We start from the raw sequence: 576,716 nt of genomic DNA, 5'->3' as shown, positions 1-576,716 counted from the left end.
TTGGTTCCGTCATAGAAACATGGCAAAATTTATGACACTGCTTGAACTTTGTCTTTGCGCATGGGACATGGAGCACATTATGGTTTGCTGGGACACTGTTCATCAATTTAACAAAGTTTCAGCCACAAAAACAAAGTTTCTGAAGTAGAACAATGACTTTCAAACAAGAAATAAGACTTTCAAACCAGGAACAGATTTCTGCAATTATTAAAAAATGGTTTATTATAAAAGCGATGAAAATTCGCCAAAAATCAGAGGATAAGGGAAATGTTCTGAATTTTGGTGATCTAGCAGTGTTAAATGGGTTCTACCACTGTACCAAGTTTGAAGAAGATAGCTCAAAAAATGAGGGCAGGAGAGTCCCGTAAAGCCCCCCCCCAGTGCTGTTTTTGGCCACTGCGCATGCGTGTCCACCATTAACGAATTAATTTTGAATATTCCGAATATTCTTAAGTTTCAAAACTTTTTTGGGCCAAATTTCAGAAGTAGTTACAGAAATGCAGCGCCAGCGCCCCCTACTTTAGAAGCGAGTTTAGAACCATTTTTTTCATGGATCGCTCATGCCTACTTTGTGGGTTATTTTTAGTAGGAGTGTACGTAAGAAATGTTTTATCCCACAGTACACCCTACAATGGGATTGACTAGAAAATCAGACAAAGTCTAACTTACTGTAGCAATAACTTAAACATTCTGTATTAATTTATCTAGGATAATTTACATTGTTTAATACAATTTTTGTAACAATACAAACTATTCTGCCAATAGTACCTTAAAATCCCATCAGTTTCATGAAGACATTATTCTTGCCTGATATTCAGGCTTCCTTTCTCCATCACAAGATTTCTGCTCATCATAGAATCAAAGCAGATGTGACAGGCAAAGCCACACTTGTTTATTCATGTGCCTGCTCCATTTATGCCTAAAAGCAAGGGATGACGGATCATTGGATTTTTACGGTAAAAGGTTTACATGGGTGTGGCAGTTGAACCTATCCTCTTCTTATCTTGCCACCCTTCAACACCAAAGAGATTTTTTCCTCATCTAAAGATATGAGGAAAATGCCCCAAGAGAGTTAATTGATACATTTAAGTAACAATATATATAGTACAACCTCCATATCTATGGAACCAATATAAGCTGTTTCACTTATCCGTCCATTCATTTATTCACTTAAGGACTCTTGCACAAGCTGCACCTTCTTGATACTTCTACCATTAACCACTGAAAATAATAGGGTTTGCTATAAACCATGGTTTTGCATGCCCATGTGAAGTCCAGAAACATATTCTCTGTAGATATGGGGGATTTCGCGTAATAACAATACATAATACAAATACAATGTATTTGAGGTATAGAGTTTGTACATTGGATAACTCCTTTGAAGTTTGGATTAAAATCCAGAACAGATTTGCCATCTCTGCTTCGCACCCAGAATTCATGGGAAACTTAAACTGACCAGAGAGCATTTTCCATCATTTATTCTGGGGAATGTTTTTTTTTTTAATTTGCTTCGTTCCAAGTACCTATTTGAAAATGAAGCTGTATACATTACAGAAAGAGGTTACCACAGAATCTGTAAACAATGACATCAGGAAAATGCTTACAATTTACTCATTCTTGCCCATCTCCAGGGAAATACTAGTACACCTACATTCTAAACAAAGGAATCATTTTCATAATAATTGGTGTAGGAGAGCTCTGGTATGAGAGTTTTTCTGTCACAGAACAAAATTCCAAAAGACGTCTCCTGTAGAAATCTGCCTGCCTTTTAGCAAGACATTTAAAGATTTGTATATCACTTCTACTGTTCTAAAAAAAAACCCAGGTTTTTTTTCCCTCCACATTTTGAAAATGTGATGTTGAGAAGATGCCTCTTTACAAACTAAGCTTTCCAAATGCTTGTTTTTTTTATATTGTTTTATGTGTCTTCAGATCAATTCTTATTGTGACCTACCCCAGGGCTTTCTTGGTAAGATATATTCAGAGGAGGTTTGCCCTTGCATTCCTCTCAGGCTGAGAGAGTGTGACTTGCACAGGGGCATCCAGTGGGTTTCTATGCCTGAGCAGAGATTCAAACCCTGGTCCCACAAAGTCCAACATTCAAACTGCTGTTCCATAACTGGCACAGCTCTTTTGCTATTGTTGTTTGTTTGTTCAGTCGCTTCTGACTCTTAATTACCTCATGGACCAGTCCACGCCAGAGCTCCCTGTTGGTGGTCGCCACCCTCAGCTCCTTCAAGGTCAAGCCAGTCACTTCAAGGATACCATCCATCCATCTTGCCCTTGGTCAATCCCTCTTCCTTTTTCCTTCAATTTTCCTCAGCATCATTATCTTCTCCAAATTTTCCTGTCTTCTCATGATGTGGCCAAAGTACTTCATCTTTGCCTCTAATATCCTTCCCTCTAGTGAGCAGTTGGGCTTTATTTCCTGGAGGATGGACTGGTTGGTCTTCTTGCGGTCCAAGTTTTCTCCAACACCACAGTTCAAAAGCATCTATCTTCCTTCGCTCAGCCTTCCTTATGGTCCAGCTCTCGCAGCCATAGGTTACTATGGGGAATACCATTGCTTTAACTTTGTGGAGCTTTGTTGCCTGTGTGATGTCTCTACTCTTCACTATTTTATCGAGATTGGTCATTGTTTTCCTTCCAAGAAGTAAACATCTTCTGATTTCCTGGCTTCAGTCTGTGTCTGCAGTAATCTTCATGCCTAGAAATATAAAGTCTGTCACTCCCTCCACGTTTTCTCCCTCTATTTGCCAGTTATCAATTAGTCTGGTTGCCATACTCCTGGTTTTTTATGTTTAACTGCAACCAGGGCTGTACTCGGGGGGGGGGGGGGGGCGGGGGGGCGGTTAGGGGTTCAACCCCCCCCCCCCCGAAATTTTTCAGGTTAAAAAAAAAAACCCTGGTTTACTCATGAAACTGGTTAACCAAATCCCCATACTAAAACGCAAGTGAAAGGCAAAAAAATTAAGAGTCCCCCCAGAACTACAAGCACTATCTCAAGCAAATATTGGCAGGCCTGTAGCGGGATTGGGGGGGCGGGGGCGGGCGTAGGGGTTCACCCCCCAAAAAAATTTTTCAACCCCCTCCCCCCATTTTTTCTGCTTACAGTCCTGACTGCAACCCAGCTTTTGCACTTTTTTCTTTCATCTTGGTTATAAGGCATTTTAGCTCCTCCTCTCTTTCAGCCATTGTGTACCAGAACTGTATAAAATGTCTTGCATTTTTCTGTATCTTTATGCTTGTAGCTTTTGAAGCAAATTGCTTGTACTTGCATCCTTTTTGGGCGAATCATAATTAACTGCTGTGGCTTGTCTTCAACCTGGTGAATTTTTTTTCCAGTTTTGCAGAGCAGATGCATACTTGCCAGATATCCCTCCTAGAACAGTTGATTACCAACATCTTTTATGTGTGTTGACAGACAGCATTTTCATCTATTTGACATGTTTCCAATATAATGTCTTGAACCAGCAAATGTGACATTGTGATGGAAAGTTGTGCAGGTACTAAATGCACATTTTGCTCACGTAGGCCTCTTTTCAGGGTTGATGCTTAATTTATACTGAAAAGGTGAAGTGTGAGTCTTCCAGGCATTCTCACTGGCTGTTTTTTTGTAGGAACCACAATAACTTGGGTCCTCTATGAAGGGTTTACGAGAAAGATGAACAGGAAGGAAGGACAGGTGATAGCAACAGAAAACACTTCTCCACTCCAAAATAGCATGTAATTTGAGGCTGGAGAAGTTATTCTTTGAACTACAGCTGCCAAAATCCCACCCAGTCAGAAGATCTGGGAACTATAATAAAAATGTAATTTTTCCAACCTTTGTAAATAACATGTCTGAACATACACAAGACTATATTAAGTATTATTTAAAACACACAATAGATAAATTGAACCAGTAAATAGGAAAGAAGGAGCCCACGAAAGCTAGACTCGGTTGTGGTGGCAAATTTGTCAGAATTATTATCCCCACTGCCGGGGAAATTGTTGATCCCGGCAGCGGTAAACTCTGCAGAAGTGCCAACCACAATGGCCATGAGCTTAAGTGGCAATTTGGGAGTTTCCTCCTTTGGGAAATCTGACATTGGGACATCTACTGGGGTCAAACAATGGGAAACCAAGTATTCACAGGATGGTATAGACCTCAGCGGAGTTTCATTATGATTGGTGAATCAGGCAGGATCTCCTCCAGCCAATCCAAGGGCTCTGTCCATAGAAAGAGATCTGGGTGACCTCTGGCTACAGAAGAGTCAGCATCCTGCAGTCAGACATTTGGGAGGTTATAATAGTAACAATAACAACAGTAATCAATCTTATTTAATTTATTTATTAAAATTATTGATTAAAATAGACGTACATTTTCAGTACGTCCATACATTTGCAGTATGTACAGTGCAATAATGAATAATGCAAGTGACAATCGGAATGGCCCCTAGAATATGCTTCTGGATTGTGTGTTTTTAAGTAATTGTTGTAAATTTGATATGTTTTTATTATGTGATTTTAAGTGTATGTTGTTTTTTTATTTATTCAAGGCATCAATTTGTGCCTTTGTTGTGAGCTGCTCTGAGTCCCCTTCGAGGTGAGAAGGGAGGGATATAAATGCAGTAAATAAATAATAATAAATAAAAGGATCATCTTCATTATAAGGGCCATTTTCTTTTAATCTAGGTTTCTTTTCCAATTCAGGAATAATGTGACATTTTTCATATATGGTTTCCTATACAATAATTCCTACATTTCTTTGAGAAAGAAAACTGGGGCAGCAGGACCTCCCAGGCCTGAGCTCCCTAGATTAATAAATGGGGTATTGCACAAACTAGAGAGCATGACACAACAAAAACAAACAAAACCAGATGGTCTCAAAATGACTTGCAGGAGATAGGCAAGATGACTGGTTTTCACCTGCTTAATTATGACAAGTAAATGTTTTTTTCTGGGTTCACCAGGAATGTGAAAAAGACTGTTCTGGTGTGTCAAGTCTCCTGGCAACCCCATTAATTCCACAATTTTCTTAAGGAATCCTCAGAGATAGTTCCTTCTTATGAAATACAGCTTACAGCACCTGGAATTCATCTCTCATCTAAACATTAACCAGGGCTGACCCTGCTGAGATTCTAGGATTCTATGGAATCTGGTGCCTTGGTAATGAAGACAAATTCCAGAACTAAGTGCTTATTCAAAGACCCCTTATCAGAGCCTGGAAAGCTGTTATTGGTGTTGTTTTTAACCTTTTAATGTGATCATGCCAGTTGGGGTATTCTTTGAGCTGTAGATCAAACAAATGACTTTACAACTTCCATTCCTTCTTGTTGTTGTTGTTGTTGCTGCTGCTACTGCTGCTACTGTGTCCCTTCAAGTCATTTTCTGGTTGGGATAACCCTATCATTGGATTTTCTTGGCAATGTTTCTTCTGAGGGGGGTTAATTTGACCTTCTTTTGAGGCTGATAAAATTTGATGTGTTCAAGGTCTTAGTGGGTTTCCATTACTGCATGGGGATTTTAATTCAAATCTCCAGAGTTGTGGTCCAACATTCAAACCATTACATCATGATAGTTACATTTCTTTATTTTGATATGCTCACCTGCAGCCTGCAGCCCACAGTCTCCTTGGAATCCTCCCATGTGTTTTTGCACCTCTTCAGCCTCATGCCAGATATCCCCACCCCCATGCCTCTGTACCACCCCTCAAAATAAAAGGAGTGAATCAACCTGAGTGAACTCATCCAAATTTGGCCAAAAGATCAAGAAACTTACAAAGTAAGCAAAAACCTGCCAAAACTACACACTGGAAGTACAGTAATTTCAGGGCTTGTTCTCTGATTATCATTGGCTAATTTATTGAAGTAAACTAGCCCTGTACACTTCCCTTTTGCAGATTCCTTTCTGTATGCAAACACTTGGCTTCATTTAAGGGATCATATCTGTGTGGGTTTTTTAAACAAAGCAGCTACATATGCTTGAAGACTGCCTACTCCTGACGTTTACAACTATGCAAGAGCATGGGTATAATCAGAAGAAAATCCTTTTGTAAAAGGTTGTGTTTCAGATTACAAGATTACTTTTCAGGGACTCATTAATCTGGTTATAGTGACATAACAGCAGGCAGAAAAGAAATTGCAGTCAAATGCAACAGTAAGGCTGTTGTTTTACTTTTTGCAGTTTGTGTGTGCACATGTGAATGCATACCAGACCTAACTGGGATTCTCTCCTGCCACATAATATGAAATACGGAAATGGCATTCTCCTCCATGGCAGTGCATTATTAGCAATGGATTAGAGTTAAGCAGTGGTCAGATTTACTTGCTGGTCTAATTTAAAAGCTGTTGGGAGGATGCCAGATCTGTTTTAGCTTTTTAGACTGGTGACCAATCAGCTGTCTACTTAGCATTTAGAAAAAGCTATTAAGTCCACACAGACATTCAGAATTGCTGCCACATGCAAAACCTTTTCAAAGGAATACTATCTCTTTGTCTCCTTGTTCATTTCCCTTTAAATAACTGGGGATTATGACCGATTCCGACAGGTCATGCTTTGGATTTTCACCCGATGTTGTCATCAAGGGTGTGTTTAATTATGGTTTAAACTGAAGAGAAGCATAAGGCAGCCTTAACTGCTGATTTTTTTTAGGGGGAGGGGGTTGCATTGGGTCAAATCCTGTTCTTTCCAGTGCTCCTTACCAGCACTCTATTCAAAAACTCAGTGTGGCTTTCCCCCTCAGTAGAACCTAATTTAATTTTAGAAGGATATATATACTCCATTTCCCTCTGGTTATTCATCACAAAACAAATTGCACCTTGGCTGTCATTACCTGATGTCAAGGAAGACAATGGATTTCATTGTTTATACACACCTTGGTCTAAACTATTTAGGTATAAACATGTGACTTACATAATCTATGAAGCATAGAGAAATAAATTATATCAAAAATGGGGACTATGTGACTCTCCAGATACTGGAATGTAGTTCATACCAGCCCTAGGCAGCAGAGTCACTGTTGTGACTGCACCTTCGGGGACTGTGGATGATGGTGGTGGGATCAGAAGAGGAAGGAAAAACCCTCGCGAGGACGGCTCGTTGGAGGATTTGTACAGGAAGAGAATTAGGGAACTCAATGGGGAGTCTTCTGAGGAAGATTCAGATGGGGAGTTTGTGGAAGAAATGGATGCTGGTGAACAGGTGGTGGTTGAGGAAGTGGGCACTGACTGGACATGGGCACCGGAGATGCCTGGGGAATTGGGGCCCATGGATACTGCTGAACCTTGGGTATCTTCAGAAGCAGATCCCACTTGGTCTGCTTGGAGGAGGGAGGATGGATCCTCAGGTGTGCATGGTGTTGGGTGTTGATTTACCTCAAGAATACTAGAAGTGTAAATATCGTGATGGCGCCTTATCCTGCCTAATTTTAGAAGACAAGCAGGTTCACTACTTGATGGAAGACTGCCAATTAATACCAGACTGTATTTCAGAGAAAAGCAACGGGAGACCACCTATTACATGTTTCTTACCTAAGGGCCCTTCCACACCGCCATAGAACCCAGAATATTAAGCCAGAAAATCCAACAATATCTGCTTTGAACTGGGTTATCTGAGTCCACACTGCCATATATTCCAGTTGAAAGCAGCTATTGTGGGATTTTGTGTGGAAGAAGACTCTATGAAATTCATGGGATTGTCATAAATCACCAGGTGACTTGAAGACATACACAAGTAGTTAGTAAACTTTAAACATTCACAACACACCAGACTAGCATACACATATTTTCTGGCTCAAGGGGCTATAAAATGTGGAGCAAATGAGATTACTTCGAAAGCTAGAAAGCAGCTGCATAGAAGTTAAAACACAGAGATGGTAGTTTATTCCCTATCTCCCATTCCATAGGTGTGTTAAGCTCCTTACTAGCCATCTGCTAGAATGCAAAGCATTCCACAATTATGGCACTTCAGTATTAACTCAACTGTCACAGCTTTTCATTATGATAATTTGTCATTTGTGATTTGATGGCGCAGTGTGTTAAAGCACTGAGCTGCTGAACTTACAGACCGAAAGGTCGCAGGTTTGAATCTGGGGAGCTGGATGAGCTCCCGCTGTTAACTCCAGCTTCTGCCGGCCTAGCAGTTCAAAAACATGCAAATGTGAGTAGATCAATAGGTACCGCTCCAGCGGGAAGGTAGCGGCGCTCCATTCAGTCATGCCAGCCACATGACCTTGGAGTTGTCTACGGACAAGACCGGCTCTTCAGCTTAGAAATGGAGTTGAGCACCAACTCCCAGTCAGACATGACTGGACTTAACGTCAGTGGAAACCTTTACCTTTACCTTACTAGAATTTTCTATCTGCCATCAAATGGAGCCCTCGGTGGCACAGCAGGTTAAAACTGCTTAGTTGCTGAACTTGCTGACTGACAGTGTTATGATTGAGCCTCATGGCTCTGTTACTGACAGACGTGGGCGTAAGACTCCTCGAGAGTCAGATACTCTCGAGGAGCGAGAGAGAAAAAGACTGCGAGACATATTTGCAGCACCATCTGACGAAGAGTCTTTCGAGGGGTTTACGGAGAGAATGGAGGAGGGGCTGGTTAGCTCAGAGGAGGATGAGATGGATTGGACTCGGGTACGGGAGGAATTGGGTGCCACTGGCCATGATGGGACAGAAGATGAATGGGGACCTTCAGGATTAGACCCATGGCTTAGCTGGAGGGATGGGACGGGATCCACAGCTGGAGATGCTGTTGGGCGTAGTCAGAGGTGTTCCAGCTCTGACGAGGAAAGTGATGAGGAAACGCCCGGGTTAAGGAGGACAGCTGACAGTGATGAGGATTTGTAACTGGCATAAAATGGGGCTTGGGAGCAATTGCAAATTGCGTTGGGCAAGGTAATCTGGACAAACGCTTGGGATCTGTGTGTGTGGGACGCTTTCCTGAAGACTGGTGTGTTTTCCTGTGCTGAGACGTAAGTGGTTTTGGAATTCAGGGTCAGACGGCGGGAGGAATTGTGTGGGCATTTGTTTGTGCAAACCTGTGCTTACTCTTATTAGCTTGACCTTCCGTCGTCTTCTTGACGGACGCCATCTCCTGCTTTGAGAACTCGGACTGAACTGACCACGGCTTGTCTTCCCCCCTTCTTGGACTTGGAAAAACTACAAACGTCTGCTTCTGGCTTTGATCTACGGAACGGAACTGGTCTACTCTACTGCTACAATCCTTGGCTGATCTGCTCGTGTTTGAAATCCTGTCTGCTGTGTGTGTGTGGGAGCGACGCAAGTTACTCTAAGCACAGTGTTGGCAGCAGAGAGGAATCTGCTGCCAATTAGTTGCATTCTTTGTATCTTTTGTTCCTTGGCTTTCGTTTTGTTTATACCCAGGCTGAAGCAAGCAGTTTGTTTTTACCCGGATTAAACTCCGGTTTAATCCGGTTTATCTTTTGAACATTTACTTTTGTCCCTTTTTGCTCCTAAAGGCAAATACTGCCTGGCCCTTGTGTTTTACGGGCATTTTTTGAGTTCTGTAATCTAATAAACTCTGTTACTTTGAATCTTGTGGCGTTCTGTCCTTGACAGATTGCCCAACGCCCATAAAAAGTTTATTGCAGCAATAAACCCGTCAGGAAGACGATGGATGAGTTAAGGGCCAGATTTGACCAATTGCAAACGGCTTTTACCGTTAGCCAAACAGCTCATGCTGTGAAAGGACATGTTTTGACTCCTGAACGCTTTGACGGAACCAGGTGCAAGTTGCCAACCTTTTTGGCACAAGTGGAGCTTTATTTTTCTCAGCTCAGTGCTCATGCTTTTCCTACAGACACTAGCAAGGTGGCCTTTATTTTGAGTTTGTTGACCGGTCCCGCAGGACAATGGGCCACTAATTTAATTTTGGGAAATGACCCAGTCAAGGACAATTTGAATAATTTCAAAAAGTTGTTAACTGATATTTTTGGGGATCCTCTCCGCACGGAGAACGCTGGGTGGGCTCTGTATCGGTTGAAACAGGGAAAGGGGACTGTTTTGGATTACTTAAATAAGTTTAACCTGTATCGCCACCAGCTGGATTGGGGGGAAAATGCATTCATGCTTTTATTTACTGCCGGGTTAAGTGATATGCTCCAGGATGAATTAGCACGCTTGGAGCCGGCTGAAAGTTGGGACGCCTTAGTAGCTAAGGTGCTGCGTTTAGACGCAAGGTTCGAGGCTCGTAAACACTCAAAAGCAATGTGTACGCCACCCATGCATGTAACCAGGGCACCTGTGGTGATGGGGGAAGAGCCTATGGAGCTTGGGGTTTTTAAAAAGCTGTCTACAGAGGAAAAGAGCCGTAGGAGGCAGCTGGGCTTGTGTTTGTACTGTGGGAATGCTGGGCATTTTGCCAAAGATTGTAATGTGAAACCTTCCCAGCTTTCGGGAAAAGGCCAGCCCTAGTGCGACGTGAGTCCAACGCACTAGGGCTCCTCAAGCAGTCAACTGAGGGGAGGAAGCATGTTTTCGTACCCATTACATTATCTGTTGGGGGAAGGGAACTTGTTTCTACTTTGGCACTGCTGGACTCAGGGGCTACGGTCTCTTATGTAGATATTGAGTTTGCTAAGAAGCATGGCATTCCTAGAGTGCGCAAGGCATGCGACGTGTGGGTGGAAGGAGCAGATGGGAGACTGCTGGAGACTGGGGTGGTTAACCATGAAACCTCAGCAGTAATGTGGGAGGTGCAGGGAGTAACGGGAACGTTTGTGTGGGATATTACGAGCTTGCCTAGATATGATGTGATCCTGGGGATGGATTGGCTAGCTGTAGTAAACCCACAAGTAGATTGGGCGACACGTAAAGTGATCTTAAAGAGGCAGGATTGTTGCACTCTAAATGTTACTCATTCTGATATGGAGGGAGTGCCTGCTGAGTATGGGGAGTTCTCTGATGTATTTTGTAAAAGAGAAGCGGACAAATTACCACCGCACAGGCCATATGATTGCGCCATCAAGTTGGCAGAAGGTGCGAAATTGCCAGCAGGGAGGCTGTATGCCTTGACTGTACCGGAAAGGCAAGCTTTGCGGGAGTTTCTAGATGAAAATTTAGCCAAGGGGTTTATTCGCCCATCTAGTTCTCCAACTGCGGCACCAGTATTCTTTGTAGCCAAAAAGACTGGGGAACTTAGGCTGGTCTGCGACTATCGGATCCTAAACAAATACACCATTCGGGATAGGTACCCGCTCCCTTTAATCTCGGAACTGTTATCAAGGGTGCAAGGGGCTAAGGTCTTTACCAAGCTTGACCTGCGGGGGGCCTATAACTTAATCCGTATACGGGAAGGGGATGAATGGAAGACGGCATTTAACACGTGTTTCGGATGCCACGAGTTCCGAGTCATGCCTTTTGGGCTTTGTAATGCTCCTGCGGTCTTCCAGAGGTTCATGAACGATGTGTTCAGGGACCTAATTGACCAATTTTTAGTGATTTATTTGGATGATATCTTGATTTTTTCTAAGGACGAGAAAGAACATCGTCAACATGTCAAGCAGGTTCTGCACCGACTGCGGGCTAATGGGCTTTTCGCCAAGGCTTCCAAGTGCGTCTTTCATGTGCCTGAAGTGGAGTTCCTAGGTCATGTAGTGTCAGGTAGGGAACTTAAAATGGACCCACATAAGGTTGACGCCGTCAACTCATGGCAGGAGCTGAAGACTAAGAAGGATGTACAAAGGTTCTTAGGTTTCGCTAATTACTACCGGGAGTTTATTCCGAATTTTGCAAAGCTCACGGTACCTTTGACGCAGCTCCTGCGCAAGAAACAGCCATTTGTGTGGGGGCGGGAAGCTCACGAGGCGTTTCTACAACTTAAGTCTAGTTTTCAATCGGATAACATACTAACCCATCCTGATGTTGACAAACCGTTCGTGGTAGAAGCGGACGCTTCTAGCTACGCGTTGGGGGCTGTATTGTCTCAGAAGGATTCCTCAGGGACCTTGCGTCCCTGTGGATTTTACTCGCGGCAACTAACACCCTTCGAGCAGAACTATACCATATGGGAGAAGGAGTTGTTGGCGATTAAGGTGGCGTTTGAGGTGTGGCGGCACTGGCTTGAAGGGGCACGGCACCAGATCGTGGTCAGATCTGATCACAAGAACTTAGAGCACTTGCAAACAGCAAAGAAGTTAAACCAGCGTCAAATCCGATGGGCTTTGTTTTTCTCCAGGTTTAACTTCAAGGTGCAGTTCGTGGAGGGGAAGGCAAACTTGCGGGCCGATGCTTTATCCCGCAAGCCGGAGTTTAAGACCAATGAGCAGGTAGTATGTCAGACCATCTTGCCTACTGCCTCTCTGTGTGTTGTAGATAATGAGCTTGGGTTACATGACCAGATCCTTGAGGCTCAGAGGGATGATGTGTGGACTCAGGAACAACTGATGCTGCTCTCAGCAGGTAACCGTACCATACTGCCGCATCTACAAGATCAAGACGGAGTATTGGTACGCAGGGGGCAGGTCTACGTACCAGTGGGGGCCCTCAGGTTGGAGGTGATTAGAGCCCACCATGACGAACCCATGGCTGGGCACTTTGGCAGGTTCAAGACCGTACAGCTTATCACCAGGAGCTACTGGTGGCCAAAGATGCGGCAAGACATTCTGCGCTTTTGTGACAGCTGCGCCGTTTGCCAGCAGAGTAAGACGCCTGTTGGGCGCCCTAGAGGGTTATTGTCGTCTCTACCTGTTCCGGAGAGGCCATGGCAAATCATTTCCATGGATTTTATTTCAGATTTGCCTAAGTCTGGGGGTTATACTTGTATTTGGGTGGTGGTGGATTTATTTAGTAAACTGGCTCATTTTATTCCTTGTTCAACCATTCCGGCGGCCCCTACGTTGGCCTTACTATTTACTAAGCACATCTATCGTTTGCACGGAGCACCCGAGGTGATTATTTCAGATAGGGCTCCGCAATTTGTGTCACGCTTTTGGAAACATTTCCATGAGTGCTTGGGGACTAAGTTAAACGTTTCTTCAGCCTTTCATCCGCAAACGGATGGACAGTCGGAACGGGTTAATGGGCTCTTAGAGCAGTATTTGCGTTGTTTTTGTTTAGATCAACCCACGGCTTGGGTGAAGTGGTTACCGGTGGCGGAATTTGCTTACAACAATGCGGTGCACACGTCTAGTCAGCATACGCCATTTGAGCTAACTTATGGTTTTCACCCACGGGGAGGTGTGGCGCCGTCGACCAATGTGGTCTCTTCGGACCCTGTGTACCGCTCTTCGGAAATGGCTGCATTGCATGATGTTGCCCGTCGCTTACTGTTGGAAGCTAAGGCAACGCAAAAGACTCAGGCTGACCGCCACAGGCAGGCAGGGGAGGAGTTGGAAGAAGGGGATTTGGTGTGGTTATCTTCCAAACATATTAAACAGGCTGGGGGAAAGTTTGCGCCTCGGTATTTGGGTCCCTTTCCTATCGTTAAAAAGATTTCTTCCGTTGCGTTTCGTTTGCGTTTACCGTCTAGTTTAAAGGTCCATCCAGTCTTTCATCGTTCGCTGTTGAAACTTGATACCTCTAGTCGTCGTGGTGCTATAGCGGAGGGTATCACTGCCACTTCTCCGCCATCGGGGGAGGAGGCCTTTGTGAGAGGGGATACTGTTATGATTGAGCCTCATGGCTCTGTTACTGACAGACGTGGGCGTAAGACTCCTCGAGAGTCAGATACTCTCGAGGAGCGAGAGAGAAAAAGACTGCGAGACATATTTGCAGCACCATCTGACGAAGAGTCTTTCGAGGGGTTTACGGAGAGAATGGAGGAGGGGCTGGTTAGCTCAGAGGAGGATGAGATGGATTGGACTCGGGTACGGGAGGAATTGGGTGCCACTGGCCATGATGGGACAGAAGATGAATGGGGACCTTCAGGATTAGACCCATGGCTTAGCTGGAGGGATGGGACGGGATCCACAGCTGGAGATGCTGTTGGGCGTAGTCAGAGGTGTTCCAGCTCTGACGAGGAAAGTGATGAGGAAACGCCCGGGTTAAGGAGGACAGCTGACAGTGATGAGGATTTGTAACTGGCATAAAATGGGGCTTGGGAGCAATTGCAAATTGCGTTGGGCAAGGTAATCTGGACAAACGCTTGGGATCTGTGTGTGTGGGACGCTTTCCTGAAGACTGGTGTGTTTTCCTGTGCTGAGACGTAAGTGGTTTTGGAATTCAGGGTCAGACGGCGGGAGGAATTGTGTGGGCATTTGTTTGTGCAAACCTGTGCTTACTCTTATTAGCTTGACCTTCCGTCGTCTTCTTGACGGACGCCATCTCCTGCTTTGAGAACTCGGACTGAACTGACCACGGCTTGTCTTCCCCCCTTCTTGGACTTGGAAAAACTACAAACGTCTGCTTCTGGCTTTGATCTACGGAACGGAACTGGTCTACTCTACTGCTACAATCCTTGGCTGATCTGCTCGTGTTTGAAATCCTGTCTGCTGTGTGTGTGTGGGAGCGACGCAAGTTACTCTAAGCACAGTGTTGGCAGCAGAGAGGAATCTGCTGCCAATTAGTTGCATTCTTTGTATCTTTTGTTCCTTGGCTTTCGTTTTGTTTATACCCAGGCTGAAGCAAGCAGTTTGTTTTTACCCGGATTAAACTCCGGTTTAATCCGGTTTATCTTTTGAACATTTACTTTTGTCCCTTTTTGCTCCTAAAGGCAAATACTGCCTGGCCCTTGTGTTTTACGGGCATTTTTTGAGTTCTGTAATCTAATAAACTCTGTTACTTTGAATCTTGTGGCGTTCTGTCCTTGACAGACAGAGATTCAAATCCAGGGAGTGGGATGAGCTCCCACTGTTAGCCTCAACTTCTGCCAACCTAGCGGTTCAAAAACATGCAAATGTGAGTAGATCAATAGCTACCAACTTGGCAGGAAGGTAATGGCACTCCTTGCAGTCATGCCAGCCACATGACCTTGGAGGCGTCTACGGACAATGCTGGCTTTTCTGTTTAGAAATGGAGATGAGCACCAACCTCCAGAGTCGAACATGACTAGACTTAATGTCACGGGAAAACCTCTACCTTTACCTAGAATTCTCTGCTACCATGCTCTGGTCTATCCCCATGAACTACAGCAGCAGACCTTTCATCTCGCAGAGCATCTTAAGACTCCCATCACACTGTTTATCTCAGGAATCCACTGGATGAACTCAAACTAGTTATATTGAAATGCTCTGTGTAATGAGATACAATCCTGAAAAGTCAAATGTCATGTATGGTCTATGAGCCACCCTGACGAACTACTACAACAAGAGAATCTAAAACAACCCCTATGCTATCAGGTTGGAAATGGATGGATGTCTTGAATCTGTGTCTGAAATCATGAATTGCTCCTTAAGGAAAGAATTTTGCCATTGGCAATATAGGAGGGGATACATTCCTGAAATGGTATCACTACTTCCCCTGGCCAAGGACTGTCTGGAATTAATCAATATGGTTGGAGAGTGTCTTTCTACATCTCAGGAGGAGCATGGTCCAGTGGAGGCCAGATCCCATTTCCAAACACTATAGGAACTGATGAGAGTCCTTATATACATCCTTCTTTTCACGGTGCTTACAACTAGGCTTTTGTTGATTCACAAACCTCACTGACTCAGTATTAGGAGAACAAGATTGAGACAACATTGCTTTGAGATCAAGTGATTGACCTGAAACTGATGACACTTTGAACTGCTGACTCTGAAATACCACAGTCCATGAGCACATGCTAACAAGAGTTCTCCCGAAAGGATCTTTTAAGAGCTACCCTTACAAAGGAGCTTGACACTTTGGGGACAGAGACCAAATGCTATCATGTGGAATGGTCATCCAATGCCATAGTGTCCATGATTGTGTAGAACGGCTGATTTTTCTCGGCCCAAGCTTTTATAGTCACTGACAAGGCATGCTCATAAAGAAGTTCCTTAAGGTGTAAGGCCTGAGGTGTAAAAGCCTAGCAGTTGAGGACTCGTCACCCTCATCTAAACAAAGCAGACACTTTGTCTTTTTCTGGATTTTTTCCCATTGAAGTCAGTGCACTTCTCAAACAAAAGTTGGGGAAGCCATAAACAAAACCTCTTAGAAAAGGAATGGCCAGGGGGAGGCTGAACCAAGAACTTCAGACAAAGCAATAGTCAAGAGAAGAACCAAGTCAAGAAGTAAACACAAAAACTAAAGATAAACTAAAATACAGTAGTAGGGGAATCCAAAACTAAATCAAACCATAAGGTTACTTATGGCAGAACAAAAGGGACTGAGGTTTAGGCGGAAGTGTACTGGGTAGTAGTTTGAAGGGTGGGCAGGACTACCACCAAAAAGCTGTTGTAAGGGTTTAGTAATGCCCTTCACTATGTAGGTGCAGATAATCCATTTAAATGAGCCACATGAAGAATAAACAAATAAAGGTATTTTCAGGTCTACCAGTGTTGACTGTTAAGCAAAATACAACAAAATCCAAAACCACTGGGCCAACTCCAAAGCGTAAATTATGTTATGCAAGTTTTTGAAGCTTTGCTGGTTTATTCAGCAGACAAGGATGTTTAAAACTATACAGGAGAAAATGGTGACTATGTTAAGAGTCACAGGCCTCCCTTCTATCTGAGACATGTCCAATGCTGTTATCTAAAGGCACTGAGAGCTGATACACCATGGTGTATCACAGTGGACTTTCTACATTTAAGGGGTCAGTGGATTTTACCATAGATATATTGTTTATATCGACATGTTCCATAGCAGAAGCTGCTATTTGAGTATAGAAAGGTCAGCAATAAAGATTAGGTGGCAAGAAGTAAAAACATGCACCATGTTCTGGGCTCTTTTGAAAGAAAGTCAACCTCTACAATGCTGAGTGTACAAAATTCCACTTCCTAAAGATTTTCAACAAACCAGTAGCAATGATCCACATTCCAGGAATTGGTTTATCTCTGTGTTCCAGCTCATTCTTGCAACACTTCAGCAAATGCTTTCAGTTTGTAATTTAACATGAACCCTGTCCTCCTGGTTTCAGTTCTTTTTTAAAAAACCAAACCATTCAGTTACTGGCATAAGAGATTACTCCCTTTCCAAAGCTTGAAATAAAGCTGATCACAAAATTGCACTGGAAGTTATTGCTAGGATGCTCTTCTATATATGCATTTCTACCCATAATCTTTACCTGTTTATCATCACCACAAAGAGCAAGGGTGGGCATCCATTCCAGTGGTCAGGGCAGGATTAAAAACAGGAACAGGTTTTTAGGTTAAGGCTCTGTGACAGTGATTGAGCACATTTAAAACTCTGGGAAAGGGGGAGGAATGCTGGAAAGCTGACAAAAATGATGTCATGAGGAAGTGACCATGTGCGAAATGCCAGAGGATTGGATTGGAACCACAAGAGAACTAGATTCAGCCACAGGACTTCAGGTTCATATTTGCTATAAATTATTATCTCCCCCCCCCTCCCTAGCACTGTAGTTGGGATGAGAGAGGGACCAAAAATGCTGAGGGAACTGCCATATTCAAGGCAAAGGTAAGATTAGAACTAGGGACTCATTGACATGCTGCTCAGTCTCTTCACCACTGTACCAGCATGTTATGGAGCTGAAGCCAGACAAGTGAAGGAAAGAAAACAATTTCATCTTCAAATACAGTAGAGTCTCACTTATCCAACACTCACTTATCCAACGTTCTGGATTATCCAACACATTTTTGTAGTCAATGTTTTCAATATATCGTGATATTTTGGTGCTAAATTCATAAATACAGTAATTACTATATAGCATTAATGTGTAATGAACTACTTTTTTCTGTCAAATTTTTTGTATAACATGATGTTTTGGTGCTTAATTTGTAAAATCATAACCTGTTTTGATGTTTAATAGGCTTTTTCTTTATCTCTCCTTATTATCCAACATATTCGCTTATCCAACGTTCTGCCGGCCCGTTTATGTTGGATAAGTGAGACTCTACTGTAGCTTGATAACTCTTTATGACAGACCCTTCAAGCCTTCTCCCTTTCTTTCTCATGTAGGCTGTATGAAAAAACATGTGGCACCTCCGAGAGAAAAACCATATGAAGCTGAAACAAAGTACCTAGTGGAACATGCACTCGGTATTTTATAACTGCTTGGGGAAATATTTGCATTTACTTTCACTCTCCAACATTGTCTCCCCCTTACATTTCGTGCCCCTTAATTGACCAACATCAAGCAAACACAAATATGTGTATCATGGGGAATAGAGCAAAATAAAAGGCTTTTAGAGTGAAAGGGGCAAGGAAAAAGCTGGAAAACATGATGCTCAAGTTTGATCGAAGATGCAGAAAGCAGGTTGACAGAGAAATTGTAGCAAGTACCTATATTTGGTATATAATACTACTTCCGCCATTAAGTAGGTCAGTAACCTAGACTACGGGAGTTATAGCATCTGACACAGAGAAATCTCTCAAGCATCTTTTTAGCAGTAAACATACAATAGTAATACAGAATAATTAGCTGCCTAAAGCACCTTTCTCATTCTTCCAAATAGTAGAGCTGGTCCTGCAAGAAATTGGTTCTTTCAAAGTTTTACTCTTTATTTACTACATTTCAGAGGAGCACACTGATTCATTTCACTTCTTGGACAGGATATAGTTTTACTAGGGAAAACATGAAATAAAATGGTGATTTTTTCCCCAGTAAAAGATTACATTATATTAAAATGAATTATAATTCCAAGAGCACTACTTCATGTTCTTTAGCACCTTTACATTCAACACACCAGGCAGTTTCACCTGTATTGTATGTGTGTGCGTTTTGATTTATGATCACCCCATGAATTTTATAAAGGTTTCTTAGGCAAGGAATACTCAGGTAGTTTAGCCAGTTCCTTCTTCTGAGATACAGTCTACAGCACCTGGTATTCACTGGCAGTCTTTCATTTAAATATTAACCATAGCTGACCCTGCATAGCTTTGAAGAGCAGATGGGATCTAGATACTTTAGGGTTTTTTTATCTATCTGGTGCCTTTGGGGTATTAGGGCCCCCTATTGCCTTATTCAACATCTATGTTTAAGGGTGAAAAATGTCTCACACATTCGGTTTAATAAAAAATTAATACCGAAAGATGCTTTAAAGATGTATACTTGAATCGTGTTAAACCAAATGCTTTTAAAAGTTAGTAGTGTTTATCTATAATGAAGGGTCAACAGTAACATAGGTTCTAAAAAGTCTGAAAAAAGAACTTATAAATATGAAATTAGTGCTCTTCTTACAAAACTATACAGAAAACAAGACTACCTAGGATTTCACTTTAAACAACACAACTCTTCTTGTTTGTAATATAGTATCTAGTACAAACTTGGCTTTGTTGAAAAGATCTGGTATAATGGCAGATACATTTTAAGCATGTAGTAACTGTAGACAGTCATGAGAAGACATGATAGTCATGTTTATTTGAAAGGATGTCATAAGGAAGAGGAAGCAGGCTTGTTTTCTGCTGTCTTGGAGACTAGGACTTTGAGCAATGAGTTCAAATTACAGGAAAGGAGATTCCACCTGAACATTAGGAAGAACTTCCTGATTGTGAGAGCTGTTCAACAGTGGAACTCTTTGCCTTGAAATGTGGTGGAAGCTCCTTTCTTGGAGGCTTTTAAACAGAGGCTGGGGTGGTCATCTGTCAGGGATACTTTAATTGTGCTTTACCTGCATGGCAGGGTGTTGGACTGGATGGCCCATTTGGTATTTTCTAAATCTATGATTATATGTATAAAACTATATATGCAAAAAAGGTTTGATATATTTCAATTGACAAAAGCACACAAAAATAGTTTTCCCAATACCCTAGCATTCATTATAATAAAGAACATTAATTATAAAACTCACTACACAAGTAGATTTGCCTGCTCCAACAACAAATAGCAAAAGGCTCCATAAACAAAACCTAACCTCAAAATAGAGATATTGTGTGTGTGTGTGGGGGGGGGGGGGGGGTATCTGATGTTTCATGACTTAAAGTGATTTACTCATCCTGTGATGCACTTGCATATAGCAGGATTGTATATCACATTTCTCCAGGCCGCTAAATGTCTAAATGTCAACAGGTAAACTGATGCAAAATTTTAAAAGCTTAATTTTTGGCTTCATACCAATTATCTGAGACAAATGTCTGTTTTATTATGTACATGAAAAATAGAATGGGCTGGAACCAAACTTGTTTGTGCCTTCAATGAATTCCCTATGAGTATTACACAATTTAAATTAGATTTAATCTCAACTCCAGTCTCTAAAAAGGAGTTTTGCAGGCCACTATTAGACCATAAGACACAAAGATACCAGACAGGCAGGCAAGCATAGATTTACAACATAAAAAACGGTGACACTTTATTTCTTAAAAGAGTGATGTTTCTACAGTGAATCTTCTTTTAAACATTCATTCAGGCACATATTGAAGTGTTTCTCAATACAGCTGTGGATAGGTATACCTCATTCTGTTATTTAAAAAATAACAAAAACTACAATTTAGTAGCATATGTATTTATTTAAGAAACATCCCTCCTAATTTCTGTGAGATCTGTTCTCAAGTTAGCAAACATATGATTTCAGCTTTAATTTTGTTTCATAATTCTTCAAAAACAGATAACAAAGTCTTTAGCTTTTACTATAAAATTTGTTGCACACAATCCAGTTTTGTACCATTGTACTAAGTCACATGTTTTCACATTGTGTTAACATACCAGTTAAGTTACAAGTACTAATGAATAATAGTTTCCTTCAGGCAAAATATTGGACATGATTACACAAAATGTAAAATTAACAGGTAAAACAAAAAATATTTCCCCATTATGAGGAAGTAAGTTATGTTATAGTTATCTGTAAATGCAGATTGTGGCTAAAGAAGACCATTGCTAGCCTTCACTGTTACCTGTGCAATTTAATTAATCTTTCTGACATACCTCTATGGAATGTATTATCACTAAGAATTGTTCATTTGCAGTAACAACCAAACAGTCCTTATATTTATGTAAATACACACACTTGAAGTTGTGGAAGAAGCTCCCTCACTTGCATTACATTCCACCCAAAATATAAATTTAGAATATGGGGCCAAAACTACTCATCTTTTGGAATTGTATATTGTGATGCGAACTCACTTAAGAACAACCATGTCTTGTGTCACTCGTCTACAACAGCACTCTTACCTAGTGAAAATAGTTGTTGGAATTGTTACAGCCTAACAAGGTTCAACTGTGCAAACAACCTAAATCCTTTCTGGAATTATTACCTAGAGTAACCCTTAAATCAAAATTTAAATAGAACCTATAAAAATACACTCTTGTGTTAACTATACCAGTAGTTTAAGTACGCCTGACAACCAATTTTTAAAACCGATGGTGTGAAAGATACTCTTCTTGGACACCACCTACTTGAAGTGAGTACTATTGAGATTTTATCAAAATAAAGATATTTTATATCAGAAAATTATCCTGCACTGCAGAAATGCTGGATTCTATTTTTGCTACAAGATTTAACTTCTAATACTATAGAGGAACATTTACTTTGCTACAAGTTCCATGTTGGCAGAAAGAGATGACAGACCACTGGCCTTACCCCACTGAAATGTGAACAGAAGTACTCAACACACTTCTTTCTTGGTAGTTTGTAATATTTGACTAAAGGCACATATAATTACAACTGATAAATTAAAATGAAGGATTGTGTAGTTTATTGTATGCACCTAGAAGCATAAGTGTAGTGTATTCCATTTTGTATCAAGCTGTGCTTTATTTCATTTCTTTCACTCAGGATTTTAGAAAATATCAGTTATATGTATACAATATGACTTAATAGCATTTGTCAGACTCTTAACAACATATTTTTGGCATAATGTTTTAAAAAAGGATTAACAATACAATGTTTTTCTGCCATTTATAAAGGAGTACCCGTGTGCTGCTTGGTGGTGATCTACAAGCATGAAATCATGCAATCATTTACTGTTTACATGGAAATATTTGGAGTATTACTTTTAGGTTAACAGACAATTCTCTTGCAGTGTGTCATAATTCCCTATAAGCAAATCATGAAGAAGTAAGGGGTTGATGGAGATAACCTACTTTTTCCTGTAACACAAGTTAAACTCTGAAAACTTTAACTGGCTCAAAGATCAGCGGCCAGATTACTAACTGGGGCTCCGTACAGGAAGAGAACTACTCCCACATTATGGCAGCTCTACTGGCTACCAGTTTGTTTCCAGGCGAAATACAAAGTGCTGGTTATTATCTTTAAAGTCCTAAACGGTTTGGGCCCAGACTACTTAGCCAACCACATCTCTGTATACAAGCCTGCTTGGTCGTTGCAATCAGTGGCCCTGCTTTCTGTCCCACCCGCATCTCAGGTACGGCTGGTGAGAACAAGAGAAAGAACCTTCTTCATGGTTGCCCCCACCTCTGAAAGGAAATTTTAAAAATTAAAATGGCCCATTCTGTTCTCTCATTAAAATAACAATTAAAAACTCTATGCTCACAAGTATATGACAACAGATGGAATATTCATCTCAGCTTGGAACATGGAAATGGCTGCTACCTTGATTTTATATCCTTTAAATTGTAATGTATTCTTTTACTAATTTAATGTTTTAAAGTTTTAATAATTGCGTTAAAATGTAATTTTAGTGTGCTGTCTAACTTGGTGGTAATGTCTCATTATTGTTTGATGTTGATATTTAATGTGTGTGTGTGTGCGTGTTTTAATTTATGGTATGTCTTGTTTATTAGTTGATTGTATTATACAGCATTGAATATTTGCTGTTATATGTTGTTGGCTGCCCTGAGTCCTGATTGGAGAGATAGGGTGGGATACAAATAGTGTATTATTATTATTATTATTATTATTAAGTAAGAGGGCACACAAAATCTATCTTGCAGTTTATGCAGCCTCATACAATAATGTCCAAAGTTACTTTCAGAAACAGTAACTATTTATATCCATGGCTCTTAATCAGCATAAAAATGTAGCCAATGAACTAACTGAGAAACACGTTGTTGCAATTCTTGCTTTTATTTGGCAACATTTGATTTTTAAAATCGTACCAGCAGCAGTGGAGGAACCAGCCCCCATTTCCTTATTCTATGAAAAAAGTGCTAATAACAAATCAATCATGTATGCTTTATAGAACTTGTTGACCATGAAATGAAGACTTTGATTTTAGTTACTTCTTCCCAAAAACCATTTTAATACGTTATTTTTAAAAAGTAAAATGGAAATATATTAACTGTCAAGCTACACAGTGTTTTTATCTGTAGTATTCTAATACATATATTTATTTTTTAAAAGAAATGTTGAGTACCTTGCTTGCCAAGTAAGACAAAAGTAAAGACAGTTTCTACAATGTAATGCAACAGATGGCAGCAAATTATCTGTGTGCTTTTAGATTTCCATGTGTTGCTTATTGTACTCTGCATGCATAAGCCAAGAAAAAAATTGAACACACAACACAATAGTGCATGTAAAACTCCTACATTTTACTCCACAGTGATTCTCATTCAAACTTCTATGTACTACATATTGTGTTTATGGGCATTAAGTGTTTTTCATAGTGCAGAATCATTTAATATTACTCAAAAGGGTTTTTGCAAATCTGTGACTATCCAATGCATGACCTTCTGAATGAAACATATCCACACTGAAAAATCAATGATTAACTCTAGCATTGGAAAAAAAATGGGGAAAACCCTTTCCTAGATAAAATACATATATTTAAACTCCAACTGCACACAAATTAGCACTGCTCTGTTGTAACAATTCACAAGAAAGTGATTCATAAACCCTGGTTTCCCAACGGTATGCTTGAAAATATGCCCCTTAGGACTACTCGATTTCTGTTGAATTGCTAACACGGGGAGAGAGGGCAGATGAGGAAAAGTGTAAAATGTTGGAATAAATGCTTGACTGTTTCCCTACCATCTAACTTTTCCATGCAAATGTTTGCCTTAGTTCCAGCTGCACTCAGCTTTGGCAGCCAGGTACTTGCAAAGGAGAGCTGATAGCAGTGTGTGTGTGTGTCAGCGCTACCTGCTCTCATAGCTACCTCTATAAATGACACTCACCTCTGCATTTCTCTCTTTAAATACGGGGCATACATTTCCTATGAATGTATAGTTTGCTCTGACTGGTCTGGTGCTCATTATGTGGAAAACCTATTCCACACATTTACACTGTAGTGACAAAAAGATAAACTAAAGAAAAGGATGTAAAACACGTACATGCAGAAGGCATGATTTTATGTGGAGTTAAAACTGCCCAATATGCTTGTTTTCTATGTGCAATATGTTTCACCATGTGTAAAGCCATTCCATCACATGAACTCCCACATCTAAGGCTACAGTTTTATCAATTATACACCTATGTTAATTGCTTCAGTGTGAAAAGAAACACTTTAGAAATAGCACTCCCTACGCCAGTGGTGCCCAATTTTTGGGCCTCCAGGTGTTTTGGACTTCAGCTCCAACAATTCCTAACAGCTGGTAAGCTGGCTGGGATTTCTGGGAGTTGAAATCCAAAACACCTGGAGGCCCAAAGGTTGGGAACCACTTCCCTAGCCTATGGGTAATCAGGGAGAAAACTTGACAAAGGTAATAATTTAGGACCCTGAACACCAACATTTTAAAAGCACGAATGGTCTTCTCTAGCACCATTGGATCATGTCCAATTTCTGGGACTTTCCTATTCAGAATATTTCTCCCTCATGTTTAATGTTTATGGTCACCTTCCCCAAAAGTCCCATCTGGACATTTCAAAGGGTATCAGGAATAGCACAGCTCAGGTATAACTCACAGTCTCCCTTCTTCAAAAACAAAACACAGGAACAGTTCAATGGTCTTCTTCAGCACCATTGAACTTCCCAGTCAGAATATCTCTCCCATGTCTTTAGCCATTCATCATGATCTTTCCCCAAAGTCCCATCCAGGAAGAAAACTTTAGGACCCTGAACGCTGACATTTCAAAACAATGTGCAGCTTAATGGCCTTCTGTAGCACCACTGGACCCTGTCCAATCTCTGGCACTTTCCTATTCAGAACTATTCTCCCTCCTGTTTGGGGATGCAAGGCAACCTTCCCCCAACGCTGTATTTGGGCAGTTTTGGGGGGGGGGGGGAATACCACCAGGAATAGGTAGTTCGCCTAGCCTACTTAGGTATAACGCACAGTCCCCTTTCTTCAAAAGCAAGGAACTTCAAAAGCCTTCTCTTGCACCACTGGACCTTCCTATGAAGAATACTTCTTCATATTTGGCGATCCTCTGCGGAGGCCCCATGGAGGCAGCAGATTCAGGGGTATCAGGACTGCTGGCCAGGGATAACGCACCATTCCTCCTCCTCCTACCCGAAGACGTTGGACTTGGGCCGGAGCTTGAAGGAGCCCTTGAGGGGCCTCTCCTCGGGCACGCCCTCCTCCTCCTCGTCGTAGGCCTCCGCGCGGAACGACGGCGTGGTGTGGACGATCTGGGTGCGGAAGCGGACCTTGTGGAGCCGGGCCTTGGCCCTGCCGCTGGAGCTCTTCCTGCTGAGCTTCCCGACGGGCAGGGCCCCTTCGGCGGGGGCGGGCTCGCCTTCCTCGTGGTGCGCGGGCCGGTGGGCGAGCAGGTGAGTGGGGAGCACCTTGGAGAGCCGCCACCGCCCCCCTCCTCCCCCACCCGCGCCTCCTCCGCCGTGGCCGCCCGCCCCGCTCCCGGCTTCCCCTCCTGCTCCTCCGATGAGGCTGCGGAGCCCCGCGGCGCCGGCGCTGAGGTACTGGGCCGCCTTCTTCCCGCTGTAGTCGCGCAGCTCCACGTCGGCGTCGTAGGCGCCCACCAGCAGCTTGACCACCTCGAGGCGCCCGTGCATGGCGGCCAGGTGCAGCGCCGTGTAGCCGCCGGCCGTGCGCGCGTTCACGTCCACCGCCAGCCCCCGCCGCCGCGCGAAGCCCACCAGCCGCGCCAGCAGCTCCGGCCGGCCGTGCTTGGCGGCCCAGTGCAGGCAGCTGAAGCCCGTCACGAAGTCCCGGCGGCCCAGCAGCGCCGGCTCGCCGCTCAGCACCGCCTCCAGGCTCTCCCAGCGGCCCTCCCAGGAGGCGCACAGCAGCATCCAGGCGTGCTCCAGCGGGTCCAGCGCCACGCAGCCGCCCGAGCCCGAGCTGCTCTCTTCCTCGGCCCCCGAGGCGCCCTCCCAGTCGCTGCCGCTGCGCTTCATCTGAGGAGAGCTGCCCAGGCGGCGGCTCTTCTTGAGCGCGAGTCCCGAGGACGAGGCGGGGGCCGAGGGCGGAGAGGGCGCTCCAGACTCCCCCTCCTCCGCAAGCTTCTCCTCGGGCTCCAGGCCTCCTCCTCCCGGCTTCTCCTCAGGCTCCCTCCCCATAGTCTCTTCAGGCTCCAGGCCTGCTGTTCTCGGCGTCCCCTCAGGCTCCCTTCGCATATTCTCCTCAGGCTTCAAGCCTATTCTTCCCGGCGTCTTCTCGGGCTCCCTTCCCGTATTCTCCTCAGGCTCCAGGCCTATTCTTCCCGGCGTCTCCTCGGGCTCCCTTCCCGTATTCTCCTCAGGCTCCTTTCCCGCCTCCTTCGCAGCATCTCGCTCCTCCGCGCTCCTCCTGTTGCTTCTCTCGCCCTCGCCTGCCTCCGAGGCGTCCTTGATGCTCTCGCTCCCTCCTCCGTTCTTTCTCCAATGCTTCTTCCTCAGCTGCACGTACTTGGTCCCGTCGCGAGGCTCCTGCTTGACGACGGCCACGGCGTTCACCATCTCTTTGAAGCGCTGCCGGGCCTGGGCGCGGCGCTCGGGCTCTGGGGAGTTGAGGCAGCTGTGGAAGTGCTCCAGCAGGTCCGCGTTGCGCGCCCGCCCGCCCCGCTCCGCCAGGAAGCGCAGCACCGCGCCCTGGCTCAGCTCCATCTCCTTCAGCGCGGCGGTGGCAGCGCCGTCGTCCTCCGCCGGCTCCATCTCCCGCCTCTCCTCTTTCCCTGCTCCTCATCCCCGCCTTAAAGCCCTCCTCTCCTCCTCCTCCCACAAAACAAATCACGGCTCCCTCTCCCCTCCCTCCCTCCTCCGTCATTACTCCCCTCCCCCACGTGACGCTCGCGAAGGCAAAGAGGGCGTGGCCTCTGATCCCAATTTGGGTGAGAGAGCGCGAGACTGACTGGAGGACCTCAGAGCATGGATCACTTTAAATCCAGCTTCTGGCTCCTGCAGAATTCTGGAGCTTGTAGTTTTGGGAGGGGCCTTTAAACTGCTCAACCAGACAGGACCTGGGCCTCACTCAGCTACAAACACGATAATTCTTTAGGAAGCAGAAACCAGATTTAAAGGGGATCCATGCTCTACTGCAGGCATGGGAAAACTTTGGCCCTCCAAGTGTCCAAAACACCTGGAGAGCTGAGGTTGGCCCATGCCTGCTCTAGTGTGATGAGGCTGTAGATTGCTGTGTGTTTTCCGGGCTGTATGGTCGGAAAAGCATTCGTCGCTGTCTCACTCGTTCAGTCGTTTTCGACTCTTGTGACCTCATGGACCAGTCTACGCCAGAGCTCCCTGTCGGCCGTTGCCGCCCCCAGTTCCTTCAAGGACGAGCCAGTCACTTCAAGGATCTCATCCAAACATCTCGCCCTTGGTTGGCCTCTCTTCCTTTTCCCTTCCATTTTCCCCAGCATCATGATCTTCTCCAAACTTTCCTGTCTTCTCATGATGTGGCCAAATACTTCAGCTTTGCCTCTAATATCCTTTCCTCCAGTGAGCAGCCGGGCATTATTTCTTGGAGGATGGACTGGTTGGATCTTCTTGCAGTCCAAGGCACTCTCAGGATTTTCCTCCAGCACCAGAGTTCAAAAGCGTCTATCTTCCTTCGCTCAGCCTTCCTTATGGTCCAGCTTTCGCATCCATAGGTTACTATGGGGAATACCATTGCTTTGACTATGCGGACCTTCACGGCCAGTGTGATGTCTCTGCTCTTCACTATTTTGTCAAGGTTGGCCATTGCTCTCCTCCCAAGAAGTAAGCATCTTCTGATTTCCTGGCTGCAGTGATCTTTGCACCTAGAAATATAAAGTCTGTCACTGCCTCCACGTTTTCTCCCTCTATTTGCCAGTTATCAGTCGGTCTGGTTGCCATGATCTTAGTTTTCTTGACCAGCTTTTGCACTTTCTTCTTTCACCTTGGTGATAAGGCTCCTCAGCTCTTCCTCACTTTCAGCCATCAGAGTGGTATCACCTGCATAACTAAGGTTGTTAATGTTTCTTCCAGAAATTTTAACTCCAGCCTTGGATTCGTCCAGCCCCGCATGTCGCATGATGTGTTCTGCGTACAACTTGAATAGGTAGGGCGATAGTATACAGCCCTGCCGTACCCCTTTCCCAATCTTGAACTAGTCTGTTGTTCCATGGTCTGTTCTTACTGTGGAAAAGCATTATATCCTAACATTTTGCCCGTATCTATGGCAGGCATCCTCAGAAGTTGTGAGGTATGTTGGAAACTAGTCACGTGGGGTTTATATATCTGTGAAAGGTCCAGGGTGGGAGAAAGAACTTTCGTCTGCCTGAGGCAAGTGTGAATTCTGCAATTAATCACCTTGATCAACATTGAAAAGCCTTGCAGCTTCAAAGCTTGGCTGATTCCTTCCTGGGGAAATCCTTTGTTGGGAGGTGTTAGCTGGTCTTGATTGTTTCCTGTCTGGAATTCCCCTCTCTTTTTAGTGTTCCCTTTTATTTACTGTCCTGATTTTAGAGTTTTTAAATACTGGTAGCCAGATTTTTTTTCTGCATCAGGAGCAATTTGAGAAACTACAAGTTGCTTCTGCTGTAGGAGAATTTGTCATCTGCAAAGACGCTGTCCAGGGGATGCCCAGACGTTTGATGTTTTACCACCCTGTGGGAGGCTTCTCTCATGTCCCCTCATGGGGAGCTAGAGCTGACAGACGGAAGCTTACCCCGCTCCCCAGATTTGAAGCGCTGATCTTTTGCTCAGCAGTTTGGCTTGTACAAGGTTTTAACCCATTGCACCACCAGGGGCTCCAACAGAATAGTAATAATAATTGATTCAAAATATTCTTAAATATCAGGCATGGGAGTGTCATGCCATACAGAAGAAAAGCATACCCCCCCAAACAAAGTTCCCTCAGAGGCCTGAAATCCAACCTATAGTGTGAAATACTTCATCATATTGCCACTGTCTTTTTGTTTTATTCTGCCGTTGAGCATTCAACACTCGTAATCTTGTTTTACATTTCCCTTTGATTTCTCATATCTTGTGGATGAAGCCTATAATTCTACCTTTTGGTTAGATTCTTCGATTTCTTTGAGTTAACAACAACAACAACAACTTTATTCTTATAACCTGCCTCCATCTCCCCAAAGAGACTTGGGGCAGTCTACATGGGGACCAGGCCCAGAATAAACAGAGAGTAATAACCTGCACTTTGAATTGGGACCGGAAACTTATTGGCAGCCAGTAAAGCTGCTTCAGTAGAGGCGTAGGAGCGTCCGATGGCCTAGGGGATAAAAGCCTTGTGACTTGAAGGTTGGGTTGCTGACCTGAAGGCTGCCAGGTTCGAATCCCACCCGGGGAGAGCGCGGATGAGCTCCCTCTATCAGCTCCAGCTCCATGCGGGGACATGAGAGAAGCCTCCCACAAGGATGGTAAAACATCAAAACATCCGGGCGTCCCCTGGGCAACGTCCTTGCAGAGGGCCAATTCTCTCACTCCAGAAGCAACTCCGGTTGCTAATGACACGAAAAAGAAAAAAAAAGTAGAGGCGTAGTCCGCTCCCAGTAACTAGCTCCAGTTAACCTGGCTGCCGACCTTTGCACCAGTTGCAATTTCCCGACCGTCTTCAAAGTTAATAATCGTTATCTTGTGGCTTCAGCATCTTGTGGTGTAAAAGCATTCAGGATTCCGACCCTGGATTGTTGGGCAGGACTGAAATATGGGTCCTACAGCATGCTCCCAGGCAAGACTCGAAGCTAGGATGAGCCCCAAAACAGAGACAAATTTTGTTCATTTTCATTGTTTCCTCCTTTCTGTTGAAAGTGTCCACATGCTTGTGGATTTCAGTGGCTTCTCTGTGTAGTCTGACATAGTAGTTGTTAGAGTGGCCCAGCATTTCTGTGTTCTCATATAATATGCTCTGTGAAGAAACCATGATAATGAAAAAAAATCTGGCTATCAGTAGTAAAAAAACTCAGGACAAGTAAATAAAGAACAACACTCAGAAGACAGGGTAATTCCAGACATGAATCAATCACGGCCAGCTAATCATCTCCTAACAAAGGATTCCCCCAGACAGGATGCAGCCAGATCTTGTAGCTGCAAGGCTATTCAGTGCTAATCAAGGTGATTAACTGCAGCATTCACACTTGCCTCTAACAGATAAAGAGTTCTTTCTCCCACCCTGGACTTTCCACGGATACATAAACCTAATTTGCTTATTTTCCAACAGACCTCACAACTTCTGTGGATGTCTGCCATAGATGTGGGAGAAACGTCAGGAGAGAATGCTTCTGGAATATGGCCATACAGCCCGGAAAACTCACAGCAACCCAGTGATTCCGGCCATGAAAGCTTTCGACAACACCGGGAGAAATACTAGACCAGGGGTCCCCAAACTTTTGAAGCAGAGGGCCGGTCCACAATTCTTCAGACTGTTGAGGGGCCGAATTATCATTTGAAAAAAACCAAAACAAATTCCTATGCATACTGCACATGTCTTATTTGTAGTGCAACAACAACAACAATGAAAAAACAATACAATATTTAAAAATGAAAACAATTTTAACCAACATAAACCTATCAGGATTTCAATGGAAAGTGTGGGCCTGCTACTGGCCAATGAGATAGTCAAGTTAATTAGTATTGTTGTTGTTGTGTGCCTTCAAGTCATTTCAGACTTTGACTGAGCCTAAGTCTAAAATTAATTACTTATTTACTGCATTTATTTACTGCATTTATATCCCGCCCTTCTCACCCCAAAGGGGACTCAGAGCAGCTGTATGTACATACAATATATTATATTATTAGCATAACACAATATTAGCATTATATATTACTATACTGAACTATACCACTATACTATTATATAATATGTAATATATAACATATAATTAATATTATTATATGGTATTACTATTAGTATTATATTGTATACCATAATATTATTATCAATATTATATGTATATACAATATATTACATTATTAAAACTGATATAAAAATATTATATTATAAAACTGAGGGCGGGGGCCAGGTAAATGACCTTGGAGGGCCGCATCCGGCCTCCGGGCCTTAGTTTGGGGACCCCTGTACTAGACTCTCCATCCCAGCTAATCCACTGGTCTGGCTCCGCCCTTCCCTGGAGGCCACGCCCCTTCCCCCGCGCGCCGCGCCCGTTTGAACGTCGCCCCCGCCCCCCTCCCACGCGCCCGTTGGATTCGGGTGCCCTGGCTGCCTGCGACAGCATCTCCGCCTGTTCGAAATGTGATTGGCTGAGCGTGCGTCCTCCCTGTCCGCGAGGCCTCTCTCTCTCTCTCTTTCCCTCCTCGGCGCTGTGGTGTGGCATTCCAGCCGCGGGGATTGGAGCTCTGCCTGCGCTCGCGCTCCCCCGCCCTCCCGCCCTCGGCCCGTCCGCTCCGGCGCGCGGCGGCCCCTCCCTCCCTGCCTGCTTCTTCTCTCCTGTCATGGCCTCCTCCGATGTGGCCCGGCCGCTGGTAAGTCCCGCGCGACCAGGGGCGGTTGGTGGGCCCTCAACGGTTCTGGCCCACGATTCCAGCCTCATTGGGAAGCGGACCTCACACTCTAACGCCTTCTCGTTTTGTATGCCTTTTCGTGTATTGTTCTTTTGAACTGTGAACTAACTCTTTGAGTCCTAATTTTGAGGGAAAGAGGGATATCAATATAGTACGGTCTGATAGTACCATCTGTATCATTTGTCGAGCTTCTTTTCAACAGAAGGACAGGGTGGGGCTTCAAAACAAAATCTACAATATTATCTGGCCTTGTTTTTAGGCCTCTTGGCCCCCTTGATGTTAGTTTTAGGGGGCATCTGCACTGTAGCATGACTGCAGTTGGACATCACTTTAGCTGCCATGGCTTAATGCTATGTATGGCATCCTGGGAATTGTGGCCTTGTCTGCCAAAGAGTGCTGGGGCCTCATCAAACTGTGATTCCATAACATTGTGCCATGACAGTTAAACTAATGCCAAACTGCATTCATTCTACAATGTAGATCAGGCATGGACAAACTTGGGCCTTCCAGGTGTTTTGGAGTTTAATTCCCACAATTCCTAACAGACTCTGGCACTTTTCTTTCCCCCCTCAGGAAGGGACCTGAGGCTGTTGGGAATTGTGGGAGTTTAAGTCCAAAACACCCAGAGGGCCTAAGTTTGTCCATGCTTGGTGTAGATGCACCCGAACTCAAGATGGGATCAGATTAATCTGCTTGGGAAGTGAGTTCATTGAGTGTTTTGTTTGTTTTGGACCTCTTTTATGTTAGCTGTCTTGCTAGTTTCCCAGGGCAAATGTGTAAGGTTTCTTCATCTAAGAAAATGGTTCTTTTGCTTAAAATGATAGCCTCAAACACTTTTCACACAGTCATATAAAGACCCTGTCACTGACAATCACAAACAGGTGGCACATTGGCAATGTTTATTCAAAAGTCCTATTGACTTTGGTAGACTGTTCCAAAATGCGTTGTGCATAGGTTTATTTTTAAATCATAGTCTTATTATGGTAGAAGTATTGGTCACATTAATAACTAACACCACAGGTATGTTGTGTTCATAGGTGCTCATTTTCTTAATATTGTACACGCAGCAGGCACAGCTTCCCCAACAAGTTTTTCCAAAATTAGGTATGTGGCAAGCAAAGGGCTACTAGATTTATTAAGGAGTTGGCATTCATTGGCTAGTGCCTGATATATGTCATCAGATGTGAATGTTTGATTCTCTTTGGTATTTGAGGAATAATTTATTATCTCTGAGATATTGTCAGGTTCTGCTTTTCTATCCCTGTTTTTGTAATTTTATTATGTTTTTTTCCTGGCAGTTCACCCAATTAAACAGATATATTGAACCTGGGTTGCTGTGAGTTTTCCAGGCTATATGGCCATGTTCCAGAAGCATTCTCTCCTGACATTTCACCCACATCTACAACAGGCATCTTCAGTATGGAGGATCTGAAGATGCCTGCCTAGATGAGGGTGAAACGTCAGGAAATAATGCTTCTGGAACATGGCCATACAGCCCGGAAAACTCACAGCAACCTAGTGATTCCGGCCATGAAAGCCTTCAATAATATATTGAACCTGTTGGGAGAACTAAAGCACACTAGTGTGTATGAAGCTTTTTGTATGAAGGATCATTCATTCTGATTTTGCAGTCTGAAGCAAACATTTTAAAAAGTAAATTTATCTCTTCATCACCTATTTGTGATCTGCTTTTATGTGTAGAACTTAACACTAAATCTACATCGTAGAAAAATTCATGTCTGAACCTTGCAATGATGCAGTAGAGGTGTGCTGTGTTAGTCATAGCTGAAAACAGCTACAGGGCTTCTACAGTGCATGCCAGACCCTTAATGAATGGCTTCAGATTGCATTTACAATTTATGATGGGGGATCATGTGCCCCTGCGGATATTTTTGGATTGCAACTTCCGTCAGTTCAACCTAGCATAGCTAATGGGGAGTAATGCTGGGAATTGCAGTGCAACCACATCTGGAGGGGTGTATGGCCTCTAATTTATGTGAAGTGGCCTTCAGGGGATGACATATAAATAATTTCCTGCGCTTTCTCTTTTGGCAGAACTTGTCTGAGCTTTTTGCTTTACACCACAGTTTTCCTTCTACCATTCCAGAAAACAAAAACGGAATGCTCTTAGCTAATAAAACGTTATACTTTACCTCTAACAAGGTTAGAGGTAAAGTGTGCCTTCCTTAAAACAAATAAACCAACACCCATATGTTCTTCACATAGTTTCTTGAATTTACCAGATCCCTTTTAAGATCATTATCTTATGAATTGAAAATTTTGTGGGCTTCTCTATAAATTATAAAGAAAGTATACATAATTAAATCAGAGGTTTGCTTATGCTGTCACAGAGTGATATTGAAAAGTCCAAGTAGTATTTGAATTAGTAAAGCCCTGGTGTTTTGGTTGTTTCAGAGGTCTTATTTATTTTTGAAACACTTGTTTTCCACTTGGTTTGAGGAGATACTCCAGGCAACAAATAAGTTCTAAGAATATATGAAGCCTTCTATTTCCCTGGTGAATAAATTAAACCAGAATATTAACATGATACACACACACCAAAAGATTAGAATAAACCAGAATATATTGCATCAAAACATTTTAAAATTATTTTTTGTCAGGAGCGCATAGCAGTAGGACCATCAGATTTTAATGTTTGCTTTTCTTTGGTATTTGAGGGATAATTTACCTGCAGAAGTTTGGTGTTTGAGCGCTCTTACAGATAAAGTAGAATCTCGCTTATCCAACGTAAACAGGCCGGCAGAACGTTGGATAATAAGGAGAGATTGAGGAAAAGCCTATTAAACATCAAATTAGGTTATGATTTTACAAATTAAGCACCAAAACATCATGTTATACAACAAATTTTACAGAAAAAGTAGTTCAATATGCAGTAATGTTATGTAGTAATTACTGTATTTATGAATTTAGCACCAAAATATCTTGATTGGGATAATCCAGAACATTGAATAAGCGAGTGTTGGATAAGTGAGACTCTACTGTACTTGGGATTTCCACCTGCTATTAGTTCTTCATGAAATACCTGCTACCTTTTTTCTACTCTATATTATTTCTGAGATAAGACATGTTCTGTTCTTCTATCTCCATTCTTGTGTCTTTATTGTGGTTTTTTTCAGGGCCAGTTCATCCAATTAAAACAATACTGTATATTGAAAGAGAGTTGAGAGAACTAAAGCACACTGTGTATATATGAATCCTTTTGTATGGAGGAACATTCAGTCTGATTTAGCCACAACCTGAAGCTTGCTTTAAGGTTAGATCACTTTTGTTGAGGTCAGAATGAAGAACTCAGCTATAAGATCAACAGTGAGGTGATATCCCAATTGACCCCATCACAATTGATTTCAAAGCTGGTCTTTTTGATGACATCTCAGAGCTGAGCACCTCTTTTTGACCTTAGAGCAAGTGAGATCACAAGCATGTCTTTGCCAGGGAGGTGTTTGGCAGAAAAGACAGTAGAAGTGTTTCTGCGACCCAGAGGAGAAAGATACAGTTTAGCTATATTCCTTAGATTTCAGTGCAAACAGGCTTCTTGCTTTTGCTGAAAGGAGAAAACCTGACTGCATAGCCCAGTTACAGGGTAGCATAGTTTTTCTCTCAAGTCTGTCCATGAGGCCCTTTTCAAAAGTAGCACTTTAATTGTTTCTCCCACCACCCCATATAAAATGCTCACAATTATCTTGTGGAAATAAAGAAAAAGAAAACATTGTATGTGATTTACATACTTAGAAGATGAAATACAGAGAATATACATGAACTTAAACCTCAATTTGGAAGTAACCACTGTTTTCAACAGTAAGGGCCCTCCTGTGCACATTAGAAAAATGGTGACGCTTGCCACTCACCAATCTGTCCCGTAACCTTAATGCCTCCCTAATCCGGATGGACATATTAGAAAATCAAGGGTTTCCCCTGCAAACTGCAGAGCAAGATTTTTTTTTTAAATGCACTTTAGTCTAAAAGAAAGTCTTTCACTTTTAAAATGCTCATACATTATGTGTTCCAACAGCACTGGAATAGAGGTGAGACCAGATTTTTTTTCTGGTGTAGGTAACCCTCAAATCTTGTGGTTAGTCTATACCAGGGGTCCCCAAACTAAGGCCCGGGGGCCGGATGCGGCCCTCCAAGGTCATTTACCTGGCCCCCGCCCTCAGTTTTATAATATAATATTTTTATATCAGTTTTAATAATATAATATACAGTAGAGTCTCACTTATCCAAGATAAACGGGCCGGCAGAACCTTAAATAAGCGAAAATCTTGGATAATAAGGAGGGATTAAGAAAAAAGCCTATTAAACATAAAATTACATTATGATTTTACAAATTAAGCACCAAAACATCATGTTTTACAACAAATTGACAGAAAAAGCAGTTCAATACACAGTAATGTTATGTAGTAATTACTGTATTTACGAATTTAGCACCAAAACATTGCAATATTTACTACAAAAACAATGACTACTAAAAGGCAGACTGCCTTGGATAATACAGAACCTTGGATAAGTGAAGCTTGGATAAGTGACACTCTACTGTATTGTATATACATATAATATTGATAAAAATATTGTAATGTTATACAATAGAATACTAATAATAATACAATATAATAATATTAATTATATGTTATATATTACACATAATATTACAATATAGTGGTATAGTTCACTATAGTATTGTATAATGCTAATATTGTGCTATGCTAATAATATAATATATTGTATGTACATACAGCTGCTCTGAGTCCCCTTCGGGGTGAGAAGGGTGGGATATAAATGTAGTAAATAAATGTAGTAAATAGATAATTACTTAATTTTAGACTCAGGCTCAGCCAAACTCTGAAATGACTTGAAGGCACACAACAGCAACAATCCCAGTTACCTTGACTATCTCATTGGCCAGAAGCAGACCCACACTTTCCATTGAAATCCTGATAGGTTTATGTTGGTTAAGATTGTTTTCATTTTTAAATATTGTATTGTTCTTTCATTGTTGTTGTTGTTGTTGTTTTGTACTACAAATAAGACAAATATGCAGTGTGTATAGGAATTTGTTTGTATTTTTTTTTCTTCAAATGATAATTCGGCCCCTCAACAGTCTGAAGGATTGTGGACCGGCCCTCTGCTTTAAAAGTTTGAGGACCCCTGGTCTACACCTTTGCCAGAAACACTTAGAAAAAACATGGGCTTCTTTTAAATGATACACTTAAAATGCAGCGTATTGTTATGAATTTCTACCTGCGCTGAACCAATGATTAGCATCAACTGGTTCTAGAGTTAAAGAAATATTATTCTGTATTTCATACCGGGATCATTTTAAGTCCCTAGCAGTGAAACTGTATTCGTGTTTATGCCCTCCAAATGTTGAAGTGAATACAACTTCTGTTTTAAAAGTAGTAAACTATATCATAATATTTTATATGACGAAATGTAATGCAAGGTAGAACCAAGGATTTTGGAATTCATATTTTTGTTAAAGTAAATTAAATTATGATGCCTGAACTAGCCGTTTTTTGTATTAAAAAAACAAGCAGGGATCATTTAGTAAATTGCAAGAAGATAAGAACAATGATGGCATTTTAGTTCTGGAATTCTGACAACATTAGAATGCTTATATTGAATAGATTTGGAGCTGATTCAGTTGTACTGGCTGTGTGTAGCCACTCCACCCATGAGATGACTAATTGGTGCCAGTTTGAAAAAGACACCCTTTAATAACAGGACAGTGCAAAATTTCAATCATCCAGTATGAGTAGCATTTTATGGTAACAGCAGCATATAATCAGAATGTAATTTCTATACTATAATTTTGAGACATTGCAATGGGCATTGTAGTATAAATGTACTTTTACCTATTAGTAGAAATAGCTGTCCAAAGGAATTATGATCTTGGTCACTGTTTTCCATGGGGATTTTTTTTCTTTGTGTGTGTGTGTGTGTGTGTGTGTGTGTTTATAAGTACTTACATGATGGTTGCAAAATGTACTGTGTAAAATATATATTCTGTAAGTGAATGTCAAATAAGATTATAATTTCAAATTAGTAAGAAAATAGAAAAATAAACTGCTAATATTTCCATTCATAATACTTAAAACATTAAAAATATAAATTATTTGTTGTAAGGATGTTTAGATGTTCAGACTTGTCCTTTTCACTATCTCTAGCAGACACTTGAGTCACTTCGTTTCCAGATTAAAACTTACATCTTCAAGTACAGTATCCTCTTTGGCAGAAGTTCAAGGACATAGTGAAACAAACTTCTTGGTACTTTTGCCAGGCATGTATTGTTACTGACTGAAGAAATCTTCCATCAAGATAATTAGTAATGTGATAGCATCCTGTTTACAGAAATGTTTATTTCAGTTACATACTAATTCTTGCAAAAATAATTAACCATATCAAACTTTGTTCTGGCAAAAGTTAATATTTTTAGATTTATTTTTAAAGTTGATATGAACTAAAATGAGTGTATTTTCTACATCATCTAACATCCAGCTGCCTATATGTGTGGAATTCAGGCTTAGTTCTATCATGAAATAGCCTCTTGAGAGCAAAATGGGCTTGTTGATGCAATAGTTGTTGACGGCTCTCATCCTTGGTGTTCAGCTGGGACTTGAGAGATCCAGGGTTAAGTCCCTACTGAGCCATGAAATTCATTATGGTGTGCGTCATCCTTTATCAGTATAATCTTACAAGCTATAATCCATTATCATATATACTCGTGTATAAGTCAACTCATGTATAAATCGAGGGCAGGTTTGGAGGCTAAGCTTATAGATTCATATATGAGTTGTAGGTAAGTTGAGGGTTCCAAAAAGAGGGGAAAGCATTGGTGCTTCCTTAAGGGCTCAGCCACCCTGGCCCCTGCCATTGTCATTTTTCCATTCATGCATTCAAAAAAGGTTGGCAATGATACCGTGGCAATGAGAGTAGAAAGGATCCATGCTTCTTTTATGTCATCCCATGACAAACAAAGTTTTTGCTTTTTTAACACTACTTTCCCTTTTTGATAACAGTTAAGGTAGAGTACAGGCAGTCCCCGAGTTACAAACATTTGACTTACAACTCATAGTTATAAACAGGAGTGAAACAATAGGAAGGGAAATTCACTCCTGCAAGAGTTATCATGGGAAAAGGTGTCTCCACTCATGTTTTATCATCAATCCTTGTGTGTGTGTGTATACACAGTATATATATATATGTCTATGGCTGGAGTTGCACTAAAAATGTACTTGGTGGTTGATTGATATTATTACTGCTGTATTAACTCTTGTTTTATTGTCTTAATGTGTTTTAATTTTTTTGTATATTGTTCAATGTAGTTATGCTGTTGTTTTTGTAAATTGTGATGGTCGGGCCTTGCCCCATGTGAGCCGCCCCAAGTCCCTGTGGGGAGATGGTGGCGGGGTATAAATAAAGTTTTATTATTATTACCTGTTCTGAGTTACATACAAATTCAACTTAAGAACAAACCTACAGAACCTATCTCATTTCTAGCTTGAGGACTGCCTGTACTTACAGTGACCCATGAATACATCAACCAAGGGTTTGGGGCTATTTTTAAACTAAAATTTCTAGACTTATGCATGAGTAAGTAGAGCACAAACCAACTTAATACAGTAGAGTCTCACTTATCCAAGCTAAACGGGCCGGCAGAAGCTTGGATAAGCGAATATCTTGGATAATAAGGAGGAATTAAGGAAAAGCCTATTAAACATCAAATTAGGTTATGATTTTACAAATTAAGCACCAAAACTTCATGTTATACAACAAATTTGACAGAAAAAGTAGTTCAATATGCAGTAATGTTATGTTGTAATTACTGTATTTACGAATTTAGCACCAAAATATCTCGATATATTGAAAACATTGACTACAAAAATGGCTTGGATTATCCAGAGGCTTGGATAAGCGAGGCTTGGATAAGTGAGACTGTACTGTAGCATAGTTTTATTATTCAGAAATAATTCTTCCAGTTTAAGGCAACTTGCTTCCCCTCCTCAATTACTGGATATAGAACTTCAGCTTTAATCTCTTCATAAATTGACAGCAAAATATTTACTTTTTCCTATTTACCAATGCTCCTCAATTTCCCCACACCTCTCCTTAAAATGATGGTTTTTGTTTTTTTGTTTTTTTCTAGCGCTTTCAAACTGATACTGGAATGAGGGCACCCTCTCATCCATCAGTAGATAACCAAGATGCAAAGAGGGTGAGTAAATGACTTTACAAGTAATTCCTTTCTTGTTGCCATTCTAGTCCTGTGAGATCACAATTTTTATTTTCCTTCCCCCCCCCCCTTTGCATCATTTGCTAAAACATATTTCAGAACAAATGTGAAAAGCTTTCAGGTGCTTCAGGTTTGTCAGATTTCCTGCAACAGACTAACATGGCTAACACTCTGGAAATTATTATGGTAACATAAGTACAGTAGAGTCTCCAACCTTCGCTCATCCAACATTCTGTATTATCCAACGCAGTCTGCCTTTTAGTAGTCAATGTTTTTGTAGTCAATGTTTTCAATACATTGGAATGTTTTGGTGCTAAATTTGTAAATACAGTATTACTACATAAGGTTATCTTGTATTGAACTGCTTTTTCTGTCGATTTGTTGTAAAACATGATGTTTTGGTGCTTAATTTGTAAAGTCATAACGTAATTTCATGTTTAATAAACTTTTCCTTGCTGCTGCTGCTCAGTCGTTTAGTCGTCTCTGACTCTTCGTGACCTCATGGACCAGTCCACGCCAGAGCTCCCTGTCGGCCGTCACCGCCCCCCGTTCCTTCAGGGTCAACCCAGTCAAGGATACCGTCCATCTTTCTTGCCCTTGGTTGACCTCTCTTCCTTTTTCCTTCCATTTTCCCCAGAATCATGATCTTCTCCAAGCTTTCCTGTCTCCTCATGATGTGGCCAAAATTCTTCAGCTTTGCCTCTAATATCCTTCCCTCCAGTGAGCAGCCAAGCATTATTTCCTGGAGGATGGACTGGTTGGATCTTCTTGCGGTCCAAGGCACTCTCAGGATTTTCCTCCAGCACCAGAGTTCAAAAGCGTCTATCTTCCTTCGCTCAGCCTTCCTTATGGTCCAGCTCTCGCATCCATAGGTTATTATGGGGAATACCATTGCTTTGACTATGCGGACCTGCGTTGCCACTGTGATGTCTCTGCTCTTCACTATTTTGTCAAGGTTGTCTCTGCTCTCCTCCCAAGAAGTAAACGTCTTCTGATTTCCTGGCTGCAGTCTGCATCTGCAGTGATCTTCGCACCTAGAAATATAAAGTCTGTCACTGCCTCCACGTTTTCTCCCTCTATTTGCCAGTTATCAATAGGTGTAGTTGCCATGATCTTGGTTTTCTTGACGTTTAACTGCATCCCAGCTTTTGCACTTTCTTCTTTCACCTTGGTGATAAGGCTCCTCAGCTCTTCCTCACTTTCGGCCATCAGAGTGGTATCATCTGCATACCTAAGGTTGTTAATGTTTCTTCCAGCAATTTTAACTCCGGCCTTTTATTCCTCAAGCCCTGCATGTCGCATGATGTGTTCTGCGTACAAGTTGAATAGGGAGCCCTGCCGCACTCCTTTCCCAATCTTGAACCAGTCTGCTGTTCCGTGGTCTGTTCTTACTGTGGCTACTTGGTCTTTATACAGATTTTTCAGGAGACAGACAAGGTGACTTGGTATCCCCATACCACCAAGAACATGCCATAGTTTATTATGATCCACACAGTCGAAGGCTTTAGAATAGTCAATAAAGCAGAAGTAGATGTTTTTCTGAAACTCCCTGGCTTCCTCCATTATCCAGCGGATATTGGCAATTTTGTCTCTTGTTCCTCTGCCTTTTCTGAACCCAGCTTGGACATCTGGCAACTCTTGCTCCATGTATTGCTGGAGTCTGCCTTGCAGGAGCTTTAGCATTACCTTACTGGCCTGGGAAATAAGTACCACTGTACGGAAGTTTGAGCTTTCTTTAGCGTTTCCCTTTTTTGGTATGGGGATATAAATTGATTTTTTCCAATCTGATGGCCAATCTTGTGTTTTCCATATTTGCTGGCATATGGCATGCATCACCTTGACAGCATCACCTTCCAAGATTTTAAACAGCTCAGCTGGGATCCCGTCGTCTCCTGCATGCCCATTTTTGCCTGAAGTTTGTGTCAGGACTCAGCCTCCTCTTAAAGGGCCACACACAATAAGTAGAGTTAACAAACGTTTATTAAACGATATTTTGAACTTAGAAACACTTAATCTCAGTGTTCCCAACAAAAGTAAATGTCCTTGTTGCAAAATAAAGGCAAATAATCCGGATTATCTGGCCTGATAATTCATCTTAACCTCAACCAAACGTTCACTGGAACTAGAGTCACGCCCTGCTAATGCACAAAGGGCCAAGGAAGAGTCAAAACGCTCACCAGTAGTGAGCGCAAGCGATGCCGTTGCCAAACAGCCAAGCCGAACCCAGAGACCCAAAAGAAAGCCAACTGGGAGTAACAATGCGCTCGTCAAAAGCCAAGCCGAATTCAGGAACCAATAGGGGAGCAAACCAGGAGTAACAATGCCATCGTCAGGAGCCGAGCCAAATTCAGGAACCAGCAGGAAGCCAACAAACGCCAAGACGGGAGCGAGCAACGCCATCGTCAAAAGCCAAGCCGAATCCAGAAACCCAAAAGGAAGCCAGTGAACGCCAAACTAAGAAAGAGCGTGGTCGTTGTCAGCAGCCAAAACCGAACTCGGGAGCCGAAGGGAAGCCAGGAACTAGCGTTATCGTCGTCAGGAGCCAACACCGAACTCAGGAGTCAAAGGGAAGCCAGGAACGAGCGTTGTCATCGTCAGGAGCCAAAACCGAATTCAGGAGCCAAAGGGAAGTCAGGAACGCCAAACCAGGAATGAACGTTGTCGTCGTCAGGAGCCAGACCGGATTCAGGAACACGAGGCTGTACAGCCAGGACCCAAGGAGTACAGGCAGCGACAAAGCAATGTCCCAAAATGACACCTTGCCTTCTGCAAGGGACCTTCACTTCCAACTCCACTTTTAACTTACACCTCGGAGTCCGATGATGATGAGGCCTCCGCCCTGTCATCATTAACCACAGTTGGTCTTGATCTCATATGTGAACCTCGCTCATCAGCCCTCCAATCACTCCATCTTTGTTCAAGACTTAGATCTCCCCATGTCCCTGGTGTACCAGTAGTTTGCCAGCCTCCTGATGCACCCTCAGAAACTGGTTCTGCACACACATTTACTTGAGTCCGATCTGCAGCATCTTCCATCCCACTCCCAGACCCATCATCCCCAGAAAAAATCTCAAACGTTTCATCTTCCGTGGGAGCAGTAAGTATTTCCCGGATCTTCTTCCTTTCCCTTTCCTCATCTGACTCTTGCTCCCGAGTTGACCTCTTAGTTCCTCTACTTTCTGTTAACCCATCATCCTCCAGCATTGACTCCTCTTCACTAGAGAACCCTTCAAACATTTCATCCTCTGAAGGAGCCATAAGTATTTCCCGAACCCACTTTACTTGCTGTTCCTTAACAAACACCTGCTTAGCATTATCCCTTTTCCTCCTATTAGCAGTTTTACCAGTAGTACCAGAACTGCCCCTTGGCCCAACTACAACAGTTTGCCTCCGATGTTTCTGATTTTCTGGAAGAGACCTCTTGTCCTTCCTATCCTATTGTCTTCTTCCACTTCCATGCATTGCCGAAACTTTTCCTTAATCCCTCCTTATTATCCAACATTTTTACTTATTCAACTTTCTGCCCGCCCATTTATGTTGGATAAGCGAGACTCTACTGTATTTCATCTGAGCAAGGATGAATGAGAGATTCATAAGATTTCTTTTCTTTTTTGAAGATTAGCATGAAATGTGACAAGAGTCCTTGTATTCATACTAAAATTAAAATTAATAAATGAAAGGCCTCTCGGTGTCAGAAACATACGACAATATATTGTCCATTGAATCTATGAAAACTTGGAAAGTCAACAGATATGCAAGTTCATTTGATTCAGTAAGTCTGTTGTAGTTGAAAATAAAAGTAGGATTTGAAACAAAGTCTAAGGATACAAAGATAATGAGAGATTTTTAAAAGGAATTGAAGGATGTAAATATGAAAGTGAGAGGAAAGAAGTGAGAGCTATTGTGCTATAAATGAAACATGCCAGTCTGTAAATTCCTAGTATTACTAGTATTACTCGGTCATGCGATGATATGCAAGGCTTTCAGTTGTCTGTCAGAACAGTGCTGAGGTTATCTGATGTAGGAAATTGTCGTTATAGTTGTGTCCAGTGAGTAAAATTTCCTTTTTTCCTTTTTAAAATTTGCAATGACTGACTCTGTTCCATGTACATAGAGTCTCGCTTATCCAACATAAACGGTCCGGCAGAACGTTGGATACGTGAAAATGTTGGATAATAATGAGGGGTTAAGGAAAATCCTATTAAAAATCAAATTATGTTATGATTTTACAAATTAAGCACCAAAACATCATGTTTAACAACAAATCGACAGAAAAAGCAGTTCAATACACGGTAACCTTATGTAGTAATTACTGTATTTACGAATTTAGCACCGAAACATCTCAATGTATTGAAAACATTGACTATAAAAACATTGACTACTAAAAGGCAGACTGCGTTTGATAATACAGAAAGTTGGATAAGCGAAGTTTGGATAAGCAAGACTCTACTGTACTGCTTTAGCACTGTACTAAAGGATTCAGTACATAGTCTTTACAACATCAAGTAATGTCTTGTGTTGCATTCTGGGAGATAGGCAGCATACAAATGCAACACATTAATTAAACAACCATATAAATGCATAACATATATAGCTTTTAGTTCTGTCAACAGAATTTTATTTGAATGAAAGCAAACAAACACACACATGGCCCATTCAGCAAGCTGTTACAATATTTTCTGTTATCATGTTTCGAAGTGGCAGTGTTTGACCACTTGTAAAATAGAAATGGGATTTCAAGTACTGTATTTATTTTAGTTTCTCTTTATGCAGCAGAGTTGCCGATCCTTACCTTTGGCTGGTCATGTTGGTTTTGATAGTTTACCAGATCAGTTGGTGAACAAATCTATCCATCAGGGATTTTGCTTCAATATTCTCTGTATTGGTGAGTAATATAGTGGTTAGCAATATGCATTACTTCTTTGAAATGAGTCTCTCCTTTTCACTGTCATTTGTTGATTGTTGTTAATGTTTTTCGTTGGATATTGTCTAAAAAATAAGGGACATAAATGGGATAAATGAGTAATGTAAATTATGGTTCTTAATTGTTTTTAACAACATATTTTGTGGTGGGGAATATGTAAGCCATGGACTGCATATGGTCCCATAGTCCCCAGTTCTTTGGTCTCCAGACCACCCTTTCTAAATCTTCAAGTGGAAAACACCAAAAAAATAAAACAAAAACTTCTTGTTCCAAAACACCAGTAAAAACTGAGTATTTGGGACCACGTAGTTTCCAGTACGATTTCTCAAAACCCTTAGAAAAACTTCAATTAAACCTTGGACCTTGATTGTGCTTTTTTTTCAATAGTTCCTGGATAAAAGAGAAACATCAACATTCTTTGGTGCAATATCGCTGCCTTGCAGCGTTTTAATTTTTGTATACTTTTTCTCATGTTTTTATCATGTTTTAATTGTTTTGTTTTATAGTATATTTGTTGCTGGCCCTCGTGGCAGAATGTAAGCCGCTCTGAGTCCCCTCGGGGAGAAGGGCGGGGTATAAATGCATGTAATAAATAAATAAATAAATAAACTTCTCTGCATATTAGTCAAATTTATTTAGCTTCAACAATTTTTACTGAAAAGAGATTCAAAATATTTTCATTAAAGAAATGCAATTACAATGTTTAGAAGAAGAAGAAAAATCATAGGCCGAAAGACTCATCAAAAGTACTTGCTATTTATCATTGTAGCCTGGATGCTCATTTTCCTACAATGAGAAGTTGTAAAGCTGAGGAATTGGGAGCAGGAAACAGAAGGAAATATAAATTATTTGCACGGAACCAGGAGTTGCAGTTTGAGAAATGAAGCTAATAAGTGGGAGTACCTGTATATGTGTTGTCGAAGGCTTTCATGGCCGGAATCACTGGGTTGTTGTGAGTTTTCCAGGCTGTATGGCCATGTTCCAGAAGCATTATTCTAATTTTGCCCAAATCTATGGCAGACATTTTGAATGTGAGAAGTGCTTATTCTCTTTATGTTACAGCGTCATTTATTGTGATATGTAAAATAAACATACATTTTTATCTCAATTTTAGGTGAGACTGGAATTGGAAAATCAACTTTGATGGATAGCTTGTTTAATACCAATTTTGATGACTGTATGTCAACACATTTTCAGCCTAATGTAAGACTTAAAGCTGAGACTTATGAACTACAGGAAAGCAATGTTCGGTTGAAGTTGACAGTTGTAAATACTGTTGGATTTGGTGACCAGATAAACAAAGATGATAGGTTAGTACTTTAACATTGGCCAGTGACATGTGATCTAATCTGACCTTTACATCATTGTAGTTGTTGTTAACTCATCAACTTTAGGCAACCCTATGACCTCCAATTCATCCTGTCATCAATAGGCCTCCAGATATTGCAAATTCAGAACTGTGGTTTCATTGATTGGGTCTTTCTGCTTGTATACATCATTATAGCAGTGTTGAAATGTTTAATGTTGTTATTACTATAACAACTTACCCATTTATGGATAATGTTTTCCCCAGACTGTTGATAGTTGTTGGAAAAATTGTTCATTCAGACTCAGGAAACTGATTTCTTATAGTTAGAAGACAGAGAAAAAAATCTGTCATTATATTGACAAAACATTTAACAGCCTAATACTGAATGCATTGGTTAGGAGCCCAAAAGCTACTTGATGTTTGTCCAAAAGCTTGCCTGTTGGTTCTCTTGGACATCTCAGCGGCTTTCGATACCATTGACCATGGTATCCTTCTGGAACGGCTCTCCGGAATGGGCCTTGGGGGTACTGCTCTGCAGTGGCTCCAGTCCTTCTTGGAGGGTCGTTCTCAGATGGTGAAGCTGGGAGACACCTGCTCGGACCCCTGGCCATTGACCTGTGGGGTTCTGCAAGTTCTATTTTGTCTCCCATCCTTTTTAACATCTACATGAAACCGCTGGGTGAGGTCATCCAGAGTTTTTGGAGTGCGGTGCCATCTTTACACGGATGACACCCAACTACTCTTTTCCACCTAAATCCAAGGAAGCCCCTCGGATACTGGACCAGTGTCTGGCCGCTGTGTTGGCCTGGATGAGGGCGAACAAGCTGAGACTTAATCTCGACAAGACAGAGGTCCTCCAGGTCAGTCGTACGTCTGATCGGGGTATTGGGTGGAAACCTGTGCTTGACAGGGTCGCACTCCCCCTGAAGGCGCAGGTCCGCAGCTTGGGGGTCCTCCTGGACTCGGGGCTGACACTTGAGGCCCAGGTGTCGGCCGTGGCCGGGAGGGCCTTTGCACAATTAAAACTTGTGTGCCAGCTGCGACCATACCTCGAGAAGTCAGATCTGACCATGGTGGTCCATGCCTTAGTTACCTCTAGACTGGATCATTGCAATGCGCTCTACGTGGGGCTGCCTTTGAAGATGGCCCGGAAATTACAATTAGTACAACGCTCAGCAGCCAGGTTTCTAACTCGAGCAAATTACAGGGCGCGTTCAATGCCACTGTTTAAGGAGCTCCATTGGCTGCCATTTATCTTCCAAGCCCAATTCAAGGTGCAGGTCATTACCTACAAAGCCCTAAACAGTTTGGGACCCACCTAACTTTGAGACCGCATATCCCCCTATGAACCCTCACGATCTCTTCGCTCGTCGGGGGAGGCCCTCCTCTCGCTTCCACCACCCTCACAGTCGCAGTTGGTGGGGACGAGGGAGAGGGCCTTCTCCGTTGTGGCCCCCCGGCTTTGGAATTCGCTCCCCAGGGAGATCATGCAGGCCCCTACCCTCCTCTCCTTTCGGAGGAGCCTGAAAACCTGGCTCTTCCAGAAGGCCTTTGATGACTGATCCCTGTGGGATTGACCTTTTTGCCTACTCAGTATTAGACCCTCAGGTATGCCTTCCCCAGTATTATAATTGCACTTTAATTGACTATGACAGCTGGGTAATCTCCTCTCCCTGTTGACATTGACATATTTGCACCTTGACCCAGATTACTGGGATTTTAAGATTTTATTTTGTATGTGACTTTTATGACTGTTTTTATCGTTGTTTGATGTTTTATTGTTGATTGATCTGTTTTTACTGTTTGTTTTTGTTTTTATATTGTTGTTCGGGCTTGGCCCCATGTAAGACGCCCCGAGTCCCTTCGGGGAGATGGGGCGGGGTATAAGAATAAAGTTGTTGTTATTATTATTATTATTATTATTATTATTATTATTATTATTATTGCATGTTCTTACGGCCATTTTTTATTTCTTTTTAATGAACAACAGGAAGCATACTGCTGTCTATCATGGGGAGCAGCTGTTTAAAGAAAGACAAAGGCCCCTTCTACACTGCCATATAATCCAGATTATCAAAGCAAATAATCCACATCTGCTTTGAACTGGATTATTTGAATCTACACTGCTAGTTCAAAGTAGATAATCTGGATTGTATACAGCTGCGTAGAAGGGATCAGATCCTGAGATATAAGGCAGTGTAGATCCAGCCCCAGTTGCTTTCAGTTGCCATTGCTTATCATTAGTCAGGATGTAGGCCATTGCTATACAACTCCATTGCATCTACATCTCTTCAGTTCTGATTGGAATGAAGTATATGTGTTATTAGTACTTATTCAGCAGCTTAGGGACCAGCACACTTAAAAACTATGAAAATGTGAAAGCCTAAAGCACATTATCATTTTAATTCTGATGTATTTTAAATAGCATCACTTTTAATTTGGCTTTGTTTTAATAAATGACAAAAGAGCAGACTATGCCTCAAATATACGGTTTCTGGATATAATTCAAAACAATTGAAAAGGGAGGCTGAAAAGTGGGCTGTTCAAAAACAATGGGTACCTGTACATGTTGACATTCAATTTTCAGAGCAAAGAAACTGGTGAGAAAGAAGTGGAAGCAGAAGCTCTTCATTGTAAGGAGCGAGGCAGAAAGAAATGATTGCATCAACCTCCTCAGCAAAGTAGATGATGGGGTAGTGAGCTCTTAGGCAGATCAGATGTGAAATAAAGATTTCCTTGATCTTCTCCAGAACTTGGAGAGTAAATTATTGCAAATGACTTTCAGTGAACTTTGAGGTAGTTTGCTGCTAAATCCTAGAGGTGTATCCAACCCTTTTTCATTCAGACAATAAACTCTTTAAGTAGGCTTTTAAAGTCTGACCCTTGTGGGTTGTGCCTGTTATTGGGTGGGCATGGAGGTAGTGATGATGATATTTTAACCACAAGGACAGCTGATGGACTTTTCTGAACAACTAATATTGTTATAAAAATAAAGTTGAGTTAATGCCAATGTTGCCTCTGTGGTCCTATGACTACTTGTGTAGAGGAGTATATTAGAAGGAAATATGCATGCTGATATTCTCTTTGTCCTCCTTTCCAGCTATCAACCAATAGTGGATTACATAGATGCACAATTTGAGGCCTATCTCCAAGAAGAGCTGAAGATTAAACGTGCTTTATATAATTACCATGACACTCGCATCCATGTGTGCCTGTACTTTATATCACCCACGGGGCATTCTCTTAAAACTCTTGATTTATTAACCATGAAAATATTGGATAGCAAGGTAAGGTGTGAAAATGATCTCTTTCAAAAATATCAGCATTCTTCTATTGTTCTATTACAGTACATCGAGGTCTTTACATGTAGTTTTAGCAAAGTAAATTCAAAATGAAATCTTAATGCAAATTCTTTTTGTTGTATTTGAATTAAAAGTTTAAAAGCATTCTTAATAGTTATTATATTGTATAGCTATCTCCCATCTTACATTTATTTGAACATATTCACATTTGCAGTTCTAAATAAATTTCTTGCTTTGAACAAAACTTGAAATGTTTTTTTGCCATGAAATAAGAAAGGAATAATAATATCTAATTTTGTGTCCCCTTGTACCATTTCCAGCTTTACGTGATATTCTTTTCATTATGACTTGTCCATTTCTAACTCTGTTTTTTCCATGTTCCTTTACCAGCCAACAGAGCTCTCAGGGTCTTTTCCTTCAATAATGACAACTTTCTTCCAATTCTGTCTTTCATTTTTATTTCTATTAGGAAGCTAGCGTTTTCTGTAGTAAGGGGTTTCAAAGCAGTAGGTCACTTTGTAAGCCTATGATTTGACAAATTCGAATAAGGCTTTAATATAGTAAAAAATAGTCTCACATGGTTTATCCTTAGCCTAAATTGCCAGGAGAATGTTTGTTGTTCGTGAGCAATGAAATAGTAGAACAGATCAGAAATAAGCAAAGGGCTGGGGCATGGATATGGTCAATTTCAGTGTTAGTGTGTCTTCTTCACGACATCGTCACTTTTAGTAATATCCTACAAACTTCACTTACCTTGTGTGCATTACTTAATTCTTTCACTTGCATTTTTCAAATGGTATGTGGTGGCGAGGACTGCTATTTAACTGGAAATCTGTGTTTTTCAAAATGGTGTAAAGGCAGATTTGTTTCTTGTGTTCAGAGCTGAGTGAAGCAAAAAATATTTAATAAGAGTTTGTAGATTATAAAGAAACATTGTACTCCAAGTAGCAGTATAAACAACCTCTTTAGACAGGATGGGAGGCAGGCAGAGAAGTTACCCTTCTGCATTATTCATTTCTGTATCAAAGATTTTGGCTTAGTTATGATTCGTAACATATTTTTCAATGCTCCAAATATTGTTGGCTTAGAGGGGAGGTATTCAGATCGGTTTGGCTTGTCAGTTAAGAAGGCAAGTAATAGACAATCACAGAAATAAACATTAGTAGCAGTAATGCAAATTTTAGTAGTACAAATAAGGAACAATCACTAATAAGATACATGATTGTACAGAAAATATATTTCCTTTTCCTTTTTGGGGAAAGTACATGAACTGCACAGAGATATACACATGCTGTTCAAGTTAAAATGTAATTTACCTTTTTGTGGAAGGAACTGTTGTATAAAAAGGTTAGCTTTATATGCTGATGTTTGACATACATGACTACTATCTCTTTGAATCATAGCCACATGCTGCAGGTTTCCAAAATATTACAATATTATTGATATTTCTTTCTTTAATAGGTGAATATTATTCCAATTATTGCCAAAGCAGATACAGTTTCTAAATCTGAACTACAGAGATTTAAGAGTAAAATTATGAGTGAACTGGTCAGTAACGGAGTCCAAATATACCAGTTTCCAACAGACGATGAGACTGTTGCTAAAGTTAATGCCACCATGAATGTAAGTACTTCATTGATTCAACATTCTGAATGGTCATTATTTGTCATTATTGTTTTCCCCAAAGTTGTATAAAAATAGAATTTATAACTGAGCATTCCTACTAACTGTTTTGGTCATTCCGTTTCAAAGATTCTTTGCTGTTACTGTTGAAGCTCAGAGGTATCAACATTTGTGAAGAAGACTGCTGCTTAAACTGTGGGTCCCAACCCTAAATGGGATTCCCCTGATTCAATGTTGGGGTCAATTTGGCAATAGTAAAGGGTTTCTGAATGCCATCTATTTACACAAATCTGTTAGCAACAATGTGCAGTGTTTATAGTGGACACTTCATAAACTGCTTCAGCTGTACCCCACCTATTTAGTACCTGTAAATGTTTGATTTTATGCCCATTTTATATACCTATGTACCTGGGGTCACATAAAAAATCCTGGGTCAAAAGAGGCTGCGAATGTGAAAAAGTTTAAGAAGCTCTGGTATAAAATAATTAGTGACAGAAGGAGTCCTAGGCTCCTTCCACACTGCCCCCATATCCCAGGATCTGATCCCAGATTATCTTCTTATCCCAGATTATTTAACAGTGGAGACTCAGTTTAAAAGAGATAATCTGGAATCAAGCTATAGGGAGAGGCGGGTAAGAAATAAAACTATTATTATTATTATTATTATTATTATTATTATTATTATTATTATTATTATTTAGGTCAGTGTAGAAGGGGCCCTAGAAATCATACCTGCACTTTTGTTTTACCTCTGTTTTTTTCTTAGGCCCCTTCCACACAGCTGAATAAAATCCCACATTATCTGCTTTGAACTGGAATATATGGCAGTGTGGACTCAGATAACCCAGTTCAAAGCAGATATTGTGGGATTTTCTGCCTTGTTATTCTGGGTTATATGGCTGTGTGGAAGGGACCTTAGATGAATGCATTCAAACCTTTTTGCTTCCTTCCTGCTTGCAGAGGACATCTGTGACAAGAAATGTCAGTTTTACTTGTTCAGCATTACAAAGCATTTTGGATATTTCTACCATGAACTCATATTGCATTGGTTACAATATGCTCTGCCTGATGTAGAAACCAAATATTCCTGCAGTTACTTGGTGCCTCTTTGGCATTCTACTTAATTTTAGAAAGATACATTTGATTGCTAATTCATTTTGGGGGGGGGGGGTGTCATTTTATGTGGTGTTTTTTTTTTCTTTCCCTGATATTCATAGAGGGCAATAAATCCTATGTGGAATGTGTATTATAGGAGTTTATGCTTACAGTAAATATACAGTACTCCTTTATAAAGCTGAGCAAGAGCTATTCCTAGACTCACAGATCTTTTTCTTTGAGTGCTTATCCTGAAGATAGACCGTCAGTATCTATCCCCATAGCATGTAGATGTCTGAATGTGGAACACTTGTTACGTAGTGCTTGAGGGGATTCGCAAGTGTTCATAATTGTTTCTGCTAGATTTCTGTCTTCTCAGTACATTCAGGAAAAAAGATGTGGGGAGGAATTGAATACATAAAGAACCATCTAATTCTAATTGATCTAACTTTAAGACATTAAGAATTCTTTGGTAGGGATTCTGAGACTTAGAGTGTGTGACTATAGCACCTTTCTCAGTGTGACTGAAAGTTAATAGAGGAAATTTACAGAGCAGTAGGGAAAGATCCAACTGGTTATCATAACATTAGCCACAACCTGTGGGACTCTCACTTGAAATTCTTCTACTTTCCCTAGAGTATTGCTACCACTTAGATTGCCTCTGTATTCTCTGCCTCCAAGTACATAAAGCTATTTTAGATTAATAATAATAATAAAACTTTATTTATACCCCACCACCATCTCCCCACGGGGACTCGGGGCGGCTCACATGGGGCAAGGCCCAACTAACACAATTTACAGAAACAACAGCATAAATACATTGAACAATATACAAAAAATAATAAAACACAGTAAGACAATAAAACAAGAGTTAATACAGCAGTAAATCAATCAACCACCAAGTACAATTCAGTCGACGTTGGTGGGGGGGACTGTAGCAGCAATATAAAATAACATCATCACTTAAAATACCAGAATAAAAGGGACCTAATAAAATTCAGGATAGATTCTTCTTCTGTTGTGTGCCTTGAAGTGGTTTTCAACTCATGACACCCCTAAGACAACTCTACCTCAGGATTTTCTGAGGTTGAAAATGTGTAGTTAGCCCATGAGCCTCCATGGCTAAGCAGGAAATTAAATCCTGGTCCCCAGAATCATCCTCCAACATTCGAATCACTACACTATCCTGGCTCTTACTGTAAACATTGCATAGTTTCAATTAAATTCAACCTTTTTTACTCTAGCTTCTAAATATCAATCTGCCGATGAGTATTAGAATAAAAGACACAAAAATATGAACCAGTTGCTAGTGAAGTTGTTTAATAAGCAAATTATATGTTCCCTGTAACCAGGCCTGTCTAGTTGCAGCATTTTTAACTTCCTGAATTTTCTGCATATGTATTAAATATGTATTGTGATTTATCGATCTAATAAAACACCTTTTATTTATTCTTATGTATCTGTTTTAGGGATACTTGCCTTTTGCTGTAGTGGGGAGTGTGGAAGAGATAAAGATTGGAAACAAAACTGTAAAAGCTCGGCAGTATCCTTGGGGCATTGTACAAGGTAAATGAAAGTTTGAATTCTTATCAAGAGTTAATTTCCCAAGGTTGTCAGCAGGTAAAAGTTCTTTCATCTGTTTAATCATTTGGTTGTCAACTGATTTAATTCATTTTTAACTGATTTTGCAAGAATCTAATACCCTCTCTCCCTCCCATTTTATAGAGGTTTCTGAATGAAGTCAATGTGTTTTGGATGCATACTATGCTAATAGTGTACTTGTAATTTCTCAATCCATTTCATTTCATTAGTGGAGAATGAGCACCACTGTGATTTTGTGAAGCTCCGGGAAATGCTGATTTGTACAAACATGGAAGATCTGAGAGAGCAGACTCACATGAGCCACTATGAACTGTACCGGCGCTGCAAATTGGAACAGATGGGTTTCCGAGACACTGGTCCAGAAAACAAACCTGTAAGGTAAAGGAGTGAAGCTCTTTCGTAAAAGCATTTTTGTCTGATATGTTACATGCAATAACAGGAGAAGAAGTCCAGTCCCTTGGCCCCCGATCACTGATCTTTCCCCTTTTCCCTTAGATATGGTACTTGAGCCTCTGCTGTCCAGTGAGGTCATTGTGATAAGCATGATTAGGCTTTCTGTCCAAACTTAACAGGAACAGCCACACAGAGTTGTAAAAAAGAATAAAGAAGTAAAAATTTATTAATGCAGAATTAGATCATACCTCTGAACTATTTAATCATTCACAGCTCCTCAGTACCAATTGAACTCTTTTCCCTTGCTGACTGTCCTCTTACAACTTTTCCTTATTCCTAGGAAATCTTTCCCTTCTCTGTCTTCTGTTAGAAAAAAGCCTTAGTTTTGTATACTTCCTCCCCCTAGCGCCTCTCCGCAGCATTCCCCAAGCTGTGATTAGTTGGCATCAATCTGGCTTGGCCAGATTCTCTCTTCACAAAAAGTGACTCACCTTCAAAATTCTCTGTCGAAACCTAAATACCCTAAAGTCATCAGATCTTGTATGATCTTGAACGCTATGCAGGGGCCCTGGTTAATGCTTGGATGGGAGACTGCCAATGAATACCAGGTGCTGTAGGCTATATTTCAGAAGAAAGAACTGGCAAAACCACCTTTAAGTATTCCTTGTCTAAGAGAACCCTATGAAATTTATGGTGCTACTGGAAGTCAACAGATGACTTGAAGATGCATACACATGCATATCAAAGTCTAACATTTGAAGTGGTGATTGAGAGATAAAGTGAGTCTATTTTATTTAAACTCCAAACCTAGTTATCATATGGAATAGGACATTTGATGAGGCTACCCTAATTCATTGATGGTTAAATTGTTTGAAAGAGGCTGTCATGGCAGAAGTTGAAGTTGAGCTAGTATTATTAAAAAGTTATCTGGGGATTATCTGTCAATTAAGACAGTGAGTTAATGGCAAAAGAAACTTGTCAACTGTGTTAATAGTTCTAATTACATGAATAGTCTATTGGATATGCAGTTGAGGTTCTGGAAGTTGTGTCATAGAGTACACTTTTGCCTTTTGTGATCATACATTAATATAGAGTCCACCTCCTATGAACTGTGGAAGTTATTGGCAGATATTGTAATGATATTTCTAGTGGAGAAAGGGCAGAGTTGTTCTTTGTTAAAGTGTTCAGCATTAATTGCATTCGGAGGCCAGAAAGATACACCTAAGATGTTTTTTGATTTCTTTCAGAACTCCTTTTTGGCAGTGCCAGTTCTTCCTTCATGTTCACTATCCTCTTTTCTTTTTCTTTTATCTTTGCAACTAATATAAGTAAGTACATTCTCTACTATATAACCTTTCTCCTTTATACTTCCTTCTTACTGTTCTTCTATTGTTAGTAATATCTGAAATAGAATCTATGCAGCCCATGGATTTTGGATGTGAAAAGGTTGGTGTAACTATGGAATAGAATAGAACTTGTGGCACCACTTTAATTGCTTCCTCGTGGGTTTTTTAATCTTGTGGATCATGATGGCTGGCTGTTATAAATCAAGTCGGACATTGAAAATGTTGCAGAATTTACTTAGATCATCTCAGAATATCATTTGAAAAATTTAATTAAATTAGAACAAGAAATCTGGGATTATTTAAATAACAGTGGTACTTTTAAAATTCAATTGTCTAATTAATTTATTTTAAAATTTAGCATATTGGCACCAGGCTGAAAGATTAGCTGAAAGAGTAGTGTATATAAAAGGATAGTAAAAAAGGATATAACTAATTGTCAGGTTAGTAAATTATGTAATTAGATATGGAAAAGAAAAAAAAATCAAAATTTTGCTTAAAATGTACATTTAGTATATGTAAGCAAAAGCATTGCAGCCTTCTGGTTTATTGGCTGTAAATATGGTTGCAAAGAATACTGAACTAAAAGGCTGCATCTGGAGAAAGTAAACGAGTAGATCTGCTCTTCATAAGTCTTATCTTCTCTTGATAAAACTGATGACAATTTAAATTTAAGACTGCATCTTTTTACATAACAGAACAGTCTTGAGAGATTCGTGGGGATGTATTAGTGGGAAGTAATGAGATTGAATGTACAGATAATATGAGCTGAAAGTTCTGATAACTGTTAAGTAAGTTCGTTTAGCAGGTTTAGTTTACATGTTTTATTTCACTGAGCTGCTGTCATTTGGATAGTTGTATATTCAATCTTCAAAGGGCACAACCTGAATGTAGTAAAACTGATGTGATTAAACTGTTCTTAAGATATGTTAGGAACAGACCAATACTGTAGGGAAAGGTTTGCTAATCTTTCAGTGCCAGTGGCAGTCCATAGATTGATGCTAGTCCCTGAAAGTTTCCATGAAGGAAAGAAACAGATGTGTATCCAATGAGCGCAGATTTACTGCTAGTCCCTTAACACGCTGAATCATGGGTAGGTGGGGGTGGGGGTGAAATTGCCAGTCCCTCACATTAGGTAGCCTGGTTTAGAGTGAAATGTATAGACTGTTTGTGTGCATAGATTAAAAAGGTTACATAAAACAGCTGTTCTTCTTTGAAAATGATTAATAAAAATTGTAATGAAACAGCAGTAACCAATGCAACAGGGAATTCATACCAATAATTGTACTACTACAGCAGCTTTACAGGTGTGACTGAAGAAAACCAATCGTTCTCTCTTTATACTGTAACAAATTGCCTGTATAGACATTTGGCACTTTGCAATTGCTGAGCAATTTCTTTGTTATGGTGGATACAGTTGGTGTGCTGGGTTATTCCACATGTGTACTAATGACTAGCTTAAAGCTTATGGGTTTAATAGGCCCTCAAATATATTGGTTTAACATATTAAATGCGGTACATGCAACATGCTTTCCCCTTTTTATTGGGTTAAAAATAAGGTAGGTCTACATTGGTAGGTTTTTAATTAATATTTGCTGTTAATTATGTATGGAAAAAGTTGTTATTATAATGCACATCATGTAGCATCTTGATTAAACATTTTAAATTTTCATAAGAAATGCCTTTCAGCTTTGGTGCTTAAAGGAAGGGGAGTAGCTACTTAGAACTACTTTTGGTATAGAATATAGTTTCCAAGGTAACTCTTATAACTATTTACCTGGAGCAGTCTTATGCATTGGGTGCATAATTAAAAATGAGGAGCAGATAATGATGACAGAGGTACAAGATACTATCTAGGGTCTCAGATTTGAAGCTCAACGTTTGCTCTGAACTGGTTTTTGTATGCATCTTAAATACCTGCGTCATATCCCATGTTTCTCCATTGGAAGTCTAACTTTATTTTCTTACTAGTCATGTGATATTTGTCATTCAACTTTGAGGAACTACACAACAGAAAAAGAAAGAAAAGAAAAAAATATTTTGGCTCATTGTTGGAAAAATCTGAGTCTAAACTCTGATTTGAAAAGTGCTACAGTAGGCTTTCCACTTTTACAGAGGTTAGGTACACATGACCCTTGCAAAAGGGGGAAACCATGCATAAAAAACAGACAAACTTTTTTTAACCTGAGAGAACATTTCTCTAAAAATCTATAAATTCTCCAAGGCAACTGAATGATCATGTTGGAGAACATAAAGATTCCTAGAGAGAGCATATAAATCAAATCTTTGAATAATCAGATCTGCAAAACTTAAAGCCACAAATATGGAGGGCCAACTCTACTTGGGAACGTTGGTCCATTAAAACATTGGTAAGAAGACAACAGTATTCCTTATACATGGAAACTTTACAGACGTATATGAATACGTTTTATTAGTAAGCATTAATTTAAAACTCAGAATAATAAATGTTATCAGTTCTGTATTTCTGAAATAAAATAAAATAAACTCATAGAAATTTGTAAATCTTATAATCTGAATGGCATACATAGTGGTATCCTTCTGCAAGAAAGAATCAAATAAAATGTTGACATGCAATACAAAATTTTCTTGATGCTCCATTGAACTCATTAATAGTTTGAGTAAACATAGATGAAGTTGTGATGTTAGGCTCTTTAGACAGAACTTGATCGATTTACACCTTTGTTTTTAGGATGCCAGATAGCAAAAAGACGTCTCGTAGAGAAAGGTATGTAGCTCTATAGTGTAGTGTGCTTGATTGCAGTTTTAGGGATATGGATAAATTATTACTTTTTGTCTTTTAGAAAGTGATGAGTAAATAAAGACATTATACCACTACTGGTTTAGACCAATACCTGATGATATTAAAAATATTCTCAAGTGTGTACTCACATGCCACCTTGCAGATATGAGGAGCACTCATAGCTCTAGTAGGAGAAAGAATGTTGCATATTCCAAGTTGTATCTCCAGTTAAAGGATCTGTAGCAGCTGATGAGACCGACCTTGGCCTGAAACCCCTAGAGACCCACATTCTGTCAGAGTAGACACTATTTGTCTGACCTAGTATAATGTAGCCTCCCGTGTTCATAAAAACCAGTTAATGTGGCATCTTTCTTAACTAGAGTCCAATAGAAATGTAGCAGCAGTTGTCTTATTAACATACACCTTCCATTACAGAATCTAGTATGTGAGAATAGAATATATAATAGTCTATAATAGTTGGCAGTTAGTTTTCTTGTCTCTGGAAAAGAATTTGTTCAGGTCATTGGAGAGGATCGAAATTATTGCCTCAGATGTAATATATCTGGAATAATATATTGGTTTGTTGCGGGTTTTTTTTTTTTTGCCTATTCAAGAATCTGATGGTGCCGGTATGAAGTTAATTTTCCACAGTGTGTACAGGGGTAGCTTTCTACCAGAGTCGATGCATCTTTCAAAAATGTTTAAATTTATTGTTTTTTCTAATATGGAATTTTAATTATAACGTGTATGTTATTGTCATTTTATACTTTTGATGTTAATGAATAAATTGTGGCATTGAATGTTCGCCGTTTATATGTATGTTAATTGCCCTGAGTCCTTCTGGGGAGAGAGGGCGGTCTAGAAATAAAATTTTATTATTATTATAAGTCAGCAGTTCGAATCTGAGGAGCGGGGTGAGCTCCCACTGTTAGCCCCAGCTTCTGCCAATCTAGCAGTTTGAAAACATGCAAATATGAGTAGATCAATAGGTACAGCTACAATGGGGAGGTAACCCCACTCCATGCAGTCATGCCGGCCACATGACCTTGGAGGTGTCTATGGACAATGCCAGCTCTTCGGTTTAGAAATGGAGATGAGCACCAACCCCAAGAGTTGGACACAACTAGACTTAATATCAGGGGACAACCTTTACCTTTATCAAACTTGGCAAAGCATGGAATCAATCTGGTTAAAGTTTATTTGGTGGGAGGTGTAGCATGGCTTCATAATTATCACAATAGTCAGCTAAATGGTACTCTGAACAGCCAGCTTCTGTTGAAAACAAGAAGAGCAAGTTGCTTCATGATCCTCTAAGGAAGGATGTCTGTCTGACCAAACTTAAGTGAAGACAGATTCACAATGGGCGCAGTAAATTTCTTGATGCAGCCTAAATAGGTACTGAAGACACGGTAGCTGACTTTGTAATCCCCACATAAAAGGAGGCTTGGAACATATATGGTATATGGTAAAGTGATGCTCCCTAGAGGTGATAGATAAAGAAAGCAGTAGCAACATCAAGGTTACTTTTGTTTTCTTCTTTTAATTGACAAAAATAAAATCTCAATAAAAGTCACCATCATTAATGGATCATGCATATCCAGGGTTTGGAAAACTTCCAACTTTTGCCATTGTATTTGTTATAAAGGGATGGAAATCAACTTTGGACTTATTTCTTCTTTTAAGATCTGCCTGCTTCAAAACAGTCTCTTTACTGGAAAGGGTTTGTTTAAGGAGCACAGCTCAGAGGATATCAACCTGTCAGTACATCAGAAATGAGAGACACTTCTAGCGGTCTGGAAGAAAGCTTTCAATTTTTGCTTTTTAAAGCAAAAGTGATTCTAGCTTGACAGATGAAGAAGAGAAAAGTACTGGAAAGCTCAGCAAACAAGGAGAAAATGTCAACCTCATAAAGCATTTTAGCATTGAAATGTCACAGTAATTCTGTTGGGTAGACATAACAATCAGGTGATCAAGCAAATTGGTTAGGTTATCCCCAAATACACCAGTTTTAAAGATAATTTTATTTTTTCTAATTTATGTTATATGCATTGCTAACATAATTTTCTTCTCAAAAGCCTTCTGCCTGGTGTTCCTTCACAAGTTCAGAACACTCATGTGCCTGTGACAATTTATCAGCTTTCGATTTATTTTCAGTCAATTGTATAGTAAAGAAAAAAGGCTACACATATTTTACTTGCTATACATTCTGTGTTCCATGTGATAGTATCTTTATCTGTGGATTGAAAAATCACCAAATTGAGGCCTTGGATAAACAACTATATTTGTAATATCTTTTACATATATTGATTATCACATACCTGTGTTCACTATGGGTTGATTGAAATGCTTTTCTGTTAGTTTTGTGCAACTGTATTTTCAGGAACCTGTTTTGAGGAGAATTGGTGGAGCTGTTTTAAAATTGAAGAGAGATACTCTAAATATCTCAATATCAGTTAGTTGCAGTTAATGCCCTGCATGGCAGAGTGCCTCTTCCTAGTAGTCTTTAGTCATAATTATATAGTCCCTGGTAACCATACCGAGATACCTTGTTATTTTATTTTTAAAAAGATCATCAACATGAATTAGTATATTGAAAAAAGAGGAATATCAGAAAACCATATATCCTCACTGATTGTTAAAGCATCTTTGTGCATTATGCTCTTGTGTTTTCAATTGTTCTACATTTTGTTTGGTAGGCTTTTATTAGATGATCTGTTTAATTCCCTTATTAACTTAGATATGTGCAGTGAAAGCTCTTAAGATAGCTTTTAAAAACTCCACTATTTGAAGTTGGGGGGAAAAAAAATCAAAATCTATCATGATTCCCATATTTTAGAAGAAAGTATTGTAACCATCAGGTGTGGTGTTTTGCACATGGCAGTTTGGCTTTGAATGTTTTCTTTTTACCAGAGACCATTAACTTGCTACAAATGGCTTATGTGGCATAACATCTCAAATGAAGATTTTCAGAGGCAGTGCATTTTTCATTGAAACCAGTTGTCAGTCTTGCAACAGCTTGAGTAATTTGTGCTACCATTTCCTTTAATCGTCCTCAGATCTGCAGAGTTGCATGACACAGAGCTGGACTGCGTCCTTGCTATTAAGATTAAGATCAAATGAAGTAATGCCTTTTCATTTTAAAAATATGCTTATGTTTTCTTGAAAAGATTAAAGTCTATCCAAATGTAGGATCAGATAAAATGTATTTAAAAAATTGTGCGTGAATGAACTAGAATAGAAGTTGCATATTTGTTGCCTCTTATAAATTATGATGACTGTTTTACATTTTTATGATCCTTAGTTTACAAGAGACATATGAAGCTAAGCGGCATGAATTCCTTGGTGAATTACAGCAGAAAGAAGAAGAGATGAGGCAAATGTTTGTTCAGAGAGTGAAGGAGAAAGAAGCACTGCTAAAAGAAGCTGAGCGAGAGGTAAGCATGTCTATATTCTTTTATTGCGAACTGGTACTTGTGGCTTGAATAGCTTTCACAAAGTATCCAGTATTTAATAAAAAGTCTATTTTAGAAAAAAATTAGGACCCAATTAAATAGCATGCTCAAAGGAATCTCCTTCACAGCTGGTACCTCTTGTTTCTGCTTTTTGAATTTCCATTGTTGAAGAGACCATTTTTAAACTGGGCAGTGGGCATTTTATTTTCCAACAAAAACTGTTGCAGAAAAAAGTCCTTTGGCTGCATTGGTTGATCCAAGGTTGGGATTAAGACAGCACAAAATATTGTGCTCTGCCTTCACCACTCTTAATTGTCCTGCTCCTAAAGGATTTAATATCATTGCATATATTATAATTGAATATCAGTGCCTTTCTCATCCTCTACCTGGTCAGGAGTGGCAGGCTTTCCTCCTTCTCTTTTCCCTTATTATTTTACATAATAGTGTGTGCAGGGCTATGCGCTTTTGCTCTCTTGAATTTCCCCCCAGACTTTATTGAAGAAAATGGAATGGCATGGGGAACAGGGGTGCTAGGAAGGGAGGGAACAGCAAATTCACTGACACTGGTTAGCCATCTTGTGCTAATTTGTGTTCACCCCATCCCCTCTACTTTTCCTCCATGCAACTGCATATACAGTATTACCTCACTTATCGCGGGGGTTACATTCCAGGACCACCCGCGATAAGTGAAAATCCGTGAAGTAGGGACACTAGGCTTCTCCTTAGGAAGGAAGTAGAAGGAGGGAGGGAGGGAGGGAGGGAAGAAAGAGGCAGGGGAACATGTCGCTGCCTCCTTCTCCTCCCACTGCCATTTGGGCTCCTTCTCCACTCTGCCACCCGCACCTGACTGAGATCACTGCCACTGTAAATCATAATTTTTTATGATTTATAATATTATTTTAGTTTTTATTAAAAACTGCAAAACAGCAAGTCTGCGAAAAGCAAAGCGTGAAGTAGTGAGGGAACACTGTATACACTTTCTTACATATGAAAACTTGCATTATAGATGCAGTCTTCTGGTTTCTGATTTATTTTTTCCTTCCTTTTTAAAAGTCCCAAACCTCATTTTGTTTCTGAATACTTCCATTATGCTTACGCCCCCAGATTCAGCATGAGAAGGAATAATGTTCAAAATATGATTTGGAATCAGTTATGATATGTTATGCCAAGGATGAGCTCTCCTCATGGGCAACAGTCTGTCTTTTCTGTAATATTGCTGTGAGTTTATCGGATTTATTTTCAGCCCCATTTGCTTCAGTAATGCTGCCTTTTGATAGTTGGAAACCTACACACTGATTGAGCGCACCTGTAAGCAAATGGAGGCAAAATAGCTGTCAATTTTTGAAGTCTGTTTCCGCTAGGTGTGAAAAGTGAAAATTAGGTAAGAACAGAGACCAAGTCTTACAGACAGTACACTTGTTTAATGCAAGGAGGGAAGCTTCACTGGATTTCATAGAACTAGCAATATACAAATAAGGCAATGTATGTGTAATTACCGTATTAAAGTCATTTAATACGGTTGCTGAGATCTTCCGGGGAGGCCCTCCTCTCACTTCCGCCCTCCTCACAACTGCGTTTGGTGGGGACGAGAGAGAGGGCCTTCTCGGCTGTGGCCCCCCGACTCTGGAACTCCCTCGCCAGGGAGATTAGGTTGGCTCCCTCTCTATCTTCCTTCAGGAAACAACTGAAGACTTGGATGTTTCAGCAGGCCTTCGGAGATACAGTCATTAATTAATCAGCCCCAGAAGGTTTTTAATAATCTATCCTGTATTTATTACGGCCTTACCTTTCATGTGTTTTAATGTAATTTTTTATCCTGTATTGTTGTTTTAATTGATATATTGCATTACTGTTTTATCTGTTTTATATTGTGATTGTATTATGTTGCTTTTATTTTTTCCTTATGTTGTTTGGGCCTTTGCCCCATGTAAGCCGCCCCGAGTCCCCACGGGGAGATGGTGGTGGGGTATAAATAAAGTTTTTTTTAATTATTATTATTATTATTATTATTATTATTATTATTTCTGACAAATGAAGGTGGGTTAGCTTTGAGACCATTTTCCCCTCCAAAGGCTCATGATACACAGTCTTTGTAGATGTGCCAATGTGAAGGAACTTTATCATTTATGTTAATTAGGCAGTGGGGAAATTGTAGAGAACTGTAAGATACATGAAAGAAATAAAACATTTGGAAAATTCCTTCTGGAGTTCAATAGAATAAGATTGCTGAACTCTGAGCTTGTTGATCCAAACCTGGCTTTTGGTACTGGACCACTTTTGGCACAAATGATCCTATGGCACAACCTATGTTGTAGATTCAGAGTTAGGCCAAAGAAAATGATTCAGCTGCCCTTGGATCTACAATGTTTCAGTGGGAATTGGTAAAATGATAATATACAATTATAGAGATAATTAAAACAGTAGATAAAACATAAAAACAGTAGATAAAACGTAAAAAACAGATTGGGGAGTTTCACTACACAGCCCTTGTCAGCACTATATAATGTAGCTCAAACCCCAGTGGGAGTTGTTAAAACATCGCAACTTAGATTGGCACTTTTTAGACATAATGGCAACACTATGCTAATAGAAATCTGGATTTGCAGAATAAGAACCATACAGTGCACTTTCACCAAATATTGGTATTTTATCCTTTCCTGTTATTTATAGCTATACATTTTTTCTTTCTTTCAAAAGACAAAGTCTTTTTAACATACAGTACCTAAATTACAATCAGAGGAAGTGTTTTTAGATCAGCTATGCATTTCAAATGGGGGAGAGTTCTTACAGTTTTATACCACCATTAGATTAGGACTTGCCAGAGAACAGTGGCATGTCAAATGGCGAGAGTCCTCTGAATCCCAGTACTGTAAACTAATAGGTCCTCAAGTGTAAAAAAAAATCTTTCTTTGCAAATAAAATGTCAAATTCCCACTCTATTTTATTCTGTAATGAGGGTTAAGATGACCCATTTTCACTCCTTCTTGTTTCAACTGTTTTGAGGGCATCTCTCTCTTCCCCCCCCCCCCCCCAATACACACACACACAGAGAGATACAAACTATTATTTTTTTCTGCATATTGTGACCCTCTTTGAGTCTCTTTCAGGAGAAATAAAGAGGGGTATAAATCATCATCACCATCATATCTGCCCTGTGTATGCAGAAATCACCATCCTTTCTTTAGTAGGCTTGATTTTGATTCTCAGCTAATAGGCAAAGAGAAAAATATGAAATCTAATACTAGCTTATGCTATGATAAGTTTGTCTTTATTCTAAAAAGGGATACAGAAAATAATATAAATCAGCATTTCATGGGTAATTATCAAAAGGTAACCTAGCAAGATATAAAACTCTGGTGTGAATTATTGACCGGAAGCCTCTCTCGTCACTCTTTCTTTCTCAGTATCCTTTGAAAGGTGGAATTTTAAAGGTAGAAATCATTGTTGTGTCCTTTGCAGTGCATTGTACTCAATTTAGTAAGAAACAAGAGGTTGTGTATGGAGGATTTCCTAAAGGATAATATTTCCTACTCAAAAGTTGCTTTAAAACCTTTTTATAACTGTTTAGGAGCAGGATTCGGTTATAAGATATTAGTCTTTGAATAATATTTTTGTTTGCTGGTATGTGAAAATCAAGAAATGCAAAAGTCTTGTAGTAGTTTAGAAAACTAGCTTCTATGTTGTTACCATGTGGTTATTGCTGAACATCATAGGCTAAATGCTAGGCTACCACCTTGTGGCCAAATTTCTTTTTCTTTTTTGTACTTGACTTTAGCTACAAGTGAAATTTGAACACTTGAAACGGCTTCATCAAGAAGAGCGGATAAGGGTGGAGGAGAAAAGAAAGCTCTTGGAAGATGAAATTATGGCATTCAATAAAAGAAAGGCTGCTTCAGACATACTCCAAGGGAGGCCTCTTCCTGCTACCCCCACTGTTGGCTTAAAAAAAGATAAAGATAGGAAAAAGTAAGTAGTTCATTTCAGAAGATTTTGGGATTTGGATAGCTAATACCTTTCACTTCTGACAATTTTGTTTTAACACTATAGATTATTAAGGATGACATATGTAAAGCAGGAGTTATGTTTTATACTGTTTGAAACCATTTTTTCCAATATAATGAGGCACTTTGTTAAGAACTCTTCTTTTTATCTTTTCTCCTGAAGGGATCCAGGTTTTCGTCTTGAGCTCCTCTGTTTTGATGTCAGAGATCAGGAAGTTATGAATATGCAGGAAGAGAGAGAGAAGTTAGAAAGGGACAGAATCCATCCCAGGGAATACCATCAATAGTATTTGGTAGCAGTTTGACAATATGGTTAGGGTATGTCAGTTTTCAAAATTGCAGAGAGAAAAATTGAGAGGTTTGCTGTTTCTTTAAATCTCATTTGCTGTCTCTGTTTCTTAAAAAGTAGTACCAAAACTCACAGCACCCTGTGAGTGATGATAGAAGATATTGTGGAATTATCAACAAAATATGTATTATGAAATACAGTATAATATGTCCATGTACTGTACTAAGAATGCAATTCTATATGCAGTATAGCATAGTTGCATATTAACCATTTGATTATTATCAAACTAGAAATCTGCCCACAAATTAGAATTCTGGGCAGAATGATCCTGAATGGGACTAGTGGTGACGAACAAGATTTTTTCCTTTCCTTTTTGTTCAAAATGAAATGACATTTTTCTTTGTCACCTGGAAAACCAGGCATAGATAATGGCCCTGAATTCAGCTCCTTTTTGGGAAGAGAGCAGTTCTGTGTTTAGCAACTACAGTAATTTGACAATTTCATTTTAAATTAAACATACAGAACCACACATTAGTATTATTATATGGACCACTCAAAGATCCAGCTGTGAGCTGTAAGCACACCATGGAAACAAAATATGTTTAAAATGCATTAATGACAAACACGTCCTTTGATTTTATAATATGGTGCCTAAAATATAAGGAACAAAACTCCCTCATGCAGTAGTAATTACAATTTATTGGAACTTGAAAGTATGTTTCATTATTTGGATTCTGAGGTTTGGCCAAATAGAATGGGAAATAGTAATTTTGAAAGCCATAGCTGTGAAATAGTTGTTTGAAAGCATATCTTAAGATACATAATTAAATGACAAATGATGTGGATTTAGCAAAAATGTACTTCCTGTAATTTAATTTTGGCCACAGTTCTTTGCCCATTGATTTGAAAGAGAGAAAAATAGATTTAAGGAAAAACTTGGTCTTTTCTGTGTAGTGCTGGAACAAGCAACATAATGATAATGTACACCTGTTTTCATTAGCCAGCATTGTGTAGTGGTTTGAGTGCAGGATTATGACTCTGGAAACCAGGGTGCTCAGCCATAGAAATCCACTGGATGACCTTGAGAAAGTCCTACTATCTCAGCCCTAGGGCCCTTCCAGACAGGCCAGAAATCTGGGAGGAACTGGGTTATTTTAACCCAGTTCCTCTTGGATTTCTGCCCTCACCCCAAATCGAAACCCCACGTCTTCCCTCAGAGGTAGGTGTGTGTGTGTGTGTGTGTGTCTTCCCTCGGGGGATGGATTGGGTCAACCAAATCCCTGTTTTCTCTGAATTAATTCAGTTTTGCCTCAGGTAAAACTGAGACAGGCCCCAGAATATGGGTCTGTCTGGAAGGGCCTTTAGAGAAAGGCAAAGGCAAACCTTTTGGGACAAATCTTGTGAAGAAAACCCTGTGTTCGGTTTGTCTTAGGGTCACCATAAGTCAAAAACGATTTGAAGGCACACAACAACAGCATCCATTTCCTGTTATATATAATTATTTTGATTTTTGTATTAAGGGGGTCCCACTTTTTAAAAAAGTATAAACCATCAGTGATACAACTACAATGCTGTTATCTGTTACATTATTGAGATTAATATAGTATGTGTATTTCACAAATATTAAAACTCATTCATTGGCATGGGGTGGTTTGATTTAGTTGTGCAGATAATGCAGATTGTACTGCTGTTTCTGAAATATACCACTCTATACTGGAATTTTTACTCCCTTCATCTGGAACGCTAGCAAGTAGAACAATCCTTTATATGGCATGCTTGTTTTCTGTATGAAAAACTAGGAAAAACACGTGTCACTTGCTATTTCTGTATGCATTCAGAATTTTATCCCTCTGGTTTTTATCAATGTAAGCATGGGTTTCTTAAGACAGAGACTTCAGTACTACAAATAACCTTTGCTTTCTGTAGAAAAATATGTAAATGGATTTTTTTTTTGTTTCAGCTCTGGCTTTATGTGAAACTGAAGAGACAAGAAGAAATTATTTGCATTTCTCTTTGAGGAAATTTGGTTGCCCTTCTCCCCTTCATATGCAAGCTAACTTGAAAACTTGACCACTACTTAACATTGGAAAAGTATATTAAAATGTATAATCAATCAGTATTGCATATGTGCTTTAGGTTGCTGTAACCGTAATATATTTAAATGGACATTTCTTTGAAGCAGCTGTTGACATGTACCTAAAATGGAAACTGCGTACTACTGGTCAAGTTGCCCGCACTTTCAGGTGATGCACCAAAGATGCTGCGCCATAAGACAGTTTTCATTCCAGTCACTTACTAATACTGTAGTACAGAAGTATTTGATGAATATCTATTGTAACTGATTTAAAGAATTGGTGCCTTTTTGATATGTCAGCTATATATACCATTCTATATCTCCTTTTGAAAGATTTATTGAACTGTATAAAAATGTAAACCTACTAAAGCAACTATTTCCTTTTCTAAAAATGTTTTTATACATGCACTTTCTTGTTTTATTATTATAATCAGCTTTTTGAATTAAAATGGATCATGGTCGCCTTTACCATTGCAGTATTCATGCAAGCATGAGTGCCACTGAAAAACAGACATTGAAAGATAATTTGGTTAAGAGATGTCTGTTACTTGAATACTCTTTCTTGAGTTCCAGCTTCCTTGCCTATCATCCTTTGTGTGAAAACTGGGGTATTAAAGGTAAATAAAATAAATTTGGGTTTGTTTAATGATACCATTGCCAAGTTCAAATTTACTTGTACCCCTGATGCACCACAATTCTTGTAGTGAGGAGTTCTTTCAGTTTTAATGCTTTGTAAACTTAAAACAGTATTGTATCAGTTTGCATGAACGCTACTGTAAATTATTTCCAAACTGTGTTCAAAAGTGCTCTCTCAAAGTACGTCTGTACACTATATGGTTTGCATATTCTGCAGACTAGAGTATATAGGGTTGCATCTTAACTGCTCACTCTTAAATACTTCACAGTAAAATGCATGATGTTTTGCTTTTAAATGTAACTACAGTATAACTAATTCTGAAGTTATCATACTTCTTAGAACAACAAATGATTGCCAATTTTATGGAGTTCTTATTTACTAATTCTTTTTATACGCCTCAAAATGTGTAATCCTCAAAGATGCCTGTTGCCTCTCTCTTTTTTACAGAAATGCTTAAAACATATAACATGAGAAATAAAATGAAATTGGTTAAATTGTAATCATTGATGTTGCTATAGTATTACTAAAATGTTTGATCTTACAAAGGGAACTGAGTGTACTTTTCTAACTCAGAGGTTTCAAACTTGTGTCCTTCCAGCTGTTTCAGACTCCAACTCCCAGAAGCCCTAGCCAGGTTGTCCAGTGGTCAGGAATTCTGGGAGTTGAAGTCCAAAATACCTGGAGGGGCACAAGTTTCACAGTACTGTTCTAACCCATTACATTGCTTTGTAAGGTTAAATGATATGACAGACTGCCACAAACTGATTCTCTTCCCTAGGAAGGGGAACCTGGAAAACCTTAGCTTACATCTTCATTAAGCACAGAATATCCTTAAAAAGGTAACAGTTGTTTTCTCTCTCTCTACTGCTCAACAGAAAACAGCTCTAATACAGTCAATAACTCCTTGGAGCTAGAGTTTAACAATTCCCTCTCTGCTTCTAAATGAATACTTTCAGGCAGTTTCACAACTTATGTTATCTTGGTTACTTTCTCTTGCTCACAGAGGTCTACTGGAATTAGGGTCACAGCAATTTATATATATTATTTTCCTTCTTTGCCAAGCTTCTTTTTCAACCATTTCTCCCATCTCCCGGCTCCATCCACACTGCTCTCGGCATCTTCTCTTATTAATAATAATTTTATTTTTATATCCCACTGTCATCTCCCCGAAGGGACTTGGGCTTACATGGGGACCAAGCCCAGCATAAACAAAGTGAACAAGCTAAGGCACAATTAAAAACATAACATAAAACACTCTAAGTAAGACAATAAAACCAACAATGTATAAAACATAAAAATGAATCAAACAGCCTCATTGACCAGTGATCAGGACTATGGTGGGCATGGACAGGTTAGATAAGATAGGGCAAGGCCTGTACAAAACACAGATTATAGGGCTGGGATTGGGGTAAAGTGCTGAATAAACCTAATCAATAAATTAGGGACGGGCAGACCTGAACATCCAGGTTTTTAAGTCTCTGCAGAAGGTGGACAGAATGGGCAGGCCTGTAGCCGGGGGGGGGGGGGGGGTTAGGGGTTCAAACCCTCCCCCCCTCCCGAAATTTTTCAGGTTAAAAAAAACCTAGTTTATTCATGAATTTTAACTGGTTAACCAAATCCCCATGCTAAGTCTATGAGATGCAAAAAATTAAGTTCCTCTAGGCACTATCTCAAGCAGATATTGACAGGTCTGAGCCCGGGAGGGTGGGGGGGTCCAGGGTTCACCCCCCCCTGAAATATTCAAAACCCCTCCCAATTTTTTTTCTGTCTATGGCCCTGAGAATGGGGGCTAATCTAATCTCCCTGGGGAGGGAGTTCCAGAGCCGGGAGGGGGGCACCACCCAGAAAGTCATCCCAACCAGTCGTGCTTGAAATGGTGGCGGGAGTAAGAGGAGGGCCTCCCCAGCAGATCTTAGAGCCCGCGCCAGTGTGTAGGGGAAGATGCAGTTGCGAAGGTAGGCAGAACCTGAACTGTTTAGGGCTTTGTAGGTCATAACTTTCACTTTGAATTGGGACCGGAAACTTATTGGCAGCCAGTGGAGCTGCTTTAACAGAGGTGTTGTCTGTTCTCTGTAACTAGCTCCCTGGCCCTTCACTCTATTCACCTCTGCCTTTGAATCGCCCAGCTGTTCTTTATCAAACCTTCCTGTCTCTCTGTGTTCCTTCACACTCCACCAGCTCTCCCCCACTTCAAACTCCTCAGGCTTTGTTTGTTCTTGGGTGGTTCCCTCCAAAAGTGCAACTCTGTCACACAAACTCATACAAATGCAAACGTGGTTAGATGTTCTAGAGAATAATTGTTAACAAACCTTAGTCTTCAGCCACTATCCTGATTGAAGGATAGGGGCAGGGAAAGGTTAATGTTTAGATTCTTGATATTGTGATTCTTTATGAGATTAATCATTATACTGGTGTTATATATATTGCTGAACTGCAGAATTAACACTACATTGGAAGCAGCACAAAAAATCTGTTTTGTTGCCTTGCCTTGTAGGTTTTTCCTATTTCATTTTCTACTGTAGACTTTCAAGCAAAGAGATGTAAATTAGAAATTGCCTTGAAGAACAGTTTCTGTTAGACAGAATGGGAGTGACTATTGTTCAATGTCTAGTTAGGCTTTTTAACACAACTGAATTGTTTCATTTAGTTTGGAAGTCTAACGTTTTGGGAGAAGCTGAGCCTCTGTTCCAGATATTTGGCTGCAGACAAGATAATGTGTGATAAATTAAGGCTGATGGAGGGGAGAGTTTTCATGCAGGCTGACATTGCAAAAGCACATAGCTGAGTCCTGCTTGAGGTCACTGAAAACTCCCTTAGAGAAATTTCAGCAACATCCTTTTACTTGATGGAAACACCTCAGTCCTGAGTGGGATTTGGGAAAAGAAGAAGCAGGAAGGAGTGAATATTAATTTTACCCTCATTACATGAACATTTCGGAATATCAGAGGAAACCATCAGTATACAGAAAGTGGTCATTCTATATAGTTCAGCTTTTTTTGTTTTCCTTTTTGACAGATAAGAGTGCAAACTAATAAAAGAAGACTTTACAGTTCTTGTTTCTAATCAAGGGCAATGTGTTTTTGAGTAGCTGAAAGAAACATGTATAGAATTTCATAGATGTATGGGCTGTGGCGCAGCTGTTGAGCAGCTGCCTTAAATCACTCTGACCATGAGGTCATGAGTTCGAGGCCAGCCCGTGGCGGGGTGAGCACCCGTCAATTAAAAATAAAAAATAGCCCCTGCTCGTTGCTGACCTAGCAACCCGAAAGATAGTTGCATCTATCAAGTAGGAGATAAGGTACCACTTATAAAGTGGGGAGGCAAGATTAACTAATTTACGACCTGGAATGAGGAAGTGCCATCAGTGTGGATGATGAAGCAGCTGCTCCCCCCTGTGGCCAGAATCGAACATCCCCTCAGAAGAAGGTTAACTTGCCTCTGCGTGTGTCTCTCAGTCTCTGTTTGATGTGTTTATGGGCATTGAATGTTTGCCCTATGTGTGTTATAATGTGATCCGCCCTGAGTCCCCTTCGGGGTGAGAAGGGCGGAATATAAATACTGTAAATAAATAAATATATATATATATATTAGTACAGTAGATGCAAACGCATCAGGAGGAAGAAAAGAGAATTACTCTTATGTTTTGTTGTGTATCCTGCACACTTTTGTTGCTGTTGTTTAATGATTGGTCAGAGCTCTATACCCTGACCCTGTTATGCCCCCAGCAATATTTCATTGGTTTATCTTTTATTCTTTATTTGTGCTTCTAAGTACTATTTTTGTTCAGAAGTTCATTTTACTAGAGCTGTTCAGGTTTCTCACTCTTTTCTGCAAATTTAGAAGCTTTGTACCAATGCTTTCAAATACCTTTGTGTGTTGCTTCTGTATTCTCATAAAAATATGCCTAAGAACAAATATATCGGTGCTATTACTGAAATTTTGCTTCAGCTGAGATCTGAACAAAACAATTGATATCAGTAATCCACATTACATGCATTCAAGAATCACTCAGTTAATATTTTCCACTGAGATGCTGGCTTGTTTTCAAAGAATATTCTCTTCAGTGATTCCATTAAAATTTCCGACTCTTCGGTTTTCAAAGTGGTGAGTGTTGGAATAACTATACATCGAATTCACCAGCAGATGCTGCTCAATATCCATAATCTGTCTGCAGCTCGGAGTTTGGACAGTTGGTAAAAACTCTTAATCAAATGCCCTACATAATCTTTCTTAATTTAACAGATTTATGTAATCATACTAAAATATGTACATTGCGGATATTTTTGACAAAATGTCAATCTGCTATATCCTATAGAGCTAGGGAAATATAGTAGATAAAAATAATTTTTTCAAGCTTCTCTTCAGGATCAATATGTAGAGAGAAGAAAGAGGTAGGATAGTAAGCACTCCCTCCAGAGAGGTCATTATATACACATGCCTGCCCATAACAGGGACAAGGTAGTCCCTGTTATGGGCAGGCATGTGTATATAGGACAAATACTAGTACGTATTTGTATGCAGGAGGTCCCTTGTTCAGTCTCTAACATGTATAGTTAACAGGAACTGGTAGGAGAACTTTGAAAGAGATTGCTGCCTGATGTTTTGCAGACAGAGTAGCATTAAAATCTTAGCTCTGTCTTTCCTCATATTCCATTCCCAAGGAAGCTGGCAAAACGGAAAATTAAAAATACAATACATAATGGCACAAAGAGGCTAAGACAATCAGAAATCCATGCTGCATTGGACTGAAGTCCATCTATCAGTCTAGATATCATGACCAAGCAGTTTTCCTGTGGGCAGCCTGCCAGCAAAATGAGCACAAAAGCACCTTCCTGCTGTTGTTCCTTAGCAACTGATATACAGAGATGCGCTGCCTCTGGTGAGGAAGGTGATGCTTAGCGATCCTGACTAGTAGTTGTTTACTTTAACCTAACTTGCAAGTAATTTTTAGAAAAACAATTAGTAGAAATGATGCAACAAAAAGGTCATATTATAGGAGTTGAAGAACAATCATGCTGAAAGGCCACTCACTATTCAAGAAATAAAGGATCACTAGTAAGGTATTCCAAAAGCCCAAGTGGGGTTACTTGGACAGTCTGTGTTCCAACCAAACATACCTCAGGGGTTGGTAGAATGTGAAGGAGAGCTTGACAAAGGCACTGTCATATGTAGTTCAGCATAGTGCTTCATGTATAGTAGAAGGAGTGGTGAGGGGGCGGGGAGGGCTATCCACTCTGATAAGAAGCCATCTCCATTATGCTTCTGGTTCCATTAGTCATCACCTGGCAGTTGGTACTACCTCATGATGCATCATGGCTGCTCTATTCATTTTGCTGACTTGTCTCCCTTGTCTTTGAACTGTTTTCCATTCCAGATACAGCACTCATTCCAAGAGCTTTGTAACTACAAATTAGTGCTTCCTCTGTTCCAGCTGCTTTCCTTTGCATTGTGGTTCTAGGCCTTCCTTTTTGTTGGTCTTTGTTCGCTTCTTTGGAAACTATTTGAGGATATGCACCTTTCAGAGGACAAATAATTTTGGGAAGTGTTCTTTTTCACCGCCTTTGGTAGAATCTGTTATTTTGGATGTGCTTTTTGATATATTTGGTAGTTAGGGTTACCAGACTGAAAAATGGAAAGAGTGTCTGTCCCTTGAGTTGTTGTGTAGATGAGAAAATTTCTGCAAGTGTTGCTTGTCATAAAAACAGGTAACAAACAACAGTTGCCAAACAGCTTCCTCTTCCTATACAACTATTACAGGTATAAGGTCCCTGTCCCATTGTCCATGTGGCAAGCCTGTAATGATGTTGTGCATTGAAAGAGTGTTAAAATAGCGTAGTGCAAATTGCCATCTGCATTTCAGCTAATGTTTGACTCCTGCTCTTGTTTGAACTAAGGTGATCTGCACACAACAGCCTGAATCTGCTTGCAGATTTTACTTGTTAGCACTGATTGCCCAGTTCAGGTATGGAACTGGCTCATAACCAGTACTGGACTTATGTAGAGAAACTGGTCCCCTAGAGCTTGGATCCGTGGCCTTGTGCAGCAGTTGCTGCAATTATCTGTATATCAGGTTGGAAGCAGGGAATATAATTCAGCTATCCCCCAACTTGGTATCTGTCAAGACACAGACTCCTCTTAAAGTGCCACACACACAAATAGTGTTAACAAATGTTTATTAAATGAGAAGTTGAACTCAAAAAATACTTAACTTCAGTGTTATAAACAAAAGGAAGTAGTTTCAGCAACAAAAAGGCACTAAAATAGGAGTAGAGAGATAATCCGGATTATCTAGCCAGATAATCCGGTTTAAACTCAGTCAAAACGTTCCAGAAAACAAACGCCACGCAACGCTGTGGCACAGAGAGTCAAAAAGAGCTAACTGCTCTTAAAACAAAGCCAGAAACCGCTGGGGATGTCCAAAGCTGTTGTCAAGAAGCAAACTGGAGTCAAGAGCCAAAAACGCCAAACGGAACGCCAAAGCAGGGAGCGCAGGAGCGAGCGATGTCGTCACTAGGAAACAAACCAGAGTCGAAGAGCCAGAAGAGCCAAACAGAACGCCAAACGGGGCGTCAAAGCAGAGAACACTAGCGGGAGCAAGTGAAGTCGTCACCAGGAAACAGACTGGAGTCAAAGAGCCAGGAACACCAAACAGATTGCCAGAGCAGGAAACGCTGAAGCGGGAGCAAGTGAAGTCGTCACCAGGAAACAGACCGGAGTCAAAGAGCCAGGAACACCAAACAGATTGCCAGACTTAGATCTCCCCATATCCCAGAAGTATGAGAGGCTTGCCAATCCCCTGATGCAGCTCCATGAGCTGGCTCATCATCCACACTTACTTGTGTCCAATCAGCATTCTCCATCTCACTTCCAGACCCATCATCCCCAGAAAACCCCTCAAACGTTACATCTTCCGTGGGAGCCATAAGTATTTCCCAGATCTTCTTTCTTTCCCTCTCCCCATCAAACTCTTGCTCCCGAGTTGACCTTTTAATCCCTCTACTCTCTGTCAACTCATCATCCTCTAGCATCTCCTCTTCTCCACTAGAGAATCCTTCAAACGTTTCATCCTCAGAGGGAGCCATAAGCATTTCATGAATCCTTTTCACTTGCTGTTCTTCATCAGACACCTGTTCCCTGTTATCCCTTTTTCTCCTACTAGCAGTAGTACCAGAGCTGCCCCTTGACCCAACAACAACAGTATCCTTCAGACTGATGTTTTGAATTCTATGTTTTACTATTCCTAACCACTGGTTATTCTTGTTGCAGCTGATGTGAGTTACATTTAGAGAATAAAGACCACTAGGTTGATGAAAATATACTTAAAAGTGGCAGTGTTCCATACAATGGCAGTGACAGAAAAGAGGTTTGTGAGATTGCTTATCTTGTTTCTCTAGCCCTGAAGGTACAGTGAGAATCTGTATTGAGCTGATGGGATGAGTGTGGCAAGGTACAAATGTTCCACTTGCACTGTGTGTTCAGACTACTTTCAGACTACTTGGGAGTCTGAAGGCATATTTCATTCATCTTTTTAGAATCCATGGAAGTAAATGTTCTGAAGCAGTAGTACAAAGGCAGCAAATGTGCACTATCTACCTGTCACTACCAGGTAGATAAGGGAGATATGGAAGTTGACTTAAAAAACCCCTAGGGAGCCCTGGCTTTTATAGCTCAGGGTTTCCCTGTGTGTGTTCAAACACACTGATCCAGTGAATGCATTCTGGCATTCAGCACAATCACAGGTTTGCTCATCAAAGAAATAAGATTGAAGGTAGGTATAAGGACAGATAAGAAAAACATTCTTTAGGATAGTACAAGATCAACTAGGCCAGAAAGATTTGCATTTTGCTCCCACTGGGTATACATTCCATGAATGGCTAGGAGGGCAGTTACCAACTATGTATTTACATCTATACTACTAAGCTTCCTTGGGTTAAGGTGCTTTGAAATATCTTTTATTCCATGACTAGCTTGGGGACCCGGTGGTGCCCGGGTCATTTGAGAATGGTATTATTTGTCTTTCAATGTTATGTATTCTGTTTGGAGTGGGTGAACTACAATTCCCAGAATCATGGCTTAATCCTCCCCAAACCCTGCCAGTATGAAAAGTTGGCCATTTTGGGGCCTGTGTAGCAAGTGTGGTCCAGATCTGTCATTGGCTGGTCATCGCAGTACTGTCTGGATGGGGGTGAATGACTACAACTCCCAGAGTCCCGGGACAATTGCAGAAAAAAAATCTGTCAGTATCAACAGCAGGCAATGTTCAGTCTGTGTGTCAAGTTTGGTCCAGATCCGTCATTGGCTGGGTTCAGTGGTCTTTGGATGCAGGTGAACGACAACTCCCAAAATAAAGGGCCATTTCCAAAAAAACCTGCAGTATGTTCAGTTGGTCATGAGGATTCTCTGTGCGAAGTGTGGTCCTGGTGCATTGTCGGTGGGGGTCACTGTTTCTCTGGATGCAGGTGAACTATAACTCCCTTTTCGCCAAACTTGTCGAATATGTTGTATTGTTTATGGGGGCTCTGTGTGGCAAGTTTGGTCCTGGTCTATCATCGGTGGGGTTTGGAGTGGTCATTCATTGCAGGTGAACTATAAATCCCAGTACCTACGACTTCCAAATGTCCAGGCCAATTTCCCTCCAAACCCCCCAGTATTGAAATCTGGGCATATCAGGTATGCATGGCAAGTTTAGTCCAGACCCATCATTGTTTGGGTTCATAGTGTTCTGGGTGTAGGTGAACTATAACTTCTCTACATTCCCCAGTAGTAGTCAAAGTGGTCTGACTTGGTGCAGGGTGAACTACAACTTCCACATTGTGGCGTGAATCCCCCAAACTCCTCCAGTAAATGTAGTTGCAGCTCAGTTCTGCTCTGTTTGTTATGCAGACAGATTTGAAAGGAAAGGGCAGTAGGCGGGGTCATGCAAACTCCACAGAAATGGAGAACTCTGGGATGCCTGCCTGTGGTGCAAAGGCAGTAGGCGGGGTCATGCAAATTTCACAGCAATGGAGAACCCTGGGGTGCCTGCCTGTGGTAGAAGAAAAAGCAACATGTAGGATGAAATGGTCCCCAAATGAAAGCATTCATTGGGTGGTGGGCTGTAGTGCTTGGGGAGGACATTGGCAGGGTTTGGGCTACATGTTCATGGTGCTCGCTGTAACCGTAATGTCAGTGCAAAGGAGTGACTTGCTGGTTTCTCCGGAGTGAGAAGTGTAGCCTGTTTGTGGAGGCCGGAGGCTGTCTGTGTGAGTGGACACCTGTGCCACATACACACATATGGGTTTTCACTTTTATTATGGATTTAGAATTAGAATTTAGATTAGATTTTTGAACATTATAATGCAGTGCTTCAGATGTTCTACTGTAGTTCCCATCAGCCTGCAGCATAGCCCACAATGAAGAATGCTAGGAACTGTGGATAGATAGCCACCTGTTGTTCATCCATGTTAAAGGACTACACATTGCAAGAAATATCCCATCACTATTAAGCAAGGCTTAGTAAGGATCCTGCAAAAAGCATTTCTATCAGGGACAGATTTGGCACACATTGCCAGAAATAATTATCATTGCGTCTCTAAAGTAAATCTAAACATCTGCAATAGATAAAAACCACACAGACAATAAAATGCAAAAGTTAATTATTAAAATAATATTCAAATAAGATAATATTCAAATTGTGCATTATTATTAAAATCAACATTTCCAAAAGTCTGAGTAAAAAGAGCTAGTGTGCTGTAGTAGTTTGAGCATTGGACTATGACTCCGGAGAACACTTGGCCTTGAAAATTCACTGAGTGGGCAAGTTACTCTCTCTAGCCTCAGAAAACTCTATGATAGGTTTGCCTTAGGGTCACTGTAAGTTGGAAATTACTTGAAAGCATGCAACAATTACAAAGGCTTAAGGTAGTGAAGACTGATTTGACCAAACTACCTTGCACAGAGAAAGGCTCTCTAAAGAAAAATTACGGAAGAAAAGTCAATTTCTCAAGTCATCACCTCACTTCCCACTGACTGATTGAAACCTGCAGACCCATAACTATGAATGATCTCAATATCTGGGTAGGTTTAGGAACTTATTTGTGAAGAAGCAGAGGTCCAAATGTAAAAAGGACTTTTGAAGTCAAAGTACCACTTTAAACTTTGCTACTGAGCAGACGAAAAGTCAGTGCAGCATAGATAGGAAGTTTCTTTGCTTACAAATTGAAAGATTCAAAACTCTGAATCTGTGCCTGACATGGTCAGCTTCTTTTCCTTCATATTTTCTCTTGCTGTTGAGGATTAAAAATTCCAGATTAAATGTGATCTTTGTGACCAGGGTGAGATTCCCTTGCCACCTCCATCAGCTTTGGAACGGTGTATGTGTGCCCACGTATTACACAAATGAACACTATTTATCCACCTTTCCTCTAAGTGGAAAATCCAAGGACACCGAGGTTGCATCTACACTGTAGGGTTAATGGATTTTGACACCAATTTAATTGCTGTGGCTCAGTGCAATAGAATCATGGGGGTTGTAGTTTTAAAAGCTCTGATCTGCCTAGAAAACACAGAGAGAGGGAACATATTTTTAATGAATATCATAGCTGTAGAAATACACTCTTTGAAGATAAGTAGCACAGGAGCTTTTAGATCTGATTTTAGGCTGATTTTGGATGACTGCTGACAAAAATGGACAGAAAACTGGATTTTGTATAAACTTTGTTCATTTGCATAGAAATGTTGACACATTATTTCATGTATATGTTAATCTCTTTATTACTCAGATTTTTCTTTACGCATGCTCTCTTTGAGCACTGTTCCAGCTACATCAGATCTTGAGCCTTCTCTGCCAAAGAATGCTGGTGTCTCACCAAACTACAAATCCCAGGGTTTCATAGCATTGAGCCACAACAATTAAAGTGGTGTCAAATAGCTTTATTTCTGCAGTGCAAGAAAGTGGAATTCAAATTACAATCACTTGCTCATGTTTTTTAAAAATGTGCACCGGGACATAGAACAGGAAAACTAGTCCCATTCCAGTGTGGACAGCTCTGTGTCTGGCAACCCAAGAAGGAAGACTCGCCTTTCATGTGGCCATCATGATGAGGTAATGGAGGCTACCACTAAGTCATTTTTTTCCTGCTCCATTTTGGAATAGATGTTGGGTTGCTAGGCAACATTTTCCATGCAGCTTGCTCCTCATCAAGAGCACTAGATAAAAGTAAGGGAGTAAAAAAAATAAAGAAAGAAATACATATACTCTAACCTGCTCCTGGGTCAAGTTATTTTGATGAGATGACAAGACAAACTAAGTTCTCTAAAGTTCTTCTCAAAAGGAGACTGATTTTATTTTAATCTATCATATTTGGCGAGGTCTCCTCCAATTTATAATCTGTCAATGAATTTTTTTGTGCCTGGTAGTCTTCCCTAAGAAATTTCGAGGGAAGGTGGAAATTACATTCCACAGAATACACGAATGGAAAAATTTTCTGAAGCAGAAAGCCTGATTGCCAACTCATTTGCTAAGAAAATAATGCCTTCCAACAATGCTGCTGTGGTCCTCGTATTAAACAAACCCTTTAGAAGCATTATCAGAGTAAGAAAATACAATTATTTGAAATAATGGTATTTGAAGATTTAGCTTCTGTTGTCACAGAGCTCTATGCTGTAAGATAACCTACAACAAACATACACAAACAAACAGCTCTCAGTATAAATATTTCATGCACAAAAGGCTTGTATTATACAACAGGATTAACTCCTTGCTCTTCTTAGGAACCCTTGAAAGCAGGATTGATTCATTGTTCATCTTTCAAAAGACCAGCACACAGGCGGTAATGGTAACATTAAACTCAAGGGCTTTGTATGCAGCTTTTGTTTAGCCACAAGGTAAGCATCAAGCCACAAGCCAATAACCTTACAACTTTCTGCTTGCTTTCTTCTCCTCCCACTCACTCTGTTTTGGTTGGATATTATAGGTTTTCTATTCAATTCAGCTTTTGCAACCTTGCCTTTAATTTGAGGAAAGATGGGCTGCTCAGTCTCTCCTCTTTTCGTTTTGAAGGATTACCTTGTGGCTTCCCTATCAAGTTTGTTGTTATTCATTGCTCTCAAGTTGACTTCTGCTTAAGGCAGTGAGAGACCTTATTCTTACTCAGGTCCAGCAAACCCAGGGTCATGACTTCCTTGATAGAGTCAATCTATCTATAATGAGGTTTTTCTCTTGTCCTACTGCCTTTCAATTTGCCAAGCATTAGTCTTATCTAATGAGTGATCAGAGTCTGCGTTTGGTCATTTGGGCTTCTAGTGAACGTTCAGGCTTGATTTGCTCTCAAACCCAATTATTAGTCTTTTTGGCAGTCCTGTGAATTTGCAGAACTCTCCTCCAGCATGACATTTCAAATGAGTTTATTCTTTTCCTTCTAGCTTTCTTCACTGTCAAGATTGCATAATACAGACATAGAAACTAGAAATGCAATGCCATGGGTGATTTTGATTTTGGTATTGGTAGTGATTTTGGCATTTGGTAGTGAGTTATATAACTCACTAGAAAATATATCTTTACACTTACCTAGTCCTTCATTGCTGCCTTTTTTATGGCAAATGTACACTGACTGCTAAATCCCTGACCAGTCCAGAGCAGAGCCTGACCTCAGAGGCAACCAGAAACAGCCAGCTGAGCCTGCTGAGGTGCCGTATTGTCAATCTGGGCCCAGACATCAACCCCGTTGGACTGTAAATTCACTCTCTGTTTCACTGCTATTGCTCCCAACCAGGAAGAACCAATAACAAGTTCTGGCTGTTGCTGTTGCCCCGTGCTGACCCATGTTGTTATGAAGGACCCCAGACCTCCCCTAATAAAAGATCCATGATCTGTAGTTCTCCAAAGGACGGTGGCCATAATGAATTGGAAATGGCCTCTGTCCCCCATGGTCCCGTTGAAACTTCCAAGACCAGCAGCAACCCACCCGCCCAGAGCCCCAGACCCCCATGCACCCACAGCACGGCAGCACAGCTCGGGCCAGTCCGTGCCTCTGCAGCTGTGGAGGAGATTCACAAGCTGATTATCTTCCCCTTCTCCGCCAGGAAGCCAGCCGATGGCCACACAGTAGCCAAAGCACCTCTATTTCCTGGCCCCAGCTACTTTGTATCTCCCCTAATCCTTCTCTAGCTACTATGTATCTCCCTTCACTTCTTTCCTTCTTATTATTTTTAAAAAAATTTCCTTCTGCAAACATTTGCATAATCGAATTAAGCTAAAAATATTATAAAATACTACTAATTACCTCCTCAGCTGCTGCTCAGCCTTGGCATGGCCCCCACTCTTTCCCCTTCTCTTGTATCTTCCCATCCTCTCCCTCTTCCTTACTAAACATCACCCAAAGACTGTCTTCTATTTTTATTTTATTTTCATTTTATTATTTTTATTATTATTTATTATCATTTTATTATTAAATTATATAAAAGGAAGGCAAATGTTGATGGACTTAAAATTTTGAACTCCGGTAACCTCTCCCCTTGGGAAATCTTTCCAACACCACATCCACACCCCAAATGCCAACCAGAGATGAGTCCTAATCCTTACACAAAGGACCGGTTTGGATCCCAATGAGAGGTTATCAGTTCATGGCCCCAAAATATCTTCTTGGAGATCTTGAACAGTCACAGGACAAAGATCCAGACCAAAACTGTGATTTCAATCCCATCTGCAAATCTATATCTCTGGATGCTCCCTTTGTCTCTGGACTTGAAAACCCATCTAGAACAACAACCCCCATTGTGCCATCTGGCAGGGCCATGCATTTACATAATCCTGTCAGATTGGGTCTGGGCCTTTTCTTTGTTCATTGCATTCCTAAACTACACACCCAGGGGGCTGGCATGGTCCCAAAAGCTCCCACCCAACGGACCCACCCACCCACAGACCACCCCCACCAGCTGGTTGGAGGCTTCTGGGCTTCCCTGCCCAGCTGGGAGGAGATCCCCGACTACTGTCAATCAGGGCGAAGTGCGCTGGCTTGGACCCACCTCCCAACCAATCAGAGGCCAGGAAAAATGCTGGTCGGCTCTGCTAGCTGGCAAATCAGGGAAGAGGGAGGGAAACTTTGAAGCAGGGCAATTTCAGTGAATGAGAACTTTGTGTATAAAGATGCCTGCTTGTGAATGTACTTTTACACTTGTACCCTTCAAGCACCTGTGCTGTGCAAGTGTCCCTTTTGCACAAATTGAAGAAAGCCTCTGTTGTTTGCCTTCATCCTGATGGAGTCTTCGGTTTCTGATTCCCGATTAGTTATCCATGGTAGCTAGCTCGCCAGGTATCCCTCAGGGCTTAGGAGAACTGCAAATTCCAGCATCAATGTGACCAGGAAGAAGGGAGCACCACTGTTGATGTTAGAACATGGAGTCTGTGATGGCTAAGAACTCACATGGCACTCTGTGTATGGCTAGGAGCAGTGGTAGCAACACAGGCCCAATCTATCCCTGTTCCCTGCACTGATGAACCTAGGGAAAGGGTAATGGTGCCATTGTCCTGTCTTCATATGGGACTAATCCAAACCAAATCCAGTCCAGTTGTCTAGACTGCTCCAAAGCTGTAAGACTCTCTGTTGTTTCCAGAAAACCCTAAAGCAGTGGTTCTCAACCTGTTGGTCCCCAGGTGTTTTGGCCTACAACTTCCAGAAATCCCAGCCAGTTTATCAGCTGTTACGATTTCTAGGAGTTGAAGACCAAAACATCTAGGAACCCACAGGTTGAGAACCACTGCCCTGAAGCATCCCCTGACTTTGCCTGAGGCAGGGTGCAAGCTACAAGGCCAGACACAGTTCAGTAGCTATTGGCTTGCATTGCTTCCAGCTGGTAGGGAAACGCCAGTTGCCACTCCAAGACTCCCTTGAGCAGGCAGGGTTTTTTATCGTGTCAGAGGCACATTGCTTTTGATGTGAGAGAATCGGCTGTCTTCAAAGATGTTGCCCAAAGGACACCTGGATGTATTACCATCCTGCAAGGGGCTTCTCTCATGTCTTCACATGGGAAGCTAGGGCTGACAGATGGGAGCTCACTCCATCTCACAGATTCAAACTGCCATTCTTCAAGTCAGCAGTTCAGCTGGCACAAGAGTTTAACCCATAGAGCTACCATGGCTCCTTGGTAGGCAGTGTGAAGTGGGGGCAATGCTTGCAGGACCTCAGGCAGGTTGCTGTCTCGTCTTGAGCCAGGATGAGGCAGCAGCCATATAATAATATGTAAATAATAAATTATGGCCACTTGGTTTTCCAACCTGTTGCCTGTTTATTTCTGCACGTCTCTGCCTGCGCCATTACAGTTAAACCTGCAAACTGATTTTAAGGCTATACTGACTGAGGTATTTGGGGACATGTAGCCCAAAAGTCAACTTTTCCAACAGCTGATTATTACTGATCTTGTGGAAGGTCTGGTAAATGCCCAAACAACCTAAAGGCTCTCTGGAGCACAATTTCCTTCATGTGTTTATGGTTCCATGCAAACCAGAGTATTAGCAGCTGCTCCATTTCTTGTAGGATTTGCCGTTTGTATTCTAAGTAGGCATTCAGGAGCAGTGGAGAATCCAAGGCAAATTACACTGGAGCTATAGTAAAAGTCCAACTTTCTGATACATATTTCACCCAAGATATTTCTATTTCCTAACCTACTGCATTTTCCTTGTTTCCCCTTCCTCCTTTGTAATGCTGAATTGATGCTAATAGATGGGCCACAGGCCAGCGGTGACAGCAAACCATGCTATTTCGTGAGCATCCCTGCTGTACACGTTGCCGTTTCAGACCATTACTCAAACAGTGTGTCCCAGTTCACCGGTTGATCTAATTGACTTTTTTTTTGCCTCCTAGCTGAGCAAGGCCACAATAAAACAACTCCAAAATATGGATGTTGTATCCCGTGATGCAAAGGGAGGATGAACACAGAATGCCAAGTGGGGACATTTTAAGGAATCTGATTCCACGGTCCATTCTGATGTGACCTAAGCTTATTCATATCAATTCCTGGATGTGAAAAAGAACAAATCTTTTCAAAGCACAGAAGGAACTGTACACAGAGTTTGTGATGTCTTTACTTAACTTTAGCTTAAATAATTTAGCTTAAATAAACACTCTTAAATTTCTTTTAAACCATTCACAGAATTGAAAGGAATTTAGAAGAGATCTAGATAGAGAATTTTGGTAATACATTGTTTTCTGGGGCAAATGTATACACTTATTTATAGCAAGGAATGCTTCATCTATAACTGAATCGTTCGTGGCTACCTTTGTTCAACAGGCATTCCCCAAGCTCTTGTTTCCCTCTGTGATATATGGAAATAGCCCTTCCAGTTTCCCAGATGTCTGAATGACCAAATATTTTGGATATCTTAAGCTGTTGGCTGAATGATGTTCAGAGCTGAAATTAATATCCGAATGATAGTTTGTTTCTGGAAGGAATGTTGTTGCCGTTTCAGGAAGAACCAAATGTTTTAATGAGCCCCTATTTTGAAAACAAAAGGCTTCTAGCCCAGAGAAAACTAATGTATCCATAAGAAATACACCACGCATATACTGTGAGAAACCATTGTTACATGAAGGAAAAGTTAAACATATTAAAAAAATTAGAAGTTAATATCCTTCCTTTTGATGGAGTAATCAAAAAGCAAAGCATTCCCTGCAAAGCAAAATCAACTGTCTTGTATTGTTGGCTTAGATCGGAGAAGAGTCCCCGTTATTATTAATCTGCCAATTGGAAAATAAAAATCAATTTTATGAATTGCAAATGTTTTATAAAGTTGCAAACACCACATCCCTCAAAACCAGAAGATGAAACATGAGATGTACTACAATTACATGGTAATAGGAGAAATGTGTTTTCTAAAATAACCCATGATAGCGAAGTTACTCAGTAGTTAGTGAATATATTTTTCCAGCAGTCACTGTGTGAAAAAGATGAGCAAAATGGGTTACGTTCTATTAATTAATTGCAACAAAATCCACAAAAGAGTGGTACTTTCAAAGCTTTCAAAGCACCTCTCCTCCAGGCAAAAAAATGGTCAAAAAAGGTGATGTTGGTAGAGTCACAGGTCTAATATATCTAATACAGTTTGTATTAGATGCTATTTTGTTGTAGTTCATTTGTTCTGGGATGAGCTGCGGTAGCGCAGTGGGTTAAACCCTTGTGTTGGCTGGACTGCTAAACTGAAGGTTGGGTTGCCGACCTGAAGGTTGTCAGTTTGAATCCGTGAGATGAGGTGAGCTTCCGTCTGTCAGCTCTAGCTTGTGGGAACATAAGAGAAGCCTCCCAGCAGGATGGTAACACATCCGGGCATCCCCTGGGTAATGTCTTTGTAGACGACCAATTCTTTCACACCAGAAGCAACTTGCAGTATGTTCTCAAGTCACTTCTGACCCGATTAAAAAAATTGTTCCAGGGAATTCTTTCTGTTCAGTAGTGGGAGGCACCAATAATAAAGGGACAAAGGGACTAAAGAAGGGTCTGAAAGCTGTCTGGAGGTACATCTACTCTGTAGAATTAGTACAGTTTGACACAACGTCAACTGCTATGGCTCAAAACTATAGCATATGGGAGTTGTAGTTTTACAAGATCTTTAACCTTCTCTACCAAAGGGTGCTGGTATCTCACCAAACCACAAATCACAGAGTCTCATAGAACTGAACCATGGCTATTAAAGTGGTATTGAACTCTATAGTGTAGATGCAATTTGGTCATTTTTTGAATCCCAGTCCTTCATCCCAATATTTTCTTTCAATGGTTCTGTTTTTATAAGAAATTGCCATTCATTTCTTAGCAGGATTGGGAGTTTCATTGTTATTGGATGGACTGGATGGCTCTGTGATCCTATGATTTTATTCTGGTCAAATTATTGTTATTGTTATTATTATTAATACACTATTAGGAATGAAGTTGGAGACTAATGAGTAATAATTTTAATGTAGGATGCAACTTATGTGGAGAAAAACTTCCCAGGGCCTTCCTGGAGTATGAATGTTGAGACACAGAGGCCTTAAAGAGCCACACACACTATTTAGTCCAACAAAGGTTTATTGCAAAAATAAATAGAAGCTCAGAGACACTTAGATGCTTCAGTGTCTCTGGCCAAAACTCAAAGAATTTACCCAAGCTGGGCTCCAAAAAGCAAACGGAAAATAATCCGGGTTAAACAGGAGGAAAAACTGGATTAAAAGCAGTCAAAGTAACCAGCAAACAAGCAGCGCTGTACACAAAGAGTTCAAACAAACAGTGCTGCACCCAAAGAGTTAACTGCAAGGAGGAGTTGCCAAAGCCAGCATAAGTCCAAGAGTCATTGCTGAAGAAGCCCAAATAAAGGTAGTTTCCAAGTCTGTCAAACAGAGTCGTCATCAAGTCAGCCCGCAATCCAGGAAGGGAGAAAGCCACACTCACGAGAAGTCAATCCAAGTTGAAGATCCACAGGTAACACGAACTCCAGGCTGCACAACCCGGACCCCAAAACCTAATATGAGAACAGGCAGTGACAAATACACACGATACAATAATGTAACCGACACTTTGCCTTCTGCAAAGGTTTCCCATTTCAGAGCCTACTTTTATCTTACACATCATCATCCGATGATGAGCTGGCCTCCATCCCATCATCATCTCTTACAGCTGCCCTTGTCTTCACACGTGAACCCCTGTTTCCATCCCTCCAGTTCCTCCATCTCTTGTCAAGACTTAGACTTCCCCATGATTCAGATGTATCTCCCGTTTGCCAATCCTCATGTCCCGAAAATCCCACAAACGTGTCACTAGAGGTTGGCTATGCACATACATCCCTTACCTCTTGTACCTTAGTCCAGTCCACTGTGTCCTCCCCATCCTCATCGCTCCCAGACCCATCATTCCCAGAGAAACCCATAAATGTATCATCTGTGGGAGCAGTAAGTATATCCCGGATCTTCTTCCTCTCCCGTTCTTCATCTGATTCCTGCTCCCGAGTAACCCTCTTTGTGCCTCTATTCCCATCCACCACATATCCTTCCTCGCTCATTGACTCCCCGTCACTTGAAAACCCTTCAAATGAGTCTTCATCAGTAGGTGTCATAAGTATATCCTGGATCCTTTTCCTTTGCTGTTCCTCATCTGACTCCTTTTCGTGAGTAGCCCTTTTCCCCCTTCTGGTACTCATACTACTGCTTGCAACATTACTTACAGGCTCTACTACAACACTGAAAATGTATTTTCTAGAATATATTCTAAAAATACTTGTGGAAACTGAATTAAGACATTTTTAAAAGTTCAGGATAACATTGGATTTGCCATATTTTTTTAATTGTAAGATAGACCTGGCAGCATGCCATCCTTTCATTTGCAAACTGGACTATATGATTATTTCTTTGCTGACAATTGACATGTAAAAAGGCATTTTTAATGCAGAACATGACCACAGATATGTTTAACTAGGCTGAGAAGAAATGTGCAGAATGGCTCAAAGCAGAAACAGACTGAGATTTGGAGCTTTCCTCTTAAGAAATATTTTCTGTTTACTTTATGCAATTGTGAATAGGCAGGATGTAAATTAGCCAACCGAGCTCAAAAGCCCTTTTCGTGAACATTACGGAGTGCTTTGAAAAATAAAACTGAGGATTTACACCCTGTCCAATTACAGTTGGATCTCAGCTGCAGTAAAGAGGCTTGGCTATAAAGCACGATCTTTTATGATGACAGAGGATGTCTTGATGCGAAAATGGAAAGGGAAAAGCTCATCTGGATGGGACCATAATGAAACTAAATGGCGTGCTTCAGTTGCCTTCATTGTGTGCCACAGCCTGTGTGCTTAATTGAAACTGATCACTCCCCGGATAGCTGGGAGGTGCAGGGGAGCTTTTTATTGAGACCTTCATCTCTTAGCTATTACTTTGGAAAAGACTATGGCTTTTATTGGTGAGGGGAACAGTCCTGCATCCTTGTAGTTGTAGTTGTATTTGTGTGACTTCACGTTATTTCCAATTTATGGTGACCCTAAGGTTCTCTTGGCATTTTATTTTGAAGATTGGCTCAATTTGCTTTCCTCCAAAGCTGAGAGAGTATACTTTGCTCAAGTGTTTCTCTTGGAATGTTTTTATTTGGGTGATGGCGGTGGGGGTAGGCAAACAAGGTGACGAGTCCAATGTTGGAAGCCAGAAGTACATGCAATTCTTCTAGTAAAGTTGTCAGCAAAGGGGGAGAATGCATTTCCACTAATGGTGAATTTGAAAGGGTGAAAAGTTCTTTGTGAAATAAGCCAAAATAGGCATAATTTTCTCGAAGCAGCTGTCTGAAGGGTTCATTTATCAAATGGAGAAGATTATAAAATATATGAGGTTTTGCATATTCATTATGGACTTTGCTTTAGAAAGCCAGATAAGACTAATGGTAAAATAAATCACTTGGTATTCATTTAGTGATGGCACTTTATGGCTAATGAACTGTAGGGAAGCGTGGGGGTGACCTTTGCTAAGCTATAGTTTTGCTGGAGCAGTGGTTGGCTAACACCACAGCATTGCTTGACTCTGTCATAATGGATGAAAACTCTCCATTAGCACTGATATAAACATCTGCACGTCTATACATTTTGTGAGTGTGAGCTGTATGAAGACAATGAGATCCTAGCTTCTTTCTAATCATGAGTATCTCTAGCAAAATAAGAAATGCATGCTGGATTTCAAAATACAATATTGGGCACACCTTCCTGTGGAAGGAGGGAAATGCCACATCCGGTTGTTATTATATACACTGGCCCTCTGATACGTATCTGCTGGGATTTTATTCCCAGACCCCATTGATACTAAAATCTGTGGGTGCTTGAGTTTCATTATATACAATGGTGTAATAAGAGGGCATCCCTTCTATAAAATGGCAAAATCACAGTTTGCTTTCTAGAATTTGTTTTGAATATTTTTCAGCCATGGATGGTGACATTTGAGTACGCAGAATCCATGCATATAAAGAACCAACTATAATTATAATCATAGGATGATTGGCTCTGACAACATTATAATTGTATGAATATTATTTATTTATTTATTTATTACATTATCATATTATATTCATATTATAACACAAACATGATATAAAGTCAATACATGCTTGATTCCTCTCCCTGAACTGACTGAACACATGAAGTCCTTTTTACAAAGAAAAAATTCCAACAGCTGGCTAAGGTAAACTTTTAGGCTGAGTGAAACATCAGATTTTGGGTTCAAATTGTTAGTTACTTATATTAGTGTCTAGTGATGGGGTCCCTGAACAGTAAAATACTGAAATGGGAGTGTGATCATCTCCTTTACCTATTGTATCTCCTCTATATGCCTCCACATAGCTATAATGGGCTGAGAAATGCTTCAAAGCAGGACTATGCATGGTAGAGAGAACATGGCCTTGATTTATTAGTGTTGTATTTTCATGGTCAGTAATGGGGAGAGGAGTTTGTGGAGTTTTCTGCTTCCTCATATGTCAGCATAATTTGGCTGGCATCGGACACCATGACCTTTTACTTGAGTGTATGGAAAGTGCTATTTGCCATTCAGCAAAATATCTTGTGTTGGTCTACCCCTCATTATCACAGGCACACCTCTTTTTCTCTCCATGGTGGCTGATTAATTGGATACTACCTTTTCAGAGACCTCGCTCTCAGTAAATCCATGCATTGTCTGTTGTCACTTTCACCAATTTTCCAGATATTTTGAGTGATAATTTTCTTCATTCTCACCCAACAGACTTGGGCTTGGAAATGATGGAATTGAAGCCCAACGTGTCTAGAAGGCACCGGGCTGACATGTCTAACTGGAGATTTGTTCAAAAAGAAACACAAAGCTTATAAAGCCATTATTTGCATAGGGTTCCCTGCACCCCTTGATGTGCTGTTTGTTTTCTTGGCATTCAGGAGTAAATTGTTGAGTTTGGACTTGTATTTTGCACATTTTGATGGCTGATGTAAATTGATAATTCAGAGAGCTTGCTTGAAAGTACAATTTTCAATAATTGTATGCAGCTCGCAGGGGTCTGTTGGGTTCAGACCATGCATCACAATCGCACGTGCCTTGAAGGGAATCATTACAGAAGATGTACGAATATTATGCTAAGGTAAGACACTAGATGTAACAGAAGATAACAGCTTGCTTACTCTAATAAGGCGAGATATTTTGATGTAATTGGTTTCCAACTTACCTCGTTTAGAAGTATTCTAAATCGTCACGAAGCATGTCTATAGCACAGTGATATTTTTGTATGTAATCTTATTTATAAAAATGTCAGTCACTGCCTGGGAATAAAATTTTCAATATTCTAGGTGGGAATCATGCATCTTGTCAAATGTTTTTTGAACTACAACTCCCAGCAACTATAGCCAATTGCAAATAATGCTTGGATCTTCATACTAGCAGTGTCTGGAAGGCTGCAGAATTTTTTTACTGCATATCAAGGTATTTATCAGACAAGCAAGCAAATTGGTATTACCACTAGACCTTCACTTTTGGCAACTGTTTCTATTGTATGATCCCACTGCTGGTCTGTCTCCTCCCTGTGATTGTTCCAGTCCTCACTATGGAGCAACAATAGTATGGGAAGGCAGGGTTATGAGGGCATGCAGAAGTAAATCCGGCACAGTCTGGCTTTAGGCCGGGGCATGGTACTGAGACAGCCTTGGTCGCCTTAGTCGATGATCTTCGCCGGGAACTGGACAGGGGGAGTGTGTCCCTGCTGGTTCTCCTGGACCTCTCAGCGGCCTTCGATACCGTCGATCACGGTATCCTTCTGGGACGCCTCGCGGGAATGGGACTTGGAGGTACTGTTTTGCAGTGGCTCCACTCATTCCTGGAGGGTCGGTCCCAGATGGTGTCATTGGGGGATGCCTGCTCGGCCCCACAACCGTTGACTTGTGGGGTCCCGCAGGGCTCTGTGTTATCTCCCATGTTGTTTAACATCTACATGAAGCTGCTGGGAGAGATCATCAGGAGTTTCGGGGTCCGGTGTCATCTGTACACAGATGATGTCCAGCTCTGTCACTCCTTCCCACCTGTCACAAAGGAGGCTGTCCAGGTCCTGAACCGGTGCTTGGCCGCTGTGTCGGACTGGATGAGGACCAACAAATTGAAATTGAATCCAGACAAGACAGAGGTCCTCCTGGTCAGTCGGAAGGCCAAACAGGGTACTGGGTTACAGCCTGTGCTGGATGGGGTCACACTCCCCCTGAAGGCGCAGGTGCGCAGTCTGGGGGTGATCCTAGACTCATCGTTGAGCCTGGAACCCCAGGTCTCAGCGGTGGCTAGGGGAGCCTTCGCACAATTAAAACTTGTGCGCCAGCTGCGACCGTACCTTGGGAAGCCAGACTTGGCCATGGTGGTACACGCCCTTGTTACATCCCGTTTAGACTACTGCAACGCACTCTACGTGGGGCTGCCTTTGAAGACTGTTCGGAAGCTTCAATTAGACCAACGGGAGGCTGCCAGGTTAATAACTGGAGCGGCGTTCAGGGAGCGTACTACTCCTCTGTTACGCCAGCTCCACTGGCTGCCAATTAGCTACCGAGCACAATTCAAGGTGCTGGATTTAGCCTATAAAGCTCTAAACGGTTCCGGCCCAGCTTATCTGTCCGAACGTGTCTCCTGCTACGACCCACCTCGAAGCTTAAGATCGTCAGATGAGGCCCTGCTCGTGGTCCCGTCAGCTTCACAGGTGCGGCTGGCGGGGACGAGAGACAGGGCCTTTTCAGTGGTGGCTCCCCGCCTATGGAACGCCCTCCCCATTGAAATCAGGCAGGCTCCCTCCCTCCTGTCTTTCCGAAAGAGGACAAAAACGTGGTTATGGGACCAGGCATTTGAGCATGAGTAGCAGCAAAAATGAGATAAGAATATATGACCTACTGACAGACCCCACATGAACATGGAAAGCACCTTAAATGTATATTTAAATATATAATTATGTATATTTTAATGGATATTCTTAATTTTATTATAATTTTTAATCTTGATGGAGTTTTAAATTTGACGACAACTGTTTTTAATGTGTATGTTTATATTGTAAGCCGCCCTGAGTCCCCTGATGGGTGAGAAGGGCGGGGTAGAAGTGATGTAATAAATAAATAATAAAATCCTAGGACCACGGATTGTTGAATTGGTGCTATTGCACAATTAAAGAGGCGAGATATTAGAGGTGAGATATTGAAGGTGCATCCCCTATCACTGATAGCGAGACTGGAATAGTAGGCCCATGCATTGAAGTGCCAAGTCTAAGGTTGTACAATTATGACACCATGATTCCATTGAAACTGCTAGTGTTGCATCCTATAAGATCATGGGGCTTGTAGTTTGATGGGAAACTAAAGAAGCTCTCTGGTTGAGAATTCTCAATGGCTCTCTTTAAACTGTAAATGTACATACCAGTTGTACATGAAAATAATGGTAGCAACAAGAAATTCTTGACAGAATTCACATTTTGTCTGGTTTGTTTATGCTGGTTTGTGATGACAACTACAGTATATAATAAATATTCATTTTTTGTTCAACAATAAATGTGAATTCTTCTTCTCAGAAAAATAAGACATCCCCTGAAAATAAGACCTAGCACATCTTTGGGAGCAAAAATTAATATAAGACACTGTCTTATTTTCAGGGAAACACAGAAGGGGGACTCAAAGCGGTTCACAACATAGTAAATGGCAAAGATTCAATGCCTCACAACCATATAAAATAAATATTGCAAGTCTAAAAGCAATACATATAACCATAAATTAGCTCGTTAAAACTATATCAATAAAGATATGTGTTTATTCATACCTGTACCATTTTCTTGATGATGTTTCTCATTGGGTTTTTTAAAACCATAGTGAGGATAATATTTCATGGCCACAGAGATGTCTTCCATTTGAAAATGCTAATGTTTGTTATTTATAATCTCTGCATCACTCAACAATGGAAGATGAGATGCAAAGAAGAATGGGATTGTTTAATGGCAGGTTATCTGGGGTTATTCTCTGGGCAGAGTAGGTGCCTGGGTGGATGGATTGAGTGGTCTACAAATTGCATTGTCTTTTCTGGTTCACTAACAAGGGCAGGCAACTCATTACAGACACCTGCTCCCCAGTTCAAGAGAGATGGGAGACCGTCCCTTTGTGCCCTTCATCAAAGTTATGGGAAAGAGGAGCAAGTTATAAAGTAATGTAGTTATGTTTTAGAAAATGAGAATTAATACTCTCTCATTAGAAATAATTTGTCATTACATCTGTGAGATAACAAACAAATCTGTTTGGTTCAAGATGTTTTTGATCTATGGAAACCTTAAGCAGGATACTATCATGCTTTTGTGTGTGAGCAAGATTTATTAAGAGCAGATTTACCTTTGTCTTCCTCTGAAGCTAAGAGCATGTACTCTTCCCAAAGTCACTCAGTGGGTTTTCATAGCCAAGCAGGAATTCAAACATTGTTCTTCAGAGTCCTAGTCCAATATTCAAAGTGCTATACTAGTCTGGATAGTGTTCAAAACATCTACTGTGTCTTAAAAGTGGAGAATGAACAATGGAGTTATTGTGGTGTGTTGATTCCAAAGCTTAAGCATCTGCTTTGGCTTGCTGTTTTAAAGAACTAAACCAGATGCTGATGGCCTCTTTTCATTTAGTATGCACTTTTAAAAATACAAATAGCAGTTGCAGTTCCTTACTGGAATTTCAGAAGGTGAGAGTTAATTAAGCATTTCCTCTCTTGCTAGAGACCTGATAAAAATTATTCTTCCAAAGCTTCTATTTGCTTCGGGGGAAGGCTGTAAAGAGTGACAAATGTCTTTGGTTTAGATTGTAGAAAGCATGGTGTTTTCTGTTTAGAAACTTACCACTTCTTCAACTTTAAGAAATTACGCTGATGGCATGAGTGTTTCTGGAGCTATTCACATTTCCTCCTCCACCAATCTGGTAGGATCACCACTTGACATTATGCATCAGACTAAAGCAGTGATTCTCAACCTGTGGGCCATGGCCCAGCAGTGGGCCGCGAGAACGAAAATCCAGTCTGCGAACTTCTTTCCTCTTTATTAATTTTATTTATTTCCACTCCCTTTTACAGAGCTATTACACTGGATAGACCACATCAGGTCTAAATTATTAAATATGGTTTTCTGTGGGCGAGCAGATGGCAACTACTGGATGGCATATGTTTTGTATCAGAAACTAGAGCTGATGTGGTCTATCCAATGTAATTTTTTTGAATCAGCACCCCAAATAAGCAAACCAAATCTAAAGTTGACCAAAAACTGATTTGTAGCATTTTTGGTACTAATGTTGGAGGGTGGTCCATGGCCAAAGTGGTCCTTGGTTAAAGTGGGCCCTGGTTCAAAAAAAGTTGGAAACAACTGGACTAAAGGGATCGAGTTCAGCTGTGGGCCTGTGTAGGGAACCCCGTTTCTTTCTCAACATCTCCTCAACGTGTAGAGGATAAGGGAAGGACCCCCTACGGATGTGTGGATATTGGGGGCAAAACCAACTAGGACAATCTATTCCTTGTTTACATGGAGTAGAACCTGTGGTGGTACTATGTCTATGGAACATTCTCAGGAAATCTGGCTTCATGGCTTTCATTCAGATTCCATGGGAAAGCCAACTTAAGTTATAACTAGACATACAAGAAATGTTTATTCTCTTTGGTTAACCCATTTCCTCTCCTAATTTCTTCAGCTATTAGATGTCCAAATTAAACCTGCCAGTAACCAAATCACAAAACGAAATGCATTATACGAAACTGAAGATATCAATTTGAGGAAAATCATGTTGTATTATAGACATCTTTTGCCATTTGAGGAAGCATCACATCTTAAATGTGTTAAGTGTATCATCTAGTTTAACCCTTAATATTTTGGGAATTTCAAGCCCCTTCTACACAGCTGAATAAAATCCCACATTTTCTTCTTTGAACTGGAATATATGGCAGTGTGGTCTCAGATAACCCAGTTCAAAACAGATGGGGGGTTTTCTGCCTTGATATTCTGGGTTATATGGCGGTGTGGAAGGGCTCTCAGTGATCTGCTGCTGTTCTTACTCTATATTGCTGAATGCTATATTGGCTAGTTGATTCAGTGTTATTTTTTCTGCACATCTTCAAAGGTCATGTAAACTACTTCAAACCAGCAGTAAATATTTTAATGAAGTGAAGCTGGCAATAGTTTTGATTCCCTTCCACATTTTTATATGGATAAAAAAATAACAAAAGGAGGAAATGAGTCTCTTCAAATGCAAGCTCCTTTCCTGCTGTGGCAATGTTTTTTTTTCTCCTGGTGTTTTATGAGCTGTAGTCATATCAACTGATCTCTGTGCCCTCAACTAATAGAAGGTACTGGAGGCTTGCAGGTTTGTTAACCATATTCTTAATTATAGGACATGTGCATTTAAGTATTGAAGGAGAAAACTTATTACCACAAAGGGAGGAGGTGTCTAAGACTGGTACACAATGACATGAAAACAGGGAAGAGACTTGTGAGGCTACAGAAAGACTATTGAATTTTGAGACTTGAGGCAGGAAATTATAATATTTCCCTTCCTTATGATAACTCACAATTTGTCATCTGAAGCTTTTTGCTGAGGGGCATTTTAATGCTAGAATGAGGCTCAACCTATTGGTGGGTCCCACAACGATGCTGCAAATATTCACAGTCTATGACCCTGTGTCAAAATGCATGCACCAATACCAGTTGCAATTGCTGGGCAAGGTCAGCTGTTCAGCTGCTACAAAAAGGTTTAACATTTTGAATGCTGTTAGCTTGAACCATGTTTTCAGTATGAAAATCTTCCTCCCTTTCTGTTTCTGTATTTACAAGCTTGGTATTCTGGAGACTGCTATGGAATGATCTGAAGAAAAATGAACAATGGTCGTATTCTAATTCTATAGTGAATGGATGCTGAAAGAATCTTTTTGACAATCTGACTGTGACTGTCTACAAATTTTACTTTACGAATAAATTATTTTTATTGCTTTCTTTCCACATCTCATCCCTTAACATAATCCAATATATAAAAAATCCCTGGAACATCCATTTATATTACATTCTGTTATACAACCAATATATACAGTTAAATACCAGACACTGTTACAAATTTATTACATATAGCACTATTACCTGTTCAGAATGTCTAAAGCAGGGTTGTCAAACTCATTTTCACCAAGGGCCACATTGGCCTTATGGTTGTTTTCAAAGGGCCATTTATTCTTGTAAGCCTTGCAGACAATATGAAATGATGTGGTGGATCAGATTTGGCCCATGGGCTTTGCGTTTGACATGTATGGTCTAAAGCAGTGGTTCCCAACCTTTTTTTGACCTGGGCTCACTTGACCAGGGTCTACTTTGTCCACAGCCACTTGAACAGGGACCACTTTGACCAGGGACCACTTGACTGGGGACCACTCCCCAACATTAGTACCAAAATGTTGCTCAACTTTAGATTCGGTTTGCTTATTTGGGGTGCTGATTCAGAAAATTGCATTGACTAGACCACATCACTTCTAGTTTCTGATACAATAATAATCTAGAGCTGATGTAATCTATCCAACACAGTGGTCAGCTCTGTGGAAAGGAGCAGAAATAAACTAAATAAACTAAATATATAAAGATGAAGGAGGTTTGCAGACCAGATTTTCATTCTTGTGGCCCACTACTGGGCCAAGGCCCACAGGTTGAAAACCACTGGTCTAAAGTAATCAATGCATCTCGGTTGGCTCCAACAATTGATAAAAAGACTTCAGGTTTTCTAGAACATTTGAGTGACAATTTATGGTAAGTAATTTTATTCACAAGCATAAATGTCTATATTTTTTTGGAAAAATTTAAAAAATATTTTAAAAATGTGGATGGTTGAATCCTTAATTGTGCCATTAAAGGTATATGTGGTAACTATGAAGGTTTTACCAACAAAATCTACATGGATGTCAATACATATAGAAGGTGAACATCAATACTCTGCAGTAAAGCTGGACACCTTTTAGTCTTCCAGATATTGTTGGATTGCATATTCCATTAGCCTTAATTGGTATAGATAATAGTAAAAGATTCTAGGATTTGCAGTTAAACAACATCTGGAGAGATGCATATTCCCCACTCATGCTCTACAGCACAAGTCCCCATATGAAAGCCCACAGGCTGGATGTGGCTCTCCAAGGTCATACCCTCACGCCCCCGCCCTAAACTTTAGACTTAAGGTTGTCCTAGGTCTGAAAAGACTTGAAGGTACACAACAACAACAATAACAACAATCCTAATTAATGTGATTATCTCGTCAGGAAAAGCAGGCCCACACTTTCCACTGAAATACTGTAATTTTATGTTGGTTTAAATTGCTCTTAAAATAAATTGTGTTCTTTCCTTTTTTTGCACAGCAAATAAGAAATGTGCAGTGTGCATAGGAATTTGTTCATGTTTTTTTCAACTATAGTCCATCCCCCTAACAGTCTGAGGGACCGTGAACTGGTCCTCGGCTTAAAAAGTTTGAGGACCCCTGCTCAGCAGCCTCTAGGCATCTAGTTTGCTGTGTGTCTTGCCTGACTGGGAAGGTTTGCAACTTACAGATGCAGAGAGATGTTTATCCCATTTAAATTGTTTCAGATATAGTGGCAATGGTTCATAGGAATGTGCTAATTGCATTGTGATTTGTATGATGAGGTCAGATCTTTAGCACAGAGAATCACAAGGATTACTCTGGCAACCCTGTGATGATTTTGGAAGCCGGCAAGTCAACATTTGTTTTCACCAGCTGCTAATTTGACAATGCCTCTTCAAATAAGCACCTGCTAATCTGAGATGTGGAACAGATATTGGGAGCGAGGGAGGGCGCCTTCCTCTCCTGGCTCCCACCTCCTTCCCTGCATACAATCAAAACAGATGACAGAACAGGCTTTAGAAATAACAGGATTAAATCGATGGCTGCCGTGTAGTTTCTCAAGCTTACCTTCTAAATATGTAAATTGTGAGGAGATGGCTGAAATTCTGCACTACAGGCCTCCTTTCGATATTTTTTGGTGCGGTGCAGGAGAAGATGTGTAATAGGAAAGGAAAACAGAATAGTTTAGTCTAGTGGCCTATTGAAAATGATGCAGAACTGCTGGCCTCCATAGTTGAACTGTTACACACATTGATGATTTTTATGAACTGGAAGCCAATTCCACCTCCCCACATTATCAAATAACCTCATCAGAACTTAAAACACCCTCCTCTCCGCCCCACCTAAATTTGCATTTAGATTGTTTGGTGCCAACAGTCTCAATAAGATACTTTTCAGCTCTGTCAAACAAAACCTGATTGTCATTTAGCACAGTGGCAGTCAATTTACATTTCCATTAACGTAGATCCCAGACAATTATCGAAGGAAATAAAAAAGAAAAAGAATCTAATAAAGCCAGCTTTCTGCTTGCAGTTCTTATGGAGCCCAAAAGTTGATAAAGGAACCATCTTATCGTGGCTAGCCGTGGGGGGAAATGGCACACGGTCCCTGTGAATGTAAGGATTTGAGCAAGATTGGAAAGTGAGAGGATACACATGAAGCCTCCTTTACAGGCAGACATCAGCCAGCGGGAGAAGTGGTCTGGAAGTCACAGGCCAGTGCCTTTAGTCTGGGCCAAGAACTGTGAGTGCAGCTTCAAAGTGAAAGACATCGTGAAAATGGCATGGGAATGATGATAGGAGCAAGATGTTTGAAGCAAGCAGGCAAGAGATTAATTCTCCATTATCCCACATTTTGGCTGTCCCACTCTCTCTCATCTCTTATCTCTTTCTCCCTGAACTGAGCGTATGGTTGGGTCTACACCAGGTGAAATATTCCAGAATAGTTTATCCCGGTACACCATGGGGAGTCCTCACTTGTCAGCATGGAAGTGTGTCAACGCTCTTTTGCAGTCCACACAGCTGGCTGGGGGAATAGCATATTGGTACAGATACTTTGTCTTCCTGGGGGCCTCCAATGTCTTCCGGTGAGGTTATAACAGGGCACCCAGCTATGGGATCACCAGAATTGACATTGTTACCAAGGGAGTTGCTTCTGTTCAGCCAAACAGCAGTGGGTTTTTGTGACATGTGGACATTGCAATGCCCCAGACCCAGCTAGATCTAGTTGTCTAGGCATCAAAAACACTGGGGACACTCTGGAAACTCCAGAGTAGTTTGATGTTCTTGTGCCAGATTAATGATCAGAAGCAGCATTTTAATTTTTTTTTAAAAAAATAACACAATAATTGTAAGCAGTTGCACATATTAGAGCAGTGGTTCTCAACCTGTGGGTCCCCAGGTGTTTTGGCCTTCAACTCCCAGAAATCCTAACAGCTGGTAAATTGGCTGGGATTTCTGGTAGTTGAAGGCCAAAAACACCACTGTATTCGAGTTAACCAAGGTTGGCCTATCTCACCTATAATAATGTTCTCCATCACCAGTACTCCCTAGTAGCTTCTACTTTTTGTAGAAAACACCTGAATCATCTACTTTAATATATGAATTTCCATTTCCTCCACAAAGGTTACTGGGACTGGGTTTGGGAAAATTGGTGAGATGTGGGGAGTGAGTCACGTGTTCAGTGCTAGAGGCACTTTCCACATGTTTGGAAGCACATCTGTTGAAGTTATTGTGTTTTCCAGCCTTAAACTATTCCACCAGGTCCTAGGACTGGTTGTAAAATCTCCTGATCTTTGCCCCATCTTTACTCATCATGTTTGAATAGCTAGCTGTCTTTATTCTTGCCTAGCACTTCACTATTTTCAGTGCTTCATAGTTAAAAATAAGTAGCTATCCATTCACTTCACACAGAAGCTGCAAATCCGTTTGTTAGTACTCTGAAAATAATTTTAGGCTAGACTAGAAACTACAACGTAAAGATGAGAGATTTATATATTTTCTGCCTGTGAGCTGGATTCCTTGCTGTTATAGATCATATATTTCTCTTGGCACCGTCTAACCTAGCATTAGGTCAGCCATGTTGTAAAGAGCTGCTGAGGTCAGGCTATGCTCTTGGAACTATGAAAATACCACAAATGCTGAATCTCTTTTCCAGGAGAGTTTAGAAATAGGCATAGCACATATTTCTGAAAACAAATAGGAATGTTGTTGCAAACAAAAGCCAAGGCCCTTCCTAGAAGAAAAACAATTCAGGCAGCACAGTATCCAGTTCTGGTGGTTAGATTGTTCCTTGTGAAGTTTTTTTTAAAACCTCTTGTATAATTCTGTGACCTTGTTTCCCAGTGTAGCACGTAATACACCCAGTCATGATGTTTCCAAGAATAATTCCCATGGATCCAAACATGTGAAATTACAGATGTCTAGTGGACGATTCCAGAGAGCTTATCCCTTCATGGGGACTGTTCCTGCAAACTAGTATTTTCAACTGGACAATTTATTCAAGCGAACACCTTCATGAGTGCTAAGGCCAGAATATTGGGTCCATCTACACTGCAGAAGTAGGGAAGTTTGACACCACTTTAACTGCCATGACCCAATTCTATGGAATCTTGGAATATTCCTGTATCTTGATTGTTGAATTTTGAAGATTGTATGTTTTTTATATATACCACAGTATAAATTTATATTAAAAATCCTATGGAATCCTGGGAGTTTTAGTTTGAGTTATCACTGCCAAAAACTGATGTCTCGCTAAACTACAGCTCTCAGGATTCCACAGCACTAAGCCACAGCAGTTAAGGTGGTGTCAAACTGTGTTAATTCTACAGTGTAGATGCACCTCCTATTGGTGGCCAACACATGCATTTGTTCCTCTACCAAATTGATTGGACATGTTTGTCTAATATACAATGCTTGTGCTCATTTCAAAGTTGTGGAAGTGGAATGGCATAGTTGCCTTCTTCACTTGTGCATATTTGTCTGCCCCTGATGAAACTGCTGGTAGTATGAACTAAAATGTTATTGCATAGGAAATCTAATATTGAGAATCTCTAGTTAAAATGGATCAGGTAATTGGTAATGCAGAAGTTCCTTGTCAGAGACTCTTAGAGCCAATGAAAGTCAGAGTAGATAACACTGGATTAAACAGACAAATAGTCACATCTTAGTAAAGGTAAAGGTTTTCCCCTGACATTAAGTTTAGTCATGTCCGACTCTGAGGGTTGGTGCTCATCTCCATTTCTAAGTTGAAGAGCTGGCATTGTCCATAGACATCTCCAAGGTCATGTGGCCAGCATGACTGCATGGAGCACTGTTACCTTCCAGTCAGAGTGATACCTATTGATCTACTCACATTTACATGTTTTTGAACTGCTAGGTTGGCAGAAGCTGGGGCTAACTGCGGGAGCTCATCCCAATCCTCGGATTCAAACCATCGACCTTTGTGTCAGCAAGTTCAGCAGCTCAGCAGTTTAACCTGCTGTGCCATCAGGAGCTCCCATAGCCTCATTTGATATAATGCAATTTCCTACTGGCCATCAAAATATTGACTACCTCTTCTGAATTGCGTTGATTCAAATCAACTGTTAGAGCATTGTTTTTCAAGTCTGCTCAACATTTCCAGACTGTTTCATGCCTCAGCCTACTATAGGACATGCCTTGTTGGGATGCATAGAAACTTCTAAAATCACAGTATCGCCAACTTTGTATCTTTATGGTTCTAACTGGAGGTCAGCTGTGACCAACAGTGCTGTGGAATTCAAAGAGACTCAAATGGTGAGCGAAAGAGAGAAATGTGTCAAGAGGAAGATGAGTCAAGCCAACCCTGCCACCCACCTGGAAATTGATGTCCTCACTGTGGAACGACATATGGATCAAGAATAGGTCTGTACAGCTACTTACAGACCCACAGCCAAGACATTACACTTGGAAAACAATCATACTCAGACATAAGTGATGAATGATTAATCTTTATGGTACTTCAAGTATATGGATGAAGCATTTATAACAGTTTCAATTATTGCAGAATACGGTGGCCCGAGAGAAAAGTGTTACTAGCTGTTTACAGAACATCTGAATACAGTATGTTGGTTCTTTTTGCAAATTAACCCAATTAGTTCCCATCTTTTGGCATTATATGGCTTGGTTTAGGCTTAACATGCATCACTTTATTAGTTGCTTATTGGTTTGCAGCTGAGCTGCTGAACTTGCGGACTGAAAGCTTGCAGGTTCGAATCCGGAGAGCAGAATGAGCACCCGCTGTTAGCCCCAGCTTCTGCCAACCTAGCAGTTCGAAAACATGCAAATGTGAGTAGATCAATAGGTACTGCTCCGGCGGGAAGGTAACAGTGCTCCATGCAATCATGCTGGCCACATGACCTTGGAGGTGTCTACGGACAACGCCAGCTCTTTGGTTTAGAAATTGAGATGAGCACCAACCCCAAGAGTCAGATATGACTGGACTTAATGTCAGGGAAAAACCTTTACCTTTACTTATAATATTCCAATCCATCAGAAATTTAACATTATGATTTAAGTTTGCCCTGTGAATAAGAATTGCAAACCAGATTTTATCCTGGTCTGCACTCTTGGCTTGGAAGAGAAGTGCCTACCACAGCCTGCCAATTTAGAACAAACACAACACAAATTATTTTCCTCAAACCAGCAAACTATATTTTATGACAAGGGAGAACAAAAGCTCCTTAACAGCAAATCATGGTTTGTTCTTAACCGACCCAAAGACATTTGATTTGCCTTTTTCTTTGACCAGTTTCCATCCAAATTAAATGAAATCTCTTTCCACACAGATTACATTGATGGTTATTTTATTGAAAGAATGAGAAAACACAGTCACTGAAGATCATTTGTATTCATAATAACCATTGACGTTTTTTAAACGATACGTTAACATTCATGTGTAACAAAACCTTTCTCTGAACTGTGCAAAGTACAAAGGGTTAGCAGAAACCTTTTCCAGTACAATAAATCTGGCATTTTACAAAACAAGGCTGCCAGGACAATTTTGTTGCAGTTTTCTGTCATAAGAAATGCACACATGCACACACGCTCCCCCCTCCGCCCCCTGCTTTCTGTCCTTTGAATGCACTTTACCAATGGATCCTTCCCGTGGCATCCTGTATAGCCAGAGGTCCCTCTCTGGAGTTGTTGCCTTGCCTTTGCTTTCTGGATTTGTGCTACTGATGTGGGGCCGATCAACCACAGGAAACTACTCCAAGCTGCCATGATGAATGAGAACAACAAATGTTTTCAGAACATCAAATAGAAACTCTTAATCAAGTGTGACTGATAGCACCTAATGTGGGAGGTGGGGGATCCTGATTGCCTTTGGAAACTGACTTCCTAACAGATATCTGTATCATTCTATGTGTTTCAAACTTTGTCCTTGTAGAGCTCATGAATTAACACTGTGATACAGAGATGCTCAGCAGTTTTCACCAAACAACACTAGCAATAATGTTTCTGGCAAATGATAACCTGTTGTGTGCAACTATGATGTGAGTGCTGCTTATACATCCAATTAAATGCATTGTACAAGAACAATGATTCCCTGCTGTTACATATTCTGAGAACAATGAAGAAACCATTTCAAGAAAAGAGCTGTCATTTAGCTCATCAAAGCGCTACAGGTATAACAGGTAGGATTTCTATCCTTTTGTTGAACCTTACCCTCTGCTGTCGTGTCATAAACTGGAGTTTCTTTTGATGCTCAACTCAGTTTCAAAAAGTATTTTGTCATATTTTGTATGGGGATGTAATCATCCAGAAAACACAAGACTGAAATTAACTGTAGTTAAGCTCTTGATCTCTGTCATCCACTGTAATATATGCTTATTATGTTGGACACCTTCTTACTGATTGGTGGTTATTGCAACTATGGCAAAATGGGCTCACTAGAGAGAACATCAATTATAAGGTGTAAAATTAAGTGGGATTCAATTAAACAAAATAATCAGATGAGTTGGTCAAATCAGTGTGCTGTTGTTCTCAGTGTTAACTTGGCAGAGGAATGTTTTCTAGCTCATGCTGCAGAAATGCCACCTTTGGTTTGGTCCAAACAATAAGAAGCAAGAATTCTCCTTCCTCTGCCTCCTCTCTTTGTTTCTTACCTAATATGAAGTCAGGAGGAGACTCTGTAATGTTAAGTTCCCTGCTAGTGAGATTGTTTGACATCCATTTCCCTTTTATCTCCCTGGGAGGGAAATAATGACACTTTTTAATGCTAATCATAGAGATTTCCATTCTGGAAGTAAAAAGTCCAGGGGATTTCCTCAAGACATGGTGCAGTTCAAATTATGTCACATGCAAAGATATGCAAAAAGTAATTCCATGCATTAAAATAAAAAGTAAAAAAATCCAGGAAGAGGACTTTAAAGTAAGGAAGTAGCAAGCCTTCAACCTTTATCCTTTCTCCAGTTTCTCTATTCTAAATCAGTCTCCTAAGCGGCTTTTTTTGCCCCTCCTCAAAGGGGCCCCAAGTTCATGTAAATGAGGAGCCGCAATGGTGCAGTGGGTTAAACCCTTGTGCCGGATGAACTGCTGACCTGAAGGTTGGTGGTTCAAATCCGTGACATGGGGTGTGATCCCATCTGTCAGCAATAGCTTCCCATGCAGGGACATGAAAGAAGCCCCCTGCAGGATGGTAACACCTTCAGGTGTCCCCTGGGCAATGTCTTTGAAGTTGGCCGATTCTCTCACACCAGAAGTGACTTGCAGTATGTTCTCAATTTGTTTCTGACATGATAAAAAAAGTTGAGTTTTGGAAGGGGAGCTAGACAACAAGCAAAGTGGGTAAATTCCACTTCTCCCCTTTAAAGCTGCCCTTCCTGGATTGCCTTTCCTTTCCTTTTTTAAGGTATGGCACTCTTGCATACAACAGTGTGTTGTGTGTGGTTCGCCTCAGGTACTTTAAACAACTGCACTGAAATCTATGTCGTTTAAAAAAATATGCTTTGGCAAGAACATGTCAGAATTTTGAAAAGGATGAGCACACAAAGAGAGAGAGACTGAATATAGGCATATTGACATTGCCTGATGTCCCATAGTCAGTGCTTCAGGTCAAGTTAAGGGAAAATTAGTTCCAATACTGCAGAGGACATCTAGCAGGATTGGTGTCAGATTCTCTCCTCTCCATCAGAGAATACCAGAAAGGTAAACGCTATTCTGAAATTCCTCAGAACAGTCATGTACAGGAGTGATCATCTGTCACTTCTATGATGCAGGACTTGAAGGAAATGAAAATAAGGGAATCCACTTCAAAAGAGCTGGGATTTCCTCTTTGGGGGGGAAGACTGGGATAAAAACCACCTCCTTGGCAAAAGCTCTAAAATGTTCTGGCTAGAGCTGGATCCTATACATGGGGTGGTATTATGATTATATAAACGAGATACAAGAATGACAGCTAATATACCATTGAACTCACTTTTACTTCTTGCACACATCACCGTATTAACCTTTGTACCACAAAAACTCCTGGGTCATTTAAATATGTAGTGCATTCTTGCATTCATTTCTTTTTGCAAAAATAATTAAACAAATTGTCTGTATAATCCCACTTCTGAGCATTTTGGCTACTAAATCATTGCCTCCCCGGGATGCAGCCAACAACACTGCAATAGATGTTCATGTACAAGTACCTACCTGCAGAGTCAGTGCCATCAGAAAAAGCTTGCTGAGACTGTTAATTTGGTGGCATTGACAAATGTAGAGCCCAAAATGATGACTCTGTGCCTTCTGAAGAAGCAATGGTGTGTGTATCAAGTAGCTGCCTTTTTCATGTGATTTGGAAAAAAACATACCTTGTGCAGAGTAATCATACATTTCTATATTTCTATATTTGGGGTGACATCTCTAGTGCACACTGCCTGAATGAGGCTGAGTGCACACATGGCTAAAACTACGTACCCTTCCACCTCCTATAAAAATGTTAATGGATGTCACCACTTGACTTATTATAGGGTTATTTTCTGACTTCCTATTTATTGCATTGTTGAGTTCCTGGTATCTGGAAGTTTCTATTGCCTGAAATATTTTTATATTATGTAGCTTGACCAAGGTTAGAAAACCATACAGCGTTCAGAAATATACATTTCTACAGTAACAAATTACAAGTTAATACAGGTAGTGGTAATTACAACCTTTTCTTTTTGAGATTAAGAAAACGAGAAATAAAAATTCCAATGTTCTGTGCTTGTAGGAACCTGCAGTGTTCTTTTTATTGCCATGTATAAGTCAATTAACATGAATCCTCCTGGAATAGTTCCCAAATCTCCAGCAATTATCACAGTCTAGACAAAGTCTTGTGCTTTGAAGAGGTTTTGTTCTGACACAATATTTTTGTGCATGAGGAACACACTATATTTAGTAGTATCCCACAAAACTTTTATCTCTATCTAGTTGCATGTAGCAAGCAGCAAAATCCAGGAGTCTGACATTTGCTAAAATAAATGATACAAAATAAATATAACAATACTGTTTACTCACTTGGTAAAGAAGTATGTAGGTATTTTGAGTCTACCAATAGAAGCTTGTTTAGCAAATGGTACAGGGTAAAGTCCAAAAAGGTCCCTCTCATTATAAAAGGTGTCTTCTTTTCATGTTAAAGCTATTTCACAGCCCACACTATGGCCTTACATGAGAGGAGGCAAACAAAAAAGGTGTCCAGATATTCTTCTGCTAAAATACTAAGGGATGTTGTAGCCTCTCTGAGACTTAAGTGAAAGATGTTTGCAGCATAAGCTTTCATAGACCATTTCATCAGGTATAGATTGAGAGTAAAAAAAGCTAATGCTATAAACTTCTTTAAAAGGAAAAGCAGTTCCATATGTCTGCAAAGTAAGATTTTTCTTATTTATATGGGATATATAATGAACTTCATTCCTTGCTTTAGAAAATTAGATTGCCAGGAAAGTGCCTTCCTAGCTGAAATACTGATATAGTAAAGCAATAAGCAAAATGCAACATGCTGCAAGAAGATGGACATAAAGAAAAAAAAGGTTCCCTCAGAAAATTGAAATTTATATAGTGCTGAAGGTCCATCTGGCATGAGTGTGCCCTCCAAGGGATGTCTTGGTAAGATGGAGGACTGATTAATACAAGCATTAGAGATATGGTGGCCAGAGAGAAAGCACAGCTGAATGTCCCCTGGTCAGTCTGAGTTAGTCATGGGATCCTTTGCTTAGCATCAGATTAGGCTTTCAGGAAGGGTTGGGAAAAGCAGAATCCCTCTCCTAATGTTAGCAAGCTGAATCCTATGTAAGACAATAGTTGACATGACTGAGTTCTTTAAGGTTGGGAGCTATCCTCTCCCAGCCTCTTCCCTGGTGGTCATAAGCAGAATATTGTTGAGGTATCTACAGAAAGGAATGCTAGAGATTATTTATGCTAGTTCTGTCTAGCTAGAAATTGTGTAGATTTAATTGGGGTTTGTGTCCTCTGCTTGTTTCCTTCCGCTCACCTAGGAAAACAAACTAGTTAATTCCTCAAGAGTCCCCTTGCTCCCCTCTTGAAACTCAAATCCCCTCTTGCATAGGCCAGTAATAAGAACACTGCAGCTCAGACAAATAAATTACAGCAATATAATGCGTTTTTGTAATTCTTTTTAAAACATATTTTCTCTATCATTTACACAAAGTATAGTGGCTGGATTTCAGTTTAGATAACAACCCGAATGTGTGTCCTCTTAGTCTTTGATTCCAAGTAGAAGGCACTGCTCCAACATACTGCTGTATGTACTGTATGTGGGTTTGAAAGCACAGCAAGAGATCTCGTCTCCAGGGCTGAATATCAAAGAGCCCAGAGAGTCTTTGGAAATAATAATTACAGTTCTTATTATGGCAGTGGAAAGTTTCCCTTTGCTGTTGGCTTTGTTTTGTGCTATGGAATTCCTTCTGAAAGGTCTCTCAAGGTCCCAAATGGAAGGCCCTCAGAAGCTCTCCACAAAGCTTCCAGGGAAGAGGCCTGACCTACCGTTCCGCTGCAATGTCCCTTTGTACCAACCATCTTCCCTCTTCTTGTGGACAAAAACAATGTCGCCTTCTTTCAGTTCAATCTCAGCTTCACTTTGCGGGGGATAGGGAACCACAACACGATACCTATAAAGAAATGAGAAGATCCCTTATTGCAATAGATGCATTAACGTAACAAATAATATGGTAGCTCGTATGTACCTCTGACTATCATCTGGTTGCATGGTTAGAGAGCTACATGGTACTGTAAGGCACTGAGCTCGCAACTGCAGAGGTTGATGTAGCTTGGAAAGTTCCCATTCCATAGTGACACAGACCTTTTCCTTTCTGTACATATGTAGGTAAAAGTAAAGGTTTTCTCCTGACATTAAGTTTAGTCGTGTTCGACTCTGGGGGTTGGTGCTCATCCCCATTTGTAAGCTGAAGAACCAGCAATGTTCATTGTCACTTCCAAGATCATGTGGCTGGCATGACTGCATGGAGCACCATTACCATCCCGTCGGAGCGGTACCTATTTATCCACTCACATTTGCATGTTTTCGAACTGCTACATTGGCAGAAGCTGGGGCTAACAGCGGGAGCTCACCCTGCTCCCCAGATCTGAACTGCCGACCTTTTGGTCAGTAAGTTCAACAGTTCAGTGGTTTAATCCTCTGCACCACCAGGGAGAGGGGTCCTGTACACATGTATACATGAAATTATTTGCAGGAGTACTTCAGTTAATAAAGTTGATGTTTCCATGGGCATTACTTTTTAAAGACCTTCGCAACCAGAGATAGAAAGAACATGAAAAGACTAAGGACAGCTTCTTGCATCAAAAGAGAGAGAGAGGAAGGGGGGGAAGAGTTCAGTATGTTCCAGCAAACCTTTTATTCAGAACGAACATTATGCTCATATGCAATGAACCAACGGTCAGGGAAACCTCATGTAAGTAAACAAAAACATTTTGAATTGTGTAAGGAAGGCATAATTTAAAATGCCCCCTACTCATTTCAACAGCTTTTGCATTCTTATGATTTTCATTTTGATGGCAAAACGTACAGATCTATGCTTTTTCAATATGTCAGGATAGCTGTTGAGGCAGGGTAACCTGACTTCCCATTCTTTCCATTTTGCTCTTCACACATGGACAATAGTTGATTTTGGAGGCAGCTGTTTACTTTGCTGGTAAAAACACACAGATATAGTAGGGTCACCTAGAGTACCATCCCATTCTTTCTCAGGTCAAGCATTATTGCATTATTTACTGCAGAAATGATGCTGGAAGCCAGCATGGGAAGTCTGTCTTCTCTAACCATTCTTCGCCATCATTCCAATATCAATATTGCAAAAAAAAAAAAATGTTCAAGCTAGACAAAATTGAGGGAGGCTGGAGAGCTCTCCCATAAAAACTTTGTAAAATGAGCTTCGTTGTCATAGACTTTGTTAACTGAGGTACAGCTGTATTTATTGAGTATACTTGTATTCTGTTTTTCAAACGAAAAGAACATTGTTTTTACAGAGGTTGCAACCCTATTGGGATGTTGTGTCTTTGTAATAAAACTTATGTCTGCAGGAATTAGAATTGTGTAGTTGTGTCCATATTTAGTATAGAGTTGTGGTGACAACGTGACTGCTGTGCTCTGATGTCTGATTTACAACATGGCAAATGGATATTTGATTGATGCACACTGGTATCTGATGCACAATGAACCAATGCAGAATGGTGCATTGCATCAGCCCCAATGAATATTGAACACCAATGTGCATCAGACACTCTAGCCTTTGTCCCATTTACATCTTAGAAGTTAAATAAAGGGTTTTCTTAGTACCTTTGTTATATAGTTAAGTACGCTCAGTCCTCCACATTTGCAGGTTTGACTTTTGCAGATTTGATTACTCACAGATTTGACTAAAATGTCTCCCTAGGTTCTCTTGTGCACTTCTGTGGTCCGCCTCTAGCAGGAGTTGACCATAGAGTCATGATGAGGCACCTAGCCATTCCTAGAGAGGTCTTCTCTCAGGTTAAAAACAGAATTTTATTATTCAGTTTTTCATTTTCATGGGGGCCTCATGCTCCTTACCTGAGAGAATGTGGTGGGATAAGTACAGTAAAACCTCGGTAAACCGAGCTCCGGTAAACCAATCCACTGGATTATCCAAGGGCCCGCCCTCTCCCTCTCCTCCCCCTCCCAAAGGAGCCCTCACCCCTTGGAAGGAGCCTAGCAGCGCTTGTGGGCTGTTTCCCAAGGGGCGAGGGCTCGGCCCAGGGAAGTAGGTCATGAGCTCTGCTGCAGCAGCGATCGCGGGCCGCTTTCTCCGGCCTCTCCTTCTCCTCTCACGAGAAGGAGCTCTTTCATGCAAGAGGAGGAAGACGCGGGGCACTTCCCGCTCCTTCTCGCGAGAGGAGAGGGGGAAGCAGGTGGAAGCGGCCTGCAATCGTGGCCTGGTTCCCTGGGTCCAAGCGGCGGGCGAAGGGAGAAAACTTCTCCCTTCGCCTGGCTCTTAGGCCTTTAGGGAAGCGTGAGGCATGTTGCTAAGCAGCAGCATGCCTCGCGCTTCCCTGGGTCCAAGCGCCTGCCGGAGGGAGAAGTTTCCTTCCTCCGCTAGGTGCCTGGGCCTACAATCAGGTTATCCGATTAATCCGGATAACCCGAGTTTGGGTCTGCCCATTTAAATCGGATAACCGGGGTTCTACTGTATATGCAAAGATGCATAATGTTACAAGTCATATAGGATTCAGGCATATACATACATATTTCACTGTCCCTTCCACAAGCTCAGAGTGGATCCCAAATTGATCACTCTTTTGTATGGACATGGATCAAACCCATTTGCCCACTCACTTGCCTTCTACAATGTCAGAGGATCGGTCCTCCCTAGGTGAAAAGATATATATATATATCAGTTCCTCATGAAACGTGAGCTGCCGGGTGGCAATGAAGCAGTGCTACTACTTGGACTTGAAGAAGCTCTGCCTTTTCCAGCAATTATGTAAATGAATATTCACATTATTTTAGATTACATTATTAGATTAGAGTAAGTTTAGCTAAAAGGATGCCACTTTCAAATTCTAAAAGCTGGTATGATTGTGCAGAAAGAAAGCAGGGCATGGTTTACTAGGACATAACATTAGAGAAAGAGCAAAATTTTGTCCCAATCAGAAGTCTTTGTATTTATGTGCAATGAACTATTCTCATAACCGCTTGTCCCAGAAGGAGCTGTTCTTAAGTTCAGTGCACAAATCGCAAATCTTGTAAGGGGATAAATGTCTCTTTGTGTACGTTCAATCTCAGTGCTCCTGCTTCATTGATCAGCCAGACAGGATAGATGCGGCATCAAGGGCTGGGAGCATTTTCTTAAAAAGCCTTTAAGCAAACTGACACTTCTTAGACAACTTCTAACAGCTCTTTTGGTGCTGAAATTGACTTATCTTAGGTGTTGTGATTGCAAAGGTTATCTATTCAAGCAGGAAGCACTGGAAAGAAGCCGGTTTTCGGATAATATCATGGAAACAAATGCTGTCTAGGAATTCACTTGAAGGAAGGAAACTTGAATCCCAATGGATGGTTAGTTTCATGTGATGCATCTTACATGAAATATTGAAAACACAGTAGACGTAGAACTACAATTTCAACCTGCAATCAATTCCTCAGTGTGGACAATGCATTAAAATTATATTGCAGGCTAAAACTTACCCCAATTAATCAATAGGGATGTCAATAAATAAAGATCACGCTCATAAAAGACTTTTGCAATAAACAGTAAGCAGGTCTTAGCTTCTCTAGAACCAGGCAGACTTGGCATCACTGTTCCCAAATTGAGTTCAAGCCTGCCAAGGATGTATGTTTATACACTCCTCACTGTCTCGGGTAAGAATGAATAATCCTCTCTCTCCCTCATTGCAAGAATATGAACATTTTAGGGTAGTGCTTGAGAGCTATTTCTGCAGAAGTTTGGTTTTTTTGCATAGAAAATATTTTCTGCACAAGGAACAGCATATTTCATGCGGATCAATACTTCAACAGGGACTTTGCGAATCATTAGAAACATTGCAGATGCTGTTATTCGACCTATTAGGGTTTCCTTAGTGCTTGATAAAAGAACATTTTAAAAAAATTCTTCCCATCAATTGCTTGAGTGCCAATTGTTTGTTGAGTGCAAATCATTAGGAAAGAAGTGCTATAGCAGCCCTGCTTCCCTCCAGCCTGAATAAAAGCTAGTGGGGATGCTTCGATCCATTATTTTATCTGAGGACATGAAAATACTTTGGAGGGGTGACATGGGTTGAAAGAGGAGGCCTAAATCAAAGTGAGAAAAGTTCTTCCTTAATGGAGGAAACCACTCAGTAGTTTGCACTGGGGTGGACAAACAGCTAGATTTTGGAGTTGAAAGTGAGAGGAGGAAAACATTGAGCCCTGCTGGTATCCTTCAGGAGTTTCAGGTGGATATTTCCATTCTTGCCCAGCCTAGAGTGCTTTCTCACACAATTATAAAGGGGTCTCTAGGATGTGTCTGCAGTCCATCCAGCTACTGGGAAATAGTTGGACATGTTCTGACCCAACTTCCTCCTGCTCAGTAACACAGAAATGGCTTGATTTGGGAAAGTGTCTGTGCTGCTTGGAGGGATTTGGGTTCTTGTGTGGTTGGAACAGAATTCTAGCTTCCACAACAACCAAAAACAAGACTTGTGGGGACATATATTTGAACCAGTGTGGTTTAGTGGATTGAGTATTAGACTAGGACTCTGGAGACTTGAGTTCAAATCCCCACTCAGCCATGAAAACCCAGTGGGTGACCTTGGGAAGTCACCCTCTCAGTCACAGAAGAAAAAAACCCTCTCTGAACAAATATTGCCACAAAACACCCACAATATGTTTGACTTAGGGTCATCATAAGTTGGAAATGACTTGAAGGTTGACTTGCATAATCATCGCATACTAACAAGATGCCTATCTGCATTGTGTGCAAAACCCAGCTTCCTTTTCCTCCAAATGCAAAATCAAAAAGACTTCATAAAATATCCCTCAATGCAAGAGATATCAGAAAAATGTGTAAAACTCTTGCAATCTCATCCAGAAGGAAGTAAGCTTTTGAAATTCTTTACTCTCATAAGCAAGACCAAAATAAGTGAACACTTCTATTACTAACTGGTGCATGATTGGTAGAAAACTGCCTGGAAGGATGGACAATAAGCTTAAGGAAAAATGAAACCAGAGCATGATGGTCCCTGACTTGCTTTTAAAGACACAAACATGCTACTGTCATGTGTAATTTGTGACTTCACTATTGCACCTATGAGTGAAATACAAAGGTTTTGAAAACGGACTATCTGAGTACAGATGGCGTAGACCAGACACATGCCAGAGGTTTAAAACTGGCAATGGTTCCCTATGCGTGCAAGTGGTGAGAGAAGTTTAAAGTAAAACTCCTTGTACTGCCAGATGTGAAATGCAGCTTCACATATGTAATTTTTTTACAATGGCACTTCTTTGCAATTTCGTGATTTAATGAGCAGAAATGGATGTGGAATGAACTTCTAGACAAGTGCTTAATGTAGCTGTTCAGCTGATTCCAAAGCTAGGCATTCGCCTCCATAGTGTGTAAAGGTAATTAATATACCTCATTTATGGGCATAAAGAACCATATGATCTGTTAGGGAATGGAGATAAACCAGTGATATGGAAGTTAATTCACAAATCAATTAGACAATCTTGCCTGCTGAGTATAATTAAGGTTATTTCAATTAGAGGTTATTCTTGGGTTTAAGACTGTGGAAAGCAAAATGCCTACAAATGAGAATCAAATTTTCTATTACTACATCTCAGAGCTGCCACACTCTGTACTCATTTAGGGATCTGTCTGTTTAAATCTAGTTACAGTTCATGGGAATAATCTTAAACCATGAACCACGCAGAAAGGTTTTCTGGTTGTGTTCATGTTTCATCTCATAAGTTGACAACCCTGCTTTGCTTAACTTCTCTTGTCAGGTAGGTAGTGTAGAGAACTAGTGCTATTCTCATGTTTGGGTAAAAGAAAAATGAACACTAGCAGCAATAAACATAAGCCTTCTGGATTTGCCTTATAAATACATCTGTCTCAGTTTAAATTGACTCAAAAGAAAGAGAGAGTTGGCAATGGTAGAAGCCAATCTATTTGCATACTCTCCAAGGGCCAAATCATAGTACGCCTGGATTTAATGTGAATATTCACTGAAATGCAATGCCAGCTACTGGGGTGTTAGTGCTAATTACTAAGATCATAGCAAATGTGAAGGTGATGTTTAAATCTTTCTTCCCTTTGTTGTTTTGTTGTTGTATGCCTTCAAGTTGTTCCCAACTTATGGCGACCCTAAGGCAAACACAACACAGTAGTTTCAGACTGACTTTGTCAGATTTCTTCAGAGTGGGTATGCTTTTGCTCCCCTTGGAGACTGACAGATTGTGACTTGCCAAAGGTCACCCAGTTTCCATGGCCAAATAGAAATTTGAAACTTGGTCTTCAGAGTCCTATGGCTAGGTTACACTATGTTCTCCCTAGTAGCTATCTTGATCCTGACAAACAATGTACAACCTATTTTGCTGTGAGAATAGAGAATGCATAAGCCCTTCAATCCTCACATAATGGGAAGCATCAGCTGTGATTGATGGGGGTCTGTTCTGTTGTTGATCAGGAAGCACTTGACTAAGGGTCCCACTCCCTGTGACAATAGGGGAACAGAACCCAGTCTTTCACATTGAGGATATAGATTTCCATATGGAAGGCAGTGACAGCAAGGATTTGATTGACATGCCTTCCTCTTACTGAATCCATATCTTTTAGAGCAAGATTTTGGAGCATGTGGTGGCTTCTCAACTCCAGGGATTTCTGGATGAAATTGATTATCTAGATCCATTTCAGTTTGGTTTCAGGCTTAGCTATGGAACAGAGATAGCTATGGTCACCTTCGTGAAGAGAGCTAGACAGGGGGAGTGTGTCCCTGCTGGTTCTTCTGGGTCTCTCAGTGGCATTCAGTACCATTGATCATGGTATACTTCTGGTCATCTCACTGGGATGGGACTGGGAGGCACTGTTTTACAGTGGCTCCGGTCTTTCCTGGGAGGCCATACCCAGAAGGTGGTGCTCCTGTTCGAACTTCTGACCGTTGACCTGTGGGGTTCCTCATGGTTCTGTTTTGTCGCCCATGCTGTTCAACATATACATGAAACCACTGGGAGAGGTCATCTGGAATTTTGGAGTATGGTGCCACCTATATGCAGATCACACCCAACTCTACTACCCCTTTCCACCTAAAGCCAAGGGAGCTGTCCTGACTCTAAACCAGTGCCTGTCATCAGTAATGGACTGGATGAGGAAAAAAAAGGAACTTAATCCAAATAAGACAGAGGTATTCCTGGTCAGTTGGAAGGTAGATCGGGAATAAGGATCCTATATGTGCTGGATGGGGTTACACTTCCCTTAAGACAAAAGTCCACAGTTTGAGGGTCCGCCTGGACATCATTGAACCTGGAGTTCCAGGTGTTGGCAGTGGCCAGGAGGGCCTTTGCACAATTAAAGCTTGTGTGCCAACTGGGCTCATTCCTTGAGAAACCAGATCTGGCCACAGTGGTACATGCTTTAGTGGTACATCCTGTCTGGATTACTACAATGTGCTCTCGTGGAGCTGCCTCTGAAGAGTGCTCGGAAACTTCAGATAGTCCAAAGAACTACAGCCAGGTTGCTAACTGCTGTCTATAGGGAGCGGACAACCCCCCTGTTCTAGCAGCTCCACTGGCTGTCAGTCTGTTTCCAGGCACAATTCAAAGTGCTGGGTATAACCCTTAAAGTCCTGGATGGTTCAGGTCCAGGCTATTTGGCTGACTGCATCCCCTTGTATGAACCTGCCCAGGTCCTGAGAACTTCAGGAGAGGCCCTTCTCTCAGTCCCACCTCCATCTCAAGCTCAGTTAGTGGGAACGAAAGTGGGCCTCCTCGGTGGCCGCCCTGTGACTCTGGAATTCTCTTCTTCCCAGGGAATCCAGAATGGCCCCCTCCCTGTTGTTCTTCTGGTGGCAGGCTAAAACCTTTTTATTCAGACAGGCTTTTAAAGAAGAAGGGTTTTAAGATAAATTCAGGGGGTGCTGTGGTATTTAACTTTGAATATATTTTAATGGATTTTAACTGAATTTTTAAACATTGTTTATATTTAATCCTGTTTTAATGTTTGCATATTGGTATAATTTAAATTGTATGCTAACACTTCTAATGTAAGCCGTTATGAATCTCCTTTGGGAGAGATAAAGCAGGGTATCAATCAATCAATCAATAATATCCACTTTCTATGGGCCGGTCATAGCTAGGGGTTTCCAGATTTCACAGTCCTGCCCTATTGCCATTCACTGATTGCAATTGGATTTTTCTTGGGTTTGGTTTGCTCGGAAGACATGTGTGTGTGATTTTATTTTATGCGTGGAGGTTGTGACTGACACCTGGTGAGTGTGGAGACTGGGCCACAACTCACTGCACAACATTGTAACTACAGTGTTTACACATATGTAAATCCCCAGCAGGATTCCAGCCAAGGTGTGTATATTTGTGTGCATGAGAAAATGACAAGAGTTATGCTCTAGCAGGGCAAATGACATAGGCTACAATCTTATTCACATTTAATTCCAACTAAGACTCACTGAATTCCATGGGGCTTCCAAGTAGAATCATAGAATCATAGAATAGTAGAGTTGGAAGAGACCACATGGGCCATCCAGTCCAACCCCCTGCTAAGAAGCAGGAAATCGCATTCAAAGCACCCCTGACAGATGGCCATCCAGCCTCTGCTTAAAAGCCTCCAAAGAAGGAGCCTCCACCACGGCCCCGGGGAGAGAGTTCCACTGTCGAACAGCGCTCACAGTGAGGAAGTTCTTCCTGATGTTCAGGTGGAATCTCCTTTCCTGTAGTTTGAAGCCATTGTTCCGTGTCCTAGTCTGCAGGGCAGCAGAAAACAATCTTGCTCCCTCCTCCCTATGACTTCCCTTCACGTATTTGTACATGGCTATCATGTCTCCTCTCAGCCTTCTCTTCTGCAAGCTAAACATGCCAAGCTCTTTAAGCCGCTCCTCATAGGGCTTGTTCTCCAGACCCTTAATCATTTTAGTCGCCCTCCTCTGGACGCTTTCCAGCTTGTCAACATCTCCCTTCAACTGCGGTGCCCAAAATTGGACACAGTATTCCAGGTGTGGTCTGACCAAGGCAGAATAGAGGGGGAGCATAACTTCCCTGGATCTAGACGCTATTCCCCTATTGATGCAGGCCAGAATCCCATTGGCTTTTTTAGCAGCCGCATCACATTGTTGGCTCATGTTTAACTTGTTGTCCACGAGGACGCCAAGGTCTTTTTCGCACACACTGCTGTCAAGCCAGGCGTCCCCCATTCTGTATCTTTGATTTCCATTTTTTCTGCCGAAGTGAAGTATCTTGCATTTGTCCCTGTTGAACTTCATTTTGTTAGTTTTGGCCCATCTCTCTAGTCTGTCAAGATCGTTTTGAATTCTGCTCCTGTCTTCTGGAGTGTTAGCTATCCCTCCCAGTTTTGTGTCGTGTATATTTAAATAAGATTATGTTGATGGTGAAACAATCTTTCCATATCTTGGCATATCTTTTTCACAGGAATGAAAAGCTCTCCAAAACAAACAAACAAACAACAACAACAACAACAACAACAACAACAACAAAGAACATAGGCACAACACTAGCATCAAGTACAAATATGAGTACATGCAAAAGCACATAAGCATCGAAGGACTATTGTTCTGAGGCATTTTTGTACATGAGCAACATACCTTTCCCGAAACAATGGCTTAGGTTCTGGACGGATGGCAGCCATGGAGGGTGGCAGCTGCCTTATGGGAGAAGGAATAGAAAAATTCAAATCCAAGGAGCCTGTCTTTCTGTGCAGAGGTTCCATCTCCATCGCTCCTTGCATTTCACTTTCGATTGGGCAGGAGCCGGCCCTTCCATGGCTAGAGAGAGAAGACAGTTCTGGTCCAATAGCACCCTGCAGCATGCCTTCCACCATTGCCAAAGGGTCATGTGTTGGCGACATCGATGGAGGGGAACGTGATTTCTTTTTTGTTGATGCTCCTGCTAGAAGTTTCAGCAGTCCGCTTTTCTTTTCTTTCTGGATGGAGGTCAAATAAAACATTCAATGTGAGCCATTGTGATCAAACAAGTATCAACTCATTTAGATTTACACCAATAAAAATCCAAGTCATCTCCAGTGCAAATAAAAGGTGGGCTCTTTTCAACCTACATTTTGCTAAAGCTGCAAAGGGAGGATTTACTTAAGTGGAAAAATAAACAAGAACATGAAGCATCATTTGCAAATCTTCTTAGCTAGGAGAGCTACATTGTTACGTGTTGTAAAGGTGATGCACAGTGGAGTTCAAATTGAATCTCCACTGTAATAAACATAAATGACTCATCCAGAAAGAGAAAATGCAACTTTAAACAGCTGGAATTTGAAAAGGCAATATTATTTGATTCTACCCATGGGAGAAACAGAACACTATTTTATTTTATAATTCCACAGTGACAAGTAAATGTTAAATGCATCTCTGCAACAATAAATTGGATGTGTTGTCAGGATTACTTCTTCTCTGCCTATTTTTCTTGCTTTCTTCTTTCTTGCTGAATAAATCCCAGTATTTGAGGGGAGGAGAGTTTCTACATCAGAACATAAAATCTTGCAAGATACTTTACTCTCTTACGAAATCATCTAAGTTCAAACTAGACTATGTTTCACTATAAATATTTCTTCCATGTGTTTACCTCATTCTCCCTTCAATTCTCCCTCCTTCATTTTTCCCTTACATCAACTCAGAAAAGCAGGCGTGGTTCAAGATTACTCTGTTTTGAGTCTGTGTATCCCTGGTTTATAGTGGAATGGAAATAGGATATCATTGGCAGACTGTTTGCACCCTATTTCTTGGGTTCCAGTTCCCTTCTGGTGTAATCCTAGTTTTTTGCCACTTTGGGTGTGCATAGTAGACATGGTTACCCAAAAGTTACCCTATCGCTCATTCTTGTTTTATTTATGGTAGAAGAAACATAAGGAACCACCAAGGAAGTGTTTATTTGAGAGACAGCCCAAGTAGATAGACAGAGAGGTAGGCAGGCAGGCAGATAGGCAGATAAATAAAAATAGATAAATTGAAAGATTAATAGCTGAGAAATTGAGCTTCAAACCTTCATTTTCTCCACATACATTATACCAAGTCTGATTATTCTGTGATGGAGTGCATGCATTTGCATACCACATAGATGGTCAACCAAAGAAAAAGCAAAGGTAAAGGTTTTCCCCTGACATTAAGCCTAGTTGTGTCTGACTCTGGGGGTTGATGCTTATCTCAATTTCTAAGCCGGAGAGCCGACATTGTCCGTAGACACCTCTAAGGTCATGACTGCATAGAGTGCTGTTAACTTCCCACCAGAGCAGTATCTATTGATTTGCTCACATTTGCATGATTTTGAACCGCTAGGTTGGCAGAAGCTGGGGCTAACAGTGGGAGCTTACCTGCTCACCGAATTCAAACTGCAACCTTTTGATCAGCAAGCTCATTGGCTTAACCAAGTATAGGCTGTACAAGTATAGGTGATGGTAATTTCTAAATTGTTATATTACAATAAATTTTGGTTCTATTATTTTCTATTCAAATTGAACACAGCTATATCCACATTTCACCAGCTACACTGTGCTTGGTGGTGTCCAAAACCCTTTCCAAGATTGTAAATTATCTATATTGAGACCACCCTTTCCTTGGCCTAATTTTCTGCCAGGCATTGGGGCTATATCCTTGGGCTACTGGAGGTTTAGGTTTTGCATACATTTGCTTCTTACTTACCCCACCCTTTTAGTTTTCCGGCCAGAAGATTTTAGCTGAGCTGTTCTGCCAGCAGATTACTTTGTTAGCAGTTTTCCGTGATCAAATGTCACTCATAGCAGAAAGGCATTTCTTTCAGTAGAAGAGCTTTTGTCTAGCCCCAATTCTCTATAGCTGGTGCATTTTAAAATTACGAATGCAGTGTTAATAAAGTTTTAATTTTTATTTAAAAACTGCTATCTTATTTTTTTCATCATCACTCTTCTAGGGGATGATTAAAGTAATAACTATTTTAATGTCACCAATTCTGCAAGAAGAAATTACTTCCAGTTTAGACCAACAACTGGAAACAATTTGGATTCAAGACAACATTGGTAGAATAGCTATCAGCATCAAGATAGAGGGAAATTAAGTACAAGACCTGGCTCAATGATCAGCCAAAACAGGGTATTTGGAAAGGAAGGCAGGATAGAAAAAAGGACAGTAATACACAATGCTGTGCTAAAATCTCTGGCATTCATTCATGATAGTGCTGCCCTGGCTTCCAAAGAAGCTTTCTTGTCCCTGCAATTCTTCATTTCTTCAGAACCCACACTGCTGCATATTTTCACGATGTGTATTTTTTTTTCTGTTGCGGTAACTAGCAGGGTGGCAGGCAGATGGCATCTTCAGCACTGACACCTGTTTCTTTGGTAGACAGCAGCTATGGGTTGTGCCCACTGTCCCAAGCCCTGCATTTAACATTGTCCCTTCAAGCAATGATAAGCCCACAGCAGTGACTTGCAACCCTTTGCCTTGCAGGTATTTCAGACTTCAGGTATATCTACATTGTAGAATGAATGCAGTTTGACATCACTTTATTGTTCAATGCTATGGAATCCTGGGAGTTGTAATTTGGTGAGCCATTGATGCTGTTTGGCAGAGAAGGCTAATGACCTTATAAAACTACAAGTCAAATGATTCCCAGAGCATTTATGGGTGTCAAACTGATTGGATGTTCATGCATGACAAGAGGTTGGAGTGGATGGCCATTATGGTCTTTTCCAATTCTATGATTCTTAATTCAATGGTAAGAACAGGATGATTTCAAAAAATTCTTTATCATGAAAGAACCAGCATCTGTGGCACTCTGGCCATAGAGGACGTTATGCATATTTTGTTCAATTGTTGTTTATATGCCAAGGCAAGATCTCAATATTTACAACCGCTTCTGGTTGGAACAACCAATTGGGATCCAAATGCCAAACTGTCCTATTACCTTTCTGGGGAGAATCTACACTCAATCCGCTACACAGCCATTATAAAAGCCACCAACCTAAGCGATCTCTTTATTTCACAAATACAAATACATTTTATTGATTAGCCTTTCAGCTGTATCTTTCTTTCATAAAACGAGGTCTCTTGTCATGGCAATGAATTTATTCAAAATCATTTTGTAATTTAATTTAATCCGATTTTACCAAACTTATTATTTAATCAAGTTTTAAGCGCTTAAATATATTTTGGCTAACAGTTGTAGGAGTGTTGAGATAGGGATTTGTGTTTGTTGTGCCTTTGTATACTTGTTATTTGCTGTTGATATGGTCAGAAGACTAATCAATAAACAAATCTTTCTTTCTTTCTTTCTTTCTTTCTTTCTTTCTTTCTTTCTTTCTTTCTTTCTTTCTTTCTTTCTATGATTCTATGAATTAATTCTATAATGTTGATGAATCCTTCATCCTCTGCCAATGGGTATACTGGCCGAGACTTCTGGAAATCCAACATACCTGGGGGATCCAAAACAGTGGCTTAGAGCTTGGAAGGCTGCTTCAATTGTTTCTGTACAAGCCTATCTGAATAGCTTAGTGCCATTAACTCCGCAATTTTTAGCCACAGCTTGTTTTATTATTGGTTGTGATGGTGCACTTTTTATTTTCAAACCCCCTTATTTGGGGGGGGGGGGTCTTAAACAGTAAGGGAATAGCTTAGGACTTGAAAAACAACTTTAAAAATGTCATTTCCAACCATTTTAACCCTTCCCCATGTGATGAGTAAAAGTTAATCATTACATGATAAAAGGAAACAACATAAGAAACCAATATTATGCCATTTGTTACTTTTATTGTGTTTCTTATGTGCTCTTGCAATGCCAGATCTGCCTTCAGTAAGGAATAATAAATTTCTAAGACCTTGACTTGTTTTTTGGGAATCTAGATGACTATCTGTACTTGTAAGGGTTTTATGTTTAATATTTCCCAGTTTAAACATTTTTTAGTTACAGAATATTTGGGGGCTGGGGTGGGATACTATCATGCCAGACACCATAAAGCAAATAGAAAAGAACATATGGCTGAATATTATCATTCCGTGACAATATTGTAAGACTGAACACGCAATGCACAGTGTTTCACAAATGTATCTAACTGGCCTCCTTCCTTAACCCTTTACAACGTTATCCGTTTTGTCTTTAACACTATTTGCCAGGCCTTTTCCAAATAGCCTTTAAGCTTAGGAAGCAGTCTCTTTCCAATTTTCTGCCAAATTAATCTAAAAGAACAATGTATAGTTAATTCAAGGACACAAAAACAGTTCCCAAAAACATAAGTCTAAAAAAATAATGGCAATTCAGGACAAGCCATAGCTAAAGCGGAATTACCGCTTTCTAGTATACTTGGATCATCAAAACATCACTAGCAAATGTGAATCATATTTACCAGAGTTATTATATCAGTCGCAGTTAACTGAGTACATATGTATATATGTACACATGCATGCATCCAGTTAAGAGGCTATATGCTACTGATAAAATGTCATATCAGCTTTCTTTCAAATTAAAGCATTAATTCTGAAAAAACATGAACCTCCATGCCCATACCTTTGTGAAATGTACATCTTCACATTCCCCATGATTTCATTAGTATTTATGAAATTACTATTACTATATTTATGATTTTCATTCAAATTCAGACTTCAAATTCAACAATGCTCTTGTTGGAATCCTAGTCTATGCACTACATTGCTACATAGGTATGTAGCTACATTGTGAATCCCGCCATCCCATCCTCACCAGTCAGCAGCTGTTGTGATTGACAGGAATCTTTCTCCTGTCACCCAGAAGTGGCTAACATTCCCACTCTCATGTGTGTGATCTCCATTGCAAATGGTAAAAACCAGGTATCTGTTTCAATCAGTCCTTGCACTAGAGATCACTGTGTGTATGTATTTGTGTGTTTGTCACAGTCAGCCACTTTTTGAGTGACAGGAGATCAGATCCCCAGATTCGTAAGGGGACTAGGAATTTTCATGCCATCTAAATCTCACCTAAAAATGAAGGGAAACAGTTGCAGATGTGTAACCATTGATTATGCATTTGTAACAACCCAGTAGGATTTCAGACTCTGTTACTTTGCTACAACAGACTAACATATTGGTCGTCGTATTTCTCCAATTTCAACACGCAATATCACAAATTCTCAGTTAAACAAACCCAAGAAAGAACAATAATGGAAAAAAGAGAATAAAAAGGCAAAAAAGGTGATTTAAATGTGTGAAAAATAAAGTTCTGCAACTCCATTATATTAAGTCAGACTATTGGTCTACTGAAGTCATTGCTCTCTCCACTGGTTAACTCTTTGGTGTTCTGAGTAGGCTTTTCCCCCAGCCCTGCCTAGAGGCCTTGGGACGTCCTGAAATTTTAGTCTGACTATTTGAGAAAGAGTCAGACAGCTACCATTTTGTTATGGTCAAGATACCTTGGGGGAGCAGGCAAGCTTTGTGTACACGTGGCTCTGTTCTCCAACACTACCACTAGCACCTGATGCATGAAGTAGTTGTCACACTGTGTTTGATGGCAGGGTTGGCACTGGTTTTGATCCCTTTCCCTGGCAATGTCAGCACTACCCATAAAGCTTGTCATACCCCCCAACTGTTCTGATTTTTCAGGGACAGTCCTGATTAATCCTAGGATATCTTGCTTTTTCTGCTCCTTTAAAAATATCCCAGTTTCTCCTGTTGTTGTTGTTTATTCATTCAGTCGCTTCTGACTCTTGGTTCCTCATGGACCAACCCACGCCATAGCTCCCTGTTGGCCGTTGCCACCCCCAGCTCCTTCAAGGTTAAGCCAGTTCAAAGATACCATCCATCCAACTCGCCCTTGATTGGCCCTTCTTCCTTTTTCCTTCCATTTTCCCCAGAATCATTATTTTCTCCAAGCTTTCCAAGTTTCTCTTACTTTCCCTTTTGTCCTCAGCTTTCTTCAATTGCTCCAAAATAAGTTCAAAGTGATTCACTCAGTAAGGGAGAGAGGAGAAGAGGAGTGTCTTCTCAGTAGGCTCTGGAAAAACCAAATAGCTGTAGCCTTTTCTAACTTGTATTTTTTCCCTCATTAATACCTACTGCCATCTTGACCACACTCTGCTGTTGCTCAGCCATATATTCTGGTTATCGTCTGTGAAATGTTGAAGGGTATGACAAGCAGAACCCGAAGGCCTGATCTCCACTGTATTGTTACATATCATTCTCATCCAATTCCCACATAATGGTCTAGGTTGCAGAAAATCTTTGACTCTACTGCAGTGTTTCTCAAGGTAGTACTACTACGTACAAATCGACAGAGCTCGTTCAACACTTCCAAACTACAGTCAAAACTGATCAAAACAGGACTCACTCAGGCCTTAATTTGTATTTTATCGCCATAGGTTGCTTTCAACAAGGCCAATGTCCTACAGAAGACATGATGTTTGAAAGGGGAGCAATACAATACTGTTTGTTTTATATACAGTAGATTCTCACTTACCCAATCTTTGCTCATCCAATGTACTGTATTATCCAATGCAATCTGCCTTTTTGTAGTCAGTGTTTTCAATACATTGTGATGTTTTGGTGTTAAATTCATACTACGTAATGTTACCATGTATTAAACTGCTTTTTCTGTCAATTTGCTGTAAAACATGATGTTTTGGTGCGTAATTTGTAAAATCATAACGTAATTTGATGTTTAATAGGTTTTTCCTTAATTCCTCCTTATTATTCAAAATTTTTGCTTATCCAACGTTCTGCTGGCCCGTTTATGTTGGATAAGCAAGACTCTAATGTACTTCAATTCCTGATTTTCATATGTTTTGATGAAATGTTACATCAAGATCCTCTACTGCCTTCCAGATTCAACGTGTCCTTACACATTTTCATGATTTTGACACTCTACCATGGTGGTTAAAATTACTGTTTGGACGACTCATAACAATACATTTTAGTGCAGTGTAGATGGGTCCCCAGTTTCTATTAAGCCCATGTTTTCCACTTATCATTTGATCACATGAAGATAAATTCCTGAGAAAGGTATACTGCAGAAAGACAGAGAAAATGGTAAGTTTAAGCTAGCAGCTCTTCTCTTTGATAAATTGTTGCGTGAAGGCATCTCAGGAGTGTGGTGTGACATGGGCATTCCCGTACTAAATGATCAGAACTCTTGTAGCAAAATGCCGTGACAAAAGTTCTGAAGATGTTCAAAGAAAATTTTCGCGGAAAGATGATAACGATAAATTTAGTGTGATAAAGCTTACAGTCTTTTAAAAGCACATCCCTGTGGAACAGTCTCATCCTACGCTTGGTTTTCAAGCAGTCACAGGGCATGATTTTAAAAGCATGAGCACAGCCATATAATCAATTTTTATATTAATTAGGAAGTCTCTGTGAAACGCTGCCATACTTCTGAATGTTTGGATGATGCATAAATACTGAAACAGATGAGCTGATTTTTAATTCAATGAAATAGCCAGAAAAGGGCTTATTAGGAACACTAAGGAAACCCCTACCGCAAATTTACTGCATCACTGCATTGATAAATAAGGGTTTCTAGGCAATAGTAATAAAATGAGCACTATACTAGTTAGATTATTGACTAGTATTCTCAGGTTCTCCCATTGTGCATATGGAGGAAAATAGGTTATTGGCCACTGGGATTTAAACACCCACACACAGAGAAAAGAAAAAGTTAGCTAATGTGCTGCATATTCTGGAAGGCTAATAAGATCTTGACGTGATGAAATTCAGCTTCAGGCTTGATAATACTTTAACATTATACTTACAAGATTAGTTCAATTTCTTGGCTTTCAGCAGAATTGCATTTTTATTTTGGAAGCAAAACAGATAAAACAACTTAGTCTTGCATTCTTTAATCTCATTAAATGTCAGAAACTTGGTATGTATATTTCTTTGTGGAGGAAGAGGGACACAAATTTGAGAACTAGCTAATAAAATTGTGGCAGCCATTCCTGTCCATGCTCCTCACATTATCAGTTCTCAAATATTTGCAAAACGTTGGCCGATGCTCTTAGAATGCTTATATCCTTATTAATGGTTACACAAGAAGAATATGCATTAAATATTATTTTACTTTAGATCACTGCATGTTCTTTTCAGAAAGAGCTCCAATCTCCCACCTAACTTATTCTGTTTGTGCTACTCCAACATCCAATATTTTGTGGAATGAAACTCTGTTTGGTAAATTTCTTATTCTAATGATGTGTCAAAAGATCATAAGAAGTGTGAGAGCATGCAGCCAGAGCTTGGAATGTTACTTTTAAAAGGGAACTAGTTCATTCATTCATTACTCTTATTGTCCAAAAATTGACTACTAGTTAGTGCCATTGAAAACAACGATGGTAACTCATTGAGTTACTTCTTTCTAACCAATTGCTACTGATATTACTATCCTGCTATAGGAAAAATGTGCCCATGCTCTTCCACATGACCAATACATATATCCCTCACCCAAAAATTCTGAGAAAAATGTGAAGTGCGTTACAAAGCAACCCTTTACAATTGCAGCACAAGGAGGCCACTCATGTAGCCCCTCCTCCTTCCCTTGCCAATTCTCAGACCAAATGAGACACACATCCACTAATGAATAACAGGAATACAACCCACTATTGCTCCACTGAAATGAAGTGAATTAGAGCCATGACCATTAGAGGCACAAACATAACTCAATTTCAGCTTATTACTACAAAAAGTAAGTAGATGTCAAGGTAGCTCGTTAAAAAACAAGTACTTCCTAGTTGTAGACACTGCAATTATTTGAAAATCTTGTAAAGAAAAATATTAGAATACGTAAAACCAAAACTAGTGTTCTCTTCACTAGAAGAGGAATCTGAGAGGGAGGAACCTACTAATATTCAGCATCTACGCCTGGATTTTGAAATGGGCCTATATATTCAGCAGTCTTGTGGCAATGTGTAAATACTCTAATTCAGATGACAAATCTGTAACTTATGCCAGCATTTAATTCTGCACCAAGGAGGAAATATTCCATTATTGTTGTCATTATTATTTCCTGCTTTTATTTCTTGATTGAGATGCAAAACAGCACACAACATTAAAAAACAAACTCAATTTATAATCCAACATATACAAACATTAAAAAAATTAAACATACAACTAAAATTAGTTAAAACACTGTCCGCACTGAAAAACTGTTAAAATAATCAGATATCCTACAGCAGCTCCTGCCTCATTCTTAAAAATGTTTTTTTTCCCCAAAACCTGCCTGAAAAGAAAGTTTTTAGTCTGCTGCTGAAGAGGCAGTCACCGAGAGGCAGTCCAGCAGGAAGAGGGCCATTCTGGCTATCAGAGCTGAGGGGCAGTCACCGAGAAGGCCCTCTCTTTCGTTCCCAACAACCGAGCTTGCAATGGAGGTAAGACCATGAGAAGGACCTTTCCTGAAGATCTAAGAGCCTGGGCAGGTTTGTACAGGCAGATATCATCTGCCCAATAGCCTGGACCAAGCCGTATAGGGCTTTATCAGAAACACTTTTAATTGCCTGCTCCCAAAAGTGGAGCTGTTGCAAAAGGGGAGTTTTGTGGTCCTGGTAGCCAGCCCCGTTAGCAATCTGGCCACAGCTCTTTGAACCAGCTGAGGTTTCTGAAGCAGTTCCACAAGGAGTGCATTATAGTAATCCAAATGGGATTCACCTAAAGCATGTATCACCATGGCCAGATTTGGCATTTCAAGGAGTAGGCATAGTTGGCACACAAGTTTTAATTGAGCAAACACCCTCCTGGCCATCTCAGATACCTGGGTCTCCAGGTTCAGCACTGAGTTGAGGAGGACCCCTAAACTGTGGACCTGTGTCTTCAGGGGGAGTGTAACCCCATCCCCATCAAGCCTTCTGACTGACCAGGAGCACCTCTGTCTTGTCTGGATTAAGTTTTAATTTGTTTGCTTTCATCCAGTCTGATGACAAACACTGGTGTAGGACCAAGACAGCTTCCTTGGCTTGGGGTGGAAGGGGGCAGTAGAGCTAGCCTTTATTATAAAAATGTAAGAACATATTGAAAATTTGGGAAAATCAAACATATGTTTGAGTACATGATGAGAGAAGAGTTGATGGACAACGACTGAGCAGACTGTAAAGTAAAACTACCTGCACTAGAGGAAAAGATCCATAGTTACACATCAGTGCATTTTGATGTGAGAGATAGCCAGAAACAATGGACCACAGCTTCCAGTTTATGTATCCACAGTCCAGCAAAATGTTGGTCCATGTGTACAACAAAACCATTGGGCTTGTGCATATATATGACAGATTGTGTAATTCTATGTACCTGTCAGACATTCAGGCAACATGTTAACTTCTGTGGAGAAGTGTCTATGTAGTAATCCCAAGTTAACTCATAAGTTTGGTCCCCAAATATTCTTGATATGTACTTTTTGAATGCTTAAGAGCATGGTACAACCCCATTTTGAATGATGATGGGGAAATTCAAGTGTGGTGATTTGAAAGGAAATATCTGATAGTACTGAGGAAAATTTACTTTCTGAAGAAACCAGGATTCCTATGCAACTAAATCCCATTTAACCCAACTGACAATACAGTGACATATGGATTGTCAATGTCCAAAATTCAAAAACATCCAAAACACTTAAAGAAAGTCATTTTTGAGCAATGTCATACTGCATATGTAAAAGAACTATAGCCAAAAAAGAATGGGTGGGGAATGATTTGCTTTATTATAATATTTGAGCTATACTATGTTTTGACAGCTGGGATTCATACGTTTGGCTGGGCTAATAGCCAGCTTGAGAAATATTCATCATCTGATTGCAAGAATCTTATCCTTATGTTCTAACATTGAAAAAAATGATGGGAAGGATGCTAAGCATGAGATCCACTTCTGCATAATGTATTCTACATATTGTTAGAAACCTCCATGATCACAAAAAATCAGGCAAAGAAACCTTACAGCCCCACTCACAGCCCAATACTCAATCCAAGTGAGAACAACACCTGCACTGAAGTTTTTGGACAATGGATTGGGAAAGAAGACAGTGGGTTACAGAGAGTAACAGGGAAAGGTTTTATTGCTCTTTTCTCAATGGCAGCTTCCCAAAGAGGCTGACATAATCGAGCTCAATCTTTCTCTGTAAGGAATAGCTCTCTTCAAACCTTTTCATATATTAACTGAGTCAATGTATTTTATTATTCAAGGTTGGTTTGCAATTTTGTGCACAAAATAGCTAAAGATATCTGTGGAAATAAACTATAGAGTGGAAAATGTAGATACAAGACACATCCTCTACTGTTTTATATATAATCCAGCTTTATGCTTAGATAGTGCTGTCCCAGTCATGTTTATCCCAAAGCCCCATTGAGTTCAATGAGATTTGACTCATCAGAAAGTTCAACTAAAATTTCAGCCTTGATTCTGACAAGATAATATTTAATAGTACCATACCTGAGTGGAAAAGCTTTTGAAAAGGTGATAGTTGATTCCTGAAAGAACATCTCACTGTCCTTAAAATTTTCCCCAGTAATAGTATTTATTTATAAAATCAATTATATGTTAAAAAGCAAGATGGGAATGACCCCTTTAAGACACAATACAACAGGGAAGAACAGACCCACTCTCAGAGCCTTGAGGAATTACTTTGTGGACTATAAACCCTAGAATCCTCCAATTTTTAAGCAGATGTAGTCCCCACTGTTACATAATTGCAATAATGATCAGATAAAATTATTGCCAACCAATATCTAGATGACCATGGGATCTAGTGGACTTCCCCCCATGCTAGTGGCCTCCAGATCTTTTGACCTATAATTTCTGACTGGGTTGATAGAAATCGAGATGAAAAACATCAGATGGGGATGCCTGACCCAGAGAAAGAACCAGTACAGGGGATATGTAGCATAAAGTAAGTAATGTCAATGGTCTGCTATGTTACAGATTGTGAAACTTGCATCATCCCAACATGTGCCCCAATTGTGCAGTTGTTTGAGTGCACGCTAAGTGCACTATGGGATGCATTTATAGAATAACTTAAAATGCAGGGTTATGTTTACTATTCTGCTGGCAAAGTCTACATCCATAACCAGAATCAGAAGACACAACATATTGAAAAAATACAACCAGAAACATACGAACACTTATGTTGGTGTTACATCACCAATGGAGTCTTGACAATAACGGTTTAATGATGTTGTATCCTACCTCGAGCCACAGGGGTGGGTGGGTATTATTCTTAGGAGCCGTGGTGGTGCAATAAGTTAAATCCTTGTGCTGGCTGAACTGCTGACTTGAAGGTTGGTAGTTTGAATCTGCGAGACGGTGTGAGCTTCCATCTGTCAGCTCTTGCTTTCCATACATGGACATGAGAGAAGCCCCCACAGGATGGTAACACATCCGGGAGTCCCCTGGGCAACGTCTTTGAAGACGATGAATTCTCTCACATCAGAAGTGACTTGCCTCAATTCACTTCTGATATGATTTAAAAAAATTATTATTATTATTATTATCATCATTATTATTATTCTAAATCTCCTTTTAATTTTATTTTATTTTTATTAACCTTTTTAGGGACTCAAGGTAGAGCTGTTTATTCCTTTTCTATTATTCCTGAAGAAGTGCTTTCAGGAATTCACTGTCACCTTTTCAAAAGCCTATCCAGGAAAATAATTTCACACAAATATTCTGTGTCTTCTATTCCATGAGAACACAAACAAAATCAACAATGTGGGGAGGAGAGAAAAAAAATCTACAAACACAGCAGATTTTTTTTTACCAATCTCATAACTATTTCAAAGCCAAGATACTATCCTCTGGAGCAGGGAAATCTGTGGGCCATGTGCACTGGATACAGCCCCAAATGTGCACTGAAAGGAAATTGAACTTTAGCAGTACATAAGTTTGCTTGAGCTTTTATCACTACAATGCAAAACTTGGCAGTGCTATATCTCTATAGTTAAAACAAATTAGAAATGAGGAGAGCCATTATATACAGCTGTATCATATTTTGTTTGATGTATTTTACCATCTTCTGGATTTAAATTTTGTGTTATGACTTCTTACACGCACTAGTGCCAAAAAGGTCAAATATTTAATCGTGTTCTAAACTGAAATAAAGTTCCATCTTGAAATAATTTAAGGCTAAGCATAATAAACCCTCAATTATGTCTTAACTACCATAAGAATTTATTGACAGCCTCAATATGAAATTCAACTTGGTAGAATTCTTGAAAACAAACTGTATGTCCTATGTCTGTTTTTATTGTTGTGTTTATTGTTTTATTGTTATTTTAAAGCTAAGTGTATTGTTTTAATCTATTTCTGTAAACCGCTCTGAGACAAACTGGGAGTAGCGGTATACAAGTCTAATAAATAAATAAATAAATGTATGATCAGGGTTCACAATTATTTTTTTTCATGTTTAGCTTATATTGGAACATACTCACCAACTCTCAAAGAGTTGGCCAATTTCAAAGTATTTCAAGAACAAGAAATCTCTCTTCTTCTGAGCAGCTATACAGAGTTAAATGCACTTTCCCTTTTGAACAAAACATAGTTGAAATACAGAAGTTAATACTTAGTCAATCCTGTCTTCAGGATGAGCTTTTAAAAAGTGTACCACAGGTTAAGACTTCCTTCTGCCAACAGGCTTTTGGGGAAGGGTAAGGAGCAGGTTCTGCAGACATTGGGTGGGATTGCAGGGGGGACAAGAGTTTTAAAGGCCATTTTAGTGTATTTACTGTATTTTAATTCTGGTTTTACCACACTGTTATTATTTAATTGTTTTTGAACCTTTGTATTTTTAAAAACTGTCCCCAAGGGGAGAAAAGCAGGATAATAATAATAATAATAATAATAATAATAATAATAATAATAATAATAATTGTATCTTGTCAGAAGCAAATTGAGAATACAGTTATAATGTATAGAAAAACCACAAAATTAAAAACTTAGCATTATATTAAATTTCCTTTGACCAGAAGCTAGTCACTTTGAGTGCCTCTGGTGTTGCTGCAAGAAGGTCCTCCGTTATGCATGTGGCAGGGCTCAGACTGCATTGTAGTAGGTGGTCTTTGGTTTGCTCTTCTCCACACTCGCATGTGGTGGACTCCACTTTGTAGCCCCCTTTCTTAAGCTTAGCTCTGCATCTCGTGGTGCCAGAATGCAGTCTGTTCAGCGCCTTCCAAGTGGCTCAGTCTTCTGTATGCTCAAGGGGGAGTTTCTCATCTGGTACCACTGATTGAGGCTCTGGGTTTTAACCTGCCACTTTTGGACTCTCACTTGCTGAGGTGCTCCTGCGAGTATCTCTGCAGATCTTAGGAAGCTATTTCTTGATTTAAGGTGTTTGTTTGCTGGTTGATATCTGAACAGAGGATGGGCCAGAGATGTCAATGCCTTGGTCCTTTCATTATTGGCTGCTACTTCCCAATGGATGTCAGGTGGTGCAATACTGGCTAAAAAGCATAATTTCTCCAGTGTAGACATCCTGTGATAATGCGGCATGTCTCATTAAGAGCAACATAATAATAATAATAATATGGTTATACAGTGATCCTAGTTTTTTTTCATGTCAGGAGTGACCTGAGAAACTGCAAGTTGCTTCTGGTGTGAAAGAATTGGCTGTCTGCAAGGGCGTTGTCCAGGGGACACCCAGATGTTTTGATGTTTTTACCATTCTTATGGGAGGCTTCTTTCATGTCCCCACATGGAGCTGGAGCTGATAGAGGGAGCTCATCCACGCTCTCCCCAGGTTGGATTTGAACAGGCAACCTTTAGGTCAGCAACCCAACCTTCAAGTCATCAGTCCAGCCGGCACAAGGGTTTAACCCACTGCGCCACTGGGGGCTCCTAATGATCCTAGTGGTATTTTGATTCTGAGTGAACAGTTTGGACAAATATTCTCAAAGACTTCTTCTATGATTAAATAAAAGGACAATAATTCAATGTTTTTCTTGAACAAAGATGTTCAAAGCAAATAGCTTTCCTTATTACATATTTTTACAGACAGTAATAATCAATGCCAGCAAAGAGTGCTGGAAAATGCATATTACAACAATATTCTTCAGACATCTGGACTTGTAGTAAAGAAATGTCCTGATATTTGCCAACTTTTGATTTCACATTGGAATAAATATACAGCAACCAGTACCATCCACGGTTTTAAAGCTCAAGGTTGTGGTTCTTTTCTGTAAGAGTTTTGTATACAGTACTTTTTAAAAATGATTTTGTTGATATATGAGAAGCAAGCAAAGTTTTCACTTCCTTCCTCTAGTTATAGCCTACGTTATCCTTGGTTATTGTTCATAACAATAAAAGTGCCTTCCTTTCTTTTATAGCTCTACAGTTAATAAAGAATCCATTTTAAAGGGATTTTTAAGAGAGTAGAGTTGATCCTCTCCCATTTTAGAATCCTTTCTTGTATATACCATGATGAAAATAAAATGCATTCTTTCATTTTAAAAAACAAAAGTTCTCATCAATGAATAAATGCTAACCTTTATGGATAAAAATGTATCGTGTTTTCACAAAGTGGGAAGAGAACAGGTCAATATGCATGGCTAGTTGAACTAATACTTATGATTAAGATTGTCTATCACTGTCTATGTTATATATATATTTGTTTACTTAGGATGCCTTTACACTGTAGAATTCATGTAGTTTGATACCATCTTAACAATCATAGCTCAATGCTATTGAATCATGGAACTTGTAATTTTACAAGGTCTCCAGCTTTCTATACCAAAGAGTTCTGATGTCTCATCAAACTACAAATCCCAGGATTCCATTGAATTCAACCATGGCAGTTAAAATGGTGCCAAACTGCATTGATTCTACAGTGTAGATGCATCCCTACCTACCGTGTTTCCCCGAAAATAAGACCTCCCCAAAGAATAAGACCTAGCAGGGTTTTGGGGGGATTGCCAAATATAAGGCCTCCCCTGAAAGTAAGACCTAGCAGCTAAGGCTGCAGCAGAGTTCCATTGGGAAGCATGGCTGCAGGGCAGAAGCAGCACACATACATACACCGGAGGGAGGGAGGGAGGGAAAGTGCTTGCTTTCTGGGCCTCCCTCCCTCCCTCCCTCGCCTTGCCTGTCCCCCAGCCGAGGCTTGAAAAACCTTCCGTGGCTGCTGCCTGCGCTGCCGTTTCTTCCTTCTCCGTCCTGGCCATGCTGGCCATGCTCTCTTCTTCCCAGAGGCTTCTGATTGGCTCCTGGAGCCAGGGCAAGGGAGGGTGGGAGGGAGGGAAGGAAGAGGGCTTTGCACTCGTCCCCAAGGCTTCTGTGCTCCTTAAAGGTACAGGACGCATTGGGATTCTCCTCTCATCCTTATTCCTATCCTATGCCATGAAACTGATTATTTTATACTATTATTCTATTGCCATATTATTATCATCATATTCTGTTACTATTATTATATCCCATTATTATATTATCCTATTAATATATTTTAAATCATTATATTATATTTTTCTATTATCATTATATTATTATTCTATTATATTTTCATATTATTATATTATTATTCTGTTATTATTAAATTCCATTTTATATTACCCTATTAATATATTTTATATCATTATATTCTATACTATTATTCTATTATATTATCATATTATTATTTTATTATTATTAGCATATTCTGTTATTATTATATTCCATTTTATATTATCCTATTAATATATTTTATATCATTCTATTCCATTCTATTATTCTATTATATTATCCTATTATTATTATATTATTATGCTATTCTGTTATTATATCCCATTATTATATTATCCTATTAATACCATATTATTATCATTTTCTGTTATTATTATATCCTATATTATATTATCTCATTAATATATTGTATATCATTATATTATTATTATATTATCATATTATTATTATAGTATATTATATTATTCATCATTCATGACTACATTGAAACTAGAATAGAGAGAAATCAGCGTGGAAACCTTGTGAAACCTAAATTGCAAGAGGTACCATAGATTGTTGTGCATGTCAATAATGGTAGTAACAAGAAATTCTTGATAGGATTCATAGTTTGTCTGGTTATGCTGGTTTGTGATGACAACTACTTTACAGTATATAATAAATGTTCATTTTGTTGTTATAAATGTGAGCTCTTCTTCATGGAAAAATAAGACATCCCCTGAAAATAAGACCTAGTGCATGTTTGGGAGCAAAAATTAATATAAGACCCTGTCTTATTTTCGGGGAAACAGGGTACGTAGCAGAAGTGTTAGTGAATTGTGAATATATGTACACTGGGGAAGGTTTTGTGATGTCCTTCAATACTGCATTGGCGCTCCCTATGTTCTGATAAACAACAGGAATGAAGTGCCTGGGTTCACCATACATCTGACATTTTGCTGGCTCCCTCATGTAGAAATGTAACATCATTGATTACAAAACTGCTCAGTTCTAATTCCTGTGGACATAACTCCACTTATGAAGTTGCAAGTCCTCAACATTTATTCTGGCCTGTTTTTTCTCCAATTGCTCTATGAGGTAAAGGTAAAAGTTTTCCCCTGACATTAAGTCTAGTTGTGTCCTACTCTGGCGGTTGGTGTTAATCTCTATTTCTAAGCCAAAGAACTGACGTTGTCTGTAGACGCCTCCAAGGTCATGTGGCTGACATGACTGCATGGAACGCCATGACCTTCCCACCAAAGCGGTGCCTATTGATCTGCTCATATTTGCATGTTTTTGAACTGCTATGTTGGCAGAAGTTGGGACTAACAATGGGAGCTCACCCCACTCCCCACATTCAAACCACCAACCTTTCAGTCAGCAAGTTCAGCAGCTCAGCAATTTAATCCGCTGCATCACCGGTGGCTCTAAGAGACTAAATATTTATTTCCTGAAGTCTTCTCTTTGGGCATTTAGAATATTGTTAATTTAGCAAAGGAACTGTATCATGTGCTTTAAGATTATGTTGTGGATCATGTAGTATGGCTTTGGCAATAGTGCTGCTCCTACTATCAGATAACAAGGATTACTATTGAGGTTACAAGCCAAGTTAAGGGAGGGAAGTGAGCTTGTACCATAACAAAGTATGGACAGCTAATGAGTGACAGTCATAGCCTGATGAAAAACACATGGGCAAATATATTATCTATTTCCATTTGGTAATTCTGTCTTGCTAAACATTTTGAACACATAGAAAATGATCTTGAATGGATCACTCTTGTATCCACAATCCTATACTTGCCTACTGAGGAGTCTGTTCCCATGAGTTCAATACGGCTTGAAGGATGTGTTAAATTGTACTGGAGATGGGGAGAGTTTCCCTTTTCTGTTGGATCATAACATTACATTAAAAAAATACAGAGGTTTAAAAATACTAATATTTTTGGCCAGAGTCAGAACCAAAATTGCCCCAGTTAAGATTTCGCATGATAGTTATTATGATTCTTTATTATATGTATGTTGAATTCTTGCCATTAATATGTTGTAAACTGCCCCCGGGGTGAGAAAGGAAGTATATAAATATACTAAATAAATAAATGAATAAATAATTGCGAAAGTTGGATCAAAAACTGCCTCAAAACATATTATCTCTGATAATGTTGAGGAAAATTTACTTTCTGAGGAAACTAAGGGTGGATCCTGACTCCTCTCAAATGATCTGACAAATTTGGAAAATAAATTTAATGTATTTAAAAACATGTTTGTCAATGTTGAGCCCTCCCATTAAAAAGTTTTAAGATGCTTGCTTCTTCTAGTATTCTAGAAGAATACTTGATGGCTCAATACAGAAAATGTTTTCTTGATGTAAGACTGAATCCTATGAGAGTCCAAGTTTCTCATTCTACATCTAGAGCAACACCAACATGAACAAGACATGTACATGCATACACTAATAGCTTATGATTTCTAGCAGCAAGTACACTGCAAGACATTTTGCTTTGGAACGTGAGATGATTGATAAGGATAAACAGGTTTGGTATATAGTACAGAAGTTGAAAAGAAGGGATAAGGGAAAGGTTAATCACACTCTTCCAGCACGCCAGTTCTTTGATCAGATTTCATCTTTTCAATCCTACTTCACAACAGAAAATACATGTGGGCTAATATTTATAAACTCACTTATCTAACTTGATAGCTTATGTTCAATCTCTGTGAACATATTTTTGGAATGAAAGAGGCATTACCCTAAACGTTCATTCAAAATAGGTGGCTGAAATTCACTAAGGCATTTACAAATGTCTAGCATATTAGTTACTGTACTTAGCTACATAGTGTCCAGTCCCATCAATTTTCACTTACTAGGCAGCAGCTGCTGCAAGTGACAAGGCCTGCACCACTATTGATCAGGAGGAACTGAGTGATGGATCTAAGCCTCCAGTGTCATATCTAGTACTACAACCAGAAGAAGGGTCCCTGCCATAATTCTCCCTTGCATTGCAGATTATTTGTGAGAAGGTGTATCCACAATCCTAGCTGTTCCATCCACTCCATGCCAGTTTAATTGGGATGGAAGTAGAGCACTGGCTTCTGATAACAGTCATCTGGACTGAGGGGGAAATCTGGGGAGTTGTAGCATGTTCTGTGGGAATGGAAGTTAGCCGTTAGAAGTAGATAGTAGATGATATACTACTAGATGATATACTACCAATTTGGCGGGAAATAACTAGCTTTCGATTCTCCTTGGCAAGAAGGAAAGATAAAGCAGTTTCGAGATCTTCCAGGGCCTGACAGAAGAGGACTAAAATATCAGCCAGCTGCTTCCCAATACCCAAAGAAAAGACCCTCATTGATCATAGTGGCTGCTGCTTGGAAAGTGAGGATTGAGGGACTTTCATAGTCCCTACATATTCTCTATACTAGTGAAAGGGATGGCAAACATAAACCAGTTACAAATATGAAACTCTAGGTTAATTATTCATAACTATCTTAGTAAATTTTAGTCAATAGTATTAAGCAAAGCCTATTCATTTTCAAAATCAAAATATTCCTCAACCTTATCCTACCAAGGTAGTCCACACACTCCATAGAATTTCCTACGACAGCTTCACAGGCCCCCAAAAATGTTTCTGGCATCTTGGCTCCGGAGGTGGAGTTTAAGCTCTCTCCATTTACCAGTGTGCAATCCGACCTTATGATAGGAATGTAGGAATATAGAAAGCTGGGAAACTTTCTGGCTTTGTGAATGCTGGAATGGGAGGACCCATAGATCAAAGATTCTCAGGACATATAGTTTCAAAGACACACATCCTCAATTTTTGGTGCCTGGGACAGTGTCATTGCAGTATTCCAGATGTTGGTGGAAGAGAAACTTTGGAATGGGTTCAGTAATATTATGGAGGAAATAAAATTTTGCATTAGCTGAGCTGATTCTAGATTGCAAGGTATCTCCCCACATCACAATATTAATGTGAAGAAACCTGGAAACTATTACAGTAACTATCTCTGAATATTTAGTACTGAATGTAGATTATAAAATCTGCTCACTAATTGTCCTATACGTGCATTATTAATTACAAAATAGTTAACTTGAATGTTTAAAAACATCACAGATAGAAGGGAAACTAGGTGGTCCATGTAGGTGTCCAGCAGTGAGTAATGTGTTGTCTTCCAGATGTTGCTGGGCTATGACTACCATCATGTTCAACAAACAAAGCCAAGCATTAGGGATTGCTGGTGTTGCAATACAGCAACACCCAGAGAGATGCATTTTCCCCATTTATTTATTTATTTATTTACAGTATTTATATTCCGCCCTTCTCACCCCGAAGGGGACTCAGGGCGGATCACATTATAACACGCATAGGGCAAACATTCAATGCCCATAAACACATCAAACAGAGACTGAGAGACACACGCAGAGGCAAGTTAACCTTCTTCTGAGGGGATGTTTGATTCTGGCCACAGGGGGGAGCAGCTGCTTCATCATCCACACTGACGGCACTTCCTCATTCCAGGTCGTAAATTAGTTAATCTTGCCTCCCCACTTTATAAGTGGTACCTTATCTCCTACTTGATAGATGCAACTATCTTTCGGGTTGCTAGGTCAGCAACGAGCAGGGGCTATTTTTAATTTTTAATTGACGGGTGCTCACCCCACCACGGGCTGGCCTCAAACTCATGACCTCATGGTCAGAGTGATTTAAGGCAGCTGCTCAACAGCTGCGCCACTGCCCAGGCCCATCCCTGATATAAAAATTCAGTTACTAGTTGTGAAGTTGATGATTGTTTAGGAGGTGCCCTTCACTCAGGAAATCAACAACTCCAGCATAAGAATTAAATCAACAAATCAAATGAAAAGAGGCTGCTTTGATATCTATAGATACTGTGCAATCAGTAAGCGCTATACTTGCTTTCCAGGGGACTTACTATCTCCCTGATGTATGGGGATTACTAGCAATGTGTAAAATGCCACGTTTGTTGAAGGCCTAACAGGAAGAACATGTTTAAAAGAGTTTGGCATTAGCTTTCATTAACACCATATTTAAATGCATTGACACTGAAAGATTACTCCCAAGGCTGAATCTTGGAAACCAGCACCTACAACGTGTCAAACATGCATTGCAACAAGTCATATTTAATTCTGCCTTCACTCTGCTTTAGTGAAGCATGACAATGAAATTTTCTGAAAGAAATGGAGATGTTTACAGCATTGTTAAAACAGCCATGGCCATTTACAAGTCAGACTTTTATTACATCTCTGACTCCATGCCCCCTAAGGCCAAACATCATATAGCATCTTCTGTGTAACTAGGCAGGCTGGTTTCAACAAACATGGCCATATGGTGGTTGGGCTTGTGATGTTTCTCTGATGTGTTTCTGCTCTGAATAAAATTTGTAGGATTTCGACAAAGAGCAAGTTAACGGGCCAGACCAGAGAAACAACAGATGGAGACCTGGACTGAGTTGCAGGTGGGCACTCAACCAGCCAGCAGGTCCAGAGCTAAATCAATAAAAGAAGTGTTTAAATTGCTGTAGGGTATAGGTGCTCAGCATTACAAACTCTTTTTACTAATGCACACATGACCCTGTAAATCAAAAGGGTCTCTATTTTCCCTTTTCAACAATTAAATATGCAGAGAAAGTAAATGGATGCTTCTGCAGGGGCTCCTAGTCCTCCACACACAGCTGGCAAGAGCTAATGCATGCCCAGGAAGCAAATGAGTCTTGCAATAGTCCTGAAAAGTGATAGGAAAAATAACAGTTGTAAGCCTGAAGGGCTCAGCATAGCATAGCTGTTTGCACATAGAACAGCACTATGTTGAACCACTTACCACCCGTAGAACTATCACAGGGTGCATCTACACTGTGGAATTAATGAAGCTTGACACTACTTTAACTACTATGGCTCAATACTGTGGAATTCTGGGATTTATAGTTTGGTGAGGCATCTGCACTTTTGGCAGAGAAGGAAAAGGCCCTATAAAACTACAAATACCATGTATTTATTGTTTCAAAAGCAAACTGAGGGTGAAGTTATAAAGTATTTAAAAAACACACAAAGTCAAAAACTTGACATTATACTAGAATTCCCTTGACCAGAAGCAGGCAACTTGGGAGTGCTTCCGAAGTCGTGGCAACACCATGATTCCATGGCATTGGGCTTATGGCAGTTAAAGTGGTGTCAAAATGAATGCCACATTGCAGGTGTACCCACAGAGTCACTAAAGCCTCTCATCAGACCCATTCAAGTCTAAGAGGCAGCGGCGGGGGGGGGGGGGGGGGAGAGAAAGGAATGCCAAAGAGTCTATCTCCCTGTCACCAGATGCAAGGTGATTATCATTAGCTCCTGAGGTCTTCAAGGACCTTTGAGGTCTTACTAATACCTGATTCTGTGGCTTTTGCAGAGGCAGATGCTTCTGCAGCTTTCAGATAGCCACGTATGTCTGCAATTTTGGCCCAATCTCCATTATCCTCCAGGCACAAATAACAGAATAGGACCAGAGAGGGCTCACAGACTTGAAGGTAGGTTGAGAAAGGACAATTTTTTTCACTGAGCAGCTAGCAAAAACACATATGCTGGTCTAAGGAGTAAATATGCCAAGGTCTGCAATTCCAGCCAATGTGTATTAACAATCAGACTGGTCAATTTGATTACAATACTATTTTGATGAGAATGACATGGATAAGATGATGAATAAGATGATCATTTAAAAAACTGTTTATTTACTGAGTGCATACACTGCTCTTGGATTTGATTCCTGTATTCTTCTCTGAGGCTTGAAGCTACTTTGTTTCTGAAATGCTGCAGCATCAGCTGTTCTTTGACCACTCTCCTGCTCCTGTATCAGCATAAATCCTGTTAAGGCTACCTACCACTTTTGTTCAGGTTAGCCTTCTTAGAATTCCTGACATGAGCACTCCCTACCTGGAAACCATTCACAGAAAAAAGAAAAGCTGCTTCAAGTTGGCAGCTTTTTTTCCTGAAGATTTTACCCATCCACCATCTTTATGAATAGTGTTAGAAGTAGAGTTCATCAGCAGCATTCCAGCTCCAGGATCAGTCAAGTTATTTTGGTTCATGAAGCAGACAAACCTCCAAATGCAATAAATTCACTATTGCTTCCTTTAATGACTACCCCATTCTGCCTAATAGCAAGGCAAGCCCTGAATTTTGATCATTTTCCACTGAAGAGAAAAAAACCCCCAGAAAATGATTTCAGGTAGGAGCCCCCGGTGGCGTAGTGAGTTAAACCTTTGTGCCGGCAGGACTGATAAGGTTGGGTTGCTGACCAGAAGGTTGCTGGTTCGAATCCAACCTGGGGCGAGCACGGATGAGCGCCCTCTATCAGCTCCAGCTCCATGCGAGGACATGAGAGAAGCCTCCCACAAGGATGGTAAAAACATCAAAACAGCCGGGTGTCCCCTGGGCAACGTCCTTACAGACGGCCAATTCTCTCACACCAGAAGTGACTTGAACTTTCTCAAGTTGCTCCTGACATGAAAAAATTCAGTTTAAACCAAACATATAGAAAACATTCTAAGCCATGTCCCAAAAACCTGAAAGGTTCTGATGATAAGAAAACTAGACCACTGGAATAAGATGCTAAGAACAAATGTGACACACATAAGCTTGGAAATAGTGCTTGTTCCCTATTAGTGAGCATATATGTCATTAGTCTTTGTTGCTCAATTTTTGCCCTTATATTTTGTAATAATTTTATTAAAAAGTCATTTAAATTACTTCCATGTCAGAGTCCAAGAAACCACAGAGCACAATCTAATGCCAGACTCCATTTATGAGCCATAAATCATTACTCCCTCTGCCCCCAATTCACTTCCTATAAGAGGGGAGTTAATTACCTTTTCGTTTTTTCTCTCATCTGCTTTGCAGGCTGTGTTGGTTGGACTGCAAGTGACCAGGCTACTGATGGGCCCATTTCCTACTTCTCCATTCAGATTGACTGCAGTGACATTGGGAGGAGTGATGGCTGCTGCTGCTGATGTGAGAGGAATTATGGGCCTGGCTCCAGAGATGACATGTACAGGGGAGTGGTGGACGTGCTGAGGAGATACTACAGAGTGTGGCCTGACCACAGTTGTTGGGAGACGAGATGGGGAATTCTGGGTTCTCAATGGTGAGACAGTAGCTGTAGGCCGGTCCTGTGCTTGCACTGAAGGGTGCACTACTAAAAACAAAATGGGGGGGGGGGGGAGGGGAGAGAGAGAGAGAGAGAGAGAGAGAGAGAGAAAATCACTAATCACAAATACTGTCAAAATAGCAAAAGATTATATAGCATCCCTTAGCCAGAATTCAGAAATCTGAAATACTTTGAAATTATCCACATGGGTTGCTGAGAGGGTGACACCTTTGCTGCCTGATGGTTCAACATATACAAACTTTGCTACATGCATAAAAGGATTGTGGGATGCTGGGATGTGGGGTGCTGAGAATACAAGGCTCACACACTATTGTGCACTTGTAGCTTGTGGATTCAAAATAGTTGCATACCAGTGGTTTATAGCATGCACCTTTGAATTTGTATTGAAATGTGTGGCACGTTCAACTCAAAACAAATTTCATTCTAGCTAAACATGTATAGGACAAGAGTGAGAGAAGTTACAAGTGGCTTTTAAAAAAAGAAAAGAAACAAAAGCAATACAGGGTTGCTCTTTATTTAAAACCATGTTCTAAAAAGGTAAAGGTTTTTCCCTGACATTAAGATTAGTCGTGTCTAACTCTGGGGGTTGGTGCTCATCTCCATTTCTAAGCCAAAAAGCCGGCGTTGTCCGTAGACATCTCCAAGGTCATGTGGCCAGCATTACTGCATGGAAAACCATGTTGTACTCACTTATATAAACACTAGCTGTGCCCGGCCACGCGTTGCTGTGGCGAAGTATGGTGGTATGGGAGATAAAGTATTGAGGAATTGGTGGTAGTTAAGGTAAAGGGTAAAGGTTTTCCCCTGACATTAAGCCCAGTCATGTCTGACTCTGGGGGTTGGTGCTCATCTCCATTTATAAGCCGAAGAGCCGGCGTTGTCCATAGACTCCTCCAAGGTCATGTGGGATGACTGCATGGAGGGGCGTTACCCTCCCGCCGGAGCAGTACCTATTGATGCACTCACATTTGCATGTTTTTGAACTTCTGGGTTGGCAGAAGCTGGGGCTAACAGTGGGGGCTCTCTCCGCTCCCCCAATTCAAACCTGCGGCCTTTCGGTCCAGAAGTTCAGCAGCTCAGCACTTTAACACGCTGCGCCATCAGGGGATATTGTTTCCTAAAGGTTGTGAATATACAATATTTCTGATTGTTTTTTTTTTTTGTCTGTTGGAGGCAAGTATGAATGCTGCAATTAGGCAAAATGATTAGGATGTAATGGCCTTGCAGCTTTAAAGCCTGGCTGTTTCCTCCCTGAGTGAATTTTTTGTTGGTAGGTGTTAGCTGGCCCTGATTGTTTCCTGTCTGGAATTCCCTTGTTTTCAGAGTGGCGTTGTTTGCGATATTTTATGTGCTTCTACTGTCTGTGACCCTGAGAAAACAGAGGATTTGCCAGACTTTGATGATGGGAATACTTTGTTGGGAGGTGTTAGCTGGCCCTGATTGTTTCCTGTGTGGAATTCCCCTATTTATTTACTGTCCTGGTTTTAGAGATTATATTGTTCTGCATTATTCTATCCCAGTAATTATTTCATATTAAAGTAGAATCTCACTTATCCAAGATTCGCTTATACAATGTTCTGGATTATCCAACGTAGTCTGCCTTTTCATAATCAATGTTTTTGTAGTCAGTGTTTTAAATTCATTGTGATATTTTAGTGGTAAATTTGTAAATACAGTACAGTAGAATCTCACTTATCCAACATAAATGGGCCGGCAGAACATTGGATAAGCGAATATGTTGGATAATAAGGAGGGATTATGGATAACCCTATTAAACATCAAATTAAGTTATGATTTTACAAATTAAGCACAAAACATCATGTTAGACAACAAATTTGGCAGAAAAAGTAGTTCAATACACAGTAATGCTATGTAGTAATTACTGTATTTATGAATTTAGCACCAAAATATCAATGAAAGCATTGACTACAAAAATGTGTTGGATAATCCAGATCGTTGGATAAGCGAGTGTTGGATAAGTGAGACTCTACTGTAATTACTACATAGCATTACTGCGCATGGAACTACTTTTTCTGTCAAATTTGTTGTATAATATGATGTTTTGGTGCTTAATTTGTTTAATCGGCTTTTCCTGAATCCCTTCTTTTTATCCAACATATTCACTTATCCTGCCGGCCTGTTTATGTTGGATAAGTGAGACTCTACTGTATATTGATAATCTTATATTATCTGCTTAGAAGTGGATTATATGAGGCTCCTTCTTCACAGCTGTATAAAATGCACACTGAAGTGGATTACATGGCAGTGTGGAGTCAGGATAATCCAGTGCAAAGCAGATAATATAAGATTCTAAATGGGTTATATAGCTGTGTGGAAGGGCCTTGAGTCTACACTGCCATATAATCCAGTGCAAATTAGATAATCTGTGGAAGAAGCCTAAGTGAGGCCTAAATCTGCCTGTCCCCTAACTGAACCCTGGCTGTCCCTTTGCTGACAGGCTGGTTGCTAGGCGACCAAGTGGGCAGAGATTTGCCCTCTAAACTGGCAGCAATTGGATAAAAAACAATTATTGCTCTCCCTCTAATTAGGACTTTATTTTTCTTTTCTTTTCGTTGTATCAACCTTGAGGCATGGATGATGGGTTGTGTTGTCAAATTTTGAGGTTGGGGGGCCTGTACTTTTGTTGTTTTGTGAATTGCCGTGATGCCATCACTCTTTTATATATATAGATAGATAGAAAACTTATTCCAATCCAGGCCTGAGATTTTGGATCAGTTACTTAGTCAAATAGGAGCCCCCGGTGGCGCGATGGGTTAAACCCTTGTGCCAGCAGGACTGCTCCGACAGGTCGGCAGTTTGAATCGGGGAGAGCGGGTGAGCTCCCTCTGTCAGCTCGAGCTCCCCATGCAGGGATATGAGAGAAGCCTCCCACAATGATGGTAAAATATAAAATATTCGGGCATTTCCTGGATAACATCCTTGCAGATGGCCAATTCTCTCACACCAGAAGCGACTTGCTGTTTCTCAAGTCACTCCTTACATGAAAAAAAAAACTTAGTCAAATATACTTACCTAAGTAGATGGGACCTTAAAGCCCTTCCACACACCATAACCCAGAATAGCAAGGCAGATAATCCACAATATCTGCTTTGAACTAGATTATCTGAGTCCACACTGCCATATAATCCAATTTAATGTGAATTTTATACAGCTGTGTGGAAAGAGCTTTAGGGCCCATCCAGACAAGGCCCAAAATGTGAGAGGTCTTGCAATTTTTCCAGAGACATCCAAACGACACTTCCTGTAAAAGCGAATTAATTTGGGATAAAGCAGGTAAGCTCTTCTTTGTCCTGAATTAATTAGATTCCCCATTTCTGAAAGGCCTGGTTCGAATGTGAGGACAAACTGATGGAACTGCTGACACAATCTTAGTAGTCTTGTCTCCACATCCCAATTCATTTCTTTGGGCCCCACGAGCCTGGGTGAAGAGGGCAACCCCCTCCCCAACCCCCCCCCAACCTTAAAAAAAATACCTTACCATGTCACCATTAGGCCTCTCTGGAACTTTCCAGACTGTACCAATGATGTGCCAGGATGTTGGGGGGGGGGGATCGCTTCTGGGCCTCCCCGCCTCCTGGTGCATCATTGGTATGGTCCAGGAAGCTCCAGAGAGGCCTAATGGCAGCCGGTAAGGTTTTAAAGATTTTTGGGGGGTGGTTGGTTGTTCCTCCATTCCAGCACGGTAGTTACCACACTGGAATGAGGACAGCCTGGGAAAGCGCGAGTTTTGGGGAAGGTATGGGGACTTAAATCTGCTTTGGCACATGTTTAAATGATGTCTGGAAGCACCCTTAGTTGATTCCTCCCAATCCTGATTCACTAGGCAGCAATGCAAATGCTGGGATCTGCTCTCCTGGTGTTTGAGGCACAATGAACTGATGTTTTCACATCCCTGCCATCAGCAATTTTTAGTGGAATAATGGCAGGGATCCTGCTTGTGACAGTTATGAGAGATTGCTCTTGGGAAGAAATGTTAGTCTATGATGACCCAACTGACAAAAGAACAGGACCCCATTGCTTGAAGCAAGCTGTTGACCTTTAAAAGCTGTACTAAAGATTATTCGCCCAGTGACAGCTATTTTACAAACAAAATCATCAACAGCAATATGCTGTTTGTTACATGGAAGTAACAGTTCAAAACAAAATTGCCAGCTCAACTAAATATCAGTCAAGGTTATCTGGTCCAGTAGTCAGCACTACATTCATATTCAACCACATGCCACATAATAGCTCTTATTAGAACAAATATACGTGTGTTAAATTTTTTTTTGCTGTGGCTCCCTATGGAAACTTGTTTTTTATTTTTTATTTCCAACATAACCTTCACAATTTATCTACTTTTTTTTTTAAAAAAAGGACATTCTCACCAAAGCTTTAAAATGAAAGATATTGCAGATAACTTAATTTCCTTGAATATCTGAAGGAAGAACAAGCTGATCTCCTTAAGACTGAAGCATTCAGAAACACTTCACATTATTGAACCTCTGTCAGATTTTTGTTGTTTGTTAAATTGCTCAGGGCAAATGAGATAACACCACAGGACCAGAAAGCAATACTGCGACCACCGGAAAGCAGACTGTAATTGAAACATCTCTGAATCGCCGTACAGTTATGCAATTAACTTTTACTACACGTTATAGCCAATGGTGTAAAGCAAAATAAATTTGTATGTAGGAAACATCTTCTCTGAATCAAGAAGACTATTTTTCAAAATGGTGTTTGGCTTATAGCCCCCCCCCCCTTTTTCACAGCATAAGTTTCAAGGTGGCTTACAATGATGTAAATGAAAATTCAGCTAAAATCCTAATTTACAAAACTCAATTAAGCACATGGTTAATAACAGTTTAAACACATGATTAAAACAGGTTAAACCAAGCATAGCATATCACTTTCAAAAAACCTTACTGCCATGTGACTTAAGAATGCCTAAATGAAAAGGCTTTGGCTGTCAGAGGAAAGACAGCAGAAAGTCACTCTGCTGGACCTCCTGTGGAAGGCAGTTCCACAGTTTGGGAGCAGATATTGTGGGTCTTTACATACCACAATGCATGCATCCTGCTCATATTGAAATGGGAGAGCTGTATTACAGACAGATTGCTTGTGTTTGATCTGCACAGTAAACACTTTTCATCCTTCAAAGCCTAATAAAGTGCTTTAGAATGTTAAGCCATGCACTGTTTGTTAAGTGGACTTAGATGTGTTGCCCTTCTTAGCATGCAAGGTATTTTATGCTCGCAAAAGGAATATGTGTAAATATTGGTAAGCGCGGTAATTGATTTCATCTGTGCCAACAGGACAACCTGATAAACAGAATGTACTTCTCAGCAATCAATAAATACTACCCTAAATATTACAGGCAAATAGAAACCTGTCCTTATGCCATGCTGGGTTTCAAATAGAGCAAAAAAAAATTCTGAGGAAGCCTGCCGAGACAAAAGGCTTCCAGGGCCTTGCACATCAGAGATATAATATCTGATCTGGAGAACAGAAATACCAGATGGATGAAGGATTCTACGTACCCATTTGAGCAGAATTGCGGGATTGGATGCCTGCTTGCTGTGGGGAATACCGAGCGCAGTTATTCATCTGAGGCGAGGCTACTGATCCTTGGGGCTGTGTGGGAGGTGAAGTGATCGGAACGGCAGGCCTGACAACGGTCACACAGTTTGTAAGAGCTGGGCTTCCTGGGTGAACAGCTCCTGAAGAACCTTTGGCTGTTGGAGAGCCTCCTGGTAAATTCCTGGACTGACCAGCGCCTGCAGGAACCCTGGATAGTGGTTTGGATAGGTGAAGAGTAAGTTATTTTTTTTCCAAAAATATATTAATTGTTATTTTTTTATTTGGCATATAATGAAAAATACCAACATAAGGAAGATACTGAAGAAAACATATTGCTACATGAAGCTGAATGTTAATATGTGGTACAGGTATGCAAGAAATCATAGAACACACTCTTTTAATCAGTTTCCATCCACATTTGCTGGGTTTCTCCAAAGCTTGGAGGTTTCTACCCAGATACCCTTTTGGGACCAGAATTCTTGAGAATTACAAGTTATGTTGTCTCCCTGCCATGGTAATCCCACAGCTGTTATGTAAATATTTATGAGAGAGATGAGAGATAAATATCTGGTTTTCTACTCAGCCATGTTTCCTGCCCCACTCAGCTAATGTTGTATGAACGCAGTCATCATTCACAAGCCACTAGGTAGAAAAAACTTGGACAACATACTTCTTGGCTTGGGTGCAAATATCACCAAAGATATCATACAAAAGAGCATGGTTGCTGGGATCTACACTGCAAAGTTAGTTTTTGTATATGTGGCACTTTAATGTTGTCAGGTAGCTTGATGCTAGTGTGGATCTGGTTGTGGAAGTGTTCCTTGGGTGTGGCATTCTTGAACATGGAAGATGCCATGAGTTTTCTAATGCTAGCACTATGTACCAGGTTCTGGCTGTGGCAAAGAGGTTACTAGGATCCCTGGTGTTTTCTCCTACCAAACTTTATCGAATATTCTTGCTAGTAAGGCAGTCATTTAAAAAGTCAGAGGTAAACAGCACAGCAGTATTTTCTAGGTTCTGGATAGAAATCTTTTCATCTTCTTTGATTTGTGACCTCTATTATGACTTGCAATCACCTCTTGGAAAGACTGCTTAAGGGACTAGCTTGCAAGACACAGACTGTGCTGTAGGCCATGTAGCTTTAGAATGCTTTGGCTGTCTAAAATGCGCTCTTGTAGATTTTACATCAAATCAGAATACAATGTAGTGCAGAATAAAATAGTATGTAGGTTGACACAATGGCTGGCACTGTCGGTAATATATGCAACTGTATTTATCACGACTGGACTTAACGTCAGGGGAAACCTTTACCTTCTGGAACATGGAATGCTTCTGGAACATGGCCACACAGCCCGAAAGACATACAACAAAACCTTTACCTTTTCTTATTTTATTTTATGCTTGAATATTTTATTCACTATTTAATTTATTGGGATATAATTGCTAGTATTCTAGATGCACTACTCTGCATGTAACTACCTTAGTTACGTAGCTAAATAGTGTCTTTCCAGTTCTGAGTAACTAGTCAGCAGCCACTGTGGGCAACAAGAGTCTGTTGATCAGGATGCAATAGATTGAGGTTTCCACTTGCATCCCTCCAGTGGTCATCTGTGTAGTAGTCAGAAACAGTATCCCTATCACAATTCCCACTCACACTGGAAATCATTTGAGAGAGTGTGTGGGAACATCCTTTTGCTACATCCCAATCAGTAAGACAACAGAACCTCATTGCTTGCAGCAACTCCTACCCAGTAAGTCAGGAATTGAGAATTTTTATTATCTCCATGTATTCCTTACTCCACTGAATATGTAGTGGTCATGAATATGAATGAGCTATAAACATATAACTCTAGCTTACACAATCAGAACAATGATTGTGAATTCCAGCCATAATTCGTCTGGAGGCCAGTTGAAAATGAGAGGCTTAAAAACACTGTGAATAAATATATAAATACAAGTTTGTGTGCATTTATGGTGTGGGGATAAATACACAGAAAGAGAAATGCACTAACAACATAGGTCCCTTCCATATAGTCCCTATGTCCCAGGATCTGATCCCAGGTTTTCTGTTTATCTCAGATTGTCTGGCAGTGGGGACTCATATAATCTAGTTTAATGCAGAAAGCCTGGGATCAGATCCTGGGATATAGGGCCTGTATGGAAGGGCCCATAGATGTGAAATAGCAGCATCTGACAACAAAATACTTGTATGTAGGTGCAGCTAACACCGTACCGGTCTGAAATCTTAGGGCCCATACAGACAGGGCCCAAAGTGTGTGAGTTTGGCTGTTTTTACTGGAGGCGTCCAAATGTAAAATCGAATTAATTCAGTATAATCGAATTAATTTGAGACAAATCTGGAAAACCCTGCTTTGTCCCAAATTAATTTGATATCTGGTAAGACTGAGATCTTTGATAACATCCTGGCCTTTCCAGGCATGATCCCAGTGTGGATTGGCCTAGGGACCATGTCACGCGATCCCAGGGCCCAATTCACATAGCCTTCTTGGGCTTTTCAGGTTCTATGAGCCTGGAAAAGCTAGAGGGCACCAACCCCTTCCCCAAAACTCCCAAAAGAAGCCTGTAAAATTAAACCAGCTGCCATTGAAGTACTTCTGGAGTCCTCCTGGTGCGTAGAAATGATATGCCAGGAGATCGGGAGGAGGGGTGAGAAGGAAAATTGCTCCTCACCCCCCCCCCCCCCCCGGCACATCATTTCTACAAATACATTACAAATACATTTTGAAGATTAAGTATGTATCACATAAAATAAAGTTATTTCTACATTAAAAACAAACATATGGAAATATCTAAAGTGTAAATAACAGAAGACATGTTTTGACTTTTAAATATTTATTTTTAATGGAACACTATATCATTTAAAAGCAGGCATACCCATTGTCATGCCTTCTACATAGGTGAGTTCTGATCCCTTAAAGCTAAAATTCTTAGGCTCTCTCACCTGGAAACAGGAGTAACGTAATTGCCTGGAAAGACACCAGAAGTACCATTTCTCAACGATGTCCCTTTGAACCAGCCATCCTGACACTTCTCAATAACACGATACATTTCACCCTTACGCAGTTCCAATTCATCAGTCTTCTGGGGTTTGTATGCATACAATGCCAAGTAGCTGGAGGAAAGAAACATTACACACAGTGAACACATGTTGCTGAAACACACATAAGGCTATTGGGTTGTACTTTGGTTTAACAAAAGAAGCTCTCTTCATCAGAAACAATGGCCAAGAACCTGCATTATGAGATGGAACTATGAAGATGGAGCTCTCTACTTCTATCAATGCCATCCCACAAAAAACTACTTGTTTTGTTAAGCTACACAGCAATCCAGCCAAAGGGCCTTCAAGGTGTTGTAGATTTGGGTGCTGGGAAATGACTACAGCAGCATCTCCCTTGGGGTCCTGCTGCAAATGCTTCTTTCAGTGATCCCCACAACCAAAGACTCATTACCCAGCACCATGATCTGCAGTGTTGGAAATCCTTTGGTTAAAGTGCTGATAGCTTATATTCTCAAAAGTATTGAACAGAATACCACTCAGTTTTTATCCCCAGGTAAGAGATAAGACACTAAAACGACTAAAGAAAGACAAAGAGTGCTGATGAAAAATAAGAAAAATACAATGACTCATTAAGCAGGACTTCCAAGTCCCATGATCAACAATTAGAATTTAAAGTAGGAAGCTGTGACAGATCTGGGGGGGGGGGGGGGTCACTTTTCCGATCTTTTGTGGTCCTCTAAAGGTAAAAAAATAAAATAAAAAATGGCCAAATATACACTTCCAGGTTTGAAAAATTGGAACAATTTGATATTAAATAACATGAGACTCCTGCAAACAATTTTAAACTGATAAGAACAGATACTACACTTGATCTTAGCCAATTTTAAAGCAGAATCTACTGTTTTCTTCTTTGGCCAGAAAAATGGCTTTCATGGAAGCTGCAGGATGGGGACTGATGTATACCAAAAATTGCTTTAACATAATTTTCTTTATAATTTACTGTATTATCAATAAATGCTTGATCTGTATATCTATTTTATATACCTATATACCTGGGGTTACATAAAATTTTATTGGGTGAAAAAGTGTTACCAGTGGAAAAAGTTCAAGCAGTTCTGGTCTAAGATGTATGGTAAATCATTTCACCATGTACTTTAAGAAACAATGAGCTGATTGAATCATGTGTATCTCTATTACACAATAAATCTGAAAAACACTGCAGAAGTCGATGGTAGATATGTATGTACAATAGGCCACCTTCTCGGATAATCCTGAGCAGAAACCTAACATGAATATAGCCTGACACCTTTCAATTACTTAGGGATACTAAACTCAGCGTCTGAATAAGCAATCCTAGCTTAAATAAATGGAAATGGTTATCCAACTATCCTATGTTGCTGGGGTTTTGCGTTGAACTTTCCACCAAAGGAACAGGATTTGAAGCAACAATACAATGGAGAATTATATGTTTAGGAAACAGAAAAATCATGTAAAGAGCTTCTTTGCAAAGGAAGAAAAGCTGTGAAGGGGTGGAAACAGGTCTACCTTATATATTAGGCACTAAGGAAATGTTAGAGCCTATGGAAATGGGATTAACACAAAATTACAGGAATTGGGAATAAAAACAAAAATTCAAATAAAGATATTTTCAACTTCCAATTTTTAACAGATATGCACATGTTGAGGTCTATAGAGCTCAATAGGCCAGTTTTTGGAGTAATGTCTGCCGATCTCTAGTGGTGCATATGGGGGAGATGGGGAATTGAATACTTTGAATTGAACCTTGCCTAAGCATATGAAAACCTAAATGTGGCCCCAGGTGGAGAAGGAGTGCCAAGTCATCAGTGGTTCTCATTCACTATACAGTTATAGCACTATAATTTTACTTTAACTGCTGTGGCTGCATCCTATGGGATCCTGGGATTTGGAGTCTGGTGAAACACTGGAACACTTTGGCTGAGCATTTTAATGCTCCTTGTCTGAATCACAGGGGTCCATAGGATGTTGTCATGGCAGTTAAAGTGGTATCACAGTGCCATAACTGTGGAAGGGTGCTAGACATGCCTTGTAACAAATTCAGTGTTGCATGTAGATTCTTTATACTAATATCAGTACTGTGCTGGAATTGGCATCAATATTTCCAGCTGTATTAAGAAACGAATGGCTTTTGGACTCTCAAAATCACGTTTGCTTGTTTTGGTCCAAATTTGCAATACAGTATCTAACCTTGATTAAGATTAGGATAACCGTGTTGCAGTTTGATTTGTTCATCACTTTAGATTTTGTATGCTTAACCATAATTGCTTATGGGATGGTATTTGCATTCATTCCTGTCTCTCAGTTGATCATCAGTATAATGAGCACTTCAGGCAAAGAACTATTAATTTCTAACGTAACATATTTTCATTTTTAAAAGAATGTGTTTGTAAATAGCGTCTCAGAATTTTGTGCATACATGTTTGCTTGAGGGAAATAGGAGACCGCTATGCGCGCACCTGTTGTCAAAAAAATATAAATGTTATTATTGTGTAAAAATAACCCAGATAAGTTAAATAGCTTTCCTCAGAGTGTTATGTTGACAAAGAACTGAGATTAACAGCATTAGCCAGTGATGAAGTCTTTGTACATGATCACATCTTGTCACCCACTCATGCCAATGTACAATGATGAACGAATACTATTAAAAAGAACATCGCTCTCACAATTTCAAAGCCACAAGATGACATTTCACAGTATTATGGGTGGGAACTAGTTAACTGACACAGTTTTAATCTATGATATTCAGCACTAAAAGTTGCCTGCCAGAATTTCCAGCTTTAACTTGGGCCTGAGGGATTCAACTGTGACTGAATTTATAATGCTGAATTCATGGTGCTGTGGTTAATGTCATCTCTGTAGGTCTATTATAAGTCTGAGATACAATTGCTTTGAAGTGAAGCTTGGCTTCCAGGCACTAAGAGCATGAAGGTGCTTATTTCTTCTTTCTCCCATATACATGAAAAGTATTCTATAAGTTGGTCAGGTGAAATATTGCTGGCAACTGACAGCTAAAAGGAAGGCATCACTTGCCTTAAATTTTAACAAAACGCCGAATCAAATGTCCACTATCAAGTGTGCATGTAAACTGATGTTTGTATTATGTCTACAAAAAGGCACTCCTGTTATCCTATATGATAAGATGTTTTCTCCTCCACCATTCTGTTTTTAATATAAATTTTATTAAAGCTTTTGATATTTAAAAAAAAGATACATGGTGATGGATGGCAGAGGCAAAAGGTATGGAAGTAGGCCCTGGGGTTGGTAGGAGGGAGGGGAGGAAAGGGAATGGGGAAAAGGGGGTGGGAGAGAAAAAAGAGGATGTGCTTAGTTTACCATTACATGTAATCTGCTATAGTCTGCTATTTTGGCTGCAACAGTGATTCACAACATGTAAACAACTATTGTTTCCTCCCCCTTGGTTCCTATAATTAAAAGGAGTAAATGTTTTCCTAGATATTGTTTCATAGGCACAAGAGACTTCTAGTGATGTCTATTAAATGAAATCTGCCAGACCAATGTTAGTATAAAGAAAGCACAGGTCACTGAATGCCTGGTAGTGAAAGTAGTGATAATGCCAAACACTGACTCTGAAGCTGAGTCCTCAGACAACCATCCCAAGGCCACGACTTGTACATTCCTGACAATGAAGACAGACGTTGATAGGATCGATATATAAATCTGACCTTCAGATAACAGACTCAGAACACATTCACACTTGCTCTACATTGTGAAGCCTAAAGAAATCATTACACTTAAAGTAGGGGTGGTTGCCTGTTGGTAGAGCACATTGACAAATATGCAAGATCACTGCCTGTTAGAAATTGCTAATATAAAACAGCTCTGGGACTCCAAAATGTGCAAAATGGTCCCATGTGTCCTTAGGGCAAATATTCAAAGTTGTGATTCGATTGTTTTAATTTTTACAGAGAGAGTGACTGTTAGGTTCATAGTTTTCCCAGCTGATCTTAAAGGAACTGCAATATTAATAAAATAATCAACTATATGAATCTACAACTATACATATCACCTCAAAGATTCAACTATGGTATATTCTTTTATTGTGTGCCTTCCATTTGTTTCCATTTACTAGCATCCCTGAGGCAATCCTATGATTGGGTTTTCTTGGCAGGATTTACTCAAAGGGGCTTTGCCTTTTCCTTCCTCTGGGGCTGAGAGAGTGTGACATTTTGATTACCATTTTGTAAAGTGAAATGCATCAGGAAGCAAGCAATATGGTTTTGAAAACAGTTCTTCATTTTGGAAGGCAAATGAAATTAATTCTGCCACACATTGAGTACTTACAGTTCTTCGAATTATTTTCTTTTTGTTAAAGGAACTCACTAAACCCAGGCACACATTGGCAAATCTTTTAGGTTGGGTCCTGATTATACCATCTAAAAACAGTAAAGATCTTTCAGTCTGTGAAAGGTTTTTGATGCAGTAGAGCACTGCTGTTCGTGGACGGGGAAAGACGTGCTATTTGCTAATTTCCCCTTGTTCTGCAGCTTCCTTTTCCTTTCAAACAACTGCTCCAGAGGGTTTGGAAGTCTCCCCAAAATAGAACAAGAGATTGTGCTGGAGGCTGGGGATGGGTAGGGTGGAATTAGCAAAGACGGCTTTCCTCTGCCAATGCCTGGAGCATCCTGAATCCTTTTGCTGGCAGAGAAAGCTGGATCTGAACTAGGCTCACATTTCAAGTTTGGAGACTGTTTGCTTGGTCTGTTTCAGCAATAAGTCTTGTTTGGAATAAAAGCAAATGTACAATATAGCATCTGAGTGTTGATATTTTCCAAGTAGCATTTAATTATCTTATATTATCTTTTACTTAAGCTAAAACGCTTATCACATAGTATATATCCTAATTTATTTATACTGTGAAACAAAACTGAGTGCCACAGACCAAGCCTGTTAACAAAGCTAGTCCCAGGTGTTCAGTTGTATCAGGGACATTATTTCACAAATGGTTTAATTTACAAAAATAGATTTTCTCTAGCCGATAGGCACCTAGCCTGCCATACAATGATTCATACAACTGTAATAAATGGACAAGGTAAAAAAGGTGACCTGGCCTTTCATAGCTCATTTATCAGTTCTGGCAGAAGGCTGGGCCATGTCCAGGGTTCTGGCAATTACATGTAAAGTGTTCTTTGCAGTGAATGCCTGTTCTTTATGACTGCAAAGAAAAAAGGCCAGATGACCCATGGACTGTTTTCAAGGCAAATGGATACTTACATGTTGAGAGGTAGCTGGACCTTTGGTGGTGTTCCCTGATCCCCAGTAATTGCACTCATTCTGGGTCCAGCCATGGTTGCAGATCCAGCTGAAGCAGAATCCTAAAAACAATACAAAAATGGAGCTCAATGAATCGTACAATGAAAACCTATATAGGGCTGGCAAAAGTTAAAAATGTATGCCATGATGAAGGAATGTTTGGCTCTCCAGATGTTTGGGGACTTATCTGCATGACACCATCACCTAAATCTAGGGCTAGTCCAGAGCATTGTGGCTTTGGACCATCCCCAGTTTCAATGGAGCTGTTTACATGCTCTGCTTCTGAACCGTGGTAGTGGCAGGAATGTAGCTGGGTGAAACTCAGTTCATAGCCTCATTGGATAGTCACTCTTACCTGAGTGCTCCTAGCTGTCATTGGGTGGCTTTGCTGACATCACCCAAACTTGCTAGGGAAAGGAGATTACCCTTGCCTTTCTACAGGTTTCATGAACACCTTTGCTGATTCCCCCCCCCCCCCCCCCACACACACACTTTTCTAGGTCATAAGGGCACTTTTGCTGGTATCAGCAAAAGTGCCCAGTGATGGTCACGAGCTCGCCAGAGCTCCATGGCCAGCTGCTACAGTAACAAAGGACAGCTCAGGTAAGTACCATGCCTTTTTCCTGCGTTGTAGAACAGAGAGAAAAAGGACGGAGGTTCATGTGGTTCATGTGAACAGACTAGTTTGAATTAGCATTCCCAACTTCTGCTAAAATGGGATAAAATCAGATTAACTGGTTTTTACCTGCATTATGGGCTGGAAGTCCATGAACATTTCTGTTCAGTTTAGATAAGCCCTTGGACTTCTCATTCTAGGAACCCTAGCTATCATGACAGTTTTAATCACAAATATCTGCAGAATCAAAAATATCTCTATATCTTTTCCCTTAATCCCAAGATCTGCCATGGCATAATTGCTCTAAAGACAAATGCAGCATTTTTGCAATATTAGGTTAATGTCCCAGCCCAGGTCACACAAATGGTCTGCATGTAACAGAAGGGAACAATTCCCTCTTTCTCTATCTTTTAAAAAAGAGAACCATTTTACTGAAGAATTTCCTATTATACTTCCGGGGCACCCTGCCATTACAATCCCTTGTGACTTTCGGAAGTGATGTTAGAAACATACAAATAAATGAACCAAACATTCCTTATTTTCATTTTTTGGAGTTTCACATCTTAATGCTGCTGAAAGTTTTCTGGGCACAACAGCAAGCTATATTCAGTAGGGAAGGTCTTGGAAGCCCTATAGTACTCAGACGACCCCCTCCTTTTGGGGGGTTCCAATGGAGTACAGCAATTAATTGAGTGGAATATAAGGAGCCAATATGCTTCCTAAGCATTTATGTGCTTATACATCATGTGTGCAATTAAACTATAAGACATCAAACAATACATATTTATTCCCTTTACAATTTAGCAGTATTTTTTATTATCCTAAAGTATGTTTTTTCGTCTTTATACATTCTAAGATAATTATTTTGACACAAGAGAAAACTTGATTATTAATAGTTATGGTTTAGGCTCAGGTATAATATATGAATCTTGGAGAGCAAATCTTAGTTCAAAAGGTCTACACAATTTCTCTAAACCCTTTGAAACAGAGTTTAATTTGATAAATGGCTTCATCTCCCTTCTAGATCATTTTATTACCTTTTTTGTGTGATAATAATATTTTACATGTTTGTTAAAAAACACAGACTGTAATTTGTTCCAGCATTGGTTTTGCTTGAATATTACTTTTTATGACCAGCTATGTTGATCTCTTTAGTGAAAAGGAATGAATCACAGGGCAATGAAATAATAATTATCATCAAGGATTTTTATTGAAACACATATTGTTTTCCATTCTGAGCTCACATGGCATGTTCATAACTGCAATAAGATAGGACTTGTACCTATAACCAGATAACTACGAACATATTTTGGAGGGATATGTACATTTTGTTGTAATAGCAGCTTCAGGAAAGAAAGTAAAAAGTTTGCCTAAGTATAATAATGACAATTACAAGGATGAGTATACATTTCAATCATACAGATTTAGAAATACTTACAACTATTGAATAAACCCCATTTTCCATCAATTCATCCAAATTTAATCTGTTACCACTGGATAGAATATGGCTCTATGATTTTAAAAGTTTTTGAGTTTACAGCATTCTGTATCCATTTGAAAGTGGTGAATTCACTGATTCAGCTATTAAGGGACCTGGTATTAAATATATTTATAAATCCTTCCTTTGCTTTACAAAGTCTTGTGGGATTTCTCAAATCCATGAGTAGAGGCACATTTCATAAGCTGTGAAGTGTGACAAAGTTTTAATGCTTATTTCTAGCTCACCATTTCCTAATCTTAAAATTTCTGTCAGTCATTTACTTAGCTGATGGCAGCACCAAGAACTGGCAGAAGGGCAGTGGGACAGAAGCTGCCTTTGATGCTGAGCTTTGGATGTCTAACTTGGACGCAATGTACTTCTGAAGACAATAGAGAGAGAAAACACAGAACTCTTCAGAGAATATATAGGAAAGAGACAATGGACCTAAAGTAATCTGAAGCCCAAGAAAAGAAAAGAATAAACACACATCTTCCTCCAAAACAAGGCAGCAAAATAAAATCCCAAGCACCACAGTTAGGTTGAAATGAGTTGTTCAATTCTCTGCAATGGACCAATTCAGACATTTTGTTGGATAGGATTAGTCTTCATGTGCTGGAGATAAGTGAGTCCCTTTTTCTATCGCAAACATAATAGCTTAAAATCTATTGTTATCCACAACAAGAGTAGAGTCAGTGTGTGACAAAGCTAGAAGCACAGAGGCTCTATCCACATGGGTGAAAAATTATATACTTACAGAATATACCCATTCCTCCATTTTTAAAGTGAAAGCTCTACTATAATGCAATTTCAAGCTTTAAGACCATTTTTAAAAACTCATTTTTTACTCTGCAGATTAAGAAAAATGCCCCTGTGCCCCTATCAGAATTGGGGTAGAAATGTGTGTTTGTGTGGGTGTGGGGGGTGACAGGTTGGTTGGTGGTTACCCTAAGGTCCAGAAAGCCTGGTATTTCCATTTTGTTTTACTTTCATTTCAAAGGAGTATGATTCTGTGCTCACTGGAGGATGTGTGCTAATATTTTTGAATTTTATTACATGAGTCTTTTACTGGAGTGTGGACAGGATCAAACACTGAGCCTCAATGGGGTAAATGGGGTGTAAAGAGAGCAGGTTCGGACAAGCAGGCTGAAAGTGGAGAAGTAGGAAGGATGAAACGGATCTATCCCTTCTTAATAATAAAATAAAATTAAACAAATCCTTCCAGCAGTTGATGAGTGAGGGGGACAGAGAGAAGAGGGAGAAAATGTTTAGGCAAGAACATTTACCTTTCCTTGGGGGAAGGGAGATTTGATGGGTTAGTCATCCAATTGGAGTGTAAGGTTGGTGGTAAGATTGGCAGAAAACCAATCTTTGATAGGTTTATGTATGCTGAGAAGAAGAAAAAGGACAGCCACTGTGGCCATGTGGCCTAAAATAATATATATACATGTCAAAAATGCCACTTTGTACAAAAATGATTTCGGGGGGGGGGGGGGGGGGCTATGTGACATTCAAGACCAATTTTGTTGAGATTTAAATAGCTAAGTGTGGCCTAAGCTGGGTCTACTTGGGGCAGAATCATGCTCACTAGTGCTTGAATATATCCCTAATGTGAATCCAGCCAGAGTTGGAAAGGATCATTTAGTTCACCTCTTGCATTCTAGAAACATAGCTAAAGTGCTCTTGAAAAATGATCTCTTTTTGAAGATGTCCAGTGAAGGAGACTCTACCATCCTCCCAGGCAGTCAATTCCACTGTTAAATGGCTCTTACTGTCAGGTATAGTTCCTAATGTTTGAATACAATCTTTTTCTTTTTTGCAATTCATATTTACACTCTATCATAGATCTGTTTGCATACAGTTTCTCTGTTTGTACAAACCTTTCAGGCTCACGACCACTTTATTGAGATCATATTTTCCACTCATCAAATCCAATTTCCTCAAAATAATATCTCTTCCTGCACACTTGGCTTCTTTCACTTTAACTGGGAAAGATTAAATATATGACCAGTTTTCAAAGGGAGCTGCAGATTCCGTGGGAAGCTATCGAGAAGGTCCTATCTCTACCTGGGGAGGCAGTGAAGGATAGAAAGACACTTCCTGAAAATCTCAAGGTCTGGATATTCTCATATGGAGAGAGGTATCTGCAAAATTTACAGGAAATCCAACATGTGTGTGTGTGAGGGAGGGGTGGAGTGGAGTGGAGAGGAGGGGAATAATATGAAGTTTGGTTTCACTTCTCAGCCCGTGGTTGCCAGGTCAGTTTCCCATTCCCTGAGATCTGAGGGACAGTTCACTGGGAGCTTTTAACCCCAGTCCCGAGCTGCTGTTGTCCGGTCTCATGAAACAAGAAGGCTTATATGTGTGTATGCCTATTCAAGTCGCCTGCTGAATTTTATTGGGTTTTCTCAGGCAAGGAACACTCAGAAGTGGTTTGCCATTTCCTTCCACAGACATTTAGTCTGAAATACCTGGTATTTATTGGTAGACTTCTATGTTTTCACTGCCATGTTGCATATACTCACCAGTTCTCTTCTCAGCTCCTGGTGTACAGACATGACCAACACTGTGAAAGTGCAATACACATAATGCTGATCCAGTAAACCATGGCACAGCTGAGGAAGAGATAGGTGCCAATGTTTTAAAGCCACCTTGTATATACAGTTAGTGTTCTTTCTCTGCAGTATCACTTGCCTTGAGATTGCTCATACCATTTGGAGACCATAGAAGCATAGCAAACTCCTGAAATTTCAGCTGGCACTCCGAGGCCTGGCAGCTACATGCAGAAATGCTGCCTTGTTCAGTACTGTTATGGTCAATGGATTCTTTGTGTTGGCTGAACCAAAAGTGGACTGTGTTTCCTTTCAGCTCAGCCAATACAGTATAATCCCTCTACTCTTGTCAAGCCCTGGAATGACACCTTTACACTGCCTTCCTTAACACAGATGTTAATGTTTTCTCTGAGCATGAGAAAATAGACTGTCTACAAATAAGGACAGGTTTTGATAGTTGTTGAGACGAGGTAGGGTATGTATGTTTCATTTGGCACTTCTCTGTTGTTTTTTAATCAGAATGACAAGCTCCTCTGCCCTACTGCTATTCCGTTTAGGTGTCCACAGTGTATACATAGATAGCCCTCTTTGCAAATATAAGGATTTGGTGGTTCTGCCCCACTGTGAATTTAACAGCAACAAATGTGTATTTATAAATAAGTAAATAGTAGAAGTTAAAGCATAGCAGCAGCTCCCATTTCCTGCCTAAATTTTGTTTTTCACGTTATGTGGAAGGAAGCTAAAAGCAATCCCAAATGCTTTTTACTTTTCATGGTGATCTTTTTGCTGGAATTACTAAAGCCAAAGGACAGTGATAGAAGTACCAATATTTTTAACTGGAGTTGGGGGGATACTATTGTTGCCATTAGACAGGAATTGTTTTTGGTGAATTCCCCCCTTCTTATTCCAACTGTAAAACAAATTTAACAGCCTCTTACCACAAACTACTCACCATGTTCATTAGCAAAAAAGGATATGCCTTTTAATGCACTGATTGCATATTTGTAACTTATTTTAAAGAGAAAGGCATACTCAAGATATTCACATGTGCAGGTTAAAATATATATCATCCTTGGGGAATATTGGAGCTAGAAAACAGACATAATGGTCCTTGAGATTCATGATACCCATTTCTGTCAAATCCACTGGCTCTATAAAACAATGGGTCATGCAATCGCTCCGGCTCTTAATGTTCTTAGGAATAATGTGAAAGCACTTAATTCATAGCTGTACTATTACATATTGGCAAGAAAGAGCTACAGCCAAGATCATGCATTCTCATCAAATGTTAATTACCAACCAAAGTGGGAGGCAAAACACCCAGTAGCTCTAGAACACAGCTTTTCCTTTAATGGAGCAATATATTAAAAACATCCCTACATGCACAGCAAAATGTAATTACAGCTGCAGATGGGCCCACTCCAACTGCATATCTACTGCAGAAGGTGTTGAGCAGCCAACTCTCCTATAGATTTATCTGGCCTGTAAATTATTAAGTCAGCTGTGGCACTTACATTCCTCCCCCATCAAGACAGCTTGAAACATTGGAGAATAGAATATACTGGGGTTGTTTCTATTGTAGTTGGATAGGGACGTCATAATGGCTAAGCAATAAAAATATTTGTTCCATGGGGCAGAATAGTGGGGATCACCTTGGCTGCCGAACTCACAAGAACAAACTGTTCATGCCCCCTCTGTGTAAAAACTGGATTATCTGCACCAGGAAAAGAGCATTTAGATTTTCTTCCATAGAGCTCTCTGCCACCTATTGGCTCTAATGGGAGATGAGCAAGAGATTTATAGCCTGCCTTCATGAATATTTACTTGGTGGTCAGGCTGGATATCATTCAACAGAACTTCATACCAAAATCTGTGGGTTTTATAGCATTTTTAGGCTGTGTACCCTTATTAGAGTATAAGGGTACACAGCCTAAAATGCTATAAAACCTATAGATTTTGGTATGATGTGTCTACCTACTTGGAAAAGATGACTCAGGCTTCTTGAGAGGAAACTTTTTTTTAACAAAAAGCACAACTCTGTAGTCTAGAGTGATAAACATACTGTGTTCCTGTTGGGCCACTAGGACTAAAGTAGGTGTTATAGTCACCATAAGCACCCAAGACATTATATATTCATGTCTTTCATTTGAACACTTCCTAGTTTTACAGTTATATGTTGCAATTCCAAACCAGGACTGGTGTAAGATGTCATTTAGCCAAAATCAATGGTACTCCTATGATCCTGTGAGCTGTGCTCATGGCCTCTACAGTCTGTCTAGAGCAGTGATTCTCAACCTGTGGGTCCCCAAGTGTTTTGGCCTACAATTTCCAGAAATCCCAGCCAGTTTACCAGCTGTTAGGATGTCTGGGAGTTGAAGGCCAAAACATCTGGGGACTCACAGGTTGAGAACCACTGGTCTAGAGCACTGCCCCTTAGACTGATATCCAGGACAAGCAATTATTGTTCAAGACATGCAATTATTTTCTTCCAGTGTGGAAGAAAACCAGCAGGGACTAGCACTAATTTCCAGTATAACAGTTCTTTTCTTTCCAGGAAGCTTCCAGGGACTAATAGCCAAGGGCTCATGTCTGGCACTGGACTAGGGACCAATGCTTTGAGTAGATTTGGTTCAGAGAATTTGTTTTTGTTGTATGCTTTCGAGTCATTTCCAAAATGTGGCGACCCTAGGGTAATCATATCACATGGTTTTCTTGGAAAGATTTTTTTCAGAAGAGGTTTCCTCTGAGACTGAGAAAGAGTGATTTGCTCAAAGTCTCCCAATCAGTTTTATGACTGAATAGGGATTTAAACCCTGGCCTCTAGAGTTGTAGCCCAATTCTCAAAGCACTACAGCACACTGGCTTCCTGAGTCTAGATAATATTATTGCTCTAATTTAACTTGGTTGATAAGAACTGTATGAGTAATTTGTTTCTCTCATTAAGTTTTGATGTTTGCTATCAGAAAGAGTCTTAGGCTCAGATATCAGAAAGAGTCTTAGGCTCAGATATCCACCATCTTATCTTTGTCAGCACACCCAATTATCTAAGGAAATAAAATTCATGAGGATGAAATTTTTGTTATCTGCCTAATTCATGAATATAGTAACAACTTTCTCTGAAAGCATAGGAAGTCATTCTTAGAGGAATTGAAGATGGAGAATATTTTCCTGATGTAGCTGTATCTACAGGTTGACTGGACAATACTAACACTGTAACTTGGCAGAAGAGTCTAGATGCACTGTGTAGAGAAGCTTTATAATCTGCATCAAGGGCAGTCAAACTGCTAACAAATATTATCATCCAAATATTACATAACTGCAATTTTAGTCATCGCTCATCATCAGTTATGCTGGCTTCACTCCAGCAACATCCAGAATGCCACAAGTAGCCCTCCTCAAAGTATGTATTCCTTTCTTATGTCTCCAGAATGGTGTTTCTATATTAAACTCATATTACTTTAGTACTCTTGGAGTTCTGCATTTGTCAGACAGATTTGGATGAGGTCATAATTTAACAACCAAATTGCTTTTGTACATATTGAACAGCTCTGTGTCCAAATCCAGATATGTATGTTAATATTTTACACCTTGATGAACGCAGAAGACTCTGACATGAGGGTTAAACATTCAGTGTACAAGAAATTCAGATTAAATGCCTAATTCAAAGTTGAGGTAAAACCAAACAGCTGAATGTAAGATGGATGAAAAATATTTATTTGATAGTCAATATAATTTTAATGGACCTAAGTCCTGATTTAGCTGCCATCCTATATATATCAAACATGCCCAGGGGCATAGCTATGGGGAAAGTGAAAGGGGATGTGGACACAGTTTCTCCAAATAAGAATACTGCCCTCAAATGAAATGTTTCTTCAGCTCTCAAGTTTCTAACACTACAGTAACTTAAAACTTCTGGGATGCATTTAGAAATACAAGTTAGATGTTTAAAAAGCAGGGGGAGGGGTGGACTACAAAGTTACTTACGATAATGTGAATACAGCCAGCATGATGATTCTGGGTGTGAATTAGGCAGCACAATTAGGCAGCAATATTTTCAGTTTTTCTTAAACAATGGAAATCCCATTAGCCTAATGCTCAGGGATCATGAGAAGTGCAGTCCAATACCATCTGGAGAGTCATACATTCTCCAACCTGCCCTACATACTTATACTGTACCTACCTCACGCCTCCAGTGATATGATATTTCTGTGCAATGGTTCGAAATTAGTATTTATATCTGTATATATTGTGTGGAGGAGTATAACATGCCTGGGGAAGGGAATCCATAAAGGCCTCTAGCATATTACAAGCATGGGAAAGTCTACCCTTACTTTCCAAACATACTTATGGTGCTTTCTCTCGAAGCAGGCTAAATCAGTTCAAATTAACATGCTGGGCTAAGGAGTAGGCTGCATGTCATCCAAAACTAATTTTAAATTCATGAGCTCATGTGATATGTTTTGAGTACCACTATCACTATGCATAAAAACAGTATTCCTCTGGAGCCAAAGACAGAATGGATTGTGCAGATAAAGTCTCTGTCCAAATCCCAACCCAGAAGGAGTTTGAACTGTTTGGCTCTCATGCACAGGCAGAAAGCAAAATCTTTGCCTTTGGGTCATGTTTATATTAAGACACCATCGTCTGAATATTTTAAAGGTCTTTTCTCATTTTCTCTTGAACAGAGAGTAAGAACTTCTATGAACCACGTCTTATTTTGGAAAACCGTTTAAATCGGCTTGGTTTACTTTGTGTTTCTTGCAATTTAGAGAAGGTGAACCTGCATGGCAGTTCCTTGCTGCTCTCTTCCAATTGTGTGCCCTACAGTTGGGCAGCATATGTTAGTTCTTATTATGAACTACGTGAATTGACTCCCGGTTTAAGATCAGAATTTGTTTGGAACACATAAAGGCTATGCTCTTGCTTTCTCTTCTCAGTTCAGGCTGTGGGGTGCAGTCAGCCTCGCTCTATTATTTATGAGATGCATCTTTGGTCAGAAAAACCAAGGGATTTGGAGCAGCTGACCTGTGACCTTTCCAAATAGCAAGAAGGAATAATTCATAAGGGGTGCAAATGGAGAGAAGATGAGCCATCTGAGGGCTGGGCAAGATTAGTGAGTCAAGAGGGACTTCCTCAGCTGTCCTGGGCGGTTCACTTGCGGACAGCTCTACTGCGAACTTCACTCAGCCTCTGTTTTATCTTTGGCCTGCAGCTGTACTACATTCTCAATACAAATCAATTTCACTAGCCTGTAAGAACACTCTGCATGAGAGACAGACACAATTTAGAAGGCATTTTTTTTTATGTTTTATGGGCTACACTTGGTGTGCAGGCATCAAATGCTCTAGATGCAAATTCTCTTCATATAATGATCAAGACGGTGCTTGTTTCCAAGGCTTTCCCCATAAAAAACAACACACATCATTCCTGAAAGCCTCTCCTCCCCAGCTGCTGCATTATTCTAAGAGAAGCTATCCTTGTCACCATTGTGGCCAGAACCGTATTTTTAAAATTATTGTCAAGTTTTCTTGACAATGAAAGATTGAAGGTCACCATGCATTTTGAAATGTACTCCTAGATGCACAAGCTAGCCATATGCCTGTTCTCAACTAGCACAAAGCAGCAAAGATAATAAAACTTATAAGAAAAAAGAAGCAGGCAAGTCTAGCTGTCTTGGGCAATCAGAACAGCAGTATCTCTAAATGCTGATTCTTCATCTGATTTTACATCATACTGTGATAATGTGTTTTAGCACATCCATATTTTATGAGCTTAGTATCTTATGAAAGTATATGGAAGGGTGAATATGGGGGAAATAAGCTTACATATGTTGTGCTGAACCTACTTGATCTCTGCAAAATCAACACATCTCATTTCTGGGTGAATAGACTGGTGATAGTAAAAGTTTGGATTAACTTTAATTAATTCTCAATAGCTTTTTTACTAATTGATAAAATGAAAACAAAAGTATGGAGAAATTGTTAAACTGTACAGGAAAAGAAATCAAACAGGGCTACTTTTTAATCACAAAAGAGTCATTGTGTGATAATAAGAAATAATAATAATAATAATAATAATAATAATAATAATAATAATAATAAAAAACTTTATTTATACCCCGCCACCATCTCCCCGTGGGGACTCGGGGCGGCTCACAATGTTACAAAAGTAACAGCGTAAATAAGTCATGGAAGAATACTTCAATATAAGATAACATATGCTCAGAATGGAAGAGTGATTTCTTGCTTATCAAGATTGGTTATTAAAGCTAAACAGTCTAACAAAAAATGATAAATTGTCTATTTTTATTAAAATATATAATTGGCAATGGTTTTGAAAGATTGGAAACCCCTGTTTGATGTTTTTGGGAAAATTATGGTGACTGGATGATGGCTAGTTTTGTTGTATGAGTTATATGAATACAAAAAGTGCAATTTCTAGATAAAGCAGGGAGAGCTGTGATAGCAAGATTCAAAACACAATTGCAGAAAAAATAGTTGGAAGTCATCTCTGTATTAGTCTTAGGCTTTGTTCTGTATTTAATTAGTTTACATTTACCTATAGGGTAGGTGTTGAGTTTTATACCTCTTTTTCTTTATTCTGTATGTATTTGGTAGCTGTGTGTATGTGGTTTATTTTTGTCATATGTTTTATTCAATTTTTGTTCCATTTTATTCTATAAAATGTTCAGAGATAAAAGAAGAAATATGCTGATGTGACATCAGCTTTATTATATGCTATACATTGGCAGCTATGTATATTGTTGCTGTGTGCCTTTCAAAATGTTTCCAATGTATCGTAAACCCATCACAAGGCTTTCTTGGCAGAATCTGTACAGGGGGAGTTCATTTTGGTTCTCTCCAAGTTTGAGTCTGACTTGCCCAAGGTCTTCCAGTGGATTCCATTGGCTAAGTGAGTTTTGTAATGTGGTCCAACACTCAGAGCAATTACACCAAATTAGCACTTATGCATATTAATTAAACTATTATTTCTTTTCTTTACAGATTCAGAAAATGTTTCATTTCTGTGAAGAGGATAATTTTGATGGAAGCTTTAAGAGACTTATAAATACTATAGCTTTATCTGTTGGAGAAGTGGGGAAGAAAACATCTCAAAGCAATTTTTTATACCTTTCTATACTATTTTATGAATGAATACTGAGACTTGTGATCAACTGAACATTAACCAAATTGATTTTTCAATGGTTTGATAGTTTCACAGGTACTGGTTTCACATTAGCTTATTGCTATTCTGCAGTTAGTCAACCACCACCTACCTCCACCCAGAATACACTCAGGTTCTTCTGCCCTCCAGTTGTAACATTATGCTCTATTCTATATACTTATGCTTGTAACTAAGAATGCCCCATTCACATTCATCTCTAGGGTATTTGGAACCTCTTTCCCATAATGAGACTATATGAATGAATGGAGGTACAACCGCTTGATTCCATTATTCACAGTAGCAGAGGTTCTTTTTAGAGGACAATCACTTTATATTATTAGAGGATTTTTTTGTTGAATATTTTTTTTTATTTTATAGTGAAGCATAATACATTGAAAGTGGTGGAACAATATATCGATAGAAAAGTGGGAAAATATCAAGAGAAGGAATAATCATAGAAATAGAGACAAAAAACAGAGAAGAAGGGGAAAAAAGGAAAAAAGAAAAAATCGGTTAGACTTCCCATCTTGGCTTTGGAGTTGTCTCTTTCATTAATTGTGTCTTTATGTGTTCCCATTAATTTTTTCCATTTAGTCCGCTTTATATATTAGACAGGTCTATCATGAAATCCATTCTTCTTTTTGTTATTATTATTAGAGGATTTTTTAAAGAACAGAGCTGTGATTCTAGTTCTGCAAGAGTACCATGAAGAGAACTGTAGATTTCAGTCTCTCTGAGATACACAGAACCTCTGAGATGAAGCACTAGTAGATGTAATATGTGTGATTGTGTATTATGAAACACAACAACTTCATGGAATGTCCTGAGCATGAATCCACAGTGATACTGGCAGTTATCCCTTCCACACTATCACAATTACAATATCTATAAATAAATCCAACATGCAAGATTTACAGAAAGAATGAAATAGAGAATTGAACTGCCCAAATCTGACTAATGGCTATTGATTGTGGCCATTGCTAAATTGGTTTTAACATCCATAACTAGTATTGCTATAGAGCTACAACTATGATCTTTTGGGTGTAATGCATGTCACAGCAACGATTCTAGAAAGGCCTTTCTAAGGGCTTGTCTACACTAGTAAAACCCCAAACAAATGGAAGGCTGGTTGTCTTCATCACAAACAGCTACTTATGATTATCCTGGAGATTTTTTGTTTCATTTTTGTTTAAATTGACTTTGTCCTGCTTTGGGCAAAGTTGAGAGATTTTCCAGAGTTTTCTTCATATCCCAAAGTACTGCATAGCTTCAGGGCAGATGGGCAGCTAGATCAAGACCTATTTGGTCCAATCAGTTAGACAGAAGAGCCACCATCCTTTCTCTGTGCTTATCTGTGCAGAGGAAGGGATGGATCATGGCTGTATTAGTGCCACTGTTCCTAGCTGGCCACAGAACTCCATGTGAGCTTCTGACTATCATGGGTATCTCTGCTGAAATTAGAACAGGGCGCATGCATAACCACCATGAAGGAGGAGGTGCAGTTCCTTTTCCCAGATTGCACAAATGTCCCATTCTCGCATTGGCAGAGGCATCCATGTGACCAGGAAATTTCCCCTCCTTCTTCTTGGTCATGTCACCTCTGATGATGTCAGGAAAGAGCAACCATGTGATCAGGAAGAAGGAGGGGGAATTGTAGAGGTGTCTGAAACAGTCAGGAGCCTTCATGAAACTCCATGGCCAGCTAGGGGTGGTTGCAACACCCTAGGAGGTAAGATGTGTGCCAACTCCATCAACCTACTGTGTTCCTTGGTTGTGTAAACAATGGTCCCAGATCTGACATGAACATGCTGGATTTGGGGCTGTTGCAAGGAATATTTACACTGAGCTAAACTGACCAATGTAGATGAGCCCATAATCAGTAAATAGTTGGAGATGTAGAATTGCTAATGCTTTCTTAATGCATATGTTTTCAAGTTATCCCACAGTAGCCCCATTTAGGGAGGAAGTAATTACATGAGTAAATTGATTATCAAAGGTTCCTTGATATTTGGGGAAATGCATTTTATTGAATTATTCAGCTGTTTCTTGGAAATTAACAATTGGCCAAGTGAAATGGATTTTTTTGCACTCTTTTGATTGCTAACATATGAATTCTGGAATGATTTTCTTCTAGCTGTAATCCAATGGACAGACCTAACAATGTTTGCAACATTTGAAAGAATGATGTATAGACAACATTTATAGAAATGTATAGCTGTTTTTCTTCTTTCATGTTTTTCTTTTCCTGCTTTTGTTATACTTAAACATTATTGTATGTAAGTAAAATCCCATTTGAATGTAAATATTTCTTTAACAGAATAATAAAAAGTAGGGTTCCATTCCAGCCTCCAGAGTTTTAAAGTCTAGGAGCAGCTGATGAGAAAGCACTAACTCATATCTCAGCTAACTGTGACTGAAGATGATGGGACTTGGAACAAAGACCTTTTCTGAGGGTCTCAGAGAGAAGGCTAATATGAGGGCACAAGTTCTGTCAGTGAGTCTGGATCTACTCCGAACTCAAGAACGAGAAACGTAATGTTAGTGGGCAGGAAAAGAGATTTAAAGATGGGCTTAAAGCCAACCTTAAAAACTGTGGCATAGTCACTGAGAACTGGGAAGCCCTGGCCCTTGAGCACTCTAATTGGAGTTCAGCTGTGACCAGCAGTGCTGCGGAGTCCGAAGAGGCACAAATGGAGGGCTTCAGGGAGAAACGTGCCAAAAGGAAGGCCCGTCAAGCCAACCCTGACCGGGACCGCCTTCCACCTGGAAACCGATGTCCTCACTGCGGGAGAACATGCAGATCAAGAATAGGTCTCTTCAGCCACCTAAGAACCCACCCCACCAAGACACCAAAGATGGAAGACAATCCTCCTCGAACTACGAGGGATCGCCTAAGAGAAGAGAGTAAGAGAAGAAGCCGTAAAGGCTTCGTAGGTCATAACCAACACTTTAAATTGTGTCTGGAAATGGATTAGTAATCAATGAACGTATTGTAACAAGGGAAATGTATGGTCCCAATTGAAGTTAACAGTTTGGCTGGAGCTCTCTGTACCAACTCAAGTCTGAATACTTTTCTGGCAGTCCCATACAGAACACGTTGAGACAAGCATCTTAAGGAATGGGCACAGTTGGTATGCTCAGCTTTAAATCTGTACAAGCAGTTATGTCCATTGCAGAAACTTGGTCCTTCAGACTTAAGGATGAATCCACAGCTACATCTAACTCATTTTCATGGGTGAATGCAATCTCATTTATGAGAGGCTGAGTGTGTGTATATGTGTAGGCTTCAAGATAATTTGAGGTCTACAGAAGCCCACTTGAATGCTTAGAATTTCTCTGTCAATTTTAGTTTATGTCCAATTACAAAATTCCAAATGGAACGTGCAAATTCATGGTAATAAAATTGTGGACTTGCATGTCTCATCTGTGTTTTCCATCTGCTTTTTAGAAACAGCAATATGTGAAGGGCAAAGCATGGAAAGAATTCTTGTCTTCCTGATAGATTTCTGCTTTGGTAAATAGTGTAGCTGATCTTTTAAATACACAAACTAGAAGAAATATTACCTTTCACTGAACACATCTATGATTTTTTTAAAAAGTTTTTGAGAGCATAGTTACAACAAAGTAATGAATGGCTGTGAAACAAACAGGCCATGCCAGTGAGTAAGTGGTCAATGCCCAAATGCCAAGTTACAGAGGATTGCTGTTTACCATAGTGTTCCAAAAGCAAAATGCCATGCATGTTTGCTCAGATGTAAGCCACACTGGATTCAATATGATTTCCTAACAGGGAAATATATATGACTGCAGTTCCAAATCTCACTAGAATAATAGAATCTTAAAGTTGTAAGGGACTGCTATTCAATTCCACGCTTCAAGACAGTCCATTTCACAGTAGAACAGCAATTATTGTAAAGAAGTTATTTCAAATGTTTGGGTAGAATCTCTTTTCTTGAAATCTGAATCCACTAGTTTGCTGAGACACCAGAACTTTTTGGCAGAGAAGGCCAAAGTCCCCTGACATTGAGCCATGGCAGTTAAAATTGCATCAAAGTTCATTAATTCTACAGTGTAGATGCACTCTTAGTGGAGTGGCATGGTTGCTGTACAGCAGCCATATAGCATCATACAAAGTCTTGAGAAGCACTGACTGAGTTTGTGACAGAAATCTTTTAGCAAAGCTGATAATAAATCAAATATCTTTTAAGGTAGTTGATAGAATAGGAACACAGTACAGAAAAGTGACATGTTGCACCTACAATATGTCATAATTCAGAACAAAAGATCTCCTAAACCCTTCCTTTAAGATCCAAGGTCAATTGGCAGTCATGCTTTCTCCTTAGGATTTTTTGCATTTATTTGGCTACATTTGATGATGGATGCTGGAATCTGTGTTTGTTTGGAATTTTTGTCACACAGCAGCTTTGTGATTTTAATCTCATCACCAAAGCACACTAACAATGCTGGGCAAGGACATTTATGTCTGAGGTAGAACAAAATATGGTGCCTTCCACTAATCCAATTCAAAATTCTCAAAGTCAACCACTTAATTTTGACAACTGAGGGGGAAAACTCATAGGCATATCTCTCCCCTTTGCTGGGAGTAAAACACAGCAGCAAAAATTAAACAACTAACCATTTATTGCCCTTCGACACTTCAAACTGCTGCCTGAGACGCCTCATATTGCCTAATGGTAGAGCTATTTTTTTTACCTGTGCCATTCCTTCCATAGTTCAGCATTGCAGTTACTTAATCAATAGTTTTACCTGGACTGGAGCACTAGATGAGAGATGAGTCACATCTCCAATTCTGGCAGCTGCACGGGGGTCACTTGAGCTGATCAGGACAGGGGCACTAATCTCCATGGAATGCCTGTTATTCATGGCCTGAGAAGATTTGTGTGTCATGCTCAGAGCCGTGAAGGAGTGGCGCTTCTTGGTGTTCTTCTTGCCGTCAATGTGCCGCTGAATGGCACTGACTGCTCCAGCACTGTTCAGGGTACAGCACTGGACTGTGTTTATTGCCAGGTTAGTGTCTGCTGGCAAGGGGACATCGCTGCCAGCAGCTAGATTGGTCTTGTCCGTCTCAATAAGTTGCTTAGCTGATTCGTTGAGCTAAATGAAGAAACAAAAAGAAGAAGGGGAGAGGTGGGCATTACAGAGCTGTTAAGTCTGTATAGTCCTAGAGTTCAAATTCTCTACTCAAATTACAGCTGTTACAACTTCACATTTATAAACTCTAGAATTGAATTAATAGAGGCTCATCTTTCTAATACTGAACATGTAACCATTATTGTACAATGAGAAGGCTATCTTTTGTCACAATACTAAGGCATACTGTTGGCAATGGTGGAATACTTAGTCAAGTATCCTGGAGCGTGTCCTCTCTGCCCAGTTATAGCACTATTGCTCCATCATTAACTGGCATGAGAATACAATGTTGATATAGCACTGTGGTTCCTACAGTTCTTAACAGCTGGTAAGCTGGTTGGGATTTTTGGGAGCTGAAGTCCAAAACACCTGGATGCCCAAGGGTTGGGAACCACTGATATAGCAGGATCATAAGACTATAGTTGTGTAATATGAAAGGATCCCTGTAGGTGGTATAACTATGTGTTGCCATAAAGGAAAGAAAGCATTTGACAAATAAGATATCATAGCCAGCAGATTACTGCTGTTCAACCCTGAAAAAGGTGCAAAAGCTAGCATTGTGCATCAAGAAGATTTGGGACTTGGTGTTACCTTTGCAGCCATGGAAATACTCTAGTAACTGTATGGAAGTAATATACTCCTCCTATAAGCAACTGCATGAAAGTAATCCATGCAACTGTCTTATGGATGAGCCAGTCAACCCATGGTACAGAGTCTTGGAATTGCAATAAGAGTATATGAAACAAATGCTATAATGATGTCCAGTGCAGAATGTGGAAAACTTTCCAGTTTTCCCATTATGCCTGTAGACATGTTCACTGGGGAATTCTGGGAGATGTAGTTCAGAAAAAGTAATGTTTCCAAGCTCTGACATTGGCAATTCAACATTCTACTGAGGCTCAAATCCCATTCATTCAAAATGGGATTATGCATATAAACACAAGGCTGACACTGTGGGTCACTGCAGATCATGGATAATCCTTTGTTCAGAAGCTTCACAGGAACTAAATTTACACTCATGCAAACCCTTAAAAATAATGATGGAGGATCTCCCTGACTCTGATACTGAACAGAAACATTTTATAAGAAGACTCTTGTAATTATATGTAGATAGAAGCACTGAATACTAACTCTCCAAGCAAATCACAGTCAGCTTTTATTAGAGCCCATTGAACATTTTGTTTTTGCAAAAAAGTGAGAAAATGAAACTATGGATTTTTCCACCAGAGGTTTATTGTGGTCCCTATGTGTTCCTTTGTTAAGTTTGGGAGCTGTTTTTGGCTTGAGTGTTTGTATCATGCCTTTTCTTGCTTTAAAAATTGTGGTTGTCATAATTTGAAACAAAAGTGAACACTGATTTTACCAAAAGTCTCCATTTTCCTAGAAGATGTGTTATGACTACTTCTACATTACCAATGTCTGAGGCAGAGGATAAAGAAACTGTATGTAATTTACAATTTCCTTTTTCACAAGTGAAGCCTTCTAAAAAATAGGCAGTGAAAAACCTCATATTTACAAATACAGAAATTCAAATCCTTCAGCTTTGTTTTAGCAGAACGGAGAGGAAAAATCATATAATTGGCATCAGTATAAACATAAATATAAAAAAAACCTGAACATAAGAAAGAAAACAAAGCATTCTTTCAAGATCCAACTCAATTAGGAAATGAAAAATTTGAGACTTGGCACATCCAAAAACGGATTCAGTGATGCCATATTGAGAAATTTTGTCTTCCAAAAAAGTGGATTATATGTAAGAACTTCATATAAGTTTGTTCAAACTCTGCTTTAAAAATGTACCCAGGAATGAAATGTGAATGGGAGTAAGTCAATTTATTAAGTAAAACAGTTTTGATTAGCCACTCAGTACACAAGAAAAGTGCTTAAAAATGAAAAACATTATATGGTTGCCTAGTGGGAGACAAAGTTAATCCAGAAAGGAGCAAATGACATTGATTTTCATATGTTCACGGTATCCTCATTTTAGCACGTAAGTGCTTCTTTATGCTGCATTATTCCATTTGAATCACTCCAGTCAGTCTTGTGAACTTATCATTGATGTTCTCTATCACAACCTTGTCGCATTTACACTTTAAGAGTGTAATTTGCACTGTATTTTTGTCTACCTTGATGGCATCATTGCTAATTCCTGTTCCTCCTGGTTTGTGATTGGCTAGTCTATTGGTTTAATGTAGCTGTTATAGTGCTACTGTAGAACAAAAGTACAAATGTAGTGTGGCTATAATGTTATGATGATATACCACAGGGCCGGTTCGTAATTGAAGCCCTTGAAGCTGCCACTTTGGGCGCAGCCCTTGCTGGGCGCTCTCGCGGCGGCGGTGGCGACCATTGGGTCGCTCGCCGCAGAACAAGGAAGTCCTTGCTATTCTCGCAAGATTCCGTGAGATTTTGCAAGATTTCTGCGAGATCTCGCGAAATCTCGTGAAAATAGCAAGGACTTCCTGGAGTTCCGCGGCTGGAGAGCGCGCCGCTGCCGGTAAGTTAGGGGGGGGCATAATTTTTTTGGGGGGGGAGGCCCTAGGTTTGCGTACATAGTGAAAAAACCTAGGGCTGCTGCTGATATACCAGCAAGCTAACAAACCAGAAACTGGAAGAAGTGCTTACAAGGAATTTAGATATACTAAGAAAGTCCTTGCTTGAGTACTAGAAGTGGTATGGGGCTCCTCTGCCAGAGATATCCTTGGGGATCCTTGAGGGAGGGATAACATTGCCCACAAATGGATTTTATTTATTTATTTATTTGCTTACAACATTTATACCCCGCCCTTCTCACCCGATGGGACTCAGGGTGGCTTACAGAAATTGGCAAAATTTAATGCCCAAAGAATACAATCATAAAAGCAAAACAATACATATAGATCCATTAATAACATTGTTAAAATACATTACAAAAACCTTAAAAACATATATATATATATAATTAATTCCATTCGTCCAAGAACCTCATGCTTCATCCTTTGTCACTCATGGAAGAAAGCATTTTGAGACATCTGCGCCCAAACTGAATTGTTGTCAGTCAAGGTCATTATTTCCAGTGTGAATTTTTTCTTCTTCTTCAAAGCAACAAAGTCTGAAGAGCAATGACATTAAGTAAGGCTAAAGCGAAAGTGGAACTAATGCATTGTTATGGTGATGTGATAATATGATGTGATAACAGTTGCCAATGTTTTCAAGAGTTTCAGAAGTGATCCCCTCTTGCTACTTTCCTTTACTTGGCCTCTGCTGCTTTCTTCTTATAGAGTACTCTTCTTGAAATACTCTGACTAACCTAATAGCCTACACTCCCAGGTAAGGCATGTCACTAAACCAAAGAAGCCCTTGAAAACAGAATGGAAGAGGCCCAGGAAGAGCCATCTTGTCTGATGGTCCTAAACTATTTCTCTAATTCGTATGGCTGTCTTTCACTACTAAGGCATGAGATGAGAAAGTCTCAAGCACCTGGCAGAAAGAAAGAAGCAGAAGCCACAGACGGGAATGCTGTTCTTTAGTTGGGTGTAAATTGCATCCTTTATTAGCAAATACTTGCACTGTTTTATAAAAGCTTTATAGCAGACTTCCACTTTGGACATTGTAATACCTGGTTTTATTTTTTTTAAAAAAAGAGACGAATACGTACACAACAATAAAGTTGTTGAAATAAGCATCTTCATGTGATACCTCACTCATGAGATCAGGGAATGAACTTGAGCAATGCAACAAAAGAAAGGAGAATGACTTCTTGAGAATTTTAAAAATAAACATGTATTATTCAAGATGCCTTAAGCAAGAATTCCCTGATCTGATGCCCTGTTTTGGATTTCCACACCCATGATAATATTTTATACCAATAGGGCAAATGAGAACATGATCAAATATATGTGGGGCACCAGGTTGAGGATGGCAGATCTATGGCAATGTAATCTTTACTGTAGGGTTGGGGAAGATTTGCTTCCCCAAATGTTTGACTTTTAAATCTCACATCCCCTTACTATTAGTTATGCTGTGTAAGAATTTTAGGGATTTTAAATTAAAATATTAGAAGGACCAAAATCTCCATAAGGGAGATCCCAACCATTTGGCCTGTCCAATAGCTGACAACCTTATACATTTTATTTTAAAATAAATATTACCAAGCATTGGGAGGGGGAGAAAAGTTCTGTGGGCACTGCAGATTTCTAAAAAAATTGATAAATAGGTCCCAGAGCAAGTCAAGCCTGAACCTTCCCTAGAAACCACAATAACTAAACGGGGACTGTTGTATGCTGGACATATTTTGAGAAGACAATATTAACTGGAAATACAATAATGCTTGGTAAAGTAGAAGGCAATAAGAAGAGAGAACTATTGTACTCCAAGTTGATAGACTCAGGGTGCAAAATTTAATTATATGGCTCAATGCTATGGAATCATGGGAGCTGTAGTTTTACAGGTTTTTAGCTTTCATACAAATTTCTCAGCATTGAGCCATGGCAGTTAAAGTGGTGTCAAACTGCATTAATTCTACAGTGTATATGCACTGCCTTTCAAAAGAGCCTTGTCCCTGAGTCTGGAAGACCTCAGCAGTGCTGGTTTTTTTTTGTAAATACTTTTTATTAAACATTTTCTAAATATATATACAACGAAAGAGTGGGAACATTATTTATAGAAAGGTTTAAGACAGAAGGAAAAAGAAAGAGAAAAAGAGAAAAGAAAAAAAATTATGAGCTTCCGTTGATCTCTTATTCCTGTCCTTTATTGTTCAAGACTGTTTATTTTTGGTTCTCTCCCTTTTGTTTAAAAAGTCTTTGGATTTATTTTTTCTCTTAAGGATTGTACGTCGTCTTCAAATGATGACCAGTCAGTCTTTTTTACTCCCTTGCCAGTGTTCTTTTTCAATAGGAAGGTAAATTGATCCATATTTTTAATTTCCCATACTTTGTTTAACCAGTCCTCTCTCTCAGGACTATTTTCCAACTTCCACATCTTTGCATACGCCATTCTTGCTGCTGTTGATAGGAAGATTATTATCTTTTCTTTATTAATGTCATTAAAAATGTCCTTATCCAAAATACCCAAAAGATAGATCTCCGGCTTAATTGGGTAGTACATTCTTAATATTTTTTGGCTTTCCTTATGTACCATATTCCAGAATTCTCTTGCTTTTACACACGACCACCAGTGCCATTGATAACGTGGTTTGGAGGTGTCTCATTTTGAGAGTCAACATAAGTCGAAGTCAATGAAACTTTACATTAACTGCCCTTTGAAATTAACAACACCTTTGAAGTAAAAACAAAAAAACTGCTCATGTTAGATAACTATGCATTTTATCTACTCCAGCATTTTGTTCACTGGATGGCCAACTATGAACATCCCTTTTTCACATGTCTCATTGGGTTACCTTATTCAGTGAAGCCAATTGGACACTGCTCCATAGCAGAAGGGTTACAACTAATACATGAATTACAAGAGGAGAATGGAGCTTTGGCAATATCACATGTTCTATGTATGATGTTAAAAGAAAACATAGTATTTTTGAATGTGAAGTGTTTTTCCTAAATATTTTATCTTACCTTCCATATTGAATTTCCAATTTAGTAAAGAAAATGCGCTAGCATAGTGATTTGAATGTTGAACCAGACTCTGGGGTTCAGATCTCAGCTCAGCCCCAGAAACCCACTAGTTGACCTTAGGCAATTTACAGTCTTTCAGTCTAAGAAGAAGGCAATGACAAATCTCCACTGAATAAATCTTGCCAAGAAAACCTTGTGATGGGGTCACCATAAGTCAAGTTCAGTTGAAGAAATAACAACAATAAATGACAACAACATCAACAAAGAACTTGTTTGTTTTAAGATTGTTTCCGGATCTGAACTTCTGGACTTCTGAACTTCCATATATTTAATACCAACCATTATGAGGTTATACAATATCATCAAAAATGCTCTTTACTCTTTTGTGTTATTTCTTGCTGTCTCTGGAGCAACAGCACCATATGATGAAAATATGAGGTTGTGATTAATTGAAAATGAATATAAAACTTTAGCAGAAATATCATGTTTTAAATGTCCCCAAAGGGCAAGGAAAATAATAATAAATGAAACTGACATTTCAGTGAGAGAAGCTGCACTGTCTCTTAATACTTAGCTGTTCATTTTTCCAGGAATGTAAACCAATATTTTAACTACTAATACTTCTTGATAGTGTCCTCATAAGAAAAGCAACAATTACCATGCCTGGGACTAATAATCTGGAAACTTGGTAAATCTCTCTACAACTTTCTGTCTTCATTCTCCTTTTCACAGACAGAATAAGGTTCCAGAAAGCGGGCTCCTTCATTTGTTGGTTTGTTTGCAGCTAGGCATAGCAAGAATATAGAAATCAAAAAAGCATTTCTGATAGATTTCTTATCCAGGTTACCTCACAGTTCTAGCTGTTGGCTCTTATCACTTATTTTGCATTTCTACCCTCTAGAAATGATCCTGCCCCGGATCTCGTACTCAGGCCTCAAGATGAAAAACACGATGAGTTTGCTCAATTTCCAACTTCACAACATCCATAGGAAAAGACACCTTAAGTTGCTAATAGAAACATCCTTTAGAAACGTACTTCTGTACACAAGACAAGTGTCCGATAGAGACACCCACAGTAGTGATGGGCAGGAGAGGCGTTAATGCCTACTGGACAGATCCCCAGTGTTGGTTCATACATTGGGCCTGTTCCATTTTAGTCATCGGTTCCGAAGAGACTCTCAATAGGGATGAGAATCTATTTGCAATAATCTACAGCAGATTGGGAGTATTAGTTCTGTTAATGGCTAGGATTCAAACCCACTCTGAATCCTTTAACAGTCCATACCCTGGAGCAAGGCTAGAACAAGGTTGTGGTGTGTTTCATTTGTTTGTTGAAGCAATAGCATCATTCTTTTTCAATTTGTTAAATTACAGGAAGTCCCCAAGTTACAAACAATGTAAATTCTGTAGGTTTGTTCTTAAATTGAATTTGTAAGTCAGAACAGGTACACACACACACACACACAAACACACATATCCCTTCCCTATATTATTCAAAACACACACACACACACGTTTTGAATAGCGTGTGGAGTTTGTATTGCTGTCGGTGCCCCTGTTCAGAAGACGTCACCTCACTTTCTGTCCCTGTGATAACTGATTTTTGAAAAAGTTGGCTGGTTGTGAAAACAAGGGTTGGTCATAAAGCTTTAGTGGAGACACATTTTTTCCCAGGATTACTTTCAGGAGTGAATTTCTCCAAGGGATAGATTTCCTGTTGTCTCACCCCCATTCTTAACTATGATTCATTTTAAAGTCAGATGCTTGTAACTTAAGGACTGCCTGTAATTGACTTGCAACTTGTAACTGCCTTTGCAACTGATGTTTTAGCTTTTCCTCAGTATTGGTAGGAATATTGCTTTTGTCATGTTTTGTTTACTGTTGTAAAAAGACCATATAAGTAGAAATGGCTTACAATATAAAGTGACTATTATTTTCATAGTTAAAAAGTTATTTGTGCCTAAGATCAACATTCTGTCCAGTGCAGTTTTAAATATCGGAAACTTCTCCATTTCTGAAAAAAAAATCCCCTTAGATAATATAGATTTTACTCACTGGAGGATCGTCCACTCATTAAGGTAAAGGAAAAGCTTTTCCTCTGACATTAAGTCTAGTTGTATCCGACTCTGAGGGTTGGTGCTCATCTCCATTTCTAAGCTGAAGATCTGGTGTTGTCCGTAGACACCTCCAAGGTCATGTGGCCAGCAAGACTACATGGAGGGCCATTATCTTCCTGCTGGAGTGATACCAATTAATCTACTCAAATTTGAATCTACTCATTACAAACCAATATTTGTACACCACAGTAGGGTTCCAAAACAACACAGTAGTGTTAATGTATTATGAATTTGTTAGGTTGATGTTTTGCTAACATCATATACTGACTGACAAATAGTGAATCAGAAGGAATGAAAAATAACCAGAAAAAGTCTTGTGAGAGGTAGGAACCTTCATGCTTTGGAAAAGAAAATGTGACAATCTCCAACTAATGAACAGAATTAGAAAAATAGACTGTAATTTGAATTTGTGAAGACAGAGACATAACAAGTGTTGTGTGTTAGCTGAAAGGGAACTATCATTCAGGTATGATGATTCAGTTTATATATCTGAGGCAGAGCTGATAGATTTATTGGCTGCTAGAGCAGTGTCTGTTTACTCCAATATGCTCTGCAAAACAAATATTGCAAAGGTATTGTAAGCCTGGAGTCCTCTCTCATTTGAAGGAAACCATACCCAGTAATATTATTCACTTATAAGCGTGACAAAATACACAGTGGTGAGATAGAATCCTAAATAAAAATAATAAATTGCATTTTTGCTCAAAGACTACATAGCAAAAGGAGTGTAAAATTGTGTTTCCACATGTAAGCACTTAAATGTGGATGAGCAATACTTTGTGCAGTTAGACGGAAATGGAGTTAAAACAAGAATTCCACTTGGCAGTTATGAAAAATGTCATTCTGCAATGCCCTATCCTAGAGCCAAGATGTTTTAAGTGTCTAGTTTATAGTGTTTGTTTATGTAGCCTCTGTCTGTGTGTGTGTAGTGCCTCCAAGTATGCGCATGTCTACGTATAGTGATTCCAATAAATTTTATAGGGCTTTTGCAGGCAAGGAATAACCAGGGGTGGTTTTGCCAATTCCTTTCTCTGAAATATAGCCTACAGCACCTGATGACTGCCAGCTAAGTTAGACTAGTGAATTAATGGGAACTTCCAAAATAAACACAGTAAGGTAAGTTGGATGGTTCAATGGATTTAACCTAAGTCTGTACATGTACATTTTATTGTCTCGTTGTTGGGGGGAAATTGGTAATAATTATTAATATATTAAGTACTTTCCTTTCCTTATGAGGGAGGAGTAAAGCTTCAATTACTGATTTCATTTGGTAATTGTTCATGTTCTTGCCTTCATACCAAAATAATGATGTAGTTAGCAAAACATCATGTGGACAGATATGTTAACTAAAGAGCATAGTTATTCATAGAAATCTCAATAGTGGTTTACTTGCTAATACTAGACAGGCTAGCATTGATGTTATATTTGAGGGAAAATAACTATTAGCAAGATAAGAAAAAGGGTGGCATAACCTGGAATGCAGTAAACTATCAATTGAATTGTTTGGATTCTCCATAAATTGTGAGTGGGATAAAAGAGAGGCAATTCTAGAGGAAACGGATAACTCTGAAGCAATCTAATCCGGTAAGCGCAATGAGCATTAGACCTCTTGACCTTTACAAAAAAAATGCCACATTCTAGGCCACATAATAACCTGCTTTGAGACTGAATCATGGTGTGGAGTTCAAAAACATGGTGCTCATCTGTTCACATAAAAATTCCACCAGAAAGTAGAAACTACTTCCATGGGCCCTAAAATTATTTGATCCCTACATTTGTTTTGTTCAGTGCTCTGACTCCAAGGATAAACCTACAGTAAAGTCAATTAAGTGAGAGGAAGAATAGTGGTGTGCTGACGACTATTGTACTACATACTGGCTGAATATATATTAGCAGAAACCATACAAAAGATTCCAAGGAAACCAGCTATTTGAAAGAGCATCAGATATTGCCTGTGTGAATTAACATCCAACCTTGTAAAGAGTCTGTAGTGCATAAAACTAATCCAATTTCATTTGAGCAATTGTGAAGATACGCAACTCATGCATGTGCAAGGTTTAAGGGAAATGACTTGGCAAATGTATATGTGGCTTAAGAATTATGCTTGTTTTTCTTTTGGAAACTGTTTTGCAGGCCAAGAATGTTTCTGTGTATAAGAAACTGCACAACTCATGTCCAAATGCATCTTAAAAATTAAATCTATATATCATTCCAGTTATCCGGTCATTTTTTAAAATAATGTCCACTGGAACATAGATACATGCACAGATCTTTCCCACTACCAGCAAACTCCCCAATCACTCCCATAAAGAAAACAAATCCATATGCACATTCCTTCATGAAAATAGTTCTGTTCCTTAAATGAAAAAGGTGGGAGAGGGGGGACAAAGAGTGGAGGAGGACAGAAAGCAGCAGGTCTCAACATTGGGAAGAGTATCTAAAACCTACCTCCACTGCCAGAAAGGAGATTAACCAAATCTCCTGATATCTATCTGTCATATGGCTCCACTCCATGGTATATACCCTATGGGGATACAGCATCTGTTTTATTCTTACATGTCATTCTGAACTTTTAAATATTGGCTTCCAAGCTATTTGGACAAATGAGGCTCCAGTGGATGTTCTACTAATGATGAAGACTGTTATGAAAAATGAAGCATTACACAATGGTGCTCTGATCTTGGCATTGTTATGCAGTTGCTAATTTAAGGCTGGTTGGGGATCAACAGACACAGAGCACATTTTTCTAGAAATGGTCCATCCACCCTGGAAAAGAGCCTCCCGCATTCCTAGCTTCAATTCAGAAACGATTTACTTTGTGGAGACTTCAAGCACCAGGTGGCTGCTTACACCAGCTTACAGACTACATTTCAGTAAAGAGTTGAGCGTAGGCAATGACTTTAAGTGTGCTTAACATCCTGTCAGATTATGGCAATGGATCAACATGAAAAGAGCCTTTGCTAGCCAGTATGTAACATTTGAATGCAGCATTTCTACAATCGAAGTGTACCACCCTCCCTTCCTCTGCTTTAAAAAGTGTATAAAATGTACATATGCTCCCAAAAATAAAGATACAATCATTTTTCCACATTCACTGGGGTTAAGGGCACATGACCTCCATGGAAATGAAAAACTGAAATTAAAGAAATGACTAGTTTTTTAAAAAACCAGAAAGAACACCTCTTTAGGAATTTCTAGGTTTTCTGGCATAGCATCACATTGGAGATTGCTGGAAAGATGTTCTTTCTATGATGCCAGGAGGAAATTGACCGCAGGAGCCACACTGGAGGACCTTAATATTCCTAGAAAAAGCATTTGAAATCAATCTGTGAATAATCAAACCTGCAAAAGTCAAAACTGCAAATGTGGAGGGATCGCTATTCAGTGTTCCCTCACTACTTCGCGGTTCACCTTTTGCAGATTTGCTGTTTTGCGGTTTTTCAATAAACTCTAAAAGACTATTATAAATCATAAAAAATTACAATTTACAGCCTAAGGAAGGAAGGAAGGAGAAGCCAAATGGAGAGAAAAGGAGCCCAAGTGGCAACGGGAGGAAAAGCAAGTGATTTATCAACAAAAGATTGGTTGATAAAGACTTAAAATAGTGTATAACTACTAAAATAATGTATAAATATTAAAATAAATATAGTGTCCTTACTTCACTGATTTTCACTTATTGCGGATGGTCCTGGAACCTAACCCCAGCAATAAGTGAGGGAACACTGTATATCATTCCAGTGCTGTTAGTCCAGTTCTCCAATTTTTATGTTTCTGTATCCCAACACTGTCAAAATTCTGACTGAAACATTATTTTTCCCCTTCAGTTATTTTTGGCAACAGATAAGCAACACACATTTACATATTACATTTTATTTTTAAATGAAATAAATGTTTTTATTTACTAGCAATGCTGTTTCCAAGGCACACGACAGCCAAAAAGGAATGAAGTGCCTTAGAGTAATATGTGCTTAGGATAGCATGCCATCATGAGTTTGCAAAATGAAAATAAATGATGCATGCAGCACAAGTATGCATTAATCCCAGGGCAGTGAACTAGCAAATTCTTCTTTCCTGAGCAACTACAGTATTTGTGTAGGAAATTGTACCGTTATATTGTATCTGAGCCAAGAATCTTTGGGTCAAAGAATTCCTCCATGTTTATCAGAAACCGTATGTGCTCTGAATGCAAAATATTTGAAAGATACCTTTAATTCCAAATTTGACAGCTTGAAAACATTTGGTAGGTGGGTGGGGAGGTGGAGTGGAATCTTTGAGCAGATTGCTCAATCCCTTCACCTCAGAACTCAACATCAAAACACATCCTGGCTCTTCCTCAACCGTGATTTGCTGACAGGCATCACAATCTAGCGGTGTTAAAGGCTCTATGACAGAGCTCGGTGATATATGTCTTGGATTTTGATTTGTTGGGTTATTCTGCCAGAATGTCTGTTTTGAATGGCAAGTCCTAGCAGCCGCCAGAATATACAATTTGGCAGTTTTTAGCTCAGAGCTTCTTGATGGTTGGGAACACAGTGGAGCAGAAAAGGCTATGGTAACTTCCCTCTCACATAATTTATGAAATAGTAGTGTTCAACTTTTATGAGTTGTACTTTTTTGTTGGGTGCCTTAAATTTTTTCCAGTCCTATGGTGAACCAATAATTGGATTTTCTGGTGCTAAGAGTGTGAAAACTACACTTGTAATTTTCAAGTGTAAGCGAACAGAATTTTGGCGCCCCTCCCCCCCAAAAAAACCAATCACTGAAAAATAAAAGCGTTGGATAAGTGAAAATGTTGGATAATAAGGAGGGATTAAGGAAAAGCCTATTAAACAGCAAATTACATTATGATTTTACAACTTAAGAACCAAAACATCATGTTTTACAAGAAATCAACAGAAAAAGCAGTTCAATACATGGTAATGTTATGTAGGAATTACTATATTTGCGAATTTAGCACCAAAGATTGAACTGGGATATGGGGCAGTGTGGACTCAGATAACCCAGTTCAAAGCAGATATTGTGGGTTATTCTGCTTTGATATTCTGAGTTATATGGCTGTGTGGAAGAGCCCTGAGGGTCCTTCCACACAGCCATATAACCCAAATATCAAGGCAGATAATCCAAAAGTATGTTTCAGTCTACTTGGAATACACGAGGTGTGTTTAAGAACCGGTCCAAGAGTCTAGAAGAGCCTTGACTCTCCATATGACCATCATCCCACTTTCTTTGCTAGTTAACTTGAACCTAGTATGCTTTATTATGCCAATTGTTTGCCGTAGATCAGGCATGAGGCAAACTTCGCCCCTCCGGGTGTTTTGGATTCCAACTCTCATAATTCCTAACAGCCTACCGGCTGTTAGGAATTGTGGAAGTTGCAGTCCAAACACCCAGAGGGGCGAAGTTTGCCCCATGCTGCCATAGATAGTTGAGCAAATAGTTTTCATGGTTGCCCCTTGCTGTTAGGAATTGTGGAAGTTGAAGTCTAAAACAACCAGAGGGCAGAAGTTTGCCTATGCCTGCTGTAAAATGAACAAATGCAACTTGGTAGCACTTTTAACTGCCATGACTTAATGCTATAAAATCCTGGGAGTTTCAGAAAGTCTTCAGGCCCGTGACTCCCTCCCTCAAGCCCAAGTATCTGAAGAAACCAATCAAGAGGCCGTACCTCAGCCCTCCCCGGGAGTGCTCGGAGAGTTCCTTCAACCCCCTCCCGAACCCCCCGCCCATCCTGAGTGCCGGCTTACGGCACTGAGGAGTCAGGCGAGGACTTGGGGCTGCTGCCACAGGTCGAAGGGGCTGCCCGTCTTGGCCGCTCCATAGGTGCCCCCATCGCCCTGGCCACCGCTTTCCATGCCGCCACCCTCCATTCCTCACAAGCTCTGGGACCAAGCTGCGGCCACCACGCCCGAAGATCTGGGTCACCAATGAAGCTTGGGAAGCACTTGAAGGAAGTGACTCTGCACCTCTGCTTTAAAGTGAAGGCACCTTGGTGCCACTTTTAACTGCCATGGTGGCCCGGCCACCATGGAGGTCAGGCCAGGCCAGGCTGTAGCCACAGAGGCATGGCGCCCCCTAGAGGATGGTGCCTTCAGAAACCGCATACCTTGCCTAATGGTTGAACTGCCCCTAGTGACTTGGCCAAGATCATCTAATGGATTTCCATGAGTGAGTGGGGAAGCAAACCCTGGTTTCTAAGGTGGTCCAGTGCTCAAACTACTACATCACAATATATTCTTAAACCTGACACTGAACAATGCAGCATCTCATGTTCCCACTCTATGGATGTTTGGTGTTGGTTTTTTCCTTCTGCCTACTTAAGACATTTTTTAAAACAACATTTATAAGATTTCTTGAAGGAACTGTAGCAGTTGCCTTTCTGCTATTTGAGCAAGATTGAGGTTTTAGTGTTAGTATATAAAGCCCTCAAACAGTGGTTCCCAACCTTTGGGGCTCCAGTTGTTTTAGACTTCAATTCCCAGAAATCTCAGCCAGTTTACCAGCTGTTAGGAATTGTGGGAACTGAAGTCCAAAACACTGGACTACAAGAACAAGAAACATAGATTAATCTTGAATCCACTGCTGCCTGCAACCATGTTTGCTAATTTCTGATTTGTATCATAGTTTTTTTTAGGGTTGAATCAGCTTTGCCCCATTCTCAAACCTCAGGAGCAGGGGTCCCCAAACTAAGGCCCGGGGGCCGGATGCGGCCCTCCAAGGTCATTTACCTGGCCCCCGCCCTCAGTTTTATAATATAATATTTTATATCAGTTTTAATAATATAATATATTGTATATACATATAATATTGATAATAATATTATGTTATACAATATAATACTAATAGTAATACCATATAATAATATTAATTATATGTTATATATTACATATTATATAATAGTATAGTGGTATAGTTCAATATAGTAATATATAATGCTAATATTGTGTTATGCTAATAATATAATATATTATATGTACATACAGCTGCTCTGAGTCCCCTTCGGAGTGAGAAGGGTGGGATATAAATGCAGTAAATAAATGCAGTAAATAAATAATTAATTTTAGACTTAGGCTCGGCCAAAGTCTGAAATGACTTGAAGGCACACAACAACAACAATCCTAATTAACTTGACTATCTCATTGGCCAGTAGCAGGCCCACACTTTCCATTGAAATCCTGATAGGTTTATGTTGGTTAAAATTGTTTTCATTTTTAAATATTGTATTGTTTTTTTATTGTTGTTGTTGTTGCACTACAAATAAGACATGTGCAGTATGCATAGGAATTTGTTTTGTTTTTTTCAAATGATAATTCGGCCCCTCAATAGTCTGAAGGATTGTGGACCGGCCCTCTGCTTCAAAAGTTTGGGGACCCCTGCTCAGGAGTATCATTAAGCTTCAGAGGATAGTGGACAGTGGGATCAGGTCAATTCAGATGTTCCACTGTCTAAACAGGACATTGGTGCCATTACCTTTCCCTGTATATATTAGGGAGGAGGAAGAGGACAGGGGAGGTGGAGGAGGAGAAAAAGAACAGTTACTTTTGAGCGCTGAATGGTTGGTGATATTTTATTCCAACTAGTACTGGGCAGGAATGGGAGAGCAGGCACTAACACAACTGAAGCAGAAGGCTAGCTTGTGTAGCATACACAACTCTGACTTTATAAAAGGGGAAGAGACAGAGGAGTAACAACTGGGAGGCTGCCATCTCTGTCTCCTAATACTAGGAGCCCAAGGGAGTAATCTCACCATGTCTGATGGCAGGGTTGACTGCAGTGAACATTTGCTTCATTTGTTGTGTGCCTTCAAGTTATTTCTGACTTATGGGAACCCTAAGGTAAACCTATCACAGTTTTATTGGCAAGATTTGTTCAGAAGTGCCTTTCTCTGAAGCTGAGATGATATGACATGCCCAATGTTACACAGTTGGCTTTCATGGCTGATTTGGGATTCAGACATATCCCAGAGTCCTAGTCCAGCACTCAAATCACTATGCCACATTGGATCTTTGTGATGAACAAACACATTCAAAACCTTGAGTCCCACCAAAGATGTAGACCTTACAATTATGAAGACATTTAGTAGAAAGTGACAAAATTAGTTGGGATGGGTAGAAGTCTGAGTGGTTCTCTTCAAAGAATGCCTTTGACTGCCTATTCCTCTCAAAATTCCTTTATAGTAATTAGCTCAGTCCTTGTGTATTGACTGAATATGAATATAACAGTTAGGAGAATTCCCACTGTGCATCATTTAATCAGATAAACTGCCTACATCTAACATTACAAGAAAAAACATCACCAGCCATTAAGCTTCCATAAGCAATCAATATTTCAACAACAGTTACTAAATCCTCATTTTAAAATTACAGCCCTTGTCAGTAGAGAAATTTATATTCAGAGTGCTTAAGATAATATTGGGACTGCTTTGGTTAAGATCAAAAAACTGGGATGCTATTTTGTTGTTAGCTCCTTTGAGTTTCTTAATGGGGGTTTTGACACTGGAAAGAACTTACTTTGAGGGGGATCAGGTGACCATGAGACCTCATTTTATTATAACAACCATAAAATAGGAGCAGTTGAAGTTTACTCACTGAAGCCCTGCAAGTGTTGAGGTCAGAAACAGGGCTATAATTAAAAGGTCTTCGAACCATCATGTGTTTTTAAGCCAGTGCAAGATGAGGTTTCAAAAATGAGTTTCCATAAGCATTCATGCTTTGTCAGGGAGACACACACACACAAAGAAAAGTATTGAAAATTCCATGCTGAAACTAAACAACTATTTTTTTATTGTTAAAAGCCTCCATAAGGACGGATAATTGCAAGGAACCTCAGGGTCATGAAGTTATCTATTTTACAACGAGGGCAAATCAAACTCCGTATCCAAGTTTTGGTGTCATGTGTGTCTCCCATTTCCCACTAACATGAAATGAAAAGCTTAGATATTTTTAGCAGAACTCAGTATCCCTTATCTAGAGAAAATCTAGAGAAAGACCCCATCTTCATTGATCTTTTGGGTTAGTATAGATGAAAATTAGTCCCACGGCAGACAAATGGCAAAGGAGCTGATCCGTGGTAATGTGAGGCAAGACCACCTTAATGGAGCCTTATCCAAAATCAGGGGAATGTCTGAATTCTGCCTCAGAACCTGGGCTTTCCCCTGACCTTGGGACAGTTGGCCCGGGGATATTGGATGACAGTCTGCTTCCCCCCCCCCCCCCCGCCCCATTCTACTACATGGGAATCAACTGTTCCCCCATCACTTGCCCTGTCATCAGCTGGGGTGACAGGGAACACTGGGATGAATGGGATCTTATGGTTATGAAAACATGTAGTAGAAAGTAACAAAATGAGGGGGAGAGGAGATAAATATTCAGCACTGCTTGACTATGGGGTCTCCCTCCCATCTCAATAGCCCTGAAATAAGTGTCATGTAGATGTATCCAAAGTCAAAAGTATGCTGGCCATGCTACTTTAGGTTATGGTGCATTTACACTGTGGAACTGATGAACTTTGACATCACTTCAACTGCCACGTTCCCACACCTCCCAGGCAGGGTTTACTAGGGCCAACCCACAGCAAATTTGATGTAAATACTGAGACCCTATGATACCATTAAAATATCAGATACAATTGCTACTGTCCCTCCAGCAGACTTGATATTTTCTAAAATTTGAAAGAAGGAAATAGAAATAAATAGTGCCATTTTTATAAGAGAGGAAGTGGGGGGAAAAAAGGAAATTGAGGGTCTTCTTGGTATCCGTTTCCCTGCTATCAAACTCTCTTCCAAGGGAGGCCAGGGTAACTTCCTCTCTGTTGCCATTCTATCAGTTGACAAACACCTTTTTAGGCAGGATGGCTTTTGGCAACCAACTGGCTGCTAAGGAAAGGGATTCTACTTGCTTTACTTTTAAAAATTTAACTCTGTTGGGATCCACCTTGAGTTCTAGTTCTCAGAGGTATACGAGATGGAAATAGGATAACTAAATACAATAAAGGGATAAAAGGTGAGTGAACAAGCATGAAAATGGAGATGGCAAAGGGCTTTAAAAATACTTATAGAAGGCATATGTAGCAATGACCTTTGGACACTTCCAGGTGACAGAGCTCCAAACTTTCATCTTCTGGTCCGGGCTTAGTAGTACCCTATGTATACTTTACAATTTAGCCCACAGCAAAGACATTACAGTTGAGGCAGGCCTGTAGCGAGGGTTTTTTTTTAGGGGTTCAACCCCCCCCCCCGAAGTTTTTTCAGGTTATAAAAAAAAACCTGGTTTACTCATGAATTTTAACTGGTTAACCAAATCCCCATGCTAAATCTATGAGACGCAAAACATTAAGAGTCCCTCCAGGCACTATCTCAAGCAGATATTGACAGGTTTGTAGCAGGGGGTGGGGGGTGCTAGGGGTTCAACCCCCCCCCCCAATTTTCAACCCCCCTCCCCGAATTTTTTTTCTCTGGCTATGGCCCTGTGCTGCATTGAGAGGTGTATTTGCAACAGCTTTATCTCCATAGCTACATCTCCCTATAGCTAAATATTAAGTGATGTAATTCCCATCAGAGGAATTTTCAAGGCAGTGGGAAATGAGCAGTGGCACATCCAGTCTTCTCCCAGTAATAGGATGCACTGTGTTAGAGAGTGATGACAAGATCCTACAGGATCCTCAATACTGTTTGTTTCAGCTTGCCCCATTAGATCACTGCCTACAATATTGTTTCCAAGCACCCAGGAAATCACTCTGTTAGGGCGGGGGTGGGGGACTGCATGGTGTAAAATGTTGGCTTTTGCTGACACATCTGGTCATTGCTAGGGCGGACTGAACATAAAGGTGAATTAGTGTAAATAGGATGTCATAAGTCAGGCAGATGGTATTGTAATTCCTCAACAGGATGCCAAGGTTCATTTCATCCTTTTCAATTCAGAGACGCCAAAAGAGCATTACACGTCATTGCCCCGAAACAAGGGGTTGGACCGAATGGCCCTCATGGCCTCTTCCGGCTCTATAATTCTATGAATCCAACATAAGGCAGCACGGGCTTACCTCCACATAGAGAATAGGAAATATTCCAATTTTATCTCCCAGCATTCCTTCTGCCCAATTATCATCTACTCTCCTGATGACAGTCAAAATTTCATCCTAAAAAGAAGTGGACAAATGAAGAAATTACAACACACTATATGCAAGAAGTAAAAATAAGCATACCTTACTCATTCCGGTTTGTATGGGGAATAAAACTATAGACTTCTTAGAAAGGCACTCCATAACCACCCACACAGCAAAACAAAAGAAATCACTCTCAGTAGCACTCTGGTATTTTTGCCAGGATGAGAAGATGGTGGCTATATTTTTGAACCTACTTTCCAATTACTAAAGTAATAATGGGAAGACTACAGATGTATTATATAACTCTGTTCAACCACAGCAAAACAGGAATCTGAATTCTTATTGCCTGATCACCAGACTTCTCTGATCCAGGAGAGTTGGACTATAGCTCCCATTATCCTTAGCCAGCATGGCCATTGAATGAGCTTAGCTGCAGTGCAGACATTGGAGGATTTTGCTCCGAAATAGCTATGTGTTGTCATGTTGAGGAAAGCTACTGCATGCTATCTTGAGGAGCCTGTAGAGTCTCTACAGAATGTAAACTATATCAAATCCTTCCTCCGTAAAGAAGGAACGAACAACCTCGGGGTTAATGTATTCTCTTGATTGTGGATTGCTAAAAGAATTTTAGTCCTTGAGAGGTGGACTAAAACTACAGGAAAGGAGATTCCACCTGAATATTAGGAAGAACTTCCTCACTGTGAGAGCTATTCAGCACTGGAAGTCTCTGCCCTGGAGTGTGGTGGAGGCTCCTTCTTTGGAGGTTTTTAAGCAGAGACTGGATGGCCATCTGTTGGTGGTGCTTTGAATGTGATTTTCCTGCTTCTTGGCATGGGGTTGGACTGGATGACCCACGAGGTTTCTTCCAACTCTATGATTCTATGAAAGACTATTTTATTAAAGGTGAATTGAAAGGAAGCTCATCATTCCTCTTATAGATAAAGCGAGGCCACACTGTATTCCACTAATTCTGGTGAATACAAAGGATTTCTGAAATCATGCCTGGGAGGCGGGGCTGCGTGGGGCGGGAGGCGGGCCGCGTGGAGCAGGAAGGCAGACATTCCTGGGCGCTTTGCTGAGGAGAAAAGTGGCACCCGCTTCTCTCTTCAGCAAAGCGCCCAGGAATGTTTTCCTTCTCACCAGGAAGATGTTCCTGGGCACTTTGCTGAGGAGAAAAGCGGTGCCCACTTCTCTCTTCAGCAAAGCACCCAGGAACATTTGACTTCTCTGAGGCGTGGCCAGGCCACGCGGGCCGCATGGCAGGGCCAGGCCACAAAGGCTGAATGACGGCAAGGCCCGTCCTGAAGGTGAAGGAGATGGGGGGTGGCGCCACCCTCCCGGGGGCCTCGACAGTGCCCCTGGGATGATGGCGTCACAGGCAAATGCCTAGATTGCCTGGCGGTTGGACCGCCTCTGGAAGTGGGCACCAAACTATCATCACAACTGGCTAACTAGAAATGGTGGTAACCAGGGGAATGTGTTTTACCATCTGTTGGAAAGCAGTGAGCCTCATTTTCATGCTTAGGGTACACATATAGGAATCCTCACCAGGAGATGCTTTGTGTCTTAGCCCATCAAGCTTATTACTCCCCTTCCTTAATTACTAGGACAAGAGAATAACTTCAATTTATGGACCTGCCTTTCCCCAGTGTTATTGACTCAGCTGCCTGGTTGTGATAAATGTACTCATAAAACATGCAACAAAAAACTAAATAGCAGGAAGATTTTTTTCATTATTTTAAAAATGCTCTAAGTCCAATGAATAACCTGCCCAAGTTTCCACTCTTATTGCAGCTGGGTGATTTGCATATATATGCAGAAGGAGAAGTCAGTGGGATGACATTCAGTAGCACACAGAAAGTGAAATTTGTAGGAGAAAAGCACAGCTGTTGCTAATGTTGTGGTATGCCTTTGAGCATCAGATTGGGAAATTCTATGGATCACTCCATGGCCTTTTCTGACTGAGAGCAGATCTGGATGTCACATTATATGTGAGACAACAGATGTGAGTACACTTGTCACTCTGCTTTCATGCTAATAACATAATACACAAACCACTAACATACATTTCTCAGAGTATATGACTATTTCACAGTGACATGAATTAAAATTATGCATATGACAATCAATATTCTCTACTACAGAATGCTCTTTTGGACATGGAAGTTTTCTTTTCTTTTTTAAAATCAGTCTCATCCCACCCTCCCAGCCTGACTGTGTTTATTCGAAAGTCATCTCACTGAGATCAGTGTAAAAGTCTCAATGAACTCTAGGTAGATATGTAGCTAGGACTTCAGTCTTATTTTTACTGTTCTGCAATAGCAGAATGTTCATATTTTGCAGAATTTTAGTCCTGCTATTCAGCTATTCTGGACTTGAATCTATACAGAGCACAGAAGAATGACAGTCGTCTCCTAGTTATCTGATCCTGCCTCCCTCTGAGACTACAATAGACAATGCCCACAGAATTCCAAGTATTTGGAAGCTGGAGACCCTTCCAGAGGGTGAAAAACTTCTTTAAAAACAGTTCCAGAGGCTGAAACATTTCTTTAAAAAACAGAAAGAAAAGGAAAAAAGGAAAATAAGAAGCTTGATCCAATGCTACATTTTTTATTTGTTGGGGAACTATGACATACACTCAACCCTTACCATGATCTGCTCTACAGGCTCCTGGGGAACATGTAGAGAATATGTTTCCTGAAGGATTCTCTAAATCAGGCATAGGCAAACTTTGGCCCTCCAGGTGTTTTGGACTTCAACTCCCAGAAGTTCCAGCCAGATTACCAGCTGTTAGGAATTGTGGGAGTTTAAGTCCAAAATGCCTAGAGGGCCGAAGTTTGCCTCTGCCTGCTCTAAACTGTACAACCAGCTGTTCCTAGCCACAGATTCAGCAACCACAGATTGCACCATACATTTATTTATTTATTTACCAGATTTATACCCCGCCTTCCTCACCCCGTAGGGGACTCAAGGCAGCTTACATATATAGGGAAGGATTCGATGCCTTAAAATCATACATAGTAAAATAAACATATACATTAAAACAATCATTAAAAACATTAAAACCATTTATTTAAAATCACATTATCCAAAATCATAGTCCATGGTTGTTCCAAATTGTCATTACAGTATTCCATATTCTCTTATTGCACTGGTGGGTTACTAACAGAACGCTTGATCCCACATCCATGTCTGTAGCCTTTTCCTAAAAGTCAGGAGGGAAGGGGCTGATCTAATTTCGCTAGGGAGGGAGTTCCATAGTCGAGGGGCCACTACTGAGAAGGCCCTGTCTCTCGTCCCCACCAGTCATGCCTGCAAAGGAGGCGGGACCGAGAGCAGGGCCTCCCCAGAAGATCTTAACTTCCTAGCAGGCCCATAGAAGGAGATACGTTCGGACAGGTAAACTGGGCTTGACATTTTAAACAAATCTAAAAAACAAACCTCGATTTTACAACTTTGGATAAGATACACCACTGTATATAGCAGAACCTGAGCATCCATCCACATATTTTGGTATCCATAGGGATCCTGGGACCAAACCCCAGCTGATATCAAAGGTCCACTGTACTCCAAAAAATTAGCTTTCCAACACTCTGAATCTGATGGGTGAATTGACTCCATTCCAACTTGTTTCTTATTTTCTCACTAACATTAAAAGAGATTAACTCAGATCTCTAGGTTAAATCCAATATCCTGCTAATACCCAATTGGAGGAATGGCAGATTTTTGTTCCCCTACTGACCTCTCGTCAAGATTTTCAGCCTGCTGAGCAGCTTTTCAAAGCAAATGGCTATGGGGAGAGGGAATATTGCCCTCATCTAATTCTGGTGACAGATAAACTCCACCCGCAAAAATCCCGACTGAATCATGGCTATAATAGTCAATCACTATAAAGCAGGTTTAGAGGCCATGCACTTCTGCATACCTGTTGGTAAGAGATAAACTTATTGCTTTCATGCTCTGCTTATGGACACCTGGGAAGCACCTACCTAGCTGGTTTGGAATTCTAGATTCAATGGACCTTTGGTATGATCCCTTTATTTTCACACTGCTGTACACTGCCTTGGCAGGGCTCTTTTCTCTGAATGGAAGGGCATGAATTTATTAAATAAATCAATTCATTCATCCAAAAAAGTTGCTATATATCTGATGAACTCGTACTTCATATTTCAGCACTACCTGCCATTTGACACACAGTCCATTGATTTCCGCACAGCAATGCCTGCAAATCGTTACTTCAAAAGCTGTCTTCCATTGTTTTGCAATGACATGTTATGTGCCTTCTTCTGTGTCTTGTAGTCATGATGCCTCAGAATGAGTCATTGTCTGACAGTCTCTTCAAGAGTATTGTTAAGATGAGCAATTCCATTTTAAAACCATTGCCAGAAGCTATTTTGAAGATCAATCATTTCAATCAAGATTGATTTTTTCCCCTTTTATAAAGGCGGAAAGGAGTAACACGGCTCTTTTGTTGGAAAAAAAATTACATGAAATTATGTCTGAAATGCGACTACGCCACATGACATGGCATTTTATAAAAATCATTTGTGGCATTTTATTGAGAAAGCACAGTCAAGTTGAGTAATGGAATGATTTCAATGATGGCAGAACGACATTGTGGCACATACTGTTCTGCTGTCACAATCATCATTATTTGCCAGCTGGTTATAACAATGCATACCCATTTATAACTGTAAAGAAATAAATGTTCCCATCTAGATTAATGACTAAAGACCTAAAACTAGTATTCTCATCATGCATACTTATATAAGTACATCTTTTTGCTCTCAAGTGATCTAACATTGGTCTCAAGCATCTAACCTATTATTTGAGTTGATCCATTTTTGGTTGTTAAATAGTCTTCTGAATGGACAGTGAAAATCCTTGGAAGTTGGGAATCCATGCCTGACAGTATTTGTTGATTAATAGATAGGGGGCTAATGGCTTGGAGTAGTCTTGAAAATTTCTCTTAATGGGAACCAGTGACCATATGGAGGAGGTGGAGGAACATATCCTGGCTTAATAAACCAATAAATAATAATAATAATAATAATAATAATAATAATAATAATAATAATAATAATAAAACTTTATTTATACCCCGCCACCATCTCTCCAACGGGGACTCGGGGCGGCTTACATGGGGCCATGCCCAAAACCATACAATATAACAGAATATAAAACAACATATCATAGCACAATTTAACAATACAATAAATAATAATATACATTACAACCCAAAATTCAAAAAAAGCAATAAAAACCAGGGCAAACAAACCTTCTGATCCTGCTCTCTTTCTGTATGTGTAAGCAAACACAGACAAACTAGAAGGTTGCTGTGAGTTTTCTGGGCTGTACGGCCATGTTCCAGAAGCATTCTTTCCTCATAGCCATACAGCTCGGAAAACTCACAGCAACCCAATGATTCCAGCCATAAAAGCCTTTGACAATGAACTAGAAGGTCTTCAGCTGATTCACAGAAAGCATATAAGATTGGTTAGGATTAGACTAAGGCTATTGTCTACAGTGTAGAATTATAACAGTTTGACACCACATTAACTACCATGGCTCTGTGGTTTTGTGAGTTATGCTTCTATGTATGAGAGATACGGTGCCAAACAAACTACAAACTTTAGGATTCTATAGAATGAAGTAATGGCAGTTAAAATGGTGACAAACTGCTACAATTCTACAATGTGGATGGTCTCTAAGAAAGAGTGAGAGATCCAAGTGCATTTGATATGCTACAATTCACTGTATCCATGGCTCTTTCTCTCCTTCAATTGTCAACTGTCAGAAGCTATTTCAACAGGCAGAGGTTGAAAATGGACTAGAACCATAGACACACGATCAACATTCTTTTGGCTCTGCCTTTAGCTCAGAGTCGCCAAAGTGTGTCTCTATGAATGTGTGCCGTCCCCCAAATTGTTTGCAACTTTTAACCTCTCCAGGCTCCAGATTGAATTTTCTATTTGGGCAAAAAAAGGTAAATTGACTGTCCTGGAAAACAATCCAGGAATATTGATTAACATTTTAGAGAGAGAGGCTTTTCAATGCCTGCTCCCAGACTTTGGAGCTCCCTCCCAAGAGAGACCAAGATGGACTCATCTCTAATTGCCTTTTGCGAGTAGGTTAAGACATTTCTTTGCCATCAGATATATGCGGAAAAATGAGGGACATGTTGCTGGAAATGTTGTGGGTGAGTTGTGGGGGAATTGTGGACTTTGAATGTAATTTTAATGGTATTTCTTGTGTTTTAACTGCACTTTAACTTGTACCCACACACAAATGTTTAATTGTTTTTTTAATTGTATCTGTCTAAGTTTAATTTTTTCTGTGTTCTATTTGTTAGTTGCCTTGAGTCCCCCAAAAGGTGGGATAGAAATAAAGTTAAAAAGAGGAAGAGGATACGTTCCATTATTACAATTTATGTATATGTCCGTATCTCTTACAAAGGGTTGGCTTAACCTAGATATGGGCAAACATTGGTCCTCCAGGTGTTTTGGACTTCAACTCCCAGAAATCCCAGAGAGCTTACCAGCTGTTAGGAATTGTGGGAATTGAAATCCAAAGCACCTGGAGGGCTGAAGTTTGCCCATGCCTGGTTTAACTTCTGGTTTATTAATACTGCAAAACTGAATTACTGTGTTGCAAAATGATACATGTCTAAGAAGTGTGCCACCAACATGAAATGTTTGGAAAATTCTGGTCTAGGCTATCTGAAAAACCATGTCTTCACATGTGATCCTGCTTTTGTTTTAAGATTGTTGGGGAAAAGCTTCCTCTTGGTCACAAAACAATCACATGAACATCTGGTGAGGACATGTGAAAGGGCTTTTCCGGTCACTGCTCCCAGACTTTGTTGGCTTACTCTCTCTCTGCTCTTATTTTGTGAGCAGCTAATGAATGCCCAAAAGGCAACAGATCCTGTCTGATCTTGAAAACTAAGCAGGGCAAGTCCTGGTTAGCACTTGGATGGAAAACCACCAAGGAATACCATTAATTGATGTTTTAATGTTTGGTGTTCTAATTATTTTGGATTTTAATGTATTTGATTATTTATCGTTGTATATGTATATGTGGCATCAAACTGTTGTTTTTCTAAGGCCACTCTGAGTCCCCTTTGAGGTGAGAAGAGCAGGATACAAATGTGGTAAATAAATAATAAATATGTGCTCTAGAAATACCAGGTACGGTATTTCAGAGGATACAACTAGCAAATCCACCTCGGAGGATTCCTTGCCTAAGAAAACCCTATGAAATTCATGGGGTTGCCCTAAGTTGACAAGCGACTTGAAGGCACACACTCAAGTATGCTAATGTTTTTATGTTAAGTTGCGTTGACTCTCCTTTGGGAGAGATAAAGTGGGGAATAAATAAATATAATAATAAGAAGAATAAAAATGTACAAGAGACAGAGGTGTGCAAACCATCTAAAATCAAGCATCTACTAAATTCCCATTGATTTCAATAGGTGATATAAAGCCCATGGCTATGAAATCTATGGGGTCTCCATATACTTGACAGATAAATTGAAGATACGTTCACAAGACCTTTTCATTTGAACAGGCACTGAGTAATTAGCTGTTTATTGCAGAAGAGGTTTTTTAATGAAGGAGGGATGTTGTACTTTTAACTTATAGTTATGTTTCAAATGCATTTAAACTGGTCTGAATTAGTGCATTTTTCAAAGCTGATTTAATTATTTTACAACTTTTTTATTTTTCTTATAGTCTTTGTGTTTAGCTGCATTTGCTTTAATCTATGTGGTGAGCCACATAGAAAGATGGAAAATAAATTTTAAACAAAAGGAATTCTGAACTCAAAAGAGGAACTCATTGCTATTGGCATAATTATTGGAAGGAATATATGAGGGCTATACAGAAATATGACAAATGAGAATATAAAAGAAAAATCATAAATGCCTGGTTACAAAAATGATTGCTTGCAAGAAGTCTCTGATCAGAATTCTGCCCCAGAAGAAAGACTGACCTGGATTCCACCCTAGAACAAACAGTTGGATTATCTTTCAGTAAATGGTATTACTAATAAATTTGTCCCTGTAATATAGTCTATAATATATTTATTAATACAGCCACTTTAGGCAAACCAAGTCCTGCATACAGCACTTTAAGTGAACCAGGTTGCTATTTAATACAAGGCACAGTGGTTCTCATTCTGTTCTTATTAATGCAGAATTTGACACTTGCAGCCCTATGGACTTCACTGAAAAGTCATTAATGGAAATGAGATTGAAATCCAGCTCAGGGTCTTTGGCTCACAAATAGGCTCACTCTCTTACTCAATCAAGCTGAAATGAAAAATTTTAAGTATGAATTTCCCCTGCCTGGCAAATCATATCAATGGCAGTTGATAGCACAGGCCATTCGTGGAGAAGCCGAGTCGACTGTCTGACTGTGTGGGATCTGAAATCTGTCTGAACAGGAAGAGCTTCATCAGTGAGGTGACAGCGACAATTAGCATAGGAAAGCCTGATGAAATAAAGACAGAGTGAAGTCCCAGGATGAGAAATAGATTATCTACTGTCACAGAAAACAACAGACAGGAGACAAAGAGACAGTTACTAGGTGACAGCGTGAATAGAAGGAAGGAAGCCAAGGAATAAAAATGCTGGGGTGAAGCAAGAAAAGTCCCGAGGCAAAACAAAATACCCACTGGTGAAGGAAGGGAGAAGTATGAGGAGAGATGGAAACATGATCAAAGTTACATGAGAAAGCAGTTATAACACTGACTGCAGAGGAGGAAACATGTATTTGAAAGAGATACCACATGTAGACAGAGGAGAAAGCCTTTTGCAAGAAGTAGAGTCTACACCAAGTCAACCTATAGTTTACATGAAAAAAACAAACGTAAAACACAAAGCACTGACCATTTAAGGTAGACCACCAAATTGAGCCCCTTCTTCATAAAGGCAAGTTACTCAGTACCCAAATTGAAATTTCTGTTCAGTTATATGGACATAGAGGCAACTCCCCCCTTCCTGCCATAATCTACTCTTCCATTCCCTGGCAATAGTTGAAATAAATAAATAAATAAATAAATAAATAAATAATAGGTCTTTTGGGAAGTTATGAAAATGTAACCTAGAATTACAAATTTATAACTGACTGCCATTCACGATCCCTATGTTTTCCATACTTCCTTGTCAACTTAAAAGGAAGCAGTCTCTTCAATTGATGGATGGACTGGTCCTGTCACCTGGGAAGCAACTGAGGGATGTTCCCACATACCACATATGTGAACTACCTCTAATGCAAGGAGAAATTACTTTCCCCACGCATCTGTTGCAATAGAGACTAGTCATTGGAGGGGGTGGGGAGATGAGTCAGATGCCCATGTGGTCTCTTCCAACTCTATTATTATTATTGTTCTATGAAAGCATGGTAAGCTGCTGCGGAAGCAAGACAGAAGGCTTCTCATGTTGCATAGGCAACAATGGGGGAAATCCGGGTAGCGGATGCTTCCCCTTGTGGGATAGGGTGATGCGGAGTGTAGGGTGACAGGTTCCCCACGTCCCATGCTGAGCCCCACTGGAATCACCACAATACGTGGCGAATCCCTTCCTGCCCGTCTGATTGTTTGACTTTTATCTTGTCTTCCCTCACAAAAACTCTGGGTCTCTAACCAGTTTTACATAAAGCATGAAGTCAAAACCCCACAAGCGTTTGGGGAACAGCTGGATTTCTAAGGGAAGACACTTCTATACTTAGGAAGCTACCACCAAGACAACCCTGCCAAATGCATTCAGTGAAAAATCTGACACTGAAACAAAAGTTGAAGACTGAATTCATAACACATAATTTCATGATTATTGTTACTGGATTTGCCTCCAAGCTCTGTGGCATGAACACATGTTGATCTGAGAGATTCTGTTCTGCCCTAGAAGAAAGACTGAGCTTCAAACTCTGGGATTCTTCTCCCATCCAACCAAGTCCACCTACTAGGATTTAAACATCTTAACTCTCATATATGATAATTCAGCAGTCTAAAATCAGTTTTCGGATCTTCTGAATCTATTTCTTCATGGGGATGTCTCTCTTTCTTCATCTAAAAATACACCTTCAACTCTGATGTGCTCCTGAATAAATGAAGTATAGCCATGTCATGGGTAACTCTCATAGTCCTGGAGACTTTAGGATAGACACATTTTGAAACACACATAAATTAATTGGGAAGCAAAGTAGAATTCATACCTTCGTGAAAGTCAAACAGTCCTTGTCTTGATCCTTGTCTTTTATTTCAAAGTCATAAAGTGCTTTGCCTTGAGGTGGAGCTGGTGGAAGGGGCTTGATACACTGGATATAACTTGCTGGGAAAAAGCCATGATTTCCATTGAGTTCCCCATGATACCAATTTTCATCTACTTTTCGCCGCAGTATAATAATATCTCCTTTGTTAAACTTCAGATCACCTGGCTCTTTTCCTTCATAAGCATAGAGAGCTTTTCCATAAGGAAGCTGAGAGGAATTCTGAAACAAAAAGAAAGATAGCACCTATGATTATAATACCAATTACAATATCGGATGTTTACAAGCGTATTATTAGTGTTACTTACTCCCAGTTCTTTCCATCATATTACAGAAGGCAGCTTAAGGCAAAATAAAATAAAACTCAACCTAAAATTGCAACCATTTGTATGAAAATCAAGAGACGCATTTAAAACAGTATTATCCTTAATAAAACAAGAAATCTACATAAGCTTCAATAAAACCAGTATCATTGAGTGACCAGTAGGTAGTGAAGGGGCATCACATTTCATTAAGAAGGCTTGTTTCTCAAGGAGATTATTCTAAATACAGATATACCCTGGGTTACAAACAAGATAGATTCTGTAGGTTTATTTTAAAGTTGAATTTGCATGCAACAGGCATTTTTTAAAGTATAACTCCAGCCAATTTTTTAGAAGTTTTCGACAGCATAGGGAAGGGTTAGAACCCCTGCAACTTTTGTATTGCTGTCTCTGCCCCTGTTCAGAAGATTTCACATCACTTTATGTCCCATTGATAATTGGATTTTGAAAAATGTGGCTTGTTGTGGAAAAAAGGACTGGTGTTATGCCTTCAGTGAAGACAGTTCTCTCCAATGACAACTCTTTCAGGAGTAAATTTCCCTTCCTAGGGGTAGAATTCCTCTCCCTGCTGCCTCACCCCATGTGTAACTAGGAGGTGGATGTCTATAACTCGGAGAGTGCCTTATTCCATGAGCCAGGGAAAGTACTTGCATAAGATTGTGCAAAGTTTTTTGTTTTGTTTTTTTCCTATGATGAGCAGAATGAGAATAAATTATGCAAAATAAAAAATCAGCATATTTTATAGCAGAATCTATAATATAGTCCATAATTTGAATTGTGCAGTTGCAGGATCTAAGTTTTGCAATTGTGGAATAAATCCAGCCTTGCATAAAAGTGATTAGTTCTGCAAAGGGTTGTTGTGTTTTCCGGGCTGAATGGCCATGTTCCAGAAGTATTCTCTCCTGACGTTTCACCCACATCTATGGCAGGCATCCTCAGAGGTTGTGAGGTATATTGGAAAAACTAAGCAAGGAAGGTTTATATATCTGTGGAAGGCCCAGGGTGGGAGAAAGAACTCTTGTCTGTTGGGAGGCCAGTGTGAATGTTGCAATTAATCACCTTGATTTGCATTAATGGTCTTGCCAGCTTCATGTCCTGGCTTCTTCCTGCCTGAGGGAATCTTTTATTTGGAGGTGTTAGCTGCCCCTGATTGATTCATATCTGGAATTCATCTGTTTTCAGAGTTTTGTTCCTTATTTACTGTTCTGATTTTAATACTGGTAGCCAGATTTTGTTCACTTTCATGGTTCTTTCTCCCACCCTTGACCTTCCACAATCTTCCTTGCTTAGTTTTCCCAATAAATCTCACAACCTCTGAGGATGCCTGCCATAGATGTGGGTGAAACGTCAGGAGATAATACTTCAGGAACATGGCCATACTGCCTGAAAAACACACAATAACCCTGTGATTTTGGCCATGAAAGCCTTTGACAACATAGTTCTGCAAAGGTTTTTATAACACTTGGGGGAAGTTTTCTTTACTGTATAGATGAAGAATGTGATCCAATTGTTAAAAACCATTAGCAGTATTATTCAAGTGTTATTGTTCCTTTACATGGTTCATCAAAACTTCAATTGTTCAGTGCCAAATTCCAAGTACATATTAAGAAAAAACCCACATCAAAACTTGGGGGGATCAAAGAAGAAAAATGACCCCAATGAAAACTGTGCAGTTTCCTCTGATGCTTGGTGCTAATAAAATATTTAAAGATTTTCTTTCGTACTTTCAGATTCTATCCCCTAGTTTTGTAAATTTTTAGCCGTCTACTTTTGATCATGCATGTATGCACTCTCCCTTTCACTTCATAACACTGCTCAATAAAACATCAAACACTGGTATAAACTGTGCATTAGATATCTGACCTGCTAAAAATTCTACTTCCAAAACATATTTACTACCCTGATCCATCTTTTTCTCACATAGAACACTGAATATGTGCTTGCTATCTGTTTTTTTAAAAAAGGATGTTAGCCTTCTCACAGATTTGTCTTCTTTCTGAACTTGTTTGGACCAGCTTCCATTACTCAAATACAGAGGTCATGTGCATAATTCCAGTATCTTATTTCTCTTTACCTGACCTCCCCCCTCCCCAAAGGAAATAGTTTGGAAAGCCCTTTAGGAAGAATATTATACCGTCAAGAATTCTGCACAATTCTTTATCTGGTATTACATTCCCAAAGTAATGTGGAAGAATTAGACTTCAAAAAAATACATTTAAAATCCTGATTCCTTTCGAGATTTAGGGCACACAGTGGGCCCAAATCCCGAGTTTTTCCTAGAGGAGTGGCTATGCCCTCCCGGGTTGAGAAGATTGATCCGGGAGGGCATTTAGTAGGAACACAGCTCCCCGTTTCCCTGCTAAACTTACCAGAGGGTGCTGGCTGCGTTCTCAGGCCTCTCAGAGTAAGCTTCTGACGTGTCAAAATTATGTGTCAGGAGCTTTGGAAAGGGCAGAGGGAAAATCTCTCTGTTACCTCAGTTGACATCATGGAGCAGGCCCGTAGCCTGGATTTTGGTTCGGGGGGTGCTGGGATTTTGGTTCGGGGGGGAGGGGGCTGAGTCTGGGTGGGAGAGGATCTACCCTAGCAAATCTTTTGTATTGTTATCCCAATACCCCCATGCATATGGGATATATTGAGTATGGTGATCAGATCATGATATGAATAAACATAACAGTTTAAATAATACCAGTAAGGCCTTCTCGCGGACCACCCTGAGAATTGGGGGGGGGGGGCTGAAGCCCCTCAAGCCCCCCCCCCCAGCTACATGCCTGTCATGGAGATGATAGACAGTGGGCAGGATCCATGTCATGCCTGAAGACTACTGCAACACAGAGGACAGGAAGGAACATGAAGTCCTATCCTGAGTCCCCAGGCTGCCAAGACTGGGAAACATAAAATGGCAGTGTAAACAGCTGCAGCCAGTTTTGTCTTTGAATTGGCACAACTATTTACAAGGGCTCAAGGTCACGGTTTGCTCTGAATTATGAGCCATAATTTGATGTTTGTCTCCCATGACTTTGGCTAAAGCAGGTCAAGGCTGCATTAAGGTGCCACATTACCCTGGGCTAAATCTGCATGGTGTTTGGCTGATCAAGGGACTCTTTGCATTAAGTGGTCAGTGTAGATGTATCCCCTGTTTTGAAAACCAGAAGTGACTACACTGGGGTTTTTCATTTGATGACCCCTTTTACAGTTTATATAATATCAGGAGCAGAAAATGGGTTCCTCCTATATTTAAAATACCATATGTGTGTTTATGTGCTTTCAGGTTGCTTGTCAGTTTATGTAATCTCTATTAATTTTACAGGGTGTTCTTAGACAAGGAATCCTCAGATGTGGTTTTGCCAGTTCATTCCACTAAAACACATCCCACAGAACCTGGTATTTGCTGATGATATCCCATCTAAGTAATAACCAAAGCTGTTTCCTAAGTTGGCCTAAAAGTATAAAAAGAGAAAATAAACTGAGTATGTTTTATATTTCAAGTTAGAATTCAATAAGGGCTGTTAACAAGTGGGATTGAACTTTCCTATGTACACAATTACATAGCCTCAAGAGCGCCTCTTAATATATTGTGCCCCATAGGCAACCATCCACTGTCCAGAAATGGTTGTGTTTAGTGGTGGGAACTTGATAAATTGGTGGCAGAACTACAATCCAATACCAGAGGTGGCCAAGGTAATATAGATTCAAATATACCAGTAGCAAAAAAAATCAAAATCAAAATCTAGGAAACTGAAATAAACATAACACAATATATAGAAATGTTTACATAAACACTTCTCATGGCTTGGGATATTACAAACAACCATAAAATAACATTTTCCCATCTGCTGTAGCTTTCAGGATATTTCAAGAACTGTCCTTGGCATACTTGATGAAAAACTACAACGTAGGAGTGGATATGATTGCTAAGCTAGCAAGAAGAGTCTTACAAAAGGCTTTACAGATAGCTGACAGCCACATCAAATGTTATATTTTAGATGTACAGTGAAGTGATTTTAAATGTATATTTCAAAGTGTAAATGTGCATGAAGTGACGATATATTTCTAGCGAGGCAGAACTATTTTATGAGTACTTGATTAGTAGTACATATTCAGTTGCAAAACCTCTTTTACGCTCGTGCTTGAAATAGTCCTAAACAGATGCAGGAAATATTATAAAGTTTTTTTTATGGGATAGGGGTTACACTAATGTTTTAAGACTTTATTGCACAAACTTTTTACTCTGCTACAGTTGTATTATTATTGATAGCAGATACATATTGAGTTGAGCACTTTCAATCTCACATTGAGCAATTGCACCGATTGGCCAAATTATGACTGTATTTCTACATGCCCTCGTAACCCTGCCTTCCTGCACTAAGTTGTTCCTTAATGTTTGTATTTTTGTATTTTTTGAGCAATTTTACAATTCTGGGGTTTTGTTTTTTTTTAAGGAAAATTTAACTGTAAAATAAAAGGAAAATAGTTTGGGAATAGCAAGGGGGGGGGGGTAAAAAGCTTTTAATAAGTTTTATTTTAATAGCGCCTTTAAAAGTTTTAAATTGTATGTTATTGTTTTCACTAGATCTGAATTGTTTTAATAATGTGACTAGTTTAATTCTATTTTAATATTTCCTTTTTGTATGTCCTTTGAATCCTAATTCTGGAAAGAAGGTGGGATAACAATAACAGCACCTCCTTTTCTCCTGACTGCCCATTAAATAGTTTTCTTCTTTTGCATAGCAGTTCAATTGACTAAGTAGAGTTGTTGGCTATTTCAGGTCACTGATACCTTCCAGAAAATGGAATTTCACCGTAGTTAAAAATCATTTTTGTGCCCCCCCCCATGAAATTGATTAGTCATATTGATTTGTTCATGCATTCTTACACCAACAATGAACAAAAAAGGATATCTATTTACTATAGATTTAATTCTATCTTTAAAATGTTGAGAAAAATGCCTTAGAAACAGCACCACTCTGTGTATACAAATGTTTTCTCTTCAGAGCTGAATTCTGCAGTAGATGTCTTTTCTATTTGAATCAATCACTGCTGACAAGAGAGCCTGAAGCACTAATACTGGGAGAAAGGGTGTTTTAGAGAGGCCCTAATGATATAGTGGCAACTCCATCATTCTAGATTTATGTTTCAGCCAACTCAAACAACAGCACTTAGGAAGTACCAGCTGGCAAGCTGACAAACAACAATCACAAGGCAATTAAATGGTAGCTAGGAGTCTGCAACAAATGAATTGGCTAGCTATTCGAGTTCAATGTGTAATGTTCAGCCCTAGACTCTCTGCATAACTATCTCATGGTCTTTTGACTGCTAATTTCATAGTTGCTAGGTTTCCAAAGTTTTCTTGGGTGTCCGGTTCCAGTTGAGCAGTACTGTATGACTTCTCTTGTTTAGTGGACTGATGCATCAGTTTACTTCATTTTGGCTGTATCCACACTACAATTTGACACCACACTCTGGGATTTGTACCTTTGTGAGAGATAATTGCTTTCCACATTCACAGGGGGTTAGGTGTGGAGAACCACACATAAATATATCTGGAGGTGGGAGGTGCTGCTGTTATGCCTTCCCTGAAACTATTTGGGGGGGGGGGGAAGCAGTGGTGACTTTAGTTGCTAACTATCCAACACTGAAGTTTATGAACCAGCAGAGTTCAGTGGGGAATGAATGATGAGATTGCCACTGATGAAGTCAATGGGAGTGGAGTAGTCAACTGCCATCTGTCCCCCTCCCCGGCCCAACCAAAATTTGCTGGTTCATAGACTTCGGGGAGGGGCGGGGAGGGGCGGTGTGAATGGTGCCTGAAATTGCCACTGCCCCACACCCCGAAAAATCAAAACCACAATTGCCAAACCTATGAATAAGGAGGGGTAACTACACAACAAACTTCAAATGCCAGAATTTCATGGGGTGGAGCTATGACAATGAAAGTAGTGTCAAACTCCTATAATTCTGAACTGTGGATGACCTGTCAGTCATTTCTATCATTTTTTTCTTCTCATGATTCGTATCTCCAAAACTAACGTTCTAGCTCAAGCCTGTCTTCTGCTTTATTCTGCTTCTTTCAGACTCTGGAGTAATTATGTCTCCTGTCCCAAAGTGACATTTAGCCACCTACTTCTGTTGTTGATGGCAGTGAGATTTCTCTGTCTCAGTTTCTGGTCTCTTCTGTGCGATTCTTGTTCCTTTTTCACCTACTCTTTCTGTTTCAGTGTCCATTCTTTTGCTGTATATCTTCTTTCGCCTGGCCTCTGGGCTCGGGCTCATGTCTATGAACTTCTCAGACCCCAGCGTTCTCTGCTGTTATTTGCAGACAAGTCAATGTTGACTTATGGTGAACCTATGGGTGAGAGAACCCCAAGAGTTCCAGCCATTTGACTGCCCCATTCAGTTATTGCAAACTCAGTCTGCCGTCCTTGGCTGAATTAATCCACTGTTGTTGCATTTTTGCTCTTTCCTACTGTTTTCCACTTTATCAAGCATTATTGTTTTTTTCTCAATTAGTCTCTTGTATCATGATATGTCCAGAATACAACAGCTTTGTTTAAATCATTTCAGTTTCTAGGAAATTTCAGGATTATTTTCTATAGGACTCATTTATTTACTCTTTTTTTTGGTGGCATATCTCACAGAGATAACAGCAGTGGCACTTTAGGTAACTCTGAAGTAATTATCAGTGTGCTGAAGAAGGCAACCTTAAGCCATTCCTGAATGCCTTCCACCTTGAAAACCCTACAATGAGACAGCTTGCCCAACAAAGCTATTTTTTACTAGTGTCTGCATGAATTTTTAATTCCAGTCTAAATGACATTTTTATCCTTTCACAGAAACTGCACTACAAACAACCTTATGCACCAAGTAGTTGGAATGATCATGAATAAATTCAGCCAATCAGTATACAAAGCTTCATGTGCACAAAACACAAAGAAAGCCATGACAGAATTTTTCATAAAAAGAAGCTAGAAAAGTGAGGATCATCCCACTTTTAGAGCTTTATACCATACCTACAATACTTTTTATTCTAGTTCTCTGGAAAAATAGATTTAAAAGTTTTTGGTCAATAAGATTCAAATAATATCATAGTGTGAAGGATGTCAATGTTTTTCTTGGCAAATCAGAAAAAATTACTATTTCAAATTTTAATAATTACTCCCAAGATCAACTCAGCCCATTTCTTAAAGTTTCCGTGCATTCCTTTAAATAAAGATGATCTGTTTGCTGGGGGAAAAGGATAGAATACCATTTTGGATTTTAAAGTAAATATTTCATGATATAGATCAAAGCCTATAAACTGAGATACAAATATCATTGCAATAGATTTCACACAGCAGGGGATTTGAGACACTGACACTATAATGCAGTGTAGAAGGAGCCAGTTTCACTGTATGAGTGATTAGATTGACAGGTCTGAAACTGGTTTGAACCCAGGAAAATGGAACATGGAATTTGGCTTCAAACCACTGTGCTGTTTTCCCTCATTTCCTGCAGAGATGCGCACCAGCACTTTGGAGGCATAGAGGTTGATAAAAGGGAAAGAGACAGTTAAGACTGGGGGTCATCAATTACCCTTCACGGGGGTCAATTAGCCCCCTTTGCCCATTCATGATCCTGGAACACTTTTCAACAGCTCCCGTTCTGGAGTATATAATGTGCTTCAGTGGGGGAGGTGTCTACAATGCGCTCCGCATTTTGCAGAGCCAATTGTGCCCTAGATCTGGAGGACATTTCTGCAGGACATCATGTGGTTGAACTCAGACTTTCTTGTAACTTTGTAAAGTGCAGTGCATACCCTTAAATGAACACTGCTGCATGTATTGGTGGCCTGCATTTTGTGACCGCCATGGTTTCAAGCCATCTTGAAGCCGTCTTGGGCCTTGGTTTTTGAACATTAATTCCTCGTTCCACTTTGAGCCATATGACAAAACTAAAAATGGCCAGACATCAGAAAGGAAATTGTAATTCTTTATTTGCAGCACTTGCTATATACAAGAGAAGATGAATCACCAAAATATTGGATATGAGTGCAATCCTAGCTATGCTTAAAGTATCTCTCTGCATTTCAGCTTTAGGAAAGCTCAACATTACAAATGCATGGGGGTTTCTACTATTTTCCTCTCTTTGGTGGCTCATACTCAAAACAGAATGTAAGCCATTCCAAGCTGATCCTCCTCTTTGTTCATATTACACATGACTCCTCCAATCGACTCCTAGGAATTATAGTAGAGAAAGGAAACAAAATATTCCAAGCAGTGTTCTTCATGCAACCAAAGTCCTGATTATTTAATCTTGACTTATAGCACTTCCAGACTCAAACTGGTTTTTGGTTTTCAAAGTTATGTGAAACTATTTTAAAAGATTAAGTGGCATGCATGAATTTTATTTTTGTAATGTTAGTCTTTCTTTCAGAAAATAGCAAATGAATGATTTTTATCTATGGTTCAACTGATACAACAGAAGGCGAACAGGCATTTTGTAGTGTAATATTGCATCTCACAAGTCACTTGTGAGGCCAATCATATCAATAGGGTCAGGTTCACAGATGCTCAAAGCCATTCATATGAAGAATTGTCAGTCAAATGACAAAGGGCTGCAAAACAAGAATGCATGTACAATTCTCTCTCCAAAAGCCTGCTGCCACTGACTTCCGAATCTGGAACCAAGGACCCATTTTGTTTCAGAGCACAACACATCACAACCAATTATTGTCATCTAAAATCTCTTTTGATGTGACAGTCACACAACAATCTTATCAAACAGGTTGGGTTGTGAGTCAGTAAGTTTGACAGAAAACTGAGTAGAGTTCGAACATAGGCTTCTCAAGACTAACAGAGCAATTCTATCATGAAGGGGAGATTGTGTGATCCGAAAACAGCTTCTCCCCAATACCTGCTCATATATGCCCACTAATATGGAATAGGCCAAGCTGCAGATTATATATTTTTAATTCAAATTCAAATTTCTGTTAACATGAATGGGAGGAAAAATAACCAAAGCTACTGTGAGGCTTGAGGACTTTCACATCTTCCTAGAGAGAATGTTGGAGCAGTAGTGTGTGTTTTGGGTGGGACAGACTCACTGAATTTTCTCTTCTATCCCTGACACATCTTTTTTCACCTCTTCCAGAGCAGAAACACTGTTAGTGGTACATGTATGCTGGCTGACTTTTCCGTTCCTTCTTGTAAACTTCCCATCTGCCAGCAAAGCACCACGTTTCCATAATCCCACAGTTCAGAGATCAATATCTGATTATAAACTGCAGGATTGCAATGTCAGGACAACATTCCAGCTATTATAGGCTACTTCTTAAACTTTGGGTCCCGATTTCAAATGGGGTCCACTTAGCTCAATGTTCAGAGATTCCACCTGAAGATTAGGAAGAACTTCCTGACCATATGAGCTGTTCAACAGTGGAACTCACTGCCTCAGAGTGTGGTGGAAGCTCCTTCCTTGGAAACTTTGAAACAGAGGCTGGATGGTAGAGTTGTGTGCAGAACCGTTTCCCTCTCTTTCATCCATTCTTTTGTTACTTTCATAACCTTTGGGAGCATGCAACAAGAAGCCCCCCCCCCCCCCACACGAAAATCAGCTTGACAAGAAACCAAGCGGGAGCTGGTCCCAGCTCCTCACATGCTTTTCGGCATAACAGTTTATTTTTTTTATTAATCCCCTGGCAAACAAAAAGAAAACCCTAATTCCTTGAACACTACTACTAGAACCTCCCCTCTTCCAGAAGGTCATTACTCTTCCTTACATGGAAATAGGAAGCCTCCTTAAAATGCCTTAGAAAGAGAACATGGCTGCTGGTGTGCGCATGTGCTTGCCTGTAGCCAAGTGCCTTCTCTAGAGTAAGAAACAGCTTTAAGAACTTGCTTGCCTCCTTTAAATGCCTTGGAATGGAAAGAGTGTGTGGTTGCTGGCATGCACGTATCTCCTCTAGAGTACGAAACAGCTTTAAGATTAGAACTTGCTTGCCTCCTTTAAATAATATTAATATTATTATTATTATTACTATTATTATTTATATCCCGCTTTTCTCCCTCACGGGACCCAAAGCGGCTTACAACATATTAAAGTCACATGAACAACACATGAATGCCTTGCAATGGAAAGTGTGTGTGGCTGCTGGTGTGCGTGCGTCTCATTTAGAGTAAGAAACAGCTTTAAGAGCTTGCTTGCCTCTTTTAAATGCCTTGGAAAGAGTGTGTGTGTGATTTGCTGGCCCAGGAGAGAAAGGATGAGGACCTGGCCGAAGCTGAGCACCTCTCCTCTAGAGTAGAACAGCTTAAATGCCTAAAATAACAGGAAGGGGAGCCTGGGGAGCCCCTCCCCCCCTCACACAATGGGCTGATAGAAAATGGATCTTTTGGCACCCCAGAGCAAAAACAGATATTTTCCCTCCCAATTTCTACTTTGATTTTGCTTTTCCTGCATGGCATAGGGTTGAACTAGATGGCCCATGTGGTCTCTTCCAATTCTGTTGTTCTATGATTCTATGTTGGAGTCACAAAACTTTTGGCAACAATAAAAGGTTTCTGAATGCCACACATTTACACAAATCTGTTGGGAACAACATGCAGTGTTAACAGTGGACGCTGCAGAAAATGATTCAGTTGTATTCCAGAAAAAGTGAAGTAGATTAGCATTAAGAACAGATTTTGAGGCTAGCATATGTTAGCGTATGGTAGTCTTAGCTCTAAAAACACTATTGGTCAACACAATGCTAGTGGAAAGGAGACAAAATATGGAAAGGAGACAAAATATGATGGGTATGCAGCAAAGAAACAACAAATGCTAGTACAAGGCATTAATAACAATTAAAACCCATAATGCTAATTTTGTGGCTCATTACTCAGAGAGCATCACACCAATTTCTCACTCTGTGCAAGAAGTGTGGCAGAAATCAACGGTGCTCCTCTGTGCTTTGATGGATGCTTCACACAGGCAGCCAGGACAGGGCTTCAGCATATGGTTTCTGTCATGCGTAACAGCTTCTTGGAAATCACATCAGCTGTATACAGAAGGGAGAGGGGCTTTCTCATTGAAATATATATTAAAATAATTTCAACAGGCGGACATGGGGTGGAGAGGGAGCAGCAGGGTGGAGAAACTGGATGAATTGGAGCATTCACACAGTGATATGTAGCCTTTCACGCCTGGAGCAATAATTTAAAGCAGTTCAACTGTAACTAAAAGGCACAATCATGTGATAACTATTCAGTTACTTCTGTGAAGAAAAAAGGGGAAAACCTATTTGAAATTCAAAAAGATGGAAGAAACTGATGAAAGCTTCAGCAGATAAAGTAGTTCTCAATTGACAGGTTCAGTTACATGCCCATATTCAACAGAACAATTGGGAACTTTGACAGGTTGACGGAAAGGTCATGAAATAATTCAGTGTAGCGTTCTAGCATAGATGGTTCCTGCCATGATGATACTTTAAAACTAAGCAATAAATAAGAGTGAATGTCGGATATTTTATTGAATCATAGTATGCTAGTGTTGAAATGCTCCTGCCTGTGAATTACAAAAGAGGTTTTACAACAGGGAGAGAACTGTGTTGTGTGATTAAACAGCTTTCATCACAATCCTATGCTGGCAAGGATATCAAATGTTGTTGTTGTTGTTAGTAATAATAATAATAATAATAATAATAATAATAATAATAATAATTATCTCCTGTTTTATCTCTCTAAGAAGTGACCCAATGCGGCTTACACTAAAACAATACAATGTTGCAATTTATAAAATTACGTAGGAATGGAAAATACCTGATTTGTTTTTTTTCTATTATTAGGCAAGCACCTCCTCACAATCATTACTGGTTTATAACAACTGTTTTCCAGCACTGTTTTTTCAGCTACCATTATTTATTTGTGTGAATCTGTCTTTGGAAAAACGTTTGCCATGAAATAGGCTCTTGGACAAGCTGTATGTTCTTTTAAAAAACTAGATATCCAAAAACCATCAATGAACACAGGTTAATCTACTGTATGACTTCCATATCCACAAGGGATACATTCCTGGACTTCATTTTCAATGGAATGAATAATGGAGGTAATGAGAAGAGGGTGTTGCTTAAATAGGAGACCCAAATTTATAAGTGAGTAACTGAAACTATGGATAAATGAAACCTAATTTATTGGTTCTGCGGATATAGGGGTCATACTGTAAAAGCAGGAGGAAGACAGAAGAGCTGGATGGAAAATGTTGATCCAGGAAGTGGGCCAATTATCTACTTCAACACAAGTGCTATAGACTGGAATAATATACATGTACAAATCTAGGACCTCATCACACTGAGGTCAACAAGCCAGGCGGCAGTGGAGGAGTTCACCATACAGCATGGAGAATCTGGCAGGCAGTGGTGGGAAAACAATTGCCCCACACCCCGCATCACCTGCTGCACCCCTTACCTTATCCCACAGGGGAAGCGTCTCTGCCCGGCTTTCCCCCATTCTTCTTAATGAAGCCTCCGGTGTTTTCAGGAAAGCATCCTAACATGCTGCCAGGATGCTTCCTCCATGGAGCCCCATCAGAAGTAGCTTTACGTCATGTGATGGCATCTAGCGGGCTCTATCAAGGAAGCATCCTGACAGTGTGCTAGGGTGCTTCTAGGTCTCCATGTGATGAGATGGTTACTCATAATTTGCTCTGTTCCAGAGATTCCAATAGAACTCTAAAACTGTCCCAAACTCCTCCACAAAGACTGGAGTCAACAGAGCTTCAAGAAGAGCTGGTGAAAGACAACTACTTTGCACATACAGATATTCACAGTAGACCATTTTGGATTTATTTGTCTTGGATTTTTACTGTTGTTGAACTATTGGGATTCAATATCATTACCAAGAGTTCTACCTTTCAATTTTCCCTGTCTGACGATACATCCAACACTCTCCAACAAATACATATTGTAGAGGAAACTCCGGAGAGATATCAGTGTTCCAGGAGGCAATGGTAATCCAAGGTGTTATCTAAAATCGGAGTAAAAGTGTGGCATCTCCTCCTGTTGTTGCCACATACACCCTAATGTTGTGGCTTCCTGCCCTCGGTCTTGTTTTGAGAGTTAGAAGAGTAGATGGGATCCATTGAGAACATGGCAATCTCACAGAGCATCTTAATAATAATAAGACATAATTCTGACCTCATCGAAGTCAGGTATTTGATCAGTTGTGGAGAGTGAGAGTATGTGGACCTTCTCCAGTGCTTCCTTCCATTTTTCATCTCTAGGGCTAGGGCTGATGACGTCATTGAATGTGAGAGCCAGCCTCAACTCAGCCACCCAAAGGACCCTTCGGTCACTGATCATGAATGAAGTCCAGAGAATGTCTGTAAGGAAAAACCCTTCTGCAGAAACGTGTGCAAGTATACATGGCACCCAGACAACTTTAGAGAAAAACTTGCCAAAATAATAGATACATCATTCCAACTTCTAGCCAATTGGGAAGGTGAAATTTTTATAGGGGCATGTTCTTTTTTCTCCATATCTTCAGGCTGGGATATTTCAGTCCAGTTGGAGAAATAAAAGGTGTTTTTAATTTTCCTTAACAACAACTGAAGGCTGAAACAATGGTTTCTGGCCCAAGGGATATATTTTTAGTTATAAACAGGAAGAGAAACATTCTTCTATAAAAGGCTTGTGTTCATACATAAACTGGCAAGGGTTTCTTTCTTGTTAACTTTGAAAGCTTTGAGCACAGGGCATTGTAATGGGTTATATTGCGCCTCTTTTGAAATCCCCATCCAAAGGGAGATGTGTTTTTGCTTTCTCAAAGGCTCTCAGGGTTTGCTCAGTGACCTTGCTCAGATCAACTAGTTTTAGTTTCTCTACATGAAATGCAGAATAAAAGAAACATTGACTTATTGCGTTTGTTCTTGTTTTACAACGATCTCAAGGAAGAAAATGGGGGCCTTTTCTGAACTCTTAATACTGAGTCTATGAAGAAAACAAAGTAAAGGCAACACAACTTGCTGTGACTTACAGCATCCAATACACTATGCTGTCTGGTCTACTCACACTACATGCACATAAACACTCCATATCCTCCAGCTGTCCCTATTTAGCATGGACTGTCCTGATTAGTCCTCGGCTGGTTCACTTTCTCAGCATTCAAGTTTCTTTCTCATCCCCCCCCCCCCAACATTTCCATTATCTCCAAGCAAAGGGTAAAGGTTTTCTAGTCGTGTCCGACTCTGGGGGTTGGTGCTCATCTCCATTTCTAAGCTGGCGTTATCCGTAGACACCTCCAAGGTCAGGTGGTTCGGCATGACTGCATGGAGCACCGTTACCTTCCCACCGGAGCAGTAGCTATTGATTTACATTTGCATGTTTTTGAACTGCTAGGTTGGCAGAAGCTGGGGCTGACCGTGAGAGCTCACCCGATTCCCCAGCTTTGAACTGCCGACCTTTTAGTCAGCAAGTTCAGCAGCCCAGCCATTTAAACTGCTGCACCACCAGGGGCTCCTTATTTTAATTGCTGCAAATGGAGTTTAAAGTGCAAAATTATCTCAACAGAGGGAGACGGAGGGACAAGTCTTACCCTTTCTGGAAAAATCAGACAGCCTTTGCTGCAGCTTCTCCTAGCCTGTATGTTATTCCCCATTAATAATGACTTGAATACACGTAACAAAAACAACAAAAAACCATTAAAAATCACAAGTGGCTAACTACCTGTGCCAGTCCATTTGCATGCATTCTGAACAAGGCACTGCTATATCTGTCCCCAAAGCAGATATGTGGCATGCTAAAGCTGTCTGCAGAACTTAGAAGTACTGTAGAGTTCCGGTTATCTGACCTTCCGGTTATCCGACCTTTCGTATTATACGACATGCCAGGCCCTTTGGAGGCACCCCATGCGCGTTGCTAGGTGGCAATGAATACGGGGCTCCCCTAAACCTAGTGCTTGCCGGAGGAATGAGCTTCGTCCCTCCGGCAAGCATTTGCCCCTTTGGAGGCGCCCCGTGCACCTTGCTAGACAACAACGTGCACGGGACACTTCCCTAAACCGAGTGCTCGCCGTAGGGACGAGCCCCGTTCCTTCCGGCGAGCACTCATCCCTTGGGAGGTGCCCCATGCACATTGCTAGGCAACAATGCACACGAGGCACTTTCCTAAACCGGCTTGCCAGGAGGGATAATAGGGCCTCCCTATTATCCATCAGTGCTGGTTATTTGACATTCGGCCCGCCCGTTTATGTTGAATAACCGGAACTCTAATGTAATGGGTTACAAGTAAGTCACTGAACGGTTGGCCCAGGTTAGTACTTAGATGGGAAATCACCAATGTGTACCAGGTGCTGTAGGCTATATTTCAGATGATGGAAGTGGCAAAATCACCTCCAACGTTTCCTTGCCAAAGAAAGCCCTATGAAAAATCCATGGGGTTGCCATAAGTCAGCAGAAAACTTGAGGCAAGGGGAGGCCTGTTGCAATGAATGTACATTTAAAAAGTAATATAGGAAGTGGGAATAAAATTACTTTATTGGTGTAATGATTAAAGGTTTCTATTCATTTTTAAAAGTTACTTTTCAATGGCTTTCTAAAGTACATGCAGCAGCATTTTCACAGGAGTTTTGCAAGTTTATAGCATTCCTTTAACAATCCTAAGGCTTTCATAACTTTGGATCAAAAGAATGTTAAAAATTACTCACATAACACTTAGCAACACTGACCTACTTCTTCTGTGTTGGAATGAAAATTTAAAAGACTGTTATTAGTAATAGGGAGTGAACATGTTTTAAATGTAACTTCTGCAACTCTGTGATTGCTCTCCACATGTGAATGGTCTTTAGGTGAGCAACAATTATGGCTTGCTTTTTCTATGCCTTGTGATGAACTGAAGCAAATTGTCTCCAGTTTTTAGAGTCAAACCTGCTTGCTAAGGTGAATTTTTATACCTTAATCTTAAATTACACTAATGGTGTGAAATGGTAAATATTGTGCCAAAACTTGCTTTGGAACAGGTCCATTTATAACAATGTGGGAAGTTTGTGGTTTGATCAGTAGGATTCTGGGATTGTCACTTCAGCAAGGATCTAAAGAGGATAACATATAAAGGCTTAATGTTTTTTAAATACTCCTGGAGAAAAAAGGGTTTCCTTTGCAGTTTCAGCATGCTATTCAAGTCAGCTCAAGAGCCAACAAATTACTACAATTTAAGGGTCACTTTGGTACGATGGTACCTAAATTACAGAGGGTCCTTGTGCAATGGCTTTTCATAGTCTTTCTTAGTCCACTGCACAAAACTTCCTTATTCCCTTATAATAGGTACAATGGGCAAATTGCAATCTATATGCCTATACCCCCCCCCCCCGGATCCCACTGTTAAACAAAAGAAATGCAAATTTTTGGACAGTTTCTCCTTAAAGCATGCAGAACTCCCATCCCCCCAAAAAACTCAAGTCTCTCTGAAGATGGCAACAGGAAATGACAAGACCACTTTATGCCATCATTTTGAGGGGGGAAACTGGAGTATCTGGACTTGGTGTGGTGGGGTGCACCCATATAGGTGAGAGGAAAAATTGGGCTCTGACTGCCATGCATTTGCCCATCTCTCAACTAGGCAGCAATCATTTTGCGAACTATCATTTTCTGAATGTGGCAAACCCTTAATACACAAAAGCTTATATCACAATTCATTTTAGTTTTTAAGATAACACAAGATTATTGTTTGTGCAACATAATTTTGTAGTATCAGTTTCTTTTGAAAATTTCACAGAAATTAAAGTTTCCTACAACTAGAAAGAGAAGGTCTGAAATTTGGGATTTATGCCTAGCTCTGGTATGATAAAATAAAGGTAGACTTTAATTTTAATAACCACTACATATGGAGATTGTTGTATGAATTCCACACATTACAGGGAAAAGGCCATTGCTGTGCTCTGTTTAAGAGGAAAATTGCTTTGAAAGAGAAACTGTTGACTTATAAAGACTTGTTGGTGTTTATTATTTATTTACTATATTTCTACCCCACTCTTCTTACTCTGATGGGGACTCAGAGCGGCTTACAGTTATGGCAAAATTCAATGCAGCATTATAAATACAAATAGACAAATACAACACATTAAGCAATAAAACCATAAAATATATAAATACAATTAAAATGGATTAAAACATCACGGCTAGTCACCTATATCATTCCCAGTTTTTAAATCATTTTCTCTTGAAAAAATAAAGGATGACATACAATTGAAATCAAAAGTCAACAGAACTTTGTCTCCATCTATTACATATCTTGAAAGTGTTTTAAATGAACGGGTTTAGATTTAAGTGTATTTACAGAAAATGAGGCTTCATAATCACAGCACCAGTTAGCCTATTCTTAAAAAGCCACCTTTGCTTTTTTTCCCGTGTGTCAGCAACCCAACCTTCAAGTCACAAGGCTTTAACCCACTACGCCACCGGGGGCTCCAATACATTTGCTGTATTTTGATGAGTACAATGCCATATAAGCAACTATAACATCTTCTTTAGATTATGAAGCTTTAGTTGCAAAAATTCCAAGAGTATCCATCACCATTTCGAAAGCTTGCAGCGGATCAACAATCTCTTGAAAGTTATCTTTCCTCAAAATCCAGGCTGGCCTTCATCTCAAAACCTCTTTTTTTCTTGATGAGGTGACTGGCTCTGGGCATCCATTCAATGTTTGTGGACTAGGAGTCTGTACAGGATCTGAAGGAGAGCAAATACTCGAGGGTTACTTTGGATCTCAGAAGCTCTTTTTGCGTCTTCTGAAAGAAGAGCAGGCAGGCAGCATGTCTTGGTAAGAATGCTTCCACCCGTTTCTGAAATTTTGTCACCAATGTCAGGATTCAGGGCTCTACCAGTATGCAAGCAAAGGTGAACCAACAACAACACCCAGTTTGTCTCCAAAAACTATTTTACTTAAAGCAGTGCTTATTCAATTGGCTGTTTTCAAGGTCCAGGTTCAAAACATAAAGATAACATACAAATACAGATACAAAGCAAAGACTTATAACAAGGCAAGTGCTACACACACAGATTCAGGAGAAAGAGTACACCGTGGTCAAGGTTGCAGTCTGGGAGTCATATGCCAAAAGTTCGATGATTAATGTACAAGTTTCAAGAGACCAAAGCATAGTCAAGTCAGAGAGTCCAGAGTTCAAGGGTAATCCAAAATATGTAGTCAAGAGTCAATCCAAGGATTCAAGCTACAGTGTTCCCTCACTACTTCATGGTTCGTTTTTTGCGGATTCACTGTTTCACAGTTTTTAAATAAATTCTAAAATAATATTATAAATCATAAAAAATTACAATTTACATCCTAAGGAAGGGAGGAAGGGAGGAGAAGCTGAAGGGAGAGAAAAGGAGCCCAAGCGGCAACGGGAGGAGAAGGAGGAGATTTATCAACACACAATTGGTTGATAAAGACTTAAAATAGTGTATAAATACTAAAATAATGTATAAATATATAGCATTCCTACATCACACTTATTGCGGGTGGTCCTGGAACCTAACCCCCACAATAAGTGAGGGAACACTGTACATCAAAGTTCCACACAAGATGCAGCAGTAACAGGATTCTCACCAGGGTTCAAGGTTCTTCAAGGTAAAAGGTTCCAAGAGTTCACAAGACAGGTCAGGATACCACTATCCACACGACCTTGGGGAAAGGGACCACCAGCATCCACAGCCAAGTACAGCAGATACCTTTCACCCAAAGAGCAGTCTGGGCTAGGTTCTTTTTTATGCAGCTGATCACAGCTGCATCCTGTCTCAGAAGGCCTCCTCCCCTTATCACAGCCATCTATAAGTTCTTACATACAGATTACTCTGCCCTTTAGAACTAGGAGAAAGATTAACCTTCATATACCTTTTGCAACATCACCACCTTACTGGTCATGATCCTGCTAAGCCTTCTGTGTACTTACTACCAACTACTAGGCATTCCACTACCAACCACCATTACCATGGACATGACAACCAACTTACTCTCTGTACATTTGAAGCAAGTTCAACAGAGTTTCCACACACCTTTCCACAGCATAAATGATGTCAATTGTCTTGTTATATTTTCAGGCTGATTAGTTGCTCCCACAAGAGGGATAACTGGTAGCCAACTAGATGGTTCTGGTAGCCCTTTCACAGTCCTTTGGGTGGCTCCCTCATTGCCAGCTGTGTGTCTGTCCCAGAGTGACCAATATCCACCCAATGAGCTACTGCAGTACTTAGAAAAGACTGGTGAACAGATGGCACTGGCACTGTGGGATGAAGATGTCTAGGAAAACTGAACTAATTTCTGCTGCAACTCTTGCAGCGCAGGGGGTTCATTTTCTTTCTTTTTCATAAACTCTTTGTCTTCATCTTCCCATTTCGTGTGCCTTTTCGGGCATTCTACCCTTTTGAAATATGCTTTGGCTCTCACTTCAAAGCACAGTTCAGAGCCTTCACAATACAGAAGGTCCTTGGCATACATGGGCTTCTGTTCAAGGGTGACGCTGGATGAAGATGTCAGATTTTGAAATTGTGATTATATACTTAGGTTGATCAATGTTTTCTTGTCCCTTGCAAGTGATGGGCTGTGGATTCTGATTCTGGTATATACAGGTTTGATCAGCTTTAGATGTCGGATAATGATCAGTATAGAATAATGATGAGAGAGGAACTATTGTCCGAAAACTTTCCCATACAGTAGTTTCTCTACAGACAATTAGTAGAACAATTTAAAATGAATAAAAACTTATTTGGATTTTGGAGTCTTGCTTATCCAACCTTCGCTTATCCAATGTTCTGTATTATCCAACACAATCTGCCTCTTAGTAGTCAATGTTTTTGTAGTCAATGTTTTCAATACACTGTGATGTTTTGGTGCTAAATTCGTAAATACAGTAATTACTGCATAATGTTACCATGTATTGAACTGCTTTTTCTGTCAATTTCTTGTAAAACATGATGTTTTGGTGCTTAATTTGTAAAATCATAACATAATTTGACATTTAATAGACTTTTCCTTAATCCCTCCTTATTATTCAACATTTTTGCTTATCCAACGTTCTTTATGTTGGATAAGCGAGACTCTACTGTATGTTGATCAAGGAGAAATCTCTAACTTTAAGAAAAACTGGGGCCCATTTATTATGTTCCTCCAGCCAAATCTCCATCACTATTTATTTGGACTGTAAAGCCCTTAGATTAGATAATGTAGATTGTTTGTAGCTCATAGTTACTGTTTTTTATGTTTAGGAAGTAGTAGTATTCTAGAATAAGTATTTTTTTTTAATCTTTGGTTGTTGTTTTGTTTTCAGAGAGTTGCTCCGGCTCTCTGGAATGCCCTCACCTGCTGAAGTGAGAACAGCCCCTTCCCTCCCCTCCTTTAAAAAATATTTTAAAAATTCATCTTTGCACCATAGCCTATGGAGGAGAAGATGAATATTGGGAGAAAAAAACACCCCACCCCCCGATTGCTTTCTTATTAAGGGATAACACACTATAGGGCTACTTCATACCTATATGTTATACCTCTAGATTTCATCTGAACAGTACTTGGTTATTGCACTTTACGAGGCCCAAAAGTCACCTCTCCTATAGAGCTTATTTTATATGCACTTTTAATTATAATCTGTATTTTACTGTTTTATTGTGTAATGTTTTTAATGTATATTTGCTTCTGATTTTATGATTGTATCCAGCATTATTTGCCTTTTGTATGTATAAACTGCCCTGATTTCCTTCGGGGCAGGAGGGTGGGTTAGAAATATCATCATCATCATCATCATCATCATCATCATCATCATCATCATCATCATCATCATCATGTTTGTATGTTTTGTTTTAATTTTTCTTAATAAAAATTAAATCATTTTTTTTAAAAGAAAGTATCACATAATTTTAAAACATTCGGCATGCATAGTGTATTTATTGCTTTATATAGTCAAGGTTTTCTCTGAGCCAACTATGAATTTTTCAAGTCCGAGTGTTCTCAGATTATATGTTCATTGTTTAACATATGTTTCCTTTCTCCTTCATGTTTGGCTACTTTTCTAACAATGAATTTACAAGTATCTCTTCTTGTAGGAGTCATATGTAATATAAGCCATCTGGCTAAACAGCAGGATGGTGACGAGCCAAATACAGAGCCCCCTCCCCCCCCCCCCCAAAAAAAACCCCACTTGAATGCAGCCTGCATCAAAGGCTCAATTTTATACATTGGAAATGTTCATTATAAATCAAATGAAACAAAAATAAAAGTTCTTGGGTCTAAGGATTGAAGAGATACCTTGAAGAAAGTAAAATAAGAATAACAGCGGGAGGCCATATCTGAAAGCAAACAAATCCTTTCATGGCCATTAAATCAAGATTCTTTTTATTGTCTACCAAAATCAGTTACAAAGCTGGAACTTTTTACAATGAGAGCATATATGGTGCAGCATCAGAATGCAAAGATACAGTAAGTTCAGGAAAACCATATTTATAGTCAAATTGGCTGTAGTTTTCAGGCCAGACTGTCTTACTGGTTGTTTTGAGAATAAAATTGGTTGAGGGAGGACTATGTGCACCCCCATTGAATTCACTATGCCTACCGATTGTAATATGACTTCCAACTTCATAAAAAATGATACCAAAAATTTGCTAATTCCAGAGTTCGGAGAAGTTAACTTTTTCGTCTCCAATTCTCATAATACATTCGTCAATGGAGTCTGGTTGATTTTGGAGACTGTAGCCCTCAAAAGTAATTTACAAGCTCTGATTAATTCAAAAATATGAAAGGCACAAGCAAATTTGTTTTTTGAATGTTTTCTGACATGCTTTTCATAGCTGAAAGAGTTACAGCATTCTGGGCTAAATAACAGCAGAGTATTGCTGTTTTTCATCATCAACTACACATCTTCCATCTATTTAATCTGAGCCATAAATGCTATGAGCATTTGGAGTCACATTAGGTTTTCGGTTTTTTAGTTATTATCTTCAGTAGAGCTACATATTTGTGCAGTGATACAGTTAAAACTTGGCTCAGTGCTCTCCACTGGGAGATAGCTTACTCTCTAACCCAAATGTTGTTATTGTTGTTTTTAACTCCAGCAGTTCCAAGAAAAGGATGAGATGGATACAGAACACAAGTTTGGCAGCTGATTGCTCTAACTGTCGAAACATTTAATTGAAAAGGTTGTAACATTTCTTAAGCAGAGAAATGTACTGCATGATTCTAGTATATTAGTAAACAAAACATAGAACTTGAAAAATGGCTTTTTTGGATGACAGCTTCTAGAATCTTCCACCATCAGCTGAGCAGTTATGGGAAACCTGCTCCCCCCAAAATAGCCTCTGAACAAAAGAGAGTAAAGTTTAATAGGAGCACATTTGTTCATCATAACAAGTCAGTACTAGTTGAACACAATCCATAAGCAATGTATGATTACCCAACAGACTAAAATGCCTAATTTATTTTAGTGATTGCCAAAAAGACTTTAAAAACAAATATTCTGACAAGGTTGTCAAGGACTAAAAATGGATTTGTCCTTGACTTGTTCAATCACATACTGCCATCCTTTAGTGAGTTACGATAGTATAAATCCAACTTTTTTCTGTTCACTGCAGAGGTTGGAATTCTTTATTGACCAACCCTGGAAAATATTTCCCCTTAAGCCCACCTTTAAAGTGACATGGACCCTTCTCCATAGCATAGCCATTTTATGTCATTGGAGAGCAGGAAGAACTATTTCTATGTCATTAGAGAGCTATGTTGGGATGGACACATTGCAAGGACCCCTATGGATTCCTATTACTGTACATTCAGCTATGGGAAAATAGCTCTGTGATCCCACAGCTCCCCAATAACATAGACCATGTTGAGGGGGGAAATTACATCAATGAGGGGTTTTGTTAGCTAGAACTGGGAAATGTAACCATATATATGTTTCCTGATGCAGGATTCCAGCCATTATGTAGGACCACAGCACAGATACCATCTTGTTAAAAATGGAGCAACTTATATTTTTGTTGCTTGAAATGCCCCATGGCTGTGCTATCTTGGGCACTCCCTCCATACATTTTTGTGTTAACAACTCCAGTTTCTTTGAAAATCTGCTGAATGATGATTAAAGGAAGAGCAATTTCAGAGCACATCAAATCTGTTCAAAGCAGCTTCATTTTTGGCTGATTTCCTGATATGTGAAAGTATGAAAGAAGTACTGTGCCAAATGCCTGAAAACAGATATTCTTCAATATACGATCAGAAGTACCCTTAGGGCTCCATAAAACCTGCAACAAACAATGGAATCAAATTCTGGCATAAAGAGGCAGGTTCCAGTAGCAAAACAGGAAAGAGTTGCTGGATGTTTTGCAGCTTTAAAGTTTAGAGTATTGATTAGTTCTAGACCCATAAAATCTCTCCAGGTAACACCTTAAAGACAGTATTTCAACAAAATCTACAAATGTTGTGCCTGTGTTTGTGTATGTGTGTGTATGGTGGGTGTTAATTTCATTTCTAAGATCAAGCAAGTATTGGCATTAAAAGAAAAATGAAATGAAAACCTTTCCTCTGATATATTTTTAATACAGCTTTTCCTTCCTAGACTGTTTCATAACAGCATTACAGTATATTGGGATTTTATGCATCACATTAGGCCACAGGGAAAAACAAAAGAGAATGCTTTAGAAAGTTGTTTTTTAATTTGAAAAACTGGCCTATATTTTTGTTGTTGTTGTACACCTTCATAATGACAAAAGTTATGAAATCAGATGATAATTTTCTAAGGCAGCAGACTTCTATGTACAGAAATGACACAATATAAATAATAAAGAATAATGATATTTGTATGCCTATTTAGGGATGTGCATGATAACTACAATTTTAATTTTTACCACCCCATAATACTCCTAGGATGCTTTCAGAAGGTGGTCAGAGTGGTGGCTGAATGCTCCAGAGATAGCTATGTGTAAGACTGATATCCTTCAATAACTTGCTGCAAATATCCAAGAGCCAGAGAATGTTGACTTTAGTACTCTTCGATACATCTAAGAACAATTAATAGGCAATTCATATGAGTCGGGTAAAAGTGGATACATAAGAGGCCATTCAGTTCTTGCCAGGGGCTCAATGGGTTAACAGCAGCCTAAAGGTCTTGAAATTATCATGTAAAAAATCAACATGAATTTTAGCATTTAGATGGCAGCACCTCTGGGTACACAAGCAATTTACTACTACTCCATTCAAATGATTGACCATCCAAATATCACAAATGTTTTTATTTAGCCTTGCTTTGAGGAAGAGTCCTTAGTTACAGTGCGCCTGGTAGCACAGTAGGTTAAACCGCTAAGCTTCTGAACTTGCTGATCAAAAGGTTGGCGGTTTGAATCTGGGGAGTGGGGTGAGCTCCCGCTGTTACTCCCAGCTTCTGCCAACCTAGCAGTTAGAAAACATGCAAAAGTGAGTAGATCAATAGGTACCACTCTGGTGGGAAGGTAGTGGCACTCCATGCAGTTCTGCCGGCCACATGACCTTGAAGCCATCTATAGACAACGCCAGCTCTTTGGCTTAGAAATGAAGATGAACACCAACCCCCAGAGTCGGACACGACTGGACTTTATCTTTACTTACCCTTGTTACAGAATTGCTAGTGCTAAGATTTTGCTACATATTGGCATGCAGGAGGGACAAGTATAGTCTGCATCTAGAAATTCATGTGGCTGATCTTTTTGCCAATACCAAATCCCCATCCGCATCCTTCACCACTAACATAAAGAAAACAAATGTCAGGGAGAAGACTCAGCTAAAATCCTGACATTTAGATGTTTATGCTGTGGAAATTATGTGGCACTCAGTCACATTATCTCTCACTTGCAACGTGAATTAGAACAGTCCATATACGGAGAAATCAGCCATAGTAGAGCACTTGATGAACCAACCTGGACACAGTATATTATTTTAGAACACAGAAATGCTGGACCACTCCAACAATTATCATGTCAGACTACACAGAGAAGCCATTGAAATCCACAAGCATGTGGACAATTTCAACAGTAAATACAGAACAGCACTCTGAAAACAAAGGAATTCCAGACATGAATCAATTAGGGGTAGCTAACACCTCTGAACAAAAGATTCCCCCAGGCAGGAAGAAGCCAGGATATGAATCTGGCAAAGACATTAATGCTAATCATGGTGATTAATTAAAACATTCACACTGGCCTCCAACAGACAAGAGTTCCTTCTCCCACCCTGGGCCTTCCACAGATATATAAACCTTCCTTGCTTAGTTTTCCCAGTATATCTCACAACCTCTGAGGATGCCTGCGATAGGTATGGGCGAAATTCCTGGAGGAAATGCTTCTGGAACATGGCCACACAGCCCGGAAACAAACAACAACCCTGTGATTCTGGCCATGAAAGCCTTCGACAACACATATACAGGTTTACTCTCAAAGAGAACAAAGTTTGCAGTGAAATGTTCTAAGGGAAGGAGTCTACTACATTTCAAATTTAAAACTTGTGCTATTGTAATTGGCTCCACCATAATCCAAATGACTCAGATATGACAGAGATCAAGCTTGAACTGGCTTGGCCAAATACTCCAACTATCATACCTTTTCCCCAACCACTTAACAGTTTTGTTTGACAACATTACGCCTCATCTGCTGCTAGCCATTACTAGTGCGGTGATGCCAGCTCACTTTCACATTTGCTGGTAGAGAGTGACACTGTGCTGAAAGTGTTGCATCCACCTTGACACAACTGTGCCTGAGCAAAATCTCAAAAGATTAAGCGATTGGACTTTCTCACAGTGAACAAGCAGCTGTCAGTCAGTCCTATGAGACAGCCTGTAAGCAAAATTATAAAGCATTACAGAGTTCAGTGAATCAGGCTGATAAGCCAAATGTTAAAAATCTATAATTTGGCACACTGCAGGTTTCTTGTGATTTTATTAGAGTGTTTTATCTTGTGCTTTGTAATAAATTATTATGGTTCCCTGGAGGTGACTTTATTACCTTCACAGCTCATGATTATGAAACAAATCTAGCTTTACACTTGTATGCTCCATTGTCTTCTTGCCCAGAAATTCATGAGATACCTTCCTAAAGTATCCTTTGGGCATTTTATAAAGCAGCATTAATGGTTTTCCTTGAGATCAGATTAGCAAAAAGAGCACTAGCTAAAGCTGCCAGAATGCCTCATAGCCTCAGTGAAGAGAAGATGGTTTCCTTTGTGGAGCCAAAAACTTTATTTACTTTGGGGGTTTTGTTGCACAGCTCAAGAAAAAGTATCAATTCCCACAGCACTGACTAAATATTTACAACTGGTTTGTATTTAACAGTGAAAAAAATAGCCTACTCAAATCTACATTCTCTCCTCTAAATGACAACACCTCTTCCTTCATGAAGCTAGTCATTAATGTCTTCTAATGCTGTTTTGGCTCACCAGCAAAAGGATTCTTGGCTCAGTCAATGAGAGAATGTTTCATTCATGCATAACATAGAAAATGAGCTGTTTAGAATATAAAATTTGGCCTGGTTATGAGATACCAATCTATCTAGTCTATTCACAGCAGGAATTGCCCAAATGCTGAGAAGCTCAGAAACAGGACATGAACTGGATAGAAGCAAGAGGAAAATAATGCTTGGAAGTACTCATTTGAACTGCCCTCTGAAGGGTATATACCTGATCCAGAGTGCCTGTACACAGATCCCATTCCCACAAATACTCATCCCTCCAAAAAGTTAGCTGAGGAAGTGGACAGAATCCTTAGAAACACGAGAGCTACCACATATATGCTGAATCCTTGATCAAGGGAAATTAGCTGAATGGATAAGGGGAGTGTTGAATGCCTCACTGCAACAAGGGAAGTTTCCATATACAGCTTAAAAGAAGCCGTGGTGAGGCAGTTATTAAAAAACCCTCCCTGTATCTCACCATTCTGGCCAGTCTCTAACATTCCATTTTGTTCACGTTTCTGGAGTGTATGGTTGCCTGCCATCTGCATCTAGATTTCAACCTGGTTTCAGGCCTGGATATAGAATAAAGAGATACTGTAAGTGATTGCCTTGGTAGAGATGGACAGGGGGGCGCATGAATCTCTCCCTGGCTTTCAATACCATAAACCATGGTATCCTTCTGGGGCTGCCTCTCTGGGATGGGATGCTGGCACTGCTCTGCAGTGGTTCCTGTCCTTGTTGGAAGGACAAAGTCAGAAGGATTCCTGTTCCCAACTCTGGCCACTGGACTGTGGGATCCCTCAGAGTTCAGTTTTGTTCCCCATGTTGTTTAAAATCTGAAACTGCTGAAAGAGGCCGTCTGGAGTTTAGAAGTTTGGTGTCCCTGATCTTTTAAATGGCTACTTGTTCAATAGAAAGCCCTGTATAGTTTCTATCCAGACTACCTGAAAGACTGTATTTCCCTAAACCAGTGGTTCTCAACCTGTGGGTCCCCAGGTGTTTTGGCCTACAACTCCCAGAAATCCCAGCAAATTTACCAGCTCTTAGGATTTCTGGAGTTTAAGGCCAAAAACATCTGGGGACCCCAGGTTGAGAACCACTGCCTTATATAAAACTGACAAAATTTAAAGATCTGCAGCGAAGGGCTTTCTGTTATCACAGACTCTCTCAGTGAGACCATGAGAGAGATGAGAGACTCAGCTGGCCCCTCTCTGCTCTCCTTTCATTGGAAGGCAAAGACTTATTAAAAAGCAAGCTTTCAATGTGTAATCATTCATAGCACAATTTGTTATTGAGGTGCATCCTTATGTAAACCTTTCAAATAATTTGCATTAGGAGAAAGATGACATATATATGAAATAAATTCCTGCAGCAAGCAACTGGTCTGGATAAAGTGGATGGATATTTTTATCATGCTGCTTTTGTTACCCCACTACAGCATGCTTTATAAACTATATCAATTTCCTGGTCCAGTGTTGTTTTTCACTGTCATTTCTGAGCATGGATGTCATGCAAACAGTCTTTTTTGTGCAGTGGAATTTGATATTCTGTGTTTGTCTGTGTTGCCTTTATCAAGGGAGATGCATTCCTGGCCTAATCCTACTTCCAATGTTCCAGCAGAACATTCCAACCCCAGGGTGCATCCTCAGAATTTCCTGGGCTGCTAGACATGCTTTCCCTTGGATTTTTTTTTAATGCTAAGCATTTGCTCAGAAGTAATTCAGCCTTTTTTTCCAACCAGACCTATTCTCACATATGTATCTCTAGAGAAATACAGTCCTGCAGTCCAATGTACTGCAAAGTGTCAGCAGATGCTTTTCTTTTTCTTCCTTTCCGGAGTTGAAAGTTGTGGGACCAAACTCCTTGTTTAATAAGTTGTGTAGGTACAACACACCACAGAACCCAATTGTGCAAAACCTCCCCCTTTTCTTTTGTTCCTTTCTTTAATCAACACATTTTTTTTTCAAGGTTCAGTTTTGCTAAGGCAAAACTTGTTGAATAAGAAGTTTTGAAGGACAATTGAAGGGTTAGAGTAAGTATGACAGTATCCAGTCTTTCTGAACCAAAAGTTAAGTTCTTTGGCTTAGTTAGTTGGAATGTACTTAACCATGATTAAAAATGGTAAGGGGAGATGTAGGATAGTGACCTGAATCCAGTTTTCTCCATCTCCAGGTCAACTTTGGTTTCATTTCTGGAAACCTTTAGTTAGGGTCTGCATCTGACGATCTGTCCTCTATTCCACCAGCCTCAATGAATACCAACTACAACTGCTGATATACTTGAAATTGAGTCTTGTTGACAACTGCATCCACTAGCCAGCTAATTAGCTTCCCAAAGATTACTCTTCAGGGAGAGATATACTGTATCTCCCACAGAGGTTGACAGATCTATCATCTACAATTGACACTGTGGTCTTAAGTATGCTCATTAGGAGGTTGGTCCTATTTTACAAAATGGGACTTCCTCCCAATACATCAGGTTTATGATTGGGGCACAATATATTACTTGTTCAGAAGCAACAACAAAAAACCCTCTCCAAAATATGACTTATTTAAAATCATTTGAGAAATACATAATTTTTCTGTTATAAATTCAGTACAACATCTGTCTCTCTTATTTGGCATAAATGCACACTTTTATTTAAACCGTTCCAGTCATAACAATCCAAATGTTAAATATCTAAGGGCCAAACCCAATGAACTTCAATAACATTTAAATTATAGGAACATTAATATTTCCTTACAAGCGGCATAGTGCTTTTATGTTGTAGATGAACTGGTTTGTTGTTTTTTTGCCCTGAAGTGGCATTTCTAGCACCTCACTGTTTTTATCCTTTCACCCGGATCTCTTGCATGTAGCGACTCATTAACTGCAATTCATTGGCACATGCACTCTACATAAAGACGATTAAGAGCCTCTTGAAAGTCTAAATCCTGCTGACAGTACAGATTGGCACATTCTCTACATGAACATTATCCTGCCTACTGCCAGAGGGTCTTTAATCAGCTCAGCCTTTGATAAGTGTTGAGTGGGTTGAGGAGACAGCTTGCTACAACATTGACCTGTGCCTTCAACAAGCTCTGAATACTGAAGAGGTCAAGCACTCTCACATTTCAAATTGTCTTGTTCTTTAGAAGAGAAGAGCTCTTTGCTGATAAAGGCTCCCATTAAGAGCTGGGGGTGGGGGGTTGTTCCTTCAACTAGAATAAACCCTATCATCATTGTATTTTTGATCATATAAAGCAGCAGTGCTTAGAGAACCAGCTGGAAAAGCCAACAGGAAGACACAAGCATCTAGAATGCAAATGAGCCTTTCATGTCACTTCACTAGATCTCTTTGTGGTAGAGGAAAGTTGGATTCTAGCAATACGTGAGGCAAACAGCAGCTTACTCATCCATGCAATTTTAGCTAAGCATGTTCCAGGAATTTCTGGTGCATGTAACAATCTGGCCATCATACATCTCTGTAAAAGGACATGAGAAATAATAAATGCTTCACTGCTTGAAGCCAATTTCCAGCTGCTTCATGATCATGGGATTTAACTGATACTGTCTACTACCTCTCTGTGAATGATTCAAACCATTTTTATGCAAAATTGAAGGTGACTTCTGTTTATACGTCTCAAAGGGATATGACTCAGACGAAATTGCTGGCAGCCTCCTTCACTGTTACATTCTTGAGCTATTATGTATATATTCTTGCAGCTCATCAACATTGTAACTCTACTGGTTTCTGATCATGATTAGTGGCTTTTAGAACTCTCACAGTAAAAATCAACAATAAAAAATTGAAGGAGTGGCATATTCTGGTGTTCCTAGAATCATGAGGTAGGCTGACTAAATTAAACCCTGAAAATACCTGTACATATCAAAAACATCTGACCTTTTTTCTAATGGCTTGTCCAAGTTGGGTTAAATGGGAAGAGTTGGGAGTATAATAACTGTTTTGGGAGATGGTGAATAGGCATTCCAGCGAAGTTGATGGCGGGGGATCATCATTTCAGTGCTTTTTTGTTTCTCCCAACATGTTGACATTTATCTGCCTGTCTTCTCAAAAGATTTGTAGGATTTTTCAGAAGCAATACTGATGGAATTGTTCCAGAAGTAGGGTGTGACGTCTGTATGGTTCACACGCATATTAAAAAGTTTGGAGGACAACAGCTTTATTAACAAGCATCTTGGTATCCTTCAGAATGTCCCAATCTTCAAACACTCTCTGATTCATTCGAAAAAAATTCTGCACTCTGAGAGATCAGACAATGTTGTATTTCAGTGTCGATATTAATTTTTCTGATGGCTGCCAAGGTAACAGAAATGGTCTACATTTTCTAACATTGCAACATTAAGCTGTATTTCCAGCATTGCAGAGGGATTGGCTGGTGATTGCTGGAAGAGCACTTTGGTTTTCTCAATGTTCAGTGAGAGGCCAAGCTTTTGGTATGCTTCTGCAAAGGTGTTTAGCATGGCTTGTAGGTCTTCTTCTAATGCAGAGTGTATCTTTAGACTCATAACATTCTTACTCTGGTTTTTGTCACAGAGAGGTTGCACACATATTGTCTAGCTATTCATATATATAATGTGTAATGCATGTGGTTCATAAAATATATTGGCTCAAGAATTTATTCTGGAGGCACAACCTGAAGATGTTCCTGAACATGGTTAAGATTCTGAAATACCTCTAAAGTACAGGATTCATAACTCAGTTTGAGGGGAATGGTTCCTTCCTTGCCTGATGGCCATGTCACCATACAGTTGGCTAACCCACAAGAGTATCTCTGATCTGGCAAAGCATAAGCCCCAGAAGAAAAAATAAAGGTCTAATCCTACTGTATCCTTAACCTCCAGTCCAGAAAAAATCTGGTATTGTAGTATCTTCTAGGCAGTTCAGCAAAGACAAAAAGTGCCACTTCAATGATCAGCCTGTATGACCCTTTTCTAGTATGTTTTTTCTGTTCCACTCTGGAACCAAGCCCAAATACTCTGGGTCGGAGTTACAGTTTGTGCTTCTATATGAAATCACTGTATTGCTGTATTTGAGCAGAAATACTTTATAATCCTAAGAGTAAATGCTTTAGCAGCCCCAATAAAGTACCCAATAAGTCCTCTAAGGTATTGGTCTTAAAGTACTGTAGAAAATGTTTCCAAAAGGTTTTGAGTGATGCAGAATCTGGGAAAAATATCCAATCATGGATGTTTCAGCAAGCGTTTTTATATGTTCCAGGACCATATAGCTCACCTCTAGTGACACTGGACTTTGTTGAAAGATCACTTTCAGTTTCTCAGAAATTGGTTTGGAGGCTAAAACAAAGTGCAATTGGCTTGTTGTTAGCAAAGAACAGAATCCCTTAAATGCTTCTGGAATAGGAAAGTAAAGAATATTCACAATTTTTCTTATCCTTTCCAAGAAATGGTACATTGACAGGCTACAGGGATTTTCCACATTTTTCAACAATTTCCTCATTTCAGAACTTTATGAAAACAATTCATTGAGCCAAAGAAAGTATTTTGCTCAAAATAATAGGCACAAGTACCGTTTGCACAAAGTACAATAGCTTGCATTCTGTTAAATATTTATGAGGTTGTAAACTAGAGTTACGATCATATAACTTTGGGATTCATATTTACGTGACCCCAGGCATCAACCCAACCAAAGGGTTTCTGAAGGACTGCAGATCAGGTTGCTGGAAAATACTGTGTGCAGACCTGTCCCAGTCACAGGGTCCTAGAGGGAATCAGTTGTGGTAGGACCCCAGTTATCTGCTCCCACTGTGCCTCATAACTAGAGGAATGCTGAAAGACATTTCCTAATATATGGGTCTAAAACACCCCAGAAGCACTTAAGCTGGGGTGCAGCTTGGCAGAAAAGGCAGGTTTTTGAAGGATGGCATTCATACTTAAGTCCAATAATGCCAGAACCCTCCCGATTTTCAAATACATTTTCACCCCATAAAGTCTCAAACTACAAAATATCATCAAACTGAATAAAGGCTCTCATGATCATGTCTTAAAGGAGAGAAAGTTACTTGTGTGACAAAATGAAACTAATAAAGGTGTACATCCCTATTCCAGAGGCAGAACAATCAAGGAGGACAGGAAGGGAGTTGAAAGTACTTGGCTACAGGAAAGAGTTTCTGTGAACATTAATACAGTGTCCTCATTGTCAAAGTGAATTGTAAGTAGCCAAGGCCCTAACTAATTGGATAAATTGGCCATCAATTTACTTCTGATAAACTGGTACTACTCAAGAGTGCTCAAATTATTTTGAGTTATTCCAAACTAATGCTGGATTTAAACATTAAGCTCTTCTCAGATGGGAACTAGCTACTTCCAAAGTATACATGACTTTTTAAAACAGTTTTGTTTTCAAAAATATGCATGCACTTTCATTATAGAAATGAAAGTGCCTACATTGGTTAAAGGTAAAGGCTTTTTCCCTACGTTAAGTCTAGTCATGCCCAGTTCTGGGAGGTGTTGCTCATCTCCATTTCTAATCTGAAGAGCTGGCATTGTCTGTAAACACCTTCAAGATCATGTGGCCAGCATGACTGCATGGAGCACCATTAGCTTCCCACTGAAGCGGTACCTATTGATTTACTCACATTTAGATATTTTTGAACTGCTAGATTGGCATAAGCTGGGGCTAACAGTGGGAGCTCACCCCACTCCCCAAATTCAAACTGCCGACTTTTTGGTCAGCAAGTTCAGCAGCTCGGTGGTTTAACCCGCTTTGCCACCAGGAGCTCACTTTGGTTAGTATACCCAAAACTCTACATATTAGGCCTAATCAGAAAGCATAGGGAAGTTAAAGTCTGAGGAAATTTGCATTTGACAAATAAGGAAGAAGTCATTCTAGGGAAATGAGAAGTGTAAGGATTTCAAGCTATATTGTCTCTGATCTTGGGAAGAGAGGACAGCGCTTTAGCTCTTGTGTTCAATGCACAGTAAATTCAACAATGCTTGTGCATATCCTACCGTGTTTCCCCGAAAATAAGACAGTGTCTTATATTATTTTTTACTCCCAAAGATGCGCTAGGTCTTATTTTCAGGGGATGTCTTATTTTTCCATGAAGAAGAATTTACATTTATTGTTGAACAAAAAATGAACATTTATTCTATACTGTACAGTAGTTGTCATCACAATAATAATAATAATAATAATAAAACTTTATTTATACCCCGCCACCATCTCCCCAATGGGGACTCGGGGCGGCTTACATACAATATAACAAAATAAACAGCAAATCATAACACAATATAACAGTGCAAAATCATCGTATATATATTACAACACAAATCGGAGAAAACAATGAAAACCAGGGCAGGCCACATGAATACTTAATTAAAAACTCGGGAGAGAGAGACATAGGAATAAGGGAAACAGGGAAATAAAATGGTGAAGCAGTCTAAAGGATAAAATCCAAGGGGAATAGCCAGAGTGATATATTACATTTACTCCCCAAAGGCACATAGGAAAAGCCATGTTTTTAGATCTTTCTTAAAGGCTAACAAGGTGGGGGCTTGCCTAATCTCAGTGGGCAATGAATTCCACAGTCGGGGGGCCACAGCAGAAAAAGCCCTCTCCCTCGTTCCCACAAGACGGGCCTGGGACAGAGGCAGTGGCGAAAGGAAGGCCTCCCCGGATGAACGGAGGGAACGAGCAGGTTTATGGTAGGAGATACGGTCACTAAGGTAGGTGGGTCCCAAACCGTTTAGGGCTTTATAGATGATGGTCTGTACCTTGAATTGGGACCGGAAAATGAACGGCAGCCAGTGGAGCTCTTTAAACATGGGAGTAGATCGTTCCCTGTAACTCGCCCCTGTTATTAATCTGGCCGCCGAGCCAAACCAACATAACCAAACCAGACAAACTGTGACTTCTGTCAAGAATTTCTTGATACTACCATTATTTCCATATACAACTGGTATGCACATTTACCAATCCTGCATGCTCTGGTGTTCTGTTTGTCAGGTGCTGGGCATGCTTCCAAACAAAAACTTTGCTAGGTCTTACTTTCGGGGGAGGCCTTATATTTAGTAATTCAGCAAAACCTCTACTAGGTCTTATTTTCTGGGGATGTCTTATTTTAGGGGAAACAGGGTAAGAACAAAGAGAATAGCTTGAGAAGCTTAAAGTTTTACATGTGGTGAAGGTTTGGCGGTTCTAAAAATACATATTTGGGGCTGTTTCCAACTGCTTAACTATTTGAACTTATATGACAAAGGTGCCTGGTTCAAAATGGATGAGGTACTGTGTAAAATAAGTTTCTGGTGTATAATTGGGGACAAAAACCAAAATTCGTTCTATTGATAAATGTCCTGGGCAGGAACAAAGAGTGGGCATGCATTCCTGTTGAGCTGTCATTGCTTTGTCACACTTTGGAGTCAATTTGTCATACTTGTGTGTTTTGTTTTGGTAAAACTTGAAGAATCAGTCTGAAAGGATTGTAACATAATGGCAGAGCAAACCTAGAATCTCTAGATATAACTAGGAAAGACTTCTTCCTTGAACCATAGGCATAAGTTGATGTATACTAAAGATGTGGAAAGTGCAGATATCCAGAAATTGCTGGATTACAAATTTCATCGAGTCTACCTAGCATAGTTAATGCTGGGAATGCTGGGAGTTATAATCCAACAACCTTTGTAGTACTGCAATTTGTCCATCCCTGGTGTAGACACATTGAACAACACTGAAGGGTCCATGGACTGGCAAAGTATAAAGGCAAAGTACAAATATAAGTCATCTTCCTATTATCCTAAATACCTGACAGTGTAAATCTGATATAAAACACAAAAACACAGTATATAAAATATGTATAAATCATAGAGAGATCATCTGACAACTATGATATCCAAATCTGAGATAGTACAATACAATGTTATTGTTCTAATAAATTGTTTACATTTGTATCAGTGGTAGGATTAGTCCCTTATTGTGTGTGCTTGTTTAATGCAATTTCACTAATTTCATTAGATTTTCTTAGCACATAATCCTCAAATGTGGATAATCCCAGCCCTTCTGAAATACAATCTACAGCACCTGGTATTCTTGGTGATCTCCCATTCAAGTACTAAACAGGACTGATTCTGCTTTGCTTCCAACACTAGATGGGAACTTACACCTTTCATGTATTTAAGTAAAAAGCATAGAAAAACAAGATGCCAGAGGCTATAAGAATGAGCCATTGGTCATAAATGATGGCTTGTGGAGTTACAACAGGACACTTCAATCTCCTCCTGACCAGAGCCCCATCCATCATAAATCACATTTAAAGCTTCTTCTCTGAGTTTCAGATGTAGCTTATCAAATAGTGCCAGAAGCTGCTGCTAAGGGAATAAAACAGTGGCAAGGAAAAGAGCAGATTAAGGAAGCCGGCTGCATTTGTGGAGCTTGCTGTGTCGGTTGTCTGGATCACAGCCAGACGGTTGCAGATTCAGAGTTTATTTCAATTAAAACCTGAGATCTGCTGACTACAAAAGAATGTTCTGTGGACTGTTCAGAAAACAATTGTGTTTAATGATGTCCAGAGGAAATGGAACAATACTGCTTAAAAGAGATCAAACAAAGTTATTTTAAAAGATTAGTTACATGAAAAAAATTGAACACATAGATATTCCAAACATTTTGCCAGAAACAGAATATTAACAGAAGCTGGAGCAGGACTGAGGGCATACTAACTGTGCACGAAACCTATTTTCTGTTAGCTTTGGAGCCTGTTCTGTTCAAGTTAATAATGGATTGCAATGTGACCTGCATTAAAACAACTTCCATTTGTAAGCTACTCTTTTGGAAATTATATTGGAAAAAACTTCTAAAATTCTATAGGAGTGTTTCTCTCTTAAGCATGTAAATGTTGTTTTAATAGTTGAAAATAAACCACTTTAGCTGTGTGTTCATCAAAGGAAAACTGGAACTATTAACCCAGAAAACTCATGGAAACTTGCTTCTCAGCAGAAACACCATGGAAGCTTATTTGAAGGGAAAGTACAAAAATGAGCTGGGAAAGCTTAGAAGGGGGATGTCAAGAACAAATAAGCTTTAAAGCCTGACCACCTTTGCATGAATGTGTCTCCCAGGTGAAATGATACCTGAGCTAGAGAAGGTGGTCCAAAATCCCCTCCCTTCCATGACTCCCCCACATATTGCTCCTTTACTAATCTGAAAGAGAAGTGGACATGATAACACAAGCTGAGAGTGATAAAAAAGGTGTTTCCCCCCCCCCCCCCATCATCCTCCTGAACTCCACCTATATCAGAAATACAGGTAGGTTTTTAAAGCAGGAGTTTGCCAAAAGGCTACCTCAATAGCTTCCTGGAGATGAGGCCTTGCTTTGTCAAGTACTATTCAGAAATTAGTTCACTGCTTGCACTTCACTATTATTATTCTGCTATTCTTGTAGCAGTCACTTCCAACTTCTGTCAGCCTCCCCTTAATGCATCTTGAATGAATGAAAGGCTCTTGTGAAGCTTTGTGCAGGCCTTCTTCTCATTGGCCGCTTTCTAGAGCAGCTAATACTGCTGTATCTGCATTATATTACACCTGATTCGGAGTTGCACAGTAATAACCTACAGAAAGCAACACATGTTGCATCCCCAGTTTTGGGTGTCAATGTGAGTCTAAAGAGTTCCTTGCATTTTAAAATTTAGGACCACCACCTTACAGACCCATAAATGGACACTTCCTTCTATTCACATAGCTCACCCTGCTAATTTAACTTAATATATGACACTGTCAGAACCCTGCTACTAGAGCCTGGATGTGGCTCTGAGTTTCAGGGTCACTGACATTGATAAGACACCTGCGGCTCAGGACTTGGAGAAGAAACGGCTGCTGGACTTGGCGGGGAATTTGCGCGGGGTTTTACTGAGCGGGAAGAGACTGTTCAAATGAGGGGGAGGGTATATAAAGGAGGGTTGGCCGTAGTATCCCATTCTTGGCTTTTCTGATGTTCATGTTTCCTACAGTAAAAGTTTCTGGTGATATCACAGAGAGTCTTGTGTGTTCATTCAGGAGCGGCTGTGGTGAGCTGACACTAAGCCAAGAATACGGACACCATCCCGCTGTAGCGGTGAGGTGTAACATGCAAGTGGAGGATGAAGAGCTCTTGGGCGCAGGAGGAGGAAGGTCGGAAAGGGCCACTCCCGAGCCGGACGCTGAGTTCCACCAGCTGGCGGCCCTGGCGTCATCCACCGCTTATGCCCAGCCAAATGGGGTAACCCAGAGGCGCGGAGTGGTGCGGGGAGACAGCACCGGAGGAGAGGAAGGTTCACCTTCCCCAGGCCCGCAAAGGATGGTGTTTCTGGAGGAGAGGATGTCGGCGATGGAGACCACCCTGGCAGTGATGTCGAGGGCGATGGAGCGCCTGGCGGTTTTGGCGGAGCCGGAGAGAGGAAGGGAACTTCGGGCTAGCTCAATGTGGGACGTGAGCGTGGGAAGCAGCCAGGGCTTTGCAGACCTCCCAGCACCGAAGGGAAGGGAAATGCGAAAGGAGCCCGGTGCCCGGCCCAAGATCCAAACAAGCCTGACGCGGGTGGAGGAGAGTGACGACGAAGGGGAAAAGCCTCCGAGAATCCCAGCTACGCTCCCAACTGAGACCCTGGTGCCCCTGGCGAATGCCGGGCGTGGCACAGGGCCAAGAGAAGCAGCAGCGGGGCCCACTGGTCCGCAAGGGGGCTTGCGACGGGCGGAGAATTGGGGATTGCCACCACAGGGACCCCTACCGAGACGAGAGGAACTAAGGATCGAGTTTGGGGGAGAGTCCTCTGAACTGGATTTTTTCCTGACCACGGTGAGGGGCTATATGGAGGACAATGCTCACACTTTTAGAACGGAATCCAGCCGGGTACGGGCCATTGGTGCAGTGTTGAAGAGGGGAGCGGCCAGCTGGTACGTTCAACTGCACGCGCGGCGCGACCCATGTCTGGGGTCACTCCGACGCTTTATGGGGGCCCTGGAGACCCGTTTCCGAGATCCACTGGAGCAGATCCGGGCGAGGGAGAAGTTGAAGACCGTCTCCCAGGGGCAGAGATCGGTATCTGAGTATGCGGAGGAGTTCCAATGCCTCGCTGAAAAGGTGCCGGAATGGTCTGCAGTGACAAAGATAGAACTCTTCAAAGAGGGGCTCAGGCGGGAGATCCTCTCCTGGGCGGTGCATCGTGATGAGCCTGACACACTGCGCGGATGGATTCAGCTGGCGGGGCGCATCGAGACATCGCTGGCCCAGGCGAGGAGGCACCGAGGAGGGCTACAGCAGCGGCCGCAGATGAAAGAGGGGAGCCGGAAGGAGGGATCAACCCCAGCCGGGAGGAGAACGGAGCCGACAGGGAACGTAAGCACCAGCAGGAGGGGCTGCTTCGTGTGCGGCCGTTTGGGCCACAGGGCTGCCGAGTGCTGGCAGAGAAAAGGGGAAGGCGGAGGCCCGCCCAAACCAAGAGCCGTGGCAGGGAAACGCGCCGAGGAAGAACCACCGATGAGGCACCACTCGGGGGGGTTGGTAAGTCAGGACAAAGCCATGATAGTGGTCCCCATTCAGCTTGAAAGTGGCAGCAAACAAGCAACCTGCAAAGCATTTGTGGATTGTGGATGTTCCAGGAACATCATCTCCCCTGAATTAGCCGAGGGATTGGGATGCGAAAGAACGAACCTAGAATCCCCAATAGCTTTTTCGCAGTTGGACGGATCCACAGCATCGGGATCATTAGCTAAGTACAGTGCCGAAGATGTAAAGTGTAAGATAGGGAGTTGGGAAGGAAAGGTATCATTTGTGATATCACAAATAGCCAGCTATAATGTTATACTAGGCATGCCATGGCTGGGGCAGGCCAACCCGCAAATCAACTGGGAGGATAAGAGCATGATCTTCAGGATGAAGTTGGAAGAAGGGAGCCAGGAAGTGGAGAGGGAGCCGGGGAAAAGGGGGGAGGAAGACTCTATCAGGATAGCAGAACTGGCAGATAAATTACCCCCAGAGTATCGGGATTTTGTGGACGTATTTGATGAGAAGGAAGCAGACAGTTTCCCACCGAAGCGGAGAGTTGAAGTGAAGATAGAGCTAGTCCCAGGAGCAGAGCTTCCCAAGGCAAAAATATACCCAATGTCGGCTAGGGAAAAGGAGGAACTGAGAAAATACATTGATAAAAACCTAGCGAGGGGTTTCATAGAGCCTTCAAATTCCCCTTTAGGGGCGCCTGTGTTGTTCAGGCGGAAAAAGGACCAAACGCTGAGGCTCTGCATTGACTACAGGGGCCTGAATGCAATCAGTTCTGTAAATAAATACCCCCTACCCTTAGTGAAGGACTTGATCGCCCAGTTATCGGAGGGACAGATATTCACTAAATTGGACTTAATTGAAGCGTACCATAAATTGCAGATCAAACCAGAGGACAGGTGGAAGACGGCCTTCTCCTGTGCATTCGGATTATTCAATTATCGTGTGCTCCCCTTCGGTTTGTGCGGCGGAGGTGCCGCGTTCATGCAATTAATCAACGAAGTGTTGCATCCATTGTTGTACAAGGGAGTCTTTGTTTTTTTAGATGACATATTGATAATATCTCGGACTAAGGAGCAACACATAGAACTAGTCAGGGAAGTCCTGCAAAAGTTGAGAGAAGCAAAACTGTATGCGAAGCTTGCCAAGTGCGAGTTCAATAAAGACCAGATAGACTTTCTGGGGTATAGGATTTCCTCCCAGGGAGTGGCGATGGACCCTGCGAAGGTAGAAGACGTGAGGGGGTGGGAAGCCCCCAAAACACGGAAGCAGCTGCAATCCTTCCTAGGGTTCGCAAACTTCTATAGAACATTTATCAAGGACTTTGCGCGCCTCACTTTGCCATTAACGGATTTGTTAAAGACTAAAGGCAGGGGAGAAACAGCCAAAGTGAAGGCCCCAGGGGCCAAACTGACCTGGACAATAGAATGCCAGGAAGCTTTCGAAGCCCTTAAAAAGCGTTTTACTGAGGAGCCTGTCCTACAGCACCCTGATATGTCTAAAACCTTTGTATTACATTGCGATGCGTCAGACCGGGCATATGGGGCAGTTCTGCTACAGAAAGACGAGGGGGGGAACCTGAAGCCATGTGGCTATCTGTCAAAAAAGTTTAGCGATACAGAAAAAAACTGGCCAATTTGGGAGAGAGAAGCCTTAGCTATTCTAAAAGCACTAGAGTGCTGGAGACACTTTCTGGAAGGAAGTGGAACACCGTTTGAGGTGTGGACTGATCATAGAAATTTACAGTATCTAAGATCCCCTCGTAAACTATCGGCGAAGCAAATTAGATGGGCCCAATATTTCAGCCGTTTTGATTTCAGACTCAGATTCTTCCAGGGGAAACATAACATACTCGCTGACGCTCTCTCTCGGATGCCTCAGCACGGGGGAGGAATTCAGGAATCTGAAGGGAGCCTATTCCTAGATAAGCAATGGGGCCTGGCAGTACTAACTCGAGCACAAGCGGCCAAAGAAAACAAACGTACCGCCATTTCCACGGGGGGAGGAGAAATATGGGAGGAAGAGTTGAAGCGAGCGTATGGAATGGACAAATGGTTACAAACTAACAAAGAAAAGGGAGAATTGTGTGGGGATTTGGTGTTTGTAAATAAGAAATTGTATATCCCTGAATGTTTAAGACGAGAAATGTTAAGGAAGTACCATGATAACAAAGGTGCGGGTCATCTAGGCCCCACCAGGACTATTAAACTGTTGGCCAAACAATGCTGGTGGCCCGGAATGAGGAAAGACGCCAGGGGGTACGTCACGCAGTGTGAATTATGTGCAGAGGGAAAAACACCACCGGGGAAGCCCCAGGGGCTATTGCAGAAGGTGGTGGAGCCCATGAGGCCATGGGAATGCGTAGCCATGGATTTTGTAGGCGAACTACCCCCCAGCAGAGGCCACAGATACATTTGGACAATATTGGACCTATTCTCAAAACAGGCACACTTTGTGGCCCTGCCAAAACTCCCTTCAGCTGAAAAACTTGCTGATTTGTATGTGAAGCATGTATATCGCCTACATGGGTGTCCCGACAAAATAATTAGCGACCGGGGAGTCCAATTTACTGCTAAATTTTGGGGAAAATTCTTACAGCTGTTAGGAGCAGAAAGGAACCTGAGCTCGGCCTTTCATCCCGCGACCAACGGGGGGGTCGAACGTACCCAACAGACACTGTGCCAATTCTTAAGGATGTACACCAATTATAGACAGGATGATTGGGCGGACCTTCTACCGTTTGCTGAGATGGCTTTTAACGGGGCCGTACATTCGGCCACAGGTCGTGCCCCATTCGAAATAGTATACGGACAGGAGGTGGCACCTTTCCCCAGGCTACCCGAGTGGAAGGAAGGGGAGGGCCAGACCGACGAGGAATGGCCGGCCAAAATCAAGCAAGGGTGGCAAACCGTGGTAGAGGCATTGCGGGAAACACAAAAGAAGTACAAGCTCTTTGCGGATCGTAGGCGCCGAGAGGGGGACAAATTGGGCGAAGGAGATCTGGTTTGGCTGAGCACAAAAAACCTAAAATTGGGATTCCCATCCAAGAAATTGGCTCCACGCTATATAGGACCATTCAGGGTAGCAAAAAGAATAAACGAAGTGACCTATGAGCTGAGGCTACCCAAGGACCTAGGAAAGGTACACCCGGTATTCCATTGCAGCCTGTTAAAAAAGTATAAAGGAACTCTGGACGGCGGAGAACAATAGTTGTGTTTAATCTTTTCCTTCCAGGATGAAGGGGAGGAGGACGCCATGTCAGAACCCTGCTACTAGAGCCTGGATGTGGCTCTGAGTTTCAGGGTCACTGACATTGATAAGACACCTGCGGCTCAGGACTTGGAGAAGAAACGGCTGCTGGACTTGGCGGGGAATTTGCGCGGGGTTTTACTGAGCGGGAAGAGACTGTTCAAATGAGGGGGAGGGTATATAAAGGAGGGTTGGCCGTAGTATCCCATTCTTGGCTTTTCTGATGTTCATGTTTCCTACAGTAAAAGTTTCTGGTGATATCACAGAGAGTCTTGTGTGTTCATTCAGGAGCGGCTGTGGTGAGCTGACATGACACCATAAAAACAGCATGCGGAAAGGAATGAGGAAGTACTACCATCAAAAGACTTGGTGTCACAAGTGGATAATGAAGCGGTAGCTCCCCCTGTGGCTGGAATCGAGCATACCCTCATGAAGCCGGAAGCTGCAAAAATGTTAAATTGCCTCTGTGTCTGTCCATATGTTCTATGTCTAATAATGGCATTGAATGTTTGCCGTGTATATGTGTATTGTAATCCGCCCTGAGAGAAGGGTGGAATATAAATACTGCAAATAAATAAATAAATAAATGTCCTCCAACATATTAGTGATGAAAACTGAATCACATGCAAGATCAAGATGGCAAACGTTGTTAACAAGTAAGGGCACACTAAGCTAAGCACCTTATCTAAGGTACCAAGAGTGAGTCACCAGCCCCTGTTCTAACCCCATGGTTCCTTAGGAAAAATGGGAGGCTTCCCGTGTTCTGGCCCAAGCATCCTAGGATGCTTACGCCCCACCTCATCCACAGAGCCCTGCCGGAAGTTGGCCTATGTTGTGTGATGGGCAGAGTGGGACTCTGTCAATCAACTGCGCTGCAAGTGTCCCAGGATGCTTGCAGCCCCTCTTGTGATGAGGTCATAAGAGGAGCTGCAGTAGTTTCCTTTCTCTGGAGCCTACTGGGAAGAGTAAGATACTGCTTTTTCCACTCATCTCAAAATTAATTGTATGTGAACTTCTGAACTCGATTGATCAACTGAAGTGTAGGAGGAAGGGGGAAAGAAGAAAGAGAGACCGAGACATCTTAAAGGCAACTAGAAAAGCAGGACAGCAGAAGATTAATTGGGATACAATACTTAGGACACAAATGGGGTAAAAGATACAGGTCTGGGCCAGAACGGTAGTCTGGGGCTAGCTGCCTATGTATTTACTTGATCAATGGTTAGAACAAAAAGTTACAGGGAAGCAACAACCCTGTGCTTATTTGACTGTTACCTACTTTGTGTCTTGGGGAAAACAATGTCCTTTACTGCTGTTTAACAGCCTTTTCTCTTCAGCTACACAATAGAAGCAAATGCGTAGGTTTTTCACAAAGTTTTTTAATGTCAGTGCCCTCTCTTATTTTAAAATATCACCAAGGGAAAAGCTGGCTTTGTGTACACGTTCTGGCCAATTAGGAAGGCAAGCAGCATGAAACCAATGTTACAAACAAAGCAAACATGTATGTGTTGCCTTATTTTCCAAAAAGAGGACTCAATTATAGTTATAAAAACATTCAAATCTACTGCCCTGACATGCAATTTATAACAAAACAAAAAAGTTCAAAAACAGACATTTCCTCCCCAAAAGGGGAAAGAAATTAATAAAATGAAAATGCTCAATCACCAAAAAAACTAAGTAGATAGTTGTTAATTCTCATTTTATTTGTTCAGAAAAACATCTAAACCATTTATTTTTATTTTTATGCTGTCACTAAAAGCGTATTTTCATTCTCTTGCATGAAGTCACATTTAATTCAGCATCAACAGCAGAATAATTGCTAACAGTTTTTGCGCTAATTCTTTGGTCACAATTCTGCCAGATTTGGTGATGCACGTTGATCATATGCTATTTGACTACAGAAGCTTTAAGTATGAAGTCAATGCATTTATTTCTGGCTACTTGGGAGTGTGTTCCTAGGTGACATGATAACTGATAATGAATCCAGCTCTTCAAACTCCAGGGGATCTCACTAACAGGCACACAATTAGGTTAGATGTTCTGCTATGAACTGAGGGGAAAGTTGTGCCCTGTTGTGCATCGTGCTAATTCAAAGGGCACACACGTGCATCCCCACAACATTTGCAAGATGCACGTGAATCCACCTGATTTACACATCACATTGTATGGGAAAGAAGAAGAAGAAAGCTGCTCACAATAGCCCTTGCCTTCTAATTTCCAGAAGAGTTGGCACTGCAATCTGTTGAAGCAAAAATGCCTGTCTTACAATTCCAGTGAAGTCCGTTCTATCACAGTAGCTGCAATTCAACACCCCATTAGTGTACTGAAAATATCCACGTGCAGAATACACTACTCCAACACTACCCCTGCAAGAACAGCAACATGCCAATGGCTGGGTACCATTTTCTATGTGGAGCCAAAATGCACAAAGTGCAATGTATAACCATGATGTGCAACTGTATTGCACAATCCACAGTGTTGCTATATGAACAACCCTGCTTCCACTGCACTCAAAATACATTGGTTGTGTTATGGTAAATATTTCACAACATGGGTGTAGCTTGACATAGGGCACTTCCACACTAGCACAAAATGTGGGATGGACTGGCAATAAAAAGGCTGGTTCAGCATTGCATGTTGTCCTCACATGGCTGCTACAACCCAATCCATTGGTGGGGGTTCACTTATATAGCCCAGCCATGCTGATCCCAGTTCAATGTGGCTGGGCATGGACACAGGCTCCTGAGTCTCCCTTCACCTCCTCCCCTTCCAGATACGTTGAAGACCTCCTTACTATTCAGTAGGTTGTCCTCTTCCTGGATCACCCTCAGTAATGATCTGATGGAGCTTTGGAACAGGAAGCACCCTCCCCTCTCCAAGGGTCTGTCAAATCATGAGTGAGGGTGATCCAGGAAGAAGACAGCCTCCAGCAATAGTAAGGAGGCTTTCTCTGCATTTTGGGTGTGAAACAGGGTGAAGAGAGACTACTATCCCACCTCTCAAAGCTGCCTGAGACCGAGGAGTGTGGGATGGCTGTGGGGATGGCAACTGGGATGGCGCATGGTAATCCCAGATAGCAATCTCCATTGCAAGAGAACTCACAAAGATCCAGATCTTTCTAGGAGTTTTGTATTTTTGCAGTTTTTTTAAACTGAAATGTAAGCCGAAGTAAAAGGCTTACCCTGGGTTAAACCACATTAGCCTAGGTGCATTGTTTGGATGCCCCAGGCTAATGTGACAGGTATATTGTATTACACGGTAGTGGATGGGAACTTACATATGCATATGTCACTAACAAAATGCTAGCCTTAGTCAGTGATAGAAAACATCCTGAATAGTGGAATTCCCTTTGATCTTGACCCTTGGTTGGTTGTTCTGTCCTGAACTTGTCAACCTCATCACACTCACCTAAATCAGTGTCCTAGGATGTTTCCATCCTGTCTTCTCGGTGGAGCCCCACACCAGCCATCACATGACCCTGCCCCAAACTGGGCTAGAAGCATCATTGGACACTTCCCAAACAACATGGGAGGCTGCCCTTGTTTTTCTGGCTCCAATGAAGCCAGTATGAATCCTCTACAGAAGGGTGACGCTTACCATGTGTAATGTAGGTAGTGTCACCAAAGGGAGCTGCACGTGGGGCGACAGATTCACCCAGCAGCCCCTCTCTTTTCTCACCAAAGCCAGGCGAAGTGGGATGTTTAGCTTGGCCTTTGTGATGAGGCCCTGTATCTGCAATGAAAAGTTATAAAATGGAGACAGAAACAGAGGGACCAGACCTTGAAGTAAATCCAACTCTATTTCTACTTCTGTTCAATATTTCTATATTCTTACATGACCTAATAATGTCTTCCATGATACTGAAGGACCACCAACTCATATTTGAATGTGACGGATGCCCTCATGTGCCACCAATACCACCATGCCTTCTACACAGGTTAAACAAACCAAAGTCTACAAAAAACAAAAATCTTGCCTGAAACTCAAAAAACAGAAGGAACTGGTCCATAAGACACAGGTGTTCATAATCATTACTCAGGGTTTATTCTAAATTATGGGGTGTCATCTGACTCTAGCAGACTTGTATGGATCTAAGCTTTCTATTTGAAATATTGCTTATCAGCCAATTCAATACATATTTTACACTGGATAATAAGCAAATAAGATTTCTCATGCATATGTATTTTTTTCTTGAGGAAAATAGTATTACTCATGAGAATGCCATGCCCTCTATTAAAATTCTATTGTGAATTGAAAAAAATTCAATTCCAGTTTCTTTTTTTTTTTAAAAAAATCCAGACCTTTTGATTCACAGGGAGTGGTGAAATAATATGAATAGCAACCAGAAACATAAAATTGGGGGGGGGGGGGGGAACTGTGCAGTGGGGGTTGAGTTTTCCCCCTATTTTTCTTTTTCTTTTTTATTGAAAGCAACTGAGAAAAAGAATCAAATGGATTGTAAAGTTCTTACTTCGAAAACTGCTAACATCCAGCACGTTCACTATGTACATTCCAACATGACAGACACTGGGCAGGCTCTATGTAACATTCCTCCTAGCACAGACCTTGGTGTTTTACCAGAATACAAACTGCTGGAGCTTAAGTAACAACTCATACAGCCTGATTAGAAGCAGGAATGAACGCTGCAGTTTATTTTTATAGAACTGGACACAGGTTGACTCAGACATGTCTTTGAAGTGATTGGAAAACATTAGGGGGATATTTACTTGTAACTGCTCCACAAAAAAAGAAATATTTCTGCAGGCCCACTTGTATTCTATTTTAACATCTAGAATTGCCATCTTGAAAATTACTAAAATACAGTTCCTTCTTTGTATGCTATCTAGTTATTTAGAAAGATGCTATATACGCTTCTCTTCTTTACCAATCATAACACAATGAAATATTATGTTTAACTGTAAAGACTGGTAAAGGAGGCTAACAACTGACATAACAAGAGTTTCATGGCATCTTAAAGACTTAACATATTTATTATTGCATGTGTTTTTTTGGACATGAAACATGACATGCAAGGATTACAAAAATAATAAAATAAAGACTTTGTTTCAGGAAGCCACTATTCCCATATCAGTCGTGCGATAACCAATACTGGCAACATACTGGAATGAGCACTCTTGTTTCACATATTTCTGCCTTTGCGCACAATACATCTCCCTCTCAGGGGTTTAGCGGCTAAAGGAAAGTGGAGGGCACCGACATTATTTGGCTGCAGGCAAGGGCGGTTCAACCGTTAGGCAAACCACGCGGTTGCTGAAGGCGCCATCCTCTAGGGGGCGCATTTGAGGCGCTGATGCCCTAAATGAGCAGCTTCTTTTTTGTCTTTTTGTCTTCTTTTTTCCCCTCCCTGCTGGGGGGGGGGGGGGAATGCCCTCCGGGCACGCCTCACCTTCCCCCTCCTGCATGCCAGGAGTGAAGGAGGAGGCTGGGGGCTTGGCGAGTGAGCCGCCCCTCTCCTCCTCGCCAAGCCTGTGGCCTCCTCCTTCACTCCTGGCATGCAGGAGGGGGAAGGTGAGGCATGCCCGGAGGGCATTCCCCCCCCCCCCATCAGGGAGGGGAAAAAAGAAGAAAAGGCAGAGGGCTTGGCGAGTGAGCCACCCCTCTCCTCCGCGCCAAGCCCGTGGCCTCCTCCTTCAGAGCGAAGGAAAAGGCTGTGGGCTTAGCAAGCGAGCCACCCCTCTCCTCCTTGCCAAGCCCGTGGCATCCTCCATCGGAGCTAGTGTGATGCCTCATGGGTTTTGTAGTCCTGTGCCTAGTGTCACCGTGACAGATGAGGATGAAAACATGGGGTTTTCACAGCCAGAGCCAGAGTTTTTCCAGATGCCTGAGGTTCTTGTCCAAGAACCAATTAAAACTGACCTTGATCAACGCTCACCTCCCTTCGCTAGAAAGCAATCCTTCTCGGCAGATAGGGGAGTGAGAGAGAGAATTCGGAGGAGTGCCCGAATTGCTGCCAAGCAAAAGACTGATTAGCCATGTTTCCCCTGGGAAAATCCAGTGAGTCTCACACCTGCAAGTTGGGTTTCGTTCCCTGTTCTCTAGGGAAAGAGAACGCTGGACGCCCGTTTGGTGGGAAATGAGACCCAGATAAAAGTATCGGGCTCTGTTGATTCTTTGCGGAGACAACAGCTCAGCTTCGGGAGTGAATTCCATGTTCCCAGCCTAGTGTGGACTTCGCTAAGTCCACAATCCAGTTTCCTTGCCTCGCCTGCTCAAGTCTCCAAGAATTGCCTCGCTTTGTCCTTAGTCACGGATTTTGTTCTTAGAATCAAGTTTTAGACTACCTTGCCTCGTTTTGAACCATGGACCTTGTTTCCTAGATTCAAGCCTTGTTCCCAGCTTCCTTGTGGATTTAACCTTGTGCCTTGAAAGACTTTGGACAATTCCCCTCACTATTGCCTGGCAATAGTGAGTGTTTCGGTAATGGATTTTATCTTTGAACTCTAATATCATTTTTTGGACAAACTATTCCTGGACTATTTTAGACCTCATTTGAAAGGTCTGTTTCCGGACTATATTCTCTACTTGTTTTTATCCTTCTTATATATTTCCTTAATAAAGATATTAGATAGTTTTATTGGCCTCCGTGTCTGGTTCTTGGTGCTCCGCTGCCTTGGTGTGTGACAGCTAGCGAGCTGCCCCCTCTCCTCCTCACCAAGCCCATGGCCTTTTCCTTCGCTCTGTAGGAGGAGCCCACAGGCTTGGTGAGGAGGAGAGGGGCAGCTCGCTCAAAGTTAAAAGCAGCTATTGTGGGTTATATGGCTGTGTGGAAGGAACCTCAGTGCTCTTCCACACAGCCATATAACCCAGAATATCAAGGCAGAATAACGCACAATATCTGCTTTGAACTGAGTTATCTGAGTCCACACTGCCATATAATCCAGTTCAAAGCAGATAATGTGGATTATCTGCTTTGATATTCTGGGTGATATGGCTATATGATTCAGGTCCAGGTTATTTGAAGATCCTGGGCCCTTCTACACTTAACTAAAACCTGAGAAGAAGCGGGTTAAAAAACCCACTTCCTCCTGGGTTTCAGTCCCTACCCCTTACCACAATCCCAGGCTTTCCCTCGGGGATAGGATCTAGCCCCCTCCAGCCCCCCATTTCCCCACAAAACTTACCTGAGGGACCTGCCAGCATCAGGAGGTGATGGGGGAAAGGAAATCCGCCCACCTCATGATGTGACATTTTTCAGGACTCTATGGAGGGGCCTGCACTGCCGGCAGGCCCCTCTGGTAAGTTCCTTGGGGAAGGAGGGGGCTGGTGAGCACCCACTCTTTTGGGCTTTAGGAGCCCAAATAACTGAGATGGCTGTGGAGATTGACCCCCGGGATCATGGAATGCAGTCCTGGGAGTCAATCCCCACAGGCCCAACACCTGAAAAGATCTGGACTTTGCAGTAAGATCTGGTTCTTTTCAGGTGGTTTTTTAAATCCAGAATAATCCAGAAATCCTGGTTTACTCTGGATTAATCCGGATTAACCTGAGGTATTGGTTGGATGCCTCAGGTTAACCCGAAACCTATTACAGGTTTTGGGCCTGTGTGGAAGGGACCCCTGTCTGTGTTTTCAGATCTTCTGGGGAAGCTCTTCTCTATGCCCCATCACCCTTACAGGTACATAAGGTAGGGGCATAACAGGGCCTTTCTGGTGACTGCACCCAGGCTCTGAGAGTCCTTTCTCAGAGAGATTAGACAGACATACTCCTCTTTGTTATCTTTCCAGAATCAGGTGAATACCTGATTTTGGCTGGCATTTGATGACTACTTGCTTAGGGGGAGCAAGGCTTGCATAACTTTCTGGATTTCCTATTTGTTGTGTTTTTCTTTTTAAAGATTTTAAAATTGTATTTATGACTTTTTAATACTTTGAACTTTTAGCACTGTTTGTTTTGTGTGTTGTAAGCTGCACTGATTCTAAAACTAGGGAAAAAGTGGGACCTAAGTAAATATGTTGTTGTTCCTGCTGCTGCTACTACAACTAACAATAATAATAATTAGGGAAGATATCTATGCAAATGGTTGTATTGGATATCACTCTGCTCAATTTCTCCACAGTTACATTGGCAGTCTATATCACTATATGTGGCCAAAAAGTCTCCAGTCCATGTTCCTTAGTAAATTAAAAATCATGCCCTTTTTATTACACTATTCACTTTTTATTATATGTGTATTGATGTTGAGTTTTAAGGTATTTATTTATGTGCACATTTTATTGCTGCATTGTGTTAACTACTGTTTTAAATCACTGTTTTTATGATGTTATGTTGTTATGCTGGGCATGTCCCTGTTGTAAGCCACTCCGAGTCCCTTCGGGGAAATGGTGGCAGGATACAAAAATAAAGTATTATTATTATTATTACTACTACTACTACTACTACTACAGTAAATTGCAAGGGATGGAGAGCACACTGTTCTTTTAGAGAAGCTTGTTTGCCACAATTGCTTTGCTTGTTGAATTACTGCTGCTGAGAAACTTTCAAAGAAATCCAGGCCTGTGTGCATTTGTGTTTTCAAGAAGCCTGTCAACTTATGGCAACCCCATTAATTTCATAGTATTATCTTAGGCAAAGGATACTCAAAGGTCGTTTTGTTACTCCATTCCTTCAGATTTACCAGATTCAAAAAACAACTGCCTTACTTACAAAAGGATAATGAGGTAAAAGACTAGATAATGAAGCAAAAGACAAGAGCCAACGATTTGCAAATCTCAAAAGGAAAGTTTAATGTGATATTGGTGTCCTAATGTGGGACAAACAATCTAAAGTATTTTATGCAAATACAAGATGTTGTCCTAAGTTCCTTGGAAGGAACCATTTGTAAATGCATCCCTGAATGAGTTCATAACTTTTGCTATTCAGTATTCTGAGGCTAAAGGAAGAATAGAACAGGGGCAATTTGGTTGCAGGTACCAAAGACATTCAGAATATATTGCAGCCCAAATGTAAGAGCACATACAGGCTGTCAAAAGACAGCATTTGCTTTAGTTTATTTTTTCTTTTCTCATTCTAAGAACATGTAGATTTGGCAAAGCATTTTCAGACATCTACAGTCTACTTTACGCCTGGCTTTTGGCTGTGCGCTTTCTTCTGCACACACATATATACACACACCAATTTTAATCTGTCTTTAAATCAAACTGTGCTTCAGTTTTGATGAACTTCTTTTAAAATGTGTGAATCTGTCTGCTCAAATATTCTCCCACTGGGAAAGTCATGCCAGAACTAACTTCATTAAACTCATCATAAATCTTGTACACAGTAAAGAAAGACAGTAGAAATGCCAAGGGAAGCTGCTTTATTCATGCACACAATGGAAAGGAATGAATGATTATAGGCATGTGATTGAAAATGTTAAAAGACAGTGAGGGTGAGAGAGTTGGCATAATTTATTGCTGATCATAAAACATCAATAATGTGTTATCCCTTCAACAATGCTGTGCCACACCCTGTCTCAAAAGTAAATTAAGTGCAGATCTGTGAATATAGTTTTCCAAAATAAAGTTGATGATCTCAGTGAGAAAACGAATTTGCCCAGTCTCTTACCCAGAGAGTTCAAACCTTCCTTTACTTCCCTACCACATATAGACCTAAGTGAGGTACTAATTTCATACTTACTCATTTACTTGGCTGCAGTCCTGTGTGTCTTAACATAATGTAGAAGTTACACATGCAAATCTATACTAGATTAAGCTATATGCCTCCCCCTGGACATTCAAGCCCCCACTCTCTCCAAGGCTATTCCATGCCTCATGAGGAGTGGGTTAGGGTTAGAGCAGTATTTGGCTTAGTTCCTGTAGCTAAATGTGATATGATTACAGAAGCACTGACATCTGTCAGGCTCTTTGTGATTTATTTGATTGAGTAGAAAGGAGTTGGCCATCTGGATCCAGGAGTTAACGAACACCAAATCACCTTGAAGGCAGCAACTTAAGGTCATGCCCAACAAAAAGCCATCTTGCACCCCAAAGAATATACTATCAGCTAATCAGAAATATTCCCCTTTTGACCAAGATGCTGAAATGAAAGAAAGCTTTAACAAAATTCATTGTCAGAAAAAATATCATTCTGCAGGTTTCATTTCAAGAAAGAAACTTTCTTAGTAGTCCTAATGGGGAAACTGCAACCAGACGAGAGTCCAAATTCCCCAGTTCTAATGGATCTCTGAGGAGGTGATATAATTAACCATCTGGACAGGCTTCCTGAGTTGGAAGTAAGAGGCAGATTGTGTTAGTGGTGCTACTCTCACTTGAAGGTCCTATTATTTGAGGATGGTGCTGGGGGACTTCTGCTTGAGCACATGCCATTCAAAGCTGTCCGCTATCTGCCAACACTCTTCTCCATAAATAGTTACAATCAATTACCATTGTGTTCAACCAAAATCTTCCTTTCTGAAACTAAAGTCTGCCAGATCTAAGCCTTTACTCTGGGATAGACAAAATCATCTCTACCCTCTTCTCTTTGGCATGCAATTCTGGCCTATATGACCTCTTTCCTTCAGTATAACTTTATGAGCATAAAACAAGAACTATATTTTTATATAATGAGCAAATATATTATTATTTTGTAACTGAAAAAAGGTTCCAACCTGAAGAAATTTAGCTAGAATCGAAACATTATTGATAATACAGATTAATATTCTTGTTGTTCCTAAGTATATTATAACAGAATGGAGCCCCTGGTGGCGCAATGGGTTAAAACCCTTGTGCCAGCAGGACTTCTGACCAATAGGTTGGCGGTTCGAATCCGGGGAAAGCAGGGTGAGCACCTGTCTGTCAGCTCCAACTCCCACGCGGGGACATAAGAAACCTCCCATAGGATGGCAAAGTATCAAACATCCAGCCATTCCCTGGGCAACGTCCTTGCAGACAACCAATTCTCTCAGTTTCTCAAGTCGCTCCTGACACACACACATCCACACACACACAAAACAACAGAAAATCTTGTGAAAAGGTTAATGTTCACAGAAAAGGGCAAGTAATGCTGGACAATTACAGAGTTAAATAAATATTGAGAGATGTTCAAAATCAGCCTGGAAACTAAAAATAATTCATGACAAAATTAAAGATTTACTATAGTTTAAATAACACTATATAATCTGCAATCAGATATGTTCAGTCTTTTAAATTAAAGAAAAAAGGAATCAGCTCATGTTTTATGCTGTACTCATGTCCCCTTTTAGCTCCACTCTGATGCTGAGTTTCAGTGGGTTAGAAAATGTCAACTGTCCATCAAAGACAAGATGCCGTAGGAGAATCAATAGAAAATAAGTTAGCTAATGATATTGGAAATATTAGATTTAGTTCAACTGCAGTAAACAAAATGTCATCTTAAGACAAAAAGAAAGCTCTGCTCAATCTTCTCTAGGTTTCACAAATGAAAAAAAATGCCCACACTTCCGAATCCTAAGAGTTACTGGGCCAGATCATCATATACAGTGTAAGTAAAAGCTGGCTGACATCATTGTTTGTAGGCACCTTGGGACTCACAGACTGAATCTCTTTCTGTAAAAGAAGTTAATACATTAATAATCAACATATTGGTTTCCATCTATTAACCTCTTGTTCTCAGCAGCTGCCTTTGCTCCTGTCATTTACCTTTCAGATCATCAGTCAATCACACATCCAAATATACACCAGGCTCTGCTACGCCCAGAAACACCAAGCAAGCATTGATGCCACAGAGACCACAAGTAGCAGCTGTTGATGCGGCTGCCAATTCCAACATGGGGTTGTTTTTCAATTAAGAGTTCCTCATTTGTACATCAGAGATTTCAGAAATGAAAGAGCATTTTAATTGGTGGATATAGTATACATGTCAATCAAATATTTATACAACTCTGTAAAGTAACCAAAAACCTTTTCATGCAGCTGACAAGTTTTTTCCATGGAAGTACTCTATGTGTTTTGCATTGGAGGAGAGAAGCAATTGAGAAGCGAACAGACAAATGGTAAACATTTTACGAGCTTTTGATTCCCAGCCTCTTTGTGCCATTACATCATCATACAGAATGTTTTCTATGCATTGCTAGTTAGAAAGGGTGGTAAGAACAACTGTTTGGCATGATTTTTCTGGGACAAGAAGCAACTGATTACAAATTCTATCATGTTTCATCCTTCTATGTGCTATTGGTTTCTACTAGACTAAGATTGTTCTACCTGCTATATTCTTTCAGATCTATAACATTTGCTTGAAAAATTACTAGGATCCCATTGGCAGGAGCATTATGATCCTTTGTATCTGAATACTGTATTTGAGCAGCCTCTGTTCATAACAAGACCTTCTCTACTGACATTTTCAGCCCCTCTCTGTCTTGCCTTGTGCAACTGACTTCTTCTTGGAAGGACTGTGTAGTTTTGGCAACTCCTTCTAGAAAAGTAAATCACACTGGGTGTAAATCTGTCTCCTCTTCTATCTTTCAAGTTGCCATTTTTGCTTATCTTGAGGCCAGCCGGAGCTTGGTGCATTTGTCTTGGTTCTAAATACAGCCAGTAATTCTCTTTCCATCTTCCCTGTCATAGCTGACAGCAATCCCACAATGAATAGACTGTTTATTGAGGAGCCTGCTGAAATGTGATACCCTCCCTTCCAAATTAATGCCTGTAACCAGACCTTTGTAAAGGCCACACTATTAAAAACCAGCTTCTGGACCATGGAAACTCCTAATCTGGGCCAAGAAACGCTGGATTCTATGATCTATATAAATTATTCAAATTACACCACATTGACCTCCTGGAGGTATTTATGTGGAGATAAATAGAGAGCTATGTGGGGCATTCAGACTGGAAATACTGCTGAACACACCTACTACCCCACTTCTAACCCTTGCTTCTCAGATTTCACAGGATCTTGCCAACATATATCCAAGCTTATATTTGCCTCCTTAATGGCTAGTACTCTGTTTTACTTGGGTATTTTTGTTCTAGACATGATGACTGAGATTCTTTACCCACTATCGCATTCCATGGATGCAAAATAGAGTTATCATCCAGTAAAATCTAGTTAAGAGAAATACACCACCCAGTACTCAATTTATTTGTATAACTTTAACCAAACTTTACTTCACACCATGACCTTTGCATTACAGAAATATTTTTTTTGTAAAATTCTCTCTCACAACACACATACACACACATTCAGAGATCATGGTTGTCCTGAACATTTTTATCACCCTGTTGAGAATTGCAGCTTGTATGTCAAGAATCCATTTTGTAGCAATCATGGGAAAATGTCAGGCTTTTTGACAGCGTAATTAGTCTCTCCTCAATGTGATGTGAGGTGAATGGGGCAGGTTACAGTTTTAAGGGCCAATTCACATTACTGATTTTTGCTGACACCAAACAGACCTTTAGTTGCTAGCAACTTCAAGGTATGACAGAAGAGCAGTTGCTTTATCTCAAATCATTACTAGTACCCAAACACCCATCTCTTCAAGTAGCAGGAGCTTATCCTAGCCATCCCTTCAGCAGTCAAAATATTCTGCTTTATAGTTCCTACACTGAAAAACAAGTTTTAACACTCGGCATTTCTTGCTCAGATGAAAGCCTTAAAACAACAGAAGTTTATCCAACTTCCCAGTGGCTGCTTCCATACCTGAACAGGGGGATTTGCAGTGCTCTTTCCCTTAATAGTGTGAAGATTCTGCTATTTAGAAAGGATTCAGGGAAGTGAAGAAGCTGCTCTGAATTATAGCCTAAACTTTCAAGGTTAAGCATCTTGGTTGTTGTTGTTGTTGTTGTTCAGTCGCTTCTTGACTTCATGAACCAGCCCACGCCAGAGCTCCCTGTCCACTGTGGCCACCTCCAGCTCCTTCAAGATCAAGCCAGTCACTTCAAGGTTGGGTTGCTGATCTGAATGTTTCCAGTTCAAATCCAACCCAGGGAGAGCACAGATGAGCTCCCTCTATCTGCACCAGCTCCATGCGGGACATGCGGGACATGAGAAAAACCTCCCACATGGATGGTAAAAACATCAAAACATCTGGGCGTCCCCTGGGCAATGTCCTTGCAGACGGCCAATTTTCTCACACCAGAAGCAACTTGAAGTTTCTCAAGTCGCTCCTGACAAGGGGGGAAAAAGCTTTCAATTCCTCTGGAGACACATTTATGAAGGATACACCCTTGGATTCAACCTACATTTGGAACAGCAGGAAGTAGTGGTTGGTAGCTTCCATGGCAATGGGGTGGTAAACCTGCTCTAGATTTTAAAGGCTCGGGGCTAAGATTCAATACCTTGGGTTTCTTCTTCCACTCACATGGGATTTGTGGGAAGCTTCAACACCTTGGGTTTTTCCTTCCACTGACATGGAAGGCACCAGCTGCTACTAACTGCAAAGGAAGAAACAGAGCCGCTGAAGCTGTGGATTTGAGGAGTGTTCTTCCAGGCTGCAGGTCAGTCCCTTTCCTTCCCCTCTACCTTCTTCGGGTAGGTGGAGTGATTGGAAGAAGACTGTGTGGGCCAAAATCCAGCCCACATTTTGAATTTCCCCTTCCCTAATGTCTACTCTGCCTTTAAGAAAAGCAACCAAGGTGGGTTACATAAAATATAATACAAAAAAAACCCAAAAATGTAGCCAAAACAAATAAATAACTATAACAAGATTAAGACACTGAAGATGAAAGAGGAAAGAAACCCTTAAGCATGAATTATTAACCAATGATGCCTTTTAGAACAGTTTTTTTTTAAAAAAAACAACTGAAATTGTCGCTCCTTTATCATAAAATAAACATATGAAATCTGACTTCAGATTTTATAATATAGTTAAATTATTTCAGGATTTTTAATGGCTGCAAAAAGACATGCACATGAGCAAATGCTGATAATTAGGGAGTTGTGTCATTATGTAGAGATATTTTAAAATGTGAGAAGTACTTTTTGCATCTAATGCCACAAATCAACTCAGTTCTGCATAAAAGAGATAAAACATAATCCTTCACTACCTTATTTTTTTCATGCCTGGCTGTTGTTAAGGGCTACCAGAAAGAAATTGCAAAACTACCAGTATGCTATTTAAGGAGATATACATCACAAGAAATCTCTTAAGATTTGTACAGATGACATAGCTATGCACTATGCTTGTCCAGGAATTCTGGGAGGTATCGTCCAAAAAATAATGGTTCTAAATTTCAAAGGAGCTGATGCAGATTCTGAAACTATGTGTGTTGTGGTTTCAGCACCTGGGGCTATGAGGAGAGGTAGCAGCTAGCAGCTACACTCACCAACAGTCTCCAGAGACAAAAGCCACAGAGCAAATGTCTTGTCTAAAGGTTACAACAACAAGAATGAGGTTTGCTAGTCCAAATTGAATGAAAAGCTTTTTCCTTCCTACATGATGAAGACAAGTCTCTGTCAGCATATTCTTAGCAAGCACAGACAGCCTAGGCTGTGAAATACCTGGAAAGGAGAGATGTAAAATTCCAGGGTGTGAAAAGAACCTGAGGCCCCTTCTAGACTGCCATATAAAATCTAGATTATCTGTTTTCAATTGGATTATATATCAGTATAAACTCAGATAATCCCAATCGAAGCTGATAATGTGAATTATTTGATTTGATAATCTGGATTATATGGCAATGTAGAAGGGGCCTGAGGCAGGCAGTTCCTTGAATGGTTCTTTATATAATTCCCATTCTTAAAAACTGTAAGAGTCCCCTGTTAGCTGGCCCAAGTGTTCTCAAAGGGTGCATTGATACTGTAGACTTAACACAGTTTCATACCACACTGACTGTCATGGCTCAATGATATGGAATGAAGAGCTGTAGTTTGGTGGTGCTATATAGTAGAGAAGGCTAATGACCTTGTAAAATGACAACTCCCATGAGTTCCTAGCATTGAGACGTGGCAGTTAAAGTGTTGTCAAACTGCATTAATTCTACAGTGTAGATCATTGGTTCCCAAGTTTTTTTTTGACCAGGGACAATTTGACCAGGGACCACTCTCCAACATAAGTACCAAAAGGGTTATGAATCAGATTTTGATTCAACTTTAGATTCGGTTTGGTTATCTGAGGTGCTGATTCAGGAAATTACATTGGATAGACTACATCAGTTCTAGTTACTGATACAGAACATATGCCATCCAGTAGTCGCTATGTGCTTGCCCACAGAAAACCATATTTAATCATCTAGAGCTGATGTGGTCTCTCTAATGCATTTTTCTGAATCAGCATCCCAAATAACCCCAGGAACAGGTCTAAAAATGAAAATACCAAGGCGCTCCTGCTTTCAGGTGCCACATGGAATGGCTTCATTCAGGGGGAGGGAGGGGGAGGAGGAGGACAAGCAGCAGTCAGGAGGCTTGTTGTCGTGCCTTTCATGGGTAGTCAGCCTCTCCCCTCCTGACATCCCCATTGCCTCAGCACTATAAGTCACTCTTGTTGCAATGGTGTAGTAACAGTGAGGCCGTGGACCATATTTTAGTTATTGGGGACCACTGGTGTTCCACGGACCACAATTTGGGAACCACTAGTGTAGATGCACCCTCTAACAAATCCTCACCAAACTCTACTTTGAGTTTGAGACGAGCCATGGTTTTATATGATATTTCCCCTATTTATACATTGGAGCTGAAACAAAAAGTACACTTACTTGACAGCGATTCTTATTAAACTGATGTAGACTTGTTTTATATCTAAATATCCTAAAGGCACACATCTCATTTTGGAAGGCAAGCAGAGTCAACCCTGCAACATATACCAGGTGCTGTCGGCTATATATGAGAGGAAGGAATCCACCCCTTGTATTCCTCGCCTACAAAACCCTATGAAATTCATGGGGTTGCCATAAGTTGATAAGTAACTTGAAGGCATATAACTGCATCCAAGAATTACACTGTATGTGTTAAAAGTTATCTTTATATTAAAAGCCGTTATGATATTGACTTTTGTACTGACTTAGGTCATTTAGAATTGTGCTATGTTTGCTGCTTCTATTGTTCCCTTACTTTGAGCTACACCTAATTTCATGAATGAGTTTTTTTTATGAAGGTCAATATACCCTGACATTCTTTTAGTTGTGGCCACTACTTCACTCTTTTTTCTTCTTTTTTACTTTTAAAACGAGAAGAAGAAGAACTTTCAAGGTCTGAAATCATTTCAAGAAGACAAGATGGAATAATATTTTAATTGGGTCACTTGGGAACCATCTAGATTTGAATTCTTGATTTATGCTAATGATCCTCTGAAAACTGTTTCTCTTTCCTTTTTATGCTATCTTCATTTTATATACCAAAGAAGGAAATAATTAACATACATTAATATCTATGTGTGTTATAACTCTCAAAGAAAGAAATCTGAACATATTTCTTTTTTCCTATAAAGTTCTGTAAATTACCTTTGCTTTTGTCTGCAAAATTTCAGGGCGCTTTTTCAATTTTATGGTGTTACATTCTGTTTACCTATTTTAGGCCAGTTATTTAAACAAAATACCTATCATTTGTTCAACAATCTCAGTGTTTCCCCAGCTCTTGTATATATGGCAGTTATTGTTGAACTCTTCCTTTCATTAAGTAAGACCTTCTCCGGTTGGCCCAAAATACTTGGAATTTGTCAGGAGTTAAAGCAATAAGGATTTTTTCCCTTCTAATGTTCATAAATTGTTCTTCCTGACCTGGTACTTTCTTGAGAATTGTGGAGTTAACAAAAACATATTAAAGACACTGCAGGGCGTTTCTTCTCCCATTTCTTGGGAGTTTTCAGTACTGTTTGGGCTAAATGAAATGGAAGCATTACTTTTTGCCACAAGAATTTTTTTTTTACTGATCTTTGTTCTCTCAGTACATTTTCAATTCCAACAAAGAACATTTTTTTTCTCCCCCAAAAATGATATGACACTTAGCAATGGTGCAGTTATAGCACTATGATGACAACAACTGTGCAAGACAAGGATAGTGGATACTGGAAGGGGAACACTTTTGGCTATTACTCCAAACTTGGACTTTTATGGAGGGGATGGCCGGGAGATGCAGATAAACTAAACCCAAACAAGAGCTTAACCACACTGCAAACGGAAGAACACTGCTGTTGAAAATAAAAGGGCATGTTGGGAGGTAGTATTAAACTCAGCTACAACCAGCAACAAACCATACCCAACAATTTGGTATATTTAGGCCTCTTCTACACAGTTGTATAAAATCTAGATTATCTGCTTAGAAGTGGATTATCTGGCAGTGTAGACTCAGATAATCCAGTTCAAAGCAGATAATGTGGATTATTTGCCTTGATATTCTGGATTATGTGGCAGTGTAGAAGGGCCCTTAGAGCAAGACTGAAGGAAAGAAAGGAAACAATCATTACAAGCCATGAAATCATGAAACAGAAAGCCCCAACATTTACTAGAACTATTGTATAGTCAGTAGGAACCCTGAGTTTCTGTAAAACAGATTCCCCAACGTCTTCCACAATAATTGGGAGAAGTGATAAATAAATGCAGTAAATAAATATTAATAAATTAGTGAGATTACTCTAATTAGCATTAGCAGCTGAATTTAGATCTTTGCCTCTTAAACATGCAGTTTCTTTCTGATACCTTAATAACCTATTTTTCTCCTTAAATATTTTAGCCATCTTATGACATTTTAGATTAGGTTTCGCACACATCACTGGCTCTCAAACTTTATACCTTCAGGGAGTACTTTCCACTTCAGTGTCTTCTCACTGTTTCATAATATATGCCTGCATATTGCAGACAGGTCAAGGTCATGCTCAAAGCACACATCAACTTTTTCTTGGCATTGGCCATGAAGGGTGGCCTCCTCTAGTGTCTCACATGTAATGAGTGTAAAGAAAGATTCAGGCCAAAATCTGGAGATTAAAACATGGCGAAGGAGAACTAATTTTTTAAGTAAGGACCACCCTCCACTCCTGCACCAGGAAGCCTCATACACATGGCTTCTAAGGACCTCATCAGATGGCTCTTTGTAAAGCGGGGGGCACCAGGGGAAATCTTGGGGCAGTGTAGGAAAAAAAATCACTGTGTTCCCTATTGTCAGGCTCCGTGGTATCCCTTCCTACAACATTTCCCCACTGTCCCCCACTTCTTCTTTGACTCCCCTGCCTTTTTTCTTTGAGAAGTCAGGTGTACACTCTGGACTCTGCTGCTACAATGCTGCTGGCATGGAGCCCCATAAAGTCCCACTGGAAGTAGCCCTGTGTCTGGGGAACTCCACGCCAGCAGTGGAGAGAAACGGGGAGAAGACATTTCTCTCGCTGCAAGGTCGCTTGTTTTAGCTTCTACATCATTAGCTAGCCACTGGCAACTGCAAATATAATATTGAGCAAGATGCACCTTGGGGCTCATCTACACCTACTCAAAAAACAGGGGCCAGTCAGGAGCAGAAACATTCTGGACTGGCTCCTGGTGCCACTGAGCTGTTTAAACTACTTCCCAACCCACAACAGCACTAGGGGAAGTGCAGATGATCAGAAACCAATTCAACCCTCTCTTACCTGTCCTGACATCAGCAAAGATCCTTGTGTGACCAAGGAGAAGGGAGGTAGCTCCCTGGCTGGCTAATGTAGTGATGGGAGTGACAGGAACCCAATTCATTCCTTTTTCCCTATGCTGCCAATCAGTTCACTTCGGAGCTAGTCTGTTATCCACAGTCAGCCAAAGCACAAGACTCCTCCAGAGTTTTTGTGAAACTCCAGGTCATTCCCCTATTTTGCTTGATGCATGATATCATCTGGACATCCAGGTCTTACTTCTGGTCCACTTCAGGGGAAAATGTCGATATAAACAAGAAGATAGTCATATCCAGCAAGGCAAATCTTATTTATAATGCTGCAGATGAAACCACTGTGGAACTCCTTCCCACTGAAAGGTGAAAACAACCTCTCTTCCCACTGTTTCTGTGAACAGTTAACACTGTCAACTGATTGACCCCCCCCCCCCCCACACACACACAGTTTGTTATGTTTAAAATGCTTTTAAATATTTTTAAAATTATATAATGTTTCTAATTTGGTGATTATTTGATTGTTTTTACATTATTTTCTTATATTATAGTTAACTTTTAGCTGTATTGTGTTTTAATCTGTGTTGTAAGTTATTGAATCATATATGGGAGAAAAGTGGGATAAAAACAAGGTTTAGTTCAGTTCTGTTTTTAATACGATAATTATTTTATTGTTTCAATTATTCTCCCATGTTATAATTTTCAGCGGCATTCTGTTTAATCTATGTTTCAGGCTGTGTTCTCTAGGAGAAAACTGGTATATTAAATACTTTCAATGAACTCTTGGTATATTCTGCTGTTTGGATCCAGGACCTCTCCCCATGGGCAGCAAAATCAGTGAATGCTCGAGTCCCATTATATACAATGGCAGAGTAAAACTGTGTCTGTTATATAAAATGGCAAAATAAATGTTTGCTTTTCAGATTTTTTTTTATGGGGGAGGGGTATTTTTTTTTCAAGCTGTGGATGGCTGAATGTGTGGATACAGGATCCCTGGACATGGAGGGCTGACTGTACATACATTTGTTATAACCATTTTGGTTTATCCGCCCCCCAAAATGCAAGACCAGCACATCAAACAAAATACCTTCCTTTGGATTAACAAAGCCAAAGCACAGGTAGCTCTGCAAGTTGAATCCTTTCAGTAAGTTATTTATTGGTAATCATTCACTGCCTCTTGACAGAGAAGGGCATGATAGACCTCATTTAACATTTATTTGGTTGGATTCTATTGATATCTGAACAAAATATCAGTAAATAAAAGGAAAGTCCCATTTATTATATTGCTGGACTTGTCACAGGTTAGGTTATCATACACCTTGTGCTTCTGGCAGGAAGATTAATTTTCAGCCCTGTTCACATGAAAGACATTCGAGTCCAGGTGCCCTGCCTTCTCAGGAGTCTTATCATCTAAATAAATGGCTTTCCCCCAGAACATTTTGCAGAGAAAAGTGTGACAAAAGTAATTAATTGAGCAGCTTACATTGAACTGGTATATACAAATTTCTGTCTGTTATGATGGAAATGTGCATACACTAGCTACTTTTATCAACAACCATGCTGTTTTTTAAAAAATCAATCTAAACTTGTACTATCTACTATCAGAATGAAGAACTTACTCTATGTTTGTGATGCCCTCCCATGGAAGCTACTGAAAAAGTCCTTTGTCAATGAATTTAACAGGGAAAGATTAATACATGTTGCCTTTAAAGCACGCAACTTGCACAGGTTGTTCCAAATTTATTATTTGCTAAATGGTACACTTATTTCATAGGACATTACCACCTTCATGATCAATGTGAAATATGTATTCGGGGAAGAAGTCAAATGTTAACAGTTCGTATAATAGAGAAATGGATAATATGCAATGGGATCTTGTAGCAACTTTGAGGCTAAGGAAATTATCCCATGCAGCTCCCCACCCTCATTTCTCGACACTTTTAAAACAGAAAGGAAACAATGTATGATCCAGCCCATCCCATGGTGCAAGGGGACTTCCTGCCTGCATCTGTCATGCCTTGTTAGAAAAGTGATTCTTAAATGTCAGGAAATTGGGGATGGGGGGAGGCAAGACAGCTAGAGATCATTTTTCTGAGCTCAGAAATTGCTATGAAACTGGATAAAGGACACCTGGGATGGGATTTGTCAATGTTGTCCATGTTAAATAACTTCAGTGACATGGACTAAGGGATGTTCCTGTGGGTGGTCCCCTACCAAACATTGACATTTATCCTCAAAGTTTTTTCCCATTTTTTTTTTAATATTCAGCGGGCAGGACCTCTACTTGCTCATGTGATAAATATGGAAATGAAACAACATGGGATCTCAGAAACAATAAAATTTGCTTTCTAATACAATGGGATATAATGCCACAGTAATATGACACCCCCTCTATGGGACAATGCCCTAACTGAAAGAGTGAAGTTGGTAGCAAAAACCTTTGTAGGCTAGGGCTGCATTGACAGATGTTGAAATAATCTGGAGTATTGTGTTCCTGAACTGTCCCAGATACAGGCCAGAAGGAGCCCTTTTGGTGTCCAGATGGCATGAAAGCTCTGGAATACATTGTGGTTTTCCTTGTGCTGGATTAACAACTGGTAGCTACTTCTGTTGCAAAACCAGTGATGCTTCATGTGGACTTCTCACAGTAGTTACAAGGTGACCCCACTTAATTTGGTCTGTGTAGACAGGGCCTGTCTATTTCCTCAGATGCCTGGAGTGAAGAGTCCTTTAAAGGCAGATTGTATGCGTGAATAGCTATAGAAATGTTAAAATGTATGTTTATGAGGAAACAAGTTCATTATTAATGACGGATAGGGAGAGATGGATAACAAAGCATAGAAATGGCAACTTGGGACTATTGTCAGCTAAGAGATATTAGGTGTTGGTTGGGTGACTGGAATGACGGCTTGCAGCAGTCATGCTCTGATGGCTTTACCTCTCTTACCACTGATGCTCTCGTTCTGTTGTAAACATAGCAGGCTCAGCAAGTTGCTATAAACATAACACATGGATTGAATTACCAGCCTGCCTTGAGCATTTTCAACTGGGTCCAGAGGTCTGTCTGGATTCATCAGCCTTTATAATGTCAGAGGCAATTATCAAGTTTGAGCACTTGGTTGCTTTTTGTTTCTTGATGGCTGCCTTAGGCCTTGATCACCTCTCTTCCTCTGACATAAGGTCAAAAGTAGCTGCCTTTGGAATCCTTTACTAAGCATGCAGGAATAGCAAAATAAAGAGACAAGTGGAGAGTAGACAAGACTCACCAGCTACCCTCAGCATGTGTTTAAAAAGGATATACAGTAGAGTCTCACTTATCCAACGTTCTGGATTATCCAACGCATTTTTGTAGTCAATGTTTTCAATATATCATGATATTTTGGTGCTAAATTCATAAATACAGTAATTACTACATAGCATTAATGTGTAATGAACTACTTTTTCTGTCAAATTTGTTGTATAACATGATGTTTTGGTGCTTAATTTGTAAAATCATAACCTATTTTGATGTTTAATAGGCTTTTTCTTAATCTCTCCTTATTATCCAACATATTCACTTATCCAACATTCTGCCGGCCCGTTTATGTTGGATAAGTGAGACTCTACTGTATATGTTTGGTCACTAAAATAGAAAATATTAACAATGTGGAAGCAGGTAAAAGAAAAAATGTTATCTAGGTATGTTTTGGAAGAAGCCTAGGTCTCTAGAAGACTCCAAATGTTTTTGTTTACCCATGAAATGCTTACCTGACCTGTTTCATTTCACATGTGCATATATTTAGTTCTGAATAAAAAACCTACTGAGACATTTTTAAGTTTCTCTTGTTTTCCTATTCCTATTCTTTCTCTGTTATTTGTGTCACTGGTACCAACATTTTTTGTTAAGGAAGTGGGGACCAGGAACATAACCACATCATTAATTAAAATATACTTGTGCTTTCTCTTCCTTATGATATTTAAATTATTATATTCTGCCTTTCCAAACTTGTAACAGCAAGTTAGCACTGAAGTGTGTGCTATAAGGTGTACTTTTCATAAGGAATGTGTTGGTCAGACATAGGTAAAGGTAAAGGTTTTCCCCTGACATTAAGTCTACTCGTGTCCAACTCTGGGGGTTGGTGCTCATCTCCATTTCTAAGCTGAAGAGTCAGCGTTGTCCGTAGACACCCCCATGGTCATGTGGCCGCCATAACTGTATGGAGTGCCATTACCTTCTCACCAGAGTGGTACCTATTGATTTACTCATATTTGCATGTTTTCGAACTGCTAGGTTGGCAGAAGCTGGGGCTAACAGCAGGAACTCACCCCGCTCCCTGGATTCGAACCACCGACCTTTCAGCCAGCAAGTTCAGCCGCTCAGTGGTTTTACCTGCTGCACCACAGGGGCTTTATAGTCAGATATAAAGACCATTAAAAATACAGATTGTGAAAATGGTATTTGAAACAAAAGGATGAAAGCACCCTTGGTCACTATTTGAGTTGCAAAGTTGATGTTTTATCATTTGGAGGAACAGAAAGGCTGCACAGGTCAAGTGTAAAACCCCTTCTTAAAAGAGTTTTTCCTGGATATTTTGGTATTAGTCTTATTCTCAAGAGGCTGAACAAAGATCTACAGTATTCATTACTGTTGTAACATTTTGAGCAAGAGGTCTCTTTCCAGCAAGACAGAGTTGAGATAAAGGCATATAACTAGTACTTATAAAATACTAATAACATTGTCCTACACCAGAAGTGAACCTGGAAACTATAAAAAGTCAAATAGCCTTCAATGGTATAAGAAATGGAAGGGAGATTATAATAGATTTTTAAAAGGAATGTCAAGGTTTAAGGAATGTTTTCCTGTAAAATGTCTAGAGTTATGGAAAGAGGAATGCTTTTACAGTTATCAAATTTATTTCATAAGTACAGAACAAGTAACTTGTAAGTAAGTTCATTAGATGGCTTATATTATAGTACCACCTATATTATTATGGAATTGAATGCAGAAGCTGGCATTTAAGAGATAAACTGTTTGCATTTTTAAATGTTTATGTTTCTATTCTGGGAATGCTCACTGAGGTACTTGGCATATGTTTCTGTTTGCACAGAATGGCCCTAGGAGAATTTGCTAAGTAGTTGTTAAGTATACTGTCCTAAACAGATACTTTATCTTTGCAAATTTTGAGTTTCTTTTCAACAATATCTTAGTTCTGTGTTTTTGTTTATTTTGTTTCAAATGTCAAATATTTCCAATGTCCCTGAAAGAGTGGGGGAGGGCCCTTATTCTGAAATGTAACAGATGTAATAAAACATAATTCACACAAGAGAGGCCACTTGTGCCTTTCTTCTTGGTTTGATGCAGAACTTGAAACCTATTTGGTGTTAATTATGTATCTGCCCCTTTTGTACTGACAAACAGTTTCCCCAGATCCCAGGATCCGATATTCTGGAGTCTGAGACATTCCTGATGCTTGCCAAATCCCCCTATGCGCCGCACACCTGTAGAAAGATATTATTATTACACAGTTCAGTGTGAATCCAGAATAATCAAAGAAAAAACATCATGGAGGTGTTTACAAGGAAGATCTGAGGCCATCTTTTAAGTTTCTATCTGCATATTGATCTAAAATTTGCATGACAAAGAGAAAGATGCACCATCTGCTCTTACTATATATGGGGATGCAAAAACAGCCAGGTTATGAAACCTGAAGATAACAATGATACTGTGACAGCTTAACTTTTTCTGATGAGAGAACCTAACCCTTAATAAAACACATTTCAGTCACTAAGTCAGTCTTCATTATTGTGGAGTAGCTGGCTGAAGAGCCTCTGCACAGTGATTACTATTCAAGTGCTATAACATGTCAGTCACATCACAGTGAGAGCTAATATCAGGTCCCCATTTACTCTTAACAATGATATTATTCTTAACATGAATACTTGGTCTTATCCAATTTCCCAGACCCAAGGACAAACTAAGGTGGGTCACTCACAGACCATGACTATAATGTTCTTTTTTTTCTTTCCTTTCCTTTTCATAGAATCATAGAATCATAGAATAGTAGAGTCGGAAGAGACCTCATGGGCCATCTAGTCCAACACCCTGTCAAGAAGCAGGAAAGCACGCCCGAGGTTTTGTTTTGCAGGGTTTTTTTCAAGAATAGGAAGAAAATCAAGAAGAACATGGGAGAAGGAAAGTAAGAGCTAGAGCTAGGGAGGGCCTTAAAAGAAAGCAAAAGTGAAGGTGGAGATGAAGGATCAATGATGGAGATCATAAATTCATAGAACCAAAAAGTTGGAAGAGAACATAGAAACCACCCACTCCAACATCATGCAGGAATATACAACTAAAGTATGTATGAAAGATGTTCATCCAACCTCCCTAATAAAAAGTACATCAAACTGGATCCCATGTTGCATGTTGGAGCTATTGATAGGTCCCAACTGTGAAAGGTAATTGTGGGCTACTGATCCTTGAGAAATCAATCCCCTTTGAACCAAGGAAAACAGGTATCGCTTTTGTAGGAAGTGGATTATTTAGATCCTTTTCAATCAAGATTCTGGCCTGCGTTTGTCATACATATAGCCCTAGGATGGAGGCAGGCATGGGGAGTACGACCCTATTAATTCTTCTTGACTATTCTGTACCTTGTAAAACTCTTCCAGAGCTTGTTGTAAAGTAGCATAAAAGACCAGGGCATAAAGGTAGTTCTGTCCAATCCTATGTTAAATTGTGTTGAAGTGTCCTGCATCTTATCCAACATGGTTTCATGTATATTTTTTATATTATACACTTGAGAGTATGCCAGAGGATTTGAAGTAAAATTCCTGCCCATATCTTCAGATCAGCAGAGGAAACCCATTTGCATGTACTCATGTTAGGATGGTGCATTATGCAATAATGAATAAAACACCTTATAAAATTAATGAATAATGATGTTCCCTATGGCTCTAGTTTGCCAAACTACTTGATTGGATGGATTTTGCCAAGATTATGAACTCATTACCAAGACTTCTACCATTCCTGTTCCTACTGTCAGATGATCTCACTGCAGTTCAGTTCCTGCCATATTTGCATGACATCACAAGCATTTCCCACTGATATGTCAAGAGCCCACCTTGTGTCAAGATATGGAATGTGTCCAACAGCACAGACATGGCATATCAGGGAGGAGGCCAGCATGAATGAGGCCATTTGGGAAGTTACCCTCCTCCATCAGGCCGAGGCTGGAGAGCTTGTCAGCTTTGCACAATTCCCTACTGGCCTCATACACAAGTTCTTCAAAACCAAGGCGGAGGTTGTAAAGGCCTCCTGAATGAGGCCAGTTGGGAATCTCATGGGACTGAGCCTATGGAAGCGGGTGAGAGACCCTGAGAGCTGCCCAGGGGGCAGGATCTGCAGCTAAGCAATAGGAATGACTGGGACACCAGCCAGGCATTCCTCCTCCTCTGGGCACCAGGGAGCCCTGAGGCTGATGCCACCACCAGGAAGAGCCTCTTCACACTGCCCGACTCCGTGTTCCAGGGTTCTATGTTCCTCCAAGCCTTTTCACACAGGTGGGTTTATGTGTGTGGTTCTAAGACGCCATCAAATCTAATGCACACTTCAATTTTGTCAATGTAATTTCACCCAAAAAAGGTGAACATTAGACTCAAGTAAATATGGTATATTAGGATATCATTAAAATGCAGTAAGGTAATGCTCAAGATCCTGCAAGGAAGACTGCATTTTAATGATTCATGGAGTGAGAGCTGCCAGATGTCAAAGCTGGGTTTAGAAAAGGCAGAGGAACGAGAGACCAAATTGCCAACATCCGCTGGATAATGGAGGAAGCCAGGGAATTTCAGAAAAACATCTACTTCTGCTTTATTTACTATTCTAAACCCGTTGACTGTGTGGGTCATAATAAACTGTGGCATGTTCTTGGTGGTATGGGGACACCAAGTCACCTTGTCTGTCTCCTGAGAAATCTGTATAAAGACCAAGTAGCCACACTAAGAACAGACCACGGAACAACAGATTGGTTCAAGATTGGGAAAGGAGTACAGCAGGGCTGTATACTTTCACCCTACCTATTCAACTTGTACACAGAACACATCATGCAATGTGCGGGGCTTGATGAATCCAAGGCTGGAGTTCAAATTGCTGGAAGAAACATTAACAACCTTAGGTATGCAGATTATACCACTCTGATAGCTGAAAGTGAGGAGGAGCTGAGGAGCCCTCTCACCAAGGTGAAAGAAGAAAGTGCAAAAGCCGGGCTGCAGTTAAACATCAAGAAAACCAAAATTATGGCAACCAGACTGATTGATAACTGGCAAATAGAGGAAGAAAACGTGGAGGCAGTGACAGGCTTTGTATTTCTAGGTGTGAAGATCACTGCAGATGCAGACTGCAGCCAGGAAATCAGAAGACGTCTACTTCTTGGGAGGAGAGCAATGGCCAATCTTGATAAAATAGTGAAGAGTAGAGACATCACACTGGCAACGAAGGTCCGCATAGTCAAAGCAATGGTATTCCCCTTAGTAACCTATGGATACGAGAGCTGGACCATAAGGAAGGCTGAGTGAAGGAAGATAGATGCTTTTGAACTTTAGTGCTGGAGGAAAATCCTGAGAGTGCCTTGGACCGCAAGAAGATCCAACCAGTCTATCCTCCAGGAAATAATGCCTAACTGCTCACTGGAGGGAAGGATATTAGAGGCAAGTATTTTGGCCACATCATGAGAAGACAGGAAAGCTTGGAAAAGATCATGATGCTAGGGAAAGTGGAAGGAAAAAGGAAGAGAGGCCGACCAAGGGCAAAGTGGGGGACGGTATCCTTGAAGTGACTGGCATGAACTTGAAGGATCTGGGCGTGGCGACGGCCGACAGGAAGCTCTGGCGTGGACTGGTCCATGAGGTCACGAAGAGTCGGAAACGACTGTGTGATTGAGCAGCAGAAGCCATTTGAAACTGACTCATATATGCTAGCACTATGGAATACTCTTTTCTTATAGTTTTATTAAGAGGTCTATGAACATGTCAGACTATATATATAACTCCGTAGACGTCTACAGGATTGTGCTTTATGTCAAACTTTTGTAGACCAAGTAGATCAAATCTCAATTTTCAGGTATTAAAGAAGTATAGAAATCAGATTCTACAGCGAGATAGAATTTTCTGGCTATATCTTTGTTATTTATTAGTTTGCTGGTTTTGTTGTGTTCCTTCAAGTAATTTCCAACTTATAGTGACTCTAAAGTGAACCTATCACAGGGTTTTCTTGGAAAAGTGTTATTTCTGAGGCTGAAAAGATACAACTTCTTCAAAGTCATCCAGTGGGCTTCCATGGCTGAATGATGGTTTCAGCTCTGGTCTCCCAGAGTCATTCAATACTCAAACCACTACATCACACTAACTTTGTGACTACTATCTACTATTTGTTTAAACTTTGGTAGTACCGTGTTTCCCTGAAAATAAGACAGTGCCTTATATTAATTTTTGCTCCCAAAGATGTGCTAGGTCTTATTTTTTGGGAATGTCTTATTTTTCCATGAAGAAGAATTTACATTTATTGTTGAACAAAAAATTGAACATTTATTATATACTGTACAGTAGTTATCATCATAAACCAGCATAATCAGACAAACTGTGAATCCTATTAAGAATTTCTTGTTACTAGCATTATTTCCATGTACAACTATCTATGGTACTTCCATTTACTGATCCTGCATGCTCTGGTGTTCGGTTTGGCGGGCATGCTTCCAAACAAAAACTTTACTAGGTCTTACTTTTGGGGAAGGCCTTATATTTAGCAATTAAGCAAAATCTCTGCTAGGTCTTATTTTCAGGGGATGTTTTATTTTCAGGGAAACAGGGTATTTAACCAGTTTCTTTGCATTCACATATTTTTACAAAGTTTCAAGGACTAAGCCGGCAACATAATTTAATTTTCTATGAATGAACAATGACAGCACTTTCCTAGACTTGAAAGGAATGTGAAGCCATCCAAGGCTAAGAACAGCTTTTTGTTCCTACTAAATCAAACACCCCAAGATTCATTATTCATAATAAAACATAAGGTTTTGAAGCCTAAGTACTGAATGGAAGGAAATGCAAACTAATGTGGAAAACAGAAAAGCTAAACAACCGCACATGTTAGTGGAGTTCATGATACTAGAATTTGCACCATTCAATAAAACATCATAGTCTATCTGAAGGTAGGGCCTTATCTAAAATCTAGCCATGCAAAAAGGCAAAGAGGAGAATTGCCCATTCTAATACAGGCCATCAATCAAATAGCATATTTGCATCGACTTAACTCTCTAATAAGGCAGCAAATCATTCTCCGGGTTTGTGACCAAGGATCATTGCTTTTATACTGTATTTGAAACAAAAAATCATCTATTATAGCCAAGTGCCAATCTGGTAAATCAGAGGGCATAGAAATGTTCTTTTCCCAAGCATTTTAGAAGCATATAAAGAAGTATTTTGAATGGCAGAAGGTATTGCAGCTAACTACCACACCAAAGCCATCCAGTAAATTTCTATGGCTGAACAGGGATTTGAACCCTGGTCTCCAGAGCTGTAATCCAATGCTTAAACCACTATACCATGCCGGTTCTGGAACATTGCTGGCTGATTAATAAATTATAATAAACTCACACTACACATTATACACATTGAATATCCCTTATCTGAAAGTCTTGGATCTATGAATGTTTGGTGTTTTGGATTTGAACTATTTGAGTTCCATCTACAAGATATCTCAGTGTACATATACATACATGTATAAATACATACTGAGATATCTTGGAGATGGAACTCAAGTCTAAGTGGAAAAATATTTATGTTTCTTATACACCTTACACACATAGCCTACAGATGACTTTAAACAACATTTTACATAATTTTGAACATGAAACAAAGTTTGTGTGCATTGAATCATCAGAAACAAAGGTATCATTATCTTAGCTACCCATGAGGACAATTTTGGATTTTTCAACATTTTGGAATTTAGACTCTAGGATAAGGGATGCCAAATCTGTATGCAGTGATTATCTCATCCCTATGTTTGCTTTCACTAAAACAATAAATTATTCCCTCCTTTATTTCTTAGAGGTATAGAAATTGAAATCAGACCCTGAAGGCTGTGGGTCAAGAACAGAAGTGGGGAGAGGAGACTATTTAATCCCTTCTCTTTTTGCTGAAAACTGACCTTCTCCCACATTTCGTATGTCAGTGTAGATAAAGTTATAGGTATCTGTATCTTTCTCCCTGCTGGGCAAAAAGCAATTTGGAATGGGGAGATTACAAAAAAGGAAGAACTGCTACACTTTTTTCTGATGCCATTATTTCCCTCAAATACATCTTCCAAAGACTGCTTTCCATTAACAAAACGAAAAGAAGAGGTTGCGTGCACTATGACATTTGTCCCCACAAAGCATCCCCTATAAATATAATTTATATATGTTTTTGTTGTGCGCCTTCAAGTCATATCCAGCTTATAAAGTGAACCTGTTATGGGGCTTTGTTGGCACGATTTCTTACTGGAATTAATATACAGATACAAAACCATCATTTCTTGGATACATGTTAAAGTAGTCAATACAAGATAATTACAATTATCTTGTAATGACTATTTTAAAAATGTAATGCAGGTAATGAACTACACTAGATAAACGTTATCTTAACCATTCTCTTTCCTGCCAAATACCACAACGGCAGCTTCACGTCTGTTAATTCATGAGAGAATAAGGAAAACTGCTTTGCAGAATCATCATCAGCTGTGTATATATACTTAAAATAAAAGCCCCAAAGGAAACCAGGTTAAGGATATTACTCTGTGCACTATTAATCCAGAAAGTGTATTTTTCTTCCCCACGTATTTGTTTCAATTAGAGCTCAGTGAATCATCTTCACAGCCCCAGAGAGAACCCCAAGCAAACATCACTCATGCTAAAAGATAATTTAGAATGCTGCCTGGAATATTTGTTATTTCTAATCATCTGTGACACTCGGCTTTTCTAGTATGTTGCCACTCAAATACATGAGAACAGAAAAGTGAATCAAAGTGAATGAGTGCACAGTGGAATATGGCAATTCTGTGCATACAAATGAGTTCCACTAACAAGGAAGCTTAACCTTTCTTCAGGCAGTATTTCAAGCCCTCATTTAGTCTCAGCCTCAAAGGAATGCACTATCACTATATTATTTGAAACTCATGCTTGCAAGAGAAGGACAGAGATTTAAATCTGTGTCTGTCATCAGAAAAGCATTCTTAACAGATATCCTGATCCAACATTTTCCCCAAAACTCTTCTCATTTGTGGAGTGTTTCATAAAGCGTTCAAATGAAAGCACGTCTGCATTGCGTTAAAAAAAAGGAAAATCTAATGTTTTCTTTTAAAAATTCTGGGGAAAAGAAACACTAACACTAGGAGATTTTTTTAAAGAAAATTCACAGAGCTATACAACAAAATAACAATAAAGCAACAACATGAAAACAAGCCATAGCTTAACCAAATGTGAAATGAGTACTTAAGCTCTTTACCTCAAGGTGATTAACTGTAGCGAAAATTTTAGCAGCTGATTGAGTCTAAGTTGGAAAAGCTTCAGAGCCAGATTCTGATCTCAGCTGTGATTGCAAATCCACTGTAAGTCCAAAGGCCTTAAAAGAATTATTTTTTCCGAACACTGGAAGCGTTCAGACTAGTTGATCCAGGAGCAATCAATGTGTGTGTTTAAACTGTTGTCCAAAAGAAGACATGTCTGAAAAATGCACCTTTTGAAGCCACATCCTGGGCTTGCACTTTGCAGCTTTTATTGCCATTGATGCATCTTTGAGTAATGCGGGAGGTATAATCAGAATAATGGTAAAACATATCTCAGTTTGGATCCTCGTGAGGACTATATCCTAGCTCCAGCGAGTGGTATCTGCCCTGGTCTGACCCTAATAACATTACACCTGTTTTAATACAAACTCAAATTGGTCTTGGAAGCTATAATGTTTCCTCAAGCTGAAGTCACCTTGGTACAAAAGAACATTTCTACCATGTCCACATGTTAACTGTATCAGTTTATCTTAAGTCTCAGCAACCGCAATTTCCCCCTCAGGCAGGCATGCAGATGTATGTATCATTACAGATATGTATCAACCAATAGCCTTTCTGGGTTGGGATGGCATGTATACGGTCCCCTTGCTGAGCTCCTCACCCCTTTCCTCACTTTTTCCTCTGCAAACCCACCATCCTGTATGTGTGCATAAATGTGTGTATGTGTGTTCAACAGTATAATTAAAAGTCCTATTGTTCAGTTTAGGCCACGGCATTTAGAGTTAGTTCCCATCTGCCCTCGAGACCTGCACATCGCCCAGCCTCTCCTCCCACTTCCCAGTTTCATCCCAGCTCCCTCTCTTACCAAAGTGAGCAGGTCTCGAGGGCAGATGGACAAAGGAGAACAAGGGAAGTGGGAGAAGGCACAGCCACTGTACTAGAAGCATCCACCACAGCCCCTTCTCATTTGTCTTGGAAATTAGAGGGGAATATGGACTGTAATTTGTTCTAATGCCAAATCATCAATCTTAAAGGCTTCCAGAAGAAGAACACACCATTTTTAGTATTGATTACTGAATCAATTCTCTCTCTCCCTCTTTCTCTGTTTACCTCTCTTCTTCTTTCTCAGATACACATATATACCTCTGACTGTAGAACTTGGTTAAATAAAGGGATCTATGGTGTGATAGTCCCAATATGATATTTACCTTATTTTGTACAACTCCCAATGCACAGCAACAGCAAAAGGCCATCTCAGGAACCCAGGTTTCCTGTTAGTGCTCTGAAAGGCTAAGTCATGGCTAAGAATTTGGATTCCTAGCATCCCAGAACTAATGGGGCCAGAACAAGAAAAATCTAGTTCAAATATCCAGCATGGAAAAAACCACCCAAGTATAGATCATATTTCAATTAACACTTACAAAATTGGGTGTGTGTGTGTGTACTATATGAACAATGTGTACTATAAGATCAAAAGAGGTCAGAAGGTACATGTCCAAAATGAGTCATTTATATTGTAAAACTCAGGATTAATCCGGAGTAAACTGGGACTTCCCACTTCACCCCCAATTAATAAAATACTTCAACAGATTCAGACCTTACTGAAAGGTCCAGATCTGTTGAGGTGCTAGGCCTGTGGGGCTTGACTTCCACGACTGTGTTCCGTGACCTGGGGATCAATCCCCATTACCACCCCAGTTCTTCAGGCTTGAAGAGATTGGAGGAGCAGGATAGCACCCTCCTCCCCTCTCAGCCCCCCATTTGCCCCATAAACTTACTGGAGGGGCCTGGCTGCATGCTCAGGCCCCTCAAATAAAGCTTCTGAGGTGTCAAAATGACACTAGGTGGGCTAGCTAGATGCCCTCCTGGGTCAACTTCTGATTGACCCAGTAGGGAATGTAGTGCCCCCCCCCCCAAAAAGCGCAGAGTTTGGGACTGGTGTGTGGCGTCAATCCCAAAAGGAACTGGAATACAAAATTCCAGTTCCTCTCAGGATTTCAGCCTGTTTAGAAAGGTCTCTAGAGACAGCTGAAATATGGCCTATATGACTGAGAATGATTAAAAAGATTTACATTTACCTGCCAAACTGAGTGTGAATTCTTTCCTACATTGTAATACAGTTAAATTAGACCTTGAAGAGTTGAGCTAATACTTCTCCTCAGGCAATAACAAATAAAATGATGAAAATTACATAATTTTAATGCTAGACAAACCAGCTTTTTGTTCTTTGCTAGATGCTGTGGGTGTGAGACTGGTTATTAGTCAATTTCTGTCTTTCCAACTATTAGTCTGTTGATCTCTCATATTTCCCCACAATGTGTGCTATAATCCAAGATTCACATGTTCAAAATTCCTTTCTGTACCTGGCACTAAGATTAAGCAGTATAATTTGTAAACCATAAGGCAAACATGTATTTATTCTTAAATACAGTTTTGTACTTGTTTGAGTATTGGACTAAGACACTGGGGAACCAGGGTGTGAATCCTACCACCAGGCCATGGAAACCCACTAGGTGACTCAGGGCATGTCATACTCTCTCAGGCCCAGAAGATGACAATGGCAAACCATCTCTGAACAAATTCTGTCAAGAAGCCCCCCTGGGCGGGTTCACCGTAATGCTATACAAGTTAGAAATGACTTCAAGGAACACAACAACAACTAGTTTTATTATCTAACTTCCATGTGATGCTATGTCTCATTTACCACATTTTTAGGACAGTTTACCTAAAAGTTTCAGCAGAGAGGAAACATGAATGATGCTGTCAGGGAGGACATTGAAAGGCTTAAGTACCACCACTCAAAAAAGTTGGTTCATTACCTGCCTGTCAAATTTTGACACACAGAGAGCAGCACTTCTGCAACTAATACTGGGGATCAGGCAGGGTCATACAGGAGAGGGCAATTCTTGTCGTATTCTGTTCTCAGGCAGAAGTATCTTCACATTTACACTAAGAGACATTGTAATTTGAACAATGTAAACCCCTTGCAAAGCATTCGGTACTCAAGAAATCTTTGCTCACAGTTGGTAGTATTGCCTCTATGCTTCCCTGCCAAGGTCAAATAAACCTCCTTTAGGGCAAGTGAAAGAAAAAGCAGCTGTGGCAGAAAGCTTTTTCCAGTCCTCGATGGGACTTTTTTTCTTACTGAAGACTGAGATCACTTCTCAACCTTTTTGAGGAAAAAAAATGACAGAATATGTGGCTTTCTTACCAAGAAAACTTTTCCTTGGCTAGATTGCTATGCTCAGAAGGCATCCAAAGCTGCAAGGATCTGCATTTCCATTTTTCTTTCGTAAGTTAAGTTTCTTTGCTTTGGGACAGAGGAAAAAGAAAATAGTGTTTTACAGCATTGGATCAAACAGAGCCCAATGAAGCAGAGCTGTGTTTTCATTAATTTCATTTGCAAGTATTCAGAAGGGTATATTCAAGCATTGCTATTAGTGATGGTCTGTTCAGGCATCAGAGATTTTAACCTGGCCTGGAGACAACCATCACAGCCCGAATTAAGATCAGAATTATATGGTCCAATCACTTTTCCTTGGCATTTAGGGAAACCACATTTTGGATCAGTTGCAGTTTCCAAACTGATGCATCCAGATAAAGTAAAGTAGTTTTGCTATCTGTTTTTGTAGCTTTTACCGTATGTTGCATTGGTTTCTCTGTTTACTAAGGCACTGTATAAGTGTGTACATATGGGACCAAGAGCTGGCTTGAGCTACCAGAAAGGCAGTATTTTTTAATATTGCAGCATTAAGTTATCTTACTTTCGGTATACTTTCATGCCCCATTCACCCTCATTTCAAAGAGATTCAGTGGACCACCAGGAGCAAATTTTAAGGGCCTATAGTATATATGGAAAGGGAGGGGGGAAAGCTGCAATGCACAAAAAGGATTCTACTCTTCTGGTGCTCTTTCCCACAACAATTATAGTACTATGATTCCCTTGAACCACCATGGCTGCCTCCTATGGAATCCTGAAGCTTGCAGTTTTGGTGAGGCACTAGAGTTCCTTTGTCTCTCTCCAAATTACAAATATCAGGATTCTACAATATGGACCCAGAGCAGTTCAAGTAGAATCACGGCATTACAATACTGAAAGGTCCCTGGAGCAACTTTAGTTCTGTAATAGGAGAGCTAGTGATGTCCAATAGAAAATTTAGCACCCTCATCAATCAAGATTTTCATGGATTCTAATAGTTACAGTAACACTCCTATACATTTATAATAGTTTCTGATGCTGATTTGTGTAAAAGAATCATTGTGGCAGACTAGCTTTTCTGCCTCCTTACTTCAATGAAGGAGCATCTGTTCAACAACACACTGTTGCCCATTTCTCATGCCGATTTCCACACTGTGGTATACAACGAAGCTTAGTTAGTTCCAAAATTCATTTTCAAGCTCATGAACAATCTGCATTACAAGTCGGGAGTGATCACAGCTGATTAGGAACCAGCTGGCATGCCTATTTATTCCGCCAACGTCCCCTCTATAAACAGGTGTGGGCTCTATTTCCCCTTACTCTCAGTAAACCCCCCTCCCTTCACAAGATTATGATGATTAACAACTATACAATTTTCTTCGAAGTCCTTCAAGTTCCACTATGCCAAATTTACTACACATGAGAATGTGGAGTAGTTTTACATATACACTAAACATTTTATTTTTGGAAAAGGGATTCAATAACTCTTCTTGCTGATGAAATGCTAGCTGATTCAATGTTATTTTGAGTACATGGATTCAAATCTGTATTAGGATAGGAATCATAGAAACAAAGAACAGAAATAAACCTTCCTAGTCCTATAAAATATGTAGTTTTGTTTGATTTCTAACAAGGAAAAAATGAATAAATTGCAGGCAATGTGAAAGTATATTAATACCTGCATAGTGAAGTAATAGGCCTCATAGCTTAGAGGTGAAATAGAGATTGTCTGAAAGACTAAAATTTCCAATATGGGTTCAGAAATAAGCACCTCCCTAGAAAATTTCAAAATTCAGGAAGGTTTATATGGGATCATATGGCTCCTCCAGTTTAATGGACCTGAGGCATTTATTATCAGCCCTCTGAATATTGTCATCATCAACATTCTGAACTGTGCCTGGAAATGGATAGTAAACCTGTGGAATTGTTGGTCCCTTCTATTTCCCCTGTGCTGTGGATCTTTGGACCAGTTGAAGTTTCCAAACACTCTTCAAAGGCAGAACAGTGACTCCAAGTCCCATCACAGCAAGGCAGCCCAGAAAGAAAGCATCATCTATGATATCAAAAATCACTGAGAGTTCCAGTAGAACCAACAGTTGCTGGTGCGGATCATCAATTAAGGTGACCAAAATTATCCCCTTCTGAAAACCAGGCTTGAAACCAGATTGAAATGAATCTAGATAATAAATTTCATCCCAAAAATGCTGGTGCTTGGAGGACACTACACACTCCAGTACACTGCCAAAAATGGAATGCTGGAGACTGGTTGAAATTTTCCAGGACAATAGGATCCATAATGGACTTTTAAGTAACTATTTTGAAAGCATCTGGATAAGAATCAAGGGAACCGGGACTCAAAAAGATCTTGTCATGGGTGTCTACTACAGACCTCCGAGTCAGGATGAAGGACTTGATGAAGCCTTCTGTCAACAGCTGACCAAACAGGCACAAAGAAGAGATATAGTAGTCATGGGCGATTTCAATTATCCCGATATCTGCTGGAAAACAAACTCAGCCAAGAGTACAAAGTCCAACAAATTCCTCACTTGCCTTGCAGATAATTTTATGGTCCAGAAGGTAGAAGAGGCAACAAGAGGATCAGCAACTCTTGATCTAATCTTAACAAATGTGGAAGACCTGATCAATACAGTTGAAGTGGTCGGATCCTTAGGGGCAAGTGACCATGTGCTCCTGGAGTTTGCAATACAAAGGAATGCTGAAACTAAGACAAGTCAAACACGCATTCTCGACTTCAAGAGAGCTGACTTCCAAAAAATGAAGGAATTACTGAGCGGCATTCTATGGATGCCAATATTAAAAAACAAGGGAGTTAAGGATGGATGGGAGTTTTTCAAAAGTGAAATACTCAAGGTGCAAATGCAAACAGTGCCAACAAAGAAGAAAAATAAGACAAGTGCAAAGAAGCCAGAATGGATGTCCAAAGAACTTCTAACTGAGCTAAAGCTCAAAAGTGACATGCACAAGAAGTGGAAAAGAGGAGAAATCACCAAAGAAGAATTCAAACGTATAGCCAACACCTTTAGGGAAAAGGTTCGCAAGGCTAAAGCGCAAAATGAGCTCAGGCTTGCCAGGGACATAAAAAACAACAAAAAAGCCTTTTTTGCTTACGTTGGTAGAAAAAGGAAGAAAAAGGAGGCGATAGGGCCTCTGCAAGGAGAAGATGGGGTGATGGCGACAGGGAAAAGGCAGAACTGCTCAATGCCTTCTTTGCCTCGGTCTTCTCACAAAAAGAAAGCCATCTTCAACCTCAGCAACATGAAATGGATGAAGGATTGGGGGAAATCCATCCCCAAATAGGGAAACAAGTTGTCCAAGAACACCTGGCCTCTCTAAACGAATTCAAGTCCCCAGGGCCAGATCAGCTACATCCAAGAGTATTGAAGGAATTAGCGGAAGTTATTTCAGAACCACTAGCAATTATCTTCGAGAGTTCTTGGAGAACGGGAGAAGTCCCAGCAGATTGGAGGAGGGCGAATGTGGTCCCTATCTTCAAGAAGGGAAAAAAGAACGACCCAAACAATTACCGTCCGGTCAGCCTCACATCGATAGCAGGCAAGATCCTGGAAAAGATCATCAAGGAAGTGGTCTGCGAACACTTAGAAACAAATGCGGTCATTGCTAATAGTCAACACGGATTTACCAAAAACAAGTCATGCCAGACTAATCTGATCTCTTTGTTCGATAGAGTTACGAGTTGGGTCGATACAGGGAATGCTGTGGATGTAGCCTACCTGGATTTCAGTAAGGCCTTCGACAAAGTCCCCCACGACCTTCTGGCAAATAAACTAGTAAAATGTGGGCTAGACAAAACTACGGTTAGGTGGATCTGTAATTGGCTAAGCGAACGAACCCAAAGGGTGCTCACCAATGTGTCATCTTCATCATGGAAAGAAGTGACAAGTGGAGTGCCGCAGGGCTCCATCCTGGGCCCAGTTCTGTTCAACATCTTTATTAACGACTTAGACGAAGGGTTAGAAGGCACGATCATCAAGTTTGCAGATGACACCAAACTGGGAGGGATAGCTAACACTCCAGAAGACAGGAGCAGAATTCAAAACAATCTTGACAGACTAGAGAGATGGGCCGAAACTAACAAAATGAAGTTCAACAGGGACAAATGCAAGATACTTCACTTCGGCAGAAAAAATGGAAATCAAAGATACAGAATGGGGACGCCTGGCTTGACAGCAGTGTGTGCAAAAAAGACCTTGGAGTCCTCGTGGACAACAAGTTAAACATGAGCCAACAATGTGATGCAGCAGCTACAAAAGCCAACGGGATTCTGGCCTGCATCAATAGGGGAATAGCGTCTAGATCCAGGGAAGTCATGCTCCCCCTCTATTCTGCCTTGGTCAGACCACACCTGGAATACTGTGTCCAATTTTGGGCACCGCAGTTGAAGGGAGATGTTGACAAGCTGGAAAGCGTCCAGAGGAGGGCGACTAAAACGATTAAGGGTCTGGAGAACAAGCCCTATGAGGAGCGGCTTAAAGAGCTTGGTATGTTTAGCCTGCAAAAGAGAAGGCTGAGAGGAGACATGATAGCCATGTACAAACTACAGGAAAGGAGATTCCACCTGAACATCAGGAAGAACTTCCTCACTGTGAGGGCTGTTCGACAGTGGAACTCTCTCCCACACACTGTGGTGGAGGCTCCTTCTTTGGAGGCTTTTAAGCAGAGGCTGGATGGCCATCTGTCGGGGGTGCTTTGAATGCGATTTCCTGCTTCTTGGCAGGGGGTTGGACTGGATGGCCCATGAGGTCTCTTCCAACTCTACTATTCTATGATTCTATGATTCTATGATTCAATTCTGACTATTATTATTATTATTATTATTATTATTATTATTATTATTATTATTATTCTCTGCTTTATCTCCCTCGAAGGGGACTCTAAACAACTGAACATAAAAGCATCAACATAACCATTTAAAAATGTACAACTATAAGAACATTAAAGCAGGATTAAATATAAACAGTATTTTAAAAATCCCCAGTTAAAAACCTGAATTGATCATAAACACCATCATCTTTAAAAGAATGTCTGAATAAAAAGGTTTTAGCCATTCTGGCTTCCCAGGGAAGAAGAGAGTTCCAGAGTTGAGGGGCAGCCACCGAGAAGGAAGGCCTGCTCTCTCGTTCCCACCAACCAAGCTAGAGATGGAGGTAGGACTGAAGTTCTCAGGACCCGGGCAGGTTCATACAAGGGGATGCGGTCAGCCAAATAGCCTGGACCTGAACCGTTCAGGGCTTTAAAGGCCATAACCAACACTTAGAATTGTGTCCAGAAACAGACTGGCAGCCAGTGGAGCTGCTTCAACATGGGAGTTGTCTGCTCCCTGTAGCCAGCCCCAGTGAACAACCTGGCTGCAGTTCTTTGGACCAGCTGAAGTTTCTGAGCACTCTTCAGAGGCACCCTCAAATAGAGTGTGTTACAGTAAACCAGGCACAGTTGGTGCACAAGTTTTAATTGTGCAAAGACCCTCCTGGCCCTCACCATCATCTGGGCCTCCAGATTCAATGCTGAGTCCAGGAGGACCTCCAAACTGCAAACCTGTGTCTTCAGGGAGAGTGTTACCCCATCCAGCACAGGTTGAATTCCTATTCCCTGGTCTGCCTTCTGACTGACCAGGAATACCTCTGTCTTGTCTGGATTAAGTTTCAATTTAGGCATGCTGGAATTTTGCCTTGTTTTAGAAATACATTATTTATCCCCTTTACTAACTCAAAGCCTTTCTTCTGGCTTTTAAAAATAAGACAGGAGGGAAAGGATCTAACACACACTTGGGAGCTCTCACCTCTTGAAGAATTCTGTCCACATCCTTGGCTTACACAAAATATCAATTGTCACTGGGCAAGCAGGAGCCAAAGATACACCTACTGAACTATATCATTTATAGCATGCACATTGAAGTAGATGTCAATTATTTTATATGGAAAATGTTTTACAAGTTGTTTACAAGGGGCCTTTTAGGGAACTGGGTTCTTCTTTCATGGGCCTACATGTAAAAGACCCCTGACCACTTGATACAGCTCTGCTGCCTGGCTCTTTGCAGATGCACTGGGGGCAGAAAATAAATGTATCCAAGTCTAACATGCTAGTAATTATGTCACACTGGATTTTGATATACAAGAGAACGCAACACACACACACATCCATGTAAACAGGCTGGAAGTGGCTACAACTGTTTACACAGTGAAAGGTAATTCTGAGGTGGTGCAGTGGGAGGGGCAATTCCTCCTGTACCCCTTCCCCTCTTCCACATTGCTCTGGTGCCCCGTCCAACTACTCCAGGCAAAAAGTGATGGCCATCAGCAATGTCGCACCCTGAGGTTGCCTCCATGATGAGAACAGGAGGAGGACAGAACTGAGTTCAATGCTACTGAATGGACCTTCTCATCTTCGCAATATCTCAGCTGCTGGGGATAAGGACTCCCTCCTATGCCTGCAACGTATGTCTCCTATGCCTTTGGGTTAGCTGTAAAAATAATCCTAGGGCTGATCTAGCATTTGACACTTCAAATCGGTCCCTGGATAAAGTGTCCATGTAGAACAGTCTTATGTGGGCAGCTTTTAGAAACTGTTTAGTGACTTCCAACAGGTCCAAATGTGGCTGCCCAACTGCTTGCCGGGGTTAATTATTATTGTTATTGTGTGCCTTCAAGTCATTTTTAATTTTTGGCAACTCTAAGGCAAACCTATCACAGGGTTTTCTTGGCAAATTTTGTTCAGAGGGGAATTCCATGGCCAAGCAGGGATTTGGTCTTCAGAGTCATAGACCAACATTCACATGGCTACACCATGCTGAAACACCTTCATCAATTACCAGTCCATTTCCAGGCAAAATTAAAATGGCTGGTTAAAAGCAATGAAGTCACTGCTGATCCATTCAGACTGGGATGCAAGGCATTGCATAACAGTTATCCATAAATGTAAATAATACAAATTCATGTTAAAATATATGATTTTTAAGAATGACAGGATTTGCAACACTGCATTGGGCAAGTAATAGCTTTTACCTCAAAAGTATGAGATTTCTTCAAACAGTAACACAAACAAAATAATTTGAAAAGGAGATCAACCTTGACAAGTAGAAACTGTAAATCTATTACCTTCTATAATCTTCATAGGTCTAAACAATCAAATTCAAGGCAGGCAAAATGTTGACTGCTTATTCAGAAGCTTGAACATTTGAAAGCTTCAGAAACTGAGTTTTCCTGCAAAATGGATGAAACTAAAATTACGAGCACAGTGGTTGTTTTCTGTTTACTCTCAGTAAAAGTTTCCTACTTTGGCTCTCAGGAAAAACAGCCACATGCAAAGTCAGACTATTGGTATCATTATGACAGGAGAAACTGTCATCTGAGACAAAATATAGGACTGCTCGGCTAATACCAACACTTTTATTTACCTGTTTTAAAATATCTGCCTGATGAGTAGACAGTGAAACTTTGAGCACTTGCATGATGTATCTTATACACCATATTTGCTTGATTCTAATGCTCACCTTTTTTGACTAAATTACCTTCCCATAATTAGGGTGCACATTACATTCACGTAATATAGCAAATACCTTTTTGGGTTTCAGGGTTTTAAAAACTGAGGTGTGCATTAGATTCAATGGCATATTAGACTTGAGTAAATATGGTATTCTTCTTCCACTGTTTTATGGATCTCGGGTTTTGTTGCACTTTGTTGTGAATGTTAGTTGTTTAGAGCAGGGGTTCTTTGACTTTTTCCACTCGTGACCTCTTTCCACCCAATACATTTTTACATGACCCCAGATATATAGGTATATAAAAGAGGCATAAAAGTTAAACATTTACTGAAAATAAACCAGCATTTGCAAGGCTTGCTAAACAGGCTGGTTTTTCATTTTGTGGAGTATAGCTGAAGCATTTTCTGTACAGTCCATTGTAAATGCTGCATGTTGTTGATAAAAGATTTGTGCAAATGGGTGGCCTTCAGAAACATTTTACTGTCGCCAATTATTTTGTGTTCCAACCATTGAGTTAGGAGGACTCCATTTGAGATTGGGAATCTATAGTTTTAGAAGCAGTGGTTAAAGGATGGCTCAGCTATGTGATAATCTGCCTAATATATTAGATTTCATTCTAATTCCTGAGTGCTAATTATTGTTTATAACCCTAGTAATGAAATGCAGAATCTCAGCAACATTAGAATGTATCTAAGACTGGCCTAAATACCCCCAAAAGCACCAGATCCTGTCTGATCTTGGAAGATAAGCTGGGACTGCCAATGAATACCTGATACTGTAGGCTATATTGATGAGAAAGAAACTGGTATAACCACCTCTGAGTATTCCTTACCTAAAGAACTACAATGGAATTCATGGAGTTGCCATCAGTTGACAGGTGACTTCAAAGCACATGAACACGAAGCCACTCTAAAACAGACTTCAAAAGGACCACCTTTACACTGAAGTGACCTGAAGCAGATTCTTGAGGCAATCTATATACGTATGTGTCTTGTATATAGAAGGACCTTAACTGCAGCTTTCTTTGGTCTAGGGAATAGTGTCTGAAAGAACACATGTGTATCTGCATATAAGCAGAAACTCAACCCCTTCCTGACAATGACTCCTGTGCAATTTTAAAAGGAGGAGGGCATTCTTATCACCTTCTAAAACTGCACATCATATATCACATAAATGCCCTAAAGGCATCAGATCCTGTCTGATTTTTGAAGCTAAGCAGTGACTGCCAATGAAGACTGCCAATGAATAGCTGGTGCTGTAGGCTATATTTTGGAGGCAAAAACCACCTCTGGGTATTGGTTGCTTAAGAAAACGCTATAACATTCAGGGGATGTCTATAAGTCAGCAGTTGTCTTGAAGGCACATAAACACGCATACACACAAATAGTATATTTTGTGGTTTTACAGAAGGCAACAAAAATAAAATTCTTCTAACATATTTAAAAACAAGAAAGGGGAAGGAATGCAATTTTGAATTTTCACCTGAAAGCCAAAAATGTTTAAGATGGGCATGTATTAGTCACACAGTTTTCTTAGTTGTCTCCTACAGGCTTCTATATGGACTTGGCAGTAAGCTGTGAAAAGGGGAACTAATACCACTTGCTCCCATGTGTGGTAATGCTCACCAGCCGACATCAGTAAAAGCATGTTTCCTGTGACCAGAATGGATAGTGATATTGATTTTTAAGGCTGCACTGAAGCTCCTCCTCCATGCTCTGATTCTTTCATGGTACAGTGATGAATTACTTCTGTGCCATACATTAATCTAGCTGCAATTATGAGATAAGAAGGCTCTGACTGCATTCTGAGGCCACCTGTTGCAAAGGACTTGAAACAATGCATACTCACAGCAGCAGCAGCTGTTGACTGAATCCTGCTTTATTTTTAAAGCCAGAAATTGTTTTATTAGCATCACCAATAGCGTAATCAGTACAGCATTAAACCAGCAGAGGATTAAAGAATGGGGGCAGGGGAGACACCTAAAATCCTTAAATTGAAAAGTGGAAAACCAACTATGCATTACTCACATAATAAACTCTGCTGTCAAGAGCAGAACTGACCTTATCCATACAAGCTGTCCAGGGCTAGTCACATGAGTAATAACACTGGAACAGGCCTTCCTTTTATTACCATAGCAACTTAGGTCTTTCAATAAATCCATCACTGTCATTCCCTTCACATTCTATTGAGTTGCCTATATTAAAACAAATTCTGTCCTATGCGGCATGCAATGAGGTAATTATCCAAAGTAAAGCTTCATTCCAGGAATTCTGGACATGTAATTTGTATAAAATGCTATAGTACTCAATACAGATTAACCCCTCTTCCTAGTAAGCATATCATGCACTGTCCAATATTATAATTTAACTAAATACTTGGTTATATAAGAGAGCCTTGCTTACTTCTGTAACAAATTTCCTAAGACTACTATACAGAAATGCATTCTTTTACTGAGAGATCTTTAACATTCACTGTGACTTTGGATAAAGCCTCACCACTTTGAATCTATGCACATAAAAACAGTCCAAAGGCAGTGCCGTTTAATTTAACTCTGCCACAAAGGCTTCATTGTGAAATTCCGCTCCTAAACTCCACCATATAAATCAAAGTAGTGTCCAAAAAGGTCTTCACCATTATAGGTCTTCTTCTTTTGTCTCCTCCCCGCAATAACCATGCAAATCAACTTCAAGCGATGCATACACATGTATAATTGATGTGTTGTGGGTGAAACAATCACCTTTGGGGGCGGGGGCAGAAAAAAGGGACTTCAACAAAGGAATACAAAAGTCAATGAACTGAAGTGCATTGCAGTGACAACGGGAAGCTGTACAAGGTTTGCTGCCATACAGAAATATATATTGCCAAGGGCAATTTATTAAAAAGTGTTGTTTTTCAAAACATGAGATACATTTCATGCCATTTCAACCTGCCACTTACAATATTTATATCATTCTTTTTCATTTCCAGCTTTATTCTTGCTAGTTTAAAAACCTGCAGCCAAAATTTCAATAGCTAATCCAGACTTTTATGTTGTAATGACTTTTATGATATGTATATTCTCCATTCATTTATAATTGCTGTTCTTATTGAACAAAAAGTATCCTGAATATTACATTATGAAAAATAACCATTCAACAAACAAAAGCAACAAAATATTTTAATAGAATATTGCAGAGATTTAAAATAATTCCTTATTATTATCTACAGATGGACAATATACTCAAAACTTAGCAGATTTGGCCTCAATGGTTTCCTTATGTTTGCTGACACTGACAGAGAAAACGGGTTTAAATCTCTTTATTTTTAAATGGCTTTATAAAGCTGAATATTTGAAATAAAAGTCTGTTTTGGAAATTGACAATACAGAATCCTCTTCCCTTCCCCTTCTTTAAAATGATCTTTCAGGAGGTCAGTTTAAAATGGAAAAAGAAGGACCAGGCTTTTATTTTCGCACACACTAAAGCAAGAGAAACGGAGGGAGATATGGGTAAATGAGACTTTTCTCATCCTTTCCTGAAACCAAACCATTGATTTGGGAGACAGAATAAGCCATTATATGACAAACCAGGGAGGGACAAATATGTATGATGCAGAGAAGTGGATATTATAAATCTAGATAGAGATATATGAAAGCATATAGATAGATAGATAGATAGATAGATAGATAGATAGATAGATAGATAGATAGATAGATATGGTTTAGGGCCATTCATTTTGATTAAGTCTCTTTGCACACAAACTGGATTGTTTTTGTTCAAGCCTCTGGCATCATAAATATTAGAACATTTTCTCACTTAAACTGAGAAAGGCAAGTTGTACTAAAATATTTTTAATGTTGCATATAAATTAAGTTACCTTTTATAAATCTTATTTCTCAAATTATTTATATATAGCTATAAATGCAAGGAAAAAAGTTTATCTCCCTTCAAAGCCTGGATTTTTCACCAGTCACTCTGAATCTTTGGCACACGTTAAGCCTCAGCTTCGGAAGAAAGGTTTTTCCTATTATGACTGGGGAAATTAGGGAATCTAGAAATACTGCTGGCAATGAAGTTATCATGAGAATCAAGTACCGTTTCATAACATTCTGCTCAACATATTCTTTAATGAGCTATTTATTACTTGGCTTTCTACATTTGCCTTGGAACACACACTCACTTTCTTAAACTGTCCAGTTTAATATCACCTGATAAGCTGTTCCATTTGGTCCTATGTTTCAGCAGGCACACACAACTTTAGCTGCAAAACTGTAATACCTTGAAGATCTAACCATTTTATATTTAGTGTATTTCAAAGTATTTAGCTATGCCAGCTTCCAGAACCTCTGGAGGACCATCAAAGAGCTCTGGATGATACCTCATAATCACTGTGTATCCAGCTACTGGGATAGACTAATTCAACCAGAGAAATCAGCCATAGCAGAGCACTTGATGAACCAACCTGGACACAGGATATTATCTGAGAACACAGAAATGATGGACCATTCCAACAACTATCATGTCAGGCTACACAGAGAAGCCATTGAAATCCACAAGCATGTGGACAACTTCAACAGAATGGAAGAAACCATGAAAATGAACAAAATATGGCTACCAGTATTAAAAAACTCTAAAATCAAAACAATACATGGGAACCAACACTCGAGGGCAGAGGGCAGCTAATGACTGAACAAAAGATGCCCCCAGGCAAGAGACAAAACCTTTCCAATGCTAATTAGGGTGATTAACTGAAACATTAATGCTGGCTTCCCAGTGACAAAGGACTCTTGCCACACCCTGGACTCTACACAGATATATATTCTTTCCTTTCCTTACTTAGTTTATCCATACCTCACAACCTCTGAGGATGCCTACCATAGATGTGGGCGAAATGTCAGGAGAGAATACTTCTGGAACATGGCCACACAGCCTGAAAGACATACAACAACCCTGCTGGGATATAGCTGGATGATTCTCTGATGCCCTCTTCACGCCCTCTGTGTATATTTGTTTATGTGTTTTCAAGTCATCTGTCAACTTATGGTGACCCCACATATTTCATAGAGGTTTCACAGCCATGGAATCCTCAGATGTTGTTTTCCTTGGTCCCGCCTCTGAAATAGAGCCCACAGCATCTGGTATTCAAGGGCAGTCCCGTCCAAGTACTAACCAGAGCTTAGCCTCCAAAATGAGACAAGATCTGGTGATTTAAGAGTATTTAGGCTAATGACCATGTTGTGGGTGGAGGGAACTGAAACAGGTAAAAGGTAGGTTTGGGAAGGCATGAGATCCAGGATCTCAACCTATATCTTAACCGCTCAACACAATTTTTCCTCACTCAGACTTTGCATTTATTCTTAATCAGAATCTCATCCCAATGACATTATCATCCTCACCATGCCCTTTGAACAGTACTCTCCACTCGCTCTCTCAGTCAATTGCAATCCACAATGAAATTCACTCAACCAAGTATTCTACACCTGTCATTCTTAACGCATACTTTCAAGTTTTAATATTATAGTGAAACAAAAGGTGCCATTTTATCATTTATGTGTCACTGCAGTTTCCCTAAGCAGAAAACATTCCCATGGAAAATAAGGACAGTCTAGCAGTAGTGGTAGCTTGCATTCTTACAGCTAATTCAGGCTGCAAGTGGAAGGTCATCAATAAGTACATTTTTAAACATGTACTTATTACAAATTACAGGAGAAATAGCATGAGATTTGGAAAAATATTTCATTTTAAAGGCTGATTCAAAACACATACCTCATATGATAAAGAGCATTTTCCATATCTTCAAATAAAAAAACAAAATGATCATATTCTTGCATTAATCCAACAACAGCACACATGTACAAGAACTAGTTTATGTTAATTGATTTTCTTCACTGGCATAATAAATGGTTTATGTTACTGTGGGAAGGCACAGGACAATGGACCAAAGCTTATACAGGCATTTAATCATCTAGCCATTTATCAGATGACTAACTGTCAAAACTGATACTGCTAATCATGTATGCCAGGCAGTTAGGATGCAGTGTGTCTTTGGAACCTTTTGTTATAGCCAAGAGCCGTTGGTATACTTTGATACCCAACTCCAGTAGAAGCAAGACTTCCTCTCCTCCCTTTCCCAGTGGAGTTTTCCATGGCCTCAATTAAACTTTAAAGATTTTAATAGACTGTTATGAAGTTAAAACTTTTGCACTGGGAAACATTATCTGATTTACTACAGTTGGCTGTAAAATGTACTAGAATCATCAATAGTGCTCTCAAATTCAGCATTTGGTATTCAGGGTGTGTATTAACAACAGCAATGTAGAAGGATTTTGTGTGTTTCTAGCTGCATCTCTAGTATCTTGGGACTGTTTCCAATAGCCTTTACTAACAGTTTTAAAGCAAGATCAAAAAGCAAAGAAACATCCTTGTCTTGTCCATTTATTGAGCATGAAGGAGGATAATATGTCCACATCAATCATTAGACAGACTTTAGGCCTTGGCTAAATCACTTTAATCCAGTAGCTATAGCTTCTGCTCCAAGGCTATTCTTGTCTAACACCTTCAAAACTGAAAGAGGGTGGGGAATAAAATACTCATAAATATTTATGTATGTAATATTCCTTTCAGCTCAAGTATAGAGTGAAGCAAGGTCTACTATAGAAGTGAATGGGAACTCATGTATCAGACAAGAACAAATGGGGTACGGAAAACAGCTGTGAAGCAAAGTACTGATCATGCATGGAAGGGAAATCTCTTTAATGTTTGTCTGAATAACCGTGTTATCACTTGGAATGGTTGTTGTTGCTGTTGCTATTCATTTATATTTTGCCTTTCTGCCAATAATGGGACTTGGGCAGCTTAAAAATATTTTATCACAATAAAGTCTTTAAGAACTATAAACAAACATCAATAGAAAATATATTTTAAAAACAATTTATAAACATTCACATTCATTAAAAGACTATATAAATCATAAAACAATACAGCACATTATTTAAAAACCTATCAAATTAAGTTCTAAAAGCCCCCAGAACAATAACATTTAAACTTGATGGAGAAAAGAGAGCAAAGAGGGAGGCATCCTGGCCTCCCTGGGGAGAGAGTTCCATACGGGAAGGAAAGAGCAAAAGATTTCTGGGGCAGAAATAGCCCCAAATAGGCTTAGAGCCTTAGAGAATTCAACTTAACCCTCATGTAATAAGTTATTTTGTTTAAAAAAAAACCTTTGCAGTGAGTTGTGGGATATTCCACTGAGGATTCCAATGGTTACAGTTGAGTGGTGTTTAGGTTAGGGATTAATGTGTGCAAGAAGTACACATTAATCCCTAACCTAAATAGCGACCAACCATTAACCATAGGTTTACTTGACTCCAATGTGAATGCCAATGTTCTCCCAAATGGAACAAGCATGTCACCTCCACTGTGCTTCATCACTGCTTAGAAAAAATGGGTTTAAGATCGATGTTTTGTTCTCATTTACGGAGGAGGGGGGGAGAGCACTCCAGCACTAAAAAACAGTTAAGACATTCATTATTAAAGTTAAATATGTAACTCATCAAGACTGATCAAGACACTTCCCAATTAATTTTCTGTATCCCTTTTCATCACTTTGATTCCATTCCCATTCCGGAGCCATTTGAACTATCCAATCAAATGTTTGATAAAAGGATATCAACACCTATTCACCATCCTTCAATATATGTGTGTCTACTGTTTCCATCTCTCTGTGTTTGGTTGCATGCTGCAGCCAATAATGAAAGGTCCAAGGCAGTGACATCTCTGGCCCGTCCCCTGTTCAGATATCAGCTAGCATGCCAATGCCTTAAATCAAGAAATAGTTTTCTAAGATCTACAGAGATCCTCACAGGAACACCTCAGCAAGCGAGAGTCCAAAAGTGGCAGGCTAAAACCCAGAATCTCAATCCATAGCTGATACTGAATGAGAGATTCCCCCTGGGCACACAGAAAACTGGGCAACTTGAAAGACACTGAACAGACTGCGCTCAGGCACCATGAGAGGCAGAGCCAACTACATGCGAGTGTGGAGAAGATCAAAGCACAGACCAGCTGTTATGATGCAGTCTGAGCCCTGCCACGTGCACAGTGGAGGACCTTCTCATAGCAACACCACAGGCACTCCAAGTGGCCAGCTACTGGTCAAAGAACATTTAGTATAATGTCAAGTTCTAACTTTGTGTTTCTAAATACATTACAACTGTACCCTTGGTTCGCTTCTGACACAATGAATAAAAAATCTCTCTGTAAGTCCAGAGGGAAGTCTGAATGAGAAACATACACTCTTATGGTTTGGAGCACCTACTTTCACGACATTGTCTGAAATAGATATCCTGACCATGCTGAACAGCCTATGAGCATACAATGAGCTCAATCCCACTGCTCTTTCTATACATTCTGTAAATACAAGAGTAGGGTTGCCTGTGAAATGTTCTCTCTTTTCTGCTCTTCAATAAAATATTCCATTGGTAGGTAGCTGTACTTTATAGAAAACATCCTGCCCTCATCCTTACATCCTGTACACGTATCTATTCTCGCAAAATCCCGATTTCTGAAATACTTAATATCTTTGCCTTGAATCCCTTATATTTTCTGTACCTGAATTCCTTCACAATGAATCTGCGAGAGGCGGAGGTAGAGTAGAAGCAGAACGTGAAATAAGCAGCTGTATAACCTTAAAGGGTAAACAGATTGTCTCACATGTTTCTATCAATCTACACGAGGGATGACAAAAAATATTGCTGTGTGCCTTCAATTAGTTTCCAACATACGGCAATCCTAATGTGGTCCTATGGGGAGTGTTTGTGTGTGTGTGTGTGTGCGCGCACACACAAGATTTGTCCAGCGGGGGTTTATCTTTGCCTTCTCCTGTTCAGAAAGTGAGACTTATCCAAAAACACCCAGTGGGTTTCCATGGCCAAATGGTGATTCCGATCCTGGTCTCAGAGAGTTATAGTTCAACACTGAAACCACTACACCATGCTAGCTTCATGACAAGTATTACTTTGAAATCATTAACCTTTGAAATCATTAACCGTAACTATTTGGAACTACTGATTAATGTGGGTAACTGCACTGCAAAACTGCACTGTAGGGAAATCATGTTAAAAATAAATGGAGTTGTTATTGCTACACTTAAAATAAACCAACTTATTTGGTTTCCTGGGCTATTTCTTCTTCTTTCTCCATCCTTTGAATTTCTTTCTCTGAAAACGTGGGTTCAATGATATAAACATGGATAATTTTTTATCTTAGTTGCAAGATAATATTAATTCTGTTAATATTGTGAATAGTTATTAGTGTAAGAGGTAAAGGTAAAGGTTTTCCCCTGGCATTAAGTCTAGTCATGTCTGAATCTGAGGGTTGATGCTCATCTCCATTTCTAAGCTGAAGAGCCGGCGTTGTCCGTAGACACCTCCAAGATCATGTGATAGGCATGACTGCATGGAGCGCAGTTACCTTCCCACCAGAGCTGTACCTATTGATCTATTCACATTTGCATGTTTTTGAGCTGCTAGGTTGGCAGAAGCTAGGGCTAACAGCGAAAGCTCATCCCACTCCCTAGATTCAAACCGTCAACATTTCGATCAGCAAGTTCAGCAGCTCAGTGGTTTAATCCGCTGCACCACTGGGGGCTCCCTTGCATAGACATAAATTGATAAATTACACTACAATATATCATGCTATTCAAACTGCCAGAGAGCCCCCCCCCCCCCGCCCTCCATGTTTCAGGAATGTCACAGCACATATACTAATGGTTAACCCACATAGATTTAAGATATGCTCAAGACATGGAGATGTACTCTTTGGTAACAATAAATAAATTACTGACACCATTAATATTTTCTGCATTTTATATTGTATGCTGTGGGGGGTAGTTATTCCTGAGGTTATTCAAGAATTCAAATTTTCATGAATTTATAGTATATCTCTACATGTGTTCTTCCCTTCACCGACATATGAGAAGCCCTGAAATGATTAAAATGGCAGCAGTAACTCAGTAGCTGTTATCCATCTGGTTCAGCAGTGAATAAGGGACTCATCACATTCACTGTGTAATTCTTGAGAATTAAACCAGACACCAGCCACTACTTGTGCTCATTATAGAGGCTGCGACACATTTGTGAATGGATGAGGTATTAGAGAGAAAATGTAGGTACAATCTTGCAACTATGACATATCCTACTTTTATAAAATTGCTTCATGATTTCAATCTAGGCTATGCTTATTTAAGTCTCTTGACATGAATTACTGACCTACCATGGCCAATCCTATCATTGCAAAGGTTCAGGTAGTCACCTCTGGCAGCAGATGTGGAGTAGTGTGGGAAGGCAGTGGTATCATCCCCATAGCTATTACAGTACTCTCTATTTTGTCCATCTCCTAAGCACACTCCCTAGGTTTTTCTGTTGCTCTCAAGACGGCAGTAGAAGGTGTCATCTCACCACCAGAGTCAAAATAAGAATCAATTAACAGTCCGTTCAGGTTGTATAGGTAGAATGGAGGACATAGCAACTTATCCTTTCCCTTGGATAGCAAAATGTTGTGAGCAGGCCCATTATCACTGTTACTTAATACTAACAAATAAGTACCGTTTTTCCACAATATCAAACAAAACAAAGGAAAATGAATATCCTGGAGGCCATTTCACACAGTTCAAATGAGTTACACTGCAGCAAAAACACAGAGATGGCTGCTTTTGTGAATCTGGCCTCAGCTATGTATTCTATCCAGTATGCTTCTATATTCTTGATCTTTTGACCCAATTATCAAAAGTCTATGGATAATGGAACCTACTTTTATCCCTCAAACTGTACAATTCAGCTATAAGCTTTAAACCAATCTGTACTTTTGTTTGCATATCTAAACTGTAAGTACGACCGCAAGACTGGATGGCCCATGAGGTCTCTTCCAACTCTACTATTCTATGATTCTAAGACTCTGGAAGCCAGGAACCTATATCCACAGTTTCACATACCTGCACCCTGGGGAAGAAGTCACTTGCCATACATTAAATCCCCTATTTCTTCTACATATCCACTCAAAATGACAAAATGAAAAGTGAATTTTGTAATGCAAAATGGTAACCATTCTGATATTTTACTGTGATATTTTATATATATATATATATATATATATATATATATATATATATATATATATATCACAGATTATCATGTACTCATTTTAAAAAACACATATATTTCTTCAATAGAAATTCAGAAGAATTTATTATCTAATGTCAGACAATGCAAAGCAAGTCATGAGTCTGTTTTATTTGTCAATTCTGTATTGTCAAATGCAAAATTCATAGCAAAATAGATTTTTCATATCTGCTTCTGCCCATCTATATTTATGTATTCAATCTGTCAGGGAAGTGACAGCACAAAAATCATTGCATTCATGTTTTCACTTCTTATACATGGGATTGCTTGAGAAGAAATAGTTAAGTGTTTAGTCTGAATGCCTCAATTTTCTTGAGACATGTCTCTTGATACCTCAGAAGCATTAATATTTTGCCATCAGACTCCAATCATGATGCAAATGTATTTGTTAGAAGAAATAATTATTAGCACTTGCTTAAAAGGATGTAAACAATTTTCTCTGACAGGGAGAAGAAGATTATTCCCATACATTTTACAGTTTTGCAAAAGAAATCAATAATACTTTCTTGTATAGTTCTGTGGCAATTAAACAACATTCATTTTCTTCAGATGTGAAATATTATTATATATGGTTTTTGCACATTATAATAAAAATTCCTTTGAAACTGCAACTCTCATCACACTTTCTAAGGATATAATCCCCATTGAGTTCAGTGGGATTTACTTCCATATGATTATGCAGAAAATTGCACTGCCATCCTCTCTTTTCCTACTAGGGACATATATAAATGCAATAAGGCAAAGTAGAATATTTAAGAAATTCCATTCTAAAAATCACAGAGCTGAAGTATTTGTTCCACATATTTTTTTATTACTTTCAAGTGATGAAAACAGTACCTGCAATACTGCATTGCTTTCCAAGCCCTAGTAAAATACAGTAAGTTCTCCATGTGGAAGTAGAGAGCTTGTCTTAAAGATGAGGAGGTGCAATAGGATTTGATGCCTCCCACGCCATAGTAGTGCCCAAAGGAAGTTCATGGCTGTCTTTAGCAGAAGAGTGGCATATGCTTTGTAATTTGGCATAGGAGGCCCCATGGGAACGATGCTAAGTAATGACATGGCATTGTTCCCAGGGGTGGGAGGGATGAATGGCAGCCTTTTTGTAATGACTGACCTTCAGAACACACCATGAGTTTTAGTGGGCTAGATCTTGCTCCATTCACTTCACATGGTGAAACAACACACACCTTTGTATTTTAACATATTGGCACATAAGTGAGTTGAATTTGGTGCTTTTATAAAAACACTAGCTGTGCCCGGCCAAAATTGTTGTGTAATTTTTATTTGACGTTATTTGCATTTTTTATTAATTTTATTGTAAGTTATATTTTTATTTATTATATTTTATTATTTTCTTGTATTATTTTTAGTTATTTTCTGTTATTATAGTATTTTATTGTATCAATTTTTTAGTGTTTTTTATTATTTTTTATTGGGTTGCTAGGAGACCAAGTTGGAGGAGCTTAGCCTTCTAACTGGCAGCAATTGAATAAAAGCAATTATTCCTCTCTCTCTAATTAGGACTTTATTTTTCTTTTCTTTTTGTTGTATCAACCTAGAGGCGTGGATGATGGGTTGTGTTGTCAAATTTCGAGGTTGGGGGGCCTTTAGTTTTGTTGTTTTGTGGGTCGCCGTGATGCCATCACTCATTTATATATATAGAGATGTTCAGCTGCTGTGAAACACTGAGGTATACTGCTGTACTGTTATTCACATTATTATGAATATTTGTCAAGTCTTCCCAATGTTATTTGGTTTATCAGTAGGCAATACATGACCTGCTTATAATTTGGTATGGAGAAATTTGTATTAGGTCTAACAATTTTCTTTCATTATTGTGATATTACACAAATATATACCCTACTGTTTCAAATATTTGTCATCAACTTGTGATATGGAGTCTTGGGGACTTCACAATTTTGTTTCCTCATTCTGTTCCATAGACTCCTAGGCTGCAGTTTGTGACGTAAAAACAAAATCCAGCCTTTGTGAAGATCATAAGAAAGAGTTGCCTTACAGTCAAACCTTTATTTAAACTGGCAAGTGTTTATAGAAATAAATCAATACAAGATAAAAACAGTAACAGGATACTGTGAAAATCAAGATGTAAAGAGTGATGAAAAAGTATCTGAATGGTGATGGCTTTTAGTGATTTGTACTTAGGTTTTAAAACTGTTTGATATTTGAACGGACAACATTATTTATCAACTTTTTCTCCTGTAGGAGAGGATGATTTAGCACAGCATAGCTCAGCTCATGTTTCAAAAAAGTAGTATTGTCATGCCGAGAGTGGAGCTGTTCTCTGTATCCACTAATCCTGCATCCATGGATTCAACCATCCCTGGCTTGAAAATGTTTATTCCAAAATTCCAAAAGGGAAACCTTGATTTTGACATTTTATATAAGAGAAACCATTGTATATAATGGGACTTGAGCATCCAATGGATTTTGGCATCCATGGGGGACCTGGAAATAACAACCCAATGGATATCAAAGACTAATTTAAACCATGCTGGTGACCCATTTGATGCTAGTATGTTTCCACCCAGACAGGAAGAGGATGAAAGAAAGGGCCTCATTTTTGGTGCCCACTAAGGGCTTTGTCACACTATAGTTTGGATCTACTTTAAATCCACTTTAGGGAGGGGCCTTTAAACAACTCAGCCAGACAGGACCTGAGCCTCACCAAACTACAAATCCCAGAATTCTGCAGAAACTGAATTTAGGATAGATAAATGCTCAAGTCTGATGAGGCTCCAACTTTTCTAGTCAGCAGCTGGAATAGAGAGGGGTTTCCATTAGGAGAGTGGTTCAGAGGAGAAATGGTTAAAGAGAACTTCAGTTACCAGATGGTAAAAAATGTAATAAATAATGACTACATTCTATAACAATTTCAACCATGACTGGGGGCAGCTGCTGTGCAAGATGAGGGAGACCATTTTCTGTACTTGTATCAAGATTGACCCGCTGGCCATGTAGCCCCACAACAGCTGCTTTTTCAAACATCCTTCCTTTATTTTATGGCAGCCACACATCTGTTATTAATGCATACATACATGTGGACACACCCTTTCACTGCTGCTGCCCAAAGAATGAGTGATTCCATGCCCAATGCAAACCGTATTCAAAGCCCCAATCTGAGCATTGGGAGTGAGGAAAAAATATGCCTTCTGTTCTGGACCTGGATGTAATTCCAGGCCTCCCCAAGTGTTCCTTCAGTGCCAAACACTGGCAGGAATTACTGTTACAGTATAAGCTTTATTAGTGGTAAATGACACAGAAATAGTCCACAGCATAGAAATAGCCAAGCTTTTTCGCATCAAAGTCAATGGTAGAATTGGTTCCCAAACAAATTATTCCCATTGAACATAATTCTTGGAAGATGGACTCCCAAGAATTCTACATTACAGAAGCAAATGAATAAAATCAAAGTGTGTAAACCCATCACAACTCTCATACCAAGGAGAATGGTATAAGTGGGTTATCAACAGAAGAAAATTCACTCCGTCAGTCCATTCCCAGACTTCATGTCTTTTCTGAGCCTCAAATTGACAAACTACTGTAAAAAGTATCTTAAAAGGTCACTAAAATGAATACTTGTGTGCCACTGGACAGCAGTTAACATTTGGATGTGATGCTAACTAAAACCCTAAAACCTGTCTCGCTGGAGATGAAGACCCAACTTGCTACAGACTGAAAATACGTTGCTGTACTAAAACATATGTTTCTTCCATTTCTCCTTCTCTAATCACTTTCTGAAATAAATATTTCATTTTGGAAAGCCAAACACACACATACATTCCTACCTCCCCCTACCACACACATGGAGAAAGGTGTCCTGCCTTCTTATGAGGCAGAGAAAAGTATAAATTAAACTCAGCAACAAAAACAGCACAATATGCGTTTTATCCAGTGCTGGCCATCTGATAGCAGAATGGATTTGACCTTTTCCTTTAGCCCCCCTTTAGTCCTCCACAGATAACACTGTATTATGGTGAATGGTGGTTCACAGATATCTTGAAGTTTGTTATAAAAGCAATAGAAAATGTGGATAATTTATCACCTATTGGAGAACACCCAGTTTCCAGAACAAACCAATGCATTGTATTAAATACCATGAATGAATAAGAGAGATGGTGTTGTGTATTTAGCAAACTTGTTCACTCTGAATGGACATTTCATTGTTTAGGAGAAGCATGATTGATTATGTCCTTGGAGAGAAACTGTGGGCTGGTAAATAAGCTGAGATGAAACAAAAAACATCAACACCCCTTGCAGCAATTTGAGAATCCCAGTTATAAGAGTTATCTAATAAAGTTTTTCTCTTTCTGCTCTTTTATAAAATATTTAAAGGATAAGAATTCTAAGGAAGGTTAACAAAATCAAGAGCATAGAAAGGCTTTTTACATATTTTGGGAAGATGCCTCAGTTAATTTTCATATTGATGGAACCTGGAAGCTAAAGCAAAAATGTTAAACCCTCACTTTCTTTTGCATTTCCCCCCTTTCTACAGCATTTCACATAGCACTGAATCCATAAGGGAATACATGATAAAATATGTGAAAGATATTTCCATCAGAAGATTCTTCTCTTGTGTCCCAACTGATTTGCATGTGTTCAAACATCAGCACACCAAGACCTACTAATTAAGAAATTCTTTTTATAGCAGGCTGAGGAAAATCCAACTGCTCTCTTGCATATAACAAGTGAAATGTTATCTAGGCCAGTCAAAAAAAGTGGATAACTTTTATGTCCACTAAACAAGAAATACAGCACAGGTATGGCTAGTCTGTTTTGGTATTATTTTAAAGTAAGATGCAGAGTTCAACTGTAGCCTGAATAGAAGGAATACTGATTACCCTTCCAAAGTGAGGGTCTACACACCAATGCCATTCCATGTGCCATTAGCGTCCATGAAAGAGAGTGAATACAGTTATAATATGGCAATAATACGGCACCAGGTTTTGACACACTGTGAGTTGAGGGGAATGCTAGTTTGCCACATCAGATAGCTGCAGAAGCATTGTACTAAAAGATATGCAAAGTTCTCAGAAATGACATAAGAAGAGTTTTCAAGAAAGGGTAGAAGAATGTGAGCATTGAACATCTGATGATTGATTTGGAACAATGACAGTTAGGAGAAAAGGGACGATGTATATCCGTCCATTTGACTTGTGCATTAGCATCCCTCAGGAGATAGAAGTCCACAGCACAGACCGGCTGTTCCAATGCTCAAGTCTTTAAACAAGAGATGTCTGAAAGGATCAACATTGGTAAACTTGTTATTTATTTATTTATAGTATTTATATTCCGCCCTTCTGACCCCAAAGGGGACTCAGGATGGATCACAATGTACACATACATGGCAAACATTCAATGCCATATGAACATAGAGACATAGACAAAGACAGAGACGCAGAAGCAATTTAACATTCTCCAGCTTCCAGCTTCCTGAGGGGATGCTCGATTCTGGCCACAGAGGGAGCAGCTGCTTCATCATCCACTGTGACATCTTGATGGATACTTCCTCATTCCAAATGGCTGATGGACAATTTTTATGGTGTCGTAAATTAATTAAATAAGCCTCCCCGCAAAGTGGTACCTAAATTCCTACTTGATAGATGCAGCTATCTTTCGGTTGCTTAGGTCAACAATGAACAGGGGCTATTTTTTTTAATGGTCGGGTGCTCACTCCAGCACGGGCTGGCCTCGAACTCATGACCTCTTGGTCATAGTGATTTATTGAAGCTGACTACTTAATCAGCTGCGCCACAGCCCGCCCCCTTGCATGTTTTTACTAAATGAACATTAACAATGTGCATGTTTTTATTTACTGAAAACAAAAAGATGTTACACTAAAAGTGATATTATCATTGTTGTCATCATTTTCATCATTCAAATGACTCTGGTAAGCATTTGAGTACCATGAAAGCAAAAGCAGAATTGTAATACCTGTAGTTCAGTACACTTCTGATCATTCATGTGGGGCTCACCTACAAAGGATTCTTGGTGGTCTAATTTTGGCTGATCATTTCAGAGAAGGCTCAGTCCCTCCCTAGCCTAGTCTCTGTGGGCCTGAGTCCCTCTAATGCTCTGCTGTGCCTTTGTGTTCTGGTGTAGAGACCATGGTTTGTGTACGTAATTCCTTAATGTTTTAAAATCCTGGAGATGGGATTATGACTACCTCTAGCACAAGAAAAATAGGTTGTCCATTTTCAACTTACATGGTAGCCTTCATTCCTCAAGATGACTGATACGTATATTCCCCAGCACATTTTGGTGAGTTCTGTTTGCATGTTAAGTTGACCAGAAGTAATTAAGAGCTAAGTGCAGCTCCTATTACAAAAGGCAACAAAAATGTCAGCTATAAGAAAATGTATTCTTCATTTTATAATACATCTGGCCCAATCTGTCACAGGCAAAGTTGAAGGATACTCTGTAGTTTGCTGAAAACTAGACTATCTCACAGCTTTGGAACAGTTTAGAAAGCTAGAAAGGGTCCCATTCAGCTTGCTCTACTGTCCAGTCAGGATACTCCTCTGTGCAAGGAAAGGGATGGATCATGGCTGTATTGCCATGTCTCCTAGCTAGCCATGGAGACATGCACAACCTCCATGCTATTGTGGGCACTTCTGCTGACTTCGGAACATGGCATCTGTGATGACCCATGGGCCTTGTAGTCCTGCTCAGGACATTGTAATCCCTGATGAAGATGAAAACTTGGGTTTTTTACCTTCCCAGTCTGAACTGGATTCCTCTCAGCCAGATCTTTCCCAGGCCGATCTGGGAACCTTGCACCTGCAAGAAAGTTGTCTCCCAGAAGTATGTCAAACAACCCCAGAGCCTACTTCTCCCGTGTTCTTGCGCCGGGAGTTTTGTAAACAACAGAGAAGTTTGGAATCAGCTTCGCGCAGGAGTGCGAGGATAGCAGCTAAGAATGTGGCCAATTAAGTCTGCTTCTCGTGAGAATCTTTGGGGAGTCTCACATCTGGTCTCAGAGTTTAGCTTTCGGTTCTGATTCCCAGAGAACTGCTTCGGCGGGAAAGTTAGTCTCTATTTAGGTGTTTTACCCGCGTAGTAACTTCGCGGAGTCAATTCGTCAGCCTACGGAGCAGGTCGTGTCTGGACAGCGCGCTCCGATTCAAGCCTCGCTCACGCTCAAGCCTTGCCTTGCTATCCAGCCTTCGCCTTGCTTCCCAGCCTTTGTTTACCTACGGACTTTGCCTTGTTTCCCAGGACCAATCCTTGCCTTGTACCACGGATTTTACCAAGTTATTCCACGGACCTTGTTCTTGTTCCTAGTTACCTTGTTCCACGTTTTAAGCCTTGTTTCAAGTATCAAGTTATTTCCTAGCCTCGCTCAAGTTTCATGGACTAAAGGACCTTGTCATCTCCCCTCACTTTGCTTGGCAAAGTGAGTGTTTCGGTTATTGGATTACAACTTTGGACCTTAATATTTCTTATTGGACATTGCTTTTTTGGACTAATTCTGACCTTTCCTGAAAGGTCTAATTCTGGACTATTTTCTACACTTGTTTTTATTAACTTTATATATTCCTTCAATAAAGATATTAGATAGATTCTGGCCTCTGTGTATGGTTATTGGTGCTCTGCAGCCTGGGTCGTGACAGTTTGACTCCGCCACCCTAAGCACCAATTAACCTCGGCCAGAATGTCTACCGGAGTCGTACCTGGGCCGAGCGGCCAGCCGATTACCTACACCATCGACAAGGAAGAGGTGGACCGAATCCGTGATAAGCTCAATGCACAGGATGGAGAAATAAGGGGTTTGAAGGAACGCGGAATTCGTCTTCCGGCCATGGCGTTGCCAACCAAGTTTACTGGAGAAGCTTCTAAGGTTCATGTCTTCCGTCGCCAATGTCAAGCTTATCTTGAGGCCCGTGCTGCCGAGTTTCCCCAAGAAGACATCAAAGTGGCATGGGTTTACAGTCTTCTAGACGGGCCAGCGGCCAACTGGGCGACGGCACTGTTCGACCAAGCCTCTCCACACCTAAGATCAGCGCAACACTTCTTGGACCACCTCAAGGAGACTTGGGGAATCGAGGACAATTTGGAGGCAGCCGGTCACAAACTCCGTCGCCTTTTCCAAGGAGACAGACCTATGTCTCAGTATATAGCCGAGTTCCGAGTGCTGGCCCACAACACCGGCTGGAACGATGTAGCCCTCAGGGGACAATTCCGGGAGGGTCTCAACATTGAAATGCTGGAAGAAATCTCCAAGGTGGATCCTCCCCAGACCCTCGAGGCACTCATTGATCAATGTTTACGGGCTGAAGTCATGATTGCCAACAGGAAACAGTGGGTTCGAGGCCAGGGCAGTAGAGCCGGGGCAAAACCCCCCGCTCCCGCCAGCGTTCAGCCACGTCCGGTGTGGAGACCCCCACCGCCAACCCCATACCCCAGAGGAGGCGAGGAGGTGCCGATGCAGTTGGGCAATGTGCGTCCCAGACTAGATGCCGCCGAGAAGGCCCGTCGTCAACGCTTAAACCTCTGCTGGTACTGCGGGAACGGGGGCCACTTCGCCAGAGAGTGCCCAGCCAAAGGGAAGCCTGCCGCCCGTCTTGCGGCGGCGTCCTCCACGGAGACGAAGGCGGCTGAGCCGACTGGCACACAGCCGGCGGGGGAAGCCAACGACCGGGTGTAGAGAGGCTCGCCAACCCGGTCAAAAAATCCATCCAAGAGCCGCCAACCGGGGTCCTGTTCCTCCTCGTGGTCACATTATGGTCAGCAAAAAGGGGACCCGTCATGATCCACGCCATGATAGACTCTGGAGCTACCAACAATTTCATCGATAGAGAGTATGCCGACTCTCTGGGATTACAATATCATGATTTCAAGAATGCCCGTGTGGTGCAAGCCATAGACGGCCGCCCCCTCAAGACGGGCCCCGTAAGTCAGTGGTCGGAACCCACCAGGATGTGGATAAGGGAACATATGGAAGAGATTTCCTTCTTTGTTACCGAGGTCCCCCATTTCCCTGTGATTTTGGGAATTCCATGGCTGACTCTCCACGACCCTAACATCTCCTGGTCCAACAGAGAACTGCAGTTTGCCTCACCGTACTGCCAAAACCATTGCCTCGTAGCCAAGGTATGCCATGCCACAGACACCGAGCCCATCATCACCTTGCCAAAGAAGTACTCCGAGTATTGGGATGTATTCAATGAGAAAGAAGCCGAAAAATTACCCCCACATAGACCTTATGACTGTGCCATTGACTTGGTGGAGGGGGCCCCGATCCCGCGAGGGCATCTCTACTCCCTGACTGAACCAGAGCAAGAAGCTCTCAGGGAATTCCTAGAGACAAACCTTCGCAAGGGATTCATCAGACCCTCTCAATCCCCAGCCGCCTCCCCAGTGATGTTTGTGAAGAAGAAGTCAGGGGAACTACGCTTGGTGGTGGACTACAGAGCATTGAACAATATCACCAAGCGGAACAGCTATCCCCTGCCCTTAATCTCGGATCTACTGGATCGGCTTCGAGGAGCCAAGGTTTACACCAAGCTGGATCTTCGGGGAGCTTACAACTTAGTTCGCATCAGGGAAGGGGACGAGTGGAAGACCGCCTTCCAGACCAAATTCGGATTATTTGAGTCCCGAGTTATGAATTTCGGTTTATGCGGAGCCCCCGCAACGTTCCAGCATTTTGTCAATGACATTTTTCAGGACTATCTAGACAGGTTCTTGATAATCTACCTGGACGATTTTTTGGTGTTTTCCAGATCACAATCAGAACATGAGAACCACGTCAAAATGGTGTTACAACGATTGCGGGATCATGGACTTTATGCCAAGCTGGAAAAATGCGCCTTTGATCTACAAGAGGTAGATTTCCTTGGTTACCGCATCTCGCCTCTAGGGCTTTCCATGGATCCAGCCAAGGTTTCAGCAGTATTGGAATGGCGGGCGCCAACTAACAAGAAAGAGGTGCAGCGTTTCTTGGGGTTCGCGAACTATTACCGCAAGTTCATTCCAGATTTTGCCCGCTGGTCCGACCCCATCACTAGCTGCATCCGTGGAAAGCAGCCTTTCCGCTGGACTGATCAAGCAGAGAAAGGGTTCCAGCAACTAAAGAAACTATTCACCTCCCAGCCAATTCTACAGCACCCAAATCCTGGAACCCCTTTTGTGGTGCAAGCGGACGCCTCTGATGTGGCAATTGGGGCTGTACTCTTACAACCGGTGGGAGATCACCTCCACCCCTGTGCCTTTTATTCTCGTCAACTAACCACACCAGAGAGGAATTACACCATTTGGGAAAAAGAACTACTGGCCATAAAGGCAGCCTTTGAAACTTGGAGACATTGGCTAGAAGGGGCCAAATTTCCCATTGAAGTCCACACTGATCATCGTAATCTAGAACATCTAAGAACTGCCCGCAAACTAAATCAGAGGCAGCAACGTTGGGCTTTATTCTTTGAACGTTTCAACTTCCAGATCCATTATGTGACTCCAGCCCAAACCAAGCAAGCAGACGCCCTGTCACGTAAACCGGAATACGCTGCAGGACGTAAGGAGACCTTTGAATCCCAACTGCTACAACCCGAGAACTTTGCCACGCTCACGGTGGGGAACACCAAATCCATTCCCATTGGTTCAACTTCCCCTACTCCAGGACCCATCTGTGCTCAAGAAATCAGGGCTAGTCAGCAAGCAGATGCCTGGGCGCAGGACCAACTTCGCCAAGGTCTGCATTTTCCCTTTTCGCTTAAAGATGGGCTACTCTGCTATAGAAATCATGTTTATATCCCACCCGGACCGGGCAGGGAAAAAGCGCTTCGTCTGTGTCATGACTGCAAACCAGCAGGACACTTCGGACTATTTAAAACTATGCATTTGATCCTAAGGGATTTTTGGTGGCCCAAGATCCGCAAGGATGTGGAAAAATATGTCAACACCTGCCCAGTATGCCAGCGCTCCAAGATACGAAGGGAGAAGCCCTCAGGGCTTTTACACCCCCTTCCTACCCCATCTCGCCCATGGGAAATAATTTCCGCGGATTTCATCACTGACCTACCACCTTCCTGTGGATTCACCACGATCTTAGTGGTGGTGGACCTTTTCACCAAGTTAGCCCATTTCATTCCCTGCGAAGGCCTCCCCACGGCCAAAGAAACTGCGGATCTATTTCTTCAACATGTTTTCAGACTACATGGATTGCCCAAGAGTTTAGTCACAGACCGTGGATCTCAATTCACCTCTCGTTTTTGGAAGGCACTACAAAAACTATTGGGCATAGACTCTCGCTTATCTTCAGCTCATCATCCCCAAACAGATGGGCAAACGGAGCGCACCAATGCCACTTTGGAGCAGTATCTTCGCTGTTATGTAAACTACCAACAGGACAATTGGGCTTCTCTGTTACCACTGTCTGAGTTTGCCTACAACAATGGAGTTCAAGCTTCTACAAAAGAAACGCCGTTCTTTGCAAACTACGGCTTCCATCCACGTTTCTTTCCCCCTGTCATTGAAACTTCAGAAGTTCCCGCAGCAGAGGATTGGCTGCAGGAACTCACAGCGGTGCAACAACTTTTGCTCCAGCAACTGGACCAAGCCAAGGAGGACTATAAACGCCACGCTGACAAACATCGCCAGCCGGGCCTCGAAATCAAGGTAGGAGATCGGGTTTTCCTGTCCACTCGCTTTCTGCCCTCCCACCGCCCTTGCCGGAAGTTAGATGCCCGTTTCATTGGCCCCTATCCAGTAGTGGCGCAACTAAACCCCGTGACTTTCAAACTCCAACTTCCGCGTTCAATGCGCATTCACCCAGTGTTTCACCGTTCCCTGCTCCTTCCGGCGGATGGTGTGCGACCTGATACAGACCAACCGGCCCCCCCTCCTGTTTTGATGAATGGGGAGGAGGAGTTCGAGGTTGAGGACATTTTGGATTCTCGCTTTCACCGCCGCCGCCTACAATATCTCATTGACTGGGTGGGTTTTGGCCCTGAGGAACGCTCTTGGGAAGACGCCTCCACAGTCCATGCTCCTGATCTAACCCGTCGCTTTCATCAGACCTATCCCGCCAAGCCGCGACCTCGCGCCTCGGGGAGAGGGCCCCAGTTTGGGAGGGGCCTTGAGGAGGGGGATAGTGTGATGACCCATGGGCCTTGTAGTCCTGCTCAGGACATTGTAATCCCTGATGAAGATGAAAACTTGGGTTTTTTACCTTCCCAGTCTGAACTGGATTCCTCTCAGCCAGATCTTTCCCAGGCCGATCTGGGAACCTTGCACCTGCAAGAAAGTTGTCTCCCAGAAGTATGTCAAACAACCCCAGAGCCTACTTCTCCCGTGTTCTTGCGCCGGGAGTTTTGTAAACAACAGAGAAGTTTGGAATCAGCTTCGCGCAGGAGTGCGAGGATAGCAGCTAAGAATGTGGCCAATTAAGTCTGCTTCTCGTGAGAATCTTTGGGGAGTCTCACATCTGGTCTCAGAGTTTAGCTTTCGGTTCTGATTCCCAGAGAACTGCTTCGGCGGGAAAGTTAGTCTCTATTTAGGTGTTTTACCCGCGTAGTAACTTCGCGGAGTCAATTCGTCAGCCTACGGAGCAGGTCGTGTCTGGACAGCGCGCTCCGATTCAAGCCTCGCTCACGCTCAAGCCTTGCCTTGCTATCCAGCCTTCGCCTTGCTTCCCAGCCTTTGTTTACCTACGGACTTTGCCTTGTTTCCCAGGACCAATCCTTGCCTTGTACCACGGATTTTACCAAGTTATTCCACGGACCTTGTTCTTGTTCCTAGTTACCTTGTTCCACGTTTTAAGCCTTGTTTCAAGTATCAAGTTATTTCCTAGCCTCGCTCAAGTTTCATGGACTAAAGGACCTTGTCATCTCCCCTCACTTTGCTTGGCAAAGTGAGTGTTTCGGTTATTGGATTACAACTTTGGACCTTAATATTTCTTATTGGACATTGCTTTTTTGGACTAATTCTGACCTTTCCTGAAAGGTCTAATTCTGGACTATTTTCTACACTTGTTTTTATTAACTTTATATATTCCTTCAATAAAGATATTAGATAGATTCTGGCCTCTGTGTATGGTTATTGGTGCTCTGCAGCCTGGGTCGTGACAGCATCCTTGTGACCAGAATGAAGGAATGTGACCACCCCCCTCCTTTTTATTGATTGTGTAGGCACCTCAGTTTCACATAGGGTAGAGCCTACTCAACCACGCAAGCTCCCATCTTCTTCCTGATCATGTGCTCCCTCCCCCCCCCCCCCCCGATTCTGATGTGAGCAAAGGTGCCCACGATGGCCAGAAGCTCACACATCTATAGACAGTTAGGAGCAGCAGCAGAGTTGACATGGAGAAAGTATGCCACTCCAGTTGTGCTTTTGGCTACATAACCAATGGGCCTGTTATTTGGTCCAAACATACCTGGTCTGGGGCTGCTCTAATGAACATTATACAGTATAGATGTGATCTGATATATCCAGATTAGGACAATATAATAAGACTTGCTTGAAGGTGAACATGCAAAGCAGGGGTGGTGAGCATGAGCCTGTGTTGTATATGGCCCAAAGACCTTTGTCAGCCTCCTGCAGAATAATCTTATTTCTGGTAAACTACAGAAATATTTTCCATAGCCTAAAAGAAGTGAGGCAGGCAAAAAAAATGAAATTTGAGACAACAAATAGCCAGAAAGGAGCTTTAAAAAACGGGAGGTGATGACAGGAATAGTACAGCTTTCCAAAGTGCTCCAAAGGTCACAATGTGGTCCCCCAATCTTTGGCAGTTGCCCAACTCTGATGTATATATGTGTATATATGTCATCTCATTACATTATTGCTTTTTATGAAATACAAAACATATGTAGAGACAATCCCCAATTACAAACATCTGACTTACAAACGACTCATAGTTAAGAAAGGGGGTGAGACAACAGGAAGTGAGAGAAATCTACTCATAGGAAGGAAAATTCACCCCTGGAAGAGTTATCATGGGGAAAAGTGTCTCCACTGAAACTTTCACACCAATTCTTTTTTGCATAACAAGCCAAATTTTTCAAAATCAAATTATCACAGGGACAGAAAGTGAGGTGAAATCTTCTGAACAGTGGTACAAACAGCAAAACAAACTCTTCTCTATGCTATCCAAAGCTTTAAAATACATATTTTTTGGCTGCAGTTACATTTAAAAATGGATCAGTTCTGACTTGCATATAAATTCAACTTAAGAACAAATCTACAGAAACTATATTGCTTGTAATGTGGGGACTGCCTGTACATTTGATACTTATATAGCTATGCATTCAACAACAACTGTTGTGTTCCTAATAACATCTCTATTGTTTTGGCAATGAAAATCTTTGTATCCAAACCAGTTCTGTGTAAATATTCTGCTAATTAAGCAGCTGACCACTGGTTACTTAGAAAAGACTGAATAAATGTAAACACAGAAACTCCCCTTGTAGGTGTAGCTTTCTGTGCTCCTTTCCCTCAGTGCACCTCTCTTTTGTAAAAAGAGCTGTTTGATGCCACTGTATTGGAGAAGATCATGTTGAGAAATGTTGTACATACAATTCAGAACTCTGTATCCCTCAAGGAAGCGGTTTAGTTGGGAAATTGTATATTGAACATTAACTACCTCAATTTTATTCTTCCACTTTTCAAGTTTCTGTAGTTACAAGAAATGATACAAAAGAAGTAAAAATCCCAGAATTTCAGAGGGTGAGCAATATGAGGGTTGGGAGGAATGGGACAATCCTATCATCAATGTATAAAAATGATAATACAGTAAAGTCTCACTTATCCAACATAAGCAGGCCGGCAGAACGTTGGATAAGGGAAAATGTTGGATAATAAGAAGGGATTAAGGAAAAGCCTTTTAAATATCAAATTACATTATGATTTTACAAATTAAGCACCAAAACATCATGTTTTATAACAAATTGACAGAAAAAGCAGTTCAATACACAGTAACGTTATGTAGTAATTACTCTATTTATGAATTTAGCACCAAAAACATTGCAATGTACTGAAAACGTTGACTACAAAAACATTGACTACTAAAAAGCAGACTGCGTTGGATAATACAGAACACTGGATAAGCAAAGGTTGGATAAGTGAGACTCTACTGTATATGAAACATGAGGTAATACGAGAAATAAAACTATGGAACCCAAAAGCAAATGCCCTAAAAGTTGTGCTAAACTGTTGTTTACATCAATATTGGCTGGAAAATCCTAATAGTGTTTCTTTATGGAATTCTATCTCTTTCTTGCATGGAGTTAAGTATAAGTACAGGTTTTCTATTACTGTGAAAACAGAAAAGATTGAAGAAGGTTCCCATCACTGTTGTAAATCAAATTAGCCACTGATCAGTACAGCATAAGGAGTTACTCCTATTGATCTAGAGCAATACCAATTCAGATTTGTTTCATACCAAATGGGAACTGGCAATAATTCAATAATGAATTAAAGAGATGGCAAAAAATGTTTATCACTCCTTTTCCTTTATGTCTTTCCTTCCTTTGGAGCCATCTTCAAGTCTGCCAAATGCCTTTTTATTTTATTTCATTTTTCTTCTTTTCATTTGCTTGTTCACATTGTCAGATAATGAAATCATAAATCAGATAGCAATGCCTGAGCAAACTGATGAACTTTGGCTGGCATATTAAAGCTCTCGGTAACTTCTGCTGGTAGAGTCATATAAACAGTAATAACAAAGGGGACAAAGTAGAATCTTGAAGAACGCCATATACCAAATCCCATGGTATTCATCATTGGTCCTCCAGTAACACCTTATAGCAGTGTTTCTCAAATTCTGCTCCCACAATTCCTAACAGCTAGGAAGCTGGCTAGGATTTCTGGAAGCTGAAGTCCAAAACACCTGGAAGAGCAGAGTTTGAGAAGCACTGCCTTACAGGAATAAGCTGACTCAGTCTTAATTGACTGGGTCAATTTTCTTCATGATCCAAGCCAACACTTATGGTATCAAAACAGTTGTAAATACAAAGATTACTAATTTATCTTGCAAAGAAATAGGTTTGTTCATTAAGATATATATTCCAAATTGGAATTAATTTATTTTCAGTTTTTGTCAAAGTTACTCCTAGCATTAAGGAGCCCCTGGTGTCGCAGTGGGTTAAACCGCTGAGCTGCTCAACTTGCTAACCAAAAGATCAGCAGTTCTAATCTGGGGAGCAGGGGGAGCTCCCACTGTTAGCCCCAGCTTCTGTCAACCTAGCAGTTCGAAAACATGCAAATGTGAGTAGATCAATAGGTAATGCTCAGGCAGGAAGGTAACAGCGCTCCATACAGTCATGCTGGCCACATGGCCTTGGAGGTGTCTATGAACAGGGCTGGCTTTTCGGCTTAGAAATGGAGATAAGCACCAACCCCCAGGGTCAGACATGACTAGACATAATGTCAGGGGGAAACCTTTACCTACCTATTCCTAGCATTAGGGTTTATTTCTCAGATGGGAAAAGCTCAATCCAATATTAATTATGTTGAGAGAGAACATAGTCCCATTGAAATCAATGGAATGTAAGCTAATAATGACTTATCAAATTGCATTATATTTAATCACAGCCTATTCAAAACTGTTGTCCAATTTTAGCTCGTTGTTTCTATTAATTTTACTCCTATTAAGTCATCATGAAATATACTGCATAAACTGATATGGTGAAGACAGCTCATAATGTATTTATTCCCATGTCTGCTCAGAAATAAACTCTAATAAATTCAAGGAAACTTACTCCTAAGAAAATATTTTCATGACTACTACCTTAAAAGAGCTCCTCGTGACCTTTTCGATTATTACCATTCATAGAAAAGGATATAATTATAGCTTCTTCGGTTATTTAATTTATATAAGGTTAGGCTTTTCTGCTTGTTTTGTGAAAGACAAAAAACAGAATAGTTCAAAGAAGTGAAAATGCTTTACATCAGAACGAAAAAATGATTTAAGTAGCAATCAACAATTTGACATTTTCTTAGAAAATTGGCTATTAAAAGGGTTAGCTTTATTTGAAGAGCTGTCTAAATTACAATCTGTTGCATGCAGCATGTTTTCCTTGTCAATCCAATTTGATACCCCATTTTCTTACAAAATTCTAAAGCCAACGCTTGCAAAATTACTGCATACAAAAGTAATTGTATCCTAGGCTACAGTATTAAAATACTCTATTCTAATCCCACTGACCTTTTCATCATTTTGTTTCTCCACACAGTAATCTTAAATTAGCTTACGAGCCTCTGACAGGAGATTAAGCATCATGCTATTGAAAAATAGAGGCAAAACAAGAGAAGGAAGAAAGCTCCCAAGACTAAAGGCTGCAGCAATTTTATTATGAAACCCTGCACCGAACATTCCAAGATCTCATTTCTTACCATGTATTCAGAGAATAGCACCAGGGTATAACTATGGGATATTCGATGTTTAATTTGAAGTGTATTAACAACCATTGCAGATGACAATGACATCACCCTGTCTTGAAAAAAAAGAGATGGAGTTTCTCATAAACTCGTTTTAATTAGCAGAAGCTTGCTGATTCTTGCTAGAAACAGCATTCTATTTCCTATCTCACTCCCTATTCCCCTAAATATCACTGCACCACATGTAAATCATAGGGAGAAAACCTATGTTTGTCTCAGCTACAGTAAACCCATTGGAATGAAAGGGACTTGTTAGTTATTACTTTCAGTTCATCTATACTTGTCAGTTAATCTAGCGCCAGTCCAGAAGAGAAATGCCATGGACTGGCTCCTGAGGAGGTCACACACGCCGTCCCAAACCCTCAGCGTGCAGATAGTCCACTTGGGCCAAGACTGGAGGGGACAATCCCAGCTTCTTCTTCCTGATCCCATGGGTGCCTCTGCTGGTGTCAGCATGGAGTGCCCATGATGGCTAGGAATTTCCCCAAAGCTCTGCATCCATCTGTGAGCAGCGGCTGCAATGTCATGGGTCTGTTCAGTTCCCCTTTCCCCGCAAAAGTGGACGGCCAACTGTAGTTTGTAGCATAATATCAGAAGGGAAAATATGTACTATATACTCTATTGCACTGCTTCTTAAACTGTGGGTCCTGATCCCAAATAAGGTTTCCTTAGCACAATGTTTGGTTGCCGAAAATTTGGCAATAGTAAGTTTTCTGAACTTCACCTAGTGCAATGATTCTCAACCTGGGATTCCCAGATGTTTTGGCCTTCAACTCCTAGAAATCCTAACAATTGGTAAACTGACTGGGATTTCTGGTAGTTGTCGGCCAAAAACATCTGGGGACTCCAGATTGAGAACCACTGACCTAGTGGCTGTTTTAGATATTTACAAATATCTGTTGTGAAATGTTTACAATGGACTCTGGAGAAGATCATTCAAGCCTGTTTAGCAAACCAGCCTGTTTAGCAAACCTTGCAAATCCAAACTCAAAGAAATTAAAAAAAAACAAACCCCGGACACTTCTGATCTCAGGCGTTTTGGATATGGGATACTTAACCTGTATCAGTAAACATTTGATTTCTCAGACTTAAAGGGTATCCAGGGAATAAGTTTTAAAAACCCTGCTCTATTGGATATAAAGTGGTATATAAAGGTGATTATGATTAATAAACGTGCTTTCTCTTCATATTGCATAATATGGAGCTGTGGTGGCTGAGCTGCTGATCTCAAGATTGGTTTGCTGACCTGAAGGTTGCCAGTTCAAATCCATAAGACAGGGTGAGCTCCTATCTGTCAGCTCTAGCTTGTGGGGACATGAGAGAAGCCTCCCAGCAAAATGATAACACATCCAGGCATCCCCTGGGCAACATATCGGTAGACGGCCAATTCTCTCACACCAGAAGTGACTTGCCTCAAGTTGCTTCTGACATGATTAAAAAATATATTGCATAATAGATAATGTATGACTTTCTGTGTATTCCCGTCATCATTTTCCTTTAAATACACAACAGAAGTCATTGTTGTTAATGAAGGATGCAGTGCTAGGTAGGTAATCATGTATTCTAATACAACACCTTCAGCTTGTGTGTCAAAATCCTAAAAATGTACATCCAAAAATCTGACCAGAATTTCAGATGGATGAACACAGAACCTTAATTAAAGCTAAGTCTAAGGAAGAACTCAAATGAATTTACAGCAAGATTAATAGTCAGATGTAGCTATTCTGGTCACTTGCCAGCTGGGCGGCTCACTCATTACTAGATCTTTGGTGTGTTACTATGTTATACTGGCCATTTGGAAAGTATTCAAAAGCACCCCTCTCCAGTTTAAAACGAAAAACAATAAACATGATCACCAATGTTCTTATTCTGCAGGTAATCAGTCAAAACCATATATTTCAATTAATGTTTTGCTAGAAATGTTTTCCCCTTCTTTAATGTGATCACATGCAGTGAATATATTTATGTCCCTGCTATATGCAATAAACCCTCACTGCATAAATTTTCTGTGCCATAAATAGGAACACAATTTCCATATAAATGTGTGGCATCAGTCCCAAATGGACAATAAGCCTCAAAAACTGGAAGAGAAAAAAGACTTATTGCTTGAGGTGCATGTGATCTAAGAGGTTTGTTTTTAAAACAGTGATAACTAAAAATGTTGTGAGCAATCATCAATCAGATTTCTGCAGCACAGATTTACTGAAAAATATCACAATGGCTAGAGTGCTTTTGTTCTTCAATTCTAGCAGATTGGACAAGAGAAAATGCAAATGCAGTGCAACTGCTGCCATGCTTGTAACATACAATTCAAAGTCTTCTGTCAAAATACCCTTATTAAAAATCAGAATAGGGCTCCTGTGTTAATTTTAACCATCTGCACCAAAATCTGTCAATCTGGACTAACTGAATTTAAATGAATAAGTAAAAGCACGCAGTGCTATTTCAAGTTGCTGCAGATCAGTTTTATTAACCTTATTCTCACTGGCCTACATCCAATTTCTAATCCTAACTAGACTTAGTGAATCAATTGTTGAATGACAGATCAACGCTTGAGCTAAATCAGTTCATTCAATGGGACATCTTTAGTAAGGAGCAGGAACTGGGTTTAGGCCACTGGTTTGCTGTTTGTTGTTTTCATGATCATGCTGGATCATATAGTCAAATTTTGCTGGATTACAGAGTCATATTTTGAAGAGTCCCATCAAAATATCTGTATGCTTATGTCTGGATTTAGCTCGACAACTCTACTATAATAGTTAATATTTTTCTCATAAGTTCTCTAATAGAGGATATAAAGATAGATGTACTGTACACTTTTGTTTGCAACTGAAACTTAAATCTAAAATATTTAAAATATATGAAATGCATAACTTCTACATCAACAGTGCAATAATGGTCTTTGGACCATAATAAAATGTTGTTGTCGTCATTCTTCTTATAAAATGAAAAAAATATATAATTGAGATTTTTTTTTCTTTTTCATTGAGGTCTACCACTCACCTTTTTTCATATGAATGGAAACAAAAGGCAGATGTATCATTGTGCAATAAGGAAAGGTAGGTATTCATCAGAATGGCTGTCTACTATCTAAATGCTGAATACTGATGTCCTGTGTTACTGTCTTCCTTTATTCAGCTGAACCATATTTCTATCTAAATCAGTTCTATATGTTATAGTTCCTCATTTGTTACAATGTGTATATGACATTATGAGTAAGCAAGATGGTTGGAATGTAGAGCATTTCCATTTGCAAAAAACAAAAACAAAACAGAATTTCATTTCATCCTACAAATATCCTATTCTTAAAAAGAGAGGCTGGCCCTCCTGTTAAGTAATGACTGCCCCGTTCTCCAGTATCTTGGATATCTCTGTTGGGGGGTGGCTGCATGGCTTTAAGGCAGAGGTTCTCACCCTGAGGTCCCAAAATGTTTTTGGCCTACAACTCCTAGAAATCCCACTTGGTTTACCAGCTGTTAGGATTTCTGGGAGTTGAAGGCCAAAAACATCTGGGGAACCCAGGTTGAGAACCATTGATTTAAAGGTAGGGGGAAGCGTAACATTGGGAAATGTAGCTACATTGCCACAGCCATGTCTTCCAATGCAATCTCAGCCATGCTTTCTAATGTTCTTGTATTGTTCAATCACAGTTCTGAAATAAAAATATGCATTATAGGTTGTTTTAAAAATATGGTAGATAAAAGGGATGTTATCAGTGAACAACAGGCAACCTTCACTGACAACATTCAACAGGCTCAGTGGCTCTGGACATTTAAAATTGTTCAGGAAAATCTGATATTTGATAGGTCTGATCTGGGGCAGGGCATGTTGAAAGCCTGAAATTTTCATACCAAAAAGTTAGAATTCAAAGACATTAATGAGCTCAAAAGGACAGCCAGATATCTGAGTAAAATTAATAAGAAATAACAAATAATTTGAATAGTACAACTAATTAAAAGGTAATGAAGGAAACATGAAACAAATGTGCTATCATCAGAAGAAATTCATACAAAAATTTGAAAAACAAAATGCTAGAACTGATTATACAGTGGGCCTTTAGTATCCATTGGGGTTTGGTTCCACTATCCATGTATGTTCAAGTATCATTGTAAACTTTAGGGGAATAAAACAATGATCCTTATATAAAATAGCAATTTCAAGGTTTACTTCTTGGAACTTTGGGGGTGGGTGGATGGGGGATATTTTTAAACCATGGATGGTTGAATCCATGGGTGTAAAATCGATGGATACAGATAGCTGACTAGCTGATCTAACATCCCAGGGATCCTAGACCATCCCCCTCCCTCCTGACCTTCCATGAAAGAGTGAAAACGTGGCTTTGTGATCAAGCCTTTGGAGAATTTGTGCAATAGATAGATACGGAATTATGTGAGATTGACTTATGGAATGGCCCGGATTATGATTGTGGATAGGGTGGTTAATTGTGAAGGTATTGTTTTAAATGTTTTTAGATGTTTTAATGTATTCTATAATTCTATTTTAAAATGTTTATTTTAATTGTACATTATTTTAAGGAATTGAAGACTATGAATAGTTGCCCATGTAAAGTCCCCTCTGAGGTTGAGAAAGGCAGGGCAGAAATGTCATAAATAAATAAATAAATAAATAAATAAATAAATAAATAAATAAATAAGTGTAACAAAAGGTATTGAGCAGAGGAAGCCTCATACTCTTTTCACTGATATCCAGCACCCTTTGCAGCAAATGAAAATGCTTGACCCCTGTACAATTAACTTTATTCAGCTCTGGCCACCACTTTGGTTCCCTGTGCTTGGGTAATGGAAACCTTGGGCTGCAATTCAACCTCTCCTACAGCAAGGCCAATGGAAAATGGCCTCCCAAGGTTTAAACACTAGTACAGAAGTGAACAAAGGAAAACAAAGTGCACAGGAATGACCCAACTCGTAATTGGACAAGAATAGAAACCAGTTGAAGGCAGGATAGTTAACTCCTCTAGTACATTTTCAACCTTAAACTGTCAAGCTAATTTGAACCTATTTAGCATGACCTACTAAATGTAAATTAACCTTTTCTGTGTCATTGGACATCTGCCAAATATCAGGGGCCATTCTTGATATATTCCCCTACCTTCAATTAGGAGGTACCTATCTCTCGCTGTATGTTTCCAGTGGGACTTAAGATTTTAATTACGTTACTTCCTTGTACACACAGATTTTACATTCATTCACAATTTTGAAAATATAGATATTTAAAACTAACCAAAAGGCAAACCTTGATTTTGCCATTGTATATACATGACACAGTTGTACGTACTGTAATGGGACCTGAGCAATCACAGATTTTTGTATCCATGAGGGTTATGGAACCAAACTGCAATAGATACCAAGGGCACATTGTAATTCTGGAAAGGTGCAAAATAAATACATAGTTGAGAAAACAAATGATTTCATATTATTCTATTTATTTAGCGAAAAAATGCAGGAGGAAATCTAACTGTTCACAATAATAACTGGGTTTAAAATACCAAGACAGATGGTAAAGTATACTTGTGTTTAGAAGATAAGGAGTAGGGTGATAGATTATGTATTACTTTAACTTCTCAGCCATATAGAGTAATTTTTTTGTGAATGAATACGTTGTTTGCCATATGCATTAGCATTCTTGACACTGCCAACACTCCAACCCTTCCTACTGTCACAGTCTGCATATCAAACACAGATTTTGGAATCTGTACACAAATCAGCACAATTATGTCTTGGCACAGATTTCCAACAGTTAGCTAGGCCAGAAAACCACTCTCTCCCATCTGTTGTGAATGGTGCAGAGGTATAGCTTGGCAATTGCTCTCACAGCAGAAGGTCTTTGTGAAAGACTGGATTTAGTAACAAGTTCATTACACAGACTTAAAGAAGATTTGTGTTCTTGGCTCATAATAATCTCAGGATAATAACAAATGGGGGTAACCAAGCAACAATATACCTTCCCATGCTTAAGTATGCACGTTTCTTCTGTGTATAATTTTAAAAGACCTGACAAAGACATCAGTTAGTTGCTAGTTCATCCATTGAAAAAAGTAGACTATAACGGCCATGTGGTAGACAGGAAACACGGTAGTGTAAAGGGCAATGCCGGCCATTTTTCAAATAAGTTATATTCTTGAAATTGGTTTCACATTCACAGAAATGAATGTGGTAGTTTAGAAAGGAACCTTTTTGAGCAGAAAGCATTACAAACCAGGGAAAAAATTAAGCATTTTTATTTGCTTTCTCATCTGAGTATAAAAAGGGTCTTGAAGAGAAAGAGTTGCCTTTAGAAAAAAAGGTTAAACATTCCACAAACACACCCCAACATACAATGAAATCTGTAGTCCCTGAAGCTGCATTACATGAAAATCAAATAAACAAATTCAAGTGATTGGCATCTGGAACTGGGATATTAATGACAGCACTCAGCATAGCTGAGAAAACGCTGGCCTAAAAAAAAGTTAGGCTTTGTAGCTGCAGCTGCCATCACCTTCATTATGTCCAGTGATTCTAAGAATTGTACACAACATAGGGTACTTCAGTGATTTTTATGTTTGAACCTAGAGGTAGTCCAAAGAAATGAAAACTCCAGGAGTTGTGGTTCCTGAACAAGCACTTCTTGTGCTGTGATGATTGCTGATGAAGACTGGCGCTACTAGTGGTTTTAATATCCCTGCCCATCTCTGCCGCTGTGCATACCATCATCCAGCCAGGCTCCTTTTTACATTCAACTTCTATCACTTAGGCAAGGTTTTCTTGGGAAAGACATCTTTATTCTAAGAATGATTTCAGAGTCTCACTGCTAAGTGAAAAGGTGAGAGAAAAAGGAGAAGGAAGAGGAGAAGCCGCCTTTCATTAATCTTGATTAGTGATCAAATTGAGCATATAAAACAAAATCATTCCTATAAAAAGCTTAGCTTTGTTCATGAAAATATTAAATTTTATTCTAGAGCAGGCCCATTAAATCAACAGAACTTGTGTCAATGTTTAGCCACTTTTCTGTTGATTTAATAGGTTTTCTCTACTTTGGACTAAAAAATAAATTTAGGCTCACATGACTCCTCATCCCTGTAGCTCCTAATTATATTCACCTAGTTATGTTTCGAAACATTTCTTAGAATCAACCATTTGCTTCTCTTGGTCTGTTATCTTCCATCTTTGTGTACCATCAGACCAACTCTGATGATGGCTACCAAAAAGCATTCCATCTGTTCTTGTTTACCCTGTTCATGCAAATGGCATCTTTTGTGAAATTCAGCTAATCACTTTTAAAAGTTTCAGCACTGCCATAAAATCCCTTTATACATTATAAGCAAATAACAAAACATTGTAATGGGAGCGCTTTCATTCATGGCTCCATGCTTTTCCACAAGATACTCTATTCCCTTCCTTCTTCTCTGATTTTCCTTTCTCTCTGCTTTCCATTATTTTGTATGCTTTGTAAATAAAACTACATATGGAAACTGCTGAATTTTCCAAACCCACGAAAACATCCTTCTTATGCATAGATGGTGCTACTTTGGTTACCTCCACATTCACATTGATGGAATGACTTCAATATATGTATATTGAATATACCGGTATGCCTGTCATGAGACGAATGACAATTTTTGTGTCAGTTGAAAGTGTGGACTTTAGCTCTTTTCATTTAACTGTTCATTTGGTTGACTCGAAAAGACTGATGCTATCACACCTGACTACCTGCAATTTAATTTTCATTTGTTCAACCTAATCTCTTCATCAAATATTAAACTGAGTATACTAACTTGTTATATAAAGACATAATTTTATATCTAAATTGAAGACTTTTTTTAATTTTACATGTAGCACTCTTGCTTAATTGCCATCAATGCACTAGAATGAAATAACTGTATTCATGAACCTATCTATAGTCGTGTGTGTGTGTGTGTGTGTGTATGTGTGTGTGTGTGTTTCTCTCCCTTTCTCTAAATTTAGCTTGGGCAGATGTCTTTGGGTAGGCAAAATTCACTTATCTATGGCTTTGTGTTTTTAGGGTTTTCCCTTAAAGTGTTATTATCTTTATTTAAAAAGGAAGTAGGAAGTTTTCCCCTACTTCTGCAAACAAGTTGCTGATATGTCTTACATGGATGGTGCCATTTTGGCTACATGAGGATGCACATATGAAGAATGAATTCTCTAATAATTGGGTCCAGTTGAGTCTTTCTTAATGTACTTTTCTGTGATGAAGGTAGTGGAAAGAAGACTGAGCAGAAAAAAACCACAAACTGAGCCCAAACTCTGCTCCTGACCATTACTGATGCTCTATCTTTTAGTATGTTTCATTATTCTCTGAAGTAAAGCAATGCTTTTTATAACTTTAATTTGATATAATTCCAATTATCCTTCAAAATGATTTTCTAACATTCCAAACTGTGAATTTGGACGGGACGAGGTCAAACAAACTGCTCAATGGACTAGATGAAGGGAAACCAAACTTAAACTTAAAACAAACCATACAGAGGTGTCCCTGGTCAGTGGAAAGGCAGACCAGGAAACAGGGAATTGGCCTCTGTTGGATGTGGCACACACACTTTGAAATCTCAGTTTCATGGTCTAGGTGTGCCTCAGGGCTCAGATCAGAGTGTGGACACTTGAGTTTCCCTTGTGATCAAGGATACATTTACACGGATAAAACTAGTGCACTAGTTGCACCCATTCATTGAGATGTCAGATCTGGCTAGTGGCTACAGTATATGCTTTGATTACATCCAGTTTGGATTACTGTAATGCACTCTATATTGGGCTGCCTTTGGAAACTTCAGTAGGTTCAAAATGCTATGGTAAAACAGTTGACTTGTGCAGATTGTAGGGATCATGTAACCTCTTGCTAAAACAATTCTACTAGCTGCCAATCTGTTTCCAGTCAGAATTCAAAGTTCTGATTATGACATTTAAAGTCCTACTTGGTTTGGATCCAGAGTATATTAACTTGTCTCAGATCTTCAGGAAAAGGCTTTCTCTTGACCACATCATCATCATCTCATGCATATCTGGTGAGAGCACAAGAGAAGGCCTTTCAGCAGCTGCTCTCAAATTATGGAACTTCTTTACTTAAGGAGGTCTGTTTGACCCTCTCTCAGATATCTTTCTGCCAGCAGGTAATTTTATTTATAGTAATATCTGGTTTTTAATGTAGGGAAGCTTTTAATGGGTAAGGGGGCATAGTATTTTTGTTTCATTAGGTTTTTACACATCAAATTTATAACTTTTGTTTCTTAATACAAATTTAGATTAATCATGTTTATCTTTTGTATTAAAAGATTTTTATCAAAATTGTAGTGTGGGTTTAAAATGTTGTAGTTCTTCAATCCCATGTTGATAGACAACCTAATAAATACATACATAAATCTATGATCAAATGTCTTTTAAATAAAGAAGTAAACATAACACTAGACATTTTATTGCCCCATTGATGGTTGAGTAATTGTGGCAAGTTTAGAACAGGCATGGGCAAACTTCAACTCTACAGGTGTTTTTGACTTCAACTCCCAGAAATCCCAGCCAGCTTACCGGCTGTTAGGAACAGTGGGAAATGAAGTCCAAAATACCTGGAGGGCCAAAGTCTGTCTATGCCTGATTTAGAAACCAGTTTTCTACTCAAGACATGGAAGACACCAAATCTCCAAAACAGGAGCATGAAGAGACCCAGTGTGAAAAGTACTGGAAGTTTATTTCTGGTTTTAATAAATAGGCATTTTTAAAACATAGTGCAAAAAACGCCTGCATCTTATTTAAATTAGTATTCCTATAGGTTTCTAGAGAGGCAACTAATCTGTCTGGGGCCAGAAAAAGAGCACTCTGAGAAGTCTAGAGGGCTCAAGGGTCACAAAAACAGCCTTGGAGAATACTCAGGCCTCAGGAACCACATTTCACCCATCTTTGCCTTAATAGCTTAGAAATGAGCAACTGACATTAAGATCCCGGCTCTCAGGTGTGGGGCCTTGGACAAACCAACAAGCTCTTCCGGGAAAAAGAGCAACACTACAGGGCATGTCAGTCAATATAAGGTTTCATAACCCACTCTGTATCTATTACGGTATATTGGGAAGAAAGTTCACCCAGCAAGTCTCAGCTGGAGCTGTCCAAGGTCCTGTTGTATTTTTACTTCTGCATAAGAAAGCATTTGGTTTGACTTTACCTACCTTGACCGTTCCATGCTTGATCTGAATTGCCCACATAATTTAGTCTTGACTTGACATCACCGACACTGCTGACTTACTCAGCAAATTTTAACAGATCACAGAGCGGAATAAAAGGATCGAATAGGCATGGTGATGAAGGAGAACGGGCATGACAGCAAAATATTAAGGAATAATTTAAGAGGAACAGTAAATGAGAGATCAGCATCGGTAAGAAATCAGGTCCAAGAAGAATGAGGGGGTGAAGAAGTATAGTCAATGTATTGGGGGGGGGGGATTTTAAGCTTCAGGCTTGGTTAAATGTTGACAAGAAAATATGTCTCAAGCTAGAGAGAAGCGGGTGGAGAAAAGATTGAATAGAAATGTTAAACCATCAGGCAGGAGATAGATGCATCAAGCATCTGTATTTGCAACCATCTTATACTGTAACAGCCTCTACACCACCATCTCACATCAAACTGCATATAAGCTTGTATCACAAGATGATTTAAGGAGAAGGGGAAAAACTGCTGGAAATATCTTCTCCTAGAAACTATCATCACTTGCCTCAGGCAAGTCACTAACTCCAGAGATACATAGAAAAATCTTTCCATTTGTTAGTATCATATACATTCAGAAGAGAGCTTGTCCAAGTATATGACTACTACTTGCTTTTTTGCTTTTTTTTGGGGGGGGGGGGGGGGGGACATTACAAAGTTGTTAACATGAGACATGTCCCCGGGATGGGCATTCAACTATAACAACAGTTGCTCTTATATGCTTTTAAGGGAAATGTTTTTTTGCAAGTTTTTTTTTATTATCCAGGGTAACAAAATAGCACAACCCAGAAAAGAGGGGGGGAATCTAATTTCTGTGTCTTCAAGCAGATGCTGGGAACCTTCTAAATCTCTGTATATTCTTATCTGTACATGAAGATCAGAAATACATCTAGCAATGTCAAGCTGAATACACTGTTTCCTGATTGAATTTTAATGAAAGGGACATTGTGGAGATGAATGAGCACTTTGGCAGACTAAGCCAGATAAATTTAATCTAAAATGTGGGAAGAGGGAGAAAAAGGGAGTGAGGAGAAAAATGAGAATATACAACACAGGAGCATTAGCAGTTCATACAATAGTAACTATCTTACATCAACTTACTCTTTTTTGTCTCCCTATCCTTCTTGGTCACTATATCCAGCAATAAAATAATCCTCATTCTGCTATGGAAACCAACTCGGCAACCTTGGGCAAGCCACACTCTCTCAGACACAGAAGAATGCAACAACAAACAACAATTTTTCTTTGAACAAATCTTAACAAACCTCTGTCATTGACTTAAGGCCGTGGTTCAATCTAAGGTCCCCAGATGTTTTTGGCCTTCAACTCCCAGAAATCCTAACAGCTGGTAAAGTGACTGGGATTTCTGGGAGTTGTAGGCCATAAACATCTGGAGACACCAGGTTGAGAACCAATGACTTAAGGTTGCCAAAAATCAGAAATTACTTGAATCCAAACATCAACAATAACAACAACTAACCTAACCATGGTGCAAAAGCTATTAGCCGAGCTTCCTCTGAATAACTGAGATCAGTATGGTTGTTCCGTCCCCCAGGACGATGGTTTGCCTTACCTATTGGTCGTTTGTTTGTTTTCCCTCCTTTGCATCTTGTTTCAGCCTCTGGCTGCAAAGCCCAGGAAAAGTGGCTTGGAATCTGCAAAAGCTGGCTGCAGTTTTCTTTGCAGTGATTGGTCAAAGAGTGCAACATCTTAGGACCGCCCTTTTTACCAGGGTCTAGTCTCCATTTTGGAGCTTCATTCTGGCTATAGTTTTCCAACGTGCTGGAGCTGTGCAAGGCTAACTGGGACAAATCATCCTCAAAACCAGGCCAATCTAAGCCTATCCAAATTAGATAAGTATTGAATTATATTGATCTGGAATAGGAAATCTAGTTATAGGAGCAGGGTTATTCTGTCGCTTCTAGAACTAATCTTTGCTGTAAAGATAGGGAAGGAAAGAGTTTCTCCTTCTAATATAGACAGCATGATTAGGGTATAGTGGTTCTATAATCACCTTTGCCTTCTGGAACCAGGGATAATTCTGCAACTAAAACCTATGGAAATTTGTTTCATTTTTTGCAACTTTAAGATCTGTGCCAGGTTTACAACCTTGTATGAATAAACATCCTTTTTTGAAGTTATCCAGACTCAGTCGTTCAATATCTATAGGACAGCTTATAGGGATTTGCAGTTCGCCCGGATAAAGGACAGCACGTTTCAGTTTTATAGTTTTTATTGTCCGGCGGACGGCACAGTTTTGAGGTAGATCAGCGGTTTTTCCGCTTGAGCTAGCTTGCACGGCTTATAGTTTTTTATAGTTTAGGAAGTTTAGTTTAGGCCGCGGCTTTTCCGCCTGAGCTCAGTCTGCATACCTAAAGACTCTACCAGCGTCTGAGGCAGTTGAGCCCGCTCTCAGACCTGAAGGAGTCAAATAGTGGGGCTCTATTTCCTTGCTATTTGGCTCGCGTGTGCGCACGTGGCCCAGTGGCTTTCTGGGTTTGCACAGGCTGTGCAGTTCCCAGCAACGTCCAGGGCTCCCTCGGCGGTAGACCTCGAGCCGCGGAGCACCAGCGACAGTTCTTTGGCTGGCTCTGAGGCGTGAAGCCCACCAGAACCAGGCTAGAACCTGGACAGGCCTGGCAACGCTGCTGCGAGTTCGGCCGGAGCACTCGGCCGGCTTCGACCTGCCTCATCGTCCTGCGGTGGTGACCTGCCTCATCGTCCTGCGGTGGTGACCTGCCTCATCGCCTGGCGGTGGTGACCTGCCTCATCGTCCTGCGGTGGTGACCTGCCTCATCGTCCTGCGGTGGTGACCTGCCTCATTGACCTGCGGTGGTGACCTCCCTTCACAGCGGGGAGGAGGCGTCTCTTCTCTCCTCCTTTCCAAAGCCAGCCTCGGTGCTCCTTCGGCGGCAGGCCTCGAGCCGCGGAGCACAAGGTGCTTGAAAATTTGGCGAAGTCGCCATTTTGGCAGTTTACGTCACTCGGGCAAGGGAGGTATCAAGTGGCAAGTTGCTGTCAGTTGGCATTTTGCAGCTTGCCTACCAAAGTTTGGCGCCAAAGGTCACAATCTTTGTAAAGTATAGTTACTTAGTGATATATATTGCTATGGTTAAGTGCTGTGAATTGTATTATATATTGAATTTGCTTTTATTGTAAATTTACTTGCAGGTATATTGCATTTGCCTTTGTTGTAAATTTACTTGCTATTAAGAATATATAATGTCTATGCAATTTCAAGATGATACAGATGGTATATCTCCTCCTGAGGCTGAAAGTAGGAATGAAAGGCCCCAAAGGATAAAGCACCCTTCAGCCAAAATGCTAGCCCATCTAATAGACGAAAAGGAGTTCCTCCATGTGAGGTTAGGTTCGGCATGGGAGCGAATTGTAACATTGATGGACAGAATTGAGAGCTTGGGTATTACAAGGGTGCCATCCATATTACAGACAGACCTCGAAGAGACCTTCGGTCTTTGGAGGGGTTTAGTGTCTAAGATAGTCCAGGTCCTCGAGCGCATTAACGCCAAGGATTCAGAGTTAGAAATAGTGAGTGTTTTAGCTGACACTAATGAGAAAGAAAATAGGGTGAGGGCAATCCTAGCTTCCTTATGCAGCCATGAGACCAATCTTTTAAAATCACCTGCTGTGGCACTTAGTCTTAAGTCCAACCGCTCTAGCCAGGTATCTAAGCTAAGGGAGCGTGCATCGTCCAAACACAGCCACTCTAGCAAGTCTTCTGCTGCTGGGAGTGCCATCTCTTCCCTAGCTGCCTTGCACATTAAGGAGGCTGCACGTCTGGAGCTACAGAGCAAGGTTGCGGAGGCGGAAGCTGATGCAAAAGCAGCTGACCACACTTTCCACCTTAAAGAGGAGGAACAGCGACTCCAAATAGAACAGGCCCAAAGGCAATGTGAAATAGAAATGCTTAGAATAAGGATGGATGCTACTGCCAAAAAGGTAAAAGCTGAGACTTTGGCCAAGGTCCTAAGTGGGCAACTCACAGAAGAAAATGTAAGTCAGTTGCCAATGCAGGACCCTTCCTCCAAGGTGCTTGTGCACCTTAATAGTTTAAACAGCCAGCTTTCTGACGAGGAACATGAAGACTTCTCTCTTCGGTCAGAACAGGGCCCTAAAGTTGCCTTCGGGTTGCCTAAAGTTCAGAGCATCATAGCGGGGAGCTCGTCTTTGCTCAGGTTGCCTGTGCCTCCTACTAAGATTCCTGAACAGTCAGCCAAACCATCAAAGCCTACCACCAATTGGGCCCTACAAGCAAGTCCAAAGGGAACCATCGGTCCATCTACAGACGATGTCATCCCTCCAAAAGACCAAAGGTCGATGCAAGGAGTATGGTGGGATTTCTCCCCACAGCAGCCAACGCCACACTTGTTCCCGTCGACGCCAGAATCCCAACTCGTCTCGATCCTTAGAAGTCCCAAAAGAGACCTCAAAGACAAGGGAGTTGAAAAGTTTTCAGACAAGCCTGAAGAGTTCCTTCTCTGGAAGGTTACCTTCAAGAGGGCAATTAGAGACTTAAAGTTGTTGCCTGAAGAAGAGCTGACCCTGCTAGGCGCCTGGTTGGGTCCAGCATCATCTTCTCAAGTTAAGAGAATATATTCAGCCCACGTAGCTGATCCCAACAAAGCCTTGGAAAAGGCCTGGGACAGATTAGACCAGCGGTATGGAGCTAGCACGGAGATTGAAGCATCTCTAATGGACAAGCTGCAAAGGTTCCCAACCTTAAAGCTCAAGGACTGCAAGCTCTTGTGGGACCTCAGTGATCTTCTTGCAGAGTTAGAGTCGGCCAAGGAGAATCCAGAGTTGCCTGGACTGCAGTGCCTCGATCAGCATCTGTCCCAGCGGCAGATTCTGGACAAACTTCCCTTTGCCCTGCAGGAAGACTGGGGGAAACAGGTTTTTAACTACAAGGAGGCCCATTCTCAGGCGTACCCACCGTTTTCCCATCTGGTCCAGTTCATCACCAGAGCGGCCAGGGAAAGGAATGATCCACAGACGGGCCTGCCCACCTTATATCAAGGGATCCATACAGGGAAGGCGCCTGAAGTGGACAAGAAACCACCTAGAGAGGCCAATAGACCTGTCAGCGTAAAGGCAGTCGAAACTCAACACAAGACTGACGAACCCAGGTCAGAGGTAAAAGAGTTGCTTTGCCCTATTCACCAAAAGCCTCACAGCTTGGCCAACTGCAGGGAGTTTAGTAGGAAGACATACAAAGAAAGGCAACAGCTAGTTCAAAAGCAGGGAATCTGCTTTAGATGCTGTGGAGCAACTCCGCACTTTGCATCCAACTGCAAAGAAAACGTCAAGTGTGAGAAATGCAACAGCCTCAAGCATTGCACCGCAATGCACAACTCCAGTGTCATCTCCCACCCCAAAGGGAACGTTTCACCAAAAGAAAAGTCAGCAGTCGAAGACACCGACAAGCCAGTCGTACCAGAGATGCAGGTGGAGGTTTCAGCAGTCGCCTGTACAGAGCTGTGTTCTGACTCGCACCAGTACAGAGTTTGTCATCCTATCTGCCTAGCGGATGTATATCCAGCCAAGAGCCCTTGGCTTAGAAAGAGACTCTATGTGGCCCTGGATTCACAGAGCGACGCCTCCCTGGCTACTCCAGAGTTCTTCCGCATGTTTGACCTTAAAACCAAGATGGTTGACTACACTATGACTACGTGTGCAGGAAAAAAGAAGTTGCAGGGTCGCATAGCATCTGGCTTTGTTGTCTCCTCTTGCGACCAGAAGAGGCAGTTCAAGTTGCCAGACCTGATTGAGTGTTCCTCCATCCCTCGGAACAAAAAACAAATTGTAACTAGAGAAGTTGTGGAGGCTCATCCACATTTGCGACGATTAAAGAATGCCATACCTGCTTTCCGTCCAGATGTGGACATTGCCCTTCTGCTTGGTGCGGACTGTCCGAACTTGTTCTATGTGAACGACCAAGTTAAGGGACCTCCAGGGGCGCCCATTGCTCAGCTGCTACCACTAGGCTGGACAGTTACAGGCCCAGTGTGCATAAACAAGATGCACCCACCATCGTCGTTGGACTCCAATCAAGCACAGGTGCTTAAAGGTGGACGTCCTACACTTGTGCGCAGTTGCCTAAGTCACATCTCAGTCTACTGCCAAGCAATAACTCCAGAGTATTCCTCCATCTTCAAAGTCTCTGAGAGAGACGAAGCCACAGCGCTCTCGAAAGATGAGCAAAGGTTTTCGGACATTATGAATGCTCAAGTCTCACGAAGTGCAGAGGTGAAAGCCTGCAAATCAACCACAGAAATCAAGATGGGCCAAAGATCTTGCCTGGAACCACACCGTTTTGAATGTTTTTCGGAGTGGCACAGTCTTCTTAGAGCAGTTGCTAGGCTTATACATCGTTTAGCTTGCAAAGATAGTGAGCCTTTACAGGTCCAGGATATGATAAAGGCTAAGAGCGTCATATTCAAGTCAGTACAGAGATCTGCTTTCAAGCAGGAAATAGCTAGGCTAGAGCAAGGGCTCAACATCCCTAATCAAAGTCTTCTAAATGAGTTAAACCCATTTCTAGACAAGGAGGGTATTTTGAGAGTTGGAGGAAGGTTAGCCAAAGCTAAACTCAAGGCGTGCATATAAAACCCCATCATCATACCCCCTAATAGTCACACTGCATTGCTGCTCGTTCGGCATCATCATGAAAGGATCCATCATCAGGGTAGAATTCTAACTGAGGCGACCCTTAGAAATGAAGGCCTGTGGGTGGTAAATGCTAAAAGTTTGGTCAGCAGTGTTATTTTTAAGTGTGTCAAATGTCGGCGACTCAGACGTAACTGTCAGAGTCAGCTGATGGCTGAGTTACCTCAGGACAGGACTTTGACAGACCCCCCCTTTTCCCATGTGGGAATCGATGTGTTTGGTCCTTGGGAGGTTGTCACTAGGAAAACCAGGGGTGGTGTTGTAAATAACAAAAGATGTGCGGTTTTGTTTACTTGTTTGTCAAAACGAACTGTCTATATAGAGGTTGCAGAGGGAATGGACACTTCATCATTCATAAACGCATTGAAAAGGTTCATAGCCCTCAGAGGGCCAATTAAGTCAATTTGGTCGGACTGTGGCACCAATTTTGCATGTGCAGACCTTAGCCAACCACTTCTGGAAGAGGTGGAAGGCCGAATACTTAAGCCAGCTTCCAACCAGAAGACTCTGGCAAACCCCAAAGGACAATGCCAAGGTGGGAAACCTTGTGTTGCCAAAGGACAAAGACTTGCCCCGCTATGCCTGGCCTATGGGCATTACACTAAAGACCTTTCCTTGCCCTGACGGTAAGGTTAGAAAAGTTCAGGTAAAGACTCATAGTAAGGACAAAATGTCTGTCCTGGACAGACCAATTAGTGACCTCGTGTTGCTTATTGGAGATGTTTAAAGTTTTATACTGTTGTATTGTTGTGTATACAAAGGTGTTTGTATGTTTTTGATTGGTAAATTCCCACATCCTGGGAATTTAGCGGGGAGTGTTCCGTCCCCCAGGACGATGGTTTGCCTTACCTATTGGTCGTTTGTTTGTTTTCCCTCCTTTGCATCTTGTTTCAGCCTCTGGCTGCAAAGCCCAGGAAAAGTGGCTTGGAATCTGCAAAAGCTGGCTGCAGTTTTCTTTGCAGTGATTGGTCAAAGAGTGCAACATCTTAGGACCGCCCTTTTTACCAGGGTCTAGTCTCCATTTTGGAGCTTCATTCTGGCTATAGTTTTCCAACGTGCTGGAGCTGTGCAAGGCTAACTGGGACAAATCATCCTCAAAACCAGGCCAATCTAAGCCTATCCAAATTAGATAAGTATTGAATTATATTGATCTGGAATAGGAAATCTAGTTATAGGAGCAGGGTTATTCTGTCGCTTCTAGAACTAATCTTTGCTGTAAAGATAGGGAAGGAAAGAGTTTCTCCTTCTAATATAGACAGCATGATTAGGGTATAGTGGTTCTATAATCACCTTTGCCTTCTGGAACCAGGGATAATTCTGCAACTAAAACCTATGGAAATTTGTTTCATTTTTTGCAACTTTAAGATCTGTGCCAGGTTTACAACCTTGTATGAATAAACATCCTTTTTTGAAGTTATCCAGACTCAGTCGTTCAATATCTATAGGACAGCTTATAGGGATTTGCAGTTCGCCCGGATAAAGGACAGCACGTTTCAGTTTTATAGTTTTTATTGTCCGGCGGACGGCACAATGGTGATAATAGTCCAAATTATTGCATTCTCAGGAGCAGACACTCATTTCTGAGTTTGGTTCTCATGCATTAATTACTGTATTAATGTATTAATTAATAACCAGTGTGGTGTAGTAATTAGAACAATGGACAAGAAGTGAGAAGGTGTATGTTCAAATCCTCTCTTGGCAGTGAAACTCTTGTGTGTGACCAATCTGGGCTAGTGGCTAACTCTCATCCTAACTAAACTCACTGAGCGGTTGCAAGGTTGCAACCCAGAAAAAGGATAATGTGCACTGTCTTGAGCTTCTCTGAGGAAAGGCAGACTCTAGTTATAACAAGTTAAAAAATCTAAGTAAGTAATCAAATTCTTAGAAGTTCTGCTTTTTAAATGGTAGAAATCTATTTTCAAGCATCGGCCCCAATCAAACATTCACAGTAGCACCCATCAGATGTTCAGTGCTATGACTGTTTGACAGTATTTGGCTGCTGCTAGCTAGATATTTGTATTCCAGTTGGTAGTTCCAGCTCGGTAACTCCATACAGTGATACACATGTGGAATTTCCTACCTGAGCTGAAATACAATTTTCTACAACTCATGATTGCAAACATAAATTGAAAAGGACATATAGCAGTGTCAGCTGAACAACTGTAGAGAACACATTCCTGTCTCGAACACAACAACATCTGACGCTGATCAATTTTATCTTGTAGAGAACAACTAGCATTGCTTTTGTAGCTTGACTGACTCAATCTAAGAATTGATCAATTCGGATTAATGCAGACACCCTGGGAGGATTGCTCTGGGACAACGGAGCCAAGGGAAGAGTCTCCGGAAGGTAACAGGTGTTTTAAACCCTCTTTTTACTCCAATGAGTATACTTGATACTCTTTATACTCCTTTATATACTTTATACTCCAGTGAGTTTACACTGACCATATATAATGCCATTTCAAACGGCATTATATGGCAGTGTAGGTGGGACCCAAGAGTAAACAGCCTGAGTTACTCATCTGTAGCTTTTGAGTAGCAGAGAGGAATCTGCTGCCAGTTTTTTGTGTTCATTTTGACCTCTGTTTACCAACTTTTGTTTGTTTAAATTGCCAGGCTGAAGTAAGCACTTTTGATTTAATCCGGATTAAACTCCTGTTTAATCCGGTTTATTCTTTCGAACCGTTTTAATTCAAACGAAGCTGTTTCTGTTACTTTTCACACTGAAGACAAGTGTTTGCCTAGTCCTTTGTTTCCTATGGGCATTTTTTAGTTCTGTAACCTCAATAAACTGTGTTGTACTCTATTTGGTGGCGTTCTGTCTATGACAAAACCCATTTCGGCTGCACATGAAGTTTCAGCACTATTGTTTGCTAAAGAGGTTTCTGTGATGTCTGGATTAAGATATGTTGTCTGTAACTTGTTTTCAACACTGGATCAAAAATACATATGTACCTGATTGCTCAACTATTTTTGTAATACTTTCCACTGCACACCCCCTCCCACACCCACACACACTTCCCTGGGTATTGTAATATAACAGGAAAATTTCAATATCTGAGCTGAAAACCCAGTCAGGAAGCTTGGCAAGAATTCCAGAAACAGGCTTTTTAAAAATTGTTTTTATTACCGTTAGCTGCAAAGCTTGCTCACTCTGAGCAATGTGTTGTCATGGAAATCCTCTCTCTCTCCCTCAAATATGTTTAAAGTAAACAGCCACCTTTCTGCCTCCCCTCCATTTTCATGAATGACAGCTTAACTGCTACCACTGCCTGTAATCCACAGGTGGTTTGGCAGTTTAGGGAGTATTTCTCATACTTTTTAACTTAAGCCTGGAATAGAGGTCAAGCCACCCTTTTCTAATCACTAACCTTTCTTCCCCTCAATTTCTTTGAAGTTCCAGCTGTCAGAAAAAACTGCAGTGCTAGTCATTCATTCATTTAGGTGTATTTAATATCTCCCTGCACTTCCTTTTCTTTGCTCTTAAAGCTACATCTCTATTAACATTCACAAAAGTGGCACATATTTATAATTTCTTAAAGTGAGAGAAATGGTTGCTATACAATGTGTTGTTGAAGGCTTTCATGGCCAGAATCACAGGGTGGTTGTATGTTTTCTGGGCTGTATGGCCATGTTCCAGAAGCATTCTCTCCTGACGTTTCACCCACATCTATGGCAGGCATCCTCAGAGGTTGTGAGTAATCCTCTGAAGACAGTGTGTCCTGCAGCCTCTTGGTACAGAAGCCTATGAGTAGGTTTTTACTATTTCAATAAAGCACTTGTATTCTTCAGGGATTGGGGCAACTGATGTAATTTTGTCATCTAACATATATGAAAATTTAGACCTGCCTTTCTAAGGTTGAATCTTCATTTAAATCAAACTTCCTTGGAAAAAATTGGCATATTATCGGCTGATGCTGTGTGTTTGGTATTGGTGGACCCACTGATTTAGTGTATTGCTGCATAATAAAGTTACTCACAAATAGAAGGTCTGGGTTATATCCTTGGTGCCATCTCCCACTGTTATAGGATGGTGGGAGCTTACTATCATGAGTAAGTGATAGTTTATGCAATTCAGCCCAGGAAAGGACAGCCTCTCCATTTTTATCCTCCTGAGCATAGCCCCGTTCTCTGAAAAGACATTGCTATTGTTGTGTCCTTTTTCCACCCCTCACCTAATGGTGCTGAAGACAGTCACAGGAATGTAATGCAAAATTAAATGCAGAACAAGTCAAGTTGCAAGTCTCCATGAGCAATTTGCAACGGGCATGATTTGGGGCTTATTTACATTATATAGCAGTTTTTTTAGATCACCAGGAATTGTTGCAGAAATTGAGGGCACAAATGACGTTGCCTTAGGACTGGAAAGAAAAAGAAGAAGCATTCTTTCCCCATCAGCCAGGGGTGCAGTGCTACTGGGAAACTGCCTCTCCTGTCTCCCGGGAACAGCATCAAACCAAAGGAGAAACCAAATTGACTCATCCAACAGCCATAGGAGGATCAGCTGCAGGAAGCTTTCCCTTCTGCTCCTTGCCAGAAATAACACTTGAAACTGCAGGAAAAGGAGTAAATCGTCCATTGACCAAAGGAGAAAGAACAGCCAACTAATGTTCAAGCAAAGCCTCCAGCAAGGGAAAATGAGCCTGCCTCTGAATTTAAGTTTAAATCTACAGTATGGTTCTAATTATAGATAAATAAATGCAATACAAGTAACAATACATGGATAATAAATAACAATACAGTAGAGTCTCACTTATCCAACATAAACGGGCCGGCAGAATGTTGGATAAGCGAATATGTTGGATAATAAGGAGGCATTAAGGAAAAGCCTATTAAATATCAAATTAGGTTATGATTTTACAAATGAAGCATCAAAACATCATGTTAGACAATAAATTTGACAGAAAAAGTAGTTCAATACGCAGTAATGCTATGTAGTAATTACTGTATTTATGAATTTAGCACCAAAATATCATGATATATTGAAAACATTGACTACAAAAATGTGTTGGATAATCCAGAATGTTGGATAAGCGAGTGTTGGATAAGTGAGACTCTACTGTATTATTTGTTTAGAGCATACACAAATGCTAAATGCAACTATTAACTAAATTTTAATTACCACACAAACTACGAGTGTTCATCCTTGTGAGGAATACTTTTGAAAAGTAGCTGCTATACTATTGGAATAAATAGCTTAGAAATAAAAAGAGAATATCTATACATTACTTCACATAGACATTTGTGCAGATGGAATGTGCAAGATTACATTTCTTTCCTTCCACAAATGTTTTTTTCCTTCCTTTTTAGCTGTCACTCCCAAAGCATTGGAAAGCAAAGTACAACAGGAGGCAAAGATGGCTTATGGGATGCTTGGCAGAAACATTTTAGACAAAGCTCTTTTTAATTATATATGGACAGCTACGATGGCTCTGGTCCTAGTAGAGAAATACAGAGCTCACTGTTTCAGCAACATGCACTTGAACTTGCAATTGATTTGCATTCTGAAACTGCATTATATGACAGTGTAGATTGGGCCAAGGTAAAAAGGTAAAGGTTTTCCCCTGACATTAAGTCAAGCCGTGTCCAACTCTGGGGGTTGGTGCTCATCTCCATTTCTAAGCCAAAGAGCCAGTGATGTCCGTAGGCACACTTAAGGTCATGTGGCTGGCATGACTGCATGGAGCATCGTTACCTTCCCACCAGAGCAGTGCCTATTGATCTACTCACATTTGCAAGTTTTCGAATTGCTAGGTTGGCAGAAGTTGGGGCTAACATCGGGAGCTCACCCCACTCCCCGGATTCAAACTGCTGACCTTTCGGTCAGCAAGTTCAGCAGCTCAGTGGTTTAACCCGCTGCATCACTGGGAGCTCCCAGATGGGGTCAAAGATAAGATAAAACGCCCTTTTAAATGTTACAGGGAGGGTTAACTGAATCCATGAAGAGAGAGAAAAAGCCAGTTCTCTCTCTGTCTGTTGGCACTCTATTCATATGGAGAACAACAGTTTGCAGAAGGAAGTGCAAACTACATGTAGGCTCTTCACACACATGAGAACCCAGATTTTTAGTTGGCCTCTTTTCAGACTTTATATTGTAATTTATTTATTTATTTATATCCCATCTTTCTCCCCGAGGAGACTCAAGGCGGCTAACAACGACACAGTGTGATGTGGAAAGAACTCATGTTTCCTGATTCCCATAGTCACTATTGCCCAGTGTGGTGGGTAAAGACAGTCTTGATGGACTTCACTGAAAATGGGAAACGACTTCACTTCCAGTAATTTTAAGCCTATTAGGGCAAAGATGAGTGAAGGATCAGTGAGGGGAAATGCATGCATCCTTCCCCTGCAGCTAAAACCAGGTGCAGCCCTTGAAGCCAAATCACTTGTACATCTATACATACTTCCTTCTAGAAAGTCCCACTGGACTGTGTCATTTCTGACTAAATATACATGAAACTGTGCTGTAAACTGGCATTATCAGTAGGCTGATGAAACAGACTGAAGGCTGAAGCTTTAATTCTACTGAGGTTAATGTCAATGAACATAATGCCCTTTTATGTCCCATTTATTTCAGTGAAAAAGATTAACACATTACCATTCTCGCTGCCTTTCGTTCCTCCAAATTGTACTCTTAATTAAATCATGTTGGAGTGTGTCTCCCTGTCGTCATCCTTAATCTTCAAGTAGCAGTTAGGATGGGGTCTGGTTCAGCATACTAGCTAAACCAAGACATTAGAGCTAAGCTTTTAGCTTGCTTGCTCTGCAACAAATGATTTTCTTTCATGTTTCTAAAAGTGAGCCCAATGGCTTGATTCCAAGACCCCTTCCACACAGCTGAATAAAATGCCACATTATTTGCTTTGAACTGGAATATACCTATGGCAGTGTGGACTCAGATAACCCAGTTCAAAGCTGATAGTGTGGGATTTTCTGCCTTGGTATGCTGGGTTATATGGCTGTGTGGAAGGGCCCATAAATAAACTTTTATCACACATTAAGGGCTTTCTGTCATTGCAGCACCTGTGAAGTTACCCCTGAACAGCACAGGATGTGACATCATGGATGCAGAGTAAGGAAAGAATTTGGAAATCTACATGGAAAAGCTTCATACTGTAAGCATCCTTCTTTCACATATTTAAGATATGCTTTGATCCATGTTAACAGCAATGCTAAGTAAAACAATGAACAAGCACTGTTACATATAAATATTCTAATAATAGGCTTTATCTAAAATGCTTAGGACTGAAATTTTGGAATGGTTTTTTTCAGAACACTTGTATTTGCATATAAATACATAAGGAGATATCTTGAAGATCACTGTTTCAAATATAACTTATATAATACACAGCATGAAGGTATTTAATACACAATTTTGAAAATAATGTGAGTACAAAACAAAATGTATGTGCACTGAACTATCAGAAAGCAAAGATATCACTATCTTGGCCACCCATATGGATGAATTTGGATTTTGGACTATTTGGGATTTTGGAAATCTAGATAAGGGATACTTAATCTGTAGCTACCATAGGAACTAAAACTATCTGCTGATCAGACTATGATTTATTTATAAATCATGCTAAAGAGCTGAATTTATTTGAAATTTGAAAATCTATACAAAGAGAGGCAACTTTAGATAAGATTTCTGCCAATTATTCCGTTTTACTTGGTACAACCAGCAAACCAACATCACAGTGTCCAGAGACAGTTATTGTGTTGCTGTTATGTGCCTTCAAGTCAACTCCATTTTATTGCAACTCTAGCATAGAGTTTTTTTGGTAAGTTTTACTTAGTGGAGTTTTGACACTGCCTTCCACTTAGGTTGAGATAGTATGACTTGCCTGAGGTCCCTTAGAAGGTTTCCATGGACAGATAACTATTTGAACCCTGGTCTCCCAAGTCCATTTCTCCTGCACATTTTCTGATTCTATAGATGTATTAAAGATGCCTCCTGCATCTTCTATCTCCTATCTTTTGTATTTTGTCAGCTCACCACAGGCATAAATCTGACTTGTCAGATTGTTCCGACACAGTATACATTTTCATTAAGATAAATTCAGATAGTTATACAGAACTATATCTATATCTATATCCATCTATATATCTATATCTATATATCTATCTATATCTATCTATATCCATAATAAAAGTGAAAACCCGTGTGTGTATATGTGGCACATGTGTCCGCTCACACAGACAGCCTCCGGCCTCCACAAACAGGCTATAGTTCCCAGTGCTGAGAAGCCAGAAAGTCACTCCTGTTCACTGACATTGCAGTTACAGCGAGTTCCATGAACATGTAGCCCAACCCCTGCCAATGTCCTCCCCAAACACTACAGCCCTCCACCCAAGGAATGCTTTCATTTGGGGACCATTTCATCCTAGATTTTGCTTTTTCCACCACAGGCAGGCATCCCAGGGTCCTCCTTTGGTGTGGAATTTGCATGATCCTGCCTCCTTCCCTTTCAAATCTGTCTGCATAACAAACAGAGCAGAACTCAGCAACAAACCCCACCGATGATGGACCAGAATCAAACTTGGCACAAAGAGCCCCAATAACCAATACAACATATTGGACAAGTTTGGGGGAAAGGGAGTTATGGTTCACCTGCATCCAGAGAAACACTGACCCCCACCAACAATGGACTGGGACCAAAATTTGCACAGAGAAGCTTCATGACCAACTGAACACACTGCCGGGGTTTCTTGCTTTTGGGAGTTGTAGTTCACCTGTATCCAAAGACCACTGAACCCAGCCAATGACAGATCTGGACCAAACTGGGCACACAGACTGAACATTGCCTGCTGTGGATACTGACAGATGTTTCGGGACAATTGCCCCAGGAATCTGGGAGTTGTAGTAGTTCACCCCCATCTAGAGAGCACTGCAACCAGGTGATGACCACCCAACGACAGATCTGGACCACACTTGGTACACAGATCCAAAATGGCCAACTTTGAATACTGGCAGGTTTGGGGAGGATTGAACCATGATTATGGGAACTGTAGTTCACCCACTCCACACTGAGGATACGTAACATTTAAATACAAATAATGCCTTTTTCATATAACCCAGGTATCGCCGGGTTCCCAAGCTAGTACAAATATAAAAATAAGCAGGCTCACCTCAGCTAAAATGAACATTAACTGAGTATGAAAAAACAACATCAGAAGAGTCACAATACATGCTGGTAAATGCAAGCACATATATCAAGAAAAACTCCATTTAGAGTTTTACAGAGATCATCATCATAGAAATAAAGTTCATAGTCATAAAATCACACAGACTAGTCTTTTAAACTGAGAGTAATAACAAATATTAATTACCTCCTATGAACTGCATCTACTGCTGCCTATGTAAGCTGACATTCAAAAACCTTGAGGATTAATTACAAGTAATGAATCTCATTTCTGCAATGCCCAGTTAATCACAACTTTTACATCTCAAATGAGCTTGACCTTTTCTGTATCATGTGCTGTGGAATTTTGTACCCACAATTGAATTGCCTATATATAGTAAACATGGTTCCTAAGAAACAGGATTAACAAAGGAATGAATGCAATATTTTACATAAAAACAAAATCATTACATATTCATCAAGGTCTTAACAGAATAATAAAATATCACTAAATGTCTATTCTATTCTACTTTGATATTCATAAACTCAGTGATGTCCTTGGAGAACAGACCTGTATAATCACACATAACTGGTGGTCCTAAGGCACACAGCTTAAAGACAGACTTAATGTGGTGAGGGATTTGGTTCTAGAATAACTTTAACAAGGCTCTCACCTCCCTAACAAATAAGAAATGCTTTGTCTACGAGATTCCATACTTCTTTACTCATTATTTATCAAAATAGTGGATGACAGATTTATTTTATTCTATTTACATTTTTCTATTTCATTTCTCTCCTGACATAGGAGCTCAAAAGTGACACAGATATATTCACATCTTGGTGTCTTGATGAAGCCTCACAATAATTTGGAATTGTTGCTTTTTGCACTACAACTTTCCGAATCCTCCTGTTGGTAAAGCCATTTTCTGGGAATTGTACTCCAAATGAATCACTTTCCCATCTCTTGACACTCCTGAAAGTCCCTGCAGATAGAGTGTTTCCTTCCTTCAGGCAAGAAACGGTATAGCAATTCCCCACCTATTATCACAGTAATATTGCTTCTTATTGCAGGAGGAAAGGAACCATAGTTCACCTGGAGATTTTTTTAAAAAATGGGTAAAATTGCTGGTGAAGACCACTGCCTGACCCAGCAGAGATCTTTTGGGTTAGACTAGTCAATGGGTTCACACATCACAAGGCAGCTTTATGAACTTCATATGCTCCTTTGCTGGTTACCTTCCTTCTTTAGACTGGCATATAGTCTCCTCTGTTATTCATTCCTCCAAATGCAGACAAAACAGTATCGGTTAAGATGGCTCTCTTCTTGGCCAAAGATATATAGGTTTTCAAGATTAATGGCCATTAAGCTTTATGCACCACAATGGAGTAGTTTTAACTCCAGATGAATTCTTGTATTACACAAAATTAAATCTGCAATGTAGCTTATTTTACAACTTAGTTACAAGCACAATTGTAAGTAATCTCCCTAACATTCAAGCACCTGCCCCATTTGTTTTTTCTTATACATTTAAAAAACAAATAAAAACAAACAAAAAGACCTGAGGCCAAACATTATTTTCTGTCAAGTCAGTACAAAGTATTGCATACCTCCTCTGAATAAAACTTGCCAAGAAAATCCTATGATAGGGTCACCATTACTCAAAGTCGACTTGAAGGAACATAACAATAAAATGTAGTATCACAATGTTAGCAGACACTTCTCTAAAATATATGAAGTATAATCATGGCTAGATACAAAAAGTACTTAGAAATACTTGTTTCCTTCAAATGCTTGTTTCTAACCATGCAGACCACAAAATATGAAATGAGCTGCTACAGTCGATGTTCTGTGGCTAAGGGCTATCAACTTCAAAGTTACTTGTTTTCTCTAACTGGAGGTTGACGCTATGATAAGATATAAAATACTCATTTGAGTGTCAAAATATGGAACGATGCATTTATATCAAAACTTATTTTGTGTAAAATGCCAAGTGAAATAGGAAATGAAACTTAAAGAAGTCATGTCTGAAATATTCTGGCTTCATTAAAAATAAAATATGGGGGAAAGATGCAGTGGTGGTTGAGAATGGAAGCTTGACCACTGACACACATCTTAAAAAGGGCAAGTAAAATATTTTTTCCCATGCTAGAGAGAATGAGTGCATCTACACTATACAATTAAGGTGGTACGACACCACTTTAACTGCCATTGCTCAATGCTATGGAATCACAAAGTCTTTATAAGGTCTTTTCTATCTCTTTCAAAGGATCCCATAGTTCAAGTGGTGCCTTAATTCTACAGTGCAGGTACATACAATGTGGCTGATTTGGATGCATTATCCTCTCTGGAAATGTATAGCATAGATCAAATGCTGCACATGAGAAACAGATAGTGGAAAAAAAAATTGGAAGAAACCAAATGGCTAAGGAAAGAAGATCACTGTTGCAAGCTATGTATGCAACAATAGGGACAACAATAGTAATGTCAAGACTACTATTGTTATTCTTATGTTTGCATATCACATCACCCTAAAATGAAGACCAAAAAAGATGCATAATTTCATAAAGGTTGCAAGTATTAGTTAATAAAAATGTACAAATTTAGAAATTATAATTAATTTAAATATGTCCTAGTTATCTGCGAAACTACTCACTTTGATGGGGAACATCCTATTTCTTTGTCTTTAAACTTGTCCAGGACAGGACATCCTTTCAGTCTTCAAACAGAGGTCTGACAATCATTCAAACAGAAGAATGGAATTCCTAAACCCCCTATACTTCTACAATCAATATCACATCTTGTAATGCTGGCCATTTTCTCTTTTTCAACCCCTTTTTACAATTCGCGGGCACAAATTATAAATGTAATTACAATTGCAAAAACACCCTAAAGATCATGTTTAATCTGGGGATTTAAGCAGGGTCAGCCCTGGTTTGCACATCGCTGGGATGAATGAATTTCATTCCAATGAATTCCACATATATTTCAGACAAAGAAATGGCAAAACTACCTCTGAATAGGGGTCTCAAAAAACCATATGAAATTCACAGTCATCGTAAATCGACAAGCAACTTGAAGGCCCACAGGCCCACATTTATCCTAAGACTCACACACTATTTGATCTAAAAATGAAAACAAGAGATATCTTTCACCCATCTGCAAAACATATGGTATCCACAAAGATCTCAGTTTTATCTTTTTTCTATCATTATCTCTGTATTGAGATTTATGCCATATAGTATACGTACTGAATCAAATGTGTAAACATTCCTTTTTAGTCATACATTTGTTTACTTAATTTTTCATAAGATATAATACAGGAAAATGATTACTTCCATTTGGGTTCTTGTTGGACTTTTGTTTGGCTCTGCTAATTGGCTTGCTGTTGATATAGCCTTGTCATGAAAGTAGAAGTTAAGCTCAGGTTTCAAGCCTTCAAAAATAATGCTGAAATAGCAAAGTTATTTTGAATCAGGAAATATGCTTTCACCTTTGATGGAAGTAACCCCACTTTTCGTTATGCTAGATTACCTTGGGATCATGCATATAATCAACTGAAAATATTTGTTCCATATGTGGAGTCTAACTGTCCTGCCAGCATATACAACATCCTGAAGTTACTAAGCAACACACACACACACACACACACATATAAACAACAACAACAACAACAAATACAGACTGCAACCAAGCACCAAATGGTTTCACGTTGTCCTCCAAATCATGGTCTTGGTGTTTCTTGATGAAACAACTGGGAATGTTCTAGAGGTGGAGATGGAAGAAAAATCACTGAGGAATTAAATAATGGTGTCTGCAAGTGAACATCCGATCTTCAATGTTAGCTTTTGAACAACAAAAGAGAGAATTATGCAGAAAGATTTTTCTTGATTTTTTTACAAAGGCAATCCACTTTTTTTTTCAAATGAGTACCAAATTCTGAATGGGAAGCAATGAAGAATTGTGCTCTCTAGATAAAGGAGTGAAATCTGTGAAATCCAGCTGCCTGCAAGTGAGAGCACACCAACTTCCTTACTATTCCTTCTGGTTTTGTTAGTTAAACTTAACTGAGCTAACTTAATTTTAATTAAGTAAACTAAAGGCTCACCAAATACAACTGACAAGGAAGTGAAGAAAGGTATATTTTTAACCCCTTCTCCAATCTCATTGATCACTACCACATGATTGCAAGGCACAATTTCCTTCAACTCTCAATATCTAGAGCAGCATCTTTCTATCTGGCACATTAGATCCATTAGACACATATCTCCCAGAACACTAAGCCATGCTGGGTGGGGGATCATATAGTAACTATAGTACAACACATTTGAAGCATCTTAGGTTAGGGCTCCCAAGCGCTTAGCTAGTGGCAGAAGCCACACACAAAAAAAAACCCATTGTACTCTTAGAAGTCTTTCCTTTAATTTTTGCCTGGATGAGAATAAACAGCAAAAAGTAAATTCTCAAAACTAACCACACAAGGTGTGCATTTTTTTCAAGTATTAACGAATGCATACTTTTCAATTACTTGCAATAAAAGTAAATCAAACTCCACATTACAAAACCAGAAGGAATAGGAAGGAAGTTTGTGTGCTCTCAAATCCAGGCAGCTGGATTTCACAGTTGTGTAGGACACAACAACAAAAGCTAGAAAAGGGCTTCATTAAGGTTGACCTTTCTCTGTAAACGTACAGAGGGAATATGTCCAGTTGTATATTCCCAAGACATAGATTTATCACTGAGACCCTCGGGGGGGGGGGGGGGGGGGGTTACTCCAGCCTACAGGAACCCGACTGGCGACCATCACTCAGAGGACCTTTTCATCGGCTGCCCCACGATTGTGGAACAACCTGCTGGAAGAGTTCCAACAGCTAGATCAACTGTCGCAATTTAAGACACAAGTGAAGACATATAAAATAATAATAATAATAATAATAATAATAATAATAATAATAATAATTTAAAAAATCTTTATTTGTGTTCTGCCCTATCTCCACAAGGCGACTCAGGGCAGATTCCAACATACAATGGCAAACATTTAATGTCTCCATAAAACAAACAGATTCTGACCTAAATTCTGGAAAACTGAAAATAACTTCAAGATCTAACATCATATTGAAACCTAGCATCAAGACATATCTCTTCCAGCAGGCCTACCCAGACAGTTTTAATAATGAATTTTAAACCTGTATCTTACGTTTAATCTCTGGTTTTTGTATTTTAATATGTATCTTGTGGAAATATGTTTTAAAATGTTTATTTTAAAGAATGGTTTTAAGTGAATGTTTGTTTTACAATGTTGTAACTCACCTTGAGCCATGAGAGGCAGGCAAGAAATAATAATAATAATAATAATAATAATAATAATAATAATAATAATAGACACAACAACATTGTATGACACAGCAAACAAGATAGATATGCTGGATTTCGTATCACAAAATCACAAGTCAAACACTTCCCAAATGTTTAGGATTGTGTGATATATTTTCAGATGATGTGTGCAGATCCCAGTAGGGTGGCCTTTTGCAGTTGGCAAATCGTAATTTTGTCAATGTCTGTTATTTCCAAATGCCGGCTGAGATCTTTTGGGATGGCAACCAATGTGCCAGTCACCACCGGGACCACCTGTACTGGTTTATTATTATTATTTGAAGTCAAGAGAAATAAAACAAATTCAACTCGTCTCGAATCTGGTAAGGTTACAGGCAGCCAATCTCTTACTTGCATAGATGATGTCTCAAGTCATATGAGTCAAAGTTATGCACAAAGCATGAACGTCTATGGACCTCAGTATCATCAGAACTATACACATGCCCGTCTTTTGCACACTGCTACCTTTACCGTAGAAAGGACAGCACAGAAAAAATGGCACTGAGATATGGAGGCTTATACATGTACTAGGATATTCATTGTTTCATACACTGCATTTGACAGGGTATACTAACCAAAAAATATATTAGCCACCACTGGTTAAAACTATGGCCAAGTTTTCACTGAGCTGTTCTGTTTCATATTGCAAATTTGTGACAGAATATTCCTCCAAAACAGAATATATAAATGAAATCCCATTGACATCAAAAACTAAATGTAACTGTGATCTTTGGTCTAGCTTTCAGCTTATTGTTGAAAGATAATATGGACCAAAACATCATATACAGTATATCATCATCTGCAGACTGAAGCAGGCTACAAATATACCTGAATTTTACTGATTTCAGGCTTAAAATGCCTTACAATTGAACTAGAGAGAATCAAAAGGTTAAAAGGTCTCACAAAAGTAAATCTAATACAGTTGTCTAATTCAGTTTAGTACCTCAATGGAAGCAGGAAAACACTGTAAATGAGGAGATATTGATACTAGGGATGTGATTAAACTCTGTTTGATAAATAAGAAAAGATCAGCTGTGTACTTCACTAGAGCAAATGTACTATTAAGAAATTGGAGACTAAGTACATACTTCTAATAGACTGATTCTGACCAGGTTTACATCTAAGAAAATAAATCCCATTCATTTCAAGAGGATTTACTGCATGCTTAGGTAGTTTGCAGCTGAAGACTGTAAAATGTTAACATTTGTACATGTTCAATCCAGTTGGGTGCAACAACATATTTGGAGAGCTACAAGAAACAATTTGGAGGTCTCTAAGGGATGTAGCCTTACAGGTTACAGGAAATTCAGATATAAAAAGCATTATTTCATTTAATATTTCTGTTAAATCAAACATTGGCTCCCTCTGTATTTTATATCCCACAAGCTAGTTTGTGGTTTAAGGTAATTGAATAATCCAATAATGCATACAAGCCACATACAATTCAGTTTCCTACTAATTCCAGACTAATGATGCCTCACAAATGAATGGAAAGAAACCGCAAGGTAAATGGGTTTCACAAAATGATGAAGTCTAATATTGCTTGCTTAAATCAATGCATTTCTGTCATTATGGGACAAAGAGGGATAATAATATGGAAAATGTGATTCTGTGCTTTAATTTAACCCCCCCTCTCATTTCTTCCTCCTTTGTCAAGAAACATCTTAGCACTGTGAACATTATTTTCCTTTTTACCATCATGCTTATTTCATACAAATGTGGGCCACACTCAGGTATGATTACAGTATACACATGCAGTGGGGAAAAGGTGGAACCAGCTTTCCAAAACCCACCACCATAAAAAATGAATGTCCACAAAATAGAATTCTTAACTGAGAAGCGTGGGGCAATGACTAGACAAATGAAAACTATTCAATCTCTCTTGGTGTATAGCAGAGGCCCTTGGGGGAGGTTGTTTAAAACTAAAAAGGCAGTCCCTGGAGCTAGACTCCATTGTAAATGCTGCTTCAAGGAGGTGCCACAAGTAGTAAGTAAAGGCCCCAAATGCCCCAGACAACCCCAAATGGCAGGTCTGGAGAGTGATGCAACCATTCAGGGTCTGGGGGGAGAGATGATCTTCCAAGCACTAAGCATGCCCACCACATTACATAGGAAAATAAGATGGATTTTTCTTGGTTTCTATGGTTCTTATTTCAAAACCATAAATATATATGAGGCCATTGGTGTTGTATCCCAGAGCTGGAACCCCTCTGACCTTAAACACCACACCAGTTGAGTATTATCAGCAAGTGGTTTATTGAAGAATATATAAAAGCCAAGCAATAAAAATGATGCAAAACATATAGTCTAAAAGGGTATTGTCAAAATGTAACTATTAGTTCATAACTTTCAAGGTACAAAGATAAAGCACAGGGTACAAGGTTGCAAAATCCAGAACGAAAAGGCAGCATAAAATCCCAACACTCAGAACAGGAACTTGGCAAAACTGGAAACATGGAACTAGAAATCCACTTGGAATCATAGAACTAGAAATTGGCAAGACTGGAATCATGAAACTAAAAATCTACTTGGAAACAAGACTGGTATGAATAATCAACGTTGACCACACTGAGCTCCAAAGCTTCTTCTTGTCTCTTTTAAAGCCTTTCCTGTCTCATGCAGTAAGAAGAACACATTGTGTCTCACTTTCCCACCAGGTAACAATTTACTTTCCCTTTTCTCCTGAAGGTGGGCTGACCTTTGATGTACTTGTGAACTCTCCCTTTGTTTTCAAAATGCTTGTCATCTATCTTCAAGCTCATTAACTTCTGCACCTGACAAATCATCTTCAGAAAACCAATTCTCGGAGGAAACTTGTGGAAGGCCTATCTCAGGAATGTGGCATTGAGCATCCTCCCTCTGTTCTACAACCTCAGGCTCGAAGCCAGGCCTGTCAAGAAAATCATCATCCCCCTGCCATCAGACACAGGCCCAAAACCCTCATTGACATCAGACACTATCACAAGCTGGACTACAACAGTTGGTCCTGGGATGCAATATAAATATTCAGAATTAAATAAGTCGTATATCACAATGAAGAATACTTTTAAAATAATACATGTCGAAGTAAGAACACTTTTCAAGCATATAGTAGACTGTGACCACTTCACATTTAAGTCTGTAGTGAACTGTGACTATTACACAGATGTCAAGTTTCATTTTAAAACAACAATATTGTGATTAGAAAGAAAAAGCTCAAATAATTAAAAACACAACCTTGGTGGAAAATTTTTCAGAGCTTTAGAGGAAAAGCAAAGAAAAAAAAATTATGCTCAGGACAATTTAGAAGGTTAAATTGGTCGGATTTTCCAAAATAAACAGCTATTATATTAAACAATGACCATAATTATCAACTTTCTGATAATCCTTAAAACAAAGTAATAAAACAGACAAATTAGGAGAGGCTTGCCCAAAATGTAGTCCAGCAATCTGAATGCAGACCAACGAATTGTGCAAGTTCCTGTTTCTCTAGCCTGCAGAGGCAAAAATGTGGTTTTAGGGTGCAATCTCCACTGCAGAATTAATGCAGCTGGACATTAATTTAATTGCTATGGCTCAGTGCTATGAAACCATGGGAGTTGTGGTTTTTACAAGGTCTTTATCCTTCCCTGCCAAAAAAGTGTTGGTGCCTCACTAAACTACAAATTCCAGAATTTAAAGGAGCATCAAACCAAGATGCATCCTTAACTACCGCCAGACCAGAGGACACGTTTTGTAGCCTATATTCAGGGTAAAGGTCGCAACCAATAAGGATTTATAGTATATTAGCATAAGGATCAATTTAATCCATAATACATTGTTCCCTAATTAGTAGAACATATACAGCACATATTGCTTATTCAGTCTGATTCTGAATATTTTATTCCGAAACAAAAAGGCACTCTTTTCTAATTAAAATCAACATGCTGAGTTTTCTTCAAACTTGTCAGATCACTCATATTACACGAAAGTGAATAATTAGTGAAGCTACATTGTTTACTGCAGCAGAAAAAAGAGTGGCACAGAACTGAGGGGGGTTACAGAGGAGCAGGAGTGTGGTTGTTTGGACCAACAAATACCATCTACAATGGGAAATGGTAAGAAATTATGAGTTGAAATCCAAAACATGTGGAAGACCAAGGGTTCCTTATATGTGTCTTAGTGAAAGAACATAATTTGAAACCATTTTTGTGGATCCTATCTTAAACCAACCTAGCTGTCAAGACCAATGTTTTGCTCCAAAAAAGCAAGAAGAACTGCCCCTTAGATATGGCTTGAATCGCATGAAGGTGAAAAGAAAGTGCATTCAAATGTAGTGAAAAACTACTCATGGTTCTTACTTATGAATTAAATCTGTTAGGACAAATGTATAAAGTCTGGGTAGTCTCCTGTTGCATATTTATTTATTGCTCATATAAAAATCTTCAGTGATCTAAAACTGAGTCTGGGATCATCCGGTGTTGCACTATTGCTGAAACGATCAGTCTGTTGAACATGTCTATGTCAGAGTAGGATACAAGAACTATTTTTCCTCCAAACCGCAGTAAGCCAGTGGAGAAGAATTTCTGTCAGAAAGAGATTTTAGTCTTAAATGCACAAACAGCAATAGTAGTTCAAATTTAGCTTTTTGATATGACTGTGTGCCTCTAGAGAAGCTATTCAAAGCGCATCATAACACAGGTTTCTAAAACAGCTATATCTGTATTGAAACAATACATTGTGCACTAAAGCCAAAGCACAGTCATTGTACTGTGTTTGTAATAGAGTTATTCATACAAGTCTTGACTACACGTACAGATTCAAATCAACATGTAGCATATGTCCTAAAATTTCAGTTAACTGCAAACAAAACAAAATTGAGACAAATGAACTGTTAATAACAGCTGAAGTAAATTGTCTCTGCAAAATCAGAATCAAAGTAATATTGATCCTATAAAATGATAGCAACTGAAAAGACGAGAAAAAAGGGTCATATTGAACAGGTGGCATTTTCAGCAATGATGTCTAGATAAAACGTGTTAGTCCAATTCAAGATAAAATGAAACACCGCTTGAAGGATTGGAAGATTGATCTCTCCTTGCCTTTCCCTTTGTCTTTTTCTTGTTGTTAGTAGGATTTTTAAAGGGGGGCAGATTTTTTTTACAGTAGATTATATTTCTTTTGCAAAATGAAATTCAGAAACACTTATATGCATTTATCTATCCCCTCTCTGCGCAGCAGAAACATATTTAGCTTGCTATGCATTCACTCTTCAAAGCAAATAAATGGGAAAGTATGTGTCCAACACATCTCTCTTGGAGCTCAAATCAATTTCTGCTTCATACTACATTTCTCCCAGCTGTATTTTGAATGAGAATCCAAACTAAATTTATTTGGTAACATTCTGGTTTCCCAGCCCTAACTGCATCATTTCTTGGGGCCTGCTTACCTAATTAGAAAACACTTCTGATTTTTCCCTTACTATTGCATTACTCTAGCACCACTGTAGTCTATCTATTCCCACATAAACAACAAGAGTCGGCTGCATATAGAAGGACAGACTTCTATAAGACAGACATTCACCAGCATACCATTTCTTATCAAAGAGTAGAAGGTGATCTACAAACATCAGCTGGGAAATAAGAAAGTTGTGCATCCAAAGAATATGTGCATAAAAATTATCATTGTATGGAGAAGTAGTTAGTGACTTAAAATAGTAATAGGAGCAACCCTAGAGGACATTCAGTGTAACCTCCTTCTGCCATGCAGGAAAAGCACAATCAAAGCACCCCAACAAATGAACACCCAGCCTTTGTAATAATAATAATAATAATAATAATAATAATAATAATAATAATAATAATAATAAGATCCCTCTGTCAACAATCTTACAAAAAACAAATCTCGGCTACCAAACATCTAAGAATTCTCACAAAATTTCACATTTGATGTACATGGATGACCTGAAGCTATATGGGAAAACGGAAACTGAAATCCAATCTCTGACCAACACTGTCCGAATTTTTAGCACTGATATCAACATGGAGTTTGGTTTGGACAAATGTTCGACAGTGGCATTGAAGAAGGGAAAAATAATTGAAAGTGAGGGCATCAATATGCCCAATGGCCAAACAATAAGGTGTCACCAGCCAGAGGCCTATAAATATCTGGGCATATTACAGCTGGACAACATCAAGCATGAACATGTGAAAACTGTGGTCAGTAAAGAATACACACAAAGGGTCAGAAAAATTCTCAAAAGCAAGCTCAATGGAGGCAACACCATCAAGGCCATAAACACCTGGGCCATACCTGTCATAAGATATACTGCTGGCATTATAAACTGGACACAGATGGAACTGGACAATTTGGACAGAAAAACAAGAAAACTCATGACCATTCATCATTCACTGCACCCTCGCAGTGACGTTGACCGGCTGTATCTGCCTAGAAGATCAGGGGGCAGAGGACTCTTGCAAGTAAAACAAGCAGTCAAAGAAGAAGAACATGCCCTGGCAGAATATGTAAAACAAAGTGAAGAACCTGCTTTGATTGAAGTCAAAAATCAGAAACTCCTCAAAGCACAGCAGACAAAAAACCAGTACAAGAAAACCGCACTACAAACTAGAGCTGACAGCTGGCACAACAAAACACTGCATGGAAAGTTCCTTGACAAAATTGAAGGAAAAGCTGATAAAGAGAAGACCTGGCTCTGGCTCACGAATGGGACCCTGAAGAAGGAGACAGAAGGCCTGATCCTTGCAGCCCAGGAGCAAGCCATCAGAACAAAGGCAATCAAGGCCAAGATCGAAAAATCAGCTGATGACCCAAAGTGCAGACTGTGCAAGGAAACCGATGAAACCATTGATCATATCCTCAGCTGCTGTAAGAAAATTGCACAGACAGACTACAAACAGAGGCACAACTATGTGGCCCAAATGATTCATTGGAACCTATGCCTCAAGTATCACCTCCCTGCAGTTAAGAACTGGTGGGATCACAAACCTGCAAAGGTTGTGGAAAATGAACACGCAAAGATACTGTGGGACTTCCGAATCCAGACTGACAAAGTTCTGGAACACAACACACCAGACATCACAGTTGTGGAAAAGAACAAGGTTTGGATCATTGATGTTGCCATCCCAGGTGACAGTCGCATTGAAGAAAAACAACAGGAAAAACTCAGCCGCTATCAGGACCTCAAGATTGAACTTCAAAGACTCTGGCAGAAACCAGTGCAGGTGGTCCCAGTGGTGATGGGCACACTGGGTGCCGTGCCAAAAGATCTCAGCCGGCATTTGGAAACAATAGACATTGACAAAATTACGATCTGCCAACTGCAAAAGGCCACCTTACTGGGTTCTGCACGCATCATCCGAAAATACATCACACAGTCCTAGACACTTGGGAAGTGTTCGACTTGTGATTTTGTGAAACGAAATCCAGCATATCTATCTTGTTTGCTGTGTCATACAACGTCGTTGTGTCAATAATAATAATAACAATAACAATAATATAATAATAATAGTAACAGGAGCAACTCCAGGGGCCCTCCAGTCTAACCCCCTTCTGCCATGAAGGAAAAGCACAATCAAAACACCCCCAATAGATGGCCACTCAGCCTATGTAATAATAACAACAACAATAACAACAACAACAACAATAACAGAAACTCCAGGGGGCATCCAATCTAACCCCCTTCTTCCATGCAGGAAAAGGACAGTCAAAACAAGCTTCTGAATGGTGGGAGGGAAATGTGATTTTGAAAGCAAGGAAGGCAAGGGGAAAAGGATCTGGGCAGTGATGAAGGCAAGGGAAAAGGGTTTTGATGGTGAGGAAGGTGAGGGAAAAATGCCTCTGGTGATGAGAGAGGCGAGGAAGGCTTTTGATGACGAAGGGGCTGAGGGGAAAAGACTTTTGGTGGCAAAGGAGGTGGGGAGCTTTTGGCAATGAGGGGGGCAGGGGAGGGGAAGGAGCAGAAAAGAGAGGGAAAGCTTGGAGAGGAAGAGGAGGAGGAAAGCGTGGAGCTCCTCAGTATGCTTCGTGGAGCCCCAAGGGCTCTGCGGAGCACACTTTAAGAACTGCTGGTCTAAACTATAGTATTTCTGACTTTTATACCGTATATGTTTGTGGAAACTGGTCACAGAAGAAAGCCAATGGAAGGAAAATAAACTTAATTAATATTAATAATGAATAAAAATTAATAATAATAATTGGACTGAGAGCAGAACAAGCCTAATTTTCCCATAGAAACCCAAATAATTAAACTGTAGCTATCATAGTTTGGACATATCAAGAGATGATATGCTTGTTAAGGTAGAATGAAGAAAAAAAGAAATATTATATTACAGGTGGACAGGCTCAAACAAGAAATCCATAGCTAACGTCTGTCAGACTTTAATAGGACTGTAATAACAGAGTGCCCAATTGTCATACTTCAAAGTCAACTCGACAGCAATTAATAAAATAATAAACTGAAATTCTTACCTCAAAAATAGCCTATATTCCAGAAAAAGGAAACATTTACTCCTACATACATATGTTCTTTTCCTGTCAAAAAATTTTAAGACCTCTACTACAAGATCTCTCAGGCTTGCTGCACAGGGACATACCTTCCGTGACCCTTGACAAGTTCTACTTCACACCCTTCATGAACTCGCTGTTCAGTAAAATCTTTAGATTTGCAGAGGCAGACTTCTCATACCACTCTGTATACATATTACCTCATGTCTACACCAACTTCTTTCCCTCTTGTGAACTGCTAAAAAAAGTGAAAGTCAATTTTGCTAACCTATCTAGAAAGTTGGTTTAACAAGGAATTAACAGGAAATTACTAATATAAGATATGTGATATGCTAACAAAGTAATGAGGAAGGATCTTTTGGACAGTGATCAGCATGTATTTCAGAGTTTTCATTTTTGCTTTGCCCTTCGCCTAGATTTTATCCAGTCCAGTATCTCCAGCAGAAACCCATGCCACTTTTGTCTCTCAACATGACTGCAGTCCTGACGTTCCAATCTGAAGATCAAAGGGCTGAAAAGGTTATTTTATTATTGTCATTGTAAAATAACTACCAGATTTCACCAGGGTACAATCTACATGGCAATATGTTCTAAGCCTGCTCAGAATCTGCCTTAGTTTATTTTTGAACCAGGTCAGCCCCTGGCATCTCACACAAGTGTTTCAGTCCAACTCTAAATGAGTCTTCGTAAGCTATGTACAAGTGTAAAATTGGGGTAAGGAGGTGTGCCACTAGTGTGCATGTGGATTTCCCATTAGCAAGAAACCCAATATCCACATGGACTGGGATGAGTTGCAGACCCTGGCTTTAAAAAGAATTAAATCCTTCATGTGAGTTTTTTCTAGGAAATATTTTGATGTACAGGCGTTCCCTGCTTTTCAACAAATTGCTTTTCAATGACCAACTCTTTCAATCCTTTTAAAATTTATATCCTGAACTATATTTTCTAAGAGTGTGCTGCTCTTTTGATGATTTTGTTATCATGCACTGCTTCTTTTTTTTCTCAGTTGACTTTTGTGCTTTTTCCCCTTTCAATCAACTTGGTGCCATCTTTTTCATTCAGTCTATGCAGCCATTCATGATACATCTTAGAAATTGTGGGTAGTGTAGTCTGATAACAGAACTGAACAGTATTTGTGCTTATAAGATTATTCATATAGTCTTACATTTGAGCTTATAGTATACAGTATAATATGTGATACACACACACACATTTATACATGAAGAATCTAAGAATATAATATAAAAATATGGCATATCAAATGTATTCATATATAAGTCAAAAATGTTTGACAAAAAATCAACCCAAAAAATCTGGGTTGGTTTACAAATGGGTCTATCCAGAGATTAGGATCCAGAACAAACACAGTGAAAAGAGGGAGAAGTGAGAATCCCCTGTTAACACGGTGTGGCATGGAAGCAATGCTCCTATCCCATTACCCCTACCTTGCCCAAACCAGAGAAGGAAAGACAGTTCCATCTCCTTTCCTCAGTTCTCAAGATGGTTTCAGCCCCATGTTGCTTTCAGAAGCAATGGGGGAGAACTCAAAACTTTGGTGCATCCATTAATTGGGAACTTGTGGTGGAGCAGAGTCGCAGTGGCCAATTTTAATAAGGATTTCCTGTAAAAGACTCTTTTAAAAATGTATACAACAGTGGAATTTACTCTCAGGTAAAGGTTATGTCTTCATCCTTCTTTTGTTTTAGTGAGAAAAGAGCAGAGGCTGGATGGCCTTCTGTCAGGAGTGCTTTGGATCATGTATTCTTGAATGGCAGAAGGTTGGACTGAATGGCCCTTGTGATCTCTTGCAACTCTATAATTCTTTGATTCTATGAGCAGGGGATGGGTTTTCTTCCAGCAGCCCAGTGTATGAGGGGCCCTGCTCACCCCTTGATCACTGGATGTGGGAAGCAGCCATCGCAAAGACACAGAGATCCTTAGCAATTGAAGGCAGAGTTTGCCAGAAGCAACAACAGCACTATAGATATGGAGGAAACTCCTCCAAGTCAACCAGCCCAAGATCCCTTTGGTTCATCCCAAAGAGGAGGCACCTTCATACTTTCTCCATCCCTTGTCCTTATTGGCAAAAATGCTTCCCTTGCTCCTTCGCAAACCCACTGCAAACCCACAAATACTGTACAGAAGTGCGTATGAGTCCATGCTCACAAGTTGGAAAAAAATTCAGTTCCTTTTCAGGGAAAAACACCAACACTCTCCTCATTCCCAATCTCTGGTGCAGAATGAAGCTTAAAGTAAATTGGGACACAGACTAATTATAAATATGACCCACTTGATTATCTCCAGGTTGCAAGCTTTGTTCTAGAAAATTTGATCAAAAGGCAATCCTTTTTATCCCAAACGAACCTGTAAAAATAGGAAAAAATGAGGGTTTGATTTGGGAGTCAGCAAATGCCATGTATCAACAAAGGGCTAGAAATGGGACTGAATTGCTTTGCGGATTGGTCCCAGGGGATTCCCATCGTTGTTTCTAAGCATTGCATAAATATGCTAAACTTCTCTTCAAAACCTATGAGATTGCAGTAGATAGCGCAAACATAGCTTCTGCTTTTTATTGGTCCCGATTCACACAACTCCTCCGTATGTACCTTTGGAAGCAAAACTCCACCTCTGTCCAGGGGAGCAGAAGACTGGAATAGGGCAGGAAAGTGTGGTGACATTTGACTTATATATTCGGAGAGACAAGCTTGCTTATTTCAAATACTATTCCCATTAATATTTCCTTAAAACTATTAAGCATTTTTAAGTTTTCACATACGCTGAATCAAATACATTAAAAAGCTCATCTTGATCATATATCTATACCACAAATCCCCTCAGTTATGGTGATGACCAATGAATGGAAACAAATGCCAGTATAGTGAAGATGACATGCATAATTCATTATGAAAAAGAAGAAATCAGATAGTATTATGTGAAGCAGAAATGCCTCTGGCTATGGTTTTATTGAGTAAGGACAAGGTGTTGAAATAGTCAGAAGTAATCAACAAAAAATCATCAGCCATTTATCAGTACAAGAGATATCTCAAACCATATTAGACCGTTTTAATTCAAGGTTGGCTCATTTATAGGATTTCAGATTTAATGACAAAATTAACCCTTAAATAATACTGCACTGAACCTGCATTACCATCCCCTCAAGATTGTATTTATTGATTTCCTTTATTTCTACCCCGCCTTTCTCTGCAAGTCGACTCAAGATGTCTGTGCTATTCAAAGTGCTGAAACTGATTGCCCGAAAGACATACAACAACCCTGTGATTGGAGGTCTGTCTGCGACAGCCATAATTTATTGGGACATTGTGTAAGATGCCTCAAAATTGAAGCAGGTTTTTGTTCAAGCTGCAATGGACAGTTTCAAATTGTTTTACCATAACGTATTGTAAAACCATGGTACATTTCTACACATCTGACAGAGCTTTTGATTGTAGAGTGGTGAAGGACTAGGGGGAAAAACTGAAAATTTCAGGAAAAAACAGGGAGTTCCTCTATTTTTTCTAATGCCCTTTTATGGAAAAGTGGATTGTGGGATCTTTTCTTTCAGAATGACAAATGAAATATTTAAGAAAGGTTTATATATTTACTCTCACCAAATTATTTATAAAAATGATGTCACAGGTCTCGCATCACTACAATTCCTGGTTTTATCCTTAGCTCTTTTTAAGGGAATGTGTGCTTCATGTCTGCTTGGCACTGTGGCAGCTAGAGGAGACAAAATATTTTTATTTGGCTTACTACAACTGATGGCTTCTTCTGTATTTTGGGAGAGAGTGGGGGAAAGGGTGGTAAGGAAGATAGGAGGCCCCGGGCTGCTAGATACAATTCCTTGTCATTGACACTCTCAAAGGATCTATAACTACCGTTGCGAAAAGACCCAGGTAGAAAGCATTGTGATCATCCTCGCTAAACGGCAATTCCCAGGATTGTTGAGTCAAAGGTGTGACAATTAAGCAAATGGACAATCAAGATAGATTTGTAAAACAAATTTGATCAAAAGCTACTCGCCCCTTTAACTCTCTGGAAAAGGGCCTCTTAAACTTTTTCCGCTTGTGACCCTTTTTGCCTGAGAAATTTTTACATAACTCCAGGTATATAGATATATAAAATAGATATTAGATCAAACATTTACTGATAATAACTCAGCACTTGCAAGGCCTGCTAAATAGGCTGGTTTCCTTTTTTGTGGACTACTGCCGAAGTATTTTTTGCAGAGTCCACTGTAAACACCGCACAATGTTGCTAACAGTTGTGTAAATGCAGTAAATAGACACTAGGTGGCATTCAGAAACCTTTTACTGTTTTTTGTGACCCCAACATTGAGCTAAAGGGACCCCATTTGGGATTGGTACCCACAGTTTGGAAAAAGTGTTAATTATATATTCTAATATTAATTTTAAAAAGCTATGCTCTTGAACAGTGGTTCTCAACCTACGGGTCCCCAGATGTTTTGGCCTTCAACTCCCAGAAATCCTAACAGCTGGCAAATTGGCTGGGATTTCTGGGAGTTGGAGGCCAAAACACACGGGGACCCACTGAGAACCACTGCTTTAGAAAATAGGGGACAGGGTTCTGAAATACTGCTGCTACAATTTCTGAGGAAGGAAACAACTCAGAAAAAACAGGAGTCAGCTAAATCTTTGCTGCTAAGATTCCTGAGGTTTATAAAAAAGCAGGGAAATAAGAAAAGACTATCTGAAATACTGATGACATTCCTCTGGTTAAAAGAGGCAGAAGATCTTATGAACCCATTCAAACTTGTTGGTACATAAAACAAATGCTGTGCAGCCATTATCAATTCCTAGTACTCTTTCATCCCAATGAAGCAACACACAGTATCACTGCCCCCATGACCTTTCCGTACTTAGGCAAGTGAGAAAAGCATAATAGTGTTTATGAAACCACATTTATTTCATTTGGCAATTACTATTGATGCTGGCACAACAGAAAAAGAGCTTTCACTTTGTAACTCCTTTTAAATAGTCAATTGCAAAAAAAAGCTCGTTGGCATGGTATAGCAATTAAACACAACCTTTGTTCACTAGGCAACAGCCATTGACAGGTATTTCCGTTGCTGAAGCAGGACTCCTTTTCTTTCTGGGCATACAGGAAATGCATACATAGTTCTTTTCCTTCTCCATTTTTGTGATGCATCAGCAATGGAAAATCTATACAGATGCTCCAAGACTCATTAGCAATTTTGCTTGGTAATGTTCAATCATGACAATTAAATTTAATTGTGCATTGGTATATTGTAAAACTCTATTTGGAAAGTTATTATGAAGGCTGTTTACTGCTTAACAACAAATAGCATTCTGGCAGTTTTGTGAAAACACAGGTTCCAAAACTTGTGTGTGATGTTCATAGTTCCCTTGAGCACAGGTAAAAAGACAAGCAGTTAATTGGAACCAAAAATAGAAGGCCAACTTTTCATTAAGGCACATTTCCATCCTTAAACTTAAATATTTTTCTATTCTCCTGCAGCATAATTTTTAAAAAACTTCTTGGATTCCTCAAATCAAGTTTCCTGCAATGTACAAAGTGGTGAACTACAGTTTTGACAATCCCTGCAAGCCAGCATTGCCAATTACAATTTGATCTTAGCTTTGCTGCTTTTTCAGTAGTTTATGGGATTTTTGCTGTGCGGGATCTAACAGTGTTTTGAAGCTACTGAACTTGATCCAAGCCACTAAAGATTAAATATCTTTTTCACAGTCAAGTAAAGCCACCACTTGTAACTTCCATGACAATATGGCAGTGAATGAGATTACCCAAACTTTAAGTGATCTATCCAGGGCAATGAAGACATTTTGGGCATATGGTTCAGTATACTGGATCAGTCCTTTAATGTTCATAGGACTTCATCAGAAAGGCAGAAGGGAAAGGGGGAAAGTGGAGGAAAGTGTTGGGAAAAGTGGGGAAATCATCTTATCCCGTTCTCTCCCAGTAGGGTCCATCTTCAGAGATGGTCAGCCATACCACTACCTTTCCCCATCTTCTTTTAACTTTCACTTGCTTTCCATCTGCGTTCTGGAAGTAGAAGTCTTCTTTCCCTTGTAGCACGCTGGCAAAACGGAGTACCACAGGCGGCCACCGGAAGTAGCTGTGTGTCATGGGATGGCTTCTGTGAGACTCCGTTTTGCCAACATGCAAAAACGGAGAGAACGTGGAGGCAAACATCCATGTGATGAGGTCCTAAAACATGGACCAAATTCTCTGCCCCACTGACATGGAATCCATCTGCTGTTCTTCCCTCTATTAGTATATCTATTAATCTCCAGGGGAATGTTTTTGTTAGTAACTCTTATTCTGTGCTCTGAAATGTTTTGTGAATTGTTTTTTAAGAAAGTTATTTCAAGTTACACAAAGTCTAAAGCTGTATAAAACAGAAACAGAGGTATTTTATTGAAAGACTGACTAGTTTTTATTTTTACATGAGCTTTCATGGATACATTTCTTCAGGTGCCGCACTGAGTTTTCTCTTATCCTGTTGTTGTGTGTCTGGAACTCATTTGTAATTTACCAAGACCCTTAGAAGAACATATCTTGAGGTTTTCTTGGCAATATTTGTTTGGGGAGGAGTCGCTTGCCATTGTTTCCCTCTTAGGCTCAGAGGGTGTTAGTCACCAGCCAGTGAGCTTCCTTGGCTAAGTGGGAATTCGAACCCTGGTCTCCAGAGTTTGCTACACAACAGATGGATCTACACTGCCATATAATCTAGATTATCAAAACTCTCTTATCTTATGTCCAAGGCCCTTAATACACCAGACTCACTAAGGTCCTATCTATGGCTGGATCTACACTGTCAAATAATCCAGATTATCAAAGAAGATAATCCAGATTATCTCCTTTGAACTGGATTAGATGAGTCTATGATGCCATATAATTCAGTTCAAAGCAGATAGTCTGGATTTTATATGTTAGTGTAGGGCCCTTCCAAACATGACTTAATCCTGGGAGGAACTGAAAGCCTGGAGAACTGGGATCACTGTGAGGACTGACCCCTGGGATTGTGAAAGCAGTCCCGAGAATTAATCCACACAGGGCCCACACCTTGATCTTTCCAGGTGTTTTATTAATCTGTACTAAACTAGGATATCCCAGTTTACTCTGGATTAATTTGGGTTTACCTGAAACATCATTTGGACATCTCAGGTAAACCTGAGACAGATCCCGTGTTTTGGGCCTATCTGGATAGGTCTGCAGATCGATCCAGCCTCAGTAACAAAAACACATTCTTTGTATGGTAAAGGTCCTAGAATCAGAAGCAGCTATAACTATTTGGGAATGCAAGTAACAATATTACAATCCTAAAAACCCTCTAGATGAAAAAACAAACACACAAATTCTCAATTTCATATCTGACAAAAAAAATGCTAGGGATCGTGTTGCATCTGAAGATATGGGTTTATATACACAAAAACTCATGCAAAAGTTATGCTAAAGATGCTGAAACATTTCTCTCCCCCCCCCCCATAAGCATGATATGCAGAATATCATGCAGCAAAAAATTTGCATACAGAAGCAAAGAAAACCTGCCTTGCTTCATGTTGGCTAGTCACACAGTTATTTAAAGAATGGAAACCCTGTCAGAAAAAAATAGTTGGCAACAGTCTTTTAATTCTTCTGAAAATTCCCTGATACAGCAGGATTTGGCTTCAAAACAAAATCCATGTAGCAGAACTCAGTTCTGGAACACCTAAAGTAAAAAAAAGAAAAAAAAGAAATAAAATAATATCTGTGCAATGTGTATCTGTACAAAGGGTGACTACTGCTTGTTACAAAACAACCACAAATCTCATCTACACATTTGGGATCAGAGCTTTCAGGACAGAAAGTATGCTTTATAGAATGGAGCCAGCTCTTGAAACCACTTTTCAGAAATTTTCTTCTGTATCCATGTTACAGAATTTCTAGGTCTGAGAAACAGAAAAAGAAAGGAACACCAGTGTCATTGCACACAATTGTCCACCTAGAAAAGGAAGCCCTTTCTCCAAAACTTGCAGAGTTTTTCATCAGCTAGAATTACCGTGGGATACTTTTTTCAATAAATAATAGTTTTATTCATTATGAAATCGTTTTCTCTCCTAAATTACACAAGGCACTTCTCAGCTCATGCTGAATTCATATTTCTGCTTTTGAATATCCAATCCTATAATGACATTTTAACACACATTAATTACCATGGCTCAATGCTATGGAAGCATGGGAGGTGTAGGTTTACAAAATCTTTAGCTTTCTCCACCAAAGTGTGCTGGTGCCTCACCAAACTACAAATCTCATGAATCCTGAGCCATGGCAGTTAAAGTGGCATCAAACTGCTTTAATTCTACAGTGAAGATGCATCCCACATGGCACAGAGATTTATCCAACAGGTCTTTGTGCCTGCTTATACTAAAGTAAATCTTACTTTCTCATCTGGCATTTATTCCCATGTACATAAGCGTAAGAGTGTGAGCTGAACGTTATCAAATCGATACTTGTCTACCATCTAGAAATGGGACAGCTTGCCTACAAATTTATCGTCCAAATATAAACATCATGAATTAACTCATCTTCTATGGAAGTTCATGTAGACATCAATGTGTTGATAGAATTTATGCTCCAAGAAGCGGAACAGTACAAAATTGAAATAGACCAGTGTTTAATTTATATCTTTTCCCAAGAGCACAATTGAATTCATGCTGCAAGTAGATCTTTGGAAATGTGATACAACACTGTGCTCAGCAGGAAGCGTCATTCACCATCTAGTAATTTCTGTGGCTGTCATTGTGCCAAATTGAAAACCTGAATTTTTTTCGTCCTTTCTCATCTCATCTCATCTCATCTCAGAAAGCATGGTTGTGCTTACTGCCAAAATGAGAGTGTTGCCAGTATTAATGGAGAGAGCCTCTAAGACTATTGGCATCCTGGCACAATACTCTCAGTCACTTTACTTTGATCTCACACCAGCCTGCTTTTACTTCACTGAGCTCATTTTTAATGAACCTTTTCATTTTTTTTGGAAACAACTTAATCCCAGACGTAAGACTGACAACTATGAGTTAAATAAACTCCAAGTGGGATAGAAGTCTCCAAGTTAATCGAGACAACCCTCATAATTATATTTTTAGTACGTTAGACACAATTTAATTCAATAGAACTTCATCTGTGTAAGCACATTTAGGACTAGGATGTCACTTTTACAAAATTAGAATGTACAGCTGTGCTTTTATCAGTATAATATTATTAGTAACTAGCTGTGCCCGGCCACGCGTTGCTGTAGCGAAGTCTGGTGGTATGGGAAATAAAGTATTGAGGAATTGGTGGTAGTTAAGGTCAAGGGTAAAGGTTTTCCCCTGACATTAAGTCCAGTCGTGTCTTATTCTGGAGGTTGGTGCTCATCTCCATTTCTAAGCCGAAGAGCCGGCGTTGTCTGTAGACTCCTCCAAGGTCATGTGGGATGACTACATGGAACGGCGTTACCTTCCTGCCGGAGCAGTACCTATTGATGCACTCACATTTGCATGTTTTCGAACTTCTGGGTTGGCAGAAGCTGGGGCTAACAGTGGGGGCTCTCTCCGCTCCCCCAATTCAAACCTGTGGCCTTTCGGTCCAGAAGTTCAGCAGCTCAGCGCTTTAACACGCTGCGCCACCAGGGGATATTATTTCCTAAAGGTTGTGAATATACAATATTTCTGATTGGTTTTTTTTGTTTGTTGGAGGCAAGTATGAATGCTGCAATAAGGAAAAATGATTAGGATGTAATGGCCTTGCAGCTTTAAAGCCTGGCTGTTTCCTCCCTGAGTGAACTTTTTGTTGGGAGGTGTTAGCTGGCCCTGATTGTTTCCTGTCTGGAATTCCCTTGTTTTCAGAGTGGTGTTGTTTGCGATATTTTATGTGCTTCTACTGTCTGTGGCCCTGAGAAAACAGAGGATTTTCCAGACTTTGATGATGGGAATACTTTGTTGGGAGGTGTTAGCTGGCCCTGATTGTTTCCTGTGTGGAATTCCCTTGTTTTCAGAGTGGTGTTGTTTGCGATATTTTATGTGCTTCTAATGTCTGTGGCCCTGAGAAAACAGAGGATTTTCCAGACTTTGATGATGGGAATACTTTGTTGGGAGGTGTTAGCTGGCCCTGATTGTTTCCTGTTTGGAATTCCCTTGTTTTCAGAGTGGTGTTGTTTGCGATATTTTATGTGCTTCTACTGTCTGTGGCCCTGAGAAAACAGGATTTGCCAGACTTTGATGATGGGAATACTTTGTTGGGAGGTGTTAGCTGGCCCTGATTGTTTCCTGTGTGGAATTCCCCTGTTTATTTACTGTCCTGGTTTTAGAGATTATATTGTTCTGCATTATTCTATCCCAGTAATTATTTCATATTAAAGAAGAATCTCACTTATCCAACATTCGCTTATACAATGTTCTGGATTATCCAACGCAGTCTGCCTTTTCATAATCAATGTTTTTGTAGTCAGTGTTTTAAATTCATTGTGATATTTTAGTGGTAAATTTGTAAATACAGTACAGTAGAGTCTCACTTATCCAACATAAACGGGCCGGCAGAACGTTGGATAAGCGAGTATGTTGGATAATGAGGAATTAAGGATAACCCTATTAAACATCAAATTAAGTTATGATTTTACAAATTAAGCACCAAAACATCATGTTAGACAACAAATTTGTCAGAAAAAGTAGTTCAGTACACAGTAATGCTATATAGTAATTACTGTATTTATGAATTTAGCACCAAAATATCACGATATATTGAAAGCATTTACTACAAAAATGCGTTGGATAATCCAGAACGTTGGATAAGCGAGTGTTGGATAAGTGAGACTCTACTGTAAATACTACATAGCATTACTGCGCATGGAACTACTTTTTCTGTCAAATTGGTTGTATAATATGATGTTTTGGTGCTTAATTTGTATAACGATTACCTAATTTGATGTTTAATTGGCTTTTCCTGAATCCCTTCTTATTATCCAACATATTCACTTATCCTGCCAGCCTGTTTACGTTGGATAAGTGAGACTCTACTGTATATTTCTAATCTTATATTATCTGCTCAGAACTGGATTATATAAGGCTCCTTCTTCACAGCTGTATAAAATGCAGACTGAAGTGGATTATATGGTAGTGTGGAGTCAAGATAATCCAGTTCAAAGCAGATAATATAAGATTATAAATGGGTTATATAGCTGTGTGGAAGGGCCTTGAGTCTACACTGCCATATAATCCAGTGCAAATTAGATAATCTGTGGAAGAACTTTAAGTGAGGCCTAAATCTGCCTGTCCCCTAACTGAAACCTGGCTGTCCCTTGGTTGCTAGGCAACCACGTGGGCAGAGATTAGCCCTCTAAACTGGCAGCAATTGGATAAAAAAATTATTGCTCTCCCTCTAATTAGGACTTTATTTTTCTTTTCTTTTTGTTGTATCAACCTTGAGGCGTGGGTGATGGGTTGTGTTGTCAAATTTTGAGGTTGAGGGGCCTGTACTTTTGTTGTTTTGTGAATTGCCGTGATGCCATCACTCTTTTATATATATAGACTTGTTTGTCCATCTCCGATTGTGAAAATTTTCAACTACTTTTTAAAAAATTTAAGATGGCACAGGATGGAGGGATATTTCCTGCTAACAGCCCTATTGAAGACAAATCTGAAAATGCAAATTCAGGTTCAAGTAGTAAATAAAATATCAAAACAATCAGTAAAAATGCAGGTACCATAAAGCACAACCAATCTGTTTTCATTAAAAATACATTAAAAGCCAAATATTTCCTCAATTCATCTCCACCTCTAGCTTTCAGGAAGCCCTGCATATAGATACACTGGTACTCACTGGTCTCTTACACTGTTTATTTGCCTGCTCTTTCCCATTGAAAGCAATCCACTCAATTATGCAAAAGAGGGGGGTTAAACCACCACTGCTATACCTCAATTAATGAAGTAGGTGTGTTCCAAAACCAGAAGAGAGGTTTAATACGTTTCAGCAAATTCTATTCAAAACTAACAGTATGGACATATGAAATGAAACAAAGGTTGAGTAAGCCTTGCATAAATAAAAAAATGCAAATCATCTAGACATAGCTTGAATGCTTCTCTCAAAATGCATCCAGGGATTTATTTTCTATCACTAGCCTCTATTTTTTAAGATTTCTATTTCAGTACCTAAATGGTATGCCTTTTTAATATGCTGGGGTAGGCAGGCTTATCTACTCTCTCCTTTTCTCTGTTTTGCTCCTCACATATTCTCAGGATCATTTCAGTTATTACTAAATCCTGGGAGGAATTGGGATATTATATTCCAGTTCCTCCTGGGATTTAGTCCCCACCCTCACCCCAAACCCCAGGCTCCAGGAGCCCAAAGAACTGGACTCATGGAAGTGATCCCGGGAGTCAATCCCCATAGGTCCCATGTCTAGAAAGATCTGGACCCTACATTAAGGTCCCACTCTTTCCTAGTGTTTAATTAATTCGGAGTAAACTGGGTAATGATGATGCCTCAGATAAACTCAAGACAGGTCACGGGATATCCAGCTGTCTGGAAGGGCCCTTAGTAAGAAATTCTGAAGAAGGAAAATGGCAGATCTGCCCTGAACCAATCTTTCAAATACATTGAAAGGATTACCATAAGTCAAGGATTCATTTTAGGGTGCTTCCAGACAGAGCTTAAACCCGTGCTGTAGCAAGTTTAGAAAACGCTCTTCAGCGTGGGTTTAGGTCTCCAAGCCCTTCCTAAAAAAACCCCAGGCTTTCATCCTGGTAACTACCAGGATGGAATGGGGCCACCCCAATCCCCCCCCCCTCCCAAGGCCTTAAAATGAAAGAAAACTTACTGGGCTGCCATCACGCTACTCCAGCAGTTCTCCTGGCATGAAAACATGATGTGCCAGGAAGCGGGGGGAGGTCCAAATGTGATTTTGCACCCCCACCCCCCCCACACACACACACCTCTTGATGCGTCCTTTTTATGCAGCCGGAGGACTGCCAGAGCAGTGTAATGGTGGCCTGGTAAGTTTTCTTTAATTTTAAGGGCTTTTGGGAGGAGGTGATGCTCTCTCACTTCTCTGGGCTCATGGAACCTGAAAAACCAAGAGGGCTGTGGGGACTGATATGTGGGTGGTCCCAGGATTACTCTGGAGTCAGTCCCCACAGGCCCAATGCCCCATTAGACCCAGACCCTACAGGAAGGTCCAGATCTAATGGGGTATTTACTTAATTCAGGAGAAAGCAGGGTTTACCTGGTTTCCCCCAAATTAATTCACATTTACCTGAGGCGTTGCTTGGACTCCTCAGGTAAAGACCCAACAGGCCCCGCATTCTGGGTCATGTCTGGATAGGCCCCTAGAATTAATGCAATTTGGCACCAATTCAACTGCTATGGTTCGATGCTATCGAAGCCTGGGAATTATAGTTTGTTGAGACACCAGCATTCTTTGGCTGAGAAGGTGAAAGACCTTGCAAAAATACAACTCCATGATTCCATGCATTGAGCCATTTATTTACTTTTGTTTCATATCCCGCCTGTTCTCTCTCGCTGAGGGACTCAGAGAAGCTAACAACTGGAAGTTAAAGTGGTGTTGACCTGCATTGATTCTATTGTGTAGATGCATCTAAACGGGACTCAAAGGCAGAGAACAACATTATTTTAATTTCACTGAAGAAGCATTCTGTAGTAAGCTAGAACATGCTGTGGATTTCATGCTTGTTCCGGATGCTCCCATGATTATTATTTATTGTTTTGATGTTGCTGCTGCTTTTATTGTTTGTGTTTGTTCACAGGCTGAACAGAATTGCTTTTAATGTTTTATTTGTCATATATTTATATTGTAAACTACCCTGGGACTTCTTAGAGGAAAGAAAAGGTAGCACCAGCTGCTATTAGCAATAAAAAAAGAATTTATGTGTTTTCTTCTGTTATTGTTTTCCTCTAAAACATTCAGTGAAAAGCACCATGGAAAACGGGGACATGTTGCAACCATGTATAAGAAAAACATTGTTCTCAGTTTTATTGGAGAATATCTGTTTTTTTAATTTCAATAAATTTGTGATCCTATGCCTGAACAGAATATAACTTGAGCACTTTTTCTGGCACAAGGGTGGGTTAAAATAGTGCAAAATACTACATTATATAAAATATTATTCCCAAAAATATATGACATGCAAGATTTACAGCAATAAGAGGATAGGGAACTGAATGCTCAATTTTGGCCAATGGGTGGTCAGTAGTTTTACCATCTATATTTAGTATATCCAATTACATCTTATGCTACCAAAACTGTTGTTCTGAGTAACATATTTTAATAAACTTTATATAAACTGACTAACTATTGTTTGTGTGATACTGTTATATTTTGGAAATGACTGTAATTGCCTTACAAATAGATTTAGTACTAGAATGTACTTTGGTATTCAGTGATGGCCATATTCTTTTAAACTATTTATCTATTACTTGGAACATAACACATGGTAAGCAGAAATTGTTCTTTCGTGCCTTCTTGACAGCTAAAACACTGTTCTTCCAGTACTGGAAATATAACATATCCCCATGTATACCAAATGCTTGCAACATTTGAATGTGATGTATCAATGTAATTTACAAAGGCACTTATTTTTATATATCTTGTCTGATTTTATTGATATTTACAAGTAATGTTTTTATTCTTTTTCAAATTTTATTTCTTATTGCTGCAATTACAACAATAAAAGGTCGGGAGAAAAACCCAACTGTAATGAAATTTTAGAATCAGATTTAGTTCACTAAGAATGCCATGAAATTATGTCTTCTTCTTAAGATCTCCCAATGAGTTATTTTGAGCTTTGAAGGGCTACCGCCAAAGTCTCTCCTCTAAGTAACACCAGCACAATTCTGTTACAAAGTGTTTTGAACTATAAACTTTGTAAAAATAAGGAAAGATCATCGCCTTGTTTGTTCTTTGCAATTCCCAGAACTAGGGGCTATTAATACACAATATGGAGGTGATTTAAAGTACACTTTCCAGGAGGATTCACTAGAGTCCTACTTCAGTTTTATGCGGCCAAACAGGAAAGGTGGAATGCTTAAAGAACAATGAACCAGAGCATTTCAAAGATTCAGGATTCACATGAGTAGCAGGACAGATGGCATGTGTAATAAAAAGACAACCTGCAGGCAGTAGTAAAAGTTATTTTTCACAGATGGTAACACAGTAACTGAATTCTCTGCTGACAATCAGGGAGGAGGTCTACATTTTGGGACTGACACTGAATTTATGGCTTCATTAGCTATGCATATTGAGTAAGTGGATATACATTTTTAAACTACTAAATCTGGTGTCTTATGTTGCCTTCTGTAGCAGAACTTTCCAATTTAATCCTGCCTTTCTGAAATTCTGCCAGAACTGAGAAAGTGTGAAAGTTTACTTCAGCTATTAATCCTTTCCTACTTTGCTAGAAAGTGTTTAAGCTGAAAAAAAGAGAATGGCAGTCACTGAATACAGGAAAATACCTTATACGCAGACGTGCTATTTGCCTATCTAGCCCAATATTGTCAGTTATGAGTGGCAGCCTCTTTCTAGTTAAAAGGTGTCTTTCATATCAACTGCTACCTTATCCTTGAACTAATGCTCTTTCACACTACAAAATTATAGCACTTTGATAACACTTTAACTGTCATGATTGCAGTCAATGAAATAGTTGGTTTTATAGTTCCGTAAGTTATTTAGAATTTCTGACAGATAGATCTAGTGTTGTGATGAAACTACAGTGTTACAATTGTGTAGTGTCAAATGGCACTTGGAGATTGCTTTACCATTATACTGTTTCTGAGCTTTCTCTCTCTCTTCTCCCTTCTTTCTCATTCACACCTACATACACACACACAAAAAATCTCTGCTGATTTCAGAAGAGCAGCCAATTGTGTTCACAATATTATTGCCAAGTTGCTTTCATTGCTCATCCCATCCATAAATCTACCCAACCCAAGAAAATTCATTAGGGTTACATTGCTGGGAGGGATAGAAAGCAATGGAAAACTCCAAGCTCAAAGCAAGTCAGGGATCTGCAGAACATATCATCACAGCCACCAATTATTAGAATGAATTTAGTTAACTAAGTTGAACTAATAAAGAAATTTTGAAGAAGCATCTATTTTATTTAGCTGTCAGCATTCAATAATAACATTTTTGTTGTGTATAAATTAATATCTATAAATAGATAGGTTTGCAACAGAAATAGAACAGAAAATGGGAATGCCCAATTCTGACTAATCAATGGCCATGAGTTTTAACACTTATAACTATTATGGCTACGAATCTCCACTACATATTATACATCAGAAATTGCTCTTTGGGATATTTTTGTTTCCACATCTATTCAAGAAATTGGTTTCTTAATCAGCAAATTATTAGCAATGCAATAGTGCTAATGCTACCTCATCAATATATTTTGGAGTTATCCTATAACAGTTACATTTTTGAAGGATTCGTTATAGGAATACATTTAGTTTTGGAAAATTCATTGATATTAGGGAATGTGCTCTTTTTTTAAATTTGATACCCGTTTCTTTGGAAATTAAGAAATGAACAAAGGAAGTGGATTTGTCATTTTTGACTGCTAAAAGATTAATACTTCATTAATGCACCGGGGATCCAATGACATAAGTGGTAATGACACATGTAACATTTGAAATAATGATGCACCATGGGCCTTTGTATCTGCTGGGGTTTAGTTTCCAGGAGATCTGTGGGTGCTCAAGTCCCATTCTATACAATGGCATAGAAAAATTATATTTCTTATATAAAATGTCAAACAACTCAAACGAATATCGAACAGAGCCTGAGGATCTGAGAAATGACAGGAGACTACAATAGCATACATACAATAGCTGCTCGGTACATGGCAAAATCAAGAGGAATTAAAAAATATTTTCAAGCCACGGTTGGTTGAATCCATGGATACAGAACCCGTGAATACGGAGAGCTGACTGTATAGATGAAATTTACAAATTGACTTATTTATTTATTTTTATCCTGCTTTTCTCCCATGGGTGGGATTCAAAGTGGCGTACTTATATTTTGACATTTAGTCAGCTTTTAGAGGAATTTACAAAGGGCTCTTCTAGCCAGACCCAAAAATGCGGTACTTGTCGTGCTTTTACTAGGCATCCAAACAACGCCTCTGGTAAAAGTGAATTAATTGAGAACAAAGCAGGGTTTCCCTGCTTTTTCTGAATCAATTAGACACCTATTAAGACCCAGATCTTAAGTAAGATGTGGGCCTTACTGGGTGTGGGCCCTGTGTGGATTGGGCCTGGGGATCACGTCACATGATTCCCAGGCCCAATCCACATAGCCATCTCGGTCCTCCTGGAATATAGAAATGACATATCATGAGATGGGGTGAGCAATTCCCCCTCCCCCCAACACACACACACATACACACCCATCTTCTGGTGCGTCATTTCTATGCTCCAGGAGAACTCAAAGAGCTCCTTTGTGGTGGCCGGGTAAGGAGTTTTTAAAAAAAATTTTAAGGGTAGTTTTGGAGGGGGCTTCTGGGTGTCTAGGTGCCATCCCAGCCGTTACTGGGATGGCATCTAGACAACCTGCCTGGGAAAGCCTGGGTTTGGGGGGGCTTGTGGTGACAAAAACCCATGTCGAAGCGGGTTTTTTAAACCCACTTTGACATGGAATTTACCCCTATCTGGAAGTGCCCTAAGTTATTATTTTCCTGCTTTTGTTATATTGTATTTATATTCAAAAAGGATCTCAATTACATTTTAATATACTATATGTATGAAGGGGGGAGAGAGAATTTCACACACATAATCATGCTTTTTACTCCAGCAAGAAAAGGAACCAAGACTTATTCCAGCAAAGCAAATAGTGAACATTCTCCTTGTGTAGAATTAGTCATTTTCAGGCATACAGTAAACCACAAGGGATACTGAGATTTACAAAATATAATCTTCTCACACATTAATGCAATGTTGGGCATTTTAAGTAAAACTAAATGAGAAGACATGATAATGTCACTGATATACTATAAAATTTGGGCAAGGCTTAGAAATGATATTAGTCACCTCAAAAACTTTTGAAACAGTAAGATTGGAACATCACTGCTCTAAGTAATACTAGAAACCCTTAGCTTACTTCATTATTTTTTAAATTTAGTATTGACCAATTGTGAGAAATCTTGAAACAATGTCAGGCACAAAGGGAATAAACCCTTTACTCAAAATATAAATAATAGTAAATAATAGGCAGAATTAGCAAAAGAAGTAAACAAGAGAAGCACAACAGCAACATTTTGGAAGCCCAGAAATGAAGTTAATAAAGAAAACTACAGGAAGAGCTGATGTTTACAATGTACCAGCCAAATGTGGAACCATAGCTAGTGGCAACCACTGACAGGCTTCTTCCACGCTTGATTAGGAACATGCAGCTCAATGCTAAGATTTGCTGTGCCAACATTTAAGTTCTTACAGTGTCACAAATCCCACTGTGGTCAGAGAACACTTCCACGAGCCATAGTTCAGGATTGCCCATAGACAAGAAATTCACATTGAACTGTCATGACCTAGGCAGAAGCAGGATCCTGAATTCACCATGATGCTCATGAGGATCTAAGCAAACATGTGCATCACATGATCAATGCTGTATGCCAACTTTCTAAGTCAGGGATGGGAACATGTGGCCTTCCAGATGTTTAAAGTCTGCAACTTCCATCAGTTTTAGGCAGCATTGCCAGCGGTGCAACATTATGGCATCTACACACATTCACATCCTGTTTGTTTGTTCCAAAGACCAAAAAGAAATCACAATAAACACAGGCAGAATTAAACGATGCTTTAAAAGATAAAACATTATGACACACACACACGCAGTTGCATAAAGCTATTCATTAAAAACCATGATGGAATCAATAATTAAGAAAACGTCCAGATGGACACTGGGATCCATTTCAAACAGAGTGACCATTTAAAATCATAGGAGCAACAGTTTAAGAGGCATTCATCACAACCAAACAAGTCTTACTTGGTTGTGGTACAATAAATACAGTGCCACCCCACCCTTCACTGTAAAAACTAGGGTGGTCAATACGGGCACAGTCTAGAGTTCTGGACAGTTGTATAAAGTGTTTTTTTAAAAAATCTGCTTAAAATGGTGCCCAAACAGACAACTATACTTCACTCTAATTCTCCCTGAATTAAAATACCAAGTACAGTCATCCTTTCACGTTTTCTGCAGTTAAGGCAGTGGTTCTCAACCTGTGAGTCCCCAGACGTTTTTGGCTTACAACTCCCAGAAATCTCAACCAGTTTGCCAGCTGTTAGGATTTCTGGGAGCTGAAGGCCAAAACATCTGGGGACTCACTGGTTGAGAACCACAGGGTTAGGGGCACATGAAAATGGAAAATGAGAACTAAATCAATTGCTACTTTTTTACCTGAGAGAACATATCTCTAGGAATTTCTGTGTCTTCCTGGACAACAATATGTTCAACTTCTGCTGGAAGCTGACAGAAGACTTCTGCTGGAGAACCTAGAGATTCCTAGAGATTCCTAGAGAGGTGCTCTCTCTAGAAATATCTAAGCTGCCCAGCACGACTGGAGAAGTTGATCAGAGAGAGTCACTGTGGAGAATCTAGAGAATCCTAAAGAGAACATTTTAAATCACACCTGTAAGTAATTAAATCTGGAAAAGTGAAACCCGCAAATGTGTAGGGACAACTGTTACTCATTCTGTTGAATGAGTTGCAATAACTTTCTTCTAATGTCCTCCAGAAGCACTAAACTACCATTCCCGTCCTACCCAACTAGCTGTTGTGCAACACATCTGGAAGCACCAAGGCTTTCACAGAGCTGCTTTTTCATAGAAGGTAAAACCACAATAGCACACCTACTCACTCAAGAATAATTCCCACTGAACTTATTAGGATTTACTTTTGAGTAGAGATGTAAAACATTACACTGCCAGTTCTCAAAGGCATTATTTAATGTTATTTCTGGATTTTTCTTTGATTTGCAAAAGTAAATTTGCACTTTACATCGTTGGTTAAAAAATAATACCTTCATCCTTCCTCAAGGTGTGAACTATATATGCTTGTACTGTGCAGATTAATGCTTTATGGGAACAAAAATGATCTTTCCAAATACCAGAAGCTATATCATGTCTTTATGATGTGAAAATAAATCATAACTGTGAAACAGTCACCCACTTTTATTCCTTTCCAGGTAACAGTACAGACAGGAAATATATATGCTTAAGCTTTCATGCTGCCAAAGACAGATTGCTTTCATGTTATGCTGAAGACGACCAAAGACTTGTGCTACCTGCCTGGGAGGGATCTGTATGAGTTGCAACCCATCTGGAGGGGAAAAATGGGAATGAGGGGAGGAAGTTGTCCAGACAAGGGAGTTCTCAGCGGTTAACCTTCTGGAACACATTAGCTACTCCAAACTCCCCAATGGCCAGACTAAACAACCTTGCAAAGTCTTGATTTTATTCATGGACCGGAAATTGTTTGGTTAAAGTGCTGGAAAGATAGCTCCGAGGAGCCACTTATAGACACTCGCTTGACTGTATTTTATACTGTAAGATCATCCATGCCTAAAAATTCCACAGCTGCATACTGATTTGCCTTTCTTTCCGTTCGCCTCCCCAGTTTTTAATAGCAGGACACCATTGCTATATATACTAATGAGAAATAGATTGGGATTGCCTACTGAGACCAGGGCTTAGAAATTAACTGTAAAAACCTCTGTTCGAGTAAGAGAAGAGCGTGCAAATCCTGTGCTGTGAATATGCCCTGACAGCAAAAATGTGTTTTCAAAGTTCAATGCTACATTCAGAACATAAAAGTAGTTCTTAAGCAGATCAGAACTGCACATGTGGAAAACTGCTCTGTCTTTGATTAATTACCAGAATTGCTCTATCAAGGACAGTTCTGTACCAGCTTAGCAAATAGACTTTTCTCCTTAGTGATTTCATGCACCACAGTCAGAAATGTTTCTTTTTTTATTAATGAAATTGACTCTAGAGCCTTTGTGTTTTGAGCATTCGACAAGGACAGTGTATAGTCTGATAAGGCTTATCTAGAGGCAGAAAACCTCAGGAGGTAATGTTCATAGAAAGACACTAGCATATTTCTAACTACTCGTATTCATAAACTTTAAAAACTGGATCTATTTATGCTGCTGCTGGGTAGAGGGGTGTAAGACATTTTAATCACCATGTTAATCATTAAGGTATTCAGCGTCTCCCAGCTCTGGGAGAAAGGTAACATGCTAATCAAATCAATAAGTAAATGGGTTGCTGTGAGTTTTCCAGGCTGCATGGCCATGTTCCAGAAGCATTATCTCCCGATGTTTCACCTGCATCTATGGCAGGCATCTTCAGAGGTGGTGAGGTCTGTTGAAAACTAGGCAAGTGGGGTTTATGTATCTGTGGAATGATGTCCAGGGTGGGAGAAAGAACTCTTGTCTTTTTGGGGTAGGTGTGAATGTTGCAGCTGGCCATTTTGATTAGCGTTAAATAGCCTTGCAGCTTCAAAGCCTGGCTGCTTATTGCCTGGGGGAATCCTTTGTTGGGAGGTATTAGCTGGCCCTGATTGTTTCATGTCTTTAATTCCCCTGTTTTCTGAGTGTTGTTCATTATTTACTATTCTGATTTTAGAGTTTTTTTAATACTAGTAGCCAGATTTTGTTCATGTTCATGGTTTCCTCCTTTCTGTTGAAACTGTCCTCATGCTTGTGGATTTCAATGGCTTCTATGTGTAGTCTGACCTGGTAGTTGTTAGAGTCGTCCAACATTTCTGTGTTCTCAAATAATATGCTGTGTCCAGGTTGGTTCATCAAGTGCTCTGCTATGTCTGACGTCTCTGGTTGAGGATGCCTTCCATACGTCAGGAAAGAGTGCTTCTGGAACATGGCGATATAGCCTGGAAAACTCACAGCAACCCAGTGATTCCGGCAATGAAAGCCTTCGACAACACAATAAATAAATATTTGAAACTAGAGGATAGGAAGAGTGAATGGCACACGATTGGTTGACTGTGCTGGTACAGCTGTACCAGAAGCTCTAACTTTATTTTCTTTTTGCTAATGTTTGCAGTCATAGGGCAGGCCGCCTGTCCATCATCATTAAGTTTGGTTCTGCCCCTTGTTCAGGGCTCTGGGAGGGAAGGAGCCATTTTTAAGTCAGTCTCACTTAAGGAAGCTAAGCTATAGGATGTAGACCAGATCGTCCCGTAGAAAAGCTTCATTATCTCAAGAACATCCGGGGATCCAGAACATCCAAGAAAACAGAAACAGAAATTCCAGGGGAAAAGTCCCAAAAGCTCTGGCTGAGAGCTCACAGCCTCTCAGCCTCACAGCTCCTGAGGGAAACAGCCCTAAAGTTTCCAAAGAAACCTCGGAGAGAGAACAGCATCACAGATCCACAGAACCCCAGCTGAAACATCTGCAAGCCTTGGTTGGTAGGTCTACTCAATGCCCAGATGCATTTGGAATCGGTAGTAGGTCCCACATCAGCTAGGCCCATATGATAGACAGCCTAGGAGAGGTTATAAGGGGGTTTTCTTCTTACAGAGAAAGAACAGTTATCCAAAGCCGATTGCCCGTCCCCTGGAGACAAGATTCAAAAGCCAACAGTCTATTAAGGAAACCTTGAAGCGTTATTTGACTCCTTGAAGATTTATTATTTGTTCAACAATAAAGACTTTGTTATTTCATTAAAGACTCAAAAGACCAACCCTTTCAGGAAAATCCTCAAGAACCTCTCTTTGAGGCGCCCTGGCTTCCCGCTGGGCATAAAGTATACGTCCTATACAAAGACAATAGTTACAGGCCCAGCGCGTGACAGAACATTGACACTGTTACCTCTTACTGTCTCCTCCAAATGCATTCTTTGGGGAATGTAAATAACTTTCCAAACTAGGCATACTCCAGAAATGTAAACCCTCTGTCCAACTGTTGGCCAGGGACAGTGGAATTTATAGTACTGCTCATGAGGAAAATGTCGGGTTAGGAAACACTATCATGTTTATTGAACACTCAGTGCCATTTGAGATTGGCAATTTTCTGTTCCATTTCTTACTTTGACTTCACTGCTTCTAAGCAACCTTATCTGAGGCCCCTTCCACACAGCTGTATAAAACCCACATTGAACTAGATTATATGGCAGTATGGACACAAATAATCCAGTTCAAAGCAGATATTGTGGATTATCTACTTTGATATATTGGGTTATATGGCTTTGTGGGAAAGGGCCCTTTGGGTTTCCTTTTCAAGCTTTTCTCTGACACTGCAAAACTGTAAGATTAAACCTTGCCCTGAGATTTGGCATGCCTACATCAAAGGAATGTATTTACTCCTCAGTGCTCTTATATGAAGCATAAAAACATATTTCTGAAGGCTGACAGTCTGAACTTATTTGAAAACAATGAAAAATAGAAGATGATGTCAACCAAAAGTTACATTTAAAAGTTCAGCCAAAGTTGGCACTGAACAGAAAGAATTCAAATTGCTTTTCAACCTTGTACCTACTTAGTAATTCTGGCAAACCACTGTCTCCTAACCTCTGCTCCTGATCATAACAGGAGAATATTATATGTCTATGCCATAAGGCTCTTGTGATAAAAAATTATTTTCTGTAATGTGACACTTCCAGATAGGGTCAGCACCACCTTGAATCCCATGCTGGGAGAAAGGCAGGATCCATAAATTAATATAAATAAATATTGTCAGTATATAAATAGACAGTCCTCACTTTTATAGGATCTACTGTATATTCATTAGAAACCTGTGGTATTTTCTTCAGAAAACTAAGGCAGAAAATAAGGCAAAGCTGATACAAACTTTGTCTATCATCTCTGACATTAAATTTCAGATTCAGATGTGTTTGATATATAGTGGCAGAGTGTTGTCGAAGGCTTTCATGGCCAGAATCACAGGGTTGTTGTGTGTTTTCTGGGCTGTATGGCCATGTTCCAGAAGATAGTTGCAGATGTTGAAAATATGCCTGCAATCCTTTCAACAAGAAATTTCATATTATGTATATAAAGAAACTAGAATATTATAAGAGGTCTATTAAGCCTGTCTTTATGTTTGTTATATTCTTGCTAAATAAAAACGTGATAGAAAACCAAGTATAAAGGCTCGATAGAACAAGTTATGCTGAGGAAAATTCTTCTAAACTGCATTGATTTGATGAACATACAAAAGAAAATCAAAACGAGTCCTTCTGTTCTTCCATTGTATCAATAAAGAACGCTTGAGATAGAAAAAACATTTTTCTTCAGGAATTACTATACCAATATGATTATTTTGTTTTCATCGTGTCTTTCAGGTGATAGCAATAACCATAGTTCTGTGTCTGTACAATCTGAGGTAAGTCTCATTTTCTTTAGTGAGTCTTACTCCTAGCTAAACAGTCAGATATTAAATACGTCAAAAATACCTCCAATCACAACACCTACAGTATTAAAAACCGCTTACATACATGAGCCAAGAATGGATTGGATGCAAAAACTCCATTTCGTGAACTGGGATAACTTCTGTTCATAGAAGACATTTTCCTTAAGCAGATCCCATTCACAAAATGGAACTTTTGGATCCAGTCCAATAACAACAATATTGGAAATATCAACAGAAAGATGAAGCAACTAGATAAGTCATATTCTCCTATAGCAGAATGAAGATTTGGCAAAGGATTTTATTTCCATACTTTATTTATTTTTACATTTCCCTTCCACCCTTCCTCCAAGGCATTTATGCATACAGGATTCAAGTAAAAAGATTTATGCCCTGATCTCAGATCCGATCCACTCACAAGCAAATTAAGGAAATAGTATTCATGTGGTGAGGGGTGATGATGTGAGACAGAAAAATATTCCTTTATCCTCACAATTTTTATAACTTCATGTTGGCTTATCAATCATGGGCAAAGAGATACACAAAAGTACTGAATTCCCATCCCTAACAAGTGTGATTCTTACTCAATAAGTTCTCTAGCTACTTTCAATAAGCACCTTTCCCATCCTTATACACATATAGTTTATAGGGATAACAAATGCTTTTTTCCAGGGAAGTTTTGAAAAGGAAGCATAAAATCTTAGGAAATCATAATTTCATACAGTTTAGATTATCTGTTTTCTTGTAAGGAACAGATCACAAACATATCTGCAAGCGGACTGACCCATATTTAAGCAAACCACTACCATACAGTCAGGAATTTGTGTTTTCTACAGTGTTTTCTCCTTCATTCTATAAAGCAAATCCATGCTTTTCTAACACCTCTTATTTCAAATATTTTAATCAGTTAGAAGAAATACATTAGCTTTCATAAGAATGAAAGTAAGGGGAAGATTAGGGAGGCTTTTAAAAATAAAATGAATCAGTTGTACATGTGAATAATATGTTGTTTTGTGAAGCACTGCCTGTGGAATGTGATAACAGGATGATTTCTTGTTCCTCCACAACCAAGTAAGAACTGGAGCAGCGGTTGGAAAAGCAGAGAGTTCCTCAAATATTACATTTTTACACCACAGAGCCCCATAGGAAGAGCTACAATCAAGGTTCACAATAGAACTGCTAATCTGATTTCCAAAATAAGCTTTCCTTGTGTTTTCACTGTATTGTGAACAAACACAAAATATGGAGTACTTATCCTTAGGAATGCGTATATGCGGTGTTGATCTTTGTTAACTTCTATTCTTTTTTATGACCTTGCAGCATTGTACATTTCAAGGAAGAAAATCCTGAGTATAAGAAAAATCAAGAATTTAAAAAACCATAGATAAGAAAAGGAGAAATGACTCATATGTGAGCCCATAAGCTCTTATGCCTGCTCTCCTTCTGAGCTGAGCTGAGCTTTCTGACCTTCTTGTTGTTTGCGTTATTCTCCCCCACGCCACCAATGCCAAAGCAGCTACGTTATCTCTGCTGAAGCCTGCCAAGTTCAATAAAAAAACTTCCTCAGCTATTAAACTACTTCACTCCATTTTCTTATCGCAGCAATAACAATAGTAAAAACCACCCACAAATATAAGCCAGAAATAGGTCGAACCAATTTCAAAGCAACTTTTGAGAACAGATAAGTTTCCAGAAAAAGAAAATAGAGAAATACATAACAATATTTTATTTCACTGATATGTGTAATATTCTAATCCTGAATTCATAGAGTCATAGAGTTGGAAGAGACCACAGGCACTATCCAGTCCAACCCTCTTCTGTGCAGGAAGACACAACCAAAGCACTTCCGACAGACAGACATCTAAAAGAGATGATTCCATTGATGCTTCTTCCACCTTCTGAACAATGAAACTGTCTACAAGGCAAGTGAAGAATTTGCCAAAATTTATATTCCTGGTAGAGTTTAACTTCCAACAAATAGTAGAATACTGTAGATGAAATCCCCATTACTATGAAAATCATAGAATTCTAGGTTGGAAGGGACCACATGGGCCATTAAGTTCAACCCCCTGCCATGCAGGAAAAGCACCCCCAACAGATGGCCTATTACAGCTCTCCTTTCTGAATATTTGGCCATCTGTTCAAGGACGCATCATCCAAGTCCTCAGTCTGGATTTGGGGGGGGGGGGGCTATAGTAAAACCCCGTAATGATATTCCTTTTGTTATTACCCAGATAATCTGAATTCTAGAATTTTAGTCATGGAGCTCTTCACAGATGTCAACATCCTTGACTTATAAGGTCACTTCTCCTCTTTTCCAGTTTGGTATATTTCTCAGAATTTGGTGATAGTCCTTTATTACTACATTGTAATCAAGAAACTCATCCCATCAGGTTTCTTGTCTAATGAGGACCCCCCTTTCCTCAGAGGTCTGATCAACTCCCACTCTGCTTGCTGGAAGACAATCATACTTGGCCATGAGTGCTTGCCTATGATGATGATGATGAATGCTTTTTGTGGGATATTGACTGTTTAAGCTTTTCTTTGTTTCTTAGATGTCTTGAGAAACATTTTAGAGTGTAGATGTAATAAATAATAAACATCTAGACTAGGGGTCCCCAAACCTTTTAAGCTGAGGGCTGGTTCATGGTCCCTCAAACTGCTGTGGGGATAGACTATAGTTTGGAGGGAAAAAAACCATGAATGAATCCCTATGCACACTGCACATATTTTATTTGTAGTGTGGGGGGGGGGGGGCATGAAAGAACAATACAATATTTAAAATGAAGAACAATTGGAAGTGTGAGCCTGCTTTGGACTGATGAGACAGTTAAGTTAATGAGGATGGTTGTTGTGTGTCCTCAAGTCATTTCAGTTTAAGGTTCAGGGTGAGGGCCAGGTACATGACCTTGGAGGGCAGAATCCGGCCCATGGGCATTAGTTTGGGGACCCCTGTTTTAGACAATGTGTAAATTAATGTATACATGTGTGAACTATCTCTATTGAGACATAGTGGGATTAGAGTCACATCAAAGCATACATCTATTCTATGCTAAATATCCTGTGATTCAATGCTACTGCCAACAACTAATAAATATGCATGTGTAAAAAAAGCCATGTGATAAAAAACAGAGAAAAATAATTAAATTATTCATTATATTTTTACACCCTCAAGTTACTGAAGAAAACAAAGATATAATATCAAGAAAACAAACTTCCAGAACATTCTGATGCATTTTTATACACAAGTCAAATTGCATTACATAGAGTAAGGCTTGTTCTCAAATTTATGTGCACAATACTGTTGCTGTAATAATTTAATTAAGATCTAAGTTACAATGTAGATATTTAAAACGAGGTTACAATTAGTAGGCCTCAAGTACATTTCTGAAGAAGACTAGTCTTTCATACTAAGTGCGACAGAGGTTTTTAACTCCTGCATTAAGCTAATTGACAAGATCATTATCCAGCAATTACAATGATACCTATATTAAACCATCTGAACAAGCTGTCATAATATCAGTATAATAATCAGTCACCAATCATCCTTTTTTTAAAAAAGGCAACCGGAAACAACCATGATCAACATAGACACAAGTCTAGTAAAATTAATAGAGATTGCACAGTATGGTTTGTACTCAGGAGCTTCTGTCAAGAAAGCAACCCAGCTGCAATTCAAATGTACTGAGGTCTGAAGCAATAGGTGTCAGAAAGACTTAGAAAAACTAACAGCATCTAAGCAGGAAACATGAAAGCACACCGAGAAGGGTTTAGGCTGATAGAAATTCAGGAATGGTCACAGAGTAAAGCAGGGTGTGATGAATATGTAGGTTGAAAGTAAGATATAGCCAAATTGTTTAAAACTGGGAGCAGGACTAAACTGCTATAACTCTCTCCCTACCTCTTTTTATAAGCCTTCGAGAAGAGTGGCTTGAGAACTATTTTTAAAAGGACCAATCTTCCATTTGTACATTGTGGGAGGTTGTATTCCTTGTCTTCTCCAAATTCATTTTTGTGGGGTACTGAATGTAGCTGAATGTAGCCCCTGCTATGCTTTTCCCAATTAGGTCACACCATTTGAACCCCAAAGGAGAGCTGGGAGGGACATGTGGGAACTTCTTGAAAAATAGATTTACATTTTGCTTTTTAAACAAACTCATCTTTAAAGAAATAAGATTGAAAAGCATGTCAACAGTTGCTCAGTATTATAAATATTTAGCAAATCAAAACTTGGTGTGGAGAAGAAGAAATCTGGAACATATGTTATTATGACTTGGCAAGCGCTTCCCCTTCTGCTTCCTGCCCACAGTGAAACTGGCCCCCAAATCTGTGGCAGAAGTGGACATAGTAGAAAAGAAATGAAGATAATTTATTGTAAATCTTGTGGGGAAACCCACAAAGTACAATCAGCCACAACACAAGGGTTACGCAAAGCGACATTTCTGAGACAATCATAAACACATGAAATCACTCATCACATAGCTTCATTTTATTGTATGATTTGCACACAAACCAAAACCAAAACAAAACCAACCTCACAACCTCTGAGGATGCCTGCCATAGATGTGGGCGAAACGTCAGGAGAGAATGCTTCTGGAACATGGCCACACAGCCCGAAAGACATACAACAACCCTGAAAACCAAGATGCTTTTCTTATGTAACTTTCCCCTATTATTTATTTTCAAACATTACACCTTTTTCTCAGTAATATGCCAGGCAATAAAAAGTAAAGTGAACACAATGTTCATCCACTTTTCATTAATGGATTCAACAAACCATTAGTTCCATCACTGTACAGAGAGTAAGACTCAATACAGTATAATGAAGAAGAGGTGGCAGATTTCTGTGAAATGAAATAGGATTTACACCTAGAATTTCAGCTCAGAAAGTAATGGACTGGCATTATTATCTTTTATAGCAGAGTTACATTATACTGAATATTAAGGCCAATCACTTTTACAGAATTTTTAAAAAACAGTGAAGAATGGATAGTATCCAATAGTAACAAGTCCCTTCTAAAGCAGGCAGTAAGTTAGCAAAACTTTGCCTAAATTAAATGAATAAATCTTTGCATGCCAACAGAAATACAACTGAGAGAAGGGTAGCCTACTCTTGGGGCTTCAAGGACCTGGAAGTGATCCCTGAGAAATCACTCTCTTTCCTCCCCTCTTGGACGTGTCTTGGAGACGTTAGAGCCAAGAGCCAAGTGAAGAGCCTCCTGATACTGTGCACCTGATGCAATAGAGCCAGTGTTGTGTAGAAATTTGTGTGTTGAATTATAACCCTGGAGACTAGGTTTCTAATCTCCACTTGGCCATGGAAACCCACTGGCTGACCTTGGCCAAGTCACAGCCTCAGAGGAAAGCAACAGCAATGCCTCTCTGAACAAATCTTGCTGAGAAAACCTCATGGTAGGTTTATCCTACAGTAACCATAATTCCCAAGTGAAATGAAGGCACACAGCAACAACAATGGTCCCATGCACAGATTAAACATTCTGCTTGCACATTATCTGGCTTACTGCTCAAAAGGATCTTTGACTGAAATTACAAGTGTGCTCTCTCAGATCAATAAAGCAAAGGGTTTCTCATTCCATTCTAGTATACTGTATTCTCTTTAATTCCTACTGGGATAAAGATCAGGGCTACAGAATGGCAAAACTCCTAAAAATACAGTAACTTGAGATATACTTCCAAATCTAAGTAAAGGTAAAGGTTTTCCCCTGACATTAAGTCTATTCGTGCCCGAGTCTGGGGGTTGGTGCTCATCTCCATTTCTAAGCCAAAGAGCCGGTGTTGTCCGTAGACACCTCCAAGGTCATGTGGCCTGCATGACTGCATGGAGCGCCGTTACCTTCCCACCAGAGCAGTATGTACTGATCCACTCACATTTGCATGCTTTCGAATTGCTAGGTCAGCAGAAGCTGGGGCTAATAGTGGGAGCTCACCCCGCTCCCTGGATTCGAACCACCGACCTTTTTGTCAGCAACTTCAGCAACTCAGCGGTTTAACCTGCTGCACCACTGGAGGCTCCATTCCAAATCTAAAGATAGTCCTTATCTGAAAAAATAGGTCATTATTCACTCACTTTGTAACATTCTTTCGATATTAAGTGCTGATACTTCACACACATTTTTGCCATTTTTGAATTATTCTGAAATGGGAAAGGAGAGAAATACAATAATGACCACACAATCCAGTAAACCTCTCCTTTAATACATATTTTGTAACATCTATATATAAGATTACTTTGGGAATAGTAGTCATAATCCAATCAAAATTAAGTAATTTTACATCACTTTTACATTTTCAGTAGAAAAAAGTAATAATGTTATATTGTACAAATCTCTCATTAAATGTTCTTAATTTTGTGGCCAATACAGCCTTCTGCTAATACACAGCAAGAAAAAGAAACCACTCAAATAAACTGAGCAATAAAACTTAGCAATAAAATAGCAACACAAGCCACTTCCAATAGCTTGGAGGAAGGATGAAAAACAAATGAAATACATTTTATAAACTCAAATGGCAAAATGAATTGGGCAGCTTACATCTTCATTACAGGTGTTAATAAAAACAAGAACTTTGGCTTCTAAAGGCACATTCATGTGTATACTAAAATAGCAACACAGAATGTGTTACCACAAGAAAAGGTTACATGAATCAATTAAAAAAATCTAAAAGACCTTCCATTTCTTCTGTTTAGGTATCTGGTACTGCTTGTAGTTTCATTTAATTTTCTTATTATTAGTTAGTTATAGCCACTTTCTCAGATGACTCTTAAAGTTCAGTAGCAATAAAAACTCAACCTTCATAATTTCCTTCCCTCCCCAACATTGCCTGCGACTGTTAAATAATATTGCCTAAGGACATTTGTCAGGTATTATCTCATATGGAAGAAAAATACTTTGAAAGTCCAATCTACTTGCTACATACTCAGACATTTTAAAAAATATATGGGGTCAAGTTCAGATAACATTCTGTGCTTGACCCGTCTTCAAATGTCATTTTTTTACCACACAAATTCAATATCAATGTTAAGTCAGCAGTCACTTTGTTTAATTAAATGAATTTCATTTGAAATCCACTAATGCAGAGAATGTCATTAATGGCCCATCTTTACAATCTGACAGTGATTGGTGCCTTACATGAAACAGAGCGTACAGAACCTTGCTTCCAAGAAGTTGTACATCTACATGTATTACCACAGACAATTATGAATGCCAGTAAACATATTAAATGGAAGATAACAGGCCATTCTCCAACTTACAGTGTGGAGAAATAAGAATGAACACAAGCAGCAATTCTTGGCACATGAATTACTTCCTTTTCTTTCTCTGCATGGCAAGGCAAGAAGGTTCAAAACTTCCATGTTAAACTCTGTGCTATTGTGTCTAAATCAGAAGTTTCCAACCTGCGGTCCGTGAACCACCAGTGGTCCCCAAGTGCTAAAATATGGTCCGTGGCTTCACCGTTAATACACTGTTGGAACAAAAGCCTCTTATAGTGCTGAGACAACGAGGATGTCAGGAGGAGAAAGGCTGACTACCCATGAAAGGCATATCTAATCCAAGTACTAACCAAAGCTGAACTTGCATAGCTTCCACAATCAGACAGGATCTGGTGTCTCTGCCACACAAAGATATAAACAGCATCATGATAAACTGAAGAAAGATAATTTCAGGGCTTTTTTACCAGACACAATGGAAAAGAAACTAAGAACTAAAGAATGTCTAAAGAATGTCTTGAATGCCTAACATCTTAATGCACTAGGCTTCTTTTTCCAAACACGTTCCCATTTCCCACTGATCCCTTTAACAAAAATTGAAGCATAAAAATGCAAATAAAATTCTGGGGCTGCTACTACTTCTTTAAACATACTACGTTAAATGAATGCAAAATATGCTCCTAAAATATTTCAAGACATTTAGAAAATGTTGAACCTAATACATCAGTTGTCAGTTAAAGGAGAGATTATGCTTGGCCAAGTATCAAATGTTCCAGCTTCAGCAAATGCAGAGATAAGTGAAATGATAAAAGAAATTATATTAGAATAGTTGAAAGCTATTTTTTTAAAAAAAATGAAATATTACTCATCTTGCAAAACTGTTGAAGAGAGTAAGTTACTATGTTCATAAGGCTGTACATCTCAACAGCAGAAATCAGGATGTTGTTAATTACATCAGTGACAAAGACATGTCTTTGCTCACTGTAAACTGTATGACGTACAGAATGACACGGGTGCATGGATCAAACTAGCAAGAAGTAGAATACAAACTATGCAGTGCTTGTACCAGTAGCTTGCCTATACCTGCCATCTGTAGAGCAGATGGCTGACACATATTCCTTCTGAAATCTGCTACTTGGTAAAGTTTATTCCTTGTTTTACTGGGTTCTAGTTCTCCTTCCTACAGACAGAAGGAAGGGATGGTAGGCATCAACACGTTGGAATCAAATTTCTATTTCTTCATGACTTTAAAGACTAACAACATTCCTTGAGCCGCGAGGAAGAGTGTCAATACTTATCTTGGACTTAGATATCACACTGTTACATCTGCACATGTTTTTCTATGTCAAATAAGTGAAGTGACTTTCTGAATTTAGTTTTTCATGAGAACAATCAGTATTTTTTCTCTGCAAATTATAAAGCAGACCAAAATATGTTCTTTGGAATGTTGTCCAGAATAAAAACAAGGGCTTTTACTAGGTTAACAACTTTTTTAAAAATCGTGCCAGAAGCAACTTGAGAACATACTGCAATTTAAATTCTGGTGTGAGAGAATTGGCTGTTTACAGAGATGTTGCCCAGGGGACACCCGAATGTGATAGCTGGGAGGCTTCTCTCATGTCCCTGCAAGCTAGAGCTGACAGATGGAAGCTCACCCCATCTCACGGATTTGAACCAGCAACCTTCAGGTCAGCAACCCAACCTTCAGATCAGCAGTTTTGCCAACACAAGGGTTTGAGCCACTGCGGCTCCAGTAGGTTCACAACTATTTTTCATGGTGACCAAGTTTTCTTGGAGCCAACTTGGTGCATTGTTTGAGCACTGAATTATAACTCTGGAGAACAGAATTCAGATCCACATTTGGGTTTGGAAACCCAATGGGTGATCTCAGGTAAGTCACACTCTCAGAATCAGCGGAAAGTGAAGGCAAATCTTTCCAATAGAACACCATCACAGTTTTGCTTAGGATCATCATAAGTCAGAAATGGCTTGAAGGCACACAACAGTAATAACAGTAACAAAGTTATCTTGACATTTTTATTGCTTAGCAAACAGACAAACATGTTACCATTTTCTTTATCAGGAAAATCTGCTGACCAACTGTAATGGCAGCTCCAAGAAAGATTATTATCGCCCACTGTTTTTTGTTTACAAAACATATTTGTTCAGATTTCTTTCACAGTAATGAGCCTTGTTAGGACCGGGGTACATTGCATTGATTTAAAAGATAAAACTCTGTAGACATTTAAAAGATTAAACAAAGAGTTTCATGGAAGCATTTGTGCCTAAGAACTCATTAGCCTGAGCAGGGGAATAAAAATGCAACCATTGATCATGACAGCAAAGAATTGACTTTAAAAGTCAGGCAAGATGTTCCATCAAAAAAAACGAGCTCGTGTATAAAACAAATAAAATAATATTGCTCGAGCAAGGAAACAGAAATAATGGTATGTTGTTGAAAGCTTTCATGGCCGGAATCACTGGGTTGCTGTGAGTTTTCCGGGCTTTATGGCCATGTTCCAGAAGCAATGGTAATCACAGTTTTCCCTAAAATTCAAATTAATTAATTTTGTAATGAGGTGATATCTGCAGCATTATGCTACAAAACAATACTATATATCTTATTAATAGAGAATAGTCTTAGGCAATAAGTGTCAGATACTACACACTATTAAGACCATGTATTCGTAGAGTAGCAACATATCTCATTTAGCCCCACTGACCCACCATTGTTTGCTGTGACTTCTTGCAATTCTGATACTTTTCCACAATCACAATAGTCTCCAAAGGGAGAGTTGACATCACTTGAAACAATCCAACTGCTGAAGGGAGGAAACAGGTTGAGTCAATCTCTTCAGATTATAGCATGTAGCCACGACATTATCACTTCACAGAGGCACAGAAATCCGTCTTTTATTAGATTACGGTCTGGGCTCATCTAGCCAGGTCTTGAGTTAAATCTGCTATTAGGCCTATTAGACCAAACTGACTGAGATAAATGGAGTTTTAAATTAGTTGGTACTCTTCTAGGTATGAGGCAGAGTAAGGTCATCCCATGACTTCACACCTAAAATTTCTAACTGGGAGTCAAGGGATTGAATATGATACCTTGTGCATGCAGTGCATTAGTTCTACAACTAAACTACAGTACCCTTCATCATGTGGTCATTCAGCAAATAAACCAATAAATAAATAATGGCAACACCATCCAACATCTTGAGGTTTTTTTAAAGCCAGGGTAAGAATCATAGAGTTCCCCGCATGGTGATGGATTGCAAGTCCCAGCATCTTCACTATTGGCTATATTGGAACCCAACAACCTCTGAAGAGCCACGTGATTTCCATCCTGATTCAAACCATACCTTTTGTCATCCTGGGTTTGTAGTTGGGAGGGTAACAAGAACGCATTTTAGCCACTGACCTTTCAGAAGAACAAGTGTTTCACAAAAGAAAGAAACATATCCACATACATTCTTAAGAAAGACTTTTTGGCTCCATTCAAGCTCTCCCATTAGAAACAGTGTCGTTCTTTACTTCTTCAAAAGCATCCAGCATTCAACAATCCATTGCAATAGAAATATATAGATCAAGATAGCATAGCGCTTCAGGACTATTGTGCAGAACTGAATAGAAATATATAGATTGCGATAGCATACTGATTCAGGACTATTGTGCAAAACTGAATAGAAATGTATGGATCGAGAAAACATACTACTCCAAGACTATTGTGCAGAACTGAATATTACCAAGAAATCAAAATATGGATACAAAGGAAGGAGGGGTAATTCTGAAAAGGCACCCAACTCACTATAAACAATGAAGACTTGCATTACCATGCTCTCCCTTAAGAATTAGCATATTAATTATGAATCATGAACTCTGGTCCACTTCACGGAATGCATGGAGTGCTATCCAAAATGCAAGCCCAGGTTGCAAAACACTTTCACTATATTACCAACAGAAACAAGTCAGCATGCAGGAACTAGAATGCATTCACCCATTATTGGAAAAGGGAAGTAAGCAATTTATCTGAATCAAGCAAACACAGATAGCTAATGCACAAGCTAAATGAACGGTGTATCGTCCCAGGGGAACAGACACACGAAAGAACAGGTTTCATGAAGCCTTGAACCACTGCTTGGCAAGGAAGAGAGTTGGACAGGTGCAGCTTGTCTTCTGCAGAAAACTCTGGCAAACTGGACTGTCTTAAAATTAGTATTGCACTAAAAATTCACATCAATCATATATCAGCTTAATCAGGCATGGGGTACACAAAGTGTATACACACGTTGGGAAGTTTAAAAAAAAAGCACTGAAGAGACAAGTGTTTCAAGTTTTTCACCCTTCTGTCTGATGATACGGAATTTAGGGAAATAAATAGCAAGTGCTGACTGACAGGTTTGAACCCGGGGAGCAGGGTGAACTCCCTCTATCAGCTCCAGCTCCCTATACGGGGACATGAGAGAAGCCTCCCATATAGGATAGTAAAACATCAAAAATCTGGGCATTCTCTGGGCAACATCTTTGCAAATGGCAAATTCTCTCACACCAGAAGTGACTTGCAGTTTCTCAGGTCGATCCTGACACACACAAAAAGCAAACCTTTCCTAAGGGGGAGTACAAATGTGCCTTATGTTTTGATAACTTTATGGAAAAAATGTTAGAAAAGATTTTAAAAGTAATGTAATACAATGTAATATCATTTCCTATATACTATAGATGATGCTACTATGGTATTTATAATAAAACAAACAAAATTAGTTATTAAACACTGAAACTCCTTTTGACTTCTGGCCCTAACCTGTACAAGAAGGGGGGAAACACTTTCAGGTGACAAAATGCCTTTGTACATGGTCTGTCCCCAAAGCAAGCAGAATGAATTTTTAACAAATTACTGAACATACATGCAATCACAGTTCTTCCCCTTGAAAACAGCCTCCTTGTGATTGAACACAGCAACTCTTCTACACGTCTCATTCAGTGCTATATTCACCTGCTTTGCGTGGGCAGATTTATGCCAGACCCAAAAGCATTGTGTTACTATATTCTCACTTCTGAAGTTGAAGGAAGCTGCTCCAGACTCTTTTGCAAGGAGGGCTTTGAAGTCTTCAAGGGAAGACTTCCTCTACTGTTATGAAGAGTGGCAGCAACACTGGAATCCCTGGAATCACAGAGTCAGAGGAGACCATGGGTGGCATCCAGTCCAACCCCCTGCCGTGCAGGGAAAGAACCATTAAAGAACCCCTGACAGATGACCACCCAGCCTTTGGGCGGGGGGGGGGGGTGTTTTGACTGCGTAATCAATCACAAGGAGCCTGTTTTCAAAGGAAGGAACTGTCATTGCATGGATGTTCAACACAAAAACATGTCTGGGCTGTATGGCCATGTTCCAGAAGCATTCTCTCCTGATGTTTCACCCACATCTATGGCAGGCATCCTTGGAGGTTGTGAGCTCTGTTGGAAACTAAGCAAGGGAGGTTTATATATCTGTGGATTTCAACAGAAAGGAGAAAACTATGAAAATGAAAAAAATCTGGCTACCCGTATTTTAAAAAACTCTAAAATCAGGACAGTAAATAAAGAACAACACTCTGAAAACAGGGGAATTCCAACCAACACCTCCCAACCGAGGATTCCCTCAGGAAGGAATCAACCAAGCCTTGAAGCTGTAAGGCTTTCCAATGCTAATCAAGGTGATTAATTGAAGCATTCCCACTTGCCTCCAATAGACAAGAGTTCAGTGGAACTCTCTGCCTAGGACTGTGGTGGAGGCTCCTTCTTTGGAGGCTTTTAAGCAGAGGCTGGATGGCCATCTGTCGGGGGTGCTTTGAATGAGATTTTCCTGCTTCTTGCAGGGGGTTGGACTGGATGGCCCATGAGGTCTCTTCCAACTCTACGATTCTATGATTCTATGATTCTTTCTCCCACCCTGGACCTTCCACAAATATATAAACCCCACTTGCCTAGTTTCCAATATATCTCACAACCTCTGAGGATGCCTGGGTGGGTGAAAGATCAGGAGAATATGCTTCTGGAACATGAACATACAGCCCAGAAAACCCTCAGCAGCCAAGGGCTTTGAAATCTTCAAGGGAAGACTTCCTCTACTGTTATGAAGAGTGGCAGCAATGCTGGAACCCCTGGAACCACAGAGTTGGAGGAGACCACAGCGGGATCCAGTTTGCCTTCCCTAATTCTTCTAATATTTGATAGCGTTATTATTCGCAGGAACTGAAGTGCTGTCTCTTTTGTTGTAAGTCTATACAGTAGAGTCTTACTTATCCAACATAAACAGGCCAGCAGAACGTTGGATAAGTGAAAATGTTGGATAATAAGGAGGGATTCAGGAAAAGCCTACTGAACGTCAAATTATGTTATGATTTTACAAATTAAGCACCAAAACATCATGTTTTACAACAAGTCTGCCACTTGTTTGAGAGTGTGGCTGCACTTGTGTTGTTGGGTGTGTTGGCCCGCTGCATGTTGCTGTCTAGAGAAACAGCTGTGGATCCGGGCAGGAGGCAGACTGCGTTGGATAATGCAGAATGTCGGATAAGTGAGACTCTACTGTACTTTTTTGGGCATTCCCTTATTTTATGCCGGGAAAGCATCTCTGAAAGCCTCTGTTTAGTGGCCACCCTTTGGGGGTGCTTTGACTGTATAATCAATCCCAAGGAGCCTGTTTTCAAAGGAAGGAACTGTCATTGCGTGGAAGTTCAATACAAAAACATGTTTAAGATGCTTCTGATGACTTTGGGGACAGGTTAGGTGTGTGAACTTCAGGGCTAGAAGTCCGAAGTTGACTGGGAAGAGCTGAGGACACCTCAGGGCAGGGCGTGATGCCCAGGCATGGAAGGAAATGAAGGCAGGGCCGCCAGCTGTGGAGGAGCGGGGAATAAAGGCTTGGACTAGAGAGGGCGTGGGCAAACTTGGGCCCTCCAGGTGTTTTGGACTTCAACTCCCACAATTCTTAACAGCCTACCAACTGGAGGGCCTGAGCTAGAGGGCGGCCGGGGCGGAGGCTTACCTTGAGCAGGGCGCTGGTGCGGCTGAGGGCGGCCAGTTCCCGGAGGCTGGCGGCGGCGGAGGCGGCGGCCAAGGCCACGCTCGGGGATCCGCCGGGGTTGGCGGCAGGGGCCGCGCCGCTCCCTCCTCCTCCTGCTGCTGCTGCTGCTGCGGGTCCGGCGGTGCCTGCGTGGCTGCAGCCGCGGGGCGAGGGGCTTCCCGGCGGGACTGCCCCGCTGCTGCCGCCGTTGCCTCCCGCGCTCCCTCCGCGGGGCCTCTGCCGGATGCCGTCCAGGAGGCGGACGAGGAGGATGTTGGCGGGCAGCTCGTCCACGCCGCAGCCCACCAGGATGCGGCACTCGGGGCAGCGCAGCTCGTGGCGGGAGCTGACGATGCTCTCCAGGCAGCGGCGGCAGAAGGTGTGCTGGCAGGGCAGCACCTTGGCCGTGGTGTCCAGCCGCTCCAGGCACACCGAGCACTCCAGCAGGTCCAGCAAGGAGGACTCGTCCATGGCCGAGGAGGAGGAGGAGGAGGCGGCCGAGGAGCACAACGGGGGGGACGCGAAGCCCCCGCCGCCACCGCCGCCGCCTCCTCCTCCTCCCGCCGCCGCCCCGGGAGCCGAAGCCGCCCGCCGCCGCCGCCTCTCCTCCGCGGCCCGCTTCTCCGCGGCGGCCGCCTTGGAGGAGCACAGCCAGGACGCCCCTAGCAGCATGGGCCTGGCAGCATGGCCAGCGAGGGACAAGAGGTGGGCGCCTTCCCCGCTTCACTGGGGCGCCCCCATGGCCCCCCAGGCAGGAGCGGCAGGCTGGGAGGCACCTGTTTCCTTCCTTGCTCCCTTCCTTGCTCTGCGCGCCCTCAGGGCTGGAGCCTCTCCTCCTGCTACTCCTCCGAGACAGCCTCGGGGGCTGGCATCCTTCTTCCAGAGGGGTGGGGACTGGGGAGGGGGAAGAGGCAGGGCATGGAGAGAGACCCCCAGCGCAGGGGCGCAGCTCTTCCTCGCAGTCCTGGTCTCCTTGCGGAGCGAGTTCTCGCAGGCAACTCCGGGCGGGAAGGACGGGCTCCTCCGCCAAGGCTGGCAGCCGCCCACTCCTCCTCCTCGTCCTCCGCCTCGGACCGCGCTGCTGCTGCTGCCGCCGCTTCTCCTCCTGTCCCTCCCTCCCTCCCTCAGGGGCCGCGCAGCTGCTTCCTTCCCCGGCTCCTCCTCGGCGCTCATCCCTCCCTCATCGCCTCGGAGCGCCTCCCGGGACCTGAAGGCACGCCGCCCATGACGACGCTCCAGGGCCCTCACCTCGGTCCTCACATCCAGGAGGCGGTGGGTTGGGATGGAAAAGAGACGAGGGGAGAGGGAGAGAGAGAGAGAGAGGGAAGGGGTGTTCTCTGCTCTCTCTTCCACGCCACTCTTGGCGAGCGTCAGAGCCACGGAAAGACCTCCCCTAGGAGCAATCCGAGAAGAAGAAGAAGAAGAAGAAGAAGCTGCCGGGGAAGTTTGCCGAAGTTTCTTCTCTTCGGAGGCGGGAGCGTCCCATTGCTTACCGTGGGCTTCCCTCTAGTGGCCTCCGCTGCTCAGAACATCTGGCCGCCTTTCGGCTCCAGGCAGGCAGGGAGGGAGGGGGTGGGTTGGGGGGGGGGGCTCCATTGATCTTGGAAAGGCTCTGCTTCCCGATGGTTTCCGCCTCATTGCTTAAATTTTCGACCGGTGTGACACAGGAGCCACTTCCTACTTCTGGCTGGAAGATCTTTGTATGATTTCCAGAGGTACATCAGAAAGGTTGCTGTGAGTTGTCCGGGCTGTATGGCCATGTTCCAGAAGCATTCTCTCTTGACATTTCTACGGCAGTCATCCTCAGAGGTTGTGAGCTTTGTTGGAAACTAAGCAAGGGAGGTTTATATATCTGTGGAAGATCCAGAGTGGGAGAAAGAACTCTTGCCTGTTGAAAGTGTGAATGTTGTAATTAATCACCTTGATTAGCATTGAAAAGCCTTGCAGCTTCAAAGCCTGGCTGATTCCTGCCTGAGGGATATCCTTTGCTGGGAGGAGTTAGTTGGCCCTGTTTGTTTCATCTCTGGAATTCCTGTTTTCAAAGTGTTGCCCCCAGTTGCGCAGTTGGTTAAACCCTTGTGCCAGCAGGACTCATGACTTAAAGGTTGGATTGCTGACCTGAAGGTTGCCAGAGTGTTACAAAGGACAAGGACAAGCCATGAGAGTAAAGACAAAGAAAGATCCACCCAGAGAAAAAGTGTTCTTACCATACATCAAGGGAACCACTGACTGCATAGGGAAGCTGATGAAGAAACACACCCTACAAACTATCTGCAAGCTCACCAAGAAAATCCAACAAATGCTACATTCAACAAAGGATAAGAGGGATCATCTCACCTCTACAGGAGTCTACCTTATACTATGCAGCTGTGGACAAGTTTACATAGAGACCAGCAAATGCAGCATTGCCCAGACACGAATCAAGGACCATGAAAGGCACTGCAGACTAAGTCAACCAGAGAAGCCAGCCAGAGCAGAGCACATGAGGAACCAACCTAGGCACAGCAGATTATTTGAGAACACAAACATGCTGGACCACTCTCACAACCACTATGTCAGACTACACAGAGAAGCCACTGACATCCACAAGCATGTGGACAATTTCAACAGAAAGGAGGAAACTATGAAAATGAACAAAATCTGGCTACCAGTATTTAAAAACTCTAAAATCAGGACAGTAAATAAACAACAATACTCAGAGGACAGGGGAATTCCAGACAGGAGACAATCAGGGCCAGTTAACATCTCCCAACAAGGTATTCTCTCAGGAAGGAAGCAGCCATGCTTTGAAGTTGCAAGGCTTTTCAATGCTAATCAAGGTGATTAATTGCAACATTCACACTTGCCTCCAACAGACAAGAGTTCTTTCTCCCACCCTGGACCTTCCACAGATGTATAAACCTCCCTAGCTTAGCTTCCAACAAAACTCACAACCTCTGAGGATGCCCGCCATAGATGTGGGCAAAACGTCAGTAGAGAATGCTTCTGGAACATGACCGTACAGTCTGGAAAACTCAGAGCAACCCAGTGATTCCGGCCATGAAAGCCTTTGACAACACATCAGAAAGGATTTCCTGATTTGCAGTTAAGGCTATCATCAAGAAACTGCAGCCACACACCACACACAAAATCTTGTGGTGAAATAAAAGCCTTTGCAGTAGCCAGGAATGTTTTTTGTTTAATGTGAAAGGCTGTGGTTGGTGTTATTTGCCTTCAAGTCAGCGGTGACATATGGAAGCCTTGCCTTGCTTGGCAAGATTTATTCAGAGGCAGTTTGCTTCTTACTGCCCAATAAGCCGAGACAGTCGAATTTGCCCAAGGTCATCCAGAGGATTTCCATGGCTGAGTGAGGATTTGAATACATCCATAGTCCAACCTTCAAACAGCTATGCCATGCTGGCACTCTGGGACTGCCATTCGGATTTCTCCAGACACATTTCCCAGCTCATCTTTGATTTTAATGTCTCAAATGTGGGTCATTTGTAACAGCTCCTTTGGGTTGGTGCATCTTGGGAAAAACCAACCCACTTACAAACTAAAGCCTGACCATAGTGCAGCCACCTACACAATCTCATTGCTGTAAAGCATGGGGTGGATATCACTGAAGGACTGGCATTCCAGATAAGTCTGTTTTGAGAAGTCCTGACATAAACATTTCCATAATATATTTCAAAAATCTGGGGCTCATATATTACAATGGCCAACACACAGGTTTTTCCTGTTCGTTGGTATATTTTATTTGCTGATTCCAAAAATGGCAGCACTTTCCCCTTCTCAACTCTGGTTTTGAGAGTTGAGATCTGCCACCTGCAACTGGTATATGGCATATCTAAGAAACTAAAGCTGATGTGGTCTATCCAATGCAATGTTCTGAATCAACACCCCAAATAACCCCAGAAATCAGCCTAAAAACCAAAACACCAAGAAAAAAAGTATTATTTGAACAAAAGACTATCTACACACATAATAAAAGTGAAAGTGTGTGTGTGTGTGTGTGTGTGTGTGTGTATGTAGCAGGGTGTCCACTTACACAAACAAGCTCCTACCTCCACAAACAGCTATAGCTTCCACTACTTAGGAGACACCAATGGCCCTCCTTCCAATAACATTGCAGGTTATAGAGAGTGCCATGAACCTGTCCAAGAACCCAAACAATGTCCTCCACAAACACCAGACTGTCCACCACCCAACTGAAGGCTTTCATGTGGTGACAATTTCCTTCTAGATTTTGTTTTTCCTCCACCACAGACATACCAGTTTGCATGACCCCACCCACTGCCTCTCCCATAACCATTTCCTATTCTTTTCTATGGCACACAGTAAACAGAGGAATTGAACAGCAACTGAGATTTGGGGAGAATTCACCATGATTTATAGGAGTTGTAGGTACTGGAATGTATAGTTCACCTACAATCCAAGAGCACTCTGAACTCCACCTATGATGGACCTGGAACTAACTTGGCACACAGAACCCCCATGACCAACAAAAAATACTGGAGGTCTTTGGAGGGATTTAGAGGAGTTGAAGTTCAACTACATCCAGACCACACTATGAACCCAAACAATGATGGATCTATGCATACTCAATATGCTCACATTTGGATACTGGTGGGTTTTGAGGGGAATTGGCCTGGACATTTTGGAGTTGTAGGTACTGAGATTTATAGTTCACCTGCTATCAATGAGCACTCTGAACTCCACCAAAGATGGAATTGGACCAAACTTGGCACACAGATCCTACATGACCAGCAAAAAATACTGGAGGTCTTTAGAGGAAATTCACCTTGATTTGGGGGAGTTGTAGTTCACCTATATCCAGAGAGCACCGTGAGCCCAAACACCCATGGACCAAACTTGGCACACATACCTGATATGCCAAAATTTGATTACTGGAGAGGTTTGGGAGGAACTGACCTTCCTTTCTGGGAGTTGCATTTCACCCACAACCAGAGAAACTGTGACCTCCACCAATGATGGACCTGGACCAAACTTGGCACACAGACCAACTCAACTTACTGTAGGGGTTTGAGGGGACTGACTCATTATAGTGGGAGTTGTAGTTTATCCAACAGCCAGAGAGCACATTGAACCCCACCAATGATGCATCTAGAGCAGTGATTCCCAAAGTGGGTACTACTGCCCCCTGGTGGGTGCTGCAGCGATCCAGGGGGGTGGTGATGGTCACAGGTGCATTTGGGGGTGGGGCCAGGGGAGGGGCGGGGCTTCCCAAGAGCCTGGACACAGGAGTCGAAGCTAGAGGAGTGGGCGTGGCTTCCCAAGAGCCTGAGACAGGAATCTATACCTTTCCTGAGGCACCTGTTGGGACACAGAGGGCGGAGCTAGGGAAGGGGGTGGGGCCTCCTTCCAAGAGCCCAGGACAGGGCCGAGCCTGAATATCTCTCCTGAGGCACTTGTAAGAACACAGGGCAGGGGTATAGAGGTTCAGCCCCGTCAGACACTTGAGAAGAAGCCCCGCCCCCTCTTCTAGCCCCACCTCCTATGTCCTGGCAGGCGCTGCAGGACAGGGATAGAAGCTCAGCCCTACCTCAGAGCTTGTAACGCCCCCTATCCCAGTCCTGGCCATTCATTTGTGTCCCCCCCCCCCCCAGCCCTGCATCTTGGACTAGGGGAGAGGCTCGGCCCCGCCCTCTTGAGCAGGAGCCATGCCCATCCCTCTGAGCCATGCCCCCCTTTCCATGGGGTACTGAGTAATATTTTTTCTGGAAAGGGGCAATAGGCCAAATAAGTTTGGGAACCACTGATCTAGAGCAAACTTACCCAACATAACAAACTTTAAGTACAGATGGAGTTTCTCGGAGTTAACCTGGCATAATGTCAATTGTATTTAATCCACAAGCGTATGCATTCTATACAATTTAAAATTTTACTTTTTCAAATAACCTGGACAACACTGGGTACCTAAGCTATACATCTCATATTTATTTATATAGCAAAGGTATTTTAGCCTTCTTCACACTGGTCCTAATGCCAAGAGAAATAGAAAAGCATTGCTTAATGTATTAAAAATGCTTAAATGCTCTTAACATTGAACCAGACTCAAAAATGTTTTGCAGCTATCAATTCACTCTTTCCTTCCTTCCCTCCTACCTCCATACACACTATTCTCAAAGGAGTTGATTTAACCCATGTACTTATAATTTTCTCTGCCAAAAGTTTTGAGAAAACACAAAGACCGCTCAGGAAGCAAAAATATAGATGAAGGAGGAAATACGGAGGAAAGAGAACAGAAGCAGGCAGGGGATGTCATTTTTTTCACAGCCCATGATTTATTTAGTAACAAGATTAAGGGCCTAATCCAAAACCAGCCTTTCATGTCTTTGTCCTACTGCAAATTGCTGCTTTATGCCATCCCACCCTCCTGCGCATGAAAATGTTTTGTGGTTTTTAGTCACTCTTCTGCCTGTCCCTTGAGCTGCACTTTTAATAAATCACCCTTTAATGCTGCCTACATGCAATTACGGACCCAAACAGGCCTGCTGTCTGTCTGTCTCTCACATATAGCTAATATCGATAAGGCCACTGCTCAGCATAAAGTGCAATAGTAATCACAAGGAGAGCCACTGCCCCCAAGGAAAGCATTAAACAGAGAATGAGGGGGCATGAAACTCTGCTCTCCAATCATGCCTTCGGAGAAAGTCCCTCTTTTCAGTAGATGAGCTTCAAGCTAACCTATGGCTTTGTGGATAAGGCTTCCCTTACTTTAGAAGTCAGATGCTCCTTTGTTGCTGAGTAATGTTCAGCGGTGTCCTTGCAGAGAGAGACCAAACCATCCAAGAAGATAAACTATAAATAATACTGATGTACAGAGAAATGTGAAATACAAGCATCAAGGACTTAAAGTACTACCTCAGTAAAACTGTCAGTCTCAGGAATAACAGCAACTTAAAGAGAACATTTAAGGATAATGTGCATTGCTTTGGAAAGGGTGTAAGGAAATATAGGAAGCCTTGTGCTTCAGATCATTTCCTTTAAAGATGCAGACTTTTAAAATGTTGTCAAAGTCACTAGATCTAGTTCTGATACATTATATTTCTAAAGAAGCTAGCATTACCATGGTATACCATCCTTTTGTTACGCCAGCAGGATAAAGATAGGGTGCTTCTGAGGCCCTTTCCACACAGCTGAATAAAATCCCACATTTTCTGCTTTGAACTGGAATATATGGTAGTGTGGACTCAGATAACCTAGTTCAAATATCGTGGGATTTTCTGCTTTGATCTTCTGGGTTATATGGCTGCGTGGAAGAGCCCTGAATCTCCCTGGCTGGTGAAATTATAACTTTCACACTGGCAGAGAGAAATCACTCTTAAGTTCCCAAGATTCAGGGGGGTCACAACACAACTCTGGGGAATGAACCATCATTAATCTTGTTTGAGTGACAGGGAAGGCTCCTTCACAAGTTTTATAAAAATGGATTTAGGGTAAGATCTTAAAGCAATCCCAGGACAACAATTCGTCTTTCATTAAACAGGGCTGCCTAGAGACTTGTTTCCTGCATCAACACCTTGAAAAAGAGCAATAGATGTCTCAGGATCCAAGACATTTTGCAGCTGAGAAGGAGAAACAAATAGCACCTCCACACTAATGTAGGGATACCTACACAGCACCTAAAGCCACCCAAGTCATTATTGGCTCCTGAGGCATAAAACTGCAGAAGAACCTTACCACTTCCCCAGCAGCAAAATAAAAATAATTACAGCCAACAATTTTGCTGGCATTTCATGGCACACCGTGGTGCCGCAGTGACACAATGAGTTTAACCCTTGTGCTGGCTGAACTGTTGACCTGAAAGTTGAAGGTTCAAAACCGCAAGACAGTGTGAGCTCCCATCTGTCAGCCCTAGCTTCCCATGTGGGGACATGAAAAAAACCTCCCAGCAGGATGGTAACACATCCAAGCATCCCCTGGGCAACATCTTTGTAGAGGGCCAATTCTCTCACACCAGAAGCGATTTGCAGTATGTTCTAAATTTGTTTCTGACACGATAAAAAAATGGGACACTCAGATCTGCTGATTAAAATGTATGTCTCATTCTGCTCAATAGTAGAAGCCTCTACTGCTCTTTTTTACAAGATGCAGTATTATCAATGCTATTGAACATAATAGCGTGCATAATTAATAAGACAACTTGGCATATGGATCCATTCATAAGTATGGGTGTTAGAGAAAGTCATCCATGTAAGTTGCCCAAACTTACATACGGGATTGTTCACCATGCACTCTCTCAATGCTTTGCACTAGGAAGCCAACTGAGATGAGGTTGGCTTTGATACTGTGTCTGTGAGAAATTAAATACTTCAAAGTTGTAGGGTATCCTCTCCTCCAGTAAGAATAATTAAAGTTCTACTGACAGACATTGCATGTGGGAGCATTCAGCTGCATTGGGTGGTAACTATCAGGTAGAATTCAAAGGCACGTCCATATATATATATAGTTGCGTCTAAGTCAATCTCATATATACATCAAGGGCCATTTTTGGGGCCAAATTTTGAATTTTACTTTGACCCTTGGATTTGTTTTTACATGTCAGGAGCGACTTGAGAAACTGCAAGTCGCTTCTGGTGTGAAAAAATTGGCTGTTCGCAAAGACGTTGCTCAGGGGATTTCTGGATGGTTTTGATGTTTTTACCATCATTGTAGGAGGTTTCTCTCATGTCCCTGCATGGAGCTGGAGCTAATAGAAGGAACTCATCCTCATGCTTCCTGGGTTGGATTCAAACCAGCAACCTTCAGGTCAGCAACCCAGACTTCAAGCCATCAGTCCCACCAGCACAAGAATTGAACCCACTGCGCCACTGCGGGCTCCGACCCTTGAATAAGTCAAGGGCAGGGCCGGCCCCACTCATGCGGCAGCTGACGCCGCCGCCTCGGGCGCAGGCCCGGGGGGGCGCCGTCAGGCTGGGCGGGAGGCGGGGCACCGCCCTGACGGTGCCCCGCCTCCCGCCCAGTGCGCCCTGGCCCGTCTGGCCTGCTAGAAAAGGCCAGACGGGCGAGCGGGAGTAGCGTGGGAGGCGGGGCCAGCTCTGACGCCGCTCCCCCCCCCCCCCCGCCCAGCGTGCCTTGGCCCTGCCTCCCACGCAGCGTGGGAGGCGGGGCCAAGGCACGCTGGGCGGGGGGGGGGGGAGCGGCGTCAGAGCTGGCCCCGCCTCCCACGCTACTCCCGCTCGCCCGTCTGGCCTTTTGTAGCAGGCCAGACTCAGCGGAGGTTTCTCCAGGCCGCGATTGCGGCCTGGAGGAACCTCCGCTGAGTCTGGCCTGCTACACAAGGCCAGACGGGCGAGCGGGGGTAACGTGGGAGGCGGGGCCAGCTCTGACGCCGCCCCCCCCGCCCAGCGTGCCCTGGCCCCGCCTCCCACGTTGCGTGGGAGGCAGGGCCAAGGCATGCTGGGCGGGGGGGGGGGGGGGAGCGGCGTCAGAGCTGGCCCCGCCTCCCACGTTACCCCCGCTCGCCCGTCTGGCCTTTTGTAGCAGGCCAGACTCAGCGGAGGTTCCTCCAGGCCGCAATCGCGGCCTGGAGAAACCTCCGCTGAGTCTGGCCTGCTACAAAAGGCCAGACGGGCGAGCGGGGGTAGCGTGGGAGGCGGGGCCAACTCTGGCCCCGCCCCCCCCCGCCCAGCGTGCCCTGGCCCCGCCTCCCACGCTGCGTGGGAGGCGGGGCCAGGGCACGGGGGCGGGGCCAACTCTGGCCCCGCCCCCTCACTATTCGCCCTGGCCCCGCCTCCCACGCAGCGTGGGAGGCGGGGCCAGGGCACGCTGGGCGGGGCCAGGGCGCCGGTGGCGGGGGCGCTTTTCAGCACCCCCGCTTTACATCAAAAAATATCTCTGGCCGGCCCTGGTCAAGGGTAAAACTTAGAGTACATACAATAGACTCTAAATAAACCAGAAGGCAAGCAGCAAGAAACTGAAGTAAAATTGCATACTGCATTCACAAAGCTGTTTTTACAATACAGTAAAACTGTGTTACATTAAGTTTGTCTTAAACACATTTGTCTCCATTTGTGTTTAATTGCTGTATTTCAATATTAATATCAAATCAATATAGAGGTTATTATATGGTATAGTTTGGGGTATAGTATTAGGCCTATTCTTAATATGGTAGTAATTCTCAAGCAACCAGAAAGGACATTGCCCAGCATCTATTGATTCCCATGAGTGCTGGTTAATTGAGAGTCTACTCTATTTTCTACTCCTTTAAAAATGCCTAGAGGAAATACAATTTTCTCTGGAAGAGCTAAAGAGAAGAAGAGGCATTACGTAGGGGGAGAGGGGGCACTTAAATTGCATAGCTGTTCTGAAAATGTCTACATCTATACAAATAACAAGGGCTTACTGCAATAAGCGCCTCTGTAGGGAGTCTGCAGTGGACATATTTATGGAGGCTTACTGTAAAAGTCTGTCTACCATCATTTTAGGTCCCTATCGCAGCACTGACTTGTGTATAAGTCAACACAGTTATTGGTATGAATTTTTATGAGTATTATTAGTTTTTGGTTACTTGTTACCCATGAACATCATGTAACACAAGTTAATAATGTATTATTTGGGGATTTTTGACATAGTACACATAATGCATTATTTGGGATTTCTCCCCAACATCAGCAAAAACAAAATGCATATTCTGAACAATTCTTCTACCCTAACATCCAAAGCAGTATTGCAGTGGTAAAAATGACCTTTCTTTTGTTGTAAACCACTACATTAGTAGTATGTTATTTCTTCAGCAAGGCAGACAGCACTCTGAGAGACCTCCTGGAAATGCTAAAAGGCTTCTAAACAAAGCACCACTCAATTACCACGGCTTGATTATTCTGGTGGAATTTCACTGGAAGGAAGCCCCGCAAACAACCCTTATTTAAAAGCCTGTGATCACGTCTAGGAAGTTATTGACCTTGCCAAAAAGTCATGCATGTTCAATGCTGATTTAAAATAAGGGAAAATGTGCGGTTTTGCAGCTATGCGAGGAGTTGCCCAATTGTAACTGCTGCCATGAGTGAGAGAGACAAATCCTCACCATCACCAAAATAATTTGCCTGAAGAAACGTTACACATGCCAAAAATGAGGCCATTTGTTTGCTATTATTTATATTGAAAAAGCATTTGTTAATCCCCAAAAGAAACATCCTATGAGTTACATTATAACCTTTAAAGTGTTACTTTTAGCTCTGATTGTAGCTTAGGCAGCACAAGTATTTGAGAAATGCTCGTATAAGCTTGCAAAGAGGTTGGGAAGTGACAAGAAAGGGAAGGAAATAAATGAGTGTTTACATGGCAGGCTGGAGGATATGTGGCTAAAAATATTTGTGTCAAATAAAACTGCATCTCTCTCTCACCTGACAAAACACATAGTGTCAAACACTATATGTGTAAAACAAGTATTTGTAAACTAACTAAGGAATGTAACAGTGTTCCTGGAAAGAGATGTTCACACCTTTTGAACAGCTATTTACACACCCAGTTGTTGTGGTTAGCTTGACACATTCCATTAATGGAAATGGGGATATTTTCAGGGATAAATAGAAATAGAGAGTACAGTATCATATTTTAAAAAGACATGAGTGATGCGTATTTGGAATGTTCAGTTCCTCCCCAATTAAAAATATGTATCTTTTTATCTTCTTTGATGAGCTTATGTTATTATTTTGAATGCTTAATTGAAATGATATTAGGTTTTGCTACTTCTGGGTAATAAACTGGGGTGTTTTCTGCTGTGTTAAGCTTTTCTCACAAGCAACCTAATTTATGGAATTATCTTAGACATTTTCTTTCTCTTTTCATAATTCCTATGAACTGGCGAGTTCTGTTTTTCAAGCTGATGTATTGCTGCTCAAAATGGTATTTGCAAAGCTACACAGACCCTAACTGACCAGATAACAAAAAGGCATTCATAATTGGTTCATGCAGTAAAACCAATACATGTATTATATTTCCAACAGCAGCAATTTGCATGAATGAACTGCTCTTCATTCCACACCTATATAATATATAGATTTTATGTGCATATTAAACAAACACATAGACAGTGTTCTCATAGGGGATTCATGGAAGCCTGAAAAAAATGTTATCAGCCTTTACAAAAAGAGGAAAGGAAGGAAGGAAGGAAGGGAGGGAGGGAGGGAGGGAGGGACAGCTATCATAAAATACTCCCAGCAGGCATCTTCCACCAAATAAACCCTTCCCTCTGCTTTAATCAGCCCTCAGAGAGAAGACTAGAAAGTGCTGGCATGGGTGGAGAACAAGGAAGAAAAAGAGAAGAAATGTGGTGGAATAAAACAGCTGGCAGAATCTCCAACTTTGTATGACTTTCTGCAACCCGGTGCAACCAAGAAAAGGTCTGGCCAGGGAGACAGATGTCCAGAACACGTTCTGTGTTCTATCTGTCCTGTGATGGCACTTCTCCCAAGGTCTGTTGGGCCCAACTTCACACTAAAAGTGGAGAATGAAAGAGACAGAGAATAGTAAGAGGAGAGAGAGAGTTCTCTCTCAAGCAGCAACATCATGGCTCTGCTTCCCCACTTTCTCTTCTTTCCGTCTTCCCATCCCTCTTCACCTTGGACATTTATTTTTGGAAAGGCATGACCTTTTAGAGATTATAACTTTTTGGAAAAATGGAATCTCCATAACCTTTTGGAGAAAATATGAATTCACAACCATTTGCAAAATCATGACCTTTTGTAAGAGTATGATCTTCCAGAGAAAAGCAAAAAACTTGTTTGAGTAAAATCTTCTCTTTAATGGTATATTATGCAAGGCAATTTGTTTTTCAGTTGTTAAACCGATAAGTTGATTGTCTCTGATTAGTTAAGAACAGAGATTATGCCAATGCACAAAATATAGCAGTTCAGAAGTGTGTCTTTTCAGTGCCCAAAAAACATCTACTCCCCCATAAAATATCTTGTTTTGATATTATGCTCTCAAGAGACAAAAATAAAGTAGACTTTGTTAAAAGTAACATGTTTGGTTTACTCACAACCTTTATATATTCAGCATATAGCTACATAACTTGTCAGTCCAGTTACAGACAGGTTTTGAAGTAGTTTGTGCAGATAACATGGGGCATCTTTCTTATAATCGACAGCAACATGAGTTTGCTCGTAACAGTCCAAAGTCTCATGGCGTCTCTGTGTTCTAAAATGAAGTCTGAGATCTGAGCAGTCCCAGATCTGATCATGTAGTTTGCAGTCCCTCCCACAACTTCAAGAAACATAGAGCAGAAGGAAAGCTGCATACTAAAACATACATATTGTATATATTACACATATGTTATACTTGGTGGTCCACAGCAACAAAAAGATTAAAGGGGTCCATGGGAAATGAAAGTTTAAGAACTGCTGGACAAAAAATAATATATTTCCTGTATATGTAAGGTCAATTTGTGAGCAAGTATATTACACTATCAGAAAAACGCTTTAATACATAGCAATGATTAATGTCCAATTAAAATGTGTATAGTGCTTTTAAAAGAAACTTGTAAAGTGCTACAAAAGCACCAAATCTGATTATTGTTTCTTATTGTTCTTGAAAAAAGGGAAGCAATTAAATTCCAAGTAGCAGAAAACAACTACTGCTTTAAAAAAGGGCTCTGGTATCTGGTTCTCATTTATCTAGGTAACAGTGTTTTTAATAGTCCCTTAGGCTTCTTTACTCATAGTTAGCTGCTGATTTAAACGCATTTCCAATATCTGTTCTACATGCAAATTACCATTTAGGTTGCTTGACGTATTTGGTATTTAAGTAGTCAAAGTTTACCTTACAATCTGCTTTCATATTAGGGCAGTTCTTAAAGAAATTGAGGATATGATGAAAATTATGAGATGGTTCAGGACAATTGCAAATCTTCTGTGTAGAATTTTCAAGAGACTGAAAGGACTGTCAATGGATGGAGGGCTTAGGGAAATGTGCCTTTACCATTCCACTTGCATGCATTTGAATTTGGTTCCAGCCCACTACATAAGATGTTGCAAGCCAACAAAATAAGATTATATGTCACCATTGTATGAGACAGCGAAGAGCTGTGAGCTTTTGGGCCTTTGAGGATGCATTATGTCCAACCCTCCAAAAGTGAAATATGAAAAAGGTTTGGCTAATCTTTATTTTTGTTAGGAATAAAGAAATTAAAGTTAAAACCCTGTAACAAAGGAGCTGCCAAAGGCATACAACAGCCTTCTGTACACCAAGGGATTAAACTAATTTATGTTGTGATTGTCCAGTTAGATTCCTTGAATTGTATGTATGTGCATGAAATATTTATCAGTAGTCCTATTGGAGGGCCTTTACTAGACCATCTAGAGCCAGAGGCAAAACACTCATAATAAAATACTGAGTAGCTACCAACAAACTCATTAACATAGGCATAAACACACAACTTTTTAGAGCAGCACAATTAATTCTCAACATTTTTTTTTAAAAAACTACTTTATTCCAGAGAGATGGAGAGGTGCATATAGTTTAATGCTTCACCCACTGGCACACCAAGAATTTATATATATCGGAGGAGAAATTAGGAGGCCATCAAGACTGCAATTCCCAGCAGTCCTAGGCATGGTGAGGACAATGGATGTTATAGTTTAAAAACATCTTGAAGGCTACAGAAAGCCAAAAAAATGTATCATTGGGTGATACTGTGTACTTTATCCTACTTCAGAGGATGATTTTTTTATTATGTCAGAAGTGAAAGTCGCTTCTAATGTGAGAGAATTGGCCGTCTACAGAGATATTGCCCAGGGGATGCCCGGATGTGTTACCATATGAGGAAGGCTTTTCTCATGTCCCCGCATGGAAGGTGGAGCTGACAGAAGGGAGCTCACCCCGCCTTGCGGATTCAAACAGCCAACTTTCAGATCAGCAGTTCAGCCAGCACAAGGGTTTAACCCATTGCACCACCATGGCTCCTAGATAATGAGTGATACTTGAGAAGAATTAATATGTATTGATAAAAAAAAATCAGTGAAAAGGATCCTAACTTGGAGATTTTCTCTTTAGAAGTATGAGAAATATTCAATTCTGTAAGCTCCATGTGCAATTTGGAGAAGAGGCAGTCCCCAAGTTACGAGCAAGATAGGTTCTGTAGGTTTGTTCTTAAGTTGAATTTATATGTAAGTCAGAATAGCTACATTTTAAAGTACAGTAGAGTCTCACTTATCCAAGACTCACTTATCCAACGTTCTGGATTATCCAAAGCATTTTTGTTGTCAATGTTTTCAATATATCATGATATTTTGGTGCTAAATTCGTAAATACAGTAATTACAACATAACATTACTGCGTATTGAACTACAGTGTTCCCTCACTTATCGCAGGGGTTACGTTCCAGGACCACCCGCAATAAGTGAAAATCTGCCAAGTAGGGACACCATATTTATTTTAATATTTATACATTATTTTAGTAGTTGTACACTATTTTAAGTCTTTATCAACCAATCGTGTGTTGATAAATCGCCTCCTTCTCCTCCCATTGCCCCTTGGGCTCCTTTTCTCTTCCTTTGGCTTCTCCTTCCTCCCTTCCTTAGGCTGTAAATTGTAATTTTTTATGATTTATAATTGTCTTTTATAGTTTATTGAAAAACTGCGAAACAGCAAATCCACAAAAAGTGAACTGTGAAGTAGTGAGGAAACATTGTACTTTTTCTGTCAAATTTGTTGTATAACATAATGTTTTGGTGCTTAATTTGTAAAATTATAACCTAATTTGATGTTTAATAGGCTTTTCCTTAATCCCTCTTTATTATCCAAGATATTTGCTTATCCAAGGTTCTGCCAGCCCGTTTAGCTTGGATAAGTGAGACTCTACTGTAATGACAAATTTAGCTTATTGTTGAAAAAAGGATTGGAGAGAAAGTTTCAGTTGATATACTTTTGTCCCTATGATAACTCTTTCAGGAGTGAATTTCCCTTCTGAGGAGTAGATTTCTCTCACTTCCTGTTGTTTCATCCTCTTTCTTAACTATGAGTCGTTTGTAAGTCGGACGTTTATAGCTTGGGCACTGACTGTATATCTCAACTGATGTTTACAAAAATTGAGGCAAATGAAAGAAATGGAACAAATGGTAAGATCTGTTAGGAATGGCATCTTTCTAAAAAGTTTATTCTTAGGCATGAATCCCTTTTGTGACTTTCTCTTAGATAATTCAAAATAAGAGTAAAAGCTAGAAAAAATCCAGTCACAAGGTCATTTGAACACTAATAAAGAAAAAGACTTGTCTTATATTTCAGCTAATCAAACTTACAATAACAATGGAACACGAGGAATGAGGCCTCTGGTGAGAAATGTAATGCTACATTTATATTTATCCACTTATGTGCCCAATGTTTTACCATATTAGAAGGAGCCCCCAATGGCGCAATGGGTTAAACCCTTGTGGTGGCAGGACTGCTGATCTGAGGTAGCGTTACTGACTTGAAGGTTGCTGGTTCGAATCGGGGAGAGTGTGGATGAGCTCCATCTGTCAGCTCCAGCTTCCCATGTGGGGACATGAGAGAAGCCTCCCACAAGGATGGTAAAGCAACAAACCATCCGGGCACCCCCTGGGCAACATCCTTGTAGACAGCCAATTCTCTCATACCAGAAGCAACTTGCAGGTTTTCAAGTCGCTCCTAACACACACAAAAACCATATTAGAAGCAGCACAAAAACAGTTTTAAAAAACACTAAAACTGCCAAAGTTTTTTAGTAATTTCAAAGGAACATGTGGTGTCCACAACTGGCTTCCTCCATGAACCTGGCCTCTCCCAAACTGGTCCTACTGCTCTGCAAATGTTATATCTGCTTTCAACCAAAGGGCTTCTAAGTAGCCTCTGGGCTGAGTCTGCTAAGGTTTAATGACAAGTGTCAGTGCCTTTAGACAAGATGTTTACAATTTCCTGTTATAACCAACTAATTGTAATATTAGTTGGAAATTGTAAATATTTTGTCTAAGGCCACTGGCACTTGTCATTAACAGTTGGAGTGCAAGCTTTGTCTTGTGTTGAAAACTTAACACCACTTCGAGTATGCTTTTTCCTCTCTATTCTTTTTTCACCACTTTCACTTTTTGTTTCTTGAGTTTTTTCTCTCTACTAAAAGTCTTTCACTCCCTTCACTAAACTGTTGCTATAGATCAGGAGGAGGTAATTCTTCATATTTTGATGTGAACTGACTGAAGAATTCTAGACCTTGCATTGAGAGGGAGGGCACTGACCTATCTAGATATCCCATTTAATAAATTAATCTCCCAAGCTTATTTTACCCTTGTCTCTATAAAAGGCAGAAGAACATTGTGTCTAAAAATCATATCTCGGGCTCCAGGTATATAATAATTAAAAATATTTCATCTTTTCATTTGAAGGAAATAATCCCCAAATTTACATTTCCAGGTTCTAATAGCATTCCTGCTATTTTTCAGTTGAGTAAACTTCAAGTTCTTAGAGCTATCATAGAGACACCCATCCACATATACTTTTTCTTTTACAAGTATAGAGAGGTTGGTTTTAAAAACTGAGTAAAGATTGAAGCAAAACCTGCCTAAGGCTGCCCTAAAACTGTTTCTGCAAATTACAACTGCCAGATCGGTGACTATGACCCAGCTGTATAAAATTCACATTGAACTGGATTTTATGGCAGTGTGGACTCAGATAACCCGGTTCAAAGCAGATATTGTGGATTATCTGCCTTGATGTTCTGGGTTATATGATGATCAAAATGAACAACGAACAAAATGAATTTTATGAAGAACTGTAGCATATTACACTTAAGCAGAAAAAATGAAATGCACAGATATAGGATGGATGATACCTGGCTCTACAGTAGTCCATGTGAAAGAGGTCTTGAAATCTTAGGACATCACATGGGGAAAATTCTCCATCCTTAGAACACTTAGCCCATGCAGACAGTATGAAGCCCGCCAGTGTTCTATGAGGGGGAAACCTGAATATGGGAGATTACCCATGTTCAGATAGAAAATCATGGGGATAGTGCGGGCACACCCCAGAAAAGTATACTTTCTGGAATGTGATGGGCAAGCGGGCAACACAAGCAATGCAGGGCACTGGGTGATGAAATTGCCCCACTTCCCCATGATTTTCCCTGCTGCTCTACGGTTTCCCCCACTGCCACCTACATCAAAGACCTCCATGTGATGAGCTCCTCAGTGGACAACAAGTTGAGCATGAGCCAACAATGTGATGTGGCAGCTAAAAAGGCCAATGAGATTTGGGGATGTATCAGAAGACGAATAGTGTCTAGATAAAAAAGAGTAATGGTGTCCCTCTATTTTGCTTTGGTCACACCTCACTTGGAACACTGTCCAGTTCTGGACACCACAATTCAAGAAGGATATTGATACACTGGAACGTGACCAGAGGAGGGTGACTAAAATGACTAGATGGCCCATGTGGTCTCTTCCAACTCTATGATTCTAAGATTCTATGAAAACTTGAGCAGAAACCAAGGGCACATTTTGAAGAATTACCTTCTTTCATATAGATATGTGGAAGCTCTCATTTGATTCCTTCCCCTTCTCAAATTTCACAGTGGTGGACAATATTGAATATAGTAGCACTAACAATCTTACATAAACTTGTTCTACTTTCTCCCTTCCATTGTTTTCATGGTGGTTAATGGATATTTCCTTGCCGAAAGTGTTTAAAGCTCTCTATATTTTGAAGAAACATCAATATTTCTTCTATGACTGTTTCTTCATCTACTTTGCATTTGTTTTCTCCTGCTGAATTTAATTAAACTAATGTGTTGTCAGCTGATTATGTTGTATATCACATTATGCTATTATATTGCTTTAATATGCAATTGGTTTCATTGTGAGCTGTCTTTTTGGTTCAAAGGGTAGGATAATTGAAAAACAAAAACAGATAAACAAGAAATCATGTGCTCCTTCTGGTTTAGATACAACCAAAGGAAGAGAAATGCATTGGTGGAAACAACCTGCAGAGTACAGAGCGAAAAAGCGCCAGTAATCTCAGCAGGGTTGGTAGTTTTAAAATATGAATTTGTTCTTGTCATTGGAACTGAGGAAGCAATTATTATAAAGCAAGCTATTTATTTATTTTATTATATTTATTTATAGGCCTCCTGCAGTCTTGGAGCTTTCCAGTGTGTGAAGGACTCATATCTTACCCTTTGCACATACTGTGTTACCTTATGAAATTATGCATAGTGCAGAACTGAAAAGCTGCTCACTTATTACAAAATACTAGGTGAGTGGCCATAATCTTAGAATGCATCTAGACTTCAGAATTAATGCAGCTCGAAACCGCTTTGACTGTCATTGCTCAGTGCTCTGGAATCATGGAAGGTGCAGTTTGGTGAGTTACCAATATTATTTGACAGAGGATCCTTAAAGATCTTGTAAAACTCCAACTACAATGATTCCCTAGCACTGAGCCATGGCAGTTAAAGTGGTGTCAAAAGGCATTAATTCTACAGTATAGATGTACCCGTAATCAGCCTTCTTCAACACAGCACATCCTTTAGATGTGTTAGAATTCAACTCACATTATCTCAGCTAACATATTGGCTGGTGCTTCAAGTTCAAGGCATCTGAAGGACACAAGTTTGGGAAAGGCTGCTATATATTTTTCTCCATCAGAGAATAGGGTTCAATTTCACACTTAATTCCTTGAGCAATGGGGAGTTGAGGAGATCCTTTTAGAAGGCCACCTTCCACTGGGAAAAGAATACAATGAATGGTTATGTCTTTTTGAATAAATGGTTTAATTCTAAAAGAGCAGGATGAGCAGGATATATATACAAGTTCTGGTAGTCTCAAAGTAACATTTAGCCAGTCTTCTCTACTCTTTCCCAGCCAAAGCTAGATTAAAATGACCTCTGAGGAAGAGAAGGGCAGCCACTGTCCCTTGGAGCAACAGCTCATTGAGAGGCCCTTTCTCCAGTTTCTAACTCCCAGGACTCTGAATTTAGAGAGAAAAAAGGTAAAGGTTTGCCCCTGACATTAAGTCAAGTCATGTCCAACTCTGGAGGCTGGTGCTCATCTCCTTTTCTAAGCTGAAGAACCGGCATTGTCCATAGACACCTCCAAGATCATGTTACCTTCCCCCCAGAATGGTACCTATTGATCTACTCACATTTGCATGTTTTTGAACTGCTAGGTTGGCAGAAGCTGGGGCTAAGAGTGGGAGCTCACCCCACTCCCCGGATTCAAACTGTTGACCTTTCGGTCAGCAAGTTCAGCAACTTAGCAGTTTAAGCTGCTGTGCCACCAGGAAAGAAGAACAGTGGGAAAGAAGAACAGTCAGCAATTACTGGACCTAATTCACTCCCTCTACAAGCATTCCTTGTTCCTTGTGCGTAATGTTTTATCTTGATTGTAATCCTGAGGGACAATATGAGCCAGTGTAGTGGTTTGAGTATTGGACTGGGGACATCTCTATACTAACTACTTAAGGTAGAGTGAAGCCAGCAGAAGTGGAAGTGAATTTAACATGCAACAGGGTAGAGGTTTGGTAGAGGTTGGTTTCAACCCAGTTCCAGGATCCACAGTGTCTGTGGTTTCACAGTCGTGGAGGAATCGGATGCACATTAGAGGCTCTGTTTCAGAGTATTCCCCCAACTTGGATTATCCTGATTTAAAGACTCCAATTCATATCATTGTGTGCATTCATGTTGTGAGTGATTTGAACACCGAATTTTCAAGCTGCCTTCAATCCACATTAAGTGATCAGTGTAGATGTGCTCTGGGACTAGTGAGATCAGAGTTTGAATCCACGATGAGTCATGATCTTGAGATTTCTCTGAACAACTTTCACCCTCCTCCCAAAAACCGAATAGGGTTGCCTTAGGATTGTCATAAATTGGAAATGACTTGGAGGCACAAAACAACAAGGCCTGAGGACAGGTAACTGTTGAATTAATGATCTGTAAGCCATCCTGGGAGATGTTTTTTGACTAAAGGATGGCACATAAATATTCTACATGGAGAAAAGGAAGGAAAGACACTAGAGATGTTCAAACTAAACAAATCTCTCTCTTTTTGCAAATGGCTGTTACACATTGCAATCATTTTGAATAGTCACTGTCTCAAAAGAAAGAGCTTTCAGTGTATTCCGTATCCTATTTTTAAGGCTTTGAAAGAGAAAATTAATGTTATGTCAAAGGGGGAAAATGAGATGAAAGCAGTGAAATACTTTTAAAATTTTCTGTGGTATTGAGAAAAATTGGGACCCGGCATTGGTTCTGGGGATGGAAGGGCAGCAGCTTTGCTAAGTGAGACACCCAGCTGGAGAGCATCAAAAGAGTGCTAAGTAGAAGCAGGTAAGAAAAGAAAAACAATGTCACCCAGAAAGAGAGATTTAGAAACACATACGCCAAAGCAGCATAGTTCAGAATGCAAGAAGATACCAAATTCTTCTACGTTTCCTATTGGAAAGCTATCTAAATTTATGTCCCAGCAGGAGATGCCACTATGTATTCAATTGCAAGTTTCCTTTTACTGCTACAGAAAATTGTTATTAACTCTACATGAGGGGAAAAGCAGTTTGCTAGTACTGCTTCTTTCCTGGCCATAGTTTGTTCTATAAATCAGGTTATGGTACTATTTCTCCATATGTATCATTACCTCCTAGGCATTATTAATCTGTCAGTTTCACAGTTGCGGCAGAAGACTCAAGTCAAATTTGATAAAGCCTGGGTCAAACCTCTTAAAGCTCTTAAGCTGCAGCACTAATGGTGGCAAAGAAATTGCACTTTTCACTAACATTGCATTGACGTAGAGCTAAGAGGCAGTAGGCTTGTTATAGACCAGCAACAAAGGAATGTATGGCAGCCAATTGCTCATATACCATTTGACTTGAACATGACATTGATTAGCAGTTTGTTTCTTACTCAGGCATCAGCTGATCTTGCCTTTCCTTTGGATATTTTTTAGTTTGCACATCCTTGGTATGTAGAAATGATCTTAAGACATGTGAAAATATCAAGTTCTGAAAATTAATGTGATGGTTCCGAATGTTTGAAAATGGAAATAAATTCTCTAGTATAAAAACTACTAACTTCAGTTGTTTAAATGGTTGTTATTGCTGATTAATTGTTGGACTGAGTGCTGGCCTGGTCACAGCCAAGGAGACCAACAAAAACAGACAAGCCTGACTGGAGAGAAAATGGCCACAAATCTATTGCTTACAGGTGATAAGAGCTGACATGGCCTGAAACTCAGATACAGGCATCAAATAATGCCTTTGATAGACTCCTCTCCTTTCTGTCTGCTGGGGAGTAAACCCAAAAGATGACAGGAGAAATTATGTGGGCACACATGTGATTCCTGGGCACCTGGGAGTAGGGCTGGTCTCTGCCTTGTTCGCCTGCACTAAGGGACCCCAAATGGGATGGGGCTACAAGTGGCTGTCCCCCATTTCCAAGACTGAATCTTGCCCCATATTAACCCACCACTAGCGACAGACACTCCCATCACTATACTTCCTCAAATAAATTCTATACAATCAGATTTCTTGCCTCTAGACAAGTGAACCCCATCCAAATGGTAGAGTGTTTTCATATGAAAGGAAATGCCTGACTGTTGTATTAGTGCTGTGCCTTATGAGGTTATAAATTCCCAAACCATCCTGTAGCTCTTGTGCCTTATCATCATCATCATCAATCATCATCATCATCATCATCATCATCATGTTTTTAATACCCCTTGTTAGCCCCAGCTTCTGCCAACCTAGCAGTTCGAAAACATGCAAATGTGAGTCAATCAATTGGTAGCGTTCCAGCAGGAAGGTAACAGCTTTCCATGCAGTCTTGCTAGTCACATGACCTTGGACAACACCGGCTCTTTGGCTTAGAAATGGAGATGAGTACCAACCTCCAGAGTTGGACACAACTGGACTTGATTTCAGGGGAAAACATTTATCTTTATAACATGATTAAATGTCATTGCAAGTCATTTCTGGCAGTATGTCCTCAAGTCGCTTGTGTCACAATTTTAAAAATTGGTATTAAAAAATTACACCTGTAGATCTTGTGCCTTGTAGACTACATCAATCCCCTAGGATACTGGGATCCCTTTCAGCAATGCCTCTCCAACAGCTCTGACCTGAACAATATCTTTTATGGGAATACACCCTGCCATGTGTCTAATGCCTTCCTTATAGTCAGGTTCAAGTCCAGACCCTTCCATGATTCCAGATTATTGCCACCCAGCTACACAATTAAACTATCCAGTCAGCTTGATATTTCTGCTTGTCTAAGCATAATTGGCAGCAAAGCATCCCATAACATATGTCCGCAACCCAGCCAAGTGATCTTAAATCCCTTCTCCAGGCATAAGCTCAATTGCCGGCTATTAGATGATGCATGCTTCCTTGCCCAATGTATGATGCTGCGTATGCAAATCCAGATGACCTTTAAGTGTACTGCTGGAACTATAAGGAATGTCCTGTTAGACCAGCAAACCAAAACTGGGTCAGATATATGTCCTGGAGTTCTCTGATCTCTCTCTGGCAATTGTCTTGATTCAGGCTGAGGAGAACTCAGTTGAGCTTGCTGCCATTAAGGTTGCCTGATTCTAAACTGTTGGCAAGCCAGCTTAACCAAGGTATCAAAATCCCATGCAGCTATTGAAAACCAATGTGAAAGTCACATTCTCTCAGCCTTCAAGGAAAGCAATTGCAATCTTGCTCTGAATGACTCTTTCCAAGAAAATCCTAAGATAGGATCACCATGTGTCAAGAGTTCTCTCAAAGTCACATCTCTCTCTTTCATTTTGAGGAATGATGAAATAGAGACCTACAGTAGAGTCTCACTTATCCAACACTCGCTTATCCAACGTTCTGGATTATCCAATGCATTTTTGTAGTCAATGTTTTCAATACATCATGATATTTTGGTGCTAAATTCGTAAATACAGTAATTACTACATAGCATTACTGCGTATTGAACTACTTTTTCTGTCAAATTTGTTGTCTAACATGATGCTTTGGTGCTTAATTTGTAAAATCATAACCTAATTTAATGTTTAATAGGCTTTTCCTTAATGCATCCTTATTATCCAACATATTCGCTTATCCAATATTCTGTCGGCCCGTTTATGTTGGATAAGTGAGACTCTACTGTACTTTTAAAACATTGTAATTCAAATAGAAACTAGCTAGGATACATGAGTGTTGAAGCTGTTTTTTTTTTTTTTTTTTTTTTGTAACGTAACATTTGGAGCTCTGTTGCTTATTCTGCATTCTTTACCATGGTTCATTAGCAGTTTTAATCTGAATTTTTGTGTATTTTTATTTTCATTGTGATTGTTTGGTTACTGACAAAAAGAAAGATGTATTACATTGCATTTGCATGTTAGGAAAATGGCAGGTAAGCACGGTGCAGAGCTGGCCTAAGAAATGTTGCTAGCTGACTCAAAAAATAAGATCTGCAACACACACAGAAACACATCTGACTGGCAGCTGAATTTTACTGAAATTTTGCTAATGGGATGGCATTCTCTATCATTTCTGAGGCCAATAGTATATTTATTGTTCATGAGGTGGAATGTAACACAGATCATATGACACAGCCAACTCAGGTCTCCAATGAAGAGAAATGTATGGAGATACTATAATTGCTTTCCCAATGCTCTACCCTGTCTGTTTGTGATGCTGGCCTCAATCTTTCTAATGCTAACACTAGCACTGCCATTTTGAAGCAAGGCTGTGTATACTTCGAACTTCCAGAGTTACATTTTTCTATTTCTTCCCATTTGATATTTTTGACTTAATTTTCAAGGATAAGACCAGAATATCTACTGAATATCTCTTGCATTGCTCATCGGCCTCCAGGCAAACAGGACTTGGAATAAATTGCTCTTTTGCTAGAGGAGTCCATCCATCTAATAATTTATAACATTTTGCCTTAACTAAAAAGAGAAATGAAAAGGAGATTTAGGCTGAATTAAAGGAAAAGCCATTTGAGAACAGCATGTTTCTCCCCATTCAGCCTTCTGAAAGAATTCAATTATCAGCATGTGGCTATGCCACAGGATCTATTACTTCTATGCTCCAAAGACGGTCAATAAAATATATGAGAAAGTATCTTTCTATACTATGTCATCAGTGCTGTAATAAGAACAAAGCCCCATCATTCCACATGTTTTGCAGCTTCTCTAACCTAATTTTCATGAGTACCATTCTGAAATTATATTGAAGATTATTAAGTTTTATGTCCCCAGACTTTATAGGTTGTGTCTACTGGGAAGGAATTCAAACCAATTATATCACAGCAAGGATTTGATTAGGTTGTATGGAGAGGTAAAATATATCATCATAAGCTGAAAAGGGCAGAAAAGCCACAAAGTGACCTGTGCATTTTATGATGAAGAAAGAAAACATTACTCATGCTCCAGGGCACAGATAACTTGCACTAGGCATGAGAGGAGTTAAATGAGATATAGAAGATGATTCTTTTTCACAACAAACTGTGTAGCATGTATGGCTGCACAGTTGGTTCCGGGAGTTGTAGTCCAGATAAGTAACTTGTTCATGTTATACTTTATCTGCAGGTAAAGCTGGAAAAATTGGGCTTCTCTGAGCACTCTAGGATGTATTTACAGGGAATGGTCTAAGTTCAGTTTAGAATTCTGCATTTCATATCAGTCTTCCCTGCCTGGTATTAGACTTATAAAATCATAGAACCACATACCTGGAAGAGACCACTCTAACATCAGGCAAAGGAGACTGATATAAATTTCAGAATTCTGTAAAATATTGAACTCCTAGCACTTATGATGTGATGTGGAGATAGTACCTATCCAGTTGTGTTGAACTACTCTCCTATATAGTATGTGATCCAAAAACACTGGGGACAGCAGCAATGTTGCAGCTAAGCTTGTAATGAATAGTTAAATAAATATAACTCTGGCAAACTGTTTATCTGTGCCCCACTTCCCCATTTCTACTGATATCCCTTCCACACTAGAAATTATGGTAGCATGATTTCCTTTAACAGTGATAGTTGTTACAGTCTATACATTCCTGACTTTGTTAGTTTGGTGAACCACACTGTCGCACCCCTAGGCTGCATAGGCACCTTGAAACCACACTGGAGCCCAGAATATAAGCAATCAAGCTGTTTATTGAATATTATAATTGAGCACAAGCAAGTAAAGTTCAGAGTCAATAAAGTGGGTTAAATCCACAAAAGCAGTATGCATCAGTCTTTAAGCAGGAGTCCAAGAAAGTCACTCAAGGTTGTAATCCAAACTAGAACTGGTACTTAGTCCCACAAGAAGTATCAAGAGTAGTCCATACAGGATCCAATTCCAAGGCATGAAACAATCAAGAAACCATAGGAAGCAAGGCTGGAGTACAGGATCAAACTCCAAATATAATCCAAGGCATTGGTAATCCATACAGCAAAGACACAGGAGCAAACAACAGGATTCAAAGGTAAAACAAGGCAGGAACTTGACTTAAAAGTCCACAGCAGAAAGGCATACAAGAGCACGGAGGCAAAGATCTTTCTCTCTTGAATTGCAAAATTGACACCTCTGCCGAGCAGAGAAAGGACAAAGAATTTAAGGAAGATCCAAGGTCTTCCTCCCTGGGAACACTATTTCTCTCATGGGAAAACTACTCATTAGCGTGCTTCAAAAGCAGGCGTTTACTCCTTCGTAAATATTCGAGCTCCCTTCTTCTATGAGTGAATGCCTCCCTTCTGTCAAATACATCATTCTCCTCCAAACTAGAATGCCCATCTGCCAGCTGTTGAACTGACCTTCACAGGGGAGAAGAATGTGGTTCAGAATGCCTGCTTCCAACCATCTCCTCTCTGGTCCCAGAATCCACTGGAACAGACTCAGGCAAAAGTGGTTGTATTTCAGGCCCAAAACCAGAGTCTTCTGGCAAGTCCTCTGGCAAAGCAGGTGCAGGGACAATTACTGGCTGAATGGGGCTAATGTCAGGCTCAGGCTGAGCTACAACACACACATTGACTCTGGAGACCAGAGTTTAATTTCCTCACTAGGTCATGGAAGTCTGTCATCATCATCATCATCATCATCATCATCATCATCATCATCATCATCATCATCATCATCATCCCCTTTCCTCTCTTAAATGAGACTCAACACTCTCAAACCCAGAGTATTCCATGATATGAGTCGACTTAGGCTTGCCATAAGTTATGAATGACTTGAAGGAGCACAGCAACAACACATGAAGCATGAGAGTTATTTAGTCAAGAACTCTAAATGCCCCTTTTTAAATAGCAAATCCTAGGATTCCATATCAGTTAAAATGGAGTCATAGCGTTATAATTGTGTAATGTGAGAAACTTTAGATTGCAAGTTGCTTGGTACAGGAACTGTGTCTGTGTACTCTGTAAAGCAAGGAAGCAGAACGCCTGTCAGCCCAAGGTCAAAGTCAATTTCAGATACATTCTTTGTGGTTGCATTCCATTGGGAAAATATCAGCATGTTTATTTAAAGCTCTTATTAACAATTGCTTGATGAAAAAGCATTTAGAGTTTCTTATTATCTTTGATCAGTTGTAGCTGCATATTCAATTGAGAGCCAGTATGGTGTAGTGGTTTGAGCGTTGGACTATGACGCTGAAGATTGGAGTCAGAAAGCCCATGGAAACCCATTGTTGATGTTACAGAAGTCCCAGTTATAATAGTACAATTCTCCTCTAGCCTCAGAAGAAAGCACAGGCAAACCGCCTCTGAGCAAGAAATCTCTGTGACATTAAGGTTTGCCTTAGTGTCTCCAACCACAAACTACATATTTATTGATTTACATGTAGTCTGAAATATGCCTAGTTTCTCTGTGTGTGTCCTTTTCTTGTGTCCCATTGCACTGCACTTAAACTCTTCATTGACAGGAAAAAACTCATCAACAGATCCATAGTTGCTTCAGCATTATTTCTTGTGTGATAGTTTCCTTCCACTGAGGTCTCAATATTGCGAAGTACAGGAAGGTCTCACAATAATGCTAAAACTGTGAAATTGTGTGGTTGTTGCAAAATGAGGGGGGGGGGAGGCACACATGCACTAGGTAGGGAAAACTCTGGTAGGAAGCAAGGCTGTAGGAATTCGCATCACCAAAGCGGCAGCATGGCACAATTGTAGTGGGGTATGAAGGTAATCATTAAAGTAACTACTGTATATGGTTCCATTTGCTTAAACAATGCAATAGCCACACAGATAAAGGTTGGTGTGATAAAGTCCCTGGTGAAATTAAACAGAAATGTGTAACAATCCTGATTGGTTTTATGTCACATTTAACTAACACATAGAACTAATTATAAAAAGGTTCCACTGCAAAAACCTGTGCTCAGCTAAGCAGTTCTTTGCGTGTCAATATTTCTTTTACATTTTACTGAATATATTAAGTTGAGCACTATTTCATCAGCAAAATGAAGGAGTTACCCTATTATTTCAAGGTGTACATCTCAATCATAACTCTGCCTTCATACAGGATAACTGAACAATGCATTTAAATGCTCAAGTCAGTAATAGTGGAGGGATTTTTTTAAATGCTGTTCATTGTGATTTCAGTCATTTTCACTGTTTTCTCAGCAATTAATATAGAAACCATGAGAATAATGGTAAATTATACACAAAAGAACACAATAAGAATACTTCTTATTTTAATTATGTCATCCACTGTTTCAGGGGAGTAAATCCTGTAATATCTTAGATGAGCATTTTAGTTCATTGTCAAGCATAATTCTATATACTGTATAAGACAAAGTGAGGGGAAATATTATTAGATGCTACATTATTGCAAAGGGCATTCATGCTCATCTAGAAAAGAAATAGGCCTTTGTCTCATTGTTCCCATATTAGGTAAGAGATAGGACTGACAATACATTTATTGACTTCCCTAGAGCTCCTAGGGCCCCTGGTGGCACAGTGTGTTAAAGCACTGAGCTGCTGAACTTGCGGACCAAAAGGTCCCAGGTTCAAATCCAAGGAGCGGAATGAGCGCCCGCTGTTAGCCCCAGCTCCTGCCAACCTAGCAGTTCAAAAACATGCAAATGTGAGTAGGTCAATAGGTACTGCTTCGGTGGGAAGGTAACGGCGCTCCATGCAGTCATGCCAGCCACATGACCTTGGAGGTGTCTAGGGACAACATCGGCTCTTCGGCTTAGAAATGGAGATGAGCACCAACCCCCAGAGTCGGTCACAACTGGACTTAACGTCAGGGGAAACCTTTACCTTTACCTTTAGTGCTCCAGACTCATATATTACAAATGACATGTCACATTGTTCAAATATTAGTTAAAACAGTTTCTATTCACCTAGTCAGATGGTTTTCTAAGAGTTGGGATTATAAACAAAATGGCAAAGATAAACATGGTAGATTTGATCAATGTTCTATATGCCTAAACAATATATATTACCATTTGGCATTTACTCTTCTCCCAGGATATAATATCTTTTGTCGGGCAAACACAGATGGAAACAGTCAAGGCTAGAAGAGAGGATTTTATATTCTGTTACGTGCCTCAGAGGTACTCAGTCCTATAGACCAGCGCTGAAAACTTGGCCTTACAAATGTTTTGACCTACAACTACTGCTAGCTACACACAATATTGATCATGAGGGAGTGTGGGAGTTTGAGTCCAAACATCTGGAAGATGTGGAGAGGGGAAAGCAGGAAAGACCAAACATGACCTCCATGCCACCTGGAAATCTATTTGTTGGTTTCTACTAGCCAGGTATTGGGAAGGCAGGGATAGCAAAGATGAGGCCCTCTAGATGTTGATTGACTGCATACCTCAGCACCCAAAATCAACATAGTCAATGCTGATGATGGCTAGGAGTTTCATTCCAATAATATTTTGAGGTCCATATGGAAGGAATTGTTTGCCTTGGCTACAATTCATTTGGCTATCTTCCATATATCTGCATGTCCATAGTCCCTCTCTATTCACCAGCCTATACTCTTGCATGGTCTGTGATTGCAGCTTTTTATGATATGAACTCTGTTTATAGACATATAAATTCCAGGTATATGAATTCCAGTAGATAAAAACAGTTTTTTTTTTCTTTTCTATTTGAATTCATGACTCTGGCTGCAGAAGGCAGTCAATAAGACTTTTTCTTTGACAAACTTGAAAGGATACCATCCTTTTGATTGCTGGCTGAATGAACATGCTTGTTATAGCCAAATGTTTTAAGAACAAACAAAAGATAGGTACCAAAGTGTATGTCAGAAGACAAAGGGCAGTAGAGGAATCAGACAAAGTATATTTGAGGAAATATCTGTTAAGAATATAATATAAAAATTTCAGTACTATGCTAGATCAGAGCAGAAGTCTATCTGGAGAAACAACATCCAGTTTTCCACAGTAGCTAGCCAGATTGCTCTGGAACATCCATAAACAAAAGTGTTAGGACAATAACTATGTCCCATGATTATCCTTCAGTATTCAGTCTTCTTCATGAAGGATATAACCTTCTTGATTAGTAGCCACTGAAAGACTTACTCTCCATTATGAATCTGCCAGCATTGACATCTCCAACCCATCCCCTGTTCAGATATCAGCCTTAAATCAAGAAATAGTTTTCTAAGATCTACAGAGATACTCGCAGGAACACCTCCGCAAGCAAAAGTCCAAAAGTGGCAGGCTAAAACCCGGAACCTCAATTAGTGGCTGATGCCGGATGAGAGACTTCCTCCTGGGCACACAGAGGACTGGGAAACTTGGAATGCTCTGAACAGGCTGCACTCGGACACCACGGGATGCAGAGCCAATCTCAAGAAATGGGGCTATAAAGAAATGGAGAAGAGCAAACCACAGACCACCTACTACAATGCAGTCGGATCCCTGCCAAATGCACAATGGAGAACCTTCTTATAGCAACACCAGAGGCATTCCAGGTGGCCAGCTACTGGTCAAAGAACATTTAGTATAATGCCAAGTTTTTGTTTTTAACTTTGTTTGTGTTTTTAAATACATTGCAATTTGTACCCTCGGTTTGCTTCTGAAATGATAAATAAATATGAATTTGCTATGTTCTGTGTGGCCATTCAAATTAGATGGCTTGATGCTAAAGAGTGACCAAGAAAGGCCACTAGTAGGAAATAATATTGCTTTCCCATAAAATCAGATTCTTCATTAATTCTTGGAGGCAAGTGCATCTCCCTCCCCCCCCCCCCCCCCCAAAGAAATAACACCAGCAGTTCTTTTAAAAATTCCCTACCAAAGCTAGAGCTTGGGGAGAAGGTTGCATTTTAGATCAAAGCTAACAGCTATCTTGGCCAATGTCCATGTTATCTAGAGGCTTTTGAGAGTGGAAATCCAAAAAAGTAACTTTCTCAAGCTTTAGCAAAAGCATCTTGATTAATGAGATTGCATGATCAGGATATTTTCTGTGAAATCCACCCTCAATTGCAAAGCTCTTTTGTCTATTGACAATGATTTTATACCTGATATGCAGAATTTGTGACCTACCAATATGCAAAATATCAGTCTTATGATAGTTTACCATTGGCTCCACTGAAAAGGAAATGCAGAAATTGTACATTTTTCTTAGCATATTGCAGAGTCATACACATGAATTCTGTTTGAAATAAATGGTCTTTAATTGAACCCATACCATTGCAGGTAGGACCAAGTTCCTATTGTTGTTTTGCTAAAAACATTTTGTGGGGTGTACACATTTTAAACATAAAATAGGTAACTACTAATCAGGACAGGAGTAATATAAACATTTGTTCCTAGAGCATAATTTTCCCTGTTGTATCCCACAGGATAGAAAATAATTGCTCAAAATTATTTTCTGCAATGCAGCATAACAATCCCCTTGTTCTGAACTGCCTTCCTTACTTCTGTCCTTGCTTGCAGAAATATTAGTGTCCCGACCTGGTTGTCCGTGTGCGGCGCTTTGCTGGCTCTCTTTCTTCAAAGGTGGCGCCAAGCTGCCTCCTGGTGGAGCTGCCTTTTGCTGAAGCTCAGCTTGGCAGCAAACAGGCTCCCTGAGCCAAGGCCCTGGAGCTGAGCAGGTAGAACACTCTGCAGGCATTCCCAGTGCCACCCAGGATAGAGATTTCAGTTGTACCTACAGGAGTCCACGCACCCTTTCCTAATCTACCTTATTGACTTAACTTGAAGCAGAAGTTCCTTATCCAGGACTGTGACACCGACAAGACATAAGTAACAACAACATCAATTGCAACAACAAAATGCAGGAATGTTATGAGCTAATGCAGTAGTTGGAAAATTGAATTTTCAAACTACAGTTCCCAGAGTCCCCTAGAGAACAGAAGCAGCAGTCAGTCTGGCTATGGGAGTTTGGACTGTAGACCAAAAAGCATGTAGATTTTCAACTCTAAACATTTCTAAAGCTGATGCAGCCCAGCCACTAAAACAATGGTTCTCAACCTGTGGGTCCTCAGATGTTTTGGACTTCAACTCCCAGATATCTTAAGAGCTAGTAAACTGGCTGAGATTTCTGGGAGTTGTAGGCCAAAACATCTGGGGACCAACAGGTTGAGAACCACTGCACTAAAGGATTAAGACTCCATCCCTGCTAAGCCAGCTCCACTGGCTGCCGATATGCTACCGAGCCCAATTTAAAGTGCTGGTTTTAACCTACTGTGACGCCTCAGGGCAGCGTGAGCACTGGGAATCAGACACGGAGGCCAATAAACAATCTAATATCTTTATTAAGGAAATAAAGGAGACAACTTAAAATAAGCAGAGTATATAGTCTAGCAATAGACCTTCCAGAAAAGGTCAAATATAGTCCAGTGATGTGAAAGTAGAAGTCCAGTATTAGAGTTCAAAGTTTTAAATCCAATAACCGAAACACACTCAAACCTTTAGGCTGTTTGAGTGGGGATTAAGGCAAGATCTGTCAAAGAGTTCCAGGGCTCAAATCCGAGGCTAGGATGCAAGGCAAGGCAAAGTTAGTCGTGGTAAAGCTGAATCGCTGTCCAGGCTTGACAGGGAGACGAGACGCAACGCCGGTCTACTCGAGAGTAGCGCGCTGCAGAACTAGAGTCGATGTGAATTCCTCAACTGATACGTTGAACACCGCAAAGGTCAGCCGGCGCCCAGAACTTTTATGGGACTTCGCTCTCCTCTCCAGCCAGGTGTCTGAACACTCTTTCCCAAGGGAAAGTGGACTAAGTCAACAACTTGCCAGATGCAATCCTCCCGGGAAACTCTCAAGGGAACTGGCTTAATTAACGCTTGCTCTCTCCGCTAATCTAGCGCTTCTCCTCAAATTCTGCTTCTCCGAGCGAGATGTTTCCCAAAACAATCTGCGGTCAAACATAGCTTTCTCTGGAGAACCGGGCTGTGAGTCAAGGCCCTTTTTAATTAACTGTGGGCTAAAACTGTCAACAGGGGACATCTGGAAGGGAGCAGAATCGTGTGGAAATGGCACAAAACCCATCTCTTCTTCGGTCTGATCCATAATGGCGACGGGGTCATGACTCGGGGGTCTCTGAGACACTACACCTACAAAGCCCTAAACTTATCTGGTCCAACTTATCTGTCCGAAAGCATCTCCTCCTAAGAGCCCATGAGAACCTTAAGATCATCAAGGGAGGCCCTGCTCTCGATCCCACCTGCCTCACAAGCGCGGCTGGTGGGGACGAGAGACAGGGCCTTCTCGGTGGTGGTTCCTCAGCTGTGGAACTCCCTCCCCAGTGACATCTGGCAGGCTCCATCCCTTCTGGGGTTCAGGAAGAAGCTGAAGACCTGGCTATGCACGCAAGCGTTTAATGAATGAACTCAGCGTCGACATGGATCCGATTAAGGCTCTTGCACAAGGTCTGATGGATGATTGGCACAAATATTCTGTGCTGCACTGTGTTAAATCTTTTATATATCGTATATTGCTATGTTATTTAACTATTTTTAACTGTTTTAATTCTTATTTTATTGTATTATGATGTACTGGTAGTGATCCTGCCAGTTGTGTAAGCTGCCCCGAGTCCCCTTCGGGAGAAGGGCGGGGTGGAAATATCGGAAATAAATAAATAAATAAAAATCTGTGCATAACTTGCTTCTGAATAAACGAGTATAGATAAGGTTCCTACCTAAACATACATACAAACATACATTGAGGGACTTTCAACATATGTGGGACTTTCTGAGTGACTAGACAAGGGACAGTACAACTAGGTAAACACCTGTTGTAACAACATAGGAAGAAATATAAATATGGAATCATAGAATTGGAAGGACCACAAAGGTAGCCTAATCCCACCCCTCCCGGTGGAGAAGTCCACAGGTAGTCCACTAAACTGTGTTTATCAGGAAAGTTCACCAGAGGGAGACTATTCTACTGTTGAATAGCTGTTACCATCACAGAATTCATCCTAATATTTCATTGGGATCTCCTTTCTAGTACTTTCAGTATATTACTTTGGGCGGTTCGAATCTGGGGAGAGGGAGGTGAGCTCCCTCTGTCAGCTCCAGCTCCCCATGCAGGGACATGAGAGAAGCCTCCCACAAGGATGGTAAAACATCAAAAACATCCTGGCGTCCCTTGGGCAATGTCCTTGCAGAGGGCCAGTTCTCTCACACCAGAAGCAACTTGCAGTTTGCAGTTTTGAGCCTTTTTGAGTTTGTTTTTGGGCTCTTTTTGTTGTGCACTAATAAACATTACTTTTACTAAAGACTAGTCTGGCGCTTTAAGGGGTCTGTCTTGCAACACTCCATGTGCCCAGAGACTCAGAAATATTAGGAATACTGTAGTCTTGATTCATTGAGCAATCTTTGTAGCTACTGATTTACTTGTGGTGGTTCAGTGCCCTCTAAGTGAAATAAATAACTCCTTATTAACCACTAAGAAACAAGCCATTTGAAGACCAAAATATTTTATCACACAAGGCAAGACAACAGTTCCTTTGCCATAAATTGAACACGTGATGTTGATCTTTTCTCTGTACTCTCATAGGGCACTTCCAGACAGGGCTTAAATCTGTTTCAGAGCGGTCTAAAGAAACCAGCTCCGAAGCGGGTTTAAGTCCCTACATCCTGGCCAAAACATCTGGGCTTTCCAATCTAGACTTTAGAGTCTACACTGCCATATAATCCAGTTCAAAGCAGATAATTTGGATTTTACATGGCATTGTAGAAGGGGTCTGAATCCCCTGTTAAACCGCTGAACTGCTGAACTTGCTGACCGAAACGTCAGCAGTTTGAATCCAGGGAGCTGAATGAGCTCCCACTGTTAGCCCCAGGTTTTGCCAACCTAGAAGTTCAAAAACATGCAAATGTGAGTAGATCAATAGTTATTGCTCTGGCAGGAAGGTAACAGTGCTACATGCAGTTATACCAGCCACATGACCTTGGAGGTGCCTACGGACAATGCCAGTTCTTTGGTTTAGAAATGGAGATGAGCTCCAACCCCCAGAGTCAGACACAACAAGGCTTAATGTCAGGGGAAAACCATTACCTTTACCTTTTACCTACCTAGAAGGGGCCTGTGTCTACATTCATATATAGACTCGAATAATCCAGTTTAACTACACTGAAGCAGTGTAGATGGGGCCCCAGATTCACCATTTACAGTTAACTACCCTATTATGGGCTTTGTTGTCCATGCAGGGAAAAAATAGTAACTACCATTCTCAGGGGAAAATGAAGAAAGATGAGAAATTGTGCGTGTCTAGGTGTCGTGGACTCTTTTCATAGTATAAACTGGGGTAATATCCACATGTATAGAATATATCTTCCTGTAGCCTTTGCTGTCTTGGTAGACCTCTAGGTGGCGGAGGAGAGTTTCCACTAAAGGGAAGTCCCTTTTGCATGATCTAGTTTTCTGATACAGTATTTCAAACTGGAAGAAAAGCAACTCAGGAAAGTTTCATGAGTAGCAAACTAGTTTTCTGAGAGGACAAAGTGTAAGAGTAGCAGAGTCAAGGGTACCTGTTGACCCCTCTAAAAGAAGCCAAGAGCTGGGGACATTCCTGATATACGTCTAACTACAGAACCTGACAGCGGGATGCCCTTTGGCAGCTGTGAAACCCGCTGGAGCTTCTTGAGACTGGATACTGTCGACACTTTATTGCTATACTGATTCCTTGGCTGGATTTCAGCTTTGTTATTTAATTCCGTGAAAGGTAAGGTTGTTTTTCTTTTACTATAAAGGAATTTTTACCTATAAGGAATTTACGCTTGGGAAATCAAGACGCTGTTCACGGCAACAATTGTGGTTCAACAGTCAGAACATTTTGCAAAAAGTATGTCGCTTTTAATATTCTGGTGGGAAAGTACCATTTTTGAAGAGATGTTTCAATGAAAGATCTCTGCTCCACTTTTCCTCCCTGTGTCTGACTAAAACGATTGTTTTTAAAGTTTGATTCAAGTATGGTCTTTATTTTAAAGTAGACACTTAATAAAGCTTGAACATAACAGATTTGTTTTTGCTTGATGACTATGTTTGGATAATATGCAAATAGGCTTAGAAGCTAAATTCTTCTTATGGGGAGACTGCCATTTTCATTATTGAACACATATACGGAACACCAATGGAATATTTTGTACATTGAATAGAACAAAGAATATCACTGCAAGACACATCAGTGCCTGCTGGAATGGGTTTGAGTGAATGTGGGGAATTACGTACCTGTAAATACAAGTTGGGAGTATGCATAGTTTTGGTTTAAGGAGAAAGCTTCTTCAGTTTTGCTTGGCAAGAGTGACAGGGAACTAGAATACAGGAGATATGAAAAAATGACCCCATTCTCTTATATCTTTGAATATATTGCTTAGTTTAGTTAATGAAAAATGTGGAAAGGCATGTAGGGACATTTATGAGTTTGTGACAATGCTTTAAAAAAAAAGCAGTGCCAATTGAAGGTGTTTTGTTAAGAAGTGTAATGATAAAGGATGACACTCTTAGCAGTAATCTGTTGAAACCCCAGTTGATTTGCATGGACCAAACACATAGGAAAAATTAAGCCAATTCAGCCAAGCAACTTTTGGCCAGCAGTGGTCACTACATTACTGAAAATGGATAGGGCAAACTCCAGAGCCTTTTACTTTGGAGTTCCATCTACTTAACACTTGTGATTAACCTTTGATGGCACAGAAGATGCAGCATTACAAAGCAGGGATTTGGCATGCTTAAATCCAACTTTTAAGAACAGCAACTGATATTCTTATCCTCCATCCTTACGAAATGCTTTCACTATGTTTTGTAGCAATATGAACATACATATTATAGAACCCAAGAATCCCATTTTGAGCCAATTTGCCTGCTATCTTGAGGCCCTTCCACACAGCCCTATATTCCAGAATATCAAGGCAGAAAATCCCACAATATCTGCTTTGAACTGGGTTATCTGAGTCCACACTCAGATAATGTGGGATTTTCTGCCTTGATATTCTGGGATATAGGACTGTGTGGAAGGGCCCTTGGGCACTGTACTAGGCCCTTTCGACACTGCCCTATATTCCAGGAGCTGATCCCAAATAATCTGGCAGTGTAGACTCAGAGAATCCAGGCCAAAGCAGATAATCTGGGATCAGATCCTAGAATACAAGGCATTATAGATCTGGCCCTAGTCACCAGCCATGCTAAATAGGGGATTCTAGGAATTTCAGTCTAAAAATACCTTTTCCATGCTCTGGGAAAGGTAATGGTCCTTCCATCACCTACTTGCCACTGTCAGGTCATACAGGAATACTATAACAAGTATACCACCTCAAAAGCAGAACTTGGAAAAAATATGGCTCCCAGAAAACCCCAACAACTGTAGTCACTGGTTGCTACAAGTTAGTCAAATGGAGGTGCAAGCAAGCCAATAAAATAATGCATTCATCAGTCTGGTTGTTTCCTAGAATCATTTAACAGTCTGTCACAGAGGAAAAGGTTCGTCCTGCCCCTAGTTCAGTCAGAACCCAACAAAGGAGGGAGGGAATCCCTAGTCACCCTAAAGAAACACTGTGTGGCTTATTTTCTTATCAACCGTCATCATTTTATTTTTGCTTATTTCTGCGTTTACTGCCTTTCGTGAGGTGGGTGCCTGAGGAAGTCAACACTTCTGTGTTCTCTGGTCCAAATCATAATATTGGGATTCTTATCATGTGTGCTGTTGTGCTGATTTAAACTCTTCGGTTCTGTACTGTTGTTGTTGTTGTTGTTGTTGTTGTTGTTGTTGTTGTTGTGTGCATACAATTTATGTGATTCTGACTTTATGGTGACCCTAGGGTTTTTCCGACAGATTTATTCAGAGGAGGGTTGCTATTTATTGGTTTTTTCTAAGAAAGCCAATTCAGCACTCAAACTACTCTTCTACATTGGATCTAAGTATATGTAAGATAAATATTTATGTCTTTAATTTTTATTTCAATAATTTTGAATTACTGAAAAATTATTGAAAAGCAGTGGCTATGAGTATCTACTACTACTACTACAGATGAGCTTGTTTTGTTATTAATATTCACACTAGTACTGTTCAGAATACTATATTATTCTGAGTACTAGTCAGAGTTCTACTACTTTTGGACTATATTTCTCAGAATCCACTGACCTATGGCCATGCTATTTTAGGGATTCTGGGAGTTATAGATAAATATAACATTTTCAAGTTCTATTACTATAGGCTGAGCTGAGCACCTCTTATCCAGAATGCCCAAATCCAAATTACTCCAACATTCAGTTTAGTCTGCCTGTGTGGCTGAGACATTGACAACTTCAATTTCTGATGGCTTAGTGTACATAATCCTTGTTTCACATCCAACTTTATTAAAACCGTTGTGTATAGAATTACCTTCAGACTAGCTAACTGTATAGGGTGTATATAAAACATAAATGAATGTGTTGTTTAGGTTTGGGTCCAGATATCTCACTATGTATGTATATGCAACAGCAAGTATTCTAAATCCAAACCATCCTCCCACAAAATCCAAAGTCCTTTTGGTACTAAACTTTTCAATTAAGGAATTATCAACCTGTATCATGCTAGATTCTATACAGCCGTGTATCTAGGATGTCAGCCTGCCTTCCTTCCTTCCTTCCTTCCTTCCTTCCTTCCTTCCTTCCTTCCTTCCTTCCTTCCTTCCTTCCATCCATCCATCCATAAATTGGAGAATGCTCACTTCCTAGCCTCTCAATATATGTAATCAATATGCTTATTCTTATTTCTTCTCGTGTACTAATGAAACATTCAAGGACATTATCCCGGTGCTGTGAGTCCACTGAATATAGGGACATTATTTGTTTTTGAGTTCCTTGGGTTTTCCTCCTGGGGTATATTCTGTGAATTGAAGACAACCAACTAATGCACTATGAGGCTCATCTTGTAATCTTTATTGGAGAAGGGCTACAAGATTTGGCATAGCAAGAGTCTCACTCCCACACCTGTTCCTCAGAGAGACAGTACTGGCCAATATCACCCTGAACTGAATTATGAGTTTGGGACAGCTGCAGAGTCAGTAGAACTGTAACAGAGCCAAACGTCAGAAACCTCAAGAAGTTAATTGGTTCAGGTGGGCAAAAGGAAGTCAGCTGAATGAGTAAGATCAGAAGCATTTAATTTAATCTTCCTTGGCTGAAAAATTCTCAAATGTTTCATTTAAAAGGCCGCCAAGGAGAAAATAATGATTAAATGCTAATGTTTCTAATTATTCCCCCAAGACATGTTCCCCATGTCTAAATATAAATGCACAAGAAGAAGGAAATAAACCAACCCGTAAGAAAAAGGAAGAACTGTGCCTTCAGCTGGGTCAGCTCTGACCTTGGTTAAACTGAGAGAAATCTGGACTTCACTTTTAGTTCCAGTAATACAATGGGCACAATAAATGTGTGAAGCAATAATTCATGGGACTGGAGCACAAGTGCATTCAGTCACATATGCTTTTATTATGCATATCATATTGCAGGCTATACCATGTGCCATACAATGTAGGTCTATAAACAAGCTCCAGCTCTGCTTTCATTTTCTTTCCTCTCCACCCTACCATTTGCCATAAAGCATCAAAAATGGGGGTGGGGAAGGCTGGAAAATCATCTGGGACAGATTTTGGGGCAACCTGGAACATGGCTGCCGGAAAGGGAATAGAGTGCCAACATGATAACACATAACCCAAAATTTGATATAAGCTAGTTATCCTATGCTCAGTGAACATATCCCAGGTAAGTGTGAACAGAACTGTAATTGCAGATTGCGAGTTCAGTAAGCCATACCCATTTCCATAACCTAAAGGTAAAATAAATGTGAAGCAATATGCCGGACAAGAGGTGATGCTACCTCTTCAACATAATTTTTTTGTGGAGCAAACAGCAGAAACCTTGAGTTTAAGACTATGTTCACTTGTACAAAATATAGAAATATTGGAAAGTATTTGAAGAAGAGCTTTGAAGTTTCCAGTTCTGTCAGACAAGCCTAGGAGCGAGCAACCAAACATGATCAAGCTATTTAGCATTTCAAAAATATGTTGAAGAAATTATTTATCTCCAGGCTACAAATACTTTATGGGGGAAGAACATATTTCATAATGAAATGCTCTATAATCCAGCAGATGAGGGTGCAATATTTAAAAACATTTTAATGCAAAAGATGATTAAACATTACAAAAACATTGCAGTAAAAGTGCAATTTGGCTATAGCTGTTCTTGAGTTCTGAGGTCTCAGGGACTGACTCTATTTCACCAGTACTTGGAGTTAGTATCACTTCTACCATTTCATAGATGAAAATACATGCAGCACATCAGAGTGTGGTCAAGACAGCAAAAGTTATTGATGAGGAAAAACAGGCAAGCTAACAAAGATTGCAGAGGTTTGCTTTTGACGGAGGCTATTCGGAAAGACAAGAAGACTCTGGCATCTTCTTTTCTTCTCTGTGAGTCCTAGTCTCCAGGACAACAGAAAACAAGCCTGCTTTCCTCTTCCTTATGACACCCTTTCACATATTTATATATGGCTATCATGTCTCCTCTTAACTTTCTCTTCTGCAGGCTAAACATACCCAGCTCCTCATAGGGCCTGGTCTCCAGACTTTTGATCATTTTAGTCACCCTCCTCTGGACACCTTCCAGCTAGTCAATATCTCTTTTGAACTGTGGTTGCCAGAATTAGACACAATATTCCAGCTGAGGTCTAACCAAAGCAGAATACAAAGGTACCATTACTTCCCTCAATTTAGAAGACACTATACTCCTTTTGATGCAGCCCAAAATCCCATTGGCTTTTTAGCTGCTGCATCACATTGATGGCTCATGTTCAACTTGTTGTCCACAAAAACTCCAAGATATTTTTCACATGGACTGTTGTCGAGCCAGACACCACCCATTCTATATCTTTGCATTTCATTTTTTTCTGTCTAAGTGTAATATGTTACGTTTGTCTTTGCTGAAATTCATTTTGATCGTTTTGGCCCAGTTCTCTAATCTGTTAAGGTCATTTTAATTTCTGATCCTGACCTTTGGAGTATTAGCGATCCCTTGTGATGACCCATGGGCCTTGTAGTCCTGCTCAGGACATTGTAATTCCTGATGAAGATGAAAACTTGGGTTTTTTACCTTCCCAGTCTGAACTGGATTCCTCTCAGCCAGATCTTTCCCAGGCAGATCTGGGAACCCTGCACCTGCAAGAAAGTTGTCTCCCAGAAGTATGTCAAACAAGCCCAGAGCTTACTTCTCCCGTGTTCTTGCGCCGGGAGTTTTGTAAACAACAGAGAAGTTTGGAATCAGCTTCGCGCAGGAGTGCGAGGATTGCAGCTAAGAATGTGGCCAATTAAGACTGCTTCTCGTGAGAATCTTTGGGGAGTCTCACATCTGGTCTCAGAGTTTAGCTTTCGGTTCTGATTCCCAGAGAACTGCTTCGGCGGGAAAGTTAGACTCTATTTAGGTGTTTTACCCGCGTAGTAACTTCGCGGAGTCAATTCGTCAGCCTACGGAGCGAGTTGTGTCTGGACAGCGCGCTCCGATTCAAGCCTCGCTCCTGCTCAAGCCTAGCCCTGCTTTCCAGCCTTCGCCTTGCTTCCCAGCCTTTGTTTATCTACGGACTTTGCCTTGTTTCCCAGGACCAATCCTTGCCTTGTTCCACGGATTTTACCAAGTTATTCCACGGACCTTGTTCTTGTTCCTAGTTACCTTGTTCCACGTTTTAAGCCTTGTTTCAAGTATCAAGTTATTTCCTAGCCTTACTCAAGTTTATGGACTAAAGGACCTTGTCATCTCCCCTCACTTTGCCTGGCAAAGTGAGTGTTTCGGTTATTGGATTACAACTTTGGACCTTAATATTTCATATTGGACATTGTTTCTTTGGACTAATTTTGACCTTCCCTGAAAGGTCTACTTCTGGACTAACTTTTACATTTGTTTTTACTAACTTTATATATTTCCTTAATAAAGATATTAGATAGAATCTGGCCTCTGCGTATGGTTATTGGTGCTCTGTAGCCTGGGTCGTGACAGTTTGACTCCGCCACCCTAAGCACCAATTAACCTCGGCCAGAATGTCTACCGGAGTCGTACCTGGGCCGAGCGGCCAGCCGATTACCTACACCATCGACAAGGATGAGGTGGACCGAATCCGTGATAAGCTCAATGCACAGGATGGAGAAATAAAGGGTTTGAAGGAACGCGGAATCCGTCTTCCGGCCATGGCGTTGCCAACCAAGTTTACTGGAGAAGCTTCTAAGGTTCATGTTTTCCGTCGCCAATGCCAAGCTTATCTAGAGGCCCGTGATGCCGAGTTTCCCCAGGAAGACATCAAGGTGGCGTGGATTTATAGTCTCCTAGACGGGCCAGCGGCTAACTGGGCGACGGCTCTGTTCGACCAAGCCTCCCCACATCTAAGGTCAGCGCAACATTTCTTGGACCACCTTAAGGCGACCTGGGGAATCGAGGACAATTTGGAGGCAGCCGGGCACAAACTCCGCCGCCTCTTCCAAGGAGACAGACCCATGTCTCAGTACATAGCCGAGTTCCGAGTGCTGGCCCACAACACCGGCTGGAACGATGTTGCCCTCAGAGGACAATTTCGGGAGGGTCTCAACATTGAAATGCTGGAGGAAATCTCCAAGGTGGATCCTCCCCAAACGCTGGAAGCACTCATCGATCAATGTTTACGGGCTGAAGTCATGATTGCCAACAGGAAGCAGTGGGTACGAGGCCAGAGCGGTAGAGCTGGGGCAAAACCCCCTGCTCCCGCCAGCGTTCAGCCACGTCCAGTGTGGAGACCCCCACCACCATCCCCATACCCCAGAGGGAGCGAGGAGGTGCCGATGCAGTTGGGCAATGTGCGTCCCAGATTAGATGCCGCCGAGAAGGCCCGCCGCCAACGCCTAAATCTCTGTTGGTATTGCGGGAATGGGGGCCACTTCGCCAGAGAGTGCCCAGCCAAAGGGAAGCCCGCCGCCCGTCTTGCGGCGGCGTCCTCCACGGAGACGAAGGCGTCTGAGGCGGCTGGCACACAGCCGGCGGGGGAAGCCAACGACCGGGTGTAGAGAGGCTCGCCAACCCGGTCAAAAAATCCATTCAAGAGCCGCCAACCGGGGTCCTGTTCCTTCTCGTGGTCACATTATGGTCAGCAAAAAGGGGACCCGTCATGATCCACGCCATGATAGACTCTGGAGCTACCAACAATTTCATTGATAGAGAGTATGCCGACTCTCTGGGATTACAATATCATGATTTCAAGAATGCCCGTGTGGTGCAAGCCATAGACGGCCGCCCCCTCAAGACGGGCCCCGTAAGTCAGTGGTCGGAACCCACCAGGATGTGGATAAGGGAACATATGGAAGAGATTTCCTTCTTTGTTACCGAGGTTCCCCATTTCCCTGTGATTTTGGGAATTCCATGGCTGACTCTCCACGACCCTAACATCTCCTGGTCCAACAGAGAACTGCAGTTTGCTTCACAGTACTGCCAAAACCATTGCCTCGTAGCCAAGGTCTGCCATGCCTCAGACACCGAGCCCATCATCACCTTGCCAAAGAAGTACTCCGAGTATTGGGATGTATTCAATGAGAAAGAAGCCGAAAAATTACCCCCACATAGACCTTATGACTGTGCCATTGACTTGGTGGAGGGGGCCCCGATCCCGCGAGGGCATCTTTACTCCCTGACTGAACCAGAGCAAGAAGCTCTCAGGGAATTCATAGAGACAAACCTTCGCAAGGGATTCATCAGACCCTCTCAATCCCCAGCCGCCTCCCCAGTGATGTTTGTGAAGAAGAAGTCAGGGGAACTACGCTTGGTGGTGGACTACAGAGCATTGAACAATATCACCAAGCGGAACAGCTATCCCCTGCCCTTAATCTCGGATCTACTGGATCGGCTTCGAGGAGCCAAGGTTTACACCAAGCTGGATCTTCGGGGGGCTTACAACTTAGTTCGCATCAGGGAAGGGGACGAGTGGAAGACCGCCTTCCAGACCAAATTCGGATTATTCGAGTCCCGAGTTATGAATTTCGGTTTATGCGGAGCTCCCGCAACGTTCCAGCATTTTGTCAATGACATTTTTCGGGACTATCTAGACAGGTTCTTGATAATCTACCTGGACGATTTTTTGGTGTTTTCTAGATCACAATCAGAACATGAGAACCACGTCAAAATGGTGTTACAACGATTGCGGGATCATGGACTTTATGCCAAGCTGGAAAAATGCGCCTTTGATCTACAAGAGGTAGATTTCCTTGGTTACCGTATCTCGCCTCTAGGGCTTTCCATGGATCCAGCCAAGGTTTCAGCAGTATTGGAATGGCGGGCGCCAACTAACAAGAAAGAGGTGCAGCGTTTCTTGGGGTTCGCGAACTATTACCGCAAGTTCATTCCAGATTTTGCCCGCTGGTCCGACCCCATCACTAGCTGCATCCGTGGAAAGCAGCCTTTCCGCTGGACTGATCAAGCAGAGAAAGGGTTCCAGCAACTAAAGAAACTATTCACCTCCCAGCCAATTCTACAGCACCCAAATCCTGGAACCCCTTTTGTTGTGCAAGCGGACGCCTCTGATGTGGCAATTGGGGCTGTACTCTTACAACCGGTGGGAGATCACCTCCATCCCTGTGCCTTTTACTCTCGCCAACTAACCACACCAGAGAGGAATTACACCATTTGGGAAAAAGAACTACTGGCCATAAAGGCAGCCTTTGAAACTTGGAGACATTGGCTAGAAGGGGCCAAATTTCCCATTGAAGTCCATACTGATCATCGTAATCTAGAACATCTAAGAACTGCCCGCAACCTAAATCAGAGGCAGCAGCGTTGGGCTTTATTCTTCGAACGTTTCGACTTCCAGATTCATTATGTGACCCCAGCCCAGACCAAGCAAGCAGACGCCCTGTCACGTAAACCGGAATACGCTGCAGGTCGCAAGGAAACCTTTGAATCCCAACTATTACAACCCGAGAACTTTGCCACGCTCACAGTGGGGAACACCAAATCCATTCCCATTGGTTCAACTTCCTCTACCCCAGGGCCCATCTGTGCTCAAGAAATCAGGGCTAGTCAGCAAGCAGATGCCTGGGCGCAGGATCAACTTCGTCAAGGTCTGCATTTTCCTTTTTCGCTTAAGGATGGGCTGCTTTGCTATAGAAATCATGTTTATATCCCACCCGGACCGGGCAGGGAAAAAGCGCTTCGTCTGTGTCATGACAGCAAACCAGCAGGACACTTCGGACTATTTAAAACCATGCATCTGATCCTAAGGGATTTTTGGTGGCCCAAGATCCGCAAGGATGTGGAAAAATATGTCAACACCTGCCCAGTATGCCAGCGCTCCAAGATAAGAAGGGAGAAGCCCTCAGGGCTTTTACACCCCCTTCCTACCCCATCTCGCCCATGGGAAATAATTTCTGCGGATTTCATCACTGACCTACCACCTTCCTGTGGATTCACCACGATCTTAGTGGTGGTGGACCTTTTCACCAAGTTAGCCCATTTCATTCCCTGCGAAGGCCTCCCCACGGCCAAAGAGACTGCGGATCTATTCCTTCAACATGTTTTCAGACTACATGGATTGCCCAAGAGTTTAGTCACAGACCGTGGATCTCAATTCACCTCTCGTTTTTGGAAGGCGCTACAAAAACTATTGGGCATAGACTCTCGCTTATCTTCAGCTCATCATCCTCAAACAGATGGGCAAACGGAGCGCACCAATGCCACTTTGGAGCAGTATCTTCGCTGTTATGTAAACTACCAACAGGACAATTGGGCTTCTCTGTTACCACTATCTGAGTTTGCCTACAACAATGGAGTTCAAGCTTCTACAAAAGAAACGCCGTTCTTTGCAAACTACGGCTTCCATCCACGTTTCTTTCCCCCTGTCATTGAAACTTCAGAAGTTCCCGCAGCAGAGGATTGGCTGCAGGAACTCACAGCGGTGCAACAACTTTTGCTCCAGCAACTGGACCAAGCCAAGGAGGACTATAAACGCCACGCTGACAAACACCGCCAGCCGGGCCCCGAAATCAAGGTAGGAGATCGGGTTTTTCTGTCCACTCGCTTCCTGCCCTCCCACCGCCCTTGCCGGAAGTTAGATGCCCGTTTCATTGGTCCCTATCCAGTGGTGGCGCAATTAAACCCCGTGACTTTCAAACTCCAACTTCCGCGTTCAATGCGCATCCACCCAGTGTTTCACCGTTCCCTGCTCCTTCCGGCGGATGGTGTGCGTCCTGATACAGACCAACCGGCCCCCCCTCCTGTTTTGATGAATGGGGAGGAGGAGTTCGAGGTTGAGGACATTTTGGATTCTCGCTTTCACCGCCGCCGCCTACAATATCTCATTGACTGGGTGGGTTTTGGCCCTGAGGAGCGCTCTTGGGAAGACGCCTCCAATGTCCATGCTCCTGAGCTAACCCGTCGCTTTCATCAGACCTATCCCGCCAAGCCGCGTCCTCGCGCCTCGGGGAAAGGGCCCCAGTTTGGGAGGGGCCTTGAGGAGGGGGATAGTGTGATGACCCATGGGCCTTGTAGTCCTGCTCAGGACATTGTAATTCCTGATGAAGATGAAAACTTGGGTTTTTTACCTTCCCAGTCTGAACTGGATTCCTCTCAGCCAGATCTTTCCCAGGCAGATCTGGGAACCCTGCACCTGCAAGAAAGTTGTCTCCCAGAAGTATGTCAAACAAGCCCAGAGCTTACTTCTCCCGTGTTCTTGCGCCGGGAGTTTTGTAAACAACAGAGAAGTTTGGAATCAGCTTCGCGCAGGAGTGCGAGGATTGCAGCTAAGAATGTGGCCAATTAAGACTGCTTCTCGTGAGAATCTTTGGGGAGTCTCACATCTGGTCTCAGAGTTTAGCTTTCGGTTCTGATTCCCAGAGAACTGCTTCGGCGGGAAAGTTAGACTCTATTTAGGTGTTTTACCCGCGTAGTAACTTCGCGGAGTCAATTCGTCAGCCTACGGAGCGAGTTGTGTCTGGACAGCGCGCTCCGATTCAAGCCTCGCTCCTGCTCAAGCCTAGCCCTGCTTTCCAGCCTTCGCCTTGCTTCCCAGCCTTTGTTTATCTACGGACTTTGCCTTGTTTCCCAGGACCAATCCTTGCCTTGTTCCACGGATTTTACCAAGTTATTCCACGGACCTTGTTCTTGTTCCTAGTTACCTTGTTCCACGTTTTAAGCCTTGTTTCAAGTATCAAGTTATTTCCTAGCCTTACTCAAGTTTATGGACTAAAGGACCTTGTCATCTCCCCTCACTTTGCCTGGCAAAGTGAGTGTTTCGGTTATTGGATTACAACTTTGGACCTTAATATTTCATATTGGACATTGTTTCTTTGGACTAATTTTGACCTTCCCTGAAAGGTCTACTTCTGGACTAACTTTTACATTTGTTTTTACTAACTTTATATATTTCCTTAATAAAGATATTAGATAGAATCTGGCCTCTGCGTATGGTTATTGGTGCTCTGTAGCCTGGGTCGTGACATCCCTCCTAATTTGGAGTCATATGCAAACTTGATAAGCATGCCTTCTAAACCTTCATCCAAGTCATTAATAAAGATGTTGAATAGAACTGGGCCCAGAACTGAACCCTGGGCCCAGGACCGAGCCCACTCCACTCGTCACTTCTTTTCAGGATGAAGTGGAACCGTTGGTGAGCCCTTTTTGGGTTCAGTCACTTAACCAATTCCAGATCCACTTAATAGTAGCATTGCCTGGCCCACATTTAACTAGTTTGTTTGCAAGAAGGTCATGGGGGACTTTGTCGAAGGTCTTACTGAAATCAAGATATGCTACATCCACAGCATTCCCTGCATCTACCAAGTTTGTAACTTTATTGAAAAAAGAGATAAGATTAGTCTGGCATGACTTGCTTTTGAGAAATCCATGTTGACTTTTAGCAATCACAGCATTCTTTTCTAAGTGATTGCAGACTGCCTCCTTAATGATCTGCTCCAGAATCTTTCCTGGTATTGATGTCTGGCTTATTGGATGGTAATTGTTTGGGTCCTCATTTTTCCCCTTCTTGAAGATAGGGTCATCATTTGCCCAATATAAGTTATGTGTTATTTTAAATCTCATTTTGTCCAGCCACAATACAAATAATAATAATAATAATAATAATAATAATAATAATAATAATAATACAAACAGAGGCACAACTATGTGGCCCAAATGATTCATTGGAACTTATGCCTCAAGTACCACCTCCCAGCAGCAAAGATCTGGTGGGATCACAAACCTGCAAAAGTATTGGAAATTGAGCATGCAAAGATACTGTGGGACTTCCGAATCCAGACTGACAAAGTTCTGGAACACAACACACCAGACATCACAGTTGTGGAAAGGAAAAAGGTTTGAATCATTGATGTTGCCATCCCAGGTGACAGTCGCATTGACGAAAAACAACAGGAAAAACTCAGCCGCTATCAGGATCTCAAGATTGAACTTCAAAGACTCTGGCAGAAACCAGTGCAGGTGGTCCTGGAGGTGATGGGCACATTGGGTGCTGTGCCAAAAGATCTCAGCTGGCATTTGGAAACAATAGACATTGACAAAATTACGATCTGCCAACTGCAAAAGGCCACCCTACTGGGATCTGCACGCATCATCCGAAAATACATCACACAGTCCTAGACACTTGGGAAGTGTTCGACTTGTGATTTTGTGATACGAAATCCAGCATGTCTATCTTTTTTGCTGTGTCATAATAAAATAATAATAATAATAATGTAATAACTTTATTCTTATACCCCGCCTCCATCTCCCTGAAGGGACTCAGGGCAGCTTACATAAGAAAAGCAATCCATACATTTAAAACACAATATAATAACATAGTTATAAAACAACATAACATAACAATTATTAAAACCAAGACATCAATTGCTATGTACAGAGGGTGATTAGTGCAAAACTCTGAGTAAAGTCCATGAGTAAAATAGAGACAGGCGGGGAAGGACAGGGAACCGATCATGTTAAAACACTAAAACCTATAAAATGGGGGGCAATATTAAAGTGTGGCAATGTTTGAAAACAAGATACATGGCTGGTGGCCTCTTCACTCAAAAGTGCACCAGAACATCCATGTTTTTAGACTCTGGCGGAAGATTCTTTCATTTCATTCTTGAAAGGGTTTGTGATCCAAAAAGGATGGCACTGGTATAAACATATGAGGCCCAGAAGCAGATGTGTGTTGTCAAATTAGCCTATAATATAACAAGTGAACTGATGAAGGAATTCACTTATTTTAGTCCTTTAGAGATCATGGGCAGGCTTGTGGGAAAATAAGAGTAATCCTTCTCTAGGAGAAACAACTGAGTCATCATGACATAATACTGTCATAGCACACCCTTCCCCACTCAGAATATACAGGTGTGAAGTAAATAAGATGTGTTTACTTCTGCAGCCCTCTTGCTAATGCCCTGGGGCACACTGAATGTAGCTGAATAGCTTCATAGCAGTTTTCTAGTTGCAGAGTTCTGGCATTCAGACCAAAACAATGCTATTGATCTTTATGGGAAAGCTCCTGAAGAGACCCACCTGTCCACACAAGGCAGCCCAGCGAGGTCCTTATAAAACCTATGTTTTGGCAACTCCCTGGAACATCATAAATTGGTGGTGGTGGGGATGGTGGCCTGCCAGGTGCACTGGTGTGATCTGAGAGATAACGTTCAATAGTAATTACTCCTTGACAGTTGGCAGCTCATGAGATTTGAGACAAGAACACTGCCAATAAGTGGTGCCAACACGTTCGAAATCTAATTTGGAGTTTAAAATTTAATATGCAATTTTGATTACAGTCAGTCCTACATATATACAAATTCCTTGTCCATGGATTGAACCAATCACTATTGATTATTTTATTTCTAAAAAACAACAATTGATTTTGCCATTTTACATAGGGAACACATTTTGCAATGACATTGGGACTTCAGCATCCATTGATTTTGGTCTCTACAAGGGGTCCTGGAACCAAACCCCAGTGGGTAATGAGGTCCCACTGTTTTTGCTGACATATTTTAAAATGTGAAAAGTGAGGGAAGCAGTGTTTTGAGTATTCGGCTATGATTTTGGAGACTATGACTTTGGAGAAGCAGCAGTTTGAGTATCAGGCTATGACTTTTGAATTCCCACTCAACCATGGAAGCCCACTGGATGACCAGGGTAACTCCCACTCTCTACATTGGAGGAAGACAAAGGCAACCACCTCTGAACAAATATTGTCAAGAAAACTCCATGTTAGGTTTTCCTTAGGGTTGCCATAACTCAGTAACAACTTGAAGTCACACAACAAAAGTTGGCAAAAAGTCTCAAGTCTTCATTTTTTATGTTGTAACTATTTTAATTTGTCCCAGAGAAACAAAAGAGAGTTTGTTGAACTAAAACTGTAGCCTTTTGTAGGTAAACCTGTTTATTTGTGTGCATTGGGTGGAGCTTCCTTGATTGCTTGCTTGTTAGGGTTCCGTCGTTCTGGTGTGACTAGCCTCAGGCAGGCCCATAGCCAGGATTTTGAGGCCTTCTCGCGGACCACCCTGAGAATTTGGGGGGGGGGGGCTGAAGCCCTCAAGCCCCCCCCCCCCCCCGGCTACATTCCTGGCCGCAGGTCATCTGCCCAAGGTCTCAGGTAAAGAAAGCAAGATGAGGATGCAATGTTTTTTAGTTTTCTCTATTCTACTCACTCTCCATAGCAAATTTTCAGGATGATAAGGAATTATAATTTTTTAAAAGTTACTTGTTAATAATGGTGATATGTATTTTGAAGAGGCATGAATACGGGGTAAAAGGAAGAAACATGCCAAAACGAAAGTATATCAAGCAAACCTTTGTTGTGGCCGCCTTCTATCTGGAAATCTACATCCTGAATGTGAAAGACCATGTGGATAACAGGATAGGTCTTCACAGTCAAGGTCCTTCCATAATGGGTTTTTGAATGAACCTGAGGTGTCCAAATGATGCCTCAGGTAAATCCAGATTAATCCAGAGTAAACTGGGATTTCTTGATTTATTCTGGATTTTAAAAACACCTGAAAAGATCCAGACCTGGCTGAGTTCTCAGGCCCCTTGGAAAAAGCTTCTGACCTGTCAAAACTTTATAGAGGGGAGGATTTTTCCCCTCCACTCTCCAAAGCTCCTGACGTCATTTTGATAGGAGAAATGGGGGGTTTAGCTAGGTATCCTCCTGTTTCGACCTCTAGTCAACACAGAAAAGCATATAGCCATCTCCCTGTGATTTGGGCCCTCTGTGTGGCCTAAATCGTGAAAGGAATCAGGACTTTAAATCCCAGTTCCTTTCGCTATTTGGGCCTATCTGGAAGAGCCCTCAGTTATGGACCCATCACCAAGATTCTACCTTTGCAAGACAATTATACTCAGCCACAAGGGATTGTCTATGATGATGACCTGAAGACAGGAATTTTTCAAGTGTAGGCAAACAGAATTTTGTCCCGTCCCCCCCAAACCAATCACTGAAAAATAAAAGTGTTGGATAAGTGAAAATGTTTGATAATAAGGAAGGATTAAGGAAAAGCCTATTAAACATCAAATTACATTAAGATTTTACAAATTAAGCACTAAAACATTGTGTTTTACAACAAATCAACAGAAAAAGCAGTTCAATACCTTGTGGAGGCAGGCCGCAGAAGACAGGAGTTGCCTCGATGGCGCCCCCAACAAGATGGCGCCACAGGCAACTGCCTAGTTGGCCTTGTGGTTGAACCGCCTCTGCCTGAAGATGTAAGGTTGGTCCGAGTTGTGGCTACCTGGTATAACACTGAAAGAGAGCAGTGTAGTTGGCAAGAAGGTCAAGCCTTTTTTTTCAGTGATGCCTCAACATCCTTGAAATTCCTTTACTTTGGTTCCTTTCTTGTTCTTTTCAGAAGAATTCAATTTCACTGATTTGTATTGTTGGCTCACTACATTTTGACTTGATTTTGTTTATGGGTGATTTTGCTGTTTATTGTATTGCTATTTTAATCCTAGACTGAATCCACACCAAGGCTACATCCCAGCTCCAGTGAGAGTATCCTACCCCATTTTAATGCCACTAACAGTGCATGAACCATTATAATCCAAAAACAATTTGGTATTGACAGCTACCCCTTTTCCCACATTGGTACAAATGGGAGTTTCCTATCATGTTCACATAAGCTGTGGGTTTTTTTCTTCCCGGCATACAGGTGGGTGTAGGTATTTCCACATAAATCTATCAACTAATAGCCTTTCTTCTCTCTCTGTTAATTTTACCACACACCTGCACTCCAACTGGATGGCTCCCTCACCCGAATTTCCTTCTTCTATAACCCTGGGAATCAGTTTAGGAAACAACATTTAAAATTCCCTCTATCCTTCCTTCTGAATCCTCTGCCCCAATCTTGTCAGAGTGAATGAGTGAGTGAAATCCTGTACAAAAGTACCTCTGAGCAACTCTGTCCAAATTCAGAGATACAGCTGAATAATCATGTATAAGATTGTATTGTTGAGTACTGAAATAAATAAAATTAGTGATGGGGTATGGATATAGTTCTACTTCTTGGACACAGACTAATACAACTACTTTTTTATTGTCCAAATTGTGTGATTGCTTTTGGGTATGAAAACCTATTTACAGTGGCAGGCTATCTTTTAACACTCTAGAAGAAATTAATAATACCATAAAATATAACGAGTAGTGTATTCTGAAAACTTATAATGTGCATGGAGCTACAGTCTAATATCCAGTTATTAAGAGAACGTATCTCTGTGCCTCCACCTGTCTACTTGATAGATTAAAATAAATAGCAGAATTACACAAGATTGCAGTTCTACTCAGGTCATACTATTTCTAAGTGGATGTTCAGTGAATCATATGTTCTGTATTTTTTAGCAGAATTGGGATTCTTGGATACAAATAACAACAACAAAAAATATTACATATACCAGTATTTGCAGCTGCACTATGTTGAGCCTATTGGAAGAGACGTGACTTTAAAAACATACATATAAATATCAACCCTATTTTGGCATAGATTCTAAATAGCTATCCTTTTTGACATGGCTAGCTCCCTGAGGTCTATCTTTTACGTAATTTCTCGTTCTGATTTATTACCTTTTTTCCTTGGAATGATCTTATTGGTCTAGGTAATTTTAGCATTTTTCCTTTTTTTTCTCCCTAGATAATATACTGGTCCATGGATTTATGTTTTCCTAGCTGTTTTCAAGCTGCATTGAAATTATTAGGTTGTGTTATAAGTAGAAGTGCTTTAGATGAATCCCAGCTTTCTTGTAATGTACAACTTAATATCAATATTGCACTGTTGATAATTTTAGTTTTGGTTTGCCTTTGATTAAAGTCCCCACTTTTTAAAATATAATCTTCTTTGACCTATTCTTTCTCCAGAAGCTTATTTCCTTCCTTATATATTTATGTGTTTCTTTCACATACAGTGTGATTTAAGGTACAGGTTATTACCCATAAAGCTCTAAACGGTTCAGGACCCGCCTATCTTTGTCCCCTATGAACCCACCCGATCGCTGAGATCTTCCGGGGAGGCCCTTCTCTAACTTCCACCCTCCTCACAACTGTGTTTGGTAGGGACGAGAGAGAGGGCCTTCTTGGCCGTGGCTCCCCGACTCTGGAACTCCCTCCCCAGGGAGATTAGGTTGGCTCCCTCTCTACCTTCCTTCAGGAAACAACTGAAAACTTGGATGTTTCGGCAGGCCTTAATTAATCAGCCCCAGAGGCCCCCATGACTAAATAGTGGTTGTGAATGTGAAACAGTTATTATGGAACTATTGCCGTGATTGCAGCTCTCCTCTCACCGATTCTTTAGTCAACAGAATAACAACAATACAAAATTGAACTAAAAGTGATATGCTGGTGTATATCCCTATATTTATGAAAACAAATGGATATACAGCAGCATATCCCTGTTTCTGAACCGCCACATCCAACCTTCTTTAAGAAGCGCTCAGATGTTGAGACCCTAACACTCTGTTCCCAAACTTTCAAAAACTGAGATAATTACTATGCTGCAGATGGAGAAAGGATTTTTTTGTATCTGGGATGTTTCTCCACCTGATCTTGTCAGAGACAGAACGCCAGCAAGTAAAACAAAACTCAGTTTATTGAGGTTACAGAACTAAAAACGCCCGTAGGAAACAAAGAACAGGGCAAACACTTGACTTCAGTGTGATAAGAAACAAAAAAACAGCTCAGTTTGAGCTTAAACGGTTCAAAGGGATAAACCGGGTTAAACAGAAGTATAATCCGGATTAAATAAAAGTGCTTACTTCAGCCTGGCAAACAATGCAAACAAAAGGGAAACAGCAGGAGACAAAATGTAAACAACAGACTGGTGGCAGATTCCTCTCTGCTACTCAGAAACAGCAGGGGAATAAACCAGGCTTGTTTATTCCTTCCTGCAGCGAGCGAAAGAGTGGTCGTAGTCAGAATTCAGTTTAGGATTCAGCAGCCCACGATATCCAGGTCCAGGCATAGCAGTCAGGGTAACGGCAGTCAGCAGGGTCCCAATCCGGTCCAGAGGTCTACAGCCAAGTGAAGTCTTCAAGAAATCCAAAGGTCTCACCGATAGCCAGCAGAAGGGATAATCCGGAATCGAAGTCAGTCAGTCCAGCGTCAATTCAGTGCGAGTAGGTATTGCCCGTCAAAAAGACGACGGAGGTCAAGCTATCGAGATTAAACACAAGTTGCACAGAGAAAAACCCCACACAGTTCCTCCCTCCGTCTATGCCCAGTGTCCTTGGTAAACTTACGTATCCAGTAACAAATCACACCCGTCTTCAGGAAGTTCCCAAACAAAAGCCCAAGCGTCCGTCCAGATTACCTTGCCCAACGCAATTAGACATTGGTCCCAAACCCCATTTTATCCCAGTTCAAGCTCATCATCACTGTCAGCTGCCATCCCAATTCCAGGCGCCCCATCATCATCATCCTCATCAGAGCTTAAGCACCTTTGACTACGCTCCACAGCATCCCCAGCTGTGGATCCCGCTCCATCCCTCCAGCCAGTCCATGGGTCTGATCCTGCAACCCGCCAATCACCTCCCATGCTTTCATTGCCTGTTTCCCCAACACCCAAATCCTCCCTCACACGAGTCCATTCCATGTCGTCCTCCTCCGAGCTGGCCATCTCTTCCTCCAAACCCTGAGAAAAACCCTCAAATGACTCCTCATCTGTCGGGTCTGTAAACAAATCCCGGAGCCGTTTCCTTTCACGCTCCTCGAAAGAGTCTGACTCTCGAGGAGTCTTATGACCCCTTCTTCTATTACCGGAGCCCGAAGGCTCAACCATAACAGATCTTGTTGTGGTAATTGTGTAGTATTGTTCTTTTTTCTATGCAGGGGTGGACCTCTTTATTTATTTATTTTATATCCCACCTTTCTCGCAAGATGGAATTCAAAATGACTTAGAATATTTTTTTTAATTACTTTTTTGGACTTCAGTTCTCACTAGACAACATGGCTGTGACCATGCAGGTTGTAGTCCAAAAAGATACATAAGACTGTATCCTTTTATGCACAAGATTGTAGTCTTCACAGTGTCAGTATGTTCGTATGTATAAGATCAGCCTATAAATCCAACAGCCCCACTGAACTCAAAAGGCAATTCAGCAGCACAAAGGACTAAATGTCTCACTTACTGTTTTACTCACCCTCCGTTGTCATTTATTTTTCTTAAAATTACCTATATCTTGCCCTCCACCTAAAATAAAGATATCTTCCCTACTTGGGATGTTACATATCTTTGTGAAGCTGAGCCAAAGGAACGTCACTTCTTCGGTGTCATTTTGGTCCAATTTCAAATGGAAGTAGGTAATTATTATTATTTTGCTGTTGCTGCTGCTGCTGTTTGAGAACATAGACCTGACTGAAATGCATAGCTATATTTTGCCCTTCAGGTGATATTAGCGGAAGCTTTGAGGTAAGGTTTAGGGTAAAGAAGTCCATTTCTGAAACAAGATGAAAGTTAAGCAATTAAAGGATGAGGCTCATATTTAATTTTCTCCTGAAAATGTAATTTTTCATGAAGTGACAACCTCTAGCTCTTTTTAAGTTTTATAGCTGTTCCACATTTGGCAGCAAGAACAGGAAGCCATCTGTAGCAGGCCAGGATCATTGTAGGCTTATTCACCTATAGATATGGGGGGTGGGAGATTAAAAGCAATGAACACTTTCAATGAAAACTTTGAAGATGTGCAATGTAGGATGTTTGTTTCAGCCTGAGGGCTTGAGCTCTACAAACAATAATAGTGGAACACTGATATATTTTTAAGGTGGATATTGTAGTACAAGATCAGACAGAGGTGTAAGGATCGAAGTTTTTACAGCCCATTTTGAGCATGTTTAAGAGGTTAGACCACATTTGTCAAACTCAGAGACTGCAGTCCAAATCCGGCTTGCCATGTCATTTTATGTGGCTCTCTGAATGCTGGATTACAACTCATGTATCCTTCATTATTAGATACCATGACTAGAGCAGATGGGTGTTGTGATACAGTAACATCTGGAAGGCTGAAGTTTGTTTGGTTTAGTCAGGATAATGGGTATTGAATTTAAATACAAAGCTTGTGGATATGAGGTCTGACTTTAAAATGTCCTTTTACTTTTCTCCAATCTCAGAGCCACCCGTGCTATTGGGTTGCAATTCCCATTATCCCCAGTCCGCATGGTGGATGATCAAAAGTGCTGTCATTCAATAGCATCTGGGGATCCCAACTGGGTAAAAACTAGAGCACCAACCGCTATATATAAAAAATGTTGGCCCTTTTTATACACAGATTCTTCATCCATGGATTCAATGGTCCTTTGAAGGCAACCATGAAGTGATGTGGCCCTTTGTGAAAATGAGTTTGACACCCCTGGGGTAGACCAATTCTAACCATCTCTGACCACGAAAGGTGAGAATAGCCAGCATATGTCCCTCAGAGGAACGTGAGGCAGCCAAAAAAAGTATATTATGTTTGAAAAATAGTTCAAGCCAAGTGTGATAAACACAAGACATAAAATTATTACTATTCATAAAAGAGGAGACCACTGCCCACTTTGAAGCTGCACATGAACACTAAGTATGTGAACAGCAGAATGAGGAAACACACAGGACATCTTTCTTATTTCATGGTGGTGAGAAGTGCTTATTTCTAGATTTGCATTTATAATATTAATTGTTATATGCCTTCAAGTTGAGCTAGAATCACAGAAATCCTCACCTAGAGTTTTCTTGGCAACATTTTTTTAGAGGGGGTTTACCATTATCTTCCCCGAGATGGTGTTACTTGGCTCACTCAGTGGGTTCCTTCAAATCAGGAGGAATTCAAACCCTGGTCTCCCAAGTCTTACAGTCGTTCCACAATACATAATTTTAGCAATATACTTACACTATAACAGCTGTAGTTTCATCCTGTGAAATTCTGTGATTTTCAGTTCAGGGAGGAATACTTTAATTTCTCTACCAGAGAACTCTAGTGCCTTACCAAGATACAAATCATAGGATTCCATAGGATGCAACCATGGCAGTTAAAGTGGAATTATAATGTCATAATCTCACAGCATAGGAGCCCCGGTGGCGAAGTGTGTTAAAGCACTGAGCTGCTGAACTTGCAGACCAAAAGGCTGCAGATTCAAATCCCGGGAGTGGAGTGAGCGCCCACTGTTAGCTCCAGCTTCTGCAAACCTAGCAGTTCAAAAACATGAGAATGTGAGTAGATCAATAGGTACCGCTCTGGCGTGAAGGTAATGGCGCTCCATGCAGTTATGCCGGCCACATGACCTTGGAAGTGTCTACGGACAACGGCAGCTCTTCGGCTTAGAAATGGAGATGAGCACCAACCCCCAGAGTCAGACATGACTGGACTTAACGTCAGGGGAAACCTTTACCTTTTACCTTTAATCTCACAGCAGTCAAACTGCTACATCATATTGTCCCTCACATGATACAATTTAGTAGAAACTATAAATGTCCTTATGAAAGAATTATTTCGTATATGGGGGAGCGGGGAGGCCATCTTCAGAGTATTCTGAAAAATCCCATTCTGTGAATACATTCAAAAGAATGCCAAGAGCCTTGGAGGGGATATTCTTAGAGTAGAACTATTGAAAACAATAGTCATAACTAACACATGCCATTGATTCTGACTGGTTGTTTTAAGCACGATTAAATCTTGATACAACTTATCTAATAAAGTCTTTCTGATCCTTTGTAAGGATGGTTCAGCTTTTAGCTGCTGTGATACATTATCAGGTAATGTTTTTAGACTGGATTATATTGATTGTAAATCTCTTCAGAAATTTAGAAAGTTAATATTCTGGCATACTTGTTCACCGTGTGCTAGAATGACAACTTTGTGCCAGAATAGTTACATGGAACAGCATTTGAAGTACAGTATGAGTTACAGCGATAAGCACAAGAACGGCTAAAGTACAGTTAATTTTTAAAAGCCACCTCTACTTTTACATGTAATAAAAACAGTTACTTTTTCTAACACTAGGATGATACAAACTGCTGTAGTGTGAAGTCTAATCTTCCATCTATATCATTGTCAGTAGATACCAATGTGTGATGAATGCTGATAAGGAGAGCTATTGCTAGTTTTGATCAGTGCACTTCTTAATTATTTTATTTTTTTAATAACCCCCAATTGTAAACCAAGCTACTGTTTAGTTCAGCAAGTTTTAGGATAGGAGCATTTTCTGAGAGCAGCACCCCAGTACAGAATATTGTCTTTCAGAGAATTACTTTCCATGTCTAGATAAGAAGCGTTGTAATTATTTTAATTGCTTGCAAATGGCAGCTCATGATATGTATGTCTTTCTTCTAATTTGTGGGAGAAAAGGGTTTTTCCAGGTAGTCAAAACAAGCATGCCCTAACCAGAGCTCAATCTTTGGACTACAGATCTCAGAATCCTGCAGCCAGTGTAGCTGCTTGGAGAATGTTGTGTTTTGAAAATTTGTTTTAAAATAAGTTTCCCACATTGTAGCAGGAAACAGTTTAATCCTAAATTAGATCACCAGTCTATCTAGTTTACTATTAACCCCAAGACTAACTAGTAAAGGGCTCACTATGAATATGAAGACAGGTTCTTTTTTCAGCCCTACCTGCAAATGTCAGGGACTTTCTGCATTCAAAACACATGTTTAGAGAGAACATGCAAAACACATGCTCCTAAAGAGAACAATTTGGTGAAAAGATACCTTGGCCTACCATACTGACTCCACATGTTTATGTTAAAAACCCATTGATGGATCCAGAGGAGCTTACCTGTTCAAATGTATCTCCCTCTATGATCAACCTTGAAGATTAAGATCATCAGGGGGAGGCCCTGCTCTCGGTCCCACCACCCTCGCAAGCACGACTGGTGGAGACGAGAGACAGGGCCTTCTCAGTGGTGGTCCTTGTCAGTGGAACTCCCTCCACAATGAAATCAGGATAGCCTTCCTCCCTACTGTCCTTCAGGGGAAAAAAACATAAGACGTGGCTGTGAGACCAATCATTTGAGCAGTAATTGAAGCAGTGCAATAATGAGATTGAATTAATGTGATTGACAAATGCACTGGCCTTAGACCAGGGGTCCCCAAACTAAGGCCCGGGGGCTGGATGCGGCCTATTGAAGCCATTTATCCGGCCCCCACGGCACATGGGCAGAAGGGGGTTGGGCTAAATGACCCAAGGGATCTCTTCTTCTCTTCCAACCCTTCTTATTATTATTATTATTATTATTATTATTATTATTATTATTGTTGTTGTTATTATTATTATTATTATTAACAACATTGAGGCTGGGTGGCCATCTGTCAGGGGTGCTTTGCTTGTGCTTTTGGTGCACAAAGGCAGAAGGGGATTGGACTAAATGGCCTAAGCGGTCTCTTCCAACCCTCTTTATATTATTATTATTATTATTATTATTATTATTATTATTATTATTATTATTATTATTAACAACATTGAGGCTGGGTGGCCATCTGTCAGGGGTGCTTTGCTTGTGCTTTTGGTGCACAAAGACAGAAGGGGGTTGGACTAAATGGCCCTAGGGGTCTCTTCCAACCCTCTTTATTATTATTATTATTAATAATAATAATAATAATAATAATAATAATAATAATAATAATAACATTGAGGCTGGGTGGCCATCTGTCAGGGGTACTTTGCTTGTGCTTTCGGTGCACAAAGGCAGAAGGGGATTGGACTCTATGGCCCAAAGGGTCTCTTCCAACACTCTTTTTTTTTTGTTATTATTGCTCGGTGGCCAACTATAGTCCAGCCCTCCAATGGTCCAAAGGATCGTGAACTGACCCCCTGTTTAAAAAGTTTGGGGACCCCTGCCTTAGACTATTATTTGAATTTGCGTGATTTTAGTTGATGTTATAATTGAGGTATTAATTGTCTGGTTTTTTAATTGTAATTGTTTATTTTTGGAATTGTATGTTGTTGGCATCAAATTGTTACCTGTTGTAAGGCCACCCTTTGGGGTGAGAAGGGTGGGATACAAATGTGGGAAATAAATAAATACATTGTATGTGGCAAGCTCTGTTATGTTCTTCTGGTTTCATCTTGTTGCAGTTTCCTGTCCCATTTAAAATCCCAGATGGAAGACACCATTTCTTAAACCTAATTCATGATTATGGAGGAGGGTCTAACTTATGCTTTTCCCCATTAAAGTTAATAATTTTCAAACAGAAATGCCATAAGCAAAGACGTCTGTGCCCATTACCTATGTCTTGGCACTCAGTGTGTTAAATAAAAAATATGCAAAATTGGTAATTAGATGTAACCAGAATGTTAGGTAAAATGCTACAAGCCTCCAGGCCTTTCAGCATGTTCTAAAGTTGCACAGAAAAAGTTGTCTAACCATAGGTTAGACTCTGAGGCTTTTGAACTGGGCAGATTTCCTTTCAGAACATCAATTAAAAAGTTGATTTATCTCTTCTCATCTTGCACACCTTTCCAAGATAGAGCATTGCTCCGCCTTCTCAGTATCAAATGCTAAAATGAAATAGGGTCTAAAAACACCCACTTAACTTTAGAGTTATTTGCCTGTTGTGATGGAACAGTATAAGGATGAGAAGGAAGCAATGGTAAGACTTCTATTCATTTATAGTTGTACACTCAAATGGATTTTTCTTCTGAGATGTCATAGTTTAGGCTTCACTCTTTCATCTTTGGCTGGAACTGCATTATATTGTCAACTGCATTATGTTCCAGACTGCATTATATGGCCTTGTAGATCCATCATATGCTGAGGAGTAAGCCTTATTATCTTACATCTTAGACAGGGATAGGATTTCATTGCTGATCTAAGTTTGTTAACCAAAGATAAATAATCTGATAATAGAGAATAAATCATAGTTGTAAAAGAAAATGGATTTTGAAAACTGGCATTTATTTGGGGCACAATAACCCAAAAGAATGGATTATTAAAATGTGATATCCTATTTTGGTTTGTAAATATTATTGCGTGAAGTCATTTCGGCAGCTTCGTACATTGCAATATGTTATGATGTAACCAATGTCTTTTCAATTGTTCAATAAGCAGACAACATAACTTGAAATGAAGGGTTTATGCGGAAACAGACTGATGCACTCTGACCTGCAATTCAGTCTTTAGATTTTTCTGGTCTTAAACAAGGTTTTTTTTATAATCACATTAAACATTATTCATTAATGAACATTTTGCCAAGAGAACAAATGGCATTTAAAAATGGAGGTATTAGTGAAAGTTATGATTATGGGCTTATTGCTCAAGCCCTACTCATGTCCTATGCAACCTCCATTCATTTGGAAATGACTTAAACGGTGCAGGATTCTCCATAGTTTGTGCATAAAGCTGTTTTTTAACATAATGTAGCAGCCAAGGTGATTGAAGAGGTAGTATTGGCAAGTATTGATTAGTTGTCTCATTTACCTCCAGCTTTACAAGTGGAAAAAACTGTATAAAACATCAAAAGTTTTGAAAAGTAGGGGATAGAATGAGAGAGAATGTGAGAAAGAGTGAGAGAGATGGTGCTAACTCAGTGTTTCCCAAACTTTGTGGAAGGGGAACCTTTATCTAAATGGACATTTCCACTTCCTTGAACTCATCAGTATTTCTACAGGTAAAATGCAGAGAGAGAGAGAGAGAGAGTGAGTGATAGAGGAAGCAAAGGAGGGAAAAGGGGAAGGATTTTTATTCATACAAGTTATGGTTGCATGCAAGAATAATAAGCAAAGGTACTAATAGCCCTATTTCTAGCCTTAGAAGAGAAATAGTGGATGGTATTTCAGACTCCCTAAAACCATCTTCTAGAAGAAAGCATCATCATAGGAACTTCCTAGTTCTTTTCCACAATTGTGCTGGTTTGGCTGGGCAGTCGGACAGTCACATAAATCCAACATGAGGATTTTTTAATGAGTCATTTTTCAGTTCATTGAGACTGAACAGCAGGGAAATATGCCCTCTGAAAATCCTTCCCTTCAAACAACACCATGCTTGTTCGTGGCATTCAGATGGTTATTGTCAGGCTTCCAAACTCTGTTCCACACAATATAAGAATAGTTTGAGAACCGAAATCTGAGAAATGCATTTGCTACTTACGTTGATCCTTCAAAAAGTCCTTATGTTGGTGAACTGTAACAACCTTGTTGCCTTGTTATCAATGTATATACTCTGCTCATGATAACTGAAAAGTGGTTATCCCTAAATATTGATGATCTTTTGCTCAGGGAGATGAAATAGTGAAATTTCAGGAGCTTTTCAAGGAACCCTTAATAATAAAGAAGCATACTGTTTATGTGAATGACAGGTTGTGAATACAGAACCAAGATGTATTTTCAAGGGCAACTTCTTTCAGATATTGCTGTCAAAGCTGATTCATTTATCTTAACTTTTGGGTAAATCCATCCACACTTAGCTGCAGAAAGAGAAAAGTTAAATATAGCTACAAAACATATTACTCATTTATATTTAGCATTTCAAGATTTTTAGTTTCCTAGAACTGAAATAATAAAAAAAATTATTTTGCCTACAGCATAAATACATTTGTTGGAAATAAAATTCATTACCTATTTGCTGGCGTTCTTAGATTGAGGCAAGAATTTGCCAACGTACCATATTGTTAAAATGCCATATACTGTTAATGATTTTTTAAGATACAAGTATTTGCTGGCATATCTAGCAACAGTGAGCAAATCTTTTGTGTTGATGCTTGCAGAAGTGTGTGTTTGCTCTGGAGGGCATAATTCACAACCTCAGAATGGCCAGATTCACTGAAGTCATTGCCAAATGCTTACAGACTTCCGTGGATTAAGGTTACCTCCTTAAGCACACAGGAGCTTTCATCCCAGTGGCTTCCAGCAAGATGTGTCTTCTTCCAGTGCCTAAAGTCAAATTATTCAAGCGTTACCTCACAGTACCGGAAGACTTGCACCCTGAAGGGGGAAGATTCATAATGAAGCACAGCAATGGATTAGATATACTGTATCATATAGCAGAACCATTCCCTCAAATGACCCTCTTTGAAGGGTACGAAAATGGCCTATACCAACAAGTATCAAACCCAGGACAAGGATCTCCACTAGCAAGATGTTGAACATATGAAAAAAACATATGTCAACTAAATCACGTCAACAGTATGCTGTAAATCAGAGATGGGAGATCATTTGCCCTTCAGATGTCTCTTATAAAGCCTTGTCATTGGCATCTCCTGTTATCATGGCTGAAGTCTCAATTACAATTAGACCAAAAATTTCTCCAATATTTTGATCTCTGTAACAGTTTGAGTATTCCTACAACTGCTTCACTTCTTCAAATATTTTGAATTGAAGTGGGAATGAAAGTGAGAAGAAACTCATTCATTTGGACTACTTGCATAGCATTGATAGATTTTAAATCACCACCACCAAAATTTACATTGCATTCTATTCCCTAGCACCAAGTGCGAGCAACATACTGAACAGGTTTTAACAACACAGAGAACAATCTTTCTTATGACACCAGCATTTAAACTGATGTGATTAGTAGAGCATAACAATGTTCACTATGTTTGGGTCATGACAAGCACTTTAATTTTTATGAATTCAATTAAATGTCACTTGCAGCAAAGTGCACTCATAGGATGCATTGTTATAACTGCTTGGCATCACAAAATGCATTCATAGAAATGATTTTTTAAAAGGACAAGTAAGCCACTTAAGAAGTAATATGTAGTATAGCCTAGCGTGGCCAAATGCAAGAAACCAACACATGCCTTGTCAGCATATAAAATAAATGCAGAAAAACATCCAGTAGGTGGACTAGATGGATCTATAGTATTTTTCACTCAGTGTCACAGAGATAGTAGTTGACCTGCAGAATATTGGCTGTGCATGCAAAGCAAAACCTTGAGATTTGCCAAGCAATACTATCAGTGGCATTGTGTGTAGGGAATTCTCTGAGCTGTAGTCTCCAAAACTAACTTCTCCAAGCTCTGGTGCAACAAAAACCCTTTCAAGGTACTTTGAGATATTTGTTTTACCAGTACCATGTTATGACAAGTGGATGTTCACAATTCAGATATTGGGTAGGATATAGCCACATTGAAGAATTATAGCAATTGGGCCCTACCCAGGGCCGGCCGGAGATAAATTTTAATGTTAAGCGGGGGTGCTGAAAAGCGCCCCCCCACCGGCGCCGCCTCCCGCACTCTGGCCCCGCCTCCCACGCAGCGTGGGAGGCGGGGCCAGGGCGAATAGCGGGGGAGGCGGGGTCCAGAGTTGGCCCCGCCTCCCGCGCTATTCGCCCTCACCCGTCTGGCCTTTTCTAGCTGGCCAGACTGCAGCGGAGGTCCCTCCAGGCCGCAATTGCGACCTGGCAGCTGGCCTGGCAAGCCTTGTGGCCTGGCTGGCCTTACCCAGCCGGCAGCCGGCCGGGCAAGGCCAGCCAGACCAGGGCGCACTGGGCGGGAGGCGGGGCACCGTCAGGGCGGTGCCCCGCCTCCCGCCCAGCCTGACGGCGCCCCCCCGGACCTGCGCCCAAGGCGGCGGCCTCACGTGGCCTCCATGGTGGGGCCGGCCCTGGCCCTACCATAATTGCTACAGCTCAAATGTTATAGAATTCTGGGATTTGTAGTCTTGTGAGATATTTAACCTTCTCTATCAGAGAGCTCTGGTCCAGAATTCTATAACATTGAGCCATGGAAGTTAAAAGTGTTATCAAACAGCTGCAATTCTGCAGTGTGTCTGCTCCAATAGTGATCCCTGTGGAAAGCTGTATTTTCAAACTGTAAGCCTTCAAGGTTCTGCTTTGCACCAGAGCTTTATGTTCTGCGGACTGTTATTCCCACAGTATCCTCCCAAACTAAATGCATTAGCAAAATTAGTTTAGAGAGGGAGCCGCAAGCATCATAATTCTTCAATGGCAGTAATTATGCACACAACAATCACTACCGCCACCACATAAGAGCCTTTTCTGTAACTACATCCTGTTGTATTTTCTGGTTCAGTGCTGTAGTCTCTAAGGTAGACTACACATGGAAGCGCCTTTGGAAAAGAAATGCATCCATCCCATAGTGGCCAGAATGCATGACGCACAACAGCCAAGAAAGAGAAAGAGTCTTATCACACTCCATGGCAATAATCCTGTGCAAATCTGGAACTGATATAGGATCCTGTACTATTCTATTAAGTGAAGGCCTAAGGGACTGTGATAGAGAATGTCAAAGTGATGAAAGAGGATCTTTTATTACACCACTGATCTCCTTGTGTTTAGCTGATACCTCTGGGTGTGGGTGGGCCCTTTTGGAGATGGGATACAAGTACAGATAGCTGTGTCTCGGATGTGTGTACAAAATATATGGTAACCTGCCTGCCAAATGCAAAGGTTGGGGATGTGAGATATCAATGCCTTGTGGCATAAAATTGATGGGTTTTTTGCATGCAGTCAGCAGTTATTTTGGAAATGGTAACTAGAAGGGCCTGGAAGCCAAATCGAAGGGGTCAGATAGGAGCAGCGGAAAAGACAGGCTTTGGATTTGATCCAAGCAGGAATTCTTAAAATATAGTCTTACTATAAAGTTGACACTGACATCAGTGTATTAGAGTTTACTTGGTTGAGTAAATCAAAATGTCTTTACTAGTTCTTTCAATTTATACATGCAGTTTCATTCTGACTGTTCACCATCTTGAAGCATTCAGTGTGTTTGTGTGTATGGAGAGCAGAGGGGAAACTAATTTCTAGTTATGGACTCCACAGAGCAACATCTTTATAGACTTGCTGGACAAGAAAGTACTGATGCTGTTGCATTTTACAGACATTGCCATATTCTGTCACCTCATTTTCGCTTACTTTAAAACCCCACATGCCTTGTGTTCGACTTGCAGCTGCTTTCTTCATTAATGGTACGGTTGCAACAGCTATTCATGGCCGTGTATGATGACCCTATCTGTGACATGTGCCTAGATGAGAAGGCAAGGAGAAAACTAGAGACATCACCATTGTGTGCCAGATTTGGCTGGTTGCACTGCACAGGCATACTATCTCTTCCCCTTCCCTGAGGAAAGAGAGGCGTGCCATCATCCTTGGAGAAGTTGTTCTCTAAAGTATTATCCAGTATAACTGAATTGTGTAAGATGATACTATTATCAACTCTAATTTGCGCTTTAAACTACTACCTCAGCACAACACTAAAACGTTGCTCGGGGCTGAGGTGCGGTGTTCAGAGAAACGCACAGGTTGGATCCTTGTAATGAAGCATTTTGCTGTGAGGGCTAAAGGCGCCAGAGTGAGAGAGAGAAAGAAAAAAGAGACTTCCATCTTTTACCTCACCCTGGAAACGAGTGGATTGGAGATTCCTATCTAGATTCCCATGGCATTTTGGCAAAGACTTGGAGTTAATAAGCCACCATCCCCCATGTTGGATGATTTGCTAGAAACAGCATTATATTTCTCTCTCTGCTTCACCATAAGCAACCTTTGATAGTCATATTTTAAAACAATAATGCCATTGTTCCCCCTCTTTGTTTACTGAAACGGAAATATCCAGGCCAAAATTATTTCCTTAAAAACTGCTATTTCTGTCAAATCTTTATGAGACGAAAGGTGAACTGCTGCATAAGTAATCTGATATTTTTTTCCTGCTTGTCCACCTATGAGTAGTACAGTCAAGATACCAATTGACAAATATACACAGCGACCCAGAACAAGCCACCCGAGAAATTGTTTTGGTACAATGAAAAGTGTTCCCTAAAAAACTAAGGAATACAACTAGAAGGTGAAAATCATTATCCAATATTAGGATATGAAATATAGATTTTTTGAAATCCAGAAATTATTATTTTTAATTCAATCTGATTTATAAACTTGACATTTTAGTATGCTCTTATCTGCTTTTTTATCTATATTTTATATGCCGTAATGTCTTTAAAACCCAGTAGATTAATTTGTGGACTTCATTATTTGCTTGGGGTAGTTGAGCTGCATTGTGAGATACCACAAACTGTTCATGGGGTCCAATATCTCTCAGAACTTGGGAAAGATCTCTCTCTCTCTCTCTCTCTCTCTCTCTCTCCCACCCATACACACATCTAAGGGAAAGTAACTTATACAAGGGGATGTATCAATGGAAAGAATGGAAGAAAATGATCTAAAGACTTGAAGTCTAATGATCTCTTCTGGAGATCTGATGTGCAATATGGATTATTTTTCTTTTAAGAGTGCTTGTTCACCTCCTCCTATTCAGCCCTTATATATTTCTAAATAAAACAAATAATATTTAGTGCCATTAAGCCTTCAGTGGGAGCGACCATGGTGTAGTGACCTGAGCATTGGACTACAACTCTGGAGATCAGGGTTCAAATTCTCACTTGGACATGAATCCTACTGACGGATCTTAAGCAAGTTCCACTCTCTCCGCCTCCAGGGAATACAATGATAAAACTTCTCTGAACAAATTTTGCCAAGAAAATGATTTGTTGGGATCATCTTAAGATCACCATTGGTCAGAAACAGCTTGAAGGCACACAATAAAAACAGAAACGAGATATTTTCAGTGGTCTCTCATTCAAAGGAAACCAGAATCATTTGGATGACCTCTTGAATTTTTTCACCTCTTAGCGAAATTCCTCAGACAGAAAACATTAAAGATTTGCACTTCCTGTCTTTCAGCAAAGGCCACCAATCATTGAAACAGAATAAATATATCAAACCATATGTTTTTATTCTAACTTTATCATCTCAGTTGCTATTTTACAGCTTGATGTCACTCTTAAAGGAAAACTGTCTGAAGCATTATCTTGCCATTCTCTTTGCCTGGGGTTACTAAAGAAAGACATCTGATTAGCATGTATTAGGAAAATAGTATTTTCCTCTCATATGTCATTTATTTTAGTTTGCATTCGGTTAATCATAGAATCATAAAATAGTAGAGTTGGAAGAGACCTCATGGGCCATCCAGTCCAACCCCCTGCCAAGAAGCAGGAAATCGCATTCAAAGCACCCCCGACAGATGGCCATCTAGCCTCTGCTTAAAAGCCTCCAAAGAAGGGGCCTCCACCACAGTCCGGGGCAGAGAGTTCCACTGCCGAACAGCTCTCACAATGAGGATGTTCAGGTGAAATCTCCTTTCCTGTAGTTTGAAGCCATTGTTCCGTGTCCTAGTCTCCAGGGCAGCAGCAAACAAGCTTGCTCCCTCCTCCCTATGACTTCCCCTCACATATTTATACATGGCTATCATGTCTCCTCTCAGACTTCTCTTCTGCAGGCTAAATATGCCCAGTTCTTTAAGCCGTTAAATGTAATGTGTTTGTTTTTAACTTCTACTGCTCTCTTGTTTGTTATTTTTTTTAAAGTATAGATTGAGTATCTTTAATCCAAAATGCTTGGAACCAGGTGTGTTCTGTATTCAGGGTGTGCCGGGTTTTAAAAAAAAAAGGGAATATTTGTATTTGCATATACATAATGAGACCGTCTACACATGTGACATTTCATTACCTTTGCCTTGCTCTCCCCAGCCTTGTGTCTCATTTGTTTTCTACTTTCATTGTGTATGAGATGCAAGGCTAAAGAGAGACTGAGGATCTGGGGGCCCTTCCACAAAGCCATATAACCCAGAATATCAAGGCAGAAAATCCCACAGCATCTGCTTTGAACTGGGTTATCTGAGTCCACCCTGCCATATATTCCAACTCAAACCAGAAAATGTGGGATTTTATTCAACTGTGTGGAAGGTGCCTAAGAGACAAATGAGATTCACAGGCAGAAGCTGGTAACAAAAAGTTATAACATGTGATTGATTTGTACTCAGAAAGGCAGATGAGAGCACTATCAAATGCAAATGCTTATTTTCCATTAGATTTTATATCACACAATAGACAAATGCAAGTAAGGGTGATTTAAATATGAAACCACAAAAGAGACAACTGCTATATGAATCTTAACTGCCATCACACTATTAATCTAGTTTTTAATCAGAATTCCTTTCAACAAGGAGTTCACATATTCAACAACAGAAGTGTTGCCGCACTTTTGTACACTGGAACAGGCTAATGCAGCTACCTGCTTGAAAAACAGCAGTGCTCTGTCCTTTTGCCTTCCTTGTTTTCTCATTTCTATGGCTTTTTTGTGGTGTGCCACAGCATACCTTCTGCTATATTCATTTCAGAACAATAGGAATGTGAGAAAACACCTGTAATGAATGCTGCCTCTCTGTGCTGTCATACTCCCAGTCAATTCTGCCTCGTTGTTTTCCAAGCTCTTCTCATTTGTCCCCGTTCTTTGAATTGGCTGGATAGGAGCCCAGCCTGATACTTATCTGATTACTGTATTATGTGTAATTCATTTTCAGATGTTTTGCAGACAACACAATATGTTCCTGCAAGTTAGCGCCTCTTTTGAAGACAGAATTTGCAAGACGTATTATCGTTGCTATGCCTACAGGCAGCAAAGATGTGGCATTTGTAAAACTGCTGGCACTGTAATCCTGTTTGTTCAGCCTGTATGACGGCATGCAAGATTGTTACTTGTATATCTCAAAAGTAGTTATACCTCCAAAGCAGAGCTTGTAGAAGTTACTTTTTGGATTACTGGCCATGATACCTGGGATATTTGAAAGGTTATAGACGAAAAGATAACCTTATCAAGCTCTGTCAGATGTTGCATTCTTTTCTAGGTGAGGAAATATTAGGAGAATGACTTGGAAAGCTCAGGTTAGGCTATGGGATTTGGGAAGATGTCGTCCAAAAAAGTATTTTTCCAAAATTTGCTTACGAGCATATATCTTTCTCAAAATCTCTCTCAGGCAGGATCTACACTGCCCTATATCCCAGGATCTGAGCTTAGATTATCTGCTTTGAACTGGATTATATCAATCTCCACTGCCATGTAATCTGGGATAAGAAGATAATCTGGGATCAGATCCTGTGATATAGGTCAGTGTAGATCCAGCCTTAGATCTGCATCATTATGAATTTAAAGCAACTATTCATCCATTCCACCATGCTCACCATAATGTGTAATGCCATCTTCGGGTCCTGTTGTCTTCAGACCAAGAGATATGCAGACTCTAATGTGTCACTCAAGTGTAGATACATATTACTCTAAACTAGTCAAATTGTTTTGGCAAATAAGGCAGAAAATCCCACAAGTACTTCTTCTTACCCAGGACAGAGAAAATACAATAAGAAATTACATTACTAACAATGGACTGCTTTTGCTTGACACTCAGGATGTTCCGCCTCAGGTGGCTGCCTCTTTCAGCTTAATGCTTTCACCAAAGAGGCTTATCAAATGTAAACACTGGTTTAAAGCCATGTTGCTTTTCTTAATGAGTGATGAATTCTAACACTGATAAAATTCGGTGTTCACAGCTTGAGGAAACATCACTCATCAGAAGAAATTCTAACTTTTCCAGATTAGTTTGGTATAGAATCATGGGTTGTTTTTTTCTGAGTCCCTGGAAGCTATTTTCCAATTATACCATTAAGGTCATTTCACTTTGAAGGCCTTTTCTGAACACGGAAACTGAATATATATACACACACATACATATGCTATGCTCACATGCACAAATACATATACAGTACATATTTACAAACAAACAGAAATTCCTATAGTTTGTTCTGTATGATGGTAAGATCCAGGTAATCCCTGAAATAAATATATGTACACACACATATGACAGTAACTAATAATTAAGACTTAATAGTTCAGTTAATAAGCAAAATGTTTCACCCTCCTCAGATGCTTAAAATAAAAACTTGATGCCAAGGTGGAGATCTCTGATTTGTCCCTGTTTGCAATTGAGGTGCAATCTCATTCAATCATTTTAGACAAAAGGGAAATTTTCTGAATCAACAGACTCAGGACTTTAACATCATATGGTCTCAACCTAAATGATAACACACCTCAATTATATTAAAGATGGAATGTTCGAAACTACTGACTTTAACTACATACACTTTCCCTTGCCACCCTTGCAATGGTATAATAATTGTAAATATTTACTGAAAATGATGATATGATACACACACAAAATTGCAAAAAAGAAGAAAGGATTTACTTCATCTTCTCCCCATGAATGTAACAAAGGGCAAATTTTATTACAGTTGCGGGCCAGGCCAGGGTGAAGCAACCACCTTTGCCAATAGGAAATTGGGGATGGTTGCTAGAAATGTGAATAAAGAGACATACAGACCCTGTCACCCTTAAGCTAGCCTAGGGCCTCCTGGCACAGCTGAAAGCACTGTTCCTTTGGCGGTACTGTATTTGAGAAATATTTGACTGCCAGCCCAATTGGCTGTTATGTATGGCAAAATAGCAGCAACATTCAAATGGCTTGGGTCAGCCTCAGTACCATGGCAAAGAATTGTTACAGCCACAGAGTGCCCTTTTACATGATACAATTATAATGGTATGATTCCACTTTAACAGGAATAGTTTCATCCTATAAAATTCTAAGAATTGCAGCTTAGGACTCTATAGAATAGTTAAAGGGGAACCATAGTGCTGTAATTTTATAATGTGGAAGGTTGGTGGTTCAAATCTGGGAGAGCGGGTGAGCTCCCTCTGTCAGCTCCAGCTCCCCATGAAGATACATGAGAGAAGCCTCCCACAAGGATGGTAAAAAATCAAACATCCAGGTGTCCCCTGGGCCAATTCTTTCACACCAGAAGCAACTTGCAGTTTCTCAAGTCACTCCTGACACACACAAAAATCAGGTCAAGAAGCATCTTCTCTGCACTTTTCTGCGCTGCTGGCATGTTGCCAGCCTGGGGTCTCCTGGAGCTGGTCAAATGGGCTACTTCCAGTGGAGCTCCATAGTGGCAGTATGCCAGTAGCACAGAGAAATTGAGCCCAGAGGAGTTGGTGTATATATGACTCCTTACAGAAAAAGCTGAGGAAGAAGCGGGAGGAAGCAGGGGACAGTGGGGAAACATCATGGGAAGGGACTTCATGATGGTAAAGGAACACAGCATAACATTGGCCCACTGTTGTCCCCTGGCTTCTTGGCCTCCATGTGATGAGGTCCTTAAAGTCAGAAAGAAATGCCTCACAGTCCATGGTGAAATAAATCTTCAATGAATTTCATCTCTCTTTTGAAGGAATGACAAAGATGCTGAACTTGCTTTCGGGGATAGACAGGTACCTTCTATAGCTCCATTAAAGTCTAGAATAAAATCCAGAAGCTCTTCCCCTGCTGCATGTGCTTGACAGCCAAACTATTTTGTTTCACGAAAAATGTCTTTTAAAATTATACTTTGCCTCATGGGATTACCATTAGTGCTGTTGCAATGACAAGAAACAAAAGATTTGGATTTTTTCTGCTATAAAACTGACTCCAAGTAACTTGAAATAAAAGTCTATATTCCCCAATAACTCATTCAAATGGCTTTGAAACATAAAATACGGTCAAAAGTTCTCTTCAATGAAAAGCATCCATCTATTAAAGGAAGACTTTTTCCAACTGAATGTTTCTTCTGTCAGATACTCCTTGTGTCATTGAAAGAGAAGCTTTGGTTAGTTGGATAGTTCAGTTATGCAATTTCAGATCATTTCAGTTAGTTGAATCCTATGCAATTTTATGTCTATTTATGCAAAAAAAAATTTCTATGCACAGATTTCAGGCATTAGGTTTATAGGTCTTGTTGACTGACATTTGCATAACTTCATGGTTTTTCTTCTTTTTTCTTAATGCAAATTTAGGGATGGCCGGATATAAGGCAATTATTTCATGTTGCCCTTCCTAGGTCTGCTTCCAAAATGCTATTCTTTAATATGGCTGCCAAAACGGTGCCTTTGGATTTATATGAATTCTTAGAAAGAAAAGATAGTATTGTGTAATGGTTTGGGTATTGGACTATGATGTTTGAATCTCTGCTCAGCCATGGAAACCAGCCCGATGACACTCTCTCTAGTGGTCATACTCTTTCAATCTCAGGGAAAGGGAAAGGCAAGAAACCTCTTTTGAAGAAAACCTTGTGATAGGTTCCCCTTTAGAGTGGCCATAAGTTGAAAATGATTTGAAAGCACACAACAACAACAAAAACAACAACAAGCATTTCTACCTCTAGATGCATTCGGTCAGATTTTAGCCATGTTGCTGAGCTATTCCTTGTAGAGTAATTGATATCATTCTGAACCAACCTATGTGCATATTTCCTTTCCTACTTATTTATCAGAATTGCTGACTTGATTTTTTTTTTTTTTGCTTTCCTCAGTATGATGACCTTCAGATAGTTTAGTATGTAATTTTCATCTGTCCTAGTAAACTCAGCCAATGAGGCTGTATAATGGAAGCTAATGGAATATATGGTGTGGTGGTTTTGATTATTTTCAGGTCTGTGACATACCCAGGTGTCGCAACCTGTATATCATTTTGCCTAACCCGTTAGACCTCCTTGTAGCACACCTATTGCATCTTAGCTTTTCTCTGATTCTTTCTTTTCCTTGCATGCCCTATCTACCCATCTTTCACCCTGAATTCTTCGCAATGCTTCTGAATTGCATTAGGGATCTGACTCTTCAACACATGTACGCACACACATCCTCCTCTACCCAACCATACATATATTGTATTGTCGCTTATGTGGTCGCCATGAGATGAAGTACCTCAAGCAGTCAGTCTGCGGTTGATTTGAAAACAGACGAGTCTCAACAATGAGCTTAAAGAAAGGTGTCAGGTATAAATCAAGCCTTCAAACAACCACTGTGCATTCCAAACTTCAGAGACACCTCTTTGTGCAAAGTGATTTCTCTCTTTCTCTCTCTTTCCTTTACTTTTCCTTGTGCCTGGAAGAAGATGAAAGTGTTGGGGTGGGGGCATTCATTTAGTCTAATAATGAGGGTAAAGCTCACAGGCAAAGTAATTTGGCAGCTGTTCTGCTTCCTGTAACAGTTTAACTTTGTACAGTTTTCTCTTCCCCCCTCCATCCTTAAATCCAGGGGCTTCTCAAAGGAAACAGATTTTTGTTGTTGTTGTAAAACCACTGGTGGTTCATTTTATGCAGGAACCATATAATTAATCTTGTGTGTATTTAAAAAGACAGGGTGCCTCTATAAGCTTCCCTGGCCTATAATTAATGGAGATCAAAACGGTTACAAGGATGAAACATTTAACAATCTAAGGCAGACCAGAACATTTTTGCAACAAGCGCGGGCGGAAAAGCACTCAGATTTTATTCACTTCTTTGAAACAGTGGTTCGTATTCTTAGCTGTGTTGCTTTTCTTCTCAGTTAAAGAGATGTACAATTTGATGGGTGAATACTGGGATGTGGTTACAGCCCTGATTCCCACACAACATCTTTATTGCAGAGATCTTTTATATTGGGTTTAGATGCCAGTTTCAAAGTTTATATGTTTTTCTGTAAAAGTCTTTCTTTAAAATGGCAATACATGATTATTAGGGAATTCTTCAGTTTGCAGTAATATCGTAGAACCACATTCAGGTTTGATGTATATTGTCCTATGATTTGAATAGGTAAAGGTAAAGATTTTTCCCTGACGTTAAGCCCAGTTGTGACAGACTCTGGGGGTTGGTGCTCATCTCCATTTCTAGGCCGAAGAGCTGGCATTGTCCGTAGACACCTCCAAAGTCATGTGGCCGGCATGACTGCATGGAGCGCCGTTACCTTCCCGCTGGAGCGGTACCTATTGATCTACTCACATTTGCATGTTTTTGAACTGTTTTCGTCCCCAGATCTTTTAGCTTTCAACTCCCAGGAATCCCAACAGCTGGTAAACTGGTTGGGATTTCTGGGAGTTGTAGGCCAAAACACCAGGGATCCACAAATTGAGAACCACTGCTTTAGACCCATTGAAATATATGTTAGTGGTGCTTTATCTCAATAAAATTTAACCTAAGGTTTAAAGTTTTTATAATGTGTTTTAACAATGTTATTAATGGATCTGTTTGTACTGTTTTGTTTTTATGATTGCATTTTGGGCATTAAATTTTGCCAATTTTTGTAAGCCACCCTGAGTCCCCTCGGGTGAGAAGGGCAGGGTATAAATGTTGTAAATAAATAATAAATAAATAAGTCCCATCTACACTTTATAACTAATGTGATTTGACCCCACTTTAACTCCATGGCTCAAAGCTATGCAATTTTGGGGTTTGTAATTTTGGCAGTGAAGGCTAAAAAAACTTGTAAAACTGCAATGCCCTTATTCCGTAGCATTGAACCATGACAGTTAAAGTGGTACCAAACTGTATTAACTGTACAGTGTAGAGAGACACTCCAAGATTAGATCCAGACCACAATTTTCATACAAGCATAGACGTGGTCCATGTGTCAATGCTGAATATCTGAATAGGGCCCCCAAAACTGCTTTGTACTCAGATTCCCACAGATCCAGTCTCAACGCCTGCACTTCCAGTGGTGGGTGTAATCCCTTAGTATTTCCTGACCTACAGACTTTGGAAACAAAGAATTTGCATTCGCAAGTCCTTCACAAAGGGCAGCAGGCCTCTGGCTGTTTCACCGCCATGGAAATGAAACACCTATTTTACAACTGTGGTTTAAAAGGTTACCATCTGTAAGTTGGTACCAAAACCAATTGCCTTAAGTGGGAACAGAGAACACCCCTCATTTGACTTCTAAGCAGATTTATCTCCTTCAGGTAACTTTTCAGGCAAATGCATGCATAGCTCAAAACTTCAAAGGAATGCAGAGAAGTTTCATGATTTTACATGTTTCTCCCCCCAAAAAAGATAAATCCCAAATGCCTTTGCTACTTTGTAGGGCAGATTATCTTTTCTCTGCTGCTTAATGAAGTTGGCATCATTAAAAAGATGTTTAATTATAAGAAATAATAAGCCAAAACCTATTTTGGTACCTATAAACCCAAACAATCTCCAAACTTCAGTTTTCTATTGAAAATGTCACTCCAGATTTCCATTTTCTTTGACATCATAACAGTAACAGTAACTTTAAAAGAACCCCCCAAATGGATGTGAAATGAATGACGCATGGGGATTGTGATTGATGATGTGCCTCAGTTCAAAGAACTCCAGGAAGAGAGTTTGGTTCTTCAATAAATCAGTGGAGCAAATATAAGGCCAGCTGTTGCTTAAGCTCAAAACACATAAAAGATTTTAAAAATGCAATGGATCCAGAATAGGTTGTTCTTTTTCTTCTGTTTCACAGAGGCAGGAAGGGGGAATACAGTTCCCTTGATCCTTCAGACTTTGAACTCAAGGTAGTGTTCACAAAACAACTTGCTCTCAAGTCATTGTGATGCATTTCCACAGACAGCCCTGCTCTGATTAATAAGTTAAACAGCCTTGTGTTTTGATCCTATGAAATAGTTTCATGGAGTCACCTTCCAATATTCGGCTGCCTTTTTACTGCTGCTAAGGTAATTTTCTATTATATAATTGCAAATTGGACAAAAAGCAATGCAGTATTTTCCATTTGCCAAGCAAAGTTCCTGGAAGGGAAGGGAGAATACAGGTTTTGCTTTCAGGAATAGGTTCAGAATTAGCGGAAGTAGAGGAATGCTCTGTGGCTTCCCTGATACTTCAGAGCATCCCCACACTTTGGAGTTGGTGTCAACGGGCCAGTTCTCATTCAAACTGGCCTGCTGTTCACACAAGCTAGTGCCACTATCCTGTTTCCCCTGCACTCTGCAGAACATTTACCTGCAGATGGCATTTACCTCTTCCAAAGTTTGTCACTACAGCAGCAGTCACAGAGCTCCAAAGAGTTCCTGGCCATCACCAGCCACCTTTACCATTTTCGGGTGTCCCCTCCTTTCCCCAGGTTATGTGGGTGCCTTTGGTGACATCAGCAAAGGCATATAGCAATGGCCAGGGGCTCTCCGGAGGTCTGTGCTGCTGCTGCAGTGACATAAGACAAAAAAGATGACCATCCAGCAGCGGCAAAGCAGGTTCTGTCTGACTGGATGGTCAGGACTTCACTCCTACTTCTACCATGGTTGGAAGTAGAGTGTGAAGACACCTCCATAGAATGGAAGTAGAGTGTGAAGACACCTCCATAGAATCTGGAACCAGTCCAGCCATGCTTTGGACTTGCCCCAGATTAGGTGCCCATATAGATGGGCCTTTGGAAAGGTCATGAATTTGGCACATTTGTTCTCCTTGTTTTTTTTCATGTCATCTTAAAAATTATTACTATATTTATTTTTTCTGAAAACTGTTAATCAGAATCTCAAAGTAATCCATTGTGCCAAAAAGGTTAAAATCACTGGAGTTAATCAATCATTCTCCCAATAAACAAATTTTAAAAACAGGCAGAGAAAGCTGCATCCTGGCCACATACTATAATTCTCGATGTAATAAGAGGCAAGAGAATGAACAACTATAATACCTAAAGCTTAATTAAAGCAAACAAAAGCAGATGTCATCTGCTTCCCAGAAGATATATTATATGAAAGAACTGAAATCACCTTATCTATTGGCACCTACAAGATATTCATAATATTTATGAAGTAGTGTTTATTTTTAAGAAGAAAAAGAAATAAGAAACGTATCAGTCCTTGCCATTCCATTCAGTTTTATGTGTTTTGATTGCCTTGACATGGTTTTAGAATGATTGCTTTCCATAAAAATATAAAATCAGCAGGCAGTATGCATCTTCCTTAGTAATACAATTTTTTCAAATGCTATTTATGACTTGCCTAAGTTATTTTTCTTGGAAAGCATTCACAGCAGGGACGTTTGGGAGTGGGAAACTCATTTTTAGGAAATAAAAGGCATGGTGCAATTGAAGTTGGCTAACAAGACAATGCCAATTTCAGATTTTAATATCATGCAGTATTCATGAATTCATAAGCTGAGGTTTCATGTCTGTCAGAATTCCAGGCAAAGTCAAAGAAATCTCTTGTTAGGGATAACTCCATCCAAGATGCTTCAAGATGTGCACATTAACATTAGTTGCATATCATAAGACTATCTTTGAAGAAAGCTTCAGACATTTTCTTTGTTGAGGAGGATTTATTCAAGCACTCAGGACAAGTGTGGTCAAGATAGCGAACATTATTAATGAGGAAAAACATGTAAGCTAGGAAATGCTTCAGTACTCTGCGTTTGCCTGAACCATCTGAATTCAAGTTACTTTTGTATTCTGAACACAGTTTATAGCAGCTGAGCTAAACCAAGGATCAATGGCACAGTGCAAGGAGGAGAGGGACACCAAGACCTTTTTATAAGAGCTGGATTAATTGTGACAGTTCCTGCTGAAAACATGGGACAATTGGACAGTTTGTTGTAAACTCATTCCTTGTGATGTAGCCATTTAAGATCCCAACCCCAACCACAAAACTGTTGCAGTCACAACCTTCTTCTAGGGATGAACATCCAGCTGTAAGGCTAAAGTTTTCAGTGCAGGTTTTTTTTTAGATGATCATCTGAGGAAAAATAAATGATTATACAGAGGAATGCAGTACCAACACTATTTTCAATCTTGAGAGTTAAAAATGTACACGTTTGTCTTAAGAACTATTGTTTGGAGCAATGAAAAGGTGTACATAATATGAAGAAACAATTATACTTAATCTTTGTCCTCTATGTAGATTAGGATATGCATATTTGTGCTTCACCACATGAAACATCTGGCAGAGACAACTTAGGACATGCCACATGCCAGAGAATATGCATATTGACATTGCATTAAATTCTTGGGAATCAACATATGACATTATTCCTGGAGGATAAATGTTGCTACAGTACATCTATTTTCCTAGCCAAAACTGACAACTTCTAAATGTTAAGTATACATTCTGAAAAATTGTGCCAGAAAACAGGTGATAAACACTCCTGTTCTGTGTTTTCTGAGCTGGTCCAGAAACCATCTGATTTCATTTAGGATGTGCTAATGTGAAACATGTCATTAATAAATCTTAAAAGGTCCAGATATTGAAACCTTTAAAAACGGAGGCTTGAGAGAGTAAAGTCACTAAACTGAAGGAACAGACATGGCAAGTAATGAGGAACGCAGTAGAATCAATGCACAATCTTGGCTGCTCCTCTTATTTCCCTAATGGAAGAAGAGATGATTGGGACAAGGAATGCAGTGGAGTTCAGACTCCAATTGTATTATGCCGTGTTCCTCACTGATCCACTGCAACACCACACTCTTAATTGGAATGTTTCTGATTTCCAAGCTAAGCAAGATCCAATGGTATCTGGATGGGAGACTACCAAGGATCTCTCTGAAGGCTAAGAAAAATCCTGCCTTAAACCTAGAGAGTCGCTGTCAACCAAATAAGTAACAATAGGATAGGTAGATCAATTTAAACTCAGTACAAGGCAGCTTTCTATGATATGTTCTATGCTTCCTTTATATACAACTGGGCCAAGAATTAAACAAATTATTTGTAATATGAATGGAGATGGTGGAATGTTTAGGTATGTGCAGTCTTTCTCTCACCCAAGCACCCTGAAACAGCTAAGCTACACTTAATCAAAGGGTTCAGCTCTATCTTCCATGGTTGGAACAGGGATATGAACTTTTTAAAAATTCACAAGACAGTCGGCATCTTGTTTAGTAGTTATGAGAACATAAGATAGACTAATGATTTCATAATGGCTAGGGATTCACGTTAACAGTCATTAATGACTGAATGTACACTACATCATGTTGGCTCTCAAAACGTATCTAGTGCTAGAATGCCCAGTCCAGTCTGGAACTATAGAAGGTGAAGGCTTGTAGCTAATGGTGAGGGCATGGCAGTAACAAAGGTACTAATTCACTGCTGACTGCTAATGGTACTTCTAGAAATGAAGATAATTGTGGTCATCATATACTTAGCTCCAAACCAACCTAAACAGATTCCACTGATTTAATGTGTAAACATGGGTTGGGATACTTTTGTTTGTTGTGTGCCTTCAAGCCGTTTCTGACTTATGATGCCCATAAAGGTAAAGGTAAAGGTTTCCCCTGACGTTAAGTCCAGTCATGTCTGACTCTGGGGGTTGGTACTCATCTCCATTTCTAAGCCGAAGAGCTGGCGTTGTCCGTAGACACCCCCAAGGTCGTGTGGCCGGCATGACTGCATGGAGCGCCGTTACCTTCCCGCCGGAGCGGTACCTATTGATCTACTCACATTTGCATGTTTTCGAACTGCTAGGTTGGCAGGAACTGCAGCTGACAGCGGGCGCTCATGCTGATCCTGGGACCTTTCGGTCTGCAGCTCAGTGCTTTAACGCACTTTGCCACCGGGGCTCCATGATGCCCATAGGGAGAACCTTTTCCAGAGTGGGTTTGTCATTGGTTTCCTCTGTGGTTGAGAATGTATGAAAATAATTACCCAGTGAGTTTTCATGGGCTAGTCACTTTTGTTTGACACACCACAAATCACTCACAAGAATGGATGGGAACATTGGTCATTTGCTTCCCCATCAATGGCAGTGGCGGGGGGGGGGGGGGGGAGGTCAGGCCCAGCGGCATTACATAGCTATATAACTAGGGTGGTTAATGTAGCTATGTAGGTGATAGACAATTCTGACTATATGTGTGTATGTGTGCATATTATGTAATGCCTCAAGAGACTATTTCAAACATATGGCAAGGTGGAACATTGTCTATGAAAGCCTGTGACAAGCTAAATGTTTGCACCTTTAAGGCACCACAAGATTCTTTATTGTTTTAGGCTAGCATTACTGGAAGTGACATTCCACTGGGAGTCAAGCGTTTGGATGATGGATGAGGCCTGTGCCCTGGTTTACAAGGCCATTAGCATTCCTCAGAGGCTTTCTGCAAAGTTATTAGACTTGCAGAGAAGGCTTGTGGTCCCATGCAGTATTTTGGTAAAGAATGAAAGGAAGGAGGAAAGGGGTGAGTTCAGAGGGAAGAAATGAGTTCAGGAGGCGGGCAGCAGCTTCATCCCTTGCCAGGTTCCAAGGGAGAGATATAATTTCTGGCAGAAGGAGGAAACATTTACTGATTAGGCTAAAATCAGAACTTTCCCTCATTATTGTTTCAACTTCAGACGAGTAGCAATGTTTACTCACTTTATTAAAGAATTTTTAAAAACCTAAATATGTTGTAAGTAACATAATTACTTCTATTCTAAATCCTACTGCCAGCTAGAGTAGAATAACTGCATCAGTTCATCTGTGTGTCAGCTCACCATTTGGCAGTTAATTCAATGGTTGTAACCAACTTGGTTTCAGCCCTAACATAGGCCTGCAAAATTGAAGGTCATTAACAAAAGTATACTGTCTTCATAGGAATTTGGTATTCTAAATCCAAAAATGACTTCAGATTATGAAAAGATTGTTCATAACTTGCTTTGACTTTTTAATGTTGCAGTATGTGACTGAATGGAATTAGTAGAGAAAGAATCACCACACGAAAACAATTTTGTGGCCAATTCTGAATATATTGATTTACAAAAACTATAAAACTTGACTATGTGCATCTGAACCTTATTCAAAGGGCTTAGTGGGTCCTTTTTCTTTTGCCAGTGAAGTTCCATCTGTTGCCTTTCTTTTTGTGTCCTGCTTCCTGGTTTTCATGATGTGGCATCCAACAATAATCCCCCATCATATTAACGCTCCTTGGTATCTCTTTTCCATCTCTTTCATGTTTTAATGAAAACATTCATCCTACTCATTTATTGCACCTCAGTTTTCTGGGGGGAAAGTCCAAGTGCACATTCAATAAATTAATTTTAATATTCACTGAGATTCACAAAACTCTGAATTCTTCTAAGATGTTTCCAACAATGAATGCATCATCAGATTATTTTTTCCCCCAAGGACTTCAGTAATCACACTTTTGAAGGAACTTCAAGCCTATTTTTGTATTTTAGTTATCATATAAAATATCTTCCTCTAATTTTGCTTTTGCTAAGTTAGGAAAATACCGTATATACTCGAAGATAAGCCGAGTTTTTCAGCCCTTATTTATGAGCTGAAAAAGCCTCCCTCAGCTTATAATCGGGTCAAGGTCAAGGCCGGCAATGGAATTTGCAGACTATTGCTTGCAATATGTGATGTATTTCTCTCTTCTCCTCCCTTGTCAGTGTTTTCTTTTGCAAAGCCTCCCTGCTCTTAATCAAGGGAATGTTTTGCAAAGAGAGACACCCTTGCAAGTCAGGAAGAAGAAAAATATATATTCATTAATCTTATGAAAGCATTTTCCCCTTAAATATTTGTTAAACTCTCTTACAGATATATAGGCATTAACCCTTTGCAAGCTTTTGCAATCTCTAAGGACCTTTATGTGTGTATCTATCTATATACATTAATTTTATAGGGCTTAAAATATTGTAGGGGAAATGCACACACACAAACATAGAGAGAGGGGTGGATTTGCAAACGTTTCAGGGGGAAATGTATATGTGAAATTAGTATCTATAATTATAGATCTATATCTAGCTCTGCATTGTTTATATAAGCATTGAATATTTGCCTGTTACTATGTTGGAAGCCGGCCTGAGCCCCCATGGGGAGATAGGGTGGAATCCAAATGAAGTTTTGTTGTTGTTGTTGTTCTTGTTCTTGTTCTTGTTAGGTTATTGTTGATACCATATTGTTTTTGTTGCCCCTACTTTTCCACTTATAGAGCTAGTTTGTTGTTTTTCTTTGAAATACGGTAAATATTCAAAAACATTTAACCTACTGATGATTCAATCAATGAAATTTTATTGGTATCTATTTTTATTTTGAAATTTACCTGTAGCTGCTGCATTTCCCACCCTCGGCTTATACTCAAGTCAATAAGTTATCCCAGGTTTTTGTGGTAAAATTAGGTGCCTCGGCTTATATTCGGGTCGGCTTATACTTGAGTATATACGGTATATACTTGCAAAGGTAGATTTGTAGTTTTTTATGCAAAATATTTTAGCTTCAAGAGTCTAGAGGCTGATGTTTTTGTCCTAGCTTTGACTGTTTGATCTATTGTCCCATCCACAAAGGAAACGTGAGAACTTTGTGTAACAATGTATACTAATTTATACTAATTTAAAGAGAAGTAGAATTTGTGAAAGAACCATGTGTAGTATGAAATTGTATTGTGTTTCTCAAATTTAGTGACAAAAATACATTAAAAGCTGTTCCAATATTAAAGTATTTCCTCACAGAACTTAGAGTGCTATTTCTAAGATTCATCAATGATCAGCCATAGCTTTCCTCACAAATGCATCCTGTACACGTTAATGGGATTTACTCCTGAGTAAATGTGTGGAGGATTGTAGCCATGGTACCTGGCAGAGATTTAAATGTTATTAAGGTGTTTGCCGGCATCTTCTAATCATGCAAAAGGAGGATAGGAGCAGTAGATGGGAAGTGAAAAAAGAATTGTTGCAGGCCATTTTTAAAATGTTACAATGTTAAGCTAATTATAGGTTTTCCAGATTTTTAAGGACACCTATAGTAGTGTAGATAATGGCTGCAGTGGTGTTTTTCACCCTTGTGATATTGTTCCCAAGGGCTACAATTCTTTGTAAGTCTAAGTTGGCAAAAATTCTCTAAAATTCTCTAAAATTCTCCTTCAGCGTCTCTGCCTAGGCCTCATCATCAGTTGTACTGCCTCCAGCGTGTACTGAGTAATTCTTTTGTTGGCAAGGTGCATGTTAAGTGCTTTGGAATGGTGTATAAGAAATACCCCTGTGGCCATTGTAAACATGTATCCTATAGAAAGAGGCCAGAACTTCAACTGGTGAATGTCTTCAGTCTTTTGTTTTTGTTAAAAGACACAACCAACTTTCAGAGGGGCTTGCGTTTCTGGGGTTTATAGAGATGAAGGATACATAACTGACTGTGCTTTGCGTGTACACACATTAGGTAATATAAACCTGTGGGACAGTTTAGTTCTGAAGACTAAGACTAGAGTTTGAGAGAGAAATGAGCAAATTCTGAGGGGAGTTCTTGTAAAATTATGTGGGCTCTTAGAGCATCTGCACTATAGAATTAATGCAATTTGGTGCCACTTTAACCACCCTGGCTCAATGCTATGGAATCATGAGAGTTGTAGTTCATGCACCAAAAGTGTGCTGGTGCCTCACTAAACTACAAGTCCCAAGATCCCATAGCATTGAGCAGTTAAAGTAGTATCAATGTGGTGATTCTACAGTGTAGATGCATCATCTGTATGCAAAGGGTCCTAGCGTGATTAACCAGTAGGATTCTTCTAAGGGAAGATCGGTTCGAGACATCCCTCCTTGCCTATGTACCAACTGGCACAACTTAGGTCAGAGTTTCAGAGGACACCAATATATCACCTGTTTCTTAACTTATATCAGAGCTGGGCAATGGCATGAGCAATATACCCTAGAGCTAGTATGGTTTAGCAGTTTGAACACCGGACTATGGTTCTGGAGGCCAGAGTTGAAATCCCTGCTCAGCTATGGAAACCCACTGGGTGACCTTGAGCAAGTCACAGTTTCTCAGCCTGAAAGGAAAACAATGGCAACTCCATTCTGAATAAATCTTGCCAAGAAAGACAGTGTTGCTATACGAGGGCACATAACAACAAACAGCAACAACAACAGCAACAACAACAACAGCAACAACAACAGCAACAACAGGCAAACTCTAGAACATCTTGGAAAGAGTAGGAGAGGAAGTTCTATTGATCTGCTGTCCTTAGAAGAGGGTTCACAGATGTCCACTCTTGTTGTCTGGTGCGCAGAGCAAGAGTGTTGTCTTCAAATGAGTGCATGTGTTCCTCATTCCTTTGGCTCGGTATTGTTTATTGGGCTGCCATATCCTATAAAACTGTAGTTGATTCTCAAAGCTGTTGCTTAGTGGCATCACCAGGGCCTATCTCCACTCCCCAGTGGCATTACAGGGAATTGTCCTGAAGCTTCAGGTGCTGGCCTTGACATTTCAGAGTTGGGATAGTTCTGGTCTGGCAACCTCTGAGGTATTTAAATACATATGTATGTGTGGCATACACAGCAGAATGGGGCATCTGGCCACTGAGAGCATGGAACATTTGCTGCCATTGCACTATTGATAATCCAGCTTTGGTGACCATGAACAGAGATGATATTCAGCTCCTTAGCAGCTATTCCCTTCAGGTACCCAGAATGCCCCAGTGGCATGCTTCCTGGAAGACCAGGGGATATGTATCTGTAGATTTAAAGTCACCTTCCATAAAGGGCAATTTTAGCATTCTATAAGGAGCCTCCGGTGGCATAATGGGTTAAAGCCTTGTAACGTGAAGGTTGGGTTGCTGACCTGAAGGCTGCCAGGTTTGAATCCCACCTGGGGAGAGCACGGATGAGCTCCCTCTATCAGCTCCAGCTCCATGTGGGACATGAGAGAAGCCTCCCACAAGGATGGTAAAAACATCAAAACATCCGGGCGTCCCCTGGGCAACGTCCTTGCAGATGGCCAATTCTCTCACTCCGGAAGCGACTCAGGTTGCTCCTGACACGAAAAAAAGGCATTCTATAGGATGTTGCCATGGCAATTAAAGTGGGAGCACCACACTATAACTGTGTAGTGTGATGGGCCCCCAGAGAGATTCATGATCTGGTGAGAAATTCATCCTGTACCTCTAACTACTGTACTGTTCTAGGTAATCAGCGAGATGGACAACAACACTAGTTCCCGTGTGTTGCAAAAATTTCTTTCTGTATAGTGTGCCATTGAAGCTTATGGAAAATGAGTGGGAATATATTACTGTCTCACTCCAGTTTTCACATCTGTCATGGATCACCGGGCTTTGGGGATTTTCAAAGGCTGACCTCTGCTTCCAAGTGGATTGGTATGAAAAATACTGGCAATTTGCATTTAATAGCACGTCAGGGAAACATTACATTCATTTTTCTTGACAAGGTTAAAAGTCACTATTGTTGGACACTTTCCACTGATGGGCTGCGTGCAATGAAGTTATCTTGAAAATTGTTACAATGGGACCAGTTTATGATTGTTTGCTAAAGACATGCAATTTTTTATTATTAATATTAAATGAATCACATATTTTCAAAGACTTATGACTTTTATGTATAGGGGCATTTGCTTGAGGCTGCAGTTAATAATAGTGGTGCTGGCATTTTGCTCTACCTTAAAAGTTTCAAAACATGCAAAAATTCATTTTTGCCTAGTTTCATTGCTCTCTGTTTGAGTCCAAGAAATATGCAAACATTGACTATACATTTAACGGACCCTTTGGTCAATGTTTGCACAATCCTTGGGATTAAACACAATGTCAGTTCAAAGAGAAAAAGATAACAGTTGTTAGCAAAACTTTGAATTAAAAATTTGGATATGTCATTTACTCAAGAATAGGCAACAGAGGATTCCCAGACAAGAATCACGGTGAGTAGAGCCATCCTGGAGTAGCCTCAAGCAAAAGCTTGCTTCAACCTCTCCTAGCCTTTTTTCTTCATTAATAAGTTCTGCTATCTCAAGTTTACTGATGTTGGTTGGCCATGGTTTTCTCAGTTTTCATCTGTTAAATGTTGATGGGATATATGCTATCCTCCCCCCCCCCCCCCCAATGTTCCAAGTATGAAGACTTTGGGAAATGTTGACCTACCTGCTCAAGTCATGGGACAGTTGCTATTGGCAATAGTTTGTGTTTATTAACTGTGGGGGGCAATGTGGGGCTGCTTTTCCTATATATTGTAATGAAGGATGTACATGCCTAGTGATGTTTCAGCTTGTAATTCTACCACTTAGTAGCTTGTAGCTGTATGTGTTGATGCCCTTAATTGGAGATTGCTGAATTTAAGACACTACTAAGAAAAATTCAGTCTTGGACTACAACTCCAAAAATCTCCCAGCATATAAAAAAACCAATTTTTTTCAAATTGTGGTTGCAGACAATAAAGAAGGATGCTGGATATTATATGACTTTTTGAAAAAATCACATTTACAAGATGAGCATGCCTATGTAAACCCATCCACAGTCTAACACTATTTGTTTTCATTGTTTTTAATGTCAAGAAAGCATTCTACTTAATACAGTAAAAAAGTAATATAATTACATGCCTTGAGAACAATATTTATTTTTGATATGGTCTTTCAATAGTTCATCTGGGGTGCTTCCAGACAGCACCAAACTGCAAGTTTTAGTCAGGGGCAAAAAAACCCGGGACCCAAGAAGAGGTCCATATACAGACTTATTGGTTCCGGGATTTTTGCCTCCATTGTCCACACTTGCTGCTTTGTCCTGGGATTTTGGAGCCCCCAAGATGGCCATGGATAGAGATTTAGGATGCATGAAACTGGATATACCTTTGCAATTGACAAATCCATCCATCCGTCTATTATTTTGAAGAGTTTATCTCTTATCTTACATTAATTGCATTTGCAGCATTCAAATATAGTAGCGTCTCGCTTATCCAACCTTCGCTTATCCAACGTTCTGTATTATCCAATGCAGTCTGCCCTTTAGTAGTCAATTTTTTGTAGTCAATGTTTTCAATACATTGTGATGTTTTGGTGCTAAATTCATAAATACAGTTATTACTACATAATGTTTACTGTATATTGAACTGTTTTTTCCTGTTGATTTGTTGTAAAACATGGTGTTTTGGTGCTTAATCTGTAAAATCATAATGTAATTTGACATTTAATATGTTTTTCCTTAATCCCTTCTGATTATCCAATAGTTTCGCTTATCCAACATTCTGCCAGCCCATTTATCTTGGATAAGTGAGACTCTACTGTAACTTTGTCTTAGGGTTGCCATAAACTGGACCACTTTTCCCACAGGCAGGAGTGAGTGAAACTGTGAATTTAGGTTTCACGGTTATGGAAGGTTTACTATATTTTTAAAGGGTCAACAGGATGTACTCCCACTTATCTCTAGATAATACAGAAGGGAAGGGAAGCAAAGGAAGAAATGGTAATTGTGATATAAATAAGTCATTAAGGATGTCAACACATCCTGGCTCACATACTAGACACAATTCAAAAAATACCAATCCACAATATATTGCGTAACTAAAACTGTTTGATGTAATTCGAGAGGAAAAGAATAAACTGAAGACAAGAGAATATTTCTATTGTTGGTTCTTCTAAATGTTACATACTTTTACACATATTGCATATTTCTTACTTCACTAGACATTTTGACAACCTCTCAGAAAATTCTTAAAATGTTATTCTGAAAGGGCTTTGAATCAGTTAATACCCTTCTGTCTCTTCACAGAATGAGAGGACCGAGTGGTTTTTTTAAAAAAAAGATTCTAACAACATATTTATATCTTGAATTTCAATAGCAGTAATCCTTACTTTTGAAATTAAGACATTAATAAAAGGATTAACTTTGAATCCCAATAATACCCACATGTTTCCTAGCTTCTATTCTTCTGTAAACAGTATCTGAAAGGGTTGCCAACTGAAGGCATGGGCAAAACGATGGCTCAAGCCTTCACCCAAATGCTCTGAAATACAAAACCTTTGGATACTTTTGTAGTCTACATTATTCTTGGGGAGAAAACATTGATAGCATGTCCTGATGTTTTTCTCCTGAAACCATAGAACGAGATATAATGTTTGACAGGAAAAAACAAATGTATGCCTTAATTCATGCTTGGACTTGAATTTTTCAGTATGACTTCTTCAAGAGAGGACATCACATGGCTTTTAAATCTTTTGAACATCTCAGTCACTTCCGTGATCAAATACCACTTACAACTAAACAGCTCAGTGTCCATCCATGTAAAATGAGAAGGTTCCTGAATCCTGTGGGTGGAAAAAGTCACCCACACAATTAATTCAAGAATTAGTTTTCCAGATCTTTACTACTGTAGGAGTTTGAAATTATTTAAAACTCATTTTGACTGAACTCAAGGAAGCATATAGACATTGACCAGTGAAATCGTCAATCCCACTCTCACATCCATTTATCTTCAAATTTCCGGCACTTAGATAAATTATTTTGTGCTGCAATTCTGGGCATGCAATTTTCCAAGGCACTTTCTTCCCTGGTTTCTATGTCTTTCTGAACTTCTAGCATTAGGCAGCACATAATTAAAATTATATATAATAAGCCCCTTGACAACTCTGCAAAGTGCTACTGCAGCACAAAGACAATAAACTGGGTTTTGTGCTAATAGCATGATATAAGAGAAAGAAGGATGCTACCATGGATGGATGGATATGGATAGATAGATAGATGGATGGATGGATGGATAGATAGATAGATTCGCACTTTCAAATTACAGTAGAGTCTCACTTATCCAACACTCGTTTATCCAACGTTCTGGATTATCCAACGCATTTTTGTAGTCAATGTTTTCAATATATCATGATATTTTGGTGCTAAATTCATAAATACAGTAATTACTACATAGCATTACTGCATATTGAACTACTTTTTCTGCCAAATTTGTTGTCTAACATGATGTTTTGGTGCTTCATTTGTAAAATCATAACCAAATTTGATGTTTAATAGGCTTTTCCTTAATGCCTCCTTATTATCCAACATATTCGCTTATCCAACATACTGCCGGCCCGTTTATGTTGGATAAGTGAGACTCTACTGTATTCAGAGTCTAAATCAAAGCATTTTAATCTCTGGGAGTGGAAACTGGTCACACTTTGTCTATAGTCACCACCTGGGAGTGTGTTGTATGCAGAAAATCAAATTATTCCTATGCTGACTCTCTAATGGTTTTAGTTGTCACAGAGAATTTTACATGCATAGAGGGGTTTAAAAAACAGAGTTATACAAATATAGGTTTGCATGGTTTACTTGAGCTTATGTGTAGCACTGATTCAAGATAAATTTCACCATGCACATATAGATTACAAAATAATCCAGAGTTTATTTGCACTAGAATATAAAGATTCAGTTTGCTATATATTCTGTACCAATAGCATCAGTAACAAATGAACAGAATAAATATCTTGTACACAGATGGGTTTGCATTATTATTATTATTATTATTTTCACTTATATCCTGCTTTTTCTCTCCATATTGAGACTCAAAGCGGCTCACAATCAAAAGCATTTAAAATATACAAATATACAAATATTAAAACAGTATTGAACAACATCAATATTAAAACAATCAGGTGAAAGCCATTAAAGCATATAAAATCATTCCCTTGATTCTATATGGAGACAAGTTCACTAAAGCACGGTAACAGACTTTTTCATTCTGAAGAGGTGCCACTAAAACTTAAACTATTGTCCTCTGAAATTGTTTTGAAACATGAAATAAACTAGTAAATCCAAAGAAATTAATCACACCACCTACTACATTCAAATAATATGTTACATAAAATTTTTAGTACTACATTACATTTTCTGCACAAACCATTTTCTCTCTCTCACTGGGCCTCTAAAGTCTGAGAATGTGTGTGTTATTTGTGTGTTATGTATCTTAAAGTTGACTCCAACTTTTGGCAACTTTACGCAGGGCTTTCAAACTCATTTTCATTGAGGGCCACATCAGCCTTATGGTTGCCCTCAAGGGGCCTGTTGTAATTGTAAGAGTGTATAAATGTAACTATGCTGCCCTGGCATTGAAAGCCCTGCAGACCATATAAAATGCCGTGGCAGGCCAGATTCGGCCCATGGGCCTTGCATTTGATACGTGTGCCATAGGGGTTTTGTGGCAAGATTTAGTCAGAATTTTGTCATTGTTTTCTTCTGAGGCCAAGAGAAAGATAGTTTCCTATTTAGTTTCACAACTTGGTGGCAGTTCTTTTTTTAAATACAACTTCCAGAATCCTTTACTTGAACTACAAGTCTCAGATGTCACTTTTTCAAACTTTTAACATCTCATATGTATGCATCTACACTGCAGAATGCATGCAATTTGGCACTACTTTTACTGGCTTAATGATATGGAATCCAGGGAGCTGTAGTTCAGTGATGCGTCAGCATTATAATAATGTAATAATAATAATTTATTTCTTATAGCCCGCCTCCATCTCCCTGTAGGGACTCAGGGCAGCTCACATGGGGATAGGCCCTAAAACATCCAGTTGATGTACAATTAAAACATAAAACAAATTACAAAATTAACATAGTACAACAATTATTTAAACATCTTAAAATAAATACAACCATATCAATTAAAAAGCGAAGTGGGATTATTCAGGTTACATGGAGGGGCAGGCTGTGCAGCCATGAAGAATAGGACCATAGCGACATAAAGTACTAAAAGCATTATTTTAGCTACAACTCACAGGATTTCATAGAATTGAGTCATGGCAGTTAAAGTGGTAGCAAACTGCATTGAGTCTACAGTGGAGATACACCCTACATTGACTAGGGATTCCTAAGAACTGTAGCTCCAAAGAGTAATGTTTTTAAGCTTTGATCACAAAACCAAAAAACCAGGGCACTCTCATGCTCATAATCCACAAGCTCTGGCCCATTTCCTTCATCCATGTTCAGGTATGGCAAGCTTTCCCATTTTACTGATGGGCCCTTTCCTTATAATACAAGTTACAGTTAATTCATTCAACAGCCTTAACATGTAAAGCCTTTTGAATATTTAGCAAAAAAAAAAAAAAAAAAAAAGGTACACTGGATTTAAGCTCACTCCCTGCCCTACAAATCTTAGGTGTAGTTTGTAGTGATATTTTATATTTTCCACTTTTCATCTGGTTCTACGCAAAATTTGACTGACATGCATCTTTAGTTTGCAGACACACACACAAAAACACCCATCGCCACATTAGAATGCCTTCCAGCAACAACCACCCATGTTGGCAGCCTATTAAATTGCTATAGTAGTCTTGCAGCAGCAGTCTTGACAACCCTCCAAATGAACATCAAACCTTCCCACGGTTCCTCCAGGGGAGGCGGGGAAGGGGGGGTGTAAAAAATCCCAACAAACATAATATTAAGAAGAAGGGGGAAAAAAACCCTGAATGCTTTATTACTCCCTGCAGCTTTGTAGCTAATTTAGAATCTATTGATCCTGGTGCCAATACATCAGCTCTACTTAGAGGAGATGTTTTCGCTATCAAATTAACATCTAATGCTTGTGTAGCAGAATGGGATCTCACAACATTTATTAGCACAGTTGTGCTTTTTCTGTGCTGTGTGAGAGGATGCATTTGAGGGAGCTGAGATTTTGCTTGATGGCATAAAGGAGAAGGAAGCAGGACCAAAAAAAGTCTATCCATGTGCTAGTTTACTACTTCCTAGTGAAAAGGAAACATATTTAGGAGTAGTTGTGTTGGACAAATTTCAAAAGAAACATCAGTTTACTTGAGATCCAGCTGCCCCTTCCTTAGGCAGAAAACACTGAATTTCTAAAGGAGTCTCTATACTGTTGCATCTTGAAAAACTTTTCAGAGTTGTATCTAGCAATAAGGAAATTCCATCTTATAACCTCATCACATTGGGCTTTTGTTTTATCTTACTGTGCTTCCAGGATAGAGCCTGATGGAGTCCATTACATGACGCAAGGCTACTTCCAACGGGGCTCCATCCTGGCATCATTGTAGGATGGAACCCTGAGAACATGTATGGCCATCCGTGTTCTCACTACCTAAGCTGAGGACAGCATGCGGGGAAGCAGGGCAGCGACTGTTCCCCCATGTGGTGGGGAAGAGGCCGATGCGAGGTGCTTAATGCTGGTTCCCCCACTGCCTGAGAGATTGGCCCCGCTACCTGACAGATTCCCCCACTGTCCCTCGTCTTAAAGATTTCCATGTGATGAGGTCCTTAGAAAACTAAGACTGGGAGAATTGCGGCTGGGAACTATAATTTACAGAATCCCCCAATCATTATGGTAATGTTAGATGGGGGGACTAATGGAAGCTCTGGTCCAACTCTCCCTTTTCTGGGGCCTAGACTCATATAGTCCAGTTCAAAGCAGATAATCTGGATTCAGAAAGTGAATTATATGGCAGTGTAGATCCAACCTGAGTCTTGTTTTGAATCACTTTACATGGTGGTAACCTCTTCCGCACTCTGGGGCCATCTACGGCATTAGATTAATGTGGTTCAAGACCACTTTAGTCACCCTGGTTCAGTGCTATGGAATCCTGAGAGTTGTAGTTTAGTGAGTTTCCTACTTCTGGCCCTCTTTGTCTAAAGACCTTGTAAAACTACAATTCCAGGATTCCATAGTATCGCATCATGGCCATTAAAGTGGTGTCAGATGGCATTAATTCTGCAGTGTAGCTGCATCCTCTGTCTCTTTATCTGGAGATACCCAACAACATCTGGGAATTTAGGAAGAATTAATTAAGAATTAATTGATGCTTATAAAATATCTATAATGTTGGCATTGAAGAGCACTCTCTCTCCCCTCCCTGTGTGTGTGAGTATGATATATAACATACCAGCATATAATATTATAATATAATCTATAATATAATAATACACACGTACACATGAGCACCCAAGTGTGCCTGTTCTCTTCGTTCTTCACCTAGTGCTTCTGATTAATTTTCGTCTCCTGATCTGTCTTTTCAGTGTTTGCCAGCACTAATTTACAACTCATGCAGCAGCCAGTTTGCCTTAACTGAAAAGGTATTGCCTGATTTAAGTAATTAGAACTGGGCATGTGACCACCTTCAGCAGTACAGCCAACTGCTTGCAAAGCTCACGGTGGATACAAATTCTGCCTGCAGCCTGTGTGGCTTTAGATTCCTAGAGATCCTGCTCAGGCCTGTGAGTTGGCACTGGAAGGGGATCAAACACAGCAGCCCTTCCTAAGGCTGTTCCTTCTTCTGCCTTATGATTGCACACCTAGACTTTCTATGGGGTTCCTGCCAGGCATACACGCATGCGCGATAACACAACTGCTGCTAGGAATAACTTTCTATAACATCATGCTGAGGATTTTCATCCAAGTTAATCAGGTGTGGGCTGTTGTTGTGGCCAATTTTTTTCTTGCAAAACACTGTTTGTTACCTAGCTACAAGCCATACTTAAAAGCCATAATTTTGACTTCTGAATTCTGCTTTAAAATATAATTGATCATGTTGTCTGAACCCAGAAAGCATGGCTTGTCTCCAACTTTTCTCAGCTTCATCCTGAAACTGACAAGAGGGACTGGAAAGAAACAGAGCAGAAGTAGGGGCAAAAACAGCAGTATGCTTGGTTATCTGTCGGACAAGTTGCAAACCTTGGCTTATAGAAGACAACAACATCCTCTTGGATTATGCCAGTGGCACATTAGTAAGAAGGGAAAGGTCATAGGTATAACAGCAGTGAGGGAAGGCAGACACAGTTGTTGTCAAGAGGGTATTTGTGTGTTTGTCGTCAGAGCTCAATTCCCCTTGGCACCAATATGGTAGTGTAGTATACCAATATGGCTCTGAACCAAATCTGCAATAACAGCTCTTCATGATCTCCAAAAAGGTTTAATACTCATGAACAAATAGTACAGCTAGCCACAATCATTTCACTACTAGCAGATGAAAGCCCGTCAGATAGTGCCATCTGGCTCTATGGTCCCCTATGCCTGTCAGTTTCATCAACCATCTTCAAAACAGAGGGAAGCATTCAGATAGGTTTAAGCCATATATCCAATGTCTTTCCTGCAGTCCTCTCACCTCTTGCATTCTGAATTGCTAAAACGTTTAAAAATAGTTTGTCCTTTGCAACATGTACCATGGTATGGAGAAAGGAGACAGAGAGAAGTTTTTTTTCCCTGTCTTCCAGAACCTGGGGTTATCCAGTGAAACCGCATATGGGAGGTTCAAGACAAGGGGAAAAGAAAACACCTTTACACATATCACTTAGTTAAACCATGGAAGTTACTAGCACAGAATGTAGTATTGGCTGTCAATTTGGACAATGAGGTTATATGGCTATATGTTTTTTTCAGGATTATTCTGAATACCAGCTGCTAGAGGAGGAAAAACAGTAGAAGGGGACTATTTCCTTAATGCCGGACTTCTGAGCTTCTCAAAAAGCATATTTTGGTCACTGTAGGAACAAAATACTAAATTCGATAGACCTTTAGCGCAAGCCGGCAGGGATCCTGATTATTTTCCCACACATGTTGGTATAAACATCTGAGCCTGTGTGGCATTTTATTTTTTATATCAGTGTCTTTGAGTAATGCTGATTCTCGGGGGAAAATATAGGAGAAAAATCCCCTTCGAAAGACCATGATTTCAGCAACTGGCATCATGACAGGATAAATCACCATGTGTGATATTTGAAGAGGAATTATGACATGACGCAGGACCACCCAGAACTGATCCAGCTTCCTGACATAATCCAAATGTGTACATCATAATTGCACCAATTTACAGTGCAGAAGAAACAGGGTGATTTTTTCATTTGCTAAAAATATTTATATCTCGTGTTTTCTTTTGAAGTTAAGTGGCAAAAATCATTTTTTTAAATATTAGAAGAAACAACAAAATGTTTGTCCTGAAAACCAAACAGCTAGAACCAGTAGTGATAAAAACACATTGGAAACAAATAGATTATGTCCTAGGTGTGATATGGTCAAGCAGTCTGTGGCCTGTAACCTATTGGTTAGTACCAGCTAGAATTCACCTTCTGAATTAGTTCTTGAATAGTGAGTCGACACATAGGTAAAGCTCAGTGATTCAGTGGGATTCCTGTAGCTGAGATTAATAATATAATTCAAGCTAGTGGCTTCCAGTTATGATGATCATATGTACTGTTGCTGAAGATCATCAGCACAACATGTCTGTTGTCTTTTTCTTTGTTTCTTTATTTAGTATCCAAACTCTCTTACACAAATTAGGCTAAAGGCAGTTCATGTCATGCTTGTGAGGTCCCAATGAATGTCTAGTTGGCGTCTGTGGGGAAAATCAGGATACTGCAATAAAGAAGCCTTTGGGCTGGTCAAGCAGGGCTCATTTCATTCTTACATTATGTGCAGTCCAGACTCTAAATGTCCAGAGCCTTCATAAACAGGAAGATCTTACATTATCTTGTTGTGACTAAATCTGCCCCTTCAAACAAACCATGATTTGTTAGCCAGCTATTTACCTAGGAGGCATATTTGGCTTATGTATTCTGATTTACTTAAACCATAGTTTGTCATTGCATTTGAACACAAAACCATAGCTTGCCTTTTATTTGTTTGTCTAGCTCTGCAGTCCGAAACAGAAGCAGATAAAAGGATCAGGAGAAAACATATTAAAACCAGAACAAAAATTGTATATTTGGTTAACTGTAAGATAATTTATGCTCTAGACAACAAACCACAATTAACGTAAACTGTGTAAAAACAGCTCACGGTCAAAATCCTGCTGGCTTATTACACCAGGAAAATTATTTTGGGCTAGGAAGTGGCATATTGGTAGCAGAGAGAGATGCCAGAGAGAACCTGAAGCTATGTGACATGGTAGAGTATGCCTCCACATCAGCATAGTGCTTGGGGCATCACAAAATCAAGGTTTGGTTTTTGGATTCTTTCCCCCTGAACGTTTTTGAGCTGCAAGTGGTTGAATCTGTGGATGCAGAACCGATGGATACGGAGAACTGATGTTATATCTTTTTGATGGGCATTTTTCTAATTGTTTTTGTCATTTCCCCCATCTGCTTCTCATGAAGATCTTCTCCTGACTTTCATTGGAAACAGAACATCAGATTAGACTGACAGTTCATCTGATTCAGAACTGATGAAGACCATTTCAAACCAAGGAATGCAACCAGGAAAATGGGCCCCCTGAAGGTTGTCGGTTCCAATATTTTCCATATTACCTATGTTCTTTCAAATTCCTTGCCCATTGCTTTGAAATAAAGTAACACAGAACTGTGAGAATCTTTGCAAAATCTCTTTGCAAAAATAGGGGGGAAAGAACAATATGTGGTGTCAATAAGAAGCAATACCCATCTTTAGGATCATTAATCATAATGCCTCGAACAGTCTGATAGCTACCTTGTCATTCTGCAGTTTGACAATGACTCTGCCTTGAAACTCTTGGCAGCCCTTTGGACCTTGGGGGATAATTTACTTCAGCTAGTCACTGATATATGCTAGTCTCATTTGGGCAAATCTAACACTGTCTGTTTTGTCCATAGCTCTTCATAAGGAAAAAAAAAGACTCACTTCTACATACATTTTACGGCAGGAGGGGAGAAAATTAGTCTATTCCTGTAGTAAACTGTGAATGCATGTACCAAGAGTTTTCAATGAGTAGCACTTCTAAGAATGAGTCCCATGATGCAGAAATGGAAAGAGTTCAAGGGGAAATGGAGTCTGTTTAGATTTCCTTAAACTCTACAATGCACCCAGGAGTAAAAAGGATTGGACTGGAAAGATGAGAGACAGGGGAATTATCATGGCAAGACGGATGAAAAGCATTGTGTACTATGACACTGGGTATTCATCCTTTGAAGAGAGGGCACAAGGAGTGGGCATGTTTTCGTTTCCATATCATTTCCCAAATGCAGAAAAATACCAAAAAAACAAAATGAAACAAAACAAAACAAAAACAGCCATGTTGTAAATTCAAGGAACCAAACCTGTAATTCTTGGCCTCTCTTTTCAGGTCCTGCTGACATTTCTACACCCCATTCTAGTTCTCATGCTGTTCTGAAATGGCTTTTTTCCTCTCTGTCCAATGACTTTGAAACTTGACTGAATGAGCTTCAAAATGCTATAGAATGCTCAAAGATCCAAACTAGAAATTATGAGATATGTATGCTCTGATTCTACCCTTTTCTCTTCCCATAACTAGATTTTATCAGATATACCTCAGCAATAAGACTTAGATAAGGCATGTGTATACCTTTCAATGATCCAGTCACAAAACTAAAGCTCACTAAATGCAAACATGGAAGTAAGGAAAAACATGAGCTAGGAAAATAGGTGTCTTTCACTACTTGATGGAGCATGTTTTCTTAAAAAGTAGTTTCTTGTCTTTAGTTCCATGGCAGAAAAGCAAAATATAAATGTCCCAGGATCAATCCCAAATATTATACACACACATTTTCAGCTAGTTTCTCTATGCATTTGAGATTCTTACATTACACCCCTGGTATTTTAAAATTACAGCAGGAATTTGCAATTTGGAAGAAAGTATCATGTAGAAAATTTATGAGGATTCAGATGAATTTGGTATGTGTGAAAGGGGCTATGCACAAAATGAGCTCTCACACTGATTTAACACAAGATAATTTTCTGCATGAATCGACCTTACATTTTCTGTAACAATAGCAAGTTATCACACGAGAATGGCTCTCTTTATTAGCATTATTAGCATTCATAAAACAAAACAAAACATAGGTTGTGTGGTTCCATTAGGTCTGGGAATAAGATTAATTGGATATAATTTGCCATGTACATACATTTGTGCATTCAATTACTGGGAAAACACAGTAATTTTATGCTTTGCAGTGAGAGGATGGCAAGCTGATAGAGGAAAGGCACTCTCCCCAGAAGTTTAAGAACTATAGCAAAGAACCTATGCCAATATTCTCAATCTAAAGGTAACAGAGGTAGTGACTACATTTTCATTTCTAGGCAGCTAAACAGATTCCAAACATAACCAATGCTAGTGTGGTTTCAGTCTACGGAATAACCCCAATTCTCACATAAGGAGAAAAGGAAATATTTTGCAACATAAGGATTTTGTAATGATAAATCAGACTTTGCTGGGGGGATTTTATCCAAAAAAGGGGAAAGCTTTGAACAATAAAGGAGATGGAAACTGATAAAATAATTAAAATTAATTTGCCTCAAGGTGTTTTACACTACAGTTATAGCACTTTGATGCCTCACCAACTGCCACAACCCATCCTATGGAATTCTTTGATTTGATGTTTTGTAAGCTATTTAAAATTCTTTGCCAGAGACCTATAATACCTTGCCAAACTAAAAACCTTAGGATTTCATAGGATGTAACCATTTGAGTTCTGATATCAAAGTACTGTGATTGTCTAGTGTGAAACAAACCTTAGTCACAACTAAGATAAGGAAAAATAAGGAAGAGAAGAACAAAAGCATGATGAGAGTCAACCATAAGTTTCATGTAGATGTCACCTGTCAACCTATGATGACCCCAATGCATTTCATAGGGCTTTCTTAGGCAAGGAATACTCGTAGGTTTTGTCATTTCCTTTCTTTGAAATGGACTTTACAGCACCTGGTATTCATTGTTAGTGTCCCATCCTAATACTAATCAGTGTTTAGCTTCCAAGATCAGATGGGATCTGCTTCCTTGGGGATATTTTGGGTATTTATTTAGGATGTTGTTGGGGGACACCTGCTCGACAGTGAACCATTGTCTTGTGGAGACTCTCAGGGTCCAGTATTGTCACCCATGTTGTTTAACATCTACATGAAGGTGCTGGGGGAGATCATCCAGAGTTTTGGAGTTCAATGTCATCTGTACTCAGATGACGTACAACTCTATTATTCCTTTTCACCTGCTGCTAAGAAGGCTGTTCAGGTCCTGAACCGGTGCTTGTTGGCTGTGATGGTTTGGATGAGGGTGAAAAAATTGAAACTGAATCCAGACAAGACAGAGGTACTCCTGGTCAGTTGAAAGGCCAAACAGGGTATAGGGTTACAGCCTGTGCTGGATGGGGTTACACTCCCTCTGAAGTCACAGATTCGAAGCTTGGGAGTTCTCCTGGATTCCTCACTGAGTCTGGAACCCCAGGTTTCGGAGGTGGCCAGGGGAGCTTTTGCACAATTAAAACTTGTGCACCAGTTGCGCCTGTACCTTGAGAAGCCAGACTTGGCCATGCTAGTCCACACTCTTATTACATCTCAAATAGATTACTGCAATGCACTCTACATGGGGTTGCCTTTGAAGACTGTTCGGAAGCTTCAAGTGGTCCAATGGGCAACAGCCAGGTTCCTTACTGGAGTGGCGTACAGGGAGCACACAACTCCTCTGTTGTGTCAGCTCCACTGGCTGCCAGTCTGCTACCGAGCGCAATTCAAAGTGCTGGCTTGAGCTTATAAAGCCCTAAGCAGTTCTGGTCCAGCTTACCTGTCTGAACATATCTCCCTTTATGAACTAGTTTGAGTGTTAAGATTGACCTGGGAGGTCCTGCTTTTGTTTCTGCCACCTTCGTAGGTGCGATTGGTGGGGATGAGAGACAGGGCCTTCTCGGTGGTGGCCCCTTGGTTGTGGAACTCCCTCCTCAGTGAGATCTTCCTGATTTTCAGGAAGAAACTCAAAACTTGGTTATGCACACAGGCGTTTGATGAGTGATAGTATTGCAGTATGAAGCAGATAAATGATGACAATGAGAATGGTGCAATGTTACTATCCTCAATGTTTTATGTGATGATGTTTTTATATATATAGTGTTTTAATTATTTAATGCACATTTATATGTTATTGATTTTAGTTAATGTTATGTATTGCTTTTATATGTATGTATACTGGCGACATTGAATTTTTGCCCTGTTGTACACCGCTCTGAATCTCTCTCAGGGTGAGAGAGAGCGGTATAGAAATGCAGTAAATAAATAAATAAATAACATTATGCCTTCATTCAATTCTATTGATATTTTCCCCTTTTTATTCATATCTTAGGTGAACTTGAGTGGAAATAAAGAGAGATAAAAAAATCAGTAGAATTAAATGGAGGCAGAATAATAGAATACAAAGTGAATGTAAGAGCAATGCAAATTTTCCCCTAACTGCGTGCTGTAAATTAAGGAAGAATTAACCCTTCCGCGTGGTTCATTAATTGGGAGATGGAAGATAAGGGCAGTACTCTGGGCACCTTTATCATTTCTACTGTGACTCATATTCCTCAGGTCATGCTACCTGTGACTGATGGAGGCAGGAGTTGAAAGTCCAAGAACATCTGGAAAATTACAGGTTCCCAGCCTAATGCTAAGACATAGTGAGAAAGTAGCCCTTGTCCAGAGGGATTGTAGGTAGTACAACAGAATGCAGGACAATCAGAAGTAACTGGCTTGCTTTTAATTAGGCAAGGGTGGTGCTTACCTCTTATCTGGAATGAGACCAAATGAGCCTACCACAGCCATAAAGGATATTGATTTGCCAGCTCCACACACCTGTGCTTTAAATAGAGAACAGATAAATACACCACTCTTAGGAGCGTACCCTTGGAACATATCCAGTATAATGATGCACAGCTAGCTGGAATGCCTGGCCAATCCAAACCCTTATCACATAAGCAAGAAACGGACCTCACAAGTATAACCATGATTCTATCCTCAAAAGAGTGCAAGAGGGGGGGAGAGCAAGGTACAAGAAAGAGGAAAGAAAATAGTGTGTCTCCTCTCTGTTCATTTCTGTTTTTATTTTCTATCTTTTAATAGAGCGATTTTTCAGAGTCACAGTGCAAACGTGATGCCCTTTGAACTGGCAATGATTTCCACAAGAAGGTTCAAGGCTTGTTTCCCTGTCTCCTATGGAAATCAATAGGGCTTCAAAGGGAGCCCAAGATTGGTGTGATTGCAGTCTAAAAGAACAGACAGAGAGAGAGAGGGAGAGAGAGAGAGAGAGAGAGAGAGAGCTTTCTCTTTCCACTCCCCATCCATACAGTAACTTGTCTGAGCTAGTCCAATTGCTGGAAGGAACAGATGCACCAAGTTCTGTGCTTGCTGGTTAGACACTCTAATCATTGCCTAAAGTGTGTCAGATTTAAATGTGAGAAAATGTGTGTGTGTGTGTGGGTGGGTGGGTTTGAAAAAATAAAAGAGAGGGGGGGAGACAGAGATTCAAGTTGTCTGAAGACTGTCTTAACACATATTTGGGGTCTGTAAGCTCTTATTGTGTCAATGAGTCCCAAAACGAGCCTCCAGAAAGGTAGTTAATGTTTTCTGCTAAGACCACACTGTCAAGAGCCACACCTCAAACTTCAGAAGATTTTTAATTTATTCTGACCCTGCAGCGTGTACTGTGTTAGAGCAGCAACATCATTAACATTGGCTTGTTTTGTTTTTCTTTTAATCATGCTACAGGGAAGGATTTTTAAAGTCTTCCTCTCTCCTTCTTTCCAGCCTGCAAACACAGTTTCAAAAAAAGAAAGGGGAAAGCAATTAATGAATGTAATCAGTTTTCTGTCATGTCTTGGATGAAAGTATGATGTTAGACTTAGCAGAGAGTATATATCCAAGATACAAAACTCAAGATTCATGCCATGGCAATTAAGGTGGTATCAAACTGTTCTCATTGCTCACTGTGGTTCCACTCTTGATTTTACTACGACTGGGGAAGTATCTTCCTGTATATTCCAGATCTTTTTCTTCTTAATCATAGAAACAAAGCAGCTATTATGTCTCATATACTTCCATAGTCAGTCTAGGCTGCTTACTTGGACCACCATCACTGTTGAAGTGTGTGTTTGCGTGTGTCAGGTTGGCATCCTTTCATTGGCTGCAGTCCAATGCCATTAGCAGTCCTTGCGTACAGTGTTTCCTGGCATAAAGATAAGTAATGGGGAAAGATGGGAAATTTAAATTCTGTTTAATATCTGTTGAATTAGACTAGTGATCAAGGCGCTGAAGCAATGACACATGCAACTGCAAACCATATACAGAGCTCAGAGATCTCCATGTAATGAACACATTCAGAACACTCTACTACTGATGAAAGGATGCTCACTTACTGATAGAGATCTGTGTATATATTAGCGCATGTTACATTGCACAAATGAAATTATTTCCCCCTGCTGTGTCTCCCAGTGTCTTAAGAGTCCAAATGTACACCCTTGCAAAATAGTAACTTCTAACGCAAATGGCCCTGATTAACAAATGAAAATTAAGAAGAATTAAGTGGCTGATTTGCAAAGTCCCCAACTTAAAAACCCTCACAAAACACACCTACTCAGCAATCAAGTGAAATATGAAGTATTCCTCATAAATAATTAAATCTGGATTTGTTTCTTTTGCTCATTCATTTTTCTAATGAATAACACAGACTTCATCATTGCCAACTTTTTTTGTTAATGCAAATTATTTTTTTTCCTCTGCTTAAAATGCCAGCCAGTCTAGTATTAAGCATTATTTTTAAAAAAAATTCAATGCAACGGTACCTTTAATAAAGTCTCATCTGAAAATAAAGGATCCTAAAAAGTTTGGCACAGTACAACATAAACTGAAGAATCCTTTTTAATTGCCTTGTAATGAGCCAGGAATAGAAATAGAGTCTGGACCTACTGGTTTCCTCTACCTTAATTACCTTAATACTTTACCATCATGACAATGTTAATAGCACTTTGATGCTTCACTGTCTTTATAGCTAAGCCATAGAAAATGTACTATACTTTATTGTACTATTTAACAACACATTTTAAAAACTATTTGGGAGGGCACATACTACTTCTTCTGTTTCATGATGATTGGGGTGGATTTTTAATATGACTGCAAAGCAATAGTAACCAAATGTAACTTACGCTGTCTTGATTTCAATGGTTTTGCCCAGTCTTGTTCATTTCCTGGAAGAATATGCTCTAATTGGTGGAGATCTACTGAAAATTGGGACCAACCCCCCTCCTTGTTTCTTTTCAAGTTTCAGGGGAACACATATTTTTGTCCACTGGGATGGGAGGTTTTTTTATTACTTTCTCCCACTCCTTTGCGGTATTGCTTCCTTTTACTAAGCTAGTAATGATTCATGTGTACAGACCAAAGTAATTAACAGTGATAGCAGTTCATCCATTCCTCCCTCCATAGCAATGTTTGTACAAATTGAAACAGTCTTGATTAATCCATGCCTCCAGCAATGAAGCTTTTAAACCAAAATGTATAGAACTTATTAATCCATGCAGACCTCTCCTGCAAAAAGAAAAACCCACAGAGTATTTTTGAAAATAGAAGATAAAATGGAAAGTATTTCTTGAACTCATTTTATATATGCCTGGCTCACAGAAATGGTAAAATGGGGGCAGATATAACACAGCCCACTGGATATTTGATAGTAACTCCCAGCATTCCTTAATGGTGGTTAGGGCAGATTGAAGCTCTAGTCAAAGAATATTTGGAGGACTTCATGACTACAACTTTACTACATTTCCTTATGAAGGATTATGACCCATTGATTTCAAAGTAGACATGCCTTGCAATGTACAGTCCAGTGACCTCTGTCTTCCAATAACAATTGATCTTTCTTTTTCAGAGAAATCATCAGGATAACATGGTGTGTCTGGGAGAATGTCGATGGCTTCACATGTTTCCATTCCTCATGGTAGGTAATTTAGATGTTAAACAAAGACAGCCATAACAGAAACTTCAGCTATGGGCATATGTTAAAATTTAACTTAGACCTAAATTATCTGCGCAGTATCTTCAGAGCTGGTCCTTATTGATCCGTTTTTTATTGTGTCAGAAGTGACTTGAGAACATTTTGCAAGTTGCTTCTGGTGCGAGAGAATTGGCCGTCTCCCAAGACGTTGCCCAGGGAACACCCAGATGAGTTACGTGGGAGGCTTCTCTCACGTCCTCGCAAGCTAGGGCTGACAGACAGGAGCTCACCATGTCTTGTGGATTCAAACCAGCAACCTTCAGGTCAGCAACCCAACCTACAGATTAGCAATTCAGCTGGCACAAGAGTTTAACCCATTGCGCCACCGCGATTTATTGATCCATGAAGTCATGTGTTCTAAGATGCAGTGATGGCCACCAACCAGGATTGCTCTTAAGGGGTCTAGTCAAATTTAATGAAGAATTGGTTAGTAGTCGACTATATAGTGGCCAGCATCATACAATGTGCAGGGAGAGTGTACAGCTCCACCTTGAATTTCCATGCACCTCTCAAAGCATTCAGAGCACACCACCACAGTCATTTACTGGACATGGACGTCAATAGAGTGTGGACAGGAGCCATTAGGGTTACACACACATAACTCATCAATAGGATTCAATAGGATTCTTCAGAAGGCTAGAAATTGCCCCAACATCTGCTTCATGAGGTTATTGCCTCTCTGCAGCCCATGCTAGGGCTGGCCTGATACTAATAAGAGTACTGCTGTTTGGTAAATCATATTGACAGAAATGGGCAATTAAATTGTATTTCCCTTTGGTGACAGGTATCACTTGTATATTCTGCTAATGCTGAATATTCTAACTGTGGTGAAAATGAGTACTACAACCAGACGACCGGGATGTGCCATGAGTGTCCACAATGTGAGCCAGGAGAAGAACCATACATGGTGAGTTTGTTACATACTGTACTTGTCATTTGGTGAAAAAAATGCTGTTGTTGTTGTTTATTCATTTAGTCGCTTCCGACTCTTCATGACCTCATGGACCAGCCCACGCCAGAGCTCCCTGTGAGCCATAGCCACCCCCAGCTCCTTCAAGGCCAAGCCGGTTACTTCAAGGATACCATCCATCCACCTTGGCCTTGGTCGGCTCCTCTTTCTTTTTCCTTCCATTTCCCCCAGCATCATTCTCTTCTCCAAGCTTTCCTGTCTTCTCATGATGTGGCCAAAGTACTTCATCTTTGCCTCTAATATCCTTCCCTTCAGTGAGTAGTTGGGCATTATCTCCTGGAGTATGGACTGGTTGGATCTTCTTACAGTTCAAGGCACTCTCAGAATTTTCCTCCAACACCACAGTTTAAAAGCATCTATCTTCCTTTACTCAGCCTTCCTTATGTTCCAGCTCTCTCATCCATAATATGAAATGTGCACCATGCAAAACAGTGATTACTGATAGTCCTTAGAATACTTAGACACTCTTCTAAAAATTCAATTTAAAAAAACAACCCAGGTCACTTTCTCTCCCTTTCGCCGCCCTAAGATTCAAATGGAGGACATTTTTTGCTATAAAACATACACAGTAAGCCATCTTACAGGAGAGGAGGGTCTGTACCACAGTGGTAGAGCACATGCTTTCAGGATCTGTTTCTGCCATTTTCATTTCAAAGAGTGATGTGATGGGAAAGTCCCTGGAAAGCTTGTTGGAGTGTCTCCAGATGGAAAGCTTTGAGCACCACATATCAAATACTTTCTTCTTCTTTATTTTTCTGAAAAGAAAGGGGTGGGGAGAACACAGCAAGGAAATGGTGGGAAACATAGGGAAGTTACAATGGAAGGTGACAGCATCTGGACCAGAGCTTAGGGAAGTTACTTTTGCAACTCCTAATTCCCCGAATCTGCTAGTCATATGAGCTGTGATTGTATTAGCAGGGAGATTCTAATAGTTGTACTTCAGCATTTTTCTAAGATGTTCTTTTTGCCCAAAGTTATCTTTAGGATGCCTCATCTTTACTTGTGAGAAGACTTCTTTACTGGATAATACAAAGAAATTCAATGCACGCAAAATTTCTGGTCTGGCAATCAAAAGGAGAGCAATACTTTCAATGCCTCCACTTATGAGGTGGGAATTTACTACCTGCAGAGTAATAAATGATAGGAGAACTATATAAGACCTTGAATGAGACATTTCCTCTGCTCCCAGGCAATTCTCAAAACATCTGTACTGAATCATGTGCCTGGGACTCCAACATACACTGCTGGACAAAGTGATTGTTCGTGCCATACAGGCTATCATTATTCTGAATTCCCCCACTCTCAAGAAAATGGCCACCACATGATTGTTATGAGGCAAGAAAACAGCCTTTATGTTCCAAATGGAATTTCAAAGCAGGTTGGCATAGACAAGAGCCAGGTCAGAATAATTTCCTTCCCCCTCCCTCCCTCCACAGCAATTTCCAAAAATTACAGACACTTTTATTTAGCCCACACTCTTGCTGTCCTGTTCAGCATTTACTATTTAATGGGGACCATATTTCAAACTGAACAGAGTTGAAAGTCCAACAACGTTAGCTCTGCGCTCTCCCATCTGAGCCATGATGGAAGCAATGGCCACTTTCAGCCCTCCTGCTCAGACCCCTTCTACACTGCCATGTAATCCAGATGATCAAAGCAGATAATCCACATTATCTGCTTTGAACTGGATTATTTGAGTTTACACTACCATATAATCCAGTTCAAAGTAGATAATTTGGATTTTATATGGCCTCATTGTAAGACACCAAGAGAGGGTTCACCAGTCTTCTCTCTACATCACATCTGTTCATTGCTAATTCATGTTTGGCATTGCCCATGAATCACAACAAATGGCAGAGGGGCCTAACAGCGTGTGTCTTTTTTTCTGTTCTCAATGTATGGAGATATGTGCAGTCTCTGTTGTAATGTAGCATGGTATAATGTTTTTTAAAAATTTATTAATTTGTCAAAGTTAGCTTATGTAGTGGGTATTTCTGCTTAGTTTTACCTATATGATGTTTTGGTTGTATTTTTATGTCATGTATTTTTGTTGTTAACCATTGTACGTTGCTTTGAATTCCACCCATGGGAGAAAAGTGGGATATAAATAAATAAATAAATAAATAAATAAATAATAGCTGCTTATGGCCTATCAAAAATGGGGGGAGTGTGAAGAAAAGAGGAGACACACCACTTAAAAAGAGGAGTGCCATTTGTGTGTGCAGCGGTACATTTAGAACAAATACTCTGATTTCAATGGAAATACAATACACGTTACCCTGGGATAAATTAGATGTCAACCACCATTACACAGAGCATCCAAAATAAAAAAATATTAAATTGGATCTTGTATCAGTTTATACCAACTAAGTAGTTAACTAAGTAGCTTCTCCCAGTCCAAGGTCCCCAAAGCTGACAGAGATATTATTGTCAGAATGGACCTCCCTCTCCTCAGTATGCTGGGAGTTGGATTACGATCATGGCAATAATGCTAATTTTTGTGAGTAAATAGTGATTGTGAATATGGAACAATTACTTAACTGTGTAACTGTTTCATGTTCATAATTGCGACGTACCGGTAGCTATGATTTGGACACTGTTGCCATGATCATATCACCCTCTCAGCTTACTTTATGAAGCATCAGCTGCATGGTGGGAAGGAGGTCAATTCTGCAAACAAATGAAACATGGTTGAATTATGTTTCCATCAGGTTTGTGGATTTTGTGGATCAGGCCAGGAGAAGTTACTTTGAAAAGTACAAGCTGATACAAGACTGTGACCAGAGCCGGCCCTAGGTATTTTTCAAGTGTAGGCAAACAGAATTTTGGCGCCCCCCCCCCCCAAACCAATAAAAGCATTGGATAAGTGAAAATGTTTGATAATAAGGAGGGATTAAGGAAAAGGCTATTAAACATCAAATTACATTAAGATTTTACAATTTAAGCAATAAAACATCATGTTTTACAACAAATCAACAGAAAAAGCAGTTCAATACATTGCGGAGGCAGGCCGCAGGAGACAGGAGTTGCCTCAATGGCGCCCCCCAACAAGATGGCGCCACAGGCAACTGCCTAGTTGGCCTGGTGGTTGAACCGCCTCTGACTGTGACCAGTAAGAATAAGTAATGGGGAAAATATGGTATTTCACTTTTCATGGCAACACAAATCTCCTCGATTTACTCAGTTGAAGAGAGAGTCAGGCCCTGAGACCTGGAAACCCTACAAGAAAGGAAAATCAAATTATCCCTCAAAATGGTCATGTTGGCTGGTGGAAGGTTTCTAGGGGCTAGAAGCCAGAAGGGTCTTTATTTATTTTTCAAGCTCTGCCTTAAAAGTTGCAGGAAGTAAGCTGCTCATGCCCAGTTTTGTTGAAATATTGTTTTAAAAAGTGACTCTTTGACCTGAGAGACTTGTTTCCTCCCACAGACATGTGGATATGGGACTAAAGATGAAGACTACGGCTGTGTTCCTTGTCCATCGGAAAAGTTTTCTAAAGGAGGTTATCAGATATGCAGGAGGCACAAGGATTGCGAGGGCTTCTTCCGGGCAACTGTTATGACACCTGGAGATCAAGAGAATGATGCAGAATGTGGGCCTTGTCTCCCCGGGTAAGATTTTAATTACAAGACTTTGGTATCTGCAAAAAATCACTTAGGCTAGAGGATGTACACACATTTGTCACTTTTGTGCTGCTGGCCACACTTGTTTCAGCATGCGATTAAGTGAATGATAATTAGCTCTAAATAAGTAATAGGCCTGCTTTAAGAAACATGTTTTAAATCAAAGAAAGTAGCAGATGCTTATTAAAGCAAATTAAATATGAAACAAGTGTCAGAATTTGAAGGAACGTTTTGGATGGCGGATGGAGGGGACAATAGAAAAAGAATTTATTCAAAAGGGAATTCCAGGACAAACTCCATCCCAAGTTTTTGAAATAAGACATTTTGTTAATAAAAATCAGTAAAACAGGAAATCAATATTATCATTGGTTCCTCTGAAATAAAGTGGAGTTAACATCCTGATTATACTCTGTCCCTGTTGATAGTCCAGTTAATCTTTAAACATTTCCGGTGGATTGCATTACTAGATCTTTATCTAAGGTGACATTAAATAAATCACTAGGAACTAGATCAATGAAATTTACTATTGTTTTCCCAATAAAAGTAAAGTATCTTTTACAAAAGAAAACTGCCTGCATCCAGAGGAAGTCAATTGCACTTCAAGCCCACAGAAATCAATATGAAAAGTTAATTATGCTTTAAATTAAGTCCCAGTGGTTTCAGTGGTAACTTAGCATCCTGCCAGTAATACTTTTACATTAACACAATATTACTCTACATATATGTTCTCCACACTTGGTAAAGCAGTGCTCCACTGCTGGAGGGGCATTGTTTTCTATACCATCATATCCTACCCACCTGTCTGAACAAGCTAGGATTGTATTTTTAGTTTGTATTCAAGCCAGTATTTATAACATTTGCCCGTATCAAACACTTCATAGTTTTAATTCTCGCAAAGCCATGTGCATTCTGTAAAAGGAACAGCAATTTGTGTCCTATCTGCAGAAAAATGGAATGGTTCTTTGGACCAATCATAGTGTTGGTACCAGGTTTGTTTTCCTACCCATGACAGAGCATGACTGAAGAATATAAGAGCAACAGAACTATTTCAGAGATCACCCTGTTGTAAGACAGCAGCTGTGTTGACACCTACTGGGTAAATCTGATGTAAAAGGATCCCAAGATGCTCTGTTGCAGGCTTGAGCATCCCAAAAGGCCTTTGGATATCCACACAGCCAACCAGGCTGTGGGCACATCAGGGCTACCACTGCTGCATTGCCTCCAGATAGACGCACCCATCCTTCTGGTGATGTCATTTCTGGTTCAGTTCCATGTGATTAGAATTGCAAGGTTTCCAACAAGCCTCTAGGAGGGAGCTGCTTGTAAGCAATGCTAACAAATGCCAAAACTAACAAAATTAAGTTTAACAGGGACAAATGCAAGACACTCCACTTAGGCAGAAAAAAATGAAATGAAAAGATATAGAATGGGGGACACCTGGCTTGACAGCAGTACATGTGAAAAAGATCTTGGAGTCCTTGTGGACAACAAGTTAAACAGGAGCCAACAATGTGATGTGGATTTATGCAGGCCAATGGGATTTTGACTTGCATAAATAGGAGTAGTGTCTAGATCCAGGGAAGTCGTGCTACCCCTCTATTCTGCCTTGGTCAGACCTGAAAGACTATGTTCAATTCTGGGCACTGCAATTGAAGGGAGATGTTGACAAGCTGGAATGTGTCCAGAGGAGGGCAACTCAAATGATCAAGGGTCTGGAGAACAAGCCCTATGAGGAGCGGCTTAAAGAGCTGGGCATGTTTAGCCTGAAGAGAATGCTGAGAGGAGACATGATGAGGGCCATGTATAAATATGTGAGGGGAAGTCATAGGGAGGAGGGAAGCTCTGGAGAAAATCCCATGTTCCACCGATGTAGACCTGGAATGCAGAAATAGTGCTGTAAGTTATAAATACCCCCAAATAAATAAATAAATAAATAAATATTTTTAAATGCTTGAATAACTATTTGTATAAGGCAGTGGAAGAGAAACCATTTCTAGCCCCCCCCAAAAAAAGAGTAGATAAAGGCATACATGAGGTTTTAAAAGCAACTATTTTTATCTCACATGCTAATTAATTACTTCTCAACCCCATTGAATGGCAACAGACTGAGTTATATTGTTTTGTATTTCTGTCACAGTTACTACATGTTAGAAAACCGGCCCCGGAATATCTATGGGATGGTTTGCTACTCATGCTCGCTGGCACCTCCAAACACCAAAGAATGTAAGTGCTCCATTCAGTTTTCCATTCTGTTTCTGAAACTGTTCCATCTGCTTCTCTCCTTTTCTTCCTCATGTACCAGGTTTGCTTAGACTTCTCAGGGTCAGTCTGTATACTAAAGGCATCCTTGAGTTCATATGTTTTTTTTGTACAAAGTTCTGTGTAACACTGACAAAGTTACAATGGTCTTTTAAAAATTTTGAAACTCCACTTCTTCCAAAAAGATTATCCTAGGTAGTGTACATCATATTCTAAAAATACATATTGAGTACAGTAATAAAGTAGCTTCTTTTCGTATTACATACAAAAGGGCACCTGGTGGCGCAGCATGTTAAAGCGATGAGCTGCTGAACTTGCGGACCGAAAAGTTGCAGGTTCGAATCTAGGGTGCAGAGTGAGCGCCCGCTATTAGCCCCAGCTTCTGCCAACCAAGCAGTTCAAAAACATGCAAATGTGAGCAGATCAATAGGGAACACTCCGACGGGAAGGTAACAATACTCCATGCAGTCATGCCAGCCACATGACCTTGGAGGTGTTTATGTACAATACTGGCTCTTCGGCTTAGAAATGGGGATGAGCACCAACCCCTAGAGTTGGACATGACTGGACTTAATGTTAGGGGAAAATCTTTACCTTTACCTACAGATGGTCAAAATTGAAAACTCCTATTGGTAATCATTATATTTTAGCCATCAACTTTCAAAGCCTAACATGCAGGCATTTCCATATGTGGTAACATGCCTTTCAGCTCCTCTGCACAGATATTTATAGGAAAATAAGATAAAAGTAATTAACAAATGGCTGTCAAACTAGAAAAATGTTGTTGGAACTGAGATCCACATGTGTAACTCAACTAGGAAGAAAGCTGGCCTTTTGACTGACATAGATGTACACTGCTCCTCTACCCCTTATTCTCCACCAACAAATAAAGGTCCATATTGGGAGCCTGTAGTGCAGTGGTTCTCAACCTGGGGTCCCCAGATGTTTTTGGCCTACAACTCCCAGAAATCCCAGCCAGTTCACCAGCTGTTAGGATTCTGGGAGTTGAACACCAAAAACTTCTGGGACCCCAGGTTGAGAACAACTGCTGTAGTGAGTTGTGCGGTGAGATGTGTCATAATTCTAGCTGTGATGTATATTACAACACATCTCTGCACCTTCCAGCCTTTCACAGATGAAAACAGGATATCTGTAGCTAAATGAAATCTCACTGTGGTCAAAATGTGATAATAGAATCATAGGACACCCATCTATACTGCCCTATAATGCAGTTTGAAACTGCATTATGTGCTCTGTGTGGACTCATATATTGCAATTCAGTGTAGTTAAACTGCATGATGACATTGTAGATGGTGCTGTAGAGATGGGAGAAGAAGAATAGATTAATTAGGAGAGGATGTTGCAGGTTTTGCCTCAACCTACTGAAAAGAGAAATATTCCACTATTTGTGGAAATTCTGTTTCACTATTTTTTTACCCTCACTGAGGCCCCTTCTACACTGCCACATAATTCAGATTATCTGCTTTGAACTGGATTATATGAGTCTACACTGCCATTTAATCCAGCTCAAAGCAGATAATCTGGATTTTATATGGCAGTGTAGAAGGGGCCTCAAGCTGGTTCTACACTGCTATATAAAATCTAGACTATCTGCTTTGAACTGGATTATATGGTGGTGTAGACTCATATAATCCAGTTCATAACAAATAATGTAGATCATATGTTTTGATAATCTGAATTATATGACAATGTAGATCCATCCTGAGTTAATGAAGTTCAAACCACTTATGCAAACTATTTTCACAATTTTAGTACAGTTGGCAGCAATTGAAGTAAGCTGAGGACAAAGGAATAAAGTGAGAAAGAGCTAAAGAAATTGGAACATTTTCAAAACAGCTGAAAAGCAGGACAACAGGGCTGTTCTTGCCAAAGTGGGGCAGCTAGAGGGATGCATCTCCCAGTCCAGGATATCTGCTATTGTGTGTCATGGCATATAAATGCATCTCTAAATGTGGCTAACAGCAAAACAAAACTGATTTGCTTAATATCTTGAATTACGATGGATGGAACAAGACAAGTGTAGTAGCTTGCTTGAAATAAACAAGCTACAGCCTGCTAGATGATCAAGAGGCAAATGATATGCCACATTGTTTGCCTGGATTAATTGAAATGCAGTGTAATGGGATGAGGAGGAGGGGAGAAGGAGGGAGAGGAAACAGACTGCTATTGACCTGTTGCAACATGTAACAATGGTGTGAGATCCCAGCTCTCTTAAGTCTTATCTTCCATTGGAGTGTGTGAAACCGCACAAGGTTGATGGGTTGTCAAACAGATGAGCCAAAGCCCAGACTGAAAGGTTTATACCACCGAATAATGGAAATCATTGACCAATAAACACTGTAAAACATCAGGCATAAGCTCATGTTGAAAAGCAGTGGGAAAGGATAACAGTGGTTTTAACTATTCCATGGACCTTTTTGGCCTGTGTGGCACAGATCAGTCTGGACTTGATGCTCTCACTTTGTCAACAAGGCATTCATTGCTGTCAAAGTGGATGACACTAACCCCTGCTAATGTTTAATTGGTGTCATAGGCCCCTTCAACACAGCATAAAAAATCCACATTGAACTGGATTATATGGCAGTGTGGACTCAGATAATCCAGTTCAAAGTAGATATTGTGGATTATCTGCCTTGATGTTCTGGGTTGTATGGCTGTGTGGAAGGGCCCGTAGTGGTAGGGACAAAAAACTCAGAACTTTTGGAGGCTGTAGTTTAGACCCAGAGCAAACTGAGAAACTCAAGTGGGTTGGAGAAATGATGCCATCCCCTTTGATGCCCGTTTGCTCTGAGTCCCCTTCCACACAGCTGTAGAAAATCCACATTGAATTATATGGCAGTGTGGACTTAGATAACCCAGTTCAAAGCAGATATTGTAGATGATCTGCCTTGATATTCTGGGTTATATGGCGGTGTAGAAGGGTCCTCAGATTCTAATCAGCTATAATGTAGAAGTATTTTATAATATAATTCAACCATGTTATATACTTTGTCTAATAATTTAATTATTTTGTTTAAACACAAAAATAAGGCCAGATATCTGACTTGGGTTTATGAAAAGGATTTTAGGAGCCCTCAGTGGTGCAGCGGATTAAACCGCTGAGCTGCTGAACTTGCTGACTGAAAGGTCAACGGTTTGAATCCGGGGAGCGGGAGCTCCAGCTTCTGCCAACCTAGCAGTTCGAAAACATGCAAATGGAAGTAGATCAATAGGTACTGCTCCGGCGGGAAGGTAATGGCGCTCCAAGCAGTCATGCTGACCACATTACCTTGGAGGTGTCTACTGACAACGCCGGCTCTTCGACTTAGAAATGGAGATGAGCACTAAACCCCAGAGTCGGACACAACTAGACTTAATGTCAGGGGAAAACCTTTACTTTTACCTTAATCAATTTAACCCAAGACCTTCTTAATGGAGTGGAAATCAGGACATCATAACATTCCAAAAGCTGAAAATAGCCTTTAACTAATGATGAAAATAATGATGATCATGTCAGCATGTATGAATTCTCCAGTAAGAAGCACAACCAGGTTGTCAAAATTAGACATATGATTCATCCACGTACACCAGTGTTAAATGTTTCAAATTTTTGGGCTAACTCATATTGTTTTCTTTCAAGAACATTGCTTAGGCCCCTTCTACACTGCTATATAATCCAGATTATCAAAGCAGATAATGGAGATTATTTGCTTTGAATTGGATTATATGTGTCTTCACTGCCATATAATCCAGTTCAAAGCAGATAATCTGGATTTTATATGGCAGTGTAGAAGGGGCCTTAGAAGACAAAGCCAGGTTATACATAATGTATGCAGGATTCAAAAGGACAAGTAAAATAAATCAAGATATTTTAAAAAAATCCTAATGAGAATAAAAACTATTTGGCTTTTGCCTAAAATGGCATATAATAAAGGATAATAGCTTGCAATGCTTGGAATGTCCATTAGATTTTTATGGGAAAAAGTCACTGAACTGCATACTTTGCTGGCCAAGTTTAAAATGTGTGTTTGTCTTTTGAGTAAAATATTTTATGTTTTATAATACTTTTATTTCATTAAAATACATTTTATTTAAGGCATGCACATGTCTTTACTTCATAAGCTGTGAAACATTTTTCATGCACTACTAGAGAACTTAATTTCCTGTCAAATTTGTCTGACGGAGCTTGGCCAAGAAAGGTTTATATTTACTGGAACTGACGAACAGCAGGGTTTTTTTTTCATTGTAGCATAAAGTTATCCACACAAATTTTCCAATCACACATTCCCCAACACAATATTATTTTGCTAGGGATTCAAAGTTTTGAACACTGATAATAATAGTCAATAATTGATTTCATATGTGCAATATAAAACACAATTTTTTTGCATAGCTTTGATGCCAACCAACGTGCCTTCTCACTTTTTGAACTCTGCATTAAAGATAATTGAATCCAAACATACTAATCTGTCTTTAAGGTCACAGTTCAAAATATCTGGCCACATGAGAAAGCATGCATGGTTTTGCGGTTCCCTTGAGGAATTCAGCGCTTGGGTTTAAAACACTGAAAGTGATGTTTTAAACTCAAGGTAACAAACCTAATGACATTTGTAATGCTTTAGACTTTACAACAAAAAAAGCACAAACAAGGCTAGTGGAATAGATAACTTCATTTCAAAGATCCCTCTCTACTGGTACAATAAGAAGGCATAAATGCTAAGAAGGCATCAATCTACATTGAGTCTTGGGTATATATTGGGTATCTAGATTTCTCATCTGCAACCTCACAACCTGCCTGCCATAGATGTGGGTGAAATGTCGGGAGAGAATGCTTCTGGAACATGGCCATACAGCCCGGAAAACACACAACAACCCTTTGAAAAAGTTGCTTTCTTTGTAAATCACATTATAACCATGCTGGCTTGGGGATTCTGGGACTTATCGACCTCATATGTACGTAACTGTTAAAAGCTCTGGCCAGAATTCTGAATGGGAGTTACGTATGCCTTTGGAAATGGACTATGTGGTCAGTTTCATAGCATTTGTATCCAGTAGAGGGCTGCAGCTGAATTACAGTAGAGTCTCACTTATCCAACATAACGGGCCGGCAGAACGTTGGATAAGCGAATATGTTGGATAATAAGGAGAGATTAAGGAAAAGCCTATTAAACACCAAATTAGGTTATGATTTTACAAATTAAGCACCAAAACATCATGTTATACAACAAATTTGATAGAAAAAGTAGTTCAATACACAGTAATGCTATGTAGTAATTACTGTATTTACGAATTTAGCACCAAAATATCACGATGTATTGAAAACATTGACTACAAAAATGCATTGGATAATCCAGAACTTTGGATAAGCGAATGTTGGATAAGTGAGACTCTACTGTACTACATAGCAACGCTGGCAAAATGCCCAGTCAACAGTCTGCACGAATGCTCATAGTTGCCGGTGTTCCGATCTGCATCTTCACCATTCACTAACAGGAATGGTGCATAGCTAAGTCTACGTAGACTTAGCTACATAGCTAAGTCTACGTAAAGTCACCATGTTATGTCAAAGTTGTTACAGAATAATCCCAACTTACTGGGTAGGCTTCTGGGAAAACAAAATAGGAGGGGAAAGGTTATCTAAGCTTTTTATAAGAAGGCTAACAATAATAAATAAATCTAAGGTGGCATTTTTAAGAGTCTCATTGGAACGTCCCCACAACTAATGATTTCCTTTCTGACAAAACTGTAGTGGATTTCAGTGTTAATTCTTCCACTCTGATGCTCAAATCAAAGCTGGCAAATCTCTAGGCTGGGCAATAACCATGTGCCAAAATTCATATTTCACAGCTTGGTATCATAAATTTACAAACCAGTAGCTGAGTTGACATTTCAATTGTAAAGTTAGCTTTTAAACAGCAGCTGAATAACTGCCCCGCCAATGCACAAATGTGTCAACTCATAGCAGAAATTTTATAAGGAAATCAGGAAAATGTATGACTAATTTTATTTTTACGATTACAGGTGCAGGTATTACTTCTGGTGTATCAGTCAGTTTCTCAAGTACTTCTGGAACAAGTACTCAATCTCCTTTCCGGCATATACACAAAGGTAAGAAAAGTAACCTCAGATTTCATTTTTCTATTTAGCAAACTGCAGTAGCTAAATTAACATTTGGCCTTTGGCATGCAGCTCAAGAGGAGAGACAGAATGAAGCCCTAATGAAAAACTGGCAAATCTGACTCAGGGAACCAAAGTTAGCTTGCTCCCTCTAATGACAGTGAAAATTGAGTCTTACGTATGAGCCATTTTTAAAAAGTTTTAAGAGTGGTTTTTAAAAAAGATTTTTGAGCTTAAAAGGATACATTTTTCTATTTAGAATGCATTTTTTATTTTCTCATATATGAGGAATCTTCAAAAAAAACACCTCTTCAGCAGCCAGGGCATTTTGGTTCTGTGGTTAATTTTGCAAAATGAAATATACTCATTTAGATTAGAAGTTAATATGAGTCTTTGATCATCAGTGTGGATTATTTGGAGTATAGGAATTTAGTACATTACAACTATTGGAGCAGCTACCAGTATATATGTGTGTGCTAAAATAGGTTACAATTTCACAGCACAAATTGCCAAAAGTTTTTTAGTTGTTGGCCCCAAAACTTGATGTATGGAAAGCAGGATTTATTGACTCTGTGTTCCCAATTGAAGCCCTGTGTAGCTATTGTTTTTAAGGAGTCATTGGTATATATTGAGCACCTATGCAATTTCATAGATAAAATGGGGTGCATGCAGCCATTAAATAGTGGTCATGATGGCACAAATTATGAATGAGGAATAGCACACAACTCAGAGATGCTGCAGCAGTTTACCCTTCCCTGATTCTATAGGGAAGTGCAAGATTCTGGCCTATTACTGAATTCATAGAGTGTAAACTACTATTGCATTGAGAATTCAGTTTGTAGAAACTGAAGAAAATGGAGAACAAAGGGGGAGCTGGGAGGAGGAGAAGGAGAGAGAAACTTGGATTTTTAAAAAACTGGATGCTCCATGCAGTCATGCCAGCCATATGACCTTGGAGGTGTCTATGGACAACGGCGGCTCTTTGTCTTAGAAATTGAAATGAGCACCAACCCCCAGAGCCCAACACAACTAGACTTAATGTCAAGGGGAAATCTTTACTTACCTACAGACGACAAAGGATTAACTGGAACTGTCTCAATACAAATGGAAAACTGTTTCTAATTTTGCAAGTGAAGACATGATCACTAGAAATTCTTCATGTATGTATATTGCAGGGGTCCCCAAACCTTTTAAACAGGGGCCAGTTCACAGTCTCTCGGTTTCATGCATTTGGGATGAAACCTTCCACAGACTAAAGGCTATTTCATCAGACAAACCTGCCTATATCCTATGCAATTGTGCACCAAACAAAATATGTTAATCAAAGTGCCACAAAAAAATCTATAAAGGTGCCCCAAGAGTCTCTAATCTAATTCAATAGGTAAAAGCTCATATGGCAGATAATTTAAAATTAAAATTGAATTGCTTCCTTGGTCCTAACGATTTCTCATTATCCTTGCAGATCTGACTGGACAAGGCCATCTTGCTACAGCTCTCATAATTGCTATGTCAACTATATTCATCATGGCTATTGCTATCGTCCTGATCATCATGTTCTACATTGTCAAAACAAAAACATCAGCACAAGGTAACTTGGAGCTAGGAAAGATGTTTCCAGCCCTGAGGCGCTAGGCTTCAATTGCTGTTGAGGGAGGATATTAACAAGAGGCATGTTTTTCTATTCCAGCATGCTGCACCAGCCATCCTGTGAAGACTGTGGAAGCCCCAGCCATTATGCAGGAAGAAAAGAAAGAAGTACAAGGTTTGAAATGTTCTATCATTTCTGAGTTTTACACCCTGAATCTCACAGGGATTATGTTGCCCTTGTGCAATGTCCCATGCAGAGCCATTCTTTTAACTGCTTGGTTTCAAATTCCATTTAGTAGAAGAATAATTGGAAAGGCATCAAGGCAATCAAGAATCAAATTGAATAGAGCCCCCCTTCCCCAAATAACACTTAAAATCACATTTTGTTGAAACAATCACCCAGAAATTCTAACAAACCAATTGTGGAGTTTGTTTCCAAAAGGTACCAAATCCATCTGAACAAATTTTACAGGAATCGAAAACAACCTGCTGAGGATATGGATTCTTTTGCTATAAAATGCAATTTCCAAGCCTTGCATGAAAGTATCCTGAAATAATTTAATAGTGTTGAACTATACATAGTATTCTACCCCTAACCAACAATGTGCTGCCACCTGTAACTCATTTTTCAAAAAAAATTGGATTTGGTATCTTTGGGGGGGGGGGGGCCCTCCACAATTGTATCTACAATGTTAGGATGTTTTGGAGAGGCTTGTGGTTTTTATCTTTTCAATGTGTTTGTTTGTTTTTGCAGAAAATGTAGTTATTTTCTCAGAGAAAGATGAGTTTGGAAAATTAACAGCAACTCCTGCAAAAGTGGTCAAGAGGTAGGTAATAGAAAAACATGCTGGCAGTGCGGGTGAATGTAATTTGATTACAGAAATTGTGAAGAAATTTGTGTTACCCAATCCTGAACTCTGAATTAGGTATCATTTAGTTTAGTCCCATTTAGTTCAGAGTCTCTGAAATAGGTGTGCTATTGTGGACTTATTTATCTTAAGGGCTAAATGTAATTAATCCTAAAACAACTGAGGGCTTTATCACAGCATCCTGCCATTCCGCTACAGCTGTATTAATGTAGGGTTAGACATAAATACCAGGTTGAACATTCAATATCATACCTGTCTTCAGGAGTGCAATTATGTGGCTTTGCCATTTTGTGGACTTCTAATCATACTTCCACACACCCTCATTACCCTGATGGTCCAGCTGTTTGCTTGTTTTCCTGCCTCGTGCAATGAAGTCCTTAGAGTTAGCAGAGCTTTCTTAGAAAGAAAAGGTCTTAAACTCCTATTCTTGAATGCTTTAAAATTAAAATTGCAACCTACTCATGCTCACATGCAGGCAGCAATATGCTGAATATGAGTTTCTCTAAATTAATTTCAACTGAAGATGCCAAATCATGTGTGCAAAGGAATATAAATTCTGTTTAAATAAATGCATCATTCAAAGCATATATTTGATCATATTTATAAAATCCATGTGAACTGAAATATGGATTTGCTAGGACCCATTTAACTGGATAAACCTCAATAATCTCAACAAAACTTTGTTCTCAGTATTTATTTATTTATTTATAGCATTTATATTCCGCCCTTCTCACCCCGAAGGGGACTCAGGGCAGATCACATTACACATTTTTTTTTATTGTGCAAGTTGTTGTCTATTGCTGTGTTTTATACTGCTACTGTTTTTATTCGGGCTTGGCCCCATGTAAGCCGCCCTGAGTCCCCTCCGGGGAGATAGAGGCGGGGTATAAAAATAAAGTTATTATTATTATTATTATATAGGCAAACATTCAATGCCTTTTAACATAGAACAAAGACAAGACAAACATAGGCTCCGAGCGGGCCTCGAACTCATGACCTCCTGGTCAGAGTGATTCATTGCAGCTGGTTACAGCTGGCTTGCTCTCCAGCCTGCGCCACAGCCCAAGCGCAGTAGAAATTTATGGGATTGTGCTATAAAATGACAAGGAATACTGCTGCAATATTTACTTAAATCTATAACGAAGTAAAAGCCAACTATTGGTGGTCATGCATGAAACTTATCTTTATGTTTTTGACAGTGAAAATGATGCTTCCTCGGAGAATGAGAGACTTTTAAGTCGGAGCATGGACAGTGATGAAGAAGCTGCAATTGACAAACAAGGAACACCAGATCTGTGCTTGTTATCTCTAGTCCATCTGGCTCGAGATAAATCTTCTACAAACAACAAATCTACTGGTGTAAGTCTCTTTGGATATATGTTTTAAAATGGTGCCAGATAGAGTGATTAACTTCTCTTTTGAAGGATATTGGAGGGAAGAATACAGTACATAAAATAATCACTGGTCCCAGCACGCATCTACACTGTACAATTAATGCAATTTGACTTCACTTTACCTGCTGTGGCCCAATGGTATGGAACCTCTAAGTGAGGCACCAGCACTCCTTGGCAGAGAAGGTTAAAAACTTTGTAAAACTACAGTGTCCATGACATGTAAATTCCATTTAAGATATGTGCCTGCTGTGCCCTTGTTGGTATGAGCTCAAAACACCAAAAGAACCACAATAAATTATTTTAGACAATGAAGGAAAATTAAAACGTAATGAGTTTGACAGTAGATTGAAAATGAAAGTAGGCAAGGCTGAGAAAACCTGCTTTATTCCAGAATTTGTATGAGCTGAATAGATGAAGTTTGAAGCGGAGCCAAAATAATAAAAGCACATATTAACACAATTGGATGCAGATATGAAAGAATTCTGAACCAGGGGAAAAATAACAATAAAATGAGCACAGTTAGTTTTACTTAAAGCCATCATATTGACTGAGAAAAAGAAATCTTCATAGAAACATCGTGGTTGTCCTTTGCTATGCCTCTGTATATATGCCCAAAATAAGAACAAAACAAATGTCTCTGAACTATATATATATATATGTATGTAGAGGTTGATGGATCTAAAGACACATTGGGATCTCTGCTTTTAAAACAGGATTTTTCTGCCCTACCATAATTTACAGGCCAGTAAAAACCATATTTTGGTGAGGCCATTGGGGGCTACTGATGGCAAAGCCCCTCAATAAGTCCTGATTGTGTCACAGGGCCATGCAGTGAGGTCCCCAGCTTCTATGGCAGCATTCACTCATCTCACCTAAACAGTTTTTTAAATAAATGTAAAGAAAATCAAAAGAAAAGCAAAAAACAAAACGGAAATTGGCACAGTGAGCGAGCAGAGTTATATCACCTGCCCAAAAGTCCATCTTCGCATAGCCAAGGTATTGCAACTGTGTGAAACCAGTGGTTATGCAATCTTGCCCATCACCTTGGCAGTGTAGCTGCTATTTCGCATCACAGAAATGCCGTGGAGTGACCTTAGTAGAATCCTAGGAGGAGCACCTTGTGTGCTTACAAGTTTGTTCCACTCATGAAGATTCTGCTCCAGAAAATGGTATGCTGCAATATCAATATGCAGTTACTTTTACATTAACTTTTTCTACATAATCTATTCTCCTCCTGCTTACAATGTAAAGAAAAAAATTAAGTAGGACCTTCAAGTCTTGCCTTGAGCTCTCTGAATAATTATATTCAGCCACTTTTTCATATTTCAATAGGCATTGCTTGCACTTCAATAACAACAAACCTGTCTCCACAACTACAAAAGCTAAACACTGCTTTAAAAGAACCTCCACATCAAAGATTCACAGCATAGTACATTTTGCATTTCATACCAAATTAATTTCTTTCTTCCATCCTAGTTGAAGAATACACAAAACACACTGTCTCTATTTTTCCCTTCACACACTTCCAAAGAAGTTCTGAAAGTCCACGCTTTAATAATAAATGTTTTTATCTTTTATTTTCTTCAGATACAAAGCCGGAGGAAAAAGATTCTTGATCTGTATGCTAATGTATGCAGTGTTGCAGAAGGTAGGTGAAAATATGTATCAACTGAAAATATTACTCTATTCATCTCATTACCTGTTTTCTTAAATAATAACCTGCTGATACCACTCAATCAATGGATTATTGATAAAGCCAGTTCAAAGGGGAAGAAGTTTTTTTTAACGTTTTGGCATAGTTTACATATTTTGGGAACATAGCTAGAAAGACACTTTGGTTGTGTAAACCTGTCATTGTTGGTGACATCTGCAGGGTAAGTCCAGTCTACATCTGCATGGGCCTATTTTTATCATTGGTGGTTCCCAAACTTTTTTTGACCAGGGACCACTTTGACCAGGGACCACTCTCCAACATTAGTACCAAAAGGTTTATGAATCAGTTTTTGGTCAACATGAATTTGGTTTGGTTATTTTGGGTGCTGATTCAGAAAATTGCATTGGATAGACCACATCAACTCTAGTTTCTGATACAGAACACATGCCATCCAGTAATTGTCATCTGCTCACCCACAGAAAACCATATTTAATAATCTAGACCTGATTTTTCTCACGTCTCACAGATTTTTCTCACATGTCTCACATGTTTTAGGTCTCCCAGCCCACCAGTGGGCCACGACCCACAGGTTGGGAACCACTGTTGTAGAAGCTCAAATTCTCTTTTTACCTCATGTAATCAACAAACCTCCCCAGAAACCTATCCTTTACATGCTGAATTTCTCAAGATGTCAATTTATTAGTTTGTTTCTATGTAGTTTGGAGGATCAGGTGACAGAGAAGCATGCAGTTATGAATCTGCAGCAAGATGCAGAATGACAATGGGATTCTCCAGGATCTCTTTGCTGGGCATCAAGCTACAGGCACATAGCCAGGTGATTCTCTGCTGCAGCCCCATCTCTCTCCATGGGCAATAAATGGTCATGTTGGGGCATTTAGCATGTAATAGGGTTTCTTTTGGAAGGGGTTAAATAGGAGGCAGGGCGTAGTTCAGTTCGACAGAATTTTTATGCCTCATTTCCTGATGGAATACCTTGGCTATATATTTTCACCTGTCAAAATTGCTATGCTGTCTTAATAACCTTTTGACGCATTTGAGAAATGCTCTCTCTCAGGGCGTGATTTGTTGTTAGTCTCAAATAAGATGGGGAGAGCTAGGCCTCACTAGGAATGTCACCCTTTACCTGAGATATGTGTTGCCCCTGAGGAGAAAATAATGATTAATTTAAAAAGAAAGATTCTTTTAGATGCTTGTGAATGGCTACTCCAAGCCTTTACTGGAGAGGGAGCTTGTATCTCTCCCCCTGGGCAAAAGCCTCCAATTAAATGTTCTTGCCTCATATGATGGCTTGCTGTAAACTTACACCAGTAGTAAAAATGACATGAAGATGAGGAAAGAAGGAAGCAAGTTGAGGATGAGAGAGATAATGGATCAACAGCCCTTTGCTTTAGATAAAACAAATATGTTTGGAAAGAAAGAATGTTTTGGCTTTACCAAGCAGAACATTGTAACCAAGCAACAATATATTGTTATTTTCATCGCAAGAAAAGCAAAAAAAAAAAAAAAAAAAAAAGATAAAAAATATATTAGAAAAATATTCAACGTAGGGTTAAATTCAGTGTTTATCCCAAGTATAGTAGACCCACTGAGTAGAGACATTGTACTTGTTGGTTAGTTACTATTTACATGAGCCACATTGATTTTGATAGATCTACTCAGCAATTGACTAAACATTGGTGGGAATCATGGAGCCCTCCAGATGTTTCTTGACTGCCAGCAGAGAGACAATATATTCCGTGGCAAGGAATGCAGGCAGATTACTCCAACATCTGAATTGCTACTTAATTCTCATCTTTACCCCAGATTTAAATGTACAGGTATTACCCTTTAGAAGCAAAATGTGTGGATTTACCTTGGTGTTAATCTTGTTTCAAACTTTCATTCTAGGTCTCAGTCCCACAGAGCTGCCTTTTGATTGTCTGGAGAAGACCAGCAGGATGCTCAGCTCTACATACAACACTGAAAAAGCTATTGTGAAGACTTGGCGTCACCTTGCTGAAAGCTTTGGACTGAAGCGTGATGAAATTGGGGGCATGACAGATGGCATGCAGCTCTTTGATCGCATCAGCACAGCAGGCTACAGTATCCCAGAACTCTTAACAAAACTAGTGCAAATTGAGCGGTTGGATGCTGTGGAGTCTCTCTGCGCAGATATTTTGGAGTGGGCACAAGTGATGCCCAAACCTGAACCAGTGGTGGCTTCGTGACATGCATTGCTCTGATGTACATTTCCAAAGAATTTGTATGGCTTCCAAGAGCAAGGGGACCCAGAATAGGGCAGGATCTTGGAAGCAAAGATGCCCTTCAGACATCAATAGCATTTGATGTACTTCCGAGAATTAAGTGCTTGAAGGTTTGCCATGGTTGTCATTAGAGACAAATGCAAGCGACTCAACCAGTAGACTTCTTGGATGAGAACAACTAGGACAAGTGGATTGAGAAAAGATGTTAAGGATCATTTCCTATTCAGTTTACAAGTATACAGATCAATCTATCCATATCATGGCTTGTTTTGAAGAAATGTGACTGTCTTGTTGTGGCTTGATCTATTCCAGTCTGCAACTGTTAGTCAATGCTTTTAGATATAACATGGATACACATAGGAATGCAATTTCTGTTTCTGTATTTAACAGCATATCAATTTCTTCTCGTCACTTTTTAAACAAAAACAACAAATACTTGGAAACTATATTTACTTATATGGACTGGACTGTAAGCCTGTATCTCCAGTTATCAGGTCATGAACATTCATGGCATGTGTGGTCCACACAGACATTTCAGAACTATTTGTTATACATATATACTAATGGAAATATGTGCTAATTATAATGTTACCAGAATATATCTATGAATATGAGCAATGCCTTAAGAAAAAAACTTTTATGGTCATCTTTTATACATCAATAACCATAAGATATCTGGGGATATTATACTATCCAAAATAGGTCACTAGAGATTAGTTGATAAAGCATCTATAACTGATATTTACAGTTTTCAGGTTTGAATGTAGTAAACTCAATTAACAATGGAAAATAGTTAAAAATATTACTATGCTGGACTGAACTATTATGATGTCAACTTCATTTGTGATCTACTTTAACCAAAGTAATAGTTTCCATGGGCAACTCTAAGAAGAACTGTTAATGAGGCGATTAGTACCAATGGAGTAGCCTAGTTCACTTGTAATGACACACCAAATAGCCAATAGGCTTTAAACTCTCTTTTCTCTTTAAAGTCTTAGGCTTTAAACTCTCTTTTCTCCTCCTTCTGTCCCATGCATGAGGAGAGTGAAATCTACCTTTGAAGAAATCACAACTTAACTGTACTTTAATTTTACTTTGATCAATTAACAAGCAAGGTGAGGACTTCTATTAATTGTATGTGCCTTCAATTAACTTCAATTCACAATTTATGGCCACTCCATGCATCGTGTACCATTTTCTTAGGCAAGTAATACTGAGAGTTGGTTTTGACAGTTTCTTCCTCTGAAATGAAGTCCACATCACCTAGTATTATTTGTCAGCCTTGCATCCAAGTATTAACCAAGATTAGACAGGACTAGGGTGTTCAGGCCCCAATTACCCACTATTAAAATAAGGTAGTTTCCTGAGTTAAGACATAACAGGAAGCTACACTTTGTTGAAAAGCAAATGTATTTTATTCTTCCTTCAATGATAACTTTTTAGTGGAACATAATCCATTCTACTGTTGTCACAGTACCCATCAGTATTGACCCTGAGAAAGAGGACAGGAGGTGCCATGTCTGCTCTTCTCTGAGTTTGAATACTTTGTAGTTTGACCAATGGAACTATGTGTCATTACTCATGCACTGAAGAGAAGATCTATTGGGCCTTATGCAAATACGTTCCCATGTAAACCATGTGCCTGTGATATGATAATTTATGCTCTTGATTTTTAAATTACAAAAAGAAAAAGGATAAGCACCCTATATTTTAAGCAGGAAGCTCTTGTGAAATCATAATTACTAGTATATCGGCCAATGAATAGCTTAATAACCAAGCTGCTTAATTTATTATTCGGTTCGTCACAAAGTGCCAGGTTGACAGTTCTCAGAAGTTATTATTATTAAAAGAAACTTCACAACTTAAAAAGCAATAATATTTTAATTACATGTTGCATGACTGAGCAAATGATAACTCATATTCTTGAAGATAATAAAAAGGCCTACCCCCTACTTGCTCAGCCCTGAAGAAATGAGAATTTAAAAAGTCACCACTTTAATAGGGTCAATGTCATGAATATTTAATATTGTCTTTCAGTGCGTCTGTGTGGTACAGTTTGTTTGTGAGCTCTTGTATTCTAAGCTTAAAGTATATATAGCTGTGTTTGAAATCTGAAAAAGGTACATTTGATTGCAGTTCAGTTTCTTTCCAGTGCCATTTACAGTATCCTAAATAAATGGAAGAACTATAGGCTCACCCTTTGGATTAACAGCTGAAACCATGCCCTCTGATCCTATGTGCAGGTTTAGTATTCATTTGTATGTGGAACACTGTGTTGAACGGAAACAGCTCCTCCTTGTGTGGAGAAAAAAATAATATCTAGCAATACTGAAGCTACCACACAGGTTTGGATTAGAAAAGCCCCAATTCAGAAATGTCTGATGCAGAGGTAGGTTATGCCATAGATGCTCCACCTAGTGATCTGAGGTCTTCCTTCTAATTTTATAATTATTCACATGAAAAATACAGTCAGTGATGGAAATATAGCACATTAATGCTGTGCACAGTCTTGAACATCAGGGTTGCTGACTTCTATTGGTTGGGGAAATCCACAAGCACAGATTGCTTTCTGCTGGCAGAACATAACTGTGGGATTATAATGAAATGTTCAGTAATTTCAGTCTTTCCATTTTGCACAGTTGCATCAATTGTAGACAGAATTTTTCACCCCCATGCTTGTATCCTATTTACACATTAGTCTACCTTAAATGTCTATCATTTAGTTCAGTGATCCATCCAAAGCTTGGAATATAAGTTTCTTAAAGAAACTAACTTTTAGTGATTCATTACTATTTTAAAGGTAACTTGCTGGCATTACTTCTGGTTTGCCTTTATAAAAGAGTAGCTCGTTAAGTTGCTGAGTACTTACTTTTCATTATTATTTTTAAAATACACTCAATTTTTTAAAAAATCTTCAAATTCATTCTAATATAATGGTTCATGAATAACGAGTAAACTTTACTCATGTCAAAGAAGAAAATTTGTTGTCTTCCTTTTAAAAAAATATATTATTTCCAAGTTTTGTTCTATACAGTTTAAGGGGCAAAATATGCAGCAACTATTTCTATTCAACGGCAACGTCAGGACTTTGACGTGAATAGTACCAATGTGAAGACTGTACTATTTATATGTTATTTTGTTTAGCTTATAGATATGCATTTTAAAGGCAAAAAGCAAGACTAGGTCTTCATTTCTTGCCAGCTGTACTTCTGTTGTTACAATTCTGTGTAATTCTGTATATATAACTTATTATTATTGTACATTATGAACAAATAAATAAGCTAATATGATAAAGCATGGTTTTCGTTTTTAAATCTGTCGTTCAGTTTATAATTTCCATGAAAAAACATGGATTGGAAATCCATTAGTCCCACCACTAAAGTGGCACATTATCTTCTATCTCCTCCCAATGTTTTCTTTCTTGCTGGTATGTGTACACTTAACTAAGTTTATGATTTTGTGTCAGGCCACATTCATAGATGTCCTGGGCTTGGATGAGCCTGACTTAAAACATCAGAGAGCAACACAAGATCCATTCACACAAGACCTCCATTTTGAAATAGCTGCTCCTCACAGTAACATCGAAACTGCTTAAACTGGAAATTCTTCAAAAAAACATTGATGATATGCTTCCTTTGGGAAGCTCTTCCACAATCTTGGACTACTAAAAAAAAAAAAGGCTCTGCTCCTTGCTGAGGATTATTTGGCCATCCCCATTCTGACTTCACAATAGAACAGGATCGTGACATGCTGTTCAGGAAAAAAAGTTCCTTGGGAATGCCAAACTAATTATGTGGCCCTCAGCTTTCTTTTATGTTAAGGTTTAAATCCTGTAGATTTTTCCCATCTGATGTAAGCTGTTCAAGCCACTATTGATCGGTGTATCTATGTCTTTAAAATGTCAATCCTCACACTGAAAAATAGGTCACTGTTTAAAGTTAGCTTGCAGAAGTATGATGCCATCTGTCTGTAACATTTATACCTGTTAGTTTAATACAATACAGTGGTGTTTCATATATCATGTAGAAAAACCATTACATATCTATACCATACACAGAACTTTGATCACAACAGCCATTATGGCCTTTGACAAAATGATTTTGAATCAGAAAAATCAATCTTAAAAATGCCTTCTTGGTGGAGCAACTTCACACATTGACTGGCCAATTCAATAACTGCTGTGATCCAACAAGCCTATGAACCATTTCAGTCTTATATACTGTACTAGCTGTGCCCGGCCACGCGTTGCTGTGGCGAAGTCTGGTGGTATGGGAAATAAAGTATTGAGGAATTGGTGGTAGTTAAGGTCAAGGGTAAAGGTTTTCCCCTGACATTAAGTCCAGTCGTGTCTGACTCTGGAGGTTGGTGCTCATCTCCATTTCTAAGCCGAAGAGCCGGCGTTGTCCGTAGACTCCTCCAAGGTCATGTGGGATGACTACATGGAGCGGCATTACCTTCCCGCGGGAGCAGTACCTATTGATGCACTCACATTTGCATGTTTTCGAACTTCTGGGTTGGCAGAAGCTGGGGCTAACAGTGGGGGCTCTCTCCGCTCCCCCAATTCAAACCTGTGGCCTTTCGGTCCGCAGGTTCAGCAGCTCAGCGCTTTAACACGCTGCGCCATCAGGGGATATTATTTCCTAAATGTTGTGAATATACAATATTTCTAATTGGTTTTTTTTTTGTTTGTTGGAGGCAAGTATGAATGCTGCAATTAGGAAAAATGATTAGGATGTAATGGTCTTGCAGCTTTAAAGCCTGGCTGTTTCCTCCCTGAGTGAATTTTTTGTTGGGAGGTGTTAGCTGGCCCTGATTGTTTCCTGTCTGGAATTCCCTTGTTTTCAGAGTGGTGTTGTTTGCGATATTTTATGTGCTTCTACTGTCTGTGGCCCTGGGAAAACAGAGGATTTTCCAGACTTCGATGATGGGAATACTTTGTTGGGAGGTGTTAGCTGGCCCTGATTGTTTCCTGTCTGGAATTCCCTTGTTTTCAGAGTGGTGTTGTTTGCGATATTTTATGTGCTTCTACTGTCTGTGGCCCTGAGAAAACAGAGGATTTTCCAGACTTTGATGATGGGAATACTTTGTTGGGAGGTGTTAGCTGCCCCTGATTGTTTCCAGTCTGGAATACCCTTGTTTTCAGAGTGATGTTGTTTGCGCTATATTATGTGCTTCTACTGTCTGTGGCCCTGAGAAAACAGGATTTGCCAGACTTTGATGATGCGAATACTTTGTTGGGAGGTGTTAACTGGCCCCGATTGTTTCCTGTGTGGAATTCCCCTGTTTATTTACTGTCCTGGTTTTAGAGATTATATTGTTCTGCATTATTCTATCCCAGTAATTATTTCATATTAAAGAAGAATCTCACTTATCCAACATTCGCTTATACAATGTTCTGGATTATCCAACGCAGTCTGCCTTTTCATAATCAATGTTTTTGTAGTCAGTGTTTTAAATTCATTGTGATATTTTAGTGGTAAATTTGTAAATACAGTACAGTAGAGTCTCACTTTTATCCAACATAAATGGGCCGGCAGAACGTTGGATAAGCGAATATGTTGGATAATGATGAATTAAGGATAACCCTATTAAACATCAAATTAAGTTATGATTTTACAAATTAAGCACCAAAACATCATGCTAGACAACAAATTTGTCAGAAAAAGTAGTTCAGTACACAGTAATGCTATATAGTAATTACTGTATTTATGAATTTAGCACCAAAATATCACGATATATTGAAAGCATTGACTACAAAAATGCGTTGGATAATCCAGAACGTTGGATAAGCGAGTGTTGGATAAGTGAGACTCTACTGTAAATACTACATAGCGCATGGAACTATTTTTTCTGTCAAATTTGTTGTATAATATGATGTTTTGGTGCTTAATTTGTATAACGATTACCTAATTTGATGTTTAATTGGCTTTTCCTGAATCCCTTCTTATTATCCAACATATTCACTTATCCTGCCGGCCTGTTTACGCTGGATAAGTGAGACTCTACTGTATATTGATAATCTTAAATTATCTGCTTAGAACTGGATTATATGAGGCCCCTTCTTCACAGCTGTATAAAATGCACACTGAAATGGATTATATGGCAGTGTGGAGTCAAGATAATCCAGTGCAAAGCAGATAATATAAGATTCTAAATGGGTTATATAGCTGTGTGGAAAGGCCGTGAGTCTACACTGCCATATAATCCAGTGCAAATTAGATAATCTGTGGAAGAAGTCTAAGTGAGGCCTAAATCTGCCTGTCCCCTAACTGAAACCTGGCTGTCCCTTGGTTGCTAGGCAACCAAGTGGGCAGAGATTAGCCCTCTAAACTGGCAGCCATTGGATAAAAAAAATTATTGCTCTCCCTCTAATTGGGACTTTATTTTTCTTTTCTTTTTGTTGTATCAACCTTGAGGCGTGGATGATGGGTTGTGTTGTCAAATTTTGAGGTTGGGGGGCCTGTACTTTTGTTGTTTTGTGAATTGCCGTGATGCCATCACTCTTTTATATATATAGATGAGGGAGAGAGAAGCAGAGATGAAGATGGTTACATTTTTCACCATATACAATATGAAATGGGAGGCATGACATACAGAAGTGACGCCATCCTAAGAAATCCTTCTCCAGTTCTCAGCATGAGGCAGATCTGGGGCCTTATGGGCAGGGCCAAAAAATGAGAAATCTTCATTTTCTATCCTAGAGCTAGTCAAAGGAAAACCACCTCAGTTCTTCTCTGCCTCTCAGCAGAGTCAAACCCCTTTTCCACTGCCCCATATCTCAGGATCTGATCCCACATTATCTGGCAGTGTAGACTCATATAATCCAGTTCAAAGCAGACAATTTGAGATCAGATCCTGGGATATAGGGCAGTGTAGATCCAGCCTCAGAAACCAGAGTAATTCTCTTCTCTCGTCCCTCCTCTTCCTTTATTACATATGGTAGTACACTATATTGCATTGAGGCCTAAATCCTGTAGGTTTGTCCCAGCTAATGTACACCACTGAATCAACTTTTGACTGGTGTATCAACATACAGTAGAGTCTCGCTTATCCAATGTTCTGGATTATCCAACGCATTTTTGTAATCAATGTTTTCAATACATCATGATATTTTGGTGCTAAATTCGTAAATACAGTAATTACTACATAGCATTACTGTGTATTAAACTACTTTTTCTGTCAAATTTGTTGTATAACATGATGTTTTGGTGCTTAATATGTAAAATCATAACCTAATTTAATGTTTAATAGGCTTTTCCTTAATCTCTCCTTATTATCCAACATATTCGCTTATCCAATGTTCTGCCGGCCCGTTTATGTTGGATAAGTGAGACTCTACTGTATAAGTAATCATATCAATTTCGTAGATCTCATCTATTTGGTGCTAACATAGATTCAGTTTTGAGTTCAAGTTACCTATCAAGCTCAGTATTGTCTACTCTGTCTAGTTGTGGTTCTTGAAAATATCAAGCTGGGACTATTTCTTCAACAGCTGGAAATACATGATTGCTAGTCATTCATTTATTTATTGCATTTTCCTTTCCCTGGCTCTTACTTCTTGATGTTTCTTCTATAAGAGCACTTCAGGTCTCTGATATCTGTTTGTCAAAATGTTATTGTCCTCAAGTCTAGGATATTGACAGTGTTACAAAAAACATGCTTGGGCATCTATGTTAATTAAAAGAGGCAACTTGTTTTCTAGGGACTGGAAAGCTTGACTTACACAGACATATACTAGCTATGCCCGGCCAGGCGTTGCTGTGGCGAAGTATGGTGGTATAGGAAATAAAATATTGAGGAATTGGTGGTAGCTAAGGGACATTTTCTTCTATAGTTAGCCCTCGTACATTTGTTGGCAGTAAGGACAAGTGTATATATATATATATGTGTGTGTGTGTGTGTGTGTATATATACTAGCTGTGCCCGGCCACGCGTTGCTGTGGCGAAGTATGGTGGCGAAGTATGGTGGTATGGGGAATAAAGTATTGAGGAATTGGTGGTAGTTAAGGTAAAGGGTAAAGGTTTACCTGACATTAAGTCCAGTCGTGTCTGACTCTGGGTGTTGGTGCTCATCTCCATTTTTAAGCCAAAGAGCTGGCGTTGTCCGTAGACTCCCCCAAGGTCATGTGGCCAGCATGACTGCATGGAGCACCGTTACCTTCCCACTGGAGCAGTACCTGTTGATCTCACATTTATAGATAGACTAGCTGTGCCCGGCCACGCGTTGCTGTGGCGAAGTATGGTGGTATGGGAAATAAAGTATTGAGGAATTGGTGGTAGTTAAGGTCAAGGGTAAAGGTTTTCCCCTGACATTAAGTCCAGTCGTGTCTTACTCTGGAGGTTGGTGCTCATCTCCATTTCTAAGCCAAAGAGCCGGCGTTGTCCGTAGACTCCTCCAAGGTCATGTGGGATGACTGCATGGAGCGGCGTTACCTTCCCGCCGGAGCAGTACCTATTGATGCACTCACATTTGCATGTTTTCGAACTTCTGGGTTGGCAGAAGGTGGAGCTAACAGTGGGGGCTCTCTCCGCTCCCCCAATTCAAACCTGTGGCCTTTCAGTCCAGAAGTTCAGCAGCTCAGCGCTTTAACACGCTGCGCCATCAAGGGATATTATTTCCTAAAGGTTGTGAATATGCAATATTTCTGATTGGTTTTTTTGTTTGTTTGTTGGAGGCAAGTATGAATGCTGCAATTAGGAAAAATGATTAGGATGTAATGGCCTTGCAGCTTTAAAGCCTGGCTGTTTCATCCCTGAGTGAATTTTTTGTTGGGAGGTGTTAGCTGGCCCTGATTGTTTCCTGTCTGGAATTCCCTTGTTTTCAGAGTGGTGTTGTTTGCGATATTTTATGTGCTTCTACTGTCTGTGGCCCTGAGAAAACAGGATTTGCCAGACTTTGATGATGGGAATACTTTGTTGGGAGGTGTTAGCTGGCCCTGATTGTTTCCTGTGTGGAATTCCCCTGTTTATTTACTGTCCTGGTTTTAGAGATTATATTGTTCTGCGTTATTCTATCCCAGTAATTATTTCATATTAAAGAAGAATCTCACTTATCCAACATTCGCTTATACAATGTTCTGGATTATCCAACGCCGTCTGCCTTTTCATAATCAATGTTTTTGTAGTCAGTGTTTTAAATTCATTGTGATATTTTAGTGGTAAATTTGTAAATACAGTATGTAAATACTACATAGCATTACTGCGCATGGAACTACTTTTTCTGTCAAATTTGTTGTATAATATGATGTTTTGGTGCTTAATTTGTATAACGATTACCTAATTTGATGTTTAATTGGCTTTTCCTGAATCCCTTCTTATTATCCAACATATTCACTTATCCTGCCGGCCTGTTTACGTTGGATAAGTGAGACTCTACTGTATATTTCTAATCTTATATTATCTGCTCAGAAATGGATTATCTGAGGCCCCTCTTCACAGCTGTATAAAATGCACACTGAAGTGGATTATATGGTAGTGCGGAGTCAAGATAATCCAGTGCAAAGCAGATAATATAAGATTCTAAATGGGTTATATAGCTGTGTGGAAGGGCCTTGAGTCTACACTGCCATATAATCCAGTGCAAATTAGATAATCTGTGGAAGAAGTCTAAGTGAGGCCTAAATCTGCCTGTCCCCTAACTGAAACCTGGCTGTCCCTTGGTTGCTAGGCAACCAAGTGGGCAGAGATTAGCCCTCTAAACTGGCAGCCATTGGATAAAAAAATTATTGCTCTCCCTCTAACTGGGACTTTATTTTTCTTTTCTTTTTGTTGTATCAACCTTGAGGCATGGATGATGGGTTGTGTTGTCAAATTTTGAGGTTGGGGGGCCTGTACTTTTGTTGTTTTGTGAATTGCCGTGATGCCATCACTCTTTTATATATATAGACTAGCTGTGCCCGGCCACGCGTTGCTGTGGCGAAGTCTGGTGGTATGGGAAATAAAGTATTGAGGAATTGGTGGTAGTTAAGGCCAAGGGTAAAGGTTTTCCCCAGACATTAAGTCCAGTCGTGTCTTATTCTGGAGGTTGGTGTTCATTTCCATTTCTAAGCCGAAGAGCCGGCGTTGTCCGTAGACTCCTCCAAGGTCATGTGGGATGACTGCATGGAGCGGCGTTACCTTCCCGCCGGAGCAGTACCTACTGATGAACTCACATTTGCATGTTTTCGAACTTCTGGATTCGAAGCTGGGGCTAACAGTGGGGGCTCTCTCCGCTCCCCCAATTCAAACCTGTGGCCTTTCGGTCCAGAAGTTCAGCAGCTCAGCGCTTTAACACGCTGCGCCATCAGGGGATATTATTTCCTAAAGGTTGTGAATATACAATATTTCTGATTGGGTTTTTTTGTTTGTTGGAGGCAAGTATGAATGCTGCAATTAGGAAAAATGATTAGGATGTAATGGCCTTGCAGCTTTAAAGCCTGGCTGTTTCCTCCCTGAGTGAATTTTTTGTTGGGAGGTGTTAGCTGGCCCTGATTGTTTCCTGTCTGGAATTCCCTTGTTTTCAGAGTGGTGTTGTTTGCGATATTTTATGTGCTTCTACTGTCTGTGGCCCTGAGAAAACAGAGGATTTTCCAGACTTTGATGATGGGAATACTTTGTTGGGAGGTGTTAGCTGGCCCCGATTGTTTCCTGTGTGGAATTCCCCTGTTTATTTACTGTCCTGGTTTTAGAGATTATATTGTTCTGCATTATTCTATCCCAGTAATTATTTCATATTAAAGAAGAATCTCACTTATCCAACATTCGCTTATACAATGTTCTGGATTATCCAACGCAGTCTGCTTTTTCATAATCAATGTTTTTGTAGTCAGTGTTTTAAATTCATTGTGATATTTTAGTGGTAAATTTGTAAATACAGTACAGTAGAGTCTCACTTATCCAACATAAACGGGCCGGCAGAACGTTGGATAAGCGAATATGTTGGATAATGAGGAATTAAGGATAACCCTATTAAACATCAAATTAAGTTATGATTTTACAAATTAAGCACCAAAACATCATGTTAGACAACAAATTTGTCAGAAAAGTAGTTCAGTACACAGTAATGCTATATAGTAATTACTGTATTTATGAATTTAGCACCAAAATATCACGATATATTGAAAACATTGACTACAAAAATGCGTTGGATAATCCAGAACGTTGCATAAGCGAGTGTTGGATAAGTGAGACTCTACTGTAAATACTACATAGCATTACTGCGCATGGAACTACTTTTTCTGTCAAATTTGTTGTATAATATGATGTTTTGGTGCTTAATTTGTATAACGATTACCTAATTTGATGTTTAATTGGCTTTTCCTGAATCCCTTCTTATTATCCAACATATTCACTTATCCTGCCGGCCTGTTTACGCTGGATAAGTGAGACTCTACTGTATATTGATAATCTTAAATTATCTGCTTAGAACTGGATTATATGAGGCCCCTTCTTCACAGCTGTATAAAATGCACACTGAAGTGGATTATATGGCAGTGTGGAGTCAAGATAATCCAAAGCAGATAATATAAGATTATAAATGGGTTATATAGCTGTGTGGAAGGGCCTTGAGTCTACACTGCCATATAATATATAATATATAATTATTGCTCTCCCTCTAATTGGGACTTTATTTTTCTTTTCTTTTTGTTGTATCAACCTTGAGGCGTGGATGATGGGTTGTGTTGTCAAATTTTGAGGTTGGGGGGCCTGTACTTTTGTTGTTTTGTGAATTGCCGTGATGCCATCACTCTTTTATATAGATAGATAGATAGATAGATAGATAGATAGATAGATAGATAGATAGATAGATAGATCACACACAGTATATATATAGTATACACACACACACACCCCATGCATAAATACACTGCAGTACTTCAATTAGTGCTATTAGGTCTCTCTCTGTCTCTCTTTTTACATGCCCAAACTACAATCTCAAGGAAGGCCTTTCATAAAGGTTTGGGAGATCCTTGGCTCTCACACACTGAAATCAAAGCTACTTAAGGGCTTCATCTCCATAGCCCCTCTAATATCCCATTACAGACTCTCTTTGTCTTAAGAACGGAAAATGCTCATTTATTTGCTGTGCCAAAGCGACAGCTTGAGGCACCTCGGTTTGCAGACAAAAGCAATAAACATCCTATCAGGCACCATACTTTTCAACAGATTACTATAATTCATTGTCATTGTTTTTCTCCTAGAGGTGGGTTTTTAAATGAAATAAAGTAAAGAGAAATACCAATTAAATGTGCTCCTATTTTGCCAGTCAGTAAAAGCTGCCATGCTTCATCATAAAGGGAAGGTTATCTTATCAAGGAAATAACCCTGTGGGAGCCGAGCCCACTTCCTCTGTGGTTGTCTTTGCTTGAAATGAGAAATGGCTCTTCCCATTATGTATTTATCTCTAATCACTAAACCCCTGTGAACTCAGAAGGATGTTTAATTAGCTTTCATTGGCATGTAACAAACACACTTTTCTTTGAATGGATTCCATACAACATTCTGGTTCTCTCCCCAAAAACAAAATGGCTTTTCTTTCCCATCCAGTTGATTTTTATCTGAGCCCACACACAGAGGGATAGATGGTATTTCTTAGGCATTACAAACTCTAAATTCAGGCACATCTGTTCCCATTAGATAAAACCGTTCTTCAGCATAGCATGATTCAGACCTGAGAAATGCTCTTATTTTCCCACAAAAACACCTACTAATCTCACCTAAATTTGTTTCTTCCACTAAAACAATTTAAAACTTAGACATAAATAGTTGCTCGGAAGATAAGTCTGATCTGAATCTTTAATGAGCTAGGCAAACCTATACTGAATCTCCAAAGAAGTTTATGTACGGTAAGTATTCTTTATCTGTTACATTTATTATCTGCATTTATTCCAAGCAGCTTAAGGTGATATACATAATTTTCCTACCCATTTTTTTTACTGGCAACTGTTATGGAGATGGAAACTAGATTGAGGTCAGCAATTGAACACCATGGGCACCAAGTATTAATCTGAGGTTTCCAAGTGGACAAATGTCATGTTTTTCACACATCATGGCAATTTTCAACAGTTTTTTCAACAATTGTTTCATGAAGTTGGTTTATGTGTTCTTCTGTGAATATACATTTATTTATTAAAATATATAATCCTATCCTTTATCTCAGTGGTTCCCAACCTTTTGACCAGGGACCACTTTGACCAGGGACCACTCTCCAACATTAGTACTGAAAGGGTTACAAATCAGTTTTTGGTCAACTTTAGATTTGGTTTGATTATTTGTGGCGCTGATTTAGAAAATTGCATTGGATAGACCATATCAGGTCTAGTTTCTGATACAGAACATATGCCATCCAGTAGTCGCCATCTGTTCTCCCACAGAAAACCATATTTAATAAGCCTTGGCATTATAAGACGGTTTTGTGAGACCAGTTGCTCTCATTGCAAAGGTATAGTAACGGCGAGGCTGCAGACCATCTTTTAATTCTTGCGGACCACTGGTGGTTCACGGACCACAGGTGGGGAACTACTGCTTTATCCAAAGATCTCAGGGTGACTTACAATAAAACCAACCTAAAACAATCATTAAGGTAAAGGTTTCCCCTAACATTAAGTCTAGTCGTGTCCGACTCTGGGGGTTGGTGCTCATCTCCATTTCTAAGCCGAAGAGCCGGCGTTGTCCGTAGACACTTCCAAGGTCATGTGGCTGGCATGACTGCATGGAACACCATTACCTTCCCGCCAGAGCAGTACTTATTGATCTACTCACATTTGCATGTTTTCTAACTGCTACGTTGGCAGAAGCTGGAGCTAACAATGGGTGCTCACTCTGTTCCCAGGATTTGAACCTGGGACCTTTCGGTCTGCAAGTTCAGCAGCTCAGTGCTTTAACACACTGAGCCACCGGAAGCTCCAAACAATCATTACTTGGATGAGAACAACTAGGACAAGTGGATTGAGGAAAGATGTTAAGGTTAATTTCCTATTCAGTTTACAAGTATACAGATCAATCTACCCATATCATGGCTTGTTTTGAAGAAATGTGACTGTCTTGTTGTGGCTTGTTCTATTCAAGTCTGCAACTGTTAGTCAATGCTATTAGATATAACATGGATACACATAGGAATGCAATTTCTGTTTCTGTATTTAACAGCATATCAATTTCTTCTCATCACTTTTTAAACAAAAACAACAAATTTTTGGAAACTATATTTACTTATATGGACTGGACTGTAAGCCTGTATCGCCAGTTATCAGGTGATGAACATTCATGGCATGTGTGGTCCACACAGACATTTCAGAGCTATTTGTTATACATATATACTAATGGAAATATGTGCTAATTATAATGTTACCAGAATATATCTATGAATATGAGCAATGCCTTAAGAAAAAAAAACTTTTATGGTCATCTTTTATACATCAATAATCATAAGATATCTGGGGATATTATACTATCCAAAATAGGTTGCATGTTTTCTAACTGCTACGTTGGCAGAAGCTGGAGCTAACAACGGGCGCTCATTCTGCTCCCAGGATTTGAACCTGGGACCTTTCGGTCTGCAAGTTCAGCAGCTCAGCGCTTTAACACACTGAGCCACCGGAAGCTCCAAACAATCATTACAAATGTTTAAAAGATGAAAAAGATACTGAACTGTTTGAATTTAAAAACAGTTTAAAACCAGTCTAAAGAACCTTGAATTATATAAGTCATATGCAGCCTGAATAAAATTAATATGGCCCTGATAACCTAAAGGTGCCAGATGTCATCTGATCTTGCAAGCTACGCAGGACTGACCCTTGTTAGAGTACTGGGTGAATATTCAGATGCTGTAGGCCAGAGGTGTCAAAGTTTTGGCCCTCCACTTGTTTTGGACTTCAGCTTCCAGAATTCCTGGCCATTGGGCAAGCTGGCTCGGGCTTCTGGGAATTGGAAGCCCAAACGTCTAGAGGGCCACAAGTTTGACACTTCTGCTATAGGCTTATTACAGAAGAAGGAACTCGCAAAACCACCTCTGAGGATTCCTTGCCAAAGAAAACCCCATGAAATTCATAGGAACTCTATATGGGAACTGAAGGCACATAGCAATTAATGGAGATGTGTTTTTCTGCAATTTTTTTTAGAACTTTCAGACTGGTGAGCCATGCAGTAGTACAGATCACATTTTACTACCTCGCCCATAAAGAGAAGCTGCTCCCCAAAACACTTCCTTGTGCATCACAATCACCTTTAGAGAACTTCTCTCAGGTTCCCCTTCTTTTGGAGGCATGGCAGGTAAAGAGAAACAGGCCACCCTAGGTCACTGCACTTCAATGGTTTTCCAGAAGGGAAGGGAAGATCATCTGGGGCAGTGGTTATTCCATTTTCAGGGTCTGTTAAACTCTTCCCCGCCCCTTAAATTTTTCACATCTCTTTTAATATGACATCTTACCTCTGAAAGATTCACTGTTTTAAATTGCTTTCAAATTGTTAATTACAGAAATAAGTGGCTGTTGTTTATGTGTGGTTGAAGATTTTAAAAAGATTAAAAAAATAGGCTTAGAGATAAAAAAAAATATGAATAAATTAATGATTTCCTGTTTATAAGATCCAGACCTCAGGCAATATCCAGGCATCATGATTTACAATGGAATGGAAATTTAGACTGTTGAGCTTCAATACAGAATTCTAATCCCTTAAAACAGGGATGGTTAATGTCAGTGAGTTAGGGGATGATTTTGATTCCCTGGATCCCTCCCACAGGACCCACTGTGCTCAAATATGTCCAAAACTGAAAATGTTTACGTGTAAAATTGGAAGTATCCTTTGATTACACTGGCCAATGCACACATTGGTGCCTCAAATGTTAGACCTGTTTTTGGGTATATTTGATCCCTGATTCCGAAAATGGCATCAGTTTTCCCCTATCAACTTTAGTTTTTGAGATACAGAATATATGCCATATACCAGTCGCCATCTGTTTGCCCACAAAAAATAAATAAATCATAATAAACGTATCTAGAGCTAATGTGGTCTATCCAATGCAATTTTCTGAATCAGACACTCAAATATCCCCAGAAACAGGCCTAAAAACCAAGACACCAATATTTTTTATGTTGAGCTTTGTTTTTAACTCGAAGCTAAATAGTATCTGGAGAACAAAGCAAAAGAAGTGGATAAAAGCTGTGATGGGAAACCTGAAACTTCACAGCCTAAGGGCATTGTCTCCTGACACCCCTTTTCTTAGCCTGGGGATAGGTAAGAATAAATGTCTGTATGAACATGTACATTGATCAGTGAATTATAATACAGGGACCTTGAACTGTAAAATGGATGCTTCTGTGGCACTGTTCTCTGCCTTGAAATCAGGTCCACAAGATCCAAAATATTAGAATCCCTTTGTGACTTCTCATACTGTAGAGCAGACTCATTTGGTGCTGACTTAGGTAATCTCAGAAAGCAGACTACGTTTTCTCGAGTGGAGGGGCAGAGAACAGGATTCATTCAAAAGGTCTGGAAAATACGACTCTAAAGATTTAATAAAATATGTGGTGACTTGACACTTTTTTTGAGCAGTAGGGGAAGTGAAGATAAATTCAGATAATACTCTGTAATTCAGGTATGCTCAAAAAAAAAAAAAGGAGAGAGAAAAAGCCTGTAATCTTTTTGAAAAGGGAGACATAGTAGGTCTAAGATTTCTTTATCTAGGGAAGTGTGTCAATGATCTTACCAATTTAACAATTTTATACTATCACTTCTGGTCAAGACAGAACAATCTGCACCTCTTTCTCATTGCCACAAATAAGGAGGAAAAATGATGGTCACATAGCTCACTAACATTTTTAGAAACTGCCTGCCCAGGCAAAAACTGAAGAGATGAAAGACTTTCCTGAACAAATCAAATCCTGAGGGTGAAAAACCCCACTCATCTTATAAAGGCTACACTGTGACAGCTATGAATTATGAGTTTTGCTCACAGCTCTTCTTTAATTTGATCTGATAAATTAAACCATACAGAACACTGACACACATTGTGAATGGAGGTTCTTAAGGCAGGGAGAACTATAGCCAGGGGCATTCTTCAGAGTGTTCAGTTAAATGCATCTGCTTAAACTTTTCCTATTAATTTATTGTTAAACGCATACTATGAAGATTTTAAAAGGGAAAGTAAATCATAGCTAAAATGGAATTGCTAAGTAACTATAAATTATAGAAGGGCACATTTGAATGGCTGATTATTCTAGCAAAAATTCAAGAATCAATGGTGTTTTTGATGCCAAGATGACAAAACGTACTGATCAAAAGTTTGCCTTTTTAAAGTTGAACTTTTAGTAAATAACTTTTTCAAAAAGAATCTATATATTAATGATAAGGCTTTAACGAGATGGAAAGCACATATTGGGAAGGACAGCAAAATAATTTGTCTGTTAAAGATTTTAACTCTTATAGCTGCCATAATCAATTGCTCAGCATGACTGCTAAGATACAAACCAGTACAGGATCTTAAAATTTGTCTACATTTAAGAAAAAAATCATAACTCATAAGCACTGAATCTTGACAAAGCACTTTACAGTTTGCTTACAATGTGGGCTTTAGTCTGGTTCAAAATTCCTTGCCTGTTACTCATTGCATAGAAAATCTGGATTTTGAGGGTATGGTCAACCCTCCATATGGCATAAATTTACTTTGGACTTGAAGGGAGGAACTGGTTGGTAAGAAGTGATCATTTCTGCCAGGAAGTGGTTCTTTCCTCTTACTGAATTTTTTAAAGGTTGATCTGTGTGAATACTTCCATATTAGTATTAGCAAACATAAGTGAATCAAAAACTTTTTTTTGCATGCATGACAGAAAAAAAACCAATGCAAGAATGTGGTTGAAAATCAAACTCATTGGAAAGTGGCGTAGCTCCTTAAGGGTAAGTTGAGTTCCCAAAGAAATATGTGGCTGGTTATGGCAATCTCACCATGATGTGTTTGATGTTTGTGGTATTTACAGGATCACTGCAGAGCCAATGTGGACTAGGAAATTTGTGATGCCAAACAGATTTTCTTTCATCGATTTAGACAAGAACTGCAATTGAAATATTAAGCGAGATTAGAAATATTTATTACTAGCTTGGGGATCCGGCGGTGCCCGGGTTATTAGAAGGAATTGTTTGTTTTGGGATGTTAGGTAATATCACTGAAGTGTAGTCCAGATCCGTCATTGGCTGGGTTTAGTGCTGTCTGGATAAGGGTGAACTACAACTCACAGATTCCCAGGGCAATCATCCCCAAACCCTGCCAGTACTCGCAGTTGGCCATGTTGGGTCTGTGTACCAAGTTTAGTCCAGAATTGTCATCAACTGGGTTCAGGGTTCTCTGGATAAGGGTGAACTACAACTCACAGATCTGAGGTCAATCACTCCCAAACCAGGCCTATATGCACAGGTGGCTATGTTGGGTCTGTGTGCCAAGTTTTGTCCAGATCTGACATCAGCTGGGTTCAGTACTTTTTGGATGCAGATGAACTACAACTCCCAAAATCAAGATCCATTCCCCCAAACCCCTGCAGTCTGTTCAGTTGGTCATGGGGCTTCTCTGTGCCCAGTTTGTTCCCAGCCTATTGTTGGTGGGGGGTCACAGATTCTCTGGATCTAGGTGAACTCAAAATCAAGGTCCATTCCCACTAATTCCTGCAGTATGTTCAGTTGGTCATGGAGCTTGTCTGTGCCAAATTTGGCTCTATTGTTGGTGGGGGCCACAGTACCAGTGAAGGTACTGCAAGTCCCATTATCCATGGCAAGTTTGGTCCAGATCCATCATTGTTTGGGTTAAGAGTGCTCTCTGGATGTAGGTCAAGTACAACTCTTGTAAATCATGGTAAATTCTCCCCAAACCTCTTGTTCAGTTGCTGATGAATTCCTCTGTGAACTGTGTGCCATAGGAAAGGGTAGGAAAGGGTTAAGGTAGAGGTAGTAGGCAGGGTCATGCAAATTAAGGAACCCTGGGATGTCCATTCTGGAGGAAAAACAGAACATTTAGGATGAAATAGTCCTCACATGAAAGCCTTCATTTGGGGGGGGGGGCAGGATGGTGTTTCTGGAGGACACTGGCATGGTTTGGGTTCCATGTTCATGGCGCTTACTATAACCTGCATGTCAGTGGAGGGAGGGCCATTGGTGTCTCCTGCTTAGCGGGAACTATAGCATTTTGTGGAGGTGGGAGGCTGTCTGTGTAAGTGGATACCTCCTCCACATACAAATTTTTCACTTTTATTATGTGTATATTTAAGTTATAGTTATTGACTGTCAAGTCAGTTTTGAATTATGGCAATCCTGTATATGAGATACCCCCAAGAGCCCTGTCACCAGCAGCCCTGGTCAGTTCTTGCAAACTCTTGCCTCCTTTATTAACTCAAACCACCTGCAGTGTGGCCTTGCTCTTTACTGGGCATCACCCTGTTTTTCAATAGCAGCCACACTAAAGTCTCTAAAAAGTAGTCATTATACTACTTTTATATTGAATAGAACTTCTAACATAGTATAAAATTCTCCATAGGTCATTAAGAAAGGACCTCAGTCATGACTTGATAGAATTTTAAATAACAGGGGACTGTAGAAGAGTATTCTTGCTCCCACCACTGCCACAAGCACAGTTGGTGGCGATGAGGGAGAGGGCCTTCTTGGTGGTGGCCCCCCGTCTCTGGAACATCCTCTACAGGGAAATTCAGAAAGCCCCCACTTTGTCCTCCTTTCGTAGGGATCTGAAAACCTGGATGTTCCAGCAAATATTTGAGAATGACTAGTCCTTAGACCCAGTCCCTTGGTAACCAGATAGTACTGTCCTGCACTTCATCCATTTTCCCGGCCCTTTGATACGCTGTTGCACTATCCCATGCCCAGATCCCTTTTATAAATGACCACATTTATTTTGTAATCTTGGCCATTGGTTTGCTGAACCTCTACTGATGGAGCTTTTAATATTATTTTTATTTTCATGTTTTAACAGGATTTTGGCTTATGATACTTTCAGTTTTTGATATTTTGTTAAGTTAAATTAGGTTGTGTTATATTGTTGAATGTGTTTTTTGATGTATTGCCTGTATAGTTATCCTTTCGGCAATTGAATGTTAGCCTTTATGTTGGAAACCACCCTGAGTCCCCTTGGGAAGATAGGGCGGTACACAAATAACTATTATTTCTTTCTTTATGGCTCTTTGCTTCAATGTCAAAATGAATGGGACAGAATACGGATTCCTATCTAATGAAAGAGCACTGTGACCATGAGGTAATGGTACGACAGATCGAAATGCAGGCTTGCAAAGCAGCTTTTCCTTTTTAATTTTGTTAATTCAATTTATATCCTGCTTATCCCACATATCAGCTTTTTCCTTCAGAAGAATCTTACTGATTTCACCAGTTACATAAAGCAAGATAGAGGCTATTATGCTCTATACAAGATGTAGTTTTAAATACTGCTGGCATATTAAAACTCTTTCCTAAAGTGCCAAAGCAGAAAATGTCTACTGTCTTACTACTTGGCTACATTGGTGTGAAGCCAGATGCGATATAGAAATACTGGGGCAGATTTTTTTAAAACCCTGCTTCCTGTACTTTTAAGAATCAAAGGACTTTCTGTTCAGGACGTAAACACAAGCTGCCATGCAGAAACCTGTTCTGAATAAGACACCAGTTCCTTCTGAAACCAATCCCTGTTGCTCAGGTGCCCTGATACTCCTTTTGAAGCATGCTGCTATCGATTACAAAGTACTTCAAAGTGTTGAAACACACATCAGACAACAGGAAATGGTAGTACATGGAAGTAATTTTCAATTCTTTTTATTCTAAATGATATCTGCTCTGTGTGTATCTGTCCCATCTTTCTCAAACAGGAAAATAAATCATAAGACACAATTAATTTCCTAAGCAGTTTACCCGATCACCTTGATTTTGAACTAATGCTGTCTGCTACATAAGCATAATTTTGAAGCAGTTACTGCGGTATTGTTTTTCAGATTGGCCATATTCTAAATGTTCCTATGCTGCTGAAGTTTTAACACTATTAAATAAATTTTCCCTTTGCTGCCTGATAACATGGAGCTATCACAAAGATATCAAACTGCATGCCCAAACTGGATGGACTGCCTTGAAGAGTCTTGGCCAAAGTAAGGTAATACGGAAATATGGAGAAGAGTAAAAAGGCAAGATTGGAGAGGAAGGAGGTAAGAGCCAAGAGGGGGCCGGGCTGTGGCGCAGCTGGCTAGTAACCAGCTGCTATAAATCACTACTGACCGAGAGGTCATGAGTTCGAAGCCCGGGTCGGGTTAAGCCTCCGACCATTAATAGCCCCGGCTTGCTGTTGACCTATGCAGCCCCGAAAGACAGTTGCACCTGTCAATTAGGGAAATTGAGGGACGCTTTATGCGGGAGGCTAATTTACAACACCATAAAACTGCCAGCAAAACACGAGGAAAGGAATGCGGAAGTACAGCCACTACTGGACGGTGAAGCAACAGCTCCCCCTGTGGCCGGAATCGTGAAGCTGGAAAAATGTTTTAAAAAATGCCTCTGCGTCTGTCTAATGTATGTTGTTGTCTGTTGGCATTGAATGTTTGCCATATATGTGTTCATTGTAATCGGCCCTGAGTCCCCTTCGGGGTGAGAAGGGCGGAATATAAATACTGTAAATAAATAAATAAATAAATAAATAAATAAATAAAGAGGCTAGAAAGAATAAGATTGGATCCATACATCTTTACAGAAGATGATTAGGGAAAAACTGGTGCTCTTTCCTTCAACTTGGCCTGATGATTTCTTAGACTTTTCTTTAGATATCTGATAAAACAGCCAATTTTATGGATGGGGTTTAGCCATCCTTTTCACATTGCCTATTGTCTTGCCCTCATGGCTCTCTCTGTTACTGCCCGCTCCTGTATGCTATAAGAACAGTATGTGTGCGTGCATAGACTAAAAAGTTGTATAGGTATCTATAATCTTTGTTCATTATTGTCCAGTCTGGGGCAAAACAAGGTGCTATCGTGGTAGACACAAGGCAATTAGTATGAGAGAGAGTGGTACAAGAAAAGTGGATGCATGCCTTCTTCCACACTTCCACAGCCCAGTCGCCACAATAACATTTCCTGCTTTCTGTTAAAGGGTCGTGGCATTTCAACCTCTTTCCTCATATTATAATTAACACTGATGTACATCCAAACAAGACGTGACACACACAAAGTCTCAAAAAGACCTCCAATTGCTACAGCTTTTATTGCTCAGTGTTTTATTACATGACTTATATGTTCTATACTAAAACGATAGTGTAGGATAATCAGCCAACCTCATACTGCAGGGCCCAGAAAAAACTTACCCTTAAAAATGTACTCAATGAATTTATTCTATAATAAAATTTCAACAAACACAAAATTAAATACAATGCTACAGTTTAAAATTGTATTTTTTTAATTTATAGCAAAAGTTTTAAAATAAGGTTGACGGGAAAATTACAGATATTTTAAATAAACAGATCAAGGGTGGAAATCACATGGCTTTTCAGTGATGGCTGCATTACAGCTTCCAGGGAAGAATGCTGGGGATGAAATCTAGCAATATCTGAAGGTCACATAATCTACATTATTAATTTATCAACAACTGTGTATATGCTCTTCTCGTACAGCAGAAATTAGAATATCAGAAAAAAAAACCTGTAGGACCAATCCACAGCAGCACCTACACAGTTTTGTCCATGCTGAAGCATGGAAGCAAGATAGCATAGATCAGGGCCGAATTATTTCAGTATTTGATTTCAGTAACTGGGGCGTTTCCCTGCCAAATATACAGAAATTCAAATACTTTGTAAATGTTCTTGTATCAAATGAAATGCATTTCTATTATGGGAGCTCAGTGGTACAGCTTTAATGACGAGATTATTAAAGAAGCCAGTGATAATAGCTAAAATATCCCTGAGACCTTCAGAAAGCAATCCCTTGTGGTAGGAGGCTGAGATGCGCTCAGCCCATCTTTCCAAGGCTTCTCTGTCAATCACTACTGTCTTTTCTTAACAAGAGACTGACCACAGATTCCGAGTTATTACTGAAGCTCTTGGAACATTCTCTCATTTAGTGCTGAGGATTATTTTGGCAAATAGGACTGACTAATCAGTGTGCACACACTGTGCTCCAGACTCCCAATCTACAACATTTAATCATCTTTGTCTTTCCAGGTAAATGACTACTTTATTATAAGAGTGCTCCATATTGATTTAGAGAACTGGGGGACCAAGACCATACCATAAAGCTTATAAAAATGTTTACAAAAGGTAAAACAATCAACAGTCCGTTTAATACAAATAATAAGGCTTCCTCAAAAAGACTCTACTTGTGTTTCAAATGATCTATTATATAAACTAGAAGAAACAGACATTAATTCAATGCACCTTGCTGCTGGTTTTGACTATTTGAAAGATGGTGGCTTTTTGTCAAACCCAAATTAAAGAGAATCGAATTGAGGTTAATACATAAAAAAGCATGATCTGGGTGTGCTGTCCTCTGTAGCTCTTGGATCATCAGGTGAATAGTAAACAGCTCAAACATCTTCTTATTGCTCCTGCAAAATATTTTTTCGAGAATGTTATGCAGTAATGAAATATTAACTTGACTATCCCTCAACAGTGGTTCCCAATCTTGGGTCTCTTTCATATTACACCATTTCAATACCACTGTAAATGACATGCTTGCATTCTGTGGAATCCTGAGATTTGTTGTTTGGGAAGGTACTGGCGATCTCTGGTAGGGAATTCTAAATACCTCACAATATCCCAAATCCCTGGATTCCACAGGATGGAACCATATTAATTAAACTAGGATCAAAATTTACTTTACTTTCTTTTGGTTATTGTCCAGAATGTTGTACATGAACAGTAAACAAGGCTGTGTAACTCTGCCCTCTCAATTTCCACTGGCTGCCGATATGCTACCGAGCCCAATTCAAAGTGCTGGTTTTGACCTACAAAGCCCTAAACGGTTCTGGTCCTGCCTATCTATCCGAACGTATCTCCTCCTATGAGCCCGTTAGAACCTTAAGATCTTCCGGGGAGGCCCTGCTCTTGATCCCACCTGCCTCGCAGGTGCAGCTGGTGGGGACGAGGGACAGGGCCTTCTCGGTGGTGGCTCCTCGGCTGTGGAACTCCCTCCCCAGCGATATCCGGCAAACCCCATCCCTCCTAGGATTTAGAAGAAAACTAAAAACTTGGCTCTGCGCCCAGGCATTCAGCGAATAAGCTCATTGGCTGTTGTAATCGGGTCGCAAATCTATAATTGTAGCAGTAGTGAATGACTGAGGATGGTGCAATATCGCTGCTTTGCAGCGTTTTGATTTTTGTATACTTTTTATCATGTTTTTATCATGTTTTAATTGTTTTGTTTTTATAGTATATTTGTTGCTGGCCCTCGTGGCAGAATGTTAAGCCGCTCTGAGTCCCCTCGGGGAGAAGGGCGGGGTATAAATGCATGTAATAAATAATAAATAATTTCCCTACATATTTAATGCAGGATTCCTAGATTCTTGAGGGAAGTGATATGGGAATTCAGTAGAAAAAGGGTCTGGAAGACCTTGATTGCGCCTGTACCTTGGGAAGTCAGACTTGGCCACAGTAGTCCATGCTCTTGTTACATCTTGTATAGACTACTGCAACACGCTCTATGTGGGGTTGCCTTTGAAGGTGGCCTGGCTGTTTACACACGCGTTTGGTGAACAGGAAACTATGGAATGAGACTTTAACAGCTTGAATAATATGGATTTTGGAAAACGATTTGGACATGAGATCATGACTCGGCATTTTATATTATTTTAATCTGTTTAATTGATTGATATGTGTTTTAATTGATTATATGTTTAGATTGTTTATATTTTGATGAGATGTGTTTTATTGTTTACCTGTGCAGCATAGAATTTTTGCCAGATTTTGTAAGCCACCTTGAGTCCCCTCTGGGGTAGAGAAAGGTGGGATAGAAATGAAGCAAATAAATAAATAAATATGAACTGATGATGACAAAGTCATCCTATCTGCCGTTGCTTTTTCACGTATCTGTACTTTGCTGTTTGTTTGCCTCACCATGACTGCTATCTGACCTGTTTTGTAGCATCCATGCTTGTTTTCTAGTTAATTTTAACACAGGTTGTCTTCTATGCTGCATAAATTCTGATTAGACCCCATAAAAATGACAGATTTTTAAAAAGCAACTACATTTCTCCAAAGATTAAAATACTCACTTAATTTTGGAGAGCTTTTGCAGTAGAATGCTGAATTTTTCCAGTATCTGCGTATCCAGTTTGGGATTTCGAAGAAGCACTGAACAAGTACGGAAAAAAGCCTCGTTACTGCAGGCTTCTAGAAACCGACGCAAAAATCCTGTAAAATAAAGAGATTGATTATGACATTTAGATTTTAGCATAGATGCGATATAGCCAGTATTGTGTACATATTAATATTAGCTAACTAGTATCATTTCATATTTTGCTTGAGTTGGTTGTAGTCAGTGGATTTTCCCTTCAAATGTTTTGTGAACTCCCTCTCACACAACATTCACGTTCCCTAGAATATAACAATTACTTTATTTTACATATGCAAAGGGGTCTTATGGCACATTTGCATACTGATCCCTTTGCATACTGTTTCAGATTAACACAGCTTTGATTTTATTTGATGTCTTTGACTTTATTTTTCATAGATATTCATGGTCGGTTTTTCAAGGTAACAGATTCAGGATTATTATTTCTGGCTGGAAAAATATTCAACTTGTAAACAGTCATTCAAAATTATGCAGCAAAGATTAAAACACATGTAATTTACACACACATCAAGTGTCTATGTATAATAATAAAGTAATCTAATTCATATTATTATATAATATCATCTATTATGAACAAATCCATACTACTTTCACAAATGTCTTAAACCTGAGATGGGAAATGTTACTGGACCCAGTTACTAAATTCCAATTTGAAAAAAGGCTTGGCATCCCACCAGCGGGTGGGCTGCAGAGAGTGGACTGCATAAGGGCAAACAGCCAGTCCCAGATATATGTAATTCTTGCTAATGTGGACACTTTCTTGCCAGCTATGGAAAGGACAGTTCAATTCTATGCCTGCTTTTTCAGAAGCAAGCCTCAATACACAAGCTTTCCTGGGTAAGAAAACAGGAGTTCAGTTCCATGCAGTATTCCCAGACTGCAGACCAGAACTGTTCTCAGCGTTCTTAAAAACAAAAAACATACTCTTATCTCTAATCATTGCAGATAATGGCAAAAGAAGCTGCAGAAAGGGGAATCCCTGCTGGCTAAAATCTTATCTCACACATAGAATCAATAAAGTTTATACACTGAAATGTTTCAATTTGAGTATTTAACTGAGATTTACAAGGAAATACTTTTTGAATGACTAACAATGATGTGGCAGATGGTCCAAAACAAGTGTGTATATTGACTATGGATGTGAGACAACGCATTCCTTAAAATAATCCCAAGCTACTTAATGTCTGAAGATGAAAACAGCACCTGGAAACACATTAGTGTGCAGCTGTTTTAACACCAATCTGTACCTGTCAAGATCTATGCTGAGGTTTCTCATCATTTTCAAATTCTGCCCCATATAAAAAATATTATAAAACAGCCCAATGTCCAATGCTGAATTCAATAGTGCATGAAAGACAGTTCCCAGTTTTGATGTTTTAGAAGGGGAACTAACCAAAATGTGAGAAACAGCTAAGAAAGAGGCATCATGAGGGAAGACTTGGCAGCATTCATGTACTCCCATTTCAGGAGACGGCTCTGGAACCTACCAAGACAGTTTCTGCACTCCCCTACCCTATTCAGCTTGCATGGACCCATCTATATATAGTAATTACTGAATGCTGACTTTGAAAGCTTCAAGACAACTCAAATCGTATATTCAGACAGCCAAACTCTGATTTGTGTTATAGAGAACAGTGCTGTATTGTCTACATGTTGAGCTCTACTATTCTGCTTTAAAGGCAGAAGAGAAAGAGAACTTGAGATAATCAGAAATAAGAGTACAAAGGCAGGATGGGAAGTGGGGATAGGACAAGGATTGCTTTAAAGAGAAACTTCATTGCTTATTCCACATAAGCTACAAATTATTTCTCCTAACTTCAAATGCCTCTCAAGATGACTTCACACCTGTCCTTTAAAAGAAGAAAGGATGTGACTGATTAACTCTTCAAACACCACCTGTACTGCTGTTTCAAAGAGTTAACATTCTGCAGGAGTGAGTCCAAGGAGAACCTATGCCAGAAACCCCCACAAAGCCAGGAACCTGGAGCAGTTTAAACGTATTTGCATACTTCCATTTTCATACTGGAAGAAATATAAACACTACAAACTTAAAATGCAGTAACATTACTAGCAACTGGTTATTGTGTACCATAAAGTAGCAAAGTAAATCCAACAATTACACACCTTACAGCCATCTTAAATTTTTAATGAGAAGCTTGTGCAAAGCCATACTCAATAAAAACTAATGACCAAATTCCTATAATCTGTATACTTATGCATATATGTTATCTTGCAAAAGCTAAAATGAGTGTGTTTCTTTAGAGAGTATGAAGCATTATATAAACACAAATTTCTTCCTGAAACAGTAAAGCTTAGGGCAGATCACGACCAGCCAATTTTTTGTTAACCTGGGATTCAGAGGAGAAAAGAAAACACTTAGAAACAAATGCGGTCATTGCTAATAGTCAACACGGATTTACCAAAAACAAGTCATGCCAGACTAATCTGATCTCTTTTTTCGATAGAGTTACGAGTTGGGTCGATACAGGGAATGCTGTGGATGTAGCCTACCTGGATTTCAGTAAGGCCTTCAACAAAGTCCCCCACGACCTTCTGGCAAACAAACTAGTAAAATGTGGGCTAGACAAAACTACGGTTAGGTGGATCTGTAATTGGCTAAGCAAACGAACCCAAAGGGTGCTCACCAATGCGTCATCTTCATCTTGGAAAGAAGTGACAAGTGGAGTGCCACAGGGCTCCGTCCTGGGCCCGGTTCTGTTCAACATCTTTATTAACAACTTAGATGAAGGGTTAGAAGGCACGATCATCAAGTTTGCAGATGACACAAAACTGGGAGGGATAGCTAACACTCCGGAAGACAGGAGCAGAATTCAAAACGATCTTGACAGACTAGAGAGATGGGCCGAAACTAAGAAAATGAAGTTCAACAGGGACAAATGCAAGATACTTCACTTCGGCAGAAAAAATGGAAATCAAAGATACAGAATGGGGGACGCCTGGCTAGACAGCAGTGTGTGCGAAAAAGACCTTGGAGTCCTCGTGGACAACAAGTTAAACATGAGCCAACAATGTGATACGGCAGCTAAAAAAGCCAACGGGATTCTGGCCTGCATCAATAGGGGAATAGCGTTTAGATCCAGGGAAGTCATGCTCCCCCTCTATTCTGCCTTGGTCAGACCACACCTGGAATACTGTGTCCAATTTTGGGCACCGCAGTTGAAGGGAGATGTTGACAAGCTGGAAAGCGTCCAGAGGAGGGCGACTAAAATGATTAAGGGTCTGGAGAACAAGCCCTATGAGGAGTGGCTTAAAGAGCTGGGCATGTTTAGCCTGCAGAAGAGAAGGCTGAGAGGAGACATGATAGCCATGTACAAATACGTGAAGGGAAGTCATAGGGAGGAGGGAGCAAGCTTATTTTCTGCTGCCCTGCAGACTAGGACACGGAACAATGGCTTCAAACTACAGGAAAGGAGATTCCACCTGAACATCAGGAAGAACTTCCTCACTGTGAGAGCTGTTCGACAGGGGAACTCTCTCCCCCGGGCCGTGGTGGAGGCTCCTTCTTTGGAGGCTTTTAAGCAGAGGCTGGATGGCCATCTGTCGGGGGTGCTTTGAATGAGATTTCCTGCTTCTTAGCAGGGGGTTGGACTGGATGGCCCATGAGGTCTCTTCCAACTCTACTATTCCATGATTCTATGAAATCCAAAGCCATAAAATCAATTCTTCTTAAGTCACTTTAGATCAAGTGCATTCTCCACTTGTGGCCCATGTAGAACCTCTGAAATAAACAGAACACTTTTCTTCATAGGGGGTTTGAACTATGAGTAAGGGTGTTTTTACAGGCATGGATATTTTAAGAACTGATGGAGAACTATTTTTATGACAAGGTAAGTTTCCCTCAAGGTTAGTCTATCAGAAATGAAACACTGGTAATGGGTGCAGGCAGAGGCTGGAGTAAATTACTCATCCCCTTTTCCTCCCAATGGGCAAAGTTGTTCTTACCACAGGATGCAGTTCATTGAACCAAGATACAGGTTCAGAAGTCACAATGGGAGGGAGTAGATTCCTTTCCAATAGCCCAGAATGCACCTTCATACTAAGTATACAATGTGGCATTCTCTGGATTGGTGAGAGGAAGAATACCCATAACTTGGCACAAACCCAAACCCTTAATATGTGGTATAAGGAAGGGAATTGACTGTGTACTAGTCCTTAACCACCTCCTGTAGCACCCTTCTTATAAAGGTGGCATCTGCTCACAGGAACTTGTCAATCTTGTAATGTTGGATGAAGAAAGATGAGTAGTCCAGATCGCTGCCTTGCAAATGTTGGTGGTCGCATTACCAGAAAATACTGCCAAATTACCAGATACCGTAGCAGAATGTGCCATCTCCTTTCCAACAATAACTCAATCAATTGTAACTGAACTTCCTCTTTCAAAGGAGGGGGGATGGTCAGGCAGAATATGCTGATGGCCATGCAGGTTGTGATAATGCTGAAAGCCCTGTTGCTTACAATTTCCAGAGTATTTTGTTTCCTCTTCAGTCAGGACCTGAGATAAACTTTCAGCACTGGCCTTAATGCAGTGGTTCTCAACCTGTGGGTCCCCAGGTGTTTTGGCCTACAACTCCCAGAAATCCCAACCAGTTTACCAGCTGTTAGGATTTCTGGGAGTTGTAGTCTGCTGAAGCTGTTTCAGCAGAAGGGGAGCTTTGTCAGTTGACAGAATGAACACATCATTCGATTAGTCTTCACCAGCATGATCCCCTATGTGCTATCTGAAGCACAACACCCCCTCTCCTATTAAAGCCATCAGAGAATATTCCATCCTTCACACTCAACTCAGTTCTGCTGCTTTTCAGGCTTTTCAGCCTCTTCCTCTCTTTATCTTCATGTTCTCCAGCTGCAAAGAAAGCTACATTATGTTTTTGATGTACATGTATAAACTTGTTCTTCACCACAATATTCAGATATACCTCAATTAATGAAGTAGTTTCTTGGCTATTATTTCTTTAAGAGTAAATGTAACACCAGAAGCAAAAATAATAAAAAGAATGGGGACAGGTTTCTACACCATGAAAAATAAGAGCACTTCAAATCTTTTCAGCACTCTTTCTTTTTCAAACAAAAAACAGCACATGTGAAATGAAACAACCAGGTCAGTTAAGCATTACATAAGTAAATTAAAACATTTTGAGTTTTACAGAGATCAGCTGAAGGACTCTTCCAACGAGCATCCAGTGATGACTTTTTCCTTTCACCAGTTTCCACTTTTCTTTTGATTTCCATTCTGGTGGTCCTACTTATAGATATTTGTTGGGCATTGCTGGTGAAAGCAGATTTTTCTACTCTTTTCACTGTTTTGCTGTTCAGAAATGTTCAAGTGTGGGTCCCAACCACAAATACAGTCCCCTTAGCTCATTGTTGGAGTCATGAAAAAATTGGCAACAGTAAAAGGTTTCTGGACACCACCTATTTACACAAATCTGTTAGCAATAATGTGCACTGTTTATAGTGGACTCTGTAGAAAATGTTTCAGCTGTACTCCACAAAAAAGGAAAATCAGCCTGTTTAGCAAAGACTTGATTTTATACCTACAGTAGAGTCTCACTTATCCAACGTTCTGGATTATCCAACGCATTTTGTAGTCAATGTTTTCAATACATCATGATATTTTGGTGCTAAATTCGTAAATACAGTAATTACTACATAACATTACTGCGTATTGAACTACTTTTTCTGTCAAATTTGTTGTATAACATGATGTTTTGGTGCTTAATTTGTAAAATCATAACCTAATTTGATGTTTAATAGGCTTTTCCTAAATGCCTCCTAATTATCCAACATATTTGCTTATCCAACATTCTGCCGGCCCGTTTATGTTGGATAAGTGAGACCCTACTGTATTTTATATTATTAATATTATTTTATTTTTGTACCCTGCCTCCATTTTCCCGAAGGGCCTCGGGGCGGCTTACATGGGGATAAGCCTGAGCAATATAATTAAAATAAAACACTGAGATACATAAAACAATTTCATAAAACAACAACAACATTATAACAGAATATAAGGCAACCACTGAACCAACAATCAATGGACCTGAAATAACCATCGGTTTCTGGGCATGGGCGCGCGGACTTGTGCAAATAAATTTTGAGGATAGGACTGATGGATAAAGTAAGTCGGAAGACAAAATTAGGGATGGAGGGCAATGTAACATGGAGCATATCCATATACCTGGAGTCACATAAAATTTCTCAGATGAAAAAGGGTTGCGATTGGGAAAAATGTAAAAAACCCTGCAATAAGGGACTGTGAAGACAAACTGAGCTACAGCAGGATCAACTAGAGCAGAATCCAATTATTTTATTGCAGACATGGTGCTGAAGTTTTTTTCTCCCACCATCCATCCTCCTCCTCGTATTTATGCTAATAATAATCTTCCAGCTGGAGAAAGCACAAGAAAAAAAATGGAGAGAGCAACATGGGCATTAAAACGCTTTATCTAAAAGAGTTTCTTTTTCAAAGGCTTTGCTAACTAGGATATGTCCGTATAGGGCTAACAGCACACATGTTTTAATGATACCTAGGTTGAGATTTAGATGTATATGCAAGAGATTTCACATATGCCCAAATGTTATAAAACATGTATCATATGTGGCTTAGCATATGCATGCTCAGTAGCAAAATAATGCATAAAGTGTTAAGGAGGTAGCTGTGAACGTTCAGTATGAGCTGCAGAAAAGTTTGTCAAAGCTAGTACAGTAATGGTTGCATCTTCCTGCATTTTTGTGAGATTGACATAAAATGAAAGTGCTTCCAACACCAGATGAAATGTTTAAAACTGCTCTCTTGACATTAGCATGTAGGGGGCTAAAGATTAAAAGCAAAATGCTTCCTGGTTAAGATAAAACAGCATAATCACTCTAGGCAGAAAGCGTAGGATGAGTTCATAGCAGAAATTTATCTTAGTGGAAAATCTAGCAGGTTAGTTTGCATAGGAATGCACAGAGTAGTCAGTCTTTTAGTTCAACTTGCTGTAGTCTTTAATGAAGAATTATTATTCTCTTTGGCTGTGGGCACATCTGGAAATCTTTCTAAGTACTCTGGAAGAGTACAACCAGAAGCAAATAATTTAGAGGCATGATTACATCCTACTGAAGCCAAAAACTGGACAATGCTGTTGCTTAAACTGAAGGATACGATACAGATCATTCCTTCAAGCAGCCATATATGTATCTGAAATTAAAACTGTGCAAAGCTAACCTGAATACATATAATTTATCTTGGTAGATAGTTACATGGATGGACATACAAGTCTGAGACAGAAAATATGCCTTTATTAACCATTCAGAAACTTCTTCACACAACAAAGACTTTATCAAGTAAGATGGGTTCAGATTAATAAGTTGTCTTACATAAATACTCTAGATTTACGTGTCTAGGCCTGACTTTAGGGAGCATCCAGTATCCATGAACTGCACTCCTTAATAAGGCCTTAAACTAAAGTAAGTGGAAGCCTTGCATTCTTAAATGTACACTCCTAATTGTGAAGTGTTCAAATGGTGCCATAGGAACATATCCACACTGGCCCCATCTACGCTGCCATATAATGCAGTTTGAGATGTATTATGTGGTCAGTACAGACTCATATAATGCAGACTGAACTGCACTGAATTGGACTATATCCGTCTATACTGCCATATAATCCAGTTCAATGTAGTTAATCTGCATTCTGAAACTGCATTACATGGCAGTGTAGATGAGGACACTGGGGTTTATTTGCAAGGCTGCCTGTAACAAATGGGCATGGATGTGTTATGGTGAGGTGGCAAAGGCTTTCCAGTGAAATAATGATTATATCCCTGATCCCAAATCATTATAAATATGCAGTTATTTCTGATTTATGACAAGCCTAAGGACGCCCTATCACACGTTTGTCTTACAAGATTTGTACAAAGAAGATTTGCCTTGCCTTCCTCTTAGGTCACAAGAATGTGACTTCTCCCAGGTCATTCAGCATTACCCAATGGTTTCCAAGTGAAGATGTAAACCCTGCTCATACAGAATCCCAGTCCAAAACACATTATACCACACTGAGTTTCAGGGCTATTATATGCGGTGGTTGAGCCTTATTTCTATATTCTTATTTTCCTTTTGATCATTACATGAAGTTACTAAGAATTCTAGGTCAGCTATATCCTGAAAAAGGGAAAAATGATCTTATTCAACTCACTTCACTTCAGCTTCATGCTTATTATAAAAATGTGTTTAAAAGGACTTGACATGTTTATATTCTCCTCACTTTATTTTGTTTCACTGTGAAAAGTAAAAGAATGTCCTGAAAATATATATTTATTTACTAACTTACCTGTCTTCAAAATTAACAAACCCAAACTTGGGGAGGAACAAACTTTTTAAGAATATTGCTTGTTTGCTTGACTGGAAATAGTTCTTATTTATTAATGGATGAGCAAGTATTCTATGAAAATGATTATTTCAACTTTCATACTTTTAAGCCAGTTACATAACATGAGCAAGTATTACAAAAAGATTCAATGCACTTACTGGATTCTGTTGTCATTTGAAGTAAACTATCAATGGCATTGGAAAGAAGGCCTTTACTTGATATTCGTATATGGCTCAATATAATAGGCACTGCTTCGTAGTCTAAAAACAAGGCCTTTCCTTCATCTGTCTTCAGATCAATGCAAAGTGAATCAAAGGCTTGAGCTAAGTAATCAGCTGGAAAATACATTCAAATTTAAATATTAAAATTGTACCTCATTATTCTTACCCTCGTAATCAAACAGTTATACGTAAGTTAATAATATATGTATAATATTAAAATGAGATATCAAAACATCTCTAGTCTGACATTTTATTTAACGCATAACTTTTCTCTTTAACTGTGTCAAACAGATTAGAAATGCTAACTTGAGTTAAATCACCTTACAATACACTTCTTATTGTATTTAATTAAACCAAACAATCTCAAAATGTTAAACTTTTGACAATTACAGTATCACTTTTCAGAGTTTAACTAGACTGTCCTTCAAACAAGGTAACAGAATTTGTTAGCCATTTGAAAGTGATGCTAACTGCAGCCCATGTGATTTTCTTTCTTTTTGTGGGCATAACTAGCATCCAAAATGCAAAGGCTGGTAGCTAGTTATTGTGCAAGGTATTTTCAGAATTGAGAAAATAGCAAAAAAATCTAGATAAATAGCATTAAAATACTATTATTATTATTATTACTATTATTTCTTACTTGCTCCTCCTTGTGGCGGGTTACAGAATTATTAAAAGAATGGGTTGCTTACCTATAACCATGTTTCTTCGAGTGGTCGCCTGTGAAATCCACACATATGGGTCTCCTGCGCCTGCGCAGACAATCTCGGAATTCTCTAGAAGCTCTTAGATACAAATTGGCGGAGTCCCCGCCCAATCTCCCCTTGTAGTATAAATACCCAGTAGGAGGGGCCGACACCCCAGTTCCACCGCCGCAAAGGCAGCCAGAACTGAGGCATGACGTGCTGCGGGGAGGATGGGTGGGGATGTGTGGATTTCACAGGTGACCACTCGAAGAAACATGGTTACAGGTAAGCAACCCATTCTTCCTTCTTCGTGGTCCCTGTGAAATGCACACACATGGGTGACTGACAAGCTACCAACCTGGAATGGTGGGCGTCATGCCACACAAGCAGACAGGACTGCCCTTCCGAAGGCAGCGTCTTTCCTGGAAAAGGCGTCCAGTTTGTAGTGCGACACAAAGGTGAGCGGCGTCGCCCAGGTAGCTGCCCGACATATATCTTCCAAAGGAATGCCCTTCTGGAAGGCACGGGACGTGGCTACTGCCCTCGTGGAGTGCGCCTTCACCGTTGTAGGCGGATCCCGACCCGCAAGTTGGTAGGCTAGACGTATGGTCGCAGCGATCCAGGATGACAACCGTTGTGGAGTGATAGGGGAGCCCATGGAGTCCTGACGGTATCTGACAAAGAGCCGAGGCGACTTCCTATGTGGGCGAGTCCGCTCAACGTAGAAGGCGAGGGCCCTTCGCGCATCCAAGGCGTGGAGGGAGCGCTCCAGGGGAGTCGATGGGGACTGAAAGAAGGCAGGTAGTACTATGTCCTGAGATAGATGAAAATGAGATACCACTTTTGGTAAGAAAGTGATGTCCATGCGGAGAACAGCCTTATCCTTATGGAAACGAAGGTAAGGCTCATCCGCTCTCAGCGCACAGAGCTCACTGGCTCGTCTTGCTGTAGTGATAGCGACCAGAAAGGCCGTCTTCCACGAAAGATGTTGTAGGTCTATCGTCGCCATTGGCTCAAAAGGAGGTTTGGACAATTGCGACAAGACCAGTTCCAGACTCCATGCTGGAGCAGGTGGATGAACCGGTGGGTAGAGATTTTTATGTCCTTTGAGAAACATTCGAATTAAAGGATCAACAAAACAGGATGGTTGTCCAGCCTTCCAGCGAAACCAGGAGATGGCTGCTAAATAGCACTTTATGGCGGAGAGTGAGAGGCCCCTCTGTGACAGGGATAACAGAAAATTCAGTATTGTTGTGGTAGAAGCCGACGAAGGGTCGACACCAGCCTGTTCAGTGAAGGTGCAAAAACTTTTCCACTTGAAAGTGTAGGATCTTCTGGTGGAAGCTTTATGTGCCGCATCGACAATAAGTCTCACCGGATCAGGGAGATCTATTATGGTCGAATTCTCCAAGCAGTGAGACGGAGTGCCTTGGCGTCCGGGTGTCGTACCTGACCCTCTTGTGTCGTGAGTATATCCGGCCTGTGTCGAAGGTGTATGAAATCCCCTCGTGATGCTTGGAGAAGGGGCCCGAACCACGGTTGTCGAGGCCACCAAGGGGTTATCAATATGCACTCCGCTCCATCCTCCAGCAGTTTGGACAGGGTTCGTGCTATCAGGGGGATGGGAGGAAACGCGTAGAGCAGACCGGGAGCCCATGTGTAAAGGAAAGCGTCCCCCAGACATCCCGATGTCTTGTCCTGGGGAAGACGGGCGCAAAAGAGGGCGCACTGAGCGTTTTCGGGGGCAGCGAATAGGTCCACGGTTGGTTGGCCCCAGGTTTTGAAGATGCTCTCCAGTTCTTGCCTGTGTAATTGCCACTCGTGAGAGGAGTTGGGGGCTCTGCTCAGAGCGTCGGCTAACGAGTTGTCTTTTCCCGGAAGGTAAAGAGCGGAGAGGTGGATTCTCCGGAGTATGCACCAATCCCAAATTTGGAGTGTTAGCCCTATCAGGTTGCGGGATCGAGTCCCTCCCTGCTTGTTGATATAGAACTTTGTTGTGGTGTTGTTGGTAAGGAGACGAACGACATGGCCGGAGAGTCTGGGCTCGAAGGCCCTTAGCGCTTTCTGAACGGCAAGCATCTCGAGGTAGTTGATGTGACGGCGCTGTTCTTCTGATGACCAAATGCCTCGAATGGTCAGGTCGTCCATATGGGCGCCCCAGCCGAGGCGTCTATCGTTAAGGTCTTGGAGGGTCTTGGGCTGCGGAAGGGCATGCCCTTCTGGACATTGTGTCCACGCATCCACCAGGACAGGGAGTCTCGCACGGGTTCCGGGACGACCAGTATTGTCTTTGGACTGTCGTGGAGGGCGTTGAAAACTGACAGAAACCATTTTTGGAGTGGACGCATTCTTAGCCTGGCAAAAGGCGTGACAGAGGTCGTAGAGGCCATATGGCCCAAAGCCGACTGGACAACGCTGGCACGGACGCAGTTGGAATAAAGGATCTTGTGAAACACAGCGGTCATGGCGGTGAAGCGATCGTCTGGTAAAATGCTTTTTCTCGCAAAGAATCGATGAGGGCACCAATAAAGCGGATACGCTGGGATGGCTGAAGGGAAGACTTTTCCTGGTTTACGACCAAACCAAGGCCCTGGAGGAGAGACAAGGTTTGGTCAATATGAGACAGCAGTTGAGACCTAGAGTTCGCTACCAGGAGCCAGTCGTCAATGTAGGGGTACACAACGACTCCCTGCTGACGAAGGAAAGCCGCAACTACTGCCATGCACTTAGAGAAGACTCTTGGTGCCGTGGACAGCCCAAACGGTAAAACATTGAAACAAAAACAATTGTGTCCAACTTTGAAACTGAGAAATCTGCGGTGTGACGGCCTAATTCCGATATGGAAATAAGCATCTTTAAGGTCAACCGTAGCAAACCAAGAACCTTTGTGAATAAGGGAGAGAACCATGGGAAGTGTGATCATGCGAAACATGCGTGGTTTGATAAAAAGGTTTACCCCTCGGAGGTCTAGAATGGGTCGAAGGCCGCCGCCCCTCTTGGGGACCAGGAAATACCTGGAGAAATAGCATCTATGAAGGTCTGAGTTTGCTAAGGGTTCAATAGCTCCTTTTGCTAGGAGGGTATGTACTTCCTCCAACAAAGGTTCTGAAGGGGCTGTGGTTCGAATGAGTCCCGTAGGGGGTAAGCTCTCGAATTCAATGGCATAGCCTCTGTCAATGATGTCAAGAACCCATCTATCTGAAGTGATGCGATTTCAGACGTCCCAGAAAGGGGAAAGGCGGTCCCGGTACGAAATTGGGAAGAACAAACCATCTGTCCCAGGGGTATTGGCACGCAAGGAGTGTTCAGGAACCCGGGTAGGGGGAGGAACTGAAAACACTGAACAAGAACCAAGAAAAACACAGGGATTTGCGGCTGAGGCCGATCCCTGACTTCCCGTTTCTGGTCGGCTAAACGCGCCGTTTCGGGGCATAAGGTTGTCTGGGCCTACCCGATTGTCGGCGTCTGGACGAAGAGCTGGGTCTTCTTGAAGTAGACGGTTGGACCGAGATGCGGGGCCTCTGACCCACAGAGGCCGGGCTAGCACGTCTACGTGGCAAGGGAGTATAAGCGGGCCAGCGGCGCAGCTGGTTGGGATACTGCGAAGGGAGGCCGAATCTATGAGCCGTTTGGCGCATTTGATGGGTATGTTCCAGATTGGAGTCCGTGTTCGGGTTGAATAAACCGGATTCATCAAGTGGTAGGTCTTCGATCGCCGCCCTGGCCGCAGAAGAAAGGCCCGACGAACGCAGCCAGGCATGACGTCTCAAGGCATACCGCGGAATCAGCGGTATGCTTTGCTAACTCCTTTTGAGAATCCGCTAGCTGGCACGCTTCTTGTTTGAAGGCTTTAGCTAGACGTAGTTCTTCTGGTGGTAGCCGATCAAGATATGGGGCAATTTTATTCCAGAGGTAAATCTGGTAAGCTCCCATGTATGCCCCGTAGTGGGCTAGGCGTGCAAAGAGTCCCGCTGAGGAGTATATCTTACGGCCCATAGCGTCCAACTTTTTCCCTTCCTTGTCTGATGGAGTAGGCTGAGAACGTGAGGAGGGGCGAGGTTGTGACACATCTACCACTACAGAGTTTGGCTTGGGATGCTTACCCAACCATTCTGCGGAAGATAAATCAATGCGATATAGGTTGTCCGCTTTCTTTGATATTGCTGGGATCAGTGAAGGGGCCACGTTTGGGGCCTTGAGCAGTTGAAGCAGAAACGGCAAGGTAGGAAGGGGTGTGGTCGCTGGGGTTTGCTGTTGCTCCCTGGAAAAAACCGGATCCTCAACCATAGTAGGAGCCTGTGGAGTAGGTAAGTTCAAGGCTTTGGCGAGACGCGAAACTAAAGAGGAGAAACTACGCATCTCTTCAGGTGAGTCAACCTCCACCGTTGGTACATCAACTGAGGCATGAGGCTCCTGAGGTTCCGAGGAGGAGTCTGAATCCGGGCCGGTCCCAACGTCTGCAGCATGGGAGAACTGAGCTGCCTGAGGAACTTGTGCCCCGGGTAGGTTGGTCACGGGCTGGGGTGGGGCCAATGGGGCCTGGGCCGGAGCTGCAAGACTCGACAAGGGAGGGAGGGGTTGATTTGGAATCACACTGGAGTCAGGTGGGGGACATGGTACCGTGGGTGGAATAGCCAGAGCCCCTCTTCCTCCTTCCCCATGATGGTGACGAGAATACACTCTAGAGGCAGAATGGTGGCGCCCATGGCGATGAGGTGCAAATGCACGAAAAAAATCACGGGTGTAAATAGGATCACCCTGAAAATAATAGTAAGGGGAGGAAGACCTCGATGCGTAAGTTGAGCGCCGGTGAGATGTGCTCCGGGATCGAGGGCCTGGAGCTGGGCTGGAACCAGAGCTCCATGAGCTCGAGGAGGGGGAGCGGCGCCCTCCCCTCCGAGATCGATGCTGGCGAGACCATCTTGAAGCAGATCTCTCCCTAGGCGGAGAGGGTATAGGAACCGATGCAGGGGCGCTTGCGTCCGGCATCGCAAGGGGGGCATGCGCCATCTGCTGGCAAGAAGTAGTCGAAACCGATGGTATAGGTTGTTGGGAAGCATCAATCTCGGCCCCGAGAGGAGGCGTTGGGGGCGTGGTTATATAGCCCCCGTCCGCGCTCGCATCCACTCCCTCTGATGACAGGGGAGGAGCTAGAGCCATGAGGTCGAGGACTGGGGGAAACCCGTCCAGGCCGATGGAACCCGACTGCGGCAGAGAAAAAATTGAGGCCGAGGCTTGACCCTCGGAGAGGGCCGTCTCCGGCAATGAGGCGAGCGGCTGGTTCGGCGGTGCAGCAGGGGCCTGCGGCTTATTCGCTTCCAATTTTTTTAAACTTTTACTTCCCGTGGAGGGAGCCTTTTGCTTTTTGGCTTTGGCCTTCTTCGAAGGGGGAGCAGCTGCTGGAGGGACCGGTTCCAAAGGTGAGTGTGTCGCCTGAGTCATAGGGGACGTCACCCCAGTGGATGGTGGGCCGGGAGGTTCAGAAGCCGCCCTCTTGGGAGCTACGGAAGGAGGGGGGAGAAGCGCTTGCTCATAAAGGAGCGCTTTGAGCCGCGTTTCGCGGTTCTTCCTCGCTTGAGGAGTAAAAGATTGGCAGATCAAACAGGATCGAGCCGCATGGCCCTCACCCAAACAGAGGAGACACATAGCGTGCCCGTCTGTGTCTGGGAGCTTTCCCCCACATTGAGAGCACTTTTTAAACAAGGCTGCCATCCTCAAGGTAGAACGGAAGGGCAGGCGGTCACTGGCCTGCAGGGGGAAAACTGGCCTGAGGTAAAGCGTGGTCAAACGGTCCGGTCAATCAGGAGCAACAGAGTCCTAAACGTGAGTGAAGAGTAGTCAGAGTCCAGTCCAAGGTCAAAATCCGAAGATCAGTCAATTTAACAACGAGCACAGAGAAATTCCAAATTGCCTGAAGCGGTGGAAAAAAGGAACTGGGGCGTCGGCCCCTCCTACTGGGTATTTATACTACAAGGGGAGATTGGGCGGGGCCTCCGCCAATTTGTATCTAAGAGCTTCTAGAGAATTCCGAGATTGTCTGCGCAGGCGCAGGAGACCCATATGTGTGCATTTCACAGGGACCACGAAGAAGGAACACATAAATGTTGTTAAAATACCACAACGACACGTAATAAAATGTATTTCTATAAAAGATACATATTAAACAAATTTCTATAAAATACATATTAAAACACACAAATCAGAGATTAAACAAAGTAGACGAGTTTAAAGTTCATGCTTAAAAACTGGCTGGGTAGGCCTGCTGGAAAAGATTAAAAAATAGAAGTAGGCAAGTATTTTAGGTCGAACATAATGGGTGACTCTCCCAAGGATCTCTTGGAGTCAGGAGCTGGAATCTTATGAGATAATCCTGATCTGTAATATTAGGCCTAAAATAAGAAAAGTATATGGTCTATTATATTTATTGTACTGAATAAGGAAAATAATTATTTTCCTAATTTTAAAATCTAGACTAGAGATGGGGACAATTTTAAATACAAACTCCGTTCTACCTACAGGAGACTCTCCAATATCAACTGAACTTAACAATAACATTAAAATTTAAAATACAATACTCGAAATTATATAAAAACACATGATGCACAGAAAAATATCAGAGATAATAGAGCCAAAAGGACAAAAAATGCAGAGAGTTATGAAGTTTGATTTCCAAGACATTATGACTTCACTATCTCCATGTTTCTCGTCATGTCTTTAACCGTGAAGGTTCAAGTCCATAAAATGTTAATAAATCTGTAACTTTTCCAGTTTTTCTTCCACAAATTAAAACAGCTGCTCTTAAGGGAGGGATTTAAAGTAAGTCTGAAAGAAATCACTGTTATTACAATGTTTAAAGATATATTTTGCAATTAAATTTTTACCAAATTTCAAAATGCACACTGCATTAAAGAAGTATATAACAAAGGCAGCCCCTTTAATAGAAATAAAAAACTTAAAGGGCATAGATCTTGCCTGGCAGTTTTGCTGAGGCTCCAAACAAAAAGCTTATTCTTTTCAACTTGAAGCTGAAAATTTCTTTAAGAAACACTTCTTCAGAATTTCTATGTGAAATGTTAATTTGTGTTACATTTAGTTTTGAATAGCATACAATTATTCTGCAAAACCAAGCTGTGAAAGTTTTATTGCCCTAAAACTCCATTGCAGTGGCGTGCCGTCTGGTTTTCAACTTGAATAAAACAAGACTAGCTAGCTGCTTTTATGATGACAGTTACCTTCTGGATCAACTGAATGGCTTATTTATACAAATCTACACTTAACTAAGTTCCATTGATTAAATGGAATTCTAACTGGGGCTGACAACTGGATTTAGGCTTCTCTCTTAAGTGTATTTACAACTTCATCCTAAAATGCCAAGTTTATATTAATTCACTCTTGATTTCCAAACAATCTGATCAGAAAATGTTTCCTTTACTATTTTTGAATGTGTTTGCATTCCAACCAGTATGCATATGCACATCTATATGCATATAAGTTACCTGGCAAAATAATAAACATTAATTTTGGATTTATTGCAACTTCTCTGTAATACACAACTTAGGTAAATAATGCAAAACTGTTATGTTTTGGGAACTGTTATATAAACTGAATGACTTTTGCATGCAAAAAACCTTAGTTAGGATGCCCCCTACTGCACCGTGACTTTAAAGCAAAACACAATTTATATATTATTTGAACTATGCACTTTTATAGTGCAAATGCATGCCATACACACCCAAATAAGGGATGTAAATGAAGGTTTATTCCCTGTCTTTGGGAGAAAGGTAGAAGGCATGAATCCAACAAATAAGGAAACTATCAAAGATATTCCATATTTGAAAATATTTTGGGAAACAAGTTTTCTTTTACAGACTCAGAGGATGGGTTTATCAATGATTGCTGATCATAAACAGTAACAAACATAGGAAATCTCCTTGTATAGGGACAGGTTTTTTGAAAACTGGCTAATTGGGGATTCGTGGAGACGCAGCCCCAAAATGACCTAATTCAGTAGGATTCTTCTTAGGTTTATATGTGGCTTATGTTTGTTGTCCTTTTTGGACTGGCAAAGAAGCAGTCTAGAAAAATGTGTAAGTAGGCCTCATTGCAAACACCTTATCTCTTTCTCTTTACCTTCTTTCTTTATTACAGCTATAAATCTCAACCAAGCGTAGGTTCTTTCTTTCTATCTATATATAAAAAAATGTTCTGATAGTTTTTCCCTTAACTTAAACAACAGAAGTACACAACCAAAACACACCAAATTTGACCACAAAAGACATGGTCATCCGGACTGTGTTTTTACATTTAAAAAACCCAAGAAAAATAAAGTCCTAATTAGAGGGAGAGGAATAACTGTTTCTTTCCCATTGCTGCCAGTTAGAAGGCTAAGCTCCGCTCACTTTGTCTCCTAGCAACCCACTCTGCCATTTAATGGCACCCAGGGTCTCTTCAATCAGGCCTCTTTCACACTGCCTATAAAATACAGATTATCTGATTTGAACTGGATTATATGGCAGTGTAGACTCAAGGCCCTTCCGCATGGCTATATTACCCATTTATAATCTTGAGTCCACACTGCCATATAATTCACTTCAGTGTGCATTTTATACAGCTGTGTAGAAGAAGCCTCATATAATCCAGTTCTAAACATATAATATAAGATTATAAATATAGAGTAGAGTCTCACTTATCCAACATAAACACCCCAGCAGAACGTTGGATAAGCAAATATGTTGGATAATAAGAAGGGATTAAGGAAAAGTCTATTGAACATCAAATTACGTTATTTTACAAATTAAGCACCAAAACATCATGTTATACAACAAATTTGACAGAAAAAGTAGTTCAATGCACGGTAATGCTATGTAGTAATTACTGTATTTACGAATTTAGCACCAAAACATCACAATGTATTGAAAACATTGACTACAAAAACATTGACTAGTAGAAGGCCGACTGCGTTGGATAATCCAGAACATTGGATAAGCGAATGGTGGATAAGTGAGACTCTACTGTAATATGAAATATTTACTGTGGTATAATAATACAGAACAATATAATCTCTTAAACCAGGACAGTAAATAAAGAGCAACATTCTGAAAGCAGGGAACTTGGGAATTCCAGAGAGGAAACAATCAGGGCCAGCTAACACTTCCCAACAAAGGATTCTCCCAGGCAGGAAGCAAACAGGCTTTGAAGCTGCAAGGCCATTAAATGCTAATCAAGGTGGCTAATTGCAGCATTCATACTGCCACACTGAGACTATTCAGTGCTATTCAACCTGGCCAACCAAGATTTCCCCTAGATAGAAAACCCCCAAGCTCTGAAGCCACGAGGCTATTCTGTCCCATACAACCAGGCCTAGAAAGGATGTAGAAAGCGGCCAGGCTTTTAAGCTGCAAGACTATTCAGTGCAGTTCAAGCTGGCCAAACAAGGATTCCCCTATTAAGGAAGTAGCTAGGCTTCAAAGCGACTCTTTGATTGAGGGTGCTACTCCAGCTTCTCCAGAAAATGGCCAGGCTTTGAGGCTGCAAGGCTATTCACTAATATTCCACATGGCCAACAAATGATTCCCATAAGCCACAGCAATGTGTGGTCGGGCAAATTTATAAGTATGTCAAATATATTGGGAAAAGCCATATGCGGCAAAAAACTTACCTTGTGTCACTGTTTTGATTATAATTAAAGTTGACACCATCCTTAAAGGTAAACTGCAGCTTTTGAAGAAAGCTGCTGACTTTAGTTTGGTACCAGCAGCATTTTCAGAAGTATATTGATTTCCCTTAGCAACAACACCTTTAAATAACTCTTCACCCAGTCTTCTCAATGTTGATGTCATTGTTGCATACTGTTACACAACCAATAAAAGTAAATAACAACCTTCGATCATATAAAGGTAAAGATAATGTACTTGTCCTAAAGTATAATCAACACAGCTAAATATTTAACTGATTAGCAAATAACATTCAATAGCATGACAGGTCACTGAATAATGGTTTAATGAAGTATATTAATCAATATGCCAGCATCGTGTTCTGAACGATGGTTCTGTGCCAGAAGTGGAGATGTATTCCAGCACTTCAGTTAAAAATATGCTGATGAACGTAGGAGAGGCTCCAAATGCTGGCTAGTGCAAATTTGTACTAAATGCTCATGTAACAATTATGAAATTTCCACAAGTTACATAAACTTGTATCAAAGCAGAAAAATATAGGTGACATAGGTTAATCTTGGTACTGGGTAGAAATCATACACACTATAGTAAAACATTGCTAAAATCAAGAAGGAATTCTTAAGAACAATGTTCTCATGAAGTTTGAATTCTATTTCTCTCTGCAAAATAAACTTTTTATCTTAGCTCTCTAGTCACAGAATAATGATAATTCTATATCAAAGCAAAATATTATGAAGGTAATGGCATCAAAACTAGAAAAAAATACTTAATATGTAAACATCTAGGCCAGACTAAAATCAGTCAATAAAAGGAGAAATGTCCAAGAGAGAAACAGACTTTTCTCAATTCAAACAGATTGTTATGTATGAATTACTCACCTGCATCCCTCCATCCAACTGCCTTACAGTCCAGTAAAGAAATTTAACTACATGAAAATGCAAGTTTGGATTCACAAAGGGCATCCACTGGAGTTGTTCGGCAACCAGAGGTAAACACTGTGAAACACAAAAGCATCACAACTGAAAGATTAGGACTCCTATAAGTTGAAAGCATGAATTTTAAACTCATGTCTTATGTTTTTGGTCTCTGTCCTGTGTGATTAATGTGCATTTCATAGAAATGTATCTTTTATGGAACTGCATTTTAATATGTGCGTTTGTAGGATTTTTATAGGATTTGTGCGTTTTTTACTGTGCTGTGACACGTCATGAGGAGAGGCGGGTAAGAAATAATAATAATAATAATAATAATAATAATAATAATAATAATAATAATAATAATAATAATTTTGTGAGAATTCTTAGATATTTGATAGCCGAGATTTGTTTTTTGTAAGATTGTTGACAGAGGGATCATGGCAATAATGAAAAGCAGAGGGGACAATGAATCTCCCTGGAAAATTCCTCTCCTGATGTTGACAAGTCCATAGCTTTCATTTCCAACAAACAGTTCAGTTTTCCAGTGCTCCATCATGTTTTCAATGAAGGTGCCAACTGTTTTACAAATCCCGATGGCGTCCAGGCACTTGATGATCCAGCTGTGTGGGAGTGAGTCAAAGGCCTTTTTGTAGTCAATCCACGTCATGTGAAGATTAGCTTTTCGGCTCTTACAGTTCTCCAGAATCATTTTGTCAATCAATAACTGCTCTTTTGTGCCCCTGCTTTTCCGTTTGTTGCCTTTCTGTTCATCTGGCAAGATGTTTTTTTCTTCAAGATAGTCTTGAATTCTGTCAGCTATGATGCCAGTCAGTAGTTTAAACATAGTGGGCAGACACGTTATTGGCCTGTAGTTTCCTGGTGCTGCTCCTTTTGCTGGATCCTTTTGTATCAGGTATGTTCTTCCAGTTGTTAGCCATTCACTGATACTTCCTTTCTGCAGCATCTCATTGAATTGTTGGGCCATTTTTCCATGTAAACTAATCAGATGTTTGAGCCAAAATCCATGAAGTTGATCACTACCAGGCGATGTCCAGTTCTTGACTTTTTGCACTCATTTGCTGTTCATTTCAGTTGTTATTTCCATCTGTTCCATTTTGTTCTGTGAGAATTTTCCTTCAAACCCCTTTATCCACCCAGCGTTTTTGTTGTAGTTTTTATTATTTTCCCAAAGTTCTTTCCAGAACTTTATTGTTGCAGTTTTCTCTGGCTTTATGGTTACTGTGTCTGTTGTTTGGTTCAGACTCTGGTAGAACCGTCTTTGGTCTGATTGAAACAGTTGATTTTGTCTGTACTGGATGATTCTGGCTTCATACCTTTCAATTTTTCTGGCTGTTGCTGTAATTTGTTCTTTCACGATTTCCAAAGCTTCTTCAATTTTTCTGGTGTTCAGCCAGTACTTTCGGATCAGGTATTGCTTGATTTTGTCATTCTTCAGTTTCCTCTCTTTCATATTTTTCAGGTTACTTGCATCTGATCTAAGTTTCTTGATTTTCAACTCTAGCCTGACCTTCCACTTTGGTTTTCCAGTCGATTTTCTTTGGGGCTGCCTTGGTTGTAGGAGCCCAAGTTCTTCTGTTACTATCACTGCTGCACTGTAGGCAAACTGGTTTGTTTGTTCAATTGATGTTATTTGGACAGTGGAGAGTGCTGCATTCACATCTTTCATGAGAGGCGCCAGGTGTCTCTTGGGCACTGTTTTTAGAGTTGGGAGCCGCTGTCTTATTGCATTTGCTGCAGCATGAGCCATGATCTTATCCTTGAGCTCTTGTTGTCTTGCTGTCAAGGTTCCTGGTGGTTCAACAGATGTTTCAAGTGCTGGTTCCTCAAATTCTTGCAAAAGCGCCACACTTTCTTCTGGTTCAATCTGTTCCACCATTCCAAGTGTTGCTGGAATTTCACATTTGATGTACATGGATGACCTGAAGCTATATGGGAAAACAGAAACTGAAATCCAGTCTCTGACCAACACTGTCCGAATTTTTAGCACTGATATTGTCAGGACCCAGGCTGCAGAGCACCAATAACCATGCGCAGAGGCCAGAATCTATCTAATATCTTTATTAAAGGAATATATAAAGTCAGTAAAAACAAGTGTAGAATATAGTTCAGGAGCAGACCTTTCAGGAAAGGTCAAATATAGTCCAGAAAAACAATGTCCAATATGTGATATTAAAGTCCAAAGTTATAATCCACTTCACCGAAACACACACTATTTGGCAAGCAATAGTGTGGGGAACTGTCCATAGTCTTTGAGGCTTAAAGTAAATCCGAAGGAAACTGGGAAACAAGGCTTGAATCTGAGAAGCAAGGTCCGTGGTTTTAAACGCAAGGCAAGGCAAGAATTGAGACTTGGCAAGAACCAACTTGAAGCAAGGCAAACATGAATCAAGAACTGAGTCCATAGAAGTCCATGGTACAAGGCTGGGCTGGAAACTTGATCCGGGATCTGGGAACTGGAGTACGAAGTCTACACACGATCTCACTCCTCAAGCCGACGAATTGACTCCGCAAGGATTCCTTTACGGCCAAACACCTATATAGGATCTTGTTTTCCCGCCAAAGAACACTTTCTCTGGGGAACAAGAAACGAAACCTATTCTGTGTCCAGATGCAGGACTCCTTAAACTTTCCCAAGAGAAACAGACTTAATAATCTAATTGTCTGGCAGCTATCCTGGCGCTCCGGCGAGTCGCCTCCCGAGCGCTTCTATCTTGATTATAATAAAGACGGCGAGAAAATGGGGGAGATTTCTGCTCAAGGCTTGTTTGGCTGACTTCTTGTGGGCAAACATCTTGCAGCTGCAAGGGCTCCAATTCTGGCTGAAACGGTGGGAAACCCAAGTTTTCCTCTTCATCTGCCTCAATAGTACCAGGAACGGGACTACATGGCCCATGAGTCATCACAGATATCAACATGGAGTTTGGTTTGGACAAATGTTCGACAGTGGCATTGAAGAAGGGAAAAATCATTGAAAGTGAGGGCATAAATATGCCCAATGGCCAAACAATAAAGTGTCACCAGCCAGAGGCCTATAAATATCTGGGCATACTACAGCTGGACAACATCAAGCATGAACATGTGAAAACTGTGGTCAGCAAAGAATACACACAAAGGGTCAGAAAAATTCTCAAAAGCAAGCTCAATGGAGGCAACACCATCAAGGCCATAAACACCTGGGCCATACCTGTCATAAGATATACTGCTGGCATTATAAATTGGACACAGGTGGAACTGGACAATTTGGACAGAAAAACAAGAAAACTCATGACCATTCATCATTCACTGCACCCTCGCAGTGATGTTGACCGGCTATATCTGCCTAGAAGATCAGGGGGCAGAGGACTCTTACAAGTAAAACAAGCAGTCAAAGAAGAAGAACATGCCCTGGCAGAATATGTCAAGCAAAGTGAAGAACCTGCTTTGATTGAAGTAAAAAATCAGAAACTCCCCAAAACACAGCAGACAAAAAACCAGTACAAGAAAACCGCACTACAAACTAGAGCTGACAGCTGGCACAACAAAACACTGCATGGAAAGTTCCTTGACAAAATTGAAGGAAAAGCTGATAAGGAGAAGACCTGGCTCTGGCTCACGAATGGGACCCTGAAGAAGGAGACAGAAGGCCTGATCCTTGCAGCCCAGGAGCAAGCCATCAGAACAAATGCAATTAAGGCCAAGATTGAAAAATCAGCTGATGACCCAAAATGCAGACTGTGCAAGGAAACCGACGAAACCATTGATCATATCCTCAGCTGCTGTAAGAAAATTGCACAGACAGACTACAAACAGAGGCACAACTATGTGGCCCAAATGATTCATTGGAACTTATGCCTCAAGTACCACCTCCCAGCAGCAAAGAACTGGTGGGATCACAAACCTGCAAAAGTATTGGAAAATGAGCACGCAAAGATACTGTGGGACTTCCGAATCCAGACTGACAAAGTTCTGGAACACAACACACCAGACATCACAGTTGTGGAAAAGAACAAGGTTTGGATCATTGATGTTGCCATCCCAGGTGACAGTCGCATAGATGAAAAACAACAGGAAAAACTCAGCCGCTATCAGGACCTCAAGATTGAACTTCAAAGACTCTGGCAGAAACCAGTACAGGTGGTCCCGGTGGTGATGGGCACACTGGGTGCTGTGCCAAAAGATCTCAGCCGGCATTTGGAAACAATAGACATTGACAAAATCACCATCTGCCAGCTGCAAAAGGCCACCCTACTGGGATCTGCACACATCATCAGAAAATACATCACACAGTCCTAGACACTTGGGAAGTGTTTGACTTGTGGTTTTGCGAAACGAAATCCAGCATATCTATCTTGTTTGCTGTGCCATACAACGTCGTTGTGTTGATAATAATAATAATAATAATAATAATAATAATAATAATAATAATAATAATAATAATAAAGATACTGTGGGGCTTCTGAATCCAGACTGACAAAGTTCTGGAACACAACACATCAGACATCACAGTTGTGGAAAGGAAAAAGGTTTGGATCATTGATGTTGCCATCCCAGGTGACAATCGCATTGACGAAAAACAACAGGAAAAACTCAGCCGCTATCAGGACCTCAAGATTAAACTTCAAAGACTCTGGCAGAAACCAGTACAGGTGGTTCCGGTGGTGATGGGCACATTGGGTGCCGTGCCACAAGATCTCAGCCGGCATTTGGAAACAATAGACATTGACAAAATTACGATCTGCAACTGCAAAAGGCCACCCTACTGGGATCTGCACGCATCATCCGAAAATACATCACACAGTCCTAGACACTTGGGAAGTGTTTGACTTGTGATTTTGTGATACGAAATCCAGCATATCTATCTTGTTTGCTGTGTCATACAATAAAATAATAATAATAATAATAATAATAATAATAATAATAATAATAATAAGGTAGGTGATGGTCAGCGGATGGACGGACCACTGAATACGTGGGTGGGTAAGTGATTGAGTGAAAGGGCACACAATCATTCAGTCACTTATCTATTCTTTGGCCAGCCCCTTCCAAGAATGCAGTTCTCACCCACCTGACCACCCCTTCTAAGAACGCCACTTCAAGCGGCATTTCTGGAAGGGGATGATCAGCAAATGGATAGGCAACCTAGCGAGTGTGTGTGGACATGGAAAAGCGGGCTTGTGGATGGGCAAGTGGATGGGCGAGCAGATGGGTGCATGAGTGAGTGATGGACGAGTGAGTGGGCAGGTGGTTCTATGGGCAGGCAGGCAGATGGGTGAGAAGATGGACCAGTAGATTAAGGTTGGAACTATTACGTAAGGAAAACAGAAATAGCAACACGAGGGCCCCAAAAATAGAGGGGTGCAACTATTACGCAATGGCAACTATTATGCAATGAATTATGGTACATTGGTTTCCATAGTTGAGGTTTTGAAAACACAACTAGGAAAGGAGAAATTACCACCAATCACAGAAAGTGGTTGCTATTGACTGTATATTTTCTCTGTGCCAAGATGAAGTAGGAACAATGTGCAAGAGTCAGCTGCTGTTGGCGTAAAAGCTCTGTTTACTTCTGGAGGCAGTTACCCAAAAACAAGTAGCAGCAGGCTAACAAACAGCGAGACCAGACAGAGGTCTGTGGGTAGGTCCCTTGTCATGAGTGCAAGTGTCTTAATTATCTCTTGAACTGCTGTTTTGTGAAATGCTTCCTACTGCTAAGACAGTCCACAGGAGGGATATTCTTGGATCACATAAAGAAGGTTGTTGACAAACTAATAACATAAGTGATTGTGATGTTATCTTGAAGAGAGAATCTGCAATACTGACACTCCAGCAAGCACTCCAGTATGTGTTTACAGTACGGTTTATTCAAATGTACATAGGGACATCTTCTTTCCTAGGGCTGGAAAAGCGACTGTACATGAAAAAATGACTATACCACGCTTGCCTAACAATCTCTAGAAGCAACTTCCCTGAAACTTGTTCTGCCCTTTGAGTCAATCCCAAACCCAATTTGGAGCACTGGGTACACTTAAAAAACAAAACAAAACAATTTTTCCATCACATTTTGGAAAAAGGAGGGTTTTTAAAAATTAAAAAAATGGATTAAATCTCTCGGGTATTAAAAATGACAGTTTTTACTTCGAATAACAAGAAATGGTATATGTTCATACAAGATTTGGTCAAAGTGAGTACAAATGTTTTATTCATTCAACCTAGAAAATACTTAAAATTTAGTACATGAGTTATATACAATCAACTGTTTCATTTGCTTCTTTCATTTTTCAATATCATGTTGAATGAAAGCAATTTCAACATTACTATTTTTATGGTGTTGTTGCTGATGCTGTTGTCACCTTATTTATATCCAATTTTCTTCTCAAGATGGGGACTTAAGGTGACTTTCAAATTAAAAATGTACTAAATAGCAACATAAAAACCAAATTAAACTATATAATCATATTTTTAAAAACTTTTAAAAAAATAAACAGAATGAATAGACCTGTTCTGCTTAATTATGTAGAAGAAATAGATCTAAGAAACCCAAAGGTTGGTTACATACATATTTATATCTTTGTCTACACTGAAGTCACAGCATAAATCTGTAGGATAAATAAAATATTAGTCACAACTAAAGAATATTCACAGAAATGAATATGATATATTAATCAACAGTAATGTAAATCCCACTGATTTCATTGGGAGAACTCTAGATGGAATGAAAATTGAATTTAGCCTTCTGTACATTTAGTCAGAAGGAAGTCTCACTGCATTCAATAAGACCCCACTTCCAGAAAAATGAGCTTTGGGTTGCAGTTGAGACATAAGAAATAATTATTTTTCTAATATTAATATTTGTAGATATTATATACTACAATGATATCATTTATCTGAAAGATCTGACCCTCGCTAGGAACACATCCAAATGTGGATAAATGGAAATGCAAATGACACATAATCAGATATGCTTGAAGTTGTACCAAACATTGAGTCTGTCAAATGTACATAAGCTTTGGATAATGGACAACCAAAAATCATTAGACATATTAGACCCCAAATATGCAGAAAAATATCAACTCTGAAACAAGAGCAGGGAACTTTACCTTGATACACTTTTCCTGGGTATAGTGTTTGTTGGAAGTGACTGATAATTTGTGAGTGTCTTCTTTCGCTTCCTCTACTATCAATTTGCTGAGGTGCTGATCTGAAATCCAGTCCATTAAGACAGTTAAAAGGTCATAGATGTGTGAATTAAAAGGTACCTGCAAATGTAACATGCAAAACAGCAAGCATGACAGGTTTATTAGAAGATGTTTGCTACTAGAATATGATTATCTATTACATGTACCAATTTGTGCAATCTACATTACAACACACATCAGGCCTGCCTCAGCTGAATAGAAATGGAATGGAAGACTGACGATGGATGATTTTGCCGTACCAGTCTGAAAAAGGAACATTTTCCCCAACTGGATTTGTATGAAGGAAATATTAAGCAAAGCTATTTCTGAAAATAAATGTGTTCTTTTTCCTCCTGAGATTTCTCTCTCTAGAACAGGGGTTCTCAAACTTTTTAAGCAGAGGGCCAGTTCATGGTTCCTCAGACTCTTGGGGGGCTGGCCAATAGTTTGAAAAAAATGAACAAACTCCTATGCACACTGAATATACCTTATTTGTAGTGCAAAAAAGCATGAAAGAACAATATAATTGTCAGGATGTGCCCATCTCAGCTGTTCCCAACAAGCTGACCTGTTCATACCATGCCAGTTAATTGAAATGGGAGTAAAGGAACTGGCTACTGATAACAGCCATCTGGACTGAGGAAGGTGTTGTGACTCAGCAGCAGTGTCAGAGTGAAGATGAGGAAGGGGATTTTGGTTTACAGATGCAGGTGTCAGTTGATGGGATGCAGGATGAATTTCAAGATGATGTCTTGGGGAACTATGGAGTTCAAACACAGGCTGGTCCAGAGGTGCAGCCTGTGGATGAACTGCCTGTTACGGATGAGAACCAAGGAAGCATTCCCATGGGAAATAATGAGCCTGATCTGTCTTAGGCTCCTGTTCAAGTGCAAGATAATGATAACGAGCTGTTTGGCCTTGACAAGTCAGGCCCCGTTGCTCTCTCGGGCGGATCGTTTGCAATGGAAAGGAATGCCTCGGCGAAGCCTGAGATTAGCTGGGAAATGGGAGGCCACTGAAGGGAAAAGAAATGCATTTTTGGGTTGTTTTTAAAAATGGTGTGTTGAGAGGCAAATCTCTGTCAAAGCAAATCCTCGCTTCATCAGGGTGGATGGTTTATGTCTTCATGCTGCTTCTGCTTTAGAAATTCTACTGTTCATGAATCATTGTAACCCGTGGACTTTGATATCTTTGGGAATGGACTATTGCTTCTTGTCTATGGATTACTGGATTTATTGACTTTATTTTGCAACTACTTTTGGAACTATATTTCTGCCTGCTTTGATATTATACATACTCTGCTTTTGTTCAATAAAATTACAAAAGACTATCTTCTGTGTGTGGCTTGGTGTCTACAGCAAGGTGAACTATTCTGAGGTGCGACAGAAGGAGCCGTGATTTGTTGCTTGCTGTCTGGGAATGGTATGTTAGCCATTAGGAATAGAGTAGAAGGGGGGCCTTGGGTTGTTTGTTTGATATAGTAGTGTTTTGGCGGTATTTAGTCAGAACTAGCTTCCTTTTCAACTTTGTAAGAAGGATCAAAAAAGTTGTTTCCAACTTTTGTATCTTTGTGAGCCTGCTTTTGTATCCGAGATCTTTCAAGGCCTGACAATAATATTCAAAACGAAGAACAATTTTAACTAACATAAACTTAACAGTATTTCAATGGGAAGTGTGGGTCTGCTTTTGGCAGATCTGAATTAAGCTTCTTGTTAATTAGGATTGTTGTTGTTGTGTATAACTTCATGTTGTTTCAGAATTAGGGGTGACCCTAAGTCTAAAGTTTAGGGCGGGGCCCAAAACTTTAAATGACCTTGGAGGGACGCATCTGGAAACCCCTGTTCTAGTTCTCCTTGATGCAGGTTCTTCTGAGAAAACAAATCTTGTATTTTCTTCCACATTCAACCATAGTCAATATCTTCCATGGAGAAATTCAAGATTCTGATTGTTCCCCTACCTCTGCATTTCCGTAAATAAATAAGAACAATCTAAAATACATTTTAAAATAATAAACTTGTGATATTTCCGCTTAATTAAACTGGAAGAAAATGTATTTGGTAAGAACATTTAAAATAATTAACTTCAACTCTCTTCCATAATAAAATTCATTGTCTCCCTACCCACCATTTCTACATGTATATAAGCAGTCCGATATTCAGTCCAAGAAACCCCTTTTAACTTTCAATGAGTGGCTTGTTTCACGTTGAACAAACCACTCTGGTTTCACAACAGAACTCCTTTAAGTCTTTGAAAACCTAGTTGAGAGCACAGTCCTTGAAAAGTATGTGTTTTACCTTGTATGATTTTGATGGTGCTATCATTTTTTCTGGTTTGACAGTTTTAAGCTCTAAGCCAGTGCGGGAAGTTCCTTTGGACTTCTGTATTGATAAAAATTCATGCTTCCTCTGTAAGGACAAGTGGGTAGGAAAATCTGTAAGAATAGTTTATTGCATAGTTGATAAACTATTTGAAACAAAATTATATCATACCTGCAAATTCTCTAAACGAGCTTGTACTCTTTGAGATTGGACTTCTAGCTTCTTATTCTGTTCACTTACATCACTTAACTAAAAAAGGGGAGAAAAATAAGCCAAACTTTGAAACAGGTATCGCTATCCCTGGCAGAATATATTCTGTTGGCTCTTGTTTTTTCTCCTGAATTGGTGGACCACAATGGGGTGATTTGGGGTTTTATATCTCTAATCTAAAAAGTCCCAGATTGCAGATATTTTTAAGGTATCATTTAGGTCCATATACCTTGTAGGTATGGGTCCATATCCACCCCACCCCCAACCCGCAACCCCCCAACGCCTCACAAATCAAATAGGTGGTATTAACCATTCCTTCCCTGCACAGGTTGCCAGCAAATCGACCCCAAGTTTAAAGTTTTGATATACATCATCTATTTCAGGCTGAACATACCCTGTTGTTTTTTTAAAGATGGGTAAATGAAAGGTAGATGCTTTCACATTTTGGGTTGAAGCTTTCCAAGTGTGTATTTATAGACATACAAATGTCTTCTGAACTAGTGGTTCTTATCTTTGCAAACCTGGTCCCAAATTGGCTTGAAGTTCTGGAAATTGGGAGTCTAATGATATCTGGGGACCCACATTTATGAATCACTGCATTAAGCCTCACATAATGGATATAGTGAACACACATGCACTCCTATCCAATGCTGCTATGTGATCATTTGAAAGCAGAGTTTACAGAGAAAAGCAAAAGCCAAAACATGTAAAACATTAAGGCACTTCAATGAAAACACACATTTGTAAACTTGAAAGCAGAAATATTTTAAAAGATTACTAACGTACGAGGGTTGAATGAAAAGTAATGCCTCCACCTTTGTTACTTTGGTTTGGATGGGAATATTTTAATAAATCAAACGCAGAAATAATCCTTAGAATGTGCTCTTTAACTACAGTAGAGTCTCACTTATCCAACACTCACTTATCCAACATTCTGGATTATCCAACGCATTTTTGTAGTCAATGTTTTCAATGCATTGTGATATTTTGGTGCTAAAT

At 40.3% G+C, this 576,716-nt stretch overlaps 4 protein-coding genes across 25 annotated transcripts in view; 2 read left to right on the top strand and 2 right to left on the bottom strand.

Moving 5' to 3' along the window:
• The first annotated feature begins 25,228 nt into the window (after positions 1–25,228).
• Positions 25,229–69,231, top strand: septin10 (septin 10). 12 transcript variants are annotated; one of them, XM_062975429.1, is made up of 12 exons: positions 25,229–25,573; positions 39,840–39,908; positions 44,703–44,811; positions 45,965–46,160; positions 49,260–49,446; positions 50,923–51,084; positions 53,649–53,745; positions 53,991–54,159; positions 58,228–58,263; positions 61,580–61,712; positions 65,506–65,696; positions 65,895–68,062. In XM_062975429.1, exons 1-12 carry the CDS (start codon positions 25,244–25,246, stop codon positions 66,016–66,018), a joined length of 1,803 nt encoding a protein of 600 aa, XP_062831499.1. In that variant the 5' UTR covers positions 25,229–25,243; the 3' UTR covers positions 66,019–68,062. The 12 variants fall into 12 exon arrangements, with proteins under 12 accessions (XP_062831499.1, XP_062831498.1, XP_062831502.1 ...); XM_062975428.1 differs by having other exon boundaries at positions 44,700–44,811; XM_062975425.1 differs by lacking the exon at positions 25,229–25,573 and adding an exon at positions 31,345–31,639.
• Positions 69,232–103,381: 34,150 nt separating this feature from the next.
• sh3rf3 (SH3 domain containing ring finger 3) lies at positions 103,382–396,180 on the bottom strand. Of its 3 annotated transcripts, none has more exons than XM_008107051.3 (10): positions 395,349–396,180; positions 203,082–203,357; positions 192,805–192,900; positions 173,718–174,065; positions 157,103–157,203; positions 151,775–151,945; positions 148,773–149,020; positions 142,934–143,259; positions 118,352–118,689; positions 103,382–108,684 (listed from the first exon to the last, which is right to left on the bottom strand). In XM_008107051.3, exons 1-10 carry the CDS (start codon positions 396,036–396,038, stop codon positions 108,516–108,518), a joined length of 2,763 nt encoding a protein of 920 aa, XP_008105258.2. In that variant the 5' UTR covers positions 396,039–396,180; the 3' UTR covers positions 103,382–108,515. The 3 variants fall into 3 exon arrangements, with proteins under 3 accessions (XP_008105258.2, XP_062831492.1, XP_062831493.1); XM_062975422.1 differs by having other exon boundaries at positions 142,934–143,256; XM_062975423.1 differs by lacking the exon at positions 173,718–174,065.
• A 60,505-nt stretch (positions 396,181–456,685) lies between these two features.
• Positions 456,686–524,158, top strand: edar (ectodysplasin A receptor). The gene is made up of 12 exons (XM_003218761.4): positions 456,686–456,743; positions 500,005–500,073; positions 500,915–501,037; positions 504,527–504,708; positions 506,858–506,943; positions 513,001–513,087; positions 514,559–514,684; positions 514,784–514,858; positions 515,438–515,510; positions 516,752–516,911; positions 518,534–518,594; positions 520,509–524,158. Exons 1-12 carry the CDS (start codon positions 456,711–456,713, stop codon positions 520,826–520,828), a joined length of 1,395 nt encoding a protein of 464 aa, XP_003218809.2. The 5' UTR covers positions 456,686–456,710; the 3' UTR covers positions 520,829–524,158.
• A 19,080-nt stretch (positions 524,159–543,238) lies between these two features.
• The window catches only part of ccdc138 (coiled-coil domain containing 138), a 52,675-nt gene continuing 19,197 nt past the window's right edge, over positions 543,239–576,716 (bottom strand). For 8 of the 9 annotated variants that reach the window (XM_062975412.1, XM_062975419.1, XM_062975416.1 and 5 more), the window contains 8 exons: positions 575,679–575,756; positions 575,484–575,594; positions 573,112–573,270; positions 565,976–566,092; positions 565,082–565,271; positions 554,675–554,851; positions 546,065–546,203; positions 543,239–544,399 (listed from right to left, as the gene is read on the bottom strand). In XM_062975412.1, the coding sequence (XP_062831482.1) occupies positions 544,216–544,399; positions 546,065–546,203; positions 554,675–554,851; positions 565,082–565,271; positions 565,976–566,092; positions 573,112–573,270; positions 575,484–575,594; positions 575,679–575,756 (1,155 nt within the window). In that variant the 3' untranslated portion in view covers positions 543,239–544,215. The remainder of the gene's footprint in view (positions 544,400–546,064; positions 546,204–554,674; positions 554,852–565,081; positions 565,272–565,975; positions 566,093–573,111; positions 573,271–575,483; positions 575,595–575,678; positions 575,757–576,716) is intronic. The other variant, XM_062975415.1, reaches the window with a different exon arrangement.

Source organism: Anolis carolinensis, chromosome 3, assembly GCF_035594765.1.
Source record: "Anolis carolinensis isolate JA03-04 chromosome 3, rAnoCar3.1.pri, whole genome shotgun sequence".
In the NCBI taxonomy this organism is placed as follows: domain Eukaryota; kingdom Metazoa; phylum Chordata; class Lepidosauria; order Squamata; family Dactyloidae; genus Anolis; species Anolis carolinensis.
This window is presented reverse-complemented; position numbering and strand designations above follow the sequence as displayed.

Coding starts and splice junctions, on each gene's coding strand:
- sh3rf3 (XM_008107051.3), bottom strand. CDS start 396,038: ATGCTGCTAGGGGCGTCCTGGCTGTGCTCCTCCAAGGCGGCCGCCGCG. Junction 174,066..192,804: donor TTCCTATTCTCTATGTGGAG/GTAAGCCCGTGC, acceptor TTCTTCATTTAG/CTCAACGAATCAGCTAAGCA. Junction 151,946..157,102: donor GTCCAGCTACCTCTCAACAT/GTAAGTATCCAT, acceptor TCTTTCCTCCAG/CTACTTGGCATTGTATGCAT.
- edar (XM_003218761.4), top strand. CDS start 456,711: ATGGAACAGTATAAGGATGAGAAGGAAGCAATG. Junction 504,709..506,857: donor TGTGGGCCTTGTCTCCCCGG/GTAAGATTTTAA, acceptor TTTCTGTCACAG/TTACTACATGTTAGAAAACC. Junction 506,944..513,000: donor ACCTCCAAACACCAAAGAAT/GTAAGTGCTCCA, acceptor TTACGATTACAG/GTGCAGGTATTACTTCTGGT.
- septin10 (XM_062975428.1), top strand. CDS start 25,244: ATGGAGGCAGCAGATTCAGGGGTATCAGGACTGCTGGCCAGGGATAAC. Junction 54,160..58,227: donor CCAGAAAACAAACCTGTAAG/GTAAAGGAGTGA, acceptor CTTTGTTTTTAG/GATGCCAGATAGCAAAAAGA. Junction 61,713..65,505: donor TAAAAGAAGCTGAGCGAGAG/GTAAGCATGTCT, acceptor ACTTGACTTTAG/CTACAAGTGAAATTTGAACA.